Here is a 412,500-nt window from a genome sequence, read left to right as displayed (position 1 = left end):
TTCTAAATATTATATACCCCACAGTCCTTGAAGCCTTGTAGTGAGAGATTCAAAATATGAGAAAGCATCATTTTGTCACACCTCAAGCATGTGATATCACACCCTTTCATAATTAATGAATGTTACCTCAGTTGGGACGGAGAGTGTTTTTTTTTTTTTAAAGTTCTTCAAGTTTTCTGTAATATTTCAAATCTGTTTATATATGATTTTTATCTGGTGTAATGTATAAATGACTGTAAGGTTCTTGTGAGGGGACTGTCGGACAAATACACAGTGTCCAACACAGGGCTCATGTTTGTTCAGGTGTGAATTTAACGACAGTGCAGGAGGAATGAATTTGTAACACAAATGCAAACACACACCACATTTATCACTGATATATTTAGTAACAGCACCCAAAAATCATATTCAATTATCATAAAGTTTTCCAGTTAGAGAAATTTCAGAAATATTCTGTTGTGGACATTGCAAAAACCAGCGTGTCTGTGTTAAACTGGCTAATTCACGGTTTCTATCCTGCTATGAAGATTTGTGTCAGTGTGACTTAATACAAAATTCTGCTGTTAACCAGTTCAGAGTTCATTTTGTTTGTCTGTTACACAGATATTGCTTGTTTTAGATAAACCTGTCCAAAAAATGCATAAAAAACTAAAACTAACTATGACTGGTCACTTTCCATGCCAGTCTTGATTGGGTAGTTCTTGGGCAGAATGAGCCACAGTAAGAGTTTATTCAGTTCCTTTGTTAATCAGTTAAAATGAATCAGTATAATCAGTGACTCATTTACGGACATCGATAGTAATATGATGATCATCACTGGAACTGATGTGTTCATCTCTTTGTTCAGTACTTTGTTGGAGTTTGTTTACCAGATGTAGCTATGTGTGTGTGTATTTTTGGCAAATACACCGAGTGTGAACTATGACAGATGGGTCACACTAGGGTCAGCTACTTCAATATACTGCCCAGAGTGATTGGACAAACTACTGAAAGCAATACAGCTGAGAATTCATATATACAACATAAGAAAGATTTATATACTATGTTTATATAGTGACAATCGATAAAGATCTATTTATTAGCTCTGATTTTTCCAGTCCTCCTGAGAAGGCGTTCATCAGAAGCCTTTCTTCTGCACATCAGTAGACTGACGAGAATATGTTATGCAAGCTTTATGTAAGGACATATTCTCTACGGAGCAGAGCAAGGTCTTTTAAGAGGGTTTTGCAGTTTCAGTTTTAAAGAGGGCTGAAAACAGAAACCTCTCTCAAGCGAAAAGCAGAGTTGCGATTTGCATCACTATAGAGTCACCTCGTGGTGAGAAAAGCACGCTCACACACTTCTCCACAAACCCCACAATAATTTGCATGAGATAGCATCTGTCAGATTTGACAGTTCAGATATGCTTTATATCATTTTAGTTATGTATAATACATTTATTATATAGTTATAACACTGTAAAATGTGCTGCAGTGACATTGCAATAATTCTGTTTTGAGAAATGTACAGTGGCCCCAAAAATATTTGCACACTTAAAACCAGATATAAAAATATTTGAATGTCTTTGTGTTATATAAAATATAGTGCTGTCAAATGATTATGATTATGACATATCTATGTGTACTGTGTATATTTATTATGTATATATAAATACACACACATACAGTATATATTTTGAAAATATTTACATGTATTTATTTATAAAAACGATTAATCGTTTGACAGCACTAATAAAAAATATTGAAACAAATGGGATTTATTAAAAAGAAATCATAATAAATCATAATATTAATAATGACCATAATAATAATAATGCAAGGACACTTTTTCAAGTAAAATCTTTTACAAAAAGAAAGTTTGAAATGTTGATATGATTGTTCAAAATTCAGAAATGTAACTTTCTGTATATCACTTCAACTAAAAATCTTCTTGCCATGCAAAAATAATTATCTCTATAAGTTATATATAAGTTATCTCTAAAAAAAGGACACCATTTGTATGATGGTGCCACTTGGCCCTTCATACATGTGATTCATGCATGTATTGTTTGTTTATTTACAAACAGAATATTATTTTTATATTATGTTATGGTAACACTTTATTTTAGGGTCTCTTAACTAGTTGATTGTTAGCATGCATATTACTAGAATATTAGCCATTTATTAGTAGTAATTAAGCACATATTAATGCCTTATTCTACATGACCTTATTCTACATCCCTAATCCTACCCAATACCTAAACTTAACAACTACTGCACTAACTATTAATAAGCAGCAAATTAGGAATTTATTGAGGGAAAAGTCGTAGTTAATACTGAATAAGTGTTCCCTATTCTAAAGTGTTACCTATGTTATTAATTACAATTTGTAATGTATGATACCATGTTGTTGATGAATTTTTGATGTTTGTTTAATTGGCAGATTATTGATTAGTTGTTGATTAATGATTTGTATGACTGTACAGCTATGAACTCATGCTTGCTGTTTTCAGCTGTTCTATAAAATAGAAATACCCAGAAAAAGGCCTAGCAAGACAAGTAAACACCACTTCTCTCTCTCCCTCTTTCTTTGAAGACACGCTGTCAGTCTCCAGTAATGAAGGAGGACTTTCGGGCAGTGCCACGCTGCAGCCGGGTCATCTGCAGAGCTCTCCTGGACCCAAACGGCCCGGAAATACTCTGCGCAAGTGGCTGACCAGCCCTGTCAGACGCCTCAGCAGTGGTAAAGCAGACGGCCATGTGAAGAAACTTGCACACAAGCACAAGAAGAGTCGAGATGTCCGCAAGAACGCAGACGCCGGCTCACAGAAAGACTCAGATGACAGTGCCGCCACACCACAAGATGAGACCATAGAAGAGGTTGGTGACCAGAAAACAATATAGTAACACCCTTTTTGGTGTAGCACACACATATTTTTTCAGCTTTATTAGCTTGATTAATGCAGTCAGTTAAAAATATCTGCAGTGAATTGTATATAAATTAATGTATTATGAAATTGTATTTGAGCATGTACAGTGCCTTGCGAAAGTATTCATACCCCTTCATTTATTTCACGTTTTGTTATGTTGCAGCCTTATGTTAAACTGCTTTAAGTTACTTTTTTTTCCCACATCAATCTACAATCCATACACCATAATGACAAAGCAAAAACAGAACTGTCACAACTTGGTAAATTTATTACAAATAAAAAAAAACTATTTAAAGTGCATTGCATAAGTATTCAAACCCTTAACTCAGTACTTAGCTGAAGCACCTTTACAGTCTCAAGTATTTTTGGGTATGACACAGAAAACAAAAAATAAACTTTAAAACTGTTAAATGAATTTTGTGTTAGACAATTATCTAACACATCTAATAAATAAGACGTTTTAAAAAGTGCCTAAAAGAGGATATGGTCCTCACTGCAGAACACAAGATCCAGGGGGCGTGGTTGAATCCAGATCCAACTCCTCCCACCTTACATATACCTAAACCTGCCCGTCTCCACCCCCTGATCCCTAAACCCACCCATCTCCACCCCCTAGATGTGAATCCAACCCCGCCCCCTGGATCTTTGCTCTGCAGTGAGGGGCTACTGTAAAAGAAAATGGTTAAAACACCTGCCAGACGAGTAAATAGATATGGTAGTTAGTTGCCACTCATTTCCTGGTAAATGCATTTAGTAAATGTAGTGTGACTGTCTGTTTTTTAAGTGTATGATTTGTAAGTGTTATTCATGTCTTGTGGTTTCCAGTGTAGAGCAGTTATAAATACAGTGCAGCTCTTCCACTGGAGCTATTTTGGTATAAAAATGTTCCACAGCTGCTGAGCTGTTTCATAGCTTAACAATGTTTCTCTCTCTTTATTTCTTCCTCTCTGTTTCTCACAGAGGATGAGAAATGAGGGACTGAGCAGTGGCACTCTGTCTAAGTCTTCCTCTTCAGGGATGCAGAGCTGTGGTGAGGAGGAAGGGGAGGAAGGGCCTGACTCGGTTCCCCTGCCGCCCCCTATGGCCATCCAACAGCACAGCCTTCTGCATCAGGACTCCCAGGAGGACAAGGTAAATACCAGTCACCAGAATATAACTTTGTGGAAGGATTTTTTTAATCGTTATTGATTTGTTTTGAGATTTTATTACTGCTTTAAAAAATGCTGATATTGACCGAATAATAAACAAGTCAACATGAAATCAGACCCTGTATGTTGTTATAACATATTCCTGGTCTTATTGTGCACATATTGTCTTGAGGGCGAACTTGACCTTCGGTGTCCATGTCTTGGTCAAAAAGACCCACAAAGGCACATGCCAGCACTGTTATAGGAAGAAAGCTGTCCTCCACAATCAACTCCAAATTTGTATTCAAGTCTATCTACGATTTCTAGTATGGAATGCCCACTTTTAGTGATGCAATCATTACCTTGCGGATCAAAGCTTACCTTACATTTCCTTAGGAAATGTGTCACAAAGAAAAATTTTACATTGTGGATGTAAAATCTATTGTAAATATTGTTTCATGCTGACTTCATGTTGACCCCATGATGATAGTTTAGAAGGTCCTCTGATAGGCCTCTCTAACTGCTGTCTGTTTTCTCTTTGTTTCTTAATGTTCTCCAGCATTATGTTGATTTCTGTTCTGCCTCTGTTTTGTCTCAGTTTCCTTATCTCTCTATGTAGTCTTCTCTCCTCCAGCTTTCTCCTCCTCTTTCCTTTTTTTTTTGCAGTAATTTTTTCTACTTTTATACCTCATCCTCACTGTATGTTGTCCTTCTTGTCCATTAATTTATTTGAATACTCCACATGTCCTCAGTTCTGCTTTATCAGAACTTTTTTATTGAGGCACAGAAACTGATCCTGTTCAGTAGCATTTCTAAAAAATTGAACTTCTGACTGTTATAGACTGAGAAAGCCCTTGACCTTGTCCGTGACCTTTCATGTGCCCCTTAATGGAGTATTCAGGAGTGCGTACAATCACATGCAATGGGCCATGTGTGCACTTACTCTTCACCCAAAACAACCTAAATCTTCCAAACCAAAGTTCCTACTTCCATTCCCCCTATATATGCCCCTACCACTCTGAAATCAGCCCCTGATTGGCTGGCGAATACAGAAACCCATTGCCATATTTGGACTGGATTGTTTCAGCCTTCATTGTAAGAACACTACACTGGTGAGCATCATTGCAGATTCACATAATAAATAAATATTGAAGTCTTTAGACTTTGTGGTTCATTTTTCAACATTGGATCCAAGTGCTAATTACTGATTAGTCATTCAACTATGTAACCATAACCGGAAAAGAGTGTCACACCTCTTAATGGACTAGGCCTCATGAAAAAAAAGACATACAGGGCATTTAACATGCAAATTAGACATCACTGAATTTAACACCAAACAAAAAAACAGTGTAAACCACCCTAAAAAGGTTTTTGTTTTTGTTTGTTTGTTTGTTTGTTTGTTTGTATGTATGTTTTTTGTTTGTTTTTTGGTGTTGTTTTTGTTTTGTTTTGGGGGTTTTGTTTGTTTGTTTTTGTTTTGTTTTGTTTTGTTTTGTTTCGTTTTTTCGTTTCATTTCGTTTTATTTTTGTGAGAGTCCTTATTTAGTAAGATTCTGAACATTGCTACTTTTTTTTCTTTTTTGTGTAGGCTACCTCCCGTCTGTCTGGACGTCCCAGCAGCTCAGAGACACCGAGTGCGGCTGAACTAGTCAGTGCCATTGAGGAACTCGTCAAGAGCAAAATGGTAAGAGATCACAGAGGTTTAGGAAATCACAGCATGAGTCCATTATTTCACATTGAATGTTTTTGTATTGTCCACTTTTTCTTTCTCAGAGTCTGGAGGACAGGCCTAGTTCTCTCCCTGTTGAGCGAGGAGATAGCAGTAGTCCTTCCTGCATCCCATCGGATAACTCCCTCCTGTCTTCCTCCTCTCCCATCGACGAGCTGGACGAACGCAAGACTGGCATCCTCAAGAGAAGACAGTGTGTTTCTCTCTTATTTAAATGTATTTGTATATTAGCTCTCTTAAAATCTAGAATCTAGATTAAATCTCTTGTGTGGAATGTTTCAGTGACTGACTTGACAAACACAAATAATGTCAGAGCTTCCAAGCATCTCTCAACACAAGTTTCAGTGTTTTGATCTCTACACAAAAAGTGTTGCAGGTCGCAGAGGTTCAGAGAGGTATCACAAAGGTTTTTAGGTAGCTGGAAAGATACCTAAATGGCCAAAGAGCAAAAGAAGACAAAAGAGAGGGAAGTTTAGAACAGAAAAGAGTCATACTAACTATTTGATACATTGTAGATAGTAAAAATAACTCTTCAAATGTTACTCTTTTCATGACACCTTACTGTCTTGGAATGCTCTTGTTTAATTTAACTGGTTCAAAACAAGTACATGATCGTGTAGCATATTGTTTATACATTATGACATGTGAATTGTCTCATAATTATTGTGTTTGCTTAGAAAGGTCAGAAGCAAACTGGGTTGAAGCTGAAATAGTTTGAACGTTGAGCTTCTCATTTATAAAGCTTTACATTCAGTTCAGTTAGCTTCAAGGTTCATTATATAGAAATCGATGCATTGAGGAACACTGACGTGAGTCATGTGAAAAGGCACACAGACATCATTGGTTCCTATAGAGTACTATAATAAGCATAAAAAAATGTGAAGCACACTCAAATTTTAACATACATTTTAATTAGAATTCTTATTTAAAAATATTTTTACAGATACATTTTTATGCTAAATGAAATATGTTTCTTTTGACTCAACAATCTTGAATTGTTTTTCTCTTTCATTTTCAGCTATGTACTGCTGGAACTGGTGGAGACAGAGAGAGACTATGTGAGAGACCTTGGTGCAGTCGTGGAGGTGGGCTTATATTCAGTTCTTTTAACGAATACCGCAGTGAGATCACTATGGTGACCGCATGTAACTGAACACATTCATTCGAGTAATCATCATTGGCTGCTGCTGTCAGGGTTTAGTTTTGTTTGATCAGTAGTCTATCCATCTATTGAGGAGTTACACAACTGTTGTGTTGTGTTATTCAGAATGGTCGTCGAGTAAGATCACGTTTTACGTGTTGCTGTCTCCATATGGTAACCATACTGATGTGTTTGGCACCTGCAGGGCTACATTAGCAGGATGAAGGAGGAGGGTGTACCCGACGACATGAAGGGCAAAGATAAGATCGTCTTTGGCAACATTCACCAAATTTATGACTGGCATAGAGAGTATGTGAAAATGACACACTTAAGATTCTCATTCTCGTAAATACCACCAAGACCACCCCTCCTACTTTCATTTCCTGTCATTAATGTTGCATCTCTCATCTTTGTAGCTTCTTTCTTGGTGAACTAGAGAAGTGCTTGGAAGACCCAGATAGGCTCGCACACCTGTTTATAAGACAGGTATGAAATGATTCATTGTGGGGTTTCAACAAATATCATTAAATTAAATGGATATTCCCGCCTCAAACCTATATCATGTTGCTGTGTCAATCTGGTTGGGATGTTACAGTGTCTACACTTTTAGGGTGAATCAACTTATGAATTACTTATAGTTGTTTTTCTTTATATTTATCTGAGATGTGAATATTTTACACCCAAAAAATGGCACACTACACTTTCAAGCCGTAAAAGCAGTGAAGGCAGTCACAGTTAAAAGAAATAAGATTTTGAACAATCACAATCTCAGTGTTTTGAAAGATTTGTAGTCCATTACTGATTACAAAATCAATTTTTAAAATTGTAATTGGATTATTAATTGTGTACCATATTAATAAAAAAATTTAAAAAACGAGAAAGAAAGTACATTACAGGTTAAAAAAAATAAATTGGGGTGAATAAATAAATTCTGAATAATTTACTGCGTGAATAATTATTTATTTATTATTTATTGTGTGAATAATATTTAATAATGTAATAACTGTAATCTGATTATGAACATTTTTAAACATAATATAATCTAATTACAAGTACTTCATTTTTGGAATTCGATTACATGTAATCAGTTACTACCCAGCTCTGCCTGCATATCTACATTATACTCACTTGAAGCAATATATACTATATAGAAAATTTGGCTGCAAAATTAACTATATTATCTCACAGCTTTTTACATAAAATTGGATATATGTTTATTTTATCCACATATATACAGTACTCATGTAGGGCATACTATATAGCATAGATCGACTGCCTGATTGCTTGTATCAATCTAATCTGATAATTAAGATATTATAAACATTAACATCATGACTTTTCTGTAAATCTGTTTTGGAACATTGTGTATTGTGTACACTTTTAATTGTAGTAAAAGAAAGTGGTCAATATGTGTTATATGCAATAACTGAATCATAGCTGTTAGTACATTATATATTATAGCATATCTGGAAAGCTGCATAGAACAATCAGCATGAAGGACAAGATCCATCCTTTTTTTTTTTTTAAATCTTCTTTTGAATGACGAGTAAATTTTGACCTTTCTTTGTCTGAAATTCTGTTTGGGCTACAGGAACGAAGACTGCACATGTACATTGTGTACTGCCAAAACAAGCCTAAATCAGAGCACATTGTTTCAGAGTACATCGACACGTATTTTGAGGTAAGACTCAAGTCACTGCCTACATCCTCCCTGACATTTAAACATGAGTCATAAAAGTAAGACAGACTTATAACCATATTATCTAATCTTTTCTTCATATCTTCATCAGGATTTAAAACAGAGGTTGGGTCACAGGCTACAGATCACAGATCTACTGATTAAACCAGTGCAGCGGATCATGAAATACCAGCTTCTGCTGAAGGTCAGGCAGTGAAATTGCAGTAGAAATGTAGTCATTCCTTCCAGTACTACTGACCCATCTTTATGTAAAGAATAGATGTAGAGAAAGGATCAGTGTCTTTCAACATAAATGAATGTTTCTCATCATTGTTCTGGTTGCTTTATTTTAGGATTTTCTCAAGTTCTCCAAAAAGGCTGGTTTGGACACTGTAGAATTAGAGGTAAGGGTATTTGTTAAGACATGGGCTAGTACTTAACTTTGACACATAACTCATCCAGCAGCATTTATGTTACAAATATAAATGATACTGTACCTCAAATCACGCAGCTTGTTAATGAAAAATGTTGATATCTGATATTTCTGAACAATCAGTAATCAGTCTGACTTTAAATCAATTTATGCCTCAATTTATGACTAGGAGATGATAAAACATAAATAATATTACACAACTGTAACCAGATTCATATCTACACCCTAGAATTCGAATCAGAGAAATGTAGGTGGGAATCTTTGACTTGGGCTATAGTCAAAACCACATACAGTAGCAACACCATAGTAACCATCCACAACACCTTTGTATTATGGTGGCAAATTTGACACAGGCAAGCACCAGACACATTTTCTTCAGAAAATGTAAAAATCTAGTTCTAAACTTCATATGCTCTCTCACAGAAAGCAGTAGAGGTGATGTGTGTTGTTCCAAAACGCTGCAATGACATGATGAATGTTGGACGCCTCCAAGGATTTGATGTAAGAAGCATTTCTCTTACCTTATTTGCAAAAGTTTGTGAGTGTGTAGATGGAAAGCTAAAATCACAGCCATTAACAGTTGTACTGTATGTACATAAATCAGCAGGAAGTCCACAAGCTGTTCACAAACTTTTTTTTTTCTTTTTTCCACATCAAAACAAATTTTTGTCATTTTGTGGAAAGAGTTTAGATGTCTGACAAAAGTATTCACAATCCGAGCAAATAAAACAGTGGCCTTGTGGGAACATCACTGTACAATATTTCAAACTAATCTGTACTTGTTGTGAATGTTCTTTTGTTAGTGCAGTTTTGTTTGCACATGCAAGGGCATTTTAACTGTTCTGAGGACTAAGCATTGTTTATTTAGTTATTTCTGCTTTTAGGGTAAAATTGTAGCCCAGGGAAGACTGCTTCTCCAGGACACCTTCATGGTCTCCGACCAGGATGGTGGTCTCCTCTCCCGCATGAAAGAGAGGCGTGTCTTTCTCTTCGAGCAGATAGTTATCTTCAGTGAACCTCTGGATAAAAAGAAGGGCTTCTCTATGCCGGGCTATCTATTTAAGAACAGCATAAAGGTGTGTAGACAGAATCACTGCTGTAGAAAACACTGTGCTCAAGACACAGTATAGCAAGTAAAAACATGTATCACTTGTCACTCTCTCTCTCTCTGCTCTGCAGGTCAGTTGGTTGGGTCTAGAAGAGAGTCCTGACAATGACCCTTGTAAGTTTATTTTGACCTCAAGGTCATCCACTGGCAGTACAGAGCACTATGTCCTCCATTCCTCCAACCGGGCGGTTTCCCTGGCTTGGATCCAGCAGATCAGCAGCATCCTGGAGAACCAGAGAAACTTCCTCAATGGTAACACAATTGTAGGATTTCTTTAAAAAAAAAAAAAAAACCTTTCAAAATGGGAGGTTAGTGGTTAAATATCTGTTAACCAAAATGTAATAGGTTTAAAGCCCCACAAACTATGAACAACCACCAAGTAATTGGCTTGACCTCATGCTTCTCCAGTGGGATTGTCCACATAATACGTGTACTATGTGTTGCATTGCATAAGGATTGTCCAGTCCTGCTCTTGGAGGGCTAAAGGTTTAGCTCCAACCTGCCCCAACACACTTACCTGGAAGTTTCTTGTAATACTGAAGACATTGATTAGCTGGTTTAAATGTGTTTATTTAATAAAGGTTGGAGCTAAATAGCAGAAGAGTGCCCCCCCCTGGATGAGGATAGGACACCCCTGATTTAAATAAAATGCTAAATGACTAATTAATTGTAAGATAATAGTTATGGATTGGGATTTGAAGATAACTGCAGGAATAGGGCAGCTAAGGTCAACTAGTTTTTCAAAACATTTTAACACTCTTTTGAAAATTCACTTTTAAGATTATCTAGTCATTTAGACATTCCAGTGACTAGTTATTTTTCAAAATATGTTGTTCATAGCTTTACTCTTTCACTTGATAATAATACATTCATCTAGGAAAATGTCTTTTATGACTGCGTTATATTATATTATATCACTTGCCTCTTGTTGTCTTCTCAGCACTGACTTCACCCATTGAATACCAACGGAATCATGTTGGGGCAAGCGGTCTGGGTGGACCCAGCAGCAGTGGACTTCCGGGGGGTAGCAGCAGCTCTGCCTTGGGTCCCAGCTGTGGCTCGCGGTCCCGAGGTTCCCGAATCCCTCAACCTTCTTCTCGTCTCCCCCAGCCCGTGCAGCACCACCACGCCCCCGCCCCAGATGACCGCACTTCAGGTACGTGTCCTCTTCCTGACCAGGACCTAAACGGTGAGGTCCCTAGGATGCGGGTCCTGGAGAGCCCCTTGAAGGAGCTACGCGAGGAAGCCCAATCAGGGACAACCATTCCAAGAGCCACAGTCGCACCCCTGTCTCTCACGCTAACAAAGCCCCGTCTCAGAGTCCCCTCGCCCATTCTCTCCCCCTTGAACCCTCAGAACTTTACAGTCCAGAAGGGCTCCCCGTTTTGGGCCTCAATGCCAGTCTCACCTACTGGCAGGCCTGGCTCTTACACAGAGCAGAGTGACACGTTGAGTCGCAACCAGTGTCAGACTCGCAGGCACTCCACCCACAGTAAGGAGTTGGACCGCATCAGTACTTGCTCCTCCACCAGTGAGCAGTCCCTGCATTCCACTCACAGCAATGGGGTAAGAGCCAAACTCTAGATCCTGGCTTCAGTGAGGCCTAGTGCTGCTTCACCTCCACCTCTGGCTTCATACTAACCCGGGCCGCTGGGGTATATGTGCGTTGACCTGGAACTAAAAGAAGATTCTCACAGGCTTTTGTGGAAATTAACTGGCCTGGTTTGACTGTGCTGAGCAACTAACAACGTACACTGTTAACCAGGATAACTCCTTGAGAGTTTCTCAGAAACTCTGTATGTCCGTTGACTGTTTCTGCTGATTCTATTGCTCTGAACTGGAAGGATGTTCTTTGTCTAACCGCCTGAGAAGACCTAATATGCAAGCATTGGGAGCACAGCCAACTAACAATTACTAACTCTTTTTCTTTTTAACCTGCTTACGGCTTTTTTAACAGATTTCAAAAATGATTTTGGGGATAATACATTTAAAAATATATTGCGGGGGTCAAAGGCCCCATAAAACCCTATGCTGATTTGTTTACTATTGACAAATGAATTTGGAGTGAGACATATCGAGGGCTTTTCCTTTTCTTTTAAAATAGTAAATAGGTTTTATTTGCATCAGAAGCAACTATGAAGCATAGGGGTATTAGGGGAAGGTATATTCTCATTCTAGAGAGCATTTTATTGGGTACACACATGAGTGCATCAGTATATTTCGTCTGTTTCCCGGAAGAGAAACTTTCAGCAGTCCACTAGCATATAGATGGTTAAAAGACCACAAAACTCCAATGTTGATTTCATGGGGTCTTTAAGGATGTTAGATTTCCTCTTTTAACCAACAGTCTTAAGGAGTAATCACACTGAAAGCAATTTGTAACAACAAAGAGGCCAGAAGTCATTCATTTTTAATGAGAGTAAGCGATTAGAAGCAACACGAGCGATAGAGACTGTTGATGATGTGACAAAGTTCAACATGTTGTGGTGACTGTCGGTGGGAACATAGACATTTGAGCTCATCCACCTCATGATATACTTAACCAACCATCAGCAATTTAACTGTGAACTGTCAGTTTGAATGACTCTTTAGTGTAGACTCGGAAGAGGATCTTGTAAACTAAAACAACTTTCTATTGTAAATCTTTTCTTAGAACTGCTCTCGCTTGCTTTATTCTTGCTCTCTGACCAGCTCACTAAATATCTTCAACATTCTTCATATGCAAAAATTTTTAATCGAATAAAAAATAATATACAAAAATATAAATAATATAAAAGTTGCTACTCTGATGTTTTGCTGTGTTTCTGCTTCTAGAGTGAAAGCAGCAGCAGCAGCAGTGTGTCAACCATGTTGGTGACCCAGGACTACGTGGCTCTAAAAGAAGATGAGATCAGCGTGTATCAAGGAGAAGTTGTGCAGATATTGGCCTCTAACCAGCAAAACATGTTTCTAGTTTTCCGTGCCGCCACAGAACAAGGCCCAGCAGCCGAGGGCTGGATCCCCGGCTACGTTCTGGGTCACACCTCCACCATCATTTCCGACTACCCTGATGGAACCCTCAAGTGAGGATTGGTTATTAATTGTTATTGATTATAGACTGACTGAAGAAAACTTTGGTTCCACTTTATATTAGGTGGCCTTAACTACTATGTACTCACATTTAAATTAATCATTTGGTACGATGCACTTTTTGTGTACATACATGTGTTTACATTGTACTTAAATTTTTAAAATACCTATATGTAATTACATCTGTAGTTAACTTCTGTACTTACGTTTATAATTACACTGTTGACCCATCCCTTACACCTTAACCCACCCTTAAACCTACCCTTACCGCCAAACCTGTCCCTAACCTTACCCGTATCACACCTCAATAGCAGCAGAAGTGTTTTGCAATACAGTATGAACACAATAAGTACATTGTACTTATTTCTTGATGTAAGTACATAGTAGTTAAGGCCACCTAATATAAAATGTGACCAAAACTTTTTTTGTTGTCTATATAACACCATATGAACATATAATTTGAACAAAATAAGCTTATAAAATAATATAAAATTATAAATAATAATATAAATAGTCTGTATGTAATGTAGTTTTGATCTATTCCACACACATTTGCATTTACCCTAAATGTAGGCTACTGTAAGATTGGAAATGTATTATGCCTTTTTAAGTGTATTTTGGTATTTGAAGGATGAAACTGCATATATTTTGGTCACAGATTTTTTTTTTGGAATCTGTGTGCGATTTGTCAAAATGAGATTTGTATTAAGAATGTGTTTTAAATTTGAAAGTTCATTTAGAGTTAATGTTGACCTTAAATTTAAGCTGCAAGTGTGAAAGCATCCACCTATGACTTACTTAGAATACACTGCCGTTTTGTCAATGGTATTGACTTCTTGCTTGTTGTCTAATATTTATAGTCCAGCTGTGAATTAGCTCTCTTGAAACAGTGCTACATTTGTCATTCAGGAAGTCCTCATCGTGGCACACGGCTCTACGCATCAGACGAAAGTCCGAAAGGAGAGACAAAGACGGCAGGAAAGAGAGCAAACCAGAAAATGGCTATCGCAAGTCTAGAGATGGATCAGCCAATAAGGTTTCTGTAAAGGTACTGCCTTAACAGTCTAATGATTCATTATGTAATCATTACCCATTATGCAATTTCATAGTAATGACAATTTCTCCATATAAACTGCTTATTTAATTTTTGCAGCTTTTGAATCCCAACTACATTTATGATGGTAAGTTCAAATATTGTTCTTTCGTTCTTGGAAATCTCTCTGCATATATTAAACAGTTTATGTGTCATAATGAAACAGCCAAATGACTGTAAGTTTCTTGATTTGCCACCAGCAGTTCCCCCAGAGTTCGTGGTCCCCCTGAGTGAGGTGGTGTGTGACAGGGGCGACAGTGTAACTCTCCGCTGTAAGATCTGTGGGCAGCCCAAAGCCTCGGTCTGTTGGAGAGGGCCTGACCAGAGCACTCTCAGCAATGGTGGAAAATACACACTCACACACAGGTAAAACCAGCACACAGACATCGTCTGATATGCCATGCACTTATACAGACAGGAGGGGGCGCTTTTGCTTTATGTTTTCCGATCCTGTTTATTGCAAAGGATGTACAGTCATTTTGCTAGTTTCATAACTGTTTACTGAAAGAAACATTTTCCATGCTAAATATTTCTGTGAAATTGACTTCATGTTGTTCATCGACTGTATTTGATCAAATTTGGCTATAGAAACAAACAAATTAATTTTGTTTTACTATTTGTCATTGCTATCAGTTTGACGAACTTAACCTCTCATCTTTGCACAATATCAGATTTCCTTTGTGAGCAAAATTCCTATTTACATTTTTGAATTCTAAAATTAAAATTGCTAAACAAGAAAGAAAAAAAACAGCACACCATGATATGTATGCCATTTTCTCACCAAAAGTACTGTTTTGAACCATGCGGCTATTGATGAAGATCCACGTGGCTCAAAACATTACTTTTAGCGAGAAAGTATAAATGTTTTAGGTAACACTTTATTTTTGTGTCCTTGTTACACATGTATTTACTATTATAATAACAATAAAAGCATAATTACATGCAAGTAACCCTAAACCAAACCCTAACCATATAGTAAGTACATGTAGTTAATTAATATTACACAGTACTTAGATGTATAATTATACTGTAACAAAGACACCTTAAAATAAAGTGTAATCATGTTTGATTTATTGTATGAATATATTTCTACTTTTGGAGCTATGGTGTGTCAACTATTTCTTCCTTGTTTGTTATTTTTTATGGTTGAGCACCCTCATCGTGCTTTTTTTTTCACCTGCGTGATGTGCATACTTTCTGTTACATTTTTGCTGAAAATTAAAATGCTGTAACAATTTAAGTTAAAAAAAAACAAACAAATCTAAATTCTTGAATTAAAAGACTTATTGGTTAAAAATAGATATAGCTTAGTGTAAACAAAAGTTGTACAAATGTAAAAATGTAAAAATATATGATAAAAATATTTATTTAATATTTAGCAAATACATTTATGTTATTAGCTTTATGTTATTTTCACAAATAAACCCTGACAGGGTGATCAGGACCCCGATGTGAAGCACAAGGGGTTTATTTTCTGGTAATGACTAGCTGACTGTACATTATGTTGCTTATTACATGATTACCAAATAAATTAATAAATGTACATTAAATATTGATGCAAGTTCAAATTTTCATTTTAATTAATTTATTTAGTTGATTCTGTAAAAACCATTTAATTGCTTCTGAGATAAAATTGGCTTGGTGCAACAGTGAATAGAGCAGTTCCATTTCCAGAGCCATTCCAGTACATTCTAGACTAGAGAGCACATTTTTAATAGACTATGCTGTACATTTTTGTTTTTGTATGTTACAGTTTCTACATTTTGCCACCTAATTGTTTAATGTTTTGTTCAGTGAGACAGGGGAAGTGACCCTCCGTATCTCACCTGCCTCGCTGGACGACAGCGGCACCTACACCTGCATCGCCTCTAACGACGTGGGCTCAGTGACATCATCAGCCTACCTCAGGGTGCTTGGTCAGTCGATTTCCGGTTAACGCTGCTCAAAACTAAAAGTTTTAATAGTAGTTGATTTACCGACGTTGTTGTTTTCCGTAGGCACGTCCTGTGACGGGATCCTCTGGAAGGATAACTTTGAGTCCCTCTACACTGAAGTCATGGAACTGGGGAGGTATTGTACGAATTAAATGAATACTAAATTAATCAAATAAAACATACTCCTCTATCTGTATACACACAGCTAACATTCTAAACGTCTGTCTGTCTGTAGAGGCAGGTTTGCCGTCACTAAGTGGTGTGAGCAAAGAGGAAGCAGGCGATCAGTGGCCGCTAAGCTAGTAAATAAGAAGCTAATGCGTCGAGAGCAGGTGGTTCAAGAGCTGGGTGTCCTGCAGTGTCTTCAGCATCCTCACCTGGTTGGTCTGCTGAACACCTACGAGACCCCAGCCAGTTACGTTCTCATCCTGGAGATGTACGTGCACTTCTCTACTTTATCTGTAACATAATGGCGGTGCTAATGATAATACCATCAGTTCATTTAAGACTGATGGAAAGTGTGATTTTTTTGGGTGGGGGAAACACTTTTTTTTTTTAACATGTTTTCTCTTTTTTTTTTTGCACATCAGCGCTGATCAAGGTCGTCTCCTGGACTATATTGTTAGTTGGGGGAATCTAACAGAAGAAAAGGTGTCTCTTTATCTACGGGATATTCTAGAAGCTTTACACTACCTTCACACGTGCAGGATTGCTCATCTTGACTTGAAGGTGAGCCTTTCCATAGAATAATTCTTAATAAATTAGTAGATCATTTGTGGAAGTAAGATACCCAGATGGCATGCATACTGTATGTAATCATACGTCTTGACTAGTGGTTCTCAACTAGTGGACTGGGACCTACTGGGGGCACATTTCCAAAAGAGGCACAGGATGGCTTTACATGAATTCAGACTAAATGAGCTATAAAAATACACTGGGGGAAAAAAAAATAGTTGTTTGTCTATCTAATTTACACTGCTAGGAAATTACACATTGAATTAAACATGACATTTTAAATAGAAAGACTTTCTTATAAAGCGTATTCCAATAACCTTTGTTTTATTTACAACTTCAAAAGAATTTAAACAGTGTAAACTAATACACCTAAAACCAAGGCATATTTCTTATTTACTCAACAACTGTCAAATTTATTTAAGAGCCAGGAGATCCTGAATGTCAAGTCACCTTTATTTATTTATATAGTGCTTTTAACAATACAGATTGTGTCAAAGCACTTAACAGTATCAAATTGGAGGACAGAGTGTCAGTAATGTATAATGATAAGATTAAACACTCAATTTTCAGTTAAAGGCATTTCATTATTGAATTCAGAGATGTCATTGTCTAGCTCAGTTTAGTTTAAATAGTATCTGTGCAATCAAATCGGCGATAATCGCTAGAAATGAAGTGTCCCCAACTGAGCAAGCCAGAGGCGACAGCGGCAAGGAACCAAAACTCCCTCTGAGACAGAAAAAAAAATCATATTAGAAGTGTCATTTTTAGTCTTGGGAAAAGTCATTTTTTTGGTTATGTTGCTTTAAAATATTGCATTAGGCAGACATTTCTGAGAAATTGCTATTTGTGAATTAAAAACCTTACCCTGTACTTTTTGTAAACATAATGTAAATTCATTAGTCATAAAAAGTGTAAACCCTAACGAACATTCATTTCCTGAAATGTCTGGTCAGGTTGGTAACACTTTATTTTAGGGTCTCTTAATTAGTTGCTTATTAGCATGCATATTACTAGAATATTAGCCATTTATTAGTAGTAATTAAGCACATATTAATGCCTTATTGTACATGACCTTATTCTACATTCCTAATCCTACCCAATACCTAAACTTAACAACTACCGCACTAACTATTAATAAGCAGCAAATTAGGAAATTTTGTAGGAAAAGTTGTAGTTTTTAGTGAATAAGTGTTCCCTATTCTAAAGTGTTACCGTCAGTTTTTGTATTTAGTTATTTACATTTTATTTTCTTGTAATTATTTTATATGTATTCATTTAGCTGACACTTGAGACGATACAAGCAAATCACCTTAATGAGATGAGACATGCTAACAATACAAAGTTTCATACATTGTCTAGAATAGTATAGAGGAGGGATTTAAGAGTTGATTTTTTAAGAGTAAACAGGATGCAGTGAAGTGCTTATGTAACGCAAAACAAAAGAGAAACGCTGATTGCTCAAATTGAAACTGCTGCAGGACAGCTCGGCTCTTAAGTGCATATATATATATATATATATATATATCAATAAATAAAAATACAAATAATTGTTCCTGGTGAGAATTATAATTTTAAATATAAACAGTAATTCAAATAAATCCTTCCTAGTAGAAACGATTCATCTAAACAATAGAAACAGGGTATTAAGCAAATAGGGATGTAACGATTTAATATGAATCAATGCATGGATCAAATGACTAACAATTTGATGTATCAATACAACACATAAAAAATCTAAATATATCAATAAGATATACTAGAATACTAGCTTGACTTATAAAAACAGGTCAGATTTTTCTATAATATATTATTATTGTTGTTGTTGTTGTTGTTGTTGTTATTATCTAATATATGAAGTACCAAATTTTTTTGTTTGTTGAGTCAAAAAGGTTGAGATCCACTGATTTAGATGTCATATTTAGAATGTAATATGCTGAGATGAATACAGCATGCTGAGATGTCTCTGTGGGATGTTAGAACAGCATTCTGTAAATGTGTTTACAATGTATAATATTTATAATATGGACAACAAAACCAGTCATAGGGGTCCTTTTTTTTTTTAGATTTATACATCATCTGAAAGCTGAATAAATGTATGGTTTGTTAGGATAGGACAATATTTGGCTAAAAATTAAGTTTTGATATATTTACAGTAGGGAATTTACAAAATATCTTCATGGAACATGATCTTTACTTAATATCCTAAAGGTTTTTGGCATAAAAGAAAAATCTATAATTTTGACCCATACAAGGTATTTTTGACTATTGCTACAAATATACCCGTGCTACTTAAGACTAAGAATGAGTGAAGTAAATAAGAGACTTAAAATGTGTTCAGGGAAATAAATAGAAACATTTGCCAATTTAGTTGTATATTCTGTTAAATATTCATAAGTATTTACACCCTATAAGCAAACACTGACTAATTGCTTCTATTATAATATATTGCCACTCCTAGAGATGTTGTGAGGGAAAACAAATAAGGTGGGAGGTCATTTTATCCCATCTTCCCTATACTACTGAATAATTTTAAGTTAGGGACTACTTTGCTCCTTTGAATACTTGACTGTATTACATCATTCTGAAATCAAGTGTGCTATTTGATTTCTATTTTTACATTTTGAACCTGCCATGTGTTTCCTATCCCATACTTATCTCCGTTTCAGCCCGAGAATGTATTAATCGAGCAAACGTCAGCCCAGCCTCTAGTCAAACTGACGGACTTTGGTGACGCGGCACATCTCTCCAACACCCCGTACATCCACCCTCTCCTGGGCAGCCCAGAGTTCTCCGCCCCTGAGCTGGTGCTGGGTGAGCCCGCGGCTCTGGCGTCTGACCTCTGGAGTCTAGGCGTGCTGGCGTACGTGATGCTCAGCGGGGCGTCCCCTTTCCTGGACGAGAGTGTCGAGGAGACCTGCCTCAACATCTGCCGCCTCGACTTCAGCTTCCCGGAGGACTACTTCCGCGGCGTGAGTCCGGAGGCGCGGGACTTGGTATGCGTCCTGCTCCAAGGCGAGCCGTGCAGACGTCCCTCTGCGCAGGTTTGCCTGCACGAGCAGCCGTGGCTGCAGCCCAACGCAGCCTCTGGAGCAGCTCGCCTCGACACTGCCAGACTCATCTCTTTTATAGAGCGGAGGAAACATCAGAACGACCTGCGACCCGTGGCCAGTTTCCGAGCATTCCTGCGTAGTCGCCTGCTTAGCCAGAGCTGAGAGAAACGTAGAAACGTTCTCCTGCGGTTCTGAGTAGGATATTAAGGAAAGTATAGGTTGCTGATATACGCTGTAATCTCATCCTCCTTTTAGAGTCATTCTGAAACGGTTCTGGGTCTCTTTTACTGTAACTGCTGCTGACAAAACTCTGAAGTCCCCTTTTCCAACCCTTCAAAAATCATTTCTGCTACATGTACATGTTCTCTCTTTGTATGGACAAAAAATGTGAATTAAGAAGGGGGGAAGATTCTTTTGAAGGTTTTTTTTCCCTGAGCCAGAAAGGTTTAGCCTCATGTTCGAACAGTATTTCAATCAGGTTGTTTCAGTGGAGTACTGTAATTTGAATAGCTACATTCAGGAAAGATTACATTTTGTACAAACCATGTATAGAAGCACAGTAAAGATGATATCTTTATCCTGAACGTTTTGGAGAAAAAAAAAACAGATTTAAAGGGAAGTAAAATCGGTTACTCTATGGCATTCATCTCAAGATCCATGTTTGATCATAACAAATGAAACGACTTTTAACAGCTGCAACTGATAAGCTTTTGATTTCAACTCGCATCTGTCTATCAGCCTTATGTTGTAAATAAACTGGACCTGCCTTCATTCATGTTAATTTGCAGTGTTTGAAATGCTTTCTCATTGGCTGCTCATGACTTTCAACTGACCAGTTAGAACACAAGCTGAAAAGCCGCCGAAGGCAGGAAGTGTCGGTAACCACAGCAAATGTGCACTCTTTGTAACTTGTTGAATTGTGCAATGTTGGGGCTTTAACATTTCGCAGCTATTTATAATGATTCGTGTTAAATCAACATTGTTAAGTACATGTGTCGGCCACCACAAGCTGAGATATGATGTGTCCGTGGCTCTTTTGCTGAGTTTTCTGTGTTCAGTATTATTTTGTACATTGGTGAAAAATCATTTGTGTCTTTGTCTCACTTTCGTTACGAATGTCGTTATTTTTATCGTTATACCAAAGTTCCTCCTCATGTACCTAAATGCTTCTTCTTCTCCCTGTTTGGTGGTTATAAGTTGTAACAATAAGTTATGAATGCAGTTCTGACTCCTGGAGCAGGAGTTTACTTGTATTGATTGTCGATTTATTTATTGTGTCTTGTTCGGTTTTTGTTAATCGAATTTAATTGAAGTAGTGCTTCATATTGTCAGGTTATTAGGAATTTTCATTTCCATATCTGCTCATTGTAGCAGTAGTCTGTTAATGTAAGTTTGCATGACTAAATGACAAGAATTATTCTTTGTTTTCAGTTCACGTTGTTTTAAATACAATGAGATGAATTGTTCCCCATGTACTGTTTTTGCTGTACAGGGAGAAAGTATAAAGTGAAATGCCTCCAAATTGTGTCGCAGTGCTCAAATAATCCAAAATAACAGCTGTCAACCCTTGTCACTAAAACCTAGTTGAAATTATTGCTGAATATAAAGGAGGTATATAACATGCTGGGTCAGTAATGTTAGTATGATTGTTCATGTTTTATTTAAGTTAGTTTCTCATAATGTATAGATGTACAGACACCGTTAAAAAAACAACCTGGACGTAGCGACACCCTGTTTTTTACATAATGTCATTTTGAATGTTTTTGACTCTATGTTAATTTTGCATGTATATTTCTTTGTACAGGAACCATACATGTTTGCACATTCTGTGCTGTACATAAGTTACTTTACCCTCGGTTATTTTTGAGATTAAACATCTGAAACATTTTATTCGTACAACTAGTCTCCAGTGTCTTTGTCTATAAAGTGTGTATGGGATTGGAAGAATATTGTCGTACAGTAGGTTTATCTGATGTGAGGATTGGTATTTTTACATATTTCCTGTCTGTGTCTCTTGAGGCCTCACCCAGGCAGGTGTGGAAACTACATCTGCAGGTGCTGTGATCTTAAGATCCCAAATCAGATAAATGACTAATTAAGCTCACCCTGATCTTATCGCAGTGGTGTCGGCATGTGCACTGTAATGCAACTGTAAGTGCATTACAGTGAATTGTTTTGCAGAACAAAAGAAAATATTTAGGATTCATATGTGCACATTGATTTGATTACATTTAACCAATCAGGCGATTTGCACGGTCACATTTTTATTGTAATTATTATGCAAGCCGGTTTCCTGTTAATTAAGAAATATCCAGAAATGTTTTCTTGTGAGCATGTAGGCATACCTGTACTGAAAAAAAAAAAAAAGATGCCTTTACAGAAAGGCTTGTGAGTTTGTTTTTGACACTTGTAGCATTTGTGGTTGTTTCTGATTGTGTGAATATAACTGCTTTGTTTTTTACGAGGTGTGAGAAGTTTGGTGTCGAGTTTAAACTGTGGCTAGTGTGATCTGCAGTTACCCACACATACAGTATGTTCCTCTTGAGAAACACAGTGTACCTTCAAACTCTCTGTGACATTAAAATAATTCCATTTAGTGGCCCAACCCAGACATTGAGGTGTAAGATAACCAGCTGAATAAAATGAAATGCATTATGAACCTTTCATACTGAAAACAAAACTTCAAATTCAAACTCCCATAAGTAGGCCTATGAATCAAAATTTCCCCTCTCAGTGCTTTCTAAGAAATCGTGAAAACAGTTTCCATGACTCATTTTTGTATTTTGCTAATTTAGGTTTGAAATAAGGTGTTTGTTGGCACGATTGTAATAATGGGGTAGCCCATTGAGGCATATGTGACTTTGTGCAGTTATTAAAAACTGCTTCGTAAAACTTGTAGCTACCACCAGGAGGCACACTTTAATTAGATCAAGAAGTCTAATCATTCAAGTGGTCTAATAATTCTGCAATATGGTGCCAGCGCATGAGTAACTTATCAGTGGTTTTGTGACTGTGGTCATGATTTGATCAGATATCTTCCTGGAACACTGATAGGTTATACCATCTAAGATAATATACAAAGTGCTCAGTTCTTCTCTGGTACTGTAGTCTTTGATGGGGCTTGGAAATAAAACGGTCCTAGGGTTAGTTTATCTTGACGCATTGAATTCTTCAGATACATCAGTGTTTAAAAGGTAAGAGTGTTTCTTGTGGCAAAATATTGGAACAATAATAATGTAGTCATAAAAGAAGTTTTTATTTTACAAAAATGAACAAATGTATATTTTAAGCCTTGTTATTACATAGTCAAAGCATGCAAATGAAATGCAATCAAATGTTTTCGCAATACCTATTTGAACTGAAAGTTTCAAACCAACATGTTAATGAGAGAAAATATTTCAGGCTGGATGGAATTATTTAAATATTAAAATGTCAAATCGCTCAAGCAAACTTCCTCATTTGTCTTTTACAGAAATAATCAAAAATCTCATTCCTCAAGAGACAGGATTTGCAAAAGTGTGTGCATAGAAAATAACTGCATAGTGATTACTTATAGAAAATTCTTGCCAGTTGTTATTAGAACACTTAAAATATTTTATGTAAGTTATTATTTTTAGTATTTTGTTCATAATTGAATATTATGAGTTCTATTATTTAAATAGTATTCACTTAAAATGACAAATATTTAACATAATAAGCAGAACTGTATATTTATAACTAATTAATTAGTGTACAATTATATAGAAAACAAATACTGTGGTACGAGTGTTATTATGTAGTCTGCTTGTAATTAAATCTGTATGTAAAGATTACAATACAGTCTACTGACTTAAATTTTTTTTTTTTTGCATCCAATAGATCGAGAATAAAAATGCATCCTTTTGAAGAACACTGAAAAGACTGTGATTTATTAAATATGGATGGATTCGATGTGCCATGTAAATTTGCTCACATACAGTATATGTATAGAAATTGCCAAAAAAGGAAGACTTTCTTCTGACTTTAGTGCTGGTTTCATCCGTTTCCAATCTGCAATTGCACAGAAGACCTAAAGGAGGCGACACCTGCATGAACAGTTGCCTGTGCTGATGCTTTTCATTTTAAAGTACTTACAATACTTCAACTTCAAAGAAAAATAGTCTAGCTAAAATGACAAAAAAATTATAATAATAATAAAATATATAGGCTATTTATCATAATATATCAATGAGCAGCACCCATAATCAACCTTTATTTTTGTTGCATGACAATGTTCTGTTTACCAGATGTACACAGAGTGAGTCGAGTTACAGTTTAATGTTTCTAAATGTGTATGCTTTTCTATGGAATTAGATTTGTGCCAAATAAAATGAATGTAATTTTTAAAGAAACGTATGAAAATATCAAGTGAAACTGAATAAAATGTCTTTGAAACTAAAAAATAAATAAATTACAGGCAAAATCTTTGACCTCGTTTTTAATACACTGCAGGTTTTGCAACTGTTTTCTCATCTTTCATTCGTTGATCTGTACTTACAAATGCACTTCCAGAGTTTTCATTTACGCTTCTAAAGTTTTCGTTTACGATTCTGAAGATTTCATTTACGCTTCTAAAGTTTTCGTTCGCCATTCTGACACAAAGCTCTCGTGGGGGCGGGGTTAACAGCGGTGTGTTCTCATTGGCTACTGAGTTTTTGATTGACAGCTTCTTGACCTGGAAGTGAAGGCGTCAGTATCGTTGCGCCTGTGTGGATGTGAGCGTCTGTTAGCGGCTTCCTATTTCATTTTAATGATATAAAGTTAGGAGTTTTGTTTTGAATTCAATCTGTATTCATCTGTTGCTACTACTCTGTCAACATAAGCTTTTAGGAGCATGAGAAAACGCGAGAGAAAAAGGTCATATTGAGGTTTAATTATTAAAGTACTGTAATACTGGAAATATCGTATAATGTCCAGTGTTCTCTTATTATATGTGTTTATTGCTCTTGATTCTTTTGCATTATAGGGTCTAATTAGGTTGAGCTGTTACATTTGAAATACAATACTATACTGTGATATTCAGACGTCAAGAAAGTCTCACTCCAACCAGGCAATCAAGCTCATTTTATTACATATCCCACACAAACAATGTTCTTGCTGCCAATTGTTTTTATCATGCTGATCATTTTGTTTAGTTATTTTATTTAGTTAACATCATCTAACATTTAAAATTGGAAATACATTTTTAACAATCATCAACTCTTTCAAGTGTGACTTTTATAAACCAGTTGAATGAATGTAAATGAAAATATGAATTAATTCAAATAAATTGACATTCTTTATTGTCACTACAGCATATACACAAGTATCAAAGTGAAAGTCTTGGATGCAATTATGTTGTGACAGGAAAGACCAGAATCCACAAAACACTAACTGCATATATACATAATGCACAGTACTATTATATTTTACATTACCACACAAAATGCACAAGAACATAACATACAGAATGTTTAAAATTCATATGTTTTAAACACTGCAATGATCCTTTCAACAGTTCCTGTTACAGTATAAGTTACAAAACAGTGAATGAGTATGTAATGTACTGGAGTGCAATATCAGTCTTTACGGGGATAGTCCACGCCAAAAAAAGAAAATTCTTTCATTTACTCACTTTCATGCTATTCCAGATGTATATAACTTTCTTTCTTGACACAAAGATTTTTAAGAAAATAATCCATTTCTGAGAATCCACATAACACAAGTGAACTGTAACCCATGCACATTTGACAGTTGAGTGGAAGTGATTATTAATAGTCAAAAGTTTATATTATTAGTGTTTTTCTTATCTGTTGTTTCACTTCAAAAGATACTGATTTAAAAACTAAGGTCAGATGGATTACGGTCATGGTCGCTGTGTGTGGTTTTTAAAGCATCTTTAGGACTCACAGAGATTAATTATTTGCCTAAAAATCTTAACTTGTGTTTACCTGTCCAGTAGAAAGAAAGTACAGTAATATGCATTTGAGACAGCATGAGGGTGAGTAAAATTAAAAATATATATTTTTTTATTTTTGAACTATCCCCTTAACAATCACATGCTGTTGGTATGCCAATTCGAGATCAGCATAGACTAATAAGAATAAAGTGCAACCTCTTGTGTACTTGTGAACAGTGTTTGTTTTATCTAGAGCTCCAAAGAAGTAAAGATATTTGCATAATATCAGGTGTCTGAAGATCAAGATCCCAGTCATTCAAAGGTGATGTGTCTGAACACAATAAGATTCTTGTCTGATGAGGGCTCTCTGGTACTATCACTACATCCTCTGGGTCAGCATCAGAAGTTCATGGAAGAGTTGCTCTTCTCTCTGGAAACAGAGAAAGGACATGTATCATAGTCTAACAATACAAACTGCTTTGAACTCCCATGGCACATTTCAAACTTAAAATATTTCAAACAAATAAATACACAATATAATTATTTAATATATATATTAGTATTAACTTGGTACTAAAATACCTCAAAGTTATGTACCATTAATCATCTGTAATACCGCTGTGTAACCATTAGATGGCTCTGTATAGCCCTATATAATCATGACTGTGTATACCCTAGTTGCTGGAAACTGTTTTCAGTCATAATTATTTGCATGTATTAGGTTTTGCATTTGGATATATATTTAGGCATTATTTGTCAAAGTTTGTTTGTTTGTTTGTAAAAGGCTTACCTTGCTAAAGTTGACAGCGCAGTGATTGACAGCGGCTTGTAAAATAGCATTGGTTATTGTCAGATGCAGTAAATTTAGTACTGTACAATCTATGTGCTGGGGGAAAATATGAACTAATCGAAGCAAATATGATCTAATTGAAGACTGTAACTGTGTGTAGATAACCAGGTCCTGTGATTGGACTAAATCAAGAACACTTACGGTGAGTATCCTGATAACAACGATGATTGATGATCATGATGATTATATCATTCATCTGTGCTATTCCTAAGAAATCATCTCATCAATGTAGTGTAGCAGCAGAAAAATACTGATAAAATAATAATAAAAAATCTTTATATATCATTTTATATCATTAAAATGAAATAGGAAGCCGCTAACAGACGCTCACATCCACACAGGCGCAACGATACTGACGCCTTCACTTCCAGGTCAAGAAGCTGTCAATCAAAAACTCAGTAGCCAATGAGAACACAGCGCTGTTAACCCCGCCCCCACGAGAGCTTTGTGTCAGAATGGCAAACGAAAACTTCAGAAGCGTAAATGAAAACTTCAGAATCGTAAACGAAAACTTTAGAAGCGTAAATGAAAACTCTGGAAGTGCATTTGTAAGTACAGATCAACGAATGAAAGATGAGAAAACAGTTGCAAAACCTGCAGTGTATTAAAAACGAGGTCAAAGATTTTGCCTGTAATTTATTTATTTTTTAGTTTCAAAGACATTTTATTCAGTTTCACTTGATATTTTCATACGTTTCTTTAAAAATTACATTCATTTTATTTGGCACAAATCTAATTCCATACTTTTCTACTGTTTGCAATCTGATCCTGAACTATGTTTGTTCAAAGATTTAGTTTTTTTTTCTTCAGTGTAATGAATGTTTAATAAAGTAAACTTTTTCCAAAAACTTGTCCTGTGTAGGGTCACAGGGATGCTAGATCTTAATTCAGAGTCAGGGAAACACCCATCTGATGGACACTTTACTATCTCATGAGGCAACAGAAAGTCACATTGTAGGTCACATGACAATGCAAACATTGCCGATGTAACTTCTGTACTGTCTAAAACATACTTTTTTTTAACAGACACAAAGTTCTTTATCAAATACAGTTCTGTACGCTTACAGTTCACAATTTCCGAATGCAACTTATGTAGTGACTGTGTCTTTATGCCTGAAACATTTTTTAGTTCTTGACCTTTGTTTAGCCCTGGTTTCCTTAGTTAACCCCTGGTTCATTGATTATAGTCCCACCTGTTCCTTCACTGATAAAAATGATTTTGTGGTGAAGTAAATACTTCAGAAAAACAAATGTAATTTCTACATTAAATAATTTAGGTCAGGCAAGAATTTAAATAGAGTAAATTCAATATTAGTACTCAATTTAAGCTTGTAGAATTTAAAGTTTGAACTTATAAGTATATTTTATTTGGAATTGTTTGTTATTTTTACAGATATTGTTTAAGTAAATATCAACGTCATGATCCCGTTGTTCCCATCATGCACTAGGGCATGAATAATTAATATGGTAATTTTTTTGTTTTTGTTGCTGTTTTCGAGATGTATTTACACTGTTTTGTGGTTGCTTTTGTTGTTAGGTTAAGTAACTTGCTGTTTCGTGACATCCGGAGTTCATTTTTTACTCAAAATGACTCATTCATACTCAAACACTATTCACTGATCATCACCGTCATTGTGTATCATGTGCCAAGTATTCAGGTCTCTTTGTTCATTCAGTTAATAACTATATTGAGTCAACATATAACCTTAACACGAATACCAAGCAGTCTACTTGCTTACATACGTGCTTGTAACTTAACCACATGCTATATAGGCTTTTTTTTTTCAGTGCTATGATGTTTGAGTAAAGTTTACAAACCGTGACTGAGTGAAATGTACTTGAGTATTGAAAGGTAAATTTAAAATAATTAAATTACTCATCAAACTCTACCTGGCCACGTTAAATTTATTTATTTCCTTTATTAATTGTAGTTAACTTAGTTAAGTAGATTTTACTTAATTCCTTATTTACATTTTACTTAAAAAAATATGCCTCAGTTCGTGTGTGTGTGTGTGTTTCCCTGTATGTTTAGTTCAGTTCTTGGTTTTTGGATTGATGTAAGGTTTGGTTTGATGTATTCCTGTTTTCCCTGTGTGCCTGTGTTCCAGAGTTTTGTTGTTGTTGTTGTTTGTTTTAATTTAATAAAACACTTCACAAATATCCTCATCTAGTCTAGTTGCTGCACTAGACCATGACAGTGTTCAATAAAATTTTTATTTGTATTTTTTGCATAGGATGCTTCTATATGTTTCCTGCTCATGCATCTTCGTTATAGGCTTCCTCTGTCTGTAATTTTCCTTATACCCCTAAAATGTATCACAGCCACTAAAAGATTGTTTGTAGACTAAATTAAAAAGGATCCTTTAGATCCTGGGAATGAATACCGGGAATTAGTGTTATTATAGTGTCATTAATGTACTATTATTGTTTTTGTTAATATTCTGAATTATATTTTCAGTTTTCATCTTAAATTAAAGTTACAGTGATTTTGTGTGTATATATTCTATATTTGTGTGTGTATGTGTATATTTGTGTATCTCTATCTCTATCATTTAAGTTTTAGTTATGTTAGTACTTCAATGTAATTATTTCAGTTAATGTTTATTATATTGTAAGTAATCTTTAATAATTTTGTTTTTATTTGATAACGATAATAATCCTGAAACTCACGGACCACTAAAAAAGCAGGTCAGGTAAACCCCTTGGGGGTCTCACAAACTAGAGATTACATGAATTACATATCAGGAATTTTAAGGCATGCTAAATGAGTTGGCCGGTGTAATTTGAAGCGTTAAATAAATAAATAAAAAGATTCAGTAAGTGAAGAATTAAAATAATAATAATAATAAAATGTGCACAAGTCTAATACAAATAAGCAAGCCTTCAACTAAAATTATCCAAAAGCTAGTTTTCTTTGTTTTTGATTCTGGCCTGGAAATATTTCTGGGACACGGCAACCCTCAATTTTGAAATTTAGTGCAAAATATATCTACAGTATGTGTATCTACAGTTTATACTACATTCTATATCTTGATTCAACTCTGCAGAAGCACAATGGATTTTCAAATAATTATTTTGGTGGTTGCTAGTGTGAAACAAGGAGAAAAATGTAAGATAAAATGCATGTTTATTTGTTTGTTTGTTTTTAGAATTTTCAGTCACTTCTGCAAACTTTTTTTTCTCTCGGTCCTTCGTCCAGACTTTCAATACTGTTGCCATAATTACCATATGCGGTAGATAATGCTGTTTACAATTGCTCATAAAGGCCTCCAGAGCTGAAACCTGGTTATGGTAAGAGGTGTTACATTTCCAACACACACTCTGTGGTTGACCAATCAGAGCAGACTAGGCTTTTTCGAAAAGGCAGGGTTTAAAGAGACAGGTACTAAAATAGAGTGTTTCAGGCAGAGGGTGAAAAGAGGTACTACAGCAATGTGTAAGAAAAATAATGTGATTTTGAACTTTATATCATGTTAATGTATTCTAGCAGACCCACCCAAAACTTGAAAAGGAGCATAATAAGATCACGGTAAAATTTGCTTTGTAATGTACAACTTACTAAACTGTAATCCTACCCCACTTCTGTTGTGAGTTTTGTCATTTAAAGTTCACAAATCCTGAAATCATACTCTGACTTCTACATATCCAGTCACAGTTTCTGTCAGGAATCTCTTCAGAATGGCTGAGTAACAAAATCCAATCAAGAAAAGAGGAAGAATTAAACATGTGACATTCATTTTAAATATAGCCTACCAATTATCCTCGAATAAGGATTAGAATCTTGATTTAATAATGTTTAGAATGTAGTCATTTGTTGAGTTTGACAGTTCATTGCATTTACGCAGTCGGTTGAGATTCAAACCATGGTGCCAAATTTAGGACGTGTATCAGATGAACCTCAACCAATTTTGTTACCAACATTATACGTTTTTACATGATGCTCCTTGTAGTTTTCAGTGAAAATGCCATAGCTATTGTGTTTTTACTTTTACCTGTAGTGTCTGTGACTCTTGTGAGAAAACTTTCCAAACTTGTAGAGAGCAAAAACAGCAAGAACCAGTTTCATTATGGTAATGGGGATAGTCCCTCAGGAGGTGTCAGTGCATCCTGTCCTGTGAGTGATGTCTGTCACATAATGTTTTGACTGGCTAGTGAAAGCTTAATCACGATGACTGGTCAGATATGAGAACACTGCACAAAATGTCATTAGAAGGGCTGTACTGGGGATATTAGACTGAATCATAATGTCCGCTATGATGACAATCTTGAGTCTGTGTAAAATCTGCTTATCATGGGAAAAACATAGTTGAGCACAATTTGAATCATGCTTCTGTAGAGGAGTAGTGGCTGGGGTCTGTGGTTACACTTGTCACCCAGTTTCTATCGCTTCTGCTCTACATGAGTTTAGGGCTGTTTTTGTGATGTGTTTTAATATAGATTACATAAATTGCCTGTTTTGTGAAGCGTGCAGTGCATGTTATTTTGCTTCACCAAGTTGGCTATTTCATCACTATCACTCATCGCATTATACTTAATAAATCATTGCGAAGCGTACACTTTCTTTCTTGTGACTTTTGCCTGTTTACTGGTAGTCCAAAAAGTACAGCATCTACTTTATTGAGCATGAATCTCCCAATGTCCCAAAGACATTTTTGATATAATGTTAGCAAATACGCTTAAAAAGCAACACGGAACATTCTGGTTTTGCTTTCCTTGCTTTTGATCATAAATTGATGTGCGTGCGTGTGTGTGTGTGTGTGTGTGTGTGCGCGTGTTTTTGTGACAAATGAGGACATAAATTTGTATAATGACAAGGGTATGACGGGTATTACAAGGAGAGGGTGACTTTTCAAAATGCTTATAAATCACACAGAATGGAGTGTATTGAAAATCTGAAGTAGGTTTCCTGTAAGGGGTAGGGTTAGGTGTAGGGTTGGTGTAGGGCAATAGCACATACAGTAAGTACAGTATAAAAACCATTACGCCTATGGAGAGTCCCCACTTTTCACAAAAACAAACATGTGTGTGTGTGTGTGTGTGGTCCTGGTACTCCCTACATTATGAGGACCAAATGTCCCCACAAGTATAGTGATACCAGTAATTTGTTGACCTTGTAGGTTTTTTTTTTTTTTTTTTTTTTGATCCAGATGAGGAAAACAGCTTATAAATCATACAGAATGAATAGCTATAAAAATCTAAAATAGCAGAAAGTTTTGTGTGAGGGGTAGGTTTAGAGATAGGGTTAGGGTAAGGGGATAGAAAATACAGTTTGTAAAGTATAAAAACCAATACACCTATAGAGTGTCCCCATAAAACTTGGAAACCTGTGTGTGTGTGTGTGTGTATGTGTGTGTGTGTGTGCGCGCGTTTTTGTGACAAATCAGGACATAAATTTGTATAATGACAAGGGTATGACAGGTATTACAAAGAGAAGGTGACTTTTCAGGACATTACCCCATGTCCCCACTTTTCAGAACGCTTATAAATCACACAGAATGGAGTGTATTGAAAATCTGAAATAGCACAAAGTTTCCTGTAAGGGGTAGGGTTAGGTGTAGGGTTGGTGTAGGGCAATAGCACATACAGTTTGTACAGTATAAAAACCAATACACCTATAGAGTGTCCCCATAAAACTTGAAAACCTGTGTGTGTGTGTGCGTGCGTGTGTGCATGTGTGTGCGTGCGTGTGTGTGTGTGTGTGTGTGTGTGTGTGTGTGTGTGCGTGTGTGTGTGGTCCTGGTACTCCCTATTATGAGGACCAAATGTCCCCACAAGTATAGGTACCAGGGGTGCACAAGTTTTTCAGCCTGGTTCTCGTATCTCAAAATTTGTATAATGATATGGGTATGACAGAGGTATTACAATTTGAAGGTGGTTTATGAGGACACTGCCTATGTCCCCGTAATTCAAAAGGCTTAAAAAACATACTAAATGGTGTTTTTTTGAAAATCTAAAAATGCACAAAGTCTCCTGTAAGGGGTAGGGTTAGGTGTAGGGTTGGTGTAGGGCAATAGAAAATACAGTTTGTAAAGTATAAAACCAATACACCTATAGAGTGTCCCCATAAAACTTGGAAACCTGTGTGTGTGTGTGTGTATGTGTGTGTGTGTGTGCTGCGTTTTGTGACAAATCAGGACATAAATTTGTATAATGACAAGGGTATGACAGGTATTACAAAGAGAAGGTGACTTTTCAGGACATTACCCCATGTCCCCACTTTTCAGAACGCTTATAAATCACACAGAATGGAGTGTATTGAAAATCTGAAATAGCACAAAGTTTCCTGTAAGGGGTAGGGTTAGGTGTAGGGTTGGTGTAGGGCAATAGCACATACAGTTTGTACAGTATAAAACCAATACACCTATAGAGTGTCCCCATAAAACTTGAAAACCTGTGTGTGTGTGTGTGCGTGTGTGCATGTGTGTGCGTGCGTGTGTGTGTGTGTGTGTGTGTGTGTGTGTGTGTGCGTGTGTGTGTGGTCCTGGTACTCCCTATTATGAGGACCAAATGTCCCCACAAGTATAGGTACCAGGGGTGCACAAGTTTTTCAGCCTGGTTCTCGTATCTCAAAATTTGTATAATGATATGGGTATGACAGAGGTATTACAATTTGAAGGTGGTTTATGAGGACACTGCCTATGTCCCCGTAATTCAAAAGGCTTAAAAAACATACTAAATGGTGTTTTTTTGAAAATCTAAAAATGCACAAAGTCTCCTGTAAGGGGTAGGGTTAGGTGTAGGGTTGGTGTAGGGCAATAGCACATACAGTTTGTACAGTATAAAAAACATTACGCCTATGGAGAGTCCCCACAAGGATAGCAAACCAGACATGTGTGTATGTGTGTGTGTGTGTATGTGTGTGCGCGTTTTTGTGAAAAGCCAGGACATAGATTTGTATAATGACAAAGGTATGACATAGGTATTACAAGGTGAAGGTGACTTTTCAGGACATTGACCCATGTCCCCACTTTTCAAAACGCTTATAAATCACACAGAGTGAGGTTTTTTTGGGGAAAGTTGAAATGCACAGTCTCTTGTAAGGGGTAGGTTTAGGTGTAGGGTTGGTGTAGTAGGGCAATAGCACATTCAGTAAGTACAGTATAAAAACCATTACGCCTATGGGATGTCCCCACTTTTCACAAAAACGAACATGTGTGCATGTGTGCATGTGTGCATGTGTGCATGTGTGCGCGTGTGTGCGCGTGCGTGTGTGTGTGTGTGTGGTCCTGTTACTCCCTACATTACAAGGACCAAATGTCCCCACAAGTATAGTAATACCAGTAATTTGTTGACCTTGTAGGGTTTTTTTTTTGGTCCCGATGAGGAAAACAGCTTATGAATCATACAGAATTAATAGCTATAAAAATCTAAAATAACAGAAAGTTTTGTGTGAGGGGTAGGTTCAGAGGCAGGGTTAGGGTAAGGGGATAGAAAATACAGTTTGTACAGTATAAAAACCAATACACCTATAGGGATTACCCATAAATCTTAGAAACCTATGTGTGTTTGTGTGTGTGTGTGTGTGTGTGTGTGTGTGTGTGTTTTAAATTGCACTTTTTCTGAATATAAAAATGGTCAAATGTGTTAAATGGGCTATGATACACTCTAGGGTGCATACATTTTAATCTTCTTTAAACAACATTTCTTCAGAAAATAAAAGATCTTTAAATTATATTAGCTTACATGGACTGCAACATTTACAAATATATGACTTAAGTTATCTGTTATTATTATTTATTGATTTAATGGACCTGAGCTGACATGAAATAACAATGAACAGAGAATGGTTGCATTAATTGCTAAGACTAGTCTAATAATACTTATAAATTTGTTTTAAGCCATTTACATGACTGATCTAATTTGATCCTGAAAAGTAGTAGTGATTACACCTATAGGCTAACTACAGTTGTTCATAGTTCTTAAGACACATAGGTCTTAACATAATAGCTATGTTTATGCAACAATAAATTAATCAATATCAATTAACCAATATTAATACATACTGTAACAAATGTACTGCTCATTGTTATTTAATATTAGTTAATGCACGTACTTACGTTAACTAATGGATCCATAAGTGTTCCCATCTTACCTTGTGGTGTAAATTATCACTCTGCAATGTGAGCCACACTTATATACATTTTTATTGAAGCTATGTATTCTTACTACAGATCATTCATATAGTTATAGTTTTAGTAAACAAAAAAGTCAGTAACAGTAAAATACATGTATGTATATATGTAAAATACAAAGTACATATAGTTGCTAGAAAACAACCCAAAATTATGAATAAAAATTAAATGATCAAATAAAAAATAAATATACACATTTACAGATATATGCACAAATAACACTATGAGGCTTGTAAATGATATTGTATTATACTTGTTTTCAACTTGCCCTTATCTATTTACAACTTTCTGACTATTCTTCCACTCAAATTGCTCATTTATAAACTATCTTCATTTATATACATATTTGGGTTGGATTGATAGATTGATAGATTGATAGATTGATAGATTGATAGATTGTTTGATAGATAGATAGATAGATAGATAGATAGATAGATAGATAGATAGATAGATAGATAGATGGATAGATGGATAGATGGATAGATAGATGGATAGATGGATAGATAGGTAGAGAGATAGATAGATAGATAGATAGATAGATAGATAGATAGATAGATAGATAGATAGATAGATAGATAGATAGATAGATAGATAGATAGATTTTTGTCTGTATACCCTATTCCAATTAATCTTCTACTCAAACAGCTGTAACTGATCTCTCGTCCACACTAGTGGTCTGTGAGTAAACAGATCCTGTGGCCTGCATAATGTAACTCTTCATGAACTGCAGTCTACTGAAGGGTGTCCTGTAAAGGAGTCTAAAAAGTTGCCTCCTAAATTTCTCTCCCACAAACACATAAAGAAAGGGATTTATACTGCTATGTGAATAAGCCAAAGCCTCTGTGATCTGCAGACTTAGATTTATTGCCTTACTGCTCTCACAAGATTGAGTTATAGGTTTAATCAGCTCTAAGGCTTTCACAAAAGCTGCAATATTGTACGGAGCCCAACTGCAGAAAAAGACCACCATCACTGCAATGACGAGACGCATGGCCTGCCTCCTAGAAGAGCGAACTGTCAGGAGTCTCATCAAAATCATTGAGTAACAAAATCCAATCACAATAAGTGGAAGAATTAAACCCATGACATTCATTTTAAAGATGCCAAAAATCATTGAGTAATGACTAGAACCTGGATCATTTGTTGGATAATATACACAATAAGTTAAATTACCCATCTTTGTGGTTTTGAGATACATCAACTCAGGAAAGGATGCAAAAACTGCAATAATCCATATGACCATACTGGCTAAGATCCCATATGTCCTTGTTCTGACTCTCAGAGCAAACACAGCATGAACTACAGCTAAGTATCGATCAACACTCATCAGTACAATAAAGAATATCCCACTATAGAATCCAATGTAGTAAACACTACGGACCATAGTGCACATAAAATCTCCAAAGATCCACTGGTCTCTGGCACTGTGTGCCAGGAAGGGGAGGGCAGAGATCAAGAGCAGGTCTGCAATAGCCAGGTTCAGAAGACAGATGTCAGTCATGCTTCTGAGTTTCACACCCATCAAGACCACCCAGATCACCAGTGTGTTACCCAGAATGCCCACAATGAAAAACAGCGAATATAACACAGGGAGGATGCTTGCTCCGTGAGTTCCATAGTTACAGGCCAATATAGATGGGTCCAAATCATCGTAGTACCCAGAATACTCATATGGTGCCTCATTCTGTGACACACCTGAAAGTAGTCCATCCACACTTGAAAAGGAAAAGAAAAAATATACTATAAGCAACACAGAGCTCTTCTTTTACATGTGACTAACATATGTGATATGACCTCACCTGGACGATGCATGATCATTTAGATAAGGGATACTGTTGGTTACTATCTCAGTCCATGGATGCTGTGCAGTGGTCCTGTTCATGACAAAGAGACAATTCTCAGTGCAAATGGATCTTTAAATAACATGCTCTCAGAACAACCATTGTCAGTAATTTCCATCAATGATGGCTTCCGTCCTGTGCTTTCCCAAACTAAAAAGAAATGAATGATCTGTCTATTTTGACTGGTTAATGTTACCAGCCTTTCATTAAGAAATCTGTCATTTAAAAAATAAATCAAAATAACTTGTTTATAGAGACTATTGTATGTTAATTTTATTTTCTTCAATGTCCCATTTTCTCAAAGCTCTTTTTCCGCTGTTTGAACTACATTTGGAGATGATGTTTGGTCTTACCTCAGCAATTCAGCTGTAGAATTCATAAACAGAAACGCAGCTGTAGAATTCATAAACAGAAACGCAGCTGTAGAATTCATAATCAGAAAACCAGAGGTGTTCTAACTGGGTTAGACAAACAGGGAAACAGAGATTGTTAGAATAATGCTACATATTTAAGGCATTAATAAAAAGGTATTACAATATGTGACTGCTTTATGCGACAATATGTGGCTGCTTGTTGCATTAGTAGACAAATAAACATATTAGTATAAACACATAATATAAACGTAATAATATACATATTCATAAACACATAAATGAACATGTTTAAATTGCCAACAAAATGCAATTATTTGAACGAACAACTACTACAGGTGTTCCTGTGGCTCAGTGGTAGAGCATTGAGTTAGCTGCGCAAAAGGTTGTGGGTTCAATTCCCAGAGAACACACAAACTGATAAAAAAAATGTATATCCTGAATGCACTGTAAGTCACTTTTAGCGTCTGCTAAATGCATAAATGTACTTTGTGGCATTATATCATTATACGCCTGATGTCATAGCAGATTTAAATATAAATAATTAGTAAAGAATTTTACTGAATTCATTTCTATGTATGTTAATAACTTTTTATCATCAAAATCTGTATGGATTAAATATATATTTACTATAAATAAACACAAATTAACAATGAACAATAGTATATAAATTACCATTAAACTAGTTTGATGAATTACTACTAATTATCAAAAGAAGAGCATAAAATCAGTAACATTTTGGCATCTTTCTTTGATAAATGTAAAAGTGGGCACAATTTATTAAATTCAGTGTATTTGCACAGCACTTAAATATATATTGCACTTTAATACACAAAATATATATTGTTCCAAAGCAGCTTTACAAACAATATGCCTTAAATATGTCTCCTCATGTATATATATATATACACACACACACACACACACACACAAAAGCACAAAATAGTGCATTATTGGTGATTTGAGCCACATAGCATTAATGATAATAAATACTATTTATTTTTAATATTTTTTTAAATATATTTTTATACCAAAGTCACCGTACCACATAAAGTCTTATGAATTCTTAACAGAAAATTTCACATACCTATGAGCACAATGAGCTTCGATCTGTGGTGGAAACCACCTGTGACATTCAGACTTATTCTGTGACATTGAATGTTTCCAACAGCTGGTTTACCAACCATAAAAAGTGTGAAACCATAACCATTTAAAACTCAAAAAGAGCGTTTGCTGTAAAAGTGGGGGTTAGGGCTTATATTTCTACTCCCTGCAGAAGAGATATTGTATCTCAATGGGACCTTCCTGGTTAAATAAATAAAGTGCGCTCCAGGCATATTAAAGGCATATAAACGAACACTATTTTATAAAGATGTTAAATCAATAATGTGCTTGCCAGGAATACTCACAAGTGGAATAAATTGATGTTGCCCCCTGACCTTCCGAACAAAGACGGGAAGTTGAGATGAGATGAGATGAGATGAGATGAGATAAGATCGTATCATATGAGGTCGGTCAAAAAAAAACATGATCTGTTATAGGTTTTTTTTTTTCTCAGGCTATTGGTTTGTGGTACTTCCTCTGTATAGGTAGGGGTAGGGGCTTTGCAGATTGCAGAAGTAGTTTCATATTGGTTGCAATAGCAATGGCTCTATTGGCTCCCACCATGTTTCAACTACAGTTTAGAGGAAATTACATGGCTATACATCTATGTTATGTCTTTTATATGTGAATGAAAAACAGTGTTGCAGCACTGCAATATGACCCTTAATAGTGCTTTAATGGTGCAAAAAAACAAAAACAAATCCTATGTCAATAAATAACCAGTAAAAAAACACGCTCAGCATTGCACGTGTACTCAGAACAGCTGAGCAATGTGTTAGCATGTGGTTTTACACTCCCTGCAAACACCCAACCACTTAAAAGTGCTTTTCGAAGAGATGGTCATAGTCTGTATAACCTTACATATTTTATATTTTATAACCTCTAGTATTCTTTACATAAAACATAACACAGTTTGGGATTGGCACCATTTGAATTAGTAACACACTGAAACAGAAAACATGAAACCAACAGAGGTGAAGGTTTACCTTTGCTCTTTTGCGGGTTCTTGTTTGTGTTATTCTCAGTGTTTTCTGGTTCTACAGTCTCTTCACTGTGAAAACATATATAATAAATAGAAATAAAATAATAATAATATATATAACTAGATTTTTACATTTTCTGAAGAAGCTTTAAATTGTAAATGGTGCTTGCTCATTTAGCCTACAAAACTTATTGCCACGTTGCTAAGATTTTCTGGCCACAGTATCATGTCCACAGATAGAAGCTGGATAGTACAGTCTACTGTGTAGACACAGACAAACTGAAATGCTAATAAACAACATACAGTAGTGTTTCATTCTGTTGATGTACTGAGCAGCCATATTGCATCCTGAAGTCTGGGTTTTTGCGGTTCTTCCACGTTTCCAAGCCAGAATTCCAACTTGAGGAGGTGTTTCAGTTATAAGTTCCTGGGAACTCCAACTTCTGAGTACAAATAGAACGCACCATTAGGATAAGGTTTTGTTTAAATCACTAACCCCAAGTATAAGCAATAGTAATAGTAATATTAAAGAATATGATTTATTGGTCTCAAGAACTTCCCACATATAATTTTTGGTAACCCTTCAGTTTAGGGACCAATTCTCACCATGAGCCAACTGCCTATTAGCATGCATATTACTAGCATATTGGCCTTTTTATTAGAACTTATAAAGCACATATTAATGCCTTATTCTGCATGATCACATTCTAGATCCCTTAACCCTACCAAATACCTAAACAGAAGTACTACAAACAACTACCTTACTTACTATCAATAAACAGTAAACTTGGAGTTTATTGAGGGAATTGATAGTGACTGTGTTCCCTAATCTAAAATGTTACTGTGTCAGAATTTTTTCAAAATCCTTTAGAATTTCTGATTGCTGCATGACAATTGTGGCACCACTGAAAAGTAACCAATATCACTTGATCTCACTTTATGTTAGCTTGCATTGTAATGCTCGAAAAAAAGAAAAAGAAAAGAAAAAAACATTAACCCGGTTCATTAAGTATAAATAATTATAATCACTTGATGGCAAACAAGTAGCTAAACAGCATTACAAAGCTTATCAGGGACTTTGAACATCATCAGATCAAGCAGGTTTAACATCAAATAGGTAAACTTATGTTTTTAAATAAAGGCTACAAGAGTTGTTGGAAGCTTAATTACATGACGTTGAAGCCAAGCAGCCATGACACAGTTGGTGGCATTTTACAGTTAATTTATTCAACTCTATCTTAGTTTTCAAATCTGGAATCACATAAATCGGTGTACTGTACATATTCTTGCACATATGTGACCATGGACCACAAAACCAGTCTTAAGTCGCTGGGGTATATTTGTAGCAATAGCCAAAAATACATTGCATGAGTCAAAATTATTTATTTTTCTTTCATGCCAAAAATCATTAGTATATTAAGTAAAGATCATGTTCCATGAAGATACTTAGTAAATTTCCTACCATAAATATATAAAAACTTCATTTTTGATTAGTAATATGCATTGCTAAGAACTTAATTTGGACAACTTTAAAGGCGATTTTCTCAATATTTAGATTTTTTTGCACTCTCAGATTCCAGTTTTTCAAATAGTTGTATATCGGCCAAATATTGTCCGATCCTAACAAACCATACATCAATGGAAAGCTTATTTATTTATTTATTTATTTAATCTCAAATTTATAAAAAACTAATTGATCCTTATTGGTTTTGTGGTCCAGGGTCACATCTAGCTTTTAAAAATGCTGCTTAAGTTGGCAGTTTGTCAGCTGCAGGCAATATAACACAAACATTTTGTTTCTACTTTGCACCACTCACATTGGTTTGGAGGACTGTGAACACAAGCACAATGACACAAACAGTGAAAATATCTGCACTTAATTGGGGTGCCAATTATATTAGAGGACCAGAACAAAAGTATGATGCAGATTGGTGAAATCTACTGTATTACTGTAGAGGAGGTGAATTGGTTTATGATGCATCTTTTTCAAGTTTTTGCACATTTCCTTTCCTTTTGTCTGTTCAGGACACTGTATATAACTTTGGTTAAACCGGGTATTTTTTTTTTTTTTTTTTTTTAATAGTGTGTGTGTGTTGATCATCCCAGAATGTGGTCTTAACCATAACACTTGCATGTAGATAAAATCACATGTACCTCATAACGAGGAAGTGGTTGTGTGTGATCGCATAGTCCAATCAAAAACATCAATGAATGAACTTGCATCATGCCTTGCATCAGATACTCCATAAAAGATATCCTGTTGATAGATTTGGATAAATACTGAATGTTGTAATAGACAGAAAATGTAAGCTTTTTCATATTCTTTTAGACTATTTTTGCCAGCTTTTTGACACATTGTTTTAGATTATCATTTTGATTAGAGCATTATTACTATAAATTTATTTTATTAATATCGCATTACTGCATGTTACAACAGTTTGGGGGCAGTTTTTATAAAAATTACTTTCTGGATTTCTTTTCTGAGTCTGTTTTGTGCTACTTGAAATAACAGTCATGTCAGCAGTCTTAATGTACTGTGTTTGCATCAGTGCCAAAGAACACAGGAAATCCGCCTCACTTTGCAGAGCATGTGTCTTCAGAAACCTGTGGTTTTCTGCTCTAGCATTAGAGGTAAAGACAAAGGTTATGGTGAAGTTACTTCCCTGAAGCTTCACATACGTAGTTACATTCTCACTTTTACAAGAAGCTATTTTCCCGAACCTTCCTGATGGTTTACACATTAGAATGACAACCAATATGGCCAAATAAATAAAATTATATGCAAGGATCTATTTACTACTGAGTGGACCTTGCATTTTGTATTGATTGTATTGGTAACAGCCATTATTTATTTTTTTTTTTTTGTTAATTCTTCAATCAAGCATTTGACAAACATAAACAATAGACTGTGTATAGGACACTCTCACAAAAAAGTACCTTTAGGGATATAACAGCCTGTCACTGGGCAGCTTCCTCAAAGGAACAACTTTGTACCTTCTTTTCCCCCTAGTATTTATAATAGTACCATAAGAGTATACATATTGCTAACTTAACGATACAAATGACTACAACCCGAATTCTGGAAATGTTGGGACGTTTTTTAAAATTTGAATAAAATGAAAACTAAAAGACTTTCAAATCACATGAGCTAATATTTTATTCACAATAGAACATAAATGTTTAAACTGAGAAATTTCAAAATTTTATGCACAAAATGAGCTCATTTCAAATTTGATGCCTGCTACAGGTCTCAAAATAGTTGGGACGGGGGCATAGCACATCTGGGCATCGAGGTTATGAGTTTCTGGAGTTTTGGTGTTGGAATTTGGTCCCATTCTTGTCTGATATAGGTTTCCAGCTGCTGAAGAGTTTGTGGTCGTCTTTGACGTGTTTTTCATTTTAATAATGCACCAAATGTTCTCTATAGGTGAAAGATCTGGACTGCAGGCCAATTCAGCACCTGGACTCTTCTACTACTAAGTCATGCTGTTGTAATAGCTGCAGTATGTGGTTTTGCATTGTCCTGCTGAAATAGACGTCATCTGGATGGGAGCATATGTTGCTCAAAAACCTTTATATACCTTTCAACATTCATAGTGCCTTCCAAAACATGCTTCCCATACCGTATGCACTTATGCACCACCATACCATCAGAGATGCTGGCTTTTGAACTGAACACTGATTCGCTGGAAGGTCTCCCTCCTCTTTAGCCCGGAGGACACGGCGTCTGTAATTTCCAACAAGAATGTCAAATTTGGACTCGTCATAGAAACATAGAACACTTTTCCACTTTGAAACAGTCCATTTTAAATTAGCCTTGGGCCACAGGACACGATGGCACTTCTGGACTATATTCACATATGGCTTCCTTTTTGCATGATAGAGCTTTAGTTGGCATCTGCAGATGGCACGGCAGATTGTGTTTACCGACAGTGGTTTCTGGAAGTATTCCTGGGCCCATTTAGTAATGTCAATAATCAGGTTTCCATCCAAGGATTTTTTTGCGAAAAAAGGTTTAGCGCATCAAAATGTTTGCGATATAGCTGATGGAAATGCTAATTATCGATAAAATTTTGCAAATGTCGACACAATATTTTTTCGTTTAATTTTAGCGCGTAAATTATATATAGATACTTCAGATGTCGCAAAAACTACTTTGGAAACACTTTTTTTCGGAAAAAGGGCTTTAACGCAAATAAGTTTGTGTCACATTTGTGATACATTTTCATCACGTGAAATCACAACGAGAAATATGGCGGAGCGGTTCACATGGACTGATGAAGAGACTTGTTATTTCCTCAATTTAATTGAAGAAAACGACATTACCACTATTTTTGATGGAAAACGGCAAAGGAATGCTACAACATTCCAGGATCTGGAAAGAAAAATGGCTACAAATGGCTACACGAAACCGTGGCATATTCTTCGCAGCAAATGGAAGGTGCTGAAACAGCGTTACCTGGCAGAGAAGCATGACCTTTCACGTAGGTGGTTCTGGGGGGAAAATGAGGACAAAGTTTACATTTTTCAGTGAAATGGATCGCATACTGGGTCAGACGCCCGTGGTGGCCTCGTTTTCTACAAATATCAACAGCTCTGGTAAGTTCTGTTATTGTTTCACGTAGATTGCTGAGAGTTCTGTTTAATGTGATTTTATTTGATGTGACTTATATGTACATTTTTGGAGCGCCTTCTGTGCAATTCGTCTCTAAAACGTTTAACGTTAAATAGAAAACATCTTTGAGATTGTATGTAAAACTGCTTTTTATCAGACTTTTTAAAATACACTTGTCTTTGAGATGTGTACGAGCGCTATCTAAAAATGAAAAGTTTATTTAAAGACTTACAAATCAACTAGGCTATTTTCATTGTATTAAATAGAGTCCTGTGATCTCTTTGAAGAGCAGGAAAATGAAGATGACTCCAGTGTGTCCACAGGTAAGTCCTAATTAGAAAGCATTTCCCATTTCCAGTCATTTTTATCTATTTCACTGTTGGAGAGAAAAAAGCATTGATTATTCAATTTGACATGTTTGTAATACTACTTTAATTATTAGTATGTTGTATTTACATTGTGCTGAATGTGAATTACATGTCTTATGGAGCTGTGGACGATCAAGTAAAAAAAAAAAAAAAACAAACTCGTGAAAACTAACTCTTCTGGATTGTAAAATAAAGTTTCTGGATTTTATAGATCATCCACCAAATGATTCACTCACCCCCTCTGATGTTGGACCAATAAATGATTCAAGTACAGAGTCATCCTTCCTGGACCAGCCTGAGGAAACAGCACAACAAGATTCTGACCCACCACCCAATGTCTCAAGAATGTGGAGGCGAAGTCAACAGCATGCTCCAAAAAGAAAGCAGTTGGCTGAGGTGAAAGCTATTTTTCAGGATTTCTTAAATCTGCAGCGGGAGTAAGCAGAGCGAGATCAACAAGTCATTCAGTCAGTTACCACCGTCATCTCTCAAGCTGTACACTGTTTCGAACGTTGTGCTAATGCTGCAGAAAGGTGATGGCTGGTTTGAGGCAACCAGAGAGTTTGCACAATCAACCCAGGTGCTCTAATCATCTAGCGTCTCATCTCCCCTACAATCAGGCAGGCACTGCAGCACATTCTTCTTTGAATACTCATCCTAATACGTCATTCACCACATACCTAAACTTGGAGTAGGATATTCATGTTATTTTTTGTTTCATATTTAAAAAATACTGTACTGTAAGTGAAGGTTATGGCTTGTTAATTTAAGTAAAGCCTGCAGAGAATGTTTTCAGTTTGTGCTCCTCTGCAGGTACCAGTATCTTCACTATAAATATGCTATTTATTTCACTTTTTGTTGTTCTTGTATTCAGTAAAAGTAAAATGTTATTAATGACACATGTGACATTGCAGCTGTGTTTTTTGTTCTTTAATATACTAGAACAAATGTTCTGTTCTATCTGTTCTATTTTCTCTTAAATGAACTTTACAACAAAGGTTTACAACAACAAGTCTGGTGAATTCAAGATTTACAGTAAGCTTCAATGTGTCAAATCTTTATAAAGCAGATGTACAAATTTTGTTACAAATAAAATGAGTAACAACATGTTGTAGTTTGTGATTTGAAATAATAGTAACAAATTTTGGTTTTATGGTTCAAATACCTTTTGAACTTTTGCCATGACAGCCTACTGCCTTTCCAAGTTTGATATATATTGCATTAGAGTGTCCCTGATAAGCACGGCTTGTGCAGAAGGTTGTTCATCGCATTGCAAGCAGCGTGGTTGTCTTTTGCCTTCATTACGTGAGTCTTCACTAGGTGGTACAAATCGTTGCTTCTCCATCTCACAGATGTTGTGGAGTACACAACACGCTGCCACAACAGTAGGCATGAAAGAGTGGTGAATGTCAGATCGTTTTGCCAGGATGCGACATCTTCCTTTCAGCCGTCCGAATGTGTGCTCCACCTTAACCCTCGATCCATTCAAGAAAGAGTTGAATGCTGCTTGATCTTGTGAAAAATTGGGTCCAAAATAACTTTTTATGAGCCAAGGCAATAGTGGATAGGCTGGGTCTCCTGCTACTAGCAGAGGCACCTGAACTCCCTCCACATCAGTTGTAGCCTGGGGGTGTCTCTCAGGGTGTCTGATTAATACAAATACAGCAAAGGTCATTTACTGTGCCAGTCAAAATATTCAACACACCTTGTTTTCATTATATAAACATTTTCTTTTATTTTATTAAATGGCAGATATTTTAGCATATATGTGAAATTCTTTCCCATTCATATTAACTTTAATACCCCCCAGCTTACTAATTACTTTCACACTGTAAAAAGCGGTAATCATTAATTGTGACTTTAAAGAGCTATTTCAACTGGATTTAACCCATAAAAAATATGGTATGTTGTTGGTATAATGTTCAGTTATGTTAAATAATATTTTTGACTAGAATAAAACCAGTGAATTTACATGTTAGCATTGTTTTGTAGGATGTGCAGTGTATAGTTCATATTTACAGCTTTAAGACATTGAACAACAATTGTTAGCTTTGACCACACTTTTAATGAAAAAAAAAAAAAAACGTTTATGATTTATCACAACTTTGTCAAATAAATTTAGATTACCTATTTCTGATCAGATAATATTGTTTTCTTTGTTAATTAAACATCTTTATTTTGTATTAATTCAAATTTTAGTTTTAATTAAAAATCTTAAGGCAAGCACAGTACTAATTCAGTTGTTATCACACTGGGAAAGATGTTGAATGGTAGGCTCACCTATACAGATCCGAGGCTGCAAACACAGCTGCATCATGGGCACTTTCAGGAGTGCCAACGCAGATGTCTCGTATCATGCACCTGTCATCAAAAAGGGCCTGGAGAGCAATAGATGGCCACCCTTTGCGATTAATGTAATCGCGGTAGCCTTCCGTCGAGGGAAGAATAGGCACATGCGTGCCATCCAGCTCACCATGAACCTGTGGCACAAGATGCACCAAGGAATTGCGGTATGCAATTTCATTGGCCTCCACTACAGTCGGCAGTCTGATATAACGCTGCATTAATTTTGCTTTAATAGCAGTGCACACAGCGTATCGATGGACGGTAGTTTTACTAACCCCGAACGTTTCTCCCACTACTCTATACTCGGCGCAGGTTGCCAGCTTGTAAAGGGAGATGGCAATCCGCTTTCGGGTTGGAACTGGTGGTCGGTGGCAACCTGTGATGGGCGCAACATCAGGACCAATGAATCCACACAACATCTCAAACGTCGGCCGTGTCATTCTAAAATGTTGCAGCCAGAGACTTTCTGTAAAGTGTCTCTCCACCACCTCCTCCCAGAACGTCTTATTGCGTGATCTCTCCCATGCCCATGGGCTTCGTCGCACTGGGGTAGTTTCTTCGAGCTCTAGGCCTATCAGACGAGCAACTGCTTCATTCTGCTGTTGTCTCTGGATATTTTGTACAATTGCAATTATTTGTGAAATTTAAATAACAGTAAGCTGACAAATTTCAATTAACTGTCTGAATACCCTCTCCATTTTTTATTTTTTATTTTTTTTTAGGTAGGGCGTGTCACATGGAAAACAAAAGGTAGATAATTTGCGACATACACAACATGATGTATGGAAATGGCTCAAGGGCAGATTTCCTTTGCGATACACCAAAATTTATGCGATAATTCGTTTTCATCATTCATAACGTCATCACGCACACCACTTTATCGGTAAAACACCAGTTGGATGGAAACAGGCTGGAGGCGGCAAATATCGCAAAGTTTTTTTCCCGCACATTCTCTTTGTCAATAACAAAACAGCGCAAAACCTGGATGGAAACTTGGTTAATGACAGAATCATGCCGATGAGTGATGCAGTGTCGTTACTTTAGGGCCCGAAGACCACAGGCATCCAACAAAGGTCTTCGACCTTGTCCCTTACGCACAGAGATTTCTCCAGTTTCTCTGAATCTTTTGATGATGTTATGCACTGTAGATGAGGAACGTTGTTCACCCTTTCACAGATTGGAGAGCCTCTGCCTCTCTAAGACATCATATTACAGACCTGATGTCAATGAACTTAATTAGTTGCTAGATGTTCTCCCAGCTGAATCTTTTCAAAATGTCTTGCTTTTTCAGCCCTTTGTTGCCCCCGTGCCAATTTTTTTGAGACCTGTAGCAAGCATCAAATTTGAAATGAGCTCATTTAGTGGATAAAAGTGTAAAATTTGTCTGTTTAAGCTTTTGTTATGTTCTCTATGTTCTATTGTGAATAAAATATTGGCTCATGTAATTTGAAAGTCTTTTAGTTCTCATTTTATTAGAATTTAAAAAACATCCCAACATTTCCGGAATTCAGGTTGTACTCTAAGGTGCTAACATTCTGCTTCCGGCTTCGCTACTGTTCGGACGCTCCTGCTTATTGCTCTGCGCTTCGCTCCATATTTATGCACTTTTCTCAGATTTCTCTAAGATTTTAACTTCAGCATATCAGCACAGTGCTCAAACAACACAGTTTTTAGAAAAGGAAGACTCTTTGCCTCCCACTGCCAGCAGTTTACATTCCGGAGACAGGAAAACACAGCTGCCTACAATTCAAACAGACGGGAAAGAAAATGCCCCTTGTGGAATCTACTTGCTGCATGAACTGCCACAGACTTCTACAAAGGATTGCGGTTCTTGAAACAAAGTTACTTGCTGGACCTCCAAAACAGGTGGAACACACAGCAGATCGGCATCACAGACCCCCGCGGCATACAGCCGGTGAGTCCTATGAATCTAGTGAATCTCAACAGTTTATACAAAGTGTAGAAGAACAAGCTGATCGACAGACTAATCGATGGCACAAACAGGGAGCGAGACCCAAAGGCACTCGAGACATCAGATTGTCACGAGTATCTCGTATTGCTGCGGTAGCATCCTCTACCCCAGATACGGCTATGACAAGACTTGTAAACACTGGCATTTTACAACCCCCTATACATCTTGAGAACCGATTTGAAGCATTAATGAATGTGGGTGAGGAATCCCCAAATGTGACAAAACATGGATCGAATCAGCCAGCAGCTAACGTCGCTACTAACAGGCGCTCGAGGTCGAGCAGACAGCGGCACTCAGCTCAGAGCGCAGCCGAGCCCAGGACTCTGATAGTGGGCTCTATTATCAGAAACATCAGTAGCAGGACTACAACTACATGCTGCTTTCCTCAAGCAACCGTTTCTGATGTGAACAAGGAACTTCGGAACATTCTGATGAAGCACAAGACTGCAAATCGAATCATCATCCATGTGGGGAAGAACGATATTCGGAAAGAGCAGTCAGAACTGCTTAAGAAGGATTTCAGTGAACTCTTTGAAACAATTCAAAGACTTGAAGTTCAGTCGTTCATCAGTGGACCACTCCCAGCAAGAGGAACTAACATGTTTTCACGGCTGCTTGGGCTGAATACATGGCTACAAAGAACCTGCAGTACAAAAGGAGTCAACTTCATCGACAACTTCAATATTTTCTGGGGCCATAGACAACTGTTTAAACTGGACGGCTTCCACCCAAACAAACTTGGTGCGAGAGTGCTAAAGGACAATATCTATTTCTCCCTCCGTCATCCTTCAGTGGTGTGTGCCAATCCACTCGGCCTCAATGGCACACACACACCTGGACAGAATATGAGTGACCACAGGACTTCATGTCAGCCTCAGAGTCATCTTATGGTTGACACATCCCACAAGGACACTGATAACACCACGCAGCCAAAACAAACTTTCCTCACAGAGACTATCCCGGCTGAGCCCTGCCCACACAGCTCATCACAAACAGACTGTGACGTACTACATCAGCTCCAAGACTCAGCACCCAAGGACAACTATCTGGAAAACAGCCAGGGAAGCCAGGACAACATATCACAGCCACCGGAAACACCAGAGCCAGTGCCCCGCTCGCCAGACACACTATCCTCTCTCCAGAATCTCCACTTCTAAGCTTCTCACAGAAAATGGAGGAACTGGTGTATGCTGGGACCAAACTCTCCCACTCGTTCGCTGCAAGCCCCCAGATATCAACTAAAAAACGGCGGGCCCCACAACCACCAAAGACTTCATGCCCAGCTCTCCCTCCTCCTCCTGTGAGAGCTCTCCGTCCGCTGCCACAACGCCAGGGCCAAAACCCTCCTCCATCGGCTGTAGGTGAACCAAAAACAACTGATAACAGCTCTCAGTGATATGTGTCGGGTCCCCGCTATATTAGCAGCAACACTCACAAATGTTCACAGAACAAGCGGGAACCCAGTGTGCCTGTAGCTTTTTATATTTCTGTTTTATCACGTGATAGAAAGTCTAAGGCCTTCTCAAGCCGTACGGCTGACCCATCTAATCTGCGGCCTGTAATGCGTCAATCTAAGATTCCTGTAGAGACAAAATGTAATTCCATCAAGTTAGCATTTTTAAACATTCGCTCACTAAAAAATAAATCATTTCTGATCAATGATTTTATAACCACAAACAACCTGGATTTTATGTTTCTAAATGAAACATGGCTTGAAGACAGCTGCAGTGCAACAGTCCTCAATGAAACGACCCCTCCTAACTTTAACTTTACAAGTGTCTGCAGGACTGTTAGGAGAGGTGGAGGTGTAGCTGCTCTATTTAAAGATGTTTATCAATGCAAGCAAGTGTCATTTGGTCAGTATTTGTCCTTTGAATATCTAGGTATTGTGCTGAAAGGTGCTCCACGCATTCTGTTTATCATTATTTACAGGCCTCCAAAATACTCTCCAGCCTTTGTTGAAGAGTTCACAGAACTGTTATCAATGATTTCCTCAGAGTTTGACTGTTTTACTATTGCAGGGGATTTTAATATTCACATAGATAATGCAGAAATCAAAACTGCAAAAGAAATTATTACTGTTTTAAACACTTTTGATCTGATACAGCATGTGCATGAACCCACACACAATCGTGGACACACTCTAGATTTACTCATCAGTAAAGGTCTAAAATTTCATCCATTGTTGTTAAGGATGTAGCACTATCTGATCACTTCTGTATTTTCTTTGATATATTGATCTCTGTTACCACTGAATCTAGATCTGTCTCTGTCAGAAAGAGATGCATTAATGAGAACACTAGTGCGCTATTTATGAAGGCTATATCTTTAACACCAAGCATTTCTGCAGACTCTGTTGATCTTCTCCTGGATTCTTTTAACTCAAAAGTTAAGAATGTTATTGATGATATTGCTCCGACAAGGGTCTGCAAGAAGAATGGCAGACAAAAATCACCATGGAGAAAATCAACAGCAGTTCAGAGTATGAAAAGACAATGCAGAAAAGCTGAGCGGATGTGGCGGAAGACAAAACTTGAAATTCACTATAGCATCTATAAAGACAGCCTTCATGCTTTCAATGTGGAACTAGCCACAGCTAGACAGACCTACTTCTCAAACCTTATGAACAGTAACTTAAACAACTCTCGCACTCTTTTTGCTACTGTGGAGAGACTGACAAACCCCCCAAGTCAGATTCCCAGTGAAATGCTCTCCGACAGTAAATGCAATGAGTTTGCTTCCTTCTTTTCTGAGAAGATCAATAATATCAGAAAGGAGATTGGCATATCTACTTTTGCAGAGGTCACACAGATTCGACCGCAATTTCAAAAAGAAGTGACTATATCTGTTTTTGAAGCAATTGATTGCAAAATTTTGAAAGAAATAGTACAGCACCTTAAATCATCAACCTGCTATCTTGACACACTTCCCACATCTTTTTTCAAAAGTGTGCTTAACTGTTTAGAAGCAGATCTCTTAGAAGTGGTGAACGCTTCACTTCTTTCTGGGACTTTTCCAAACTCCTGAAAACTGCAGTTGTTAAGCCCCTTCTGAAAAAGCGCAATCTTGATAACACAATGTTGAACAACTATAGACCAATATCAAATCTTCCGTTCATAGGTAAGATTATTGAAAAGGTAGTTTTAATCAGCTGAACAACCACTTAAACTTAAATGGATACCTGGACAATTTTCAATCTGGTTTCCGAGCACATCATAGCACAGAGACAGCACTCATTAAGATAATAAATGATATTCGCTTCAATTCTGATTCAGGCAAAATATCAGTGCTGGTACTACTAGATCTTAGTGCTGCGTTTGACACTGTTGATCATAACATACTTCTAGAGAGACTGGAAAACTGGATCGGGCTTTCTGGGATGGTACTCAAATGGTTCAGGTCATACTTAGAAGGAGAGGTTATTATGTGAGTATAGGAGAGCATAAGTCTAAGTGGACGTCCATGACATGCGGAGTCCCACAAGGCTCAATTCTTGCACCGCTCTTGTTTAGCCTGTATATGCTCCCACTAAGTCAAATAATGAGAAGGAACCAAATTGCCTATCACAGCTATGCTGATGATACAGATTTACCTAGCCTTATCTCCAAATGACTACAGCCCCATTGACTCCCTCTGCCAATGCATTGATGAAATAAACTGTTGGATGTCCCAGAACTTTCTTCAGTTAAATAAGGAGAAAACTGAAGTCATTGCATTTGGAAACAAAGATGAAGTTCTCAAGGTGAATGCATACCTTGACTCTAGGGGTCAATCAACTAAAAACCAAGTCAAAAATCTTGGGGTAATTCTGGAGACAGACCTTAGTTTCAGTAGTCATGTCAAAGCAGTAACTAAATCAGCATACTATCATCTCAAAAACATTGCAAGAATTAGATGTTTTGTTTCCAGTCAAGACTTGGAGAAACTTGTTCATGCCTTTATCACCAGCAGGGTGGATTATTGTAATGGTCTCCTCACCGGCCTTCCAAAGAAGACCATTAGACAGCTGCAGCTCATCCAGAATGCTGCTGCCAGGATTCTGACTAGAACCAGAAAATTTGAGCATATTACACCAGTCCTCAGGTCCTTACACTGGCTTCCAGTTACATTTAGGATTGATTTTAAAGTACTTCTACTCGTTTATAAATCTCTAAATGGCCTAGGACCTAAATACATTGGAGATATGCTCACTGAATATAAACCTAACAGACCACTCAGATCATTAGGATCGAGTCAGTTAGAAATACCAAGGGTTCACACAAAACAAGGGGAGTCTGCTTTTAGCTATTATGCTGCCCGCAGTTGGAACCAGCTTCCAGAAGAGATCAGATGTGCTAAAACATTAGCCACATTTAAATCCAGACTCAAAACTCATCTGTTTAGCTGTGCATTTGTTGAATGAGCACTGTGCTACGTCCGAACTGATTGCACTATGTATAATCACTTTCTATTCTTAAATGTTTTAAATTCTTTTAAAATCAATTTTTAAATCACTTTGTTTTTATTGTTGTGATTTTTATTATTTTTAATAATGACTATTTCACTTCCTTTTATGTAAAGCACTTTGAATTACCATTGTGTATGAAATGTGCTATATAAATAAACTTGCCTTGCCTTGCCTTTTGGGGTAGAGAAGTTACAAAGGTGTCCCTTTGAGGGCACTACCCCAGTGACAAGCTGTTGTACCCCTAAAGCTACAATTTTTGCTGACAGTGTAGATGAAAAATAGTGTATAAAATGTCTCTAAAAATCTAAAATTCCATTGTCCAAATATTATGCCACTTTTACCTTATCACTGCAAGATACAGTAATATGCCACTTTAGTAAATGGTTCATTTCTGCATGCACACGTTTAAAATAGCATAACAGCTACAGAGACACTGTTTGTCAATGATTAAAACTAAAGTAGGAGTAGGCATGTATGTGACTGCAGTGCCGTAAGTGTAAGGGAGGGCTCTTGTGGTAAGCGGTAGCATTACAAAATACTTTTGAAACAGATTTTGATCGTTTTATTTATTTGTTTATTTACATATTGATATACATCTTTATATGTATCAGTGCATTTGAAATTTAGGCATTAAATGTAACAGACATTAGGAATACACAATATTTACAGACATCAATCCAGTAAAGAATACATTCAAAGTAAAGTTCCTCTATATCAATACTGCACTCACACATCCTTTTTCAGCATGTAAGGGGGGGAAAAAAATTGTGTTTGGTTTTGCCTTCGAAGTGTGTGGTTAAGGATGTTTTTTTTTCTATTCCTGTGGTTAATAACTATTATACGGAAACAGTAATGAACTTTTTAGCAGGTCATGTAATGAGACCTTAGGGATACTGAGGAACAGATATATTAGTAACATTAAATCATTTGCAAATTCATTCAATTTAATGCATCGGTTCATTTTTTAAGCCAGTGTGTAAAACACTAGTTTATTCATAAACACTAGAAGACAGAAAGCATCTATTGCCCCACCAACCTGAAGCAAGACTTTTCATATTCTTGTATGATTTCACATGTTTGTATGATGGTTCATTTTTATCATTGGCATTTGGTTTTACTTATTGAGGTAGTATAATTGATATGATATTACCATCATGAAATCAACAAATGTATTATATGTTGCAACGCATGAATAAAGACATCTTAAATGATTAGCACAATATTTACAAAGAAACAAAATTGTCGAACCTAAATTTGTGTACTTTTGATGGGAGATGTAAAAAAAATAGCCGTGTTGGAAGTTTCGTTCTCTGAAATTTTGGATTGTGTAGATGTCGACTGGTAAATCTTCACACATCCAAGATATTTTGAAAACATACTTACTAGGCTTTTCCTAAACTTTTCTCCAACAAAAGCATAAATGATCGGATTTACACAGCAGTGAGTGAGTGCGATTGTCTCTGTCCAGCCCATGGCCATGTTGATATGACGATAAGCCTCGCAGCCACTTAGAATGCCAAACTCCTCCAAGGTTTTCAGAAACACCACCACATTGTAGGGCACCCAGAAGACCACAAACACGATGACAATGCCTAAGATGAGCTTTATGGCCCGTTCCTTTTTTGAGTTTTTTGTCTTCTTCACAACCATCAGCACCCTGATGTAGCAGTAGGCTAAAATGGGCAAAGAGATGAATAGTCCTACTGCGTTTTCACCAAAGTTACGGAAAAGCTTCCATTTCTGGGCTGACCCAACAGGATACAATCTCTGACAGCTGGTGATGTTGTCCTCTGTGACCATTGCTGCAAAGATGGCCTCTGGAAGGGCGGCACAGATCGAAACCATCCATATAACGACACTCACCACAATTCCGTATCGCAGCATCTTCGCTCCCAGCACTGCAACGGCATGTACGATGACCAAATAGCGATCCACGCTCATCAGAGTCACGAATAAGATCCCGCTGTAAAATCCCACTTGGTATGTACCCGCCATTGCCTTACACATTTCATTGGCTTTTATGTAGTGGCCCTGAGCATAGAGAGCCCATGAGGGCAGTGAGAGGACCATCAGTAGGTCTGACAGAGCCAGATTCAGCAGGCAGAGATTTGTCATATTTTTCACGTGCATGATTTTCAAGAGGACCCATAAGACGGTGATGTTGCCAATGAGGCCAAGCGCAAAAACCACATAGAAAATGGCAGCCTTGAGATGTCGATTCAGGTGTGAATCTTCAGTCGTGCACATGTCCTCTGTTTCGTAGATATAGTATGATGCTGTATTCATGCTGTAACAAACAGAAAATGTTATTTAGTGACAGGCTGATTAACTGATTGCTTATGTCAATATTTGCTGGAAAAAAACTAGTAGCATGCCACTTATATGTACCGGAACCACTCGTTTGACTCATCATACAATGATTCTTCAAACTTTTTTTTCAAGCCACACTGATGTTCATTAGCAAGCCATGGGGATTTCTATAATTCAGGAAATTGTGAGTCAGAAGGCACATGCCTATTCACTTCTATTTTTACATAAATTAACCTTAATAACTTGTAGAGAGTAACTATACTTTATTGCTTAATGGTTAGTGGCTGTATAGAAGACAATGTTTCATTATGGTATAATTGCATTATAAATGGCAGGCAGAGATACACTGATAGTACGGTAGCACTTAAACCGGATCAATGTCTTATAATACATATTCAAAAGGTAAGCATATAATAAATGCTTTTAAAAAAATGTACGCAAAAATTGACAGGGACAACAATTTAAAGTTAAACCTCAAAGCTACCACATGCAGACCACATTGTTTTCAAATATCATTACGTACAATCAGAAGGAGGTCGCAGCAAGTTGATTTACCACAGGTTTCTTAAGCATCCCACCGCAATCCCACTATCATACATCGATGTCTGTGATCTCATGTACTACTTTTGTGAATTACAGTACTTGCGCAGTATAATCAAGATGTCCTACAATACTCCTAATGCTGAGTAGATCAGACATACAATCACTTGAACAGTATGTGATATAATAACTGGATAAAAAACATTGAATGTAATATATAAGGAACAAGGTTACATTCTTGAGCCAATCTTTATAATTTATCAAAATGTTTTAATGATGGATCAAAACACAACATGATGAAAATCCAATAAATAATAATGATGTTTACCTGTCTGTATATGTTTCAGTCATGATGAGAAATTGCTGTCACTCTTGTTGCTGAGATGATGTTAAGATGTGTTTCATGTGTTCATGGAAGTGAGTCTAGAACATTTCACTCTCTTTCTGTACATTTGCCTTCAGCAAATTTCCTGTAAAATGAGGCATGTGCATGAGTGTGTGTGCTTTTTTGCAAATTGATCTTGTGACACGAAGGTGAAATGTGAACACATTTCCTGTTACCGCACTGAGGTTAGGTTTGGATGCACAAAAGAAATTCCCGTGGATGAGATAAAACAATAAATCTGAGTCATTTGAGGCTGTGACAGCTACTGAATGAACGCTAATAAGTCCCCCTCACCCACGGAAAATGTTTTGAAAAGGACATTTTATATAGATAGCCTAATGTTCAAAACAAATGCCATCTCACACCAATGAATGATAAGCCTGTCTGGCTGAGAAAAACAATATTTGTGCCCTTTTCTCCTTTAAGAGTGAGTCAGTTTTCAGGAATTGAAAAAAAAATAAAGCACAAGTGAAACTAATGCTTATTCTTGGAAAATGTATTATAGGTTTCAAGATTGTGTCCCTTTTTCCAGCTTGTCATGGTATTTATAGGCTACTTGACTTCATCGAAACACTTGAATTAAAAAAATAAAATAAAAATTTAATTAAATTGTTATTATATCATGGTCTGTCTGAATACTTGATTCTGATTGGCTGGCAGGTAGGCATTAAAACCATTTAATGTACAGGTGGTTCCAAGCCAGTTTAATCACCGTTCTATATATATATATATTAGTGCTGTCAAATGATTAATCACGATTAATCGCATCCAAAATAAAAGTTTACCAGTGTATACACACACACACACACACACACATCAGATTCATTAGTTGCTATTGGTAAAATAATAGCAATAATGCAGTAACAATAAAACTATTTATGCAAATATTTACCTCCTCACGATTACAAAAAATAAATAAATATCGATATATACAAATTATTATCAAGCGGCATAACAGATTGCTATTGTACAGCTAAAATAACAGAAAGCGACTGACGCCGGAGGCCTTGCACAGTCAAATTAAAAATGGCCACATCTGTGAATGAGTTCAAATAAGGCAAGACTTAAAAGTGCAAAAGTGCTATTCTTTACAGTATGTGTACGTGTGCATATGATGTTGTCATTAAGTCTCTTTTTTTAAGAGTAGTCTTATTGTACTTCACTGCCATTTTCTTGGAGGTAAAGCACATGTTGTGATAGATACAGGATGTTGGAACATCATCTGTTCATCTTACAAACTGATCTGCACTCATCCGGCAGCAGAAGAAACCTCTCATCTGATTCGGTACAATCAAGCAGCAACTCTCAGGATTGAAAACAAAGCCTGTAATGCACCTTGCCACAATAATCGAGTCCCCCCAAAGTGGTTGCCCACAATATTTTTACCTTGTCACATGAATGACAGTGCAACCCAATATCCATGATCTAAAATGAATGATTAACCTCAAACCCTTTCTTTTGATGAAACAAAAACACAAAAAGTGACATTATAAAGCAAAGTCTCTCAGAATGTGGGAGTATTATTAAAGAAATGACCTTGAACTTGCTTGAGACTGTGGCTCCACGTGTTTCATAGATAGATAAGCACTTACGCAGATGTGGTTTACAGCTATGCGTCAGACTTCTTCCTCTTTGTGACATAGCGTAGACAATTAGCCTACCTCCCTCCCACCACCGCTTCACATAAACCCACCTGCTATAACACGTCATAATTCTCTAGCATTTCAAGGAATTTTACCTGAAGGATTTTTTTGTTGTTGTAGTTTTGTGGTCATATAAGAATGAATGTGTTTCCTGTATATTAGTTTAAATGCATACCACCAGGACAATGAATTTTAATCCATCAAATATTTTATTAAATGACGCTTAACATTAAAAATCTTAAAAGCAACATTCAAAATATAGGCTAAATGCATTTCTTTAAGAAAGATCACAAGTCATGCAAAAACCCTGATGCAAAAACTGACTAAAAGTGATGCAAAACTAAAAGTGAGTTTATTTAAAATTCCTGAGGAAATTCATTTCTAAATTATCTGTATCATTTCGTCGCCTTGGAATTATAAGGTTCTATCTGCATTCTGAGCAATTCAAAGTTTCAAAGCTTCAAAGTTTTTGCATTCCATAGACTTCTGTAGATAGAACCCTTTTTGTTTTCTAAAAAAAAGGCCCAAAATGTACACGGCTTACAAAAGAAACATCACATAATGTAAATAAATTGTCACAGAATAAGAATTTGTGAATAACTTCATTTTGACAAAAAAGTCAGATAGAACTTTATAATTCCAAGGCTACGATTTGCATATCTAAAATGTGAGCAATATACATGCACAAAGAGGAGCACATTTGCAACAGCTTCAACTTCTGCATTCTGCTACTTAACATAATGTCATTATAGTTATCAAAATTGTAAAAAAAAAACAAAAACAGAACAAAGACAACTTTCAAGAACGCAATATACATTCATTAAAAAGGGGAACTTTGGGTTTAGTAAAAAAAAAAAAAAGAAGAAAGCTACTCCGAATGAAAATAGCTATGAGGGAAAACGTTTGCTCTATGCAATCTGCGTGGAGGAATATTCAGAAGATTTGCTGAAGACTGAACTTCTGCGTTCAGATAACTGTCGAGACAGAGTGGTGCACTGGCTGAAGCACAATGGAAACTGCTCTTTTAGGACTTTAAGAACTGCTCCTCTGAACTTCTGTCCGGCAAAGGCATAGATGATAGGGTTGAGGCAACAGTGGCTTAAGGCGATTGTTTCCACCCATTGCATGGCAAAGTTTAAACTAGTTTGCCACTCACAAGAAAACAAGTGGCCTTTGCTCTGCAGGAACATAAGAAACATGACAATGTTGTATGGAGTCCAGAAAAGGAAATAAACTGCCACCACAGCCAGGATGAGTCTAATGACTTTGTGCCTTTTTTGGGATTTTATGCTGAGCAGAGTAGGGATGATCTGGGAATAGCAAAAGCCCATAATAATCATAGGGAAAATCAAGCTCAGGAAGTTCATCTTAAGGTAAGTAAATGACTTCCAGGCTGTACCTTCAGGAAAATCAGATCTGCAGGATGTTTTGGTGCTATCCGTTTTCTCTTTGGCAAAAATTATATTAGGGAGGGATGCAAACAGACTGAGAATCCATACAAATGAGGCCAGAACCAAACCCATTTTTGCAGACCGATTTCTGGAAAAAATGCTATGGGCATGGACGATGACAATGTAGCGATCCAGTGTCATAAGGACCATGAAGAAGATGCTACCGTACAGGCCCAACATGAAGAGACCTGCTATGATATGACACATAAATTTGCCAAAAATCCACTCGTCCATGGCACTGTGAGCCCAAAAAGGGAGTGACACAAGAAAGAGTAGGTCAGACAGAGCTAGGTTGAAGAGGCACACATCTGTCATGTTGGATTTTTGACGGTATCTGATCAGGACCCACACTACCAGGCCATTTCCGATGAAGCCAAGAATGAAAACGATGCTGTACAGGGTGGGAAGGAAAACCTCGCTGAAGGCCTTTATGTTACCATTGTTGCATGGTGATGACGTCTCATTGTCATTTAGGTCATAGTATTCACTGTAGTCCGATGTTGTAGCTTGGAGGGCAGACAAAGAACACTGTTAGGTTATATAATATATAATAGGTCTATTTATAATATATAATTTATAATATGTTTATAGTGTAATATGAAATCTTAACAACATTGGTTTCTTTAGGTTTGAAAGTAGACAAAATAAAATGACACCCCAAGTAGGAACTTGAATTTTAGTTTGTGCTCTCCTGACATCTACTGGTCAGACTAGACATGGTTTTCTTCACATGTTGTAAACTGACGAGATGTTAAATGTTCACCTACATGACTTATATCATGTTTAAAAGCATAGTTCACACACACACACACACAAAAAAATGTTAACTGTCATAATTTACTCACTCCTCAAATTGTTCCAAATCAGAGTTTTTTTCTTCTGTTGAACACAAAAGAAGATATTTTGAAGAATTTTGGAAATCAAACAGTACGCGGTTGAATCTTCTTCATTTTACATTTACATTTATGCATTTAGCAGACGCTTTTATCCAAAGCGACTTACATTGCATTCAAGTTACAGTTTTTTTTTTTTTACATTTTATCAGCTCTTGCTTTCCCTGGGAATCGAACCCATGATCTTGGCGTTGCTAGCGCCATGCTCTACTATTTGAGCTACAGGAAAGCAGCTTCTTCAAAATATCTTCTTTTGTGGAGAACAGAAGAAAGAAATTAAAACAGGTTTTGAGGGTAAGTAAATGACAGAATTGACAGAAGATGACAGAATTTTCACTTTTGGGTGAACTTTCATAATAAAATAAAATCATAATAATGCTGGATTTCCATTTATTTAAAAAAAAATGGTTTACTTTTTAACAAATGATGATTTAAAATTGTAATAATTGCTGTTAAAAACACAATTAAAACAAATTATAATGTCCTATAATATAAGTATATTATTAAGTAGAAACTAATTTTAAATGTAGCATAATTACATAGTAACCTACCAGCCACAGTCCCTGGGTCCTCTGTCATGTCTCTTGGTTTTGACAGCTGAATCTGTGAAATTTTTTGTGATCCTGTCAGTCAAAATGCTTTACAAAAACAGGAGGTGCTATTTCCTGAACCTCCCAGAGGCGGGCCCTAAACTCACTTTAAGGCCATTAAGAAGTTCAAACCGCTGTCTGTATCATTAAATCAATTCATTTGGAATTCACATTAGCCTTTTTTAAACTGAGAAATTAGTAGAGGCATTTCAATTAAGAAAAAGGGGCATAGGCCTACAACTGTAATTGCAATACATAAAAATGCACACACAGACACATAGACATACAGATTTACTCACATTTAATTTCATTTGATTAAAATAAGCATTAACACAGAACAATATGTATATGTAAATTTGAGCTTGAATAAGCTTTTATGCAGCTTTATTTTCTATGTAAAATTACACATTCCCAGTAGGCTACTTCAAATGTCTTTTAACCTTTACAAATATTCTCTTGCTAAAAGTGTTACAACGCCCTCTTAGGGTTACGGTGCATCTGTAATTCTGGGAAGACAGTTGTAAAGTGGTTGGGGATTTTGATTGTTCATATTGAGCAGACAAGGAAGGTCCTGTCCTTCAGTTTGTTATATAATATTTGTCAAAGTTCTTTATGAATAAATAGAAAACTGTAATGCTTCCTACATATATAGATCGACACTTCTGTAGTGTAACCGTAGGCTATTTTATTCATGAGGTGACAACGCAACTGATCCGAGGATCTGCTTAAATGGACAGGGGCGGGACATATTAACGGCGAGCCAATCAGGCAGACCGCAAAAGAATAATAAACGCTAGGGACGCTGGGAGTAAACACTATTTGAATGTTAAGGGACGGCGTTTTTGTTGCAGCTTAACGGTTACCATGGTAAAAGCTTGTGTTATATAGCAGTTCCATATTGATATTACAAGAATTCTCCTGATAATTACGTAAAACTAGGTCTTGACAGTTACGCTAATGTTAACTGTTCTTTAGCTAAACGCCTTTAGGCGGTGAGAGTCATTTATTATTGACAGTCTCGCTGTATCAGTGCTGTTTATTGTAAAGCTCACGCGCTTCCAGCGGGCGCGTTCTCGCGCACAGAATTCCTGGCTCAGGCTGCCGTTGAGCGCGCGCTCGAGAAGCCGCGGGAACGGCGCTGCCTGGTGGATGGATTAGAATAGAATTGAACTCCTGTGCCGCTGTTGTCGATGAAGCTGAATCCACGTAAGTATTTCACTGCTTTATATTTTGGTGGTATTTCGGTGACGATATTAGTTTTACTTTTTTTTTTTTTTTAATGGTAATAGTTGGGTTAAACTTATACTGCATATGTTCTCTTTTGTGACAAGTGAAACGTTTGAATGCTTTTATTTGTTTTTCAATTTTTAAGAAAGAAAGTGTGTAGATTAAACACTTGTCAACATCTAACTTAGAAGCGCGGTAAATAGTGAAGTCTTTCTGAATACATGACCGTGTGACACCTTGGTGCTGGTCAGCTGTGTTTTCTGTAACTGCTGAAGTATATTTTTCATGTTCTTTCTTTAAAGGTGACATTTATATGAATAAGTGCGAAATTGAATTCCAATGTCCCCGCCTGGACGTACGAGTAAATTGCGTTGATACAAAGCGGATTTAGTTTATGACAGATGAATTTGGGAGACGCTACGATCAGACCTCCTGTAGGGTGAGTGTAACTTGTTATAGAGCCCTTACTAAATGTCCATGTTTTTACGGATTTGAGTGTTATAAATGCTTGTAACTCTATCTATCTATCTATCTATCGATCTATCTAGATGATGGTGCATTCTAGTGTGCATATTTCATAACATTATAAAAACATTTTATTTCAAGCCATCTTGATAACCATTTTTGATTAAGCCACACACCAATCACTTGTTGAACTCTTAAGTAAATGTGAAGGTGACTGGAACATCAAGACATTCTGTCGTGGAATGAGAAAATCTGAATAATACCAAAGTCTCTTTAGTCTATAGTTTTTGATAATGCACAATTAGATGACTTGCATAGATTAACATTCCAAATTCTGATTTGCAAAATTCTGAAATTTGCTTTTATTTGCGATAACACATCTAATCGTCTGTAACAAAAGAAGTTGACATGGCATTTGACTTGTTGGGATAACGTTCTAGCAGTCACATGAGAGAAGAGTAACTAGGAAATGAAAACAAATAACTGTCTGTTCTTCTGCCAGTGATGCTTTTGTATTCCACCTCTCACACCTTTTGTCACCTCCGCTCTTGACTCAATAGCTTATTATTCCATTTTATTGAATGGAATGTTTGCTGAGCTTTTCTACCTCCAAATTAAGTACCTTAAATTGACTGTGTATTTGGTATTCAAGTCAGTCCTCATGAGAAGTAAACACAGGTGTGACAAATTCCTCTCCACTGGAATTGCAGTCTCACAGAAACAGAAACTTCTGGCGATGGTAACGTATCTCAGCAAGCCATTTAAATGTTAGCCAGTGTCGCCGCTCTGACAACACAACAGTCTGTTTTGTGGATCTTACCCACAGCCCCCCTTTCCTTTTATGTAATCAGACCCCATTACATAGCTAAAGCAGTGGACGATTGTGGTTATTTAAAGCTTGAACAGTTGTTGAGCATTCCCACTCCATCTTCTCAGAATGCGAGTATCCAATGAGATTCAGAAAGAAGTAACTTTTGTTACATTCTTGGTCTCAGTTTTTATATTATGCAATGAATTTGAACAAAAAAAGCAGACAGACTGAATAAAAATGCAGACAAATTATATATAACATATAATCATATAGACAGAAATGTGATGTTTATCATTTTTATATCACCTGTTGTTTTTGTCAAAAATTGTGATATTTGAACTGTAAAACTGTTTAAATCATAGTTTATATGGTCATTTTAGAGTTTAGGATGTTACCATATTTTGCTACCTAGACAACATGCAGTTCTATTCAAATATTTTGTCTACAAAAAGGGGTAGGAATCCTGATGTCTGTTTATGAAGTGAGTTTAAGTGTTAACCCACGCACAAGATCCCTTGTATTGGAACACTTTGTTAGAGGATGAAAAATTAAAGTCCCCATGAAATCAAAATTGAAGTTTTTTGGCTTTTAGTATGAATATGTTAGACGTAAGATTATCTATAAGCTAGTGTGCTCCAAAACAATGACAAAATTCATGTTTATAAGATATAAGCATTCAAAACTTATAGTCTCTCACTTTCGCCATTATGGATCAACGATTTTGATGATATCACCCTGCACTTTAGCTTCTCATCAAACTTTCTGTCCAATCAAATACTCTCTAGAATCCAAAGCGCCCCGCCCCCTACACTATAAATAGACACTGAAGCTGCTGCTGTAACCGGTCACTTGTTCACAGAATTAATATTTTTTGCATGGTGAATGCCACATTTTATAGCAATATGGATGAGATTGTGGCTGTCATATGCTGTCAAATGCGGCTTTACCGAGCTCAACGGCTCTGATCCAAACTGTGATTTAAACGAAATGCTATTTAAAAAAGGGGGCAGGACTGCTTGATATGTCCTGCCCTGTCTTCCTGTTACAGTTGAAATGACATCAACACATAGAATAACGCTGCGTGTTTCAAAGCATTTCAGTGGACCTTTAAAGGAATGCATTGCTCTGAGTAATTTGCCGACTCCTAAGGGTTTGACACCTAGTATCTATTTATTTTTTTTAAAGGGTTAGTTTACCCAAAAATGAAAATTCTGTCATTAATTACTCCCCCTCATTTCATTCCAAACCCATTAGACTTTTGTTCATCTTTGGAACTTAAATCAAGATGTTTTTGATGAAATCAAAGAGAGCTTTCTTTCCCTGTATAGACAGCAATGGAACTACCACGTTCAAGGACCAGAAAGGTAATATCTAGGGCTGCTGCGATTCGTCGATTTTAGTCGACTATCCGGTTTTTAAAAATCATCGACTTCATTTTGCTCGCGTCCACTAACCGGAAGAATACCGGAAGTGGCGCATTTCACGGACGAGAATCCATAAAACACATTTTTTGACTATTTTCCAAGGCTGCATGTTATATTAAACCCATTTAAAAATCATAATTAAGCATAATTGTGAATTCACAAACGCTATGATTTAATAATATAATTATATTATATAATTATATATTATATAATATATAATTACAGTATATGCACTTTAATTTGTTGTTGTTGTGCGTAATCTACATTAGCATACTTTATTTGAACTAATTATTATTGCATCATTGCTATTATATATGTATTTTAAGTCATTTTAAAAGCTATTGTTCACTTAAATCTATTTTTATTACCACAAAAAAAAAAAATATATATATTATAATTATAGGGCCCTATGAAATCCGTTTTATTTCCAAATTCATTTTTTTCCCATTTTCATTTTTCTATACTCTTTCTTTTAATAATCAAAAGCATCTCCAATTAATTGATTTTATATAAAAAAGTATTTTTTTAATTAATTTTTTTTTTTTAATTTTCCAGAAATACTGCACATTTACATTTTTCACCTAAATAAATTCTGGTAAATACTCCTTTAAAAAGTGTTTTTTTATTATAATTTTATTACTAGTAGACTAGAACACGTGGTTTGTGATTTGGACTATGAGATGGACACTTGCTTCTTGCACTCTGTTGCACTTTACTTTTGCTTTAAAAAAAGGATTTTATAGAAATTTGGATTTCATGTGGTTTAATAAAATATTCTTAATTAAAATTGTTGATTTTTTTGTGGGAAATTAATCATTTAGATTAATCGGTTAATCGATAAATTAGTCGACAGATTAATAAAAATAAAAATAATCGTTAGTGGCAGCCCTAGTAACATCATTAAAATAGTCTGTGTGACATAAGTGGTTCAATTTTAAAGGTGCACTAAGCGAATTTAATCCCCAACAGGACCTCGCCCCTATTTTGAAATCTCCGCTCCACACGTACGTACACAACCATGGCAACTATGATCGCTGAAACAAGTGAAGATGACACACAAGCATATTCAAAGAAAAGCCAACATGGATAAGTTGTGTGAAACAAAGCAAAATCAACATTACTCACCTATCAAAAAGAAACAACCCAACCTCGGCGTACGATTCGAGCCCTTCCCGCTCCTTGACTTCTATCCACCACTGGAAAGCTGCTCCGATATTTACACGGGTCCTACCTCTTGCCTGATCGTAATCCTTCTTTTTAATGTTTTGTTTCTCTGATATAATCCTCCTTTTTATCCGCTATCTCTCTCTATCTATAATTGATCTGCTAATATCCGTCCTGTGCACTCAAACTGAGTGGTCTCTTCTCCCTGTCATTACAAGACATGCCCCCTTACTGCTGATTGGCTACAAGTGTGTTTTGGGATACGATCTGACACTATGGTCAAAAGCGTTTTTCAAAAAACCGCTTAGTGCACCTTTAAAGGGGTCATGAACTGAGAAACCAAAATTCACTTTTACCTATAAGAGGTCATTGTATTATAAAAACATCCTGTAATTTTGGAACTCAAAATGTTCTCGTTAGTCTAAAAACAGCTTATATTGAAGCCAGTCTGCCAAAACGTCGGCTTATGGAATGTGCCACTCTATGACATAATAGTGTGGCTAAACACTGCCTCCACAGAAGAAGATCAATGCCTGCTTTTACATTGCTGTCTATTTAGCCCTGCCCACCGATTCGTGCATGTAATGTTTACGAGAGGCGAATGTGCAGTGCCACGTTTTGGAAAAAATAGTCTTTTCATTGCCTTCCTTCTGATCCCAACATTAGGAAACAGTGGATGAACTTTATTTGTAATGAAGTTCCAGACCGTGTCAGTAAGAACTCTGTCCTTTGTTCACTTCATTTTACAATGGATTCGTTTACAAACAAGGCACAATTTGACACGGGATTTTCAAAAAGATTGAAACTAAAAGACGATGCTGTGCCGACTATTTTGGATCCAACAGTAAGGTCGCAACACACAAGTGTGAGTAACTGTTTTTATTACATGATCACTATTGCTTTATCTGTTAAACAGATCATTTGATATGAGTATTAATGCTGTTTTAACCTAAAGCACAGCAGCGTCCATCTGTGAAGGACGTAGGCTGTCAAACATACAAGTGTAAGCCAATCATAGCAGTGGGCATTTATTTCCGAGCTTACAATCTGCCACACCTATTCAAACAGAGCGTTCAAATGAGAGGGCTCAAAAACAGAACAGAGAATAACCTATTACTTGTAAATTATGATGTTTTTTGATGTAAAAATCTTGATAACATTATAAGTGGACCTCAGAGCAGAATAAAAAAACAGAGGCAGTTCTTAACCCCTTTAATTTTATGGAGGTACGAGAATACTTTTTGTGCGCAAAGAAAACAAAAATAATGACTTGTTTTCTTTGTGCAGAATGCGCAAAAATATATTCTCGTAGCTTCATGAAATTAAGGTTGAACCACTGATTTCGCATTGACTTTTTTTTTTTAAGATTTGTTTTTGGCCTTTTTGCCTTTATTTAGATAGGACAGTGTAGTGTAGGAGTGAGAGAGGGGGTGGGATCGGGAAAGGTCCACAAGCCGGGATTCAAACTCGGGACGCCCAAACTGCAACGACACTATGTCGGTGTGCTGCCCACAAGGCTATTGGCTCCGACACCCATGGCTATTTTAACGATGTCCTTACTACCTTTCTGGGACTTGAACATGGTAGTTGCGGTGCTGTCTATGGGTCAGAAAGCTCTCAAGAGTTTATCAAAAATATCTTAATTCGTGTTCCAAAGATGAAAGAAAGTCTTACGGGTTTGTAATTGGACACAATTTGAATTTTTGGGTGAACTAACCCCAAATAGTTTCCTTTATAGTCATAGGTGAAGCTCTGAACAGGTCTTAGGATTTTCCCCCATGCATACATTTTCCTTTTGCATGTGGGTGTCTCACTCTTAATTAGCCGTTAATTGTTTTCTTGCTCTATAAGGAATTCTTACTCCTACTGGATCTCACACTACAATTAATTGTTTTCCACTAATATACACAACACATCAGAATACAATGTGCACACAGTACAACAAAACACACAATTTGAAGTCAAGGCACATTTAGTTAGGTACTTTTAAATTCCATTTAGGCAGTCCTTGCACTTATCTGTTTCGTATATTCAGCCATGAAGCTCAAACAGTATTGAAACAAATTGAAGGACAAAAACTTTATCAAATAAGATAAATTTGTTGAGTTAAAGGTTTTCACTAAGCATATTTCTCTAGTGACATTCAGATAAAGAAAGACTGTAGTTCAAGAACCTGTGAAGAGTACAGTTGTTTTCTGAGTAGTGTGGAGTTGAACATGGTTCTGATGAAGTCTTGAAATGTTGAAATGGAAGTCATTAGGAGATTTTTACCAATGATGGTATTGTGTTAGAAGTTATTTGTCCTGCAATCTAGTGGGAGTCATACATTGAATGGTCCCACTTTATATTAGTTGGCCTTAACTACTGTGTACTTACATTTGAATTAATCATTTGGTACAATGCACTTATTGTGTTTTTACATTGTACTTATATTTTTAAAAACACCTGTATGTAATTACATCTGTAATTAATTTCTGTAATTACATTTATAATTACACTGTTGACCCATCCCTTACACCTTAACCCACCCTTAAACCTGCCCTCACCACCAAACCTGTCCCTAACCTTACCCGTATCCCACCTCAATAGCAGCAATAGTGTTTTGCAATACAGTATGAACACAATAAGTACATTGTACTTATTTTTTGATGTAAGTACATAGTTAAGGCCACCTAATGTAAAGTGTGACCCATTGAATTACTGTTGTTTCTTTGCTGCAGATTTTATACAGTGGTTCAATAAACAAGAAGTTAATATTCGTGGCTTACATTTTAGACACAATATTGTCTGTTTTTGTTCTATTTCTCCAACAAAAATGGTTTACTATACAAAGCCAAAGCAGAACCGTTGTGCCTCACAGAGCAGAACGCAGCAGTTTTCCTGAATGAATGAAACATTTTGAATGAATCGATTGAATGAATGATTCGGTGACAAATACAGTGACTGTGCCACCTCTGCAGTGCAATAATGACTAATGACTGATTTCATTTGATTGGTAACAAACCAATTATTAGTCTCATTGAATTTATTATTAAAATAAAACATTTTAAACAATCTTTTAAATTTAATGAGGATGCATAGATTTAATGAGGGTAGAAAGAATGCTCTTACATTCTTTCTACAAATGCTTTTACTTGTACATTTTTATCATCTAGATACCCTGAATACAAAAATTTATCAAAAGAATTTGGATTCATCAAGTGGTTTAGAGAAGATATAGTTTGTATTGAATACAAGCCAAATTCCGGAAATGTTGGGATGTTTTTTAAATTTGAATAAAATGAAAACTAAAAAACTTTAAAATCATATGAGCCAATATTTTATTCACAATAGAACATAGATAACATAACAAATGTTTAAACTGAAAAATTCTACACTTTTTTTCGACTAAATGAGCTCATTTCAAATTTGATGCCTGCTACAGGTCTCAAAAATGTTGGCACAGGGATTTTGAAAATATTCAGCTGGGAGAACATTTAGCAACTACTTAAGTTAATTGACATCAGGTCTGTAAAATAAAAGGGATGCCTTAGAGAGACATAGTCTCTCAGAAGTAAAGATGGGCAGAGGCTCTCCAGTCTGTGAAAGAGTGTGTGAAAAGATTGTGGAATACTTTAAAATGTTCCTCAATGTTTACAATGTTCCTCAACTTCAAATTGCTAAGGCTTTGCAAATCTCATCATCTACAGTGCATAACATCATCAAAAGTTTCAGAGAAATTGGAGAAATGTCTGTGCGTAAGGGACAAGGCCGAAGACCTTTGTTGGATGCCTGTGGTCTTCGGGCCCTCAGACAACACTGCATCACTCATCGGCATGATTCTGTCATTGACATTAGTAAATGGGCCCAGGAATACTTCCAGAAACCATTGTCGGTAAATACAATCCGCCGTGCCATCTGCAGATGCCAACTAAAGCTCTATCATGCAAAAAGGAAGCCATATGTGAACATGGTCCAGATGCGCTGTCGTGTCCTGTGGGCCATGGCTCATTTAAAATGGACTGTTTCAAAGTGGAAAAGTGTTCTATGGCCAGACGAGTCCAAATTTTAAAATTGTTTAAATTTTCTTGTTGGAAATTACGGACGCCGTGTCCTCCGGGCTAAAGAGGAGGGAGACCTTCCAGCATGTCATCAGTGTTAAAAGCTAGCATCTCTGATGATATGGGGGTGCATAAGTGCATACGTATGGGCAGCTTGCATGTTTTGGAAGGCACTACGAATGCTGAAAGGTATATAAAGGCTTTAGAGCAACATATGCTCCCCTCCAGACGACGTGTATTTCAGCAGGACAATGCAAAACCACATACTGCCGCTATTACAACAGCATGGCTTCGTAGTAGAAGAGTCCAGGTGCTGAATTGGCCTACAGTCCAGATCTTTCACCTATAGAGAACATTTGGTGCATCATTAAACTAAAAATACGTCAAAGATGACCACGAACTCTTCAGCAGCTGGAAACCTATATCAGGCAAGAATGGGACCAAATTCCAACACCAAAACTCCAGAAACTCATAACCTCGATGCCCAGACGTCTTCAACCTGTTTTGAAAAAAAGAGGAGATGCTACACCATGGTAAACATGCCCCCGTCCCAACTATTTTGAGACCTGTAGCAGGCATCAAATTTGAAATGAGCCCATTTTGTGCATAAAATTTTAAAATGTCTCAGTTTAAACATTTGTTATGTTCTCTATGTTCTATTCTGAATAAAATATTGGCTCATGTGATTTGAAAGTCTTTTAGTTTTCATTTTATTCAAATTTAAAAAAAATGTCCCAACATTTCCAGAATTCGGGTTGTATTTAGTAGTGTATTAATTGGCTTATATCTTCTAAACAGTTTGACTAATTAAAGGTGGGGTAAGTGATTTCTGGTAGCCAAAGTTGATATTTCAAATCACCAAAACAAACACACCCCTACCCCAAAAGGGTCTCTCCCCTATTTTGATAGCTCCGCCCCACACATATGTACGGCAACAATTAGTTCTGTGAAACAATGCAAAACCAATGTTATTCACCTATCGAGAACAAACAAAGCAACCTCAGTATCCTTGAGTTCTCTCCAGCGCTGGAAAGCTGATCCGATATTTACACGGGTCCTACTTCTTGCCTTATCGTAACACCGTGTCTACACCGGACACGTGTGGCACGACAAAATACTATAGAACTCATTATAATCAGTGATGCTGTCTACACTGGATGTGGCGCGACCTACGTAAATTCCCGACCGTAAACTGCTGCCGCATTCTATTTATGAGGTATTGATACAAATTTCAAATGATTTTCAATGGTCACTTTGTCGAGTCCAGTGTAGACAGACTTTAGCTTTTGCGGCACGGCATGACAACTGTCCCGTGTAGATAGGGCTGTCGCGGTTAAGGAATTTCCCTTGCGGTAATTTTGAGTGGCTCAATAGCGCGGTATGCGGTATTACCGCACATATTACGATGTAAGGAGGTCATATTCAGAAACCAATAAAACCGAAACTAAATCGCGTTGAAACAGGAAGTGAAGTAAACAGAAGAGAATGACAAAATAACGGTCCACATAACTAAACGTAAACCTGACAATAAGATCATTAGTATATTGTTAGCCTATATATATATATATATATAACAGTTAGTTCTGATCCTCGAATCTGACTGACAAGATACTTTTTCTGTTGATATTTCACCTGCGTGTTCTAGACGGCTGTCAGTCAGTGCAGCTTCATTGTTTCGCCTCAAGGTGGCGTCAAGAGACTGTCTTTGAGTGAGTCTTTAAACCGTTCATTCAACTACACGTTCAAAAGCGCTGATTCATTCAGAGATTTGTAATGAAACACGCTGTTGAAATCATTTTAACTTTGAGTGTCACTTTTAAAGGCTCAGCTGACCAGCAGAGCATTGATGCTATTTCACTTTCCTTGGACATGACAACCTGTTTTCACATATGACTTGGCCTGAATGACAGACGCAGGTAATCGCACGCGATCAGTCGATCTCTCTCTCATTCGCTGTCTGTTTAGGCTTAAGTGCAAATTTACTGAGCTTCTGTGCAAATCAGCATGATACACATTGTTATCATTAGTAATATTCAGTACACATGCACAAAGTGTAAAACAAGAAGGGCATAACCTTACAAAAAAGAAAACACTGAAATATTGCGGTTGCTGCGGTTGTTGCATTCCTCTGCGGTTATGCTCATCAATAGTGGTTACAATATTGTGGTTATCGCGACAGCCCTACGTGTAGACACGGTGTAAGCCTTCTTTTGTTCTGTATACGTTTTTCTCTGTTTTTTTATCCACCATCTCTACTTTTCTGTCATCGCTCGGCTAATGTCCATCATGTGCACTGATCACTCTCTCCTCCACATCACGAGTAGACACGCCCCTTACTGTGATTGGCTACAAGTTTGTTTTGGTACTCGGCCCGACTCAGTTTTCGAAAGCATTTTTGAAAAAATACATACCCCACATTTAAAATTCTTTGATAACCTTTTGTCAATAGTGTCTATAGATAACACATGCAAAGTTTTGTGTGAATCAGCCAAGTGGTTTTAGGAGGAGATTGAAAAGAAGCTTTTGACAGTTCAAAATGGCCGATGGACTACAACATGTTGTACTAATGTTGATTGACTAACAGATTGAAAGGGCACATAAATTCATTATAGATTTATAAGGTTTAATAAAGCCCAAATCTGTTGCCAACAAACAGCAACTGTGTTCTCCAAAATACTTATAGATCATTAATTTTTATTTTCATTATTATATATTCTAATAATAAATTAAAAATATATATATTTCTCAAGTTGCCAGAGTGGATGTATTTTTGTCCAACTGAAGGAAATATACTATTTGTCTATTTTAATGTAGTACATACAATAATACTTCCTTAAAGAGACACTTAAAGTATTTTATTTAAAATGAGACACGGCCAGTAACTGTGTATTTTTTATTGTCTACACAAGCCGTTTGTGTTCGGACACTGATGAGGCTTGTGGCTATATATGTGGCTTTCTCTCTTTCTCGCCATATACACACAAACACACAATATAGCACAATTTTGAAGTCTGTGTGCAATAGTGATGCGCGGATGGCGGTTACATGCTGCGGATAATCCGCGGGTCGGGTGGGTCGGGTAATAAAATATTGCATTTTGATTATTTGCGGGTGGGTCGCGGGTGGATAAGATAAATCATTAATCATGCAAATATTAACTACATTTTCTAAAATATGAATGTGTTTTAAATAGGATACAGAAATTGAATAAACTGTAAATCAACATATTAAAGTTATTCAACAAAACATTATTTAGTCAAGAGCAGTGAGGGATTTCTTCTGTCTTTTGTTGTTGATTAACATTAATGACAGACGGCACAGCTTTATTAGGCTGCTGTCACAAGACCTGTTTCACGGATCCCATACTTATACATATGCATTTTCTTTCGCAACTTAAGACAAAACCGACAATGCTGATGAGGATACTTGCCAAGACGACCATTTTGACGTTATTTTGTGTGTATTTGGCCACTTAAGCGCAACAAGCTTTGTTTGTTTGTTCGCAGCGCACGCTTTGGACGTGACTGCAGCGCACAGAAAAGCGCCTCTGGAGCGCACGAGTACAGAAAGATGTGCAAATAATACATTTCTGTGACGATGCAACAATGACCGATTAGGCAATTGACAATTCTGTCAACTGTACCGAAACGCGAGCTAAAGTCTTGTATCGCAGCGTGCAGCAGCACTAGATGCGCTGATGTGAAGAGAAGGTCAAAGAGAGAAGACGCGGTACAGCTGAATCACTCACGCTGTTTTCAAATGACTGGTTGTGTAAATTGAATTACTCATCTAACCTACACGCTATATTGAATAAATGTTTTTGCGGTTATCTAAATCAGACAAAAATATAGGTACGGGCGGTTGGCGGGTGGATAATTTATTTGAAGCTGCGGATTCGGGTGACGTTTTAGCTCATCCGCGCATCACTAGTGTGCAACCATTCGGAGACTGTGATTTTTGTGTCATCAATGTCAAATTAGCTCCACCCTAAATGATGTAAAAATAAAACAAATTGTGGTTGGTCACTTTGCATGTTGGTAAGACAGTCTCTTTCTGTCTTAAGTAGGCGATTCTTGGCCAGAATAATAAGCTGCATGCTATACAACATAAGCTGCATGCTAACAACCTTATGCCAGTAGTGAAAAGTCTGGCTATGCAAGATTAAATTCCATGAGATCTGAACACTCATTGTTGAACCCATAGTCCAAAGTACTTCCATTGACACCACAGGCATAAACCTCATTTGTTTGCTTCAGTGCACTGCGGCTCATATTTCTGCTTTCGTATGTCAACCTCCCTGTCACTGGTGCTTAAAATAGAGCCCACAACAGATAATCCTGTCCATCAGCTGAACTAACCACTGCATCTCTACACCCTTCTCCCTGTTCACACCCACCACAATCCTCACTGGAGCTCGTAGACACACCCTGCGTATGAACCATAACTCCAGTGTCTAATTTTCTAAAAAGTGATGTTTTTGTTTAGAAATTATAGTGCTTTTAAGACTCTGTTCAACACTTACACTTATTCTTTTGAATATACTAGGTAAAAATGCTTCACAAAACTCACAAATGAGCATGTCTCAGGTTGAAAGATGAGAGACAAGCTTTGCATATCTGGTAGCAGCACATGGTCTCTCTCTTAATATCAGCTCAACAAATATAACACGTTCTTGGCACAAGCATATCTGTGTGGTCTGTTAGTGTAGTTCCAAATGTGAGTAGCATGACCAACTTCATATTTGTTCATGTCAATTTATCCTTCACTCACACTAAATCCTTCACTTTTACAGTAGATTGAAGACCATGTCAGGTCACACTGGAAGACCAGTGTATCTTTTGATGGATATTGCAAGTGATTCAAACTCACTGAAGAGTTTAACCCTGATGAGAATGGGATATAGTCTTCTTCGGACTTTGGACTGCATCGTTCTTGTGTTATAGCTTGCAATGCCACAACTATTTTGGGAGTATGCTGTCAGGCGTTTTTTTTACGAGATCTGTTAGGCACGCAATTCAACAGACTTTATAGCGGAAGCTACATGTCTACCAGAGAGTTTGTCTAAAAGTTATCTTATTGCTCAAAAGCTGACCCAAAACACTGTATGGTGTTGGAAAAAACAGCAACTTTGGCGAAGGCTAAGATTCATTGCAAAGACCATTAATTGAACATGCTTATCAGAGACTCATGGTTTTGCCCTGTGACCACATTTACGATTCCATAAATTTGTCTCAGATAGCATTGTGGACAAAATCACAAGGTGTGAACTGTGCTTAAGTTGATGTTATTGAGATAATGTTGTTTATCATAGAATCAATGTAACTTTGGGCTAATTTCAGATGGCAAGGGGACGTAAATGGGACGCTAGTTGTACAGTTGTTCCACACACACACACACACACACACACACACACACAAATTGCTATGCTATTACGGTAACATTCTGACAGCAACACTGTGTCTATACCAGATGCGACAGTTGTGGTGTCAAATCGTGCCACAAAAGCTTAAAACTGTCTACACTGGACTCAAAATAGAGCGAAGCATTAGTTTACTAATGGGGATTTGCGTCGGATCCAGTGTAGATAGAATCACTGATTAAAATGGGTTCTACTGTGTATTGCTGCGTCGCATCACGCCACTCCCGTCTGGTGTAGACACAGTGTAATGCACTGCTTCTTTCAGTGTACTCCCTCAAGTGTTCCACCCTCCAGAGTGAGCAGAGCATAGTGGTGTTTGCTTTCGAGTGGAATTCGGCCTTTAAATATCAGTGTTTGATCTTTACTATTAGTGATCCGCTGTAACTGTAGAAACTGCTACAGATAAACTCATTCCACGTGGTGCATCTACAGTACATAACAAATGAAGAAGATTTAGTAGTGCAAAAGGTGCTAATTGGGCTGTATATTAAAAGGTGTGAGTTCACAAGTTAAAGAGCAGCAATTAAAGATCTGCTAAATATCTGAGGCATGTTCCTAAATCAGTCAGTTGCTCAGGGTGTTTGGAACAAACTAATTATTCCTGCTCTACACCCATCCTCTAATCCCATTGGAGCTATTTCTCTCCCAGACTCGGCCTGAGCAAATGCTGTTTTTCTGCAGTTTTCCCAGACACCTGTTTTCCCTAACACCTGCACCTCTCCTCTGCTTCAGGTGCAGGAGTGCTCCTGTTTTTGTTGGGCAGGATGAGTAATATCAGCTGAGAATGTGAGGCTTGAAGACTGCTGTTTAAAAGAATTGCATTAAAAATCAATTTTCAGACCTGCCTCTGGATAATACAGCTCTCTTTACAGATCCGTTGTGCTCAAAGCATGGTTGTATTATGTAATTGGTGCCAAAGAGAGGAATATCCAGTTATAAAGTAATTAGCCAATTGTAATCACTTGGAGGCTGATGAAGACACCAGAGGCCAAAGGTGTCAAACATCTACTCTTGTGTAACTCATGAACAGGCCCACATGAAACCTGCACATGTCCAGTAGATCTAGGCTGGAAACAATGCCGATTTCTGCAGAATTGGAACGTGTTTCATTCACAAAGGTATACACATCTCCTGCTTGTTGTAAAAAAATATTAATTAAATATTTAGTCTAGTTTGATTGATTTCAGCTAATAATAAACATGTCTGAATAAAGCTCTGTTTAACACATTTTATCATATTTAAATGCATTCCAATCATTTGCACAAATCCACACAAAAAAAAGAAAAAGCATGAGCAGACCGCATTTTGTTGGCCAAAAATTTCTGAATTTCCACTTCCCGCTTTGTACTACTTTGTTAAATTTGAATCTTAATACTGTACACTTACATGAGATGAAGAAGAAGAAATTAGACAGAGGAAAACATTTATTAATACTTTACCAGCAGAGACAACAGGAGAATCATTACCTGTATGGCAGACGAAACAGAAGACAAAAAAAAAAAAATAGATAAACATTGATATTGTATGTTGCTTTTTTTGGACAGGAAAGGAAATTAGTTATTGTGTAGCCCACTCCTTCAAACTCACTAGTATTAGTGTAAATCACATTAAACTCAGAGACCTTCATACTTGATAAATTGTAGTGCAGGATCTAACAGCATTGTGGCACTGGCATCAGAACTTAAAGTACATGAAGAACCACGATACTGACATTAACCAATGAATGCACCTTCAAACATTCTGCTAATTTATCAGTGAGTGATCTCTTTTTACCATTTTTAAAAGTACACATAGTTTAAATACATTTCACAGACTCTGTCTGAACTTGAACTCACAGAAAAGCTGAACACAGTGAGTGTTAAAACCAGTGGGCAAATAAACAATGGTATTGTGCTCTGAACAGGATGCCAAGCAGCATGCAAAGGGACCACATGGCTCTATGGTCATTATTCCTAATTGATGTGTAAATAATCATTGTAAAGATGAAAGTCATAAAGGCAAGCAAAGCAGATCACATCAACATTTAAATAGCCATTGATAGTGAAATGTCTGTTTAACCTCATACAGTTGACAGAGTGCAATATTTTCTGATGTCATGTTTTCAGGCATTTTGCCTTTATTAGACAGGACACTATAAGGAGGGCAGGAAGTGAAAGGAGAATAGGATCGGGAAGCATCTCAAGTCAGGAGCTAAAACTCAGATTGCCTGAGGTGCTGTTACGTGATGTGTTGGAGTGTTATTCACACTATGCCTTTGATAGACAGAGTACATTATTCTTAGTGATTCTGAAGACATTGGGTGGCAACTACATACTCCTCTAATTAGAGCATAGGTGGACGGATCATCCCGTGACGCACAGCAGACAGTGAGAGAGTGAATAAATCTCTGGCTAAATCCATGCAGGCATTGGATTAGAAGATGGTTTAAGACAAAGCCAGAAAAGACAGCTCGGGAACTGACCCATTCATTTTGAACCAGACCATCTGCCCACAAGACTCTACTCTAATCAGTTTTCTTCTTTTTTTTTCTCACATAATTTTGTGAGATTATGTGGTGTGGATCTCAGTTCCTCTTAGGGGGTCTGGTGGCGTGCCCTATAAAAGAAACTTTAGTACATTTTAAAGTTAATTGCATTAATTGCTTTAATCTAAAAGTTATTAGTTCCAACCCATTTTTGACCGAACAGAGTAAAAAGTCTTTGTTTTGACTTGGACTTAAACTCAATAATACATTAATAATAATAATAGTACATTATTATCCTTAAGACAGTAAAATATATGTAAGTATATTAAAGGCATAGTTCATCAAAAATTTTAAATTTCGTTCATCTTCAGAAAACAAATTAGGATATTTTTGATGAAATCCGAGAGCTCTCAGACTCTGCACAGACAGTAATACAACTGAAATGTTCCCATGTCCAGATACGTAGCAAAGTCGTCTGTAAATTAGTCCATGTGACATCAGGGGTTAAACCATAATTTTACGAAGCTACGAGAATACTTTATGTGTGCAAAGAAAACAAAATAACGACTTTTTTTTTCAACAATACTTCTCCTCATCCCATCTGCAGCAGCGTGCCGCCATTGTGGAGAGTATCACGGTGCATGCACTTGCTTACGCTTCATGTAAACAACACATGCATGTGCTGACGCATATGTGTGTTAATGTAAGTAGCAGCGGCATGCGCAGGCATTGTTTTTTATTCTTTCGTTTTTTTAGTCTTCTTTGCACACTAAAAGTATTCTCGTAGCTTACTTAAAAATTATTTAATATAATATTTTTATAATATAAACTATCAATTCATAAAATCAACAATAAAATTAATATACTTCTAAAAACTGGATATTTAAAAGATTTTTCCCTTTCTTTATTGTGGACATTATTATTTGTCACCGACAAACTACATAGCTGTGTTGCTAACTGCAACAGCAAAGTACTATAACAACATTTTCAGTAGTGTGAAAATGGTTTCAGGATTGGTTTAGCTTTCCAGTAACAAGCTTTTTCCAGCAAGTAGTGGTGTGACAAAATATTGCATCACTTTTTGTGACATTAGCATTTCAGTTCCACAAACAATCTGCTATGTACTTTTTTTTGTGGTACACTCAACAAGCACTATCTCCAAGAGTGTCCTTGTTCTTAAGTAGTGCTGGGAACTCCATCTGACGGTTTTTTCAATTGTTTCCCCAAAAAACATTTCCTAATTTGCGTGATGCATTCAGAAGTGTTCCCAAAGTTATATTTTATACATCTTTTCTTCATACTGCTGTTTAGCAGTATGCACTTGATTATAGTATAAATTGTATACATTATTCTGTAAATTGAGATTATAGTTGATTGTGTTTGTGCCAGACAAATAAGTACTGCTTTGTATTGTCAGTATGGTGTAAATAAGTGCCGTAGAAAAAAAAGTTAGCATCTGGGTTTCTTCAGTGTAGTGTACTATTAGTTTGTAAACTAGAGTATAGCTTATTACTGAATCAAAAAAGTAGTATAATTGTAACACAACTACTTTAAAATATGAGTGACCTTGGCTAGATGCAATTTCAAGCTGCTTCCTTAAATCTGGTGTATACAGATGCAATTGACTTTGAGTCATCACAGGCTGGAAGATGTGACTTCTTCCATTATATAAACTTCACCATTGACTGTTTAACAGTCAGGTGGTCTTGAGATGCTAGTCTAATCATGTTATAGAAATGTTAAATGCAAATGCACTTGTTCTTATTTTTGCCATTTTGGAGACAGATTAGCATCATCTTTTCTCTCACCCTTTTTATTTCCATCACCTTTTTCTTCTCTCTGGAGAAAGTGAGTAATTGGCCCCAGAATCCCAGTGTGTGTTTGTACCAGAGGACCTGAGTTTTCTGTCTCCCTGGAGAACGGACTGTGTTTGTTCCAGCAGCCATGGAACTTAAAGACGGCCTGCTCTCTCTTTCCATCTGTGGGTGTTTGGTTCGAGAAAGAATGGCATTGTGGAGTAGACTGAGGGAGTGAGGAGTGTTTTGTTATGTTGTGGAATACCCTATGCCTCAGCGTTTTTTTTTTTTTTTTTCAGTGGAATAGCCTGATATTTTCAAGAAATAACTTTTTAAATGCCACTGTTATTTCAGAGATTGTGAGAGATATGGCAAGAAGAAAAGGGAGGAACAAACTCATGTTGCCTGAATAAGCAGTGTGGCTGTGCTGTGCTAACTTGGCTAAGTTGGCTAGGTTACAGGGCTTGAATTTTTGCGGGGATTGCGCATAATTTAAACCATTCCCGCAAGTTTAACTTTTATAATGCGAGAAATTCCCGCACAAATGTATTCACTTCATCTCAGATCAAACTGTGAAATACATCCATAGAAGCGAAAAAAGAAATCACCGGTTCAAACAGTCTGTCTTTATTTTGGAATTTAATTCCACAAACAGCGCGGCACCTGTCGTTGAGCTCCGTAGACGTAGAGCATCGCTGTGCTCCGTGGCCTGCGTCGCACTGATCTTATTCACACAAGGCTGTGTGACGCGCTCTAATATTCTGAGTCGCACTCAGGGTCGGGTCCCGACGGAGCCCGACATGCTGAGTCCATTCGGGCCGGACTCGGGCTCATTTAGCTTCTCTCCTTTTATTGTGCCCATATACACGCAGAGCACACATGGCTACTGTATTGAATACTGATTATATTATACATTGCCTAAGCAATACGCAACGCATATACGCACACATTAGCATACAGGTGACCATGCAGAGCATCAGGGAGAATTTGGAGCGTGGAGTTACAAAAGTTCCCAATGCTTCGGGAAAAGCTGCATTTTTGATCAGCCATGCATTTGATGATAATCCTGACTCGCCATCTCCTCACTGGATGCGCCCTTAGAGAGAAATGCATCTTTAGGGATTTTATAATGAAAGAGTTTTTGTTTTCGATTCGATTATTTCGTTTTAAAGTAGTAATTCAAAGCTTTCTATAGATACTATATTTATAAAGTCAGTGAGCTAAGTAGGCTATATGCTGTGTTTCGGTTTTTGAGAAGCGCTCCGCTTGCTCAAAACCGAAACTGCTTTTTTTTTTCTCTTTATTTTATAAAAGCACGTTTTGTTGATATTGTGAGTGCACACAAATAAAAGTAGACCCTTTATAGTTCCGAACAACGTAGCCTTTTACTCTTACCTTTCTGAGCAAAAATGACAGCGTATTTTGAAATGTTTCCAATGCAAGTGATCATTCTGGCGCGTCCTGTAAAGCGCGCTTCAGCTTCCACTCTCTGCACAAACTACTGGATATGCATCAGTGCACATTTATCTAGGTCAAGCGTTTAAACTAACATTGTGGAGCTGTTTTATAATTATAGATTTAATTTTAGAGAAGTCGTGATGATTTGAGAAAGCTAAATTGATCAAACATAGGCTAGGATCAACTTGCTGTCTGCCGCTGGCCGCTTGGTCGTTACGTTAAAAAACAAAAACGTAACATTTAACGGAAAAAAAAATGCTCCAAATGTTTTTCTAAATTAACTTAATAAAATAACGAAACAAAATACAATCACTTTGCCATTTCATACAAAACTGAACTATTTTAATAGCTGAGTCATTTCTAGGCTGGACTACTGCAATGCTCTTCTGGCTGGACTTCCATCAAACACAGTCAAACCTCTACAAATGATTCAGAATGCGGCAGCACGACTGGTCTTCAAGGAACCCAAAAGAGCCCATGTCACACCTCTCTTTATCTCATTGCATTGGCTACCAATCACAGCTCGCATCAAGTTCAAGACACTGATGCTTGCTTATAAAACAACCACAGGCTAAGCACCCGCCTACATGCACTCACTATTAAGAATCTACATCCCCTCCAGAAGTCTGAGATCTGCTAGTGAGCGACGCCTCGTGGTACCATCACAAAGAGGCTCAAAATCACTCTCCAGAACATTCTCGTTCACCATTCCTGGCTGGTGGAATGTTCTTCCCACCCATATTCGGAGTGCTGGATCCCTGTCAATCTTCAAGCAACAGCTGAAAACTCATCTCTTTCGACACTACTTGACTTCACCCTACACATAAAAAAAAAAAAAAATTATTTATTCCTTCCCTTGTTAGCTTGTACTTATTTAAACAATGCCTGAGACTTGGTGTTACAAGCACTTCGTTTGTCAGATTGCCTCTTCAAGATGAATCGCTTTATGTATTCCCCAATTGTAAGTCGCTTTGGATAAAAGCGTCTGCAAAATGACTAAATGTAAATGTAAATGAAACAGTAGTAGATAAGCTGTTTTGGGAGAAGGGGGAAAAAAGATGGAATTCTGATGAGCTGTCAGACACGGGCCGGGCTAGGGCCTGAGCGTCTCGGGCCAGGGCCGGGCTAGGGCCAAAATTTTGGGGGGGCTGAATCGTGTGGGGGTGGGGGTGGGGGTTGCGGTTGGTTTCAAGTAAACGTTCAAAATCCATTATTTGGGTAACACTTTACAATAATTCACTAACACTTTAATACACTTTAATACATTAACTAATGGAAACTTATTGTAAAATGTTACAATTATTTGTTATTAAAGCATATACGTTCACAAAAACACTTATATTTAACAGAAAAGCAAGCAGGTGCATGATTTAGCATGGCAGTCAATACAAATAATTTATACGTATACGTTTCCTTACCTAAATCCTGCGTTTGGACCAGGCTCGGTTGCAGAATCACATCACTCTGTGCTTCTGAAATTATTATCTTGATCTATATAGTGTAGTAGTTAGCTATCTCTGTGTCGTATGTGGCCGCTTGTCAAGCATGAAAAACAAGTTTTATTTAAATTCTGAATATATTATAGTATACAGCATGCAAAGAGCGCTCCCTTTAAATTTATTAAAAACTGTAACTCATTCATCACGATCTTACAAAGTTCCATTTTAACCAATGAATGTGACCACACAATGAAACCTTTTTTTCTTAATGAAGTTATGAGCATGATAGAACTCCGTATTGGACAAAAAGCGGTGAGTGTGTGGATTCCAACCTAAACACCTACTATTTGAGCTTTCCTTTAGCTCAAATAGTAGAGCATGGCGCTAGCAATGCCAAGATCATGGGTTCGATTCCCAGGGAAAGCAAGAGCTGATAAAATGTAAAAAAAAAAAAACTGTAACTTGAATGCAATGTAAGTCGCTTTGGATAAAAGCGTCTGCTAAATGCATAAATGTAAATGTAAACACCTCTGATTGGCCATTGCGTTGTAGAAATCAACAAACATGTCTTTGATTGGCTACTTTGCTCCCCTCGGCGAAAATTCATTGTAAAATCATTTGACGCTTTCCAAAGCAGAAGAAACACTGGATTGTTTGCCAAATCTATTTCGTTATGTTATTATTACGAAGAAAACAGATCCTAGACCAGGAGTTATTGGCAGCTTTTCCATCTAAAAGCAATCAGTTAGACTATTATACACGCTAAACTAAAGTCCGGCCGTCCCCCCTCGATCCGGAGGGGGGGCACAGGGATGTTCGTGGGGGGGCAAAGGGCCTGTGAATGTATCTCAGACATATCTCACAAATCCTTTCATAAGTAGACACAATGTAAATAAGAGATTCATTGTGCAGTGCATGAATGAACATGAATTTAGAAAATAGAGTGAATTTCCATTTCATGTCAACTTAAATGTTTCTGTAGTGGCATATACACTCACAACAGGACAGCTTTTACAAGTGTTAGTGTCGTCAGTACGGTAGCATTTCTGTGAGCTGTTTATAGCTCCTCAAAAGACAGGGAAGCTTCACCCTCAGCAGTAAAAGGGTGGGGCTTTCTGTCAGTGAAATGGCCCTGTAACCAGAGATCAAGGGCAGATGCAGTGCCAGCAAGCTTCATGCTTAGCAACGGCAAACAAACGCTGGTAAGGAGTTGAATGTCCCTCCAGATTCACCAATCGTCTGGGTCATTCACTCTTTGCGTGAAGCTTCAATCATAAATTTGCAGCTGCTTGGGTATGGGCTCTTGCTCTCTCTTCTTGGGTATAAAAATAGGTTGCTATGTGAACACCATGACTCCCCAGAGGCATGTGCCTGTTGTTACGCCCTGCTGATCTGCTGAGGGTGAGGGAACTCGTTTCCTCAATGGAGCAATGCACACCAAAACTCCAGGGGCGGGTGGTGAGATATAAAGATATGGACCATGACTGAGAGGTTTAAATCTGACACAACTTTTCAGTAATTTATAAATCTGTCATACTGACAGACATGACTTGAAATGTATTTCAAACTGAAATTGTGTTGTCAGCGGATAAATTTGAGAAATTTAACTCGTAAGCAGCCATTTGTGTAATGTATTAAGCATCACGCTATATGAATGCTATTGCTTTTGCTTTCCTTTTTCTTTTGAAAGCCAATAGTCAACCTCTTCAGTCACTGATCTCTGGAAATAGTGACTTAAATAGATCTACACTCAAAGGCCTATATTGTAAAAGAGAACAGCAAACTCTCTGGATCCTTCATGTTGAATCCCACTGTTTGCTTTGGGCTAAAACAGAAAAGCCCAAACAACAGAAGGATTAATGTGGACTAATAAAGGTGCTATTGTTTGCTGTACTTTTCAGTTCACTGGAGCATGAGTTCAGGTCAGATCTCATGTCCCACTTACACATACATCCACTTATTTAACACTCATTCATCCACAGAATGTTTGTCAGATATCTTTTGCTAAGTAATATAGTTCACAGTACTTCCTTGTACTCTGACTTCTTATTCTTCTGATTAATTTTTTTGTTATAAACACTTTCTTTTTAATTAAAAAAACAAACCAAAAAAACAGAATAATATGGATTTGTGGTTTCTTTGTTTAGTGTGAAATGTCAAGATTAACACATAAGGGAACTCAGTTATGTGAACTCTCATTTGAGGCAGAAGGGCAGTTTTGTTTGTGTGATGGTTGAATCACATTTCCTAACAACTAAGCTTTTTTTTTTTTTTTTCCAGGAACATGGTTTTCAAAGTTCACTCAATTTAAAGTTTGACTGTGGTCTTGTTTTGGATAGTGTTGTCATGACAATTATGAGAAAATCTCATAGTTGTGTTTTGAAAAACTTTTAGCTTGCTTATCAGGAAAATCTTTCGAAATTGTATTGAACTTTTTATATGCTTCTCCAAAATATTTCCATATATGTTTTCTATGAATTTTATCACCAAGTGTTTCCTAACACATCTTTGTGTCTAGATAAGGAAAACACATTTTTTTGTTACTTTTAACTCAACCAATGTGTTATTGATGCTAACACAGAAAGTATTTTTTTTACACACTAATGTGTTATACTTACACAATTTGTGTCAAGTATGTTATTTTTGATCCATTTGAACAAAACTTATATGCAATAAAAACACAACAAACTCACATGCAGTTCATACAGGATTTATTAAACCTGCTACATTTACATAAAAAGTCAAAATTCCAAAAAGAAAATCATTTGAAATTTGTGCCAATATGTCATAAATAGAACATGGCAGCAGTTTACTGTTCGGGGATTTGAGGCGCCGCACCGCATCCAGTGTAGACAGCATCACTGATTATAATGAGTTTAGCTTTGTTTCACAGAACTAATTGTTGCTGTACATATGTGTAAGGCGGAGCTATCAAAATAGGGGCGAGACCCTTTTGGGGTAGGGGCGTGTTTGTTTTGGTGATTTCAAATGTCAACATTGGCTACCAGAAATCACTTACCCCACCTTTAATGCTTAATCACGTTTGTACTTTGAATTTAAGAAAAATGTGGTATTTGACAGTATCTTAAACATTTAATAATTTTTCATCAGCATACAAGTGATTTTGAGGGTCAGTCAGTCTCTCGTTTATCTGTCTGTCACATCAATAACTGCCATTCAACTTCCATTCAAAGCTGCACGAGTAGAAATAAAGACATTTGTTTTTTATACACACAACGAATAGAGCAAGCTAATGTTAACTAGAAAGCCAAAGAAAACTTAAGCGTCAGAGATGATGTTAATGTCTAGGGGCTTTTTACACAATACATGGCACCAAGAGCTCAATTTTCTGTCTACCACAGAACACATCCTGTTCACACTAAACATTTAAGTGGACAGAGAGCTTTATAGTGCTAACATTTTATTTTTTATTTTTTATATAGGCTAAAACAATTTAAAAAGCTCAAAATTCACTGAAAATATTTGAAAAGACCATAGTTTACTACTATGGTTTATCATTTGTTTGCAGGTATGTTTTTATATTAAAAATGATTGTCCAAATACATTTTGGGGATAATATCACTAATTAAATTGGATGTTTTACGAAAAGTTTAAAAAGAAACGGTGCCAACAGTTGAATAAAAGAATACAATGTCATTTAGCTGTTGAGTGTGTCCTTTGTGGAATGGATCCACATGCAGTGACCTGTGCTGAAACTCATTTAACCTTCAGCAGCCTACAGTCTACACGACATAACGCCCCCTACTGTAGACAAGAACAGTCTGTGTTTTACCCATTTCACTTTTTTTCTTAGAGGCTTCTAGAGATACTTAGAAGTATATAAATAGTATTGTGAGGTCTTCCTGTTTTCATAGACTGGCAGCCCTGAGTGGACAGAAACAGTATCAGAACACTTCCTTCTTTCTTGTGTAACAGTTGATATGTTGAATGATTTATGTAGCCAACTATATTGTTTGACACCACTGAAAGCACTATTATGTTTTGGTTAGGGCTGCAATGATTAAACAATGAAATCTTTGGGAAGAAAAAAAACACATTTGGAAAAAAAGGGATGTTGCAGAATGAACCACAATGGCAAAGAATTGCACAATGCAAGTCGTGCAATACATGGGTTCAGTACTTTTAATCAATTTGTTTATAATTTACCATACTGAAATTCTTTAAATTTAAAAAATATTAAAAAAAAGAAAAAGAATTCAACAACTTAATCTGTTAACAAGATAATCATTAGTTGCAGCCTTATTCATTCATTCATTCATTCTTTTTGCAAAGTTTCATTAGATTAATTTGCTAGTGAAAGCTGTATGTTGTTTTTCCTCCAGATGAGTATGTTAACTGGAGCAGAGAGAGTCTAGTGGGCAGGAGGGGCCTGATTTGGGTCATGTAGGCACTCACTTTTACTAATCTGTTAATCAGGCTGTTGCTCCAATAGTGTGTTGAAAAAGGATAAGCGAAGGCAAAGAGACATGCACGCACAACTGATTAAGCATTAATTAAGCATTAACATGATTAAGTCTGTAATTTCTGAACGTTATAAACTTCATTGTGTAATCTCAGTAGATAACTCAGGTTCATTTTAGCCTGTGCTCTCTGACTATTGTTTTCATGGTGCTGCAAGTGAAAATTGTCAAGTTCTTTAATTTAAAATGGGTTTATAAACTCATTAGATAAACTTGCCTCTTCTGCAAAACTCCAAAAATGTACCTATACATACTAGTCACTGCAAAAAATTCAATAATTAAACAACACTGCGTCGTTAGCGTTGGTATTGTATCAGACACTTGCACATAACATTATATGAAAATCAAGCTCAAATGGAGTTAACAATGTTTTGACCAGAGAATGACGGAGATGGAATGTTTTGTCTGTCATTAGAACGGCTGTAACTGTTATCTGAAGCAGCAAGTGCATTGCATTATATGCTTTCATAACTTTGATTGTAGCTATATGGGCGCTTAGTTTTTTCTTGTTGTTTAATACACTTGGCCAAAATCTCAAATTAAGCGCGTATGCACAGGATATTTAAAACGTAGCTACACAAGTATATAGACGGCAAATAACTAATTCTTCTCCACTCTTCAAACACACAAAAACATTATCCTTTACAGACATAGTGTTTGTGTAAAGAAAACGCTGTACTATTCAAACATCAATTATTTATTTACCCTTGCATTACGAAAAAGCGGAGATCTGTCTCCAGGCTGTGCGCGGTGAGTCAGTCTGAATGGAGGCGGGTGAAGTTACGAGGTTTCGCTGAGAGCTTGATGATCCAATGGCGTTACAAAGTTTTACTGACAAGTTATTTTAGTGCTTATCATTGGTTTACTATTTTCAAAACTCTCTGATTTAAAATAATAAAAACGAATTATAATCGACTCAAGTTTGGATAATTTTTCACAGCACCTGACTGGGCTAGGGTATGGCAACTGCCATACTCTGCCATACGCAAACGCCGCCCCTGGTCTGCACTAGAAGCGAGCTACACGCTGCACAGTTGACACAGGAATTGTCACTTGCACAATCGAGGCAGTGTCGCATCATCACAAAAGTTTATAAATTGCATTTCTTTTTAATTCTTGCCAGTGTTTAAACCATTCAGCGCTCACGCGATCTCCTGGAGACCGTGCGTTCATGCACACTCGAAGCGCACACACATAATGCCAGGTTCACGCACACACACCGATTGCGGTGCGTATTTTTTCTGCACTCATGTTTATGGATTAGAGCGTTCATACTGCACACGGTTGCGGTCCGGCAGTGCGTTCCAGGAGTGGTGTGTCTGTAGCAGCAGTACAGCACTCGTTTCCGCTGCACGCACTGAATTAAATTGACAGCGCATTGTTCTTTATGAACCGCAGGATTGAATTTTTAAAAAGATTTAAATGCCAAAGAACAGGCAGTAGAGCTGACTTTCTGTCAATGTTAAGTTTTAATTTAAAATGTTTGTGATAATGTAAGAAAAGTAGCTTAAATGTTTTGTCACTTGCTTGAACAACTTAGTATATAAATCTAGAAGTAAATGCAAAAGTAAAAAGCATTGAATAATGTGTTTCTTATATTTACTGCATTTAAACACATCTATGAAAGATTGTATTACTGTACTGTGTAAAAAAAGAATCACAATGCTACAATGCTAATGCTGCACAATGTTTGGATTTGAAATCAAAATAATGGATAAATGTTGTGTTTGTAGTAAACAGCCATGGATCAGGAGCAGACTCCCATGTTAAAGCACAGTCAGTGCTGCTTCTGCACCACTTACAGTACGTGGACTGCATGCGCACTGCAAACGGAGTATGTGTGAACCAGGTGTAGAAGGCCCATCTCACATACAGCTCATGAAATCAGGCTTGCGCTGTGTGTAAGCTATTGTGCAACAATTGCACAACTGTCAAAACAAAAATGCAGTGCACGATCAAACGTTTAGGTGAGATAAATATATATTTTTGAAAAATGTCTAAAAAATGCCCTCCTCCACCCCTCAAATTTAAAAAATCCTCTCACAAGAGTTACCTAAGAGGGGAATTAATTTTCAAAAATGAAATTCAGGCCCTGAATAAAGGTCTAAAAATCTTGATTGGATCATCACTATAAATAATTCTACATGATAAAAAGAAGGCTTTAAAAAGATCGGTATCTGCTTTCTGTGATCGGTGATCGGCCTCAAAAATCCTGATCGGAGCACCCCTAATAAATACTGTATACTGCAGAAATAGTTGGAGGAGCAAATTACAGAGTGAAAATGTATCAATGCAGTGAAAGCTAAGTCATCTCAAAAGGACAAAGTCGATCCATTAGTAACCCAGTCGCAGTGAAGGCTGTGTGTTTGGAGCTGCCAGCTGAGAAGCTGAGAGTTTCCTGCTCTCCCAGGGAAGCTGGCTCACGCCTAAAGGGCTCTTTGTTGGATAAGGTGTGCGATCTGAGCAGCCACTGAGCTCAGTACAAAACCACACTTTCAAAATGTCCTGTTCCTGTCAGCACCGGAGGTGTGTTCTTCCACACTAGTACAACACATACGCACATAAGAGCACTATCCCAGTAGGTGCCAAACTTTTTCCCCAAACGTGCCTTTCTTGGGCATAACTACTAAAAATGACTTATAATTTGAAGAACTGTTGATAAATCTTGTTAAATCTTAATCCTAAATATTGCATCTTCATAAATAATTAAATATTCATAAATAAACTGAATAGTATTTATACCATTTTTTACCTCTGATCCACCGCAACGTCCAACTGTCCTGAGCACATTCATAACAGCCGGTGCGTGACGCGTCATAGTACTCTGGCATAGTAGACTGATGCGCGGAAGCGATCTGTCGCGCGTATACGTCACTCATTGTTCACACCGTCACATGCCGGCTGTTGTGATCACGCTCAGGACAGTTGGACATTGTGGTGGACCAAACAAATTATATAAATACTGTTCAGTTTCTTGCACAGACCGATCATTTTGTGTCTTAAGACCTCAATGTATCGTCACGAGCCACAGGGTTTAATTTGATTTTGTCTGTGTATGTTTTTTTTTGACTCTCAAAGCCGTGGAGCACATTGACTGCCATTATATGACTGACAGACTGCAATGATTTGAGTTAAATATCTTCGTTTGTGTTCTACTGAAGAAATAAAGTCATCTACATCTTGGATGCCCTGGGGGTAAGCAGATAAACATCAAATTTTCATTTTTGGGTGAACTATCCCTTTAAAACGATTTAATTGCAGGAACGGAAAGAACTTGCGCCCTGTTTGCGTGCAGTACACACAAAGCGCGACACACAGTGGGCGCGGTGCGGGTTCCCAGTTTGTGTCCGTTCTTGAACCGTTCCGTGCATTTCGCTGTAGAAAAGGTTGTTCCGAGCCGGAACTGGCATCTTTCATATTTATCGACTAGTATGCAGAAAACTACGTCACTATATCATCATAAACACAGCCGTTTTTGTCTTAAGTGAACGTAAACAGATGAGAAAGAAAACACACTTGTACAGTGTTTTTAAATCTGTGTGCGTTCGGTGTTAAAGAGACCAACCTAATAAATGTGCTGCCTGTCATTAATCAAAGAACAAAAGAAAATCATTCACTGATCTTGACTGAATACATTTAATAACTTGAATTAATCTATATTTTATTTATGAAAAGAAAACTATGCAGTGTCTTTAAACTTTTAATTACTAATTGATTTGTTTGTTTCTATTTTATTACTGACTGTTTACTTGTCTTTAATACTTTAATATTTGAAATTTATATCAATCTAGCTGTTTTTACTGTGGAATTTTTGTTAAAAACATAGGCAAAATTCCTCTTGCAGTGTTCTGTAGGCTGCTGATTTTTGCACATGTTATTCAGCTGCAACAGAATGCTTTGTAAAAAGACACAGAATAAATGTTTGACATCTAAACATTTGACTTAATTTTTTTATATTGGATTTTTTATCTTATTGGAATCGAAACTAGAAATCAATAAGAATCGGAATCGGAATCGATAAAATTCAAACGATACCCAACCCTATTCATATTATGAATTCATTAATCCCAAATGACAAATATTCTCTCATAATTCTTGTCCATACATTGAAAGTTCACTCAATCCGAAATTTTAACTGTACATGCTTTACACACAAAAACAAACCTGATTGGGTCTTGTGAGTCAAGAAAGCACGACTGCGCTTCTGTTTACTATTTAATATTAATATTTAATATTATCTGAACAAAATGACATGGATTTACAAGAGGGTGAGTAAATGATGATAGGATTATAATTTTTTTGTGAATTAACGAAAACCTTTTTAACTTGTTTATTCAGCCTTGAAACAAAGACATCAGATCTCTTGACATTTCAGCCACTTCCTGTATTCTGTCTCATTGAAATCATTGTGTTTTAGCATTCATTCGTTCTGTTTTGGAGTAGCTGGTCATTCCATTGACAGTCCCGGGGCAGAGGGCAGTCTTGGTTGCATAATCAGAAGAATGACACAACAGTGTGTTGATAGCAGGCATTTTGGCACAAGTCTTTATAAATCATTAACTGGGCATGCTCGAGGTCCCAGCATTTTGGATTTCTTACATGCTCTACGTCTCTCAGTGTCTTCCAGGATCATAGACTCTCCATGTTCCAGTAGTTCGCCTTCTGTGTGGTTCCTGGACACGGACTACAGACAGACTCTCAAGGCTGCTTTGACTGTAGTAGGATGCTTTTATCTACTGCTAATATTTGCACTGCGGAAAGGGAATTTGCTTAACTGATCAGTTCTCAGTATATTTGGGTGTCGGTGTGACATTGAAAGTAAGAGAGGTTTTGTGGTATGATGTTTGGGGCCTAGTTTATGAAATACGGCTGAAATATGAATTCTTTTGACTTCAAAGGAGGTTAATGGTTTACCAGTTTCTCCCTTCAAGGTCATATCAGAGATTGTTTTGAAACTAGATCTATAGTTATATGTTACTGTCTGTGCTTACATTATGGTTCATAACAACTTAGTTGCTTAGCAATGTCATAGAGCAAATAATAGTTGGTTAGTTTGCTTCGATACATTACATTTCTCATATTTCAACAGGTTTTTATGGTACTGAATATGCTTTTGACCTGTTTATATAGTAAGTAAATAATAAAAAAACAAAAACAAAGTGTGTCACCGCTGCTTCACCTCATCCACCACCCAAAAACTCTTAAAAGCTTTTAGTTAGTCTAATTTGAAGAAAAACTTGCCAACTTTTTTTTAAGGTTAATGATTTGAAATGTTTTCTGTTCAGTTTACACTTGTTTTCTCTCCAAATGTTTTGATGAATGAATTAACATTGATTATTTTTTGACTGGCTATGGAATGTGTGTAAAACGTCAGTGATTTGGAAATTTCTACATTTCTGTGTGTATGGTTGTTGATTATCTGAAGGTATTCTATTATTGTTTTTTTAGATTGCCTGTCCCCTCTTCTACTTTATTATGTAATGAGTTTTTAATGTTGTGTTTTTATGGTCAGAAAGGAGGAGTTCAGTCTAATAAACCATAGCGATCTTGACTCAGGCTTGAAAAGATAGGCCTATGCTTTATTACTGCAGTGTGACATAATATATTATCACATTGACCTTTTAAGCATTGCAGCTTTAATAAAAACACTGATTATATTTCCTTAAATATACATTTGCTTGTTTATGACATCATGATGAGCCTACAGTACAATCTGATCTTAAAGGTTCTGGAGGAGTAGTCTTTTTTATGGCCCAGCCATTTTAAACTTTGATCCAGTGCTTCTATAGTTACTAGTTGTCAACTGTTCATATGGTTATATTAACTCAACAATGCAAACTCAATTTCTGAGTTAATATTGTTTCTTAGCTTTTTCAATACATTCTACACCATTTTTTTCAGTGTATTTACTACTTGTTCTGTCTGCCATAGCAGTGTTTTGGCTATTAAGTGATTCTTTCATGTTTTTGTAATTGATATGCTGCTTAACCAAACATGTGATCATATTAATGCCAGAACTAGTGTTATGATACAACACATTCTCACTTCTAAGGCATCAAATATTGCGGCTTGGCAGTAGCCCTGCACATCACCCTGTTTATGCCAAAGCAACCCACTGTTGTTGTTATAACTGGTACACAGCAGGGCTTGTTCCATCACTATGCTACTTGCTCATATTGAATTTTATATAATTACATAGCAAAACATTCTCCTGCTTCTGTGTTTTCATATGTATTTGTCATAAAGCTGCATACACAGTTTCTGTTGCCATTATTTTCTTTTGGGTGGGGTTAATTTGTTAGGTTGCAGCCTAGGTTTTTCACCAAGCACTACAAATGACAAAATACAAAAATACAATACTCAAATTTGATTTAAGTCTGATGATTGTATCATATAGACAACTGTCTCTTTTCAGTTCATTTTGGCGTTAGGTTGAGGCAAAGGAATCACATAATCAGAGTTTTCTCAGTGGGTTTTAAGATGAGACAACATAATGGCACCTTTGCGTGACATGCACCAGCACTTGACACTTTAAGAATGAGAAAATGCTCTTTGATATGCATAAATTTGTTTATGATCATTAAACAATCAAGTATTATATAATTGGTGGAACTTCAGGGCATGATAGGCTCCCGCTATCCCATTAGATACATTCTGCTGATCAGGTACTATGATAAAGTATGATAGTGCCTGAAGGGTCTTTCAGTTAGACTCAGTCTTTCAGTTATGATATCATCAGATTTATTCTAGTATCAGCCTCCAACAGCATGCCCACAGGCCAAGTGTGAACTCATACGTGCATACTGTGTAGTCATTGACGGAGATGACCCTTTTCTGTGTAACTTCATTGCCATAGATTAAACACCACATAAACATTGAACCTAATCCTCCTCTGATTTTATTCGACAGGAGGAGAATGAAGACCAAGGCCCCCCCTCCACCTCAACCCCCTCAGCCTGCCCCCCGCAGGATCTTCCGTAATGCCGTTCCTGATGGAGGGGGATCTTCAGGGGGAGACAGCAAGGAAAACATGCTTCAACCCTCTGTGGATCTCCATGTCAGTCTGCCTTCAGGGTACCAGACCACCGTCAATGTGGATGGCAGGTGAATATGCTTATTGCTAGGGGTAGGAATCGCAGGATACCTCACGATACGATATAATCACGATACATGTCTCACGATAACGATAACATCACGATACAGCGATTCTGCGATAATCGATATATTTCTAGAAAATCCTATAATCATACATCACGATATCTAAACAAAATGCCTGTGAAAAGGTTAAGTGCAAGTTTTGTTAAAAGCTTACACTTTTGTTTTTCTCTGTGTGTAAACAAACATTTAACTGCTTATCAAACAGGGAAAAAATTAGATAGATAGATCGATATAATATAAACCTGGTACATTTCAAAATTTACCTGGACTGCTTTCAACCTTTCTACTCCTCTCATCATAAAAACGGAGCCCCACACAAAGAAATAGCCGTTCACATCGCGTCATTTGCGCGCTCAGGTTCGTTATTTCAAATGTAGATGCGCAGCAAACACACACACTGAACACTTCTGTGCCACATTGTGACTCTGACAAGGTTTTGTTTCGTCCTCCATGCCATGTGCAGATTTATGTTTCTGCCGGTCGGTGCCCGCTGTTCACACAGCATAACGCGCATTAGTAATATCTGAGAGAGAGGGAGAGCATTTGTTCACATAAAACTGGACGCACCTGCGGCGCTCTTTCTCACTCATATAGTGAGGGAAATCCACCTGCGATCCGAGCGGAGAGGTTAGGATACTCATGAACTGAATATGCGCTCGCAATAATAACATGATCGATGCTTATGGTCCACGCTGATAGCTGTTCTGGGGCAGTTTTTTAGTTTTCATCTCCATAAACGTATATATAGGAGTAAAGCTAATGCAGTGGCTGGAAATCTGTTTATCCTTCGGTTCCTCGTGCTTCCCCATCTTCAAAGACAACGTGGTTCATGGAACTTGCTCAGTGTCAGAGTGCTTTTGGAAAGCTGGAAATGGTGCGGCCGCAATTTCCATGCATTTTTAGACACCGTGAACAGGGAAATCTATTTAGAGCACCTTATTGTATTAATTAAAATATCGATATTTGCTGCCAGATATCGCATGGAGAAGGATTGCGATATATCGCCATATCGATTTATTGTCCCACCCCTATTCATGCACTGACATTAACTTAAACATTTCATCAAAACATTTTATTTTTAATATTGGTTTTGTGTTTTAATGGCTTAACTTTGACTAAATAGAGCTGGGACAGGAAATGTTCACTGAAATTGTACACAGTGACCTTAAAATATCTAAACAGAGTGCAGGTGATGGAATTGTACACAGTGACCTTAAAATATCTAAACAGAGTGCAGGTGATGGAAGGCAACATAACATGGGTCTTCAGGTGGGTTTTTATTAGGGCTGGGAGGTATATCGAGTTTGTGCATATTTTCGTTCTGACAGATACATGTGCTGCTGAGAAATAGTCTATGTGTGCTATTTAATGCATTTATGTATTCTCCTTCTGTAAATTGAGGAATTTCATTTAGTTGTTAGGAGTTGATGAGCCTTCTGCATGTGAGTCTCCGGTAAACTTCACAGACACTGAATGACTGCTGCCACGCGCATGCGTGCCAAAAAGACACAATAGAGTAGGAGAGCAATAATTCTGACTAAAATATACATTTTGCTAAAATATTTGTAGTTGGTCAATGAATATGTAGATTTTTAAATCTACAAGTAAGTATATTTTTATGATAACTGTGAAGTGACTGCTTATGTTCCCTTACAGAAAAAGCACACAAACTTTACATGTGCAATCATATTTTAATATCACATATGAAATATGTCAAACACATGTGAAACACATATGAAACACACATGAAACGCAGTTTTGGAATATTTTCATGGTCTAAATGTGTTTAGAACATGAAAAAGTTCACATGTGAAGTTCATGTGCTATTTCTGTAAGGGTTTTTATTTACTTGTAGTGTCAATCCCTTCACCACATCTTTGAGTGGCTGTATGATTGTGGATGTTTGACCCTTTACTTTAGTAAGAGTATGGTTTGCGTTTACATTTACAAGAAACTAGTTAAAAAGTGAGAAAAACTATTTTTTACAGGGTGTGTTCGCAAAAGACAGCGGTTTCCAAACCATGTAAAATAACACATTCTGCTGGGTTTTCAATGTCGAACAAAATTTTTGTGGCTCTTTTTTCCTGGCTTTTTCAGTTCTAAGATACATATACAGTATATATATATATATATATATATATATATATATATATATATATATATATATATATATATATTATTGTATATAAAAGGACCACAGTATCATAGAAACTTGGAAGTGGGCTCCTTTTGACAAGTTTATTTATTCAGTTGCTAGTGAATTTTGGTCAACATTTAAGAGGAAAGTATTGATATACACATTTATAAGAGTTTAAGACATCATAAACCTTTTATATGAAACTATAAGACTAAAGAAAATAATGGATGAATGGATTCAGTGTTTAGCATGTGATAAAACATTTCCATGGTGATGAGGAAGTATCAGAAGAATAGACATTTATATTTAGATGAATTGTTAAGCATGTTAGCAATGTAATGAATATATTCAAACATACTGGACATTTGGACATTCACACACATAAAAGTGGTTTACTGATGTATGATGTACTGATGGGGGGGTGATGGGGGGATTTCTATATATATATATAGGCCTATAGGTTTTTGAGTCACAGATCGGATGATTTTTCAGAGGAGCAAGAAACAAGAAAAATAAATTAATTAATTAAAGCACCGTGAAGGGTTTTTGACAATTTTATGTGTATGCTATGTATCTTAAACTTGTTCTCATCAGTCTGCGTATAAATAACACGACTTTACAGAACGGGTTGATATCTTAAATGCAGGGAGACACAAAATAGGAATCAACTCGTTATTTCCGCGCTGTCTGAAACACATCTTTATGCTTGTGCACGCTTTGGCTGTTTGAGAACAGCGCGTGAGTAACGAATTGAGTTCTCTTTTGTTACTTCTTCTTGTGGTTTAAAATGGCTTGCACGTCTAAATTGGCAAATTAATGTGCTGAACAGTGGGGTCTGGTCTGTACGAATCACGGATCAGCTGCGCTCCGTTTAACCCCTAATATAGACTATGGCAGTTCAGAGCAATCTATCATATACTAATTTAACATGAAATCGTCAAATTGCTACTCCATATCAATCGCATACAATGAAAATACAGAATAATTAGAACAATCATTAACGCGCAATAAATAACAGTGTGTCATATGATCATACTGTATCTATAGGCTACACATTTTCCCAGAAAGTTCTTGTGACCCGGTAGCAATTCTTCCATGGCCCGGTAGTGGGTTGCGACCCGGTGGTTGGTGACCTCTGCTTTAGAGCCATGTAGGTACAGCTCGAATAGAGAAAGACTGAAATAATATTGGTTTCATCAGTGAATGACATTTGACCTGTAAATTAAGTATCAAATTTAACTCTTGATTTATTTAGGCCTATTCTTTTCTGAGACTAGATAGTAATCATGATGTGGAATTTAAACAGTTGTATTCAAATGTCTATCAGCAGTATTTGAAAACCCTTTAAGAGTGTCTACATAATTTTTGGTAGATGCAGGATTAATTACTGACAATTGGTTAGTGAAGCCAAACATTTAAGACCAGCATTCATGTAGCAATTTGCTGCTTTACGTAACACCTGTAATTCAAGCTGACTCTCTCTCTCTCTCTCTATCACCCTATCACAGTCCTGTCTGCATCACATGATGTAATTACAAGTCTAAACCGCCAAGTAACTCTATCTTTCTCTGTCCTTATGTCTCCTCTTGTCTCTTCAGAAAAGCTCTGATGGATTTGTTGGTGGATCTGTGCAGTCAGTACCATCTGAATCCAGCATATCATACTCTGGAGCTGCTGTCACCCGATGCTCAGCCCGTCATCTTTAAACCCAACGCCCTGCTGGGCGCCCTGGACGTCTCCTGCGTCCTGATCAAAGAACGAGTGCTGGAGGACAAGGTGATCCGGAAACCTCCACCCAAAGTGCCAGAGGTAAGTTTCCGAAAACACAGTGTTATGAAGGTTTTTGACCTCATGCCTCATGGTGGCATCATTGACTTTTTGAAGATCTTTAAATTCTAGGCAGGCAGCAACAACTGTGATGAAGTTGGTTACACTACTACCGGCAAGACTTCACTACTGTAGGCAGACATCGTATTGTAAATAATTTGCTTTGAAGGTCAGCAGAGTGCATATGTCACGCTACAGTCTACTTCTTGTTTGGCTGCGTCAGCCATATTAAATGCTCTCATTGTATGAAAAAGTGTTATCTTCATTGTAGTAGTTTTTAAGGTTAAGAAGACCCCCAAGTGCTAGACAGGAGGGACTTAGTGACACATGACAGTTTTAAACTTTAATAATTATTGTGTAGTTATTATGCATGCGTTTTTATTACCTCCTTTTAAATTGGCAAATACTTAAAAAAAAAAAAATCATCCCATTAGTGAACTGATAAAAAGCTGAAAATGATTTAAAAATAGGGGAACATGTAAATACAAATGATTTAATATAAATTATGTCCATGCTATTTATCAGCTACTCATATTCATGTATTGTTTGTGTTTTAAAAATAGCTTTTTACTGTACAAAAGTGTAATATTGATCTTACTCTTGTGTAATAATCTTGTTCTGACTAAATGCATCAGGAGGGTCGAATGATCATAAAAAGGGTTCGAGCAAAGGTACAGTGAGTCTTTCACAGGCTCTGCTCTGAGTGTGTGTTCTCTCTTTCTCGAGTGTCCTTTTCTCCTCCCCCTCGTGTGAATATTTGATGAGAGTCTTACCTTTAGTTACCATGCATTATTTCTTCCTCAGCCTGGCTGGCTGGCCCCTCTCTTGCTTCTCTTCCACGTGTCTGACCTCTGATTCTGCTAGAGCAACAGTACAATCTGTCACTGGGCAGTTAAAAGCACACAGTACATAAGTATAGACCACGTTCACATGGCAGCAGAAAACGGTTGTCAGCCCTGTATTTGAGTCCTTAGTACGGTTATGTTCACACACAGTTTGGTTATTTACGGGTGTGACAACCGCATTCTGTAAACGAACTCGCACCCGTAAATTTTCAGGACTCACAACCGCATTCTCGGGAACACACGCGCTGTGTGAACGGAACAGGACTAGACAACTAGTTGTCTGTCACGACATACAGCGCGCGAGAGAGCCGCTCTTCTGCACAAACGCTCGTCTACCGTATTTCGTGTTTTCGGTAACTTACAGTGAGGGAGAAATGAGCTGCGTGTCAGAAAGTGATAAGACTTTCAGTTTTATGGCCGGTGCCATCTTTGATTTTACTTTGGTCACTGTCACTATGGTTACTCCCGTTGCACGTTCATACAGACAGTATTCTAAACACAACTGTAAGCTGCTGTGTGAACGGGACATTTCAAGACTCATACCTGTAAAGTAAAAGCGGTTGTCAATATCAAAAACTGACAGTGTGAATGTAGCCTACGTAAAGAAATGGAAATATAATGGAATATACGGAAAAAATCAGACATAGACCACATGTGAGCTCAGAAATGTCTGACCAGAGTAGAGATTGGGATCAGGATGATCAACCCTTTGGTTAGTTCTAAATTCATATTATATATATATATATATATATATATATATATATATATATATATATATATATATATATATATATATATATATATATATATATATATATATACTATAGCAAATGATAAAACCTGCATTACCTGTCTAATCTACCTTCCCGCCTACTAAACGAACATGGAGACTATAAACGGTTTCTATTAGCATTTTTTTTTTTTTTTTTTCAGTGCCTTCTGAGTGTGCAGTGTCTGTTGTTTCATATCCATAGAAGTCTGAGAACGTGTGACAGTAGAGTAACACTTCAACTAAAGTGTGGAACAAAGCTGAAGAAGTGTTGTGTACCATTTTGTGACACCTCAGTCTTCTCTGGTGTGCTCTTGTTTGTCTGCACAGTAATATACAGGAAATGGCACACATTAAATGTCTTCTGTGTCTACTTTGACAGTAGGTTATTTACTATTATGTAGCTAGGATGATATTTAGCTGCCTAAATAAAGAGTTATTTGAATGTTTCATAAGCAATATTAGTATTTGCATATGAGTAACTGAATTAGGTAATGTGATTTATTGGTGTTCAATGGAACCTTAAGTTCTGTTCTCTGAAGAAGCTTTTCTGTAAGCAGTGTATTGTGGTTGGTGTGATACTTCCTTTACAAGACACTGCAAACATGCATATAAAGTCTAATTTTGCCCACTTCTCATGTGAAACTTCAGAGATCTGTATTGCATCTTATCTTATCTTGATCATGCATATGATAATAGCCACAAAGTAATGAGTTTGCTGCATTGCTGTCATATACAGGAAGAGATCATTTGAATGTTAAGCACCATCCGGTCGGTTTACTCTTGATTTAAATGTTTTCCTCCATAAAAAAAAAAAATCCAGATTAAATGTAACATAGCTGCTTTTTAAAGAATCGGTTTCCATTTCCTTTAAAAAAAAAAAAGCGATAAATGACAATTCAGTTTAATTATTAGGGTAAGTGACAGCATAAAGCTAAAGTTGTATTCGACTCTAATATTCCTTTCAAAGCAAATCTTTTTATTGTTATTTTTATAATATAAGGTATTTTGAAAAGGATATTTCACCAAAAAGAAAGTTATACATTTTTTGGTGAGCTAATATATAGTATGCCTTAAATGTATAAATGAACCTCTCTCATTCTTCACATCTGTTTCTCTTTCTTTCATCACATAGAAAACAGTGCGTTTGGTGGTGAACTATCACCGCAGTCAGAAGGCCGTGGTTCGAGTAAATCCACTGGTCCCCCTGCATACCCTGGTACCCGTGATCTGTCAGAAGTGTGAGTTTGACCCGGCCCATGTCCTGCTGTTCAATGACGATATCAGCCACCAACAACTGGACTTGGACAAGTGCCTTAGTGAGCTGGGTATCAGGGAACTCTATGTCCTGGATCAAACACTAGGTACGGGATAAAAAATATCAGGACACCACAGTTGAAAATGATTGTGCTGCTTAGTAACGTTGTGGAAACTGTGATACAGTTGTTCTTTCCCCAGGAATCTTTGATGTATAGAAAGTTCAAAATATGGGGAGATTTGCCACAATAAACAGTTTTGGTGGCGTGTTGGGTAGCAATTTTATGTCCAGTGGAAAACCTTTGATGCAAAGAACAGCTGAGAAACCACAAGTTTAGATTAAGTTTGATTTTAGATATTTCATTGGCAGGTCCAACACTTCCCGTTCAGACACACTCTTAGATGTATCCACTTATAGTATCTTTGTTTAGCCAGTGCTATTATTACTTAGCCTGTGACATTCACTGTCCTTCACTGTCTAGCCAAATGATTTCTATTTCTTTTATTTGCCTTCAAATGTTATACTTGTTTGATTGTTTCCAGTTCTCCAGCCTAAAATGGCTTCAACACCTGCCTTGAACTACTCAGGTACTGATGCCATGTGCATGACTTTGGCTGAATAGTTGTCACAGTGGCTTTACACTATGTGTAGTCTGCTTCCTGTCATAGAACATGCTGGAGCTTTTTTGAATTGAGATGGCCTGGTCAATAGAAATTAAACAAGACGTGCAGTGCCTATATTTATGTTTTCATCCTTCATGCTTATTGTCACTGTGATGCTTTCTTTCTCAATGCATTTGTGTTCAGAGAAACCTGTTACTTGTCCTGGCAATACTTCTTTAGGTTTTGTAGAGGCTTTTGTGTTGTCATCTGATTTTGTTGACTTTGAGGCTTTGGAGCTTTGCAGGAGTGTAGCGCCATCTACTGCCAGAATTTTGTACTGCTTTTTGTGCATTGTGTGCTATTTATTTTTGGTGTATACTAACATTAAAAAAAATAAATAAATAAAATAAAATTTACATTAGTGTCTTATGCTCAGCAAGGCTGCATTTATTAATCAAAACAACAGTAAAACAGTAATGCTGTGAAATATTATTACAATTTAAAATAACTTTTTATTTGAATATATTTGAAATGTAATTTATTTTTGCTTTTTAATATTTTGGTGAAAACCATGATACTTTCTCAAGGTCTTTTGATTAATAGATCATTCAAAAGAACATCTTTTGCTACACATAAATCTTACCACAAATTTTTGAATGGTAGCGCATGTAAAATTAAAGATTGGTCTTGTTTTTATGACATTGGCTTTGATGTGGCATTTCATTTACAGAGACCAAGCCTAAATCCTAAACTCACAAAAAAATGTAACGCTACTGGTTTGCTGCATGCAAGCACTAGAATTTATTCTGCACATGCTAATCTTATATCTTCTATAATCCATTGTTCTCATTAGCCAGCTCAAAATTAACCACTCCAACTAAAGTAACATTGCTTGAATCAATTCTACATTATAATAGTTGCTCCTGCGTGTTTGTGTAAGATGCTGAACCAATGTGTTTCTCTTACAGCTGAATCTCTTCACTCCAACAGTCTGAGTGGATCAGAGAAAAAGGGTCTGCTGGGCTTCCTCAAGTTTAATCGCAGGAAATCAAAGGTACTGTAGAACACAGGCTCGTGTGTGCATGAACAAACACACACAAGTGTTCAGTCATATTTTTTGTCTGTTTAAACCTTAACAGTGCTCTGTATTAGAATGCTGCATGTTCAAAAATATTTAGACGCAGAGCAACAAACACCTAAACCCATGGATATGATGGGGAAACTAATGCATTTTGCAAAATATAATGAAAATGAAGCATTTTGTTTAACGTTTGTAGTGCTTAAACCCTTCATTGAATGGCTTTCATTGATATTATGAGTCTGCCTGCCGTGCTAGTGTTACATTCCCATTTCAGACTGAAGATCAGTCCTCTGAGGACATGGACAGTCTTGATGATGATAGTGTTGTTGACAATGCAGACACTAACATTAATGTAAGTACTAACCCATGTAACTGTCTCTTACTAATACACTCATCTTTCCATCTGTCACAGTTTTCAGTCTTTAACACAACTTTACACAATTGTACTACTTGCAGGTTGATTCTTCTACTTTTCCACAGTCTTTTGTGATTCATTGTTATTTATTGTGTGAATGAGCAATCTCTTCTTTTAATTATATAAAAAGAATAGTTCTGCACCAGAACTTCTGGTCCTAAATGCTGATTGTTCAATGATAAAAAAGCTATAAATAATATAGTATGTTTAATGTAAAATAATAAATGTAAATTATAATAATAATAATAATAAAAGGTTTTTTCATTAATTAACTTTTTTTTTTAAATATTTGTATAAAAATTAAATACTTAAAACTACTAATGAAAGTTTTACAGAAATTCCACAATCCTCCATTAAATGTATTTGTTTCCAGGTTTCACCTCTAGGTGTCAGTAATTACTTGGGCAAAAAAGTGATCTTCAGGATTGCTCAAACATTTATTTACCTAGATGATACAGTTTTACTTTTTATCAACATACAATAAGACTAACTTCAGTTTTCCTTAAGTCACCGTTCAAACTACATTCAGATGGATCCGTTTGCCATGGATCATTTGTATCTAAGAAAGAGAGATACAAATCCTCACACTTTCTGCATTTATAGTATATAATAAGTAAGTGATAATGTACAGAGTGATCAGGACCCTGACATGAAGGGGTTTATTTTGTGATGACAACTGACTGCATGTACATTATCCTGCTTATTACATGGCTACTTGCCACATAAGTAAATAATTAGACACAAAATATTAATCCGAGTTGAAATACTTGAATGCAAAGTCTCCGTGAAGAAAGCAGTTGCTAGCAAGTGGCATGTTCAAACTAGACAGACATTTAACGGCTATGGTACAGTCATAGTACTTATTACACAGCATTTCACCACATAAATAATTATTAGGATAAGAGATATGGATTTGAGATTAAACTGTTTTAAAATCTTACCTGTTTGTTATGTATGTGTTTGTTATCCATTACAGTGTACAAAACAATTGTCATAAAAATGGAAGCAGCTGCATTTGCATGAAACAAGTGAGTCTGCGATACCTGGATGACATAATTAAATAACTGTTCATAAAATATTGATTTGCGCAAAGAAAAAACGTTCATAGTAAATGTATAGTGCCGACTTTGGTTACCCCGATGAGCCTCTGTTATCAGCTTTTACCGGTTGTTATCGAGAAATAAAATACCTCGGAATGTCGCAACTGACCAATCAGACTCGAGTATTCCACAGAGCCGTGTAATAATATTTGATAAATGTCATATCAAATTTAGCTTACTTCTGGGTACAAATTTGGCTCCATTATATGGTTAAGTAGCTGCACTCACACACACTTGATCCTTCAGAGATATTTATTTCTACACCCACATTGCTCTGTCCATCTTCCTCCTTCTTTCAGAGAAGCTAACCATGTTCTTGAAGACGCTGAACAATTTGGATGTCCATAATTTATTATGGACGTTATTTTATTTCATTTATTATAGTTATTTTCTTCCTGTCTCCGAACGGCCTGCCAAACAGCCTTTTTATGAAGGGCTCTGCTCTGCCCTGCTCTACGTGCTCCCTGCCTGTAATTACACAAGTTCAGGTGCACGCTATTTACAATATCATCACAAACAGAGCCAAGAGCCATTTTCAACACGTCTCAGTAACTGATTTCCGATTATGTAACCCGCTAATAGCCATTCCCACTTTGAACATTCCGTTCTAAGGGCAGAGAGGGGTGAGAAAAAAAAAAGCTGAACTTTTGGAGCGGGGTTGTGTAGTCTAATGAAAGCGATCACAACAGTGGCTATGATAGGAGAGCTGTGATTATTTTGTCTTAGTGCTCTTCCAGGTGTCAGTGTGTTTGTTTGTGTAGGTGTGCATGTTTGTGTCTCTAGGTTTTTTATGTCTAGTTTGGATCATATGTCTGTTCGTTACTCTGCTTTCTTCTCAAGTCAAGCTGTAAGACTGCATACTTTCTCTCTCTCTCGTTCCAACCAACAGCTGAGCTCTCACTCAAACACTCATGCAAGGTTCTGGAAGATCCGGTGTCATCCTGTCAGTGTTTTCCAGATCTCTCTGCTCTCTCTTAAAGGAACATCCGCTATGTCCTTTCCACACCTCTGTGTGTTATGTAAATGCATATCCATACTTCTCAGTTTTTGTTTGTAAGGTGAAGTTTGTAATTTGTGTGAGATTAGTGGCCACAAATTTAAGTTGCAAAAATAATGTTTGGTTTCCAACAGATTTCCCAGACATTTTTACCACCCCTTCCTGTCTAAAATTGTTTGACTAAACAGGTAGTCACACCTCAAATGTCATGCCAAACAAACACTGTGTTAACCTCTGTTAGGAGTTGATGAATGGCTTACTTGTAGCTGTCTCTGCCACGGTTGGCCGAAATTCAGAATTTAAAGTCGCAATAGCCGGGTTTCCATCCTAAGTTGCGAATTTAACTTATGCGCAAAATTGGAATATCGCATAAAACATTTGCAAATAAGCACCGTTTCCATCCAACGAGTTAGAGAGAACAAAATCATCATTTCCTGATAAACTGGCACTAAATATCACTAAGAAAAGTAGGAGAAGCCACTGATTATAATAATTCTCAAATATAATAAATTACTTGCACTTTGCAGATGAAACACAATAAATGCGGTCTTGCTTTCGGAGGCGAATGTCAGCTGTTTGGGAACGCAGTCGTGGCATACCGTTCTAGGAGCAGTGTTGAATGTAACGCGTTACTAAGTACTGTAATTAAATTACTTATCCACTGAAAAAGTAAAGTAAGGGATTACTGCTCATTTTTAGGTAATTTACTTACAGTTACTTATAAAGAACTTGCGTTACATACAGTAAATAATTGCAACAGTTCTAAAATCAATATCGAATTTGAAATCTAAATTTATCATGTAAAGATTAAATTGAATGCAGCGTCTTTAACCCTCTGCGCGCCAGCGCATTCACTTTCAGTTTTTCCTGATTCACAGAGAAACCTTAAATACTCAGATACAGATAAGACTAAAATCAATCAAATCTAAAAAGGGCCTACTTTTATTTGTGTACACTGACAATGACAACAAAACATTGTGCTTTTGCAAAATAAACAAAACAAACAGGGTGCTCTTTCTGCCGTCTAGGTCTCCGTGAGCAACTTTCTACACATCACAAACTCAGCGAATATTTGACACAGCGACATGAGAAATATGTCTATAGAAAGCTTGTGTGTCTACTTTTAAATGAACAAATTCAAATCGAAAACGATTATTTGATTATATAATCCATATGAAACTAAAGTGAGGTAGGCTACAGACTTTCCTGTATATGAAGCTTGAAGTGTCTACTTTTAAATGAAAGAATTCAAATCTAAAACGAATATTATCTGATTATGTAATCCGTATGAAACTAAAGCTAGGTACAGTCTTTCCCGTATCTAAAAGCTTGAAGTGTCTACTTTTAAATGAACGAATTCAAATCGAAAACAAATATTCTCTGATTATGTAATCCTTATGAAACTAAGTTGCAAGGTTCAGTCTTTCCCGTATCTGAGCTCATTATATGCAGTCACCTGTGTGCAAACACCCTTATCTAGATACAAAAAAAAAAAAGATAAAAAAAAATAATAATAATTCATCGTTTTTGAAAGAAGTCCTGCTCTGAGGAATTAACCTCAGAAGAACAGTGAGATCTGACACTGCTTTATTCAGCAGAGAAGATCATTTATGTAATTTATTCTTACCTTACCTACATTAGTTAACGTGTTATTTTTACATAAACCTGTACGGATTTTACTAGTTGGGCTTTTCCTGAACATCTTGCCAAACTGAAATGTATTGTTTAACTTTTCTTAAGCTTTTTTGTCATTCATATATTTTGTTATTCAGAGTATTTCTATTTGTTAACCAAAGAAGGTTAAATTTTTTATAAAAATGTTTAAGTATTACAGTTGTTTTAAAGCTAAAAGGCTAAACTATTCTATGTTCGACTCAAATTGAAAGAATACTGTAAAGAGTTTAAGTTCTATTAAGGTTTATAGGGATTTTAAGATGTAGCCTAATTAGCGATTTGAATAGTTAAGTTACTTATTGAGAAACTAAGTTACTTTTCAGATAGAGTAATTAGTAAAGTAATTTAAATACAATATTGATGATGTAATTAGTAACTAAGTTACTTTTCAGGTAGAGTAATTAGTAAAGTAATTTAAATACAATATTGATGATGTAATTTTGAAAGTAACTTACCCAACACTGTCTGGGAGGCAATTATACAGAAATACTTTGACGACAGACTTTGCTCGGGCACTTCAGAATGACCATAACAACATTTCAGATGCTGTGCAACAAAATCAGTCCGCTGGTTAGTCAGGTTATGCCATCCCATAGCGCAGAGTCACATGACGTTTTTGAACGCTCATGCGGGATTTATTCGCTAAATGCATTTCCATCTCCCATTTGTCACATTACATTGCTGCAGGGAGAACGCAGGAGGTGTTTAACAGTCTTTAATCAAGGAAAGACTGGGAATAATCACAACAGGATCTTGAGCAAACACACTTAGAAACAAGTAACACAAAACCAAACTGAACAGACTGGGGCTTATAAATGCAGGATAATGAGGGACAGACAGGTGCGGGGAATCAACTAATAATCAAACTACAAGGACAGGAAGGTGACCAAATAAGGCAAAACAGGAACCGAAACACATGACAAAATGGGTCCAATCCTGACACCATTATTCGCATTAAGCCTTTTTCACATGTAAAAAACCACCTCAAGCTAGCTTAAATTTTTTTTGGCGAATTAAGCGTAATAATTTGGCGTTTCCATCACTAGTTTCTAATGCGATACTTCAAAATGCGCATAAAAAGAGGGTGATGGAAACATAGCTAATGAAACGGAAGTAGCAACAGATCTTTTGTTCAGTATTGTGTAGTACTTATTGTGATTAGTGTAATGGATTATTGAAGAGAAGAAAAAAAAACATGGGACAGGGACATGGTTCCATCCATCGATTGTTGATTGGATTTTAAAATGTTAGCGTTGGGTTCACAAATACTGTAGATGCAGATGAATGCAAGCTTGCATGATTGGAAAAGTGTGGCATACGTCACTAGAGAGAAGTATATTATTTCCCGAGAAGATCAAGTTTTGACATTATGATTTAAAATTAATAAAAAAAAAAAAAAAGGATTCCTTGGCTTAAGACGATTTAATTGCAGTATATGACGTTATTTTCCGACATTTAGAATTTTCTTTTTCGAACTCCTCCTAGGCCGTTGTTCTGATTTTCACAAACCAGATCATCTTCAGACCATTCTGACAAAAAGTTATGGAATTCAAGTCGATTAGTCAAACCGTTCTAGAATAATGCTTGAATTTGACGAAGAGCATGCAAAAATGGATGTAAGGCTATATCTCAGCAATGATTTAGCGTATTGAGACCAAACTTGGTGTGTGTTACAGCACCACCTAGTGGTTAGGAGATATGAAAACAAAATTCTAACATTCTTTTCTATTCTAACATGACAATTTCTCTGTGTATAAGGCAAGGTTCAAAAAGAAATAATTGATTTAGTCAGTGTGGAAGAACTTGACTGGTCTGCAGAAAGCCAAGTCCTAATCCAAGCTGAACACCTCTGGTGTGACTTTAAATGCAGATCTTGAGCCAAAAACTCTTTACCAAACACCAATGACTTATACATACACTATATGGACAAACGTATTGGGACACCCCCTTCTTTAGAACAGAAAAAGGCACTTCCAAAACTGTGGCAACAAAGATGGAAACATAATTCATGTATTTAAAAATTGTATTTCCATCTCTGTTGCAACAGTTTGGGAAGTGTCTAAAATGACTGTACCCATATGTACAAGTCATTGGTGTTTGGTAAAGAGTTTTTGGCTCAAGATCTGCATTTAAAGTCACACCAGAGGTGTTCAGTTTGGATTAGAACTTGGCTTTCTGTAGACCAGTCAAGTTCTTCCACACTGACTAAATCATTCATTTCTTTTTGAACCTTGCCTTATACACAGAGGCATTGTTATGTTAGAATAGAAAAGGGTCCTGTCCAAACTTGCTTTAAAATTAGAAGCACACAATTCCCTAGAATATCATTATATGCTTAAACAGTAAGATTTGTATTCGTGGAAATTACTAAAGTAGTCAAACCTGTTCATTAGAAGGGGGTGATCCAATACTTTTGGCAATATAGTGTATATTCTTTGGGTTATGCCGAGAACATACATGCCCATTTTGCCATAGTCAGCCAAATTGCAAATTGCCCTTAATAGCTGCTTGCAGCTATATTTAATTTTGAATTTATTTCCTGATTACCTTAACTGATCACACATATTTCTCTAAATATCAGAAGTTCTGTTGTCTGCAATGTTTTTAGATAAGTTTTTTTTAAACAAACAAACAAAAATAATAATGTCAAAATTGTATAATTCAATAGGAGCTAAATTTGATAATGTAATAGGAGCTACAACCAAAAAAGTGCACTAATGGTAAAATGTGTATGTGACAATTTCATAGTGCATTAAAAACTATGTTTGCAACAGGGTTATGACTTTCTTTGAAATTCAATCCATTTTACTTATACTTCAATAGATGGAAATTCAAATTGCAGTTCTGCATTCTGTTAACTACCTCAATTCAATTAATCTGGAAATTAAATTGATTCTGAGTTCAGCAAGTCAAGTCAAGTGACCTTTATTTATATAGCACTTCATACGATACAGATTGTGTCAAAGCAGATTTACAGTATTAAACAGCAAAATAGTGTCGATAATATCTAGTTATGTCATCTTCCAGCTCAGTTCAGTTCATATAGTATCTGTGCAATCAAGTCGACAATATTGCCTGAGATTAAGCACACAGCTTTTGTCACGCAATGTAATGAAATAGGAGAATATATTTCAACATCTAACAAAATTACACTTTTTATGTCAGGTGTATATACGTATTTGCTTCCAGAAATTCCTCATTTGTGTAAAACTTAATTTTTTGTTGACAAAACAATACAGTATTAGCAAATCTTGAATCTTGCTAATGAAAGCTGCATAAAACACAGAGAACATGGAAGATAACTGGATTATTTGTGTAAATGCATCTAGTTCTAATGTCTCTATTCTTTCATTTTCTTTCTCTTCACTTTCCCTCACTCAGTTCCACTTCTCAATAATTACACAAAGTCTAACTACACATTGTGCTAACTCTTGTAGACATTTTTAAATTTGCCACAAGAGAATAATTTCTTTAAGACATCCATAAGTTCTTACATTTGCATAGAAGCAGAATCAGAAGATAGTGTTTGTCTTAAGTCCCTCCCTGTTAACTGTCTGCTCAAGGCAGCTGTTTTATGGTGTGTAAATGTGGGGTCATGGCCGGGGTAAAGCCCTCAGAACTCAGCCACTCTCCAGGAGCAGGTCGTGACATTTCCAGCCCAAATGTTATTGATTTGCTGTCCTCTGTTAAACCTGCTGCCCTTTAAATGGCATTGTCTTGGAGCTCTGAACTAACAGTCACTTTCTGCCTTACCTTCTTCCCCTAAGAAGCTGTAGTCAGGATCTACTGCTTCTTACACTGTAGGATTACTGTTACACACACATAGGATTTTAAGAGTATAATATACTATATATGGGTCAATGACGTGATGCCTAAATTTTCTGTCCGATTGCATTTTTTTTTTCAATTAAAAATTGGTTTAAATGCATTAAATAAATGCCATATATAAGAAGTACCTCTCCCACATATGTACCACCTTTAATGTTTCAAAAAACATTAGTTAATTGTAATTTTTCTGTTATTCAAAGTGTCAAAACATCATGTGGTGCGACTGTCCGGCCATAACTTTTGTTTTGGAAACATCTTTGAAATTACCCTAAATTTATTCAGATTAATTTTCTGCACATTTGGCATGTTTTCCAAAGTGTTTTGTAATCCTGTATAAAATTGCAAAGCATTTGTATTTATATTTCCATCATAATATTCAAACAAACTTTGTCCGATAATCTCCGTTTTATGAAATATCATGTGGAACTTTTATGAAACTACCATTTTGGTACTTTTATGTTGAAATCCATTCAAAGATAAGACTTTGCATCATATAACAATTTGCCAAGGACCCATAAAAGCATTAAGCTGGTTTGTAACTCTCTTTCAAATTTTGAAAAAAATAACCTTTTTAATGGCTGGTATGTAGTTACCACATTTGGATATCATGTGGTATGACCTCCAAAAAGCAATGAATAGTTATTGTTAACTATTAATAGTTAGTGAAAGTTATTTCTGCAAACATTTATTTTTATTATAAATATTATAGTGACCTTTCATGGAAAGCTTGTCACGGTGCACACAGCAGGGAGGAACGAGGAACACGGAGACGAGGAGTAACTTCAAAATAATAGTCTTTAATGGTGACATCAGGACAGGGCAAGACAAGGCAAGGTTCACACAGACAGGAACACCGGGGAATAACGAGTAGACCAGACCAACTACTAACTAAACAGGCAGGAACTAAATACACATGACAATCACTGATAATTAGACGAAACACGGCTGGACAAGACCAATAATCACACTTAACAAGGAAAGGAACAAGACCAAATATGGACACAAGAGGCGGGAACACATGACACACACGACAGAGGACTGACAAAGCTAGCTTGTTTTGTTTAGGTGGCTAATTATGTGCTTGTAAATTTTGACTGAATTTGAAAATATCATGTGGTGTGACCACTGCAGAGTGTTTTCCATTATAGATATATGTCCCAGAATCACAGTTTTTGTGCTTTTATATTCAATTAATGGTTTATATACACAAAATACTTTATTTTAATATAATTTGGAATAGATTTTTATGTAGTTTGGGTCATTTCAAGCGGTTTATGTGTAATCTTTGTACAATATGAGAAAAAATGCAAAAAATTGGAATTTAGAGCATCTAATTTCAGTTTGGTAATTATGCATTTATTAGTAATTTATTATATATTTATTAATAACTAGTTTAATCTATTTTACCAGATTCCACTGCCAAGCAAAGTAAAATAAACGCTCACCATAGGCAGCATGTTAATTCTGACCCTGCAGTCAAGCACAAACTCCAAATGTAATTTTGTGCTGTAAGAAAGATGTTTATGATTTCATCTCAGAACCTGAGCCAGCAACTCTAAATTGACCCTTAGCAAAGACCCACCCTTAGTTACTGGTGCTATGTCAGACAAACCATGGCACTTTTATGCCACACATCATTTTCTCATGCAGTGAAAAATACATCACGAAGCTAAGAAGACACCGACAACACGCCAACATACAAGACACAGCAGGTTACTTTCGGTATTAAACAAAGTCTCAGAGTTCAAATTTAGTCATTTTTTTAAAGAAATTCAAACAACAAATACTGTTTTGTGGCTCTTTAATGTGTCGTGACAGATCGCTGTAGCACCTCAGTTCAAGCAGCATTTGACCGATCATCTCTTACTAGTTATAGCACAAAATAAACATGAATGAACATCAGAAGGTATCTTGTTTCAACTTTGAAAAGATGTCAATAAACACTATTTTTCAAGTTCAAGTCCACCAACGTTAATCTACTCTCCTGCCTGGTTTGTTTGTTGGACAAAAATGGCAGATTTGGCATTATGATTGCTCAGATTGCCTGTTAATCAAACTCCCGGCGAAGGGTCGATTGAGCAGCCAAGGTTGGGCAAAGTTTAGAAATAACTGGTTTAAAAAAAATTACTGCAGTTAATGCCATATGCTGAACTTTTCACACGTTTATTTAAATAGATTTTTAATGATGTAAGGTCTTTGTGTCATTTGGAGCGACCACTCATCATGTGATGTGACCAATAATAGCAATAACTGTATTAAATTAAAAATAAATTATCTAATTTCTGTGGCTGAAATATGAATCACTGCTATAGTATGCTTAAGTGAATGGTATTTTAAAAATATTTTTCTGTTTCTCAGAAAAAATAAGTCTGCTAACTACAATTAAGAAGGCAACTCTGAAATTATAGAACAAACATATGAGATCATTATGTACAAAAATTCAAAAGAAATGCAAATACTTTGTTTCTAAACACTTCAATTACTGAGAACATCTAAAAAAAAAAAAAAATGTTAAGCAAGTTAAGGAAATTAATTAATTTTAATATAAATCATGGTCGCACCACATTACATTTTTTAAGGCTACGGCTGATTGATTGAAATCACTTAATTAAAATTTTTAATATGAATTTATGTGTACACAACCTTCTTAATGTTTGAACAACTACAAAAGATGTTATTATTTTTTGTATTTTAAAATTTGCCTGTCGAAAATCCTTATACGTCAATGACCCATATATGTACTGTATATACATTTTTAAAGATATTTATAAAGTTATTTTACATTACAAAGTGAATGGAGAATAGCAAATACTGTAAAGGGCGCAATTTCCTAAGAAAGGCTCATAAACATTATATTCTTTTGAAATGAAAAGTAATAGCTTCAATTATGTTATATTCTGTTCTATTCTATTCTATTTAACAGTTGTGAGCTGTCTAAAATTGAATGTGTTTACAACAATATCTCAATTCTCTGTACAATTCAAAATTCACCTTCTATATTTGTAAACCTTGACATTTGCACTGAGCTGGTCTCTACTTTCTCTACTTCATACTTATAGAAATTGCTATTTGCACTTCTGCTTAATAAATGTGTGTGTAAAAACACTCGTTCACATATGCCTTTTGAGCTTGTTCTTAAATGTGTTTTTGTATATCTACTAAAGTGTCTCTCTTTGTTTTTTTGCTCAGGGTATGTCAGTGGTGGCAAGCGGTCCATGTGTGGAGACCCGTCCCAGCACTCTGGGTCAGTCTCAGTCTGTGATGAACATCTCCAAGATGTCCCCAAAAGTGGAATTAAAGAAACGCAGAGCTCCAGCACCCCCAACAGCTCCTACACAAACTTTACCACTGACATCACAGGTTTGAGCATTCACACACATGCCATTATGATCATTGGCTAATATTCATACATTCTGACTAATATTTCATTGGAATAACTCATTTTAAGCCACTGATTGCATAAAAGCTCTTGTGCATTGTACAAACCTATGAATGTATTATTTGCTCTGTTGTAGCTTACAGGGAAGTAGAACTTGGCATACAGAAACAAATACACACTTTAATTGATTGCTATGAATGCAATGCCACATTGAATTTGAACCCCATTAACCAAGCCAACCAGCACCAAGATCACAACATTACAAACTTTGATTTGAAGGGAAAAAATAAAAATTTAAAAACTGGACAAAATGTGTACTTAATGTAATTTTAATTAAATGAATCACATCAACAATGAGTACAACAACGGTGAGTAGATCTGGAAGAGGTGCAACATTGAAAGTTTGGGAACCCATGACATAATCAAATTAAAAAATGTGTTCTGACCTGTAGTTATTAAGTACAAGTAAGCAAAATATTCAGATGTGTATAAATAAGTAGTTTGAGAGTGTAGGGAGACCAACTCTGTAGAAGAGCTCACTTCACATTCATTAAAACTTAGATGTAAAAAAATCAATGGGATGTTGTGTTATTTTCTAAAACCTGGCCGGTTTTCATACAAAGGCAAATTTCTAAGACATAAACATCCTGAAATTACAGCTCCCAAAAGTTATTTACAAAACAGTGCAACATTTCCACCAGACAGGTCTTTATCAGGCACAATCTGACTGATGAAGTCATGACTGGTTGAAACATTACACTTTTTTGTAAATAAACTTTTCAGAGCTGTAATTTCAGTTTTAGTGTCTTCTTTCTTTGTTTTGTTGTCCTAAACCTGAGCCCATTTTGGGTTTTGGATGTGCACAGGCATTTTATATGTTCATGATCATAAGCATGCTTCCAATATGACTATGATTCCCATTCAGGAACTCAAGCTGCGTCGAAACGCTTTGGGAACGCCTCTGCGTGACTATGTTCTGAAGCACGTGTGAAATCAGTCCAATAGAGCAGCGAGACGTCACGAGCGTGGTGACATGAGCAACCAAGAAGCATAAAAGCGCATGTTAGCTTTTGCTCTTCAGCGAACGCATTTGGTGTGTGTGTGTTTGCAAAGGCAGCATTACTCTGTTAGAAAGTGGCTGCACTGGTAGCCAGGGAGCGGCATCTGTTGTTGAATCTGTCCTAAATGCAAGACACGGACAGATTTTTACTGCTGGATGCCCCACTCTTGCCCTCTGGCCTAATTTCAGCGTTTCCTCCCTCGTCGTTCCCAGGTCCAAGGGGCTGCTGAGCAGGAGCAAGCCCAGCCATCTAGCTCCTCATACCGCAAGACCCAGAAACAAAGCGTCACAACCTGTACCCCTGTATATATTAATATGTTGTGTATTCTAGGTTAAAACAATTTGAAGACCCAGAAAACTGTAAGTGTGGCAGTTTGGGGTTTGATTACACGAGTGCAGTCAGCTAAGGTCTGGCTAAGGCCTGGCTCCTTTTGTACTATAGGTCTCTCATAGGGTTTAAGCTCAGGGTTTGACCTGCTCAAACCTTTCTTGACATATTGCAGTGATACAACAGTAAACTAAGGGTGCTTTTTGATTGCCAGATAATCATTTCTTCTATAGTCTCATTTGTCATTATTTACCATTAGAATTGAATTAGATGTGTTGGAAAGATAGTTTTGATTTTATTTATTTATTTATTTGAGTCTATAGGAGCCTGATGCAAAGATGATTGTTCACCATGTGTACTCCTTCTGTACACTTGAGATAAGGATTTTACAATGGGCTTCTTTTAAGAGGCTAGAGAGGTCGTCTCACCCTTATCCTCTTGTGACATCATCAGAGCCCTTTGTTAGCTCAGCTCATGAAAATACTCACACCATGACGCATAGTCCTTGAAGTACTTCTCTGGCGAGATATCGGTCTGCAAACCCATGGCTACTGATTAGTATCTCTTAAAGTTCTAGCTCATCCAGATATTACAGTTCTTAGCTCACCCCTTTGCCATTCTAAACCCATATGACTTTTGATTTTTGCTGGTCAGTGCAATCACAATAAATGAAGACTGACCCATTCAAGCTTCAAAAAGAACACAAAAGCACCATAAAGGGTTACAAGTGGTACAAATGACTTTTGCACTTTATTCCAAGTCTTCTGAAGCCATGCAAAAACTTTGTTTCTCCAGTAGCAGTGACTGTCAAATTAAGAGCCCCCTGGAAGGGAAGATCATATCAATAAGATGGTAGGGTGGTGTCTGTATATTGCAGGATGTTACTATGTGCAGGGGTGCAAACTTGTCACTTTTAAATAGGTCATTCACGTGAATCGAGTAGATCTGTAAAAAAAAAAAACATTAATTGTGGGTGGGGGGGGGATAAGCTGATGGCAAGCAACTTATTTTTGAAGTAATTGGGCTATGTTGGTGGTTAGATTAGCCTGTTTGTAGCTAGCTAAATTAAGTTCACTGTAGAGCAGGACGGAATGCATTTGTATCTGCTGTAAATTGTGTTCCAGTATAAATGGTGATTACCGCGTGAGGCTGCTGTTTTTTTTTTTGTTTTTTTTGCATGAGGCTGCTGTTGCAATAGCTATGAAGATTGTAAGTTACGTTATTGCTACATTGGTTTGTCACCTTTTTCACCCCTGACGAGTTTGCACCCCTGTATGTGGTTGTTAAGGTGTTCGGTATGATTTTAGCACATCTCTGTGGGATTGTTAGAGTACTCTGGTTGGATGCTTAATAGACAAGTCAAAAAGGTCTTTTCAGGGCAAGTCTGTCAGCCATAATGTCAACACCTCCGGACAGTTGTTTTGGTCTTGCAAAACCAACTCCTCTCTACTTGATTGGGGAACTACTAATATCTCAAAAACTGTTTGCCATACTCTCATTTCAATAATATATCTCAAATCAGCAGTAAAATCGGACATTAACTGTCTCACAAATGTTGTTTTTGTTTTTTGATCAAATAACATTAAAAACATATTTTAGGTTGGTCCATTCAGACTTTGACTTAGACGCTCTGCAGCATCTTTCAAAGAAAAAAAAAATCAGCATATATCAAATAATAATAATAAATCCAAAATGTAATATATATGTAAACCTGCAGCTTTAAAGTTTATGTTCTTTAATTCAGCTAAGAGGTTACATCTCATTGTATCAATTAGCCATTTATTGGTCACACATCTTCATACAAATTTGCAAGTCAGAGTTCACCAAACTTGAAATTTAAAATTAGTCTCATCATTAGTCTTAGTCTAGTTTTTTTAGTACTTAATACAGTACATTTAAATAAAAAGGCCTATTCACTTTTAGACAATACTTGGCTATATTATGTACTTTCATTATAGCACACATCGTGTAGTTGACACAAAATGATACAAATTATAACTGTAATAGTGTGTATTAAAGATGATGGCAGTTAAGTTAATAAAGATTATTTTATCTTTGAGACGGTGAGGAAATGTTCGACGTGTGACAACTGGGGGGGGTTGTTCCCTCTTTTCCTCGCTTGCCTCACTTTCCTTCACTTAAAAATAGTTTAAAAGCACTTTACTTTTACTTTCCAATTAGCGACAATTTGGCGTCAATTGCTTGAATGCAGTTCAAGCAACAACAAAATACAATGTCAAACTCACTTTAGCCTATATATAAAACATAGAACATTTATTAACAAAACGAATAAAAATACACCATGCTATAGGCTATGCCTAATATAAAATAACAAATAACTTACATAAAGTTTAAATAGGTATACAAAACACAGTGTTTACTTATGGAAATAAGTAAACACTGTGGAACCAACTAAATAAGAAACGTAGAAGATTTATTAGCAAAACAAATAAGAAAGCTTGGAGGCACGGCATACACCTTGATGTCAAATAAAATAAATTACACAAAGTTATGGGTGGGCGATATGGAAAAAATATCTTATCACAATTTTTTTTTTTTTTTTGAAATATCATGATTCACGATTTTATCACGATTCTTTGTCATGTTGGTTTTACTATTTTGCAAGTTGTCTGAGCATTACAGCCAAACTAATTTCCCTATTATAAAGACAAAGCCTTTCAAGGTAACAAAAAAAGAATGGCAGATATTTAGGCCAAAGTGGGTGAAGATAAAAAATCTTTGATATTATTTTATCTTTCTTATTAAAAAATAAGAACAAAGATACACATTACAAATACACATAAAATACAAATAAAACAAACAGTGCTTTATTTTCAGATACAATAGGTGTATTTAGTGTGAATGAACAAATATAAAAATAAAACACTATATAGACTGATTCCTAAAGCAACTGTAGTAAAGTTTTTCAGTCAAGAGTAGTGAGTGATTTTTCTCTTTGCGTTTTGTTGTTTTATTAACATTAAAGGAGTAGTTCACCCAAAAATAAAAATTCTGTCATCTGTCTGTCAATTCTGTCATAATGTTTTATTTTTATGCCATCATTTACTCAAAAGTTGTTTTAAACCTGAGTGAGTTTCTATCTTCTGCTGAACATAAAAGCTATTTTGAAGAACGTGGAAAACCAAACAGTAGGTCCACAGTGACTTACATAGGATTTTTTTCCTACTATCAAATTCAGTGTGGACCAGCAACTGTTTGGTTACCCACAGAAATTAATACAGGTTTGGGACAACATGTGAGTGAGTAAATAATGACAAAAATTTAATTTTAGGGTGAAATATCCCTTTATTGACGGTAGGCTACATGTTTAATCCTGTCCCTTTAAGACCTGCACACATCTAATATACAGGCACGCATCCGTTTCTCTCTCATCTGTTTACTTTCATTTTAGACATAACCAACTGATATGTAAACCTTGTGTGTTTTGACAGTATTAGCGCAAAAGATAATTTAGTTCAGTAATCAGACACTGTTTGAAAGGCATTTAGTGCGCACTTCTGGTGTATGTGCTCAGAAAAAGCGGACATCAGACCAGCGCGCAAATTAAACATTTAACTGGCAAGGCTTGTATGCAAATAATGTACTTTTGCGATTGCCAATAAGTGCAGTGTCCTGTCAGAGTAACTCTACCGCTGTATGTCGTGTTGTACAGTATATAGAGACGGAGGCGCCAGAACTGTAATTGATAGAATGGGCGCTGTAGCACAATACTATGATATTTCTTAAAAAGCAGATCGTGGAGAGATTGTTATCATCCAAGATCAAAAATCGTCATATCGAATACCCCTACACAAAGTTTAAATAAAGTAAAACTAAAAATCTTCCGCCTTCGTCTTGTCAGTCAGCTCGACTCACTCTCCTCACTTGATAAATGAAATCTGATCTGTGATGTGACTGTCATTCGGCACGCTGCATTGAACAGCCACATTCAGTTTTTAATTGTAGTTTCTGTTCTCTAACTGAACGAAATTATTTTTATTACTATGAAAAATCAAAACGACGGTGGGGAGTGGTGCTGCGGTGGGCAAGTGACGTAACCAGTGTTGCGGCTTAACAACGGTATCACAGTCAACACCGTCTATCGTGGCAAGCCTAATGGCAGTCATTGATCATCGATACCTTCTGGCTATTTGCACAACCTTTGGCCTCTTTTGCAAATACTACTGTATGTAACAGTTACACACTGGAAAAAACTAGAAAGGCCACAAAGTGGTTTCTTTCTCCCACATCCCTCCTCCTTCCCAAACAGATCTGACTCTGTGCCCCTGTAATGTTGAGTGACATGCTGGTCTCTTAGATGTGTTTTCTGGGCTTTTCTCAGCGGTGGCTGGATTTATGACTGATTAGGCAACACTGTGAAGTTCTAAATGTGACCTGGAATGGGACGATAAAAATAAAATGGTCACAACAAAGAAGCGTGGTACTGACGCAAGACCACACTGTTTACTGCACAACTCTCTTGCCCCATGTTCATAAGGAGGGAGACATTGTGTTTTGTGTAAATGACCTCCTTTGTCAAAGCAAATCTCTTAATGGATGTTTGCTTATGTTTATTTTGAGGATTTAGTGTGTGTTTAGTAGGGATTTGTACCGAGAACCGGTATTTTTTTTGAACCGGTACGTAATTGGGTCAATACCGGACTACCGATAAGCTTCAGGACAAACGATACTGTTATCGATACTTGCGTTGTTTTATCTCCGTATACTTCAATGTTAATGACGAATTAGAAGCTACAGCTTGTCATTTTCCTTCACTGAATGATGTGGCCGACATTTGCTCAATGTGCGTGTGATATCCATGCGCATGTGCGTTGTGTGTTTGCGTGCAATCAGTCATTGCGGCAAGAGTGACACGTTCGAAAGTGTGAGCTCACATTACAAAACTAAGCGACAGCAGTGTCAGATGCAATATATGCAGTAGTGTAATAGTGAACAAAGGAGGCAACACTATAATATGTGACCCTGGACCACAAAACCAGTCTTAAGAGTCAATTTTTCGAAATTGAGATTTATACATCATCTGGGTTGATGTTGTTGTTGCGGATAGGGTCTTTAAAACAGCTCTATTAATTTATACTGTTATCAGCACATGTTGAAGTAGATTCGTCTCTTGTCTGTGAGATAATATGCGCTGTTAATGCAGCGTTAGAAAACTCCGTCAGTTTTTTTTACTTTCACTTTCTGTATGACTGAAGTTAAGATGTTCACCGGCATAACTATTGCGCAAAGTTTGCACGTTGCTTGTGTGATATCCATTGGCTCACCTTCATGGTTTAAAAATACATGAATACATGAAAGAGGAATCAATTCGGTATGCCGCACTGTCTGAAACACGCACGCTTGTGCGCGCTCGGTGTGCGAGTACAGCGCAAGTAATCTAATTGAGTTCTGTTTCGCTTTCTTCTTGTGGTTTTAAATAGATTGAACGTGTAAATTGGCAAATTAATCTGCGAATCACATGCCGAACGGTGGGGTCTGGACCTGGTCCGTATATCACGGATCAACTGCGATCCGTTTAAGCCCTATGACATATCAGAGCAATCTTTTATTTACTAATTTAACCATCGTCAAATTGCTACTCTATATCAATCGCATACAACGAAAATAAAGAGTAATTAGAAAAATCATTTACGCACAATAAATAACAGAGCGTCATATCTATACACATTTTCCCCAGAACTTTCTCACGACCCGGTAGGAATTCTTCCACGGCCCGGTAGTGAGTCGCGACCCGGTGGTTGGGGACCTCTGCACTAAAAGACCGGTCAAACAGCACTGATTACTTAGTTATCGTCTGATTGCGCTAATACTGTCAAAAACACACAAGGTTTACATATAAACACAGTTATGTCTAAAGTGAAAGTAAACAGATGAGAGAGAAACGGATGCGTTCTCTTAAAGGGACAGAACTAAACATGCTGCCGATTGTCATTAAAGGGATAGTTCACCCAAAAATTTATATTCTGTCATTATTTACTTACTGTCATGTTGTACCAAACCTGTATTAATTTTTATTCTTGTGCTGAACACCAAAGATATTTTAAAGAATGTGGGTAACCAAACAATTGCTGGTTCCCACTGACTTTGATAGTAGGACAAAACTATGGATGTCACTGGAGACCAGCGACTGTTTGGTTTCCCACATTCTTCAAAATAACTTTTATGTTCAACAGAGGAAAGAAACTCACTCATCCCTAGTGTTTAGTGTAAGAATATTTATCTTGTCCTTTCTTATTTGCTTATAGTTTTTTCTATTTAAAATAATAAAAAAATAATTACAATATTTGTGTTGCTTTTCGTGAAAGAGCTGAGAGAAAATTATGAAAAGTTAAGTATTATAAAAATAATATGAACACCTTGATTTATACAAATGCTGACAATAGCTAGCTTAAAGGTGCAATAGGTGATCGTCTTCAGAAACATCTTTTGTTATGCTGGTTGAAAGTGTCTTCACATCCCGATAGCAATCATTAAGTTAAGTGGTCTAAATGTATTATTGTTCCGAGCATTTTGATTTACTTTCCTACCTTCCTGTCAACATATGTATTTGCATACCTCTGCGCAACCTGTTCGCGCAGACAGGATATGTGACCCTGGACCACAAAACCAGTCTTAAGTGTCAATTTTTCAAAATTGAGATTTATACATCATCTGAAAGCTGAATAAATGAGCTTTCCATTGACGTATGGTTTGTTAGTATAGGACACTATTTGGATACAACTATTTGAAAATCTGGAATCTGAGGGTGCAAAAAAATCTAAATATTGAGAAAATTGCCTTTAAATTTGTCCAAATGAAGTTCTTAGCAATGCATATTACTAATAAAAATTTACTTTTGATATATTTACAGTAGGAAATTTAGAAAATATCTTCATGGAACATGATCTTTACTTAATGTCCTAATGATTTTTGCCATAAAAGAAAAAACAATAGTTTTGACCCATGCAATGTATTTTAGGCTATTGCTACAAATATACCCCAGCGACTTAAGACTGGTTTCGTTGTCCAGGGTCACATATGTCATTAGCGCGTTCACGTACGCTATGCAGACAGAGCTAGAATGGCAGGCAAACCTCAACAACCTCATCTTCCTTCCTGGCATTGTAGTAAAAATGTTTTTAAAGTTTTCTCACCGGTTAATGACATATGGTGTATTGTAGTAACATTGTCTCTGGTCGTCTGGTCTGTGTGCGTATATGCCTTCAGTTGTCCTTGTTGTCCTACTGCACCTTTAATATCCAGAGTATTAGTTTTGGTGGTACTTGAGGGCTTGGAGGGAAGCCCCGCCCACACTCCTACAACTGAGGGTGAGCTACAACTGGTTTCTGGGAAATATGAAGAGGAACTGAAGGACATTTTTCAGATAGACCTTATTGACTGGTGGGGAGAAGTACAAACCTGTGCTCCTGAATCTCCTGCGTCTCCGCTGGTTCCGTCCAGCCCTGAACCTCCTGTGTTCCCTCCCAGCCTCCCTCTCCCGCCTCCTCTCAAGCCAGTCAGTTCCTCGCCTGCAACACCGCTGATGCCTGTCAGTCCCTCAGCTCACCCTCAGTCAGCGCCTGCCATGCGCTCTGTTCCGCCGCCTCGGGACTTCCAGTCTCCAGCTCCGCCCAGACATGCGTATCCCCTGTCTCCACTCCCAGCCTCCGAGCCTTGGACTACACCTCGGCCCTCCGACCCATCGGCTCCACCTCGGCTCCTAGCTCCCTCGTTTCCACCGTTGCCCGTCATCCCACCGTTATCGCCCGTTATCGCATACCTGCTGCCATTGCCAGACAAAAAAAACAGACGACAGCTGTGGTTAAACGCGATAAAATGAGCGCACTGTACAGAAACGATTGTCAAAAATGCACGCGTTTGCAGCGCACTCTTCTTGTCAGAAAAGGTTAAATAAAGTGTTGTCTTTTGTTGTTATGGATTATGGTTTGTGTTAGGCCTACGTGTTTAAAGATTTCTTATGCATCTCACTACTATGTCGTGTATGAAATGCCTGTGTACATGTGTGTAAAACAACAAACTGACGATTTATATGCTTAATCATCTGTAATATACATTGTCGTGATTGATAGTGGCTGTAATTTCTAAGAACTTGGTAAGAAAGAATAATCAAACACAGAAAGTTCAATTCACATTAGTTTCTGGAATTTTTATTTCTAGAAAATATTCACATTTTACTTTAAATGTACTGTATGTAAAGTATTGTAAAGGTACTGTAATGTCACCGTAAACTTAACTTACATCATTTACAGGATGTATATACTTTAAAATAACTATTTGGCCATTACATGATGCATAAATCTTCAAATAATATATCCACCACATTGAATGTTTAACTTACTTTTTGTATTTTGGCCCAGTTCACTCTCATGTAGCTGTAAAATAGTTGCCTGCTGAAATTGAAATATATATATATACATCTTCATGACTAGATAGACAGGTGAGTTTCTCTTTACTACTCGTTAGATTTCTGAGATTACAGAAGACAAACAGAGTGAGGTGCCACAGTTTGACCCTGGAAACTGTCTGGAAAATCACCTCATGTATATTTGCAATAATATTAGAATCAAGCCAAATGAAAGTAAATTTTCCTTGGTTTATAAGGTTGTGGGTTATCATGGTGCACTTAAAAAGCGAATCCATTTGCTAAGGTCACTTTTTTTGGCTATTCTATACAGTTCTTGATTCAATAATGATCTAAATGATATTTAGGTCTTAGAAATACATTTGTTGTTGTCTTTTAAATTACATCACTGCTTAATCTCATTGCTCAAAAACAGTGATAATAACAGGTTAGCTTGCTATCTTACCATATTGCTGCTATGTTTTTGATCAGGAATTGAGGAAGTGGAATACAGAATCTAGCACGACACATTGAATTTCAATGAGAGATAGTGTTGTTCTAGCTTAGTGGTTCCTCATCCTGGTCCTGGTTGCCCCCTGCTCTGCACACGTTGTATGTCTCCCTTATCTGGCACATTCAATTCAGTTCATGAAGATCTCTCCTAACAACCTGATGATGTGAATTTGGTGTGTTAAATAAGGGAGACATGCAAAATGTGCAGAGTGGGGGGCCCCAGGAGCAGGATTAAGAACCACTGTTCTAGCTAGTGAACCAGGAATCAGGATGATGCACTCCATAAAGACTTGAAGATAGTGAAGCTGCTCAACTAAGCATAGTTTTTCTGCTGCAGTTAGTTAAGTAGGGAAATTTTATTGGTTAAGCTTTTTTTATTTGATAGTGGAGAGCAGACAGAAAAGTATTGGGTGGAGAGAGGGAGGCGGGATCAGCAAAGGACAAGAATCGAGACAAGAATTGAACAGTTGTGCTATATGTCGGCGCACTAACCACTAGGCTATCGGCACCGACATTGGTTAACCCTCTGGGGTCTGAGGGTGTTTTGGGGGCCTGGAGAAGTTTTGACATGCTTTTTTCAGTTCCTTATAAACATATAAATGGCTAAAGTCTAATAACACTGTAATCAGCACAAACTGGGCTACAATAATATGTTAGCAGCATTCATGTACATGATTGTGTTTTTGGAGAAAGCAACGTCAGGGCTCGCAAAATCGCTAGCCCGACGTCCCGGGGCTATTTTCCAGTCGGGCTACCAAAATGTATCACTGCCTGCCCGACGGGCTACCTTAAATACAGATCTCCCGCGGGTCCTTAAAAACTCTTAAAGTGAGTTGTATCAAACTTAAGGCCATAAAAAGTTTTAAATACGTTAAATGGTATAAGAAATGTCTTAATTATAATTTCAAGAGGTCTTACAGTTGGGGACGGAAAGACAAGAGTCACGATACAGCTGGATTAAACTTCAAAAGGCAATGATGTCATTGAATAATTATGAGCGCTGCACGTTTAAAGTCAAAACGCTGCGCGGGTGTCTTTATGTGAATGTATCTGAAGGGAACCGACTGTCCTCAGAAACGTGTTGTTGGCATTTTGATTTCATTTTACCTATAATTCCTGATAAAGCAGAGTTTATGAGCGCGGAGCTGCTCTGTGTACAGTGTTTCCGAGGAAACCGCAATATTTCAGCACTCCTAAACCGCCACTTTGTGGCAGAGAATGATTTTGCATTTCCAATAAGCCTTTCTTGCTGTTTATGGTCAGATCAATGCAAATATCAACTTTTTACGCAGCAGTAGAGTTTTTTACACATAGAGTTGTAAATGAGAAAATTGTTTAAATTTTTAGAAGGCATAACTTCTAAGACAGTAATATTTATTAGTTTAAATTAATATAATAATTTATATGCTTGATTTATCCCTTTTCATAAAAATGGTCTATAGCCTGAAACGCTGTTGTATAAGATTTTTGTTTCTGTGAAAACCAACCCCGCTCATACTGTGTTCATTTTACTTGTGCTGCTCTTAAAATGGGTCATAAATTGCCTTAAAAAAAATTTTTTTCAACTCTGCAGATACCCTGTAAATAGTGAAATAAGATTCCTTCCTTCATATTTGTTGATATTTGTGTATTGAAAATATTTTTGATTGACATTTAAACTATGTGATTTTCTATATTTAAAAAAAAAAAAAGGTCTTTTTTTAATTTGGGCTAGTTAAATTAAATTTCAGGCTACGTTTATGCGTGGTTAGTGAAAAACTAAAATTTTGAAGTCACTGAAATGAGGCCATAAAAAACATACAGAACATTTGTTCACAAGACTTTTGAGAACTGGATCTTGTAGTCTAGAGTTTTTGCCTCAAAATGATGTGAAAATCATCTTGTTTACTTGTGCACAGAAAACAATATATTGATTTAAATTATTCTTAGTCACTTTTTGAGTACAAAGGGTCTATGCGAGGAAGCGTGAACTATCCTGGATAATGCTGTGAATCACACCTGGGAATACAAAGGCCCACATAATGAGCTGCATAATGAGCCATACGGTCAGGTGTGTGACTGAGAGGGAAGAGTAACAAGAAAGAATTTGAGGACAAAATAAATGTATATATTTTTGGTTTGTAGTTTATTTAGAATATATTTAGCTATCACGCAAAATAACTTGAGATTCACTTGCGAGTGCAGTTAAACAGTTTATTAGGAACAATCAAAGCTGACTTTCAAAGCTGACTATTTAGCATCATTACTCCAGTCACATGATACTTCAGAAATCATTGTAATATTCTGATTTGCTGCTCAAAAACATTTATTATTATGTTGAAAAGTTGAAAAATGATTTTTATTTTTTTTTATTTTTTGGATGAATAGAAAGTTCAGAAGAGCAGCATCGTTTGTAACATGATAAATGTCTTTATCATCACTTGTGTGCTAAATAAAATTTTAATTTCTATATATACTGACTCCAAGCTTTTGAATGGTATAGTGTATATTGTTACACTTGGAGTAAGACTGGAGTAAAGATGCTGAAAATTTAGCTTTGATCACAGGAATAAAATATATTCAAATAGAAAGCAGTTATTTTAAATAGTAAAAATATTTCACAATATTACTGCTTTAGCAAATACAAATTTATGTATTTTGGATCAAATAAATGCAGGCTTGGTGAGCAGAAGAGAATTCTTTACAAAAACATAACAAAACTTACTGTTCAAAAACTTTTGACTGGAAGTGTGTCATGTTGAAATATATAAATGAACATCACATAGGCTACCTGGCATTTCCATAGTGTGTGTTTATGTGCTCTGAAGGAAAAAAAACAAAAACAAAAAAAACATTTTGAAATTCTGGGTTATTTCTCTCAGCAGATCTTCTTCCATAAACAGAAAGTAGCCGGGATGAACTTTGTTCTTTGTTTAAAAGGACTTTGTTTGTTTACGTGGAGGCGATGTGGGCGTTTACATTCGCGCGCCTCACGTGGATGTTTGAATCTGAAGTGCGATCGGCGTGACCGCATTAGATATAACGAGTTAAAACTGGACATCGTGTTGGTTTCATACGGATTACTTTAAGAGAGAATATTTGTTTTGGACGTGACTTACTTCATTTAAAAGTAGACATTTCAAGCTTTCTATGCATATATTTCTCATGTATTTGAGGTGAGTATTTGCGGAGATTCTTGTTGTTTTATTTACGTGTCCGTGAAGAGAGGTGACCGAGACAGCCGGCAGAGAACGCACCCCGTTTATTTGCTTTATTTTTTAAAAGCACATTGTAGAGGTCAACCGATTCATCGGTTTTGCCGATTAATCGGCACCGATAGTTGATTGCCGCAACTATCGGTTATATGCAAAAATCCATGCCGATAGTTTTTCTGGAGTGGCTGAGAAGGGTCCGCTGGCATTATACAGTACGAGAGCAGCCTCTAGAGGCGGAAATCACTGACAGCCCGTGTTGTTTATTTTGACACGTGACACTGCGCGCTGCACAGAGCGGGAAACTCCAGACTCGCATTTAAATACAGCCGACAGAAAAGCCTGCCGCGGAACAGAGAGGCCATTCACATAGTTTTCTATTAAATTACATTATATTTGTCCCAAATCGTTGTGAATGTACATAATGACTTCACCCTAAGCTATAAATTATGTATTGTACATTTTTCAGCAAAATATTTGTCTTTCTGTGGCTCTAATAAAGTCTGTATGCTTCATATAGAGAGCTGTAATAGATTGCGCTCTTTCTTTCCACTTGCTCTGTTTTTTAAACGCCGAACTTCAAACTCATTTATGCCACATTGTTCATTCTTGAAGTAAACTTATGTCCATTTGGGGATTAAATAAATTGTTTTAGACCGCCACTTGATTTGAACGCAAAACGTCTTGTGTGTGTGTGTGTTACCTCTGAGTTCTTCTAGACGCAGCGCTGCGCTTTTGCCCGGTGTGTGACTTGTGTGTGATTAGGTAATTATCAAGTGTTAAAAAATAGAAGCAAATAAAGTGTGAGTACACATACAATATCCATATGTATGTAATTTTAATGCTATGGCCTTGTGTAGATATTTAAAGATGACCATCTTTAAGCATGACTGTTGAAATTAAATGGTAACACTTAACAATAAGTCCATTCGTAGCATTAATGAAAACTGTAGAAGTATCGTTCCTTGTTAGAGTGTTCATTTCAACATTCACTATTAGCTACTAATAGGCTACATTTTTAAAGTTTCTTCTTTTAACATTAGCAAACTATGAAATAACTTTAATGATCAATATAGTAAATAATATTAATATTTTCATTCATTTACAAAGTATGGTTCAGTACTGTTACTGCTTTTTTTTTTTTAAATAGTAAAGCACTAGCTTTCTTTCAGTATCCATTTTGAAAACTATCGGTTGATTGATCAGTATCGGCCAGTGTGGTCCAACCTAGCTATCGGTGTCGGTAAAATCCACTATCGGTCGACCTCTAACACATTGTTTTGTTGTTATTATGACTATATACAAATAAAAGTAGACCATTTGCAGTTTCAAACGAAACCTTATTCTTTTCTGTACGATCAAAAGTCATGGAGTATTTTTAGCTCTTTTCGCGGTCATAAAGAAAATACGAGACAGACCGCACTGGTGCAGGCTTCGACCCCAGGGGGTTAAGGTTGTTAAAGGCATGAGTTACTCCAAAATTAAAATGCTATCATCATTTACCTACATTCCTTTATGACACGTCAAATCCCTTTTTCCTGAACATGTGATTGCATGTGCATCAGAACAACCTGGAGCACATTGTATCTGCTGCTCTGAGTGCTTTGTAGGGGAAAGTTGAAGCAGCACTCAGTGTTAGGGAGGGAGCAGAGAGATGAATGACCAACCAGCCTGCTGTGAAACATAACCCAGCAGCCCAGTGTGAGTGTGGCAAGACCCTGGCCTTCATAGCCTGTAATTATTAAGCACTCCTTCTGTCCTTTCTCTTCTCTGCTCTACATTAAAACTTTAACATGCCAGAGGAGTGAAATCATACATTGTTCTGCTCCATTGTGGATTAAAGGTCAAAGGTTAAGTGTGTGGTACACACACAGATTAAGAACCCCTTTTAAGTGTACGTTAAATACATTTAAAGACTTCAAGGAAGAAAAGAAATCACATAATGACTTTGAACTTTAACCCAGTGAAAGTAAATCGTCATGTAACGGGGCACAGTGAATTCCACGGCACTATAAAATGAGGCTCCATGAATCATGTGCATACATCATGCAACATACAAGACCAAGCCTAGGCAATCTGTGCACTTTTTGAAACATTTTCTGAGTTAGTATTTGAGGTAGTATAAATCGAAAGAAACAGAATTACAGTGGACATAAATTAAATAACATCTCTGGTTACGTAGGTAACCTTGTTCCCAGAGAGGGGAACAAGATGCTATGTTGTTGAAGACACTTTGTGGAATGCCTTCAGCATGACAGAATCTGAAGCATGTGTGGAACTAGTCCAATCTCGATTGGTGTTGCGTTGTGACCTAACATGTGATGGCGTAAATGGAAGCTACAAAGGTAAGCCACGCTTACTAGTGCCTGTCCTAGTGTAAAGCTTGTCCAGGCACACCTCAGGACGAAAGTCCAGGCTATAAAAGTGAAAAAATGTGTGTGGGGTGCAGGTGGGACTGCAGCATTGCAGTACAACTCCAGATGTAAGGGCATTAGAGGATGCTATGCCTTTAATTGAATGCGCCCTTACCAGCAGAGGCGAAGGCAAACTGCGTGCCTTGTACGCTGTAGAGACTGCCTCAACAATCCACTTACTAATGGTTTGCTTCGAGACAAATAGCTGATAGCTAGTAGCTGGTCTGTCTTCCTCCAATGAGAACCTTTGTACATAGGTCTAGGTCCCTGACAAGGCACATTAAATGTAACCTCTCATAGTCAGCCGAAACTAGCAGTGGCCTGCAGAACCGTAGGCTGTAGACCAGCAGCCCCATGAGACCTGGATCGGCAAGTGTCTCTAAAACACTGCTGATTGATGTTTCACCTCCTGAAACCTCTCAACGACGAAACTAACAGTGTCACCAAAGAGGCCAGAAGGTGACAGTGGTGCATCAAGGAGGAAAGCATTATCCTTCTCCTTGATAACCGAGAGGATCAAACATAGGTGCCTCTCCTGCATCTCCTTGGCGGCCCGGAGAGCCAGGTGTGTGGCCCAACAGAGCTCTTCAGTATAGTCGGATCTGAACTCCTTGCCTTCAGCCAGGTCTTTAAAGGGATAGTTCACCCAAAAATGAAAATTCTGTCATCATTTACTCACCCTCAAGTAGTTCCAAACCTGTATGAATGTCTTGAATGTCTGCTGAACACAAAGGACGATATTCTGAAAAATGTGGGAAACAGAGCAGTTCTGGGGCACCATTTACTTCCATAGTATTTTTTTCCCCCTACTATGGAAGTCAATGGTGCCCCAAAACAGCCTGGTTACAAACTTTCTTCAAAATATCTTCCTTTGTATTTGGCAGAACAAAGAAATTCATACAGGTTTGGAACTATTTGAGGGTAAATGATGACAGAATTATCATTTTTGGGTGAACTATCCCTTTAAGCAGATCGGCCTGGTATACCTGCATAATTGCCAAGCAAGCATGCAGCCTGACCTGCTGCCCACTACGCCATGCCAAACTACATCTACAGTTGTGGGCAGCAGGTCAGGCTGCATGCTTGCATGGCGTAGTGGGCAGCGTCGGTGCCTTCAGTGATGTTGCAACATCAGGTGAGAGATGGGTTGCAAGTGTCTCTTCAACTCGGGGCATCATCATTGGGAAAAAAAGGCAAGCCCCAACATAGCTCTTCGGGAAGCAGTCATCTGGTTTACTCTTTATTTGCGCTTCCTGCTTTTAAGAAGGCCACTCGATCTTTAGTTTCTCGATGGCACGAGTTACAATCTCCAACAGCTCCTCACAAGTGAGGTCTTGAGTCCTCTAAATCCCCCGCCTCAATGCTTTGGACATCCACCTCCTCAGAGCTGAATAGCCCCAGCATCACGCTCTCGCTTAGGGCAGAAGAAGCCACAGAGCAATCTTTCATATCTCTAGTAGGAGCAGCGGAACTGGCCAATGAGGGCCGAAGCCTTTTCGAGCTACTCTGTCAGCTCCATCTGCGATCCCCACAACATCAAACATTGTGGTACCGGCAGGAGCGGAGCGTCCTGAGTGGCAGCAGCTCACATTACACGCATGCAGCTCCCGCGAGAACTACACATGCATGCTCCACTCCTAAACAGTCGATAAACAAATGCATGTCCTTGCTCGTAATGTATCTAGAGCGAGGAGGCAAACACTTCTTAAACTGTCAATCTATATTGCTCGCCATTTCACTTTCACACATGCAAAACTTTAGAGGCGGACAACTTCACACACAACACAAAATGCTTGATGAAGACCAGAAAGAAGCTAACCATGTTTTGTGCCAGCTTACCATTGTAGCCTCTGTGTACACAGTCACGCTACGTCACAACACAACAACAATCGAGATTGGACTAGTTCAATATGTGCTTCAAACACTGTTGCACTGAAGGCATTCCCCAATGTGTTGCCATAGACAAGTGCGACGGGTCAGTGTTTGTATCAGGGTTCGTACGGTCATGAAAAACCTGAAGAAGTCATCAGGAGTCATTTTAAAATAGCAATTTCCAGGCCTGGAAAAGTCATGGAAATGTATTTCAAAAATATTGGTATATTTTTAATATTGGTTAAACAAATTACAGTACTTAAAGGTCCACTGAATTGCCTCGAAACACGCAGCGTTATTCTGTGGTGACGTAATTTCAACTGAAACAGGAAGACAGGGCCCCTTTTTTTAAAATAGCCGATAGTGTTTTGTTTATATCAACCCTCGGCTCATGGCTCGCATGACACAACGCGAAACCAGACCTCATTTGCCCCAATCGAAAGCATGTTCACTATGTGCCATTCACCGTACAGGAAATACTAACACTGTGAACAAGTGACCAATCTCAGCCGCAGCTTCAGCGGCTTATTTATAGTGTTGGGGGCGGGACTCTTCGCAGATTCTAGAGAGCATTTGATTGGTCAGAAGATTTGATGACCTGTAAGCTTTGAATGCTTATATCTTCTAATTGCGAATTTTGTCACTGTTTTGCAGCACACTGGCTTATAGATAACCTTAAGACTAACATATTGATACTAACACCCCAAAAAACTTTAATTTTGATTTCACGGGGAGTTTGATATTCGTCTAACTGCAGCATTACATTTAGATCTGCTTCAAGTTACATTAAATTACTTTTTACGTGAATTTTGCAACATTGAGCATTGTAACCAATCGCACACATTTCTGTTCAGCTTATAAATATAATCACTAATCAGAAATCATACAATATTTTTTTCCATACTATAGAAGTCAGCGGGGAATTCTTCAAAATATCTTAACATTTTCAAATACATTTACAAATATTAACAAATAATGTTTAATATTTACTAAAATATTATGTATTATTATGGATCGTATTATCAAAAGTCAAATGTGTAATATATTTGATATTAAATTTAACTTAACTCAACACAGGACTCTATGCAGGTGGCATCAACCCATCAGTTGATTCAGAAGCGCATGGTCACCATTGTTGTGTTCACAGAAGCAGCATCAATTAAACCCCAACAATTGATTTCAAGTAGCGGTACATGAATAATTACAAAAGAGAGGCACATGTTAAACAAATGCTATAACAGTTGATGTTGACCCATTTCCTTTGTCCTCAACATATAGAGTGGGAATATGTCATTTTGTTCAATGTTTTTTTCACCTCTGACCCACATTTAAGCATGCATGTACCCAGGAACATTCCTCCTAGGCTTGTTTATTTACAGCATAGCTTGTTCTTGTTTCATGGTTCATACATGGAATTGAGTCTGTCAGACTGGCTGCTGCTATCTCAACACGCCAAAGCAAGCTGATTCATGTACAGTACAGCATGTTTTTCTTTAAACAGATAAACTGTACTGTTTGCAGCTATTTGATTCTTAAATACTTGTCTGAATTTGCTTTTGTATGTCCTTACCAACATTTAGCACGGGACAAAGCTGTTTTAACCAATAAGTACAATGCAAACTGATACAGAAACGGCAGAAAATTTATTAAAGGCTGAAAAGGCAGAAAATTACCTTTTAAAGGACAGTGGCTCCTTTTTACTTTGATCTGTACTGCTTTGTCTTTGAAAACTTACATACCACAAGAGTTTATTACATTAGTTTGTCCCCTCAGACATATTTCTGAATTTCACAGAAATTTGATTACATCTGTGTGCTGCAGGGCTGTGATTCACCCTTAATGATGCAAATTTACAGTAAATTAGTAAGCTGAGAGGCCCTTATGCTGTTGTCACACTGGGGAGTTATCACTGTTCAACTTTTATTCTACTATATGTGGTTCTCTGATCGAATATTGCATCCAAAGGAACTTAATTTTACATCTTTGTAAAATATGGCTTGTTAATAGAAGTGGAAAGTGGTGCTTGTTCATGGAAGCATCACTGTTGTTATGGTCCATACTTATGATTTAGGATTTTGTTAAGAAGTGGTGTGTTAATACTTTTCTCATTTACACCTTACACCTAATGGGAAATACTTGGGAAGAAAAGGGAGATATATTTTAAAGTGCTCTCTTTGGGGAGAAACCAGTTTCCAAGTATAACCCATTAAAATAATCCAATAATTTATTGACCACAAACGTTTGAACAGCAATGTATAATCCATTCCCAGACCACCAAAAATTTATGTTTCAGTGATCTGATCACAGTGTGCCCTGGTGTGTGTTTACACCTGGCTTGTAATATGGCCAAGTGTGATATGCTTACATTAAAACAACATAGACACATAGGGCCAGATTTACTAAACAGGGTAAATTAGTGCGAGAGCGCAGTTCCAAAACCTCACCGATGGGCGTGGTAATTTCTGCGCGTGATTTACTGACAACGCGCAAATTAAAGAACACAGAAACAAAATCTTAATTCTATAATGACCAATGCAATATACCAAGCACAGCGTAAATTAGTGTAAGGATATGTTCAGATTCGTATAATGTGTTCTTCTGGCATTCCAAATAAATTAATATGTGTGGAAAAAATGCTCTCCCTTCTACCACGCGCTCACTGTTCTCTGCGGTGTCTCCTCAATTGCAGCCATTTCAAATGCAAAATAGTTAAAGACATGCTTTTTTGGGGCGTTAAATAATGGCGCAAATACCAGTAATTTGACAAGCGCAAACATTGGTAAATCGCATTGTGTGATTAATTTTAATACTCTCCTCCCATAAATTTTGTGTCTGAAAGGGAAACTCCTACAAATGCATATTCAATAAGGTCTGGTGCAAAAATAAGTTTTAGCGCTTTTTCAGAGCTAATTCTTCACTGCACGTCCTTAGTAAATCCTGACAGTACTATTTTATCGCCAAAAGACAGTTCGTGCTGGCGCAACCTGTTAGTAAATCTGGCCCATAGATTGCTTTTACTCAAGTAAGCATTTCCCATGTAAACATGCACATTCTAGTAACCACATACCAGTAAAAAACACTCAGTACTTAGTAACTGCATAGCAACACCCCTGAACCACCCAGAAGTCCTGAATATTCAAACGTTTATATTTGTCCTCTGTCTTCCTCTATAGATAAACCTCAGCTCTCCATCCTCACACAACCATCTTAAGAAGCGGAAGGCTCCAGCACCTCCACCCACACCGTCGCCCGAACCAGTTATTTCCACTTCTGTGCCTACAGCATCTGTGCGGGCTCTCTGCATCCCGGTGCCAGTTGAAAAGACCCTGCTGCCAGCTCCCAGAGCCTCAACTCCTGCCGATGATTCTGATCTGAGCCATAGTATTGAGGATTCAGAGCCGGCCAGGTCCATCTGTAGTAGCTCCAGCAGTGATGTAGCTGCGGGATCCAGCAGCAGTAGTCTAGCTGAAGAACCTGTAACACATCAGGTTCATGTGATAGCTGCATACACCACATATACACCAGAACCTGAACCAGAACCTGAACCTAAACCTGAACCTGAACCTGAACTTAAACCTGAATTTAAACCTGAACTTAAACCTGAACACAAGAAAGAAGCAGCTCCTCAGACTCCAAAAGAACCTCCTCAAGAGCCAGGTCCAAGTTCAGAGGATCAAATGGCAGAAGACCCAGAGCTAGAGATGGAGCTAAAAATGGAAGAGATGGAGAATAACCGTAATAGTGGAATAGGTAATGTATATCTTTTTGTAGCGAAATCCATGAAATGATAACATTTTTTGTTATAAATTGCAGCACAGTAAACATAAACAAGCCACAGTATTAGCCATAACTTTTGCAACGTTGTTACAGCTCTTTATACTGGCAAATTTTCTGTGCTGTGCTGATTTGCTGGCATTTTGACAATGAGTTCCTGTTCAACACATGACTTGTAAAGGAAAAATAATGTTAAATTGGCGCCAGAAGCTGTATGTCTAAAAGCTGAGTTTTACATCAACCCACCATCTCTTTCACTACTTTCCCTCACTAAATCAGTTTAATATTGAATCTGGAGTGAGAGAGGGGAGACAACAGGTAAACAAGACCAGTATATCAAGTTTTCATTTTCAGTTCCAAGCCAACTTTATAACGCATCACTGATTTCTAAAAGCATAAAATATCACCCTCGGCTAAAATGTTCCTGGTAATACACAGTGAACAGTTTCCAATGTACAAATAAAGCTCAAAGTATACTTTGTTTTTATGCATACACTAGGGCGAGAGCATATTGCATATATTAGCATATTGCGCATGTACTGTATGTGGCAGCTCAGATTTTTCTAACCTTGTGTACTCTACACACTCAGGTCACACGTGTGCATTCGTATCAAGTCATGTCACCTTAATTTTAATAGTGCTTTATACATAATGTTTTTATAGTGCTTTATAGAGATTGTTTCAAAGCAGCTTCACAGTATTTATTTTTTTGCACTAATAAGGTGTTCCACAATTTGTCAAGAATGACTCAGGCTGTTGTTTCACTGTTGAAAAAGAAATGGAAGAGATTCAACAACAACAACAATCCAGTTGACCACAACAACAATAGACACCCACACTGACAAGCATGTGTGTGAGGGCCTTAAGAAATAACTTCTGGAGAGAAATAGTGCAGTTAGTCTGTACACATGCACTAAATGTATGTGTAAAAACTTTACTTAAAATAAATTAAACATTAAATTAAAATAAATAAATATATATATATATATATATATATATATATATACAAAATAAAATATAAGAAAATTATAAAAATGACATAAACACAAAACATACTAAAACTTTTACTTTACAACCCGAACTCCGGAAATGTTGGGACGTTTTTTTAAATATGAATAAAATGAAAACTAAAATACTTTCAAATCAGATGAGCCAATATTTTATTCACAATAGAACATAGAGAACATAACACATGTTTAAAAGGAGAAATTCTACACTTTTATCCACTAAATGAGCTCATTTCAAATTTGATGCTTGCTACAGGTCTCAAAAAAGTTGGCAAAGGGGCAACAAAAGGCTGAAAAAGCAAGACATTTTGAAAAGATTCAGTTGGGAGAACATCTAGCAACTAATTAAGTTAATTGACATCAGGTCCGTAACAAGATTAGCTATAAAAGAGATGTCTCTCAGAAGTAAAGATGGGCAGAGGCTCTCCAATCTGTGAAAGAGTTCATAAAACGATTGTGGAATACTTTAAAAACAATGTTCCTCAACTTCAAATTGCAAAGGCTTTGAAAATCTCATCATCTACAGTGCATAACATCATCAAAAGATTCAGAGAAACTGGAGAAATCTCTGTGCGTAAGGGACAAGGCCGAAGACCTTTGTTGGATGCCCGTGGTCTTCGGGCCCTCAGACGACACTGCATCACTCATCGGCATGATTCTGTCATTGACATTACTAAATGGGCCCAGGAATACTTCCAGAAACCACTGTCGGTAAACACAATCTGCCATGCCATCTGCAGATGCCAACTAAAGCTCTATCATGCAAAAAGGAAGCCATATGTGAACATGGTCCAGAAGCGTCATCGTGTCCTGTGGGCCAAGGCTCATTTAAAATAGACTGTTTCAAAGTGGAAAAGTGTTCTATGGTCAGATGAGTCCAAATTTGATATTCTTGTTGGAAATCATGGACGCCGTGTCCTCCGGGCTAAAGAGGATGGAGACCTTCCAGCGTGTCATCAGCATAAAGGTCAAAAGCCAGCATCTCTGATGGTATGGGGGTGCATAAGTGTAGACGGTATGGGCAGCTTGCATGTTTTGGAAGGCACTATGATTGCTGAAAGGTATGTAAATGTTTTAGAGCAACATTGTCCGAACACTGTCCGAACATTTCCGGAATTCGGGTTGTAAAATGAAAACATAAATCAGGAAATATAATAATAAAAAATTCAAAATCCCGAAAATACTAATCAAAAACTACAATAGTATCTCAGTGATATTAAAATAACTCAGGCAGTGACATGACCAACCCATGTTCTTCAGTTTATCACTCACTGTTTTCACCTGTTATCTGCTCTTTCCAGAACAAAGAGAGGTTTACACAGAAGTATTATGGTTATTTGGAATAAAGAAACCTTTTCCTGAAACATCACCTTTAAAGTAATTGATTCCACCCTTAATTAGGAAGAGGTGTAATCAAAGATGACAGCAGGTGAGGACACACCTGTTTTTCATGTGCCAGGAGAGGCACCATTTCAATACTCTGTCAACTCTTCTGAACATTTCAATTAATAAGAGATGAAACCCAAAGCTTTGATCTACACTGCTGTTTTTTTTTTTTTTTTTTGGATGGGGTGAACTACAGAGAGCAGAGCTTTTCAATGTAGAACAGTATATAGATGGCTCTGTTTCTGCATGCTGGGAAAAATAAAAAAGAACAAGCCAAACACTTTTAACATTAAAGAACTGTGCTTTTGGAAAACTCTTACCAAGCATTGTTCGCATACTTTGATAAAATCGACAAAATTTCAGTGTAAAAGCTAAAAGGAGAATAGAGAGGGTGTGAGATGCCATTTATTGATCTCAGTGTGCTCACTGTCTCCTCAGAAGCCAGTTATGGGAATAAGATTTATCTGCACCTGTGAAAGAGGACCTGGTGATGAGAAAGCTAGTATAAATATAGAACTGTTCTAAGTCCAGAAGATGATACAGGTCAAACTCTATGATGGATCAATATGTAATACATACTGTATCTGTTAGCTGAGGTCTCAGCTTTTCACACTCCTAGGTTATCTTGTTGCATGTTTCAAACTGCTCATATTTTACCCATGGTTAGTAATAAATCTTGGCTGGTCAGGTTTCCAATTTTGAATTTTTTGACATTTATACCATCATAAATTTGCATATTCATGAGGATAATAACATTGATTGGACAATAACAGCACGCAACAGCCTATTTTAATGATGGCTTTTCTATCTGTCAATATGAACTTTTCTTTTTCCTCCATATACTGTAGGTATTTCACCTTTTTACCAGTACTGCAGATATTGCAAAAAAACAAAACAAAACAAAACAAAGAATAAATAAATAAAGTAAAAACATTTAACAAAGTAGATTCATGTAATTCATGTCCACTTCCATTTCCTTTTCACTCATAGCAGGAGTTTTGTTTTTTATCTTTACTGGTAAAAATCTTTATTATAGCTTTCATTTAGATAACAGGAGGGGAGTAGTACATTTATACTTGTTTTAAATCTTTCCTGCACATAGATTACAATCAATATGAATTTACTGTTAAGAAAATGACCCTCTAATCTAAAGATGAAAACCTCCAAACTGCGGCCTTGGTACAAACAGTTCTACACTGCTTCATGACTGAGGTCATAAATCACCAAAATTTAGATGATTTAGTGATTTTTATTTAAATTATAGAAAGTTTGCAGATGTTGAAAGTTGACATTATTCTCTCATACTTGACAAACGTTTTCTTTCTCTTTTATTTATTTATTTATGTATTTTTTGGCTCTTAGCTACCATTTGCCGGCAGCAGGGAAATTGATATATATATAATGGTGACATATGGTGTTCATGGTATTTATATTGCTTTGGCTTTATTGTAGATTCATTGTGCATCATGGCAGTGCGAGTGGACACATATCCTGCAGTAACTGAATGGAGATTTTCTTCTGTTAGCTGCTGAACTGCCATTACTGAGGCTGATATATTACTTACTGAACTCCTCTCAAAACACCCCACATGTATTATTTCTCTTTAAACACATGCTAGCTTCAAGGTAACCTCCACAGGAGCAGGACAAGATAATGAGTAAACATTTAGACGCCACACCAGTACTGATGTAACACCACTCATGTTGTTCCTACTCCTCAATTTATTCCAGTACATCGAGATGATTCATAAGCTGACTACCTCAGTCTCTGCAGTTGTGCTTTGTCTATAGCATTGATAATACATACAGTGCATCACAAAACCCTTACCCTAATCTCCGAACATTTGCGTTTTGTTCCTTAAAAAAGCTGAAGCTGATTGATTACTTAAATGTGACGTTGTTTGCAGTAGTATTCAATCCCCACACCCTACTCAGTGTGTTTACATGTACTTTGAACATTCAATTTTAGTTTGAATAAAACATTTTTGCTTTTAAATGTAACAAACAATTTAGTCTGACCGAAACCATATCAGTCCATATTTTGTGAAGTTGGACTAACAGACCTATCGATTGTAGCTCTGTTTTGTCCAGCATGTATACATGTTGTAACGGTGGTTGTCCCAAAATACAACAAAAGTTAACAAATGCACACCAAAAACAAAAACAAAAAAAACTAGTGCTGTCAAATGGTTAAACATCAATCAATCAATTATTGATTTTCAGGCGCCAAAAAAGTATACAATTATACCTGCCACAACATTTTTATATTCAGTTCATTCATCCCAGATTGCACAACAGACAAACAAATCAGACCAAAAGATGGCCTTGTCATTATGCGTGTGATCCAAAAGACAAAAGTACATCTTTATTCAAACACAGATGTAGCTCACATGTAAACTTACTTATTGTAATATGTGGTAATTCTTTTGGGGGTACATATCGGATTTGCAGTGTTTAGGTGTATTCTCTTTTATACAGCACAGTGTTCAGAAGAGCCACAGATTTTTATTTGGATGAAAATCGTGGCTTTTACTGGGCCATTTTAGGACATTCACCTTCGTGTTCTTCAGTCCCTCCAGTTATAATTTAATCTTTTGTTTGGGTCCTAGCGATGAACTTTCTACAAAGTCATTCTTCTATTTAACAACACGTCCACTCGCTGATGACGAAAGCAAGCTACAATATGATGCGGTCACTGCCATACTTCACTGTTTGCTGTGTGGCCAGTGATCAACTATATGTCCTCTTCTTCCTGTTTGCACATAGACTATTGAGTATTTACCCTTATGCAACACAGGATCTCAATGCTTAAGCAAACAGCATGTTTAATTTTTATTTTTCTTAGGAATATTCAGGGGAATTACAGTTTTGATTCTGCATAGTTTTCTGAGGAACTGCAGGAAATGTCGTTTGAATATTGTAAAAGCATTACTGGAAAGAGGTCCTGGTTTAATGTCTTTGTTTTCATCCTAAAACTAACCCACAGTTTGTTTATTCATTGAAGTGTTTGGTAATTAGCCCAGTATTATAATTAGGTGGGTTAGTCAAGCGGGTGCAAAAACATTCAGCAGGGCTCCAGACAAAAAAATTGAGTAAGGAGCCATTGGCTCCTATAAGAAAAAACTTAGGCGCCAAATTATTCTTTTAGGTGCCACAGAATAAACGCGTTTTATTTATTTGTTTTTTTAACATTTTGACATTTCAGTCATACAGTCATGTGTTTGTCTACTCTTTTCTTGACTTTATCAGCATTTTAATCCATCTTGTACATGACCTGGGAACTATGGTTCACTTAAAGTGGGAACTAAACGTCTTTTCCAACTTGAAATATACAGTCACAAAGAATTGTTTATTACACATAATCTGTACCAATATCATGGACCATAAGAACTTTTAAGTAATTGCAATTTAATAAATTTAAGTTGGTCCAACTTAAAATAAAAAGTGAACAACACATTTTCAAACTGTTACTTATCAGTGTAACTCAGAATTGTCAAGTTCACTTAATGTATTTCTTTAATTATGCATTAAGTTGGCGCTTTAGGAGCAAATATAGCGGCTTCTCCGAGATAGGTATAAACGGAGGTTGGAGCCAGCTCCAAATGGGCGGGAATTGTTAATATTCCCTACACCAAACTCATATTTATTCAATGACATCATTGCCTTTTGAAGTTTAATACAGCTGTATCGCGGTTCTTGTCTTTCCATCCCCAACTGTAAGACCTCTTGAAATTATAATTAAGACTTTTCTTACTGTATACCATTTAACATGTATAAAATTTACGGCCATAAAAAGTTTTAAACAAGTAAATTGAGAGGTTTTTAAGGACCCACAGTATTTAAGTTAGCCCGCTGGGCAGTGATACATTTTGGTAGCCCAACTGGAAAATGCAATAGCCCCGCGATTTTGCGAGCCCTGGGTTTCTTAAAGAAAAGTCAACTGATCGCTTTTTACAGTGTTAGTTTGGGCTCCTCCTCAATGCATCCTATAGAAATGTTGTCAAATTTTGGTTGTGTCAAACAGTTCCACAGTTTGACACATAATGAGCGATTACATGAGACATTTCAATAAGTGTAGGCTCTCTTATAAAATAGGCTACCTTTTGATATTAATTCACATTCATTTCATACTATAATAGAGAAAGATATAATGGGTTCACTTGCCGCTTGAACTGAGGCGCTAAAGCGATTGCGTCTGCCGCATTAAAGAGCGCCAAAACCGTATTTATTTTATGAATTTTGTTATGAATTTGGCAGAATGTTAAAGCTGATACTTTGTTTATTAAAAAGTAACAAAGCACAAAGCTTATTGTGATTACTGGACGGCAAGTGCGCTGCAAACAGGCTAATATGAAGTTCACGCATTTACAGAACTCAGCATATAGACTAAAGATCTTGATAACAAGAAGCCATATTAGTAATGATTATAAACGAGAATTGTTAACGATATTGCCAAAAACTTCACTCGCATATTTTTGGTCGCAAATGCAACCGTTTTAGTCGCAGTTTGGAGCCCTGTTCAGGGAGTTTTTCCTTGACTGGAGCTGAATGTTCTTGGACTAAAAAATGCTGTATCTTAGAAACAGACAGGCAATATGTAACAATAGAATAAGAGTGTGCCACATATAGAAAGATTCCTTCCTGTAACCAATCATACTCATTGTATTATGAACATACACAGGTGTTAACCATCACTTGCTAGAAAAACCAAGAGGAAGCCCATTGCATGAGTTGTCTTTCCCTTCTATTAAGGAGGACTCCCAAGATGCCTTGTACAATTGCATAGAGACCACCCCTCAGTGTAGGTCTCCAGAAAATCCCAGTCTCTTTATGTAGTAAGGGGTAGTTCTCCCAAAAATGAACATTGTCATTAATTACTCCCCCTCATGTCGTTCCAAACCCGTAAGACCTCCGTTCATCTTCGGAACACAAATTAAGATATTTTTGATGAATTCCGAGAGCTCTCTGACCCTCCCATTCCGAAGATGAACAAAGGTCTTACAGGTTTGGAACAACATGAGGGGGAGTAATTAATGACAGAATATTCATTTTTGCGTGAACTATCCTTTTAAGTTCTTCTTCTCCAGATCTGCTGCCTGAATGTAGTCCCATACTTTTTTCCCTTTTAGCTGGTTTCCTCCTTTTGATTTTTAAGCTTCTCAATCTGTGTTTATGGTTAAAGATATCCCTGTCCTCAGAAGTTCTCAACTATATGTGAGTCTGCACATAGTAATTCTGCAAATACTGATCTGTGACTCATTTCCCATAAGTTCATGGTTCACACTGTCCTCGCTATGACAGGTTCAGAAGAAAAGGTTTATTCCAACACATATCATTTCCTGTTTTCTCTGCCTGATGAGAGACTGGTATGATGGCAAACCACTTCATCCAGCTTGTGTTGTAAGAAGTCATATTAAAAAGATTGGACTTCTGTTTGGATACAAATGAGTCATTCACTGGATAGGTTTGCCATGTTTTTACACATATTTGGCATGCTTTTCTGCTGAGTTCTACTGACACACTGGCAGTTGATGGGCTCTCTGTGGCCAACACTTGATGTTACATTCTCTTCAGTACTTTCTTAGATGAAGAAAAGCAAAAATACAGTACCTGTAGTGCACCTGTTATTGCAGAAGTATGTAATTGTAATGCAATTGCATGTAATTAAAAATCTTACTAAATATTAGTGTGTAGCCATTTGCTTTGTATATTAAATAATATGCTTGGCATATCACATAGTGTAAACACAAAATCCAGTGCATTAACACATTCTAGAAATGGATTAACATAAAATAGTACTTACATTCTCCTGATTTTAACATAAAAATTTTTCATGTCAGCAGTTAATGCAGCAATTTTTTGTGTTCAGTGTTGACTAAAACTTACCTGTTGTGTATGTGCAGCATTCCTTTAGCCAAGAACACACTCCAGCTAAAAATAATTAGTTAGTCAGCACATCAAAGTGTACTTCTTTAGAACACAACACAAGATTCTAAATAATGGTTTAACTGTGCTTTAAAGTAAGACTTTTAATTTGGCATTATAACAAAGCACGCTTTTTAAATGCTGGATCTGTTGACATGGTTTAGTAGTAATTGTCAGACAATAACGTCTTAAATAGGTTAATGTTTCTGTTTTATAGCCAATTTTAGTAGCCAAGCAAAATGTTGTGGTTACTACTTTGCCAGTCATTGCAATTTTTGGAGCAACTCAGAATGATAACTTAGCTGATTCACTCCTACATTTAAATGTGGTTGTCACTCCTAAACCTTGTACGTGTTTTACGTGTGTATGGTCTTTTTTTTTTCTTGTGTATGCATTTGTGTTTATGTATGGGAGTGGATTGTGCACACACATTTGACTATTATCATTTTATAAAAGTACACCTCCCATGGCTTAATGTTACAGTGATTTTAAAACAACTGCACACTAAATATTGCATTATAATCAAGCAACATTTGCTTTTCCCTCTCTCTTTTTCCTCTGCAGTCTATTGCTGTGCACCTGTCTCCCTGCGCTCTGGACGCCGGTGAACTGACGTCCATCCTTTCTCCACCTTTTCCTTCTTTTATTCACCTTCCTCTCCCTGATGGGTTTCTATTCACTTGCTTCTGTCTTCTACACTGTTCTCGTTGCTCCCCCTATGCTTAGTTTCCTAAAGCTTAAAGCAAGTGAAGACGTGAGGTTCAAGAACTTTTTTTATTTCTATGTAAATATACGCCGTTTTCTATTGCATTTCATTAGCTTGAGAAGTCAGATGAAGGAATGGAACCGTACAGCATGGTCAGAGTTACGTAGGCATCAGTCCTGGAGCGCTGCTCTTTATTTACAATTGTTTAAGGAGCTTAAACTGATGTTCGGAAATGGTTTGAGGGATATTAAAGCATGTGATGTAAGGTTCACAAGTCAATGACAGTTTCCAAACCTCATGCGCAAAGGTTTTGTTTTAGGCTGTTGCATGCTGGTTTCTCCAGAAGGGAAAAGTATGTGCTGTTTTGTTTAAAACAACATTACATATACCACCATGTTTATAATTGTATTTATAGGTAGGAAAACTACAGATTTATGAAGGGAAACAAGAACACAATCAAGAAAGAATGTCTTTGTTTACACTCAGCTTTTAATTAGCATGAATGAAGTGCTAAATGCTGTTTTAATTCATGTATTTGCCCCCAAGAGCAAGCTAAAACTTTTTCAGATTTTGGCTTTAGGGGTCTGTGTGACTTATTCTTATTAAATGATTTGAGGAGATGTGTCTGCCCTTCTAAGTTTTTTTTTTTTTTTTAATTCAGATTACAATTAGCTTTTCTCGTGATTTCAGCTGTGAGGTGATTACACTTAGAGTAAAGGTTGTTATCCCATTTCACACAGGATTATTATTTAGGAGGTTTATAGCATTACATGATGCATGCTATGCATCACCTGTGAAGAATAATAGGGAGCTGCTTTAACTCAACAATAAGTGAAGTAATTCCATATAGAGTAAAGGAACTATGGCTAGATATATCTCCAGGGGGTATGATAAATGACATACTGGTTAATGACATTGCACATTTTTGTCCAGCTCTATTTATTCAAAATACTGAATTTGGGTGTCATTTATGTCCCCATGCTAAAATAGGGGGGTGCTGGAGGAGGAGTTAAAATTAATTTTGATATTTTGTGGGCAAGCTTAAAATGTCAGGGTAATACAACTGTCATTCATAATGAAGAATCCCTTTTAAAACAATAGAATTCTTGAGAAATAAATTGTTTGGCATACTATATTATTATTATTACTTAGCAGGAAAAAAAAACATCTGAAAACCTTTGGCTCACAAAACAAAGTTCTTCAACCAAGTTGGCTCATAGGTATCATAGGTATTAATGAATCACTGCTTATTAGCTGATCAAAAAAAAAAAATGTCGTATGAACCTTGATGCTCATTCTGACTTTGGTCGATTTTTAAGAAATTTTTTAAACAGTGTGGTCAGTGTGAGTCCTCACTGCTTGACATTACATAACTACAGTTTATAATAAGCCACTACTTACCACTATGTGCTATTAATTTCTTAGGAATTTTTAATAAAGTGCTACTTATGGCTCCTGTTGCAAGAATGCATCTAATGTCAGATTGTGCTGGAAATAAACCAAAGATTGAGTTCAGAGGAACACCACTATTGTGCAATGATTTGTCACCTGGGAAGATCTACTTGTGTGGTTTCCACAAAGTAAGGTGGTTTGTTTCATTTTGCATGTTGGTCTGTTGATGAGATCTTTGCATGGGTGTGTATGTAATCAAGTCAACAATATCAGACTTAGTATTGTGGCTATGATTTCAGGAAAATGTCTAATTTTTGGATGTGACACTGTTTGTTTACTCGTGACACAAAATGTCATGTGCCACTAATCGATAGTGAGTGTGTGCGTGCATGCACATACACTCTCTCTGTGGTTATATCTGGCGTATACATGAGCTCTGCTGGGAAAGGGTTGGGAAACAGCTTGTGAGTCACAGTGAATCCAGGAACAGGCCTCTCGTCAACTTAACTACCAAACCTGAACACACACACATTCACTCACAACACACCCAGAGTTCATCCCGAGAGTCCTTCAGTAAATCCTCCTTCATCACTTCTGTCTGATATGAATAACCTGAAAAAAGCAGTTGCATTTATTGTAATAACAGATGATTATGTGAGAGATTTTAGGGTTTAGAGAATGAGAGAGAAAGTCATGATGGAACAGCAGAAAAAGAGAGCAGTTTGAAGAATAGGCACAAGCAGTTTCTCAAGAGCAAAGTGAGTTTTGTTTGGCTTTAATTCATGACCCACATTCCATCTGATTTTATTCGCCATCTCATTTTTTCATATACAAGAAACAAAATACAGATCAGATTTGTTTAGGCCTAAAAGAACAGATACATTTTGGCTTTCCAAAACTTTTAGGTGCTAAGTGGTTCTAAATGGTTTTCCCCTAGATATAGTTTGAGATCTGTCAAGGACATTTTTTTCTCTCTCCCTGGGCTCATAAGAGAGGTTTTTAAGAGTCCTTTGCAATCATTGCTTAAAGCCATGGCATACTGTGCAACATCAGCTGTTATTTTTCTCAGGCTGTACGAAACAAATTGTAGCCATTACTTGAGTCCCATTTGTCCCATTGGCAGCTTGTAGGAGCATTTAATTGGCTGATGGTAACACTCCTAGAGATCAGAGAGTTTGTCTTGTAACAAGAGAAATCTTTCACAATCCTTAAAGTCTATTTCATGGGTCCAAAATTGTATAATGAGACCATAACCGTAGGGGTTTTTTTAGAAGTAAAAAATCAAACACTGGACTGCAGCATGATTGCAATGATTTTGATAACAAATAGTGATTGACTGTCTGGAATCTTTTGTGTGTGTCTGTAGCTTTATCATCTTTTTCCTTTTATCCTATTCTTTCCACATGCTCGCTTTAACAGAGTGTATTGCACTAATTCTGGTGAACTGATGAAGCATGTTATGTAATTGACCCAATCTAAAATGCTGACCCATTATAGCAGGGTTCCTCAAATCTGGTCCTGGAGGGCCACTGCCCTGCACAGTTTACCTCAAACCATGATCAAACTCACCTGCCTGTAAATTTTTTGTATCTCTGAATTGATTAGCTTGCTCAGGTGTCTTAAATCTGCAGGGCAGAGCCCCTCAAGGACTGGTTTTTCAGTTATTCTGCATTTTATGGCATAAATAACATTGACATTTTATCTCTATTCTCAGCCTGGCTGGATTCAGCACATGAGTCTGTGTCAGAGAAGACGGCAGAGCAGGAAGTGGAAACAGCATCTGTCGCCAGCAGTGAGAGTTTTGCAGACCACGGCTACGCAGCATCAGAGGGCATGGCTGAGGAGTCCGTCCCAGTCTCTCCCTCCGAAAGGATGCAATCTGTGTCACCCATGTCTTTAAACAGTAGCTCAGCTCTGCCTGGTAACCAGTCCAAAGACTCTTCCAGTGACAGCGATGAGGGTTGTGCGACCTGGGGCTCCAGACAAAGGTATGCACATGTACACACTTTACTCTAGCTCTAAAGTACCACAACAAACAAAAGCCTCTGGGCAGGCCTGATCACACTAACATGAATGTTTAACACAAAAATTGGATTTTGATTCTGATTTTGAATTTTCACTCAATAGGTTGCACTTTAGCTGCTCTAGTATACCGAGTATGCCACAACATTGTGTATCTGACCTCCCTCATTGTCTTCAGGGGTGCGCTGAAACACTTCCTCCCACAACTGAGGGGCTACCACGTATTGGTCAGCATGGACAACACTATGGTGGTCTCTTATATCAATTACCAGTGTGGGCTATGTTCGCGCCACATTTTCAGATAGGTGCAGCAGATTCTGCTTTGAGCAAAAATCAAACTGGTCTCCCTGAGGGCATTTTACATTCCGGGGCATGAAAACTTGGGAGCAGACATCCTTTCGAGGCAGGTGCTGAGGGAATGACGACCCCACCCACAGGTGGTGGAGTCCATATCGCAGAGGTCATGAAGTGAAGAGTGAGAAGGTAGCGGTTGTGAATTTACTTGCCTCTGAGTAAACCGACTGTCCCCTCTGGCTCCATTGGAGCTGGACACCATGGTACAGACATGGCAGAGGCTTCGCCTGTATGTCTTTCCTCCGATAGCTCTGCTCCCGGGAATTCTAGCGAGGATTTGCGGAGACTGAGCCTACCTATTATTAGTGGCTCCATTCTGGCCAGCCTGAGTCTGCTTCTCAGATCTAGTTTCTCTCCTGGACAGCACTCTTTGGGAGATTGCTGTCCAGAGAGACTTTTCTGTCACAAGTGCTAGGGTCAATCTGGAAGCGTGCCAGAGATCTGGAAGGATTGAGTCTGGTCCCTGAGGGGAACCAGCTTATATATTCCGGTCTCTCAACTGAGGTTATTGAGATAATTCTGAGTTCCAGAGCTCCGTCCCCAAGGACTGTGGGGAGGCACAGCCAAATGGCTAAGGCCCATCTTACACTTAGTCATGGTGTGAACAGTACAGTACAGTACAGTTCTTCCAAGAGTCCCTCTCAGCAGGGTTATCCCTGCTATGCTTAAGGTATACGTGGCCTCTATTTCTGCTAATCACGTACCTATTGATGGAGCTACTGTGGGGGGGCTCTCCTTGCAATGTGCCAAATGGCTGAAGCCTATCTTCTTGGGACATTTCTATGGTCCTGGAAGGTTTATCAGAGGCTCCACTTGAGCCATTAGAGTCAGCAGAAATTACTGACTACTGAAGTGACTCTTCTAATAGCTTTGAATTCTCTTAAAAGGGTAGGATATCTGCAGGCCCTGTCAGTAGCCTTCTCTTGCTTAGACTTTGCTCCTGGAATGGTCAAAGCTATTTTGCACCCCAGACTGGACTGCTTTCCTTAGGTGCCTTTTGAGACCAACCTATGGTGGCCGGGAAGTGCAAAACAACATTACAAAGTGTGAAACACTTTTACGAAGCTCGAGACAAATTTACATATTGGAAAACATTTTTACCTATCATAAAACACAATTACATGGGGAAAACACTTTTACCAAGGACGAAACAAATTTACATTTTAGAAAACAAATTAACAAGACGCAAAACACTTTTACCAGTACATTCCCTTTCCGTGAAGAATCTGTCATTGTAAATTTGTTTCGGGACTGGTAAAAGTGTTTTGCGTCTTGTTAATCTGTTTTCTAAAATGTAAATTTGTTCCGTCCTTGGTAAAAGTGTTTTTCCCATGTAATTGTGTTTTATGATAGGTAAAAATGTTTTCCAAAATGTAAATTTGTCTCGAGCTTCGTAAAAGTGTTTCACACTTTGTAATGTTGTTTTGCACTTCCCGGCCACCGTACCAACCAGCCGGTCATCCTGCAACCATTCTTTCCTCCGCCTCATGAATCTCCGGAGCAAGATATGCTCCACCTTTTATGCCCAGTCTGTGCCCTTAGGATCTATGTCAATTGCTGAACTAGATGTTACCATAGCGTCCATACCAATGGCATGAGACAGCTTTGAGTTCCATTAGAAAGTAAATATCTCAGGTTATGTATAGATTATGGGGATTCTGTGACATAGGTGCCCTTTTATTGTCTCTCTGATGCAAAGCATTTTAAAGTGTTCTTGTGCAGTAAGACCAAAAATGTGCATTAAAGGAGTGATCAATCAGCTATTTTCGAAGGCTTGCTTGTGTTTATGGGGTGCACTGTAACATGTGTTCATGTTTCATTTAAAAAAAAAAACCAAAACATTATTTTTCACATATTTTACCTTTACTCTACAACGCTGTTTCTGTTCTCCTAAAAAGTTCTGTTGACTTCCTGGTACTATGAAGCCCCTCCCTCAGAAATTCGCAATGGGCTCAGATTGGTTAGCTGGCCCACTGTGTTGTGATTCGCTAACCACCTAGTGCACTTTGTCCGGATATGTCATGCCACTTACCATTACGGGTAGTTGCATGTGCAACACCTCACCCCAGTTGCTGCGTGTTCCCGGGGGCAGGGTTTAAGTAAATTTTAGGGTTTTTTATGTCACAAACCCAGAAAAAAACTTGTTGTAGTCCCTACCAGCTGTTTGTTGTTACAATGTCAGATATTTTACATTTAAACAACATCAGTCGTTTAATATTTACTACACTGAGTAAATACTACTCTGATCTACCCCACATTGTTTGAACTCCATAAGATCAATCCGTTTATTAGACTTTTATTTCTCCGTTGGACCGGAATAAAAAACTCTTCCAGGCAGAGTGGAGACAGAGCTGAGGATTTATCTCTCTCATTCTCTCTGTTTACCAGCATCAATTTATTCCCACAGTTCAGCTAGTCTCACGTTCATCCATTTCCAGCCAGCCGGTGTACCTCCAGGGCTGACTGAGGAGTCTGGCTTTTTAAAACTTTGCTTTATGGAGCTGAAAGTGCTGACTGCTATCCAGATGTATGTGTGTGGAGTCTCCGCCAAAGCCTGAAGCCTCACCTCCAGCTCCTCACTCTGGCTCTGTCTCCACTATAGGGCTCTATACTGTCTTTTTATGCTTTTTCCTTTTTACCAGGAAAGGGCTATTAGTTTTTCCACTCAGTCATTTTTAAAAGCAGCCTTTTCCAAAGGTGTTAAAATACACATTTTTGTAGGCTTGTGTTCTCATAACATCAACTCACCTGATCATTTTGCAGTGCCTGGTGCATGTTTAATGTTTTTAATTAATGGGAGAGTTTTTGCCATGTGCAAAGAGAGTTCAGAGGGCAAGTCCAGAAAAAAAGTTAAGAAATGACAGGTGGAATTCTTATTGTTGATAAATACTACTCTAAATCTCAAAGAGTACAGGACAAAGAGCACACAGGAGTTCCTCCCCTGATACAACACTGTAGATCCTGTACTGTAATGTCAACGTGACATTTTTATTTGTTATTTTTCTCCATTTGATATTGGACCCTGTGAGACTGTGTTGCTACACTGATGGCACAAATGAATCCAGTAATTAGACAACAATGCTATTTCTGTTATTCTTATGTTGTAGTATTACTGTGAGAGTAATTATATACTAGGGACAGCTTTACTAAAGTTGGTCGCTTTCTTTTACTTGCTTGTTACAAATGCACAACCAACTGAGATAATTTATTGATTTCTCAGTAGCGGAAATAATCAGCGAGGACATCAGTCAATCAAGAGACAAAATGGATATGAAGAAGACCCAGAGATTACTGCTCAGATTCAGCTTACCCTGGCCGATCTAGATGCAAATCTGGCAGGTAAATGGCCTCTTTTAACCACTTAGCTGTGCTTTCTCATGAATACTTTAAAGGGTCATGATACCTTTAGTTCTCACCACAGTTGAAAAATGTTACAAAAGTGGTTAAGGTAAACTGTGGAGCGGAGATAGACGAGTGGAAACTGTCAACACAATAGCATCTTCTGATTAAGACAATTCTATTTCACTCTCATTGAATAAAAATCATTAAGGTTCCGAAAACAAACATTTCGATCCAAGAACACGTCTCTCAATTACTATGTGATTGTACAATTTAAAGTGTCTGTTACAGGAAATCAACATGTGCTGTAGTGAATAATTATGACACAGATGAGTCATCAATGTACTATAGGTGTAAGAAAATGTCACATCCTGTGAACAATTCAAATGAACGGGTGCTAACATTGTGTTCTATTATCAACACACATACTTCTGTTGAAATTAATTTTAGTGTTTCATGACCCTTTAAAAATCTTTTTTTTTTTTTTTCTACCAGTTATTCAACTCCAGGAAGTAATTTAAGTAAACTTGTTTCCTGGCAGCTTAGCTATAATACCATGAACAATGTTTGAATCCCTATGACTAATTTACTCCATAATTGTGTTTTTTCTGCATATTAGATATTAATCACTCAGAAGGAACATCTGTGTTTGTGGATGATGAAATACCTGTGTCCATTGTTGACATGGACATTCCAGTGACAACCATTGATGAAGTTCTTGATGATGACCGGTGCAGCTCGAGTGAGTGCGAGGCAGCATTGTTATGTAGCTCTCAAAACATCACCAGCCAACTGTGTGCACCAAGTGAAGCTATCGAAAACAAAAACAACAATGCCTGCGGGACAGAGGAGAAACAGTCTGTCCCCGAAAGAAGTCCATTCCCAGACATAAAGAAGCAGTCACAAGAGACTACACTCAAAGTTATTGAGAAAACCATGAATCCATCTCCAACCAATGAGAAGCCATCACAAGATACTAAGCTTGTGGAACAGAAGGCTGTCTTCATCTCTGAGACTAAGAGTAAAGCTGTAACTAAAGAACTGAAGAGTCAGAAAGACAAAGTATCACAGAAGTCCCAAAGTTTTGTGCGTCCTACTGTTCAAAGCGTTCAAAAGATTCCTGACGAAAGACTGACGACGGCGCCTATGGTTCAAAGGTTCAGTACAGAGACTGCTTATGAGGAAAGCACACCTATTACCAGAGTCCCAACAACTCAGGGTAAGATCACCCAGAGTTCCTTCTCTCGCTTTGGAATGAAAACCTTCACAGTCATCCCTCCCAAACCGACTGTGTCTCAGACCAAGCCTACAGGCTCTCTAGTCATAGGTGCCATTAAGATTGATGAACAGGGCAACATGGTTACTCGGAAACACATTTCCACTGGCCCAAAGATAAATGGCAATCCCAGTGTTGAAGCTAGTACAGAAACATCCCCATTGGACAAAGCCAAAGCATTCTGGAGTACTACAGAGAAGCAAGACCAATCAACTACGATCAACCAGGGACCCATAGTAAACAATAGTGATACTGATGTATTCAAACCCTCGATTGTGTCTGGTGTCTCTAAACTTTCAGTGGAAACACCTCGTGAAGAAACACACAAAGAGGTCATTATATTGGAAAGGAAGCCCATATCTGTAGTGGCAAGTAAGCCTTCATTCCCAGAACCTGCAGAAAATCCCTCTTTAACAGCTCAAAGGCGAGATTTCTCTTTTCTTATACCCTCCAGAAGAACCTCCAGCCAATACGTAGCTTCTGCCATTGCTAAAAACAATAGCATTCCCAACACTAAAACAGATATCAAGCAGGCGCCATCAGAGTCCATTGTTGGTGTTCAAAAACCTGTAAATCAACAGTTTAATAGTGAGGTTAGACTTACAAACACACACAAACCTGCTACTGCTTTCAAACCCCCTGAAAACTTAGTGCCTTCTTTTGGACACCCTAAACACCTGCAAAGTTACCTCAGTCATGTTGCAGAAAAGCCAGCAAGTTCTGAGAGAATAAACAGTGTTGAAAAAGGCACTCTGCACGGGGAAGACAGAACCAAATCTCTGGACTCACATCCCTTAAATAACAAAATCCAGCCCTCTACACATATGTCTGCTCACATTAAACCCATGGAATCTTCCTCTGAAGAAGCCACATCAATCAATAAGTTCCCAGACACCTCTGCCAGACAGACGCCAACAGACACCACACGTCCACCACTTACAAAGAAGCCAGAGTTACACAAATCTGAGATTCCATCTGAAACAAACCAGGGCAACTTGTTTGGACCGGTTAAGAAGTTCAAGCCTGTTATTTTTAAGCCTGTACAGAAGGAAACTTCTATCCATAACTCGCTAATGGAGGCCATACAGTCTGGAGAGGGCACTGAACGGCTCAGAAAGGTAAACGGTGAATCACAGCATGGAAGTAAATGTATCAGCTTTTTGGAACATCTGAATGTATTAAATCTGTCTAATGTCTTGCTTTTCACATTGTTCAGGTGTCTGACTTGTCTACGAAGAGCACAGTTAGGAAGCCATCTTACAATGATGCAGACAATGAGCGTTCAGTGCTTCTTTCAGCATTAAGAGCTCCAAGCAACTCTGCGAGACTGCAGAAGGTAAACAAAATATTAGTGACACTCAAGATGTGGTAGGGTTGAAAAAGGGCAGAAAATTGCCAAAAGTTTTCAAAAAAAATCCTGGAAAGTTTCCTAAAATTCTGGAAAGTTTACAGAAATTTACCAGATATTTTCTGCCCCTTTTCAACCCCAAGGTGTGGTCAAATTAGTGAATTTTTGTGGGGAAAAAAGATCCATTGTCAGTCAATGCAGGGAATTTGCATAATCTTGAACCTGATTCTTATTGAAATAACTGAGTTTTCAGTTGTTGTTGTTGTTTAATGTAACACTTACTTTCACACTAAGACTTACAGTTACGTTTGTACTGTGAGATTCTGCAGGCAAAAAAGGATAGACTGGATGTTACGTGCAAGAATGTCTTTTTTTTTTTTTTTTTATGTAGCACTCTTGAACAGTGCCATTATAAAGAAGTGGCTGAGTAGTACTAGTCACTGCTTGAATGTCACTGGCAAATCAACCAACTTCTGTTGGTCAGTGCTGCAAATTCACATCACAGTGCATCAAACTTTAACCCATTGTTTGGGGAAAACTGTTTAAAAATAATGTTATTTGCTCATTTTTCAAAAAAAAATAATAATAATTCACATACAGCCTGGTTGTGATTAAGTTAACTGTAAATGCCACATCACTGTTGTACTTCTAGACCAAATCAGGAGCAGCTAAGGAGTTGGAGCAGCTCAGGAATCTTGAGGAAGACAGAAATGTCCAGAGAGATGATATCTCACCTCCTCCCACTTCTTCTCCTGCTTTTGTGCCACCCCCACCTCCAGCCTTTGGTCCTCCCCCACCTCCACCTTCAGCTCCAGTCAAGCCCCCTGTAGTGCTGCCTGCTGGAGGAAACCCAGAGGTGGCCCGAGAGGCTCTTCTGGAGGCCATTCGCTCAGGCTCTGGGGCTCAACGACTGAGGAAGGTAAGAGGCTCATTAGAGTTCTAGCTTGTGTCAGAGAAACCTTATAGGGGAAATGTCTAACAAAAATCAGATTATAGATCAATTTACTACTTTTGGCAGTTTACCATTAATCTTCAAAAAAATTTGCAGCTTAAGGATTTTTTTTATATTCATGTCTGTGGTGTTTCTGTGACAGTTGGTAATACCAAAGACAGTAACACCAGAAATACCATCATACAGATTAAATTGCATTTAAAACATTTATTTCTTGAATAAAAGACAAAAACATTACAACTTAAGACTTTCAATTACACAGATCCCTGTCACACAGACAAGACGGCAAGTGAATGGAAGACTTGGAACCATCCAGGCAACATCACCGCTTTCTTATGGACACTAGAAACCTTCACTGGATCACCGTTTGGGTTTACCCATCGCCAAATCTGGTGTTTAAGCATTTGTGCTAATGCTGTTGCAGATAATGCTAATACAATATACTTTATTTATAGTGATATGCTGCTTCACATCCGTGCCAATACTAATTTGCCCAGTTTCAGGCAGTTCATGTCCTACTGACATTCTAATGATGACATTGAAGTTCTTTGTTAATGCTGCTTTGAGGTTGTTTTCTTTTTTTCATATGTCTGCCTGACTTCTATATCTCTATCAGTATTATACCTGAATATATTATGCAGGTATTTGCTGTTGCATCACAGTATAGATGGTGGGCTGCAATTGAATCCACCTGCCAATCACAGCAGTCTGTGGTTTTTTGATTTTCTTTTTTAAAGGAACACTAAGTGGTAAAATGGAAAACACTGAGAGATTTTTATTTAATCGTTATTATAAAGGTGTTTCTGTAAATGTTTTGTTATTTTCCAAATATATACATATTGATAATTATATCACAATCTATTTTCATTAGAAAAGTGGACTAGAAAAGTATATATTGACAATGAACGCCTCTTGACAATTTGAAGCATTGTGCAGTAGATACAAACGCCGTATATTTGACCAATACTAATGCACTTTCTCTAAGACTAATTATTTTGAAAGCCTTATAAGATACTGTATGATTGGACATAATGTAATCAATTCCTTTTTATCAGTCTGCTGAACAACTGTGATCTAGAGCTATCATGGTAATTCAGCTTTAATTTATTCCATTGGGAAAATCATACACTACTATAATTAGAATAAATTGTTTAATATATTTACACAAGTTGTAAATGTATTTATGTTGTTGAAATTTTGCTTTATAGACTATATGACTGTATTCCTGTACAGTGGTAATCTCATTGAATAAATGACTTGGAAATAAGTCAACAGGTGGATATTTTGTAAAAATATACCTGACACTAATAGCAAGTTTAAAATCTGACACTAAAGCATTAGTGTAAGGGAAATATTTTTAAATAATGCTTTTGTAATGTTTTTTTTTTTTTGATTGCAGCACAAACAATCAAACTTGTAAATCAATAAAAAAATATTTTACAGTCTTTCTGTTTACATTGCTTGCAGAGTTATTTTGAGAAATGACAAATTGTATGCATACACTCTAAAAGAAATGGCTGCAAGACTTTTTACAATTTTATAAACAGATTAATAATGTTGTCTGGAAATTGTGCACTTCATGTGATTGTTTTAGTCTGGATGCCATTAGCATTGCTTGTATATTTGCAATGATTGTCATAGTGTTGAACTTTTAAGCTTAGTAAAATAAAACATAAGCACCAAGCTGCAGACATACATGCAGATGATTCAAAATAACCCAAATGCAAAATTAATTGTAAAAAGTCAGCAAAATGCCTAAATAAATGTATCTTGTGTTACATGTTTATGCTTTAAACAGTGTGGTACCCAATCCCAATATGTTTTACAGTATGTTAGGTTTTCATTTCAAACAGCTTGCCAGCAAACAGGACAGCATTTTAAAGTACTAATACATGATTCTGAAGGTTCATCTCCTGTCAGGAAAAACTGGTTTGTCACCTCTTGCACCATGTCTTCGTTTATTGCTCAACTTGTTAGTCTTGTTCTACAGCTGTCTCTGACAATGATTCGGGCATATGTTTGGACAATTGCCATGAAACCGTTGCATTCTCCATATGATGAACGAAAAGGCTTTCCAGGGCAGCCTTTGCTGGCTTGGTAGCTTAAGATTGATTATACAGCCGATAATGGTGAGCAACTTTCCCTTGAGCCTGATTGAAATAAGATACACTAAACGGTTAGATGAGGATTGAAATCACCCAATTTTGTTTTTGTTTTGTTTTTTTTGTGTGCAATCCACAGACAACACATGCCAAAAGATGTGGGAACTTACAGTTACAGTATGTCTTCCTGTAACAGTATTATTGGTTCTCTAGCATTCTTGCTAGAAAGGCAAACACTTTGTCTAAAATCAAACAACTTTAAGTCAGTCCAGATAGTCAGATGTTTTACAGAAAGTTGTAGATAATTAGCTTTGGTCTGCTTAGGCTTAGGTCTACCTGACTTGAGGCTGAGGGAACCGAAAACTGTCAGGTTTGGATCAGTCTTTCATGGTCTTATTAGGGCTTCAACTTAATACCCACACAGACCTCTATCAAAAGCCATACATAAACTAACATTTATGAGGTTACTGTATACCAAAGGTACTTTACTGGCAATGATGGATGACCACATCAGAGAACTCTCTCATGATTAACAAAAACATTCTAGTAAGTCAGTTTCTTGTAACTGGAATTAATTATGGTTTTATAAAATCCAGCAAGCTATTAATAGACCTTTAATTACAGTCAACTCAGGACAGACAGACTCTCCAGTGTCATCATTTGCAGTTTCTCTTAATCCGCATCATAAAAAGTGTTATCCATTATGCAAGCATTTTTTTACATGTATGCCTGACAAACTGCAATTTAGACCCACTAATTTGTTAGTTTCTAAGTGCATATTTAATAGTCTATTTATTTTGGGTGAATGCAAAAGTCCCCTTTCAAAAATATTCCTTGTATCCAAGAGAGGCCTGTTGATATGCACTACCATTCGGCATCATAAACCATCCTCTCTTTCCTATATTAATGTGTTATTATATATTTTGGCAGAGCCCATGTGCTCTGAGGGTTGTGGGCTGGAGGTTAGAGCACTGTGTCTCTGGGCAGGCTCCTCCTCATCCTGATGGGGTAATCCCCTCTATGGCGGATGGCAGTAAATTCTTCCCCTCCCACAATCCCTCTGTTGGTCAGAATTCCGGCTCGTTTGTGGCCAATCTGATATGTGTTATGAAACTGCAAAATGACTGTTTGCTTCCAAACCGGGGAAGCCATTAGTACAGCAAAACAAACTCTGGAGAAATGAGATCAAAGGTCACAGTGATATATTTTAGAGATGCATCAATACTATAAAATCATTTATGGAAGTGGATCAGCAGGTATGCAAATCTGGCCTTCTCATGTACTGTACATGTAGAGAGTTTATTTGATATTTCAGACACTGAAAGGTTTGAAAGTATATTTGGTAAGTAACTAAACTTAAAAGGTCAACATATTTGAGTTACAGTCAAATAGGGTACAGACCAACTATACTATATCTGCTATACGGCTAAGCACTTATTTGTATATAATCTTTTAAAATGAGCTTTCATCTGTTAAAACAGTTGTGCGTTGCCCTAAAGCAATGTTTTCCACATGGGGGTTCATGAGGGAACTGCAGGGGGTTTGTAAGATGATGAAAAGCTTAATAATTATATAATTATATTAAATAAAATAACAGTGCTTTTCATTATTATTATTATCAAATATTCATTTTATACAACCCGAATTCCGGAAATGATGGGATGTTTTTTTTTTTTGAATAAAATGAAAAGAATTTCAAATCACATGGGTCAATATTTTATTTACAATAGAACATAGATAACATAAATGTTTAAACTGAGGAATGTTACAATTTTATGCACAAAATCAGCTCATTTCAACTTTGATGCCTGCTACAGGTTTCAAAATAGTTGGGATGGGGGCATGTTTACCATGGTGTAGCATCTCCTCTTCTTTTCAAAACAGTTTGAAGACGTCTGGGCATCGAGGTTATGAGTTTCTGGAGTTTTGGTGTTGGAATTTGGTCCCATTCTTGCCTGATTTTCCGTTTAACGATGCGCCAAATGTTCTCTATAGGTGAAAAATCTGGACTGCAGGCCAATTCAGCACCCGGACTCTTCTACCACGAAGTCATGCTGTTGTAATAGCTGCAGTATGTGGTTTTGTATTGACGTTGTCTGGAGGTGAGCATATGTTGCTCTAAAACCTTTATATACCTTTCAGTATTCATAATGCCTTCCAATACATGCAAGCTGCCCATACAGTATGCACTTATGCACCCCCATACCATCAGAGATGCTGGCTTTTGAACTGAACGCTGATGACACGCTGCAAGTTCTCCTCCTCTTTAGCCCGGAGGACACGGCGTCCATGATTTCCAACAAGAATGTCAAGTTTGGACTCGTCTGACCATAGAACACTTTTCCACTTTGAAACAGTCCATTTTAAATGAGCCTTGGCCCACAGGACACGACGGCGCTTCTGGACCATGTTCACATATGGCTTCCTTTTTGCATGATAGAGCTTTAGTTGGCATCTGCGGATTTTCTGGAAGTATTCCTGGGCCCATTTAGTAATGTCAATGACAGAATCATGCTGATGATCACGGGCATCCAACAAAGGTCTTCGGCCTTGTCCCTTACACACAGAGATTTCTCCAGTTTCTCTTAATCTTTTGATGATGTTATGCACGGTAGATGATGAGATTTGCAAAGCCTTTGCAATCTTTTCAAAATTTCTTGCTTTTTCAGCCCTTTGTTGCCCCTGTGCCAACTTTTTTGAGACCTGTAGCAGACATCAAATTTGAAATGAGCTCATTTGGTGGATACAAGTGTGAAATTTCTCCGTTTAAACATCTGTTATGTTCTCTATGTTCTATTGTTAATAAAATATTGGCTCATATGATTTGAAAGTCTTTTAGGTTTCATTTTATTCAAATTTAAAAAAACGTCCCAACATTTCTGGAATTCGGGTTATATGTTAGAACAGTTAAGACATACTACTATGTCTACTATTATAATCGACATCAGAGCACCGTAAACATACAAATGTGTTCTTAAATGATTAAAATATTAACTTAAAATTTTAAGCTGACAAAAAAGTTTGGGAACTCAAGAATATCTAGGAAGTAAACAAAGTGGAAGGATGAGATGTGTATTTCCAAAAGTTTTCACAGCAATGCCATTTTTACTTTCAAGTCAAGTCATCTTTATTTATATAGCGCTTTTAACAATACAGATTGTGTCAGAGCACTTAACCCCTAAAAAAACCTTTTTGTTTAGCATGAAGAACAATCTGAAGAAACTTTATCCTCTTCAAAGCACCTTTAGTGCTTAGTAGATACAAAAATTGCGAGAAAAAAAGTCAGAATTGCGAGATATAAACTCACAATTGCGAGAAAAAAAGTCAGAATTGCTAGTTTATATCTCGCAATTCTGAATTTATATCTCGCAATTCTGACTTTATAACTCGCAATTACGAGTTTATATCTCACAATTCAGAGAAAAAAGTAAAAATTGCGAGAAAAAAAGTCAGAATTGCAAGATATAAACAATTTTTTCTCAGAATTGTGACACAATAACCTTTTTTTTTTTCTTTTTTTTTTAATTCAGTGGTGGAAATGGGCTTCCATACAGAACCTTTATTTATGAGTTTATAACAATTTCCAACTAAAATCTTGTGACTCTGAATGAGTTCTACAGTGGCCTTGTCTTATATGTATTATGTATTACAAAATCAAAGCTATTAGATTTGGATTTAATTGCTACTCTTATCATTCTCATGCCATCAGCCTGTTCAAAAATATCTTCTCACCTAGGAGACACAATAACAGAAAGAAACTGATAACGTCTGCAAGACAAGACTTCTGTGTGCTTCAATGCATGAACAAAATAAAATGGGGTATAATTTTCTTCATGCACTTGCACCTCTGTGTTTTTTTCTTTTCTTTAGAAACTGACTATATTTTACATAAAACTTTTTTTTAGATACTGACTAACTATAGTCTAAATTAATGACTTTGAAAACCGCTCAGTATTAAACCAGTGAACAAATTCTCCTTAGCCCTGAGGCGGCTCCTTTAACAAGACTGCAAGTAATGATTGCGCATTCTGCATGCCTAAAAAGTGAAATCATCATACTCACAATATCAGTATAGGTCATGCACAGCTTGGTCAATATAACTGTTCACATGGGACTAATTTTTAGATAATGTTTTGAGTTTTTTATGAGGTTTGTAATAGTATATCATGCAGACACAAAGTCCAGCTCAGTGTGACAACACTACTGAAATCTACTACTGCTCACTGTCAGTATGCTATTCACTTTTAAACTCATTTGGAAAAAGCTCTAGACAATTAACCTTTTGGACTACATATACCCTCTGTGTTGTTCCAGGGATGGACAGGATGAGAAAATTCTCATTGGCATGCCTCCAACAAGGGAATCCAAAGTTTTTCATATTAGAAATTAACATCATGGGAAAAAATATCAACATTTAAGCCTAAGTAAAATTCACCAAATTATTTAGTCAAAAATATTGAAAATGTTTACATGTTTTAAGACATTTTATCCAGTAGACATAATGGGAACATATTACAGTAATTTACTGCATTTTAGGCAAGACTGTTCTATTGTTTTGTAGGATATATACATATTTAGCTGGAACTATTCTTACTGTGGTCATTTTTGTAAGGAACCTCACTTGTAGTTTTACAGTCGGAAAACAGTCAAATAAAACGTGCTGAAGGGAAAACAGCTCACTGACCTTTTGTACACGATTCGACCCAAATAACAGAAACCGTATTCGCTATGATTTAATGTTCAAAAAACTTGATCCATGAGCTCGTGGGGACAATTTTAATTGCCGAGAACATATTATAACGTCAGGGTTTAAACAGTAAAGGGCAAGCAATTATGTGTTAAACGTGCTTGTGTGTGTGTACACACAGCCATGTTGTCAGTAATGCAGTAACCGTGTGTGCTCCGAGCCGTGTCACGCGCTCGGCTTATTCAACGCACACATTGGGTCGCGCGGGGGTCTGGCCAGAACGCGGAACGCTAGTGGCTGGTGACGGGGTGGTGTTGCCCTGGAGTGGGCGGGGTCTGGTTTGAGTGGGCGGAGACTTTGGGATCCTGACAGCGTCCAGCGCGCAGCAGCGCACACATACATACACACACATTCACACATTTACAGTGAATAAGACACGGTTGTTCTCCGCTATAGAGAGGTAAGCGATGAATTTTAACTCTCACTCTTATATTTTTTCGAAACGAGCGTTCACCCAAAAGTTTAATCTGTGAGTGTGCATTGGGAGGAAAAAACGGTTGTAGGGTGCCCTAAAGAAGAACTTGTGAGTAAATAAGACCAGTGGGTGAGAGAGGGCTGAGAGGTGTGGCTTCTGTTATAGAATCATAGAGAGTAAAGGAAACTTCAGTTGCAGCATTAGAATCAGATATTGTAGTGCAATAATTCACAGCTTAATATTTAGGCTGTAAAATGTTTTGTCAGACTGGCTTCACGTGGGTATCATCTAAAATAAATGGTTTTATTGGTCTTATTCATTCGATTCAAAACCTGAACTGAATGATTCAGTAGGACTGAATCGTACTACTACTACCACTACTACATTAAAAAAATAAAATAAAAAACGATCGGGTAGAAATACATTCTTAAGGTAAAGCTGCCTGTTACCACTTTATCACAGTACTACCGAAAACAGAAAATAGCAGCAGAAGATCCTAGCAACTAGATAAGTCTGACATTTACAGTGTGAACATGCAAGTGATGAAATTCCTGTTTTCTTAGGAAGAACATTTTAACGGGAGTGATGTAAACATTACAATAAATTGTACAATGAAAGCTGTTCATTGGCTAACTGTAATTAATATCTTAGTAAATGTGGCAAAACTATATTTGTAACACAATTTACAATATTTTTATGCATATTTAGCCATGCAATGTATGTATTTTTGTGATAAAACATTGCACTAAAATTATGTTTTAAAATGTATGAAATTCCTTGCCCCTCCCTGTATGAAAAATACTGTTTTTTTTTTTTTTTTTTTTTTTGTTTGCTTGTTTTGTTTTTGTTTTTGTATCATTGTATTTTACAGTGACAAAGAGATATTTATCAGCTCAGTTGTTATCCTAACATAACAATTTAATTATATTGTAATTCCAAATTAATTTAATCACATATAGAGTACGTTTAGAAAGTGCAAAATATGTAATCACCAAAATTTCATCCTCTAATGCTTTGGAATCCACAGCTGCCAGTTTCTATCATAAATGTAACAAAAATACAATAGTTGTGTCTGTATAATGACATACATCTTACAGAGGGCCAGCCTGGAAATAAAGGGATAGTTCACACAAAAATTAAAATCCTGCTATCATTTACTCACCCTCATGTCATTCCAAAACTGTGTGACTTTCTTTCTTCTGTGGAATGTAAAATAAAATGTTTTTAGAAATATCTATGATTTTCTATGGTATGATTTTTTTTTTCTTTTTCGTCCATACAATATAAATCAATGGACACCAAAATGGTTTGGTTACCACATCTTTAAAATAGCTAACCTCTTTTGTGTACCAAGTCATGTAGGTTTGGTACAACACGAGGGTGAGTAAATGATGACAGACAGTTCATTTCTGGGTGAACTATTCTTTTAAACAGCTCTGATTATGTGACTGTTTTCCTCAGCTATGTAAAAATGTTCTGTTAAATCAGGACAGTTTGCACTTTCATTTATAGTTGACATCAATTTTGATGACAGATATTACCAGTGGGATTAAAAAACAAGGTTTTATAGTTTGTCGGCTGAAGAATACCACAAGGTACTGTTCTAGGTCCTATTTCATTCTCGGGAGGTTCCTCCACTGACAGGCTGAGGCTGAAAGCACGATTTAGTCAGAGGATGATGAAGCTTTTAAGGGTGGGGCTATTGTAAGAGGAGGAGTTGTTTGGTGTGTATTGGAGAGAGTTAGCTGAGAGATAGATATATTGTGGACGCTTGCATTGGGATATTAGAGATCTTGAAGAAGCAGCAGTAATGGTGAAGTAGTCTTGTAATACTGTGTGCATTTAGATTCCTGTGACTGGACAGACGCAGGGCTTTACACACACCAGACACCGGTGAGTTCTGGTTCATTAATGCTTTTAAATGGGTCCACAATGATTTAAACCCCCGTTTAAAGAGCATGACAAAGTTAAAAAGCTTTGAGTGGTGATTCATGTAGTGCTGAAGGAGTGTGTGTAGATAAAAGTGGGGATGGTTTGTGTTGAACTTCTCAGCCTATTATTTATCCATTAATACAAAAGATGTGTAGAAACATATGTAATGTAGAAACATGATGTTCTGAGTTATTTCCATCCTCATGGATACTGACATGTATTTAATTTCTGGCAAGCTTTATGAGGCAAGTTGTGAACAAAGGGTGATCTGCTGCCTTAAATGTAAAACCTAAATACCCCTAAATTATATTCTTGTTGCTGAATGTCTTAAATATTATTTTGATTGTTGCTATCACATATACTGTACCTGCTTAGTTAATTGCTTAAACATAACTTTATATAGGCTAAATAATGATTACACATTAAAGGGATAATTTGCCCCCAAAAAAAGAGATAGATAGATAGATAGATAGATAGATAGATAGATAGATAGATAGATAGATAGATAGAAAACAATTACTCACCCTTATTCATTTTCAAAACACACAAATATGATCAAATATGATAAGTTCTTCCAGACATTCTTGATGTTCAAGTAGTCACACTGGTTTATGTGGGTCACACAAGTGCATTTCAGTTTCTGTATACTATAATTGATCATCCCCATTCATATTACAATATCTTTATAAACTTGTAGTATTTTGGTGGAATGGACTTTCAATGGAGCTACAGTAATCTCTCAGGTTTCATTAAAAAATATTCTCATTAGTTTTTCGAAGATGAACAAAAGTCTTATGGGTTTGGATCGACATGACATCGTAAATGATGAGAAAGAATGGTCATTTTCGGTGAACTGCTGTTGATGAATATATTACTCTGCTATCACAATTATACTGTTTCATGGACACAGTAATGTTAAGAATGACCATTTGTTGTTGGGTGGTATCCAGGAGATTCCTGTTTAAGTATAATGGAAATTTGTATCTGTAAGGTTCTAGGTTCTAGCACGCTGTTGCAGACACTAGTTTGATGAATGAAGGCAATTTCAAGTGCAGCCTAAAGAAAAATCACATACTTCAGTGTCCTGCGAGCGATACTACATATTATGATAATGGAAAATATTCTATTCAGATGTTTTGGCATCTTGTTTTCTTGATTCAGGTCTGTATTGTATATTGAATGTCAGAGTGGTCAAATACAGGTAGGATTCAGAACTTAGGTTCTGAATAGAAATTTTACCACTCTAGTATGTATGTTTTCCTTTAATACTTTAACAAATTCCATTATATGGACAAAACGGTCTTAACTTAAAACAACTCACAAGATGCTTGCTGCAGAGGGAATTGATCATGACCCTCATGGCCGTAACTTTCAATGGCCGGCAGACTCCATGGACACATTCCATTCTATCTTGCGTCATTTTGCTATCATTCATGGTTTCCTATACAGTGTTAATACCCCCTGGACCGAGGCGGGGTCATGACACTATAGACCTGAGCCTGGACACCACAGTTCAGCCAGTGAAAATCCCTCCTGTTCATTCATTCAGCTCTTATGTACATTGAGTAAGTGACTCATAAGCGACGATCGGTACTGTGGTCAGAGCGATCTGTTCTAGAGCTTAATGACCCCACATTTCACTGAATCAGGCTGTCCTGGTGCATAATGAACTGAAGTTTTATGCAACTCAACATTGCGTCTTTCTACCTTGTTTGTGTTGCGTTTTTCTTACTTTAGTTCTGGATGAGATCCTCTTATTTCTGTTTCTTGTATATTCTGGAAAGTTTAAGAGGGACTGCATTTTTCCAACCCTACTCAAATGTTTTTGTTTTTAACCAGACTGAAATTCTCCCATTTTTAGTGTCAACATTTAATAATCATACAGTCGTCATTGTGAGTTTGAACCAGAGTTTACTCTGTGTCTTATGTTGCAGTCACATTGTATTGGAATTACTGTAATTACAAGATAGCAACTCAGCAATTCTACTTCGAGAAATGTCCTCAGATTCGTTTTTGAATCGCCAAAATGGATTCATGTGGGACTTGGCTATTAATGACAGAAAATAATTTAATCATTATGTTAATATATTCTGTATGCGATTACGAACTGTTGAAGAACAAAGCAAATGCACCATTATCATTAACCCTAATCAAATGACGTATCAAACTGTGATATCAAGCTAACTGTGGAGGCCGCTGCCATTTTGTTTTTGTTTATATGATGTGTGCGAGGAATAACCTAGCTTTCATATAAGTTTCCAACTTGTAATTACGAGTCCAATGAAGACCTGAATGGTTCTTTGTCGGAAACTCGTAATTACAGTAATTCAGATGATGTAAACAGTTGATGTCTGGAGCAGTCAAAATTTATTATAGAAAACATGCCACGCAAAACTGCTTACCTCGTACTGCAGGTATTTACTATATGTAATCATAATGGATATTTTTTCAAATAAATATTTGCTTTTAGATTTTTTTCTTTTGCATATTTTATATTTTTTATAGGCTTGTTAACTATTGCTATAATTTCATCAACAAAAACTACAAAATATCTTCTCATTAAAAAAAAAAAGAAAGAAAAGAAAAATTAATTAAAAAAGGAAAATGAATCCTTATATGCTGCGCAGCATATTACCGCATAGGAAGATCATTTCCTGTCTAGCCATTACATTCTTCTTAATTACATAAATTAAACTGTAAATTCAAATGGAAACCCTTAACTCAGTGTGAAATATGGTTTGGACGTGTTCATTGCTGGAATTAAAAGAACGAACAAATTTAGCCCACCCATACAGCAAACATGTGCACAACTATAAGAGCTTCAGTCCCATTCATCATTCAGATTGCATAAGAGCCTGCTCCTCATTGCCAATGAATCTCTCATCCAATTAGTGATTGTCCATGTTTCCAAAAGCTTTTCTCCCTGGTTGCCCATTCAGCCATCCTGATGACATGAAGCTTTCTTATAGCGTCCTCTGCCCAGTGGCTCCAAAATAATGGCGTTGCCCATTAATAAAGAAATCAGGATGAGCAACTGAGGTGTGACTGTTGTGCTGTCAACCAATGCCTCATTTAGAAGATGCACATGAAATTCATGGGTGTACTAAATTATACTAACCATATTATTAACATTTTATGTTTCAGAACTGGTTCTGATTTTTCACTTTTGTTTTTGAAATAACTGCTGCTGGTACTTAAAACTATCTTTCTAAAGTAAATGCTATTGCTTGTCAAGATAAGTGAATGAGGTCAATGAATACATTCCCTGAATAAGGAAAGGTCTGGATTCATTTCCAAGGAGTTGAAGTAACTTCTTTTGTTACTAAAGTAACTGCACTCCCACTTGACCTTTATCAGCTCACTAAGCCCTGGGACCAAGAGTCTTGACCCTGCAACTTGTCTTCTGTTATTTGGGTAAAAGAATACAATATTCTTTTCTTACACACCTGTGCTATTAACACAGAAGAATATGGCTGTTAATCCTGAATGCTAGTGCTGAATATATTCCTGTATTCATGAAAAAAAACAACAACAAAAAAAACAGATTTGACGACTAAATTTGTACCTTAGATTACGTTAAATATGCATTAAATATCTTTGATATTTGGGTCAATGACAATGAATTTTTGTCCAGATCTGTTAATCCATTAATTAAAAATGACAGGAAAATTATACATTCTATGACTTAAACACACCTCTTCTAAGAACTGACCAGAAAAAAGCCTTATCTGATAATTTGAACTTTTCTTGGCAAGGAAAGGTTATTTCAGGTTGTAAAATTGAATGTGTTGTAACCCCTCAAAAACGAAAATCGATATTTAACAGTTTATAATATTTGTAAAAATACTTTTAAACTTGCTGTTGTATGAACAGTATAATTCACCTTGTCACATCAGTTGTAATGTCGTTGTCAATCCCAAACACTGACTGTGTGAACGTGAAATGAAGCCAGACATCACTGCATGTTGCTATAGCAAAGCCTGTTTGTTTGGGGAGATAAAGTTGGCAAACTGCCCAATTTTTGTTCTCTTAGTATTTCTGACTTTAAAAGCCAACATGTATGTACAAGTATCCTGACACAGCTTGTTCTTGTGTAATGAAATGTTTGATTTGGATAGAGTAGTGATCTGATATCTATAGGCTACTTGTCAAAAATGGTGCTTTCAGAAAATTTCAGCTTTTCCTTCAAGATGTTTTGACATACCCATGAAATGTATTTGAGTGAGTCAAAGAATGTTGCCCTACATCTGCAGCTTTGAATAACGTCTCCTGTATGTGTCTTTTTAAAAACTTTGCTTCCACCTGGCCATAAAATTATGGATGTAAAATGTGTGAAAGACAGATAGTAGATGAGGGCAATAGAGCAACTGACCCAGATTTCAAAGTTAATAATGTGTTGACATAAAGACTCAACAAGATGATTAAATTCTGATGGAATTTCTTCACAATTTCCACAGCTTCACTTTCATGCCAGTGTCTCGTAACCTTAGTCCACATTCTTTGCAAATTTTTGTTTAGAATATAACTACAGCTTTAGTGTTAGTGATTAGTACTGATCCTGAAGATCAACCTTTCTGGGTAAAGTTCCAGCTATGTACAAAACTGTTGAACCAGCTACACTAAAACTTGGTTACAATATATACTTGGCCCGGATTCACAAAACATCTAAAGGCTAAAAGTAGCTCACAACTTGCTGATTTAGGAGAAAATCTTAAAAATAATGGGCATGTCAGTGCTAAATTTAGGACTCCTAATTGTTTGCTCTAAGAGTATTTTACAAAGCGTTTTAGTGCTAAGACTAGCTCCTAAATCTGTGAAACGTCAGGAGTAGTGAAGGCGACTTCTAAGTCACTATGACCAAATCACAAACTATCCTAAAATGGCTGTTGCTGGCAGTTTGGTTCTGGCGGCTATTCCAACTCCAGATATTCCTTTAATTATATCCTTGTTTTCATTAACCAGTTGGGCAAGAAGTAACAGCTATTCCCTATCGATACTTCACTCGTACTGCGTCTGCTAAGATGCTATGGGGAAAAACAAATTTTTCTCCGATGACTGAAGCCTTTTTCAATAATGAGCTGCACAAGCCTATGGCGACAAAGTCCGCCAGAGCCCACCAGAATGGGCGGGGCCATCTGGCTATATAAGCAGGCATTCCGCCGTAGGATCCTCAGATTTCTTCTCCTTCAGCGATGACTTCTGATCTTCACTATGAGACTCGAAGCCCTTCGCCGTGGAAGAAGCCCTGCAGCGGATCAAGACCCTCTGCTCGTCTGACTCGCCGCTTCCCCGCCGCCTTCAGCATCTGCAGCAGTGGTCTGCATCTGGTCTCGTTCGGTAGGAGTGAGTGTGATGTCATGGACGACAGCATGTCGTTGGTTGCTTCTGATGTGGAGGAGCTGTTGGGCTCGTCCTACAACCCTGCCCCCTGCCGTCTTCGGAGCCCAGCGCGGCCAGCACGGGCAGCATGGGCATGGATGCCGAACTTTTCTGCGTCCTGTCCAAAGCTGTGGAAGAGCTAGGTTTGGACTGGTCTCTGCCGGAGGAGCGCACCCGCAGTCGGCTGGATGAATGGTTCTTGCCAGGGTGCCGTCAGGCCCCTCGTCAATGAGCTTCACCATTCTTTCCAGAGGTCAATGAAGAACTGACCAGATCGTGGCGCACCCCTTACTCGGCCCGCCTACGTCCCTTCTCTTCATCCGCTCTCACGTCTGTCAACGGCTCTGAAGAAAAAGGGTATGACAGACTGCCTCCCCTGGATGAGTCAGTGGTCACGCATCTCTGCCCGCCCACGGCCATCGGCTGGAAGGTAAAGGCCGCCCACCCGTCTAAGCCGTGTAGGATGACTTCAGCGCTTGCTGGACGAGCCTACTCATTGGCTAGTCAGGTGGCCTCGGCGCTTCATTCCATGGCGGTCCTCCAGGTATTCCAGGCCAAACTCCTCGGCTGCATGGATGAGTCCAGCTCAGATCCCGCAGCTTTGAAGGAGCTGCATAGTGCGACCGATCTGGCTCTGTGCACCACAAAGACGAGGGCTCCAGCGATTGGCAGGTCCATGGTCAATCTAGTGGTGCTCGATCACCACTTATGGCTAAACCTAACGGAGATGAAGGATGCGGACAAGGTCCCCTTCCTGGATTCCCCGGTCTCCTCCACAGACCTGTTTGGACCTGCAGTTAAGGGTTTTGCTGAACGCTTCTCTGCTGCACAGAAGATGTCCCAGGCAATGAGGCACTTCACCCCAAGACGGCGCCGACTCGGCAGCCCACAAAGCCTGTGCCTCCAGATGCTCAGCCAGCTTCCAAGCCTGAGCCCCGTCGTCGCTGATAGTGCTAGACCCGGCGCCCCCGGCGCTGATCTGTGGGACAGGAAGATGAGGGGGCCAAGTCTCGTTACAGCCACCACCAAACAGCCTCTGTTGTGCCTCTAAGCACCTCATTCAGTTCTGGGTGCCGAAGGCAGTGTGTTTGTTGTAAATACTTTGTTTGTCGTGAACACTGAGCTCGTTCGAATTGCTCCCACACAACCAACCGCTGTTATAGCAGAAAAATTAAAACACAAACATTTTCAAAAAGAGAGAAAATTTCCTCTTCCACTCATTGCGAGTGTCAGGTCCTCCCTAGGAGGCCCACCACTTGAACGATCCAACCCCTTGCCACACGGGCCGAGTCCTGGCAGGCCGTCCCTGGCTCAGAGCAAGGACACACACGTCCTGCGTTCCAAGGTGATGAATTTGCTGGTGAAAGGAGCCATAGAAACGGTTCCTGCAGATCAGAGTGAGTCAGGCTTTTACAGCTGTTACTCCCTTGTCCCCAAAAATGATGGCGGCCTACTGCCCATCCTCAATCTCAGACATCTGAACCGCACCCTCATGAGACGGCCGTTCAGGATGATTACACTGAAGCAGATCCTCTCGCAAGTGCGCCTAGGGGACTGGTTCTTTTCTCTAGATCTGAAGGATGCCTACTTTCACATCCAGATAGCCCTATCAGGCATATCAATGCATGGTCCTTCCCTTCGGGTCCCTAGCTCCTCGCACTTTTACAAAGACAGACAGACCCTGCTGAGACAGATGGGAATCTGCATTCTGAATAACCTCGTCAACTGGCTCATCTTGGCCCAGTCTGAGGACGACCTACTATCTCACAGATCCTTACTCCTCAGCCACTTGGAATGCCTGGGACTCAGGGTCAATTTTGCAAAGAGCGCGCTGTTGCCCATCCAACGGATATCGTTCCTGGGAACAGTTTTCGATGCAGCCCAAATAAGGGCGGTGGTCACGCTAGAACGTGCACTGGCCATACAGCAGCTCGCGGCCTTGTTCAGAATTGGAGCCTCTCGCCCTCTCAAGGTGTTTCAGAAGATGCTGGGCCTCATGGCCTCCGCGTCACCGGTAATTCAGCTGGGCCTGCTTCGCATGCGTACCCTTCAGTACTGGCTGAAACCACGAGTTCCGTTCCATGCCTGGCATCTCGGACGCCTCTGTATCAAGGTGGATCAGGCCTGCGTGGCAGCCCTGGGCCCGGTTGCATAAAGCACCTTAAGTGTAATTTTCCCTTAAGATCGCCCTTAAGTTTCCCTTACAATTAAGGGCGTTGCATAAAATATACCTTAAATGACACTTAAGACTTTCTTTAGGTGAAACGTCATAAACCCTTAGAATTTCTCTTAAGTGTCCCTTAAAGCCCATTAAGTGTTGCATAAATCCCCTTAACTGTCATTTTCCTAAGTATACCGTAAGGTAACACTCTAAGTGTTACACAGCGAGTCTTCTATCTTCTGCAAGACACAATTTCCCGCTTTATAACAGATTTTAATTTAGGCTTTATTCACATTTATCAAATTCCATACAGCTAATAGCTCAAATGTGAATGCGTCATGCGAGAACACATTTATATTCTTTAATATTTTCATACATATTACCTGGGAGATGACTTGAAAAACACACATGAAAAATATATTTTCGCAATCGTGTGTTTATTGTGTTTACATTTCTACTTTTTATTCAGCTTAGCTGCAGCGATCGCTGCTGTATTCCATCATAAGATACTTCTATGTGTCTGGATTGGACTTTCAGCTCGACAGTGCCCTCCGGCTTAGAGTATGAATGAAAAATACACTGCATAGGAGTGTTTAGCACTTCATAATGTTCACATCACCTCGTTTTGGATACAAATAAAATGACTATCTTGTCTCGTTGCATTTAAATATAGATTTATTCACATTAGTCCCTGAAAATGTTATGTTTCTGTGAAAACTTACACCGCTATCTGCATTAACAAATAACGTGTCCATAGGCAACAGTAGATTTTTTTTAACGGCAAAACCTGGATCGCTGTCGTGAAATACTCAACGGTTTCCCTTAACTAAGGGAATGGTTTAAGTGATTGTATGCAACACCCTTAAGTCATTCCCTTAGGTAAGGGGAAATCATGCCTTAAGTGTCATACTTAAGGGAAAAACTTAAGGTGCTTTATGCAACCGGGCCCTGGCCCCTTGGAAAGACCCTCAGTGGATAGAGCAGGGCGTGCCCCTGGGAATGGTCTGCAGAAGGAAGGTGGTCTCGACAGACGCTTCCAACATGGGTTGGGGAGCGCTGTGCGACGGCAAACCGGCTTTCGGCCACTGGTCGAAAGAGGACAGTCGACTACACATCAACTGCCTGGAAATGCTGGCAGTATGTTTGGGCCTTCACACCTTTCTGCCGGACTTAAGGGGACACCACGTCCTTGTTCTTTCAGACAGCATTGATGGTGGTGTTCTATATAAATTGCAAGAGCGGTCTATCCTCGAGGCGTCTCTTCATCCTGGTAGAACGCCTCTTGGAATGGGCTCAGCTCAACTTGTTTTCACTGAGAGCAACGCATGTATCAAATTGAACCAAAGAGCGGATATGCTATCTCGGAGTAATGTCCCCTCAGACGAGTGGATGCTCCACCCGCAAACGGTTCAGAGAATCTGGGAGATCTTTGGCAAGGCAGAGATCGACCTCTTCGCCTCAAAAGACAACTCTTATTGCCCAACTTATTTCTCGAAGGACGAGGATGCGCTGGCCCACAATTGGCCCAAGCTCCTCCTCTACGCTTTCCCCCCAATCGTCCTGATCCCACAGGTAATCAGACGTATCAGGGAACAGAAACACAAGGTTCTGTTAGTGGCTCCGCTTTGGAGGAACCAACACTGGTTCGTAGAGCTGTCTCGGCTGCTCTCAGAGCCCCAACTGCCTCGAATTCGGGCCCAGTGACTTTAAAGTTGTCCTGAAGCCAAGGCATGGTTATGTATCTAAAGTGCTCTCTACTCCGTTCAGAGCACAGAGAATAACTCTATTGGCGCTTCCTCCTTCGGAGCAAGACCAAGAGTTGTATTTACTATGCCCCGTCAGGGCATTGAGAGTTTATGTTGAACGTACTGCCCCGTTCAGGCTTCGGCATGCTTCGGCAGCCACACCAGAGGTTTTCCTGTCATGAAGCAGAGACTTTCCATAGTTGGATAGTTGGATAGTTGACACTATCGCGCTAGCATACTCTTCTTTGGGCCTACAATGCCACATGGGAGTAAGAGCCCACTCAACTAGAGGTGTCACCTCTTCCTGAGCTTGGTCTAGTGGTGTGTCCATCGCAGAGATTTGTGTGGTGGCCGGCTGGGCCTCGCCATCCACATTTACCAGGTTCTATAATTTGGAGGTGCCGGCCTTACAGGCCCGGGTCCTGTCTGCATGAATGGGCTCACACTTGTCTTATGACAAACCAGTGTTCAGGCGCTTGCCTTCTTCCTGTACGCTCTTGGCCCTCACTGAGTTCCGAGGCTGTACTAAGTTATCTTGGGACGATTATTCAAGGCTGGGCCTCTGCAAGTTTGGCCCTATTGCCTCCTGTGGATCTTCCCTGCAAAATACTTGGTCCCTCTGTGCCCACTTGGGTGCTTAAGGCAAGTTCAAGTATTAGTCGTTCCTCTAGCATAGCATGGCAGGATTGTACTGGTTCCCCATAGCGCATTCCCAAAACATGTGGAGAAAAGTACCTGCTGATACAGTGTTACAGATATGACAGTTATAGGTCGATTGCAGTTTCATTTTAAATCTCTTGTAAGGAGTTATTTATGCTCAATGGATGACTTTGAAATGGATAAGATGATGAGCCAAGTTTTTAGTAAGTTAAAATTAGATTAGACCACACCCTCTCCCAGGCGACCGATAAATCAAAATCTGTTAATTCACGATTCCAGATAGATTTAATAGAAAGAGACTTTGCAGTGTGATCATTAAGTTTACTATATATTAAAGAAACAGATGGCCGACCAGAGGGTGGTGCGATCCAATCCCATATAGGATGAGAGGAAATAGGGGATGCCCAGGGAACCCCATAGGCCTTGAGAGCAGAATGTAACTGAAAAAAGACAAAATATGATGATGCTGGTAAAAAAAAAAAAAAAACTTTGTTCTTACTTCTTGAAGTGAGCAGAGTCCCTGGTTATCATATAAATCACTGCATGTGTTTCTGCCCAATGTAGACCAAAAGGGCTGGAAAAATGGCCAGTTTCAACATAAAAAATAAAAGTTGTGCCATAACGGTGTTACGGGCGTGTGGTTGTGGCATAAACGAAATTAAACATAAATAAAAGACGGGAGAATCAAACGGCTTCAACGCACTTTTCCATTTATTTAACTTAACATTAATAACGGACAAACACAAAGGGAGAACTCCCTGGTTCCGGCTCGGGCCCGGACATTTCCCAGACACCGAAGAATGGCCTCTCTCCAACTCAAACCCGTGGTGTCGGGGAGGTCCACGGGACGGTGGAAAGTGGCCCCGAGCCGGAACATCTCGATGATGGTGGAGTCAGCCAACGTAGTTGTCGCGGCGAGCTCACAAAACTCCCAGGTGAATTTATAAAAGGGGAGATCCAGGAGGGCTAGGGTGGCGACAGCATCCACAAACTCCATTTCTGTTCGGTCCGTTATTCTGTTATGGTTTTGTGGTTGTGGCGTAAACAAAATTAAACATAAATAAAAGACGGGAGAATCAAACGGCTTCAACGCACTTTTCCATTTATTTAACTTAACTTAACATTAATAATGGACAAACATAAAGGGAGAACTGAGGATATTTAAAGGAGAGAGAACAAAAGAGCAAACAACGTAATCAAACTTCGGTGGGGACAATGACAGATAATTAACTAACAAGGAACGGAACTAAACCAAATAAGGACAACGGGGACTTCAGACGGGGCAGACACGTTACAAACGGTGTGTTGTTATAAAATTTGAACGGTCCTCCCATCAGAAATTCCACCCTTTTTAGAAAAAAAAAAGTGAAGTCCTTAGATGTAGTATTCTGGATTCTCCAAAGATCGATTACCACCCATCACTAAATGGAGACCAGTGCTAACCTGTCATTATGTATTTTACAGCATATAAAAACAAATCTACCTTCATCATCATTCCCGGTATGTTCAATCAGTACCGCCGCTCACAGAGTTGGGTAGTAACGAGTTACATTTACTTCGTTACATTTTTTTGGGTAACTAATACTTTTAGAGTATATTTAAAAATGGGTACTTTTACTCTTACTCAAGTACATTTTTAGTGAAAAAAAACGATACTTTTACTTTGTTTACTTCGTGTGGGCGACGCTCCTCTCGTTACTTTATCTTAATGTAATACAAGTTAAAAATCCTTCAATTTATTCCAAGCGCGCCGTCTACTTTTTGATTAATTTGATTCATTCTTTTGAGTCAATTCTGTTCGAAGGCTTGATCAAACCAGTTTGCAAACCAGTGAATTTGGTTCGTGAATCAGTTTGAATGATTCGTTCAGTTCCATGCCGCACGCACGGAGTCGTCTGAAGCGGTTCTCACTCAAGAGTTGTAACAGAAAGAGCGTTGAAGACGTGGCTTTGTATCTACAGTCAATTGAAAGCAAATCTGCAAAGGCTATGGTTTGCTAGCTATGAAGATCTTTATTAGATGAACACCGCGTGTGCTGTCGGTTCCACAGGTATAGATTCGATTACAGTACACGATACCTCTATGACATTACCAGTTTGTTGTACATGTACCTTACACATTAAATACAATGTGTAATTTATACATTAAATAAGCTGTCACAGAGTATGAAATAAACACCCAACAAACCCGCGTTAATTCCAGGAGGACTGTCTTTGCCTAGACACAATTAATATTGATATTTTCACAATATTTACGCTTGCAGAAATAAAGGCTACATTTGTTTACATTTTGCAGAACAGATGGAAGAATATCCGTCAATATGCATTTGTTTAGTTATGTTCAGATGTTCTGTTAGCCTGGTAATACCAAACTCTGCTACTTCGCTTTGCTTCGTAGACAAAGTCTGGAAGGGCATAATTGACAAGCGTTTACTTTCTCGTGGGGGGGGCACTTGTCTGAAGTTTAAAATCATTGGTGTACCCGTAAGCCAATCAAATAACGTTTGGTTATGACATATGTTATACGCCGGCTCAGCCGCCTCGAACTTCCGCTGTAAACACAGGTATGCGGCGAAAACAAAACCATCGAGCGAAATACCGGAGTGAAGATGGCTGTGAACGACTTTTGCAGATTATTTGAAGTAAATCTACGCATCCACAATTATCGCCTTGCCGGACTTTGGCCTCCCCAGTTTCTCGCTGACGATCGGTAACAGTTGATAAATTAAACTTTTCCCAAAACCTGTCGGGAGTAGGGCCACAACATCACCTCCATTCAAAATGTGAACCAAACACTCTTCTTGTTCGGGCTTCAGTTGGCAAATGCCGGGATTATTCTCCACAACAGAGCGAATAGCATCCCGTGTCTCCATGTCCGCTGTCATTTTAGATTTTGCTAACCTAAACTACAATCTTAAATTCGGCGCTTAGCGTCTACGTCACGGCTCTCAGCCCGCGCTCTGTTCATTGGTTGGCCAGCTGCTGCAGAGCCGGAGATAATCTGGGAGATGGTTTGCTATATCAGACTGAGTACAGAAGCGAACTGAAATTGAGCGGAAGTACGAAGTCTGACATAGTCAGGCTGATGTTCTGTAGCGGTCATGTGAGGAGTTTTCACTCTTCTCCGTGTCAGAGGTTATATACATAGGCTATATACACATTTATAATACATAATTAAACTTTAAAATATAATTTAATTTAACTCAGTGATGCAAATCAGAATTTTTATCAGCTGTTATTCCAGTTTTCAGAGTCATATGATCCTTCAGAAATCATTCAAATATATTGAATTATTACCAGTGTTGTTGAAAAAAAATACAGCATATGCTGGTTAGGTATGTTTTGAAGCTGGGATGTTGGTTTATGCTGGTTTAAGCTGGTCCTTAGCTGCTCATGTGCTGGTCTTGAGCTGGTGGACCAGTTTAGGACCAGCACATGACCAGCTTAAATCAGCCCAAACCAGCATACCATGCTTCAAAACATACCATACCAGCATATGCTGGTTTTTTCAACAGGGAACAGTTTTGCCGACTTAATATTTTTTGGAACCTCTGACTTTTTGTTCAGGATTCTTTTATGAATAGAAAGCTAAAAAAGAACAGCACTGATAATAAATTAGGCTGATAAAAATTCTGATTTGCATCACTGAAATAAATTACATTAAAAAAAACATTAAAAGTATTTTGAACGGCAGTGTGTGTATATGTATGTATATATAAAAATGTATCTAAATATCTATATATCTAAATAAAAATAGACTATATTCAGTATATGATCCAAAGTAACTAGTAACTAACTACTTGAGTAATTTTTTTATCCGATACTTTTTTACTCTTACTCAAGTAACTATTCAGACTATTACTTTTACTTTTACTTGAGTACAGTTTTTGGGTACTCTACCCACCTCTGGCCGCTCCCTATACGCAGAGTATGCAGTTTGCATAGGGCACCAACTCCCAGGGGGGGCACCATCCCAGATGCTCAAAAAAAAAATGTCGGTGTTTTAATGTCGGTAATAATTTCACCACCACCAACGCATCTAATATTCTCTCTGAGTTTCCATGTTCCCTCACGAAAGTTAGCCATGGTTTTAACAGGAATAAAAAATAAATCATGGTTCTTGTAGCAAATTAACCAAAAATTCAAATAATAAGTATTTTTTTGTGGTTATAAAAACAAACCTAAGCCAACAACAGCCTTTAAAATGACTTAAAATGCATTATATAAAAACAATGAGGTAACCCTGCTGAAAAACAACAACAACAACAAAAAAAACAACAACAATAGAACCATCACTGAAAATTCTAATACCATCACAAATGAATCACAAATACCATTACAAACATTACAAACCATCAATTTTTAACCATTAAAAAATGGTTTTCTGTAGTGTGTTTTGGGACATATTCCATTAGGATTTATTGGTTTTAACAAGTCAATAGAAGATGACCAATTACCAGTAGAGACCCACAGGGTCCATTACAGTTTCCATTAAAACCAATACAAGTCCCATTATAACCAGTAAAACCATTACAAATTTTGTGATGGTGTCTATGTTGTAAATGTCTGTAAAGGGCACCAAAAGCCTGGTAATTGCTGCTGTTACACTTATAGGACGATCATATCCTTGTTTAAAAGGCTATTGACCAAACATTTAATTCAAATGTCCACTTAATCTTTAATTTTTGGAGAACTTTTTGCTGTAGATGACACAGCCTCTATAATTGTTTCAACAAAAAACTTTTACTAAGGAATAGACAGAAGGCTTAAAGGGTTAGTTCACCCAAAAATGTCATTAATTACTCACCCCTCATGCTGTTCCAAACCCGTAAGACCTCCGTTCATCTTCGGAACACAAATTAATATATTTTTGATGGAATCTGAGAACTCTCACACCCTCCATAGACAACAAGGGTCCTTACACGATCAAGGTCCAAGATCAAGGTCAAGATCAAGTATCCGTGTGGTGCAGCTGACATAGAAGAGCATACGCTGTTTGTGTTCAGTGGATATTCTTCTAAATGGCACTAGGGTGACGTGGAGGAGACGAATTTGAATAAAGTCTTTTTTTTTTCTTTTGCGCACAAAAAGTATTCTCGTAGCTTCGTAAAATTACAGTGGAACCCCTGATGTCACATCAATTATTTTACCGATCTCCTTGCTACGTTTCTGGACCTTGATCATGTAAGGACCCTTGTTGTCTATGGAGGGTCTGACCAAATCTATTCTGACCAAATCAACTGACAATAAGTCAGACTAACTGAAATAAACCCGGCTTATTTGGTAAACTTGTTTTATGAAACAGGCCCCAGTGCTCTCAGTCAATCCAAAATGTTAATAAACCTCAAACCTGAACATTTAAGGAAGTAAAAGTGAGGTTTTGACTTTCTTATGAGAATATCTATTTGTGCACAATTATTGGGCAACTATTAGTGTGCAGAATTATGCAACTAAATGAAAAATGAAAATGTTCCCATCTCACTTGTTTATTTTCATCTGTTAAAGTGGGAATAAACAAACAACTTAAAATTTACAAATAAACATTTCTGACCTTTAAAAAAATAATAATAAAAAAATCAGTGACCAATATAGCCACCCTCCTTTTCAATAACAGTTATAAGCCTTCCATTCATGGAGTCTGTAAGTTTCTTGATCTGTTGACGATCAACTTTTTGTAAAGCAGCAACCACAGTCTCCCAGACACTGTTCAGAGAAGTGTAATGTTTTCATTCACCACAAATCTCCCATTTAAGATGGGCACACAAGTTCTTAAAGGGTTTAGATCAGGTGAGGAAGGGGGCTATGTCATTATTCTTTCATCTTTGAGGCCTTTACTAGCTTGCAGTGGAATACTTCAGCATTCCACTGCATTAAAATCATGGTTTTCTTGATAGATAGACTTTTTCCTGTACCACTGCTTGAAGAAAATTTCTTCTAAAAACTGGAAGGAGGTTTGGGAGCTGATTTTGAGTCCATCTTCAACCCGAAAAGGTCCAACTAGCTCATTTTTAATAATACCAACCAGTACCCACCTCCACCTTGCTGGTCGAAGTGAAGGGCCCATCCATCTGGTCCGTCAAGAGTCACTCTCATCTCATCAGTCCATAAAACCTCTGAAAAATCTGTCTTCAGATATTTCTTGGCCCAGTCTTGACGTTTCAACTTATGTGTCTTGTTCAGTGGTGGTCGGGTTTCAACCTTGTCTTCAACCATGTCTCTAAGCACTGAACACCTTGTACTTCTGGGCACTTCAGGTAGGTTGCAGTTCTGGAATATGACAGCACTGATGGATAATGGGTTCCTGGAAGCTTGACGTTTGATTCTTCTCAAATCTTTGGAAGTTAATTTTGCGGCTTTTTTTTTCTCAACACGTTTCTAGCAACCCTGTTGACTATTTGCAACCAAACGTTTGATGGTTCTGTGATCACGCCCCAATATCGCAGCAATTTCAAGAGTGCTGCATCCCTCTGCAAACATTTTTTGACTTTTCAGAGTCAGTTAAATATCTTTTTTGGCTCATTTTGCCTTAGGAAAAGAAGCTGCCTAATAATTATGCACACCTTGATATAGGATATTGATCTCCTTAGGCCACATCCTCCGTCATTACACAGATACACATCACCTGATATGCTTAAATCCAATAAGCATTCAAATTTATACAGTTTTGAGTTGTAAAATATGCATAAAAATTATGATATGGTCAAAATATTCACTTGCCTAATAATTCTGTACACAGCGTTGGTGAAAACCATGCGCACTTGTAATCTTGAGACACAGCTTCAGTCTTTATGCAATGTTTGCAATTTTTTTCAAAATAGGTTGAATGTCCAGCTTAAGATAAACTGTTCCCGGCAGAAATTAGACCAGTACATTTATTGCCCCACATGCTATATCTCCATTACTATTTGAAGACTGTTTTATCAGTCCTGGTGCTCTTGTCGACTAGAATTTTTATTTATTTATTTATTTTTATTTTTTCTGCAGTAAGAATGTTTCTCTTTCCAATTCCTGATTTAAGGAAGCATCCCTAAACAGCAGGCTTCACTGCGGGGACATTTGATGGGTTAGGTTTGGCTAGGTTCAACAAAACACTTTTTAGTAGCTTTCATCTTCATTTTCACATCTCCTATGTGTGGAGACTTCTAGATGCCTCTTGATGGCCTTTATTTCAATGACTTTCTTTCTTGGACATTCACAGTCATTCCACATAGTGCTTAGTAAGGGTGTGCAAGTATTTGTTTGAGTATTTGTATCTGTTGCGATCACAAAATTATTTGCATCTGTATCTGTATTCGGATAAGTAGGCGGAGCTTGAACCAGAACTTCGTAAAGATATACTTGATAAGAATGTTGTTCATGGTATTACAGTCTATCTTTTTTCGTAGTTATCACTTGCTGTGTTTAACTAAGATAATTATTTTTTATGATTATAACATTTATTTAAATATCTTCTAACAGTCGGAGCCGATACACTTGTACTGTATAGGCAGTGCTTTGAGATGCAGTGCGGTTGTGCTTCGAGCAACGTGAGTTCGAGTCCCAGATTGGGGACATTTCGTGATCCGATGAATAAATATTTAAATATCTTCTAATTAAAACAGTAAGGGTTCCTATGCAGTTTAGAAATATGGAAATTGATTTAAGTAATTTCCAGGAAATGCATGGAAGGCAACTGCAACACTGCTATTTTATTTTGTGCTTATTTCATTCATAGTATTTAAACTCATTTACTTCACACACTTCTTACTGCGTTGTAATTTTAGAGGTTTATGTAAAACAACATGATTTCCTTTGGATCACCGGTTCCTGCGCAGTTTAAAAAGTATTTTACTTAAGTAATTTGCAGGTTTGGAAAAGTAGGCTATGGAAAAAAGGGAACAGACTAGCATATATAACTTTACTTGTACTCTTGAAGAATATAGATTTAGGATGTTTGGGAAATTTAGGAAAATGTTTGGTAGACGTGTGGACTATGAAGCCCTTGAGATGCAAACAGGTGGATGCTAATCATGCAATCATGTGGAAAGCATACATGTTTATTTAAATATGTTTTAAGTAGTGTTGTTGTTGAGACCAACTTAATCAAGACCTGAGTAGTCCGAGTCAAGATCGAGACCAGAAGAGGGATGAGTCTGAGTCGAGCCCAAGTCCAAATGCTCCCCAGTCTATGACAAGACCAAGACCATGAAAATATAGTCTTGGACTTGGGCTCGAGACTAAATACTGTATGGTCTTGAAGTCATATTACAGCCATAGATTTAGGTGTCTTAAATGGGAAAGACTTACAGTATATTTGCTCATAAAATGTTTTGTTTTTCTTTTGTAAAATGTGTAAATGTTTTGATTCTAGACTTTCCAAGTCCAAGGTTCACACATGCAATTAGATATATATATATATATATATATATATATATATATATATATATGATATACTGTATATAATATGATTATTTTTATCTATACCTAAACATTTTATTAGGACAAAAATATATTTTGTTATAAAAATTAAGAATCAAGTTTCATGATCAATAATAAATATTTATGGTAAATTTTTTCAGTTAATCCATGATTTTTCAGATAAGGAAGGAAGGATCTTTTTTTTTTTAACCCTGCCTGAGGGGGCAGTAATGGATAGAGAGTCAGACTTGTAATCCAAAGGTCACGGGTTCAAGTCTCAGGTCTGACAGGGATTGTAGGTGGGGGGAGTGAATGTCCAGTGCTTTCTCCACCCTCGATACCATGACTGAGGTGAGACCCTTGAGCAAGGCACTGAACCTGCTCCCCGTGTGTGTGTACAAATTCCGAGTATGGGTCAGCATACTTGGCCACACGTCACTCCATTTCCTTTCCTTTTTCCTGAAATGCTTTCCAGCCTGTTTTTTTTCTTTTTCTTTTGAGTACAATTCAGCATTTTCATCCTTGTCCAACCCTTGTCCAATCTGAATCTAAACAGTGCAAGACCTGAGATTAGTGTTGGTAAAAGGAGTGTTGTTCCTGACCCCTGCCTGTAGAAGAAAGGCTAATTTAATCTGCAGTGGGAGGAGTCAGAGAGGAAGGGGGTGTGGGAAGCAGCTCATAAATATTCATGACTTGTTGCATTTGGATGGCCCCTTTGCTTCTGGACACACAGCTGGACAGAGCAGCTCACATTCCAGCGTCCCTTCCAAACAGGCATTTTCACTGTCCTTCTCTCTCACTTGCTATCTCACTCTGTCTCACTTTTTATTGCTGTCCTATTTTCAGCTCGTCTCTCATTGCTGCACTTTGCCCTACAAATCAATGCATGCCATTTTGCGGCTCTCCTCCCAGTACCCTATGTGGAAAGAATGCGCTCCCAGCATTCCTGAGGAGATGGTGCATTTTGGCTAATGGTCTCTAGAGTATTCCTAGGATGTTGCATGGGAATGTTGGAGTGGTCTAGAATTGAAAATCTTTCCCAGTAATATAAAATGATCAGAGCATGCAGAGTTTATTATATTGTTTATACAATTGTTTATACATACATATCTGTATATATGTGACCCTGGACCACAAAACCAGTCATAAGTAGCACAGATATTTGTAGCAATAGACAATACATTGTATGGGTCAAAATTATCGATTTTTTTTTTATACCAAAAATCATTAGGATATTACAGTAACAGAGTGCACTGTTAAATTGAAAACATGACTAGCATTTTGACTATCTTGTTTGTGAACAATGACACAAGGTGGCACTGATATGTTCATTGACATTAATACTTACAGTACTTTTGAGAGATGAACTAAAGATTTTGAGTAAGTTACAGGTTTTTGCAGGAAATCCATTGTGTGGTGCTGTTTGTACGAATTGTTTTGAGAAATGCACATACTTCTTTGCAAATATTAAGGATGATTTGAGAAATGCACCAAAGTGACTGAGAAAAACTGTAAGTAGAGATCATCATTTTGTAAATTTACTAATGTAGATATACCAAAATGTATTTTTTTATTAGTAATATGCTTTGCTAAGAACTTCATTTGGACAACTTTAAAGGTGATTTTTCTCAATATTTTGATTGTTTTTTTTTTTACACCCTCAGATTACAGATGTTCAAATAGTTGTATCTCAGCCAAATATTGTCCTATCCTAACAAACCATACTTCAATGGAATATATATAAAATAATTTATATATATATATATATATATATATATATATATATATATATATATATATTAGGGGTGGAACGGTACACAGATCAAGTCTCGGTTCGGGGTCAAGGTTCGATACGTTTCGGTACAAAATAAATCTACTATTCTCAGTTTCTTTTCATTTATTTTGAACAAACAGTAGTACAAATTACAATTTTTTCCACCTAGATGTGAAAATACTAAATATTATTACATTATGTTATTTATATAAAATCTGCAGTACATACATACAAGGAATAAATTCTTGAAATATATTTGATTTAGTTTACAGATAAACAAGGGGAAAAAAACCAGTGTGACACGTAATGTAGCCTGCAGTTTAATTTTTGTGCTGGTATAAAAAAACAGTTGAGGTGATCGCGCTGGAGCGCGCACACACACACACACACACATACAAAACACATCAATTCCAGCATTGCTAACTTGACAGCGCAGTTGGTACTTCAAAATAAAATACAGTGAACCAAACATCAATGCGCCCGCCTGGAACGTGACTGAAGTACAAAGCCTATAATTTATATAATAAATAATAGTTTAGCATTCAGATATGTTACATCGCAAATATGGAAATATTACGGAATATTTGGATTTGTGCCGAATGAGATAGGTACGAGGTACGAGACACGAGCTCAAAGCTCCATTTCGCGAACAGTTGAGTGCGCAAGCCTTTCAAGTATACTCCTTTGTAAGTCTATGTGAGAGACGCATTCAGAATCAGCACATGGTCACTGTCTAGTGCAGAGGTGTTCAACCCTGTTCCTGGGGACCCACTATCCTGAAGAGTTTAGCTCCAACCCTAATCAAGCATACCTGAAGCGGCCAATCCAGCTCCTCAAGACTGCTTGAAAATTGCAGGCAGGTGTGCTGAAGCCGGTTGGAAATAAACTTTCCAGGAGAATGGGTCCCCAGGAGCAGGGTTGAAGACCTCTGGTCTAGCGGGCTTTGTTTTCAAGTACGCAACTCATCAAACAACGTTGCAATATTGCGGGCGCCCCCTTCTGCATTGGGGGTGAATTGCCTGTATTCGTTGTAAGGCCTCATGCACCGAACCGAATACATGTATCGTTCCACCCCTAATATATATTTATATAATTAAAAATAATTTAAAAACATTAATTAATTCATTTTAAAGGTAGCTCTTATGCTACTGTTAAAAGTAAGTTTTTTTAATGTTTTTGAAATAAGTCTTGTATGCTCTTATGCTATTTGATAAAAAAAAAAAAACACCTAATATTGGCAAATATTATTAGAAATTAAAATAAATGTTTCCTTATTTTAATGTAGTGTAATATAACATTTATTTGTGTGATGGGAAAGCTGAATTTTCACCAGTAAGTGTCACATGATCTTTCAGAAATCATTCTAATATGCTGATTTAATGCTCAAGTAACATTTCTTATTATTATCTTAATAATAAGACTTAATAGTCTTAGTCATAGGGAATCAATATACTTTTTTTAAGATTCTTTGATAAATAAAAATGTTCAAAAGTAGATTTTATTTATTTATGTCTTGTCACTTTTGGTCAATTAAATGTGTCCTTGCTGAATAAAGGTATTAATGTTTTAATGATCCCAAACTTTTGAACAGTATGTTGTGCTTATAATCTGTTTTAGGAAGTGATATGTCATTTTATGGTTGCCTATTGAATAATTTTAAAACTTGAACAGCTAAGTAAAGACCACACTATGTTTGGTAACTTCAATGGTTAGCTGTTTTTATCCTGGACGGACGGTCAGGTCTATAAATTACCCAAATATTTTCATGTGTGCCCCATTTAGTAAGAAAATATTTAGCCTGTAGAATGCAAGGAATTTAGGAGGGATGCCAAAGCACCAAATACGTTTGGAAGTTAACATACAGTATATCCCAATGGAAGTGGAGTTATTGCAGTGAGCCGAATTTCTACCTTTCCCTTTATCAGTATTCCTCGATATGATCATTTATTCCATGCATTTTGGCCTAATTTCTGGAACATATGAAAAGATTCTTTTTACACAGGTCATCTCATGTTAAGTGGCTGTCTATGTTTAAAAACTGCTTTTGTGGCGTTCAAGTGCCATCCCATTTCACTGTGTGTTTTCCCCTAGCACCATGAATCTCTGCATATTTTCAGACATAGGCTAGTTGTGATATTTTCTGAATAGGATTTAGTGTTCCATTCCTACTCCATGTCATGGATGAATACAAGCTGTGAGATTTGTTTTATAATGTGAGAACTGAGTATTACTGAGAGACACGCTGTGTATGTGCAGATGTGTTCGGGAAGAGTCGAGTTAAGCTGCAGCCAGGTTCTCTCACTCTCTCTGTAGCTTTAGATTGCGTAATATGGCATGCCGCTTCCCTCCCTCCCTTCCCGCTGACAGCCTTGCATTACGCAGTGGTTTTATGGACTCTGACAACCACACGGAGAAGCTGAAATTCTCTCTGGAGCTGAAGACAGCCCTTGTGGAACTCTGTCATTAGTCTGAAGGTAGAGCTGCTAGTGTAAAACACTTGTCATGTTATTTCACCAAATAAATCATTAATTAAAACAAATTTAACTGTCAGCCTGGTCATTCTTTAAGTCCAGGCGTTACGCATGGATATTTCTCAAATGAAGCAAGCACAGAACAGAAAGATTGTTTTAGTTTTGGATCTTGGTAAAAAACAAAAAAACAAACATAAACATGATTTTATGCTCAGTCAATACTATGGAAGACCATTTCTGCCACTGAATAAAAAAATAAAAAAGGTAATTGCGACTTTTTATCTCACAATTCCGACTTTTAAACTTGCAATTGCGAGTTATAAAGTCATAATTGTGAGATATAAAGTCGCAATTCTGAGAAATAAAGTCAGAACTGTGAGAAATAAACTCACAATTCTGACTTTTTTCCTCAGAATTGCGAGTTTATATCTCGCAAATATGACTTTAAAACACGCAATTACGAATTATGAAGTCAGAATTGTGAGATATAAACTTGCAAATTTGAGAACGTATCAGTCTTTTTTACTCCTCAGAATTGGACTTTATATCTCGCAATTGCGAGTTTATATCTCACAATTCTGAGAAAAAAAGTCCGAATTGTGAGTTCATATCACGCAATTCTGACTTTATAACTCGCAATTGTGAGTTTATCTCTCACAATTCTGTGAAAAAAAGTCAGAATTGTGAGATAAAAATTCGCAAATAACCTTTTTTTATTTTTTATGCAGTAGCGGAAACGGGCTTCCATACAATACAAACTGTCAACAGTGTAAAAAAAAATAAATAATAAAAAACATATCAACAACTAGTTTAAAACAGACAGACAGATAGACAGCCAGATGGCCAGATAGATAGATAGATAGATAGATAGATAGATAGATAGATAGATAGATAGATAGATAGATAGATAGATAGATAGATAGATAGATACCAATATATAGGCGAGTACGGCTGACAAGATATATATTTTTTCTTCCATCCTCAAGACACACTAAAGAAAAGATCTCTTCAGGGAACTGTTCTTACTTTTTCAATAAGGATTTACTTTAAATAGCTGGTGGCTGGTGGAGATCCCAAAGGCTTGGCCTTTGCCTTTGCTTCTGGGCTAATCACTGCTAGACATTAAAGCTCTCCTTTTACTGTGTAAGCACACATGAACTTCTTACCACAGTGTCCAACAAACATTTCATGCCGTCATAGCTCACAGTACAATTCAGCTTTTGTGCTAGGACAATCTGGAGAACAAACAAACAAGCCACACTCAAGAGCGTTGTAGGGGTCAAGGCAGAGTTTATATCCCTCTTTACATTCTCTGCCTCTGTTTCTTCAAAGTTCTATTATGGAATATACTGTATAGAGCAAGCCTGAAATCATAGATAACAAGATGTATAGCAGAAACATAACTGAAGGTAGACTTGGCTATAAACTAGCCAACATAGGCTCATTGGAAAATGTGCCTCTACCTAGTTTTTGCAAAGCTCCAAAAATATACATGTACATAAAATTAACTTCAGTTTCAAGTGGAAATGAACACTAGTGGCAGTAAAATGCCAATCACTTTGAATCCTTTTAATCACTTTTATTCCAAATAATGATTACACTAGCAAGTAGTCAAATTAATCAATTAAGACATATTTTTGTGCAGTTTCTTGCACAATAGTGTTATGACCTCAAAACGCTTTTGCCATTGTGTGTGATTTGTACACAAAAACATTTTGATGTTTCACTTGCGATAAATTTTAACACTACTATCTTGATACTACTAAGCGATGCAATGTGTAAAACAACCAAGATAATAAAATGCTTCCAGATTCACATTCATCTTTTTTTGGATAAAACAACATGCTTTTAGTACCGCTCACTGGGCATATCACTTTAAAGGTGTCGCAAAAATTTCAAGAAGTTACGTAATACTACAACCCAAATTCCGGAAATGTTGAGATGTTTTTTTAAATTTGAATAAAATGAAAACTAAAAGATTTTCAAATCACACAAGCTAATATTTTATTCACAATAGAACATAGATAACATAACAAATGTTTAAATTAAGAAATTTTACAATTTTATGCACAAAATGAGCTCATTTCAAATTTGATGCCTGCTACATGTCTCAAAATAGTTGGGATGGGGGCATTTTAACATGGTGTAGCATCTCCTCTTCAAAACAGTTTGAAGACATCTGAGCATTGAGGTTATGAGTTTCTTGAGATTAGGTGTTTGGAATTTGGTCCCATTCCTTTTCATTTAATGATGCGCCAAATGTTCTCTATAGGTGAACGATCTGAACTGCAGGCAGGCCAATTCAGCACCCGAACTCTTCTACGAAGCCATGCTGTTGTAATAGCTGCAGTATGTGGTTTTACATTGTTCTGCTGAAATACACGTTGTCTGGAGGGGAGCATATGTTGTTCTAAAACCTTTATATACCTTTCAGCATTCATACTGCCTTCCAAAACATGCAAGCTGCCCATACCGTATGCACTTATGCACCCCCATACCATCAGAGATGCTAGCTTTTGAACTGAACACTGATGACATGCTGGAAGGTCTCCCTCCTCTTTAGCCCGGAGGACACGGCGTCCGTGATTTCCAACAAGAATGTCAAATTTGGACTCGTCTGACCATAGAACACTTTTCCACTTTGAAACAGTCCATTTTAAATGAGCCTTGGCCCACAGGACACGATGGCGCTTCTGGACCATGTTCACATATGGCTTCCTTTTTGCATGATAGAGCTTTAGTTGGCATCTGCAGATGGTACGATGGATTGTGTTTACCGACAGTTGTTTCTGGAAGTATTCCTGGGCCCATTTAGTAATGTCAATGACAGAATCATGCTGATGAGTGATGTAGTGTCGTCTGAGGGCCCGAAGACCACGGGCATCCAACAAAGGTCTTCGGCCTTGTCCCTTACGCACAGAGATTTCTCCAGTTTCTCTGAATCTTTTGATGATGTTATGCACTGTAGATGATGAGATTTCCAAAGCCTTTGCAATTTGAAGTTGAGGAACATTGTTTTTAAAGTATTCCACAATCTTTTTACGCACTCTTTCACAGATTGGAGAGCCTCTGCCCATCTTTAGTTCTGAGAGACTCTGCCTCTCTAAGACATCCCTTTTATGTTACAGACCTGATGTCAGTTAACTTAATTAGTTGCTAGATATTCTCCCAGCTGAATCTTTTCAAAATGTCTTGCTTTTTCAGCCCTTTGTTGCCCCCGTGTCAACTTTCTTGGGACATGTAGCAGGCATCAAATTTGAAATTAGCTCATTTAGTGGATAAAAGTGTAAAATTTCTCCGTTTAAACATTTGTTATATTATCGATGTTCTATTGTGAATAAAATATTGGCTATTGATTTGAAAGTCTTTTAGTTTTCATTTTATTCAAATTGAAAAAACGTCCCAACATTTCCAGAATTCGGGTTGAATTCTGCTGCATTTCTGCCACAAGCATTGAAGCACCATAAAAATATCATTAATGTAGTCCATACAACTTGAGTGCCATATTCCATTTGGTTGCTGTTAAATTGTCTACAAGGTTAACACAGCTTAAGAGCTTTGACCTTTGACATTCTAAACAGGATTCTTTGAAAACACCAAAAAACAAAGTAGCTTAATTCCACCAACCCCCATGGTAAAAATACAAAAGACAACACAGTAGTCTTATTTTTATTTTTTTCCATCCTTCATGATGAATTAATGTTGAGGCTGTTTGACCTGTCACACCTGAATTTGTGACCAACTTCTTGGCTCATCTTACTGCATGATTTCAGTGGCAGCTGCTCTCCATGGTTCAGTGCTACATCTGCTCATGCAAGATTGAGTTTAACTTTTTTTCATGGAATGTGCTGTATGATTGATCAGTGGTTAGTTTAACTGAAACGAGTTGGGAATCATGTTCTTATGGGAATACAATGAATGAAACAACTGATTTATACTGTATTATGAACAGATTTCATGAACAGAGTGTTCTGTTGATATTGATGAATATTTCTATGCAAACAAAATCCTAAATGAACTCTATTCATCATATAAATCAGTTGTGTCCCTTTAGAAGACTTGGATTAATTCGCTTGATTCATATGGAATATTTTACAATGTCTTTATGAACACTTTGAAGCATCAGAGTTTTAGTTGAGTGGACGTTCAATCGAATAGCATTGTTTTTTAACAGGTTAAGTTAAAAAAAAAAAGATTCTGTTTAGAAGATGAATGAGAGTTTTATCGTTTGGGAATGAGAGTGAGATTTATTTATTTATATATATATATATATATATTTTAAAACTTTTTGGGTGAGCTTAGCTAACACTTTAAGGTATCCAAATATATGACTTTTGTTCATAACAATGACCAAGTGATTTCCCAAAACGTAGGTTCAGTATTCTTTCATTTGTAATTTTTCCATTTTTTTTTGGTTTGTAGTTTCTACCTCAAAAAGACTTTTTCTGTTTTTGTATGGAAATCAAAAGTTAGATGCAGGCAGATTGTACATATGTTCCTCAACACTTGCCTCTTTTTCAGAACCTTAAAAAAAAGTGGGGCCCTCACTTTTCCCTTAGAGACAGATGCCTGCTGAGGTGTTGCTGGCTCCCCCAGTTCTCCTTTTTAGCTCCATGGCTGACTGAACCAGGCATTGAGAGATTGAGGAGTGCAATTCAGTGCTCAGCAGGCTTCTGAATACTGATTCTGAGTCAGGCACATTGAATGAAATTAGATACCAAAAGAGGAGCTTGTCAGACCTGCGTGGTCCGGAGGTCAATCACATGATTAACGGTGATGACATCATCCCCTGGGGCTGCCTACTCTTTTGTTGCAGGATTGGACACTGTGAAACGTGCAGACCTGACTCCATTATGTAATCGCAGGGGCCAAGAATAGGGCCTCTAAAATCAGCCCAAGCCAATGGGACCCTTAAAGCCATTCTATCAAATTCTTTTCGTTCAAAATGAGCAAACTTCATGAATCATGAATTTGTCTTTAAAGGGGTCATCAGATGCAAAATTCACTTAACATGTTGTTTACATAAATGTTGTTTACATAAATGTGTGTTGGAAGTGTGTGTTCACATCCAGACCCGCCCTGAGTAAGCTGTGAGCTGTCCGCCATTGTGTTGACTCTGGTGCAGGGGAAGACAAGAATGTCTCTGATTAAGCGATTGAGGTGTTCTGTTGTTGGATGTAATAATGAATATAGCAGTCGTCATTTACTCCCGACATCTGAGCCACTGAAGATGCAGAGGATTAATGTTACTTTCATTTTTGAAGGGAATGCGCCGATCCCCAATCTGCCTAAATGCGTTTATGTTCGCGCGAATCATTCGTGATCCAGCTTCATCTACAGAAGAAGTGAGTATAAGGGTTTTTTATGAATCTTTGCAAATTGCCTTTCCTAATATGTGCTACTTAGCAAGTTTTGCAGTTGAAGTTTACAGTCTGCTCGTCAACCCACGGAAGAGAGGGACGGGGTGAGCAGAGCTCATTAGCATTTAAAGCACCATGGACTAAAACAGCTTGCTGAAAACAGAGCTGAATTTGACAGGGTAAAAAAGGGTGTTTTTTTTTTACACTACCATTGAGAAATTTTAACCTAAGTATGCTATAGACTTTTCATTAAGACCCTAAAGAATCATATCAACTTGTGAAAAATGGGCATCTGATGAACCCTTTAAAACATGTTTTTGCCTTACCTTGAATCACTATGATAAGCCTTTAATAATGATCTATATTTTAGAGTGTTTTGGATAGATTCCATGGGAAACTGCATATTTCCATAATTTACCTGTGCGTGTTTATGTCATATCTGTAAATAAAGGAAAGAAGGTCTGTCTACTTATATATGCAGTTGATGATGTCATAATAGCTTGAATCCACAAATTAACCTTAAACCAAAATGGCTTTGCAAGCAAAAAAAGTGACAGTGCCCATAAAAAAATTTGGTAACACTTTATTTTAGGGTCTCTTAATTAGTTGCTTATTTGCATGCATATTACTAAAATATTAGCCATTTGTTAGTACTAATTAAGCACATATTAATGCCTTATTGTACATGATCTTATTCTACATCCCTAATCCTACCCAATACCTAAACTTAACAACTACCTTACTAACTATTAATAAGCAGCAAATTAGGAATTTATTGAGGGAAAAGTCGTCGGTAATAGTGAATAAGTGTTCCCTATTCTAAAGTGTTACCATAAAACACCACTTGGCATTTCAGAAATATGTTTAGTTTGCATAGCATCACATTTGCAGTGTGTTGACTAGGTTTAAAATACAATGTTTATGTTTGTAACAAAGCCTATCTATAAACTAGCCTATCTATAAATATGACGAGGCTCTGGAATAGCAGATGTGACGTGTGCAGGCTTTGGCTTGGCAGGCATGATGTTAGCAGGCCCTGGAGTAGCAGACATGACGTTAGCAGGCCCTGGCTTAGCAGACATGAAGTTATCCGGCCCTGGCATAGCAAGTATGACGTGAACAACTCCAGACATGACAGTTGGGGCATGGAAACACTCTGGTGTGGTGGGTACTGTAAAATTGCGGGGCTCCTAATCTGCAAAACCCACAGTGTATGATGAACCACTCAACAACAACACAAAGTCAATATACTCCTCAAGGGTTGCAGAGCCATTGCTGTTAGGCATTAGATCGTTTAAACAGTCCTTTAGTCCATTACGAAAGATGCCTTTTAGGGCAACATCATTAAATCCCACGACATGACACAAATTACAAAAATCCACCACATAATTGTCTAGGGGACGATTCCCCTGGCACAGACTTAGGAGAGCAACTGCTGGGCTCATTGTAATGGTCGAGTATTCTGTAACAAGTCCACTGAACGGCAAGTTGTAAGAACCCATGTGCAGTTTATTAAACAAAGTGAAATCCAAAATCCAAACAAACGAAGACTTGACTTGAAACACACTTGACCAGAAACAGACTTGACTTGGCATGAACAGAAACACAACTCACCAACAGCAGGTTACACAGATAATACTCGACAAAGGACAAAGGCAACATGAGGGCTATTTATATCAAACAATAAGGATCACATGACAAACCAACCAATGGGAAACAAGACACATGACTTGGACAACCAATCAGAACATGACACAATAAACACAGGAACAAATAGGCTTGTTTGAGATGAGCAAAATCTGTGCAGAACCGATCACCAGTGATCACTGCGAGATGCATGCCGGTTAGAAAAGTGTCCGAGTTACGTCCGACTTCTGATGTCATGCTGACGTGTGCCAAAAAACTCTCGCGACGGCGAGGCGGCTGTATCGAATTGTGCAGTCGTGTGCAGTTGCTCTCCACCGACTGCGCCGTTCAAAAGCATGATGGGAAACGACTGACTGACGACACAGCTCATTTCTCTTTGGTTCATACAACTGTGATGCTGCGTTCTCTTCTAAAAAACTTTTTTTTCTTTTTTTATCTGATTTCATGTGATTATGTATGGATATTCCCAAACACTATTAAGTGCGATCTCTGTGCGAGATATGTGACTGTTGTCATATTTCTATGAAAATCTAAAATACGTTTGTATTAAAATAAAAATGGATGATAAATGCACTTTTCGTATGGAATTAAATAGCAAACACTTTCAGTGTCTTGTTCATCATATTTATTTTCATATAAAGCAACAGAACTGAAATTATATCATGTTTATCAGCAGCACAGCACATGAGTGAGAATAACGTGATATCCTCCTTTGATCTCGTTGTATCTGTTCTTCTTCGAGAGGAAAGAACTGTCCGTCTTGACTGTGCTTATTTCACTCCCTTCACTGCAGCCGCCTTCTCTCACCTACATTTCAGGCGAGGCGAGGCGAGGCGAGACGAAGCGCATCTCAACAAGCCTATTAGCAGGAATACAAGAGGGCAAAGGAACCACATGACTAGACAGGAACCATGACTAAACTCCAAAATGAGAGACATGAAAACATGAACATGAAACAAACCCCAAAACCAGGTGTCAAGCTTGTCAATTATTTACATAGTTAAAGAACATACTATTTAACTGCTGTATTCAGCTTCATAATGTAAACATGCTAGTTTGTTGTGTTAGAACACTGCTGCTGTTTTACTGTAAGCAACCTCCCAGAACACTAGCAAACGCATAGTGATTCCCTGGTAAGTATTACTTGATTAATTTCATTTTAATTTTATTTTCTGAATAATAAATTAGAGTCCACACCAGTGGGCAATGATGTTCTATTTATTAAAAGAGTTATGTCACCTGCTGCTTGAAATATTTGAGCTCTTTAAATCCAGATGCATTCTGATAGTTCTCAATGATTTTATGGTTTTATCAGCTGAAAAAAAAAATCCTCCTGAAAGGGATTCCAATGATATTGTTCCGACTTTATCACTGAAGCTGTTGTATAGAACTATTCTCATAGAACTAGCACAATTATTAAAAGTTCATAGCTATAGTTATCATCCTTGGTGTGAATGAGTCTCAAAAGTGCAAAGTTTTCTGTGAACTCTAGTTGTGCCTTCTTATTTTTCTGTTTCAAAATGCTGCAAAATAAATGCGTATGTTTAAGCTTGCTAGACTGCATAATCTTACCCTCTGAAAATAAGGTACCATTATATGAGTGAAAATATATAATTTTGGTCTCAGTGGAAATGTTCACTATTTGGAGCTCCGTACATGATCTGTTTGTTTAACATCTTCCTTCTCTCCTCACATTGCAAGTAAAGCTGCTTTCCAAGTGCCTTGCGTTTTAAGAAGACAATCTAGAGAGTGTTTCATACAGAGAGTGTTTTCTCTGCGTAGCTGTTGGTCAGCTCGGATTCTGTATTTCCCTCCTCTTATTCTTATGTTGTTTACTGACCCTGTGGAACTATTTGGGTTAAGAAGTGTTCTGTGCTATATTGGTAGTAGCCACTTAGACTCAACTAAGAAAGAGATTGCCTTTTTTTTTTACCTTGAAGAAACATTTGATGTAACATTTTTTTTTGTTTTGGTGTAATTTCAGACTCTTTCCTCATCTATCTGAGGTGGATGTGATATCCGAGAGAGACATTACAAAGCGTGTATCATGGCTGTGGCCGGATGTCCAGATTATTTTCTACACCATCCAAATTACCAGGTATTTGTTTTGTTCTTTTCCTATTACACTTTACCCAGCCTCTACACTGTTATTGTCTTTGTAAGATATTTTTGTTCCAAAACAACTATATAATATGTTCTTGCCTTAAAACACAAACTGGAAAAGCCAGCCAGATTACATAGAGCCATACAAAAATTTTTCAGTCAGTTTTCCTTTAGTATTTTATTTAGTATTTACCTTTTAAAGGAATTAGTAATTACATTATTTCAAAACTACTACAGAGTCAACCCTATATGCGAAGCAAATTTGTATAATAATGTAAGTAGTAGTATTATTTACTAAAGCAGAGCGTTGTGAAGAAATGCCAAATGTTAATGACAGTGGAATGTTTTGGGCATTTTGTTTAAAACTGCCCTTTTTTGATCTGGAATATATCCAAGCATGCATTTAAATGTATCCATAACCAAGTTATGAGAGGCTGTACTATATTATGAATACTGTCACAACATTTTATGAATCCATTTCTTTATAATATTTAAGACACAAATTGTAATTAAATTAAATTAATTTATTGATTTCTATACATTAAGGGGCTTCTGTTTTCTTCCTTTCTGATGGTTTATTATTATTTTATTGTGTACTGTAAAAACTGATAGTTCACCTACTTTAGTTTACGTTTTTGTATGGTTTCTGAGAGCATGTGAGAGCTAGGGCTTCTGTGTATTTTGAATGTACAGTACCTGACATGAGCAGTAGATTTAGAGTCTAAGCCTGAATGAAGATGGGGTTACAGTGAATGGCCATTGCATCAGTGTGCATTCCTTTGGGCTGAACGCATTGGATTCACATGGTGAAACCTGACGTAAGAGCATCTAAATTCTAGCTTTATTCTTTGGAGTAACTGGCTGGTTTTGAAGAGCTCTCCTTGACTGGCATTGTTTACATCCATGTTAAGCAGTTGAAACCCAATTGGGAAATATCAATCAGGCATATCGCCCTGTGGAGGTCTGGTATTGGTACAGCTTGATTATTAGGCATGTTGTCTCTTGAGGACTTCTTAATGCAAAATACCCAGACGCTCTGATGTGAAATTAGCGTGTCCATTTCATTATTCTTGTCAAATAATGCATGTGTACGTTTTATATAAAATATCAAAAATTACTGTATAACTGTGTTATTGTATAACTAGCTACTTTTATATTTATTGGCAGTTTTTTATCACTTTAAAAACATTTTTACCTTTTTTTTTTTAACAAATCGAGCGTAGCATTAGTTTTAGCAGGTCACGTCAGTCAAGCTTGCATCAGCTAATCTGCATCTACCTACAGTACAGGAATACCAAACCGATCACCGCTTCCCTATATAAGGTCCATTCAGTATTATTCAGCAGCTTATCGCATTACTCATCAGCAAATTACCCTTCTCCAGCCCCAGCTCCTCCTTTCATCCACAGTCAGGACTTGGCCTTCTGATATTCTTTGTTGAATCAGATTCCTTTATCTTGAATTTTGTTGTTACATTAAATTGTCATTAAGAACAATAATGATATCTTCTACATTTATGTTGGTTCTGTTCTGTTTTACCCTAAGTGGGTTACTGATCTCCCTGCTCTTATGCTAGGCTGCATGGATGGGCAGGGAGTTTTTTGCCCAGAACAGAACCATACAGCCTTTGATGATAGTGATCCTGACAGAATTACATTTATTTTTGCTAATTTTTGCCTTGCATTTGCAGACTTTTTTATCCTTGTCAAGTCAAGTCACCTTTATTTATACAGCGCTTTTAACAATACAGATTGTGTCAAAGCAACTTTCCAATAGCAAAATAGGAAAATAGTGTGTCATTAATGTAAAATGACAAGAATAAACACTCAATTTTCAGTTAAAGGCATTTCATTATTGAATTCAATGATGTCATCATCCAGCTCAGTTCAGTTTAAATGGTATCTGTGCAATAAAGTCGATGATATTGCTGGAAATTAAGTGTCCCCAACTAAGCAAGCCAGAGGTGACAGCGGCAAGGAACCAAAACTCCATCGGTGACAGAATGGAGAAAAAACACCTTGGGAGAAACCAGGCTCAGTCGGGGGCCAGTTCTCCTCTGACCAGATGAACCAGCAGTTCAATTCCAACCGCAGCAAAGTCAGATTGTGTAAAGGACTTATCTGGTTCCCGAGGTCTTGTCCCGATGGCCGTCTAGGTGACAAGGTCTTCACTGGGGATCTGTCTCTGGGGCTCATTTAGGTGTCCTGATCTCCGCTGACGTTCAGGGCTGTAGAGGTCATCTCTAGGTGCTGATCCACCATCTGATCTGGATACGGACTGGATCCGGGTGACTGCAGTGACCATCTGATCTGGATACGGACTGGATCAGATGGCTACGGTTATTTCGGAATAAGAAAGAAACAGACTAATATTAGCGTAGATGTCATTCTTCTTACGATGTAACAAGTACATCGGGTGTAATGGGAAGTGTTCCCGGTTCTGGTTGACATAATTGATGCAGCCTAACAATCCTTTTAACGAATTTGAATATTAGAAGCGTATTAGTGTGTTATGTGTACGCCAGGTTAAAGAGATGGGTCTTTAATCTAGATTTAAACTGACAGAGTGTGTAAGCCTCCCAAACAGTGTTAGGTAGATTGTTCCAGAGTTTGGGTGCTAAATAGGAAAAGGATCTGCCGCCCGCAGTTGATTTTGATATTCTAGGTATTATAAAATGGCCAGAGGTTTGAGAACGCAGTGGACGTGGAGTACTATAATGTGATAAGAGCTCGCTCAAGTTCTGAGGAGCTAAACCATTCAAGGCTTTAAAAGTAATTAACAAGATTAAAATCTGTACGATGTTTAATATGGAGCCAATGCAGTGTTGACAGAACCGGGCTAATGTGGTCATACTTCCTGGTTCTAGTAAGAACTCTAGCTGCTGCATTTTGTACCATCTGGAGTTTGTTTATTAAGCGTGCAGAACAACCACCCAATAAAGCATTACAAAATTCTAACCTTGAGGTCATAAATGCATGAATTAACATTTCTGCATTTGACTTTGAGAGCATAGGTCTCAATTTATATATATTTTTAAGATGAAAAAATGCAGTTTTAAAAATGCTAGAAACGTGGCTGTCAAAGGAAAGATTGCTATCAAATAGCACACCTATTTCCTAACTGATGATAAAGAATTTACAGAGCAGCCGTCAAGTGTTAGATAGTGTTCTAGGTTATTACATGTGGGGGTTTTAGGTCCGATAATTAACACCTCTGTTTTTTTCAGAATTTAGCAGTAAGAAATGACTCATCATCCAGTTTTTTATATCGTCTATGCATTCCGTTAGTTTCTCAATTTGGTGTGTTTTGCTGGGCCGCGAATAAATATAGAGCAGAGTATCATCAACATAACAGTGAAAGCTAACACCGTGTTTCCTGATGATATTTCCTAAGGGTAACATGTAAAATGTGAAAAGTAACGGCCCTAGTACTGATCCTTGAGGTACTCCATACTGCACTTGTGATCGATATGATACCTCTTCATTTACTGCTACAAAACTGATGGCGGTCAGATAAATATGATTTGAACCATGCTAATGCACTTCCACTAATGCCAACAAAGTTTTCTTGTCTATTCAAAAGAATGTTGTGGTCGATAGTGTCGAACGCAGCGCTAAGATCCAGTAGCACTAAGAGAAAGATACAACCATGATCAGATGATAAGAGCAGGTAATTTGTAACTCTAATGAGAGCAGTCTCAGTACTATGAAACGGTCTAAATCCTGACTGGAAATTCTCACAGATACCATTTTTCTCTAAGAAGGAATATAATTGTGAGGATACTACCTATTCTAGTATCTTTGACAGAAAAGGGAGATTCGAGATTAATTTAATGAGAGGCTTAATAACAGCCAATTTGAAGGTTTTGGGGACATATCCTATTGACAATGACGAATTAATAATAGCCAAAAGAGGATCTATGACTTCTGGAAGCAGCTCTTTTAGTAGTTTAGATGGAATAGGGTCTAACATACATGTTGTTGGTTTAGATGATTTAACAAGTTTATACAATTCTTCCTCTCCTATAGTAGAGAATGAGTGGAATTGTTCCTCAGGGGATCTATAGTGCACTATCTGATGCGATACTGTAGCTGATGGCTGCATGGTTGCAATTTTATCTCTAATAGTATCGATCTTGGAAGTAAAATAGTTCATAAAGTCATTACTGCTGTGCTGTTGGGAAATGTCAACACCTGCTGATGCTTTATTTATTGTAAATTTAGCCACTGTATTGAACAAATACCTGGGGTTACGTTTGTTTTCTTCTAAAAGAGATGAAAAGTAATCAGATCTAGCAGTTTTTTATGCTTTTCTGTAGGATAGGGTACTTTCCTGCCAAGCAATGCAAAATACCTCTAGTTTTGTTTTCCTCCAGCTGCGCTCCATTTTCTGGGCTGCTCTCTTTAAAGCGCGAGTGTGCTCATTATACCACAGTGTTGGACTCTTTTCCTTAATCTTCCCTAAGCATAAAGGAGCAATCGTATCTAAAGTGCTAGAAAAGAGAGAGTCTATAGTTTCTGTTACATCATCAAGTTTTTCTGTGCTGTTGGATATGCTGAGGAATTGAGATAAATCAGTGTAATGGAGCCGACGAGACGTGAGCTGTACGGATCCATGTGCAAGCTTTAATTCAGAAACATAGTCAAACATCAGCAAACCGGTATGACACAGGCAAGACAAAAGAGCAATCCTAAACAGGCTTGACTCAGACAACAACAAACGTAATACAGAGGGCTTGACAAAAGGGGTAATCCGTAAACGTGAGCATAAGTCCAGGTGAGGAGCAAACACAGTCCGAAACAGCAAGCAAAGGGTTAATCCAAGATACGTGTCAAGAATCTGGAACCAGGAAAACAGGCAAGGCAAGACTATGAAAACTGGAGCAGGCTACGTAAAGTAGCTATCAGCTATTTCAGTGATAAACGCTAAACAATACTCAGTGATCTGACTGAGGAAGACCATGGCTTAAAGTGTGATGAAAGTGTTAAAGTGTGTCATCAGTGCAATGGATGATGGGAATTGTAGTCCGTGGTGATGTGCAACAGTTAGTGTAGTTCAAGAGTCAATGTGGTGAGCGAGTGACCTCTGGTGGTGAGTGAACGGAAGTTCATAGACCGGATTCGTGACAATCAGGAAGATTATTTACAAAGCAGTCTTTTGTGATAGAAGTGATGGTTCTACCATACTTGTAACAAGGAGTAGAATTTACAGTTTTAGCTATATATTTACATAATAATAGCTATAATTTACATAAGACTAGAAAATTATCTGAGATATCATCACTTTGCTGTAGGGCTGCACGATATTTATTGCTCATCTTGTCAGTAAAGCTGGTTCTGTAATCAGCGGTAATTTCCATCACGTGCGTGATCTCACATGGAGCTGCATTTACCACACTGAGCAGTTGTTCACTAACAAGCTGCGCAAATCCATGTTCATTATCAACGTGGTTTTGCGCAGCTTGAAATATGAGATGTGATGTGTGAAGAAAACAGGTAAATTAATGTGAATATCACTAATTTTACAAATTCATAATTTGTAATTTGTTAATTTTTAAATATTTATAGTCAAATTATATTCTAATAATTTTAGAATACATAAATATTGCAAAAATATTTAAAATAACTACATATTTTTATTTTTATTTTTGTTAATATTTTTTATTGAAGGAAGAACAGGGTGATATATTACATACAAAGAGTTGACAAAGTTTACAACTGCATATTTTTTTTTACCACAACTGAAGTGTTTTGAGAAATTTGTTCATAATGGGTCAGCAAGGAAAATAAAACAAAAATGACACAATTTGCCTATGTATTTGCCATGCATATCCATACGTGGACATTGTTAAATAATCTAGAGTTTGAAAAGAGTATTTTAAGAGAGTTTAGGAAAGCCCATTTGGCCTCAAGTACCCATAGCTGAAGAAACTTATATGCTAAAGAGGATCCGACAGACTACACCTCTAAGCATTTTCAATGCATTTGGGAGGAGGAGGAGGAATGGTAGAGGCTTTTAGATAGTGGTAAATAAAATGAATCCGCCCACAGCATCTGTCTGTGCCTGTGTAAGTCTGGTAAGTAAGTGGGATTCTGGGCCGGGCTCCAGGCTTGGCTAATGCAGGGGGACTGGAGGCCTGCCACAGCACTTCAAGGAGAGCTCCCTAACTACTGTTTTAAAAGAACTGCTGAACTGGCTTTTATTGAGCTGCGCCTCTCGCCTTTGTGCTCTCAATTAAGATGATGAGCTAATGTTTGAATTGCCCTGAAAGTGTAAGCTCCTACTTTCAGATCTTCATTAAGCGTGAACTTGAATTGAATAAAAATGTATAGCTAAGCGAGTGTTACGCTAATTTACTCACTTTTCGTGCGCATCCATAATTAAAGAGGCCTTGATATAATAGCCTAATAAATCACGTAGGCTGGTAAATTGAATTGATATGTGGCATATCAAGCAAACTGTAAACTGGGAGGCAATACATCTTTTGAATTTCAAGTGAGAACTCGTCCATTTTCTGTGAATGGTAAAAGTATGCAAGTTTGGCGTATGTTTGTGTTTTCTTAGCTTAGTCTAAGAGGATGTTTTTGGTCGGAGGAACATTACGTTTGCCAGTTGAAGAGGAACTGCTCCAGAAATGTGGGTTTGTCATTAGCTTACCAGTCATATTGGCTTTTTTCTCATACTGCTTTAGCCATTAAAGTGCCTGTTGTTGGAGCGTATTGGTATTTTCAGAGCTGTAAATTATTCGCCTCAAGTTTTATAGCTGTTTTCAGAGTGAATCAAGACAACATATGGTTCCTTGTTCCTGGAAGTCAATTTTCCTTTTCTTGGTATTTCTAAGAACTTGAGGATTCTGTATCAAGGTCTTTTATGTTTTTGACATCCAGACACTTCCAGACGCTTTCTCTGAATTGTCTGGTTCATCCCATACAGAAATGTAATATATGAAATATATTGTCTTATATCAAGACTGATATTGTCATGTTACATGTAAGTCCATATGTAATTTTCACATTCAGTACATACATTCTCTGAATAGATGAAGATGTAATTTTATAACATATACTGTATAAAATCCCCATAGTAAAATTTGTATGTTAACATTTTAGTTTAGGGACCAACTCTCAGTATTAACTTAGCATGCATATTACTAGGATTTTGGTTATTTATTAGTACTTATAAAGCACATATCAATGCCTCAGTCCTACCCCATGCATAAACTTAACAACTACCTTACTAACCTAATTAATAAGCAGCAAATTAGAGGTTTATTGAGGCAAAAGTTGTAGTTAATAGTTAGTTAATAGAGAAAATTGGTGTGTATTTACCAGAGAATCATCATTAAAGAATAATATAGCACAGTTTCCGCCAAAAAAAAAAAAAAAAAACATCTCTTTTCATCATTGATAATAAGGAACCCTTTTCTTAGCATTAAATCAGTGAGATTCCTTAAGGAATGAACTATGCAATTCCATTTAAAATGTATTAAAATTGAAAACTATTTAAATTGAAGCAACATTGTACAATATTACTGTTTTTTATTATTAAATAGATGCAGGCTAAATGGGCATAAGAGATTTGCTTCACAAACATTAAAATAAAATAACATAAAATAAAATTAAAACAATGAATAGTGTTCATCTGTATGACTCTAATATGCCTGTTCCTTTTGAATATTTATTCAATATTTATGCCACAATCTATACACATAACAGACCAATTTACAGTTGCTGTGAGTAAAAGGAAAAATACTTTATGAATGTGGCTCTGTATTCACAGTGTAATCCGTCCTGCCAGAGTAGCCTGACCATCTGAGGATAAGCGTGACTGCAATGTCACCTTTTGTACCTTAAGCATTATATTAGTACAGCTGATCTGAAGGATAACCAAGTCAGCACACAAAATGCTTGACATAGCTATGTTTATTGACTAAATTGTGTCAAGAACCCTGTGTTTTAGAGTATACACACAACACAAGTAGGTTAAATCAAGTCTGGTTTGTATAGGAGATGTATGAACCTTAATAAACACCTCATGGATATATATTGCATCCACTTGTTAGCAGAAACTTGATCTATGTATGACAGCACATGGAGGGTTATGACTTTACATTACATGCGTGTTTGGGGATAAATTAACCACAGCACCCTTGAATAGTTCCCTTAAAACACTCCTTGCGAGATGTGTGTGATTGCAGGTTTCTTTTCTTTTCTTTGTCTAAATATAGCCTTGATATTAAAAGGTGATATTTATCTAGTACTGTATGTATTTATGTATTTTATTTAATTCATTCATTCTTCACACATCACTTATATTTTAAATAAAAATGTTCTTCACTGAAACAGAATTCTTCTTGATAACCAACTACCCAAACTTTATTTTCGGCAAATTGTTGCTTGTGGTGGACAGTCATAATGTAAAAACTGATATACTGTACTTTTTTTCATTAAATATGTAAATTATTTATATTGAGATATTTTAGTAAATATCATGCAAATCACAATCATACAAATCGCAACAACATTAACAACAGCAATAATAATAATAATAATAATCATTTATTATTATTATTATTATTATTATTATATTTATGATGGATGTTCTTATTTTAAATTGCAAGTCTGGGACAAGAATCAAGCAATGAAATGTATAAATAAATGGTATTTTGAAAAGTAACAAAACTAAATTATGAAAGAATAATATTAATTTGTGTAAAAACTGATTTTTCATTAAAAATATCTAAATTATATATATGTAATAATAATGATAATAAAGGGTTCATATTTTAAATTGCAAGTCTGGGACATGACTCAAACAATAAAAGGTATAAATAAATTATGAAAGAATTTGTAAGAGCATTGTTTAACCTTCATATGTTTGTTTAAACAAAAATCAACCCCTATCCATAGAATTTGCTTTTATAAAATGGTCCTTGTTATAAAACATCTTTGTATAACATCTAACATTACTCAAATTTTAGTTTCTTGTTTAAACCGATTAACTTTCCCAAGATCTCTGAAAAAGTTCTGTAAAGTCAGCAAAGAGGCAACACAGACCTATAGATTATGGTCCCAGACAAACTTAAAGCGTGATATTAGAGGTCTTAGCTCTGTCTGGGCCTTCTGCTGAGTTCAGTCAGACAGAACCACTGTGGCTTCCCTCAGTACAAGTATGGGTTGAACTTAGAACGGATCAGTCACACTCGGCTAGCTAGAACCCCCACACACGCTCACATACACACAGTCTCTCTGCCCTTAAGAACATTTCAGACTTTTAATGCTAATGTCCAGACGCATTGCTTTAGGATTATCTATAAGGCTGCAGGAGACCACAAGAAGAGACTAGAAGTCCTTTCTGGTTCAAAACGTCATCTGACCATTTGACCACAGCAATATACAGGTGCATCTCAATAAATTAGAATGTCGTGGAAAAGTTCATTTATTTCAGTAATTCAACTAAAATTGTGAAACTCGTGTATTAAATAAATTCAAAGCACACAGACTGAAGTAGTTTAAGTGTTTGGTTCTTTTAATTGTGATGATTTTGACTCACATTTAACAAAAATCTCAACAAATTATAATACTTCATAAGACAAATAAAAAAAAACATTTTTAGTGAATTGTTGGCCTTCTGGAAAGTATGTTCATTTACTGTATATGTACTCAATACTTGGTAGGGGCTCCTTTTGCTTTAATTACTGCCTCAATTTGGCGTGGCATGGAGGTGATCAGTTTGTGGCACTGCTGAGGTGGTATGGAAGCCCAGGTTTCTTTGACAGTGGCCTTCAGCTCATCTGCATTTTTTGGTCTCTTGTTTCTCATTTTCCTCTTGACAATACTCCATAGATTCTCTATGGGGTTCAGGTCTGGTGAGTTTGCTGGCCAGTCAAGCACACCAACACCATGGTCATTTAACCAACTTTTGGTGCTTTTGGCAGTGTGGGCATTTGCCAAATCCTGCTGGAAAATGAAATCAGCATCTTCCAAAGCTGGTCAGCAGAAGGAAGCATGAAGTGCTTCAAAATGGTAAACGGGTGCAGTGACTTTGGTTTTCAAAAAACACAATGGACCAATACCAGCAGATGACATTGCACCCCAAATCATCACAGACTGTGGAAACTTAACACTGGACTTCAAGCAACTTGGGCTATGAGCTTCTCCACCCTTCCTCCAGACTCTAGGACCTTGGTTTCCAAATGAAATACAAAACTTGCTCTCATCTGAAAAGAGGACTTTGGACCTCTGGGCAACAGTCCAGTTCTTCTTCTCCTTAGCCCAGGTAAGACGCCTCTGACGTTGTCTGTGGTTTAACAAGAGGAATACAACAACTGTAGCCAAATTCCTTGACACGTCTGTGTGTGGTGGCTCTTGATGCCTTGATCCCAGCCTCAGTCCATTCCTTGTGAAGTTCACCCAAATTCTTGAATCGATTTAGCTTGACAATCCTCATAAGGCTGCGGTTCTCTCGGTTGGTTGTGCATCTTTTTCTTCCACACTTTTTCCTTCCACTCAACTTTCTGTTAACATGCTTGGATACAGCACTCTGTGAACAGCCAGCTTCTTTGGCAATGAATGTTTGTGGCTATCCTTGTGAAGGGTGTCAATGATTGTCTTCTGGACAACTGTCAGATCAGCAGTCTTCCCCATGATTGTGTAGCCTAGTGAAGCAAACTGAGAGACCATTTTGAAGGCTCAGGAAACCTTTGCAGGTGTTTTGAGTTGATTAGCTGATTGGCATGTCACCATATTCTAATTTGTTGAGATAGTGAATTGGTGGGTTTTTGTTAAACGTGAGCCAAAATCATCACAATTAAAAGAACCAAAGATTTAAACTACTTCAGTCTGTGTGCATTGAACATATTTAATACACAAGTTTCACAATTTGAGTTGAATTACTGAAATAAATGAACTTTTCCACAACATTCTAATTTATTGAGATGCACGTGTAGTTTGCACAGAACAGATTAGACAGGCTGTTGGCTCCAAGTGCTGAATCCAACCAGAAATAAAAATAAATAAATAAATAAATATTGAAATATTGAATTGTTGAAGCATCAGGAATTTAAAAGTGCATGAATACTAAATTTGAAGAACAAAGACTTGAGATGTGGTGTACATGGGAATATAAAATGAATTATTATTTTGCTAAATAAACTGGAGATTCTTCTTTAAACTTTTGAATTCCATGTTCGAATGTTATTTATTTATTTATATTATTTTTATTCTTGTGGTTGACACTTTCAACAGCATTTGGTAAAATGCCACTGCCAAAATTTAAAAAACCCTAATAAGTCACAGTTTTTAGGAAAAACTAGTATGATAGACAGATTCAAAATTGCATAAACTAGCTGCAAATTTGCAAAAATGTCACTTGGCAGCAGTACCCATAAAGTAGTCAACTACACTAGATGTCTTCTGAAAATAAAACCAATAACACATTACTGTAAAAAAAATAAATAAATAAAAATAATCAAATTATTCTAAAGAGTGGTGTTTGGCAAACATCACTATTTCCTCACACTTTGGAAAAAAAAAAGTTTTAAACTCATCCTACATTGCCCTATGGATGCCTCAAATCGTATAGTTTGTTGAGAAGAGGTGTGGAAATTAATAATTGGTACTGATTGTTGTTATAATACAAAGTTTATATTTGTCATACATAACATTTATATTACATTTATACAACTGTATTGTAAATACATGTATGCCACCATTGAACAGCTTTAAAAAGTCTGTGTTAATACACATAGGCTACATTAATGCCATATCAGATGTAGCTTTTGTTCTGTTGGTTTAGTGTAAAGATGTTTTGTTGATGAAAATTTATTTGTAACAGTCTAGTTTTCTGATTGAAGTATTTGGTAAATCTAAGCATTTGGCCTAAAAGGCAATACAGACACATTTAATAATTATAACAATGATCTTTAAAAAGGTATTTAAAAAAAAAAAAAAAAGACCCTGGAAATCAATCACAATGGGCAAATATTGTCCCTTTATGGAAAAGTTCATTTCTGACCATGTGTCAGATTATTTCCTTCAGGCAGGAGTCATATAGGGTCCCAAATTCTGTTTCATCGTGAAAAATGGTCACAATAAATGATATCTAGATATTCATCAGCATTAAAATGTGTTTGACCAAAAATGTCAACACACCAGTTCCTTTTGCATTTGGTATCATTCAGCACGGCTGCATGTGTGCGGCATCTTCACATTTACATAAGAAAACAAAACAATCTTGCTCTGGTTCTGGAACATTGTATGTAACATTCAGAAACCATAAAACTACTGACACTCTGCAGCCACATCACAGCCAGATTCTGGGTTTTGCGGTCTCGCTCTGAGAACCATCTCCAAATACAAGAGTGCCGCAGGACATTCTGTTCCCAGCTCGTGCTGTGAAAGCTCCAATCAGCACTGAAAGAGATATCCCACAATCCTTGATCCTACTGCGCTCAAACCCAGCTTTTTGTTTTTGTACAGCATCCAAGAGTTCAAAGTGTTCCCCTCTGGTGAGACAGCAGAGAGGCTCTGTTTTGGAAAGGAATGAGTTTTTGAATCGAGTCGCCACCTGTAGTTTACACACAGAGAACGTGGCTCCCAGCTGCCAGTCGCTTTAGATCTTGTTCCGTGAATACAATGGCACAGTTTCAGCTGATCACATGGCAGGGCCGCGTCTGGACGGTGTTGTTTTTCTCATAGCCTGTAAACACGGCCGTGACCCTCCCCGGATACGGCAGGGGGGCTTCTGAGGACAAGGAGAGGGCCTCCTCTCTTCTCTTTCATCACAGATTGGGCAATTGCTTCATAGAAGTTCATTCCTGAAAATGGATGGGAGAATTTGTATACATGTGAACATGCATTGTACCTTAACACGCATCAGACATGGTCTTGTTTTCTAGTAAAAAGGTTATTTGTTTATTTAAAATTGTATTATGTAATGAAACTTGTTTTTAGTGACTACATTTAATATTTTGTTCTTTTTTTGAAACATAAACCTCTGTAAATAAATAAATAAAAATGCTTAAAACAAGAAATTCAGATGAGAAGATAAGAGCATTCTATGCAATTTAAGATATGTATATAACTGCTAAATGTACCTTTTAGATATTTTACTGGGGAAAAACTACTGATTTACAGTATGATGAAATTCCTAGACAACATTTTGGAGGGATCGCCTATTTTCCATGCTTGTTCTGTCAGACTTAAATTGATATATTCCTTCATGGATAATAAAAAGTGTGTGTCTTTGTGTGTGTGTGTGAAAGAGAGAGAGTGGTGTGACTAATGTCAAAAAATGCTTTTAGCATGACCGCTTTATTGGCTTCTGTCTCAGCAGGATAATGTAGACCGAGCTGCCAATCACAGACAGGCAGATTTGATTGGACCAGGTTTTCAGCAGTCAACCAATCGGAATTCACACAACCATCAAGGTCAGTGAACTAATAATTTGCATGCACACTTCATAAATTTCTTAAAATAAGATACTCTGGCTCCAATGTTTGTAATGACAGTAATTTTATTTTTTATGGTTATGGTGTATGGTCTTAATATCCAAAACAGAGGTAAAGCGTTTTTTATAGATGTGCAGAATTGCTTCTAGTTTAATAACTCACACAATTAACAAGTGAGTATGTGTGTGCATACTTGATTATGGGCGGGGGCCGTCTGTCTCACACACTTGGACTTGGGTGGGGGCTGTCTGTCGTAGATGCCTTTTATAGTTGGAGACTTGCTCATTAAGTTCAAACTGGGATCTATATTCAGGGCTCTTCCGCTGTAAACACTCCAGCAGTTCAAAGGCTTGATTTGTAAAGACACAGGGTGCCACTCATTAAGCCTCCAACCTAATTGTGCCATACAAAAATACAGAGGCATGATATTTGGAGCATGAGATTTAAGCACAATATCGCCTCAGCATGGGAGGTAGAGCCTGAAGTTTTGTTTTTTTCTGAAAATCTGATGTTGTCATTGAAGTAAATGGAGCAGAAATTTTTCATTTAGGACTTCTCAGAGTGCGCCGAAAAAATCCTCACAGCTGTGACTACACTAAACTATTGGCTCTGATCATTTAAAGGCCCTTAGTATTTAATTTGCTGAGTGGTGTTTGTTGAACACAGTTACATATATATATATATATATATATATATATATATATATATATATATATATATACAGTATATACATATACTCTGTTGATTTGTGGATTTTTAACACTGTGTAATAATGTTTATTCAGAGTATTATATAAACACTCTTATCACACAACTAAATGAATGAATGTATAAAAAAAACTAGTTTGTTCCCATGTCTATTCTTTGACCCTGCAGTTTTCATACTCCATTGAAAACAACAAACTGTGACAACAAAGGTCTTATTTTGGGATGTCGGAATGCAGCTAAGAATAGATGAGAAGCATTTGTACGTCAGATCTCAGATTGAGGCCAGAAATATTCGTTGCTGTGTCGAAATGCCATGTGACGTTTAAAGCTATGATTTTACAGCTAAAACCTCTGGCATACTTATAATCTTTTAATAGAGTTAAAGACCACACTCTATTATTTGTTATGAAGTTAACTGGCTTATGAAGTTTATTGAAACTGAAGTGCTTTGTTGAAATGTGACATTGTAGGCTTTTAGCTCAAATGGATTACATTTGATGGGTCTAAGTAAATGTTTTGCTTTCTGAGGTCTGTCATTTATCCTCTCTCATGAAAGGAGCATTCAAAACCGAATGACAATGAAGTTACATTATCAACTATAAGTGTTATTCAGCTTAGGTTTTATTAAGAATGCATGATTTGTATGTATATACGATTTTGTGTTCTGCAGAAGAAAGGCATGCAGTCATGCAGTTTTTAGTATGAGCTTTCATACTAAATTAACTATCAGTTTAATTGAGATATTTACTAGTTCTGGGTTTGAAACTGAAAGGCTGGATCGGACCACTGCAGAGTTATTCAAAGTATTCCTTTGCTGAGGTCAGTGTGTCTCCTACACCGCATGTTCTGATGGACCCTTGGGCAGCAATATCCAGGGCATTGCATTCTTTAGAAGAAAGAGAGGTTTTAGTGTGGTGGGCGGATGGGGCTTATAAGATTATGGAAGGTGAGGTATATGAAACTCTGATTAGATTGATGTTTCCCAAGAACAGGCCCTGATCCCCATTATTGTTTTTCCAGATTTTCCCTCTCTCGCTCTGCTCTTGGACTGCCAGGGGCATTTTTACCCATCATTCTCTCTTTGACTGCTTTTACATGCACACCAAAAAACTGCTTATTGCAAGAAAGCCGTTTAGAACATGAAAGCGGCAAATAGAAATTAAATTTATGTCATTTTCTTACCCGGTCGTTTCAAACCTTTGTAGCTTCCTTTCTTTTCTGTGGAATGACAAAGAAGATATTTTTAAGGATATTGGTAACCGAAGAGTTTTGGTTACCATTGACTTCTATTAATGGAGAAAAACACATTCATGTTCCACAGATAAAAAGGAAGACAGTTTTGTAATGAGGGTGAGTAAATGTTGACAGAATTTAGTTTTTCGGGTGAACTGTCCCTTTAACCCACATGTAAATTGTATTCAATACCATCAGTAAACCGTTTTCTCTGTACCTTTCTGTTACTTCAGCTATCACGAGCAAAAGCACACTCTACTGTTGTGGCCACATTTCAATTCATATGGCAGAATTCCACAGACAAAATGCAGTCTTCTCATTAGGAATTTTGCGGGAAGGACATGTGAGACAAAAATTTCCTTTCATGGATTTTACATCGGCTTCAAGTTTGTTGAGCACAACAGTTGTTAGTCCAGAACAGTTTTGTTGTGGACTAACTTTAATGGTCACAATTTATTTTAAGGACCAATTCTCACTATTGACTAACAATCATCTACAATTTTGATACTTTTTGACACTTTTAATGATGTTCTTTTTATCTTTTTTTGAATGTGACAGATCCCATCCCCATTTACTTTATGGTACTGTATATGTTGGAGGATCAGGATCACCCTGAATCTCCATTATTTTTCAAAAACACAACTCAGGTTCATATTTATTTTTGATCCTTCTCCAACTCCTTCTCTATATGAAACCCCCACCCTATATATCTCCCTCCTTCCCTCCTGTCCACCCCTCCTGTTTGGTGCTTATATGAAGGCACTGTATTGTTTGGCCAACTTGGGAATTCCTTAGAGTGCTGACTATATCTGTGAAAAGACTAGCTCCACTGCCTCCTTTCATATGTATACTTCCGTGTGTTTTTGAGGCACATATCTCCCCCCATGGGTCTTCTACGGGACGCTCCTGCCCAAGCTACTCCTCTTTTCTCCTTTTATTACGCCCGTCTCTTTGTTCACTCACAATTTGCATGTTAATTGTCACCAGCTGGATGGTCTAATGGACTCAGTCGTAAACATGGTGCTATAAAACATGTTTTAAAACTTTTGCATTTGTCTTTAACAGTCTTTGGCATAACTGAACCAATTTAACCACTTTGTTTTTGGCAAAGAATCAGCAGTCTCAAAAGTAGATTAGCTTAATGTATTTTGTATTTTGTCACTGTGCCACTGAATCAGATACACTGAATCAGATACAGCACACCATTGCTAAAGTGAACCCATATGGAAATCACTGACATATCAGGGTGTGTTTTGAGCATCACCCTTTAATAATTGTTGGAAATCATTTAATTAGACAAATATAGTCCTTAGTCTGTCGTCGACCATCCTGCGCCTCGGGACTCCACTCCTCCGGCTGCGCCTCATCCCAGCTCCTCCATCCCTTCGGATCATCCTCAGTCCTGTGTCACTCCAGCTCCACCGTGGCCATCTGGATCCCGTCTCCGCTTCGGTCGCCGGTGCCTTCTGCTCCGCCTTGGTCCCCCGGATCCTCCCCGTCGCCCTGGCTCATCGGCTCTCCGTCTCCACCTCGGGCTCCTCCTCCACCTGCTCCGCGGCTGTTGGTTGGCCCCCCAGAGTTGGCGGCCATTCCTCCTCCATGGCTCCTCCCTCCGTCAGCTCCACCGTGGGCCGTCATTATAGGTGTGGCCTGGGTCCTACTTGACTCCTCCTGTTCTGGCTCCCTTCTGTTGTCTCCCTGGCTCCTCCCTCCATCATCCCATCCCTGGTCTCTGCCCGTTGTCCTCCTCCCGGATATCTGTCTTCCTCCTGAGCCTCCTCCCAAAGCTCCCACCTATGCCTCCCTCTGTTGTTTACGGCGCGTGGACGCGCCTTCCAGGAGGGATTTGACCTGTTTAGTCATGCGTTTCAGTTCCTGTTTTGCCTTATTTGGTCTTGTTCCTGTCCTTGTTTAGTTTGATTACTAGTTGATTCCCCGCACATGTCTGTCCCTCGTTATCTTGTGTTTATTAGCCCCAGTTTGTTCAGTTAGTGTTTGTCGGGTCTACTTGTTTTCTACATGTGTTGCTCAAGCTCCTGTTTTGATTATTTCCAGTGTTTCCTTGATTAAAGACTGTAAAACATTCCCTCATGCCTCCCACATCTTCCTGCAACAGCGTAACGTGACATTAGTCCCTTTCTTTAAATTAATGTATGTAAAATGCTTTTTTAATTTTTTTTTCTTAATGTAGCTCCATCTACTGGTGTCTTTCTTTACACTCACACTGAATGTATTCCATCTAGGGGTGCGCCGATCCGATATTCAGTATCGGTATCGCTCCGATACTGGCATTTTCTGCCGGATCGGGGTATTGGTCAGACGAGACCGATCCAAATCTGATATTGTGCGTATACTATTGTGTTATTGTTAAGACCCACAAAAGCCACAAATACATTATACAACACCATAAAGTTTCCGTGCACTATATTTTAAGTGTTCTGAAGCTGTTAGTTTAAAGGGTAACTAAACCACTGGTCAGAGCCTAACTCCACCCACTGGCAATATTTAAAAAGCGGAGACAGAGGGGACGAACCGACTCCTGACTCGCTGCAGTGGTTTTGACGGCCAAGGGCTTGGTGAGCTCGTGCAGGGGCGTGGTTAGTAAGTGTCATCATATGTCACAGGGGTATGCAACGTCCAGTAGGAAAATTCAACTGCAGTAACTACCGTTCAACCTGAAGAGGGCAGCACTCAGACGTTTTTACACCATATATTGTAGAATTAAAACACTTTATAACCAAATGTCAAAACATTTACTCGAATCAATGCACAGCTCTAATAAAGACACAGTCTTACAGATCATTAACTCAAAAAAGTTGTTTTAGGGTTTAGTTACCCTTTAATGTGAGATACAGATGAATATAGTGGGGGAACTATGACGTCACTTTGTAGGCGGATCGGCTGTTAGCATGAAACTGGTTCCCTCGACAAAAAGCCAATGGGATTTTTCCATAGGCTTTTGGATAATCGCAAAAAATAAGCTCTGTGTTCAATTATAGTTCATGAAACTTACACGTTTTGTCCATCAAGATAATCTTCACAAAATAATATAACGTTGATGAATTTTGAAGCCGAAATAAAAGCGCCAGAACTGAAAAGCTAAACTTAGGCTATAAACGAACTACAGCACCACGGTCGCTCGTCTTCAGTGTCACCACCACCACGCTCCCGACGATTGTTTCAAACTTATTTTTAACATGTTTAGTGAAACGTATTTACTCTGTATAAGAATTTTAATCCACACAACATGAACCTTTTCATATAAACTGGAATAAATACAAAACTAGAACCAAAATAAAACTGAAATGAGACATTAGTAATAAATAGTATAGTGAATAAATGAAATAATCATAACTAAAGGGCATTTAAAGCACGTATTTCTGTACATTTCGAAATAAGGTGCATTAAAAGTCATTATGCCATGGTCTGTCTGAATAGTCAATTCTGATTGGCTGGCAGGTGTTGATTAAATTCCTTGAACTGCACAGGTAGTTCCGGGTCAGTTTAATCACGTTCTATATTAATGCGCTTCCTATAAACATTGGTAACCATAGTAACATACAGTTACAGTTGAATAGTAATACAGACGAAAATAACCGTCATTTTTATCGTTCTGGTCAAATATTGCAGCGCAAATATTATTAACATCTTTAATATGTGAATGCTGGGAAATGACCATGGCATAAACGGTATAATCAACGGCTAGCTGTGTATTAAACGATTTCAATGCATATATCCTTACATATATCCTTGATTAATATGAATATTTTAATTAAAAACATATCCCCGCGTATTTAATCTTTTAAATAACAGTGAGCGAGTCTTTGGATATGGTTAAGATTAAACTTATTTTAGTGAACAAACTACCACATTTCAGTTATCATTTTGTTAGGGTGGGTACACAAAATATTATTTTATCCTTGCTTCTACAATCTCTTTCTAACAACTTCATGCCGCCCTACACATTTATTTTTGACGTGGCTAATAAGCACTATGCATCATTAAAGTTTCACTTTCACCACGTAAAGCCAGTAAATGTGGTGTTTACATGTAATAATCATAATATGAATTTACCTTGTGGTACGAACCCAGAGTCTCCGCATCAGTAAACGATAAAACGAGCATCTTCCCTCCGAAGACATGTCGCATTTCGGGGCAAAGCAAAAAAACATTGTCGAACAACTATATAAAATGCTGTAAACTATTCATTGGTTATCCTAAAATTAATACTACAACTACAAAATACTAAATTGATAAACTGTTCGGCGTGATGACGTTTAATGTCTCCGACAGCGCCTGTAGTCTCATTTAGCAACTTGTTAGCAACCGTCTTTTTTAAGAAACGTAACAGCTTAAAAAAATCACGAGTGTGGTGTGACTGGTGTGTTTTATGTCGTAGAATACAACGTGAAAGTATCTTGAGCTTGTGTGAACCACGGACCTTATTTAACGGATTTAACCAAAATCCCATTCAAAAAACCCATTGACTCAGGGACGATGGAACCGGAAGCGCTAAAATGCACTCGCTTCCGGGTTTTCGCCTACAAAGTGACATCATAGTTCCCCCACTCTATATGTAAATCAGGTTCAAGTAAACTCTTCTCTCTCCTGCGGCTGTCTGTCATCCTCCATTCAGCGTTCAAACTGCGTGTCGCTTTCGGTTACTAGAGTCAAGACGATGAAACTCTCTGCAAGATTATTAAATGTTCCTAATATTATACTTTATCTGTAAATAAAGATACATGGTTTTGCATAAAAGGACTTTATCTTGCAGGACTTTTTCTTCATGCTGTTTTCAAAATCGTGTTGTGTCTGTTAGACCACACGAGCACAGTAACTGAAATTTAAAACTGTTAAAAGAAAAGGCTCAATAAACTATTGTACAGATTTAATACGCTACGCATTAATATCTCTAATCTCTTCACTTTGTGCTTTGAACCTTTCTATGCGGATTTGCGGAGCGCTGTGCTCTGTGACTCCGTGTTGCTTCAAGCACATCATTCTCCGCACAAAATTCGCATAAGCGAGATGTGCATAAGCGCTTTGTGCTGCTCTGTGTTTGGAGCCTTTCATATCAAAATACTTTTGCACAATGAAAGATTATTAATAGCCTTTCTTGATCTTCTTATATATCATATGATTTTATAAAATTGTGCACTCATGATTTTTCTAGAGTAACTTTTGCTACTGAATTATCCACTTACCTAGTTTATAATAGTATTTTTGTCATAGATTTATATCTAGAAACACAGTCAGTGTCCTTCACTGGAATTTACTGGTTCATGAGTCGGATTCCAAGCAGCCATGCACCGGCTTCATCGCTACAACCGCTCCAGTGTATAAGTGGCAAAAAAGTTGGCAGAACTCAATTTACCTCAGCCTGGAATTTAAACAGCTCTCTTGACTATAATCAGATTCTGGCGCCGCAGTCTCTACTTTCACAAATACGGTTAGCATTAGTTTAATCAGCTGATTTCCCATACGGTAATAAAACAGTACATTTGATGCAGTGTTCCCATGGCTGCTGAGTCAGTTTGCATTGCGTTCCGCACTTGCTGAATGCTGAGCACCGAGTGCAGCCGGCGGGGCTGGAGGAGCTGTTCTACTGAATCATTCATTTCTCAGAGATGTCTGGATGAGTCCCAGGCCCTCCTCATGGCCATCTACCTGAGAAATATACCAGATTTAAATTTTAATATTTTCTGTAAAAACAGCATGCTTTTAGAATTCACACCCTCTGTTTTCTGTTTAGAACTGTTTATTGTCTTGCCTTATACCCTGAGGAAAGGTTGAAGGATCGGTTCATGTATTTGCTGTCTCTCAGGATTTCTCTGGACAACTGACAGTTAAACTTTCTTGCTTTTGTCTGCTTTTGGCTCATCGGTAAAAGACAAATTGCTCTCATCTTAGATCAAAACAGTTACTTTTTGAAGAATATCCTGCTCTTTTTAATATAATGTAAGTGATGGGGCTGTCAGTACATATGACTCACTATATTCAAAGTCTTCTGGTTCAATCTGGCTCACCCGTGGCACATTCATGGGAGTATGTGAGAGTAGTAATGTCTGATTCATGGAGAAATCATTCTTTTGAGCTCTTTTGAATGTATTACAGAAACATTCTGATTCTGATTACCAACCTTTAACATTGAAACAAATGTCAGTTGTTTCAACATAAAAAAATGTTGAAACAGAGTTTGAAAAACAGCAACAAAATACTTATAAATAAATTTGGAAATTTTAGCAAGATGTAGGCCTACAAAAATGTAATTGTTGAAACACATCTTTCTTGAATTGCTTTGTAAATTTGAAGGACTATTTAACAGTGGTTCAACCTTGATCCATGATGTTGATTCACCCATGGATAAATGTTGAAATGCCTGCTACGTTTCAGTTAAATGATCGTGGTTTGAATCATATGTTAATGAATCAAACTCAGATGGCTCCTGAGATGACTCAGTGATTGAGTCGTTGAGCTGCACAGCTTTTTTATGATACTTGCTACCATATACTGTAGGTTTGGAATGACATGGATATGAGTAAATGATGACATACTTTTAATTTTTGGGTGAAGTATTCACATAAAGTGAAAGCTTTGTTATTAGAAACTACTATCAGTGAATTGTGTTGAATTTGATATTCTAACAGGTTAATCTATGCCTGTAATAGTCTCCTGTCTGTGCTTTACAAATCATCAGGTGTTTTTCTTCCAGAGTGCCCGCATAACACCCTGTCTGGAACAGTTATTTTCTGAAACATACTCCTGCAGTTATACTGGTGGCATTTTTGAGAATAGACAGTAGATTTGCAAATTCTAAAAAAGGATCAAATTGGTTCTTTTGGTCAAAAAAAAAAAAAAAAAAAAAAAAGAAAGATGCCAAATACAGATTGAATCTGTCCTGTGTAATTGTTTTGATTTTTATCCACTTGTTTGTTTTAGCACCCTCTGCTGGACATACAAAAATTCTTTTAATGTTAGTGTTTCCTTCACAGCAGGCCATACTGTTAAAGGAATAATTTACACACACACACACACACACACACACACACACGCACGTTGGACTATCCATGGGTGTAATGGTTTTTATACCGTACAAACTGTATGTGCTATTGCCCTACACCAGCCATACACCTAACCCTACCCCTTACAGGAAACTTTGTGCATTTTTAGATTTTCAAAAAACAAAACAAAAAAAAACAACACCATTTAGTATGTTTTTAAGCCTTTTGAATTATGGGGAGATAGGCAGTGTGAAACCACCTTCAAATTGTAATACCTCTGTCATACCCATGTCATTAAACAGATTTTTGTCCCCGTAAACCACAAATGATGTGGTCAGAACTGATAACAGGTAGAGTGGGTTATTATCAATCAACAAACAGAATGTTTGTCACTCACAGCTTCAGGAGATTCTGAATATAATTATTAATTTCAAGATATTTTTCAAGATATCAAGCTTTGAAGCTCCAGTCTCCATTCATTGTAATTCTATGGAATTAAGTGACACGAATGTATGTGAACTTGCCCTTTAAATTACTGAGTTAATGAGTTTAGTTTTAGAAGTACAGTTAGAATTAACATTAGTGCACATATTTAAATGTACTTATTCAGCACTAAAACAGAACAGCATCATGTTTGATATTTGCCAGAAATGTGGTTCAGAGTGCCGTTTTGTCATGCTGTTAAGCCATGTTCAATTAAAATAACCTGCCAATCACAACTCTCTCTAGAGCAATAGACCAGTTTGTCGAGTTTCAAAAGATAGTCGGGGTTCAAACAGGGGACAGTGAGCACATCCCGAACAGGCAATATGAAAGCAAAATTGTAGCTATTTATCAATACTAACGTTATATTTGTGTATTTTATTTATTTACTAATTTATTTTTTATATAATTTATACCCAAGACCTTTGTCCCTTTTACCCCATGGTGTGGCTTCACTCTCAACCTCCCCACTGTGCTAAAGCCTGGGTGTGTGAATGTATCTTAGCTCTCCAGGATCTCTAAGTAGAGAAGGGGCTTACCTGTCTCTATTAATACATCAGCTGATCATCTGATTATCTGATGGGTTTTCAGAAAAAGGTCTTTCAGAGGGCACAGGTGCACATAGGGTGCCAAGTAAAGCACAGAAAAAAGTAAAAATAAAATAAAAATAGGTGCATATACTGTTTAATAAGTTAATGCCTAAGAGTGTGAGACTGCACTACAATAGGTAAGTGTTTTACATTGCCCTCTAGTGTTGTAATCATACAATGCATCACTGAAAGTTAATAAATTGTGCATTCCAGTCAAAGATGCCTTTTGCTTAATACTATCTTACAAACATGATAAAATACCAAGTATAGTAAAATGGTTGTGACACGAAACAACTGTTGTCCATATCAATGCTCAGCGCCTGCGGACAAAAAATATTTACTGTAGATCACACAGACGGCACATTCTAAATTTGATACTCCTTTCTTCTAGTGAACATTTTCTTGTCTGATAAAAGGAAACTAATTAACTAACAGACTTGATATTTAGTATATATTATATCTGATAGTATTTAGTATATCTGATGTGTTTTTTCTTCCTATTTCTCTCCCTGCCAGAAGATGATGTGGATCTGGAGGCTCTGGTGAATGACATGAACTCATCCTTTGAGAGTCTGTACACTTCTTGCAGTGTGCAGACAGAATCCACTCCACTGCTGCACAACGGCCAGCCGCACCACCCCGCCACCTATCAAACACAGGCTCAGCCCACCTCCCCACACCAGAGACTGCGCCGGTCCCAGCCTATGCACATCCTCGCTGTCAGGTGAAAAGCCTGCACATATATACCCACACAAACACACTGTGGCCCCGAAAATTATTTGGACTCTAAAGCCACATGTGTGAATGTCATTGTATTAGACAACAAAACATCAAAGTGTTGTTTATTTTAAAGAAAGGTAGCACCCTTTCAAAGCAAGATGTTTAACATTAGCTCTTTCCCCACCATTGACAAACTTTTCCATAATTTATGCGACAACGCTTCCCCGTCATTTGACAGAACTTTCTGTGTTTTCACTGTTATATGGTAGGAGGCACTATTACACATCTTCTGAATGAGTACTAAATCTCTGGATGAAACACAGGCAAAGAAGAAGCAGACACAAGCAAAGGGGTATTTAAGCAGATGCATATGTAAAATAAAGTAGAGGCCCTGTTCTTTTAACATATCTTTTAACATATTGCATGTTCTCATATTCATATAACAAAATTCTGTGGACCATGAAAATTTTGTGAAAATTATTAAAGGGGACTTGACCGGAGAAACTGAAATTCCCTTGATCTTTTGACGTATAAGAGGTCAAAGTACTATAAAACATCCTGTAAGTTTCAGAACTCTGAACTTTCTTGTTAGTCTAAAAACAGCTAATATTGAAGCCAGTCTGCCAAAACAACAGCTTGTGGAATGTTCTACTCTATGATGTAATAGCGTGGACCTCCGCAGAGGAAGATCAACACCTACTTCTACATCGCTGCCTTTTTAGCCCCGCCCACCCATTCATGCACGTAGTGTTTACGAGAGAGGCGAACACGCAGGTCTACACAGAAACCAAATGATAAAGATGCTCTGAAGACAACAAGATGCTGTGCAGTACCAAATTAAAAAAAAAAAAAACAGGACAGAAAATAGCCTATTACTTCTAAATTATGATGTTTTTTTTTAATGTAAAATCTTGATAACATTATAAGGGGACCTCAGAGAACAATACAAAATAAAAAACAGGCAGTTCATGACCCATTAAAAAAAAAAATGCTGGTGGTGGCTGTTAACTTAAAAAAAATAAAAAAATAAAAAAACACTGGCAAGGAAAGAGTTAAGAAGTCAATTGGTCTGCAATTATAAAACAATCGACATAGAGTTCAAAATGTAGTTAAACATTAAGGGAACATGTTCCTAGTGACTTAATGCATACACTAAAAATCACCTTGGGATCAGTTGCTCAGAAGTCACTGTGAAAACTGATCAGAAATGTGAAGTTAGTTAGTAAAGGTGTTAGTTTGCAGATGATACTTGCTTTGACAAGAGTTATTTTACAACAAAATGTCCAAATATTTTTGGAAGGCACTTTATATACACAGCACATTTTGCTCAAAGAAATAACGAAAGCAGTGCAAATTGCATTACAACTTCAAAAAAAATTTTCAGAACAATACTACAATCTTTTTCAGCTTGGCTTTCTTTGTCTCCATCAAGAGTGGCGCTCCTGTTATTCCGAAACCTCTGAGAATAAATGGTTTCCATTTGGTGAGCATGTTTTTCCATCTCAGCTGTGGATCAGAGCAGGAAGTTGAGCATAACGAGCTTGTGAACGAGGGTTCACTCAAGCAAAGGTTCATTCAGAGGTTACCGTTCAGACTTCAGCTCTGAATTCCATATCACACACTCCCTCATGCTCTCAAATCTAAGGCATTAATGTCTGTGTGTTTGTTTCAGTTTTTCTCTGAAGTCCCCACTTCAAAAGGACTCCCCAACTACTGACTTCAAAAAATGGCCCTAAATGCTAATGTTGCCCAAAGCCACCAACCATTCTAGGCTGACAGTAATACCCTTTGCGAGTCTGTCTGTAATGTAACCCTAAATCTGAGATTTTACTTTATTCCTGCAGAAGACTTCAGGAAGAGGAGCAACAGTACCGAACGTCCTCTCTACCTGCCATCCCCAACCCCTTTCCTGAGCTCTGCAGCCCTGCGAGTTCCCCTACGCTCAGCTCTGGCTCCTTACCTCAGTGTCAGCCCTCAGGCAAATATGTAAGAGACCCTTTGTTCTCATTCCTCTCTCTCTTGAAGGAATAGTTTACTGAAAAATGGAAATTCTGACATTATTTACTTGCCCCCATGTCTTTCCAACCCAGCATAATTTTCTTTCTTCCATGGAACACAAAAGGATAAATTCTGAAGAATATGTGTGCAACTCATTTTCATAAAGCATTAGTTCACTGACTAGTCATGCTCCAAAACCGGTGTCAGTATGGACTGTCATTTATGGAAAAGAGTTGCGGAAAGATTCTTAAAAAATGTCATTCCTTCTGTGTTCCATGGAGAAAATAACAGCACACCGGAACAACATTAGGGTTGCGTAAAAAGTGACAGATGCCATTTCTGTGTGAGTTATTCCATCTTTCTGTATGGTTATTTAGCGTTACTTTGAAAGGCCTCTCAAAGATTTTTTATTAAATTTGTTAATGTTACTATTAGGATAACATGTTTCTGTAATTTAGAACGTGCTGAATTGCAGTTGTGTGGTGTATTGCTTTTATATGTGTCTAGACACTGGTTTCCCAAGAAACGTGTCACTTCCTCTACAGTGTGACTCATATATTCTTATAGTAAGCCACTTACAGTAGTAATAAAAAGTTATGTCCACATGTATGTCTCCTACGACATAATCATGTCTTCATCCAAAATGAAATAAAATCTTTTTGGGAATTTATAAAAGACTTTTAGGGGGATAGGACAGATGGGAAGTGGCAAGAAAATACTGAAAAAAGAGAAGAGGTGTGATCAGAAAATGATGGAAGACAGATTTGAACTCAAACTACCTACATACTGTATAAGGACCACCATGTAACTTATCTAAGCAAATGCCATATGCACCACAATGCTAGACTATGATTTTGTTGTTTTTAAGATGGTCGTATGTGTGCATGCGTGTCTGTGATGATGTGCCGGCACCTGTATGCATTTGTATACATTGTGCATACATTGTATGGATCTCTGTGTGTAAGCATCTGTTGTGTGCGTGTGTGTACTGTATTTATAGCTTTCTCTGGACCCCTGGCTGTCACGTGTGAGCTGACTGAGGCCTTGATATATTCCTGGAAAGCCTTGTCATTGCTACAGGCTAACCACCTCCATATGGGGCCACAGTCTGTTACCGTAACACGGTCCCCATGTTACCGTAAAAATTGCTACAGACATTAATCAATTACTCTAATCCCTCTCTCTTTACTTTTATTGTCCTGTGGATGGAACCCAGTAGGGGTCTAAGTGCTAGAGAAGTCTTTTGGTCTGTCCAAAAGAGAAAACAACCTGGAAGAACGCCTGGAAGTCATTTAAAACAGCTGACAAACCGTCAGTGACTGATGATGTCCACAAATGTTATCAAGATATCAAGCACATTGCCTGTTGTTTGTATGTGAAGTGAATGTGCAGATGTTATTTTGGAATATGAGAAATGAGAACATACTTGTTGCTTGGCCTGTGACTTGACATTGTGTTTACAAAGGATGTGAGCACCACGTCTCAACACGTAAGAATTAAATCATCTCCATTCTAATTAACCAGGGCGTGCCATTAGAAGCGCTGATTGAGGTGTATTGTTATGTTTATATTTTTGACTTTTTTTTTTTGTCAGAGTGCAAACCAACATTTTTTCTCTCTTTCATGGAAAACTAGTGAAAAAAGTAGAAAATTCTGAAGAATTTTTCAGTCGTCACCTTTATTTATATAGCGCTTTATACCATAGATTGTGTCAGATTTACAGTGTCAAACAGGAAAATTGTTTGTCAATAATGCAAGAGGACAATAACAAAGAGTAATTTTTCCAGTTTAAGTCAATTCATTGATGATTCAGTGATGTCATCATCCAGTTTTACTCTCTTCTAATAGTGTCTGAGCAATCAGTCAAGCGTCCCCAACTAAGCAAGCCAAAGGTGACAGTGGCAAGGAACCAAAACTCCATCGGTTACAGAAATGGAGAAAAAAAAAACCTTGGGAAAAACCAGGCTCAGTCAGGGGACCAGCTCTCCTCTGGCCAGGTGAAACCAGCATGGAGTGGTTTAATTCCAGGCTGCAACACAGATCAGATTGAGCAGAGGACTTGTTGGTGGCTACAGTGACCTCGGAATAACAATGAAACAGACTAATATTCTGACGGCGTGCTGCAGCTCTTCATTCTGCGGTCGCGCAGCGACCTCTCCTGGGCGCTTCAGCGCTTCTCTAAAAGAGCATTTCTAAAAGAGCAATATCTAAAAGAGCTCCACGAGCGACTTTTTAAAGATGGCTTCCCGCTCATGTGTTTCTGGATGTGGTCGTTTCCTGTCTTCATCTGATGGTCACGATCGCTCTGTCTCGTGCTTGGGCTTTCAGCACGCTGAAGCAGCGCTCGTGGATGAGTCATGTTCTCACTGTGGGAACATGACCATCGCGATGCTGCGCTCCAGATATCTCCTCGTCAAACGGGGGGGTATCCCCCTTGCCATGCCCCGTTCTAGCTCCTCCGGTTCTCAGAGGGCTACTTCTCAGGGGGCTACTTCGGCTCATGGTCAGGGTGACCTGAGGATCACAGTGAGAGCTTCCCCGTCGAGTGCATCTCCGCGGGCCTCTCACTCCTCCAGCGCATCGCACCATCTGGTGTTCCCGGACGAGCCCTCGGGATCCCCGGTCAGGGCGGGGCCCAGCATCTCGTTCGGATCACCAGCGGATGACCAGCATGGGATCGCTGCATCGGAGGGCAAGCTAGGCTCTAGAGATGATGATTCGGCTGCGCTGCCTCCGTCAGGAAGAGTGGCGTTGTCCGAGTCAGATCCAGAGCTGACTGCTATGCTTTCACCAAATATGCGTTTCTCCCAGTGAGCCTTCTCGCACAGACACTGTGCAAGGTCAGGGAGGACGAGGAGCAGGTTCTTTTGGTGGCGCCTTACTGGCCCAATCGGACTTGGTTCCCGAACTGATGCTCCTCGTGACAGCCCCTCCTTGGCAAATTCCTCTGAGGAGGGATCTCCTTTCTCAGAGAGGGGGCACCCTCTGGCACCCGCGTCCAGACTTGTGGAATCTCCACGTGTGGTCCCTGGACGGGACGCGGAGGTTCTAGGTGGGCTACCTCCAGCGGTAGTAAACACCATCACTTCAGCTAGAGCCCCGTCTACAAGACACGCTTACAGGCTGAAGTGGAACCTGTTCGTCGATTGCTGCTCTTCCCACCGGGAAGACCCCCGGAGATGCCCGATCAGGGTCGTGCTATCCTTCCTGCAAGATGGGTTGGAGCGAAGGCTGTCTCCCTCCACCCTCAAAGTGTATGTTGCCGCTATTGCCGCACATCACGATGCAGTAGACGGTAAGTCTGTCGGGAAGCATGACTTGGTCATCAGGTTCCTCAGAGGGGCGAGGAGGTTAAATCCTCCGCGCCCTCATCTGGTACCCTCTTGGGATCTCTCCTCAGTCCTGACGGCCTTGAAGGAGGAGCCCTTCAAGCCTCTGCAGTCAGTAGAGCTTAAGTTTCTGTCACTGAAGACAGTGCTCCTCACAGCATTGGCCTCGGTCAAGAGGGTAGGGGACCTGCAGGCATTTTCGGTCGACGATTCGTGCCTAGAATTCGGGCCGGGTAACTCTCACGTTGTCCTGAGACCCCGGCCTGGATATGTGCCCAAAGTTCCTAGCACACCCTTTAGGGATCAGGTGGTGAACGTGCAAGCGCTGCCCCGGGAGGAGGCAGACCCAGCCATTGCTCTGCTCTGTCCCGTCCGCGCCTTGTGCGGAATTACGCGTTTACGCAGAGCTTCAGGACCTCAGACCAGCTCTTTGTCTGCTTCGGAGGACAGCAGAAGGGAAAGGCTGTCTCCAAACAAAGACTCACCCGCTGGATAGTGGAGGCTATAGTCTTAGCTTATCAGGCTCACCGCTTGCCGTGCCCCTTTGGAGTAAGAGCACATTCTACGAGAGGTGTTGCTTCTTCCTGGGCATTGGCCTCGATAGCAGACATCTGTAGAGCTGCCGGCTGGGCGACACCTAACACGTTTGCGAGATTCTATAATCTCCGTGTAGAGCCCGTGTCCTCCCGTGTACTCACCTCAGGTGGCCAGTAACACAGGACCCGCTCAGTGTCGATCATGCTTGCTGCGCCATTCCCCTCTACGGACCGGATACGTGCGCTTTTACTGCTTCTCAGTTCAGCTCCCCTTGGCGAACCCTGTTGAAGTTCCTCCCGCACCCTCGGCAGTCAGGCGTGGCGGAGCGCCAGACGCCAGGTCCAGCACTCGTGTGTTTGCCCAAGGTCAGCCCTTGTGCTGGGCTAGGTGCCCGTGTGTAGTGATTCCCCTTTGGGTGATCCCACATGTGTATTTTCCACGGTACGGCTCCCCTCTCGGTGAGCCCGTGTCTTTCCCTGGCAGAGACCTTCTGCCGTCTCTACTGTGTATTGATCTCACCCCGGGCTGTCTTGAGTCTACCTCAGAGACTTCCATATGTAGTACTGCCTAGGCCAGTCCATATGTGTAATCTCCACATGGTACCTCCTTCATGCAGGATGTGGCTTCCGTAGCGTTCCCCTACTTGGAGTGCGCTTTCCCAGTGTTATCCATATCCACTGTAGGGAACAGCAGTGGCTGTCATCTCTGCCTAAGCCCTGTCCTATCTTCCGTCCCAACTGGTGTGGGGGGACTTCCGGCTTACGCAGGGCACTGGAAGGGGTCAGCAATAGTGACGTTTTCCAAGGGATCCCATTAGTCAGTCACACTGACGTTATGTCGAACATGACTGACTGATAGGGAACGTCTCGGTTACGTATGTAACCCTCGTTCCCTGAAGGAGGGAACGGAGACGTAACGTCCCGTCGCCACAGTTGCTGTACCACCGCTGTACAGCCGGGGCACACAGTCTCGGCTCCTCAGCGAAAAACTGATGTGCGTTTGCACGCGCTCTCCTTTTATACCCGCACTGCGGGGCGGGGTGCACGTGGCGAAACACGCACGCCAACAATTATTATTGGCTTGTTTTGTTAACACTCGAAGGTGATTGGGCTCTCGGGCGAGATCCCATTAGTCAGTCACACTGATGTTACGTAACTATGTAACTGACAAGCAACTCTGATTAATGAATTAGTAAGTAATAGTGCTTAGTCGAATGTGGTAGTTCACTATTAGCTAATCGGTAACTATTATTTTTTCCATACCTCCCCAAGAACTACTAAGAACTTCTGTATACAGGTTGATAATTAATATGAATAATACATAATGTATAATTCATTCTAAAGTAAAGGTCATGGCAACCCACTAGTAATGACCCAAGTATTACCAAATTCTTCAGAAGGAATTACTAATTATTTGGATCAGTATTCTAAAGTGAAGATCGTGATAACTCCTAGTAATTACTGAAGTCATTGTAAACTTTTGAGGTTCTTGTATGGTCCTGATTAGTAATTTATTTTGCTAGATTTGGTAACACTTAAATCAGTACTAGTGGGTTACCGTGATCATCACTTTAGAATACTGATCCAAGTAATTAGTAGTTCATTTAGAAGGATTTGGTAATACTTGAGTCATTACAAGTGGGAATTTCCCACGGTAATGTGCAACTTGGTATTTCCACTGTAGAGAGCCTCAAGGACATTGCATCTTGATGCAACATTGGTTACTTTCAGTGTAGACATTAGGGGTGTGCCCGAAGCCGAATACCTTATGAATACCTTACGATAATGGCTTCAAAAATGAATAACGGATAACGAAATGTTGTGCCCGAATATTCGGCTGAGGCTGCAGCACAGTCTGGTATTTGCTAGATAACAGGTGAGCCAGGGGATCAGCGCGATATTTTACACAACCCTCTAAAGTCACGCAATAATGAGTGTGTGAAGTGAATGAATTGAAACTTTATGAATGAAAAGAGCGCAAATCAAACACCGCTTGCTGTTGCCTCTCCGTGCATCTCTATTAAATCAGAGCTTGGCAAGAGTAATATCAACTAAAATAATACATCATACATGTTCTATTATTTGTGTACATTTAAAAGGCAATGATTTAAACCTTATATGCTATGATATGATACACGAATGAATGGACTAAGCACAGCGCGATCACCAATCAAACAGCTGGGTTGCGCGTCTCTGCGCGTCTCTCAAAAACCAAACCTGCCCTCTGTTAAGATTAGGCTAATAATCATCTTAGATACAGATACATTTTCTACTAAGCCTACATGTTTGCTCCTTTGTCTTTAGGTTTGCGTGGCACACACACATTTGCCCATCAAAGTTCAAAAAAAGACTGCTTAAAGATTCCCGTAATGAAAAAGTGTGCCTTGAATTAATTCAGTCGTGTTCAGATGATTACTAAACGTCTGTCATGAAAGCTCTCTACTTGTATGATCAGTTTATTTTTAGAAATTAATTTTATATTTTAGAACACTGAATAGGGCAAATAGTAGAAACACAAATATTTTCCCATAAGCTATAGCTACTGTCCCCCCCCCCCATACTTTTCCACACCTGCAAATTACTTAAGTGAAATACCTACTTTTTAAAACTGCGCAGAAACCGGTGAGCCAAAGGAAATCATGTTGTTTTACTTAAACCTCTAAAATTGCAATGCAGTAACAAGTGTGTGAAGTAAATGAGTGTAAACTCTATGAATAAAATAAGCGCAAATAAAATAGCAGTGTTGCACTTGCCTTTTTCCTGGAAATTACAATCAATTTCCATATTTCTAGACTGCATAGGAACCCTTACTGTTTTAATTAGAAGATATTTAAATATTTATTTATCGGATCAAGAAAGAACTCGCGTTCCCTGAAGCATAACCGCACTACATCTCGAAGCACTGCTATACAAGGGTATTGGCTCCGACTGTAAGAAGATATTTAAATAAACGTTATAATCATAAATATATATATATATATATATATATATATATATATATATATATATATATTAGTTAAACATGGCATATTTGTTCAGTGATAACTACGAAAAAAAGAAAGAAAGAAAGGCTGTAAAATCATAGACGTTTTTTTTGTAATGCTTTATTAATTCAATGTGTAAAACCATAGACATAACGATCTTATCAAGTATGCAACTATACGAAGTTCCGGTTCAAGCTCCGCCTACTTCCGGTTTTATCGTAATACAGATACAGACACGAATAATTTTGTGATTGTTACAGATACAAATACTGGCTTTGCTGCACACCCCTAGTAGACATGATGTGAGGCAGTAGAGCTTGAGAAAGAGTGGCAGATTTTAAAGTCAATTAATGGCATTTGTTTTGAGTAAAGCCATGTCTCACCACATGTGTGCAATTTGGCACATTTGTTTCTTTTTCACTATTCACATCTATATATGACTTTGGTTACACTTTATTTCGATAGTCCACTTTAGACATTCTACTAACTATAAGTAACTTTGTAACTACATGTCAACTAATTCTCATTAATTTGCAACTACATGTCTAGTAACTCTCAGTAGGGTAGGTTTAGGGTTAGTAGAATAAGTTGACATATACTTGCAATGTTTCTCATAGTCAGTATGTTGTGGACCCATCAAAATAAAGTGTTAGCAGATATTAAGAGCAGATAGTCTACTAATACTCTAATGACTGCTAGCTGACATGTAGTTGCAAAGTTACTTATTGTTAGTAGAATGTCTAAAGTGGACTATCGAAATAAAGTGTTACTATGACTGTTTTATTTATGCCAGTGTAGTATTTTTTTCATTCATTCATTCACAATAAATCACCTCTTCAAAAATAAGGACATTCCCTACAACATTTGAGAATCAGACAGTGTCAAACATATTTTGTTTAAATTTTGTACTGTTGCATAATAATAAAATAATATACTTAATATACTTTTATATTAATATACTAATATAGGCCCCTTTGAAGGCACTCAAGTACACCTTACAGCAAAAAGCAAATCAATAAAATACAAAACAATATAAAAACACAAACATACAAATCAATCAAGTTACTAAAAGCTTTTCTAAACAAATAAGTTTTAAGATGAGTTTTAAAATGGGAAACAAAATCCTGTTGTTGTCACAAGGTTGTTGTCGAGGCCAGGGAAACGCGGAGACGTAGAACAAAAAGGACTTTATTAACGATAACTATAAACATACAACTCTTGACATTTACAAACTGACAATCATGACAATTCAAGACGGAACACTGAGGTGAGGGAACACAGGACTTAAGAATACTAGGAGATTAGGAAATTAACTACATAGGGCTGGGGACTAATTAACCAAAACAAGGACAGGAACACCAAATATGGTCACAAGAGGAGGGGAAAAACACAAGACGCGGAGACACAGACTGACAGCTGTCAAATATGCAATGTTAAAGAATTCCATAATTTCAGCACTGCACAAGTAAAGGGAAAAATGATATAAAAAAAGTAAGATATAAATAGTAAATAAAAGGGGACCCAACATTGACCCCTGTGGAACACTGTAAGTAACTGTGATGGGCATTTAATTTTAACTGTATTATTTTATTTTATTTAACTTTATTTTATTTAACATTTAACTTAAGTGTGATGTTTCTCTTTTTCTGCTGAACACAAAAAAACCATTGATGGTCCCCATTGCCCATCACACATACTGTGGAAGCCAAAGGGGACCATTAAATAACATACTAGAGTTTAAAATGAAAACAGGTGCTTTACATGTGCTTCAGTATGTTTGTCAGCACATCAAAATAAGTGTACCTCTTTAAGTCATAAGTCATAATGATTAAAAATAAACGTCAAAGTAGAACTTAACATTTGACATTATTATAAATTGCACTTATTAAAAGTGTACTTAAGTGTTTTGAGAAACAGTCAATGAAGGTGTACTATCTTTAAGTACACTTGAGTAGCCTTTTATTTCATTAAATTATCTGCACATTATTTTTGTTTTTAAATATACCTTTTCAAGTGATTTGAAGTACACTAAAAGTACACATTCAATACGATTAAGCATATTTCTTTTTCACACAGTTGTGTTTTATTCTTAAAAATAAATGCCCCATTAAAACTATTAATTGCTATTAATGCCGTTACATTCCTGCCATCATACTCAAGTTTGGCATGTGTTTTCAAATACACTTTGGGACCACTGTAATTGTCTGCAGAGTGTTGTATAGAGGCAACATAGTGCATTCTGAAAATCAGATGTGTTATGAAGCTGGTTTCTGGACTCTTTTACATGTTACCTTCCCACAGCTGCCTCTGGTTTGCACCCCCTGGATAGTTTTTTCTCAAATGCACGCTCAAAGAAGTGCAGATGTCTGACGGCCTGCTAGCCTGGTAAGAAACAAGACGTTTTGTGTTTACAGAATTTTCCGAGCTGCGGGCAATTTCTGACAGGCCCCCATTGCTCTCCCAGATCCCACGCGGAAGGCACGCGAACCAGAACGCTTCCACAAGCCACCCGGCCCTTTGACAGCACGCCATGGCTCTGCAAATTCAGAAATCATAGAAATGTCTTGTGTCTCCTACCTGACTCAAGTTTATTCTAAAGTTTATTTATTACAGACTTGTAGGGTTTATTCCATTCTAGAATATTCTACCCTTATCAGAAACACAACAACAGCACAGTGAGAGAGAGAGAGAAAGAGAGAGAGAGAGAGAGAGAGAGAGAGAGAGAGAGAGAAAGATATAGAGATAGAGAGAAAGAGATAGACAGAGAGAGAGAGAGTAAAATGTAGGCTTTAATCCATTTAAAGCACTCACTGACATCAGGTTCTGGCACCCACCAAGAAGGCCTGGAACTGAAATAAGGGGATGAGCAATATGCTTAATAGTATCTTACCTCACTTTAATGTGTTGATGCATTTTTACTCTAGGGTGAGGTAAGCAGCTGGAAATAACCCAGAAATGGGAAGGGCTCGCCGGCTCATCAAGCCCACACAATATGGCACAACTTGAGATAGGACGAGGAAAAGTGCTTACTTTGTTGGGTTTGCTGTAGTTGCTGAGGTGTGGTATGGGCAGAAGTTGCAAATTGGTCTGAGGTCATTGTGTCTGTTTTTGTCACAGCAGGAGGTGATATTTAAGATATTTAAGGTGATATATCACATGAGAAGAGAGTGCCATTATTCCAAATATTAAAACAGGTACAGCTGTGCTGATATTCAGACCAACAGCATGATTGACCGTGTAACATTGCACTGATACTTTATCACACTTGCAATCAGGTTGTTGACTCACATGAGACCCTTACACTAGTTGCTTATGAATGAGAAGTTAGTGTGTCCAAGATATTGTCTTTAAATAACAACATTTGCTTAAAAAAACACAACACATTAAGATGTTACTAGTTATCTGTACTGTTCTTCGCCATGTGTAGGGACTCTGTCAGTTGGAACACAGCTTCACTTTCTAAGTATGTTCTTGTTTGTTTCTCTGCTTTCTGATTGTCATTATGTTTCTTGTTTAGTTTGTTGTAATCCCTGTGATTATACGTTTGGATCGATGCATTTCCATAGGATTAATTTCTTTATCTATATTAATCTTGTTTCTACAAATAATGCTGCTTATAGACACACAATATTTCTAGTTACTTTGTCTGTTTTTGCTTTGCCCGTGAACAAAGTTACCAACAAAGCCATGGCAGAACAATTGCACATCTCACAGAACAGTTGTAAATCAACATTTTTGAGTAAATCAGTTCAGTGAATGATTCAATGATTCACTCACAAGAACAGCTGCATGTTTTGTGCACTAAACAGATTCGTTTAGTGAATAATTCAATAAATTGTTCTAAACCTGTCAGTCTTTCTTCTGTGGAGCATAAAAGAAGATATTTCCAAAATGTCTTTTGTATTCCACATGAAAAAGAAAGTAATACAAGTTTGGAATGAAATGAGGTAAATGATGAGAGAATTTTCATTTTGAGTTAATTATCCCTTTAATAATGGTAGACAGTACCAATTTAAAATCAATGTGTTGGACCTCCCACAGCCAATCAGAAATGCTGCATTTTGCTGTGTTTATTTTGTTTTGGCAAAGTTTTAAATACTTTTCGGTACAATGATTTGATGTTTCATTAGTAGGCAATTGTCACGTAACGTGGAGGCAAGGATAACGCAGGAGGCATGAAATAACTTAACTGTCTTTAATGACGAAACACAGGGATAATCCAACATGAAGGCTTGAACAGAAATCAAAGAAAACAACAAAATAGAACTGGACAGACAGGAACTTAAGTACACAGGATGATTGACAAAACAGGTGCATAGAATCATATTAACTAAACGAGGAAACATGAAACAATCAAACTAAACAAGAACAGGAAAAAGACCATATAAGGAAACAGAAACGGGAAAAAAAAAATCAAAACAGACTATAAATGTGACAGCAATACTCTGATCCTGTAAAACATCAGCATTTACACATTTACACTGCACATGCGATGTAGCCATTTGTGTTCTTGACAAAGTGTGGTTTTAGTGATGTGATCATAATTTTTCCAAGATGCATTGCATTCCAAGACCCTTTTACCATTGTAGCTATTCCAGGGGTTGTGTGTCTTGCTCAAGGACACAGTGGTGATAACTCAAATCTTGCATGGCTGGAACCTACAAAAAGTTTGGCCACCTCTAAGGTTTAGCCATAGGGTTGTGGTTACACCACTATGCATGGCATTTTATGTGTGTGCATGTTATGATACTATTCACTAGGGGTGTGCCCGAAGCCGAATACCTTATTTGGAAAGGCACGGATGATGGCTTCAAAAATGAATAGCGGATAACGAATAGTTCTGTCCGAATATTCAGCTGAGGCTGCAGAACAGACTGCTAGATAACAGGTGAGCCAGGGGATCAGTGCGATATTTTACACAACCCTCTAAAGTCACGCAATAATGAGTGTGTGAAGTGAATGAATTTAAACTTTATGAATGAAAAGAGCACAAATCAAACACCGCTTGCTGTTGCCTCTCCGTGCATCTCTCAGAAATCAGAGCTTGGCAAGAGTAATATCAACTAAAATAATACATCATACATGTTCTATTACTTGTGTATATTTAAAAGGCAATGATTTAAACCTTATAGGCTACGATATGATACACGAATGAATGGACTAAGCACAGCGCGATCACCAATCAAACAGCCGCGTTGTGCGTCTCTGCGCATCTCTCAAAAACCAAAACCAGCAATAAAATAAGCGCAAATAAAATAGCAGTGTTGCACTTACCTTTTTCCATGCATTTCCTGGAAATTACAATCAATTTCCATATTTCTAAACTGCATAGGAACCCTTACTGTTTTAATTAGAAGATATTTAAATATTTATTTATCGGATCAAGAAAGGTCCCCAAAATGGGACTCGAACTCGCGTTCCCTGAAGCATAACCGCACTACATCTCGAAGCACTGCCTATACAAGGGTATTGGCTCCGACTGTAAGAAGATATTTAAATAAACGTTATAATCATAAAAATAAGACATTTTTTGTAATGCTTTATTAATTCAATGCGTAAAACCATAGACATAACGGTTTTATCAAGTATGCAACTGTACGAAGTTCTGGTTCAAGCTCCGCCTACTTCCGGTTTTATCCGAATACAGATACAGACACAAATAATTTTGTGATTGTTACATACAAATACAGATACAAATACTGGCTTCGCTGCACACCTCAACTATTCACCCATGTGGCCCTATGATGCCAAGACAATACGGATCTTTATTACAGGGAAGTGCTGTAATCCATTTTCTGATCCTCCAGCTTTGTGCACTGAACTCACAACTGGTTCATCTCGTGGTCTTAGAGGGGTAAATAAAACTCTGAGGAGCCCCAGGCCTCTGTTTGTTCAGAACAGAGTTCCATGTGTGTTTCATTATGTGACAGATAAAAGGACTAGTGTCAGAAATATGCCCACTGTTTCAAAGACATATTACCATAGTACATACAAAAAAAAAAATTTACTTTGTGACTACCATATTTACGTTGTACTACAAACTATGCCAAAGAATACCATGGTATTACCATGATACATGACATAAACATTCATTGTAGTCTATTACCATTGTACCATCTTCATAAAATCATAATTCTTTGGTATAAACCAGGGGTAGGCAACATCGGTTCTGGAGTGCCGATGTCCTGCAGAGTTTAGCTCCAACCCTGAAAAAAACCTCACCTGCCTGTAGCCCTAGTAATTCTGAAGACCTTGATTAGCTTGTTCAGGTGTGTTTGATTAGGGTTGGAGCTAAACTCTACATGACAGCGGCACTCCAGGACTGACGTTGCCTATCCCTGGTATAAACAATGATGCTTTATGATTAACATGTTCATATGTCTTGGTACCATGGTACTTGAAAGAATACCATCATATGGTACACATGCAAAAAAACACTGTTTTACCATGGTGATAACACAGTACTTTGATATACTGTAAACTGTGGTACACGGTACCGATTATAGTATACATATACCGTGGTATTTATACAATGTGTTTTAATGTATTTTCGAAGAATACTGCGGTGTCTATAACATGGTTTTACCATAATTCCATTTCCATAAAACCAAGTTAATACTTCTTACAAAATAATATGGTGGCATTAGCATGGTACATTGATGTTATCAGACTATAATATTATTGTACTTTGAAATATAATATGGACCATGATACTAAAATTTGTGTACTGTGATACCCAAAAAGAAATACAATGAAGCTTGTTTGTAAATTATAGTTATAGGTAACACTTTATTTTGATAGTCCTCTTTAGGCATTCTGCTGACTGTAAGTAACATTGTAACTACATGTCAACTACCAGTCATTTGAGTATTAGTAGACTGTCTGCTTAATATCTGCTAAAACTTTATTTATACAGACATTCTACTGACTATAAGTAACTGCATGAACATGTCAACTTAGTCTACTTACCCTAAACCTAACAGTCTACTAATACTCTAATGACAGTTAGTTGACATGTAGTTTCAAAGTTACTTAAAGTTAGTAGAATGTCTAAAGTGGGGTACCAAAATAAAGTGGAACCAAGTTATATTCTAACAATACATATTCATATACCATGCCATTTAAATTGTGCTCCAACATAGTTCAAGAAATAATAAGGTACTACCATGGTTATACCATGGTTATACTTCATTTGGTACTTTTGTAAATGCAGGGTTGCTATGTGACATGTTACTCAGAAGATAGAAATTACACGATCAAGAAAAATGAGCTCAGATCTGAGCTGTGTGTAGGATTCTGAAAGGTTATTTTGAGAAATGTGTGTCAGGTGTTCCTATTATATTGCAGCTAAATTACATAGCAAGGAAGAACTGTAACACGTAAGTGTATTACAGATAGCTTTTCACCCTCCCGGTCACCCGTGTGATGATGCAGTACCTGCCGGTTTAAGCCAGCGGTGTGTGTGTGTGTACGTGTCACATCACATATCCAGGTGAGCTCCTGGGCATAAAATCTGCAGAGTGGATTTGATTCTCTCTGCTGGGCTGATACCAGTCACAACAGAGCTGTTGACAGATGCTGGCTTGGAGACTGGCCAGGCTGTGGTTTAGTCTAAGGCTTCTCCAGAGTCAAAGAGCCAATTTTATCCTTTAGCCCACTGAGCAAGTCGCAACCTGCCTGGATTACTGGCTGCTAAGTACAGTTGTGACCGAGAACAGTGATTTAAGCAGTTCCTTCAGAAGGACACCAATTAAAACAAGACATAGAGTACACACTGCCAATATACTAATTCTGTCTTGCTGAGGTTCACTGCCATAAACCATTGTCCTAAAGGTATCTTGACCCCAGTGAACCTAAAAACACCCCAACCTGATTCCCTGACCCCGGAGACTATAGCACATTCCTGAACATGACCTGCGGTCACGTTGTAACCTCTAAAGATCACTAAATTATAAGGGACTAGAGAAATATGATTCAATATGTATTTACAGGGTCAAATTTAATAAATCTAGACCGCAAGAGATACAGCATGCAGTTTTCAAACTGTTATCCACAAATGATTCTTAATTCATTGCTATTTTCCTTATTGTTTAAAACCTTCCTGTTCATCAGGGTTAGTGATTCTACCCTGAACTGCTTTGTCAGCATTTTGAAGACTTATAGCTGAGGAGCTCAGAGTTGTCAGCATAGAGCAGCTGGATTCATGTAGGTCACGCATACGGCACGTAGCCGTCAGCCTTTATGCTCTCATCTGGAGTGCAGGAATGCATGTCTTTCAGAGGAAAAGAAAAAAAAAATTAGGACAGAGAAAAAGAGACAGCGGGAAAGCCAAAAATGTGTTATGTTCTTGTTGGTTCTTTTTTATGAAATGTCATGCACTGTGTAAAGGATCTAGATCTAATTCAATTTTCAGAACTCACAACTTTCAAAATTGTTTTTGTCCACTCAAAGTTTTTTGGAAAGATGTTTCAACAGATGAACAGTTGACATGTTGGTAAATAAACAGTACAATCCACCGAACACACTGTACTCCTATCTCTCACAGCCTTGTTTTCATATGTGATGGTGGCTGGTCTATTACGAAGACTTAGTGAAGCAGAGTGGACAGTACTGTACAGAATTCCATGTTTTAAATGTGAAAGCACTTTCACCTTTGGCCTCATTCTTCTGCTGGCTCAGTTTGAGAACCTCATTCCAGTCGGTTCCTCACCCCATTCAAAATCCAAGTACTCTGCTTAATGATGGTTGAGAGCTGGACCCTTCAAAAAGATTCAGCTGTATCACAGACCAGAGGTTAACTGTTTAATCCTTGGAGGAAATTTTGAAAGAATTTATGGAAACTCATATCATATACGCACCCTCAGTACGTGGCTCACAGATATTTCAGTACTTGTTGGGACAAAGAAGTTTGTTTTATCTGAAGATGATTGAGTTGCAATGCCATTTTTTTTCTCATCAGCAAACATGATATTTGACAAGTTGGAAAATGAAATATATGACCCTTTAAACCAATGTGATTGATGTGGTGCCTGAGCAAGACAAGCCAGTCTTTTGAAATGTTTTATAGCTTTGTCCCACATCACCATCTGTTCATGAAAGAACAACCAAATAATCGCCTGGGCCTTTGACCATTGCTCATTCTTAATTCATAACATTTGTTTAAGGAATAGCTCATTTAAAAATTAAAATTCTGTCATCATGTCGTTCCAAACTTAATGGTTTTCATTCTTCTCTGAAATACAGCGGAAGATATTTTGAAAAATGTTTCAGCTGTTTTGGTCCATATTACTGTATAAAGTCAGTGATCACTTTGAGTGAACAGTTTAAACAGACTGAAAGTTTATGCCCTCTCAAATCTGTGGAGCACCCTAAGGGGACATTATATTGAAATTATTTAGTTTGCGCTTGCTAAATTTTGTGTTCCACAAACAAGAACGACAAACTTTACATTCTTGAATGCAAAACTGGTAATGAAAATAATACAAGGTAGGAGGATTTCATTTCAATGCTTTAGCGAGTCAAAGTAGAGTTTCTTTTGGACATGCAATACTTTTTACGAGAGAATACAACTTTTGTCAGCATACGCAAATTTTCTTGAGGGAATGCAGAAATTTCGCAAACAAACACAAAAGCATTTATATCAATTTTTTTTCTCCCATCTCATGTTTGTTTCCATCACTGTGTCCCTTTAGGGTGCTCCACAGATTTGAGAGTGGATACACTTTCAATCTGTTTATACTTCAAATTTCAAACTGTTCATTCAAAGTGATAACTGGATTTCATAATATGGACCACAACAGCTAGAACATTTTTCAATATTTCTCCTGTTGTAGGGCAAGATTGTCAAACTCTGTCCCGCAGAGATTAGTTCCAACCATGCTTCAACACACTTACCTGTAGTTTTTAAATAATCCTGATGGACTTGACTAGCTGGATCAGATGCGTTTAATTAGGGTTGAAGCTAAACTCTGCAGGACTAAGGCTCACCAGGAACCTGCCTTTGAGGATCTGTACAAATCAAATAAATTGATCAGTGCACACAAACTGTATGCAAACTATATCAAACACAAACCTCAAACATGGTATAATGTCAAACCTTGTACATCAAGTTCCGCAGAAGAAGAACGTCATATAAGTTTGGAAAGACACGAGGGTAAGTATTGTAAGGTTAATGTGTTAACCCTAACCCTAACTACACAAATCAATCTTGCATTGATAGAAGCATCTACATTTACATACTTGCATAAACCATGTTTCCAACCTAAATGATGACAGACTTTTCATGTTTGGGTAAACTATTGCTTTAAACAAATGTGTAACCGAGAAATAAAACTGTAGTTCGAGGATTTAGTGTTCTAAAAACGTGTTTGAAAAAGAATTGCAATTGCGTTTGATGTTAATACTGAACTGACATATCTTACAGATATATGAAAATAAATAAAGTTTGAAATTTGTTGGACAGTGTTCAGCAGTTTATTTAGATGAAATCTTTTCTTTCACGTTAAAGGTTATTGCACACTGAGTCCAAAATTTTCACACGTTAAAAAATAAATACGACCTCACGTTATGTTAATCACATTTACACACTGCCACCAAAAGTTTCGTCTGTCATAAAAAAAATTTTTCGCATCCGTGGCAAGCATTTTGAGAGGTGTTTTGACATTTCAGAGCCACTGTACAAGCGAACGCCAAAATCCAGAATGGCGATTGTCAAGTTCATCCACTTCGTCTCACAGCACAAAACACTGTATATAGATACTTACACACTTAGTTCACAGAAATTGTTGGTCTTCTTTTTAATATGTGGCTCTAGTATCGCTAGCAAAGCATTAAACTGAGCCACAGACATCCTGAAGTAAACTTTGAATCACCCGTGATAATCCCGCTGCTCCTTAAGGAGGGGGAACTCTCCGTCCTCTCTATATCTCAGGATTGGATGGACCCAATATTTCCTTTCTCTTTCTTTTTTTTAAGAAGCAAGAGGACAACAAAATCATCCTCAATGCTTGAAGACTCCATTTAGTACTGTTTTGTGAATTTTTTCGCAACGGATTATTTAATACGCATCGAACTCGGTGTACAAGGTTTCTGTGCATTTTTTAGGATAACGAATACAAGAAGACGCATACGAAAATTTCGGATTCAGTGTGTAGCAGAGATGGAAACTCGATTCTGGGACTTGGACTCGAGTCGCACTTAAATTGCATAAATAAAGACTTGGGACTTGACTTGGACTCGTGAACAGCTGACTCGAGACTTGACTTGGACTCGTGAGACTCGTAAAAAACGCAAGTCATTTGGTATAGGAGTTTATATGAATGTATCTCTGACGGGAACTGGCAGTCTTTAGAAAAGTTTAGATGGTATTTTCTTCTCATCTTGCCTCTGTATAATGCATATTAAAGGGGTCCTATTATGCTCTTTTAAAAAGTCTTGATTTTGTTTTAGGGGTGTACTAGAACATGCTCTCATGCTTGGTAGTCCGAAAATCGCATTATTGTTCACATAGTTTACATTATTACAATACCTTTCTCCCCAGCCTGGCACAAACGGCTCGATTAGTTCCGGGTTTGATGAAGGCCCGCCTTCCGAAAAACGAAATGTGTTGTGATTGGTTAGCTGTCCCAGTGCGTTGTGATTGGCGAACAGCTTAGACGGTGTTTCAGTACTGCCCCGCCCCTTGCCAAAGCAGCAAGTTCGTCAATATTGCCATATCAATTCAGACCCTGAGAATATTGAACAAGAGGATCGCAAGACATATTGCAAGACATATTAAAGGAGTGGACTTTGAGATTTGTAACTTTGTAGATCTTTTTATGCCAAACATACACACTACACACTGACTAAAATTCCAAAAGTGAAAAAGTATAATAGGACCCCTTTAAAGTAGTGTTCATAACCGTAGCGCTGCTTGGTTTACAGCGGCAAGCAAGGAAACGATGTTTAATTGCTGTTCAAGCGCTACCTGCTGGCAGAGAGTGAATTTGCTTTCTAATTGTTTTGTTTCGTGCAGATGTTTTATGTAGAATAGTTTCACAAAACTAAAGTCAGACCATTTTGTTTTTGCTTCAAATTTCGAAATTATACAATCCAATTTAGATTAAAAACTGCTCATGCTGCATGAATGCAGCCTCTTTGTTTGGATTGTGTTGTGTTTAAAATACAGTGGTTGCTTCTAATTTTAAATTGAAAAAGAGCACAGACAAAGCCTTAGTTTGTTTATATGAGATTTCTTTTATTTGTGTTATTTATTTGGGGTTTGTTTTAAAATTTCAATTTAGTTTTGTTGTTTATTAATTTTACAAAATTTTTACAAAAAAATGTGCAGCATTTTGTCTGACAATAAATTAACACCTTTTCATTTCTAATTTGTCTTAAATTTTGTTAAAGTTTTTTTCTGAGAAAATCATATTGTGAAATCAGTATTTCAAAACGGATTTAGCCTCAATTACTAGCTGGAAGAACTGTGGCTAATAAATAGAACAAAGACTTGAGACGCGACTTGAACTCCGATTCAAAGACTTAAGACTTGACTTGGACTCCACATTAAAGACTTGAGACTTGACTTGGACTTGGACCTCAGAGACTTGTGAACATGTCTGGTGTGCAGAGACCTTAACCCTGTCTTTGTCAAGACCCAGAAATACAATGGGATCAAAGCCAACAGTCTGACCATGTTCAAGTTCAAATTTAAGAATGACTCTAAAGCCAACCCAGGCTCATTCGAAATACCTGCCTCTAAATACATTTCTGCAACACCGTTATTATGTACCTTATACTTCAAAGTGAAACGTCCAGTGAGTGGCGCTAAAACGCGGGTTCAATATGTGACACTGGCACATTTTTTGTACGTTGATATTGGCACGTATTGCTGTGTTTGTATTACGTTGCTTCAGGTACTTATTGCGGTAGTTCATAATTCAAATATCCGATGAGTTTTGCTAAAAGTTAATGCTCTTGTTGGACATATTCCCTACACCAAACCCAACCTTAAACTTACCCGATAGTGTTAACAAATGCAAATTTATATAAAAATGCATTTGTTTATGCAGCCGTGCTATTTTAACTCTCTCAGATTTGAGCAGTTTTGTTGAACCGTAGTTTCATACTGGAGCTTTTCATCTCTCAAGTGCAACCCCATATCACGTGCGCTACCGAGCAAACCTACTGAATTAGAAAACTCATGCATATGAAGCTGTATATGTGACGACAGCGTTCAAAAGTATCAGTTTTCAAATCTCGCAGCATGTTAAAATTGTTTTGAATTCATAACATAATATTCCTCAAGTAATTAGACTTCATTAATCGAAAGAGTGGACCTGCAAATCATATTTTGTGTGAGAAGGAAATGTTTTGCTGCCTCTAGTGTTAATTTCAACTGGAAACTGCAGCCATTCGTGTGTATAGGTAAGTTTTTTTGAGTTTCGCAGAAATGTAGGTAGAGGCACGTATTTCCAGTGAGCCTATGTTGGCTAAAGCTGTTGTATAAGACTTTGTCAAGTGAATTTTCTTTTGGAGACATCCAAAGGGCAACGGATATCCACTTTAAGCTCCTACATGTAACAAGCCACGTGACAGATGAAGGTTAATCTAGCGGAAGTTGACCCAGCTTGCATCATACATATATAGATTTCATCACACATCAATCAGAATCTCTTTGTGTAAATCCTTTAACTGTGAAATGGATCTCTGCCATGTGAGTGAATGGCCTTTAGTTCCTCTGGTTATGGAGAGGAGGAGTTAGTGTCTGGGTGGCATGAATGAGAAGAATTGGTACAGTGCTGCTTGCCCTGAAACGACTGTTAAATCAAAAGTAATGATGTCATTCTTTTTGTGTGCTGGGTTTTCGTCCCCAAACAGACAATGATCTGCTGTTGGGCTGAATGAGCGGCCCTGCGGCCCAAGGACACAATTAAACTCCGTGGTCCTATTGGGGAAATATTTGGCTCTTCTTTGGTTTTATCTCAGTTGGATACCAAAGGCTAAAGAGGCTGTCCATTCAGGACTGAATTGTTAGTGCCTACGTGTGTGGCTGAGAGCGAGATGAGGGGCCAAAGGATCGGACAGCAGGGATTCATCCACACTGATAGTGTCCGTGTGATCTATATATAGATCCTCTGTTCCTCCGGATGAAAAAGAAAGCCTTTTTGCCAAAGAAATATGCCGACTGAGACTCAAAGGATTTAATGTAGTAAGTGTCACAAACTGACTTTTTTTTTTTTTTATTGGTTCCTTTGTTTTACAATTTTTTTTTCCAAATCCAGAAAACTTTTTGTATTTTTATAAATCCACCATTTCCAACAGGGTCGTAGACTTTTTGAGCCCACTGTATTTTAAGGCATTTCTAACTATTTCTAAAAAGCTTTTTATGTGACTTAATAATTACATTATTATTAAGAGTTATAAAAGTTTATTTATTTAATCTTATTTATTTGACCTTGTTTATTTTTTTCTTTCTTTCTGTCTTTCTGTCCTCTCCTCCTTTGTGTGGGGGTGTTTTGATGATGATCAGTTGTTTTTGTAGTTCATTAAAACCTCAGTGTGGTGAAGACTACAGTCAGAGTTGTGAAGCAAGCTCAGCACTTTTTGGCCCACCAGAGATGACACTGTAACCAAAAGGCAGTGCTGGCTTATTTTAGCTCAAGGTTAATCATATGGTCGCAGTTACATTTTTGGAGTTGTGTCATCTGATAGGAGTGTCCATGTCAAAAACACTGTCTTTGTCACAATAGATAGAAGACATTATTATTGTCTGTTTGACACTTGTCAGTACTACCCAAAAGTAATGGCTGATAAATATGGTGAAAAACAAAACAAAACAACAATAATAAAATAATTTAAAAATAAATTAATAAAAAACAGTTTAATTGTTGATATAATGTGTTAAGAAATTTTTATGGAAGCCCGTTTCTGCCACTGAATAAAAAAAATCACAATTCAATTGCAGAATGTAAACTCACAATTGCAAGGTATATAAACTTACAATTTAGACTTTTTTCTCAGAACTGCAGGATGTAAACTCGCAATTGCAAGAAATAAAGTTAGAATTGCAAAATTTTGAGATAGAAACTCATTACTGTGAGTTATAAAGTCCAATTCGAAGGGGAAAAAAATGCAATTGCAACTTTATATCATGCAATTCTGAGTTTTATAACTCCCAGTGGTAAGGAGCCCCGACATGACATGCAGGGGGGAAAAAAGTAAATTGAGTGAACAATTTACTAATTCATTCCCTCATTTTATGTAAATCATGCGCCAGATATACATTTACATTTAGTCATTTAGCAGAAGCTTTTACAAATGAGGACAATGGAAGCAATCAAAATCAACAAAAGAGCAATGATATGCAAGGTTTATTATTATTATTATTATTATTATTATTTTTAAGAAAATAAGCAGTTAGTAAATGAATAGAGGTGCAAGTCTAAAAGGATCATTTTTTTTTTTTTAAAGAATAGAAATAGAATAGAGAGTGCTAGAGTGCTATATAATCATTTGTTCCCTCGTTTTTAAGTAAATTGTGCTCACAAAATAATAATTTGTGCTCTCGTTTTAAGTAAATTGTGCACACACACACACACAAAAAAATTGTTCTACATCCTGTCCGCACTCTCATGAACCAATGTAGGGGCCTCTCACTTAAAATGATTCCATGCAGTGCTGCAAGGCTTTTGAGAATGTCTCTATAACTCATTCCCAACTCAAAATAAAACCCAATTAAAGTGTCTCTGTCCATAATATAACATAACAGTAGCAACAGGTTTATGAGAATGCGGACAGGAAATAGAACAAATTATTTTGCACGATTTACGTAAAACGTGGGAACAAATGATATCAAGCGAACATTACTGAAAATGAGGGACAATTTAGTAAACCGAGGGATTTACATTTTTTCCTGCATGCCATGTACGTGTCAGACTGTGTCTCAGCGTCTTGTGTTTCCCCTCCTCTTGTGACCTTATTTGGAGTTCCTGTCCTTGTCCTAGTTTATGTCATCATTAGTTTCATTAGTTTATGTCATCACCCCGTACTGTCACGTCTCCAACAACACGTGACAGTATGCACTGTAAAAAAAAAAAAAAGTTGAGCGAACTTAAAAAAACATTTTTTACCAGCTTCAGCAGATTTTTGAGTTTGCTCAACTTGTTTTTGTGGGAGATTCTCAAATTTTTGTTGTATAAACTTAAAACAACAAGTTGAGAAAACTCAAAAATCTGCTGAAGTTTGTTGCCTTAAAATTTTAAGTTGGCTCAACTTTTTTTTTTTTACAGTGTGGGGTTCCGTACAGTGTTTGCTTTATATAAGGTAACTGCGACTTTTTATCTCGGAATTCTTTCTCAGAATTGCGAGATAAAAAGTCGCTGTTACCTTTTTTTATATTTATTCAGAGGCAGAAACAAGCTTCCATACATTTTAGAGGTTTCAGAAAATAATATTATTGGTATCTTTGATCATTTTTGAAGATTTCTGTAGATAAATGGAAATATTAGTCTAATAGATGTGGCAAGAATTCAGTCCAGTCAAGCCACCCAATCAGTCAAGCTGTCAGTCCAAACTCCTATTCCTTTTTTTCCCCCTTTTCAATGTGCACAAAAGGGTTTCAGAATGTTCTTTTCTATACAACACAAAACGCTCGAGTTTATTTGGACCTTCGCATGGTGTATTAACGAATATATATAAAGACAGATATTGTTAAAATTTGTTTAACCCAATCTGACACAATAATTAGACAACAAGGAGCGTTTGATGCTTGACTCATGAATCAGCGCAGTGACCCAGGCAGGCAGCCAGGAGTGATAAAGGGGTTAGCTAGAGTCCCATGGTCGCCTGGCAGTGTCTTATAGAAAAAAGAAACATGTTTTTCCAGAGCACTCTGATTGTTCCTGCTCTGGTTTTGTCTCACTGTCTCATTTGAGGTGAAATCAGGTCTTAGCCTTCAGCACGCAACAACTCAGAGGAGGAGTCTGGTCATTAAAAAGGCACTTGTAAACCTGAGGGGAGGAGGGAGGGCGAACCTGTCATGCTCATCAATGGATGACTTACAGTCAATCATTTTCCGGGCCAGAGGAGGATTATAAAGTCGCAGGACCACTGATGACAATGGCATTTTACAAAGCATTTTGAGGTCATCCTGTCAGACCAGATTTTTTTCTCATGCGTCATTTACACACATTCTTCAACGGATAATTCACAACAAGCATCTTGTAAATTACATGGTAAATAACAAGGTACAAACTTGTTGAGGCACACCTCAAGGAAAATGTGCTTTTTCTCCACTCCTTTAGTGTATGACTGTAGAAATGAAAAGAATATATATACCGAGAATATAAAATATTCTGATCACAAATTCTATTTACCATTTTTTTCTTTTTTCATACATCACATGTTTCACACATCATCACAGTTACGTTTATTTTTCCTTGGTAAAGGACACTGACATTTGAAAAGACTTTTTGAAGAGCAAGATTCTTTATTGTAATGAAATTGATACCACAACTGTGTGACAGTCATATAAATCATTTTCACAAAGTGAATATTAAAATCATGTCTATTTTATTCATTTAAACCATTTTATAATGGATTTTCAAATTTTCAGATGAGGGTAAAACAATAAAGTTTGTGCAGGTAGAAAAGTAGACAAAAAAAAAAAAGATGATTGTTTAGTAAAATGTTACTTAGACTTAATGTGAACATATAGAAAAATGTAAAATAGCATTTAGGGATTAATCTGCTTCCAAGGTTTTCAATCCTTGGGGCCTTGGGGAAAGGTATTGCAGGGGGTCCTTGGACGGATATATAAAACATTATTTATACATACAGTTCAGAACATAAATGAAGCTTGCACTTGTATATAAACCAGTAGATTCCTTTTAAAAAATGTGAAGAAACTATACTGGTCAGTAGGACTGGCACTTTATTCCCTGAAACACTTGTCTATTCAGTCTTTGTGACTCAGAGACATGAGCACACTGGAAAACAGGAAAGATGAAAGACAGGAAGTGTGGGTCTTAGCCTGGAACTGAAAGTTAATACCATTCCTTACCTCTAACAGCTTTAATTGCTGACTGGAAAACTAGGTGTGGTAATATTTGTTGGTTTCATTAATGCCAATTCTGACACAATCTGGTATCATCCGTTACTTGACTTACTGATGAATTAACAACCTGAAGACATTAATTCTCGTAATATGTTCTTTTTCTGACACTGTCGGGAAAAAGGCTCCTGCGTGACAATATAATTGTGTTATGTAACTTAATATATCTATTTTGGGATGGACTGGAACATCTCATGGCTGATGCCTTCATTTGCTCATAGCAATCTGATTGCTAACTAATCTTTGTTTTTCTTGGTAAATAAGAGTTAGCTATGCTCTGGAGGCTCTTCGGGACTCTGAAAGATTCCAATGACTTCCAGATTTGCAATGGAAAAAGTTCCTATGTTTTGGAAACGAACACTTGTCAGAGTTGTAGCCTAGCAGTTAGCATATGTGCTCAGACACATAAAGAAATAGTTTTGTTCATTTACATCATTTACTCACCCTCATGTGATTCTAAACTCATACTACATTTTTCTTATACAAAACAAGATGTTTTGAAGGATGTCCAAGCAGTTCTTTCCATATAACAAAAGCATACTGTGTCAAGCTTCACAAAGTTATCATGAAAGTAGTCCATATGACTTGTCTGTCTTCCAACAAACGTTTTAAAGCAATGCAGTAACTTTGTTTGGGAGACAGAACAGAGACAGAAGTCGCTGGTTATTTATAGAAAAATTGCCTTTTGCTTTAGCTATCCAATCTTATTTGCATTTTCACATATTCAAATGGCATACAGGTGACAGAAATTTGAACTGTGACTAGTTTGAACTTCACTTCACTTCCATTTCCTTACTTCTTTTAGTAATGTTTGTCCTCAGCCTACTGCTATCAGAGGCATAAATATTTTGTCCCAAGCCCTGTGAATTTTAGTGATCAGGGGTGTTGGAAAAATCAAAGTGGGTGAGACACATTATAAAACTTATCAGCTTCACTCATAAATAGTGCTGAAAGACAGAGATTGGTAAATAAGCTTACTGGTTATCATTTGCACGCTGGTTTCTACTTGGTCCAGAAGCTAATATGGAAAATGGAAAATGGAAAATGAAGCTCTTGAAATATGATTTTGTCTCAAAAAGTGGGGTGGAGGGTGAACGTAGATATACATATTTTTGTTATAACGGTATGTCCCTGATGGTTATACTATAAAAATAAACAGGTCAAGATGACAATGCAAACATTTACAGACAAACTCCTACACAGAGTCCAACAGTCACCATGTGGCAATATGGGTCAGTAGGGTAATGATGGACATGCTGTACATTGCATGACATGGCTGCCGCTTATGACGCTATGAGATGGTGTGTGCACACATGTGACCCAGTCTTCTCCCCTCTGACTGCCTAAATGGTAGAGTGATGAGTGAAAGAGAGGAGAAGGAGGAGGAGAAGAGGAGGAGCAGTCAAGCCAGCTGGAGCACTGGAGAGTTTGCATACCTTTTATGTTACCACCCCTACTGACTCTTTCTTCTGGACTGATTCCAGTACTCCCTCCAGCCCTCTATCCCCGACTTCCTCTCGCTCTCTCCCTTCCTCCCCACCCCCATAACTGAAATAGTCTCCTAAAGGATTGAAAAGGATTGAGTCATCCATTCTGTCCGGTTTCCTGTGGTCACAGAAAGTTAATTTTAGCAGGGGCGGCCAAGCAGATATGCGTGCAAGTGTCAAAACCGAGAGAGATGAAGCCTTGAGATGAAACTCTGGGCCCATTAAAGAGAAAAAACTCAATTCACTTCCACAGAAATGTGTAGCCTCATTGTGTTCATCAACGTCTTCTGTTGAATTAGCTGTCTGAAAGTTTGCATCTGACTTCTTTCCTTGTGTGTTTAGGTTTGTGTGTGAGTGTGTGTGAGAATTCAGGGGTCACCAATGAAACCGCTGGGGTTTGCTTTTCGTTTTTTTTTTTCGGCTTTAGTGGAGGAATGTTGGCATAAAGTTTGGCTGGGGGAAGGCAGTGAGCGGCGTCTCAAGTGCTGGCATTTGTTTCATTTCAGCTGTAATGAGTCTTGCCCTGTCGTGAGAGACATTTCTGGCTTCAAACTACCAACTTCAAAGCTGGGCTTTTGAAAGTAAGAAAACTTTCAACAAGTCCTCACATGAAACTCGTTCAAGACTCTGGATATGAAGGTTTAGACAGCCAAGAAGCTTTGTCTGTCTGGTCCTATCGCCATCCACTTCAGAGGAAACAAACGAGCTGCTAAAAACGAGCCGTTCTCCTTTCGAGAGCGAAAAGAATCTGAAGCTATGCAGAAGGGGGAAAGAAAAGTTAAGGCTGTGCGTGCATATGACTGCGCGTCTGTGTATGTGCGTCTGTCGATGTGTGTGCGTGTGTGAGGGGTGTGTGAGTGTGTGTGCGACTGTGTCTGTGTGGGAATGATTACATCAGCTTGAGCTAGCCCTATGATTGGTTAGGGAAGTGTGGTTTGATTCACTACCTAAAAGCCTGTGGCTGTAACCCTTTGTGAGGGGAACAGAGGCAAGTTGTCTGCCAAGCTGGAAACAGTGCCATCTGCATGCTCTGTCCTGCGCCAAAGCTAGACAGAGAGAGAAAGAGAAGGAGGGAGATTGTGACAGGTAGGATATGCTGAGCCACTGACAGGAAGAAGCATCTGCAAAGGATCGGAACTGCTTTTTTCCTTTTTTTTTTGGTCCTTTTTTCTCTCTTGTGGAGTTGTGGAGACATTCGGGGAGCTGGTTCGTCTCTCAGAGTGTGGAGGAGGACACAGGCTGCTGGGGAAAATGCCATCGTGTTCTCCTGACTGTTGCCTGCTCAGGCCTGGGGAGGTAAGATTTCTCCTCAGCCCCAAATCTACAGCTCCTCCTGGCTACTTCAGAATCCCTCTCCCCTTAGGCGACTAGAAGAGTCTGGGGAGTTGGTGTCCGTCTGTGGAGAGAAAAATAGAACCTGTAGAATGAAACTGAAAATCTAAAATAGAGCGTGACGGGAACGGTTATGTCCACGGTTTGACTGAATGATGGAATTCGTCAGAGTAAATGTCGTGAAAAAGCTGTAAAGGTTGGCGGAATGGATTTCTGAATGTATGTGTTGTGGGCTGAAGTGTGCTGGATGAGAGAACGAATGAAAGATCTCAGAACGTGTGAGCGATGTTGCAAAAAGGAATAGAGAATTTTCGAGAAAACCTAGTATGTGTGTGATGAAGGGGACACAATAGCATGGGACTCGTTTAGTGTCGAGCACCAAACTATTTCAAATTAAACCCTTTTTTTAGCTTCTCCTACTCATATTAGTAAGGATGTAGTCTAGACATGGAATTTGGATATGAAAAGACCTGGATTTGAGCATTAATGGCTTTACACTCTGGGTCAAAGCCTTTGAAGAGTTGCATATATTCTTTTTTTTTGTTTTTGTTTTGTTTTTTTGTGTTTTTTTAAGATATCGTAAGATCACACAAAATGCTGTTATGTTTCACTATTTAATGTTTATTTTATTTCCGCCGGGGCCCTAGAAAATAAAATTGTCTTGTGACGCAGTAAAATTTCCCAGTATGTAAATGTGTTTTTCCATTCAAGAATTTTTTTTTTTTTTTTTTTACTGTTTAATCTCAACGTCATATCTAAGATATCTGATTTTTTCCCCCATGTATTTCAGATCATAAAAATCTTCAGTGAGGATGGGATGGGAAAGGTGGTGGAGATCCCAGCCGACATGACGGCGCGAGACCTGTGCCAGTTTCTCGTCTATAAAAACCATTGTGTGGACGATAACAGTTGGGCGCTTGTGGAGCATCATCCAGCCCTGGGACTCGGTAACTGGCTTGCTAGTTTTCTAGGCTAGAGGGGAGCGAGTGAATTTATAGAGCTGTTTTAAAGTGTCTGTGTGTGCGTCAACCACTTTAGATGCAGTAATTACAGGGTCTTTTGTGCTAGAGTTGAAATCAATGATGACCATGTAAGAGAAGAAGACAGACTTCCTTGATTCATCCTTTTATGTCCTCGGGCTGAGGGTAATTGATTAACGGTCACCGGGGGAAATCCCATCTTACGGAGAGACATAACAGGAAGTTAGGTTCCCCAAGAGTTGAACTGGTACTGGTTCTGGTTCTGGTACTTTAGAGTCGAGCATGGGATATTCATGTGTTTTGTGCTTCAGGACACAATTTATAAGGTGACCCAATATAGCACCAAAGCTGTTTATGATCCAAGATTCAACTTAGATGATTTCATTCTATTGCCAGAAAAATAAAAGTTTATATGCATTTAACCCATAAGTATTTTAAATGATACATTTTAAATTGCATAGTACTGTTCTTGTTTTTTTTTTTTCTTTCTTTCTTTTTCCAGAATGAGAGCATGACACCCTATGCATGTTGATATCTGCCTAATTTGGCTAGAGTTTAGAAGATGACAGATGAATTTGTCTGAATATTACAGTATTAATACTGCAGTATACAGTATTTTGATAGGACATACAACATTGGGAAGTGTTTTTTTGTACCTTAAAAGTTCATAAGCCTCCTGATATTGCTATCCTAACTATGTAGAGTAATATAATTAATTGCATTTTATTGTTTGTAATTAGAATTGTTATAATGCTTTAGCTCATATCGCTTTAAACTCAAACATGGTCAGTGGGTTTTTTGACGTTGATGGTTGCTGTCAGAGTGCACATGTTGTGGGCAAATCTCTAGGCTAACGCATGCTGTGTGTTAATTGGTTACCTCAAATAACCTGTGGCGTGAACGTGAGGCTTGCTCGTAGAACTGAAGTCAGCCCAGGGCAACGAGTCATACAGGAAGTTCAGCCACCCGAGTACGTGGTCTGGACATGATTTCGTTTTCCATTACAAGTATGCTTTGTTTGGCAAACAAACCATTTTCTTTTTATTTTCAACAGACATCCTGCTTCCCTTCTCTGTATCATCATTCTTTCGTCAGTTCTTTCAATGTTCTATTTTACTTTCAGTTTCCAAGTGAGTGTTTGAGATCCAACAGATGATTAGGAAATTTGGGAAATGTTGGGGAATTTTGAAACTGTAGCTGCCAAAAGCTACAGTCTGCTCATAATTTAATGTGGTTAACCTACAGTCAAGTTCATATTTTTTAAAAGTAGGTAGCTTCATTATAAGCTATTAATAAAATGTATCTAACTGGGTTTCAGATATTAAAGGGGATAATGGAAATATATTGTTTTACATATATAAGTATCAGATTATTTTAATCAACAATTAATCATGTAATCGTGTTTATCTGACACAAAAGCAATGAGAATCTCAATGACACTATTAAGTTCATAAACTAAACACTAAATGTCAATGTCATTAAATGTAACTAAGTAAAATACAAAATCACTTCAATTTCTATATCTGATGAAAACATGGTGAACAGGATCATAAACTAAACAAAAAGATTTTAAAAAATGAGTGTATTGCTTTTTTGAACTAATTTATCTAAATGAACGGTCACACTTTATTTTAACTTCAAATTCTTTGAAGCGTTGGCCTCAATAAACTACTAATTTGCTGCTCATTAATAGTTAGTAAGGTAGTTGTTAAGTTTAGGTATTGGGTAGGATTAGGGATGTAGAATATGGTCATGCAGAATAAATGCTTTATAAGTACTAATAAACAGCTAGTATGTTAATAAAATGCATGCTAGTTAAAAGTGCAACTTAGTTAATAGTGAGAATTGGTCCCTATACTAAAGTGTTACCAAATTAACTTATTTACTGAAATGAACCAGACTTCTCAATGCTACACATATGAAAAAGACATGTTTGGAATTGAAGTTAGTTTTGTTAAACTTTGTTAAGGTATGCCCAATCTCTGAAAACAGCCATTGTGTTGGTATTTGGTATCCCTGATACCTTTTCATTAATAATAATAATTTAATTTCTCTGATTCATGTCTTGATTCACTTTTTCTACATTGCACAACAGTACTGACACAAACAGTTTGGACAAAGGCTTTATTTTATATGCGAAACAGGCTGCGTTTAAAACGTCAAAGCAGGTCTATTCCTCATTTGTTATGGATCCACTCTGCTAGAATAGTGCAAAGTGCGGTTGAACGAAAGCATGACATCATCTCTCTGCAATCCCGACCCTCTCCTTACTAAGCCAAATATTGAACGGCGGGATGATGGAAAAGCTTGTCACTTCAGAGTACTTCTGTATCTCCAAGCGTCATGTCAAGATGGATGTGTTGTGGGGAAAAGTCATAAACAGGGTTTGTCGTAAAGTGGATTAAAGTGTGCATAAATTGATACACATATACAAAATTGTTGTTAGGGTGAATAATTGCTATATGCTTTCAAGACACAGTGACTGTAGAAAGGAACAAATGTGGTGGAAAAAGAAGAGTATACATTTTTTTGCACTGTTGCAAGTGAAAATGTGCGGTTCTTACCATAAAAGAACAGTTCACTCAAAAATTTTAATTCTGCCATTTCTCACCCTCATGTCAGTTTAAACTATAAAATACATTCTTTCATTGCACATTAAAGGAGATTTTTTAATAATGTGCTGGAGTTTTAAAGCTTCAAAAAGAACGCAAAAGCACCATAAATGCATCATAAAAAACGTTCACATGGCTCATGCACTGTATTCTTAACACATTCATGCTGTGCATGATGATTAGACCAAATTTAAGTAATTATTTAGTTATTTAGATTTTGACACATGAAGGTCATTTTAGGTTAAGTACATTTTTAAAAGTGTCTGTATTGAGAATAGAGAAGTTAACCAAAAATATGACGTTCCAAACGTAATTCTCCCTCTAGGTAGTACCACAATGGGGGTTTGAACTCGGAGCTCAAGCCAAGGCTCGGGTTCGGGCCTCCATTGAGGACAGCAAGCCAAGTTCGTTTACCATTAACTAGGACTGGATGTGCAGGCGAACTCATGAATTGTGATTAGAATTGCTTTACTTTGGTTGATACAAAAAAAAAAAAATCTGCTTGAAAATCAGAAACCTTGAGTTGTTTGTTTTTATTGCAAATTGCACTTTAGAAGCATATTTGACTTATTTTAACCTTGTATTGAACATCATAGTTTTTGCCCAACTTTATTTGATCTCACACTTGTCACTCTGTATTTTGGTAAAGCCGTGGCTCATGCTAGACTTTGAGCATGCAAAATTTTTGATAATGTGATGGTTGTAATATGATGTCACACTGTGCAACGTCTTTTTTTTAAAAAACATGATTCTTCCTAAAAACACATAATCTATCCAAAATATGGAATCTACTCTGCTTTTCTGCAGTGCTAAGAGGTTACGCCATGATGTAGCCGTCTTCTATTGGTCACAAGTCTTCGCGTTACACAAATTTGCAAGGCAGAGCTCAACAAACTTGAACTTTGGAACGCAGCGAAATTTGCTTGAATTTGCATTTCCTGTCTTCCATATTCATATGGCATGAAAAGTGTACTGTGATCGCCCCTTAAGGATGTTTTTGGGGTTGGTGCAATGTATTCCCCTGTAGCGTCCTGTTGCGAAACAAGCCCTCTGAACAGCTCAAAAGTTGGATGAAGAACATGTCCATGTATGGTTCAGGGTCGTTTTTTTAGCATTCATGACTAGCATTTACTACACCACCATTTAGACCCATATAAGACAGAGATTGTGATAAAGACAGGGAAAGTAAATAGAGATCTATGCATAGATCAAATGGAGGGCTTTTTAAAGTCAGTAAGTCCCTTTACTGGTTAAGCTGAACGGGGGGTGGGGAGAGAGTTGGTGTGTGGGGGGATTTATCTCCTCCAGACAAACTCTCTTTTCATCAGGCAGGGATCGCTCACCCTGTTTATTTTTTGTCTGCCTGCATGAATGCTAACAGACAATGATGTCATTCAAGATGCAAATATTATGCCACGTTTGAGTCTTTGGTTACAAAGATGCATTTTTGTTATACACACAGACCTTTTCACAAGTGCAATACAGATTTTGAAGGGTGTACATGACTTATTTTAACCTGATTCTTTTTTCCCCCTCCATCATTCCACAGAGAGATGTTTAGAAGACCATGAACTGGTTGTCCAAGTGCAGGCGTCAATGACCAGTGAGAGTAAATTTCTCTTCAGGAAGAACTATGCCAAATATGAATTCTTTAAAAATCCTTTGGTAAGTTAATCCAAGGCCTCACTTGAACTATTTCATAATTAGGTTAAGGTGATTTGTAGGTTATTTTTTTATTTCTGTCTCGTAGTCTAGGTGTCAGTAGGTACGTAAGTAACTTGACACGGATTATCGCTGAAGGAAAGTTCCACACATTAATGGACTGTTTTCAGTCTTACTTGGTAGATGCAGATATCAAGTGACATGATTCCACTTCAGTGAGCTGCTCTCACACTCTCTTCCATGCCTCTTACTGTTTGGGCTGGTAATCAAACACTTTCACGAACATTCAGTCCTCTTGTAAATTCAGCTGGAGACAGAGAGGGCAAAAAAATCTGTGCTTTAATCGTAAGATTTTTTTTTTTTTGACCCTTGACACTGTTTTAAACTGCTGTAACACAAGTACGCTATTGACTATAGAATTTTTGGTAACACTTTCTTTGGGCCTGTTTACACATAGTCACCTTATGCATCCCTTTTACACTTGACAAAATGTATGTGCTTCCATAAAATGAATATGACAGATATAGTCAGATATAGTGTGACTTCCATAAAGATTCTCATGCTAGTCAGCAAAATTTTCACCCGATCCAACACTGACACTTTCTCCATCCATGTCAGTCACTTGTGGGATTGCCAAGCATTTGTATGCTGACGTTTTTCCATTTAGAAAGAATTTAAGTATGTGGCCTGAACAGCTGAATGTGGCTCTTTGGAATATTGGATTCTGATAATTCTTGATCTGGTGAAAATTTACAGTTAAACTTATGCAGCCAATTTCGTACACAGCTCTGCAAGTTTCATGTCTCTCAAAATTTCATGTTGATTTATTATTTATTTGATAAGTAACAGTGTAAAAAAATTAAGTCAGCTGATTTTTAACAAAAACAACAAAACCCTTCAGGGGTTCATGTTGAGGATTTGAGGATTATTTTGCAATAACAAATGACTGACTTTATATTATCCTTTATATATAATACATAACAGATCATTGATGTATTCAGTTGGTTATGCCATAAAACGTAAGTAGTTTAGAATATTTATGTCAGTTCATTATTTAATATGGTGCAGGTTATATACAATGCTGTACCAATGATTTGTATGTGCACTGTAAATAATATTTGTTATGAATTGTTTCAAGTTATTTTCTGAGCTATGCAAAGCCTTGTACTGAATCTCCTGAAATTACTTGTGGTGGTAGAAAATCATTAGAAGAAAGTCAATGGGTGGCAGGCTTATACTTTTAAAAGATTATGTAATACTCCATTGTTTTGTGGGTTTTTGGACCAAGGAGCTTTTAGAATAATTTCAAATAATTGCTATTTTCTTTACATTTACATTTACATTTATGCATTTAGCAGACACTTTTATCCAAAGCGACTTACATTGCATTCAAGTTACAGTTTTTACATTTTATCAGCTCTTGATCTTGGCGTTGCTAGCGCCATGCTCTACTATTTGAGCTACAGGAAAGCCTGTAGCTTTCTGTAGGTGGATTTTCTTTCATCCACCTTAACCACTAAAAACAGGGTTTTTCCAGCAGTCATTACAAAACCTTTAACTTTATTGAAATTTTTTTTTTTTCTGTGTGATGAGGCAAAATGTTAAACAAGCAGATGTATATCTTTAATCATAGAACATTTCTTGTTACTTTGCATTATTATTAGTAGTAGTAGTAATAGTAGATGTAGTAGACTTTTTTCATTTAATAAGCATCATACTACTAATAAAAGTTATATACTGTAACGTTGAATTCATTCACACTCAACATTGAGATGTAAATGTAAAAAGTTATATTAAATGGAGTCTGATTTCACTAAGTGCAAATGGCCCGCGTTGTTGGCTATTTACACTAACTCCGCCCACCAACGTGTGATTGGTGTAGTCAAAACTACAAAAAACGGATGATAAACATCAGCTCCTGTGGCGTAGGTGATAAAGCCTGTGCTGTAGTCTTTTTGATGTGATCGACCCTTTTCAAATCTCGTATCTCATTGGAAAGGCAATTATTTTCAATAAAAATGAATAAATTGAAAATAAAGTATCGGGTAGGGTTAGGGTAGGTGTAGGGGCAGCTTTATTCTCCCAATAAGGTGGCATCCATTTTATAATCTGAATTAAAATGATAATTTACACTCAATACTTTACCATTGCATACTGTTTTATAATGTACTACAACACTGAGGTGCAGAAAATTGCCACTATTTGCAATAAGTAGTAAAATAGCAGAAAATCCTTCTGTTTTAACATAGTGTAAATATCATCTATCGCTAAGAAAACATGTTTTTTTTTTTTGTTTGTTTTTTGACAGAACTTCTTCCCAGAGCAAATGGTTGCCTGGTGTCAGGAGACCAACGGGACCATCCCCCCATCTCAGCTCCTGCAGGTATAACACAGACACGTGTTCTCTTTCCCATCACCCCCTGGTCTAACATCAGCCCACACATCTTTGACTTTTTACAAGATAAGACCCCTGTTATAATCTAGCTGACAACTGTGTTAGTGAACAAAGATACACCACATACAATTTTTTTTTCATAATTGACTGATTGTTTACATTATTTTATTTATACAGTATGAATTATTTTTTACAAAAGAACTTTTCTCTAAATATTCACACGTTTAGTCAGATTTAGCTTATTTCCTCAAGTCCCCCTTAACCTTCCTGTATCTCCAGTTTAAAAAAATATTACTTTTAATCACTGTTTTATTAGCACGTTCAGACCTTTGTTAAAACCTGGTTGAGAATAGTTCACACAGAAAAGAAAACTACAAATCTTAGCTGACAGTTTGATTTATTGAACTTTCAATTATTTTCTTCCTTTACCTACAGAACTTCTTAAACTCCAGCAGTTGTCCTGAGATCCAGGGATATTTGTATGTGAAAGAAATGGGCAGGAAATCATGGAAGAAACTGTATGTGTTTTTAAGACGGTCAGGGTTGTACTTCTCAACAAAAGGAACATCAAAGGTGAGTTATCTTTTATACTGGTGAAATGGCAACCCTAAACTTAAATTTTGCTTGCTTTATTTCTAAAAAACCTAGTCTGTTTTACCAGTCTACATCATGTACAAGCCTCTGTTAATGTCATCAGGTGCTGGTTAGAACCGACCCCTCCCCCATTTCTGAGTGCTCTTTTAGTGCCCTCTCCCCGCCTTATCCATTAAATGATATGAGCTGTTTGCTGATCTTTCACAGGAGCCCAGGCATTTACAGCTACTAGCAGACCTGGAGGACAGCAATGTCTTTACAGTAATAACAGGGAGAAAGCTGCACAATGCACCGACTGACTTTGAATTCTGCATAAAAGTAAGCTTATGTGATCTGTTATCAGAACTCTTAAATTAGATAAGCTCTGAAAAGTTAAATGTTAAACATTTAACACAAATTCAGTCTAAAAAGCTTTAACCATTACACTGTCATGTGCAGAAAAACACGGTTAAACACCCCTCAAAGCAGAGTGACTAATGTTGTGCATTATGATTATTTGCAGCCTAACAAAGTAAGGAATGAAGTGAAAGAACTGAGGATGTTGTGTGCAGAGGACGAGCAGAGCAGAACATGCTGGATGACGGCCTTCAGACTCTTCAAGGTTGGTAGTGGAACCGTATTTCACTGGCTGATGGACCTGTGCCTTTTTCTTGGCTGATTTAGAAACTGTACCCTTTCCATGTTACATCTGGAACCTGAGTCATTTTCCTGACTGCGCTAGAACCCACAGTCTTTCCCTGGCTGATCTAAAACCCACATCCTTTCCCTGGTTTATCCTTATCCTGGTTTATTTAACATTAACTTTTCATTAAATGATCTAGAGCCTGAAATATTTCACTGACTGATTTGATACCTCTGCTTTTTGCTGGCAGTTTTAAAGGGTGCACCCTGCACCCTCTCTGTGGTTCATCTGGAACCTAAACTTTAGCTAACTGAGCTAGAACCCACACCCTTTCCTGGCTAATCTAGAACCCACACCGTTTCCCCTGGTCAATCTAGGATTTGTACCCTTTCCTTAACTGATCTAGAATGCTCACCTTCTCCAGACTGATCTAGAACCCCCTTATTTCCTTGGCTGATCTAAAATCTTCTTTCCTTGGCGAATCTAGAAGCTGCTAATTTCCCTGACTAATCTAGAATTCATTGCTTTCCATGGCTATTCTAAAAACTGCACCCTTTCATATGTTCATCTAGAAACTGCACCCTTTCCAGAATCTGAGCCTCTTCCTGACTGATCTAGAACCCATATGCATTGAAATGTTTATCTAAAACCAGTATCCTTTCCCTTACTGATCTACAACATGCACTCTTTCCTTAGTTGTTCTAGAACCTGCATTCTTTCCCTGGGTGATCTAAATCCCTCAAACTTTTTAAGGCTGATCTAGAACCTACACCCTTTTCTTTGACTGATCTAGAGCATCTGTGACAAACATACCCCCGGTTTCACAGTCCCAGACTGAAAGGCATGTTTGAGCTGTCTCAGCTGAAAATATCTTGCTCTGACATATCTTAAAATATGTCAGTGTCATTGTTCTGTGTCAAGATGCACACCTTAATGTTTTCTTCTAAGGCATTTTTGTAAAAGTTGCTTAAATATCTTAATTTAACTAAGGCCTAGTCCTGGCTTAAGCTAAGCCCCATTTGTGAAACCGGGCCATAATGCAGTGATGTTTTATGCATCAGATGTAAATGATGTATGACATGTTATGTACTGAAAGGGGAAAAATGACAAATTTATTAAAATGCAGTTATGACAATGAGCACCTTACACTTGCAGCTAATGAGAGTCACGAGAGTATATTTGAGCAGCAAATTCACATTTCTGAATTCTGGCAGCGTCTTTTCACTTTGAGGAAAACACAATGAACAATTCTGTACATCAGCGTTATGTTTTATTGTGGTATTTTATTAAAGGGTATAATTCTTTTTTCAACTGTTTAACACTTTTTATTTTTCTTCCTTATAGTATGGAATATTACTCTATCAAAATTACAAGATCCCCCAGCAGCGAAAAACATTGCTTTCACACTTCTCAGCGCCTGTGGTAAGACACTCACTCACTTAATCTACTCCTGCATTCTCTCTCTCACAGATGGAGCATTAATCAGACATGTATCAGTCTGTGGGCCATGATGTCACATTATGGAATGATTGTTCAAGTGTTGGCAGTGAAGTTATTATTACAGCTTGTCCTATGGATATTATGCAATGCTGACAATTTTAGAAAAAATTAACAAAGATCAATCCATGCATGTTCATGTTATGCTTAAAAAGTTTTGACTACTGCTTACTGGTTTAGAACATGCACTATAGATAGTGACTAGATAATTATCAAAAGACAACACATCTGTAATATGGCAAACAAAATCGCTGTAACTTCCGATCTTCTTTTCCAGAGGAGTGTCTCAGAGAACTCTCTGGTAGCCATGGATTTCTCAGGGAGGATAGGCCGAGTGATTGACAATCCTGTGGAGGCTCAGAGTGCTGCCATGGAGGAGGGACATGCCTGGAGAGTTAGTTCCAATAATCTTTGTTTTGATTGTTTAATTATTAGATTTTTTTAAATATCCACCAGATGTTCTATGATGATCTAGATTTACAGATAATATAAATCATGTTTCTAATCAGTGTTTACCAGTCCAACACAGATAAAACAGACATAAAATTTGTCAACAGAATATATGAGTTAATATATACTGTTTTGTGATCAAATTAGCATGATGTAGAAATTTTTGATTGACTGTGGATTATGTCTCCATATCTTTTTTCAGAAGAGAAGTCAGCGTATGAATACACTAGGAAGCCCCAGCCCATTACACCCCTCATCATTAAGCGGAGGTAAATTCTAGAGTGTTTAAATCAGTATTTTGACATATATATATATATATATATATATATATATATATATATATATATATATACAGTGGAGCAAAAAAGTATTTAGTCAGCCACCAATTGTGCAAGTTCTCCCACAGGTGAGAGAGGCCTGTAATTTTCATCATAGGTATACCTCAACTATGAGAGACAAAATGAGAAAAAAAAATCCAGAAAATCACATTGTAGGATTTTTAAAGAATTAATTGTTAAATTCCTCGGTAAAATAAGTATTTGGTCACCTACAAACAAGCAAGATTTCTGGCTCTCACAGACCTGTAACTTCTTCTTTAAGAGGCTCCTCTGTCCTCCACTCGTTACCTGTATTAATGGCATCTGTTTGAACTCGTTATCAGTATAAAAGACACCTGTCCACAACCTCAAACAGTCCAACTCCAAACTCCACCATGGCTAAGACCAAAGAGCTGTCAAAGGACACCAGAAACAAAATTGTAGACCTGCACCAGGCTGGGAAGACTGAATCTGCAATAGGTAAGCAGCTTGGTGTGAAGAAATCAACTGTGGGAGCAATTATTAGAAAATGGAAGACATACAAGACCACTGATAATCTCCTCGATCTGGGGCTCCACGAAGATCTCACCCCTGGGGTCAAAATGATCACAAGAACTGTGAGCAAAAATCCCAGAACCACACGGGGACCTAGTGAATGACCTGCAGAGAGCTGGGACCAAAGTAACAAAGGCCTCAAATCCTGCAGTGCCAGACGTGTCCCCTGCTTAAGCCAGTACATGTCCGCCCGCCTGAAGTTTGCTAGAGAGCATTTGGATGATCCAGAAGAGGATTGGGAGAATGTCATATGGTCAGATGAAACCAAAATAGAACTTTTGGTAAAAACTCAACTTGTCGTGTTTGGAGGAGAAAGAATGCTGAGTTGCATCCAAAGAACACCATACCTACTGTGAAGCATGGGGTGGAAACATCATGCTTTGGGGCTGTTTTTCTGCAAAGGGACCAGGACGACTGATCCGTAAACGAAAGAATGAATGGGGCCATGTATCGTGAGATTTTGAGTGAAAACCTCCTTCCATCAGCAAGGGCATTGAAGATGAAACGTGGCTGGGTCTTTCAGCATGACAATGATCCCAAACACACCGCCTGGCAACGAAGGAGTGGCTTCAGAAGAAGCATTTCAAGGTCCTGGAGTGGCCTAGCCAGTCTCCAGATCTCAACCCCATCGAAAATCTTTGGAGGGAGTTGAAAGTCCGTGTTGCCCAGCGACAGCCCCAAGACATTATTGCTCTAGAGGAGATCTGCATGGAGGAATGGGCCAAAATACCAGCAACAGTGTGTGAAAACCTTGTGAAGACTTACAGAAAACGTTTGACCTCTGTCATTGCCAACAAAGAGTATATAACAAAGCATTGAGATGAAATTTTGTTATTGACCAAATACTTATTTTCCACCATAATTTGCAAATAAATTCATTAAAAATCCTGCAATGTGATTTTCTGGATTTTTTTTTCTCATTTTGTCTCTCATAGTTGAGCTATACCTATGATGAAAATTACAGGCCTCTCTCATCTTTTTAAGTGGGAGAACTTGCACAATTGGTGGCTGACTAAATACTTTTTTGCCCCACTGTATATATATATATTTGGGGTGTGCCCGAAGCCGAATACCTTATTCGGAAAGTCACAGATAATGGCTTCGAAAACAAATAGTGGATAACGAATAGTTCTGTCCGAATATTCAGCTGAGGCTGCAGAACAGTCTGGTATTTGCTAGATAACAGTTGAGCCAGGGGATCAGCGCAATATTTTACACAACCCTCTAAAGTCACGCAATAATGAGTGTGTGAAGTGAATGAATTTAAACTTTATTAATGAAAAGAGGGCAAATCAAACACCGCTTGCTGTTGCCTCTCCGTGCATCTCTCAGAAATCAGAGCTTGGCAAGATTAATATCAACTAAAATAATACATCATACACGTTCTATTATTTGTGTACATTTAAAAGGCAATGATTTAAACCGTATATGCTATGATATGATACACGAATGAATGGACTAAGCACAGCGCGATCACCAATCAAACAGCCGCGTTGTGCGTCTCTCAAAAACCAAACTAGCTCTCTGTCAAGAGTAGGCTAATAATCAGCTTAGATACAGATACATTTTCTACTAGGCCTACATGTTTGCTTCTTTGTCTTTTGCTGGTTTGCGTGGCACACGCACATTTGTTTAGTGAAGTTCAAAAAAAGACTGCTTAAAGAGTTCAGAGTAATGAAAAAGTGTGCCTTGAATTAATTCAGTCGTGTTCAGATGATTACTAAACGTTTGTCACGAAAGCTCTCTACTTGCATGATCAATTTAGTTTTAGAAATTATTTCTATATTTTATAACACTGAATAGTGCAAATAGTCGAAACACAAATATTTTTCTATAGGTTATAGCTGTCAGACTTTTGTCCCCGTGTCTTCTGTTTCCACGTGTTCCCAGTGTTTCCATGTCCTTATTTGGGTTTTCCTGTTCTTGTCCCCATTCAGTTCATTTAGTCCCAGCCGTGTCTGATCTGTTTCCAGGTGTGTCTCGTTTTCCCCTCGTTAGTTCTGTCTATTTATAGTGTGTTCTGCCTCTTGTTTGCTGTCTGCTGTTATACGTCATGTGCTCCGTGTGTGACTCCTGTCTACCCCATGTTGGATGAATAAAGATTGTTCTAGTGAATTCTCCTGCGCCTCCACGTTCCTTGCTCCTCGTTCCTTGTGCCTCACAGTGCTAGTCGTGACAGAACAGCGGACCCAAACCGAAAGCAAGTGGTGCTCACTCTCTCCCATATTTATTTTCCGTTTTGAAAGTGTTTTTTGTTTAGTTTTATTTTCTCCCGTGGCATGGAAACTGCCGCACGAGTCATCGCCCTTGCCCAACGAGATCTCCCCTTTGTGGAGTATTTGCGGGAGTTCTGCAAGCTCGCCGCAGCGTCAATGGATGATGCCTCCATCCTTTCGCTGTTCTGGCACAAGGCCAACTACCATTGCCCCGTGGACCTCCCAGACACCACCGGACTAAGCTGGAGGGAAGGGATCCTCCGGTGTCTGGAGAGTGTCCACCCCCCAGCCAGAACCAGCCTGCCGCCGTCCGCAGCTCTCTCAAGCCCGCCGTTCGCGGCTCACTCAAGCCCGCTGCCCTCCGCTGAATCTATCCTGCCTGCCTCCACTGACTCAAGCCCAGAGCACGCTCCAGTGCCCGCTCCTCAACAGTGCCTTCCAGAGCCCGCTCCTCCAGAGCGCCAGCCAGAACTAGCCTCTAGTTCCCCCAAGGATTTTTTTATGGCTCCAGCCGTAGAGGCCGGGGTGGGGGACTGGGGCCGCAGCCTCATCCTGAATTCCCTGACCCGCCTTGGCCTCCCAAGCTCCCTGCTCTGCCATGGCCTCCTGAGTCCCCTGACCCGCCTTGGCCTCCCAAGCTCCCTGCTCCACGGTGGGTCCCGGAACAGGCACCACCCTGGAGGCCGTCTGTCCTGTCTCCGTGTCCCTGTCCACCCCCCCTCCCCATGGGATGTTGCATGGGAGTAATTGTCAGACTTTTGTCCCCATGTCTTGTGTTTCCATGTCCTTATTTGGGTTTTCCTGTTCCTGTCCCCATTCAGTTCATTTAGTCCCAGCCGTGTCTGATCTGTTTCCAGGTGTGTCTCGTTTTCCCCTCGTTAGTTCTGTCTATTTATAGTGTGTTCTGCCCCTTCTTTGCTGTCCGCTGTTATACATCATGTGCTCCGTGTGTGACTCCTGTCTACCCCGTGTTGGATGAATAAAGCTTGTTCTAGTGAATTCTCCACGTTCCTTGCTCCTCGCTCCTCACAGTGCTAGTCGTGAAAATAGCTACTGTTCTCTTTTTTCCAGACCTTCAAATTACTTAAGTGAAATACCTAATTTTTAAAACTGCGCAGGAACCAGTGAGCCAAAGGAACTCATGTTGTTTTACATAAACCTCTAAAACTACAACACAGGAACAAGAGTGTGAAGTAAATGAGTGTAAACTCAATGAATAAAAGAAGCGCGAATAAAATAGCAGTGTTGCACTTGCCTTTTTCCATGCATTTCCTGGAAATTACAATCAATTTCCATATTTCTAGACTGCATAGGAACCCTTGCTGTTTTAATTAGAAGATATTTAAATATTTATTTCTTGGATCAAGAAAGGTCCCCAAAATGGGACTCGAACTTGCATTCCCTGAAGCATAACCGCACTACATCTCGAAGCACTGCCTAAACAAGGGTATTGGCTCCGACTGTAAGAAGATATTTAAATAAACGTTATAATCATAAAAAAATGTAATTAAATTAATTAAACATGGCATATTTGTTCAGTGATAACTACAAAAAGAAAGAAAGGCTGTAAAACCATAGACATTTTTTGTAATGCTTTATTAATTCAATGCGTAAAACCATAGACATAACGATCTTATCAAGTATGCAACTGTACGAAGTTCCGGTTCAAGCTCTGCCTACTTCCGGTTTTATCCGAATACAAATACAGACAAGAATAATTTTGTGATTGTTACAGATACAAATACAGATACAAATACTGGCTTCGCTGCACACCCCTAATATATATATATATATATATATATATATATTATTGCTTGGATGGCAAAGCTAAATTTTCAGTAGCCATTACTCCAGTCAGTGTCATGAGATCCTTCAGAAATTATTGTTATATACTGATTTGGTGCTTAAAAAACATAACTTATTATTATCAATTTTAAAAACAGTTGTGCTTAATATTTTTGTGGAAACCATGTTGTATTTTAATGAATTGAAAGTTAAAGTAAATTCTTTGCAACAAAGTGAAATTATTGTAATGCATTTTTGCTGAATAAAAATAATTAATTTATTTTAATGTAAACAGTGGCATGTTTAGTACAAAAACCAAAGTCCAGACTTTTAGTAATATAACTAAAAGTAAAATTTGATTAAAAAATGTATAAAACAAAAGGTTAAAATTAATTACTATTACTATACATCATACATCCAATACATGCCTTTAAAGGAAAGATACCATTGAATATGCACAGAACTCCATAGAAAAGTGCTCACTATCATCCTTGTCTTAAAGGCATTTTGTATCTCCTCTGATCCAGTTATCCACAGAACTCAGCTGTGGTTTCACGGTCGTATTTCACGAGAGGAGTCCCACAAGATGATCCATCAGCAGGGCAGAGTGGATGGGTACATATCATAGCTCATTAGTTATTCTCAGAAACATTCTGGATGATTCTCTGTTCTTAACTATGCAAGATATAGTTACACGTAATTGTCTTTTGTGCAACAGAATGTTTCTCTTGAGGGATAGCCAGAGCAATCCTAAGGCATTTGTACTTACAATGTGTCACCACCAGAAAATCAAACATTTCCAGATTTTACCGGTAAGATTTTATATTTTCCTGCACTCAAAACATGTAGCATATTAACTTTGTGTGCTGATGCACATATGGCATATCCTTCAAACAGTCAAGTATTCCAAGTATGCATTAGATTTTTTGAATACTACCTTGTTGAGAATGAGAGTGAAAGACAAGAAACTTACATTGCGCAAGGGCACAAATGCAAATGTTGGGCCAATGCATTGCAAGTGCACAGCACGCTGTACATAACTAGCATTCTTGCTTTGCTGTGCCTGTAACAAACCTCAAAATACTCCAGGAGGGCGATAGAGTTAAACTTCAAAAGGTCGAGGCTTTAAACTGTGTTATTAATCAGGTATCTGGCTATAAACATGTCAGCATGACTTCCATTAACATGCTCAGCAAGAATCTTTTCAAACCGTAGCTCTGCCAGTAGAGAAACCTCACCGTAGAAGTTAAATTGCATGAATTTAAATTGCAGCCTGACACATTTCAGAATGCATAAAAGTTTTATGTTTTCCATTTTCCAGTGTGAAGAAGACGGTCAAATGTTCTTGAGCCTCGACGACGGCGCCACCAAATTCACAGACCTGATCCAGTTGGTGGAGTTTTACATGCTGAACAGAGGAGTTTTGCCTTGCAAACTTAAACACCCCTGCACCACTGTGGCCTTATGACCTCCATATGCCTGATTCCGCCTAAAGACAAACACTCAGACGCCGTGTGCTGTGGTGTAATGCTGTGCTGCTGGGCTGGAGAAAAGCACACTGCGAGAGCAACTCTCTATCAAGGAGAGATGAAATCAAAAGAACAAACACAAACAGGACCAGCAAGAAATAAAGGAAATAAAGCTTGTGTGTTAGCTGCTGATGAACCTCTCAGCCACCTGCACACTTGACCGTGGCCAGAGCAGGTTCTCAGGACAATCATCCAGAGGGAGTTTTCAAAATCCGCGGTCTTAATCGTGCAGAGATAATGGTTTGGAAAGACCAGCAGAACACTGGTAAATCACGTTTGATTTCATTTTGCACTCATGAACCAGGTACAACCAAGCTATGGCAATTGTTGCTTTCATAAATCGAGCAGATTTAATTCTAGAATGTCCTGTGAGATGCGGACACCCGATTGGTGGTTTCAGTACTGTGAAAAGACATTGCCGTTAAATTCGTGCTTTGTATTGTTTTCACCGGTAATCACTAGAATATTTTGACACTTGTTTTCTTTTTATGTGCTCATTGTGTTGAGCAAAGAACTCTCTTTTTTGGCCTCTTTTATCGTGTTAAACCCTTGTGTAGTTTTTCCCCTTCACAAAACATAACCTGCAGCACTCTCTACTGGCCATACCAAGAATTAACGTGTCCCTTCACGCCAAGGAATAGTTGATCTCAAAAATGAAATTGGCTTATTTACTCACCCTATTGTTATATATGACTTTATTCTACTTCTTTTTTTCTGTTGTTGTTGTTGAAAACAGATAAAAATAAATTGCCATACAACTGTATTTTATAGTTCATAGAAACCATTGCTTTTAGTTTCCACGACGAAAAAACGCCATGCAAGTATTAAATACGACTCATGTGCTATATTTCAAGCCATACGACAGTATTGTATCCGAAACCGCAAGAAGTTTAGGTCCGATTATAAATGTTCCCGTGTGCATGACAACTCAAGAGTCCAGTATTGAGGACTAAAACACTGCCATATGATAGCTTTGTGTGAGGAACCATCTGAAATTTTAAGCTTACGTCTAACTCATATCTGCTAAAATAAAAAATCAAATATTTTGGAAAGGCATGAAGGTGAAAAATGATGGCCAAATTTCATTTTTGAGTGAACTATTCCTTTAAACATGAATACAAGAACATGGCCTGACATCACCACCACATCCTTTAGGAACGGTGCCTTGATTTTAAAGTGGAGTCTGTTGAGTAATAACCACTAAACCCTCTGCTGGGAACTCCGCTGTGGGTCGCAGTCTATCAGGAGCTAGATCAACAAACTGGAATCTTTAGAACTGCTGTCATCTTCAGTCCCAGCTCCAGTCTATTTTTGTTGTTGACTTTCTAGTTTTTCTCTCCGTGTTTCGAAAGATTGTTTCGAGGACAGCACACTGTGAAGCTCGGGCTAAGAACACCCACATAAAGATGGGGTTCGAATTTATAATCTGCCTTGTCCATGGTAGCAGTAGGTACAACGGATTTGTAAAGATTTTTTTTAATTTTTTTTGTACTTGTGACGCAATGTAAAGAAAGAGCCATGTTTTTAGTTTGTACCTATATTATATTAAACTAGATGGAGAGGGCATAGCCACCATGTCTACAAGTTCACCCAAGATATCAATGCATAGTTAAATGCAAATGACGCAATCATTTTTAAGTATTGCTTCAACAAATTTATTTATTTATCTGGATTTGATTACTTGAAATTTAGTTTCGTTTTTTCTCAGCGCTGTTCAATAATATTCTTCCGCAATTTTGTGAATTTTTTGGACCTCAGTTATTAACTACACCCCCTTTCTTGAATCTTTTTAACACTAATTCTTCATAAACATCCTGCTGTAGAAATCCATCTTCAGTAAAGCCTGTTCAATGGGTTGTACTGTTGTGTACATCGCTGTCAATTGTTAATTTGACACTATATTGAAAACACATCTTTTGGAAAAAATATTATACACAAGTTAGCACATGATATGGTGCAGCCCATTGAACAGACATGTATTGCACATGTATTCCAGACAGCTTTGTTTCCATTCATGTTAGATGAACTATGGTGTCTACACAATTAAGGTCTATTTTGCAAATTTCATATTGTTGTCTATAAAAAAAAAAATAGTAGTCACAAAGTAACAGTAAGCTGTTCATTCATAGATGTATTTTAAGATACATGCAATTCATGTCATCTCAGTTAAGTAAGGGATAATGTACAATCAGCCGGTTTTCGCAAAAAAAAAAAAATAAAATAAAATCCTGATATTTTGACTGTACATTATGCATCTTATTGCACGGCTACTTACTTAAATAAAAAATGAAATATTGATTATGTGACAAGGAATCAAGTATTTCAGAGAGCTGTGTAATAAGGACATAATCTCAGTTTGTCAGGTAGTACTTAGACCTCATTGGATGATTTAACCACAGAAATAGACTGCAGGGCTTAAGTCAGCGCTATAATTATTCACTTGAATATCTTTCTCAGTGTCAGTTAAGTTAATTCAAGCCTTGAGGATGCGTGTATGGCAGTGTTGATTTAGCTGCAGTTTGGGTGGGTCGTACGTTCACCAAAAGACACAAGCATACACACGCAAGCTTTCTGAACTTGACATTATTGTCTTTATTTTTCAGGGTTTGATAAGTGAAGCTATACAATCAGCCAGCCAAGGACTAAACTAACAACATTTCAGTTATGATGCTATTAATTAGCATAGTCGGCAACCAGTTTTGATATACTATAATTCTAGTGTAACAGTATATCAGGAATTTTTCCGCCTGGTTCAGACAGATGGATGTATTGAGTTTAGAGGTTATATGATTTTTTCCCTCAGATCATTTAACCATAAAAAAAGAAAAAAAAGAAAAAAAAACACAACATTTTTGGATTTTGCCAGTGAGGAAGTTATAGGTTACTTAAAGGCTAGTTTATTATATGTTACTGGTGAATCACCTGTGTGAGTAAAATTGATCTGTAGGATAGTCTGAGTACCATTAGCGCTTAACCTACTTGTTAACTAGTTGGCCGTTCAGTCTAAAAGTGAGTGTGAGCAGGATATTTGTTCACAATCCAGACACTCTGGGAGTTAATACAGTAATACATAACAGACACGTTGTCTGTTCGCATTTATTTCATTTGCAACATTGTTTCGTTTTTACATATATCATGTAACATGCAGCTCAACAGGACACTATAGTTGTTCAAGCTGTTCAAGTTTGTAGATACCACACTGAATTTTTGGATACAGATTATTATTATAATTTTTTTTCCACAATGGCATATAAAATGAAGAAACTTGACTTATTTTAGTGCATTTTTATTATTTGGTAAAGTGTGTAAATATTGAATCTATTCTATTTTGTGTTGCTTTGTCGTGCTAATTGACCTTAAAGAATATGTTATGTTTGCATTGAGCTGACGGAAAACTGGACTTTGAACTCCTTTAGTCATTGAAGGTCATTATTAAGCTAAATTGCTGTTTTAAAAACTCACTTATTCTTACAAATACACTTATTATGAAAACACTAACAAATTTATGCCTTGTAGATATTGTAGAAATGTTTCTTTAATATGAATCAAAGACAGGTTTTTCTTTTTTTTGCATTTTCCCCATTGTTGTTTGAAAGAAGCTGGTAGCAGCATTTGCGAAACGTGTGATCTGTTGAGAGTTTATCAGTGAAAGAAATAAATGTCATTTTTATATTTAAAAGAAATGAATGTAACTGGGTTGCTCAGGGTTGAAGTGGAGGCTGTTTAAAACTGGTCCTGTGGACCAGCAAGACTTCTTCTCTGTATTTTTCTTTTTATTAAACTAACAGTGTACTTCTTTTTATTGAGTCTTTGACCACACCAGACCTCTATTATTTTCCCTTTTTTCTCTTAATGAATCTCTGGCCTTCAAGATATACTAGTTTCATCTGCAACATCTGTAGAATGAGTTGTATCATATAGCTTCCACCCTTTCTTAAAGGGATAGTTCACCTAAAAATGAAAAATGATCATCATTTACTTATCCTCAAGTCACTTCAAGCTGTTTTTTTTTTTTTTTTGCCCATACAGTGGAACAGGGCAGCTTGGACATTCTGCTATATCACTCCTTTTGTACTCCATATACAAGTTTTTTTTTTTTGGATGAAATATTCCTTAAAAAAATTTTGCATATCAGGTGCCTCGAAACCCTATGGTCCATCCTCTCTCTTCACTAATGTCGACCTGAGAGGGTGTTCCTACTCAGGTTATGGTTACTGATCTCGAATTTGTGACCATTTGTCACTAGTATCAGTTCTGATGAAAGAGGAGGTCATGCTTTTGATTACACTGTTCATGTTAGAGAGTAATTGCATTATACATAAATAGCAATTTGTAATGAACTTAATGTGTAATTCTGTGGATTTGCTTTTAATTATTGCTATTGTCATGAATCATAACAACATCTAACATGTGTAACATGAATGCTGTAATGTAAAGCAGTACTTCTGTGACTTTTTTCATGCCATAATCAGAACCTGCTCCCAACTGTAATATTTCCTGAGCTTTGTGTATGTTTTCTCAATGCAAAAAAATATCATGACCATAAATGTAAGTAATATAGAAGTAAATATGAATCTATGTCTTTCAGGGAATGAAACAAACAAACAAACAAACAAAAACATGGATAGAAAAAAAAGGTTTCTTCTTTTCATATTCTGTATTGATAATGTGTTCTTCTTGGTTCTGTAAATAGCTGAATGGCTTACAAATTCTAATTGTAACCTTTTCAGGTATTTTTGTACAAATAAGGGACTGATATATTCTGTTTAGAATAAAACATTAATTGATTGCTATGTCTCAAGGTGTGTTGATATTATCCTAACAAGCAAACATACACACAGTGTTCATATGATAGCACTTTATACTTGTGTTGTAGGACTTTGTAAGATGCTTACTGTTTAGGGAACATGTGACTCGATGTAATATCTCATTATTAGTATTATTATTATTTTTGCCAAACCCCTTCAAGGATGTATTGCTTTAGATAAGGCAGGTTTATTTGTTATAATACTTTGACTAAATGAAGACAATTAATAATTAATATTATTTGTTTTCTTAATTTTAATTAAAAACGTTTGATTAAAAATAAATGAAATAATTTTAAAGAATGCCAGAAATATTAAATATTAATATAATTTAAAAAATTGGAAATAGCTCAAGATCAATATTTATTTGCATTAAAAATGTGAAAAAGGTCCTGAACAATGCTGGTGGTACATTTATTCATTACTAGAAAGTTTGTTCTACAAAATATTCCTATTTATTCTTATAAACAGTACAAATAATGTAGAATTTAAAACGTGTAGGCCTATTACATTAACAAAATGAACTGTAAGTTTTCCTAAAAATGGTGCAAACGTAACTTTAGACTTTAGTAACAGTTGTGCTACTATTCAAATGTGGACTGCAGTCAACTAGCTACACAGATACACAACAAGGATCACTTTCAATAAAGTTTCTAAATGTTACAGAGTCATGATCAGCAGATATGACACAACATTATACAATAAAACTACATGCTGTATTATTTTGAAGAATCTCATGTTACATTTTGATGTAAGCCATGTTCATGTCCACTAGAGGGCAGACAAACTCATAAATAGTAAGTCGATTCAATCATCCCCACCTGTTGGTAAAAAGGTTTATTTTTTCTCTGGTTGTTATCGAGTAACTAAACCAGTCCTGTGCATCCTGTGCAGAATTCATGCATTTTATATGAATTACCAGGTTGTCACTGTGACAAGAGCAACTGTGCACTGTAATCAAAAATGTGCTTTAAAGAAGTGGTGAATTGAAATTGGTTCCGCTATTTAAGGATAGCTCATTTAAAATAACAAGCAATTTTACTTCTTAAAGTGATAGTGATTGACTGAGACTGTGTTATTGACTGAGTTATACAGATGCACAGTAATTACAGTCAGTCAGTCCCCAGCAATTTAAGTTGTAAATGCAAGCTATGTCAATATACAGTATAAGCAGAAGACTGATTTTAAGAATAATGTGTTTTGCTCTGAACTGGAATACAGAAATTTGCTAACATTTACATTACATTTTTATTATTACCACCAGACACTTTTTTTTTTTTTAAGGGAGTGGCTTTAACCGATTCATGACTGATATGAATAGGCCTATGTTTCTGCTTCACTATTATGAAGTACATTTCTCAGTTTGAGATTTGATGGGTAAAAAAAAAAGGCTGAAAACTTGAAATAATTTGGCAGGCATACAATTACAGTATCTATGTTTCATCACTAAAGGTTTTATTTTTTATAAAATGGACTTATTCACAACATTCTGTCACAGTCACCAGTTGAAATGCACTGCAATTCCCAGCATCCCTCTTGCCACTCACCTGCATTCCATCAGTAATCACTCACACCTGACCTCCATCAGGGAAACCTCCTCACCTGTTGCCACTAATCAAGCTCCCTATAAGACTTCACTCAATCCATACCCTTGTTTTCTGGTCTCGAGGATACAATTGCTTCACCTGTCTTGTCACTTACATGTTGGATCTCTGTGGCTCCATGGATGTCTTCCTCCTGTTGATTCCACTAAGAGGGAAAGATAAGGATGTTTAATTCCTCAGTTTATTGCGCTTACCTTTTGATGTTGCCTTCAGTTTGGTTAATAAAGCTCTTACCTGACTTACCATTGTGTGCCTCTCCATCCAATTTGTGACATGCATTGATTAATGCAAGGCTGGATGTATTCAGTATATGGCTTTTGAGGATAGGTTTTCATTCAAATAGCCTCTTTCTGTTCTATAGACTTTGGTTCCAGAGCTAATTCACTCAAGATGTGAGAGGGAAACCTGTGATCTAATGACTAAGTTTACAAGAAAACACATTTATTCCATAATGCAATGTATTATTGGTATATTGAGTCATTTAAATGTGAAATAGCGGTAAACTGTACAAAGGCACTTCAGATGTCCTTAATAACTGCAAAAATAACAGTTCAATAAAAAATATTAATGGCTGAGACATTAATAGGAGATGACTAAGGATAATCTGAGTTCATGCATTTCAAGTTTAATGCTTTTTTTTTTTTTTTTTTTTTTTTCTTTTTTAGGTGTCATAAAATTATTTGTGTGTGTATGTACTGGTCTGTAGTTGTATTAATGTTTGTGGAAAGTGAACAGGTTCTCATTAACTCCTTATGAATCAGCTTCTCTTGCCCTGCCTGTGTGCGTTGCTCTGAATGAAAGGCTCGTTCTGATTGGCCGTCTGAACAGTGGCAGGGCTGATAAACCCCCAGGCTTGCCTGCTGTTCCACATCACTCTGCTTTGCTCTGTGTGTGTGTATACGTGTTCTTATATGTGTGTTTGAAACAAACAGAAAGCGTGTAAGGACCGATGAGAAGGAGGACTCTTCTGTTTGCCTGACACTGTAAGTACAATGAAAGCAATTAGAGGAAAGAGAGATATTATGAGCGTAACACTTGTTGAGCTTTTAGAACACAGTCCAGGTACAAGGTCCAAATACAGGACTGGGGATTTATTTATTTTTTTCAGGTTGATGACATGTATAACTGCTGAGGTGGATTGTCTTTACTTTCTTTTCTACATTTTGTTTCATATTTTAATATATTGAGTGAAGTGAAAAAAAAACAAAGTTGAAATCACCGTAACAAGTCAAATGTCAGCAGACTTTAGCTTTTACTCCATTTTTACAGCACCTGCTTCAGTACAGCGTGACATGTCATAAAGATATCTGAACTTGTGTCTTCTGAAGCTTTACAAATCAAAATCACACTGATAAGAGATTAGTGATTTGATCTAAGACTTTATATGCATTTTTTTTTTTTTTCTGAAAATTCTCTTTAGGAGCATTGGGACAATAGTTGATTCATGAAATGCTGCTTTGCATTTGCTGGTTTGTTTATATTGAGAGGTATTACTAATATTCACTATTCCTATATTAAAATAGCTTACAAAGTACAAAAATACATTAGATTTTTGCACAAACTTTTATTTTAGGGATAGGGTTTGTTGATATGTTCATGGTTTGTCCTCAGATACTTAATGTGTTTTTGCTTGTTTGTGTGCATGTGTAAAGATGAACAACTTTAATAGTACTTACTGGTGGTACGTGATCAAAAAGACCAGTCACCTTCTGGATGAGTCATCACATACACACACACACACACACACACTCTATCTCTCTTGCACACACTTACACATCTCAATCCATTTGTATTATGTGGATTAGTGTGAAGAGATAACAGGCATACAAATAATTAGTAGTAGCCGCTGTCACCAACCCTACTGACAAAGCTCATTTAGAACAATGATTTGAAAGTCTTTTTCTATTACATTTGCTCTAACAGTTTCTAATTTAAGGTCAAATTTACCTAGTATATGTGTCCTGTGAGGACAATCAGTGTAATGGATTAAATCAGTAGAATTAGTGTGAATTAGCTGTACTAGTATACTATTAACACTATTGATTGCAAAGTTCATGTCAGTGATAAATGATCATTGTTAATTTTTTATAGTATGTATTTGGCAACTTCTGATGTTCTTATCAGCAGAATATTGCTACTGAGGTGAGGTGATGACATGGATGATGGCTGATTATGTTTTAACACACGTTTTTGGATTCATTTTCAAATTCACACAAATTTAATCAATTTGTGCACTCTGCACGAGGTGCATTTCCTGTTTGAAAATATGAAAGAAAGAAAAAAAAAAAAGAAAAACATTAACATTTCTAACCGGAAAAAAATAATATTAAAAAACAATAAAAGTGACAAAAGCATAAATTATACAATAATAATAACTCAAAAATATGAATTAAATAAAAATATGAATTAAACTGCATGTAACTGTATTTATATGGTACCGAAATAATAATGATATGCTGTAGTATAATTTATTTATTATGCTATGAGAAGTCTTACAATAAAAAATGGAAATAATCACTGGAACTAATGTATGGTTGAGTATTTTCAGAGTATCACTACATAAACAGCCTCTGGTTGTTTATTTCCATTTAAGAATCTGAGAGTAAGGTTGACCATGCAAACACTCTCAATAACACTAATAACCTATAATTACACCTCTCCTTATTGAAAAAAAAAAAAAGAAAGGCACATCAGTTTTTCTTTTATTCTCCACACTGAGAGATTCCACTCCTATTTCAGTCAAAAACATGGATGCAGCAGAGTTCCGGAGACGTGGGAAGGAGATGGTGGACTATGTGGCCGATTATTTAGAGAACATTGAGAAGAGGCAGGTTTACCCTGATGTGGAACCTGGATATCTCAGGTCACTGATTCCTGAGGAGGCCCCGGAGGAGGCGGAGAGCTATGAGGATGTGGTCAAAGACATAGAGAGGGTGATCATGCCAGGGGTGAGTCAGTGCTGACCAGCTGTACTTTACAGTCATTACATACCATTGTTCTCAGATCTCAGATCTTGTGTGAAAAGATTTTTAATGACTTCAGCTATGAACTCTATTTTTGATTGGTAATATTTCTTTACCCTTCATATTTTAATAGACATTTTTCTTGGTACATATTTTAACGTGCTGATTGGTTGCTAATAAGTTACTGAACATTTCCACCATTTCTACAGTGGAAAAAATGTGCAACATATTGTGCATGTTAACATTTGTGATGACAGCGTCCCAATAGCAATTAGAGAAGAATAATTTTTTTTTTTTAATTTAAATAATATGAAATATTCAACATGTCTCTATTTAAAATGTATCTGTATTTTTAAAATGTATATGTTTTTATCCATTTCACCATGTTTTACAGTAAAATAAAAAAGTATGAATAACCTACAAAAAATAATAAATAATATAAATTTATTTAATCTAAACTTTCATCAGGAATATAATACTTAAGCATATTGGCTGTTTATTACTTACAAAGCACATATTAATGCTTTATTCTGCATGACTATATTTTAGATCCCTACCCCATGCCTAAACTTAACAACTACCTTACTAACTATTAATAAGGAGCATGGTTTGATGGTTTGAATTTATTTTATCAATTTAAAAGCGAAAAAAAGAAAAAAGAAGCTTTTATGTTTAAGTTCTCTTTAAGTAAGCTAGTTTATGTTAATGGCATTATGTCCATCATTTAAACAGATATTTTACTAAGCAGTTAACAGATATGATGATGTGGTTATACACTATGTCAAGGATTATGTAACACAAATGCAAATATTCATAAATCTGTGTGATTTATCTTGTGCAGATAAACATATTTTGTTTTACTAGCCGGTGACCACATTAAGAGACCCTCAAGGTCTTCTCTCATTAGACGTATTCAAAGTCTACCTTTAGAGGGTCTGTAGGCTGATAGTTAGGAAATTAATCATTAAACTCTGACCTGGGGTCAGAGAAAAGCCTCCCCCACCCCTTCATTTCATAGCTCAGAGGAAAAAACAAACACTTTAATTCAGTTGAAGGTGTTAACCTTCCCACTGTGTCCAATTAGACCAATTTTCCCTTTCAGAAGTCTTGTTTTAATAGTCGTTTAAAAGTGTGTGCTTGGGCTAATGAATGACTCACAATAGGAAAATCCTGCAAGAGAGACACAGACACACAGTGCCTCAAGCTCTCTCCTCCGCTAAACACATGGAATAATTTCATCTTGCGTTCATAATTTCATCTAACCTTTAACGTTCTGAGAGAAAAACCCTGATGTCACTATTACTGAAGTCATAATCCCTGTTCAAAAGAGCAAAGGTGAACAACAATAGAACAGCCAAGCTAAATCTGACAGATCACAGTCCCATGTCTTAGGTGGCTCTTTTGCTTGAAAACACGTTATATTACTGTAGCAAATGGTTTTAAAAATATATCTTTTGGTGTTTTTTTACATGAAGATAAATTTGAAATGAATGTTTCTACATATTTGCTGCACTGTTTCAGGTGACACACTGGCACAGCCCGTACTTCTATGCATACTTTCCTACTGCTCACTCTTTTCCTGCAATGCTGGCTGATATGCTGTGTGGGGCCATTGGCTGCATTGGATTCTCTTGGGTATGTTTTTTTTCTCTCTCTCCCTGTACATCCACCTATCTGTCTATCCATCTAGTTAGCCATCTGTCTGTCCCTCCGTTGAACCATCTATTCATCTATTCATCCATCTATTTAGTCTCCTGCTAGTCCATCCATCCATACATTTAGCAACCTCTCTGTCTGTCTTTCTGTCCATTTTTGCATTTATCCATTTAGCCATCTGTCTGTCCATCCATCCGTCTGTCTGTCCGTCCCTCCATCCGCCCATGCATCCATGCATCTATGCATCCATCCATTTTTTAGCAACCCCATCCATCCATTCATCCATCCAGCATCCTTCTGATTTTCTATCCATCCATCCATTTAATGTTTTTTTTCTGTCCATGTACATATTTGTCTCTCCATTTAGTTAGCCATCTGCCTATTCCTCCATTGAACCATCTATCGATCCATTCAGCCACCTGCCAGTCTGTCTGTCCAACCATCCATCATTCATCTGCTTTTCCATCCATCCATCCATCCATCCATCCATCCATCCATCCATCCATCCATTCATCCATCCATCCATCCATGGCATCTGAAGCTCTCATGTTGCAGACTGGTGCAAGATTTTATTTATCGATTAATTAATTTTTTCATTTATTTATTTTTGTAGGCAGCGAGTCCTGCCTGTACAGAGCTGGAGACAGTGATGATGGACTGGCTGGGAAAGATGCTGAAGCTACCAGAGGATTTCCTGGCTGGTACAGAGGGCAAAGGGGGAGGGGTCATCCAGGTAAGATAATTAAGAAAAGATTTTATCTGATAGTAGTGCAAGTTTAAAGATTTGCGTGGTATCACTTATGCACAGTGTTTTCAATAAAGGTTCTATGAAGGGGGTTCGTGCACTGCAGGGGGTCTTTGGAGAAGATAAGATATTATATATACAGTACATATTTTTAAATTCAAGACATGTCTAACTATGTGAATTCACATTACCTTTAAGCATCTGTTGTTCTGCAAAGGTTGATTCATATTATGAACACACAACAACTACACAACTTAGAAAATTTGGATTTAAATAATTGCTTATCTGTATTCCCATCAGAATCTTGTGCCCAGTGTCAAAAAGTGGACATTTTAAACCACTTTAATGCCACCTTGGCAACCTTAATCCATGTTTACGGGCAATTTCTTTTGAACAATAACAAATATCAAACACATGTCCCACACAACAATTTGTTTGTCATTGATTTCTTCTCTAGGCCCTGCAAATTGTCATGTCCTATAGAAATTGCCTTTTAAGACATCAACTACACATGAGAGGAGTCAGTCAGGCGGGCGTGCTTTGAGAGCGGTCCGTGATCATTTTGTCACTATGGATGTAGCAGTTGAGCAGCTGTGACCATTTAGAGAGAGACACAGGAAGCAAAGTGTATGGAAAGCCCACTGATGACAGTCGGTTTGATGCTCTGTCATTAAGACCGCTTTGGAGTGTGTGTGTCCTCCTACTGAATGGTTTTGTCTCTGGGCTTTTCAGAAAGCTCACTATGGCAACAGGCATTATTTTCACTGATAGCACGCATAATGAGAGAGTTCGTGGGTTTTGTAAGCAATGCCTCCCAGCAAAGGTGGGCATAGTAGAGAGGGGGAGGAGAACAGGTGGAAAATATATATGAAAGTACAACTAAGCATGTAGAAGTTTTCATGTTTTTGTTTTGTTGTATCATATTTGATGCATCAGGCTTTTATGGCTCATATAGGGAAATGTGGAGTTCACGCTCAAGGAGGAAAAAGTAGGAAAAAAAATACCTCAATCTTATTCAGAGGACCAAACTGAGCAACGATATGCAATTTGGTGCAGATGCTGATATTTATATGGCCAAAAAAAGATAAAATTCTGATAGCTTTTAATGTAAACCAATGAGATCTTTATAGCAGTATAGCAGACTACTTAAATAAAATGCATATAAATATCAGCTGTCACACTAATCATATAATGCAATGCAAATCAAAGTTCTACAAAAAGATTATCTATGGATAATATAATATAATATAATATAATATAATATAATATAATATAATATAATATAATATAATATAATATAATATAATATAATATAATATAATATAATATAATATAATATAATATAATATAATATAATGTCAATTTTCAGTCCACTCATCTTGAAATACTACTAACAATAAAAACAATATAAATATAAAAGCTTATGGTAACACTTTAGAATTGGGAACACTTATTCACTATTAACTACAACTTTTCCCTCAATAAACTCCTAATTTGCTGCTTAATAATAGTCAGTAAGGTAGTTGTTAAGTTTAGGTATTGGGTAGGATTAGGGATGTAGAACAAGGTCATGTACAATAAGGCATTAATATGTGCTTAATTACTACTAATAAATGGCTAATATTCTAGTAATATGCATGCTAATAAGAAACTAGTCAAGAGACCCTAAAATAAAGTGTTACCAAGCTTATTTACTTTATACAATAAAGTACTATACTTTATCTGTAAAGATTTCCCAGCAAAAATGTACCGTGATCTGAGTGAGGATGTTTTTAGAATTAAAAAGATTTTAATAAAAGGCCTTTTACTTGCTACAAGTATCAATCAGATGACAGAAGACATGTAGTAGGTTGTGTACAACAGGTTTTTAGCAAAGTTTTAATCATGTTGATAATTTAGAGGCCTTAGAAATTTGCATATCAAATATAATACAGTAGGCTTCATAGGGTTATGGTGAATATGCATTTAATCAAAGACTTTGGAATTGAAAACACAAGTGTGGCTACAGTTTTCCAGATTATCCCGTAAAGTAAACTGAATCATTAGTAATCAGGACGTGGGTGGCTTACGAAAGGAAATCAAAGACAGCTCGTGCCTCACAATGAGCTGAGGTGATCTGTATTGAGGGGATTCGAGTGGAAGTCTTCTCATTCGCTCATTGACGACACACGAAACAGAGCTGGAGAGCTGATGAAAATTCATCACTTCTGCATTTACAATGTGTGGGCAGCATCAGGGCATATTGATCGAGGTTGTTTCACTCTTCACAAGTCTTGTATTGTCTGAAGTAATATCGAACATGTCTACCAATTGTGAGACCTGCTCAATAAAGACTGCTTTTGAATTTCCATAAACAGCAACATTGTTCAAAGTATAAATAAATATAATGTGTTTGTACAGGGCACTGCTAGTGAAGCCACTCTCATAGCTCTTCTTGCTGCTCGTTCCAAAATCGTCAAACTGATCCAGGCTGACCATCCTGACCGATCTGAGACAGACGTTATATCCAAACTAGTCGCCTACTCATCTGATCAGGTAAAACAACAAGCTTGGATGAAAGACTGCTGCAGAGGTATATTTAGTCTAGACTAATGACCTGCAGGAAAATACGCACCATTCAATAGGCACTGTGACAATGGCGTCATGTCAATCTGTAAGTAGGGATGAATATTGAATGGAAATGTCAAACAATGTGAAAGGGGTCATGCAGCAGGATAACGGTGAAGAACCACTTGTTTATGAATGTGTTTACAGTATATTTGTGTCTAACTGGAAATGTGAGAAATATTGATAATTGAGAAATATGTCAGTGTTTTGTTGATATTTCAGGCACACTCATCGGTGGAGAGGGCAGGTTTGATAGGCGGAGTAAGGATGAAGAAAATTCCCACCGACGATAAGTTTTCTGTGCGAGGAGCTGCACTGCACAAAGTTCTAAAGGAGGACAGAGCCGCAGGACTCATACCATTTTTTGTATGTGTATCTCTAATAACTACAACCTTCTTTTAAACAGCACAACTATTGTCTTAAGGGTAACACTTTATTTCAAGGACCAGTTTTTGCTATTAACTAGTTGATTATCAGCATGCATATTCCTAGCATATTGTCTGCTTATTAGTACATATATAGCACATATTCTGCATGACCATATATTAGATCCTTTATTCTTACCCCATACCTAAACCTAACAACTACCTTACTAATTATTAATAAGCAGCAAATTAGGAGTTTGTTAATAGTTAATAGTTAGTTAATGGCAAGAATTGTTCCCCAAACTAAAGTCTGGCCACCTTAAGAATTGTACTAAGAAACACTACTTTGCTTTGTCTATTCAAAATTTTGGTGTTTATTTGTGTATTTGCATGTGTTTTTTTTAACTCTCTTGGCCATCGTAAAAATGCATAATATAGCCAATACATTCATCAAACCAACTACCGATTTTTTGTTAATAAGTTTTTACATTAGTAACGCAATATATGGGGGATGTCTGGTGGTCAGACATGGGATTTTATATAGTTTCAAGTACAGTAATTCACATTTTTAAGTATTTTTGAGGAAAATATGTAGTTTTATTTATTATCATTATTTTTTAACCCTGATATCATGCTACAGAATTTGCTCTCAAATCTTACTGATTAACCCTTACCATTAGAACGTCCAGACGCTACGTATAACAAGTGCAAAATTACAGAATCAGTCAACATCATGGTAGAAGGATAGCAGCCGCTCAGACCATTAGAGAGCACAAAATGAGAACAAATTGGACATTTGTCTCTGCTCTTTCTCTGAACCTGTCCCCCCGCCGTCTGCATGATGGTTAATGCTGTTTGGAGAGCCTGTTTTCTGAATCACATTAGTCAAATTAGCCCCAGGCTCAGCCAGCAAACCCGTGTCAGAAGAATCACAGCGTAATGACAAACCAAGCAGGAACAAATCTTTTTGTGATCAAAACATATAGCTCAAATGATTTTTTCATTGAACATTCTAGATGCGGATAAAGAAATGTCTAGTTTGACTTATTAGTAGTACATTAAATATTAAAATGAAAGCATAATAATCCATCTATTTGATATTCTGGATGTTTCTCTTAGTTTTGTGCAACACTGGGAACAACTCCATCCTGTGCATTCGACTGCATCACTGAGCTCGGCCCTATATGTAAGACTGATTTCCATTTATTGTTATTTTCCTTTGCATCTTATTTGTGCTTGCAAATCAGTGTTTTGATTAATATTTTAATAGACACATTGTCATTGTTTCTATGTCAGGTAATGCAGAAAAAATCTGGATGCACATTGATGCTGCATATGCTGGGAGTGCATTTATCTGTCCAGAGTTCAGACCCCTGCTGAATGGCGTAGAGGTGAGATAACATTCAAATCACACAGCGTGCTGTTAAGCACACTTCACAGGGTGCTCTTGAAGCCCAGAGAGGCACGAGCGATAACAGAAGAGCAATCTGTGCTGGGCTCAAACTATTGATCCTGTTACTTTAGGAGCGGTGTGTTGAGGACAGAGTCGTGTGTGTGCGATTGAGAATATTTAAATGTCACAAATGATGCAAGCTGGCATGAGCGATGTCTTATGGAATGGGCGGGATATTAGAGATCCCTGATCGTCCTTTGAGTTGTCGTAGAGCCCAGCTGGGTGTCACAATGATAAGGGTAAAGTAATTTCCTGAGGCATAGGAAGACCTTTAGATAAGTTCCTTTTTTCCCTCGCTAAAGAAATATCACTGTTTATTAGCAGCACGAGTTCAAACAATAGTGAATCCTTTGCTCCCCTGCACAGACGATGGTTTTTATTATTGACCGGAATGACAGCCGGCTGCTGTTTCCTGTGTGGTGTTGGTTGCCAGGAAGTGAAAGACAGGCAGGACTCAGCATGGCAACAATCAAACCATCATGGCAGTGTCTGCCTTTATTGCGGCAGATGGAAAGGATATTGGAAAGGGGAGAGTGAGCAAAAAGATAAGACTTTGAGATAGAGGCTCTTTTTGATTGCTCATTGGACAGATGTTGCAGTTGATTATGCGTTAGAGTCAGAAGTAGTTGATATCAGACCATACTAACAGGTAGCTGAACGATGACTCATCTTTATTTTCAGCAAGCCAAATTTATTTTCATATTCCAAATTTGCAATCTTTATTTTAGCACCGATTTCTGAGTTAAGGTATAAAAGAGGCTGCAAAACTGAATGAATGAATATGTAAATACTAGTTTATTATTAGTTAATAAGTTAGTTAATAATTATTAATAAGTAGTTCATAGTAAATACTAGTTTTATTATAAATATTGACAAATCTAGCAATCACTATCACAATCACTATATAATTGAGACTACGGGACTTTATTTATCAATTTGGCACAATTTGAATTGCTTTCAGATAAATGTCTAAAACTGAATATCTATAAAACTCACCAGAGCCTCTCTGATGATAATGGAATAGAAACGTTACTAATTTATCCAATAGCAGGTAAGTTTGTGACATTTTGTCCCTTTTCTCAAGAGTAAGTTCGATACATCAATTCACAACAAATCACATCAAAATTTGCTTCTCTTTTAGTTTGCTGACTCTTTCAATTTCAATCCTCATAAATGGCTCCTGGTCAACTTTGACTGCTCAGCAATGTGGTAAGTGTTTAGTGGCTCTATCAGTAAAAATCATATTTAATTTATCCTCTGACCCGATCTACTGTATCTCAACATGCTTTTGGTTGGCTTTGTCAGTCAACAGAGGAAACGGTCCCAGCTGCCCTTTATGTCAGCACCAGGCAAACAAAAATGTTTATGGTATATAGAGAGAAAATACAAGACAAGAGTGTATCCAAATTTACCCTGATAAACACTACCGTTTTTTAAACAAATTAATACTTTTATACAGCAAAGATGCATTTAGCTAAATCAAAGGTATAGTCATCTATAATGTTACAAAAAAAAATCTATTTTAAATAAATGCTGTTCTTTTGAATATTTCATTCATCACAGAATGAACAATGGTTCCCAAAAAGATTAAGCAGCACAGCTGTTTTTTTCTTGAGCACCAAATCAGCATATTAGAATGATTTCTGAGGGATAATGTGACACTGAAGACTGGAGTGATAATGCTTAAAATTCAGCTTTGCTATCACAGGAATTCATTATACTTTTGAATGTATGAAAGTAGAAAAAGTTATTTGAATTGTAATAATATATCACAATATTACAAAACCAACTTTTCAACGTTAGTGTATATAGTGGCCCCAAAGTTATTTCAACACTTAAGCCACAGAACTGTGTGATGTGAATAGGTCACTTCATCACATTAGAAAGAAAATAAACTGAGTGGTGTCTGCAAATCCTGAAAGCCCACCTTGACCCTGCCTTGATTAAATGGCTTGAACCTTAAAACAAATTATGCAAATCCTTTTCTAAGAACTAACTTAGCCAATGATCGTATACGTGTATTAGGTATTGTAAATACATAAAATAGATACATACATTCATATAAATGTGCTGCACATATAAAAAGGTTAATTTGTGTAGCAAAATGTGATTGTATAAACGGCATAATCTGCAAATCAATAGTCTTGATAGATAGATAGATAGATAGATAGATAGATAGATAGATAGATAGATAGATAGATAAATCACAAACAGAAAAACAGACACACAAAAACTGTAAAATAATGAATGTGAATAATAGCTTTTTTCATTGTCTCTTATTGAAGGGTACACTGTAAAAAAAAAAAAGCAGATTTTTGAGTTTTCTCAACTTGTCGTTTTAAGTTTATACAACAAAAATGTGAGAATCTCCCACAAAAATAAGTTGAGCAAACTCAAAAATCTGCTGAAGCTGGTTGCCTTAAAATTTTAAGTTGGCTCAACTCTTTTTCTTTTTTTTTTTTTTACAGTGTATGTTGTGCTAACTTTGTTTAAAAATCCAGATAAAGCATTTGCATACATTTAATGAGTTGTATATTACTTTTTGTCACCTCAGGATACACAGATTAATACCAATAGGATATTAGTTAACTATTACTGAACATTCAAATAATAATGATATATGCTGTATACACAGTAATATCATATGACTGTTGTCTCCTACACTGTGATGAAGGTGAATGTCTCTGTGCAGGGTAAAGAAAAGATCAGACATCATTGGAGCATTTAAAATGGAGCCGCTTTATCTGAAGCATGATCACCAAGAATCAGGTAACCAATCAGCACTTTACACTGCATACTTTATTTCTTATTTTATTTTGCTCACACATATTTCTGGTAGTTTAGCACTGGAAACTGTCAGTCATTATTGCAAAGAATAAACAATAATAAACTGAATAAAAGACTGAAGTGCATTAGCATGAGGTGTAAAGAGGATGACCATGATCCTCATTAATGAGACATGACGTTTTGTGCTGACATCCACTTTACGTCACATTGAAGACTCGAGCAGATTATTCACCTTAGTGCTCTGCTGTCTTCTGTAAGCCTCTGCGTGCTGGTAAACAACAGCTTTCTAGGCTGCTACACTGACCTCAAGCTGATTTAAGAGTATTTTTGCATATATTGTGCATTTGTGTGACTATTTGGCAACAATACAGTATTTCACATACATACTGTAAGATATATATATATATATGAAATACACGGTCCCTAAAAATTATTTGGACACCAAAGACACACTTAAAATGTACACACTCTAGATTAGAAGAAAAGAAGATAGAAAAGAAGAGTCTATCATCATTTGTTTGCAGATGACACTTTTTTTGATTATTTGATATCTAATTCAGTAGCAGTGATCTGATCTCCCATGTCTGTTATTTCCTCAAACATGCCTGTTGCTTGTTGGGCATTTAAACATGGCTTAACAAAGACAGTTCCTGTGGAAATGTGTCTGTGGGCAGTGTGCAGCTGTGCAGGCGATTGTAATTGTGCTGACAGCAAAACAAAAGAGCAGCCCCGTGTGTCTGTCTCTAAACCCAGTACACAACACACACATACACACACACGCACGTGCATATATGCATACACACCTTAAAGCCATTTCCATCATGAGCAACTTCCTGATTAAATTACCAACAGGCTTAGCCAGATGGAAATAAAGAACGATGTTCTTTTTATTGCTTGTTATGTAAGGAATCATTTGTGTGCTGTGTACTTGTCTCATGGTATTATTTACATCTGAGCTTGCTTTTTAGTGTGACATGATTATATATTGACATATTTTTTCTATATTCATAGGACTTGTCACTGATTATAGAGTAAGTATGCTGCATGCAATATGTGTGTGTGCAGGTGTACGTGTCTAAGATAATATTTGTTTAGCCTGCTGATGACCTTTGTTAACCTATATTAGGTTAATATCTGAATGAATAACTTGTAAAGAAGTTCTGATAATATTATTACATTATCTAGTACAGAGGTTCCCTATCTGTCGGTCACTACGAGTTATGTCGTGACGACATAGGGGATTTACTTGGGAGCCCCAATCATCTCTGATTTAAGAGAAAACGGCAATGAATATTGGCTAGTGGATTTTGCATACCTGCGCCACTCCCCGTGCACACGGGTATAAATAGGCGGCAGGTGCGTCCACTCATTAGCTTTTTGCTTCGGAGCCGAGTGGATGAGAAGAGTGCTGATCTCCACAAAAGCCTTCTTCTTTATTTTGTTCCTGGTTGGCGTCACGGTGCAGTCAGCGGAGTCCCTACCAGCAGCGATTCCCCTGGGCACTTCAACTGAGAGAGCAAATTCTAAAAGAGCAAAATCACGAACGGTCACGTCTTTTTTAAGATGTTGTTCCGTTCGTGTATTCTTGGTTGCGGTCGTTACCTATCTGCGGATGACGGACACGATCGTTGTCTTCGGTGTCTGGGTCTCCAGCACACCGAAGCTGCGTTCGTGGATGACTCATGCGCCTGTTGTGGGCGCAAGAGCATGACATCACTGCGATCTCGCCTTTCTTTTCTGAAAAGATTGGCACCCTCTGCCGCCACCCGTCCCGATCTCTCTAGCTCGAGTAGAGGATCGCCGGCTGGCACTCTGGGAGATCTGAGGGTTACAGTAAGAGCTTACTCCTCACGCAGCGAATGTCCCGTCCGGCTCCTGGGTGATTTCGCTGGTTCGTCCCACGGGGCGCCCAGCATTTCATTCGGTGGGCGCCCCGTGGTACGATGTCGATCGTAGCATCGGGGGATGGGCTTACGTCCTCTGAGGATGACGGTGCTTCGGAGCTGCCCCCTTCGGGTGTGGTCGCCGCCGCCGCACCAGACCCAGAGTTGACGGCCATGCTTGCCCGGGCAGCCGAGAGCATCGGGCTGGAGGTCAACAGACCGCCCAGTCCCGAGCCCTCTCGGCTGGATGATTGGTTTCTCGGGGCAAGGCGCGGCTCACAACCGCACCCTACTCCGGTTCCTTTTTTCCCGGAGGTGCATGAGGAGCTGACGAAGTCGTGGATGGCCCCTTTTACGGCCAGAAGCCGCTCGTCCGTCTCCTCCGTCCTTACTACCCTCGACGGCGGGGCTTCCAGGGGGTACGCGGGCATTCCCCAGGTGGAGAGAGCGGTCGCGGTGCACTTGTGCCCGCGAAACGCCGCCACTTGGAGGAATCGTCCGCGTCTCCCGTCCAAAGCCTGTAAGCTGACGGCCGCGCTCGCGGCCAAAGCTTATAGTGCGGCGGGCCATGCAGCCTCTGCCCTGCATGCCATGGCTATCCTGCAGGTTCACCAAGCCAAGGCACTCAAACAAATGCACGAGGGTAGTACCGACCCGGGGTTGATGCAGGAGCTGCGCACGGCGACTGACTTCGCTCTACGAGCGACGAAAGTCACAGCGCGGTCCCTCGGGAAGGCGATGTCCGCCATGGTGGTCCAAGAACGCCATCTCTGGCTCAACCTGGCAGAGATGAAGGATGTCGACAAAGTACGCTTTCTCGACGCCCCCATCTCCCAGTCTGGGCTGTTCGGCGACACTGTCGAGGGCTTTGCCCAGCAATTCTCGGCAGTGCAGAAGCAGACAGAGGCAATCCAGCACATCCTGCCCCGGCGTGACGCACCGTCAATCGCTGCCCCCGGGGCCAGGCCTCCGTCTGCTCGTCGCCATGGGCGCCCTCCTGCGTCCTCCAGAGCTGCTCCGCCCCGTGCTGAATCGGCACCTAGGCCGGCGCGTCGAGCCTCTCGCAGGAGTGCAGCGTCCCCCGCGTCCCAGCCGGCCCCCAAGTCACGGAAGTCGACGAGGCGGCCCTGACGCGGGCAACCCGGAGATGTTGGAGTTTGCTCTTTCCCAGGAGACGATGAGGATAGAGAATCCTGTGTTTCGTCGTTTTGTTTCTGTTCCGCCGCTGGCCCAAAGGCCGGCCAGACCCACAAAATCACAGAAAGAGCAATTTCCTTCCCCTCTGGGTTTTCAGGTCCACGGGCCGACAGTGTGCGACGCGTTGCATCGTCACTCTCGCCCGCGACCCATCTTGCCAGCGGCCAAGAGAGTGCTGTTCGGGGACGCAGTGCCTCCCCACGCACCTCTAGCCAGTCCCCTCTGGGACCCAGGGAGTTTTGCGAGGATGCCTCAGAACGCACAGCCTTCTGTAACATCCCGCTCTACTCCCCTTCGCTGCACCACCACAGGTACGTCGATCGTGCAACGGGAGCCACTTGCACTGGAGTCTACTTGATCTGGAGTCGATTCGGGGAAGCTCAGGTAGACCTGTTTGCTTCCCGCGAGTCCTCCCACTGCCAGCTGTATTACTCCCTGACCGAGGGCCCCCTCAGCATGGATGCACTGGCACACAGCTGGCCTCGGGCTCTGCGCAAGTATGTGTTTCCCCCAGTGAGCCTGCTTGCACAGACACTGTGCAAGGTCAGGGAAGACAAGGAGCAGGTCCAGCTGGTCGCGCCGTACTGGCCCACCCGGACCTGGTTTCCCGAACTCATACTCCTTGCGACAGCTCTTCCCTGGCGCATCCCTCTGAGGAAGGACCTCCTTTCTCAGGGGCTTGGCACCATATGGCACCCGCGTCCAGATCTGTGGAACCTCCACGTGTGGCTCCTGGACGGGACGCGGCAGACTTGAGCGGTCTCCCACGGACTGTGGTAGAGACCATCACTCAGGCTAGAGCTCCTTCAACAAGGCAAGCCTATGCACTGAAGTGGAGTCTGTTCGCGAACTGGTGTTCTTCTCGCCGAGAAGACCCCCAAAGATGCACGATTGGAGTAGTGCTTTCTTTCCTGCAAGAAAGGTTGGAGCGTAGGCTGTCACCCTCCACCTTGAAGGTGTATGTGGCTGCTATTGCGGCCCATCACGATGCAGTGGACGGCCTGTCCCTGGGAAAGCGAACCCTGGTGGAGTTCCTCCAGCACCCCCGGCAGTCAGACTGGGCGGAGCAGTCTGACACCAGGCCCAGTACTTTTGTTAGCTCGCCCGGGCCTCCGGTCAGCCCCTGTACTGGGCTAGGTGTCTGTATGGCTTGATTCCCTTCGGGTAATCCCATATGTGTATTCTACCACGGTAAGGTTTCCCTCACGGTAAACCCGTGTCTTCCCTTTGACAGAGACTTCTGTCAGGCCCTGCTGGCAGCTCTCCTCCCTACCCCTAGGTAGGATCTGGCCCAGGGTCCAGTCGTATGTAGTACTGCCCCAGGCCTGGGTCAGTCCATATCAGTGTCTCCACATGTTACCTCCCTTCGGGCAGGATGTGGCCTGCGTAGCGCCCTTCTCTGGAAGGCTCGTTTCCCTGTTGTTACTGCCAAGCTGTAACAACAAATAGGAAAGACTTGAAGCTATCTTTCTTTGAAGGTCGAAATCCCTTCCGACTTCTGTGGGAAAAGGAACAGCGGCTTGGCTATCTCCAGCAGCGATGTACTCAGTGGTCCCTGCGGGCACCAAGGTTAGCGAATTTGCGCTGGGGTGATGGGAAGGTTGCGACCTTTCGCATGGCATTTGTCTGTCACGCGCTCGCTTGTCAGCATCTGCATGCCACAAGGTTGTGGCGCTTTCCATAAGACCTCTATGTTGTCACGACATAACTCGTAGTGACAGACAGATAGGGAATGTCTCGGTTACGTACGTAACCCTCGTTCCCTGATGGAGGGAACGGAGACGTTATGTCCCCATGCCACAATCTTGAACCATCGCTGGTTGCCAGGGACTCGTTCTCGGCTCCTCAGCGTAAAACCTAATGAGTGGACGCACCTGCCGCCTATTTATACCCGTGTGCACGGGGAGTGGCGCAGGTATGCAAAATCCACTAGCCAATATTCATTGGAGTTTTCTCTTAAATCAGAGATGATTGGGGCTCCCAAGTAAATCCCCTATGTCGTCACGACATAACGTCTCCGTTCCCTCCATCAGGGAACGAGGGTTACGAACGTAACCGAGACGTTCAGTGACTGAAAAAAAAAAATAGATTGCAGGTCTTCTCTGATAGAGTCACTAACAGTAATGAATAATTTATCAAAATAAACTGTTATTGGAGAAAACTCTTTCCATATCTTTTGATGTTGGCATCAAAGCCCATAAATGCAATCAAAACATCAATAATCTGGCTAATTATTATAATATATATTCCAGTGTTTGTTCAGTGTGTTAGGCTGCTAAATCCTGTTGTTGTTATTTATTCATTATGCAGCATTGTTGCAATGTTTTGCTAATTATTATATTAATACATTTTGTGTTTGATCTTAATGCCGTTTATTTGTATGTCTGAGAAACACAAATATAGTACTTTAGACATCAATGAACTGTATAACTTCATCCATAGTTAGCAGTTATTTGTGCTCCGTTGTTCTTTATATAGGAATTAAATAAGTGTTTTAATGTGTATTTAAGTCTGTATAGGTGTTGAGAAAAGGAGATTGCAACCTTTCATACAGGAAATACAAACTTATGTATAATCAGAGGTGTATGTGCACTGGTTTGTGTATTTATGTGAGCACAGTTCATATGTCATATCTCATCTCATCTCCCTTCAGCACTGGCAGATCCCATTGGGTCGTAGGTTCCGTTCTCTCAAGATGTGGTTTGTGTTCCGCATGTATGGACTCAAAGGTCTCCAAGCTTACATCCGCAAGGTAACTGCCTTTAATCCATGCTGTCAATCAAGTTAGCCTTGCCAATCACATCTTATTTGGCTCCACAGTCGATTTGAAATGACGCAAATGAGTGTTTGTTTTTTCTTTTCTTCAGTATATGTTCTGGACATGTACTGGTGAAGATTCTATGTTGAGCATGCATGAGCTATTTTTAAAGTCTTTGTATGTTCTTGTTAGTAAATACTAACAAGAACATACAACATACATACTGTTACTAATACTTTACTTGTTAGTACTTTTTTCTTCAATCAGTACTTGACTCAGAGAATGACTCAGGTTTAATGGTCAGCACTCAATTGCTGACCAGACCGTAGCCATAAGGAATAACTGTCTGAGATTGAGGAAATTGTGTGGTCAGATTTGATTCCAGCAATTAGCATTGAAAAAAATGATTACTGATAAACTGAATCTATTTAGGACAATTTATTCTACACGATTAGCACATGATCATCCCTTGGTCTGGTATTTTGTTTGCTTATTTTAACCTACAGGCTGCCCTCTGTTGGTATTCTTGAAGAAGTATTTCATCCAAAGATGAAAGCTGTTATTATTCTCACCTATTATTTATTATTTACAACTCATGGTGTTCCAAACCTGTAAGCTGTTAATTAATTAATTGAATTGAATTGAATTGAATTGAATTGAATTGAATTGAATTGAATTGAATTGAATTGAATTTAATTGAATTTAATTTAACTTAACTTAATGTTTGTGTGTCTGCATTTTGTTGAAACATTTTATTTTTCTTCTTATTAGCTGCTTATTTTCATGTCTAATATGTATTGTTCATCTTGTTTTAGCATGTAACACTGGCCAAAGAGTTTGAGTCTTTGGTGAGAGCTGATCAACGTTTCGATATCTCAGCTGATGTTGTGCTGGGCCTTGTCTGCTTTAGACTCAAGGTCAGGAAAAAAAAAAAAAAAAAACTTTACAGAAACAAAAACAACTCTTCCTGTGGTTATAACTGACACTGTGAGGTATTTAACTATGGACTAAATTGCAGTATGATTTATTTAAATTTCCACTGACATGCAAAGAGAGCATCAAATATTACACAGAATGATGTTGTTAGTATTTACAACAGCAACATGGAGGAAAAAAAAAAAAACTGCTACCATAAGACATTTCATAAAACTCATTTGATTTATTGATTGATTTATTTATTTTTTTTAGGATAAATTTACCAATTATTTGCATTGTATTTAGGCAAACATAAAAAACTCTAAAGTATAAACAATATATTTAAATAAATATATTTAATTTGAGTTATTTCAGTACTAAAACTTTTTTATTTTTTTATTTTGTATTTTATTATTTCAATTAATGGCCTTTTGTTTTTAGTTTATTTTAGTTAACAATACTAATCATAATGTACATTTTATATATAACCTATTATTACATATAGCCCTGATATTATGCTGCTTGATTTACTTAAACTCAGTCCAAATAGTCAATTATAAAGCAGTGGACTTGCTTTGAGTCAAGTGTCTTTGTTAGCACATTTTTTAGATCAGTGAGCAGCTACAAAATATCCTTACTGAGCTGTGTGTTAAACCCTGCAGGGCTCCAATGAATTAAATGAAACTCTGTTGAAGAGGATCAACAGCGCACGTAAGATCCATCTGGTACCATGCCAACTGGCAGGCGAGTTCGTTCTGCGGTTTGCCGTGTGCGCCCGCACTACTGAGTCACGGCATGTTCAGGAGGCCTGGAGCCACATCAGCCACCTGGCATCAGAGCTGCTTCAGGAACTGCCCCACTGACCACTGTGGTGGGCATCACATGGGTGATCTGTACCACGTCTGCTATCCACACTGTCTTACTTTCACTCTACTGCTGCGATTCTTTCTGCTATTTATTGTCAAAATGTGTGTATGTGAGTGCATGTTTGTCACAAAGGTGTCCACCAAGAGCGCAGAGCGTGTGTCTACATGTGTATCATTGTGAGCTTGATCATACGTGTCCTCTGCTGTGAGCAGTGCTTTTCTTTTTTTTTTCATAAAAATTTTTTACTGTTGTATACTTGTGTACTTGAAAATGTCTATATTGAAAATGAAATGTTTTGTAAGATATTCAGAGAATGTTTTCTCTGAATAAGTGTATTGATGAAGTCAAAATGCATTGTCCTTTACTTTTTTTTACTATAGCTTTGCTCACTCGTGCTGCATTTTCATAAAGCAAAATCAAATATTGAGCCTAATTCCTCTTTTCTTTCTAGCTTTCTAAAAGCTTTGTTCTTGACTCAGCGCAGCTGCTGTGATGAGATACCTCACCAATATTCTTTGACAGCTGTTGTGCCCAAATAGTTAAAAAGATTAAACAGTAGTGTGTGTATGTATTAACATTGACAATAAAGTGCATTTCTCCCAAACTGTTGCATGTGAATTGTATATTAGAGTGTGTGGCAGATTACAGTTTGTTAATTCACTATGAGTATCCATAATCTTCTACAATCCAGGTATAGGATTTTTCTGCTGAAAAACACCATCTGCAGTACCTGCGCTGAGAGCACTGCCACCTACCAGTCTCCTGTATTTCTCCCGCAGTAATCTAAAATACCTTATACAGTAAACAAGTACTTATAATTCATTTGTAAAATATTATTTTATAGTTTAAATGGATTGTTAATTAATTGTTCTTAATAAAATAATAAATTACAAAATTAATAGTTAATTAGTAGTTAAGTAATAGTCCCTATATTCTAATTATATATTTAATATATTTATACAAATAGCTGTAAATGTATAATAATGTACATTTTAGTTTATCCATATTGTACTTTTCAAGTTTTGTGTACCTGTTAATGTAATGTCTGAATATATATGCATAAATTATGAGACCAGTCCTTTTTTTAAACTAGTGGTAAAGATATTTATCGTTCTTGAAAACATTAACAATGATTAATTAATAGTATAAAGTGATGTATTTTCTGTATAAAGTGAATTGATATACACATGTATGCCTAATTGATGTATTTAGGGATGCTTACTGTTAGTAAAAGGTAGGTATAAAGTATATATATACTACACACACACACACACACACACACAGGTTTTCCTATCATTATGGTGACATTCCATAGGAGTAATGGGTTTTATACTGTCTCCCCCTACACTAATCCTACTCCTATACTTACCCTTATGAAAATGATTTTTTTTTCTCATTGGACCCAAAAAAAGACAATGATTTCAGATATTGCCATGTTTGTGGGGACATTTTGTCCCCATAAAATAGGGTTTACCTGAACCACACACACACACACACACACCCTTACAAAATAGTGGTTATCATCTTCGATAAATCACTTTTAGTGTAAAAATAATTCAGTGCTTTTTATTATCCCTAAATTTCAATCACGTTCTATAGAAACTAAATATCTATTGAATCTATATCTATAAATGCACAAAATGATTAACCGATTAACCATTAAGATGAGTTAGATTAAATAATAGACAAATGTATTAAACTGAATGAGAAGTCATGCTAATGAAAAGTTTGATAGTAATAGCTTTATGAAAGGAAGTTGCTGCGAATGAAACATTTATATAGATGAAATACTTATTTTGTGTAGTGAAAAGGATATTTTGTGATTTTGTGTATTGTACTAACAATTGAAAATATGCTTAAACGTTTGAAAAAAGTGCACTTTTGATGATCTGTTGTGATATTAGTACTAAGAATTTTGAAAATTTACCAATTGCTTGGGAAAACTGTGCCAAAGCAATTAAAAAAACTGTAGTCATGAAATTTGATTTAATTTTCACTAAAGTCACAAATATTAACAAACACAATATTTAGTCTTTATTATAAGTTGATAAAACAAACAATCTTCATCTTTCATAACTTTAATGAGCACACTCCTTAAACATACAAAGTGATGGTGTAAGGAAACACTAGGCTTCCCTTACCAAAAAGTAGTATATTTTATTAAGTATACTTAAGTAAAGTTCAAGTATATTTTTAAGTATACTTTTTGTAGTAAGTATACAAATATCAGTGTACTAGTAGTATACTCATAAGTGTACTATTTCAATACTCCTTGGGACTAAATTGGCCCACTTTCTAGTATATAAAATATACTTAAATATACTTTAAGTATACCAGTAGTAAACTTTGAGTACACAACTAGTTTAAATCAAAGTTTTTAGCTTGTACTGCAAATATACTAAAAGTGAACTTATAGGTATACAGATAGTTTACTAATTAAATACTTGTAGTAGCATTTTTAGTATACTTTGAAGTATAGTCTCAGTAAACTACTAGTTTGGTAGTTTTATACTGCAATTATACTCATAAGTTTTCTTTAAGTGAACTTTACATCATACTTTAAGTAAACTACTATGTCCCTATTTATTAATTTGTATATATTTTGTTATATGAATATCTGAATATACAAAACATCAAAAGAAAAAACAGGGTATCTGCTTGCAAGCAAAAACATTTTATTCTAGCTTCATGCATTCTTTTTTAAAACACTTGAATGTGGGCAAGTTTCATAAATAAAAAAATAAAGAAATAAACAACATTTTGAACAAAAAGCTGAAAAAAGACTATGAATTGGATTCAGAATGATAATCAAAACGTAGATGGAGTCGATCAACACCCCAAAGCTTGACAGTCATTATTACCTCTTCACTGGTCGACATTTTATTCCATAACGTTACACAGTTTTGATGCTGTTTTATGTCTGATGATCCTGTGGAAGCATCTGTTGTTTCGGTTTCTTATTCACTTGTGTGGGTTTTTTTTGGGGGGGGGGGGGGTGGATTCTGTAAAGAAGATGTGTACTAGCGCCCCCTACCATATAACAATGAAAACACGGATTCTAGGACCACAAGTATAGCTCAAATATATTTTGACTTTTTCTAAGTATAAGTCAAGTACTTAAATGTAATTTTAAGTATATTTCTGAGCAGTACATAAGAAGTAGACTAAAAGTATACTTTCCTATTATTATTTTTTAAAGTTTAAAAGAAGTATACTAATAGCACACTTAAATAAACTTCTTTTTCGTAAGGGTTCTGATGTCACTAAATGACAACTGGAGTCAGATGTTAGCAAACCAGTAGTCCAGTCAATGAAACAAGAATAAAGGTGTGGTTTACATTTACATTTACATTTAATCATTTAGCAGACGCTTTTATCCAAAGCGACGTACAAATGAGAACAATAGAAGCAATCAGACCATCGAGAGTGCAGCAGTATACAAGTGCCATGAGAAGTCTCAGTTAGTCCAGCACAGTAGACGTAGCTAGTTTTTTTTTTTTTTTTTAAGACAGACAGACATAATAGGTAAGTGTTAGTATTAGTTGGTCAGGTGCTGGCGAAAAAGATGTGTCTTTAGATGATTTTTGAAAATGGCTAAAGACTCAGCTTTACAAATTGAGATCGGGAGGTCATTCCACCAGATGGGCACAGTCCAGGAGAGAGATTTGGTACCTCTTTGTGATGGCACCACAAGGCGTCGTTCACTTGCAGAACGCAAGCTTCTGGAGGGTGCATAAGTTTGAACTAGTGAGTTTAGATATATTGGTGCAGTGCTAGTTGTCGTCTTGTAGGCAAACATCAGTACCTTGAATTTGATGCGAGCGGCTATTGGTAGCCAGTGCAACCTGATGAAGAAAGGGGTAACGTGAGCCTTCCTCGGTTCATTAAAGACCACTCTGGCTGCTGCATTCTGGATCAGTTGTAGAGGCTTGATAATATTTGCGGGAAGGCCTGCCAGGAGCGCGTTACAATAGTCTAGTCTGGACAGAACAAGAGCTTGGACAAGGAGTTGTGCAGCTTGCTCAGACAGGAAGGGTCTAATCTTCCTAATGTTGTATAAGGCAAATCTGCAGGACCGGGCCGTTGTAGCAATATGGTCTGTGAAGCTTAACTGATCATCTATCACAACTCCAAGGTTCCTGGCTGTCCTGGAAGGAGTTATGGTTGACGAACCCAGCTGTATAGAGAAGTTGTGGTGGAGTGATGGGTTGGCTGAAACCACGAGCAGTTCTGTCTTGGCAAGGTTGAGCTGAAGGTGATGGTCTTTCATCCAGCTAGAGATGTCACTCAGACAAGCTGCAATGCGAGCAGCTACCGTCGGATCATCTGGCAGGAATGAGAGGTAGAGTTAAGTGTCATCATCATAGCAGTGGTAAGAAAAGCCATGCTTCTGAATGACCGATCCTAATGACGACATGTAGATGGAGAAAAGAAGTGGTCCAAGCACTGAGCCTTGAGGAACCCCAGTAGCCAGAAGTTGTGATTTTGAAACCTCACCCCTCCAAGACACCCTGAAGGACCTATCTGAGAGGTAAGACTCGAACCACAGGAGCGCGGTTCCTGAGATGCCCATCTTTCTGAGAGTGGACAGGAGGATCTGATGGTTAACTGTGTCAAAAGCAGCAGACAGGTCCAGTAAGATGAGTACAGAGGATTTGGAAGCCGCTCTTGCCAGTCTCAGGGCTTCTGTAAAAGAGAGTAGGGCAGTCTCAGTAGAGTGCCCGCTACTGAAGCCAGATTGGTTGTCGTCCAGAAGATTGTTCTGTGCAAGAAACAAAGAGAGTTGGTTGAACACAACTCGCTCAAGTGTCTTTGCAATGAATGGAAGAAGGGATACCGGTCTGTAGTGTTCTAAAAGTGCTGGATTTAGAGAGGGTTTTTTAAGCAGTGGGGTTACCCGAGCCTGCTTAAATGCTGTGGGAAATGTACCAGAGTGAAGAGAGGTGTTGATAATGTGAGTAAGCGCAGGTATGACTGAAGAAGAAATGGCCTGAAGGAGGTGAGTGGGGATAGGATCTAGCGGACAGGTAGTGGGATGATTGGAAAGGATGAGTTTGGAGACCTCCGCCTCCGAGAGAGGAGATAAGGAGGTGAGAGAGTGTGTATTTGTCGGTAAGAAGTTATCAGTTTGTGGTGGGAGGAATTGGTCACTGATGGTTCTTGTTTTATTTGTAAAGAAAATTGCAAAGTCATCAGCTGTAAGAGTTGATGAAGGAGGAGGGGGAGGAGGACAGAGAAGAGAAGAGAAAGTTTTGAAAAGTGTGCGAGAGTCTGAACAGTTGTTGATTTTGTTGTGGTAGTATGTCGTTTTAGCAATGGAGATATTTGCAGAGAAGGAAGAGAGGAGTGACTGATACGCACTAAGGTCAGTAGAGTTTTTAGATTTGTGCCACTTCCTCTCTGCAGCCCTTAGTTTAGCGCGATGTTCACGGAGAACATCAGACAGCCAGGGGGCAGAGGGGGTAGTGCGTGCTGGTCTGGATGAAAGGGGGCAAAAGTTGTTTAGAGTTTTAGAGTTAAATTGAGTTATATAAACAGCCAAACAGTGTCAGTGTGCTATTCACAAGCAGCATTAGCTGATGTGAGCCATGCCTCGCAAAAATGAGATCTCAGAAGACGCACGATCAAGAGTTTATTATATGTTTGTGGATGCCCAGCCAAGATCTTTCCAAAGGCACAACTGAGAATGCTCAATGAAGTGAAAAAGAACCCTAGAGCAGGGGTCTTCAACTAAAACAGCTTGAGGTCCAGTAATGAACCCTCCCCACCATCCGAGGTCCGGACAATATATAAAAAAAACAATTGATGGTTTTTGCCAGGCCAGGGTATCTACAGGATGTTTAAGCTTAAATTCAAGACTTTTAAAGACCTTTTTTAAGACCTGCACAAACAAAACAAAAAATGAAATGACTGTAAAAAGCATGATTTACAGTTCAGATGCAGGTTTACACAAAAACAATCAAGTATTAAATTAATTAAATAACATATAAATATATTTTACTGCCTTAATTGTTTACATTTTATAACACATTATCTTCTTGTCGATCCACCAGTTCACATTTACAACTCTGCGTGTTTGCTGCTTAAAAACATGGGTTGATTTTCACATTGACCTTTGACAACAGCAGACGTACGGGCTGATTGAAAATGGAAAATCATTCTCTTCCAGCAGGTGGCGCTTTCGGAATGGCAGTACACAAAGCCCAACAGACAGACTCCACAAAGCAGCAAAGCAGATGACTTTGAAACGTGCAGCGCTCATATTTATTCAATGAATAACCTTTTTAAGTTTAATTGCAATTCTTGTGTTTCAGTCCCCACATTTAAGACCTCCTGAAATCAAGATATTAACCAGCTTCTATGAATCAATGAAGTCTTTAGCTGTTACTCTAGGGCAGGGGTCTTCAACTAAAACGGCTTGAGATCCAGTAATGAACCCTCCCCACCATCCGAGGTCCGGACAATATATAAAAAAAACAATTGATGGTTTTTGCCAGGCCAGGGTATCTACAGGATGTTTAAGCTTAAATTCAAAATGTCTTGTGGACAAATAGAATTGTTTGGGAAGAACATGCAGTGCTATTTATGGCGTAAAAATTAAAAAAGCGTACCAACATGAAAACATCATCCCACCAGTGAATTATGGTGGAGGGAACATCGTGTTTTGGGGCTGCTTTGCTGCCTCTGGACCTGGACCGTTTGCCATTGTGGAGGGAGAAATTAATTCCCAAGTTTATCACACTGATAAAAATGATTTTGTGGTGAAGTAAATACTACAGAAAAACAAATGTAATTTCTACATTAAATAATTTAATTCAGGCAAGAATTTAAATAAAAGAGTAAATTCAATATTAGTACTCAATTTAAGCTTGTATAATTTAAAGTTTGAACTTATAAGTATATTTTACTTGGAATTGTTTCTTATTTTTACAAATATTGTTTAAGTAAATATCAACGTCATGATCCCGTTGTTCCCATCATGCACTTGGGCATTAATAAGGTAATTTTTTTTTTGCTGTTTTCGAGATGTATTTCCACTGTTTTGTGGTTGCTTTTGTTGTTAGGTTAAGTAACTTGCTGTTTTGTGACATCTGGAGTTCATTTTTTACTCAAAATGATCCATTCATACTCAAACACTATTCACTGATTGTCACCGTCATTGTGTATGATGTACCAAGTATTCAGGTCTCTGGGTTCAATCAGTTAACAACTATATTGAATCAACGTATTACCTTAAAATGAATAACGAGCAGTCTACTTGCTTACATACGTGCTTGTAACTTATCCACATGCTATATAGGCTTTTTAAAAAAATTTCAGTACTATATTGTTTGAGTAAAGTTTACAAACTGTGAAATGTACTTGAGTATTGTAGGGTAAACTTAAAACAATTAAGTAGAAATTACTCATCAAACTCTACCTGGTCACGTTAAATTTACTTATTTCCTTTACTAATTTTAGATAACTTAGTTAAGTAGATTTTACTTAATTTTTCTTTTGCAAGTTTTTGCACGAATATTTTTTAAGTAAAATTTAAATAAGGAATTAAGTAAATTTAACTTCTTATTTTTTTCAGTGCAGGATATCCTACAGGATAATCGGAAGGTGCCTGTCTACAAGCTGAAGCTCAGAAGAAGCTGGGTGATGCAGCAGGATAATAATCCTAAACACTGGCTTCTGAGACATAAAATCCAGTTTTTGGAGTGGCCCAGTCAAGCCTAGACCTCAATGCTGTGCTAAGAATATGGCTGAACTGAAACAGTTCTGTAAGGAAAATGGTCCAAAATTTCTCCTGGACGTTGTGCATGTCTATTACACAGCAACAGGAAGCGCTGCTTGAGGTTATTGCTGCCAAAGGTGGTTCAACCAGTTATTAAAGCACCGTTTCATTTACTTTTTCCACCATCACTTTGTATGTTTAATGGGTGTGTTCAATAAAGACATGAAAGATCATGACTGTTTGTGTTTTATTATCTTAGAAATATTGTGTTTGTTGATATTTGTGACTTTGGTGTAGATTGAATCACATTCCATGACCAATTTAAGCAGAAAACCAGGAAATTGAAAAGAGTTCCCTTACTTTATCTTGCAACTATACTTGCAAATATAAAAATAAAAAAAATAAAAAATACTTAAAGTAGTGTGGAAGTGATGAGTTTGTTTTGTTGCAGTGACTAGTAAAACCCAGCAGATGGCAATATGGCTTCAATATCATTGTGACTTTCTTGCTGCAGTTGACTGTCATGGAGCAGCAGTGGAGATATATTATAGAAATGCGTTAGATATCAAATATAATACACAGTGAATGGGTTTCCCACAATGTTGCAAAGCACACTTTTAAGAATTTTGTACAGTATGTTATTTTAAAACAGAGCAACATCACTGGAAGCTCAAGGTGCTGAAAAACAAAAGCTCAAAACTCACAAACTCATTAAACATGACAACTGCATGTTATCTTGTTGAGGCACAAAGGGTTGATACTTAATGTATATGAAATAATATATCTTTGGCAAGATAAGATTTAAAAATGTTTAATGTTATCTACATGAATCCTGAGAATAGCCCAAGACAGATGAATGCAAATGATGTAATGTGATTACACACTTTGTCTTTTTGTTGGAAACATAACAGATGCACACAGAAAAGCATTACAATAATATCCCCTGCTGCATCTGGATTATAATGATCTATTCTACAAATATCTCCATATACAGACATTTTAGTGCATTCAGATAATTGGTTTCGAGGTCTAAATACTGTACAACAGCTTTTTGTGACCTCTATTACAAAAACAAGGAGAAGGAAATAGGAGGTGTCGCTTATTTAGCAGATACTCATTCAAATGTCTGATAATTTGTTTTATTCATTTGTCTGTTTGTTTTAAACTGAAAAACTCAGCTGTTAATTTAAATGTAACATTTTCGGATGCTACAGTGCTCATCTATGGTCATGTGATTATTCATGAGACTTATGTGGCCTTATTAACTGGAAAAATAACAGAATGGAAACTAACAGCAAGGAAATTAATAAGTAAAAGGATATGTAACACAATGAAATCTGACAGAATGGAATTAAGAACAAAAGTTCAATGATAGACAGCTTACATTAGGATGTCGACTTGTTAATTTTAATATTTTTTAACCATCCTTTGAAATCCTCTGGAGATCATTACAGAAGACTAATAAGAAAACTGAATTAGGACACACAACGAAAACAAACAGAACAAAAAAATATCCATCCATCCACTGGTTGCACAGTTGCTTTGTTTCTGTGTATGCATGTTGTTGGGTGTGTTATCGTATCCGCCACTCATACAGTTGTTTTATTAGGTGCGCATATATTGTGTGTTTATCTCAAGTGTTGATTGACTAGTAAATGGGCTGTATGGAGAGCTGTCACACAGTACTGATGATCTCTGCTGTGTCTGGTCTTCTGTTATTAAACAGAGATGCTGTGAAAACATGTTGACATATGAAATACTCCTGTCATCATCATAATTCATGTTTAATTTGATATCATTCAGTTGATTTACTGTAAATGCATTCCATTTTATAAAGGATCTACATAATGTGAAAAACAGCGGTGTTGTAGATTGCATATTTTTCCGTTGACAGAGAACTTTGTTGGGAAATGTTCTCAATAGATGTACAATTGTATCTTGTGCATTAAAGTATTAATATCCCCATAATAAAAAAATGAAGAATGTTAATAATTGTTCACAAAGCATACAATGAACAAGAGTTGGCAAACTCCAAAAATAGCCAAAAAAAGAACAAAAGTAAAATATCCCCCCCCCCCCCATATATGCAGCTTTGTGAGAGAACATTTTATGTTTTTTTTTCCTCTCTGAAAATTCAATCAAATCAAATTTTCACAAGGAGGCATAGAGGATAATACATTATCTATTAGCATTTCCAAACTTGCATAATGGGATAAGTGCATGGTGGAAAGTGAGAGGAACTAGGAAGAAAAAAACAACAACAATAAAATAGAAGAACAAGCATACAGGCAGACAGATCAAAACAAGATATCACTGGATGTAAAGTGTTCATGTAAAATGTACATGAGAATCAATCAATCAATCTACTGGGTGTGTCAGTTGACTGAGTCCTGTAGATGAACATGCCTATTTATTTGCTGATGGGACTGACGCCACCCCTCGAGGCACTGTGCCACCAGGACCATCACTGATTTCAATGAAGAGAGAAAACAGTAACAATCGAGCATTGCCATGGCATATTCAAGGAACAAGGATTATAGACACTATATGGACAAAAGTCCAATGTTTCACTGTTTCAATCAGACCCTTTGCCACATGTATAAAATCAATCACATAGCAATGCGGTCTGTATTTATAAACACTTGTGAAAAAAGGGTTGTTCTGAAGAGCTTAGTGAATTCAAGCGTGGTACTGTGATAGGATGCCAACATTGCAATAAGTCAATTCATGAAATTTCATCCCTGCTAGATATTCCACAGTCAAATGTAAGTGGTATTACTGTAAAGTGGAAGATTTTAGGAACAGCAGAAACTCAGCCACCAAATTCTGAGGTCTGAGGAGTATGGTGTGTAAAAGTGACCAACGCTCTATTGATTCCAAAGTGAACAGTTCCAAACTCCCACAAGCACTGATACCAGCTCAAGACCTTTTTGGTGGGAAAAAGAAAGTACTTGCTATGAAAGCTTCATAGCAAGTACAATGCCAAGCGGCGGATGGAGTAGTGTGAAGCACATTGCCACTGGACTCTGCTGATGGGTGAAATATTTTGGTAATACTTTAGAATAGGGAACACTTATTCACTATTAACTATGACTTTTCCCTCAATACATTCCTAATTTGCTGCTTATTAATAGTTAGTGCAGTAGTTGTTAAGTTTAGGTATTGGGTAGGATTAGGGATGTAGAATAATAAGGCATTAATATGTGCTTAATTTGTACTAATAAATGGCTAATATTCATGGCTATATAATATGCATGCTATTGAGCAACTAGTTAAGAGACTCTAAAATAAAGTGTTACCAATATTTTTAATACAATTGACTTTGTATTTTATCCCGTGCGAATAGACCAGCTGTAAATATGTACGTGAATATTCCGTAATTTCCAATTTAAAAGTAGTTTTCCGCGTTTTTTCCACGCTTGAAGAAACATTCAGTTGCATTCTAGGCGGTGGGTAGCCTGACTACATCAGACTTCGTACTTCCGCTCAATTTCAGTTCGCTTCTGTACTCAGTCTGATATAGCAAACCAGCTCCCAGATTATCTCCAGCTCCAAACCAGCCGTCCAACCAACGAACAGAGGGCGGGCTGAGAGCCGTGACGTAGACGCTAAGCGCTGAATTTAAGATTGTAGTTTAGGTTTAGGTGAGGGAAATCTAAAACGACAGCGGACATGGAGACACGGGATGCTATTCCCTCTGTTGTGAAGAATATTCCCGGTATTTGCCAACTGAAGCCCGAACAAGAAAAGAAGAGTGTTTGGTTCACATTTTGAATGGAGGTGATGTTGTGGCCCTACTCCCGACAGGTTTTGGGAAAAGTTTAATGAATTTAATTTACCGTGGATGCGTAGATTTACTTCACATAAACTGCAAAAGTCGTTCACAGCCATCTTCACTCCGGTATTTCGCTCAATGGTTTTGTTTTCGCCGCATACTTGTGTTTACAGCGGAAGTTTGAGGTGGCTGAGCTGGCGCATAACATACGTTATAATCAAACATTATGTGATTGGCTTGCAGGTACACCAAAGATTTTAAACTTCAGACAAGCGTGCAATGTTTTCTGCATATGACAATGCATACCATTCAGATCAAAAAGAAGGTCGAAAGCACTTGTTAGAGGCACAAAACTTCTTTAGGTAAGTGTCTATTGCAAACAGAATCCAATCATAATTTAATTAATAAATCGATGGATGAAGCATGCACATGACGACAGGGAGGTGACGGCAGTGCGTAAATCGAGTTACTCCTCCCACTTCTGGTAGTTTTACTGAGATTTGACAGGGGGGGCCTGGTGGCAGGGTCAAAAATGAGGCACAAACAACAGTTATAGCTTCAATTCCCTAGGGGCTTTTATTGTGTACTGAACAGTGTAAACTCCATTGTGCATAGGTGGTGTGAGAAAGCCCCATTGTTTCCAGCGTCTGTGGTGAGTTTGGATAGCAAGCATAGTGGTTTTCTCAATGCCTTTGAAAAGGAGAGATAGAGAAAAATTTGTCTTGCATTCTCTTTGTGGCCTTCTTCCATAGTCTGTATTGTGTGACCTTTTTATCAGACTGTTGTGATTGTGGTCAGGTGGTTCCTCGTTTGCATTTCCTCTGCCCCCATAAGTGCATATCCATCATCTGCTGAAAGGTGGTGGATGTCCCATGCAGGCTAAAAGAAAGGGCTGGGTATTGCCAGTGCCCACTATGGGTATTGTAGGCTATATTCTCTTGTGCCGACAGAGTCAGGTTGACCTGCCAGTATCCCTTGGTAAGATTCAAAGTGGAGATGAACTGGGCCATTCATTAAGCTCATCCACACAGAACATGGGATACCCTTTGAAGGTGGAGACCTCATTCAGTTTCTTCAAGTTATTACAGAACCAAAAGGGGCCATCAGGGTTAGGATGAACCATTAGGATGAACCATGAACCATTACGATGGGGATGATCCACCAAGGCCTGTCAGACTCTTTGATGATTCCAAGCTTGAATATTTTCGGAACTTCCTCCTCAATAGCCTGTCTTCAAGTTTTTGATACCCTGTCGGGCCACTCTGGGATGCTCTGCGGCTGAAGCCTGCATCATAACACTCTGATTGGTCAAATGATCTCTTGGGTCCACCTGAGGTGAGTTGGTCAACGGAGATTGTGTTGTGGGAAGAGAGTGTTCCCACAACACAGTGTTTTGTGTCTTTAACCACAACCTGATATTAAAAAAAAAAAAAAATGTTTTGTGCCTATTTGTGAAGCAGACTGGCCTGGACGGAGTGCTGAAGTGACTAAACAACAGGGGCAATCTGTACTACAGAATGATCATTTTGTCTCAGCAATGTTGCATTGTTGTAGTTGTAGGGATATCAGATGTTAGCCTAACACGGGGCACCACTAAATGCAGTGATTTTAGATTTAAGTAGCACCACCAGTGTAATGGCTTTGGGCTTAAATATTAATATTAATATTTAATTTTGGTCATACTATTTTACAGGGCACCAGTCAAGGAATTGCACCTTGACAATAAAGAACAATCATGGAATATTGTTGAATAAATAAGAATTACATTTAAATTATAGGAAGTTGTAGTCTGACCAATCTGAAGGATTTGTGAGAAGTCGTTAACTTGTAGAGCTTCCCTGAGAAGGCAGGGTTTGCAAGTTGGCACCTTTCAGATCCAGCATTCTGATTGGCTGATGCTGTCAGAGGTGGGCACAGAATGGCCTCTCTGATATGAGGTCTATTTGCATAGCTTAAAGTCCAAGTTCAGAACAATGTCTTTAAAGTTTTTCCTATGCATTATTCACTTTCCAAACCAAGATTACCCTACACATTGTGCTGAAAATATGAAGACCAAACATCAATGGGTAATGCTGAGCACTGACCCCTGCATTCATATATACAGTATATACCTTAAAAGGTAATGTTGCATACCTTGTTGTATCACACACAGCACTCATTAGGTATATGCAGTTCTGTAAATTGACATGAGGAAGGTTTAGTGAGTTTTGTGTCCTTTTTGTGTGAATACATGTGAAAATGTAGTTTTCCTTTGTGGCTTTGCCCACATGGCAAAACTTTGAGGGGGATTTATGATTGTTCACACTTTGATAAGAGTAAGGGAGAACAAAGCAGTTCCTGGGTGGGGGTTACATTATGATAATGTTAACTCCCCTCTCCACAAGGTAAAACCGGTTTGATCAGTCTGAGCAACCTGGGGCCAGTTGCATAAACTTAGCCACCATGTTAAGACTGTGTCTTAAGAACTAGTTTGACCAACTAGCAGTTGCCAAGGGGTAATCAATCTTACTTTTCCAATACAAATAAGACCAATCTACCTTTTCATAACTGAATTAAAAAAGTTATGACCAGTCTTCAAAAAAAAATGGGCCGACGCACTGAAGGGGCCGACAGAATTTTTTTATTTATTTTTTTGCCAAGGACCATCACGCAGGGACTACAAGCAGCCAGTGGTCCATTGGTTTGTCTCCTGTATTGACAGCGTAAACCACCCAATCACAATGCGCTATAGATGGAGCCATGAAGTGTTTTGCTCCGCCTATATTAAGAACGCTTCACCCCAACTTCTTCCTCGTCGGCTTTTCCCACGTTTTCACAGCAGCTTTATCAAGAACAGGCTTGCTCTGCGTGTGTTCATAGAGGCTTTCATGCACTGAAAAAAATTTGGAGTAGGATTTACTTGAAAAAGTTAGGAAAGTTTTTCACTTAGAAAATGTGAGTAATTTCAATAGAATTCCCAAGTAAAAACTAAACACAAAGAACTGTAGCTTTAATTAGAAAATCTTAAGTAAAGTTTACTTGGAATTTCCCAGTAAATTGTATTGACTGTTTGTTTATATATTTTACTACACAATAATCCTAGTTATCTTATTTAAAATTACCAAAGAAAATAAGTAAATTTAACATTGCCAGTTGGAGTTTGATGAGTAATTTCTACGTAATTATTTTAAGTTAAATCGGCCATTTTCAAGTACATTTCACTTAGTCACTGTTTATAAACTTTACTCAAACAACATAGCACTAAATATAACCACGCTATTAAAGCATGTGGTTAATTTACGCACATATAAATAAACAAGTAGACAGCTTGTTATCCTTTCTAAGATAAAATGTCCACTCAATAGAATTATTACCCAAATGAACTCAGAGACATCAATACCTGGTACACCATACACAATGATGGTAACAATCAGTGGTTATTGTTTGAGTATGAATGGGTCATTTTGAGTAGAAAATTAACTCCATATGTCACAAAATAGTAAGTTACTAAACCTAACCTCAAAAGCTACCATAAAACAGTGTCAATACAACTCAAAAACAGTGAAAAGTTTAACCTTTTTAATTATTCATGCCCCAGTGCATGATGGGAAAAACGGTATCATAACTTTGGTATTTACTTAAAGAATCCTTGTAAACATAACAAACAATTTCAGGTAAAATATACTTATAAGTTCAAATTTAAATTTCTACAAGCATAAATTGAGTACTAATATAGATTTTACTCCTTTTTTTTAAATTCTTGCCTGAACTAAATAATTTCATGTAGAAATTACATTTGTTTTTATGTAGTATTTACTTCAGCACAAAATCATTTTTATCAGTGTGGGCCAATGCAAATAAATCTAGATTTAAATTCGAAAAGACACGATATTGTCAGACCTGATGTTTTTTTACTATCCAAAACAACTAGATGCAATGATACATATCTACACTACCAGTCAAAAGTTATTGAACAGTAAGATTTTGAATGTTTTTTTAAAGAATTCTCCTCTGCTCACCAAGCCTGCATTTATTTTATCCAAAATACAGCAAAAGCAGTAATATTGTGAAATATTTTTACTATTTAAAATAACTGCTTTCTATTTTAATATATTTTAAAATGTATTTTATTCCTGTGATCAAAGATGAATTTTCAGCATCATTACTCCAGTCTTCAGTGTCACACGATCCTTCAGAAACCATTATAATATGCTGATTTGCTGCTCAATAAATATTTATTATTATTAATGGATTCTTTGATGAATAGAAAGATCCAAAGATCAGCATTTATCTGAAATAAAAAAAAGCTTTTGTAACATTATACAATACACCATTTAAAAGATTGGAGTCAGTATAATTTTTGTTTTGTTTTTTGGGAAAGAAATTATGGAAATTAATACTTTTATTTAGCAAGGATGCTTTAAATTGATCAAAAATGACGATAAAGACATTTATAATGTTACAAAAGATTTCTATTTCAGATAAATGCTGTTCTTTTGAACTTTCTATTCATTAAAGAATCCTTGTAAACATAACAAACAATTTCAGGTAAAATATACTTATAAGTTCAAATTTAAATTTCTACAAGCATAAATTGAGTACTAATATAGATTTTACTCCTTTTTTAAATTCTTGCCTGAACTAAATAATTTCATGTAGAAATTACATTTGTTTTATGTAGTATTTACTTCAGCACAAAATCATTTTTATCAGTGTGGGCCAATGCAAATAAATCTAGATTTAAATTCGAAAAGACACGATATTGTCAGACCTGATGTTTTTTTACTATCCAAAACAACTAGATGCAATGATACATATCTACACTACCAGTCAAAAGTTATTGAACAGTAAGATTTTGAATGTTTTTTTAAAGAATTCTCCTCTGCTCACCAAGCCTGCATTTATTTTATCCAAAATACAGCAAAAGCAGTAATATTGTGAAATATTTTTACTATTTAAAATAACTGCTTTCTATTTTAATATATTTTAAAATGTATTTTATTCCTGTGATCAAAGATGAATTTTCAGCATCATTACTCCAGTCTTCAGTGTCACACGATCCTTCAGAAACCATTATAATATGCTGATTTGCTGCTCAAGAAATATTTATTATTATTAATGGATTCTTTGATGAATAGAAAGATCCAAAGATCAGCATTTATCTGAAATAAAAAAAAGCTTTTGTAACATTATACAATACACCATTTAAAAGATTGGAGTCAGTATAATTTTTGTTTTGTTTTTTGGGAAAGAAATTATGGAAATTAATACTTTTATTTAGCAAGGATGCTTTAAATTGATCAAAAATGACGATAAAGACATTTATAATGTTACAAAAGATTTCTATTTCAGATAAATGCTGTTCTTTTGAACTTTCTATTCATCAAAGAAACCTGAAAAAAAATATACTCAGCCGTTTTCAACATAATAATAATAATAATAATAATAATAATAATAATAAATGTAGCCTATTTTGAGCAGCAAATCAGAATATTTGAATCATGTGACTGGAGTAATGATGCTGAAAATTCAGCTTTGATCACAGGAATAAATTACATTTTAAAATATATTCAAATAGAAAACAGTTATTTTAAATAGAAAAAATAATTCACAATATTACTGTTTTTGCTGTATTTTGGATCAAATAAATGCAGACTTGGTTAGCAGAAGAGACTTAAATAATGAAAAATCTTACTGTTCAAAAACTTTTGAATGGTAGTGTATATCATATATATATATGGTGGTGGGCCACCAGGACCAAAAAATGCCAGGGCCGATTTTTTGTCCCAGTCCTGGTCACAGGTATTTATTACAAAAACTGACCATAAACAAGCAGTATAAAAGCGTTACAAACAAGCCATGTTGCATTCCAAGTCTTCTGAAGCCATACGAAATCTTTACGCGAAGAAGAGAGTAAAACACAAGGTTTTAATCGCTGAAAATGATCCCCGCTCCGTTAACGCGCTCACATCTCATTCAAAAAGATACTCCCGTCCGTAGCATGACGCAATCGGTCATGAGACACACAATAATCAATGGCATTTCACAACCAAAGCTGACGTAAGCTTCTTCTGCGGCATTTTTTGAATTCGCGCACAGTCAGAGACTGCAGCACACAGGATGAGCTTAACGGCGGACGGAGACGGCGATCGCGTCTATTCCTCTCACAAATCAAATGTTTTGCCTCGGAAGACTTGGAATATTAATATTTTTAATTATGACGGTAGTTGTATCTGCCTGTTATATCTTTTTCTGTTAGTAAACATTGTGACGTTTTTCTGTGGGCGGGGCTTAGCTGGAGGCAGAAAGATTCCACTGATTCACTAACGCTAGCTATGAAGTTTGTTTAACGTTACCTTGTTTTTTTTAACAATGGCTGGAGAAAATCCGATTTTACCTGCATATGTAAGGTGCACTCACTGTGCAGGACCATGATTGTTATTTAAATAAGTTAACTTTAAAGGACAAAGTCAGATTGGCCAACCCTATGCTCATGGATGGACGATATCTGACAGGATTAACGTTACCTCCGATTGAGTGACTCGAGTCGCATATAACGTTAGAGAAACCTAACGAGTAGAGAAACTCACCTGTGTCTATCTAGTCATGAAGATGTACATATATTTCAACTTCAGCAGGCTATTTTTACAGCTATGTGAGAGTGAACTGGGCCAAAATACAAAAAGTAAGTTAAACATTCAATGTGATGGATAGGCCTATATTATTTGAAGATGTATGTATCATGGCCAAATAGTTATTTTAAAGTATATACATCTTGTAAATTATGTAAGTTAAGTTTACAATACTTTACATACAGTACATTTAAAGGAAGATGTGAATAGTTTCTAGAAATAAAAATTCCAGAAATTAATTTTGAACTTTCTGTATTTGATTATTCTTTCTTACTAAGTTCTTAGAAAGTCCAGCCACTATCAATCACAACAATGTATATTACAGATGATTAAGCATATAAATCGTCAGTTTGTTGTTTTACACACATGCACACAGACATATTTATTTAACCTTTTCTGATAAGAAGTGTGTGCTGCAAACATGAGCATTTTTTGACTAAAGTTTCTGTCCAGTCCGCTTGTTTTATCTCGTTTAACCACAGCTGTCAAGCTTTTTTGTCTGGGAGTGGCAGCAGGTATGCGTTAAAATTTCAAATTGGAGCATGTACTATGTTGATTCTTGCATCCAACATCACAAGAAGATGATATTTTAAGCTCCTCATGTAGCCGAATCTGCGCTGGTTTGAATGGGCCGCCTCCAGTTTTCCCTTTGTTTTGCCTCCAGCTAGCGCGGTGACGTAATCGTGACGTCGGCGCGAAAAGGGTCTATTGACAAATGGTAGGTTTAGGGGCAGGGGTTGGGTTTTGTGCGCATAAATGTGTAAATTATGTAATATACTGTAAATAAAACTGTTGTGGCTGTTTACATTGAAAAATCACACCCCAACATATATGCAATATTGGCAATGTTATTGCCCAATATATAATTTAAATATGATGATAAAATTCCCAATATGGCGTCGGCATATTGACGCTAGGGGTTTCCTATTTAAAGCAACGGAGGACCCTGCAAGTCGAAAAATGACGCTAAGGGGTACCTTGAGCGTCAAAAAGCGACGCCAAGTGGTCCTGACCAAGCTTCAAAATGTGACGAGTTGGGTGTGAGAATGGTTTGGTTTTATTGACAAATGGTAGGTTTAAGGGCAGGGGTTGGGTTACCTGCATGCTCATAAATGTGTAATGTAATATAAATAAAACTGCTGTGGCTGTTTACACTGACAAATCACACCCCAACATATATGTAATAATGGCAATGTTGTTACCCAATATATAATTTAATTATGACGATGGAAACCCTTAGCGTCAAGCAATGGAGGACCCTGCAAGTCGAAAAATTACGCTAAAGGGGTACCTTGAACATCAAAAAGCGATGCCAAAGGGGTCCTGACCAAACTTCAATATGTGACAAGTTGGGAGTGAGAATGTGTTGGTGACACTTACATTGGTATCACTTCTGTGAGCCCATCATGGAATTTTCGGCGATTCCGTGATGCCACCACAGATTCGGAGTTAAGGGTTCATGGTCATTACACGGAATTCTGTGAAACCAGGTTGGTCTGAGGTAGCGAGTGATTGTTCACACTAAGGTCTCAAGAATGAAGAACTGTGATCAGTGAAAGACCACATCGTGATTGGATCAGTCTTTAATCCATGAAATGCTGATGTCCTTATCCTTCCACGAATTATAAGTTTGAGTGAGACTAAGGCAGTTCCTGCCTGGGGGTTTGTTGTATGTTAATGTTAACCCCCCTCTCCACAAGAGGTAGTGTTGTTATGTTAAAACAAAAGGCATCCTTTATTGTCAACACGCCTAATCTCATCAAAACATAACTTTCCACGTGTTGTGTGGAAAGGAGTCTTCCCAGCTTGACCGCTGTTCACTTCATAGTGCATTGTTAGGGATGGCTTTCCTGAGACACAGTTCACCTTTTGTATCACCTTTGGTCCTTTCAAGGATGTCGGAAAGAGCTGGTGCAAGGACAGTTTCCTCAACAGGGAATAAGCTGCTTAAAAGTAGACGACTACTGTTTTGCCAAAAAGACTTGGGCTGTATCCAAAATCGCCCCCTATAACCTCAAATAGTGCACTATTTGAGGGGACAGCCATTTTAAGTGGTGTTCGAAACCATAGTGGACTTTCTCGAGTGCACTCATTCAATCCCACAATGCACTGCAAAAATGAGTGTACAACCGATGTACACTCAACTGCTAGAGAATCCCCATAATGCACTGTGAGAGTCGCGTGCCGAATGAATTCCTGTGTCTCGCCAGAAGATGGCGCCCGCAGCTGAATCATCCATTCATTAATTTTAGAAGCGCTCGTGGTGAAAATTTGTGTTAAGGTTGCAGAACATGAAAACAATCCACAAGAAAAACTCTATATCACAGGCTAGATTAATTGCTTCCTGAAAAAGAAGAAATCTAAAGTGTGATGGCATTGGTGCTTTCTTACAAGGTGCTGGTGATGCAGTTAAACTGACTTGTTTCTATACAGGCTTCAGTCAATCTACACACCTAGGGGGTTTTCCACATAGCATCAGCCCTGACGCAGCATTGACTGAACCTATGAAAGGGAATGTTTACATTTTTAAAACGAAACCTTGTACTGTGTATGCCCAACATGTCCAATATGTTAAATTATTATCATGCTACTGGCTACATGCTACTGAACAGAAATTTGCAATTTTGCAAATGCATGAACAACAGCAGGTGTTTTTTGGTGGATTTTTGACCATCAGTCAAGTAATCTGTCCTAGTTGGCATCTGTCAAATTTAGCAAATTTTTACAAGGATCATTGGAAAAATGTGTCTGCGATGATATTTCTCCAAAATGAATACTTTGGTTCTTGCATGTTTTGTGATACTTTTAAAGTGAAATGTCCACTGAGTTCGCCTAAAACAGATGAGCATGAATCTGCCAATGGTTTATTACACTGGTTGTTATATGCATTGTGGATATTCAGAACTGAAATGTCTAGTGAGTGGTGCTAAAATGTTAATGCTCTGTTGTGTTTTAAAATAACATACCACCTACACTAAACCCTACCTTAAACCTAACCAATAGTGTTAACAAAAGCAAATGTTGCACAAAAACCATAAAGTAACCATGCTCATTTAATTAGCATATACAAGTCTTTATTACAGGACTCATACCCAAGTGCTCTACATTGCAAGTTTACCAGGTTAGCTATCAAGCAAGTTTACTACATTAGAATAGCCATACATATGAAGCTGGTTATGTGATGCAAACATCAAAATGTCTTAGCTACAAACCATGACCTATGGTAAAATTGTTTTACGTCATAACATAGTATTGTGCAAGTATTGTGCTATAATATATATCAACATTTCTGTATTGATTCAAGTTTGAGCTGTCTAACAACTGATTAACAATGTAAGGATACAGATAAATGTTCTGATGGGAAGAGATCACAACACTTGTAATATTATGTGCTAATGCACATTGCCACAAGCCTATCTCATTGCGCACTTAACTGCTGCACTTTGATTAATGGGCCATACAAGCTACAGTTATATTAGAGGATGTATAGACGTGATACAATACTAATGGTTTATTCTAGTGGCTTTGAATGTTAGAGTGGCCTTGATTCTTTTTTTTTTTTTTTTTACACTTATCTCTTTATATATACTGTTAGTGTGTATATGATATTTAATTACTTATTCATACTGATATTTGCTGATTTTCTCTCATTAAGTACTCAAACTCTTCTGAACACCCTGATGATCTGCATCACTGGGATATTTCACCTAAAAATGAAAATTCTGTCTTCATTTTTAAACCTGTATGACTTTCTTCTGTGCAGTATAAATGAATATAATTAAAAAAATATCTCATTGTTCTGCAGGTTTAGAACAACGTGATTGTGAGTAAATGATGTCAGAATTCTAATTTTTGATTAAGCTACCCTTTAAATTGAATGGGTTGGAGGACAATTCAGGATATTATTTACATGTTACAGATATGATGAACTGGTAAATGAATAGGATTATTATTATCTTCCATGTAACATGCCAAATAAGCATAATGATAGTTGCATGCAACACTTTCAAAAGCAGGGTGGCCAGACAGACTGCCTGGCAGATGATTATAGGGAATCGCACACATTACACACAAATGTTCAATTGTGCAAATGGCATATTACAACCTACTTTATGACTTTGAGGGTCTCAAGAAAGAAACTATTCATATTCCAGTCAAAAAGGACAAGTGTCCAGTTGTGATGTCACATATGAAGCAAGGACACTAAAGCACAATTAGCAGATGGAAGTCTGTTTAAAGGGCACCCAAAGTCAGACATTCATTCTTTTGATCACTCCTTCATAGATATAATGTCTGAAAATTTTGCGTAAACGAGTAAAATCAGTTCCACTGGCATGTTTGTTTAAGTGTCTGGTCCTCTCACATTATATCTGCAGAATGTGGCAGGATATTGTTTGGCACTCAACTAAACGCCTTAAGCAAATCCACAACCGTCCCAGCAGACTTGGACTCCTTCAGCCCTTAAAAGAGTTTGAGGAAATGCATTCTGGGTAATAAAGATGTACACCGCAGACATGACATAATAATTCTTAAGACCTAAGGGAGGAATGATTTGTGTACAGTTTAGTCAACATTATCCCCCCTTCCTGAATTTGTGCTATTTGATTAACTGCTGTGGATGTAAAAAGGACACTATATTTCTCTCTGGGGTCAGTATCTGTTAGCTGTAAAACCAAGGAGCACTTGCTCGTCTAATTGCTTCTACAGGAATCACACATCTCAGCCTCCTCCACTTAAGATGTCTAATGGAAGCATCAGTGTATTCTGAAAGTAGCTGGTGTATACAAACAGAATAACTGATACATCAACAAAACAGTATATTTTATTTACAGTATGCACATAGGAATCCATCGTCGCTGAGTGATATAGCTGGCATTAATGCCTTTGATAATAATTAACTGAAGAATAATCTTTGTGTAGATTCTAGTTGTGGTCATTTATTCCTGATTATTATTGATATTCACCACTTAAGTGATTCAAATGTCCAAAGTAATAAAAGTTCATTGACTCCCCATCTAAATATGGACACAAATGTGATAAGACGGTTTTAAGTTTCACTGAGAATTGAATTGAATCGAATGCTATTAGATTATTCAGTGGTTGTATGACATATTAATAGAATTAGGGGAACACCTTTCTTCTGTCTACTATCATACTTATTATACATATTGTAAATGAGACTGTATATACAAATGGAGAGTTTTACACTGAGCATGTTGAACATTCATTTTTGTTGTATCATAAAATCCAATCATATATCATTTAAATATATATATTTTTAATACTAAGTAGATTATATATGTAATAAATACAACACTTTAACAACATTTATTAATCTTGGTTAATGTTAATTGCTACATGTATAATACATTTGTAACTATCAAAATTGTATAAATTGATATTGGTTATTGTTCTCTAAACAGTCATGATGAAGTAACAATGGTCAGTTATAAACTAATATAGCCTATAAAAATTAATTCAGGAAAAAAAATGTAGTTGTTCATTTCTAGTTCATGACATAATGCATTAAATAATATTAACAAATTGTACAAACTATATTGTAAAGTATATCCTTTTTTTTTAATTGAAACTAAACATATGACACATATGATTGGAAAATGTGGGAAGTGGCTCTTGTCATTAGTTCACAAACAGTAACACAATAAACTGCAGTCATCCATGTCATCAACACAGTGGATCACATTTTTTATGTTAAACAACATTGACAAGCAAGAGTATTTATAGGCTCAAGGCCTGTGTGCGTGGCAATGAACCCAAGGACTGCAAACTATGTTATAGCATAGTGAGAAAGGTTTTAATATGCCTGTTTTCCCTCCCTTCTCCATCCTAATCCAATTGTGAAGAACTGACTTTCCGGCTTCTTGTGGCTAATGGAGTGTCAAATCACACTTCCAGCAGCTAAAAATACATGTATTCAGCACACCCTATGACGAAGAGAACAATCTAATTCAGTTTGGCTGTCTTCATCTCCAGTCAGTGTTAAGGTATGATTCATCTTCCCAGGCTATAGCAGCTTTGGATAGATGTGTGAGGCGTCAGGGTGGCGAGGATGTCCAGCACTTTGTATAGAACTGTAGTGAATAAAGGAAAGCTAAAGAATTCTACTTTAAAAAAATTTTTAGAATAAATAAAAATAATAATAATAATCCAGGATGATCTGGGTGTGATCAGTTTACTTTTGCTGACCTTGGTCAAATGATAATAGTAATCATAAAACAGATTTACAGTGGTAATTTTACAGCAGACTCTACAGTAAGCACCCAGCACAGTATAAATGGTGCAATAAAATAATCACGAGCTTAATCATCTAGCTCATATGCTGGAATTTTATTTAAAGTAAAATACTTTAACAATGGCAGCAAGTAAAGCCAACAATGTCAGCCAGTTTCCAGAATGAAAGTATTTCCATGCTGATTCAGGCTATTTGATGCTTTAACAGTTACCAGTTTAACTTCTCACGCAGATTTCTTTATCAGTGGGAATATTCAAATGGAATAAAAAAAAAGAATTAATTAATTACTGTAACCATTACAGTGAATTAAGCTGTAACCATTTTGGAGCTGCTTTGATTTTATATAAAGTGTTTTGAGTATTAGTGATATGATTCAGAACTGAATTCCAGTTCAGTTTCAGAATTTAAAATAATAAAATAAATTTGCTTAAAGATGCTGAATTGCAAGTCAAGTTTGAATATGAGGAGCTGGAATTAAAGTAATATGAAAAAAAATTTATAATAATAATAAATAACTGCAATTGCTAACTTAAATACAAAGTTTGTTTCTACAAAATTTGGATAGATCGATAGATAGATAGTCAAGTCACCTTTATTTATATAGTGCTTTTAACAATACATATTGGTTGTCTCTAGGCGCTGATCCACCACCTGATCTGGATACGGACTGGATCGGGTGGCAATGGTGATCTCGGAATAAGAAAGAAACAGACTAATATTAGCGTAGATGCCATTCTTACGATGTAACAAGTACATTGGGTGTTATACGAAGTGTTCCCGGTTCTGGTTGACCTAATTGATGCAGCCTAACAATCGGATTTTAATATTAGAAGCGTATTAGTGTGTTATGCGTACACCAGGTTAAAGAGATGGGTCTTTAATCTAGATTTAAACTGACAGTGTGTCTGCCTCCCGAACAGTGTTAGGTAGATTGTTCCAGAATTTGGGTGCTAAATAGGAAAATGTTCTGTCAGTTGATTTTGAAATTCTAGGTATTATAAAATGGTCAGAGTTTTGAGAACGCATCAGGCGTGGAGGAGCTCAAGTACCGAGGAGCCTAATCAATTAGTCCTGCATATCATTACGAGCCTATGTCTAAGCAGCACTCATGACTGTTGTCTCCTACACTGTGATGAAGGTGAATGTCTCTGTGCAGGGTGAAGAAAAGATCAGACATCATTGGATCATTTAACATGGAGCCGCTTTATCTGAAGCATGGTCACCAAGAGTCAGGTAACCAATCAGCACTTTACACTGCATTCTTTATTTCTTATTTTATTTTGCTCGCACACATTTCTGTTAGTTTAGCACTGGAAACTGTCAGTCATAATTGCAAAGAATAAACAGTAATAAACTGAATAAAAACTGCATTAGCATGAGGTGTAAAGAGGATGACCATGATCCTGATTAAATAGACACAATGCTCCTGTTTTGCACAACTCCTCTGCAGCTGTGCAAGCATGGTATTTCCGAGTCTCTAGTTGGGCACCAGCACACCATCATCTCGTACTGTGGAAAAACACAATACACACTGGTGACCATGCATGCAACAGGGTCAGTTGACTGAATTGCTTTGAGAACTTTTTCCCCAGAAGTTCCCAGAATGTTTTTTCCCCTTCAGTTTGCATTACTAATTATGTTAATCAATGAGGATTCCACTTTGAGAAGATCTTCCCTGAAGGATTAATACCTCGCCCAAACCACACTGCAAAGTGTGGCTCTGTTGTGTAAATGGATCCTGTTCTAGTAGAGAGTTAATGTAAATGTCAGTGTCAGTATGTCTCTCATGCGGTCTGTGACTTTCCAATAAAGTGATCTTTTGTGAGCTCTGATCACCACACGGCTCTTTCGTTCATTCTCAGGTTGCTGTAAAGTGCCCCATTAGGATCAGGCATAAACATATCTAGCTGACCAAGCAAACAAAATAACCCATTAAAAGGGGCATTTTCAAATAGTATTACAAGCTTTTAAAAACACCTAATACGCAGCCAGCAGAAAGAGAATTATGAAAAGATTTTACCTCTCAAAAGTCAATATTCTTGCAAACGGTCTTTATATGTTGTATTCCCCACTAATATAAAGTCATTATTTTGTAGTTTAACATTATTGAATGAAATATGTTTTAAAAATAAACTGAAGTCTCTTTTTCATTGCAGTAGGAACTGCCATATTCATAACTAAGAATACAGCTGTACATATCCAGAAAGGAATCAAATGTTGTTCTGTGTCTCCACAGCATCGTGTGGAATTTTAAATGTATTTAAAGATTTCCATAAAACAATTATTTCTTTATTTTTCAAAACAGTAATTTAATGAATTGATGAATTAAAAACTAATGAAAAATAATAAATCAATCAATCATCCCCGGACATAATATAAAATTATTTTGTCAGCTAGTAATATTATTTAATTATTTTCAGAAATGTTAACTAGGGCTTATGGTCTTTTCCTCATTAACATCCATCTGAATGGGTGGAGTTTCTATTGAACTTTAATAGCAAGGTTCTGCTTACTGGGAGTGACAGCCAAACCCCTCCCATTCTGTCTCCTCAACACGCTTTTTCACACACAAACATATGCACACACTCTCACACACATATTCAATCACAGTTACACATTCACAGTCTTGCACGTCTGGACAAAATGATCAATAAAGAGTCACAATCTTCAGACCACCTTACAACAGCCTCACGCAGAGGGGTAAGCAAATAAACATTTTATTACTGTATTAATAATGGCATGACTGTTACAGAAATGTATGCATTTGATATTCATTTTTTTATCAAATCATGTAAGATCAGACCATAGAACAAATGCATGTTTAGATTAATGAAGAATTTCATTGATTTTGTTGTACTCTTTTATTAATTGGTATGATGGCTCTGAAATCTGCCATATAATTTGTCATATCTCTATAAAAGAGCAATTTGTGGGCTTGAATCTCAAAATAAATATATGTGTATATAATATATAATTTAAATAAACAATTGCATGGTAAGATGTTTTAGATGACAGCACAGAAGCAGTATTAGAATGATGTTAATACTGTATGTCTTTGAGTTCAAAATACTAACCACTTTATTTGATCAGATTAGAAACTGAAACCATAATATGAGTTAGGGTAAGAGGCTCCAGGATGATATGAGTACATACTTATATCCGGTTGAGTAGGGTACAAAACTGAATGTGCTCCAGACCATTTGTTACAGAAGATAACAAACCTATGATTGACAGAGTGCCCGTGGGCTTGACAGCGTTGGAAGAGTTTCCCAAATCTCACAACATGGCAAAAGTAGATATGTCCATACTTGCACTTTTACTTTTTTTTTTTTTTTTAAATGCTGAAAGTCATTAGTTGGGGAATTCATTTAGAAAGTAACATTTTTATTAACAGTTCCCGGCTCAACAAATAACCCTATTCCTCAATTACTCACTGTAAAATGATTTTGTCAGTTAAAAAACCCCCAAAACAAACACTTTATTACATAACATCTAAATTGAAGCATTGTGACTACAAGGTTACATCGTTACCTTAAAATTTAAAGCTCACCTCATAATTAAAAAAAATAATAATAATAATTTATGCGCACGCTGGATAAATGATTACTTGATTCAATCACTGCTCTAGATTCAAAGCATGACTACATGGTTTTCTAAAGTAATTACGAATAAAAAGGTTTTTTTTTTCTTCTACTTGATCTTCTATTATAAAGAGTGTTCAGCTATTAGTTGCATGAGAATCAAGCTGGAAATTTGATATGTTCATCTTTTTGTCTGTAGGTGAGGATGGCAAAAGTGGCAATAGCTTTGGCCGCCGCCTTTATGCTGGCCAGCATTGCAGTCATCATATCTATAGCAGTTGTACAAACTCATAAGAAGACTTATATATCCCGTGGATTAAAGGTAAAATTATATAATTTGAGCATGCATGATACAAGTGGGAACCTATTAGACTGACTAATAAACTGTAGCCTATATAAAAGTATAATTGATGCTTACCAGTCAGATGTTCAAGAATTGCTTTTCCTTCACTCATTCATTTGTTATTTAATAATATATAATATTATTTGTTTAATAATATATAATATATGGGTTTTAATTACACATGAAAAAAGAGCGTTTGTATTTTCAGATTAAGTAACATTTCTATTCTGTGTTGAAAAACAAACATCACACATATGGAACACTATTCATTTACAGATGAATGGTGGGTAAAATGTGGTGAAAGATTATTATAGATATGACTTATGGATTATGCTTTTTCATAATGCTTCTTTCAGTTTCCTATTACTTTTAGTGAAAACAAATACTTTTTTTTTTTTTTTTTTTACAAAAACCTATTTTTCTACACACAAAAACAACTTTCAATGGATAATCACCATTGATGGAGTTATTTAATTCCATACAATGCTGTATCCTTAATCTTAAAATAGATGATCCTTTTGATAACTCAAAAAGTCAATCCCTGAACATTTTCCCAACGGAAGAATGTGCTTTTGTTAGTTTCTTTCAAAAGGGCTTCAGGCAGTTAGACATGTCTGTTCTTGAATGCTTCACTCAATCATTATTTAGACCATGACAAATTGCTATTCACCAATGCATTTTGCGAAGAGTGCAAATGAATAAGCTCTTTATGGCTTTGCAAGATCTTGAGAATTTGGTGGTAACGTGGTCACTGCAACAATGTCTTTCTTCACATCTGTTACCCTCTCTCTCTCTCTCTCTCTCTCTCTAGTATGGTATTGTTTTGGATGCAGGCTCCTCCAGGACCACTGTGTATCTCTATGAGTGGCCTGCCGAGAAAGAAAACAACACTGGGGTTGTGAGAGAGACCAAAAAGTGTCAGGTTGAAGGTACAAATCAACTGACCTTAAACCTTGGAAGGTTTATGTAAAGACATTCTTTACAGCGAAAGCTCAGAGATACTAGTGGAACTTTGCATGAATTCTGCACAAGTTGTGTGTCCTGTAATGTACAAAGAAAAAAAAAAATGGGATAAATCGTTAAAAGCATGTTTTATACATCAGATGTGTATATGCTGAGATCTTGACCTTCTCATCACTATTTAAGAAATAATACAACATAATACAAAAGGTTTCACAGTTTGCAGGTTGATGGTCAACATTTTAGCACCCCTTTCTTAGAGGAAAAGCACCTCTTTCACATTTTCTAAGAGAAAGTACCATTTTTTGTGGGTATTTTAATTTGTGTGGGTATTTTAATGTATAGTTCTTTAATACTCTTTTTAATATTGTTCTTTACTACTCTTTTAACATAGGCAGTGATACAATAATAATGCAACTTAAACAATACAGAAAGTAATGTAATAATAAAATGTGTCTTTTCAAGGCCCTGGAATTTCAGATATTGGTAAAAATGAGGATCAGGACAAAAAGACATGGGAAAGTTTAAAAGAATGCATAGAAAATATAACCAAGATCATTCCTTCCCATCGGCATAACTCGACCCCAGTCTTCCTTGGGGCAACAGCAGGGATGAGGCTTCTACAGTAAGAATGATTTAAACAAATTCCATTCAGAATTGTTGGTAATATTTTCTATTTATGTTTCTACCTCTGTATCTCAATATATTTATGTATCATTTGAGCCATTTACTTTGATACTGAGAGCTCAGAGGATCTTACAGTGTTAGACAATAGAATATAATATAAATACCATAATATTAGATTAAATAAAAATGGCCTTATGCACTTGTTGAGAGTGTTAAATTATGCCCAGTGTTAAAATTATGGTGTTGCAAAGAATTTTAAATTAATCAACAAATAAAATTTATAAATATACAATGCGTGACATATCTTTGCAATATCTTTTTTTTACACAGTATGAAAGATGAAGAGACTTCCAACACTATTCTGAAAAACATCCAGGACTACCTTAGCTCCCTTCCTTTCAATTTTCAAAATGCTTCCATTATCTCTGGACAGGAAGAAGGCCTTTATGGCTGGATCACCGTCAACTACCTGAAGGGGAACTTCCTAGAGGTCAGTTCATGGGCAGCTTTACTGTGCAGGGGATATTTTGATTCTTTTTTTGGATCTAACCAAAATCTCAATATTTGTTTAGTTACAGTTTCGTCTTAAATGTATTTAAACAACACAAATGTTTAAACCTTACAATAGACAATTCTAGTCTCACATTTAGAAGATAATCTTATTATCATAAAGGTACGAGATGCATTCAAGGTGCAGTCGTTTTATGACACAATATTGAATCTAAACAAAAAGTAGAGAAAACAGAGCTTTATTGAACTTTTAAAAATTTAAACTTTAGTCTGTTTTATAGAAAACTCTCTGGAATGCCTGGATACATCCTCATGGGGCTAAGACAGTTGGCTCATTGGACTTGGGTGGAGCCTCCACCCAGATTGCCTTTGCCACTTCTGATGATGCCGAAGCTGAAGATATCATTAAGGTTTCACTCTATGGCTATGAATACAACATCTATACTCACAGTTTCCTCTGCTACGGGAAAAATGAAGCTGAGAAGAGAGTTCTGGCCAAACTTGCAAAGGTACAGCCATGTCATTGTGAAATGAATTAATCTGAATTAGTACTTGTTCCATAAAATATAAATATGTTTTATCTTACTTATACAGTAAGTAAAACATTTTAGATCCACATTGGATTTTTCTTTTAGATTGCATATGAATTGTACCTGTTAGACAGCTTCCTATTGTTTCCATCAGTACCATCAGTACACAAAGACACTGATCTGTAAAATTTGCCTAAAACCTTTCTTATAAAATCCATTATTGCTGAGAGATGCAATTAAGCCCATAGCTTATGCTTAACATTTCCCCAAACGATGCCATGTCAATACTTGTACAGACTGCACTGCCATCAGCCATTTAATGTAGGGTTGAAAAACAGAAAGGAATTTCATTATGTTTTCCTGATTTCTACAAGAAATGTTTGTATTAATATATTTTTTAGATGCATTATATTAAGTATTTCCTAACATAAAACTACCCTAACATTAAAATTGACTAGTTTTAAACACATCAAAGTTAGTCTGTCCCACCCCAGCAGTCGTGATGTTTTCCAATTTATTAAATAGTGTTAAATGCTATTTACAACATATGCAGTGCAAATAGTGGCAGATATTATTTGAACCTCATTGTAGTTGTAGTACATTGTTAAATAGAGTTCAATAACATTTACATTTATTCATTTAGCATATACATTTATCCAAAGCGACTTACAATTGAGGAATATATAAACACAGGAAGTGCTTGCAATACAAAGTTTCAGGCATTGTTCAGAATACTAGCTAGACAGGGAGAAGTTAAGGAAAGAAAGCAAAGGTTGTTTTTTTTGTTTTTTTTTTAAAGATGAAGTCAAGTGATGACGGAAAAGATGAGTTTTCAGGTGTCGCTTGAAAATTGTCAGGGGTTCAGCCTTCCGGATAGGGGTGGGAAGGTCATTCCACCAGCCAGGAATAATAACAACATATCCCGTGTATATGATACGTACATCAATGTATGCTGCCTTAATGGGACCGTATATTTCCCTAACCATATTGAACCTGCTGATCAGTAAATGTGTCATCAAAGGACCAGGAAGAGGATTTGAGCATGAGCCACAGTTCTGAGCGTGCACAATATGAGCTTTATTCCAGCTCAACCAAATAACCTTTGCCAACAAAATGGGCAATTTTCACTCCAATATTTTTAATGATTAACTATTACTTACCTATTATCATTAGAAAAAGGGTAACAATTTACTTAAAGCCTTCATGTATAAAGCATTATACAATAAATTTTAATGCATTAATTATGACTTGTAATGCACCTTATAATGCATTGTACAATCTCATGAATAATTGGAACCACAGTTAATACATTAAAACACTTATCAATTCATTGTTACACTATGTAAAATTGAGTTGTAATTCTTTACGACAAGATATAATGTATTACAATGCACACATTATGAATAATTATAATGCATTATACCCTTTATTAACCCTTTATAATGCATTATACATAAAAACTTTAAGTAAAATGTTACCCAAACAAGCTTAACAGTAGTTGTCTAAAACTCTGCAACATGCATTGTCATGATTTCTATCTCTCTCTCTCTCTCTCTCTTTCTTTCTTTCTCTCTCTCTCTCCCAGGAATCCACCAACTGGGCTAATCTGAAGCACCCCTGTTATCCTTCTGGCTACAATATCTCCATGCTTGCAGAGGATGTTTTTGGCAGTGAATGTACAAAGAATGATCTTCCAACGAAGTATAGCCCAAAGCGATATATTGCTTTCTTTGGACAGAGTAACCCTGAACAGTGCAAATCCTTGGTCAGGAGTATCTTTGACCTGACATCTTGCGAGGGAACTGAAAACTGTTCCTTTGATGGAGTTTATCAACCACCACTCAGTGGAGACTTCATGGTAGGCATTTCTCTTAGTTAAGCTACATCTCTCGTATAGTTAAGCTCGTGTCGAAGTTCGCAGTGACGATTTTCTCTGGCCAATCAGTGATCAGCAGAGTTTACATGTCACATTTTGGTAACGGTACGGTTCGCTTGGAACCTCAGCCGAGGTGGTACTAAAAAAAGTACCAGGTACCAGGTACTGTACCCAGTGGAAACCCCCCCAAAAGTGAACCATACCATACCGTGCCGTACAATGCAGTTGAATAGCGCCAATACTGTAGCAGAAATAGTGGTAATGCTTTAGATTAGGGAGTACATATTCACAAACTAAACACAAAAGTTTTCACTCAGTAAACTGCTGCTTATTAATAGTTAGTAAGGTAGTTGTTATGGTTTAGGTTTGGGGTAGGATTAAGGGATCTAAAATATGGTCATGCAGAATAAGGCATTAATATGTGCTAATAAACAGCCAATATACTAGTAATATGCATGCTAAGCAACTAGTTAATAGTGAGAATTGAAAGTGTTACTGAAATAGTTCACCCAAAAATGAAAATTCTGTCATTATTTACTCAACCTCATGTCATTCCAAACTTGTATGCTTTTATTTTGTCTGTAGAATGCAAAATGAGAATTGAGAAATCTTTTAACAAACAAACTCTAAAAAGGATATCAAATTCACTGTAAAAGAAGCGCATTTGACTAGTATACTATATTCTAAGGCTTTGGAAGCCATATGGTAGCTTTGTGTGATCTCAATGATGCAATGCAGCTCTCAAATCAAATGGGTGCCTTTAGTTAAACCTCAATAATGTCAAATGTCATTCAATTATTGCATGTTATTGTGACCAAACATTATGACATTATTGCTTAGGCTTATGCAGGCTTCTACTGGACTGCTCGGGCTCTTAAAGTGGAGGGCTCCAAAAGTATGGAGACATTCAACACAAACATGGAAATGTTATGCTCAAAGGACTGGAAAACTGTGAGTATTGACCAACTGCATAATCATGACTGGCAGGAAAATATAGACTGGGAGAAATGATTCTTTGTGTGGATTTGATTGATATGTAAAATCAATAATCCTACATTTTAATGTCCCCCCGACGCCCTTTAGCTCAAGACATTCATCAAAGACATCAAAGACATCCATCTGAAGTCCTACTGCTACTCTGCAAATTATGTGCACAGCATTCTTGAAGATGGTTACAAGTTCAACACAGACAACTGGAAAAATCTCAATTTTCAGAAAGAGGTATATTTCACGTTTGGCATGAGATTAAAAAGATTAAGATTTTTCTGACCATTCACAATTTCTGTATTCTGACTGTTTACTGTTTTGCAAAACAACTAATCTCATTACAAAGAAAGTCAGTACTGCTTTTAACCAGATATATGTCACTGATATTATCAAGCTGCATTCAAAACTTTTTCATATGGCGGCACACATCCAGTTGTTTTCTTTCTTTTGAGTTCTGACACATTAATATGGCTTCAAGAACAAAGGAGAAGAGTAAACATTTGTACAATCAGATTATGCAATAGATGTTCATGTTCAACACAAGTTAAGCTCTATCAACAGTATTTTCGCACAATATTGATTACCACGAAAAAGAATTTCAAAAATCTGGTTTACAGTAAAGCATTTACAATGGAAGTGCATGGACCAGTTCAAATTTCTTGTAGCCACAAAGTGAAATAACTGCTTACTAACCTTTTCTGTGTAATATGCAATGTATACATTATAAATTACATACATATATACATAGACAGTGGTGGTCAAAATTATTAGAGAACCTGACAGATCTGAAAATACAGGCCTTTTTTTGCTTCCAAAACATGATTTCATTTCACAATGTTCATGAAACATGCAGATGGTCGCTCTGAGCACCACAAATATCAGATGAAGTGAGTCGTACAGTTTTTATCCACTTTGAACATTCATATTTGGTATGTCCACCTTTTGCAGCAATTACAGCAGCACATCACTCTGGCATAGTGTCAGTATATTTCCTGAGAACTTTCCTTTGAATTTACAATGGATCTGTCCAGTTTATTTTCCAACTTGCCCCAAATTTGCTCGATAGGGTTGAGGTCCGGACTTTGAGGGGGCCATTCCATCATTTTCAATGTTCCAGCAGATTCCTTCCATTGCAGGTAGTTCTGGCAATGGTTTGTTTTAAGGGTATTGCAACGGCCAATTCAAAAATATTCCAAGTGTTCCAATAATTTTGGCCACCACTGTATACATATTACATTGATAACATTGTATATAAGATGCTAAAACTCAGAAATGGATAATAAACTTTATAAATAAGTACAAAGAAATGGCAAGTAACACGATGAATTAAACAGGTTTTTTTTTTTTTTACAGTGTATAATGAACCAGAAATACAGTATTCATTTAAATGCCCTTTCACAGTAAATGCATTTCTTAGCACCTGCTTTTTGAAGAACACACATCAAATCTAGTAGCCTGTGCTGTATCAGTGCATGACAGTAATGTCAAATATCTGCCAATGATATTCTCTCCCCCTCCAGAAAATCAGTTCTTTCTATCAAAACCCTGGAGTGAACTGGACCTCTCCATATGTCTCTTTGTGTTTCACAGGTAAATAAGACCAGTATAGCCTGGTCCCTGGGCTACATGCTTGCACTTTCAAACATGATCCCAGCCGAAGGGAAAATCATCAAGCTACCCATAAACAACGTCCTCTATACTGGGCTCCTCTTGCTGTTCTCTGCTCTGACTATCATCACCCTCACGTACCTCGTCATTGCGCTGGTGCGCTTTTGTTATTGAGGTTTTTGTGCTGAGTTCTCGTCTTTACTGCACTGAGTTCTCGTCTGTAGGACTAGTGTCCCACTTAGGGAGGTTTTGTAAACCAGGAGAGATGCTGATGTGTCAATGCAGATGTACCTGCTAAAGAAAGATTTTAATTTTAGATCCTTAAGGTCTTGAAGGTCCAGCGGTCCGGTGCTAAGGTTAAAAAGAAGACACCTGATGTGAACACCAAATGTGTTTAAAACCTGTATTCAATGTCATTCTATCCAAAAAGGCAGTGTACAGGTCTTTCTAGTCCAGGAATGCAGTAGCAAAGTCTTGTACTGTGGATATGAATGAAAACACTGAAGACAAAGAAAAGATTTTAGCATATATACAGTAAAACGTATCTACTAGACAATGTTTTGATTGTGCATTGTATCTAATGTTTGTCTCATTCAGCTGCATCATTCCTTATGTATCGTACATGTGTATTTCTGCATGTGCTTTTCGGCACACATTGTCTTTGGATGAAATAAGTCATAGTACTCTAAATAAAAGTTATGATTGTTAATGACAGTGCAGTGAGGACTGGTGATTATGTATTTCAACTGATGATCAAGGCAATTGGCATTTCATGCTATTAAAGTAATTCTAATTCTAAGGACACTTTTTATATAGACAAGTCATCTTTATTTATATAGTACTTTGCACAATACAGATTGTGTCATAGTAGCCTTACAGTTTTAAACAGGAAAATAATGTTTCAACAATGCAATCAAAATTCAGTTATGCTGTAAAGCAGCTCTAAAAAGAGGACAATAGTCAATTTTCCAGTTAAAGTCAGTTCAGCATTGATTCATTATGTCAGTCCAGTTCAGTTCAGTTCTCTTGTTGCAACTGTGTTTGTGCAAAGAGAAAAAGTCAACAGTGGAAAGGAACCCAAACTCCACTGGTGACAGAAATGGAGAAGAAGGAAAAAACCTTGGGAGAAACCAGGCTATATTCTATATTTGAAAATCTATTCATTTTAAACAAGATCAAAATTTCTTTAAGGGAGACTAGGAATGATTGTAATACACTTTCTTTGGAGTAAGACAAAGGTTAGCAAGTCCAAAGAATATTTATATTTGTATAAAGAAATATTTTAAGCAAATGTATGCAGAGCATACATGCATTTGATTTTATTAGATGTAATTTAGCCATAATAATACTGAAAATGTAAAACAAGTTTTAGTAAAGGTTAAGCCCTAAAGTATCCATAAAGGTTTTTAAATCCGAAGTGTTTTATTGTTAATTAAAATATTACAGAATTATTTAAAATTCAGTAAATGTGAGGCTATTTTGCAAATAAAGAAATAGTTGTTCACATATTCTGCATCTTCCTCCTCTGCCGATATGGAGGTGTTGTTGGCTTTGATCTTTGTTTTTACATTGAGGCTCCACTAGGTTTTCTTCCTCTTCTTCTTCCAAACAAGATTCATGTTTGATATTAGAGAGAGAGAGAGAGAGAGAGAGAAAGTAATAATGTACACTAGTAACAACATTATTCAATGTACTAGCCTGGTTTCCAATCATCTCCTACTACTGTAGCTCACCATTATACCAGAAGAGGACAGTATAGACCTAAAATACATTCTCAAGGTGCATTAAATCATTTCTAGACATCGGCTACTCTTTATGGACAGTGAAACAAAATGTGAAATATTTTCTGAATAATACAACTGCTATAAATCATTTTCTTTATAAAGTTTAAGTGTAACAGTTTTACAAAACCCTACATTTCTTCCTCTAATTCACCAAAGTAACTGTTATTGTTAGCACTCTGAAGCACTCATTATTTATTTACATGTGATCTTCTTCAAACAATGTTTCAGATTATTTCATCATTTTGTTCCTTTTTTAGATGACAGTAGAGGTTAACACCAAGTTCCCGCAGAAATGTTTTCACAACATTAACTGTAGCTGTAACAAATTTGATTGCATTTAGTTACCACAGTAAATTAAATTGTCTTCTGAATGAGGATTTTGTTTACACAAAAATTAAATGAAGATCACATACAACATCTGTGCATCAGAAATACGCCGTAAACTTTAGAAGCGCCCAGCCCAGGACAATAAATCTCCTCAGTATGTTTTTTTTTTAAAGTCTCTTCTCATGTTACACAGCACATTCCTCTCCAAACCTCCACTCTGCTCTCCCTTCTCAAGTCCACCATCCTCCTGCAACGTGTTGCTAGAGATCAGAGCTTTGTTCTGAGACTTTGGAAACTTTGCAATGGAAACTCAAGAATAAACCGAGGGAAAGTCACCAAACAATGTGACTTTGGATGCATCTCATGCATACACCGGTCCACTTAAGATGAGAGTAACTTCAAGAAGGAATAATACTGTGTTTGCATGGATGAGGAGCGCAGGAATGAAGATGATGTGGCGCTGATGCTGTGATTGAACAGCCGAAACACATTAGACACATTTATAATGGTAAGTGTCCAATTGAGAGCTTTTCATTATTATACTAGCTCAGAATGATTTATCTGTAATTACTTTTGCACATTGACTGCTTTCAGTCTGAGTTTATATTGCACAGGTCATGTTTAGTGGTGAATTATTAAATACTGAAAGCATGAATGAATACTGTTTGAGATGAGCTTTTATTGTTTAACTCACAATGCAAACCCTCACAGAGCTGGATAAAAGCATTGCTATTAAAATTTATCTGAATTCAGCAAAAAATCAAATAGATCAAAATAATTATTTTGCAGGACATGGCACTAAAGCACATTGTGCGTATTCAGATCAGACTTCTGATGTATGTATTTATACTCGGCAGGAAAGTCTTTGTCAATAATGCAAGAGTTGTACAACAACGGTGCCTAATGTTTTTCAGCACTGAGAATTCTTTGAATCATTCATCCCAGCTCCAGCCCTCCTCGGCAGACCCCGTTAAACTCCCTGACTCAGCAGACCCAAAGATCATTGCATTCTGCCTGTGAGGGTTTGGTTGCAGTTACCAAGCATTGCATTGCAATTATTTGCAGAGAAGGCAATGAAAAAATGTATGTGGTTTTTAATCTACTGATCATTGAACTACTGAGGTAAATCTAATGTTTTATGAGGTAAAATTATTTAAAGTTATCTTTGATATGGGTCACTACTTTAGGCACTCAGGACATAGATGGTAGAACACTCTTAAAAATAAATGGCATTGGTTTTATTTTTTATTAAAAATAAAAACAATGCCATAAAAGCACCTTTTTGTCTAAATGGTTCCATAAAGAACCTTTAACATCTGAAGAACCTTTTTGTTTCACAAAAGGTTCTTTGTGGCGAAAAAAGTTTCTTCAGATTGTAAAAAGGTAAGAAAGAGATGGTTCTTTAAAGAACCTTTGACTGAATGGTTCTTTGTGGAACCAAAAATGGTTCTTCTATGGCATTGCTGTAGGCATGCACCTTTATTTTTAAGAGTGAACATTCAGCCAGTTGTTATCACAGAATAAACAATTATCAGGAACCCAGGAATGTTATAACATGTTGCAATTTAGAAAACAGTTGTCCTGGCAACAAGGCGAACATTACAACAATATTACAATACTATTAATAAGTCCTCCCATTTCATTTTCAATACACACTGTCAAGAAGAAATGTCCAAAAATTGTACCTTTAGGGGTACAACAGCTTATAACTAGAGCAGTACCCTCAAGAGACACTTTTGTACCTGCTTTACCCCTAAAGGGTGCATATTAGTACCGCAGAGTAGTAACATTTACCCTTAAAGTAGCGATGATCTTATGGTACTAATATGTACCCTTCAGGGGTAAAGAAGGTACGGACATGTCTTTTTGAGGGTATTATTATTCAGAGATGTCTATTATTCAGTATTGCTATTGACAACGGTCTTTATTTTTGTATAACAAACTCCGAATGTCACAACTGACCAGTCAGAATCAAGCTTTTCAGAGAGCTGTGTAATAAAATAAATGATAAATGCAGACATAACGCAATACAAAATATTTCATGCCTGCTTTCGCTGGCATCCAGATGTTGATGTAAAAACTGCAATTGTCCATCTGGAGGTTGATACCAGGTGCTTTGAAAGTAGAACCAAATAATCATACCTCGCAGGGAGATTCGGTTATTGTCTGCATAACACAACGCTTTTTGCACCAAACCCTTTTGTACTAAACCTATGCCAGAAAGCTGTGTGGGTTTTTTACCATACTAGCCGATTTCCTTTTTTGAACAACAGGAAACCCTGGGCACTTAGAAGTTGGCAAGACCAAAACGTTTTTATTCTGGCAAACCTTCCAAATGGTTTGTTGGCATAGAGATGGTGTTTAATTGCAGGTTGCAGTATTGTTGACACCAGGATGCTAAAAGCTCCTGCAATTGTCCAACTGTGGTCCTTGCTGTGTGGACAATACACTATTTGTAGTGCATTGTCTCATTTATAAAGGCCTACAACCTTCTGTCTCATTCATTTGTGTTCTCTAATCTTGCCTATGTGTATATCTCCGATGTCTTGCCAGTTTTTCAATAGGCAGATATCTCTTATGTTTTCAGATCTAAGGACATACAACAATGACAAAGCCGCTTTTATATTTTATGCACATCAAAGGTTCCAGTATTTCTGGAGGTCCTGTTTGTATGTATTTATGTTGTTGTTTTGTTTCTGTTGGCTTATGAGAGCTTTCTACAAGATTACAAAAACAAAACTGTTTTCACCAGATTTGCCACAGATTTGCGGATTCTGAAAACCCACAGAATATTGCCATCCCTAAAGCTGTCTCTTAAAGCTACAACATTCATGTGAAAATATAGGACCACGCAACCAATACATCACTTTCATTTTACTGAAGTCTTTTTCATAGCTGAAGCATTTACAGGTGAGGTTGAAACGTTTAGTGTTTTATTCAGAACTTATGCTGTAACATCTGCTAAATGTGACTCATTGCTGAACATTTTGAATTCACTTGTAAGAAGGGAACTATGTATGAAAATATCTGTGCCATCTGGTCTGGAGAACCAGTTTGCCAGTTACTGCCTAGCTGAATTAGTCACTCCTGAGAGAGCAGTATTTCCTACTGATAACTTTAAGTATTGCTGTCCCAGATTCCCAAGCAATAGTTAAGAACATCAGACTTATTTCTTTCCTTTATAAAAACAGTAGCTGTACAAATTTCCTGCTTGAAAAGATGCATATACTAGATACAGTATACTACAAATGTTTTAAGTTAGTAAGATTGTTCTTATTTTCTTTTTAAGATTATTTTTCTCTTTTTAAATTGATTTGTGTGTGTGTGCTGTGTGTGTGTGTGTGTGTGTGTGTGTGTGTGTGTGTTAATAAATTCATCATAAATTGAGATTTGACTCTGACTCACACAACATTCTCTATCTAGAAGTCATTTCTGCAATGTTATTGGCCTGCCTGTTAATCAGAGGCAGCCAATGAGCAGTGAGCAGTGAATGAGCATGGCAGAGTGAGATAGCCACCAAGGGAATTAGAATTGATTGTCTGAGGAAGTTGTGACATTGTAATAATGGCTTCTCAAATTGCTATGGAGCACCAGCACCTGCACACAATTTTGTTGAGCTTTTGGAGCAAGTCAGTGTCAGGGAGAGACTAAATGTAAATAATCAAAGTTTAGCTATATCTGGAGGCACTGCAAGCAGCTAATCTCTGTTATTGAATTCCATGGGTTCATCCAGCAAACAGATCTAAAATTATCATATATAGGAAGATACACATTATATCATTTTTTAAAGATAAGCTGGTAAGATAATACTTTCTTTGTGGTACTCAATTGTCGCAGACCCTATTTAAGGGGGCTTCAGCTTCAACATTAATCTGGATAAATTTGAAAGTGAATCTTTTCTCCATATTTTGGCCTTCCATTCATATTGACACAGCATTTCTGTTCTCTCAAGAGGATACATTTGAAAATGTGACAATTTCTTATTAGACCATATGGAATGATGTTTGTGAGTCTGAGCTGGATGCACCAGTGAGTGGTGAAATATTTTGCTAATATTCATGCCAAAAGAATGACATGAGAACATTGTTATGTGTGGTCTCTCTGTTTCATCTTACTGAGATTTTATCACATTGTATGAATGCACAGTAAGGTAATTGAAGCATTTTATGAAATTTTAGGGAGGACGAGGAACTTTTGAGAAAAAAAACAAAACAAAAAAAAACCGCTAAGATGTGGAATGTTTCGAAAAGAAAACACTGTTTTCAAATATATCCAGAATCATTTGAATGGAGCAAGCCCTGCTAAAAATCTGTGATTAATGTCAGCAGCATACTGTTATTATGAGATCTCCTTTCAAGGCAGCTGCAGCTGTTTGCAATTATTTCAATCAAGATCCTGACAGTTATTACGAAAAAAACAAAACAAAAAAACATTAAGGTTAAAGCTACATTATGCAAGTATTATGCTTCTGTGGCAGATCCGGTCATAGGCCACAGGTCACATAGGGCAGCAAAACCCCCGCACAAAGATCTCACACATATTTACACTCCACTTCTTCATTTTTCATCCAAAAACCAATGAAACTGCAAATACTGAAATGCAACCAAATCTGCCACCATTACTGACAAATGTACATCTACTGACAAACAGATGCTATTTTAATTTGTTTATTCGAAAACATTTTCAGTCAAGACTGTTGTAAATAACACACATTTAAACCAATAAATATTCCTCTGAACCATATCAGCTAAAATACAGATAGAGAAAACTATAGCTGATCACCAAGGCATTTTCCTAACAGGTCTTACAATAATGTGATTTTCAAGATCTTTAATGTGGCGTGACAGATAGCTGTATTTATGTGAATAAACTCATTAAATTATTGTGAAAATTTCACCTTCTACTCCGCAAAAACGTCTGTGGCGTCCAAACTTTCATTCCTCGCATAGCTTGTTTAATTAAACAGCAATAAAACATTCTAAAGGTTGAAATGGACTCAAATTTGTTAACATACGTTATATTGCTGTCTTTTCTGCTGTAAACTTGAACTGTTTTATTCATGTATACTGTAACTGAGGACATAATATTTAACGTCTTCCATTCATTATTTGTAGCGCGCCAGCCAACCAGTAATCACAACAATTTTGTGCTTTGTTGCTTTTACACACAGCTCAGCTTTTAAATTCTGTCAGTTTTATAACGAAATACAAATTATAAATGTGTTTTTGCTCTTTATTTCAAGTTTATAGCAAGATATAAAGTGAAGGAACATCATAAGGCATGTAAAAAAAAAAACAGTTTAGCCTAATTTATAATGAAAATAATGTCTCGTCGTTCGTTATTGTAATCGGAAAGATGATTGACTCACATGCCGCTTGACAAACACATTATTGCAATATAGCCTACATATTGTTTGTATTTCGCTATAAAACTGACAGATTTTGAAAACTGAGATTTGGAATATTTCCCGGTGCTCCCAGTTTTGCATGTGCAAAAGGCTAAAATAGCCTATCTCAAAATATTATAACTATAATCTTTATTCTCAAAACATTTCGACTTTATTCTTAAAACATTTCGACTTTATTCTCGTAACATTTCAACTTTATTCTCGTAATATTTCGACTTTATTCTCGAAATATTTCGACTTTATTCTCGTAGTATTTCAATTTTATTCTCGTAATATTTCGACTTTATTCTCGAAATATTTCGACTTTATTCTCGTAGTATTTCAATTTTATTCTCGTAATATTTCGACTTTATTCTCGTAATTCCGACTTTATTCTCGAAATATTACAACTTTAATCTCATAATTTTGCATTTTTTTTTATTTTTTAATGTGGCACTAAAACGCCGTCGTAGACATGAAATAATAGTCAGAAAAGAAGAAAAAATTGTTTTACATTATTTATTGAACCTCCTGAACCTTATTTGGAAGAAAAAAGTGCATATGTGTTAGCTTGCAATGCAAATCAAGGATATCTAATATCTATAACAATATTAAAACAGACTACTTACATAAAATGTATATACATATTAGTTTACTAGTATTTAAATTATTAGTACATAAATTATTAGTTTTTTAGACACTCTGTGTCTTCTAATAATATATCTTGGTAATATTGTATTTAAATGCTTAGCTTCATGATTAAAACAAAATAATGTTTATGCAAAAATCAAAATATATAATGCAATGCAATAAAACATGTATTATGATCTGTAGGATTTAAAATGATACTAAAAGGCCTTTTACTTGCTAAAAAAATATATACCAATCATATGACAGACAGCATGTAATAGATGTATTGGGGAGTCCTTAACATCCAAGTGAAGTACAATTAATTCACGAAATTATGGTCTGCTCTCAATTTGTTCTGCTGATAGTGTTTTATTTTGTTTATCCAATGAATAGTTTGTGGTATGTTTATTCATAAAGCTTACCAAAGCTTGGGCCACAAGAGCCTGTTGCTTTTTTTTAATGTTGGTTTATGCTGTTTTTCTCTGTTGCTTTTGTGTGTGAATATAAATGACTGCAGCAGACTGTCAGAGACATATTTTCATCCTACACACACAGAGTCGCGCATTATATATTTCAGGATGACACTAGTGTCAAAAGCATCTGCTCCATAATAAGAAAGACACTCCGCTGATGGCACTCTGATGTGGGACAGACACGGCAGCAGATGGCTGATCTCTTTTTCTTCCTCTCTCTTTCTCTCTCAATCTTTCCCTCACTTCCTCCCCCCAAACCATTTGGCTTCTGCATGCAATGGTATCGCAGATCCTCCTATATGGGTAGAGGGTAATGCTGACCTTTGCTCAATGCATGAAAGATCATCCATCAAACAGAGTTTTCCCACAGCCAGTCATGCTATGGAAGATCCTGCTATGCTGACATTACATTTTTTGTTTAGTATTAGGGGGCTATGGAGTTTGTTTGTTTTTTCTTCAATGCAAGCATGATATATATATATATATATATATATATATATATATATAATTATCATTTAATTATTATCGTTTTGTTTTGTTTTCCTATCATAATAAAGAATTTTCCTATAATTAGAGCAATTCATCTGGGAATACAAAAGAAATGCAAAACAATATTTTTGCCATTCACAATGAGATGGAATGCAATACAATGGAATGGCATCCTAAAATTGAGATAACATATTATAATTGAATAAGACGCTGTAAAACCTGTAAGGCATATTGTAAGATGTCCATCTGAATATATTTGTGTACTGTGTTTATATATTTGTATATTTGTGTATTTGTATATTTAAATTGATACATTATATGAATATATGTATATGTGTATATTTTTAAGCATAAATATAATAAGTATGTACAATTACAATAATTTTACTTAGAATTTGTTATATTTTAAGGCCCAAACACCAAGTCTACTCTCAGCCTTTAACCTAACCCTAACATTTATTGACAATATAAAAATGTAACAGGCAGATAAATATATAGTAAGAAAAAAAAAATATATATATATATACAGTGGGTACGGAAAGTATTCAGACCCCCTTAAATTTTTCACTCTTTGTTATATTGCAGCCATTTGCTAAAATCATTTAAGTTATTTTTTTTTTCCCTCATTAATGTACACACAGCACCCCATATTGACAGAAAAACACAGAATTGTTAACATTTTTGCAGATTTATTAAAAAAGAAAAACTGAAATATCACATGGTCCTAAGTGTCCAGACCCTTTGCTGTGACACTCATATATTTAACTCAGGTGCTGTCCATTTCTTCTGATCATCCTTGAGATGGTTCTACACCTTCATTTGAGTCCAGCTGTGTTTGATTATACTGATTGGACTTGATTAGGAAAGCCACACACCTGTCTATATAAGACCTTACAGCTCACAGTGCATGTCAGAGCAAATGAGAATCATGAGGTCAAAGGAACTGCCTGAAGAGCTCAGAGACAGAATTGTGAAGAGCCTTGGTGAGAGAGGTAAAGTAGAACCCAAAGATCACTGTGGCTGAGCTCCAGAGATGCAGTCAGGAGATGGGAGAAAGTTGTAGAAAGTCAACCATCACTGCAGCCCTCCACCAGTCGGGGCTTTATGGCAGAGTGGCCCGACGGAAGCCTCTCCTCAGTGCAAGACACATGAAAGCCCGCATGGAGTTTGCTAAAAAACACCTGAATAAGATTCTCTGGTCTGATGAGACCAAGATAGAACTTTTTGGCCTTAATTCTAAGCGGTATGTGTGGAGAAAACCAGGCACTGCTCATCACCTGTCCAATATAGTCCCAACAGTGAAGCATGGTGGTGGCAGCATCATGCTGTGGGGGTGTTTTTCAGCTGCAGGGACAGGACGACTGGTTGCAATCGAGGGAAAGATGAATGCGGCCAAGTACAGGGATATCCTGGACAAAAACCTTCTCCAGAGTGCTCAGGACCTCAGACTGGGCCAAGGTTTACCTTCCAACAAGACAATGACCCTAAGCACACAGCTAAAATAACGAAGGAGTGGCTTCACAACAACTCCGTGACTGTTCTTGAATGGCCCAGCCAGAGCCCTGACTTAAACCCAATTGAGCATCTCTGGAGAGATCTAAAAATGGCTGTCCACCAACGTTTACCATCCAACCTGACAGAACTGGAGAGGATCTGCAAGGAGGAATGGCAGAGGATCCCCAAATCCAGGTGTGAAAAACTTGTTGCATCTTTCCCAAAAAGACTCATGGCTGTATTAGATCGAAAGGGTGCTTCTACTAAATACCGAGCAAAGGGTCTGAACACTTAGGACCATGTGATATTTCAGTTTTTCTTTTTTAATACATCTGCAAAAATGTCAACAATTCTGGTGTTTTTCTGTCAATATGGGGTGCTGTTGGGTACATTAATGAGGAAAAAAAATGAACAAATGATTTTAGCAAATGGCTGCAATATAACAAAGAGTGAAAAATTTAAGGGGGTCTGACTACTTTCCGTACCCACTGTATATATAGATAGATAGATAGATAGATTTAAAGTTTCTACAATTTTTCATATGTAAAATGCCATACAATTTTTAATCAGGTAACATATTTCAATTGTGTTGAAATTAGTCTCTAATGTACTTTTGACCTATTCTAAAATATTGTTTTAGGCCTACCAAATTTGTTCATCATTATCTTATGCTATACACCAGCAGTGAATAATCTCCCCTCATTAAACGAATATGGAGTTAAATGAGAGGATGAGGAAGAGCGACTCGGTTACGTATGTAACCCCTGAAGGAGGGAACGGAGACGTCACGTCGGATGACCGATGAATTGGGATCTCGCCAGAGAGACCAATCCACTTCGAGTGTAACTAAACGAGCCAATGGACATTGGCATGCGATCATTGCATCCAGCTGCCGTTGATCACAGCGTGAGTATAAGAGGCAGCAGGTGCACCGCATTAATTCATGCTTTTGCTGAGGAGCCGAGCCGGTGACCCGGCAGCTCAGCGGTGGTACAGCGACTGTGGCGACGGGACGTCTTAGCACCAATGCCAAATCCCAAAAGTTTAACCTCCTGGCCCCCCTAAGAAACCTGACAACCAGATCGTGCTTCCCCACCGACCTCCCCTCTATGGGGTCGTGGTGAGCGGAAATAGCAGCAACATAAACCTTAAGGGTGGAGGGGGACAGTCTACGCTCCAACCCTTGTTGCAAAAAGGAAAGCACGGCTCTGATCGAACATCTCCGGGGGTCCTCACGGTGAGAGGAACACCATTCGACGAACAGGTTCCACTTCAGTGCATAGGCCCGTCTTGTGGACGGTGCTCGTGCTGAAGCGATAGTGAGAGCTACCTCCTGGGGCAGATCACCTAGAACCTCCACGTCCCGTCCAGGGACCACACATGGAGTTTCCACAAGTCTGGACGCGGGTGCCAGAGGGTGCCCCATCTCTGAGAAAGCAGATCCTTCCTCAGAGGAATCGGCCAGGGAGGGGCTGTCGCGAGGAGCACGAGTTCCGGGAACCAGGTCCTGTTGGGCCAATATGGAGCCACTAACAAGACCTGCTCCTCATCCTCCCTGATCTTGCACAGTGTCTGTGCTAGCAGGCTCACTGGGGAACGCAAACAGGTCTACCTGAGCAACTCCGAACCGACTCCAAATCAGCTGGACCACCTGGGGACGGAGTCTCCACTCCCCAGGAAGTGCCGCTCGAGACAGCTCCGATGGCCGAGGCATCCGTGAATACCACAGCATGCCTGGATACCTGCTCCAGGGGCACTCCTGCCCGAAGGAACGAGGGATCTGTCCATGGGCTGAAGATTTTGCGGCAGGCCGGTGTAATCTGAACCCGGAGAGTACCGCGTTTCCACGCCCACCTCGGGACTCGGCCATGGAGCCAGTGCTGAAGCGGTCTCATATGGAGCAGACCGAGCGGAACTATCGCTGCAGCTGCAGCCATATGCCCCAGGAGCCTCTGAAAGAGTTTCAGTGGGACCGCCGTCCTGCCTGATAAAGTCTTGAGGCAGTTCAGCACCGACTGAGCACGTTCCTGGGTGAGGCGTGCTGTCTGGTTGACCGAATCCAACTCCATGCCGAGAAAAGAGATACTCTGCGTTGGCACTAGTTTGCTCTTTTCCCAGTTGACCTGAAGACCCAGCCCAAAGGGCAGGACCTTGTACTGATATGCCTGACCCTCGAACGTGAATCGCAGGAATGGCCTGTGTCGTGGGAGAATCGAGACATGAAAGTACGCGTCCTTCAGGTCGATCGCTGCAAACCAATCTAGGGGACGGACGCACCCAAAAATGCCTTTCTGCATCAACATCTTGAACGGCATCTTGTGAAGTGCACGGTTCAAAACTCGCAGATCCAAGATCGGTCGTAACCCACTGCTTTTCTTGGGCACAATGAAGTAAGGGCTGTAAAACCCCAACCTCATATCGGCTGGAGGGACCGGCTCTATCTTGTCCTTTGCAAGCAGGACTGCAATTTCCGCACGCAAGACAGGGGCATCGACGGCCTTGACTGAAGTGAACCGGATGTCCCCGAACTTGGGGGGACACCGGGCGAACTGAATCGTGTAGCCGAGTCTGATGGTCCGCAGGAGTCACCGAGACGGACTGGGGAGCGCTAGCCAGGCTCCAAGAGACCGTACCAGCGGGACCAACGGGGCCACCGACATACCCGCGGTGGGGCAGTGAGGTGGAACACAGGGACCCGGCCCGGAGCCTGTGATGGCGGGGGGCGGGGTCTGGGTGTGCAGTGTAACACTCACCTGATTCCTCCTCGTGAGGGAGGAAACACAGGAACCCGGCTTGAGGCTTGTGACAGCCTGGCGTGTGACGACTTGAAGCGGGGACTCGAGTGCTACTGCCCTTACCTGGTTCCACGAATGGGCAGGAGGGGTGTCTTGAGACCCCAAGATTGAGGAAACCGCTCTTTTACTGATGTTTTGGGTACCGCTGGCTGCTGGGCCAACGGCGGACCAAAAACAAAGCAAAACAAAAGATTCTCCACCCGGCCCTCCGGAGTGGTGCGGTCACCATCTCCCGACGAGCAGTCTCCTCCATCTCTGGGTCGCCCGTCTCAGGGCCTCTTGCACTTGCGCTTGCCGCCAGGTTTGGCGGGGGCCTGGATGGGCTGGGCGTCCTGCCTGCGACCGGCTCCACGATGCTGCCTGGTGGAAGGCTGCTGCGGCTGCAGGGGTGGCCGCAGGGGGGTGCCCATGGCGACGAGCAGGCTGAGGGGCTGCCACCGAGGTGGAAGCAGTAGGTTTCCTCCGGCGCATGATGTGTTTGATCTCCTCAGTCTGGGCTGCCGAGAACTGCTGGGCAAAGCTCTCGACAGCGTCGCCGAAAAGGCCGGTCTGCGACACGGGAGCATTCAGGAATTGTAGCTTTTCTTGCTCCTTCATGTCCGCGAGACACAGCCAGAGATGGCACTCCTGGACCACTAACGTGGACATCGCACGACCCAGAGACTGCGCGGTCACATTCGTTGCGCGGGGTCCGTCACAGCAGGGTGGTAGCGGCTGTTAGACACAGTTGCATGGCCACAGACCACTCCACGGAGGGGATGCCCGCGTACCCCAAAGCAGCTCCACCATCGAGGGTGGTGAGGGGGGAGGAGCCACAAGATTTGTTTCGGGCAGTGAAAGGTGCCTTCCACGATCTTGTGAGCTCCTCATGCACTTCCGGGAAGAATGGCACCGGAGGGGGGGCGCTGAGAACCAGCGCGACCCCCACCGAGAAACCACTCGTCCAGCCTCGAAGGATCGGGATGCGGTGGAGGATTCCACACAAGCCCAACATGTCACCCTCAGATCACCTCTGACTCCACCGGATACAGCGCCTCCCCGGTTGCCAGGACAAACACTAAATCGCGGCAGAGGGACTCCACCATGTTTGAGTCTATTATGCAACTCCGAGATGGTCATGTCCCCACAAGAAGAACATGAACCGTCCACGAAAGCTTCCTCAGCGTGCTGAATGCCCAGACACGTGAGGCAGCGATCATGACCGTCTTGAGGCGCCAGGAAACGACCACACCCAGAAACGCACGGGTGATAAGACATCTTTAAAAAGACGCAATCACCCGTGTTGCTCTTTTAGAGAAATTTGCTCTTTATTAAGTGCTGAAGCACGCAGGGGAGCTGGCCACTACACACTCCTAGTGTGACTCTCTTCACGGGAATCGTCTCCTCTTTCTCCCGTGAGACCGCGACCACCGCTGCTGCGCTGTAACGCCCGCCCGCCCGCACGCACGCACGCACGCACGCGCTCGCTCACGCGCTCGCTCGCTCGCTCTTCTCACTCGCAGGAAAGGAGAGCAGCAGTGATTCACCGCCGCTCGGCTCCGAAGCGAAAAGATGAATTAATGCGGTGCACCTGCTGCCTCTTATACTCACGCTGTGATCAGCGGCAGCTGGATGCAATGATCGCATGCCAATGTCCATTGGCTCGTTTAGTTACACTCGAAGTGGATTGGTCTCTCTGGCGAGATCCCAATTCGTCGGTCATCCGACGTGACTCGGAGTGACCGACTGAAAGGGAACGATATGTACTGCAGCTAAAGGGGCTCAAAGCACCATCTTTCCCAATTACATCTCAGCATTGAGTGAGTCTTTGTTCTCTGCTGTCATGAGAAGGTGCTCATTCAGATTTCTAATGCAGCTGTCATAAACGCGCTTTCAGCTGCTGGCAGTTTGTTTGCTTCCTTTGTCTTGTTCATGACAGAGAAAGATGTTGTGAAGTAGTTTGATATTCTATACTCTTTTCATTCAATCAGAAAGATGCAACCTCCTTTTGGACCATGTTAGCTGCGAGGGCATGTGCATGTATTGGACTGATGGCCGTTTTAATATATACACTGTATTATTTAAATTAATGTTCTGGATCAATTCAAGTTAAAGCTGAAGAGTTTCATTTCTGCAGTAATTGCAAATGGATGTACAAAATCTTCTTTTCTTTTCAGCGATGTCAGCTTATAGGTTTATGTTCATGGTGAGAGCCAGGTTTAGTTATTCAAACTTTAAACTAAACAAGATGTTTAAGATTCATTTAAAAAAAAATTAAAAAAAACTCCAAGCTACCTAAATATTTATTTGATTTAAACCTTTTTCAAAGTCACACCATTGGTTTCGCAAATGTTGCTGTGTTGTTCGAACAAACATGACAATGTTGCAAACAGAGTAAATGGCTTACTTATAGCTGTCTCTGCATATTAATCTGGGATAGGAAAAGGGATTGTAACATTAAAAAAGGACACACTTCACCTTTAAGCTCTACTGACAGCACTTGTGACATGTCGATTTTCACAGACAGTAATTTTGCCTCATCCATCGACATTTTTAGCTTCTAGCACATACAGACATTTTCATGGACAAACTGCTTATCCAATTTCTATGATGTACTGTAGACACACAGCAGCTGAAGTGAGAGAGGACAGCTGGGAGCTGCTGGGAAGGAGTTACCCCAGTGATCAATTTATTTTCAGAGAAGGACCATTGAGAGAGTGAGTGTACTCTCAGAAAAAGAAAAAAACAAAACATTTCTTTAAGGGTACAACAGTTTGTCACTGGGGCAGTACCCTCAAAAGGAACAGCTTCTTTACCCCAAATGGTTCATATTAGCACCATAAGAGCACATATTGCTACCTTGATATTACTAATATGCACCCTTTAGTGGTAAATTAAAAAAGGTACAAAGGTTTCCCTTTGAGGGTACTGCCCCAGTGACAAGCTGTTGTACCCTAAAGGTGCAATTTTTGCACATTTTTTTCTGACAGTGTGGAAGTGAGAACTTCCACAGAATACTGTTTCCTTTTTTTTTTTTTTTTTTTCACATTTTGGTCTATTCTCTTCCTCCTGGATTAGCCCTTAAAAGCGAGAGTGTGACAGTTAAGCCAGTTTTCTTTTGCTGTGCCCAATTGTCCAAAAATAGCTTGATAAACTGCCATTTCAGCGTTGTGTTTTTTAGAAAAATGAGTGACCTATTTATGATTAAACTGGAGGTCATTTCAGTGACTTTACTTCTAAATCTAACACACTCTCGTGGCAGTTCACAACTACTTTATGTTTTTTGTGAATTGGTGGCTAATTGAGTTTGTACAGTCTCATTTGTACATTCATTTGATTTGCCACTAACAGTTAGGTTTAGGTATGGGGTAGAGGGGGACCTTTATGTTTAGACAACTTTTTTTCTAAAAATCATAAGTTCTGTATCATACAGACTGTATTAATTATATTGTCAAAATTCATACAAAACACCACCTCAAAATAGTTACATTTCTCATCAGGTTGGGAAACCCATTTAAATAATTTTACCCCTGTTTTACCCATATGCTTCTATATATTTGACTAAAGTCAACATTTGCATTAACATTCTATGTGCAGGACTTCATTACTGTTGGTAAAATGGGCCCAGATGTGCCAAATGAATTGAGCAGATAAGAGAAAGAGGTGCAAAGAACAAACACAATGACAGATAACACCTTACATTAACACCTCAAACAGCCTGCTTTTAAAAATTTGCAGTGAGAAATAACTACCATGTCTTCACATGCCATATTTTGACTGTAGACAACATGTTTGTTGGATTCATTTGGTGTGTTTTGTTTTTTTGTTTTTGTTTTATGTAATACTCTTTGGCTTTTATTACTCATTTATTTTCTTTCCATTATTTCACCAGAAACTGATTTATACACTTTGTTTTGAGTCATGAAGGCGTAGTCTGTGAAAGTAAGACCCAGAAAAAAAAAAAAAAAACACTATTGAAAAACAATAGCTTTGAGATGTGAACATGTTTTTCCCAAAACATTGTACTTGTCTGAGTAACTCCTCTTCACGGTCCCAGTCTGTTTCCCTGTGTTTGTTGTGCTTGGATCGCTGCCTTGTTGAACAGTGTGATGTCTTTGCCATACTTGTTTGTGTTATTTGCATTTGCCAGTTTAACACACCATGGTGTCAGTATGCTTAATTGTTAACAGAAGTACTGAGAGCTTAATGCAAGGCACTTCATTTGCACGGGTCCTCTAAACCACAGACACAACAGCTTTCAGTGTGAAGTTCAGTCTATTTTGAGTTTCCCTACATAGCCATAACTTTGAACATCTGAACATCTAGTCAACTTTCCATACACTCACCATTGGGTAATCAAACACCTTTGACACTTTAGGAGGTGTAAGATTTGTTAACGATTGTGAAGATCTTGTTTTATTGGTTTTGGTAGATGTTCTGTGTCTCTGGATCAGCGAGAGACTGTTGCTTCAGTGGATTGTTTTCGTAACAGTTTGTTTGGATAATGTGAATTGCTGAGGGGTTTCATCTCTGACTCTCCGTTAATACGCTGACCTGGATTTAAAGATTTCCTTTGTGAATCTGAATTGTTGTTGTTGTAAATATGTTTTGTAAATGTGTGGGCAAGAGCCAAATTTCCTTTAGAAATCTAAAGCCTATAAGCTCAAATAAAAAGGCATAAACTTCAAATTTGCTGAAAAAGTATTTATTTTATTTTATTTTTTTATTTTAAGTATTTTTGATTATATTTTGAAAAAAATAAATAAAAAAAGCGAAACATTTTAAAATCAAGATATATTTATTTTGAAAAGAAAAATTCCATTAGATTATATGCAATGTTTTCAGTAAAATGTATAAAAATTAAGAGAGTTTAAGCTTAAAAAGCTTTATTCAATGAGAAAACACATATCTTTTATTATTTATTTATTTACAATTGGATATATATATCAAATGATAGTGGATATTTAATGTGTTTAAATCTTCATTGCATTTAAATAACCTTTGCTGTCATCTAATCTAACATCTAAATCTAATGTAATCTTTTGCAAATCTCAAAATGAATATCCATGTTTCTTACTGAACATTGTAATGTTTTGATGACTAAATTTACTTGTAGCATTCAAAATGATTAATTTATGTTAGTATTTTGTCTTTTATTCAAGCTCTTTTAAGCTCTGAGTGGGGTATAACAAATGCCAAATGAAAATGATTTTTTATTAATTTTTTTTATTTTTAGTAGGCAACTAGTAGGCAAGATGCAGACGATTATTAGATGCAGACTGAATACATACTGAATCTGGTATCAGCTAGAAATCTGCAGGATCTCCTTACGCATAATTATGACCTAGATATCCACTTGCCTTCAAAGAAATATTCACTTTTTGTGTAAGTTAGCAGTCAAACAGGCCTTAACCTGTCACAGGCTGTGTGCTACTTCTTAGCCTTGTGAAACCGCACACAAGGCATTCTTTAAACTAAAGCATAATAGAAGTCTTTCACAGGTGCTATCTGCTAAAGTCATAAAAATGTCAGCCAGGAGGGAGAGATCTCACAGTATTGAGAAATTTCTTTTCTGTTCAGCATCCAGATATATGTGGAAATACATTGTATTTATGTATCATGGTTTATAGTATTCATGGACATGCACGTATTTATGCCTTTATATTGAGATTTTAATGTCTGCAAACAGGATCAAACATATATTGTTATTAAGTATATTTTATAGGCTATATGTATGCATATTTTCTAAGGTTTCCTAAATAAAAACATTTTCACTCTAATGTTGTGGAATAACTAGCATAACAGACTAGTGAGTATCTTTTCCGGTAGCAACAACTTTTTCTAATGACTAACGTGACAAAACTGATTAAATGATACATAATATGAAAGTATAGTTATATGTTTAAAAGAAATCGTCCCTTTAAATATCTATAGTTAGCTTCTTTTTAATAGTAACTTGTACTTTTTCAAAGAGCTTCACTCTTGTTTGGCTACTTTAGCTTGTAGCTTTTTAAGCTAAGTTCACCTAACACTGTTTGTCACAGTCAACAAACGTTTTAATTTTCAGCATATCAAGCTATATTTTACTTTTCACAGTTGTGTGTACAGTTTGGAGATGATTGGTAACTCTTCTAAACCTTAAATGACAGGCTTCGCCCAATTTAGAATGGGTCAAGGCTGGGGCAGGAAAATTAGAGAGTGCAGCTAAAAACAAGCCAAAATACAGTGACATTCTTAATCATTCATGTTAAGAATATGATAAGACTAATCTTGAATCAAACTCTCCATATTCAGGCTGATTAATTCTCCCACATATCTCTGTAAAACAAACAGCTGTGAAAGATCCAGTCTACATTCCAGTCTGACATTGTAGAACCTGAAGTGCACAATGGAATTGGACACATATGGAAAATCTCTAGCCTAAAGCCACAAAGTCAATCTTTACCACATATGGAAATGGGTGAAATGAATCTCAGGCATGTGTATTCAAAATCCAGATCACTGAAAATATTCCCTAATTTAGATTTCCCTACCTTCCATGAAATCCAAACTGCTTTTCTTGTTTACAAAGCCTTTTCTCTTTGCTTGCTTGCTCGCTTTATTGTACCATTTGTCTTTACCACTGCCTTCTCTGCTGTGTCTTGCAGGCTTTAAGAGTGTGGTTGAAGTTCAGACTAAAATGTCGGTTTGTGGTGGTCTTCCTGTTTCTCTTCAGTCTATCGGTGGTGATGATATACACCCTTCCTCCCTTCCCATCTGAGCAGAGTAGGCTGAACATAAGGGGCCCCCGCAATAACAAACCCAGCAGGCTGGTCGAGAAGTTGTCTCTGAGACATTATCTTCCAACGTCTTCATATGAACACAGCAAAACCTGGAAGAATCCTGAAATGAAAGATTCTGCTAAACATCTCCTTATGGTCAACCATCACCAACTATCATTTTCCTTTGGAAAAACAGCGTCAACTGAAAAGCCTGCAAAAAGTAAAGCAAACAGAAAGGAACGATATCTGCAGAACATAAACAAGCATCCAGTTACAGCATTTGCAGCCGGTGCCAAAAGAGGGCGAGCTGTTAAACTAGGAAATAGCAGCAACTCTGACCCAACCATCCATCTTCTTCGCTCCAGACATGACCCAGCATTCCCTCAATCTGCCAGCATCCAAAGCCTCCACCCAAACAACAAGACGTGCAGGCTCAAATGCACTCCAGATGAAGCCAAAGCAAACAGGCTTGTGGGGCAGTTCTCTGATTCACAGCAGGTGGTAAAACTGAAACAGGCCCCTGGAGAGGCAGGAACACATGAAAGACGAGCAGAGCCCTCTGAGAGGAAGAGGCCCAAATTCAGAGCAAAAACCAAAGACAGTATTCCAGAAGAGGCTGGCATCAAGGATTCAGCCAATGACTGGTGTATGATGGTCTCTGATGAGACTTTCAGTGATAACTGGAACCAAACCAAAGCAGAGTCTCTACCCTGGCTCAGTGAGGATGATATAAAAAAGATGGCACTTCTCTCAAGAGGCACTGTGTTAAGCAAAGCCAGGCTTCCGGGCCATGGACAAGTGCTTCAGGTTGAATTTAGTGAGAAAAAAGACATCTTTGCTCCTGCAGGGGACAATCATATCACACGCTGTGAGACAGGAAGCTGTGCTCTCATAAAACGTCCCAATGACTGGTTTGAAGTGTTCGCCTTTCACCTGGACAGAGTTCTGGGTCTGAACAGGAGCTTGCCCGCAGTGTTGAGAACATTCGACAGTGAGATTCTACCGTACAAGTACACCAATGGATCTCCCAGACCAGTGATATGGTGGGATCCCAGCATCCAACATCTGTCTGATGCTGAGAACGACCAAAACTCTTTCTCACTCACTTGGCCACAATATCAGACTCTACTTCAGAGCAGGTGTGGTACTCGGGTACCACTGAACTTTACAACCTGTGTGGGAGTTCATCATTCAGAGTGGGGGAGGCTTGCCTTGTTTGACTTCCTGCTGCAGGTAAGAAGCACTATTAAAATTGATTTTTTTTTTGCACAGCTTTTGAGTATAATGTGTTATTATATATTTAATGAGAGTAAATTGCATATATATATATTGCAAATAACACAAAAAATATATGATTATCTTATAACCTAGGTTCTTAGGTCCTAACCCTAACCCTAACCCTAAAGCCCTGAACACACCAAGCCGATGCCGACGAACTAGTGGCGATGAAAGCACGACGCTCAACACCTGACGGCCAAGTAGCATGTCCGTTCTGCACCTTTCTCGTGCACTGGTTCGCCAGCTGAACAGCCAATCAGTATGATCAGATGGCCCGACTGACGTCGATTCAACGTCGAATCGGCCGAAAAAAAGCAGACGAGGACCAACTTCAGCCGACGGTGCGGAACACACTGAGAAAACAAAGGAACAAAAACTGCCCGACAGCCGACCAATCGGCTTGGTGTGTTCCGGGCTTAACTCTTTTCCTGGGGAGCCACTGCCCTACAGAGTTTAGCTATAACCCTAATCAAACACCCCTGAAACAGCTAATTAAGGCTTTCAGGATCACTTGAAGAATCACAGGCTAGAACATAAGCTTGCAAATATACCGGACAGTGGGTCCCCAGAAACAGGGTTGAAGTCCTAGATCTTTTAAAAGATTGGGATATGTAGACCATGAAATCAAAATGGTTACTAATTTAAGTTTAAAAGGTTACTAGGTTATATGACACTAGTTGATATACATTTAAACGATGTATGTGACCACTGTGGTTAGAAACTCTTCTATGAGTCACAAAATTTAGGGTGCTGCCAAGCACATAATGGCCTACCTGCCAAGCCTGGTATTTAAAGTAATTCATGTTTTCCATTTTAGCATTGGCATTATTCCTGCTTAAAACGGACTCTCTTAAAGGTGAAGTGAGTGATTTTAGCATTTTGGGTTTTAAACTTGTTTTCTGAACAGTGCATTTGCCATTGGTTAGACTAACAGAAAGTTGTGCCTCAAACTCAAACCATTGGTTGAGCCACGATTGTTGTGTTGGGTTGGTTGGGATGCTCATTCAGTCAGAGATTTAAACAAACTTTAACTTTTATAATAGGTTTACAATTGACAAACTAGACAAATTCAACATTGTTTAAGTCTGGACATCTGCAGCAAATAGTCACACATGAAATGTCGAGAAAGTCTGTCTGATTCAATTCTCATAGGAGAGTCACCACAGTTCACATCTCTGTTGAAGATTGAGATCTTCATGAAAAATATCAAACTTCAAACACGTTAAGATAAGATACGAAAGAACACCACTGCTGAAAGTTATATTAGACTACATTAATGCAAGTGAATTAGCTGAATTTGTCTGATAATTTACATTATGTTCACAACAAGCTTAAAGGACAGCATGAAATCATTAATCATATTTAAAACTATATATATATATATATATATATAGTTTAATATTTGTTTTTCCGATATTAAATTAGCAAAGGAGAGGGCAATTTAACATGAAAAAATACATACTTCACGTTTAAACAGATTCACATGAGGCTGTTTTTTTTTCTTCTGTTCTTCCTTGTCTTCTTTCTCCTGATAGCTCTTGAAATGATTTTTAATTAAAAAATGCAATCACCGGTGTGAGTTCATGACAGTCAACCTAGTTGTTTAAAACAATGATTGTAATTGATAACCAGACAGTTAATACCCAGCTGAATCACAGGCAGGTTCAAAATAAAGAAGGGTTGCATCTAATTGAAGGAGTGGGTTTGACATGTAATTAATGAAACTGTGATTTAGCTTAGTTTAATTATCTCCTCACAACCTTCGATTAGCAAGCATGCTATCTATCTATCGTTTTTTTGTTTTTTTTGTTTTTTTAAATAAATCCTATTTTAAGATAATCATGTTTCTACATAATGCTCTAAACTATTCTCTAACGGTCTTTTTCAAAATCAGAATCAGAATGAGCTTTATTACCAAGTATGTTTACACACACAAGGAATTTGACTTGATGACAGGAGCTTCCAGTGCAGTAGACACAGTACTAACATACATGATTAGTGCAGACATGCAGAGTCAAGCTCAATATTTTAATTTTATAGTATATATAATTCATTAGACAAGCACAGTAACAAGAGTGCCCAATGAGACTTTCATTCACTGTGAATGATTATATTTCTAGTTTTGAATAGCACGAGGATTGCGATTCAGTATCACCTCATTAGCAGGTTTAGAAGAGCTATTTTACACTTTTTGCTCCACTGTTTTTTTTTCTTTTTTTTTCTTTTTTTTCAAGAACCATAGTTGTCATGGTGACACTTAATTAAAATTGTGAACATAGGTAATGGAGGAAAATGTATCCTTTCGAGTAAACAGGTTGAAACTGATAGGGTTAAAGTTCCTTTGTAATTTTATGATTTTAGGATAATCTTTACAAATGTAAAAATCAAATAACACACTGACACTGAAACTTGGTAGCTGCATTAGCTTATACAGCCAGAATTTTAACCAATGTGCTTTACAAACTAAATGATTAAAAACACCAAATAGCACAAAAATAAAATATAGAGCAGTAAAACCAAAAAAACAAACAAACAAACAAAAAAAAAATGCGCTTGCTGAAGATATTAAAAGAACAGTTCACCAAAAAATGAAAACATACTCACCTTCAGGCCATCCAAGATGTACATGAGTTCGTTTTTTCATTGAAACAGATTTAAGAAATTTAGCATTAAAGTACATCACTTTCTCACCAGTACAGTGAATGGGTGCCGTCAGAGTTCAAACATCACAATGATCCACAAGTAATCGACACAAAATGTCCTGTGAATTGAAAAGCTGCATAATTATAAGAAACAAATTCATCATTATGGCATTTTTAACTTTAAATTGTTGCTTATTGCTCACCGAGTTTTAGCAAATTATATTTTTTGAGTAATCTACTTTAGCGTGCTTTCACTCCTTGGAACCATAACCTTGGCATATCTTTGTCAAATCAGCACTTCATTCTATGCATTTTACATATAATTTACAGCACTGCAAAACTTATCTTCCTGCTTGATTAGAAATCAGGCCAAATCATATGTGAAAAAATGACTTGATGGCAGACATACTGTAGACTAATGCTATGTGCCCAAGAATGTGTAACTGCAAGTGCTTATGAATGTGCTTCATGAATTTGTTAGAATAATCTCTGTGTGTGAAAACTCTGTGCTGTGAAAAAGTGGGAGTATGGATGGTACATGAATAATACATTAGATCTTAGAAGAAAAGTCAATAGCTGTAACATGGCCAACAGCTAATAGCTTCGTATTGATTTGGTGAAATTGCTGACTGGGACCCTTGAACACTTGTTCCTCTCTATTCATTTAGCACCTCTGATGGCACTGATGTGAAACCTCACACCCTTAAGCACAGAACAGTGTGAAGGACACACTCACTGTCACCATGGGAAACACAAGTCCTTCTGTGTGCTGCTCTGAAATGCAGATCAGTGGTTCTCAACTGGTGGGCCACAGGTCTGGCCTGATAGGATCTCAGATGGCAGGAAGTAAGATAATGCAGATAATACAATGGATTTAACCATATAATCATACATAGTTATAGGACAGCAAATTAAAAATATGCTAATCAGCATTTGTTGTGTGGGGGGAAAACGACAACATTTTTTATACATTTCATTTTTTGATATCCAAACCAACCGATTTCATATTGGATTCACGTTTAACATGCAAATTTGCATTTACCAGTCTAAAGCCACTTGGTTTAGAAGTGACCTAAGTAAGTGATGCTTCATGCAACGCTACACTGTTGACAATAGTTGTGGACCTACTATTTTCCATAATGTGTCTGTGCCTTTAATAAAATTTGATGTGCAAAAAGTACATTTTCCATTGTCAAGTTTAGCGATAGTTCAGCTTTCTGTTGGTCAGTGTGGCTAATTCACATGACCAAATGACTAGATTTTGGCCACAAAAATGATTCAAACAGGCTGTTAAATCACTTAAACTGTTGTTAATTACATTTATAACTCAAATAAATTTTCCTTTTCATTTTAATCGTTTAGTGTTCCAATATTTTCTTTTTACCTTTAAGAACTTCTTAATTTTCCATGAGTTTTTCAGGCATAGGAATCATAATTTGATTTAAATTAAGCACTGATATGGATAGCCATATAGACATATGGAAAACTCTGTCTTCAGTAAAGTCTCTGTCAACTGATTGAACTTCAAATTCGACTCCTAGTCTTCATTGCGCATTGAGCATTACTGAGCTTCATTGAGCATACTGGTCTCTCTATGGAGTTTAACTGTAAATTTCCTTGCTTCTAATGCATTTAAAATTTTGCCAAATTATATTGCCAAGTTTTAAACAAATTGTGTCAACGGCAGCTCAACTGTCATTAAAAAAAAAATTCATGCTACGTTTTACTCAAATTGTTATTCTGAATATGCAAAATATAATTTGTAATTACAGTATTTTTGTTATAAATGTGCTAAAAATGCTTGTATACCAGTATGTATAAAGGCATATGTAAACCCAACATAACACACACCAATGACAAAGATGACTGCATTGGCTTCTGAACAAAAGGTCACATGATTCAGAATATTCATGGGCTGTGACATGGAAATGTCTTCAACAGAAATGCTCTGTGGCATTCACCATGGTTCACTAGCAGCATTGGGCTAGAGCATTATGTAAGCGAGCCCTAAGGTTATCACAGTGCTGGCTCTATGAGAAAAGAGAGCACGGATTTGAGTATGATGTGCGGCAAGAACACAATGTGTGTTGACGACTGTCTGCTTCTGAAACTGCCAACTGACATCAGCTGTCACAGACACTGGGCTCATTTTAAAAATATTATTATTTTTAGTACAATATCAGCATGTAGACAAGTGACATTAACATCTTTTCTAGCTATTTTTAAGGCATTGTTTGTACATAATTGACAGAGTTTTATACTGCTGCAAGAGTTTAAAACTCTTTTTATTCAGTTATTTTATTTAAAATGAAAATACAATTTAAAATTATATATACACTGTAAAAAATGACTGTGATTTTAACGGTAAAAAAAACTGTGAAAATGCTAAAAACCTGTTAAATGGTTAACGGTAAGTTCCTGTAAAATTTTCAGGGAAAAACCGTAAACTGACATTCCCAGAATTCAAATTTTGTTTGAATTTAATGTTTTTTTCTTTGAAATAACTGTTTCTTATTAGTTATGTTTAATAGGGTTGTATGTTACATCTAATGTTGTTAAATTAATGTTTATTGCATATTTCAGTTTAATGAGTCTCACCATGATGGTGTTTAGTGTTTGTGTGAATGACACTGTGCACCTTCTATATATGTTATTATTTAAAAGTTGCTTGTGATGGGCTTTGGTTCATCATGTGACTTTCTCATCACCACCTGCATTTGGTGGTTATCAGTGTATTTCAAAGGTACAAAACAGATTTCAGTACTTTAATAGGTTGGTATATTAACATTATATCAGTTAATGAAATTGCGGTATTTAACTGTAAATTTAAGTTAAAACTGTAAAACCTAAAGTGTTTCCAAATGTTTTGCAGAATGTTCAAGGTGCTCTTTTCCATACAATAACTAATGCTGATTTACATTTGAAAGTTCATAAATAAATCATTCATTCATTTAAGTATGTGGTATTAAAAAAATAAAGTATTACTGTAGAGTATGCATTTTATAGGGGTTTGAGCTTTAAACCTTTAAATCCTTTACAACATTTAAAGGGAAAAACATATTTAAATGCCTTTCCAAGATTATAACCCAGCTCCATCTTCAGGGGATCTCAGTTGTTCTGGGATCAAGACCTGGTTCACTTTACAGTGTGAAATATAGCATTGGTGTGTCCGTATGGCCTGTGGAGTTTGAGAGGGAGGGAAGGTGTTCTAACTGAGAATGAGCTGGTAAAACATACACTTACTGCACCACAGGGTCACATCTCACCTTAACTTCTCACCCACAGTGTGGCCCCAGCACACAAATGAACCAAAGAGGAGTAATGTTGTTAAATGTTATGAGAAAAGATAAACCACAGTATTACCACTGGAATCTCTTAAGACTCTCTGCACTGCAAGTTTAGTTGCCTGCCTTGATAAAGGAAAATTGAGTTTGAAAACTATTTATACACTATGGTTACTAAGTAATCCTGAGTACTCAGGTTTCACAATTTTACACTGTACACTGCATTATTATTCTTATTTTCATATTTGTGAGATTAATAACACTGCTAGATAAGTATAGTATGAGATGTAAATATATAACCACTATTTAACATTGCTGGCATGAAACGTATGAGGACAATGCCATAAAGAACCCAATTGCAGTTTATTTACAATGGTGAAGATTCAAAAACATAAAATTAATTCTAGACATCAGCAGGAATTATTGGCTTGACTAGATAATGAACAATGACAATGACATGACATATACTTCAATACAGGACAAAGTAGCAAACATGAGGGTTTTAAAACAAGACTATGGGGTAATCACATGATGTGAAAAACCAATGACAAAACAGAACATGAACCAATGAGAGAACAGAATTAAAGGGATAGTTCACCCAAAAATGAAAATTCTGTCATCATTTACTCACCCTCAAGTAGTTTCAAACCTGTATGAATACCTTTGTTCTGCTGAACACAAAGGAAGATATTCTGAAGAATGTGGGAAACAGAGCAGTTCTGGGGCACCATTGACTTCCATAGTATTTTTTTTTTTTTTTTCATACTATGGAAGTCAATGGTGCCCCAAAACAGCCTGTTTACAAACTTTCTTCAAAATATCTTCCTTTGTGTTTGGCAGAACAAAGACATTTATGCAGGTTTGGAACTACTTGAGGGTGAGTAAATGATGACAGAATTTTCATTTTTGGATGAAGTATCCCTTTAATAATGAGACAGCAAGACAATGAACTAATGAAAACATGACATGAACAACAATCAGGAATAGGAGGTCACATGACGTGAAACAGGAAACCAAAGTAGAAGACCTGCTATATACTGTGTGTATATATATATATATACTGTATATAAATATAATTTTTTTTACATATTTTTGTTCATATTTACATGAACAAAAGACAAGCTGTTCAAACTAACCCCCTTTCAAAATAATGTAAAACACTACTTTACCCAGGTTTATCATTTAAGTGGTTTTAAAAATATGTGGTTTTAAAGCCTATTTGTGAATGTCTGACATACATGAATTCAGTTTTTCATTTTTTTAATGTGATTAATTTGTTGTTTTCTCCAGGTGAATGACAGACTAGACCGGTCTTGCTGTGGTTTCAGACCAGACCCATCGGAACTCTGTGTAGAAAACTTGCTTCATGTCAAATGTGGAAACCCAAAGGACTTAAATCTGGTGCACATCCTGGTAAAGGAAATATTGGTGATTTGTCCGATTATCCAATAATAACACATCAATACCATCCAACATCCACATTCTAGATAGTCCAACCCTCCGAGTCCATCTCACATTATCCACACACACACACACACACACACACACACACACACACACAAACACAAACACACGTTTGTTTCTGTGAATTGTGGGGACTTTCCATAGACTTCTATTAATTTTATACTGACCAAACAATATTTTCTATCTCCTAACCCTAAACCTACCCCTTACAGAAAACCTGTTTGCATTGTTACACTTTCAGATAAACATCGTTTACTATTTTTAATAATTTCTTCCCTCGTGGCGACCGCAGGCCGGTCCCCACAATGTCAAAAATTTCAGGTTTTACTATCCTTGTGGGGACTGACACACACACACACACACACACATATATATATATATATAAATTAGTGTTGTCAAACGATTGATCGCGATTAATCACATCCAAAATAAAAGTTTTTGTTCGCATAGTATATGTGTGTGTACTTTGTATATTTATTATGTATATATAAATAAACGCCCCATGCATGTATATATTTAAGAAAAATGTTTTGTTTATATATTAAATATAATTATATATAATATAAATTATATGGATATATAAATATATACATATAAATACATATAAATGCATAAATCGCGATTAATTGTTTGACAGCACTAATATATATATATATATATATATATATATACAGTATATATATATATATATATATATATATATATATATCAGTACTCCATTTGACTTTGAAGAGAGTAAACATGCATAAATGATGACACTATGGCTTCAGTGAAACTTGAAGCAGTTGCATTTTTTCATGAAGTTGTATTGACATGACAAGGTCACATAGCTGGCAAGTGTTCGTTTTCTACCAGGAGAGTGTAGAACATTTTTTCCCCTTCATTCTGCTTTCCAATATCAAATGTAATAACTTTCCAACAGCTCTCAAGATCTACGTGAAGTGAGCTCACACTCAAACTGTGAGTTAGAAACCCAACTTAATTAAGTGAGGCAGTTAAAATGAGTCAAGGCAATCGGTTTCCATGGGAGCCTTTAGATTGGTTCTGTTGCCATTATCTGATAGTGTTCAGAGAGCTGGAGAAATGGAGCCCCAATGTGGTTGTGGTTTAGGTTTTTGGAGCCAGTCTGTAAAAGTCATCTGTTTTAATATCGCTTGCCACAGTTTTAGAAATCTCTCCCTGTCACTTAGAAAAACCTACAGAGCACGCTACAACCAGTATAATTCATACTACTGTAGCTCTCTCTTTTAACCCTAACCCTGATATTAAACATGCATTTGAACTGGAAAACAAAAGTTATTTTATGTCAGTCCGGTTTTTCAATGGCAGGCAAGACTTTAGATTTTTGTACACGCTGAATATACTTTTGGCACAGTTATATGATTGGAAATATGTTTGTTTACCCAGAAATGAAAATTCAGTCATACCCTCGATTTGTTTCAAATCCATTAGGCTTTTGTTCATCTTCAAAACACAAATGAATGTATTTTAAATTGAAACATGAGAGATTATTGTCCCTCTATTGAGTATCCATGCAACCAAAACTTTGATGATTCAAAAAGTTCACTTTTGTAAACGCTGTCTAAAAAGTGTCACACAAGCATGCTTGAGCTTCTGCAAGAACCAATATGTTCATATAAAATGACGAGTATCATTGGAAGAGTTAGATTACTTTCACATGGATTACATTGATTCATTTATTACTTTTACAATGTTCTGTATAAACTAGATATACTAAATATCTTCATTAGCGAAAATAAACAAAAGTCCTACGTGTTTAAAATGACATGAGGGGGGAGTAAGCTAATTTATTACAGAATTTTATTTTTGGGTAACTAACCATTTAAATGTCCAAAAGTTTCCAAATACTTTAGAACCACTGTACATAATGTAAATAAGCATGAATCTACTCAAAATAAGCTGTATATTATAACCTCTATTTATAGGTTCGGAAGACAGAACCATCCAGACTGGTTTTTATTGACAATGCAGGAAGACCTCATCAACCACAAGACAACCTCAACTTCAGACTGGTTGAAGGTATTGATGAGTAAGTATTAATATTTGTGAAAATGTATCTAGACTTATATAATCTATACTATCTTATACTGGCCTAATGGTTAAAAATGTGGACTGTCAACTGTTGTAAATTTGAACCATGACTTCTTAACATTGTGCATTTGAAGAAAGCACTTGTTGACCCAAGTCCATTTGGGTAAAATTGCCAACTAAATTAGAAGACTGATTGATATGTGTAACAGTGTATTTGTTGATTGGCAGGTTTCCAGAGCGGGCCGTTTCAGTGCTGCAATCAGGATGTCTGGAGAAGATGCTCCTTCACTCCCTGTCTGTAGATCGGGAATTCTGGGTGAGCAGAGGAGAGGCGCCCGGACTCAAATCTATCATCCGGCACGTAGAACAAAGAGCCAAGGCCCTCCTCAAACATATACAAGAAAAGAAACTGCACCTTAACAGAGATCTATAACTCTCCAATGAAGAGATTCCCTAGTATTGGAAAGAAACAAAAAAAAACAATTCCTGAATTCTCAGAAGACACAAAAGGTTTATGGAAATCCTTTTCTTTGATTTGAATCATCCAGACTCATTTATGTCGGTGTCTGAAAGTCAGTTTTGTTGTGCTGTTTAGAAAGTCATGCACAATATGCAAGACAGCTAAAATGAGAGGAGGCAGTGTATTTGCATGGATTTTTGAGTCGATTTCCCTAATCAGGGTTGACAATCCTTGAACTGTGATTAAGTGATGCTCAGAGTGTCTGAGAGAAGACATTCCAGATGGTCATTTGCAAAGCAGGACTCACACAGAGGCCCATCACTGTGAAGAGACTTACGCTATGTCCTTACCAGACGCGATGCAATAAGATTTCAACAACAAGTAATTTGTCTTTCTATGCTGAATGTTAATGTGCTGTCGACAGCACACAGTTACAGCCAATTAAAAGATATTTAATATTTAATATACAGAGTGGGATCTTGGTCTAATGATATTTCATAGTGGGTGAATTGTCACACAATTAGACACTAAATAATCAACAAAATCTGTCACTTATTTGTTTTGTGGTCACAACTGCATTGGACAAAACCAGCATTTACATGAAAGAATTTAAGCTTTGTATGTCAAGTCTTTCTGTGGTGCATTCAGGAAAGGTAACTGCAGCTGTGAATTAGATATGAAGCTAAGCTAATGAAGCTTTAAACTATTTTTCTTGTACAGTGTCCTTGAAATGACAAAACAAGAGAATTGTGGTGTACAAGCTAAATCTTTAATGAAGGCTGCTATACTAGAATAGATGCTGAGGACTATGAAACTGTGGTGTGGAGTGAAACTGAGCCCTCTCCATGTTACTCCTGCTGGGCTCCTACTGGGCACTCGGTGCCCAAAGGCACAGTTATGCATGAAATTGCTGAGTCTGTATTTGTGGTGTCATATGTAGAGTTGTCATACATGATTAGACTTTCATCTGTATCTTATAGGCCACATACTGTACACACACTGCAGTTAAATATGGTTGTTACTCTCTTCTTCTGAGAAACAATAATTTAGAAATGTAGTTCTAAACCTTTTTGGCTCCAAGGCCCCTATTGTCAGTTTTTAGATTTTAGATTTTTTTAAAAAATATATATCTTTTGATACCTGATTTCTACTCAATTAGTATTAAATCATCTATCTGATTTACAATCAAATTTTTACCTGATTTATTTATTTTTTTCTCAGAACTAGAATATATTCATATAAATCACCCATGCATGCAATTATTCATTTGAATAATTTACACGACTTTTCCAGTAAATCAGGCTACCTTATATATCCAGGTTTATCTCTAGATAGTGGGAACCCTGCTTCTTCTTTTACAAAAAAACTAACTGAAAAATGGAGGGGGTCAAAATAAGAAAAAAAAAGAGAAAAAGTTGCCATGGCTAATTTTAATGCTTTTTGTCATATTGAGGTCTTTGGAAGTTTGCTGAGACCCCTTAGTGGGCCCCGCTCCTCTGGTTGACAACTTCTGATTTAGACAATTCAACCATATTTAGGCCTATATGCAGTCATTATACTCCCAGAACTTTGTAGAGTGTACGTGGCCTTTTTGTTAAATAAATTGAATTTCTGTGTTTTTATTTTTATTTTTTTTTATGCATAATTAAAAAGTCATTATTTTTGGAAATGTATGATTGCAACTTTGGAACATTGAGTGTTCTACTTATTACTTGCTGAATTTGGAATTTTCTCTTTAATAAATGTGCTCATCTAAAATTTATTTCAAGTCGAAAACCTCAATCAAATGAAGAATTACAAGTATCTGACAGCTTTTTTATTTTTCATAAATCAATGGTCAAATCACATTTTGCGAGTTTGCACTTTTGAGTTTGTCTTTGTTCGAACACAAATGCAAACTTGCAAAATGCAGACATCATGTCCTGAAATCAAATGAACAAAGAGAAGAAGAGTTTAGAGTGGCTATATCGAGCCCATCTGCTCATGAGTTGATCTTGTCACTTCCTGTAAGCCTCATACTGATCACACATTTGGAGATTAGGAGCATGCCGAGGGAGAAAAATAAATGATATCAGCGAAACATTAAATCTCCCTTTCATCCAGTTTAAATTCCCACAGGTCTCATTTACATTTGCCTAATGTGGGCCAGAGATTTCACTTCAAAGTACTTTGACTGCTTAGGAAGGGAGTTCACCAAATAGTTTTGTAACCCCCTTGAACATAAAACTTGTTTTGCATAAATGCTGAATGCACAGATACTTTATATCCTTGATGAACTGTATAATATTTAAAAACTGCAGTAAATTTTAGTATGTTGTTGTTCTGGACAATGATTAATCATGATTAATCGCATCCAAATAAAAGTTTTTGTGTACATAATATATGTGTGTGTACTGTGTATATTTATTATGGATATATAAATACACATACATGCATGAATATATTTAAGAAAAATGTTATTTTTATATATTAAATATTTGTATATAATATAAATATATACATGTATATACATGTAAATACTTTCTAAATATATACTGTATGTGTGTGTCTTTATACATTCATGGCACTCTTGGTAAATATGATCAAAGAAGGCTGTGAAAATGAATCTGCATTGTTAATTCTTTTGATCTTGTATTTTTTAAAAATCACAAAAATATAACCTTTCATTGGATAATAAGAATTTAAAATGGGGGGAAATATCATTATGAAATAAATGTTTTTCTCAAATACACGTTAGACACAATTATTGGCACCCCTAGAAATTCTTATGAGTAAAATATCTCTGAAGTATATTCCCATTCATATTCACAATTTTGAGCACTCCAGGGTGATTATGAACGTGAAATTATCCATGGCTTCCTGTTTCACAGAAATATAAATAGGAGGGAAAACAAAGCCCAAATTCCCATAATCATCCATCACAATGAGAAAAACCAAAGAATATATTTTTGATGTGCAGCAAAAGATAATTGAGCTTCACAAATTAGTGAAGAGGCTTTAAGAAAAGAGCTAGAGCAGTGAAAATTCACATTTCCACCATCAGGGCAATAATTAAGAATTTCCAATCAACATAAAATGTAACGAAACTGCCTGAAGAGGACGTGTGTCTATAACATGCACGATGAGAAGGAGAGTTTGAGTGGCTAAAGACTCTCTAAGGACCACAGCTGGAGAATTGCAGACAATAGCTCAGTCTCGGAGTCAGAAAACCTTTAAAAAAAAAAAAAACTTAAAAAAACATCTCCACATGTTGTTTGGGAGGGTTTCAAGAAAAATTCTCCTCGCTCATCCAAAAACAAACTCCAGCATATTCAGTTATCAGACACGACTGAAACTTCAAATGGGACTGGCTTCTATGGTCAGATGAAACTAAAAAATGAGCTTTTTAGCAGCAAACACTCAAGATGGGTTTGGTGAACACAGGGATAAAAAGTACCCCATGTTTACAATGAAATATACTGCTGTATTTTTGATGTTGTGGGCCTATATTTCTGCTGGAGGTCCTGGACATCTTGTTTAGACATCAATAAGTGACTGACTCTGTTAGAAATCTTATAATGGGCCATGTTTGGATCTTCCAACCATACAATAATCCAAACACAAATCTCAAAAACAACACAAAAATGGGTCACTGAGCACAAAACCAAGCTTCTGCTGGCCATTCCAGTCCTCTGACCTGAACCCTATAGAAAATGAGTGGGTGAACTGAAGAGAAGCAGCACCATTATGGAGCTGGGAATCTAAAGGGTCTGGAGTGATTCTGGATGAAGGAATGGTCTCTGATCTCTTGTCAGGTGTTCTCTAACCTCATCAGGCATTATAGGAGAAAATTTAGAGCTGTTAAACTGGCAAAAGGTTTCAAAAAGTATTGAATAAAAGGGTGCCGTTAATTGTGGCCAATGTGTATTAGAGAAAAAACATTTATTTCATAATGATATTTCCCCCCATTTTAAATTCTTATTATCCAATGAAAGGTTGGATTTTTGTGAATAATTTAAATAAAAGATCAAAAGTATTAACAATGCAGATTAATTTTCACAGCCTTCTTTGATCATATTTACCAAGAGTGCCGATATTTTTGGCCATGACTGTATATACATAATAAATATACACAGTACACACACATACATTATGTACATTAAGCAGAGGCGGACAAAACTCCATTACTTGAGTGAAAGTACAGATACTGCTGGTCAAATATTACTCCATTACAAGTAAAAGTTGTAAAGAGAGATTTTTACTTAAGTAAAAGTACAGAAGTACTTACTTTTAAAAGAACTTAAGTACCAAAAGTAAATTCCCTTTTTTATGTCAATGCACAGTTTTATTATTGTTGTACGTAATACTTGCAATACCTCTGAAGCAACTTACAATACATTTCACTAACTGAATACACTGACTAGCTTGTAGTATCTTTGGAATAAAGAGCTTTTAGAATGTTAAAAACCTATGGGAACAAAAAAATAAAAAATTAACACACCTACCCACCCCCACAAAAGCAGGATGGTAGTGATCTCACACAGCTCTGACTGTGTGTGCACACATCAATTTTAGCCATTCATCCACATTTGAACACAGTGGACAGTGAAGTCCTTCAAATACAGAGTGATAAGGAAGAAAAAAAAACAAACCTGCTTTAAAACCTAGCAACACAACTGCAGCTGTATAACTTTACAACAGCAACACTGCTATAACAAAAAAGCAAAACAGCAAGACTTATCTGACATCAAAACAAAACTAAAAATGCTGTCTAATCGCTCTTGTGGTACTTTGATTTCAAACACAGAACGGTCTGTGCAGTGCTGCTTCATGTCCAACACCTATTGTGTTTTATTAGGAGATCCAGTTCTGTGGCTTTATAGGTAATATTTTCATGTACACAATTTAGTAAAATCAGACAATATTATGTCTAATATATACCACAATATTAACTTCTTATTACTGAATTGTTGTAAATAAATATCACTGGACATTGTTCAAAAAATGCTGGGAAATCACTTCATGTAGCCCTACAAATGTGATTACTGATAAACTGTCTGAAAAAAATAAAGTCACATTTTGGAGAAGAAAAAAAGTGTACTTAAGTACAATACTCAAGTAAATGTACTTAGACTGTAAAAAATTATAAGTTGACTTAACTTAAAAAATTTGAAGAAACCCGTTGCCTTAAAATTTTTAAGTAAATGATCATTTAAAAAATAAGTTAAGTGAATTGTCATTATTTACTTAATTTTAAGGCAACGGGTTTCCTCAATTTTTTAAAGTTAAGTCAACTTATCACTTTTTACAGTGTAGTTACTGTCCGCCTCTGACATTAAGACATAATAAATATACACAGTACAAACACATACATTATGTACATTAAAACTTTTATTTTGGATGTGATTAATCGCAATTAATTGTTGCCCAGCACTAGTACATTGTAAAGGAAAGATGGGTAAAACATAAGTACTTGTAGTCTCATAAGGGACAACATCACTGGCTTTTAACTATGTACTAACAAAACTTCACTCTAAAATCCTCAGAAATTCACATTTTTGTGTAAAGGATGAAAGTATAGCATTTCATATTGCAATTAACAAATAAATGAACAATGAATTTCCTTAAAGAACATTTGCTTCATCAGAATGACTGCACAGTGCTGTGTTACTTTAAATAATAAATCCCTACCATAATAATTAAAGCCTGTCTGTTAAATATTTCATAATATAATTGCTGTTCTTTTTTTTTTTTTTTTTTAATCGGCTGGATTTTCCAAAGACCATAAACTCCTTTCAAGTCCATGGCTTTGCAATTTATAAATAAGTGCAACTTGATCGCAGTTGTCTTACAAGGTCAGGATAAAAAAGGCTGAAATATAAAACTGCAAGCTCTCTCATCATTAGGCAAGAGATGAGTGGATCGAGCCATTATTGCTGGACCATGTAAGAGGGTTTCTTAGAAAACTGAGAGAAGCAAAAGTCTCTGTCATGTGTTACCTCTGGCCTGAATCCATTCCATTTTAACAGAAACATAATTTTAATGAATCATATAACCATGGGAGTGATTAAACTAAGTGTAATTAGAAATAAAGAGAAAGAGAGAGAATGGGACAGAGACACAAAAGAGAAAGAATGTATGCAGTTCTCCAGATGAATTCTAACCTCTGTTTTATAAATGTTTCTGTTGACAAGTGAGCACATAATGCATTCTTCCCCTTGAGCATAGATAAAAGCATCATCCATGCCTCACAGTAAAACTATAGCTGTGTGTCTTCACATATTTCTGTGTGATGTATGTGACATACTTTATCTGAGTGATAAAAGTGATATTTTATTGGACCATTTTGTCAACTTACCTCAAAAACCATGTGATAGTATTACCCAGGGCATGGTGCCTTTCTACTCCTTTATTGTCACAGTTTATTAACTCTCCAATCCTCAATAATCATCACTTGTTTGAAAAAAATAAATAAAATCTGTCATCTCACCCTCATGTCATTCCAAACCTGTTTTTCTTTCTTCTCTGGAACATAAAAAAATAATGAAATGTCTGTGGGTTTTGTTTTGTCTGTTTGTTCATAAATCAATAGTCACTGAAACTCTTTGGCTACCAACATTCTTTTTTTTTATTTTATTTTTTTTATTCCTACATAGAAAAGAAAATGACATGAAGGGGGGTAAATGATTACAGATTTTTCATTTTTGGGTGAACTATCCCTCTAAGTAATCCATTTTGGCACATGTTTCCCATTCTTTAAGTGCTACAGACATAAATTATACCTGTTTTATTTATTTATTTTTTGTTGCTTGATGGAAGATCAAACAGACAAAAATAATCTCAGAGACTCGGAATGAAGAGGGACACAAGTCATACTATATAGTTACCAGAACATTACATAAACTAGAGGAAAGCCCTTTGACTCAGCTTAACCACCTACTCTAGTAACTGCATAACAATGTCAAGTCAAGTCAAGTCATCTTTATTTATATAGCGCTTTTAACAATACAGATTGTGTCAAAGCACTTAACAGTATCAAATTGGAGGATAGAGTGTCAGTAATGTATAATGATAAGATTAAACACTCAATTTTCAGTTAAAGGCATTTCATTATTGAATTCAGAGATGTCATTGTCTAGCTCAGTTTAAATAGTATCTGTGCAATCAAATCGGCGATAATCGCTAGAAATTAAGTGTCCCCAACTGAGCAAGCCAGAGGCGGCAAGGAACCAAAACTCCCTCTGAGACAGAATGGAGAAAAAAAAACCTTGGGAGAAACCAGGCTCAATGCCCTGATATCCACCAACAACAACCCTAGCATTGTTGCCATCAGTTTTGCAAGGGAATGCACATCTCGCTTTTTTAAAGAATGTAAAATTCTAGTTAGTTGGAACTAGAAAATCTCTGAAAATCTATAATGAGCACTTACATTGTGTTAATTGTAAATGTGCAAATGTCTACAGAGTCTTACAAAAGTAAGAAGGCTCTTAGCAGTGCATGTGGAATATTTGCCCTTCTGTTTCTTGTCCCTGCCATTGGAACTTGGATTTCTGCCATAGATAAATACAATCATGCATTTGGAAAAATTCAAATAAATAATCTATGTTTTCGACTACATCAGCTTTGAGAGTGTTTATTCCTTTGGAAAGTACTGGGGAACAAAATGTTATTTTCACAAGCAGTACAGCTCATTAAATCTTAGACTCATTGCTCTCTGGAAAGAATTAACTAACTCTCTTTCATTCGCCAACTTCAAAATCAACCACTGCACTGGCAAAGCAGTTATTTTTCTATTATTCAAGACAGTGTAACATTTGTGTGTAGATACCACATATTATTTATGTAATATATGTTTGTAAATAATGCAGTTCACAATATAAATTATATTCATGGTTTTCACAGTAACATAAAGCAACACAACTGTTTTCAGCATTGACAATAATAAGAACTGTTACTTGAGCACCAATCAGCATATTAGAATGATTTCTGAAGGATCATGTGACACTTAAGACTGGATTAATGATGCCGAAAATTCAGTTTTGCCAACACAGGACTAAAATACATTTTAAAATATATTAAACGGATAGCTCACCCTCAAATTGTTCCAAACCTGTAAGACCTTTGTTCATCTTCGGAACACAAATTAAGATATTTTTGATTAATTCCGAAAGCTCTCTGACCCTCCCATAGACAGCAAGGATCCTAACACGATCAAGGTCCAGAAATGTAGTAAGGACATCATTAAAATAATCCATCAAAGAAAACAAAAATAACAACTTTATTCAACAATTCGTTGTTTACATTAAACAACGGATCCGCATACATACGTTGCATGCCTTGTTTGCATATGTGATACTCTCCAAAATGGCACCAGGGTGACACGGAGGAGACGAATTGTTGAATAAAGTCGTTATTTTTGTTTCCTTTGCACACAAAAAGTATTCTCGTAGCTTTGTAAAATTACCGCTGGAGTCACATGGATTATTTTAATGATGTCCTTACTACGTTTCTGGACCTTGATCGTGTTAGGATCCTTGCTGTCTATGGATGGTCACAGAGCTTAGACCTTAGACCTAAGGTCTTACAGGTTTGGGACGACAAGAGGGTGAGTAATTACAGTTTTTTACAATCGCTATGACAATTTTTTCAATACTTTTAACAATTTTCCTAAACTCTTAACACAGTTAGCACAACATCCGTCTGTGTAGGCTATACAATTAACACATAACACAAAATGCATACAGTTAACACAAATTTAAAATGCTTGAACTTAATTTACACACAAGCTCAATCAAGACCAAAACAATGTAATGTTACTCCCAAATTTTCAAATGCTTTCACACTGTATATCAGAACAGATAACATCATGTTCTAAAACTAACTTATAGGCTAAAGTCAAAGTGAGCAGCTGTTCATATTGTGAATTGAATCACAAATATGTCCCTTGTATTTTATTCCATTGCTAATGAGAAACAGCTGATTGAAGCTATGCAAATATAGAAATTACAGCTGATTCCCATCTAGGAAAGACACTTAGGTGTTGAGGTTCTTTCAATCACATGACCATATGATATACATTAAAAGAGGACCTCTTCGGGCTGATCTTGTCAGGAAAAGTGCACTCCTGCATAAATGTGAGATTGGCCAGTACAACACCGACTGCCTTCTCCTGTTTTAGAAGACCTGCATGAAAGACTGGTGCCAGAGGTAGAAAAGGGACAGGTGGGAAACCACTTGCCAATATACTCCATATATATTCCTTGCCCTTTACTCCAGTTTCCTCAACCCCATTGAGGAGTTTTTCTTAGCCTGGAGATGGAAGGTTTTTGACCATCATCCACAGGCTAGTCCCTCACTCCCGGATGCAGCGTGCAAAGACATCACAGCTGAACAATACCAGGGGTGGATAAGGCATACCAAAAGATTCTTCCCAAGATGCCTTGCCAGAGAAGATATCAGGTGTGATGTGGATGAGAACATGTGGCCAAACACAGAAGATCGGGCAAATTAGATTATTTTTTTATTTTTTAATTCTTCTGTGGCTTTTTCTGTTCGTATATTTTGTATTTTCTCATAATAAATGACAGCTATTATATAGCATATATATAGCATTTTGTTGTTGTTTTCTTGTCTTTCTTGTCTTTCTAATGTCCTGTTGCAAATAAAGCCTTTACTGCAGCAATTCCATTTGATTTTTATGATATTGTGCTATGATTGACTAAATGTTCCTGTTGAAAGAGAACATGTGTTAATGTTTTGGAATAATAATTAGATTTTGAGACATGTTTACAGTGTTTTGGCAGATGTAGTGTATTGTGCTAGTGTATTATTGTAATTTGAAAATTAGTGTTGGAGTTTAGTTTGCAATGTGTGATTTTGAGCATGAAATTAACTGTTTTGTCAATTGTGTGTTGTAGGTGTGTTGTTGCGTTAAGAGTTTAGGACAATTGTTAGAAGTATTGAAAAATTTGGCAATTATTTATTTACAAAAAACTGTAATCACAGAATTTTCATTTTTGAGTGAACTATCCCTTTGTAATAATATTTCACAATGTCACTGTTGGTACTGTTTTTATCATATAAATGCAGCATAAAAGATTTCTTTCAAAACATTAAAAATCCTACCAGCCCCAAACTTTTGAACAGTAATGTACAGTATATGAGGCTGATTTGATAATGTATGAATATACATACTGTGTATACAACTGACAAACAGTATGTGATCAAGAGGTGGTTTCAGAGCCCTGAGTGTTCAGTGAGTAGGCCGCTATCTCTGCTGTCTCTTCTTTCCCTGTTGCAGGTGATTTATTTAACACACGGTTATCCTATTAACCCTCGTCTGGAGAAACATCTACCACAGACAGCAGCAGAAAGACTGTCATGATCAGGGTCACGCTAACCTCAAAATGTTTCAGAAGACAGCGCAGAAACCTTATTTCATCAAAAAAGCAGGATATAACCATGTCCTTGGAGAAAAAAAAAGGGTTTTAATTGGTTTGAGATGACTATATATATTTTTTTCAACGGTCTGTCTCTGTCTGACAAGCTTTATTATGGAGACCTCATGTTTAGACTGGTTTTTGCCAGAATTACATGCTGACTGTCAAGTTATCTAAAGCTCATTATTAGCACACCCAAACATGAAAATTCATAATTTATTCACCTTAATGCCATTTCAAACCCAAATATGACTTTCTTTCTTTTGTTCATTCTTCAGTTTTATTTATTCATTCATGTATTCATTTATTTTGTTAGTCACTCAGTCAGGTAGTTAGTAAATTAGTTAATTATTTTTGCATGTCGGTCCTATCACATTACTTTTTTTTTTTTTTTTTTTACATATTATTATTAGTAGTAGTAGTAGTAGACCAGACTTTTTTTTTTCCAAAATGTAATTCTTTGATGAGTTTTTTCCCTTCATTATGACACTGGGAGTTTTTTTTTTCAGGCCGGTAAAATTTTTCAAAATTAATTTTAACACAGAAATTACAAACATGCCCATAATAGAGGTATGTACTGTATGAATTGCATTTTTTTTTTTTTTTTTTCATAAATTAATAGAAGGTCACAACATTGGCACTACTAAGTTTGCATAATAATACATCCATGTCACTAGAGGATGCTTTCTTAAATTCTAACTTTACAAAGATGTTCCTATTACTTGCCCGTTCAGAAACTGTCGTGTGTTGTGCAAGAGCTCTGCCCTCTGCTGAGTCTCTCTGACGCAAATGAGAGTCCTTAAGGTCCTCACCTTAGAGTGTTGCCATGACAATGAGCAGTCAGCTCCAGGCACCCTTTCAGGCTCATTGTGACGATGTGATTGACAGATCCCTCTCGAGGCTGTTGTCTCAGGTGTAAAGATGTGACAGTAACCAGAGAGTGTGTCATTTGGCTGCCCTCCCTCTTTCGTTCTACAGCTTTACTGAGACTTTGCACGGCTAGCAAAGGCTCACTTTAAACCTGGACCTCAGACTGAGATAATGTAGAGAATATGAGAGGAAATCTGTCAGATTCATTACATTCAAGTGTAGTCACTAATTGATGTTAGTGTTACTGTTATTGTGGGGTTATGTAGTGGTGCATATGTGTTATTGTCAGCATACCGCAAGCACATTAGCAAATATGCTAAATAATGATGTCATTTTAATATTTTCATTGATTTACAGGTATTGACACTTTTCTTCTTTCCAATAAATATATAAATATTTATATTATGCATTATATTATATTGATTATTTTGCCTAAGGTAAGTGTGTTAAGTTCTGATAATTATCACTAAATTATCAGTTCTGATCATTCTGTTCCAAATCCATATTACTTTCTTTATGGAAATCAAAATCATGATTTCTTTTTTGGAAGTTATGGTTTTCAGAAGTGGAAATCCTCATAGTTGTGTAAACTTCCTTTTGAATGGATTATATATGATTTATATGTGTACATCAATTAAAAAAAAAAAAAAAAAAGAATCGATATAAAAATATTTCACTAGATTTACACTGTTAATAACTGTGGAAACACCATCACAGATTGTGATGCAATTTCAAGCTTCAAAAAGGATGCAAAAGGCCCATAAAACTACCATAAAAATCAATCATGTAATGGCTTTTGGTGAGGAACGGGCAGAAATTTAAATAATTGTTTACTGAAAATATTTACATCTCCCTCTGGCACACTGATGAAAAATTCACGACAGAAGTACTGTGGCGATACAATTTGTGAACAAATCGTTTTTGATGACAGAATTTTCCAAATGAGGGAACAGCATTCATAAAGAAGCTCTCATGAGCAGGTAAGTTAATATCACATGCTTGTTTGTGATATTATTTTACAAAACAAGCTCAGGAAATTACTTTAAAGGGAAAATAACTGAAAACTCAAATGCTGTTAGCGTCACCTTCTCCACATCTTTACTCAAATGGGCAATTTTTGAAAATAAAGTCAAATGAACTAGCCACATTTCCTTTGTATCATCTTCCTTTGGAAGTTTCACTAATGAATGCCAATTTCTGGTCTTGAACATTATTCGGACAGGGCTCGTTTTCCCTGTGGAGTTTAAGTACATTTTTTGCTTCAAAGACACACTTTGCAATTTCAATACCATCTAAAAATGAAATGACTGCATCTGGTTATGACTCATATAACCTCGGTAAAATGATGTAGCAAATTACCTGCTGTTTTTTTTGGGTAACTCAGAGGTCCTATGAGAAATCTAATCCAGCCTGTATAGGAATCCCTGTTATTGCGGGACTGTAATATTTATAACAACACTTCTCCTCATTTATTTTGACCTTCTCAAATACAGCAGTTCAGTTTGTAGCCCTAAAACCTGGGGAAAAAAACAAAAACAATTAGCATTTTCAGTTCCCTAAGGAGTCTTTCATTAACTTCACATGAAGAGACCTTCTCATTTTATAGTATACATTCTATAGTCACATGCACCACTTTTGAAGCATTTTTAATGTAAATAGAAAGAAAATGGGCAGCCAGATCAAGGAAACCGTTAAAAACGGCAGCATCAGGTACAATCATCACCTTAATTAACTTCTTCCCTTAATTATACATATAATGTCGTATTATTATATAATCATATGAGTCTATTTAATTAGTTTAATGAAGCACGCATCCTGAGAACATGACTTTTTGTAATGGCCACAACAAGACAATCCCAATCCGTTCCAAATCCAATATCCTTAAAAACTATATACACCACTAAAGAAGCAACATTTCGAATGATTCGTTTAAGAATAGAAGGATAAAATCATCATGCCATTTTGTGTTTGGGTTAATGAGTTCAAAGCAAGCTGATGTAATTTGTACTTCATGCCTGAAACCTGGTTCGAATCGGTCTCAACTTGCAGAACACACCACACACACATTCCATCCTTTTCATCGGCTCGTCGCAGTTCAACAGTATCCCCTTCGGCTATACATAAAACCTTGAACTGACACTGTGCTACACGGAGACACTCAGCATATTATCAGATTCACTATTCTTTCATGTTCCAGTCTGTAGGCAGATACATCATCCATAAACAAATCGGTCTCTGGAGGGTCACAGTGATTCTGATCTCAAAAATTAAAATGGCAATAAAATAGCAAGCAGAAGAGAAAATGGGTTATTACAAAGAGAAGAGTATTATTCAGCTGTCCTCCAATAGAACAGTATAGCATTATAAATGCTTACTATCAAACATATTATCTGTAACTGAGTGCAGTGAATTGGCATATATAGTTGTTTGGAGCTAAAATGGCCAGTTAAAGCAATATAATCTTTAAGTTTAAAGTCTGAAGACACCAAGACTGCACATTCTGTCCAAAAAATAAAAAAATAAAAATCACGACTGCTGGAGTGATGCTATTTATTACCAGTCCATCTGTTGTGGATTTCTGTCTAATAATACTTCTTCAAGGTTTAGAAAATATTTACAAAACTCAAGCTATTGACAAACATCATTAAATAATACCGATGAATGATAGAGACTTCTAAATAAAAGACAAGACATCACAAACACATCTGAGAAATTGTACATTTATTAAAAGTGACAAAAATGATGTATGACATTCCAGTGGCACATAATGGTAAATCTCATGAACTGGCACAGGGAACAGAGTGGTTTTCTGTTTCTATGTTGAAAACTATTATCTAATTATTAAAATGGGAGAATGAGAAATGAGAAAAGTTTCCAACCATGAACATTTGCCTCTCAAAGATTTCCATGCAAGGTTTTCTCTCTGATTATATGCAAAGGACATTTCTGCTATTTTGTATTACAAACAGAATTCATTTATTATCCTCATACTTGAATACAATTACCATTGAAACACAGAGTTATGCTAATAAACTGCATGGCTGAGGTTTGCCGTTTGCGAATTTCAATTAGAAATGTTCTTGGTTTAATCTGTTTTTAGCTTCATTTAAATCCACTTCCATGTGATGCAGCATGTCCGCGAAGCGAAGGACAGAATACAATCTCACTGAGGGGGGAAACAAAACAATACAGATGACTTGACAGGCCATTCAGAGCAAAACAGAAACAAAGCTTGTGGTTGGTTGTTGAATTTCTCATGCTCCATTCATTGATCATAGCAGTGAAAGAAAATTGAAACACAGTGCAACTTTGAACAAATCTGGGCTACAGTACGTATAGCATTTCAGAGTCGTCTTCAATAAATAATTGGCTAAGATAAAGTACATGTTTCCATCTGCTTAATAAGCACAACCCAGCTTATCTTTGCAGAAATGCAGATGAGACATATAAAGGATATGCATAAAAGCATCTTTAAAAAAAAAAAATTTGGCACTGTCCTTCTCTAAAGCAGATATAGATACTGTTTTAAGTTCATTTGTTGAATGGCAGGATAGGAAGCACATCTAAACAGTTTTTTTTTTTTTTTTTTACACATAAATATATATCTTCAAATCTTTAATATTGCATTCTGTAAGGCTTATGCAGTCATAAAAGGTTTGTACTGTTACTCCTCTACTTGCCATTTATCAATGCCTACAGTTCATGAACCGGCTTTTCCCATGTTTGAACCTATTTTCTTTGGGCTACTAGCCCACTATGCTGTTATCACCAAACACACTAGCTTGCTTAACACAGTGGTTCCAACTTACTTAACATAGAAGTAATTACTGACATGCCACCAACAAAAAAAAAAGAGACTCAAATTTCAGGACACTATCTTAAACTACTTCACCCCAGTCATCAAATGTACTACTGACTTGAATATCTAAGTCTTCTGTCTGTGATGTGATTTGATAGATCTCACTGGCAAACAAATTCAAACATTTCCCATTGAACAGGTAGATAATAATCAGTGGTTTTGAGGCTGGTTAAAAAAGGAGAACATCAACACTGCAGCAGCAAAACTATAGTTAATACACACAAAAGCAGCCTGTTTTTAAAATAGTATAATGTTCATCTTAAAGTTCACTTTCGAGTTTTCTTCTACCTTCTTGCAGGTATTTAATACTAATTTCTACACCCAAATAAAATGCTTCTTCATAACTAAAGTCAATGACAAACACAATGCAAAACCTTGGGCAAGATAAGGGCACACTCACAAAGTCACATAAAATTCATATCATGTTGCTTAAGCCACAGAAATTTGTGCATTATTTTAGTTAACCAAAGCAGGTGGCAGACAAAACCAGTGTCTTGGACTTATAAATATAAATTTAAATTATGCATTACATTTCTGATAAATAAAGTCATTGAGAACTTTGCTTGGATGATGGTAGGAACTAAAAGAACGGGCAGTTCTGTAAACTGCATTCTCTTCTAACTTTCATTGCAGTCTGGCCGTTCGTTCTCTGTCAGTTCATGACACTCCATAAGGACCATGAAGAACAATCAAGTCACAAGAGTGACAACCGAGTCCAAAAACAATTCAGCCAAGTCACACCTTTTAATTTTCAGGATGGCTCCTGAGAATTACTCTTCAAATTAATTCTTTGCCAGCTGACAGTGACAATGTTACTTCTAACCTGATTAAAGAATCAAGTTTTACATATAAGAACATCTGCAAATGGGCCCAAGAGGTTCTTGTTGAAGATACAGCGTACCCATACTAAATATGTGGTAAAGGGTTTGATGTTTTCCGAGAAGGTGTAATTCTGATGGGGCAGAATGTAAGGCATATATGTGTTCTCTCCCTGCTCCTGGATCCATACCTCATATTTCACCTCTTTAACCTTCAGGTACTTCAGGTTCCAAGGGATCTGCCATGACACTGAGAGCTTTGCTTCATTGGTGGCCTGTACTGACGTCTGGCACTTGGGCTCTCTGACTCGACCAGGATGCACAGTGCTAGCCACCTTGGTCTTTTTCAAATTAGGCTTTTTTAGAGTTTCTCTGAGTACGTCCAGAAAAGAGGCAATGTCCACAGTAGTGTCCTGGTAAATGCGGAAAAGCCACTCTGGATTACGACAACAAAGATGCCTTGGCACCTCCTTGCTGGCAAGGATACGTTCTTGTTCCTCCTTCTCAAGGTGGATGATGCCACCCTGATCCCAGGGGCGATCGGGATGTGTAACAGTGTTCTCTTCCATGGTATTTCTCCATGCAACATACTGAATGTCCATGCCAGGTAAGGAGGCCAAGGTTTTGTAGGGAGAATACTGCTCTGGGTTTATACCATACGGGAAGAGTTCAACCACAGCGGCACCACGGGGCAAGAACATGGAGGTGATCATCTGGGCTCCGTGCATGCTGGCCAACATAGTTGCCCCACTAATAATTTGGATAATGCTATCAAATGACTGCTCCTCCAAAGACACAGTGACAGTCCTCATCTGAAACTCCTGGGCTAAAGCCAGAAGTAGTTCCGCCTCATTGAGGATGAGCCTGTTAGTGGTACGCTTAAAAACTACAATGTAGTCATCGCCCCCCTCTCGCGTGATGTTAAGCCTCTCCATCAAAAATGATGCAAACTGGCGGATCTCGTTACCTGAAATCAGAATGTTGGCTTTGGGTCCTTGCGGTTGCACAAAGCCATATTGGTACCATGTTGTCATCTTTGACAATCCAACGTAGGACTTGGTGAAACACATGAGTTTGCCAAAGGTCTTCAACTGCTCCTTGAGAAGTGGTTGCTTACTGCTGAGCAAGCGGTAGAGATCGAAGTGAGCCCCTTCACTCCATCCCTCCATGAAGACGAGCCTGGCCTCATCATCCAAGTCTGAATACTGCTGCATGGTGTAGTAGATGGGCAAGAGATCATCATGGAAAATGTGCATGAGGTTGTCTGGGTTAAAACGGTTCAGAATTAGAGTGACATCTGGCACAAACACAGGTTTCGGCATGAACTTCAGAGCCGCTGCCGGGAGCTCGAGAAAGTTAAAGTATTGAGTGTTGTGGTCTTCTACAGACGAGAGGTCCAGCAGGGCGGGCTGGAAACGCCGAGGGCCAAGGTTGGGCAGCATCACAGATGCATTACTGTGGAAGAATACAAACTCCTCAGCCTCTGTGCAGTAGCAGAGGTAGTCAAAGCGGCAGATGCGATCGGTGTGCATCTTGCCAGTGCAGACCATTCTGGTGCCATGCTCTTGGAGTGCTAACAGGGCACCGTGGTAGTCGATACGCACTTGTGAGAACTCCTGTGATTGGCGTGTAAGCTGTAGCTCCTCTTCCAACTGTGATGTGTGTTCAATCAGTCGAACGTATTTCCAAAGCAAGGCTGCCACCACTGACACCAGCAGGCCATTTAACACTGCTGGCAGGTTCATCCTACACCCAATAGCACGCATCGCAGCAGGACTCCGACCACACACTCATGCTCCACCTGCAACGATCAGAATCAGAATACCAAGTTTGAACAAGGAGGTTCATGAGTTGCTAACCCCTTAATACATCATAAATATACAATAATAAAATATACAGTTGAATAAAAACAGAGGGTAAAGAGTAGGGCAGGGGTCTCCAAAATGTCCTGCAGAGTTTAGCTCCAACTTGCCTCAACACACCTGCCTGGAAGTGTCTAGTATGCCTAATAAGACCTTGATTAGCTGGTTCAGGTGTGTTTAATTGGAGTTGGAGCTAAACTCTGCAGGACTGTGGCCCTCCAGGAGCAGGACTGGACACCCTTGGAGTAGGGTATTGAGAGAAAGAAAGGTAGCAAATATTGTGAACTCATTTAGGATGATATTTTGATTTATTTTGTGATGATGATTGACTATACATTACTCTCTACATGTTTTAGTTATGTTTCCTTAGCCCTCATTATATGTTTTACATTGTGAATTGTGAATGTGTTTATTTATCTCACTCCTCCAAATCACATTTCAACTGCAGGAATTTTGATTACTTTAATCATCAATTTTTAGTTAAAGCTCAATTGAATTCATTACCTCCCTGCAGTACAGGCCTGTACTCCCTCTCAGTACTGGTCTTTTTTTAAAAGAAAAACCCTTGAAATAATCTCATCCTTTGAGCTGCTGGCATGCTACAGTAGACAACAGAGCCATGGAGACCAGAGAGTGGCTAAAGATGCCCACCTGCATCCAAACATTCACAGCATTTAGCACTAAAATTCTGTGTGTGTTCTCAGTTCACCATGCATGCAACAACCTATAGGCTAATTCTTTAACTGTGCCTACTGGTTTGGGACAACAAACAGACTGTTTTTAGAAGGAGATAAGAAGATATTTGCAAAAAGACATAAAAACCATGCTTCAGTAATCTAAAATACCAACAGCTCTTTCTATTGTTCACGATGACTGAATCAAATTGAATGAGACAACATTCTAGCTATGTTAAAGGCTTTATCAGTACTAAAAATTAAAGATGAGGTTGGCAGAGCTTCTTGTTGTCACATCTCATGGATGAAAAATGCTCATTTTCAGGATATGAAGGACAATCTTCCTTGTTTGTTTTCATCCATAGCATTTCATGTTTTGGGACTTAAGCGGCATTAATGTCCAATCCACAAGGATACAAACAGCAGAAACGGCAGCGTCGCCAGTTGTGCATTTAATTCCCTTCACTGCATAGACAACCCAGAGGGAAACATAAAAAGGCTTTTCCAACTAACAAATGCCTGCAAAATGTCAGCTACGTATTGCAAATTACTGAGCAAACCCTCAGTGGCACCATCTCAGCTAACATAACGGTTTAAGACTGAAATGTCTTTGATGTCTGCTTGGAAATTAGGCATAAACTGAAGAATTAATGGTTATAAACCCCACATTGGTTGGGCCCCCTGGGTGCATTGCATCATATGTTGGCAAAATTTTACATGACCTTCTAAAACAGAAACAGTTAGCTTCTACTAATGAATAATTTTCATAATACTAATTTTTAATAATCAGCTATTCCTTCTATATTATTAAATAATATATTATCAAGAAAACAGTAAAAGTCCAAAATAATTCAAGACCTGCCGACATTTGGCTTATACTGTATGTGATAATTAAATCAATATTGCACTCCATCTCATACATCATTTATCTGAAAAAAATAAAAATAAAGAAAATGTAAAAAAAAGAAAAGAAAATCAGAAAGGAGGGGTTTAAAAAAAAAAAAAAAAAAAAAACACATTAGTTTTTAATAAAGAACTGTCATGAGTTCCAAGTGAGTCCATTTCTAAATTGAGTCTATTTTGGTTTCAGGTAACATTTACATCCGTTTTAATGTTCAGTCTGTCTCTCTCATGGGACTTAACACCCACATCGCTTCAGAGCTGTTTCGCCTACACCATTCTGCCAGTGATTATTTCAAATAACTTCACTCAGCTCAATGATTCTGCACAATAATCACTCAAAGACAGTATAGGCTTGATTAAACATAAACCAACAAAATGATGTTCAGAGAATATGCAGTGCTCTCATAATAAAGGCTGTTTTCAGATTAACATACTAGCATGCTACTCATACGGTTTCTGCAGTATGTAGTGCAGTATGCTGTGTGCAGCATGCGCATATTCTGAATTTATGGAATACCCAGGTGACCTACCACATGTACACAACGCATACTGCATGAACTACTGTAATGCAATATGCTTCACTTGGCCTTCAATTTCCAATGAGAGTAATGAGTTCGAAATAAAATCAGCAGTGATTTGTAATAATTATTTTGACTCATTATTTGAACAGACTGACAAACCTTACAACATTTATTTATTTAAAAATAGCCATATTTATTTATTAGAATGATAACTGGATGCGACGTGAAGTCATGTGGCAACAATGCAGAATAGTTATATGCATAATAGTATGTTGCCTACTGTAGTAAATTATGTAAATATTGACCCCAGTGTACTGTGCTAATATGAAGGAATTTTCTGTGATTTTTAAATTATGCATTGCTTTGTGTTGTGTTTTATAGTTTAAGGAAATGTACATTATCCATTAAGTTTATGGATATGCATGACACTACTTTTTCAGTTATTCTACAAATTATTATTTTTTTTTCATAGTGTATTCATTATACAGCATGGACTATGCAGTATTCAATAAATAAAATATTACTTATCCATTCCATAAATAGTATTGGGAATCTGATATTCAACACTCCATTAGTGGATATTCTGGCTTCCAATAATAAATATCATACCCAAACAGGCAAGTGGTTGATTCTTGTATCAGCATCTGATATTAAGCATAAGGTTGAGGATCAGATTTTAAGATTACATGTAAACTCATGTGCTTCACATGCTTGACTGCTCTGCTATCATGCTATGAGCGAAACTGATGGTAAAACCTAGAGGGAGGAAAATGTTAAACTGCTTGCATGTAATGCACTGTGATTTGGATCAGATTATGGGAGGTTCATTCACTGCTACAACAGAAAAATCCCAGCTAAATCCAGACCACTGACGCATATTAACTTTTCAGACCTCTTAACGTTGGGGGAAAGGGTTTAAAACTGATTTGTTTGGCGAAGCAATATGCAAACGCATTAAAGAGACACAGAGGCGAGTAATATGCTAAACGGCATAAAGACTCTGGGAGCGCATGGCACTAAGGAGCCTCAGTCTATCTGAGCTGTCCAGATCTAAATTGCTCTGCAAGAGCAAGCAGATCTCATGTCCTTGAAACCTTGTCCTTTCTGTGCATATGAAGAAAGAGAGCAGGGGGTCGCATCATGCAAGAGAGGGTTTTTGGAGGAGCCGGTTTCATGTGTTTACGACTGTATAAGAGAATGGGAATATGGGCCTGGCTGACAGGGCTTGCCCAGCTCCCTTGTGTACAGCTGGGCTGTTTGCTATGTGGATGATAAGCACCACAATGATGGGGGAAGGCAGCCTAGTGCTTCTAATGCATTTTAATAAGGCTTCTGGAAAGACACGGCTCTCAGTCTTTCAGTGGCTTTCTTCTCCGATGAGTCCCTTCAAGATAACCAAGGAGATTCCCTACTCTGCTCCCTGCCCACGACAGAAAACTCTCGGGCTAAAGAGACACAATCATTATGCCTCTTCGATTCTTCTGCCTGACTGCCCGTCTTTCCTGCTTCTCAATAACATCTCCTGCTAATTTTTTTAATTACCTTGTGACCAAGACCTTTGGTCATTTTGTGCTAATTTCTGTGTTGATTTTTAATTTGGTTGATGTACACACACTTCAGACTATTTTTTAGCATCTTGTGCCACAAGCATCTTGCTGTTCTATTGCATATGCAGTTGATTTGCTCTGCATGCTTAGTTAACACCCTTCATCGTTTCCAAACAAAGTGTTGGGTACCGATTGAAAAGTACTGGCACACATTGCATCCTGATTAAAACCAGCAGGTACCATCAAAAGTGACACTGCAGTGCAACAAATAAAAATTTGTTCTCAGAAAAGTGGTTTCATGATTGATTACTGCTGTCACTTCTGAGTACTAATACTCATCCTTAATCTGTGACATGTCAAGTTAGATGGACCAACTTTATTTCCCAATTCTTTATGCATTGCTGGTGACAAACCGTCTACCGAGTGCATAAGAATGTCAGAGATAATAAGAAACTGTCAGTCCAATGGAAAATAATCATTCCGGAATCACAGAATTTAATGTTATTGGTATGACAGGTTTTAATCTAATCTATGCTCATTTGGAAAAAAAAAAAATTATATATATATATATATATATATATATATATAGTTTGTGTGTGTTAAGTGTCTTCAGCTACTATAATAACTAATTCTACGTATAATAACCAATTAATTTAACCATTTGATACAATGCATTTTTTTTTACACTATAAACTCTAAAGACACCTAATATAGTGTAGAATGAAAAAAAAAAAAAAACACACAAATCCTTTTTTAAAATTCCAAACTCTTAAATAATGCACAATAAAACCGCTACTTCTAATTCCACACAATAGCAATGTAGGTCTTCTTATATTTGGCTCTTATGTTCTATAAATCATCATAGGCTAGTGAAGCAGGCTCCAGAATTATATAGGTTCACCTATTGTTATTACCGTTAATAAGCTGCATGCTGATTGATATAGGAAGCACTGAAGCAGGCAAATGTCTTCAGCATCCCTCTGTTCCCCAGGGACAGATGAAGAATGGGTCTGAAAGAGCTTTTCAGTGGGGGTTACAGGAAACAATGTCACTCTGCCTCCTGGGAGAAGGACTCTACGTAACACTGCAGAGCTGGGTTGAGGACAGCAAAATGACAAAATACCGGAGCAGGCAAAGGACAGGGTGCAAATCAAAAAGCAGAAATATACATATGAATGAGTTTGCTTAAGGAAATTGAGGCTATGGCTATGGCGATATCTATGAGATTTCTGTTCCGACGTAAACAGACGATAAGGAAGAATGATCCAAAATACTTTTACTGATGCTTTTGATGATAACATCAACCCTTAAATGTTGTGACTACTGGGCACAATGCAGGCAGTGAATTCAATATGAAATGCCATTCGCTATCAGATTTAAAGTGAAATGCATCTTTCTTTACCGAAAGAGTAAAAAGCGTGAAATAGACTAGTGTTTTTTTCTTGTCTGTTGCCTTCGTCACTGGCGAAGGGCTTGGGAATGTGCATGTTCTTGAGGTGCCATCACCCAAACAGTCAAATTCTTCTACTTGTCTTCTCAACCCAGTTCTCACCTGGGGTCCTGCATCAGCCTAGAAGCTGCCATTGACATAAATGGAAATGTTAACTAATAGCTTTCACCTTGTATTATAGAACTCGTCGGTTTTACAACTAAAAAGTTTGAAGACAGATAAAGTTACTATATTTTACATTAGTTACTATTTAATAATAAAAAAATACTATATTAATATTAGATTTATTTAAAGATCTGATTTCATCTTGACTTTTAAACTTATCAAACTTGTTGTTTTGCCATTTTAATGAATTCTCAAAATATTCATATGACATATAGGAACGCCTAATTCTTGACATAGCCTATCTCTATAACAATGTCCTGGCTAAACAGTGTTTTAGATTGGGTTATGATGTCTCAGAGGATTCAGACCTGATCTATGTAGTTTTAAGAATGACTGGCAGGCACCCTGTCCTTGACAACAACAACAAAAAAAGATTGACCAATGTAACCAATGTCAGTCAGAAAGCATTTACATCTGGAAAAAATGTTACAAAAAAAAAAAGGTTAGCTTTCTCTCTAGCATCGTTTATACACGACAAATGTTTATCCATAATTGTGGTGGCATTGCATCCAGTGCTGTCCCTTCAGATTGGCCCTTTGCATCTCATTTTATTTATTAAAACAGCCACTCTTTTTAGTGTTCCAGCAACAATGACAAGATACAATTCATTTTGGCCTGATGAATCAAGCAGATCTGACTCACTTGAGCACAAATCATTCATAGTTGCAATACAAGCACTCAAATGATCAAATAAATGTAATATAATCTATCTCTCCATGTAGCTTAACTTTGTATAAACACACACACACACACACACACACATACATGTAGATGTGTGTGGATGTGTGTGTGTGTGTGTGTGTGTGTGTGTGTGTGCGTGTGTAATTCTCCCGTTCAACACAACAGGTAGCAATTTAATAACGCTAGTCTTGAGAAATGTTTTAGATATATATTGATATATTAGAGTTGTTAAATCATGATGTGAGCAGTGATTTGAGATACTGTATCTAGACTTTAAATAGTGTAGATAATCAGTCATTATCTAAGTCAAGAAGCATCTAGCTATTCATGACCACTGCTGGAGGGGGGGAAAAAAACTTTTTGCATTGAGTTTCAGATAAGAGACAAATAATAATACATATCACACTATATGGAAAAGCAAATGCATTACATACCTGTGGGAAAGGTGAGCCAGGACGAAGTGATGTTAATTCACTGCGGATACACTGTTTCAACAGCAGCTCCAGCAAACCAGTGCCAATGACCATTTACAACTTTACATCGTACAAACGCAGCATTTGCGAGGTTGTTAAGCTAAATACACGATGTGTTCATTCACCATTGTTATTAACAGATCGCATGTCGGCTTAATTTTATCGCTACGTAGCGCAAATTCGACTCTGTCGCGCGTATTCTGCGAGCATTAACCCAGCTGCTGGAGAAGTCTCCACCCACAGCTATGACCGAGCTCAGACGAGAAAACCTCGCGAGATCTTATCGCCGCTAATCAGTCTGACGTCTACATTCATGTTATCGCGAGAGATTCGCAACAATTGAAAGAAACCCATATTAAACGCACTGAAACACAAATAATAGCAAATTCATGTTCTTGTTTATGTACTTAATTAGCCTACTTAGTCAGGTAACTTGAGAAAAGATTGTCATACGGCATATATATATATATATATATATATGTCTTGACTGACTTAAACTTTAAACTGAACATTAAACTTTAAATTTGCGTCAGTATAACTATGAAGATTGCATGTTTGAGTATATTGGCTATAAAGTGATTTTGAATGAATACTGTTAAACTCTCGGGTGTGACTGTAATTCACAGAAATTCGTTTTATCAACCAGCTAATCAAAAATAATAATATACATATACATTCCAGAATACCACAGGGATTATGCTATAGTCTAATTCATATACATCTTTGTCATATGAACGAAAATAACAATTGTATGACCTGACCAAGCTACTGATGTTCTTTTAATGTCCTAACTGAGAAATTACTTAAACCATGATTTAAGAGTCGTTTTGAAAATGATTCATTTGTCTCTCAAAGTCTCGATGAATGAGTTTGTACAGTCTCGTCGATTCTAAGCGGTAACACAACACCCTCTAGAGCCCATTTGAGGGCAACAATATGATAAAATGCGTTCAGAGAGGATCATAACGGCTTACCAGTAAAATTGTCTATATGTTTTAATCACTAACGTAATTTATCAATGTTTATGTGTGTCATAATATGCTATGCAACTATCTCATACCTTTCAGTTAGCTTTATTCTGTGGTAACCGTTGCAATAAAGAGCTCTTTAAATACAAAGAGTACCACTAGTGACCAGTAGATGACAGTAGATAGCTGTAAGTGGAATGTGAAAATAAATTCTGATTTTAAAATATATTCTTCTCAGTGTTCAGGCAGAATTGTACAATAAACCTTCTTCTTTTCTAGAAACTAATGGCAATGCCTTGTATTCATGTGGCATTGACCGACATCTCTTTCCAGTGAACTGCAGTTTTATTACATCTTTAATAAGAGCCATTGCAATTCCGTGTCTCCTGGGTCAAGAACTAGCTTTTTCTGCAACTGTAATCAGTATCTGTAACTCGATCAAATGTGTCACATTGCTGATTGCTGTTCCAAGTGTATGTTTGTTCTACAATAGTTTCATGAATTATTTATAACTATAATGATTACATGTGTAGGGCCTGTTTACTGCTCGAATGGATGTGTTCCTCTGAAATATGATGTTGTCTTAATCATGTCTATATATAACACAGTTTCATAATGTGAAAGTATTTTCATGCGTGATGAAGGCGCAGTGCATCATATATGGAGATATAAAGATAACAGAGGGTAGCTAGACTACTATAAAAAGCTGAAAAGTTCAGCTGAATCATTTAACCCTGGATGCATTTGGACGAAATTTGCGCACGGTTTCATACGCCTCCATGCGCAGTTACGAGAAATATAAAAATAACTTTCCGGCCCACACAAAATAGGTTCGCTTAAAAATAAATAAATAAAAAAAATAAAAACAATTAGAAAATGCAAAGTCCTCCACAACATAAAACCGTCCGTCGACGTACAAGAATGCGGTTGTTTTAACATTAGAAATCCGTTTAAAACCTAGAGAAGACAAGTAGTTAAAACGAATTACTATTTCCATTTCCGCACCGTTACAGTTACCACTGATTGGTCAAATACGTGTCATGTGATATTAAACCGCTTTTTTAAAGAATAACGTGTTTTAATAATCCTTCGAACACGTGCTGATGTTTTAGCTATTTCCAAGCGAAAGGATACTGATGCTGATGAAGAAAGTGATACTGATTGGTGCAACATTACGGTGACAAAATTAGGCTATATATGTATATGTATCATATCTATATATGTATTAATATGTATATGAATTTGCTTTACTTACACTTACATGTTTGACAAAATGATTGAAATGTATATTCAGTAGGCTACAAAGATTTTATTTTTTATTTTTGTTTCCTGGTGCCTTTTTATATATGCTTTTGGATTATGATTGATAATCTGATTTAAGGAAGCTGTTTGCAAAATACCATATGTGACCCTGGAACACAAAACCAGTCATAAGTCGCACGGGTATATTACATTATATGGGTCAAAATGGTCGATTTTTCTGTTATGCCAAAAATCATTAAGCAAAGATATTTTGTAAATTTCCTACCGTAAATATATCAAAACCTTAATTTTTGATTAGCAAATGCATTGCTATGGACTTCCTTTATGGATTTTCTTAATATTTAGATTTTTTGCTCCCTCAGATTCCAAATTTTCAAATAGTTGTATCTCAGCCAAATATTGTCCTATTCTAACAAACCATACATCAATGGACAGCTTATTTATTCAGCTTTCAGACGATAAATCTCCATTTCAAAAAATGTAAACTTATTACTGGTTTTGTGGTCCAGGGTCACATATAGTAAACAATTCATACATTTTATTAAAGAATAATATACAAAAACAACCTGCAAAAACATATGTTGATATTTCAAATATCAAACAACGGTTACAACTAGAGAATTCGTATTAATTCCACATCGCTATGGTTATCGCACTTTTTGAGACCCTAGCTATTTTTTACTATCATCTGCGGGGACTAGAGGCTCCATAATTCGCATTTCGATGAAGAAATAAAAAAACGCGTAGTCAGTCTAAACAAGCGCTAAAGTTGCGGCCACATAGCGCCCCTTTCGATGGTATTTTTCAGTGCAGCCCGTCACAATGTGACTCATCTAATGTTTGCGTGCAGTTCACTGGTTTCAGGGCGGAGAGCGAGAAGCGCTGAGAGTCGCACTTCCACCAGCAGCCTTTACACACACACTGATCAGTACTAACCTCACACACTCACACACACACTCACTCACACATACACATACACACACACACAGGGCTGGATTCACACTCAGCCGGGCCGTACCTCTGCCGTCTTCGGATCTACAGCCGCCGGAACGTTTAGGAGTTTTAAGTGGTTTTAATGTTCGCCGGAACGAGCGGTAAGTCAAAGCTTTGTGTGATAGTGCGTTAGAATGCTAACATGGTTAGCCGGTTAGCATCTGGTTAAGACACAATAAACGTGCGTTAAACAACATCCGTTAATCTGGATGTGTTTTGACAGCTGTATGCATGCTCCGTTGGGGCACACGACGCTGGATTGGCCTTGTTCCAGTGGGTCTGATCATCATGGTCTGTGTTAGGAACGTATAGCCAGTTAGCTATTATTTATATCCTCTTGCTCTCCATGGATGTATGGAGCTCATAAGGAGCTTATGGGCCAGATCAGGCCTGACATGCACGGGCATATCAGGTCTGTTTTCACATGATGTGTCCATGATCATCACCAGACATGGATGCTTTTTTTCTCTTTCCACATGTGGTTTTGTTAGCATTGATGCTAGGAGAATATTTCATGATGGTGGATTTGAACTACTCTGGTTTATAGAATGAGCTTCGTTAATTGCATCACAACGAGAAGCTGGATGTGGTTTTGCATGCTTGCTTCTGATGAGCCTGAGCATCTTGGTAGTTGTGGTTTGATGCTCTCAGTATTGAAGGTTGTGATCACATTACTGATCCATTGCTGCTTGTCTGTGTTTGCAGGATTTCTTTTGTCCATTAGCATTATGAACATTAAAAGACTTTAATTTGCTGGATTTCAAAAGGCTTGATGGTTTCTTGGGAGCCTTAAAGTCTTCACTTAGAGGTTTCCTTCTTCATCAGGTCTTTCATACTCAATTGCAGAGAGTTCAGAAGATCAGATTCAGTTCCCCTAAGCCTAGTGTTGTAGCCTGATCAATATATCTCATGTCGCACTGGTATGTGTAAGGTGTGGAACACGTTCCCTCAGCTTAGTGGACTGTAATCATGTTACACAACCTGAAAGGTAAAACTAGGCCTGTAACTGCAGGCTTGCTGGCTACTGTCTTGTAATTTGTGGTTGGAATGTGATGTTAATATGCAAGACATAACCGTCCCTTTGGTCTAGTGATGCCAAACAGAGAACAGTTTGAGTACTTTAACCTTACAAAACATACTGTACCATATTCGACACGATCAAAGCTTTGCTAAAAAACCTGTTGTACACTCTCTTTTGCATGTTTTCTTCCCTCTCATTGATAGTTCATACATTTTTAGAAACGTAAAAGGCCTTTTACTGTAATTTAGGTTGCACTAATCTTACTTTTTGGCAATATAAATAACAGCATCTGCACAAAATTGCATATTTTGCCAGCCTCTGAATAAAATTGAGGTGAGCTTGAGTATGAAGTACATATTCTAACAATATTATACTATATGGGCCATAAAAGCCTGATTTACAAAACTTTTTTTTGTACAGTTCAATGAACTTTTCCATTAAAATGAATAAATAATACATTTTCGATCGTGTCAGGCTTTACAGAGTTAACTCTGCTGATCTCACCTGTGTAATGAGAGAGACTGCAATATTACACAACAGTTACAGTACATTCCTGGCAATGAACAGTCATTCACTGGCAGATTGTTGGCTGATATCCTTTGTCAAGAATTTTCCAAAAAAGGTGGAGCTGTGTTATTGTGAAAGGACTGTAAATGTATTCTGATTTCAGTGTTTTGGCGTGAAACATTTAAGGTAGGGGTTGACTGTGCAGCAGGGGTCGTTTAAATCCATTACGACTGCATGGTAATTGGTGGCCGGCCAGTATTAGGCATTACCATGGGATATGATTTATTTAGGCTTTGCTGTAGGCTGCTCAATAGGCAAGCTGAAATCTGAAATGCTGTTTGTGTTAATCTCCCACTTTGCTTATGTACAACAGGGTTTGGGCCCCCTTGTTTGAAAGACATCCAGATTTTATAAATGCATACTAATATTATCCTTAGAAATTCTCGCCACTTCAGTGTGGGCTTTGCTAGTAATATCAGTAATAATCAGCTGTTTATGATGACAACATAATAACTAGTGCAGGGGGCCAAACAGTGATACAAATCCTTGAACGATTGTGCCTCTTAAACCACAACAAGCTCTGTTTTATGAAAAGAGAAGGACATTTCTTTTAGCTGAACAAAAGCTGATGTAGTGGCCTGTAGTGTTCATTGTTAATGAACCAAGCTATTATATGTGTACTATGAAAGCACTATGGAAAATTAATGGACCTTGCAGGCTAATTAATGGTTTTTGCTAAGGCAAGCATGCTGCTGTTACTCCTACTGGGTTAGGGATCTGAATGAACCCATAACTTTAAGAATTAATTGTGTAGTTTACCCAAAAATGAAAATTCTGTCATAATTCAATCACCTTTTTGAGTAAATGATAGAATTTTCATTTTTGGGAGAACTATACATTTAATTCCTAAAGAGAATTGCTTAAAGCTGCAGTCCGTAACTTTTTTTGGTTAAAAATGATCTGAAATCAATATTTGAGCAAGTACATAACCAGCCAGTGTTCAAAACTATCACCTTACCTTAGCCCGATTCACAACAGTTAGCTTATAATAATGTTTTCTAATTTGTGGTATGTGTAGGTTTTCGCGGGAAATCAAGCATGGCACTGCGTCATTAAATCTGTAAACATAAAGAAGTTGTCCCAGCTAGTAGGCTATCCTATGTGAGGATCCTGCAGGTGGCGGATCGTTTAGCCTTTTCTCACAGCAGCTGGAATAATTAAATGTATCATTTTGATGGCATGTTGTAATCCAGAGAGGATTATGTGTTTATGAAACACATGTGAATGCAATTAAATTAGATTTCAGTTTTAAATGTGCTTCTGATTACACAAGATTTGTATTTTAAAGAAAACCAGTTCGAAGGGAGAATAATTTGCTTTTTGGGTTTTCTTAATATGAAATTCGAATGGTATGACAATTACGTATTAGACTACAGAAATTGAAATGTACACACTATACTCATAGTCACGCAATGCTGAAGTTGTTAACATTAATAATTTGAGAATAAAATATAACAATAATGATACTTTGCACGGTTTGATGTGATATAAGCTAACCGATTGTAAGATTAAATCACCATTGATAGGGTGATTTATGTTAATGCTTTTTTTCCTCATTTGGTCAGAAAAAACGTGGCAGACTTGTTTCTTGTTCAGATGACAATATACGGTGAAAATTCTTATTTGGATCATATATTCCAAGATGACTAATCTGTGAATGCGAAGTACAGTAAACATCCACACCGGTGCGATGACTGACAGCCACACATTCACCTCAAAACATTAGATTCATCCGCGCTGGATGAATGTGAATGTGTACATCTGAAATGCTACTTTGTGCAGTTATGTAAAAGGCTATAAATAGCATATTTTAACAACAGTAAACGACCAAATTCCACATGTGATCGTAAAAGAAATTACAAACACTCGATGGTGGTTTGAAGTGAGTTCTGAGTAAAAGTGTACTATTAATCTCATAAATTGTCTTATGTAGCATGATGCTAATGTTAGCTCTAATGCAGCTGCAGAACAGGTCCAATTCTTTCTTATAATGCATTTTGTCATAATACTTCACGTAAGGTCGCTAGAAATGTTTTGTTGTATTTATTTAGAAATACTTTTGATAATAGTTGGGTAAATGTATACTGGGATTGAAGCGATGTGGCTTGGTAAAAGTTTTATTGCCAGTATAAAGGCTGAATAAAAATAAAATAATAATGATTATGTCTCATACCTGGCGGAAGTGTGAAAGAAACTAGTTTGTCATGCATTTCTTTTTCAACACATTTACAGGTAAATCCTAGTATTTTAAAATTGTGATTAATCATATATATATATATATATATATATATATAATTTTTTTTTTTTTTTGATTAAAAAGCGCACCAGCGCTCCTAAAAAGAAAAGTAAGCGTAGAGCCCTGTATTAGCATTACAATTTCATTAAATGCTACATGTCAAGCTTTTTAGTAACACCTCTTACTTAAGCATGAATAGCTGTTATGCAAAAAAATTGAATAATGTATGCAAACAAAACAATAAAGTATTAACTTAATTTGCCTAGGAACACTGTTTCCTGTTGTGGTGTTTGGTGCTATTCTGGTGGTAACCAGATTTTATCACCGGAATTAATACCGGAATAGTTAATGCCGGAATTAATTGATACAACCAATGCATTAAAGAAAGCATGACTGATTAAATAGAAAACTGTGAATATTGGTTAAGAACGTCAGTCAAAGCAATTATAAGTCTGACACTAGGGGTGAAAGCCATATATAGGATCCACTATATCATATACATTTCATAATGGACTCTTTTGACTTTGACCAGCAGCAAACTAGTAACACCAACATGCTAAAAAGCACTCAAAAACCCTGGCATCAATTTTGAATGCAAGCACCACTCAGATTTTCTAAAGAAAATTTTAAATGCGGTGCTGCTGTATAATAATTTTGTGCATGTGTTTTAGCAACCCTTATCATTGTATCTCTTTCTGATGTGTGACATGATTTTTGGAGATATGGAGAATAAATATAATGGTACACACATATGTGAAAGTCATGGCAGCTTTCATGGCAGTCATCTCCAGCACTGACCAGAGGTTAATGCCACTAAAATTGAATCAGTCCTTTTAGGAGGCAGCCTCTCTTCTGGAGCACCAGCTTACTTGCCAGACTTGTGGCTTTTATTTTTTCACTAACGAGAGGAGATCAATACAAATCTATGATGGTCCATGTTGAAGGCTTGTGGCAGTGGAACCACTCTGTGGCTTGGCATGATGGGGGTACTCGGATTTTCGGTGAAGTCTGCTATTGGGCTGTATAATCATGTGTATAATTTATTGCAACTAGAATAAAGAGTTGAAAATTGACTCTTAAACTACAGTAAAAAACATTGGTTACTACATTGCTGCTACTCTCTGCAATGCTTGATTCTGTCCTAAAACCAAAATGCGTTTTTGTCTTAGGGCAACTTTTTATAAACTGTTTTGATCCACTTCAAATGTAGATTACTGTATATATAAAATGTCTTTTTGTCTTAAAAAAAAAAAAAAAAAAAGTATTCACCACAATATTTACAGATGGAGAAAGAGTGGTAGAACCCTCAGCAGTTTAGGTAACCCATGAACTAAAATTGGTTATGTAATGCCACTGGTCAAACCTTTGGGCCACGCAGAGCTCTAAGGTCTTCAGTGTGACGTCAACATGCAAGATTACAAACATTATAAAATGATAATTGTGGTTGTTATCAATTTATGACTCATTTTTGTACTTGTGTGTCTCTGATTATCAGGACCCTGCCATCATGGGATTGCTGTTACCAGCCAATGTGCTGAAGTGAGCTGGATTTTTCCTCCGGTTTAAGCCCCACCCCTCCCCGAGGGGCCACTCCCCCTCCATCCCACCGGAGGACCAGCAATCATGGCGGGAATCAAGCGCGGGTACGACGGAAAGATCGCTGGACTATATGACCTGGACAAGACGCTCGGCCGTGGCCATTTCGCCGTGGTCAAACTAGCGCGTCATGTCTTCACCGGCGAAAAAGTGGCAGTCAAGGTAATTGACAAGACCAAGCTTGACACGGTCGCAACCGGTCACCTGTTCCAGGAGGTCCGCTGTATGAAACTTGTCCAGCATCCCAACATCGTTCGGCTCTACGAGGTCATTGACACGCAGACCAAGCTCTACCTGATCTTGGAGCTCGGCGATGGTGGCGACATGTTCGATTACATCATGAAGCACGAGGAGGGACTGAATGAGGAGCTGGCCAAGAAATATTTTGCCCAGATCGTGCACGCCATCTCGTACTGTCACCGGTTGCATGTGGTTCACCGTGACCTGAAGCCGGAGAATGTGGTGTTCTTTGAGAAACAGGGCCTGGTCAAGCTCACCGACTTTGGCTTCAGTAATAAATTTCAGCCGGGAAAGAAGCTGACCACCAGCTGTGGCTCACTGGCTTATTCTGCCCCTGAGATCCTGCTGGGAGATGAGTATGATGCACCTGCTGTGGGTAAGTGTGTTTGTAACTCTGCTCAGTAATTCTGACTCCAAAGTTCAAAGCAAATAAATGCCTATGGCATTTATCCAAGAAGATTTTATTTCCTCCATTATTATTTTAGTGTCTCGAAAAACTGTTTTAGGATTACATTGATTTTATCATGTGTTAAAGAGGTTGTTTGCCACAATGCTCATGGTTGGTTGAAGAAACTGTCTTTGCCCCCACACTAAAAGTAAGAGTTGTATCGTAACTAAAACCACAAAAATTGATTTAATAACATTGCATAAAATAAACATGAACTGAAATAAAATATAGAAAACCTTAAATTGATTTACCCTAACTTGATATATAACAATATGTAAAACCATAAATATAACTTATGTTGATAAAATTATATTTTGTTTTGTGTTGGAGCCAATAAAATTTTAGGCAAACTAAGGCAAGAGGAAATCTGAGCTCACTAGGCAAATGGGTAAAAAAAATTAATAAATAAAAAAATCAATGTTGAGCCTCAAAAAAAGTTCTGGCAAATTTTGGGTCACAGACTGACATCCAGTGAAGAACCGATACAGTGTTTCCCCTAGGTTTACTGCTTTAATTTAACACATTTTTTAATGAAATTTAAATAAAAATTTTTTTAGCATGTCTAATTACTTGAAAGCATAAAAACAAGTTTCGTTCATTCTTACAATAGCCTTATGATTTTTTTTCCCTCAGAAATTCTGTGTTGTGTATTTACATTTTTTTAAGGCATAAAACATTAATTTAATTTATCTTTTAATTAATGAAAATTAAACCAATGTAATTTTTTGGAAAATAAAGGGGATTTAATATTACAATTAAAACATTGAAGAAATATCGTATGATTATTCCTTAAAAATAATGTTTTAATAATTTTTGTAGTAGTAGTAGCCTATTACGCACATTCTACTGAACAATAGTAATATATTTACGCCGCAATGTCAAGGTAACCCAAACTTTTATTTTGCCAAGACAAGTGAACCATCAGAAAAAAATAAGAACAAATTTCAAGTGTAGATAAATACAATAGAACAAAGTTACGAATAAAATAAGGTGCGCAGAAAACAGTGAGTACCTAATTGAATTATCTTTCGCCTCTTCATGTGCTTCAATGGTGTAAAATGCTGGAATGTTTGAATAGGCAAAATGTGCAGATGATAAACTATGATCCATTTCACCCCAATAAGCGAGTGAACAATGTGAATGAAGGAACACATTTTATATCACTATTCAAGATAGTCCATTTGGCTGGGTGGTGATACATTTTGGTAGCCTAATTGAAAGATACAATGGCCCTGGAATGTCAGGCTTGCAATTTTGCAAGCCCTTATACATGCACTTGGTAACCTGTCCCAGTGTGAGCGTGGCTGATCAGTGGTTTAACAGCAGCACAATTTATTGTTTTATTAAATTATCTGTCACTGTAAGGCATTGCCATACTTCTGCCAGAAACACAGCGTAACCTCTTTATCAGAAAACATGTCAGAACAAGCCCCTTTACCCTAGATACTCCAAATGTGGTTCTTCTCGTCCGTTATTAAGAGGAACTGTCATTTGAGCCTCAAGTTCTGGATCATTAGGCCATGGATTCCTGAAGTGCGTTGGCGGATTCTTTTCATCATTGCCGTGTTAGCTCCCCAAGATAATGAATGCAAGCGTGCAAGTTGTTGCAGGCTGAGATCTAACCTTTCCAAGGCTTGGAGGTGGTAGAGGCGTTAGGCATGTCGGAGCATGCAAAGCTTCAGTCCATCGACTGGCCAATACAGAGCGACAAAGGAGAGAGCATCTTTCAAAAGCATCTTGAACCATCAACTCACCAAAAATGAGTTGTGCCTGCTGATGTCATTGATTTAGCACTTGATAATGAAATATGCAAATCAAATAATGTCTCCTCATTTAATGAATTACTGCAGTCAAGATCATGATGACAACTGTACACAACCACCTAAAAAAAAAAATCATTTATTGGCTAATATTTAGCTGTGTATGTGTGTGTGAAAAAAAAAAAAAAAAAAAAAAACAATTTTATATATATAAATAAATATATATATAAATATAAATAATAATTTCTCCTCATTTCGTATGCTCATTTATCCTAATTTTGAATGCAGAATGTCTTCGGCATTCACTTTCTTTATTAATTAAAAAATAAATTAAAACACAAATAATAATTAAAATATATATATTTTTTAAATAAAAATTGCTACATTTAAATGTAGCAAAGCTTGTAGCCTAATCATGTAGCATTTAAAACGGTACTTTTTAATGTTTTATTTTTTATTTATTTGCCAAAATTTGAAAAATCTGATATAACAAAACAATAAGTATCAGCTAATCTGTTTTGGCCACAGATGTAATATCAGTGAAACTAATATCCATAGAAGAGAGGTTCGTTTCTGCTGAAAAGCTTTCATTTAAGCATGCATGGTGCAGAGTTATCCCAGCACACTAGCACAGATAGCATAGTTAAACCGTAATGTATCTCTGTTCACATTTGTTTGGTAACTATCTGTCACAACACTGCAGTTGTTGAGGCATCGTCTTTGGTTAATTGTATTTCCAGTCCTTATACAGGCAGGTGGTGGGACGGTTAATCCGCTCTTTGTTTGAGCTGAGCTTCCCTGCTGGAGCCCTGATTAAACACTCTTTATTGACACTGTCAGTGTGATCAAATAGACACTGTGCTCTGATGCCGGTGGGTTCCCTGCTGAGGTGATTTCTGGTTTCGCTTCCTAATCGATAATAATTTGTCCAGTGTTTGGCTGGGAAACCTGTTTAATACCTTTTTGTGCTCCTGGAAAGATGCATCTCTGTAAAACAGACAGGTGTATTTTGGAGTCCAAAATTTTTGCGTGCGTTTTTCTGTTTTTTCGTATTCCTCACCCTTTCCTATCAAAATGCATGCTACGGATGCGAAAATGCAGAAAATCGAACCTTATCCAAATTTTTTTTTATGACGGATGAAAGTTGTGGAGGCATTGTGTAAACGTGATTGACACAACGTGAGGTCATATTTATTTTTTAACGTGCAAAATTTTCAGGCTCAGTGTGCATTTGTGGTAATTTCTTGTAATGTGGATAAATGCACCAGGAGAGGGATAGTTTAATATCTGATGGGTTTATCCCTGTGTTAAGCCAATATTGTTCAATTTACTTGAATTGCGATTTTCTTTTTTATAAATGTATGCATTTCAGCTCAACTGCAATGAAATATTAAGTGAAACCAGGATAAATTCTATAATTACACAGATGGTCAAATTTGAGGAAAATAACCTACACTGAAAAAAAAAAAAAAAGATTCATTGAATTTACCAAAATTTTTTAAGGTAAAGCGGTTGCAATCAGTTTATTTTAGCTACATTTAAATATTTTTTTTTTGGTTGAAACTAAATTTATTTAAATGTAGCTAAAATAAATTGATTGCAACCTCTTACCTTAAAAAAATTAGTAAATTCAATTAATAATTTTTTTCAGTGTAACATTGTATTGTATTGTGGTTGTGTGTAGCACCTACTGCTCTGCATACACTTCTATTTGTTGAGCTGTGTTTGTAACAAGGTTACAAGAAAATATATATATGCTAGATGATATGGACATTATTATGCTGTTCATTTAATTCAAGTTGGTGTACTAGCATTGAAAAAAATACTTATTTTACAACTTAACATTGTACAATACATCTAAAAAACATATGACAGCAGCTTATTTGTAATCTTGTGATTATAACTTTAATAGTTTATGGATAGGTATATTTATTGGAACACCATTTACACTCCTGCATCTCTCTCATTTGTCCTTGAATCAGATTGCAACCTTAGATACTTGACTATCCTAACCTATCCTTAATCTATTTTTATTACATTTTTACCTTGGCATTGACATTCTAAGCTATCTATTATAATAAAATGAATGAGATTTTACTGTAATGAGAAAAACAGGCTTGTGAAAGTTTCCGTCATTTGAAACGATGGCAACTCTGAAAGGAATTTGACTTTTCCACTTCAGTTATTTGATTGATAGCGTGATGCATGATGATTATCTGATTAAATAGACTGATGAAAATGTTGAATCGTACCTTGACGTGTTTGTACCTGTTGGTTTCCTTCAGATGTCACTTCTGAACTCTTCACTTAGTCAAGCCTAAGTTAACATATTTACACCTGAACAAGTCAGCAAAACTGTGCAACAGGATTTAAAAACATTTCCCACGGCCATTGAAAGCCTGAATTCATGGGAATTTATTGAAATGAAGACACACATTCAATTCATGTTTAATTTATTTTATTTTATTTGTGTTTGTTTTTGCAAATACTCTCTAAATTAAATGCTAATATGATTGACTGATTTGAATTCAGATGCTCTTTAATTAATACTCTAAAAATGTAAAAAAAAAAAACAACGACAACACCATATGCATTGTGTGCAAAATTGTTTGCAAATTTCTTGTTTATCTGTACTGCTGTGTGTGAACAGGCCTTTACTGGATTGACGCTAAAAATAGACTTTAATATTTGTCTAGCACTGTCTGTGTTTAGCTAGTTTTTAAATCAGCAGCCTCAGAGACAGACTATGTGATTATTAGACGAGCATGCATTTTTTAAAAGTTTTTGTGAGTTCATGTAATCACAGGGCTTTTATGCAGGGTGTCATACTGACAAACAAATCAGAGCTTCTGTCTTAAATACTGGCCCTATTTCAAATCAAATGAGATCACTGAAGTATGTGTAACAAGCAACACATGGAAAATCATGTCCTTGGATGTTGTTAATTAAATAGTCTCCTTATTAAGTGATGGCAAAATAGTGGCTTCTTTGTGTCAACATTATGTCCTTGTAATCTTAAATATTTATTATTTATAGCAAAGCTCAAATTTTCCATGTTTTTCTTTAAGCTCTGTAGTGTTGACTTTGGTTCGATTTGTTGTATGATAAACTAAACACCGGAAACACAAGCTGAATTCCAGGACCATGAACACTGATGTCTGTAAATTCAGTCTTGACCGTGGTTGGTCGGTTTATTGGCTCCATGACAGTAGAGTTCGCAAGGCTTTTGGTTTGTTTTAAACGTTACATTCCTGTATTGTTCTATCTTGAAAATCGAACTTTATCAACAAAACTATATGGATTAGACATTTTTTTTCAAACTGCAAATTCCTGCAAAGCATTTAAAAATGCGTTTATTCTACTAGTCTACTAGTCCATTTTACACATTCAAAAGTCACCTTGTAGTGGTATCATGTGTGATGTTTCTTTTATAGCTGCATCTATCTAGAACCCTGTCCATTCAATCATCAGAAACCATCACCAAAGGCAAATGTGTACACACACACACACACACACACACATACCTAAAGACTGATGGCTGGAGTGCAGATTGTGTGTGAATATTCTCAGCTTTCCTCCACACTTCCAGAGTCCCTCAGCTCAAGTCGACAGCTCAGGTTCACCTCCTAGAGCGTCTCACGCCTGCTATAAATGACTTTTTCTGAAGTTATCTTTCATCAGAACATCATGCATGCATCATGGCACTTATGCTCTAGTTATTGCATTATTTGTATAGACTTGTGTTTAAAAAAAAAATTAATTATTTGTTGAAATTTAACATAAATTAAGCTAATTTTCAGTCTCACATTATGCCACAATATCTTAAAGGGATAGTTCACCCCAAAATGAAAATTCTGTCATCATTTACTCACCCTCAAGTAGTTCCAAACCTGTATGAATTTCTTTGTTCTGCCAAACACAAAGGAAGATATTTTGAAGAAAGTTTGTAACCAGGCTGTTTTGGGGCACCATTGACTTCCATAGTAGGAAAAAAAATACTATGGAAGTCAATGGTGCCCCAGAACTGCTCTGTTTCCCACATTCTTCAGAATATCTTCCTTTGTGTTCAGCAGAACAAAGACATTCATACAGGTTTGGAACTACTTGAGGGAGAGTAAATGATGACAGAATTTTTATTTTTGGGTGAACTATCCCTTTAAGTAAGATAAATGTAAATCTAATGTAAAAGTTAGTTTGGATGGTTTGTAATATCTTTGCAATACAACCATCATGACGAAGTATGTTAATGCAATAATATTTTATTTTTACTACTTGGGTAGGTAAAAAAATGCCAGTACTTTGTCAATACTTTTTTTTTTTAAGTAACAATACCAGTTTTACAGGGTCGGTATTTCAAAGTACTGACACTTGAACTGCTGTCTGAATGACAGGTGGCTGCATTCGAACAATCGGCACGTGCTACATGAAGACTGTGCGTAGTGTATGGGATGCTGCTCTGCATGTGAAAAGTCAAACGCACGTTCCTATCCTGGTGCGGTATTGCTGTAAACAGTCAAAACAAATCGCTGCATTTTGCCTTGACAGTGCATTAGGCTAATAGACCTGCCTGCCGCTCTCTATTATGTCATTAATATTAATAAAGCAATGATATTGCCCAGAAGAAAAGATAACCACTCACTGCTTTTAATTTATTTCTTCATTACTGACTGTTTGCTCAAATAATGATTTGGTAAACCTTGGAACATTGTTTACTTGAGTAATGCTTTAAGGCTATGTGTGCCATTGTTTTAATTTGTTTATATTAATAGTCAACTAGTCAACTGTGCTTAGTAGTGTATATGTTTTTGGTGCAATATTGAAATTTATATCTAGAGCATGACAATTTTGCTGCTGTTATTATAAGCTAATCAAATATTGGTATCAAGACATCCCTAACCAATGGAATGAAGCTGACAAAAGTGCAGTGCAGTTGATCATTTCCTTGACCTTGGCTGCTAAAGGTATGACAAAAGGTATGAAAATGTTCAGAAATATAGAAAAAGGAATGATTTGCCAATAACTGGTAAGAAAACCCTAAGGCGAGCTGGATTTATGTTAATACTGTTTGAATGTTTGGGGTCAGTAAGATATCCCACTGTGGAATATTATATATGTATATATAATATCATTATTTATTTATGTTTAAGAAATTAGCGCTTTTATTCAGCAAGGATGCATTAAATTGATCAAAAGTGACCGTAAAGACATTTACGTAGTTGCAAAAGATTTGCCATTTCAAATACATGCTATTATTTTGAACTTTCTATTCATCAAAGAATCATGGAGTAATTAATTCCTTTCCATAAAAACAAAAAATATTAAGCAACCCAACTGTTTTCAACACTGATAATAATAAGAAATTCTTCCTAAGCACCAAATCAGTATATTGAACGATTTCTAATGAATCATGTGACACTGAAGAGGGATTGATGGGTGTTCAGAATTCAGCTTTGCCATCACAGAAATAAATTGCATAAAAAAAAAAAGATGTTTTAAATTGTAATATTACTGTTTTTTTTTTGTTTGTTTGTTTTTTTTTGGTAAAATAAATGCAGCCTTGTTGCACATAAGAAACATCTTTCAGAAAAAGTTTTAAAAAATCTTACCAACTTCAAACTTTTTGAAAGGTAGTGTGTATGTGTATATATATATATAAGATTCCTGCTCTAACCAACTCTTACCACAGACTGATGTCAGCTCTGACTAGCCTCTGTCGGTTTGTGAGGTGCAGTAGCCCTACACCAGCATTGGAGTAGGCTAGTTAACAGTGAAGGACTCTTTTTGCATGTGTGTTAGAAGAGGAAATGATGCGTACTTTCTGTCAGAGCAGCACACTTCTCCTCTTTGGGCCGCTCTGAGGCTGGTTACTGGAGAGGAGAACCGGAGCAGTGAGCTCACCAGAGAAAGTTGCCAAGTGACTAATCCCCAATCACTAATTAAAGCACCAGCAAGGCACATATGCTGCCTGCACGCTTACGCGAGTCCCGTCACTTCTGCTGCACTGGCACCACAACGAGGGGACGGCAGTGAGGTGTATCTTCTCCTCCCATATCTCTATCTTCTGTGCTGTGCAAGGCTGAAGCTCTGGATCACAGAGAGAGGGAGCAGAACACAAATGTGAGAGATGGATGGTGCAGGCTATTAAAGGAAATGGAGGAACTATGTTTAGAGTAGCGTCTTGCTTTTCCTGATTTTGCCTGAGACAGGTGTACAATGTGAAGTCCACTCGGAGGGCCATTAATCCAGGCCGGTGGTTGCTATGGTAACACCTGCTGCCGCTGTTGAACCAGGTGTGTCCAGCACTCTTGAGGTTTTCCAAAGATACGTTGCCTCCCGGTTCAGATCACCCATCAGACCTGGCACCAGGACAGAAGAAAAAAGCTCCAGGTGCAGGTTCACTGATGCGTCCCACTCTTTCAGGGCTAAACAAGATTTATTTATTTATTTATTTTATTTATTTCTTTTTTGTCAGGTCCAGATTTGTACTTGCCCAGCCAATATTTTCACTGGCCCAGTCACCATAAATATAAATGAATAAAGGATTAAAAATAATAATAATTAAACAATTAAATAAAAATGCATATATCAATACATAATTCAAAATAGTTTAGTTTAGTAATAATGTGATTTAATAAATATTTTATATGAAAGGAAAAATATTAAATAATTTTACATTTAATTGAATGCATTTTACGATTTTTAAAAAAATACTTAAAAAAATATTTTTTTAATTTGGTATACTGGAGATATATATACTGCTAAACTGTAACTAATGTAATATAATTATATAAATTCTTAAAAATAATAATATTTAATATTTTATTTAAAAGAAAACTATTAAAGTAGGTATCACATTGTGTTTGTCTATACTTACCACAACATTTTTGCTTAAAAATAAATCAAACTTTTTGTTTATATTTATTTTTTGCTGCTTGTTTTTTTTTTTTCAACATTCTTTGTCGTAAAACAGTTGTTTACCCAAAATTTCACCCAAAAATGAAAATTCTGTCATCATTTACCCAAATTGTTACAAACCTGTATGAGTGTCTTCCTTTTGTTGAGCACAAAAGAAGATATTTTGAAGAATGTTGGTATCCAAACAGTTGATGGTAGCCATCGACTTCCATAGTATTGGGAGGGGGACTAACAAAGTAGCTACCATCAACTGTTTGGTTACCAACATTAATCAAAATATCTTCTTTGTGTTCAATTGACAAAATTAACTCATACAAGTTCAGAACAACTTGATGGTGAACTATCCATTTAGGTTTTAATCTGGAACACTTGTTGGCTAAATTTAATTATAAACCGACATCTACATTTATGAACAAACTTTATTTGAAAAACAATGTCATTTTAAACTCGTTCTGATTGATTTAACATGTATCAAATTGTTTTCTACAATTTTAGCAACCTCATATACAACTAGATAACCGTACCATGGTGGTTCACAGCAGAAGAATTTGCAGTGTTCAGTACTTTGCAGTGTTCTTTTGATGCCAGTTGTTCCCTTCATCGCTCACATCAAGATTGGTTTCCCTGATGGTCTCTTCAGATGAAATGTTTTGGTTCATCTGTTTTTCTGAACTCTGAGGACTCGGTTAATATCAAGCAACATCAGCTGGCATCTAGTTGCGTGAGCCGAGAACATTATTAATGTCTAAAAATAAAACTGACTGGCCTTCCCCAGTTGGTATTCTCTGTTGTCGCAGGTGTCTGTGCAGTGATTAGGCACTTCATATGTTTTGTGTGTGTGTGTGTGTGTGTTTTTGCACGCAACTTCCTTGTTCAGTAACACACACCTTTCTTCTCAGACAGTGAGTCTTTTCAGTAGCTGTCTGACCTTTATTTCAATAGGACTCTTTATTTTGTGATGGCACAGAAGGAGGGCACGCAGTGGTTAGGAGTGATGGGACAAATGAGGGCAAAGCACTTCTTTTCCTCATGAACCTACTGCCCTCAAACAAGGATGTGCTACAAATCTGTATCTTTCAGTTCTTGCTGGAGCATCAGTTAGAGCACACAGATGCCACAAACATTCAAAAACCCTTAGGCCCTGCCCTGCCCTGAAGCTTAAATAGTCCTCGTTGTTTTGGTCCTTATGGGTTTAGGTCAGCAGTCACAGGATGTTACACACACACACACACACACATGTATGTGAGATAGAGAGAGAGAGAGAGAGAGAGAGAGAGAGAGAGCTCTAAAATGGCTTTTTATGCCCGTGCTATTATTTCTTAAAAATTAATGTTTAAATGCTTTCATATTTTGTTTAATAGAGTGCAATGCAAATCAATTAATCATTTATTACAAATAAATACATTTAGAATTTAAAAAATGTAGTAAAATTGAATGATAGTCACTATTTAAATTGACAAATAAACATACAAAATTGAAGCAGTAAGTTAATATATTAACTTTTTTTTTTAATGCATGTTTTATTCATTTTTGTATTTGCTTTTTAATTAATAAATTAATTAATTCATTTGGTACTTAAGATGTTCATCAGGTTGCCAAAAAAAACAAACAAAAAAACAAAAAAAACACTTTATTTAGCTCTAAAGTGGCTTTATAATTTGACTTGTAAATTGTCTGCACCAGTATTATATTTATTGAAATAAATGTTTCATCCATTTTCATCCATCATGTAAGTGTACAAATGCCATGAGTCGTTGTATGTGTAACTAAAAATTTGTGATGTGTGTTACATAAGTATAGGGTAACTAACATGGGAACACTTATTCACTATCAACTACGACTTTTCCCTCAATAAATTGCTAATTTGCTGCTTATTAATAGTTAGTGCAATAGTTGTTAAGTTTAGGTATTGGGTAGAATTAGGGATGTAGAATAAGGTCATGTAGAATAAGGCATTAATATGTGCTTAATTACTACTAATAAATGGCTAATATTCTAGTAATATGCATGCTACCAATCAACTAGTTAAGAGACCCTAAAATAAAGTGTTACCAATGACATTTAATCAAATGTTATTGAATAGTATTTTTTTATGATTTAACATTTGGCAAACTGCAATTATAGACATCTGGTTTAGAGTTGGACCAGTTTTTTTTTTTTTTTAGGTTGAAGAACTGTACATAATTTTTTTCAGTTTATGACTTTATGAAATCCAGTTGTCCAGTGAGTCTTATGTAATAGTGCAGCACTAGTTAAGGTCTTGTGTATTTGAAAGTGTCATGCTTTCTGTCATGCGGTCCTGTGGATTGTGTTACTATTACTCATACTTAGGGTTTGAAAATTGAACAAAACACTGAACTCAAACCACATCGTATTTATTTACGAAAATGCATGACGCCTCTAATTGTGTGAATTTTATGCTGTGCTATTACTTGCAATTACATGTTTTACAACTTTTAACCTTACATTTCATTGCAATTGTAATTAATTTTCCAATTTACTTGGCATTTAATTTAGCCTTTAACAGAAACAAGATAACAAAAATGAGAAGAAACTAAACTTTTTATATAAAATGCAATCATGTGAATTTCTGGGAATGCAAATTCATATTTTTTTTTACTTGCAAGAACCATAAATTTGACAGTATTTTATAGTAAATTACAGATAATACAATGTACATATGGTGTTTTGTGAAGGTACACTGTTTAAAAACAATAAATAACTGAAAATGTACTGGTTATTTTCTGCAAGGACATTATCTATTCATTTTACAGACATTTTTGTTAACCCTAAAACACAAAGCAATGAAATGCAAAATTCAAAATACAGGTAAAAATGGAATATTCCTTTATTCCTAAATGTGACCCTGGACCACAAAACCAGTCTTAAGTCGCTGGGGTATATTTGTAGCAATATCCAAAAATGCATTGCATGGGTCAAAATTATAGATTTTTCTTTTATGCCAAAAATAATTAGGATATTAAGTAAAGATCATGTTCCATGAAGATATTTTGTAAATTTCCTACTGTAAATATATCAAAACTTAATTTTTGATTAGTAATATGCATTGCTAAGAACTTTAAATGCGATTTTCTCAATATTTAAATTTTTTTGCACCCTCAGATTCCAGATTTTCAAATAGTTGTATCTCAGCCAAATATTGTCCTATTCTAACAAACCATACATCAATGGAAAGCTTATTTATGAAGTATAAATCTTTGTTAATGCAGTACATTGTGCCCTATTGTACTGATTTTATTTTATTTATTAATTTTTTATGTACAATTTAATTTTTTTCTAAAAACCTTAGAAAACCTTGTGTCTGTCTGTGTTTTGACTTGGGCCAGTATTCAAATACATGTCTGTGTGCTTACAAAACACTCAGAACACCTTAACAGTATTGGCAGGCTCATTTTTAAAACGCCTTAAAGTCACACCACTCGCTTGCAGGCTGTGTTGCACCTGTGCTACGTAATACCAGCTCACCTGTCGCATTCAACACGATAGCATGACCGTCACTCCTAAAAGCTCCCATAGCGGATCTACTGAAATGGATCTTCTACTTTAACTTTCAAATGAGTTTATTTTCTTCAGACTGTAAAACCTAACCCTTTTTTGTTGTAATCAGATTAATTGTTGAGAATATTAGGTCACTGCAGTTTTCCATGTGAGCTTTGTGTGTGTGTGTGTGTGTGTGTGTGTGAATTATAGAGAGCTCTAGTTTACAGCAAACCCCAGAGGTCTAACATGCTGATTTTCACTCACATTATGCATGTATGGAGCAGTCGATAGAGCAGCATATGAAGACTGTGGGAGACATGAAGGATGTGTGTGAGTTGTGCAGGCTTTGCTTTCACACTGATGCAGGATAGAAGTGTTTTATACATATTGAAAGAAAGGATTTATTACTGAACTGACATCGTTTTGAGTTTATGAAGTTGATTTCATAAAGTGGATGGAGAATGAGATTGTTGGCATATTACCTTTTGTAGGTTTTCCATTATATAATAATATATATATGCATATTTATAGCTTTCCTGTAGCTCAAATAGTAGAGCATGGCGCTAGCAACACCAAGATCATGGGTTCGATTCCCAGGGAAAGCAAGAGCTGATAAAATGTAAAAAAAAAACTGTAACTTGAATGCAATGTAAGTCGCTTTGGATAAAAAGCGTCTGCCAAATGCATAAATGTAAATGTAAATTTAAAGCTGTTAAAGTCATGTTTAAATTGTTAAAATAAAATAACTAATTTTTAAATGCAACTTTAATTGATTGATTTTTATATTTATTTTTTTATTATTAATACATTGATTCATTCTTGTTGTATTAGGTGTTCAGCAGGGCATTGAAAGGCTTAAATAAAGCATTTGAGATTAGTTTGGGTTGGACTGTGTATGTGCACGCCATGCTAGCAAATCGATCTTGGATTACATTATACTGTAAATATTTTATGTTTAGTGCAGGCATTTCTTGCACCAAGGTTGTGTAACAGTCGAAGATGTAGCCAGGCTTGAGCATTGTCCAGTCTTGAGGTTAAAATAACCCAAGTTTTGCATAATGAGCCCTGGCGTCAAGTGCACAGTGACAACGAACCGTGGATCGAGCTGCATCTGACGGCTTGACACAAAGAAAAGCACTCCAGTCACCGAGGGGTGTAATGGTGATGGCATCTGTTGATGACTTGCTGCAGACTTCACAGACAGAGCCATTGTTTCTTTATGAGGGAACTACATTTGAAGTTCATCCATAGCTGACAGACAGAGCGCCACAGATGGACTCGTACACTAAAGCGGCCCTTTGTTTGGCCACAACCCATTAGTCTTTGTCTAGCGCTGGAGAGAGTGTGTTTGAGGCATTGTCCTGTTGCCAAATACATTTATATTTGAAGTACTCAGACGGAGAAATGAGTTGTTTGATTTATTTTGCTTGGATTGATCATTTTGATGTGCCAAAGAGCTGTGAATGTCAGAGATGTTGTCTCTGAATGTCTTCGTATTGTTATAATGTCAGTATCTCAATGAGAGTTTGTGTCTTTGTTTGTGTATGGCTTTTGTCGCGGTTTCTTTTCTCGAATGAATTGGCAAAGGCATGATCTATCAGTAACTTGATTGTGATAGTTATAATAGTGTGCTGAGTCCTGTGTCGAATGGCTGAAGGAAGCCATCAAGTGAATAAACGCCCTTGGCTTTCACATGATGTGAGTCAACGTTTTCCAGCACGTTGAATTAGAGTTAAACGTCGAGCTACAGTTGTGCACAGGTCAAGCGTTGAAACATAAGTGCTCAAATTATTTCAGCCAGATCTTTCAGTGGACAGCAGGATTATTTTTTTCAATACATAAAATAATACTTACTTATCAAATTGACAAGTAAATAGACATTAAAGCTATTTCATTTATTTAAAATGAAAATTTTGTCATTAATGTAAATTAAGTTATTGGTTTGGAATGACATGAGTGATAACAGTATTTTTGTTTTTGACACATTTGATTTCTTTACTTTTTTTTATGAATAAATTAGTAATAGATTTTATTTTATATGGCACGGTCATTGTTTTAAAGGCCCGTTCACACCAAGCACGATAACGATAAAGATAACGATAAAGATATAGTTCTAAAAATCGTTCTCAATATTAAAGAATAGCTGAGTCCACACCACAACTATAACGATAAAGGCACAGAGAAACGGTATCGTTGGAATCACTTTCAGAATGATTTTTTCCCAGCTGATGAACGATACAAACATTGACAGCCAATCAGAATCCATCCTGCTATAACGAGCTCGAGAATTTAAAGCGGCAGACACGCGTGCGCTTAGAATATACAAATATGACATTGGCGTTGCTAGTGCAATGCTCTACTGTTTAAAGCATGTCATGATTTTTTTTTTTTTTATTTATTTTATTATTGAGTTAAGCATATTGGTCTGTTCATTGATTCAGGACATACCCTTTCTTCGGTCATACAAAATTAAACAGACTTTGATTTATTAAAGCATAGCTTTCCATTCTATTTCCTGGTGCTCATAATGATCTGTGCAGTTCCTACCTTTTATCCATGTAAAGTCTCTTATTAAAGATGGATTATGAAACCAGTCGAGTACATTTGATTCTCAATTTTTTTTCACATTTTGTTTAAAATTGGAGCAAGGCATGTTCCACAGACCTTTATTTGAAATCATTAATATTTCAAGACCATTGGCATCATGAACGTGTGTTGTATGGATTCTCTCTCTTGAATTTGGTTTTGAAAACCTTTACACCATTTTCAAGAAATTGAAATTTAATGACTGAAAAAGTCATGTGGGACATATTTGAAACTGACTTTCAGTCAAAATCGTGTCGCATGACTTTTATTTGGCAGATGAAAGGTCTTCAAATATTAATAAGCAGTGAAGCAATTTTGTAAATGTTTTAATAACAAAATGTTATGCCAAACGCCTTTTTTGGCTTTAGGCCCACCCCAAACTGAACAAATTTTTAAATACATTTAAAATGAGAAATTAAAAACATGCTCATCTTAGAGACACAGTCAAACCATTGTGGGTATGAACTGCAGTTTAATGTATATTTGAATAAATTAATATGTAGCCTTATTTCACTGACCCATTGAAAGCTCCAAGTCTAAAGGCTTGTTCACAGCAAGGAAGATAACTATAACTATAAGTTTTAATAGTCATCTTAATTCCTTGAGAATATGGGAAGTCCACACCACAACTATAACAATATAACAAAAAATTCAGCTGATTAACATTCACAGCCAATCAGAATTAAGACTACATAACTGCATTGTGTGCTTATACAGAACATTATCACCATACAGCATATTTATAGTTATAGTTATTGTTCTTGGTGTGAATGGGACTTAAGTGGGTACTTCAAGACCAGGACCCTTGTTCATAGTCAAAAATCTAGCTGCAAAAGACTGCATTCTGTATAATATTATTTTCTGCTGCCACCATGAATGAACTGTTTTTAGTTGAAATTCAATAATCAAAACTGACAAAGCTCACACAATCATATTGTCCATAGGTAGAGCATGCTGTGTGTTTACCCTGGTGTCAGTGGTAGAGTTTTAAACACTGCAGGATATCTGGCTATACAGTGACCTCTTGCTGGGCCAGATTTGTTTCTGATCCATCTGTCTGTCAGTGGTCAGAGCAGAACCCGCAGTCTGTGGGTGTACAGGTCATTACAGCCGAACAATCCCAGCAGGGAAGGAAACGGTCCAGAGCCACTGGCACGGTGCATAACCACGGCTGCTCAGTGCCTCAGGTGTACTGCTGCACACTCCACAGCAGATTGGAGCTCTCCGAGGGGCCATTATCAGATAAAACATCTCCCATTACCTTCTAGAAATGCACCCCTGCCATCTGTGCAAGCTAGAGCAAGAAATCATGCCTCTTCCATTTTCTCAAATGTGTTGTCAATTTCATAAAATGGGCCTATTAAAGTGGTTTGCTTCTTGCCACTGCAAACTGTTGCCGTAGTTGCGGTGACATCCCTGGAGAGTGAAGGGCTAATGGAAGTTTTGCTTAAACTTTCTTTCTCATTTCATTTACAGCTGTACTTACAATTTCTGATTTAAGATTAGGAAGTGCATGCTGCTGCAGACCACTCATGCAGTGTTTTTTCGCTGTTTAGTTATTGAACATTCCGTAGCACTTGTTAATTACGTCCCTTGTGTTATGACAGTCAGGGCTCGTGGGGCAGATTTTGGCTGAGACAAACCAATTTTTCTCTGTCTGTGGGCCACCCACGCTGCTAAATTGATTTAAGGTCTGTTAAAGGGCTTGGCCACTTCTCCCAAACTCTGTTGAATTTCCGCTGTTCACCACCAGAGCACAGAGTCGCTGAGCATCTCGCACTTTGCACATTAGTATCGCACGATTACAGAAAAACTGTCATCAGTTCTAGAAACCACACATCTTTAAAACTGTAGCATTTTGTGATTTAGTAAAATTTGTACAGAACTTCAGGACAAATCCAGAGATATCTGTGTGCCAGCTCTCTACTGGTTTTCCCAAATGTTGCCAGTAGTGTCTAGATCAGGGATCCTCAAATCTGGCCCACGAGATCCACTTTCCTGCAGAGTTTAGCTCTAACCCTAATCAAACACACCTGAGCATGCTAATCAGAGTCTTCAGAATCATTAGAAAATCACAGGTAGGTGAGTTTTATCAGGGTTGGAGCTAAACTCTGCCGTGCATTGGCCCTCCAGGGCAAGATTTGAGGAACCCTGGTCTAGATCATAAGCCATTGTCACACGTTTATATTTTTTGTCACATTTGGGACTATTTTATTCATAGTCTGAAACCCTGTATGCAAGTCTCACTATGATCATTTACCCTAAAATTTAACAATCCATTTATTTATTTTTTTTCTTTTGTAGTATAATACGCAAGAAATATTTGAGATGATATGAGATGATGACCATTTCAATTTTGCGGTAAACTAATCCTTTAAAATTGTGTTCATATTTGTTACGTTTGATTGAGTTTGTTACATCTGTCCAAATTGAGTTTGTCCCTCTTTCCCTCAGAACACTCTTGTTAATCTGAATCATTTGGTTCTTTTTTGTAAAATTATGATGAACTAATCCTTAAAAATTGCGTTCACACTTGTTGGTACATTTGATTGAGTTTGAAACCAAATTGAGTTTGTCCCTCTTTCCCTCAGAACACTCTTGTTAATCTGAATCATTTGGTTCTTTTTTGTAAAATTATGATGAACTAATCCTTAAAAATTGCGTTCACACTTGTTGGTACATTTGATTGAGTTTGAAACCAAATTGAGTTTGTCCCTCTTTCCCTCAGAACACTCTTGTCAATCTGAATCATTTGGTTCTTTTTGTGAAATTATGATCGACTTTTCATTTTGGGGTGAACTAATCCTTCAAAGTTGTGTTCATGCTTAGTACATTTAATTGAGTTTGAAACGAAATTCAGTATGCCCCCCTTTCCTTCAGAACAATATTGTCAATCCGAATCACGTGGTTCTTTTGTATACCACGATGACAGAGATTTCATTTTTGGTTGTTTTAATCCTTTAAAATTGTGTTCAAAACTTGGTACGTTTGAGTTTGAAAATAAACTTAGTCCATGCCATATTTTTCCTTCCGAACGCTCTTTTCAGTCTGAATCATGTGGGAGGGGTTTTTCAGTTCATGTGTAAACTGATGATATAATTTTTTTTTTTTTATCCTTTAACCTTTATCCTAAATCCTTTGTTCACACATGGTACATTTGATATAGTCCAGAATTTGTATATATTCTTTCAAACCGCAGTTCATTTGCAATCCTGCAGTTCATTTGTGTGCAGCCAAGCATAGATGACAGCTTTTATTCACACTAATAAAAGTAAATAAATCAGTTGAAATCAGGTCTGCACCAAAGCCACCTGTGAAAGTGTCTCACTACCATGGGAAAATGAGCAGACACTGTTTATTGAGAATCGTAAATACTGAAAACGAATGCAAATAATGTGCCAGATGTTACTCTTTGCCAAATTCTTGGTTGACATTGTAGGTATGTAGACCTTTGTCTGTCTTGTTTCATTCTGCCTTCCTGGGGCTATGAAGGCTCTGTTTTTTTTTTCTTCTTTTTTTCCTCTCTTCACTATTCTAATGAATTAAACAGTCTGTTGAAAATGCTGATGACATTTTAACCCTCTTCCCTGTAGATATCTGGAGTCTAGGGGT

At 37.3% G+C, this 412,500-nt stretch overlaps 11 protein-coding genes across 31 annotated transcripts in view; 7 read left to right on the top strand and 4 right to left on the bottom strand.

Moving 5' to 3' along the window:
- The window catches only part of triob (trio Rho guanine nucleotide exchange factor b), a 137,796-nt gene extending 115,877 nt beyond the window's left edge, over nucleotides 1-21,919 (top strand). For 2 of the 4 annotated variants that reach the window (XM_058746790.1, XM_058746789.1), the window contains 23 exons: nucleotides 2,575-2,858; nucleotides 3,869-4,039; nucleotides 5,624-5,719; nucleotides 5,809-5,957; nucleotides 6,783-6,849; nucleotides 7,111-7,214; nucleotides 7,322-7,391; nucleotides 8,497-8,586; nucleotides 8,696-8,788; nucleotides 8,937-8,987; nucleotides 9,440-9,517; nucleotides 9,901-10,092; nucleotides 10,196-10,376; nucleotides 11,065-11,690; nucleotides 12,939-13,186; nucleotides 14,103-14,241; nucleotides 14,347-14,374; nucleotides 14,490-14,652; nucleotides 16,081-16,202; nucleotides 16,284-16,356; nucleotides 16,456-16,656; nucleotides 16,811-16,949; nucleotides 19,622-21,919. In XM_058746790.1, coding sequence (XP_058602773.1) covers nucleotides 2,575-2,858; nucleotides 3,869-4,039; nucleotides 5,624-5,719; nucleotides 5,809-5,957; nucleotides 6,783-6,849; nucleotides 7,111-7,214; nucleotides 7,322-7,391; nucleotides 8,497-8,586; nucleotides 8,696-8,788; nucleotides 8,937-8,987; nucleotides 9,440-9,517; nucleotides 9,901-10,092; nucleotides 10,196-10,376; nucleotides 11,065-11,690; nucleotides 12,939-13,186; nucleotides 14,103-14,241; nucleotides 14,347-14,374; nucleotides 14,490-14,652; nucleotides 16,081-16,202; nucleotides 16,284-16,356; nucleotides 16,456-16,656; nucleotides 16,811-16,949; nucleotides 19,622-20,167 — 3,911 coding nt within the window. In that variant the 3' untranslated portion in view covers nucleotides 20,168-21,919. Of the gene's footprint in view, nucleotides 1-2,574; nucleotides 2,859-3,868; nucleotides 4,040-5,623; nucleotides 5,720-5,808; nucleotides 5,958-6,782; nucleotides 6,850-7,110; nucleotides 7,215-7,321; nucleotides 7,392-8,496; nucleotides 8,587-8,695; nucleotides 8,789-8,936; nucleotides 8,988-9,439; nucleotides 9,518-9,900; nucleotides 10,093-10,195; nucleotides 10,377-11,064; nucleotides 11,691-12,938; nucleotides 13,187-14,102; nucleotides 14,242-14,346; nucleotides 14,375-14,486; nucleotides 14,653-16,080; nucleotides 16,203-16,283; nucleotides 16,357-16,455; nucleotides 16,657-16,810; nucleotides 16,950-19,621 lie in introns of those variants that run through there. The other 2 variants (XM_058746788.1, XM_058746791.1) reach the window with 2 other exon arrangements.
- A 12,958-nt stretch (nucleotides 21,920-34,877) lies between these two features.
- cabz01093075.1 lies at nucleotides 34,878-39,240 on the bottom strand. 2 transcript variants are annotated; one of them, XM_058747022.1, is made up of 4 exons: nucleotides 39,186-39,240; nucleotides 37,078-37,182; nucleotides 36,683-36,757; nucleotides 34,878-36,598 (listed from the first exon to the last, which is right to left on the bottom strand). In XM_058747022.1, exons 2-4 carry the CDS (start codon nucleotides 37,155-37,157, stop codon nucleotides 35,521-35,523), a joined length of 1,233 nt encoding a protein of 410 aa, XP_058603005.1. In that variant the 5' UTR covers nucleotides 37,158-37,182; nucleotides 39,186-39,240; the 3' UTR covers nucleotides 34,878-35,520. The 2 variants fall into 2 exon arrangements, with proteins under 2 accessions (XP_058603005.1, XP_058603004.1); XM_058747021.1 differs by lacking the exon at nucleotides 39,186-39,240 and adding an exon at nucleotides 38,505-38,629.
- Nucleotides 39,241-52,071: 12,831 nt separating this feature from the next.
- Nucleotides 52,072-56,282, bottom strand: si:cabz01093077.1 (C-C chemokine receptor type 4). Its single transcript, XM_058746998.1, has 2 exons — nucleotides 56,108-56,282; nucleotides 52,072-55,216 (listed from the first exon to the last, which is right to left on the bottom strand). The coding sequence occupies exons 1-2, from the start codon at nucleotides 56,128-56,130 to the stop codon at nucleotides 54,178-54,180; spliced, it is 1,062 nt and encodes a 353-aa protein (XP_058602981.1). The 5' UTR covers nucleotides 56,131-56,282; the 3' UTR covers nucleotides 52,072-54,177.
- Nucleotides 56,283-58,013: 1,731 nt separating this feature from the next.
- Nucleotides 58,014-60,742, bottom strand: LOC131522038 (C-C chemokine receptor type 5-like). The gene is made up of 2 exons (XM_058747255.1): nucleotides 60,703-60,742; nucleotides 58,014-59,764 (listed from the first exon to the last, which is right to left on the bottom strand). Exons 1-2 carry the CDS (start codon nucleotides 60,728-60,730, stop codon nucleotides 58,716-58,718), a joined length of 1,077 nt encoding a protein of 358 aa, XP_058603238.1. The 5' UTR covers nucleotides 60,731-60,742; the 3' UTR covers nucleotides 58,014-58,715.
- Nucleotides 60,743-61,582: 840 nt separating this feature from the next.
- Nucleotides 61,583-156,664, top strand: cobl (cordon-bleu WH2 repeat protein). Of its 8 annotated transcripts, none has more exons than XM_058745899.1 (16): nucleotides 61,583-61,947; nucleotides 62,271-62,407; nucleotides 93,839-94,033; nucleotides 97,823-98,033; nucleotides 100,801-101,029; nucleotides 101,466-101,510; nucleotides 102,494-102,579; nucleotides 102,881-102,958; nucleotides 113,810-113,980; nucleotides 134,913-135,489; nucleotides 147,643-147,916; nucleotides 151,528-151,643; nucleotides 152,263-154,037; nucleotides 154,136-154,255; nucleotides 154,920-155,186; nucleotides 155,482-156,664. In XM_058745899.1, the coding sequence occupies exons 2-16, from the start codon at nucleotides 62,370-62,372 to the stop codon at nucleotides 155,563-155,565; spliced, it is 4,266 nt and encodes a 1,421-aa protein (XP_058601882.1). In that variant the 5' UTR covers nucleotides 61,583-61,947; nucleotides 62,271-62,369; the 3' UTR covers nucleotides 155,566-156,664. The 8 variants fall into 8 exon arrangements, with proteins under 8 accessions (XP_058601882.1, XP_058601881.1, XP_058601883.1 ...); XM_058745898.1 differs by having other exon boundaries at nucleotides 151,525-151,643; XM_058745902.1 differs by lacking the exon at nucleotides 61,583-61,947 and adding an exon at nucleotides 91,547-91,647 and having other exon boundaries at nucleotides 62,379-62,407; nucleotides 151,525-151,643.
- Nucleotides 156,665-162,374: 5,710 nt separating this feature from the next.
- Nucleotides 162,375-270,556, top strand: grb10b (growth factor receptor-bound protein 10b). 4 transcript variants are annotated; one of them, XM_058745871.1, is made up of 17 exons: nucleotides 162,375-162,468; nucleotides 195,993-196,106; nucleotides 209,447-209,540; nucleotides 220,092-220,299; nucleotides 222,140-222,281; nucleotides 250,846-251,002; nucleotides 255,197-255,312; nucleotides 257,618-257,692; nucleotides 258,140-258,277; nucleotides 258,506-258,616; nucleotides 258,801-258,899; nucleotides 260,265-260,342; nucleotides 260,695-260,811; nucleotides 261,070-261,136; nucleotides 266,268-266,355; nucleotides 266,459-266,552; nucleotides 267,062-270,556. In XM_058745871.1, the coding sequence occupies exons 2-17, from the start codon at nucleotides 196,056-196,058 to the stop codon at nucleotides 267,206-267,208; spliced, it is 1,782 nt and encodes a 593-aa protein (XP_058601854.1). In that variant the 5' UTR covers nucleotides 162,375-162,468; nucleotides 195,993-196,055; the 3' UTR covers nucleotides 267,209-270,556. The 4 variants fall into 4 exon arrangements, with proteins under 4 accessions (XP_058601854.1, XP_058601852.1, XP_058601853.1 ...); XM_058745869.1 differs by having other exon boundaries at nucleotides 209,444-209,540; XM_058745870.1 differs by lacking the exon at nucleotides 162,375-162,468 and adding an exon at nucleotides 164,054-164,376 and having other exon boundaries at nucleotides 209,444-209,540.
- A 3,970-nt stretch (nucleotides 270,557-274,526) lies between these two features.
- On the top strand, nucleotides 274,527-294,469 carry ddc (dopa decarboxylase). 3 transcript variants are annotated; one of them, XM_058746851.1, is made up of 14 exons: nucleotides 274,527-274,661; nucleotides 276,418-276,626; nucleotides 278,163-278,276; nucleotides 278,911-279,030; nucleotides 281,443-281,577; nucleotides 281,872-282,015; nucleotides 283,134-283,200; nucleotides 283,311-283,405; nucleotides 284,609-284,676; nucleotides 286,160-286,236; nucleotides 287,266-287,285; nucleotides 291,988-292,086; nucleotides 292,908-293,009; nucleotides 293,670-294,469. In XM_058746851.1, the coding sequence occupies exons 2-14, from the start codon at nucleotides 276,426-276,428 to the stop codon at nucleotides 293,868-293,870; spliced, it is 1,443 nt and encodes a 480-aa protein (XP_058602834.1). In that variant the 5' UTR covers nucleotides 274,527-274,661; nucleotides 276,418-276,425; the 3' UTR covers nucleotides 293,871-294,469. The 3 variants fall into 3 exon arrangements, with proteins under 3 accessions (XP_058602834.1, XP_058602836.1, XP_058602835.1); XM_058746853.1 differs by lacking the exon at nucleotides 278,163-278,276; XM_058746852.1 differs by lacking the exon at nucleotides 292,908-293,009.
- A 27,204-nt stretch (nucleotides 294,470-321,673) lies between these two features.
- On the top strand, nucleotides 321,674-329,897 carry entpd3 (ectonucleoside triphosphate diphosphohydrolase 3). The gene is made up of 9 exons (XM_058747317.1): nucleotides 321,674-322,136; nucleotides 322,969-323,086; nucleotides 323,583-323,742; nucleotides 324,075-324,234; nucleotides 324,536-324,763; nucleotides 326,370-326,642; nucleotides 327,501-327,611; nucleotides 327,744-327,881; nucleotides 329,238-329,897. The coding sequence occupies exons 1-9, from the start codon at nucleotides 322,020-322,022 to the stop codon at nucleotides 329,427-329,429; spliced, it is 1,497 nt and encodes a 498-aa protein (XP_058603300.1). The 5' UTR covers nucleotides 321,674-322,019; the 3' UTR covers nucleotides 329,430-329,897.
- A 1,725-nt stretch (nucleotides 329,898-331,622) lies between these two features.
- gask1a (golgi associated kinase 1A) lies at nucleotides 331,623-362,875 on the top strand. 3 transcript variants are annotated; one of them, XM_058745738.1, is made up of 5 exons: nucleotides 331,623-331,874; nucleotides 349,328-350,606; nucleotides 357,868-357,990; nucleotides 359,988-360,091; nucleotides 360,322-362,875. In XM_058745738.1, exons 2-5 carry the CDS (start codon nucleotides 349,341-349,343, stop codon nucleotides 360,524-360,526), a joined length of 1,698 nt encoding a protein of 565 aa, XP_058601721.1. In that variant the 5' UTR covers nucleotides 331,623-331,874; nucleotides 349,328-349,340; the 3' UTR covers nucleotides 360,527-362,875. The 3 variants fall into 3 exon arrangements, with proteins under 3 accessions (XP_058601721.1, XP_058601719.1, XP_058601720.1); XM_058745736.1 differs by having other exon boundaries at nucleotides 349,260-350,606; XM_058745737.1 differs by lacking the exon at nucleotides 331,623-331,874 and adding an exon at nucleotides 344,284-344,432 and having other exon boundaries at nucleotides 349,260-350,606.
- Nucleotides 362,876-374,545: 11,670 nt separating this feature from the next.
- On the bottom strand, nucleotides 374,546-385,114 carry pomgnt2 (protein O-linked mannose N-acetylglucosaminyltransferase 2 (beta 1,4-)). The gene is made up of 2 exons (XM_058748179.1): nucleotides 384,756-385,114; nucleotides 374,546-378,319 (listed from the first exon to the last, which is right to left on the bottom strand). Exon 2 carries the CDS (start codon nucleotides 378,282-378,284, stop codon nucleotides 376,536-376,538), a length of 1,749 nt encoding a protein of 582 aa, XP_058604162.1. The 5' UTR covers nucleotides 378,285-378,319; nucleotides 384,756-385,114; the 3' UTR covers nucleotides 374,546-376,535.
- Nucleotides 385,115-386,828: 1,714 nt separating this feature from the next.
- The window catches only part of snrka (SNF related kinase a), a 45,570-nt gene continuing 19,898 nt past the window's right edge, over nucleotides 386,829-412,500 (top strand). Inside the window, exons 1-3 of one of the 3 annotated variants that reach the window (XM_058745799.1) lie at nucleotides 386,829-386,939; nucleotides 393,338-394,054; nucleotides 412,482-412,500. The exon at nucleotides 412,482-412,500 is cut by the window's right edge and continues 123 nt beyond it. In XM_058745799.1, the coding sequence (XP_058601782.1) occupies nucleotides 393,466-394,054; nucleotides 412,482-412,500 (608 nt within the window). In that variant the 5' untranslated portion in view covers nucleotides 386,829-386,939; nucleotides 393,338-393,465. Of the gene's footprint in view, nucleotides 386,940-387,871; nucleotides 388,120-393,337; nucleotides 394,055-412,481 lie in introns of those variants that run through there. The other 2 variants (XM_058745798.1, XM_058745800.1) reach the window with 2 other exon arrangements.

The sequence above is a fragment of the Onychostoma macrolepis genome, chromosome 16 (assembly GCF_012432095.1).
Source record: "Onychostoma macrolepis isolate SWU-2019 chromosome 16, ASM1243209v1, whole genome shotgun sequence".
NCBI classification, from domain to species: Eukaryota; Metazoa; Chordata; class Actinopteri; order Cypriniformes; family Cyprinidae; genus Onychostoma; species Onychostoma macrolepis.
Note: the sequence above shows the minus strand (reverse complement) of the source record. Positions and strands in the feature narration are given on the sequence as shown.

Excerpts from the sequence above, each read along its gene's own strand:
- si:cabz01093077.1 (XM_058746998.1), bottom strand. The coding sequence starts at position 56,130 with ATGACTGAAACATATACAGACAG. Across the intron at positions 55,217-56,107 it reads ACTGAAACATATACAGACAG|CATGAATACAGCATCATACT; the intron begins GTAAACATCATT and ends TGTTTGTTACAG.
- pomgnt2 (XM_058748179.1), bottom strand. The coding sequence starts at position 378,284 with ATGCGTGCTATTGGGTGTAGGATGAACCTGCCAGCAGTGTTAAATGGC.
- LOC131522038 (XM_058747255.1), bottom strand. The coding sequence starts at position 60,730 with ATGACAGAGGACCCAGGGACTGTGGCTG. Across the intron at positions 59,765-60,702 it reads GGACCCAGGGACTGTGGCTG|CTACAACATCGGACTACAGT; the intron begins GTAGGTTACTAT and ends CTGCCCTCCAAG.
- grb10b (XM_058745869.1), top strand. The coding sequence starts at position 196,056 with ATGGCTGTGGCCGGATGTCCAGATTATTTTCTACACCATCCAAATTAC. Across the intron at positions 260,812-261,069 it reads AGGAGGGACATGCCTGGAGA|AAGAGAAGTCAGCGTATGAA; the intron begins GTTAGTTCCAAT and ends ATCTTTTTTCAG. Across the intron at positions 266,356-266,458 it reads CAGCAGGGCAGAGTGGATGG|AATGTTTCTCTTGAGGGATA; the intron begins GTACATATCATA and ends TTTGTGCAACAG.
- cobl (XM_058745898.1), top strand. The coding sequence starts at position 62,370 with ATGAATTTGGGAGACGCTACGATCAGACCTCCTGTAGG. Across the intron at positions 62,408-93,838 it reads ACGATCAGACCTCCTGTAGG|GAGGAGAATGAAGACCAAGG; the intron begins GTGAGTGTAACT and ends TTTATTCGACAG. Across the intron at positions 101,511-102,493 it reads ACCTGCCTTGAACTACTCAG|CTGAATCTCTTCACTCCAAC; the intron begins GTACTGATGCCA and ends TTTCTCTTACAG.
- entpd3 (XM_058747317.1), top strand. The coding sequence starts at position 322,020 with ATGGCAAAAGTGGCAATAGCTTTGGCCGCCGCCTTTATGCTGGCCAGC. Across the intron at positions 322,137-322,968 it reads ATATATCCCGTGGATTAAAG|TATGGTATTGTTTTGGATGC; the intron begins GTAAAATTATAT and ends CTCTCTCTCTAG. Across the intron at positions 324,235-324,535 it reads TGAAGGGGAACTTCCTAGAG|AAAACTCTCTGGAATGCCTG; the intron begins GTCAGTTCATGG and ends TCTGTTTTATAG.
- gask1a (XM_058745736.1), top strand. Across the intron at positions 350,607-357,867 it reads TGTTTGACTTCCTGCTGCAG|GTGAATGACAGACTAGACCG; the intron begins GTAAGAAGCACT and ends TGTTTTCTCCAG. Across the intron at positions 360,092-360,321 it reads CTGGTTGAAGGTATTGATGA|GTTTCCAGAGCGGGCCGTTT; the intron begins GTAAGTATTAAT and ends GTTGATTGGCAG.
- ddc (XM_058746851.1), top strand. The coding sequence starts at position 276,426 with ATGGATGCAGCAGAGTTCCGGAGACGTGGGAAGGAGATGGTGGACTAT. Across the intron at positions 276,627-278,162 it reads AGAGGGTGATCATGCCAGGG|GTGACACACTGGCACAGCCC; the intron begins GTGAGTCAGTGC and ends GCACTGTTTCAG. Across the intron at positions 282,016-283,133 it reads CAGGACTCATACCATTTTTT|TTTTGTGCAACACTGGGAAC; the intron begins GTATGTGTATCT and ends TGTTTCTCTTAG.
- cabz01093075.1 (XM_058747022.1), bottom strand. The coding sequence starts at position 37,157 with ATGAATTCTACAGCTGCGTTTCTGTTTATGAATTCTACAGCTGCGTTT. Across the intron at positions 36,758-37,077 it reads TCTACAGCTGAATTGCTGAG|GACCACTGCACAGCATCCAT; the intron begins GTAAGACCAAAC and ends TGTCATGAACAG. Across the intron at positions 36,599-36,682 it reads AATGATCATGCATCGTCCAG|TGTGGATGGACTACTTTCAG; the intron begins GTGAGGTCATAT and ends TTCCTTTTCAAG.